The sequence below is a fragment of the Cynocephalus volans genome, chromosome 12, assembly GCF_027409185.1.
Source record: "Cynocephalus volans isolate mCynVol1 chromosome 12, mCynVol1.pri, whole genome shotgun sequence".
NCBI lineage: Eukaryota > Metazoa > Chordata > Mammalia > Dermoptera > Cynocephalidae > Cynocephalus > Cynocephalus volans.
This window is the reverse complement of record NC_084471.1, coordinates 50,386,227-50,863,558: the sequence shown is the minus strand read 5'-3', so window position 1 is coordinate 50,863,558 and position 477,332 is coordinate 50,386,227. Positions and strand designations below refer to the sequence as shown.

The 477,332-nt window shown below is 37.8% G+C and overlaps 3 protein-coding genes across 5 annotated transcripts; 1 reads left to right on the top strand and 2 right to left on the bottom strand.

Annotated features, from left to right (window-relative positions):
• The first annotated feature begins 1,727 nt into the window (after positions 1-1,727).
• KCNMB4 (potassium calcium-activated channel subfamily M regulatory beta subunit 4) lies at positions 1,728-61,043 on the top strand. Its single transcript, XM_063076202.1, has 3 exons — positions 1,728-2,141; positions 31,164-31,291; positions 60,629-61,043. The coding sequence occupies exons 1-3, from the start codon at positions 1,806-1,808 to the stop codon at positions 60,795-60,797; spliced, it is 633 nt and encodes a 210-aa protein (XP_062932272.1). The 5' UTR covers positions 1,728-1,805; the 3' UTR covers positions 60,798-61,043.
• A 36,695-nt stretch (positions 61,044-97,738) lies between these two features.
• On the bottom strand, positions 97,739-209,361 carry PTPRB (protein tyrosine phosphatase receptor type B). 2 transcript variants are annotated; one of them, XM_063074620.1, is made up of 34 exons: positions 209,307-209,361; positions 207,617-208,012; positions 197,680-197,936; positions 180,831-181,104; positions 168,751-169,029; positions 167,594-167,851; positions 163,498-163,761; positions 161,384-161,653; positions 159,418-159,678; positions 154,185-154,451; positions 149,624-149,887; positions 145,357-145,620; positions 144,554-144,817; positions 143,500-143,763; positions 141,043-141,312; positions 137,800-138,063; positions 135,940-136,203; positions 134,905-135,186; positions 130,626-130,904; positions 129,933-130,082; positions 127,568-127,811; positions 121,524-121,630; positions 115,065-115,164; positions 114,141-114,224; positions 113,841-113,858; positions 113,639-113,720; positions 112,924-113,014; positions 112,148-112,224; positions 110,319-110,453; positions 108,837-108,959; positions 108,487-108,650; positions 106,456-106,591; positions 99,768-99,888; positions 97,739-97,880 (listed from the first exon to the last, which is right to left on the bottom strand). In XM_063074620.1, the coding sequence occupies exons 1-34, from the start codon at positions 209,359-209,361 to the stop codon at positions 97,858-97,860; spliced, it is 6,651 nt and encodes a 2,216-aa protein (XP_062930690.1). In that variant the 3' UTR covers positions 97,739-97,857. The 2 variants fall into 2 exon arrangements, with proteins under 2 accessions (XP_062930690.1, XP_062930691.1); XM_063074621.1 differs by lacking the exons at positions 197,680-197,936; positions 207,617-208,012; positions 209,307-209,361 and adding an exon at positions 181,518-181,571.
• Positions 209,362-211,155: 1,794 nt separating this feature from the next.
• Positions 211,156-459,823, bottom strand: PTPRR (protein tyrosine phosphatase receptor type R). Of its 2 annotated transcripts, XM_063075404.1 has the most exons (13): positions 459,536-459,823; positions 324,209-324,322; positions 321,201-321,356; positions 314,709-314,819; positions 304,358-304,626; positions 260,193-260,379; positions 257,560-257,644; positions 246,886-246,965; positions 245,900-246,037; positions 232,730-232,840; positions 231,239-231,396; positions 227,530-227,643; positions 211,156-211,249 (listed from the first exon to the last, which is right to left on the bottom strand). In XM_063075404.1, exons 1-13 carry the CDS (start codon positions 459,596-459,598, stop codon positions 211,156-211,158), a joined length of 1,680 nt encoding a protein of 559 aa, XP_062931474.1. In that variant the 5' UTR covers positions 459,599-459,823. The 2 variants fall into 2 exon arrangements, with proteins under 2 accessions (XP_062931474.1, XP_062931473.1); XM_063075403.1 differs by lacking the exons at positions 321,201-321,356; positions 324,209-324,322; positions 459,536-459,823 and adding an exon at positions 315,105-315,113.
• Between the last annotated feature and the right edge of the window lie 17,509 nt (positions 459,824-477,332).

Sequence of the window (477,332 nt, the reverse complement as noted above, 5' to 3'; positions counted from 1 at the left end):
TGCAGTCGAAAGGTACTCAATACCAGTTAAGTAACATTAGAAGTCTAGGAAAGGGAAGTCAAGAATTCCATGATTCAGTGTTTCCATATTCATCAGGAACAGAACTCTAATTGTGTCTTCATTTGGGAGTTGCAAACCAAGAGAAAGATATGTTTATATATATTTTGTAAAGACGTGAATATTCTGACTTTATTCTTCAAAATATGTAGGTCAAAAAAGTTCTCAAGTTTGATTTTATGATATAAGTGGGGTTTGGAAAAAGGTAATCTTTTAAAAAAAATGGTCACGAAAAGAACAGAGGCTGAAGGTATGCATGGGCAAGGTGGAGGGAGCAACGGGAAGTATTAAGAGAGCAGAAAGCAGCTCTAGAAGCATTACCTGTCCCAGGTGGGTCTGCACGCCGCTGTCGTCTTGCACAGCACTCCTGGAAAGCTCAACTGCAAATCCCGGGGCGGGCCAGGGATAGCAGGACGCCTAAGGAAGGAAACAAAATAGAAAGGATTCTGTTCCCCGGAGCCCCGAAGCGAGGGGGCCGTCCAGATGGGGAAATTGGCGTCTTTTTCCAGGCTGCCAGCCTTGCCACCTGTTTCCTTCGATCCCTACTCAGTCAGCCCCAGCTGTGGGGGCAAATCAAGTTGGGGTGGACCCGGCTGCCTGAGCCTAAGTCGTCGTGATGCCCACCGAGGGCCCAGGCAGCAAATTCCCTCGATCTCGCCAGACGCAGGCTCCTGCCCCCACGCGCGTTGCCTCCACAGTAAACTCCGCCTGACTCAGTCTGTTTCGCTCCAGTGCCAGACCCGTCTGGGCCGGGCTGGGGCCGGGGACGCGGGCCCGCGCCCAGCGGGTGGGAAGGCCGGGGCCAGCGGCCGGACGGTGACCGCGCTCGCTGAGGAGGTGGCAGCAGCGGCTACGGCGCGGCTGGGTCACAGCTCCGGCCCCGCCCGCGGCGTGGGAACCTGCTCGCCCGGGGGCTTCCACCTCTGTCCGCCGGGCCCTGCCGCACCCGGCGTCCCCCGCTCCCGCTCTCCGGGGAGCGCCCGCTGCTCGGCCGCCGCGCCCTCTCGGGCCGGCTGACCAATCCCCGTGTGGAGTTCAAGATTCCCGCCGCTGCTCTTGCTCTACCCCCGCCCCTCCTTCCTGTTGTTTTTTTTAACTTTCGCGTTAAGCCGTTTTGATCCCAAGCTTTCTTCTCAGACGTTCCCCGAGGGGATTTAGCGAGGATCGCTCGCGCCAGTCGCCGAAGCCCGTGGTGCTCGCCCGCCCGTCGCCTACAGGAGACGCCCCCGGGCCGGGCGGGGCGGGGCAGGAGCGCCCGTGTGGGCGGTGGGTGGAGCCGCCTCCGGCAGGGGGAGCCCCGGGGCCAGCGCCAGCCCCAGCCCCACCGCTCCCAGGCTCGGGCTGCTGCCCGGCGGGTCCGCGGAGCAGCGGCCGGCGGGAGATGGAGACGGGGAGACACCCGACGAGAGGAGGCGGGGTGGGGGAGGCGGGGAGGGCGCGGGGGCGGAGGCTGGCAGGGGGCGCTGGAGGCTGGAGCGGTCTGTGCGCTCCCCGAGCCCGAGGGTGCAGGAGGCTCTGAAGCGGCGGCTGCACCGCGGGGCCCGGGCGGCGGCGGGGCGGGTGGGGGGCGCTGCCGCCGCCGGGGGTGTCGCCGGCCTCGGCCCCTTTGTTCTCGCGCGCCCCCCCTAGCCGCCCACTCCCCTGCTGTCGCGCGGCGGCGGTGGCTCCTCCCGCCCGAGGCAGTCGGGCTGGGCGCCGGGGGCGGGAGGGGGCGGGGGGAGCGCGCCAGCCGCCGAGAGTCGGGGGCGATGGCGAAGCTCCGGGTGGCTTACGAGTACACGGAAGCCGAGGACAAGAGCATCCGGCTCGGTTTGTTTCTCATCATCTCCGGCGTCGTGTCGCTCTTCATCTTCGGCTTCTGCTGGCTCAGTCCCGCGCTGCAGGATCTGCAAGCCACGGAGGCCAACTGCACGGTGCTGTCGGTGCAGCAGATCGGGGAGGTGTTCGAGTGCACCTTCACCTGTGGCGCCGACTGTAGGGGCACCTCGCAGTACCCCTGCGTCCAGGTCTACGTGAACAACTCCGAGTCCAACTCCAGAGCGCTGCTGCACAGCGACGAGCACCAGCTCCTGACCAACCCCAAGGTAAGGACGCCCGTGCGCCCAGGGGCTCGCGGAGGACGCTTCGCTCCACGTGGGTTCGGAGTGTGTTCGCGTTACTGGGAGGAGACCAGGCATGGCAGGGTGTACTCAGACCAGGAATGAGTGCATTAGGGAGCTCCAGAGCTCTGGTCTTTCAGGTGGGATTGTGCGCGGCGACCGGCGCTGCCCCGAGGCTCTCTTTACACACCTGTCTCGCCTGGTCTCAGATTTCGAGGGCTCGACCCAGCCCAGGTCCTTCGCCTACAGGACGGGGTTTGGAGCAATGCAAGGAGCCGGGAAAGTTAACTTTTACTCCGATTAAAGTCAGTGGGCAACGGGGATCCACCTACCCCCGCGCACGGCCGACGTCCTAGCTTCGCCTGGCCGCGTCGAGAGCTCGGATGAAATGGCCTTCCTGGGGAGGTCGAAGGGGTCTTTTAGCTCCTCGGAAGTTGTCAGAGAGTTCCTTGCCTTTAAGCCCTAGACAGACGTTTTTAACTTGGGGTCCAAGGTAAGCTTTTAGGGGTTGACAAACAACCTGGAATCAAATGCGAAATTCTGTGTAGGTGCATTTTGAGGGGTACAGAGGGCTCCTAGTTTTCATGAAATAGATTGTCAAAGGGTGTTTAGGAACCATTGGGAGCGGTCTGGAGAACAGGAAAACTTACTGAAAATAGAAAACCGTCAGTGAAAAGTACCGTATGTTCCTTCCCTGACAACTTCTTTCGGTCTCAGAAGCAAAAAGAGAATAAAAAAAAAAAAAAAAAAAAGATAAAACCTGGTTAGGACTCCCAAGATGGAGAGCAGAGAGAGGGAGACTCAGAAAACTGTTCCCAGCGGAGAAATAACTTATAAAAAGCAGTGTCCTCAGTCTGTGAACTAATTGGGCTTTGTAGTGCACCTGGTTCGCAAGAAGGGTTTTCTTTTTTTCTTCCCTTTGTCTTTTCTACTGTCCTTGTTGCTTAACTATCAAAATAAAGGTGTGTATCTTTTTAAAAGTTACTTACATTTTCCCCCTTTGTGAGGGCTATGCTTGAAGATCAAGTAGGGAGACAGTCCAAAAGGGAATGAATCTTGTGTACACAGAAACACTTTCTATTAAATGTGGCAAGATATTTATATTAACCCAAAGGGAAAATATAATTCTATATTAGTAGTTTTTAAAATATTTAAAACAAGCTTACTGTGGCTCTGCAGTAAAAATCATGGTCTTGTCTTCTAAATAGTAAATTCTTGAATAGGGGGAATTAAAAAAAAAAAAGAATTCCTTTTTAAAAATATGACTCCTCTCAGAAAAATGTTCCTGTTGATAAATGAATATTCATTTACCTTAAAAAATGAAGATAATACATAAGCAATACATATAGGAATTGTTCAAGCCCTTGAAGAATGTCTCAAAGACAAGTGTTGTAAATTAATCTGCTAATGCTCAGGAATTTTAAAAAAATTGCAGTTTTTGAAAGTTTTTTTTTTTTTTTAGGATTAAACCAGTAATATCAAAGAAAGGCACCAAGCAATAGTAACAATCTAGAAGTTATATGGTAGTTTATCATTTAAGAGCTGTTATAGTTGGTGGAACAGTGCTAATTATTTTAAGATAGTGGTTCAGGCACTAATAAATTACATATACATATACCGATAAATGGCTAATATCTAATTAAGACATTGGCAAATTAGAATTTACTACAAAAAGACTGCTTCACAAATTCCAGGCAATTTTGAAGGATCTGGCAGAAAAGTAAATTGGAATCATTAGGACATTGATTTTTAAATCACTTGGAAGCAACCACAATGCTTTATGTAACAAAGATATTCTACCTCTTTCTCTGTTGCAAATAATCTGTTTTTTTCCAGTACCAGTTCAGATTTTGGCAACATTCATTTTGAAGAAGTACCTTAACAAAATAGCATTTTATAAAGTATTCAGAAAGTGACAGAACAAAGTGAGGAACAACAACCCAGTCAATTTAGGTTATGATTGTGTTGTGGCGTTTATAGAATATAAGTTTGTTCTTTAGCATGGCCTTTCTATTTTTGATCAGTTAAATGCTCAGTTTGGGAATTTTTCTAAGCAATTAGAGATGGAAAAGTTCAAGTAACCAAAATATTGTCCCAGAGTTAAGTACATGAGCAGAATGTTTTCACAGTGCCTTGCAATTAGACAATAACCATTGCCCATTCCTGTTGCATCTTGGCTGCCTAGATCTTTTCTTTGCCTTACCTTATTTCTTTATTGAAGATCTAGGATCCCCACCCATTCCTCTGAAGAACGTCTAGATTCCCTACAGTGTCATGGATCCCACCTTCAACCTTCCCTTGTCATGACCCATCACAACAACAAACCATTTAAGAAATCACTTTTTAGAAAAACAGAACAAGGACTTTTTCCTCTTCCTTGAGTTTGCTGCATTAATTACAGTAAAAGGCAGGGAAGGAGAAAGAATGTTACAAATATATAACTTCTCAAGCCATAGACTACTAAAGAAGATACTGTGAATAAATTTGATCTTGGACTAATAATTTATTTAAAATGTCTTTTAAGTACTATTAAATTTCTTTATTTATGTTTTGAATCATATTCTTATTATTCAGAGTAGTCACTGTATCCAGCCATGTAACATTCAAGTCAACAATTATCCGTAGTGAAATGATCTGCTCTGTGCATTAACCATAGCAAAATGTAAATTTGGGGTCATCTTCCTCTTGCTACTGTTCCTATTACTGCACTGTCTCTTTGTAACTCACAGTTATGTATGCTAAGAGCTTTGGTTCTCAACTACAGCTGCACATAAAATTCTTATACCTGGATCCAACCCTCAGAGATTCTGATTTGGTATTGGGTGGAACCTAGGCATTGGTGTTTTTTTTAAAGTTCTGTAGGTGATTCTAATTTGTAGACAATAGTCAAAAATCACTGTGTTAGAAAATGTACTCATCAACTGTGCAAGAAAAGCAACATCAGTCCCAAAAGGGATTCACTGTGATAATGTTTTCAGGATAAAAGACGTTGTTGTTGATGCTACTCAATATAGGGAGTAGGTATAAAAAGAAGGAAAGGAAGAAAATCATTTAAAATTAGTGTGAAAATTATCATTTAAAATTGGTTAGTTTAAATGAAAATGAACTTAATTCCAGACATTTGCTTTTGCATCAAAAAAACACTGGTTTGCAAAGATGAATTTTTGAATAAAGATGAATTTAAAAACTTCCCTCTTATATGTGGAACAAGAAAGAGTGGTAATTAGAGACTATATGTTTAATTTTTGTTTTGAGTTTTTTCCTTCCTCTAATAATAAAAACCTAGAAACAAAGGATAAAAGTCTGTTTCTGGGGAATTCCAGTCAAGATGATGGAATAGACAGTTCCCAGCATCACTCTCTCCCACAAATCAAACAATTTACAACTATAGAAATGTAACAACAGCCAAGCTGGGGCCGCTGACACTCAGGGGAAGAGAGGGAGAAATGTATGGAGTTCATGAGGGTGGGCGAAACCATGATGAGAGGAAAAAAAAAACTGCTTGGAGTGTTTCGGGCCATGGCGACTTTAAGGCTGGAGCTGCCGAGCGCATGGAACAGGAGCCAGCAGAAGCTGCAGCTGTGCCCATCAGATGGAGTTACTTGGAGGTGGCAGGGGAGATGAGGGCCTTGGTGGCCCCCAGGACAGCAAGACTGCTAATAGGGTTCCCATTGACCCACGCAGGAGCAAGGAGCCAGAACAGCTGAAAAAGGGGAGCCATTGAGAGGCTGGTGAGTCATCGCAAGGGACTGGCACTTGGGAAGTGTTTGGAGCACCAGCCATGGGGGAGATGGGCCCACCGGGAGAACACTGGGACACAGCAAGGACAGCTGATCCACCCCCCAATCAGTGCAGGACCGACCACTCAGAAGAGACTGGTCAGGAATGCAGAATTGCATGGGGTACAGTTTGATGAAAAAACTCAAGACCCGACTAGAGTTTCTAAACAACCCAGGTGCACCGAGTCTCTGGAGAGCCGGAAGTACCTATAAGGTCAAACATTAAACCCTGAGCTGCACAAAAGCCTTCCCTAGGGAAACAGCAGCAAAGCAGCAATTTAGCTCAACCACACAGCTCAAGTACTGGTTCCCACAGGAAGTTTCCCCATTTTAGAAGTAAGAAAGGACAAAAAAAGGCTCTCCAGGGGACCTGATGTATGGAGCTGGTGACCAGACCCCCCCCCCAACCAGGCACACCATCAGTGCCAAGGAGCATACCAAAAACATCACCTCCATCTGGGTGGCCCACCACAGCCACCACAGTAACCATGGCTGCCACGAAAGTGGCTAGACGTCACAACCACCATGACGATGGCCCACCAGCCACTGGAGCGCATTGACACAAGGAGAGCCACCAGCAGAGACCAAAGAAAAGAGGAGGATGTCTCTCTCCACAAAGCCCAGTCCAGAGTGACAGAAGCAGCAGCTGCTGTATAATAATATTGGGGGACTTGAACACACCTCTTAGCATTGGACAGATTATCTGGCAACAAATCAACAGAGTAACCATTATTCTTTCAGAAGGAGAGAAGAAATCTAGGATTATCAGTGGTGGGAAAGGGGAGGGAGAAGAGGATAGGGAGAGATTGGACAAGGGGCATAAAGAATAAGTACAATTTGTAACAATATACATACTAGTAATATTGATTTGAGCAACATATGTCAACATTGAACCCCAAGATATGTGTAAATCAATTATGATTCAATTAAAAAAAAAAAAGTCTGTTTCTAAGAAACCAGTGCTAGGAAAGTGAGAGAACTGCATTTAAGAGAAGAAAAACCTAGGTGGGACTGGAAGAGGTTGTAAGCTTTAAGTACATCCCTGAAGCTGGGCATACCTAACTACAGGACATCATGGCTTATGGCCATCTTCTTGGTATCCTTCCCGTCCACTGTAGTGCACCCCACCCCAACACACTGTGCAGACAGTGTGCCCTGCTGGGGTAATTTCTGAGCACATTCCTCGAAATAAATGTTCAACATGATATATGCTTTGTGCTCTAGGGAGGTCCATCACCTCAGACCTTTTTAATAAAAGGCTAAGCCAAATTGTGACAACTTCTCTGTAATCTTTATTTTTCCATGAAGAATTGGCTTTCTTTGGTTGTTTTTCCTCCGATGATTATATTAAATAATGTTTGGTATGTATACAAAATTCAATTCAGCAAATGCTTTTTCAGCATCTATTATAAACAAAGAACTAGGCAAGAAACAGGAGAGCATATGAAGATGAATTTGTTCATTTAACAAATACTTATTAAGTGCCCAGTCTGTGCTATGTATGCTTCCAGGTTGAGACTAGAATAGAGATTAAAATTAAAACTAAGTCCCTGCCTTCATGGAACTTACGTTTTGGTGGGCGGTAATAGACAAGAGATAAATTTAAACTGTGACGTCATTTAATGATAGGTGGGTAAAGAGAACTCAGGGTAAGAGTAGAGATAGTGACAGAAGAAAAGCAAAAGGCCAGGATGGTCTGGGAAGGCAGCTCTGATCAAGTGACATTTGCAGAGACCCAAAGAACATGAGGGGATAAGCAGAGGCCAAAAGGACACAAAGGAATGAATCATGTAGCTGTCTGGAGGAAGAGTGTTCCACAGGCTGAGGAAATAGCAAGTGCAAAGACCGTAAGACAGGTGGCTGCCAGGTCTCTGTGAGGAACAGTGAGGATGACAATGAGGTTGGACCACAGTGAACAAGGCAGAGAAGAGTGGAAGATGAGGTTGGGGTCCAGAGAGCATGATAAGGACTTAGGATTTTATTCTAAGCATGATAGTAAGCTATCTGACACTGAACAGGGCTGAGATATAGTGAGACTTAGACTTTTAAAAAATGTAAATAATCTCTTTGGCTACTGAGTTGAAGACAGAATGTGTGTGTGTGTGTGCATGTGTGCATACACACACATGCTCACTTGTGCAGAACGAGAGCAGCAGAGGCAAGATTGGAAACGGAGTTCAGTAGGACAGGCAAAAGATGATGGTGTCTTAGACAGTGGGTAGCATTGGTAAATTCACTGATGGACAGAATATAAGAGATTGAGGGAGAGGGTAAGAGGAGTTGAGGATGACTCCAAAGTTTGCGGCAAGCACAACTAGGTGAATGGAAGAGCTTTTACTAGATGGGGAAAATTAGAGGAGGAACAGGTTTACAAGAGTGTGGAAGAAAATCAAGTTTATATGTGCCAAAGAGACATACAAATGAGGATGAATCCATGAATCTCTGCCCTTAAAGCGGTTATCATCTAGTAGAGGAGATAAGAACACAAATAGCTATCTAATAAGGCAAAATGTTAAGTTCTACAGGGAGGTACAAACTATATGATATGAACATCCGGAGAAGAAAGGTAAGGGGAAAATCTTCACAGAGAAAGAAACATTTGCCATAAGTGTTTGAGAATGAATAGAATATTTATCTTGCTGGTGAGGAAAGGTGGGGAGGAATGAAGAAAACATCAAGGAAGTAGAAATGCCAGATGCAAGTTTATGAGATGTGTGAGTATGGGGATCAGCAAATAGACTGGTGTGCCTGGAACAAAGGGCACACAGCAAAGTCTTGATGGTAAGGCAGGAGAGTAAATTGGGGCTAATAGTGTAGACATCTTTGACAGCCAGGATGGGTTTGTTGGACACTGGGAAGCCATGGTAGGAGGAATAATATCCCTTCCAAAGATGTCCACATCTTAATCTTGAAAACTTTTGACTATCTTATGTTATGTAGCAAAGGGGAATTAAGGTTATAGATGGAGTTAAGGCTGCTAATTAGTTATGTTAAGATATGGAGATGGTCCTGAATTATCCAGGTAGGCCCAGTGTAACCTCAGGGATTCTTAAATGTGGAGAACAGAGGTAGAAGAGTAGGTGAGAGTAATGCAATTTGAGAAAGACTCAACCAGTCATTGCTAGCTTTGAATACAAAAGTGAGCCATGAGCCAAGGAATCAGGCAATCTCCTCGTCCAACAAAGTGGGAAAAGGCCAAAAAATTTATTCTCCCCTAGGCCTCTAGAAAGGAATGCAGCCCTGTTGGCATCTTGATTTTAGCCCAGTGAGACCCATTCCAGACTTCTGACCTCCAGAATATTAAGATAAATTAGTATTTTTAAAAGCCACTAAGTTTGTGTTATAGCCGCAATAGGAAAGGTTTTTGAGTAGATAACTAATATGTTTAAATATTTAAAGATTTGGTCAGAGTATATTAATAATTCATCTATATTAAGTCTCTAGAAACAATCTAATCTGGAGGATGCTAGGATCTATCTGTCTGAGATTATTTTTCATGTTCTATCTCTAACTTCTGTGTGTGGATGTCATTTATGAGAATCTCAATTATATTTGTAAGGTTTGCAAAAATTATGTATCAAAATAACTAACCAGAAACTAAAAATCAAAAGATATTTGTGACATTAAAATATATTTTAGTTACAATTTTGGAAAAATTGCATCTATTTTATCACAAACTTGCCTCAGAGTTATGAAGCTTTTTATAAGTAGTTGAGACATTTTGTTTGTTTAAAATGTTTTTGGCACTCATTTATGAATGAAGATGTCAAGTTTTGTTTCCTTTGGGTTTAAATTTTTTTTTCAGGCTTTAGCAGAATTTTATATTCAGTTGAGTTCCTAGATCAACTGTACATTTATATTACAATTACCATAATTACTCATAGTATAATACTGAATAGAATGGTTTTTAACGTTGCATATGTTTCTAACCATTCCTCATGTTGTGCCTTAGGTATTCTCTAGGTTACATAAATCAATGTGTAAAAATTTTTTACTTTTGAATTGTAGTAATAACCTTTTCTATTTTAAAATAACCAGTTTTATAATCACAAATCATTGTGTTTATTAAATTTAATTTTGTGATCATTTTTGTAAATAAGTCAAATAAATCATTTTATGTATTTACTTTCTTGAGTAGCAGACTTCAGCAGATTGGATTACTAGGTCTCTGTAAACTGAAGCATATGTGAAAAATATCTAGACTTGCTTCTTCTGTATCATTCATTTAATCAATGCAGTAAGCCAAACGGTCTTTGGAACCTTATCCAATGTCCAGTTCACTAGTTCTAATCTAACTATATTGCAGCAGCATATATTGATGTTGTATTTCGTTAGTGAAAATTAAATCCTGGAAAGTAGAAATTTAATCAGTTTTTTTCTTTGTAATAAATACATTTATATAATTGTCTTTATCAGAACTACTTTATTTTAAAATAGATCTAAAAAACTGAAAACCAGGCAATAATACTGTTTATTGAGAGCTAAATTCTCAATTCTGATTATGATCATCCTTGTTTTCTCTATATCAAAGATAAAAGTGGCAACAAAATTCATCATTATTTCCCCAAAACCTACTTCTATCCTGGAGTTTTTTGTTTCTTTTGATAGTACCATCATTCTCTGATATTAGTACTTTCACTGTCACCATTTTAGTCAAGGCCATTATCTTTTGCTTCAATTATTGGAATATTTCTTCACTGACCTCCTTATTCTACCAGTTTATTTCTTTCTCCAAACCAGTATTTCTCAAAGTGTGGTCAGTGAAGTAGCAACATTAGCATCATCTGTGAACTTGTTAGAAATGCACATTCTCAGGTCCCATCCTAGATCCACTGAATCAGAAACTCTACTTGAGTTCTGATTTAGTAGTTCTATATTGGAGTTGAAGAATTTATACAGTAAAAAGTATATAAGTACCATGCAACTATGTGGGGAAAATGAAATAGATAAAACAAACAGTCCAAAAGAAGGCAACAAAAGAGAGAAAAGGAATGTAGGCAAATGGAACAAATAAAAAAAATTAGATTTAAACCTGATTATATAAGTATTTATATTAAATGTAAATGTACTAACTTCTTCAATTAAAAGACAGAAGTTGTCAGACTGGAAAAATCAAACCATGTATATGCTGTTTTCAAGAGTACCACATAAAATATAAGGGCACAGAAAGGTTGAAAGTTAAAACATTAAAAAATATACACAATACAAACATCAACCTCCCCCCACAAAAAAGAATACCTCTATTATATGAAACACAGTAGACTTTGAGGCAAAAAACCTATTAGTAGAGATAAAGAGGACATTTCATAACTATAAAAAGGTCAATTCAACAGAGTACAAAATTTATATTGGAAGGTACCTGAAAATATAACCTCAAAATATATAACACAAAAAATTTGCGGTAACTCAAAAGAGAAATACGTGAGTCTCTCATGATAATGAGAGATTTTAACACACCTTTATTTATGACTAATAAAACATAAAACAATCAGACAAATAATATATTTTTATCTAATATCTAGAATATTTGAATAACATTTTTAACAATCGACCCAATAGACATATATGAATATTAAGTCCAGTAGCAGCAGGGTATATTATTTTTAATGCCCATGTTACATTTACAAAAACTGATGATATTCTGTGCCATAAAGTAAGCCTCAACAAATATCAAGGAATGAAATAATAAAGATTATATCCTCAGTGAAATTAAACTAGAAATCAACAACAGAAGAGATATATAGAAAATATGCTTAGATATTAAGTAATGCATAATAAAATTCTAAATAACCTATGGCCAAGAATAAGAAATCACAATGGAAATTTGAACTAAGTTATAAGATACTACATATCAAAATGTTTGGAATGCAGATAAAGGTGTGACTAGAGGGAATACATTCTGAATTATCCTATTTTATTTAAAGTTCAAAATCAGGCAAAATTAATCTGTAATGTTAAAATCAATATGTTAACATTTTGATAAAAAGAAGGTGGACTTTGGAGTACTGCTAACATTCTTCTGAGTAGTGGTTACACAGCTGTCTTTACTCTGTGATAATTCAGTGAACAAATTTATAATTTGTGCATTCCTCTGTATATTGTGTTGTGTATACTTTAATTTTTTTTTTTTTTTTTTTTTTTAAAGATGACCGGTCAGGGGATCTTAACCCTTGACTTGGTGGTGTCAGCACCACGCTCAGCCAGTGAGCAAACCGGCCATCCCTATATGGGATCCAAACCCATGGCCTTGGTGTTATCACCACCACACTCTCCCGAGTGAGCCACGGGCCAGCCCATGTATACTTTAATTTTTAAAAGGTTTTAAAAATAGCATTTATCTCAGCAAACAAAATTATAAACTACACATTGCTGGTTCAATAGCTCAGCTGGTTAGAGTGCAATGTTATAACACCAGGATCAAGGGCTCAGATCCCCAGGCTGGCAAGCTGCCAAAAGGATAAGCTATGCAGAAATAATATAACAAACTGAGTGCAGTTCTTTGGAAAAATACTATTAAACTTTACTGGAAGGCATAAAAGATATGGGAAATTGATAAGGGAAAGAATGAGCTTATAAATAAGTGGTGGTTAAACAATTAGTTCTGCATATGAAAGAAAGAAAATTTGGTGTACATTTTACAGCAATAAAAACAAATTCCAAATTGATTAAAATCTAAATGTGAAAACTGTAAAACTTTTAGGAGATGACATAGGAAAATATCTTTATGATATAGGCCTATGAAATATTTTCTTAAATGGAGCTCAACAAATTATAAAAGAAATGATTAATATGTTTGACCACATTAAAATAATTTTTGTATGACTAAAATTGTTGTAAATGAAGTGAAAATATAAGCCAATGACTGGTAGAAGATATTGACAAAACAAGTAATCAACAAAGGATTATCCAGCATATATGAAAATGTCTACAAATTATTAAGAAAATTACATATGTATGACATAGAGGGAAAATGGGCAAAGGATATGTACAGGCAATTCATGAAAGAAACTCAAATGGTTAATAAATGTAAAAAGATCCTCAATTCCAGTAATCTTAAGGAAATTCAAATGACAACGATGGTGGAATACCATTTCACACTGTTCAGATTGGCAGAATTTAATGTGTCATAAGACCAAGTATTGGTGAGAATTGAAGAAAACGGTAAGTCTTACTCATTGCTGGAACTGCTTAGGAAAATAGACATACCAAATATAACCGAAGCTGTGCATACCTGACAACCTAGCAACTTTATTTCAAAGTGTTTACCCTAAAAAAACTCTAACGTGTGCCCAGGGAATTATATACAAGGATTTTGATTGCAGAACTGTCTGCATTAGTGAAAAACTAGAAACAATCTAATTGAATTAATTAGGATATTGGATGGGGTACTTTAACAGGAACCTAGTGACAGTGACTTAAACAAAGCAGGTACTAGTTTTTTTGGTTTTTTTCCCTTGTGTAAGTGTCTGAGCTTTGAGGGAGACTACCAGGCTGCACCATACTGATCTGGAAGGTCATCCAAGACCCAGGTTCCCACTATCTTTTTGCTCTACCATCCCCTAACGTGTTTTCCTAACTTCACCATGTCTGACTTCTAGGCAGCAGGAAGGGGAAAAAAGAAAATAAAGGGCAAGCAGCTTCCTTTTTTAAAACTTGAGATATAATTCACACAAAATATTTGCCCTTTTAATATGTACAGTTTTTAGTAATTCACAAAGTTGTTTAACTATCACCACTATCTAATTTCAGAATAATTTCATTACCTCAAAAAAAAATCCCATACACATTAACATTCACTCCCCATTTCCCCAATTTTGTTGCAATATAAAATCTTTTTTATACGTTCCTGGATTTGGTTTGCTAATATTTTGTTGAGATTTTTTGCATCTATATTCATAAGGGATATTGGTCAGTAGTTTTCTTGTGATGTCTTTGTCTAATTTTGGTATCATCATAATAGAATGAGTTGGGAAGTATTCCCCCTTCTATTTTTTGGTAGAGTTTGTGATTATACATAATGATCAAGTAGGTTTTATTCCAGGAATGCAAGGTTAGTTCAACATGCTAAAATGAATGAATGTAATAGATTAATGTAACAAAGGGAAAAAAAAAACCAAACCAACAAAAACCCCAAAGACCATGATTATTTCAGTATATGTAGTAAAAACATTTGACAAAATCCAACAATTCATTCATGATAAGAAAAAATATTCAACAAACTAGGAGTAGAAGGAAACTGCTTCAACCTGATGAAGGGCACCTATGAAAGATCCACAGCCGATATTTTATTTAATGGTGAAACACTGAAAGCTTTCTCCCTAAGATCAGGAATAAGACAAGGGTGTCTGCTCTTGCCATTCCTGATCAACATTGTAGTGGAGATTTGAGCCATGATAATTAGGCAAGAAAAGGAAATAAAAGGCAACCAGATTGGAAAGGAAGAAATAAAGCTATCCTTATTCACACATCACATTATTTTGTACATAGTAACAATTAAAAAAATACACACATACACAGAAAACAGCTATTAGAGCTAACAAACAAATTCAGCAAGTTTGTAAGATGCAAGATCAGTATATAAAAATCAATTATATTTTTATATACTAGCTATGAACAATTCAAAAATGAACTTAGGAACATAATTCCATTTTACAATAGCATCAAAATAATAAGATATATTTAAATAAATGTCATAAATTTAACAAAAGAGTGTAAGACTTATACCCTGAAAAGTATAAGGCACCATTGAAAGAAATTAAAGAAGAATTAAATAAATAGAAAGACATTCATTTTTCATGGATTGGAAAACTTAACATTGTTAAGATGGCAGTAGTCCTCAAACTGATCTATAGATTCATTATAACCTCTATCAAAAACCCATCTAGATTTTTTTTGCATAAATTGACAAATGGATTCTAAAATTCATATGGAAATATAAAGGACCCAGAATAGCCAAAAGAGCCTTGAAAAATGAGAACAAAGTTGGAAGACTCATATTTCCTGAGTTTAAAACTTACAACAAAGCTACAGTAATCAAGACTGTGTGGTACTGGCATAAGGCTAGGCATACTAATCTAGACCCAATTCTAGCGTCTAGAAATAAACCTGTATATTTGTGGGCAATTGATTTTTTTTTTTTTTGAATTTTTTTTTTGAATTTTTTTTTGTGGGCAATTGGTTTTTGACAAGAATGTCAAGAGCATTTAACAGGAAAAGAATATTCTTTTCAGTCAATGGTGCTGGAACAACTGGAATATCCACATGCAAAAGAATGAAGTTAGACTCCAATCTCACATTATATACAAAAATTAACTCAAAATGGGAACCTAAATGTTAGTGCTAAAACTATAAAGCTCTTAGAAGAAAACGTAAGTGTAAATCTCTATGACCTTAGATTAAGCACAGCTTCTTAAATATGACACCAAAAGCACAAGCAATCAAAGGACAAATAGATCAATTAGACTTAACCAAAATGAAAAACATCTGTGCTTCAAGGGATACCATCAAGAAAGTGAAAAGACTCCTTGTTAGTATAGTGGTTCGAAGAAAAAAGAAAAAGAAGAAAGTGAAAATCATATATCTGAGAAGGGTCTAGTATCCAGAATATCTAAAGAACTCTTAAAACTCAGCAGGCAAGTAACCCAATTAAGAAATGGGCAAAGGATGTGAATAGGTATTTATTTCTCCCAAGGAGGTATACAAATGGCAAATAAGTATATGGAAATATGTTCAACATCATCATTAGTCATTAAGGAAATGCAAATCGAAATCACAACGAGATATCACTTCAAACCCACTAGAATGGCTACTAAAAAAAAGACAATAACAAGTGCTGAGAGTGTGGATAAATTGGAACCCTCATACACTGCTGGCAAGAATATAAAAGCCACTTTGGAAAACAGTTTGACAGTTTCTCAAGAAATTAAACATAGAGTTAGCATATCACCCAGCAACCCCATTTTTAGGAATATATCCAAGAAAAATGAAAACATATGTCCACACGTAACTTACACATGACTCTTCATAGCAGCATTATTCATAATAGCCAAAAAGTGGAAACAACCCAAATGTTTATGAACTGATGAATGGATAAATAAAATGTGCTATATCTATACAATGGAAAATTATTTGGCTGTAAAAAGGAATGAAGTGTTAATACATGTACATGCTGCAACATGGATGAACCTCGAAAGCATGCCAAGTGTAAGAAGCCAGCCACAAAAGACCACATTTAAATGAAATGTCCAGAATAGGGAAATCTATAGAGACTGAAAGTAGATTAGTGGTTGCTTAGAACTGGAGGGTGCAGGAGGATTGGGAATGAGAGCTTATGGGTTCAGGATGTCTTTTTGGCTTGATGAAAATGTTCTAAAACTTGTTGTGGTAGTAGTTGCACACCTCTGTGAATCTACTAAAAACCATTGAATTGTACACTCTAAATGAGTGAATTGATGGTATGTGAATTATATTTCAATAAAGCTGTTACCCAAAAAATAATAATGGGAGATTTGCTTTGAAATTTTGGCATTTCAAATAATTTGTAAAGAGATGTCTTATTTGATAAATGATGTTAAAGCTGCCCTATTATTTGGAAAATATATGTTTAAAAATATTAGTGTTCTAAATAAAAATTATTTGGAAAATATTAGAAATATTTTTTAAATTATTTGGGAAAATAGTTAAAATAGAATATAAATTTAATTAAAATAAAAATTACAGTTTTGATTAAATAAAATTTTAAAGGTACAAAAATAAATTATGAAAATATTAAGTAGAGTATAGGTAAATATTTATATAGTTTTTGGGAATAAGCAAAGCTTTTCTAAATATGACACCAAGGACAGAAATCATAAAGAAATACACTGATTTATTTAATGACAAAATAAAAGGAAAAACACACTTAAAAAAATTAAAATTAAAAAAATGACAAATTTGGGAGAATATTTTCTCCTTGGTAGGGAACTAATTCAAAAGTTGACATATGAAGAACTCTGAGCAATAAAAGACCATCTCTTCAGGAGAAAACTAGGCAAGAGCATGTGCAGGCAGTTCAATGAAGAATTACAAACAATCAGTCACATGAAAATTGTGTAATTTCACTAACATTTAAAGAAATATTGTAACTATGTGAGGTGATGGATATGCTAATTAGCTTGATTGTGGTAATCATTTTACAATGCATGTGTATATCAAAACATGTTGTATACTTTAAATATATGCAATTTTTATTTGTCAAGTATATCTCAATAAAGCTGGAGGGAAAAAGAAATGTTAATCAGTGCGATGTTGAGATACCTTTCCTACCTATAGGCAGGACGTGGGCAGTCCCACACACTACTGATCGCAGCATGTCTCCAGGGAGCAATTGGAAATGCATATCAAAATCCTGAAAAATATATGTATTCCTTTCCTAGGGCTGCCATAACAAAATACCAAACACTGGGTCACTTAAAACAACAGAAATTTATTCTTTCACAGTTCCAGAGGCTAGAAGTCTGAAATCAAGATGCTAGCAGGTCCATGCTCCCCCTAAAGCTTCTAGAACAACATCCTGTCTTGCTTCTTTCTAGCTAATGGTTGTTTACCACAATCCTTGGCATTCCTTGGCTCGCAGTTGCATCACTTTAATTTCTGCCTCTCTCTTCACATGATCCTCTTCCCTCTGTGTGTGTCTCTGTTTCTCCCTCTTCTTTCTCTTATAAAGTCACCAGTCATTAGAGTTAGGGCCCACCCTAATTCATTGTGACTTCGTCTTAACTAACTACATCTGCGAAGACCCTATTTCCAAATGAGGTCACATTCTGATGTTCCAGGTGGACATGAATTTGAGAGGGATACTATTCATCCCAATACAGTGTGCATACTCTTTGACCCAGTGATACTACTTCTGGCAATACATCCTAAGGAAGCAAATTATGGAGTTGTTGAAAGCTGTAGCTGTAAGTGTATTACTTGCAGCATCACATAAAATTGCAAAATATCTGAAACAACTTAAATGTCCAGTAATAGAGTACTATTATTATTAATAGTGTGTCTACTAAAATGTTTATTATAAATGTATGTCTACTATTAAATAGATACACGCTTATATTATGAAATATTATGCATTAAATTTGTTGTAGAAATATATTTTTCCCATAAAAAGATGTTTATGATATATTATTGACAAAAAAGTAGGTTACAAAACAGTATGATTCCATATTTGAAAAAAGTAAAATATGTGTCTGTGTTTGTGTATTTGTATATATATACACACACACCACTAATTTTCTATGGTTTGTTTTTTTTTTTTTTGGTAACTCCTTCCATTATACGTGGTTTTAATTTTGTCTTCTTTAGCTAAAGACGTACATTTTTCCTTGGCAAATAATAGCAGTACATCTTCAGTTGAAAATGCAAGAGGATATAAGATTTGACTTTTTTGAGTGTCCATATAAATAAAAAAATTTTTTTTTGAAAAAGACTATATGCAAAAATAAAAGATAAGGGACGAGATGGAAAAACACCACTAATTTTATTTTTGACCACCTGTAGTTTTTAGATTTTATCCAATAAATACGGATTACTTTGTAATGAGAAGAAATCCAGAAATGTTACTTTGAAATAAATGCACTGTGAAACACACAGGAAAGTACAACTGAGAGGATCAATGTACCGCAGGTGAAGCTTCCTATTTATAAACCACAGTGTGTTGTACTTGGATGCCCATCTCAGCTATTCCAACTTAAGTCACCACAGTCATGAAGGACCAGAAAGGCCTCTTCCACAGTCTTTCTTTTGGGGACCACCTACAGTTTCTCTAATAGAGTCCAGGACAGAGCTGGTCGCATAGCATTTGACAACAAATGCCTGGTACAATGGAAAAGTTCAGGGTATCTGAATCCAGGGGCCTTTTAGTAAGTATGTACCTGTAGGCCAATCTCTTAACCTTTTGATTCTCAGTTTCTTCACAGGCTGAGGATTATAGTTGATATATAAAATATTCCAAGCAAGTATTATTGATAAATACTTTTGGAATAATAAAATCTTGGTATTTGTATTCGTAGTTACTGAGGTGCCAAGCAGGGAGAATTTCACAGACGAAGAAAGAATTTAGGGAATTTGTCACAAACTTTATTTGTAATACTGAGGCAACAGCATACTTTCTGGTCTTTCAGTTGTCTCTGACTTTCTTCATTCCTTAATCTTTATAGCTGGTGCAAAATAACTACCTGTACAAGCAATTACAGGTTACATTATTTAAAAATATCTGTAGAAACATTAATTTAACAGATGTTTATTGGGTACCCGCCATGTGACAGGCTCTATTCTAAGTGCTGGGAATGCAGTCAGTGGCAAACAAAATCCCTGCTGGGTTGGAGCTTGCTTTCTGGTGCAGTCTTGGGAGGATGTCACATGGTGGTGTGCGTTTACTGCTTAGATTTGAGGTAGCATCTACCACCTCGATCTGTGGAGCTTCCTTTTATCCAGCTTGATCTCACATGCCCATGTGATGTTCTGAATGTTTGCTTCTGGTTAATGTTGAACACCTTGCTCTTCAGTGTTTTCAACTGACATTTATTTGATTTTTCAGAGCAGCTGAATGAGAAGTTAACAACACAAATTTATGACATTAAACTTTTGCAGGGCTTCAAAATTCTCATTGAAGATACGCTGAGCATCTTCAAGGAGTGCAGAATTTTCTTTGTTTTCAGAAAGATAAATTCAGATATTAATCCTCAGCGAGTCTAGTGACCAAAGAAATGCTCTTCAAAAACACAAAATGAGAAATAAACATGAGAAAACAGCCACACATGCAGGAAAGGTTAAAATAATTTCAAGTGAGTACTTTGATCAATTCTGTGCCACTAATTTGAAACCATAATAAGAGATATTGATTATCTAGGATAATATAAGCTTCCAAAGTAAAATAATGTAATAGAGATTTCTAAACAATAGACAAATTACCATAGAGGAAATAGAGAAAGTTCTCAAAGAACTATAACTGTAAATGTTTCCAGGTCAATTCTATGAAAACAGATAACTTTAATCCTAGTCTAAATGATGCCAGAGAACACAGAAATGTATTTTCTTAAAGACTTTTTTCAGTAGAGTCACATATGTTAGCTTGTAAGACTAAAACAATATGGTAGTTATGGTCTTGTTTCAGTAATTACAATATGTCTTTATAGATAATCAGTCTGTCATCGAAGTGGGTCTAATTGTATAAATTTTCACAGATTGATTTCATGAAAACTATGTATGGCTGTGAAGTGAATGTACCACAATTAAGTCAGGACAAGCAAAATGAGGGGGGGAATTGACATTGTGTGACAAAGATTTAATTTCCTTACTATGTAAATATTCTTAATCAGTGAGGGAAAGACCAAGATGGGCAAAAGATCATGGATGGTCAGTTTGCAGAAAAGAAACCGTGACTTAAAAATGTACGTTAAAACAATAAAGCTCATATTTTACCAATTAAAAAGTTTAATTGTAGACAGTTTTTTAAGGAGAGGGATAAAGGTACTCTCACAGACTGTTGGTGGAAGTGCAGCTAGTTCAATTTCTTTGGAACATCATAATTTTAATTTTTGAATGTATACACCCTTTTTTATTCTTCCTGTTCTCACACGTGAAAGCACAGATGCTTGTATTTTTTTTTTTTTTTTTTTTTTTTTGGTGGCTGGCTGGTACAGGGATCTGAACCCCTGACATTGGTGTTATAAGGCTGTGCTGTAACCAACTGAGCTAACCAGCCAGCCCCCTCTATAGACACGTGTAAAAGGAAGTTTGTTGCTCCTTTCTATTTGCAAAAGATGTGAGACCATTTTAATGTTTTTCATTAGAGGACCAATTAATAAATTTTGGTATAGCTTTGCAGTGGAATTAAAAAAAGAATATATGAGAGCATCAAGATATACTGGCAGGGCTGAGCCCGTGGCGCACTAGGTAGCGTGCTGCGCTAGCAGCGCGGTGACACTCCCGCCGCGGGTTCGGATCCTATATAGGAATGACCGGTGCACTCCCTGGCTGAGCACCGGTCACGAAAAAAAAAAAAAAAAAGGATATACTGGCAAATGAAAGAAGAAAGAGCAAAACACAGACAAGTGTGCTCACATTTATGTTAAAATAAAGTGTAGAAATGTCTGGAAGAATGCACAATTAACTGTTAAGCATGACTGCCTGGGGATGAAAATCAATCAGAGAGAGAGAGATGTCATCTTGTAATCCTTCCCACTGTTTGAATTTTTACCTTGTGTATCTATTATGCTTTATTTTATTAACTTTTAATCAAAATATCTTCAGATGTTACTTAATCACTCTGTGCCTGTTTTCTCCTCTGTAAAATGAGGATCATAATAGTACCTATCTCCTTGGGTTATGAGGACGAAATGAGTTAATACGTGGAAATCACCTAGCAAAGTATCTCACACATGGTAAGCCTTTGATGAATGTTCACTATTGTTATTATGAACATAGTTTAAATAATCAAATAGTCTATAGTTTTATTTGTGGGAAAGGGGTAGGACTACTCTACCAAATCCCTTTTGCCACCCAGAAACAACTGTTTTTAACTATTTTTAGTTGTTTCTAGTATATATCTCCATATTTCTAAACAATAGGTTCTCTGATATGTGCATTTTAGATACTATTGACTGCATATGGTGGAATATAAGGATTTCATTTTCTTATGCCATTCCATTCTACTCCATTTTTCCTCCCTTCATCCTTTAAATATGGTCCTATTTTATTTTAACTATGTAAAGTGCTGTTCATTTCTATAACTTTTTATTTTCTTTGAGCTAATAATCATTCCCCTCTTTAATTTTCTTACTGTCTTATGTACCTTTGTCTTATTTTTCCAAAATTCTCCCACAGAATTATAAAACCCTTTTGTGTACTATTTTTCATATGGTTGTTCACAATAGGTCATCATTTAGTACCCCATTTCTCTCTCTCTTAATCTCCCGGGATCCCCTTTCTCCTTTACCCTACTGCCCAAATTGAACTGGATGCACCTTAGGCCTGCTGCATCTCTCCGATGCTGGGTGCCCTGTTTCCTTCACCAATAACCTTTAAAAAGATTATTGCTTTATTTTGGTGGAGTACATCCTCAAGTAGCTTCTTGAAAAAAAGTGCATGGGAATGCAATTTTTAGATCTTGTGAATTGATCAGAGTTCTGTTTCTGAGGATTTAATACACTCTAATAAGTTTAATCAAAACACAAGTTATGATTTGTTAGCCAGTGCCTGTGAATAAATGTAGGTCTGTACCTCCAACACCATTCCTTTTAATAGAAATAAACAATCAGATGTTCTACCCAAAGTTATGATCACTAAACTCAAATTTCTTCATCCATCGAGACTGGTCATAAGCTTCAAATAGGGCACATCCCAGCACACTGCGGAGTACTGCTGGGGGTATATATATCCCAGTATGAGAAAAACAGGCCTGGATTAACAACTTCATATTAATTAGGACAAGTTGGAGAAGGTAGTAGTACAGAAAGAAAAGTTGCATTGGAAGTGTGAGCCATTTGTTTATAAAATTTATTTGCCAGCAAGACCTACTTCAGCCCTGTAAATCCCAACTTTATGTTTTAATGAGACAAATAGTCCAGTATACAATGGATAAGATGCCTGTTTTATGTTCCATTTTCAAGCATTCAGACCCTACTGGGACCCAATAACAAACCAGTGGTTTCTCAAAAGGAGAATAGTGATTTTCCAAAGAAAGCATGGGTTTGCTTTACACTATCAGGACTCTCTGTGGGCTCTGTATATCCCCTGATCTGTCACAGACCCCCTTGTGTACTATTGGAGGCACTAGACATAGAGGTGAGTCAAAGACAGCTTCTTGCTCTGTAGCCTGGAGCAGATTTTCCTGCTCTGGCTGCAGCTGAAAGGTGGCAGTGTTATGGGTTACTCAGTAAATGGGTCAGAGTAGCAATCCCAAAAGTTGGCATATGTTTCCTCCAAAACATAAAGAAGCCCACCAAATATTGTGCCACTTTTTTAGTTTTAAGGAGTGAAAGGTACAGCAATTTGTTATTCACTGTGGAGGAATGTCCCGAAATTCCCTATACCACTAGACCCCCAGAAGCATCACTGAGGTGGCAAGTCCCTGAAATTACCATCCTCTGTCAAACCTGTGCTTTACCAAGGTATCTAGGGCACTTTGTACTCCCTACTTTCCAAGTTCAATCAGTGCAATATCATCAGTGTACAGACAATGTGTATAGGAGGTGAGGTCAAGGTCCCTATAGACTAGAGCATAACAGAGAGGGTTGATGTAGTTCTGAATAAGACAGGAAAGTCCACACCATCTGATTTTCAGTAGGCATTACTATCACAGGGTCTTTATTTAAGGATAACCAGCCCTTCATTCAAGGAGCTTTAGGCCTGGGATTGGATGAGGAACCCTGCCTACATCACAGTGACTCATAAGACTTCTTTTTATCAAACTTCAAATTTTTTCAGGTATGTAGATCAAGGAGAAACTTAGAAGGCTGTCCACCTATTTTAATCCTATGATCCGTTAGCCACTGTCAAAGATCTCTGTGGATCAAATCATTTTTACTACATTCACAAATTCTATGGGTCAGAAATTCAGACAGGGCACAAGGAAAATAGTTGATCTCTGGTCCACAATATCTAAGGTCCCAGTTGGAAGGCTCAAAGGCTGGAGGCTGGAATTATCTGTTGGCTTATTTACTCACAGACCAGGCAGTTGATGCTGGATGTTGGCTGAGGACCTCAGTTCTCTTCCACATAGGCCTCTCCATGTGATCTCTCTCTATGGGCTAGTTTGGGCTTCCTCCTAGAACAGTGTCTGGGTTCTAAGGACAAGCATTCCCAAGAGAGAGATGTAAGCAGAAGCTTTATCACCTTTTCTGATCTACTCTTGGAAATTGCACCGCATCATTTCTGCTGTAATTATAGGCTCATCCATGTTCTAGGGAAGAGAAGATAGACCCCCCCACCTCTCAATAGAGGAGTACAAACACCACATTGTAAGTGTGTGTGAAATGGAATGTATATTGGTGCAGCCATTTTTTATTTTATTTTATTTTTTAATTAATTAATTAATTGATTTTATTATTTATTTATTTGTTTTATTTTATTTTATTTTATTTTAACTTCTGAATATACATTGTACTTGATTTTCGTGACTCTTTACCCATTCCTCTTTCCTCTCCCTCCCCTCCTCCCAACTACATCATATCTGTTCACTTGTCTTAACAAGTTCAAGGAGTTGTTGTGATTGTTGTGTCTTCTCCCCCACTTTATTTGTTTGTATGTTTATTTATTTTTAGCTCCCACAATAAGTGAGAACATGTGGTATTTCTCTTTCTGTGCCTGACTTGTTTCACTTAATATAATTTTCTCTAAGTCCATCCAGGTTGTTGCAAATGGTAGTATTTTATTCCTTTTAAAGGCAGAGTAGAATTCCATTGTGTAGATATACCACAGTTTCCTTATCCATTCATCTGATGATGGACATTTGGGCTGGTTCCAACTCTTGGCTATTGTAAATAGTGCTGCAATAAACATGGGGGTGCAGCCATTTTTAGAAAATACATTCTGCCACAGATAGAAAACATCAATTTTTCATCACTGTCATCTACCCTGGTTCTAGGGGACTTAGCATGGACAGGGCTTGTTGGGCCCTTCATGCAGAAATGATGGTTGTAATTTTTTTGAATATATATCCACACACACATTGAATTTGTGTACCTTGCAGTACACAATATAGTACACAAACAATGCCATCAGTGAAGCACATCTGAATGTGCACATGAGCATTTAAGAAAGTTTTATTTTATTTCAGTGTTCTATGTGATCATGAGAGTATTGACCATTTCCTCAAGGATTTTAAATTATCATAAGCCATTGAACAAAATTTTACATGTCCAGTCCTGCTTGTATAAATAATTATTGAACTTCTTCTGGATTAAAATTTCTTGTTTTGGTCTGACTACCTCTGTTTAGATTCGACCTCTATTTTTGGCAAAGACAGTGTGTTTTCATTTTCTAACTCTAAAGCTAAATGAACTGTTTTCTCTTGAAGGTGGAATGTCATTCCGAACTTTTGTCAGTTTTAATATTATCACCAACCTTAGCAGTCTGCCTGAATCTAGAAGTTAAATGAATATTCTTAAATTACAAAAATGTGGATATATTGTCAACATATAATAGTAAATCCTAACTGAAAGAGCTATGCATTGGTGGGTGGGTGAGTGGGAATACTCTCCAGGAGATAGTGAGCAATTTTTCACAGAAGGATTTAAGGAGAGAAGAGTAATCCTTCAGTGAGTAGTAGGTCAGATAATGTGGGCATTTTCCAACACCATCTTCTATGTCCCTTATTCTCCAAATGCATTGGATAACTCAATCTTTCTGGAACATCCATTCACAAAGTCTTTGCATATTCTATTTCTTCTTGGAATGTCACCTTCCCAACTCACTCTCTGACAAGCAAGCAAATTCCTTTTCAACTCTAAAGACATAAATCAAAAATAATCTCTTCTGTGAAGCCTTCTCTCATGCCCCCGAGGCCAAAATATTCACTTCCTTTTTTTGTAATTACAAAAGACTTTGTGAATATGCTACTATTACTACACTGTATGCTTCTGGGGAGGTGGAAAGCCAGGAGTAATATCTAATCTTTGTATCCTATCCAGTACTCAGCAATCAAGAATGGATTGTTGTGTAAATTATCACTTCTAAAAATCTGTCATTCCAAGGCAGAATGAAAACTGTTAAAAATGCAGATTCCTAGTCTTAATGATTCCTACTTTTAGGAGGGTCGATCTTTTGACAAGCAATCCAAGTGGTCTATGGAACATACTTTGACAAACACTATTCTAGGCTGGGCACCACTCTGTTTCTGCCCAGCCTGCTCTTGCCTTAAGAGCTCATTTTAACTTTTCCTGTTCTTAGTTAGCCTTGGAATATGGATGTACATCCTGGAACCACCTGCCCCAGAATTTAATTTTTTCATATGTGTTTGTTCAATTAACCTACATTAATAAGGACTCTGTGTGTGTGTGTGTGTGTGTCTGCGCACAGTATCTGAAACATTGTTGAGTTATTAATGGCTCGGTTATACTTTTCATTCCACAGTGCTTTTCTAAACATATATTTATATTGTCAAAAGTACCATTAAAGTTTCAAATTGTAGCTGACACAGCAATTTTTTATAGTATTTCAGAAAATGAGGATTTATGATATAAAATATAATTAAACCTGTTTCCAGTAGATAATGTTTTAAGAATTCATTTTCTAACCATATTTACTTGGAAATTATTTAATCAGCATAAACTCATCTAGTACTTCTTTCAACATTATCCTCTCTAACCAAGTGAAGTTAATAAAGAAACTGGAGGAAAAACTTTCTCCGTTTCTGTTCCTTAGCCAATGCCTAACATAGAACCCAGTCCCCAATATTTAGTTAAATAGACCACGTGTTTTATTCAATAATCTTTTAAATGACTCAGTAAAGGAAGAAAGTTAATTCTGTCTACTCTGCCCACATGATTGAAATGCAGTCCTCAAGACACTTATCACAAAGAACCTACTCAAGAAGAGTTCTATTAAAATATAAAAACATTGAGGTTGGCTGAAAAAGAATGGTATTATAAACCTCGATAAACACTAAACTAAGATAGTGGAAAAATAAGTAATAATAAGTATGTAATTACATATTCCATGTCAAGTGATGATAGTGTCTGTTCTTAATGAATTCATTGGAAGCCTTTGTGTTATTAGACTCAGAATAGCCCGCTCGATTCCATCAACTTTGTTCATGGATGCAAAAGTCGAAAAGTTTTTTCTAAAAGGTGGGCATTAAACAAATATTTTTTATCATATGATATGCCTTTTTCTCCTGACCTTTTTTTTTTTTTTCATTTGAGCTTTACTGCTTAAACCCCTGACTTTTTAAAAGAAAGTGATTTCATTCAAGTTCAGGCAGCAAACAACACAGATTCTAATGAATGTTATTTCATTACGTGATAATGATATAAGAAATTGGGAAGTGCTGCCTTAACAAATGAAAAATAAAATAGGTCAGAACTGTACAAAGAAGTTTCTCCAAGGGAATGCTTTTTGTCCTCCATGACTGACGACGTTGTATCTATAAATTCACCTAAGTGAAATTATATCCATGGCACCAGAAACCAATCCTGAAGCCAAATTGAGAGGGGAGGGAACAAACAAAGACTACCAGTGCATTTCTCTGAGTATGTACTGGAAGAACAAAGGACTGCAACAGACTGCCTCAGCCCACCAATTCCATTCCAATAGAAACACCACACTAGTTCTCCAAGAGAGGCATGCAGAGGGCAGGGCATCCCCTTAGCCCCAAGTCAGGGAGCTTCCAAGAGAGAAAATTAGGAAGTCCAAAAGATAGAGACGTGGAAGGCAGTGTGAAGCAGTGGTAAGGAACATTCTGCAGTCTGTATCCCAGCTTTTCCATTGGTCTTTGTGACTTTGGGAAAGTTTTCTTAAACCCTTTTGTCTCTATTTCCTCATGTATAAAATGGGGCTGATTATAATATTTTTGATCATTGGATTCATGAGATGCTTGACATTTAGTCAATAAATGTTTGTTGGGATGATGATGATGATATTGATGATAATGATATGGTGTCGATTATTATTTGTGATCCCCCAAAGAGAGATATTCATGGTAGAGCTATTATGGAGCTTGGAAAATCATCAGACTCGAACAACCTAGAAAAAAAAGAAGTTTGTATGACTGCATTTCTGTGTTCTATTTTTAGAACACTGCTTTGAATTTTCATTTGTAACTTATTTTAAAATTCTGACAATCTATAATGATCCACTAAGTAGAATTGAGAAGGAATCTAGGGAGGATCAGAGTTAGGCTTCACAGAAATTTTAAAGACAAAATGGAGAATCAACATTTAAGAAAATAAACAATAGTGATTTTAAGAACACAAAGTTTAGCCTCTTACAAATGTTTGAGGTGATAGATATGCTAATTACCCAAATGTGATCATTGCACACTGAATAAATATACCCAAATATCACATTGTGCTCCATAAATATATACAGTTAACATGAGTCAATTAAGAAAAAATAAAAGGAAAAAAATGTTTTCAAAAAAATTTGTCTTTCAAGGTGATACTAGCTTTTAAAAGTTAATAGAGTATTATAAGCTTAGATTATATTAATCATAAATTATTTAATCTATGATGCTCTTTGGAAAGAATGCAGTTCATAAAAAGTATACTTAAATTTTGATCTCAGGTGGTTTTTCACAATGTAAAAAAGTGCTTTGCTTCCAAAATCCATCCACACTAGCTTAAAATTTCCTAAAGGCAAGAAACATTTTTTTAAAATCCCACATGAAACCTCAACATACCTAATACAAACATCACATACTCAGTGAAAATGTTTTAGTATACCTCTTGTGTCAAGTATACCCATTGCAAAAAAGGCTCTGATGAGTTTTTAGCTGTTCACATCCCACAGCTTCTACCTCCAAAACTGGAAGTTTCTCCTTCCTAGAAAGAGCACCGTAAATTGGCACCTACTCTCCCTTTATAAACTAATTGACCATGATGTAGAAAAAAAATAGTTTACTAAAAGGAAACAAAATGTTCAACACAGTATAGGAAATAAGCAATAGGAAAATTGTCCCCCATGGACATTTTCCTAAAGTACAGGCCCCTAAGAAAGAACCTACCACACTGGTCCCCTTTGCTGGTGAGAATGGCGGCTTAGTTAGGGTTCCCAGGTATTCCCCAGTGGCAGGATATCTTCTGAGAAAAATACTGTGACAGTGTTTGTAGTAATGGTTCTGCTGGGCTCTTTCTTGGTGTCTCCAAGAATAAAAAAGTACAAATATAGAGCTAGAAATTATTTTGGAGATTTTGCAGATTAGGAAAAATGAAGTCCAGAAAAGGGAAGTAATTTACCCCAGGCCCAACAGCTGACAAATAACAGTACTGGAGCCCTATCTAATGGTTTCCATTGCTTCTAAACCCAATTGCTGCTTTTGTAGAACTCAGAATCCATAATCTCACAGAAATTTTTAGTTTTATATTACTGTTATAGTAGAAATGGAGCTATGTGTGCACAGGATAAATATTCAGTGTTTCAATCATTAAAATAATATTTGCATAACATGTTGTTGAATTATTATATATAAAAGAAAATAACCAAATCTACTAAAATTTAAAATGTGTTTATATATTTTATATACTTTAAAAATGTTTAGCCATTTTGAAAATAGCTTCATTATCTTGAATAAAAGTGTATCTGTGTTTTAATAGTTTAACCAACATTTTTGAAACTTCACCATTATCAGACATAGTCCTAAGTGTGAAGATACAGAATAGAAAAAAATAAGTCCTTTTTCTCAACTTGCCAGCAAATAGGGGAGGCTGACATAAAACAGACAAGTATGATACTGTGCAATTCAAGCTGTGACATCATGGGGTGCGACGCCTACATCAGCAAGAGGGGCGCTTAACTGTGTAGTGAGAAAGAGAAGGTTCTCAAACAGGTAACACCAGACCTGAATCTTGAAAGAAGAAGACTAAGGAAAAAAGGGCATTAAAAAGAGAGAGAACAGCCTGTGCCCGACAAATAGGTGTGATAGCAGTGGCAAATGGCAAATTTTAGGAACAGGTGCTTCTGGATGTTTGCATCCCAGGATTAAGTGAGGATGAGAGCAGGCTGGGATCAGATCATGAAGAGCTTTGTACATCATGCTGAAAAGTTGGAATTTTATCAGAAAATAATGTGATGGTGTTAAAAACTTATATACCATAAATAAAACAGTGTGACTCAAATTATACTATAAAGCTAACGAGTTCCCCCCTCCCCGCTTCTTAATATCCAACACCTTGGTAAAACATCTGAGAGTAGAATGTGATAAAATCACCAGAATCTAGTTCTAGTTGTACAGCTGACAAAAATTTCAATTTCCTCATCTGTAAAATGGAGATCATTGTAGGGTGGATGTAAGAAGTATCTGAGTTAAGTCCTGTTGGCATTGGCATTTATGACAGTGTCTGGCATGTTGTAAACAATCAATATAAGCTGGCATCATCTTCATCATTATAAAAGACTGGATTGAAAATGGATTAGACTGCTAAGGGTTATTATTATTATTATTATTATCATTATTTTGGTGACTGGTCAGTACAGGGATCGAACCCTGGACCTTGGCATTATCAGCACCACACTCTAACCAACTGAATTAACTGGCCAGCCCAGTTACACTTAACTCTGAGGGTTAATTTTAACATCTGGAGTTAAGAGCAATTTTCTGATTCTGCTGAATCTATTTTACTTAGAGTAGTGGGTTTCTTTAAGAGAACCACTTTGTCAGAGGCAAGGCTAGAAAAAGGCATCAGTTAGCAAAATACTCTGATTATGTACTTGAGAGGAAATTTTCTGCTGATTTCATTGTCCAAAAGAATGTAAGAAAAGAAAACTTGAGTTTCAGTGGTTGAGAGCAGTATCTGGAGAAGAGCCATGTGCATGATTTGTTAGTTAAAAGTGGAAGAAGAAAATATCAAGATCCATAAATAGTAACTGGGTATAAAAAATTAACTTTTTTTTTTTTTTTTTTTACTTATTATTATTATTATCATTTTTTACTATCTAAGATGTTGCTGCAGAGCTGGGGGGAGATGGAGGGAGAAGGAAGAGGGGGAAGGGGAGGGGTGGGGCTGGCCCACAGGTGGCTCCTTCGCTGGCTTGGTTGCAGAAGGCAGGGGTAGTGGGGTAAGGGGGGGAATGGCTGAGGACTTTGGCTTCCCCCACCCCAGCTTGGGAGCCTGAGGGTCTTCCAGCAGTGGCTGGGTTGTCATTGGGCTGGATGCAAATGTGGGGGGGAGGGGGGTTAAAAATTAACTTTTTTTTTTTTTTTGCCTCCCTCTGTTGACTGGCAGTCCCCCCCAAAAGAGAGAATATATTATGCTTTTAATTTCTATTAGACTGTAAAGAATTACTTATAAAATATCCTTATACTCTAATGTCTGAAATTTTTTTTTGCTGTATTTTTGTTATTGGAATATTTTGTCATTGTGCCAAATTGGAAATTTGAAATATAGTTTAACAATTTCAATTCGGTTGTATTTAAAAATTAGGTAGGTCTAAATTAGATTTACTGTGTGCATAATGTCATCTCTCTATAAAAAATGGACTATATTTCAATATTCTATAGAATAATAGGTTTACTTTCTGTGTTCTATTTTGTTAGTGCTCCTATATCCCTCCTTGTAAGAGAGAAAATCAGAAGAACTTGGAAAATGTCATGAATTGGCAACAGTACTGGAAAGATGAAATTGGTTCCCAGCCATTTATTTGCTATTTTAATCAATATCAAAGGTAAGTCAATATTTACATGTGCATGTTGAAATTGTTTGTAGCCTCTGTAATTCATTACACTGATAAATCATAGATTGTATTCTCGTGGCAAAATGTACAACATAGAGATAGTTTCCACTTTTTCTAGCATGTAGTTAGGGAAACTCCTTGCTTTGCAGGTTGGAGCATAGAAAGAATCTGCAGGACAAATAAAAGAGAATTTGTATCATGGAGCTTACCCTCTGGATACAGTAACAAATGACACTGCCTTTAAGTAGGAACATACTAGTAGTGTTCCCCAAGAATTACACATTAATGCACACAAACTAAACAATGTGGGGATCTGTCAGCATTTTGGACTGCATCAAATCTTTCCTTTTTTAAAAAAAATTCTGATGAAATGTCAGTAAAATAAATTTACATCATTAAGACTTTACTTGATTTAGAGGGCACTCAAGTTATACCATATGAGTTGTATTAAGATGTTACCTTGGACTGGAACTCTTCAGTACCCACCCAGATTAATCATAGTAATTTATTCATCAAATATTTATTGAGTATTCAAAACTCCTTGCTGTAACATCTTTATTTGGATGTTTATTTGGATGTACGGTTACCTCAAACTTTCTCTTTCTCCCATAATCTCTCTCTGAGTGAATGGCACTATCATGCTCATTCATCTAATCCAGAAACCTTCGAGTAATTCTTAATTCAATTTTCTCCCTTACACTCTTTAACCTACATTTACCACCATGTTGATTTTACCTTTATGTTGACTCTTCAGTGCCTTCCCACTGCCATTTATTTCCGATCCAGCTTTCTCAGCTCTTTTAATGCAGCAGTCTTCTAACTAACAAGTCCTTCCACCTCGACTCTGCTCCGACCCCAGCCATTCTCCATGGTGCTGCCAAGGCCGTCTTTCTAACACATAGGTCTAATCAGGTTACTCCTTATAGTTTTCAGAATAAAGTCCTAACATCTCGGCATGGTCTGTGTGTCAGGTGCCTATTGCTGCATAACAAACTACCCTAAATCTTGTGGCTTACTACAATAACTCTGTATTATCTTTATGACTCTGTGGATTGGCTGGGCTCACATGCAGTCACAGGATGGCTGAAATAGCTGCACAGTCCAAGATGGCCCCCTCCCTCACATGCCCAGCTGCTGTGCAAGATGCCGCCTGGGTGCCTCTGCTCTCCCCTGCCCTCCTGGGCCCTCCTTTGCCCTCCTCCACTTGGCCTCTTACCCTTCAGTAGGCTAGATAGCCTTCCTTTCAACATGGCAGCCTCAGAGCAACATTTTAAGAGAGGCAGACCTTGGCTCTGGAATTAGAATAACATCACTTCTTGGCTGGCTGGTTAGCTCAGTTGGTTAGAGCGTGGTGTTATAACACCAAGATCAAGGGTTTGGATCCTCATACTGTCCAGCTGCCAAGAACAAAAACAAAAAAAAAAATATATATATATATATGTATATATATAGATATATGTATGTGTATATATATTTGATATATTATATGTATCACTTCTGACACATTCTGTTGGTCAAAGCAAGTCATGAAGCCAACCATATTCATGGGGTATTGCAGTAGACCTCACCTCTTGATAGGCATTGCAAAGGATTTGTGGCCTTATTTAATCTACTACAGCATACAAGGCTCCTCAAAATCTCACCCCAGACTACCACATCTTCAGCCTCATCTCCCTGCTCATACTCTTTGAAGTAGCTATTCTGAACTATGTGCAGTTCCCAGAAAATCTCATACTTTTATATCTATCCCTTTTTATTTGCTTCTCCTGCTTCTTGACTGCCTTGCTGAATACTCCTCAGATATGACCTTCTCTGGGCTGCTTTCCTTGATCCCCAAGTTTGGTTTAGTTGTGTCTCAACTGGCATGCCATCTGCTGCAGGTAATCAGAGAATTCTGACTCCAAGTAGTATAAACAATTAGAAAATTTATTATTTCATACATCAATAAGTACACAGGTGAACTGACATCAGGGATGTTTGATGCAATGACTTAGTAGGGTTGACAAGAACCTAGCTTCTTTCTGGATATCAGTTCTGTCTGAAAAGTGGCTCCCTTAATGGTTACAATATGGCTGCTGCTGTTCCAGGTGTCACAGCCATACACAACAGTATCCAAAGGCAGAAATAGCCTATCTTTTCTGGTATATTTTTCTTGGAATGAGGAAACCTTTTCCCAACTTCCCACAGTCAGCCTCTTCTCGTGTATCCTTGTTTAGAATGAGTTCCTTTGCCTACACCCAAACCAATCATGAGAAGAACTATCGGCATGTTGGGCAATGTCTCCTAAGTCACCCCTAAGGAGTGGTGCACACCTGGCGACATTTGGGAATGAAGAAGAAAGGGGATAGTATGTTGTGGAATGGTCAGAAGTGCCAGCTACAAGATGTGCCTCCAATGTTTTGTAGTCTCCTGTGTACACCTCTACCCCAAATGTTTGTAACCGTCGCTTCACATAACTAGGTCAGAGGACCTCATAAAAAATGTACCACAGAGCAATTAGATTAGAATCTCTGCTGGCTGAGCTCAGGCATTAGCATTTTAAAAAATTCATTCTAGGGATTCTAATATATAGCCAGGATCTGGAACCACTGCTCTATCCTCTCACTATACCCTTCACTGGAACTGTTTATGTGCCCATCTTCCTCACCAGACTGTACACTTCTTAAGGGTGTGGGCCAATCTTCTTTGTCTTTGTATCCCTAGCACCTAGTAAAATGCCTCGTTCTCAGCTGATAGATATTTGGAAAATGAATTCAGTGTGTCAAATTAATAAGGAGGGTTCTTTGTTTCCAAAGAATTAAGGTTTATTGGTGGAAACAGATGCATATGCAAATATAAATACGATTTTTAGGTAGAAATGAAAGGGGGAAGACCTTGAAAATGATGTGGCTGCAATAAAGAAACCAAGGCTTGACAATGTAAAGTAGCTTATGATAGTGGTGAGTTTGTAAGCTGGAAAGGTAGCTTAGGGTGAGCTTTCTAAAGGGAACTAATGCCATACTAAGGAGATGGTCTTTGTCACACAGGCATTGAAAATTCATGAAAAAGCTCTTTAGGACTGACATAACTAGATCTTTTGATTCAGAAGTTAACTGGTGTGAGTGTTGAATGTATTGCGTGGGAAAGGTCAGTTAAAGGAAGGAAGAAGAGTGTTGAGTGAAAAAAATAAGTTTTGGGTGGCTACAATGTGCCAGCCATTGTGAATGACATTTTATTTAGGTCACCAAATTTCTTATAAGAATTAATATTATAATATATATGATAGTATAATAGTTCTATGTACTAACCCCATTTCACTGATGAAGAAACTGAGCCTTAAAGAAGTTAAATAGCTTGCCCAACGCACACAGCTGTTCAGTGAAAACACTGGAATCCAGTTAGTTTGATTTCCAAAGCTCCTTCTATTAACCACCTGCTGGTCCTGATAAGGGACTTTGAAGGCCCAAACAAGAATAGTGTTAGTGTAAGTAGGTAATAGGGATCATATCAGAAAGACATTTTAGATTTAGACTCAACAGAACTTAATGGCAATGTAAGTGATGAGGAAAAGGCAGTTGACAAATTTGACTGAGTATGAGAAAGGGATAGTCCAGCTCCGAGTATGTGAATTTGAGGGACTCATAAGATATTCAGAAGATGCTTTGAAAGAGTTTTAGTCCAGGGGCAAAGGTCAGGAGCAGTGTTACAGAGATCTGGGAATCATTGGCACATAAGCTGTAGTTGAAGCAAAGAGAAAGAATGCATAGTGGGAGCACATAGAGCGAGAAGAGAAATGTTGGCAGACTCTTGGGATCAGCCACATTTAAGTTATAGGCAGAAGGAGACAGAGGAAGAGTGGCCAGAGGGTGAGAGGAAAGTCACTGGTTTTCACAATTAGTACTCTATAATGATCATTGTGAAACAGTTTAGGTACAGTATTAGGATATGGGGTTAGAAATCATTTTATATTAGGCTGAGGTGAGAATGTAAAGGCATTAATAAATACAGACTACTCATCCAAGAAGTTTTCCATGGATTATATCAGACTAAAAAGCTCTGTACAGCAAAGAAAACACTCAGTAGAGTGAAAAGGCAACCTAGAGAATGGGAGAAAATATTTGCAAGTCATACATCTGATAAGGGGTTAATCTACAAAATATATAAGGAACTCCTAAAATACTAAAAGATCCAATAATCTGATTGAAAAGTGAACTAAGGATTTGAATAGACATTTCTCCAAAGTAGACATATAAATAGCTGACATGTATATGAAACTTTTTTCAATATCACTAATAATCAGAGAAATGCAAATCAAATCCTCAGTGAGATATCATCTCACACCTGTCAGGATGGCTATAATAATAATAATTAAAAGGGCAAAAAGATTTGTTGAGGATATGAAGAAACTGGAACCTTTGCACACTTTTGTGGGAATGCAAAATGGTGCAACCAGTACACGATCCAGCAATCCCACTTCTGGGTATTTATCCATAAGACTTGTAGTTAGGGTCCTGAAGATGTATTAGCACTCTTATGTTCGTTGCAGCAATAGTCACATTAACCAAGATGTAGAAACAACCTAAATGTTCATTGACAGATGAATGGATAAAGAAAATGTGGTATATATATACGATGGAACGCTAGGCAGCCTTAAAAAAAGAAGGAAATTCTGCAATATGCAACAACATAGATGGACCTTGAGGGTATTATGCTAAGTGAAATAAGCCAGTCATAGAAAGGCAAGTACAGTATGATTCTAATTACAATGAGGTATCTAAAATAGCCAAATTCATAGACTCAAAGAATGGAATAATGGTTGCCAGGGACTGGGGGAAGGGGGAAATGGGGAGTTAGTAATCAATGAGTCTAAAGTTTCAGTTAAGTAAGATGAATAAGCTCTAGAGATCTGCTGCACAACATTGTACCTATAGCAATGTATTTATTGCACAGCAGCAATGTATTTATTGTACATTCAAAATTTTGTTAAGGGTATAGATCTCATATTAAGTGTTCTTAACACAATAAAATAAAATTAAAATTTGCTGTGACTGGAAAAAAGTTTGGGGAGGAGATGAGTAACTGAGAGAATCAGGAATAGGTACAGAGAAATGAGTCTGGAATGTATATAATAAATAAGGTAAAAATGGCACATGCCCTGAAGAAGATGAGATAGGACAAAATCAAAAGGTTAAGAAGTAGGGAGATTTCTTCTGTGAGGTGGGAGCCCAGTAACAGGGAGTAGCACCCAGAAGTCAGCACAGTTTGATACTGAACCTGCCACTGCCTGAATCAGGTGCTTCCTTGAAGCTTTCTGCCCTGGACCAGGAACAGGTTTCAGAATGTGGGTGAGCTTGAGCTTACAAGTGGAGGCTAACAGGATGCCCCATCCCACCTGCTGTCCTGACTAGCTGGTGATCATCTTAATAAACTTCCCCCTCGGCCCCCACTTGGCACTACGTTCTGTAAAGACTGCCTCCTCCAGACTGGGTTGCCTCCTGTTAGAGTATGAATTCTGAATACGCTGAGTAGTCGATCTAAAGGGCTCTCTCTCCAGAACAGTGAGGACTACTTAAAAAGAGCTAATCCTATTTTATATATTAAAATGAAAACTCATTTTCTATATTCTCACAGTAAATGTGTGAGGTTTTTCCACACCCAGCAGTTCCTCAATTCTCTGTGGACACCAGCTGGTGTCCTACAATTCAGTTCAATTCTGACACTACCTACCTGGAGTTAGCATCAGATCCCAGAAGTTAAAGAACTCAGTCCCGCAAGACTACCCTCACTTCAGATGCCAACTGCACATCTCGAGTGTTCACCTGTACTTCTGACCAGTGTTAAGTCAGGGGTTCCCACAACCCGCCTCTTCGGGTTTGATAATTTGCTAGAATGGCTCACAGAACTCAGGGAAACACTTTATTCTTACCAGTTTGTTCTGAAGGATGCAACTTATGAGCAGCCAAATGAAAGATAAGCATTGGGCAAGGTGCCCTCTCCAGGTGCACCACCCCCCCAGCACCAACCCAGTAGTTCTCCAAGCCCCATTGTGTAGTGTTTTAATGGAGATTCCATTACATGGGCAAGATTGATTAAATCAGTGATCATTGTTGATTAGGTCAATCTCCAGGCCCTCTCCCCTTCCTGGAGGTCATGAGATGGTGCTGAAAGTTCTTACCTTCTAATCACATGATTGGTTCTTCTGGCAACCAGCCCTGTTCATCCAAGAGTCACTTCATTAGCATAAACTCAAGTATGATTGAAAGAGTCTTACTAAGAATAACAAAAGATGCTTCTCTCACCCCTACTACTCAGGAGATTACAAGGGTTTTGGAAGCTCTGTGACAGGAACAAGGGGCAAAAACCAAATATGTATTTCTTATTGTGTCAAATATACCAATTATGTTAACCTTAGTACACTAAATTTAAGCCCATCATGTCTCCTTCAAAATGGATACACATTCCCTGTCCATCACCTCACTGTCCAACTCTCAAACTATCTAAGTGGGGGTGATCTATCAGAGCCCAGCAGTACTCAAGGCATGATTTTTAAGTGACTCTAGGAAAGCAGGAGTTTGGAGTTTGGCTCTTTTACCATGACATATGCGAGAAGAAATAAGAGTGCTGTTTGGAGGTGTGAAAAATGGCAGCTCCCTGGTGCCATCTACTCTTAGTACACTTTTTACTTCTGCTAAATATGACATAAAAGTAGTCTTAACTATATCGACTCCCAGATGCTCTTGATAAGATGAACTTTATATTTGAAGTAACCTTTAGATTTCATTTAAACACAGGAAATTAGGAAGAATAGTTACCAAGAAGTTTCCATTTTCAGGAAAAGGTGTTATTTTCAAAATCTAAGACAAAGATTACTGAAGTTTTAGCTTTTCACTTTTTAAGCTTATCGAGGCAAGCTTTGTTCAGGAGTAGAATCTGCAGTGGCCAGACCAGCCATCAGCAGCCATGCCTGCCACGGGAGGTCTGTCCCTATGTTGCCATTCCTCTCCTACACCCAGGAAGGATGCTACAGAGGTGCTGCTGGGGCGAGTTTATACCAAGGGCTGCATCCAATCACCGTCTTCCTATATAACGTTTCAGCTGTTTGCCTCTTTCCAACCTTGGGGCTCGCCATCTCCTTCCAGAGTGTGTAATTTTCTGTTTTATACTCTTTGTATGGGTAAGGCCACGCTTAGGCTCCCTATACCATTTTTTCTTTTTCTTAGACTTTCTCTGGCTTATCCTTTCTCAGCAAAACCCAATTTATGCCCCTTAACACATATGCTTTGAAATCCCCATTCCATTGAGAGAAAACTTCTCTTTAGTCTGAGTCTTTTCATACAATTTTTCTTTGTCTTTGCCTTAACTGACTTCTCCTTGCAGAAGGCACATTCTTGAAAAATGGTTTTTCATGCTCCAATTCCCTTTGTATCTAAGGGTCAGGAGGAGGGACCAGTCCTTACTTTTTGATCTGTTCCTTTTATGGAGAGCATAGTGCTTATCAATACAGTTTTGCTTTTTAATACTTTGTTTTTGTTATTTTTATTTTATTTTATTTTTTTGGTGGCAGGCTGGTACAGGGATCCGAACCTATGACCTTGGTGTTACCAGCACCACGCTGTCCTGAGTGAGCTAAATGGCTTGCCCCCAGTTCTTTGTTTTATACATCTGAGCATTCACAGAGCACACAGAGCAGGCTTACACACACATGTCAAATGAACAAACCTGGCCACAGCCCCTGTGTAGTCTCTTGACTTCACCCTTCTTTGCCACTGCCTTGGTTCAGGCCCTCATCTAGATTGTTGCAGTGGTTCTCAATTGGCCTTTCAGCCTTGCTGTTTCTCTTGTTTATCATCCACACTATACTAGGTTTTGTTTCGCTTTATTTAGGCCTCTATTTGATTTTGTCACAATCCTTGATTAAATTGTTCTGCCTTCTTATTGTCAATAGGATAAAGGCCATGTTCTTCCAATTCCAAATTCAACTTCTGCTGTCGAAATATGTGCCTATCATGGGAAACAAACAACAGAACAGCAGAAAAGAACACCAAGAGCAAAGAGTAGACATGGTCTCTGCCCTCATGGAGCTCATTGTCTATAGTCACACACCATTAGATGTATAATTACAAAGTAGGGTAATGCTGAGAGGGAAAGCTGAGGGTGCTGCTAGGAGATATTATAACATGGTGGGGAATTTCAAAGACCTGTCTGAGCAAATCATAATTAGATCAAGACCGGAGGATATTCAAGACTTAACTAGTAGGAAGTGAGAAGAAGCATATTTTAGAATGAGGTGCCACCATGTACAAAGGTTCTGAGGCAAAAGAGAACTTGGGGAGTTTTATGAACTGAAGTCGAACGTGGCAGGAGAGCTGTGAGCAGGTGGGAGAGGTGCTGACACAGAGGGGGGACTGGGCGGGGTTTAGATTTCTCATGACTGCAGTGAGCAGCCAATGACTGGTTTTAAGTAGGGGAGGGGTGACATGATCTGATTTAAATGTTTTGACTTACTACAGCTGCTCTGGTCACCTTAGGTTACTCAGTGGTAACCTAAGTTACACAGTAGTTCTAGGATGAACCCTGGAACCAGACACTTTCTAGTGGTGTGGTCTTTGGTAGGTTACTTTAACCTATCATGCCTCAGTTCCCTTTGTAGAAAGGGGACATAATATCAATGAGATAGTATGTGCCTAATCCATAGGAATTCCTATAAAAGTGTTTGTTATTATTGTTTTTATTACTATTATTAAGATTCACTTCAAATGTAACCATCTCACCCCTTTTCTGGTATAATTTAATTACTTCCTCTTCCGTGCTCCCACACTACCATAGTTGCTTTTATCACACTGTTGTAGAGTGAGTTCAATTCATACTTTTGTCCTCTTACAGATTATGAATTCCTTAAGTGAAGCAATCATGTGACATCAGGCATCTGGGTTTATGTTTCTCCTTTACCACTGATTAATTGTACAACTTTGGGTAAATTGTGCAACTTCTCTGTCTTGGTTTCCTCACCCACAAAACGAGGGTAGCATTACCCATCTTAAGGGTTTTTGTTTTTGTTTTGTTTGTAAGGATTACATCTTCAAAACAGTGAGTACTTAGGAAATGTGTTTCTCTTTCCTTGCACTGTAAATTTCTAACAACTAAGTTAGAAACAACTAATCACTTTGTTATTCACAGATGGAGGCTTAGGTGTTAAATAAATAATAGGGATTCTATTAAGAAGTACAGCAATAGAACACTCACACAAAAACTAAGAGAGATTCGTTGTTAAATATAATAAGTATGTTGCATTTCTGATACGGAACAGATATATCCTAATTTTTAAGTTCATTCAGTGTGTTTATCCTGTAGTATATGTTTTTGTCAGTTTTACTCTTAGCATTTTAAAGAAAACCAAACATAATATCCTGAGCTCAAATTAGGTAGAGTGCTCTGCAGAACAGAGTTTGAAAGCTATTAAAAGAGAAGATTAAAAGCAACTGATTAAAAAGGACTGCTCATTTACTTAGGGCTTAGTTTTCTTATCTAGAAAATTTGATAGACTGATAGATTAAATGATCTCTAAGATTCCTTTAAGCTCTCAAGTTCTGTGGCTTTATGATTCTCTGATTCTGAAAGGCTTGTACGATGATAGCTTAAGATATTAGATAAAATCCCAGTGGTGGAAGAGAGAGAAAATTATCATAGAGCTAAATGGTTAACAGTCTGGAGCCATTTAATGGAGGAGCAGACAGTCCTCCTACCTCAACAATAATTGAGTTTCATAACGATCACACTGAGTCATCAGAAAAGGTTAAATTTGGTTCAACATACTCTCCTTAAAAGGCAAGGAAATATGTAATGCATTTTTAGAATGATTTTACCAATAATATCTTTAATATTTCTATTAATTTTTATTCAACTTAAAAAGTTAAGCTTCAATTATGTGGCAAATTCGCTTATGTGAATACCTGATTCCTTTCCATGAAACAAGCAGTACCATTTTAGGGTACTACGAACATCTTCGTGCCACCAAAAAGCTTATCACTCTGGTATCATGTTTTTACCCTTTTCAGTGTCCTAGATTCCACTAATAAAAATGCCACCATTTCAGTCATTTACTCTTTCATTTATTCATTTTTTTTTTTTTTAAGTTTTATTTTGTCGATATACATTGTGGCTGATTATTGCTCCCCATCACCAAAACCTCCCTCCCTTCTCCCTCCTCCCTCCCCCCAACAATGTCCTTTCTGTTTGCTTGTCGTATCAACTTCAAGTAGTTGTGGTTGTTATATCTTCTTCCCCCCCCCCCCCCGGTTTTTGTGTGTGTGTGTGTGTGTGAATTTATATATTAATTTTTAGCTCCCACCAATAAGTGAGAACATGTGGTATTTCTCTTTCTGTGTCTCTTTCATTTATTCAATAAGGATTTATTAATCAGCTGATAACCTGCTATGTACCAGGCATCAGTGGTCAATGATTGTTACAACTTTGCCTCTGTCCTTGAGGAACGCACTGGCTAGTATGGGAGAAAAACATGTAAATAAGTAATTGGAATGCAGTTTAGTAAGTGCCATAATGTTTTATGTATATATATATATGAGGGTACTTCAAAAAGTTCATGGAAAGATTTGCATTATCTTTTAATTCTGTTTTTCCATGAACTTTTTGAAGTACCCTGTGTGTACATGCATCTCATACACACACAGACATACAGACACACACACACACAGCATAGTGCCTTGAATGGAGATAAGAAGTGGAGAGAGAAGCCTTCACAGAGGAAAAGTTGAACTTTAAAGAACGAATAGTAATTTTCCAGATAAAGATAGGGAAAGGGATTTCAGGGAAAATAGAAGCATGTCCAAAGGCAGTAAGATTTGAAATATCATGTGCAACTGGAACACCTGTAAGGAACTTCATATGCTTGGAGAAAAAGTGATAGATGTACCAGAAGAGGTTGAATGAGATAATACTCTGCCTTTATGGCATGCTAAGGGGTTTAGACTTTACTATATGTGCCATGGAGGAGTGACAGTCACATTTATGTTTTAGAAAGACCAGTCTAGTGATGGCTTGGAAGGTAAACTGTATATAAGCCAAAGTTGCAGGAATGACAAAACAATTTGGAGATAACTGCACCAGCATGGACAAGGGAAGAAAAGAGCTTGGGCAAAGATTCATGTGATGCATCTCTAAATCTGGAGTTCAGGTTGGGAAGATGAAATTGGAAGATTTCTGGCTTTCTGTCCTGGGTGACTGCATTGGAGGGAGCATCAGCTGGGGGGTTCTTTACTTTCCACTGCCTCCTGCTTCTACTACCTTTGTCCAGGAAGAACAGTGGATTGATGCCAGGAGAGCAAAAGCCATCCTGCAACTTTGAGGTGATAAGCAGGAGGATGGATGTCCACACATTAATAAGAGTAGAGCAGAAAGAAGGAACCAGCTGCCTGCTCTGTCATGGAGCAGCTGCCCCTGCCCTGGCCTGCCCACCTCTGGATTTCTTATTATGTGAGATAGCACTTACATGTTTAGATATATGCATCTGAATACATTTATAATCAGTATGGTGAAAAGCAATTGGTCAATTGTAGTTTATTTTCCCAATGTCTTTGCATTCTAAAAACAGATTTAGCTCTGGAAACAGATGAAGCTCTAAAAACAGACATCTTTTAATATATTTACATGTTGAATTTAATTGTACCACTGGCATCTAAGTTTTCCATTTTTTTTTTTTTTAATAGGACAAATTACTAAAGGAAAAACTTTGTTTTACTAGCAGGCTTCTTAGGATACAAATGGCAGGGGCGAGGAATGGGCATATAAAGATGGAACCATAGGGGCTTTCCAGTTAGTTCAGTTGGTTAGAGTGCAGTGTTATAACACCAAGGTCAAGGGTTCAGATCCCTGTACCGGCCAGCCACCAGGGAAGATGGGAGTAATAACAATAATAAATTCCATAGGAAAATGTTGTTGACCTTTGAATGAATTACTAAAACTATGTTTGATATTTAGTAAAAATTTTAATTTTTTCTATTTACTCTGAAAAATATTTCTTACGATCTATTCTTAGAGACTGGTTTCATAGTTATTTTTTAAAGGAACATGTTGGCTTTCTCTTTAGACATTAAGTTCAATGATATATCCTGAATCTTCAAAACAAGACAGTGCATCTGGAATCTCATCCAAATTGAGTCTTTTTCATATACATTTGTGTCTGGTTCCATATTAAGAGAGATTACATCAGAACTAAAGTCTGTCTTTGGTCTCCAAATCTGTACTTTTTAAAAAGCAGTGATTGCTGCAGCTTCTCAACTATACTGAGGAATATGTATAGAGTTCATTCCAGTGTTTTTTCACAATCTGACATCCAAATGGCCATACATGACTTAAAATGTAAATTCGAGGGTCTGTTTTCGATGGTTAATCAAAGTGTTTTTGTGCTTGCAAATTCATCTTCTAACAGCTTTTATCATTGTGGCAATAAGAATTTGATGTTATTTAATCACTTTTTATTTAAGATATTTTATGCAGCCTTCGAATAAAGCCCTGAGGGAATATGGGAGGAAAAATACAAGAGCCATAGGACAAGTAGGTCATAGAGTGCAGCGTCATCAGATGGTGGAATGCAGGGCAGGGCTGTGCGTCAGGAGACTTCAGTTCTATCCATAGCTCTCTTCGTGACTCAGGGAATGACCTTGGGCTACTTACTGAAGAGATCTTGCCTCAGTTTTCGTCTTAGGTAAAATGGGGCCAGAAGTAACACATGTAGAGTATATTGTGGAGTTCATAGACTCATAGGCTGTCAAATCTGGGAGACACTTTTCAGTCATTTACTCCCACCCGAAATGAATCCCCACCACATTATTTCTTGAAAAGTGTTTTCCATTCTCTGCTTGAACTGCTCTGGTGACAATAGACACCATCTTCTCCTCAAGATGCCCATTTCATTTTCAAACATTTTTAGTTATCAAAAAATTCACTTTGGGAAATATCTTGAACAGGCAAATTCACAGAGACAGAAAATAGAGCAGAGGTTATCAGGGATTGGGGGGAGAGGGAAATGGGTAGCTACTGCTCCGTGGTTACAGAGTTTCTGTTTGGTGTGATGAAAACATTCTGGAAATAGTGGTGATGGTAGCACAACATTGTGAATCTAATTAATGCCACTTAATTGTATACTTAAAATGGCAAATTTTATGCTATGTATACTTTACTACAATTTAAAAAATATCCTCTTGGTTAGCACCATAGTCTCAATGTGAAGGTAGACCACGTTGTCTGAGTTTTACAGAAGAGGCAACAGTGGCTTTAAGTTCACATGACCAGGGAGGAGTAGGGTAAGGATCTGAACTCCGATCTTTGACCTTAAGACCTTGGATGTCACCAGGTTTACACTGCCATCACTGTGGGAATAGACTCATTTTCATTGTTGTGATGCTCTTCTTATTATGTTCTGAGCTGGCTTGTGCAGGAGAAGGCAGAACATTTCTACTACCATTGTTCAGTCTAGAGACGAAAAGTCAGTTAATGAGGCCTGACATGGCATTAGCTTTTTTGGCAGCTTCAACACACTATTGATTCATTACTGAACTTATAATTGATTCAACTTACTCCCCCGTCTGTTTTATACATGCCACTCTTAACGCAGGTTCCCCCATCCCTAAATTTGTGAGATTTGTGTTCTGGATTTAAATGCAAGAATTTTAAATGTATCCTTATATAAATACATATTGTTGCTTTTGATTGATTGTTCCAGTCACTTATGATTATTTTGAATCTTGATTCTGGTACCCATCATATTTGCTATTTCTTCCATCATAGTGCTATCTTAATTGTAAGTCAAAATGGCTGTAATTCCCTTATCCAACTTATTGATAAAAATGCTGACAAGGACTAGCTCATAGACAGAAACCTGACTGTTTCACTGGTAATCTTCCTCTGGCCTTCCCCAATAATAGCCAACAACTGTATATTGTGCTGCCTCTGTACCAGAAACTATTTATGTGCTTTATAAGTGTTAACTCATTGAATCTGTACAACACCCCAACAAGACATTATTATTGTAATCCTCATTTTATACATGAGGGAATTGAAGCACAGAGAGATTAAGCAACTTGCCCAAATCACATAGCTGGCAAGTGACAGAGCCAAGATTTAAACCTCTTTATTCACCTTCCAGAGTCCATGCTCTTAACCACTTTACTGTAGTGCTGCTTAAAATCAGCCGATATTCTAGTCCATGTTGGAATAGGATAACATAAAGGATTATATTAAATCTAATCAATGAGATTGCTACTGTAACATTTTTTAAGTGTACTGTTGGTGGCAAAACAGTCTAGTCGTGCATTTAGAAATGCAAGACAAAGCATTTGTGGCTTTGTATGTGCAGTAACTTCTACCAAGAAATTCTTTGCCTATTTCTTTCACCAAAATCTAAACTCCTTTTTTCTGTCATGTCTGCTCAAAAGATATTTCCGTTTTGTTTTTGCAGGAAAGCTTAACTACTCCTCCTCTTTTATTCCTGCTGCACTTTGTACACAGTTCATTACATTTTGAAATGGATTTCAACAAAAGCCAACAATAAACATTTACAGAGCACTTGAGTACATGCCAGGCATTAAACTGGGTAATGGGAATATGGCAAACTTGAGAAAATGGTGTTTTCGCTCTCCAGTTCACAACTGACTTGTGAGAGCCAACACACGAGTGCGCCTGGTGCTTGCCACATCACAGGTGTCCTGCGGATGTTGCCGAGTGGCTGAATGGAAGAGAACTGAATACCAAGAAAATCTTTTAAAATGCCCAAGTATGCATCTATAAACTGCTTTTGTGCTTTAGATTAAGAGAAGACCAACTTTGACCATCACAGCTGTTTACTTAGTGAAACTGTAGGATCCCCAGCCATTACCTGTGCGTTTTAGTCAACTTAGGCCAAATCGTGCTGTGGTAACAACTGAAATCTCAGAAGCTTGTAACAACCGAAAGTTTATTTTCTGTACACGTCTGTCTTGGGTCTTATGCAGCTTTGCTCTATGTCATATCTGGAACATTAATGCTAGTCTCATGGCACAAAACCCCCACAAATTTCCCTAGCAGTACCCATGCCTATAATTTTTAGTGATTTTCAGACTCTTAACCGTGTTTATTCTACCAATCTCATGATCGTTTACATGTATTTTCTTGAATTTTGAATATCACATGCTAGCAGGATTAAGTTAAGCATCTGGCACATCCAAGAGAAACGTTAAGATTGACTAATGGGGTCCTTTTAATTACTCAAGTTTTTAAATTCAATTTCTGAACCATGAGTCACCACTTTAATTGTTATGGAGATTTCTCTATAGTACTTTTGTTCTCCAGACATGTATTTATAAGCAATTTATCATTTAGAAAAAGAACTCAAAATTAACTTGGCTAATTTTACTGTGCAGTAGTATTTCAATATCTGTTTAGTGCATTTTAACCGAGATATATAACTGCTTAACAGACTAAAACAAAACTGAATGTAAAGCTATTATTCATGTACTCTTTACTATATAATTTAGGAGTTAGGATGAATGACTCATTGCTAGCTTTGATAGAAACACTAGCCTATTTCTATCTTCCTACATGCAGTAGCAAAGCACATATTCTCTGCTAATTATTTAATTAAAAAAAATAACTGGTGCATAGTACATTTTAATGAAAGGGGCTCTTAACAATTGGGAACCTTCTAGAATGACAATGTCGTAAAAGAAGATGGCCTTTCCTTCAAGCTTACATAATAAACAAAAAGACATGAGATTGACCTTTTTTCCACCCTGGATATGTTTTTCAGATCCTTTCTCCAGGGCTGCCAAAATAACGGTGCAATACTGATGTGAGAGGTATATGAAAGAAAATAAATTGTGATGACTGGCTGATTTTTCTTCTTTGAGGATCTAATTACAGGGAATTAGACTTAACCTAATGAAACAGTAACAGTGATTTTCTGAGAGTAAATTATAGAATGAATTACTGTGGAATGAGTTGTAGAGTCTTTTTCAGAGGTTTTAAAAAAATAGAATGTCTATTCACCTGCTTGGGCTCATTTGGTTTTGACTTACTTAGGTGCTGGCAGCTTTTCCTTAGCATGCTAGCTCTCAATTGGGACGTGCATAGGAGTAGCAACATTGAAAGGCTCCTTAAAGAGGGCAAAGCACCTAAGGGATGGGGTAGGGAGTTAAAGGAACAGGAGCTACTAGTGACAGTTCTTATACTCACAATGCAGTTGGCTGAGCTAGAGATAGATTTAAAAAACTAAGCAGAAAGAAAAGCAGTAATGACTAAAAGAAGAGTAAATATTATCACTTGCTCTTGGAAATTATCTGAAAATAGTTGGCACAAATCTGTAAAAACACAAGCAAATACACATGACTCTTGTATTATGCAAATACATCTATGGTATTTGCAATTTCAAACAAATATTGTGGCCTTTGGGAAAAAAATTCCCATGAAGTCTAAAATCCTGCTCCCCTCCCACCCCCCAGATTTGCTTAACTGAAACTCTGTGGCACTCCCTTCTTTGCAGGCTTCTCTTATTCCACTAACATTTACTGAGTTCTCACTTCGAACTTGGCAGGGTGTGATGATCTTCTAGGTGTGGAAACCGCTGGAAAAAAATCCAGGTTCTGCACAATTGAGCAGACCTGCTGAGACTACTGTTCTTCGTTGGGCATCAGCATTTGAGCTGTGGGTGAGCCTGCATTGCTCTGTCCCCATTTCAATTTTACTAGTAAGGAGCTCTTGCCATCTTGATTTTATATCAAAAGTCATGGGGAAATGTACTTGACCTCTGTTCAAATGCCATGTTTCAACTGCGCACAATATACCAAGTATTGTTCAGACGGCAAGAAGATACATTGACATTTGGGGGGATTCCTTACCCCACCTCATTTCCTTGAGAACCGAATTCTGAAGCTCTTGCCAGCCTTACAAACTCCCAGTGGAATCCTTGCTCACATGCATATTTTGGGTGCATCATTATGTTTGTCATTTTCTCCCTGGAAACGGTTTCTCACACCCACATTGCAAGTGTGTAATCTGTGATTATATCTCTGCTCGTTTTCTGTGTCCTCTTTGCCTGGGCGAGGGCTGACAACATGATTCAGCTTAGGGAAATGATACAAAGTGTGGTTGTTAAAATCTTTCAAAAGCATCATCTTATATGTGTGCAGCTGCTGTGCTTGGTGTAACCTATGACTTCTTTCACCTGAAATAATGAAGTGAACACTAGCATCTTGGAATCATGGTGTTGGACAGACCTAGAAGACACCTGCCTTTAGGCCCTTGGATAGATATCTTATTTAATTCCACAGAGGAGCCTCTACCGTGTTTTTAAAGATTTTGAGAGAAAAGCACATACTAACTTTGCTCAGAAATGGAGACTTTCATTGTTTGCAGCTTTTTCTATAAGGAGAGCCTCTTTTTACACTTTAGTGCTTGGCTTCACAAAGTAAATGAGGGGCCTCATTGTTTTGTCTTAATCAGTGAGGGAAATATGGGATGTCCTAGTATAATTAGTACTGTTGTTTTTAGTCCTTTCCTGTCCCTGGCTTGTTTTGGGAGTCCCTTTTGTAGCCCAGAATTCTTAGACATGCTAGATCATAACAAGGACCTTTCAATATTTAAGAATTAATTCCTCTAAATAAGGATTGAAAAATAGAAGGGTATTTCAAGCATTTACATCATAAATCAATATTTTCTTTTTCTGAGAATATTTCTCTGGAAATAAGCATTGCTGAGGTGAAAAATGGGTTCTAAGAGACTTTCTTTGGGAACGTAATGGCTCATCCTTAAGCTTCCCTGTTTCTGGCTATTTGATTTAATAATATAATATTGCTCTTCAAATATGAAAAAAATCATTGTATGGAAGAATTTGGTTGTTAAAGAATAGAATGGTTTGGATGGAGAAATTATAAAACTGTGTTTTTATAAAATAGAAGTGAAAGGATTAGAAATCAACAGTATTAAAACAACATGAAGAACTAATCAAATTGTATATACCTGTTACCTCTGAAAATCCCTATGTGGAAACTCTACCTTAATTTTAAAATTGAGAATTTTAAAAAAGATTTGAAGGATAGTTAATGGATAAAACGTTCAGGAAGGTCAAATGTATGATGTGGCATAGGATTGTGGTTAAAATTAATATGGCATTTAGAATTGCTAGTGTAGTGTTGTATCATGAAAAATCAGAATAATGAATCCAGAGTCTGTGGACACATTTGATAGAGATTAAAGTTGAAAAGAAAATAGCAAAGATGCATTACAAAGACAGACAGGAAATCCTATAGAAAATCCTCAGGGAGAATTAGAACGGAGAATTGCATTAAAATTTCAAAGTTGCATTAATGATGTGGTTAGGAACAGTGGGCACTGGTGGAAGTAGTGGAGCTCTAGCTAGGCACAATGTAGGAAAGTGGTGTGGATGAAGGAAAGAGAAGTGTTTCATAATGTGTGTTAATCTTCAGGCAAGTGGGTGTTGTATGTAAATGCTGTGTCATATTTGCAAACCTCTAAAAAGAATGAAAAAAGTAGATAATTTTTATAATTCAGATTGGAATAATAGAAGAGAGTTTATTCCCTAGTTTTTTTAGATTCTTCTGTTGATGATTTAATTCTGAATAATTACTTGGGGAGAGGGATAGAAAACTTGTTAGTGAGAAACTGATTGTGACATAGGAAAGCAGTTTATGGTAGTGTGGGTGTCTGATTAATAGCCCCAAAACATGTTCACATCCTAATACCCATGAATTTATTATCTTATATTGTTACCTTACATTACCTTATACGGTAGAGGGACTTGGTGGAAGTGATTAAATAAAGGATTTTGAAATGGAAAGAATTTACTCGATTATCTGGGTGGGCCCTAAATATAATCACAGGGTCCTTATAAGAGGAAGACAAGATCAGAGAGAGTAGCAGGGGACACGATGATGGAAGCAAGAGGTTGCAGTGGTGCCAGGAAGGGGCAATGAGCTGAGGAATGCAGGCAGCCTCTGAAAACTGGAAAAGGCAAGGCAACAGATTCTGTCCTAGAACCTCCAGAAGGAACACAGCATTGCTAACACTCATTTTAGCCCTGTGAAACAGATTTCAGACTTCTGACCTCCAGAACTGTAGAAGAATAAATTTGTGTTGTTTTAAGTCACTAAATCTGTTACAGTGGCAATAGAGAACAGATACAGCTAGTAATTTGCACATAATTCTAACTGTAATTGACTTTTACAATTAAAGTCTCTGAATTTTTCTTCAACTCTGATCTTCAAAAATATCAGAGAAATTTTGAAAGATTCTGGTTCTGCATTATGTTCTGCATGTTGTCAAATTCATTTTTCCAGGATGGGAAACTTGGATATGGACTAGATCTGAGGTCATCTGTGCCGTGTAGAGTTTTGTAGAAAAACACTTTTCACATAATTAACCTCATTTGATCTTCTGAAATAAGGGTTTTATTTCCCATTTTACAAATGAGGAAACTCCAAGGTTATTTTTTTAAATGCAGGGTTCTCCTAGAGTATTCGTGATTTGTTGTATGCAGTTAAGGTTCTGATCCATCTGATTTTGTGTGTGTGTGTGTGTGTGTGTGTGTGTGTGTGTGTGTGTGTGTGTGTAAGTAAAGAATAAGACAAGGAGCCAATGTTTTTTTCTCCAAATGACCAGTATTGTCCCAATATACTTTATTGAATAATCCATCTTTCCCACACTGATTTAAAATGGTATTGGATTTTTACTTTAAATTGGAACTACAAAGTAGGTACACGAGGTGAGAACTATTATGAGAATAATCTACGTCTCAAATGGAAGAATGTGATGTCTTCTCTTCAGTTTATTTCTGCTTAAACCTTAAGCTTAAATATTTGGCCAGAAAACACAGCCGTCTGTGAAATAACTTACTTGGTAACTCAGAAAAACCACAGACCAAATTACCCTGAAGAACAGTAATACTTTTCTTTAAAAAAGCTCACAGGAATTTCTGAAACAAAGCAGTCATCGAGTTTAAAGAATCCTGCACCTGACGAAATCAGCCAATTGAAAGTCCTGCTCTCCAGCACGGTGATGACTTGTAACTGATACAGGTTACTGTTCCTGAGCAGCTCACAAAGAGCGGTGGAAGAGGAGAGGGACTTAATGTAAATTTAATGCAGTTTCTTAGATCTGATCTTATAGAATATCTAACTAATGTGAAAATTCTCTTTCCCTTGTTTTTTTCAATGGAAGAACAACAAAACATTTATCATTAATAAAGCCTTTTTATGCTGAGCTGACTTTAGGATAAAATAGATTCATTGATTTGCTTTTTTTAAGACAGAATGTCATAAGCATCCTTCTGGTTTGCAGGTCTTGACAATTACCCCTCTTTTTTTCTGAGAAATCAGGAGATATCTTCGGCAACGATTATCCCTAACAGATCCCTCATCTTAGGGTTTTAAAATCAGGTTGGGAAAACAGACAGATCTATAAAATATAATTACCCCGTGGTGTGAATAAAACCTTAAAAGAAGTGTTACTCGGGGAGCACAGTGTTTTCCCCAGGCCTCTACTTTAGAAGACCTGACTGAAGCAATTACTTGCCTGGGCTGCATCTCTGTAGAGACAATCATCTTAATCTCAGGAAAATGTTTGCCAGGCCTAACTACTATAACAATTTAACGCTGTTAAATGACAGTTTGAGGGATAAGTTTAGGGTATAACTTCTATTTGTGTTTCTAATCAAGGGTCTGATGTTATTGAATTATTTTTTTTCTTTCTTATCTGTACCTGAGATGAATATATTAGAACGGAAAGGACTCATTTGCTTGTTAAACCTCTTTGCTACCTGTAAGCTTACCTATACAGAATTGGAATGCTGACTATTAGGGGCAAAGGAGGCTGAGGGGGAATGAAGGCATCTATACCAAAAGGAATTTTAATTTGATCAAAGTGATGCCGGAGGAGAGGGTCTAGGGAAGCCCGATAACAGGCCTCAACCCACCCCATCCTCTTACCAGGTTCTTGACTCCACCATGGGGAAGAATTCAAGAGCAGAGTCACAGTAGAAGGTGAGAGCAGGTTTAATGTAACGAATAAGAGATACAGATTTCACAGAGAGAGTGTATCATAGCTCCAGAGACTGAGCAGGGCCCGCACCAAGTGTAATACAAATACACACTTAAAGTTTCGTACAGAGTGCAGGCTAGCTCAAGAGAGTGACCAGCCACTTGCCAAAAGTAAGTTTGATACAAAAAGAAAGCATCCACACCTCAGCTAGCAAAGTGTGAGTTGGCCCCAGGAAAGTGAGCAACAATCACAGCAAGTTTAAAAATAAGAAATACACATTTACAGACAAACAGCGGTCTGGCCCCAGGGCAAACAGCAGCCTGCTAAAAGCAAGTTTGATATGAAAAAAAAAAAGAAATACACAGCTGAGGCCAAGTGCAAGCTGGCTTCAGGAGAGTGAGCAGCAGCCCTGCCTTCTTCCAGCATTCCACTTTTATACTTTTGCTAATACGTATTCATGCTATCTAGTGAGTATTTAACTAAGGGGGTGGTTCCCTGTTATGTAGAATGCTCGGTTGGTCTCCTATTAGGGCATGTTCATTGGTTAAATCCTATCACATGCACCAGACATATTCAAGAATATTCTGTGCTCTTTAGTGCCTCTAGTGGAAGGCAATTTAAAGGATAAACTCCACTTTACTGAGCATGCTCAGCGATTAGGGTTATATAACCCTTTCTACTGAGCACGCCACCTACTGGATTTGCTTTAATCAGTCCCCTGAGGTCTCAATTTCCCTGTGTTGGTGCTGAAAATAAGTCCAACAAGCAACAGTAACTCCCCTCTAGGGAAGGGTCTAAGGAAGGGGCCTGAGACCTTGGGGAGTGGCTTGAAACCCAGAGGTGTATCCTGAAATCTGAACCCAGGGAAACCAAGCACCTCCTATCTCAAAAGGAATTGCCTGTGACTCCATCCTGACAGTGTTTGGTTGACGAAGATATTTGGAGAAGATATGTTACTGTCAACATTTTAAAATCAGTTTCTGAGTTGTGAGCCCCAAATTTCTAATGATAATCATTATCATTACCACCCCTTATTGAGTACTTACTATTAGATAGCCTTCTGACTAAATACCTAGCATACATTATCTCATTTACTCCTCAGGAGAAAGGTAGATATTATTATCCCCATTGTACAGATGAAAAAATGAAGACTCAGAGGACTAAGTATTTTTCTCAAGATCATGTAGCTAGAAGTTGTAAAGCCCATATTCTAACCTGGGTTTGTCTAACTCATGGTCATGTTCTGAAATACTGTCCTGTATTTGCAAGGCTACAAAGGTCTTTCCATCAGGGAGGACTTAAGTGTATCTCCCCTTTATAGTTAATTCAACCCTTTATTGCTCCAAAATAACACACCTGCCAGTTTACTAAATATCCTGACAAAGCTGAATAAAAATTTTTCTCTGCAGAAATTGCACTTTGGAGCTTGATTTAATTTCCTCCAAGAAGAATAGGCCAGCTTGAGGAACAACTCTTGTACAAGTAAACATGACTACTCCATTAACCTACTTGGAGAAAAAAGTTAAGGAAAATGTAAGGATATCTATAACATTTACGGATCTATTACCAGTCTTTCATCCATCAGTAAGAACCATCTGTGGAGCAAAGCCTTGATCTTGATATAATACCTCCGAAGCTTTTAAAAGTCCTTATCACAATATCACTACAAGACCTGAGTGGGCAAAAATGGGCTCATGATAGTGTAGCAGAGGGAGAATAAAACCTTTTCCTCTACCCTTTCAGGTTTCATGGCTGGGGGCTGTGGATTAAGCTGACAGAAAATCAGTTAACAGGAGAAAAGGCATACAAATTTTATTGATGCTAATATTTCTATGTGCATGGGGCTTCACAGAAAAGAAATGGTTAGACTTAGGCCTTGTATACCTAACAGTAGGAGAAAGAGAGGGGGAAGAAAATGGGAAGGACAAATGGGTTTTTAGGAGTACAAATTTGTGGTAATATTTGTCTTTACAGGTATGCATGATCTTTCTGTCTTCTTCAGGACCATAAAACCCCCTTGGAGAGAGGATTTATGGTAGCTCCTATCCCAGAATTTGCTGGTTCTAGTCAGAAAAGGGGAGCTCCTAAAAGGCTTCTTTCAGCATCTGTTGAATCTCAAATATCTTCAGCTTAAAATAATCTTTATATCAACTCTGGGGCTCCAAGTGGGTCACCACAATAGAGCAGTTCAGCATAAGGAATACTGCAGAGGATCTCCATGTTCTGGTCACTGTATTCCCACTGTAATTTATAGCGTATAGCTTCTAGATAAGCTGTTCAAGTGCCTTCCTGTGGTCACACAGGAAGATAAGCATGCTCTTCTCTTCTCTAGGCAAGGTCTTATGATTGCTTTAAATAGCAACTAGACACATTGGCTAATTACTGTCAGTAAGGACAGCTCAGTTATGCCAAAACCAAATTCAAACGTCTTTACCAGCCAATCTTCAACATCTTTTAGTAGTAAACATCTTTTGAAGTCTTTTAAAAATCATTGATTGGGGCTGGTTGTTAGCTCAATTGGTTAGAGTGTGGTGCTGATAACACTAAGGCCCAGGGTTCAATCCCTGTACTGGCCAGCTACCAAAAACAAAACCAAAAAATAAATAAAGAAAATAAAAATTAATCAAAAAATCAAGTCAGGTATTTTCATGGAGTGTGTTTTAATTCAATCTTCTAGAAAACTCATAGCATGGGGTATTGCAGAAAACCAAAACATTTAAAGATGCCCACATAAAGGTTTTCTAGATTCAATATCAATGATCAGTAGTTTCTGCCTAAAAATCTGACACACTCACCTCTTTCACCTGTGGCATTTCATGTAAATATTTGTTTATACATTTGACACTTCTATAGAAAAACTTTCTGAGGCTGTCTGAAACCCAGCTCCAAGCAGTTATCTGGGGAAGAACACATGTTAAATTCTTTGGTTTTCATTATAAAATATCATTTTGTCACCTCCGTGTCGGGAGTGTAACCTGAGAGAAGACTTCTTTCACCCAGGAACACTGAATGCCTGCACTTCAGGTGCCTCTGTAATTTGTCTGCAATAATTTGCTCTTTAGCTGTTGTCAAAAACTAGGCTGATATATTTGATATTTAAAAGGCACTAAGTCATTCATTCCTAGATGTGAGTAATTATCAGCCTCACCTGAAAAACTGCTTAAAACCTGGGTCTGATTCAGCAGATCTGAGGCCTTGGAATCAGAATTGTAAAAAGTCCTCAAATGATTACATCCTTAGCCAGCCTTGTAAAACTGCTCTTCAGTGCCTTTTAAATATGTTGTACAGATTACTTATGTAAAAATGCACACAAAATAATTTCTCTTCGAGTTTAGCCCTAGCAAAAAGTTTGTTCTGATGAATTGTCGTGTTTCATTTTCTTATGTAATGGCGGTTGGGTAACTCATGGTTCTTTTTTCCTTGTATACTGGGAAGCTCCCAGATGAGTTTCATATAGACTTCAGGCAGTTGCTTTTCTTAGCTTGGGTTTTTTGTTTGTTTGTTTTTGGTTTTTTTACCATTCTAATTACATTGCACTTGCTCTTTACTGTCAGATTAAGTGTTTTATTGTACCCAACTCTTTTGTTTTTGTTGTTATCTATTTCAATTCTTTTTAAAAGGAGATCCTGTTGTAAATAACAAACCAGATTTAGAGCAGGACTAGATAGCAGCTATTCAAAAGGATAAAATCATTACATTTTTGTGTCGTTCTGCTATGATACTATACCAGAGGCCTGGCATATTGGACTAAATTATGCCTGCAGAATTACTTTGGGATTGTGATAATGATGAAGTGTTTTAGACTTTAAAGTAAGATTTCATCAAAATACTTAAGTACAAATTCTCATAATGATGTAATTAATACATTATTTCTTGCAGAAATATGAGTAAAGCTTAACAGCTCTCCCATGGTTTATTGTTTACCTAGTATGTAAATGTAGATATTTGATATATGCCTATTTTAAGAAGGGCTTAATGAGTTCTCTAAAGATTAAGAGGATTTAGCAAGACAAAATTAATAAGAAAAGTCTGAGAAAAAAAAAGGCAAAGCATTAGGAGTGTGGTTGGCACAAGATCATCATATTGTCTTGCTGAAATGGGCCAAAATTTTAACTTTCTAGCAGCCTACAGTAAAGGAAAATTCTCTGCTCGATAAGTGAGAAGTATTGTGTTTGTGACAACTAATCTAGGAAGATTTCTATTTCCTATAGGATCTTATGGAGAAAGCACTCAAGTGGCTCATCTTTTCTCTTAGTTGGTACAGTTATGCAATACTAGTAAATTATAATGCACATCAGATGTTTAAATGAAGTGGTTAAGTTTACGAAATTTCTCATACCATCAAAAAAAAAGCGGGGGGAAGTGAAAGAGTATATTTTCTTTATTTAGGATGATACACAGCAAATCTTTGTCTTTTTATATGGTTTGACTACTAGTGCTGCTAGCCTGTGGTTTACCCTTCTGCCAATTAGAACAAAGGGCCCCTCTAGGCAAATCCAGTATCACTGTATTTCCTTCCCTCTCCCCAGCTCTCCTGTCTTATCCCGGGGTATCTTTATGCAGTGCACATTCTGCCCAAAAGTATCTGGAGGCCATGACATAAGTATCTATTAGGCGGTTTTGGAAATAGCCAGCCAAGTGGCTTCATGTTTCATACTATATTTTTCTTTAGTGATTAGAACTTTATACAGTGCTTCTTGAACTTAAGTATACGTTTATTAGAATCATCTCAGAGCTTCTCAAAATTGCAGATTTCTGGATTCCACAACCTTAGATTTTAATATAGTAAATCAATGGTTGAAACCCAGGAAACTGCATTTTAACAAGCATGATAGGTGATTCTCATCTGAGAAAAGCTGGCTTCAGGGTAAATAGTACAGGTTTAAAAATCATACAGACATGGTTTTGAATCATTTTTTCATTATTTTAAATTGTGTAATCTTGGACAAACAAGTTAATCTTTCTTTGCCTCAGTTTCTTCAGTTGTAAAGTGAAAGTTAAAAATTTCTTGAGCACAGGGTTATTTTAAGGATCAAATGAGATTCAATGGCCTACAACAGCACCTGGCAGATAGTAAGCCTTTAATAAGTGTTGACTATTATTGTTATCACAATATACTCTCGAAGCTTGACTCAGTATAGCACCAACCATAGGAAAGTTTCTGTAAGTTTCTGCAGCACTTACTTTTCTTTTATATAGGATTTAAAAGTGCTTTCCATCACTGGTCCTTCATACTCCAAAAGGAAATCTCTTGCTTACTTTTTTGAAGTCCTTAGATACAGAGTAACTATCCTTTTTTGCTTATTGTCTACATTCTTGTTACCATCCTGATTTTACTCTATTATATTCAGATCTCACTGTGTCATTTATCCAGTTTTCCAAATGTGGACAACAGTGATTTTTTTTTTTTTAAAGAAAGTTTCTCTTTGGTCCCAACCATATAATTATGGAAAACTGTTGCAAACAATTTTTGGTTAAACAAACTGAAAGGCACCTGTCTGATAAAATTGGAGGAAATTGAGGCAGGGGAATTCCTTCAGTTAAGGCACTACTAATGCAATTTGAATGGGCTAAACTTTAATTGGGACACAAGGAGCAACTTAGAATCTCAGTAAATCATATAACTTCAGCATTACTGTGCAGAAAATAAGTTTTTCCTGTTGAAGGAGACTGTGGGGCACCTTAGAGTTGTATGAAATGGAAACAGACACAAATTATTTTTAAAGAGATGTGTACATTTATATGTAATGTTTCTACCTCAAAGAAGGATAAGCAGTTACAAATTCCACATGGCTAACTCAAAGTGAATAATAACATTTTGTCATTTGAAAAAGTAAAATAAAGTTTTGTTCGTTCCTGGGTTTAGGCACCAAAAAAACCCAAAATCAAACCAAACAAAAAACCTAAAAAACCTAAACCAACCAACCAATGAACAACCCCCCCCCTCCAAAAAAAAAACCCCAAAACAAAACAAACATACAAAAATAAAGTTTTGCCCCAAGGGCTCTTGTAGATGCTGGAATGCCAAGAAGTTTCTGAATAAAACAAATATGGTTCAGCATTTTCCATTTACTATATTTTGTCTCCTCCTCTCCTTTTTACTCACATCCTTTTCCAGTACACGTTCTTCAAACTGTCTTTTGGAAAATAAGTGTGATTGTTCCAACCACTTCATCTGGGCTATTTTTCTGGCTCAATTGTAGTAAAGAATTCAACATCAGTGATAGTGACTGGAAAAGAAATACAAAAGAGGACCCACACTGAAGCATTTTACTAGAAAATTAGTTGCAAAATCACATTACTTATGGAAATTAACTGTACATTTATTAAAATAGTGTTAAAAATCCAAGTCCCCTACCTATTCCCTTCCCTTTTTTCTTTTCTTTTTCTTTCTTTTTACATTTTAACCGTTCTTAGGTGTATAGTTCAGTGGTATTAAGTATGTTCATGTTGTTGTACTTACCCCTTACCCCTTTTGATGAAGAATCTAGGACTCATCTTCTCACCAGTAGATTCTTGAGGAGTACAACAGACCTTCGCAGAAAGAACAATCATCATGAGGGATGGTTTTTACCTTCCCTTGCACACTTAGGTAGAGGCATTTGACAGCTGTGGACACCTGTAGCTGGGAAAAGAATCATGGCAGTGCTGGGGATGGGGATTTCTAAGACTCTAAAATGTGGCTCTCACTGTCCGGTGCCCTGTTTTTGGACTTCAGACTCTATTCTTTTAGACTCTAGGCATGAAGTTTCTTGAACATTTACACAGATAATTAGGCTGCAACAGGGGCAGGCTCCTCTTTATCAGCAGCAAGCTATTATTTAGTCGCAGCTCTATGTAGAATAACAAGCAGTGGCAAAGTCATGGCCCTAAAAGGCCCAACAGCAAAAAGGATATATACATTAATATATACATATAAATTGGAGGTAACACAAATCTTGAAGACAATGTATTGCTACAGAAATTCAGAAAACTGTGTATTTTCTGCAAGCTGGGAAGATTTGGGCCTAATTGTTACAATGGGTCTGCATCCACTTAATATAAATTTTAATTGAAATACTATGAAATAAAATCTGTGAAATAAAAAATCTCACTTTATGTGCAAAATTTGAAATTATATTATGTACTAAAGGAAAAAAAACTGAAGGGATTATATCATTTCAAAACTAGTCTACAAAACTGTTTCTGTTAATACCACATAATAGCTCCACTATAGGTAAAAGATAAATACCCAACATCCTTTGTCAGTCTTCTGGAGAAATAGGTTCTGAATTATGAGAGTTACAACTAATGAATGCTCCTCAGAAATGCTTTTCTCCGTTAAATGCACTGCTGTCGTACTCTGATATTCTTAAAGGCAATTGGACTAATTTTTCTGCATTATTTTCTTCTTTTTCTAGAGGAAGCACAGCTACTCTAGTATAACAGAACAAACCTTCCTGTACATACAGTGGAAATATCTTGCAAAATGTAAACCTCTTGTATGAAAGCTTAAATTCTCAGGATCTCTCTCTAATGGCCAAAGATGAAAGACCATGGCTGTGGAGTGTCTCTCATCCTCACTTCCTGTGAGTGAGACCAATTCAGGAATTGAGAAATAGAACCCCACGTTGATAAGATAGAACTCTGTTGCTAAGACTGCAAGATTTATCAAGAAAGTGGTCAATGATTTATAGTGGTCAATGTGTTAAAATGATGGCTAATCTTACCCAGAAGCATGGAAAAATGTATGCAACTCAACCATTGCTTATTGATTAAAAACCTAGTTCACAGCATGAGTCTGAGTTGACTTGAGGGCTACACACTCTGCCTTTCTGACTAAATTCAAACAGTGGCTTTAATTGACAAATTTTTTTTTCTGAATTAAGATCACTTGGGCCCTACCTAAGTGCTGAGGTCTACTTTGGGTTTGCTGGAGAATGCCCACCCAACAGTAATTGTTAGAGTGATTCAATCCCCTTGACCAGCGGACATTAGAGGATGAATGAGAAAGGGGAATATGTTAAGCAACTTAGAATAGAGGAAAATCATAGCATGAGACATTGCTACACTGTGACATTTTGCAACATGTAAATTATAAATAATGTACAAATTTGCACCAATTACTTGATTTGAGAGCTCAAAACTTTTTGTAATGGGTTTGAAGCATGAAGCACGGTAATTGTATTCAGGGTGAGATTTTCACTTTCAATGATGATTATTCCCTTTGGGCTGAAAAGCAAGTTTGACTCCAGGCAATAAAGAGTTTTTAATGCCATACCAAGGCATTTGACCACTCTTTCTTTTCTGTTCTCCACTGTCTTGCAGACCAGATGACGTGCTCCTGCATCGCACTCATGATGAGATTGTCCTCCTCCATTGCTTCCTCTGGCCCCTGGTGACATTTGTGGTGGGTGTTCTCATTGTGCTCCTGACCATCTGTGCCAAGAGTCTGGCAGTCAAGGCAGAAGCCATGAAGAAACGCAAGTTCTCTTAAAGGGGAGTAGGCTTGTGGAAAGCAAAGCACAGAAGCTGTATGTGTGGGCACACATCAACCTGCAGAGCTCGCGTCTCCTGGCACAGGAGACGGAAGGGGCCACGACAGGTCTCTGAGAGGGTCCTCCCTCAGTGGCAGCAGCAACAGGCACAATCGGAAGACTTGGAACCTCATAGCTTGTATTCCATGTGTTGTAGCACTGGCTAAAAGGTCAAGCTCTTAGCTGTATGGAGTAACCATTTCCAAAAACCCTATAAGAAGTTAATTTTCTTTGGAAAGTAACAGTATATTATTTGTACAATGTAGTATACAAACCATTATGATTTATGCTACTTAAAAATATTAAAATAGAGTGGTCTGTGTTCTTTTTTATTTCCTTTTTTATGCTTAGAATACCAGAGTAAATAAAGGTCTTCTGGGTTTCATTTGATTCTGCTAGATTAAACTTCTACTTGACAGTGAGGATCCCTGCAGAAGTCTTGACCTTACTATATAACTGTCAGTTTTCACTATTAAAGAGTCCCTTTTGACTCTCGCTTGAAAAGAAACACTGTACTAGTAACCTGGTCTCCACTCACTTCTTTATCTCTTCAGCAGGGGACCCTCAAAGATTAGGAAAACATATCCTCCAGCATCTGCCTTTGCCTATTCATTATTTTTCACCAGATTGCTTCTTAAGAGAGGGAAATAATTCGGAAGAAGGCTTGTCCTAGCTCTAAGAGCACTGGACTTCTTTATTCATTTGTTCATGTTATTTTTGATGGATTTTTATCTCTATGCAATAGAATATACATGATGTGAAGGACATTCTTCAGCTTAGTTAAGTGCTGTTTTCATTTTTTTAGGTCAGAAAAAAAATTCAAAATCAGTTCAAACATTTTGTTTTCTTTGTCCTCACCTTAATGTTATGGGTGTTAAAACAGGAAGATTGCTGCGGTTCAGTTTGCTGGGACAGACCTGGAGATGCAACCGAGCTCACACCAATGCTGCGGCTGAACTGTCTATGCCTTATCAAAAGCTCATTGTGGAGACCGTGCTTCTTTGCATCTGTTCATAAACTCAAATTCCAAATATCAATCACAGGTCTCGGTGAATATCAAACCTATCCTAGTTATTTACCATGTAGAATCAAACCTTTGTTTAGATAACATGTACATTTTGAACAGAGGAACCATTGACAACATAATTTCTTTTTGCTTCTGATATTCTTCAGAATATCAGGCTTCTATTAAAATAAGGCAAATTGAGAATTTAAGGACCAGTTCCCCTCAATTATTTTTACAGGTTTAATTATATAAATTATATATACTAATATATATATATATATATTTAGAACTTATATATATATATTAAGGAATGATGATTTCCTGACTTCCAGTCCACATATCAATGTTTTCTTAATTTTAGAATGTAAGTAATTGAGTCATACTTTTCTATGGAAGGGTGTTGGATGAGTCCAATCATTTTTTTCTAATTCAAGTGTTACAGGTTTCACTGTGGAACAAGGCCTTGAACACACTATTTATGACATCCTTTGAAGCAGCTACAGTGTCTTGACTTCAATCCCAGTTTTCTGTTGCAGCATCCTCGTTGTCTTAGCAACACAGTGAACCATTCTGAAGCATAGAGTAACATGAAACTGAGAATCGGAGAAAATCCTTATCTTTGCATCACATTGTGGGAGATGAAGTCTACTTTATTTTATCTTTGTCCAGTTACCAATGATTAATTGATTACAGAGAGTAGATAAAACTTAATAGTGCATGTACATATGTATATGTTGGAAAAAAAGACAATTGATGTATAGCAATCTGAGTTTTCATTTATGTTTGATACTCATACATTTATATTAACTAAATGCTTCCATTTAGGCCCAAAGGTTATATACAACTGTATTTTGTAGGTTGGTTTTTGGAAAAGAGGAAAAGCACACTGAATTCATGCAGTTTTAGAATCTTACTTGCAGTTAGAGCTGGTTAAATTTGAGGCTCCTTAATTATAATGGTAAAACCCAAAAGAACAAAAAGAAGACATTTTAAGATTAAAAAAGGTAAAGAAGCTCGACTTCTCAATATTTTATTCTCTTTTTGTATAAGTCAGAAAATGGTCTAATCAGCTGCAACAAAGAGACCTCAAAATATGATGGCTCATGTAAGACAGAAGTTTATTTCTTCCTGACACAGAAATCCGGAAATAGTTGAGACGTCCAGGGCAGGTAGGGCAATTCTGTTTCACAAGGTAATCAAGGGATCTAGGATTTGTCTGCTTGTTGTTCTTTCATTATCAAGGGTGGTGTTCATTCCATGGTCAAAGCTGGCTCACAGAAGCACCTCCACTTTCCAGGCTGTGTAAAAAGAGGAAGCTATTTCTTTTTAAGAAAGTTTCACCCATCACTTTTGCCCATGGCCCATTCATTCATGAGTACTTAGTACATAGCTATACCTAGTTTCACAGAAGGCTGGGACATGTTATCACCGGCTAGATGGACATGTGCCCTACTAAAACTCCAGGGAAAGGGTTCTATTACTCAAAGGGAAAAAGTAAGAATGAATACTAGAGTAAAAGACAAGAATGAGGGGCTGGCTCGTGGTTCACTTGGGAGAGTGTGGTGCTGATAACACCAAGGCCATGGGTTCGGATCCTATATAGAGATGGCCAGTTAGCTCACTTGGGAGAGCGTGGTGCTGACAACACCAAGTCAAGGGTTAAGATCCCCTTACCGGTCATCTTTTTAAAAAAAAAAAAAAAGACAAGAATGATGGACAGCAGTCAGTGGCTCACACCATGATGAAAATCTGCTGAGCAGGCATGGCAAAGATCCCTTGCTCTGGCAGGAAGTAAGTTCCTTGGTTAAACTATGACTGCTCCCTGGGAGAAACTCTCTTGTTCATTGTCTTTTGTGGCCCCTTGTTTGACCTTTAGGAAATTCCTGCTCATCAGCCTCCATGGCCACATCTGAAAGCTTTTGCAGCCTCCCTGCCTACTGGTGCAGATTTATGGACCTAAATTTCCTTAAAGATTAAACAAACAGGCTTTTATAGCCCGTGGTTATAGCTCATTTGACTGTAATAAAGACTCTGAGTCCATTTTTGATATTTGTTGACAGCTTTCAAGCCTCACCATTCCCCTTTCTCCTTATGCTCCACATCTGGGCAAACTGATATAAGCTTGGATGCCTCCTCCTTTGTCCCCAGCAAGAAATTCCAACCCTACAAACCCTGCCCTGCATGCAGGAATCTTCACCCCAGCCTCACATTCCAAGCCTAACCAGATAGATAAGCCATTTCCGGATCTGCTTGGGACCCAGTTGTGTCTCCCCGGAAAGTTGCAGTATGTGAGTAATAAACCTTTTCATTCCTTCTTGGTGTGTGTGTGGCCTTATCAGCCTCAACATCGTGACCAAATTTACAGTATCTTACTATGAATTTTGGGTCGGAGGGTTGTTCATCTGGCATATTAAGATTGATCACAGCATTGGTGACATATTTTCATTAAAAATATAGTAGGTTTCTGGTCCATTTGCTTTCAGTCAGTTCATGTGAAAGTAACCACAGCCAAAGTGCTACTCTGGCTATAGCTCTTAAACCAGCAGCATCTTATTTATTAGTCACTGTGCTTAGCCCATACCTCCATCCCTCAATTTAATGTCAGGCACTTTGAAACCTTCTGGAAGTATGAGTTTAAGTGGGAATGCAACATCCTTCCTCTGGTCTTTTCTGCTGAGCCTACTCCCATTATCTGGCCATTAATAATTAATGGAGACTCTTGAGAAAGTATTTGAATAATAATCACATCTCCTGCTGTTTGGAGTATAGAAGCCATTGGACTTCAGAGCATAGGCATAGCTTCTGCAAAAAGCTGTGTTACCTGCTAGCAAGTTAGTTACAGTTTTTGTTTTTTTTGTTTCACATCAACTATTTTTCATATTACCTTACTAAACAATAACAATCAATACACATCAATCTTCTGATTTTTTCTGATCACTTTCCCCATGGCTAGTCTGCCTTCCAAGTTGTTGCTGATGACAGATTTACTGAATGGTTAGTCCAAATATAACAAGGGTCTCTAGTTTTCCATCCTGCATTATTGTTTTCCTCGCTGCCTGCTGCCTGGCAACAATATCAAAGCCACATATTTTAGATTTTTGTTATGAAAGCAGTTTTCCATTTCTATGTATTAGTTGGCTAGAGCAACATGATAAAATAGCAAAACCTGGGAGGCTTAAACAACAGAAATTAATTTTCTCACCATTCTGTAAGGTAGAAGTCCAAGATCAAGCTAGTCTCCCTGTTCCTAATCTCCTCTTCTGTTGACACCAGTCCTATGGGATTAGGGACTAACCCTTATGACTTTATTTAATCTAACTACCTCCGTAAAGGCCCTGTCTCCAAATATAGTTACATTGGGGGTTAGGGCTTCAACCTATGAATTTGACTGGGGGATACAATTCAGTTCATAACATTCTGGTACCAAATTGAAAACTATTAGGACGTAGGCTAAGCCACTGTGACAGAGAGACTCCAAACTACAGTAGTTCAAATAAGATAATTGGTTTTCTTTCATGTAGCCATCCAGAACAGTCCATAAAGTTATTCATGGACTTATATTCCTTCCACAGAGTTTTTGCCATTCCCTAGAGTGTCATCTTCATGATGGTCAGCCCATGGGAGTGGATAAAGAAAGTAAAGGGCAAGCACATACTTTTTTTTCAATTTTATCTATATTTATTTTTGTGGGGTACAGTGTGTTGTTTCAATACATGCATATGCTGCACAGTGATTCACTTAGTATAGATAGCATAGTTTTGTACCAGTTAGTGCACTACTTCTTCTACCCCCATCCCCAACCCCTTCCCTCCCAGCCTCTGGTGTCACATATTTGTCTTTTTGTGCCTGCCTTACTTCACTTAACATGATGGTTTCCAGTTACATCCACGTTGCTGCAAATTATCAGATATCATTTCTTTTTATAGCTCAGTAGTATTCCATTGTGTACATATACCACAGTTTTTTAAATCCACTCATGTGTTGATGGACACTTAAGCTATTTCATCTCTTGGCTATTGTGAATAGCATTACAATGAACATGAGAGGGCAGGTGTCTCTTCAATACATTGATTTTATTTCCTTTGGGTATATATCCAGTAGCTAGCACATAAGGTAGACCTGTTTTTAGTTCTCTGAGGAACCTCTATACTGCTTTCCATGTAGCTGTACCAATTTACATTCCCACCAGCAATGTAGGAGATTTTTTCTCTGCATTCCCGTCAACATTTGTTATTTTCTATCTTGTTGATAATAGACATTCTAACTGGGGTGAGATGATATGTCATTGTGGTTTTAATTTGCATATCCCTGATGATTAGTGATTTCGAGCATTTTTTTCATGTGATTTTTGACCACTTGCATGTCTTCTTTTGAGAAATGTCTGTTCAGTTCTTTTGTCCATTTTTTAATTGGGTTATTTGTTTTTTTGCTGTTGAGTTGAATTACTTACATAATCTGGATATTAGCACCTTGTCTAATGTGTAGTTTGCAAACACTTTCTCCCATTTTGTAGGTTGTCTTTTCACTTTGTTGATAGTGTTCCTTGCTATGCAGAAGCTTTTCAGTCTGATGTAGTCCCATTTGAGGATTTTTGCTTTAGTTCCCTGTGCCTTTGTAGTCTTGCTCAAAAAAGCACTACCCACTCCCATTTTATGTGGCATTTCCCCTATGATTTCTTCTAGTAGTTTCATAGTTTTGTGTCTGAAATATAGATCTTTAATCCATTTTGACTTGATTTTTGTGTATGGTGAGAGATAGGGGTCTAGTTTCAATCTTCTGCATGTGGATATCCAGTTTTTCAAGCACTATTTATTAAAGAGTCTGTCCTTTTCTCACTGCATATTCTTGGCAACTTTGTTGAAAATCTGTAGGCTGTAAGTGCATGGGTTTAGTTCTGGACTCTCATTCTATTCCATTGGTCTATTTGTCTATTTCTATGCCAATGCCATGCTGTTTTAGTTACTATAGCTTTACAGTATATTTTGAAGTCAGGAAGTGTGACTGCCCCAACTTTGTTCTTTTTGTTGAAGATGACTTTAGCTTTACGGGGTCTTTTGTGGGTCTATACAAATTTTAAGATAATTTTTTCCATCTCTGTGGACAATGTCATTGGTATTTTGATGGGAATTGTGTGAATGTATAGATTGCTTTGAGTAATATGGCCATTTTGATGATGTTAATTCTTCCAACCCATGAACATGGGAAGTGAGGCAGAAGTTGTTCAATTCTACATATATTATTTTGGTGAGAAATTAGCTGCAAAGGAGCCTCTTGCTGAGCAGTCATGCCTTCTAAAACCTGGGACATATTTTTAAAATGAGGAAAGGGAAGTGAACAAGGAGAAAACTAATCCATTCCTTACACAGTTCTCTTGTCTACATTGTACATATTGACATAAATAAACTGTGTTGAGTGTGATAAGAAAATTGGGCCTAAAAAGAATGATTACTTTCTGAAATTTAGATAATTCTTTCCATCATTTAATTTTTCTAAAATTAAAGTTTAATTAAAGTAGTTTAATTAATTTTCTGATTAAAGTTAGATTAATCAGAATTTTCTTAAAAACTAGTAAGAGGGGGGAAAAACAGTAAGAGAAACTTTGTTGTTTTGCTAAAGAGGAAGATATCCCAGGAAGATAAGGGGAGAGGGCTACCTTATGCAGGATGGGGTATAGAAGTAGGGCTTAAGAACAGCCAGTAGAGTTTGGATTACTTAAAGGATATATACAATAGAATATGCAAACTGTTTTAAAAAAAATAAGAATTTCTGTCTTTCTAAAAGCATTTCAGTTGTAAGGAAAGTATTATATTTCCTAGAATGTGGAAGATTTAAAAATTGTTGGTAATATTCAGAAGGATACACAGGGTGTCAGAAAGAGAACAAAGATATAATGGCTTATTAGGGTGAAACTGGCCTCTTATGAGGAATTACCTAAGGAAAGGAGGCAGGGAATACGGGATTTGGAGTCAAACAGCCTGAATATGAATTCTGGCTCTCTCTCTCACTAGCTGTGTGATATTGGGCAATTAGCTCAGTTATCTCAACTATAAAATGAGGCTGATATTGATACTATGTCAGTGGGGAGGATAAAATGGGACAATGTTGGGGACATATTTAGCATAGTTCCTTGTTTATAAATACTAACAATCATGATTATAATAATTATGATGGTAGTGATGATGGTGATGATGATTGGGGGTATAGCATTTTATAGTTCAGTAAAAAGGAAAAATGGCTTCAGAACTAACTTTTTCTAAAAATATGTGTTTTTATTTCTCAGGTACTTCTTACTTAGTCCCTATCAGTCTGAGACCAAACCAATACTGGGATTTTCCTTTTGTGAAGTTCTATCATTGGATATTTTTTATTTTCTTTTCTCCAATTCAAAAGATATCACCTCTGTAGTCATTGTCTATTTAAGAAGGTACAGATTCTTCTGAATTCTCTATTTTATTCAATATTAATACACTGCAGTTTTGAAAGTTTCTACTTTATACTTAGCAATTTCCAGCATTATTAAAAGATGTGTCTTCTCTTTGATGCAAAGCAATTACTGGAATTCTTTCCTTTCTCAGAGACGAAATCTAAAGAACATGATCTTCTTTGCCTGGTCTCTCTGGACAACACTGAAAATGGTTGGGGTGGTTTTTGCATGATTAATGCATCCTCTAAGAAGATGTGACATTTCTATATCCAAAAAGTTTAAAATATATAAAATATATTCGGTGTCTCATTAGCAAGTCTCTGACCCAGAGTAACATTTACAAAGGATTTTTCCTCTGCAATTCTAAAAGCACAATTAATGAGGTCGATGAATATTATACAAGCTCTATATATGTGGCTGGTGGAAAAAGATCCAATTAGGGCTTAGGCTTCCAAATGACATCTAGAGGCAATGAGAAATTCAAACAAGACCACCCTGAGTCTATGGGGGAACTGATGGTGTTTTAAGTTTGGGAGAAATGCTTTTGTTTTTGAAACTCATTGATGTTAAAGGTCAGAAGAGTTCTAGCATTGAGGGTAGTGGAGGTGTAGTGAGAATTAGTGAGATCAAATCAAGAAACATATATGTTGATGTCAGGGGATGTGACTGGTTAAATGTCAGTTCTTATTCACAGCAAGTAGAGATGTCCAGTCTTTTGGAAACACAGCCAAAGGCACTACACACATTGCTCCACTTCAAGAACCTGAGAATTCTTTTCTCTTTACCCAGTTATTCAAGTGTCTGTAATTCACAAAACAGTGTAGGGGTCGCTTTTAGACATTAGTCCTATTTGCGGGACAGAAGTTATTGAACTTGCATCTCTGCTAAGGATGGCTGGGTAGAAGAATGAAGGTAGAGTATACCCCATTAGAAAAGTAACATGAGGAAGATTCTTGGTAGAAGTATGGCAGTAGTTTCTGAGCCTGGGGGTGGGGTGGGAGAAGTACGTAGTTAAGAGCTCATTCTCTGACCCACCCAACTGACTCTGCCCCCAGACAACAACATATACACATTTATGTTCTTTGTAAGAACAGTGCCTGAAATCCAGCTTGATCAGCCATGGCAGTAGGATGGGAGGGGACCTAGAACAGACCATGGGGAAGTGAGGAAGAAGTCTCTGATTGCGATGATGTTGATGAGTTCTTGAGGATGTCCTTCTGCAGATACATAGCTGCCTGCTCTTATGACAGTGGGCTATGGAATACAGCCAAAGAAACATTTACTAACCCAGGATGGGGTGCATAGTACTATCCTAAGTAGAATATTACTCATCTAGTATTAGATGTATTTCTTCTCTATAGACTTTTTTTGAATGGTCTCAGCTGTGATTCCCAAAGTCTGGCTGGTTAGCTCAGCTGGTTAGAGTGCAGCCTTATAACACAAGGGTTCACAGGTTTGGATCCCTGTCCCAGCCAGCAGTCTAAAAAAAAAAAAGAGGAAAGAGAATCAGCTGTGATTCCCAGATCTATTATCTCTTGCCTTCACCTGTTCTAAGCCCTGGATATATATTGCAGGAGTTCTGATGCATTTGTAGAGCTCTGTCTTAAGCTTATTGATAGACAGACAATGCAATGACAGAAAAAATAATGGGACAAAATATTATCAGACAACATGGGTAAGAAATAATCATTTACCTGGATCAGATAATTTGTCCTTCTGAAAAATTACAAAAATATATTAAGCCAAATAACAACCTTTTCCTAACATCTCACCATTTTCATCACCTGCCCTGCAGTCCAGCTGCACTGTATTCTTCTCAGGGTCTGTTGTCCTGTCCCATGGCTTGGACCTCTCTTCTCATCATATTTGTACATCTGGTTCTTCTCATCCATTGGGTCTGAGCTTAAATATGGACTCTTCCTGCAAGCCTTCTCTAACCATCCTGTATAAGTAGATTTCTCCTGTCATCCTCTTCCTCTTCCTGCTCTCTTCCTTTCTAGGACCTATTGCTGCTTGTATTTATTTTTTTGTTTACCTGTCTATTATCTATCTCTCCAGCTAGATTGTAAGATCCATGAAGGTAGAACAATGTTGGTGGAGTTTTTTTCACCACTGGCACAGTGCCATATTTATTGAGTGAATGAATGAATGAATGAATGAATACTCCCCAAACCCATTATGTTCTTTGTACATGTTGTTTCCTATATCCTTCTCTGCCTTGGGAGATTTTATCCCACCTTCAAGGCCCAACCTCCTCCCTTCATCTTGCCCCCAAGAATTAATCCCTTCCTCCTCTGTGATCCTATAAAAATTTGTACATACCTCTATTATTTATACAATTTAGCATGTATTGTAAAAATTTTTCATGTGTTATATGGATGCTGATCCACTGATTCTTCCTTATCTCCCCATCTTGTGAGACAAGAAACATATCTATTGATCTTTTTTATCCAAACTGACAGTAATAATAATAAAGACCCCTAATTAATTCTTCATTTTTTTTGGCAGCTGACCAGTTCAAGGATCTGAACCCTTGACCTTGATGTTATCAACAAACTCCTCTAATTAAGTGCTTTCTGTGTGCATCTAAACTCTTTATCAAAGATCGTTCTAAAGTTCTTCATTAAATCCGGGCAGAGTGAGGCACTTAGCATAGTACCTGGTGCATAGTTAACACTGGAGAATGTAAATTATAAAATAATACATTTTGCAATCTCAGCCTTAAAATGAAAAGTTATAATGAAGATAAGCTAATGTTTTTGTATTTAAATATTATATGCTAAGCTGACCTGTTAGCTTGGTCAGTTAGAGCGTAGCACTGATAACACCAAGGTCTAGGGCTCAAGCCCTGTACCGGCCAGCAAAAAAAAAAAAAAAGAAAAGAAAAGAAAAGAAAAAGTTAAAAAAAAGATTATATGCTACTCTTTCAACAGCTGAATAGCAGAAAGGTCACTATGTTCACAAATTACCCCCAAACTTAGCAATTTAAAACAACAAACATGTATTATCTTACACAGTTTCTGAGTCAGGAATCAGGAAGTAGTTTAGCTGTAATTCTAAATTATTCTTGGTGAAATTATGCCATTTAGAAAGATAAACCCATGGATTAAGGTTATAGTGGAATAAACATAAGCAGCAGGAGTACAGCAAAATTATAGTGGGGAACTCTGATAAGAATACAATTGTTATGTGACAGGCATCTTGCTCAAGTCCAAATGTCTGCCTTTTTTGATTGGCATAAAGAAGTTTCCAGAAGTCACTGGAGATTTCAGGGACAGACTTTCGATAACTTTCGATAGCTTTCCAGAGTAGATACTGAAGCATATGTGACCTTTGCTCTTTCTTCACTTTTTGTAAACAGCCTCAAGCCAGAAATAGAGGATTTAACATGCAAGCAAACACTGAAATGGGACATAGTCCCATTGCCAGAGCTTTAACATCTATGTGAAATTTTTGAAAGAGGCCTACCTCCCTCAGACTTAGAATAAATGCCTTCATAGGAAAAACTACTAGATGCATGCAGGGAGAGAAGACTCGATAAAGAAGCCTGTAAATGTTGTAAGCAGAAAAGACATTGGAAAAACAGTTGTGCTAGTTAACAAACTGAAGAAAAAGACAGTAAGTGATGAATGGTAAAGGTGCTCTCAGGGAGACTCATGTATCCAATTAGCCATATACACTGAAGTTTAGAAGGAAGATTTTCTTTAAATATCAAAGGACAGCCTTGTACATTTTTTTTGTTTTTTTTTTGCTAACGAGCGTTACAATACCCACCTTTAACCCTGGTACTCTTACATTGATTCTACCTCAGGACCAACAAACTACTCAGGTGGTGGGTAGCCATAATAATCCTGAGGCACTCTTCATGTCCCAGTCCATAAATTTCACCCTTGGCCTTTAACCAAGGAATGTCCCTTCATTCTTTGTGACACCACCTGTTAACTGAATTGTCCAGGATGAGCTTTGCAGATTGATCTGCCAGGTTAAACACATCTCTGACGACCCCTTTTTAGATCTTTGAGGACTCCCCTGTTCAGACTCTAGCCAACGCTAATTTGGAAACTAGCTGGTATCCTTGTGTCTAAATTAAACCAAATTCAAGATCTCCATAAAATACTGGACTCTGAACGAAATAAAAATTCATTCTAGTCATTTAGGTAGTGTAGGGGAGGAAAACTTTCCTTTCTCCTCCTTGGTTCAATGACTGGAGCCCTACAAATAAAACTGACAAAAGTCAGCTTAAGAGGAGAAATGGGTAGTATATATGCACACAGAGCCCTCCACAGAAAAAACGTAAGCACCGAAAGGTGTTAGACGAGGGGCTTACATAATATTTTGACAAAGAGCATTGTGGAGAAGTGACAAGACAAAGGAAAGGGAGTTTAGGCTTTTTAGGGGTTGTAAATTGTGGACTTTCCTGGTATGAAAGAGGGGAGAGAGGACACTTTCACAAAGGAATATGTGTCCTGCTTTTAGGCAAGTAGGGGGAGGGTAGAGAGCTTTTCTGGGTCTTGTTTTTCAATTGCTTTCAGCTCAAAATAATTCTTATGTCAAAGTGGCATTTTTGAGATGGCATACTCTGAGCCCCTTCGGCAGAACTTTTAGGGTTGAATCCTTCAAAGTTAGTGTTGACACTTTCAGAACTTATTCAAACTTGCATAATAACTTCTAAAAACAGTAGATAAAGCACTAAAATCAGTAGTTGAAAGCCTAATAAAAAAGACTCATCATATCTTGTACCAGCCCTTATTATACTCCTGTCCTCTTAGTCAAGAAATGCAGAGGGCAAGGATACAGATTTGTTCGGGATCATAAATAGCCATTCCCTAACTCCCTGTGATAACCTAATACTATTTCATTATGGGGTTACATAACGAACTATAGTAACTGACATAAATCTGTTCCGTGCCTTCTTTAGCGGTTCCTTAGGGTAAATTGAGATAGTTAATCCTACTCACTTTTTCCTGAGAAAGTCAAAAATATGCCTTGACAGTTATGGTTCAGTGATTTAATTAGGCACCTTCCTCCTTTTTTTCACAGGTCCCTGACTAGGACCTTCTGGACCTTAAGTTTTCCTGCAATTCTCCTTGTATCCAATAGGTAGATGACCTCTTGTTACACTCTAAAAATGAGTTGAACTCTCTCGATTGTCATCCATCTTTTTACAGTTTTAACTCAGAAAGGATTTAAAGTTAGAAGGAAGGTTTTAATTCTGTCAAAACAAATTGTATCACTTAGATCAAGATTTATCCCAAAGAGGTAAATTCCTCCTTGGGACAGAGGAAAAGCCATTCAAAATGTTGCAGGCCAGTCATTCAGAGTGAATTAAGAGGATTCCAACTGTTCTAAAATCACCATGCCTCTACGTGATTTAAATACATCTTCAATAATCAAAACTCTTCCTTGGGAACCTAAATATAAGAACGCACATTGTGATATAAAAAGGGCTTTTTAACCCAATGATCTTGCATTGTAAAAAAAAGAAAAGGAAAAAAATGAGCTTTTTAAATTTTCATACCCTGAGTCAACTTAAGTATTTCAAATCTTTCTACCTATTCATGCATAAACCACCTGGACAAGCTCTTTGTTCTGACTCAGCTTCATGGTATTCATCAGAGATTTGCTACAGCTTTTCTCTTGAGCCAGTGACAAAAGTCCATCATCCACGTCTCAGGGCTATAGCAACTGCAGCTAAATCAGTGAAGGCCACTGTTAACTTGCTTGTAGGGTCTTCCTTAGACTTGATAGATCTTCGTGATGTATAATCTCTGTTGCTTACTGAAAATACACTACATTTCTTAGCAGGCAGGCTTACCTCTTGTGAAGTTCTATTATTTTCTCCTTCTCACATTTCCTTCTGTGGTAGCAATGTGTTAACATTCTGCTACTTTCCTTCTTTTATCAGAAGAAGGGATAAATCATGACTGCCTAATCGCTGTCTAGGAACAGTCCATACCTTGAACAAATACATTAGAAACTCCTCTAGAAAACCCAGAGTTAGCCTTGTTTGTTGACAGGTCATACCTTAAGACAAAACAGGAAATTTTCAGGCTGGGTATATCATCACAGAACTCAACTCCCCACCCTAGAATAATGATCCTTTTCTGAAGCCAAAGTCAACCCAGAAGGCAGAACGTGTATTCCCGAGAGCTTGCCAAATATCTAAAGATAAGAGGATTAATTCCAATGGCAAGAGATGGAGAATGTTTTGGAAATAACTAAGGACCTTGATCTCTGCAGGGGGAAAAACAAAGAAAAATGGTCAAAAGATTAAGTGTTCTGTTTCTTAAGGACATAGAATACCAACTAAAAAGGATAGCACGAAGGTTAAAGGAAATGCCTACCTGGTCATTATGACAGATAGGCAACTCTCACTAAGAATCCTGCTTTCGCAATACCCCAGAAGGCCAAATCTTTGGAGAGGTTGAAAGAAGCTATCACAAAATACCAGAGATTAACTCCAAAATCAGAAAAAAAAAAAAAATCTTATTTATTAGGACAACGATTAATCAAGATTTGCCTTATGACTCTCATCCAATAGCTTCAACAATCCTAAACTATTATCTCATGGACTTGGCTCAGTCCCAGTAAGCACTCCTCCTTAAAACACCTGTCTTAAATCCCTTGAGCACAGAACCCCAAATCCTGGAACCATCCTTCCCTCACTTTCTCTTTTCAAGTCACTACCAAGACTTTGTCAAGGTAGTCTTTGCTGCAGTAAATTTAATAAACTAAGCTATGTTTAATCAACAGATTTTTCTGGGATCTTCAACAAAATTCCTCTTGTTGAAAGCCATGAAGGAGCTTTCTTTAAAGCTTATTTACTATTATTATCTAGATTGTCTAAATCTCTTTCTTGGAAGTGTGTAAGACACTTTGAAAAGATTTACTTTTCTTAGCCATTTAGTTAAGTCAATTGGTGAGATAATGTATGGGAAGATAATATATACAAAATGCTTAATATAGTTTCTGGCACAACATAAGTGTTAAATAAATGTTAGCTATATTAAAATTCCCTAATTCCCCAGCCCTTCCTTACCTGGACCTGCAAGCAGCCTGCAAATTCCAGGTCAATTGACAATTAGAGTTCCGATTCATAGGTTGTCACTGGTTTGTCATCTACGTGATTGGCAGGGACCATCTGCTCTTCCATCCTCCCCTTTGGTTCCTGTTTCCCTCCATCCCACCAGCAGGCTGAGGGAGGAATTCAACTCTTTACATTTGCCCCTCTTTAGTCACCTTGGGCAACTTTTTCTTGGGGAGAATCAATTCTGAGCAGAGGACCTTGTTCAGTGATATTTGATTTTAACAATGAAAAGTTAGAAATACTTTGATCCTGATAATTGAACAGATATCCCTTTCTACCACTTTCCCCCAAATAAAGAAACAAGTCTACAACTTCTGAAAAGTATTTTGGATGGGATTGCTGGTAAACAGGAGAATCTTGATTAAATTATAAGGTAATGAAATTGGGAGTTGAGGGGAAACCTCAGTATATCTTTAATTAACAGGCTCCAGTGCCATGAACATAAAAGGTAATTTAGGAAGGGGAATGCCCCAGGAGGTTTCCCATATTTTCTCATATATCAAAGACCAAGAGACACCATACGCACTGCAGTATCCCATTAGTTCCTAAAATTCTGCTTTCTCAGACAGCATATCCAAAATGCCAATTCTGTGTTATTATAAAATTCATATTTACTCAGAAATTTGAAGAGAAATCAGATGAAGTATATACGTGTGAGTAAAATCTTCCAAGCTCCCCCATCCCCTCATGTTTAAAAGAAGAAAAACATCCTACAGAAAGTTTACTTTGCCCTTTATAATTCCTGAATGAAATAATGAGACTGATGACTTCAGTCCTTGGTGGGAGTGAGTGGAGTGCATGTTTGTGTGTGTTTGGGGTTGGGGGGAGTGGGAAGGTTTACTGCTGGGAAGTGGTGTGCTGGTAAATGTTTGACAGCCAGCCAGGGGTGAGACAATGCCCTCATTTACAGCATTTGCTGATTTCTGTGGTGTAAATACTCCCATTGTGGCTGATTGCAAGCTATTGACGTGGCATCACTGAATTTGGAGTTGGGAAGAGACGCTCAGCAGCACACCATTATGTCTTTCAGCCACACAGAGTCAACAAAAAATAATCTCAAGAGCAGACATGGTAGTAAAATGTGGTGAAATTATTAGGCAGTGACGAGTCTGGAGTATTTTTTGCCTTTGTTTTAAGTATAATTTATTATTGGAAGTTGATATGATTTAATTTTTCATAATGACTGTTTGATGACTGGTTCAGAAAATTTAACATTTGGTCCTCATGATCTAATACCAAATACCACTGTGGTAGCTGAGTGGGTTCCTCTGTCTCTGCTTGCCTGTCATGATGTCCTAGCAGTTCTTATTGGCCTTGTGGGTACTTCAAACCTGAAACCTACAACTCTCACCCACTTTTTTCTTTTTTTTTTTACAAAGACCCTGCCTCTAATACAGAGCATGTGGTTACATGGACTCTCAGTCTCAAACAACAATTTATCTCTCTGGGTGGGACAAGGGTGGCCAGGTGGACTCTCCAACTGCACACTCTTCCAAAGGAGCATTATTCTCTACAGGGTCTCAGAGCTGGGGCGGGAAGGCAAGAAGGAAGTGTGAGCTATTAGTAGTATAGCCATGCATTGGGACTTTTTTGAGATCATCTGTGCAGGGACAGATCAAAGACACTGTTCTTGGAGTGATGTGGACCCAGCTGCTCAAATAAATTAATGTTCCAATTCAAATGACTCACTTTGTAGGAACATTAAGTTCATAGCCAACTTGTCAGTGTAAGAAAACTACTACTTCATTTTTTTTAACTCAAAAAGTATTGCTTAAATTTTATGAGTTATAATTCCCATTTTGGCCAAAGATGGATGGAAATGCACAAAGGTGATGTTGGAGCCATACTGGAACTGTGTTCAGCTTGGGTGCCATATTTCCCAGGATGGTCAGGGGACTGGAAACTACCATCTAAGGGCTGTTTGAAGAAATTATGCTTTTCCTAGTGAAAACCGAAGGAAGACATGCTGTCTACCTATAAATATTTGAAAGGCTGTCATTTGGAAGAGGTAGAACTTGTTTTACAAATTATTACAATAGTTAGAAATAAGGGCTCTGTATTATAAAGATCTGGGCTCCAATTTTGGCTTCATCACTTACTAGTTGTGTGACCTTGGACAAGTTATATAAACTCTCTAAACTTCAGATCGTTCGTCTGTAAAATTGGGTGTGTTCATTTTCTATTGTTACTGTAACAAATTACCAGAAATTTAGTGGCTCAAAACAACATTATTATCTTACAGTCTGGAAGTCAGACTCCAAAATGGGTCTCTCTGAGCTAACATCAAGATGTCAGCAGGGCTGCATTCCTTCTGGAAGTTCTAGGAAATAATCTGTTTCTTTGCCTTTTCCAGCTTCTAGAGGCTACCTGCATTCCTTGGCTCATCTCCCCGTTCATCTGTCTTCAAAGCTGGACCATGTCTTTCTCACAGTAATATTTCTCCGGTTCTCTCTCTTCTGCCTCCCTCTTCTACATATAAGGACTCTGTAATTATATTAGGCACACCCAGATAATCCAGATTAATCTCTCTATCTCAGGGTCAGCTGAGTAGCAGCCTTAATTCCATCTACAACATTGATTCTTCTTTTCCATGTAACCTAACATTCACTGGTTCTAAGGATTATATGTTGACATTTTTGGGGAGCCCATTCTGTCTACAGATGAGAATAATAATATAATGAGGATAAAAATAGTACCTACTCATAGCATTGTACAGAGGAAGAATGCATTGTAGAGTTTTGGGCACAGAATAAGAACTTAATACATATGAACTTCTATCATTATTATCTTTAATAACAATCTGTATTAGTTTGCTAGGGCTGACTTAACAAAGTACCACAAAGTGGGTAGCTTAAGCAACAGGAATTTGTTGTTTTACGGGCCTGGAGGCTAGAAGTCTGAGATCAAGGTGTCGTGGGGGTTGGTTCCTGCTGAGGGGTGTGAGAGAAGGATCTTTCCCATGCCTCTTCCTTAGCTTCTGGTTGTTTGTTGACAATCTTTGGCATTCCTTGGCTTACAGATGCATCACCCAATCTCTGCCTTCATGTTCACATGACATTCTCCCTGTGTGCATGTCTATGTCCAAATTTCCTCTTTTGGTAAGGATACCAGTCATTTTGGATTAGGGGCCCACCCTACTCTGGTATGACCTTATTTTAACTAATTACATCCACAACAATCTTATTCCCAAATAAGGTCACATTTGGAGGTGCAAGGGGCCATGACTTCAACATGTAAATTTTGGGGAGACATAACTCAACTCATAACACAATCCCAAGGGTAGGACCAGGAAGTGTTTTCTATTAGAGATGTGTGAATGTGAAACGGGGTGCTGAGTTTCCCAATATTCATTAACCATTTAATGAGGAGGAGAATGTTTCTGAGCAGATTCAAGCACCCCAAAACTGCTTGCAAAAGATAAGTGTTTGAGTGCCCTCTTAACTTGGAGTGAATAGGTTTATTTTTGTATAATCAACTCCAGAAAGCTGAATCACTTTTCAGAGATTTACAAGAGCTCACTTCATCTTGGGTCTAATGTGCACCCCCAGAGAGCATCTCTGTAGGGTTCTAAAGCATTCTTGGGAAAACTTTACCCTGGATTTTGATTTCAGATCGTGATGCTGACACATTCCAGTAAGTCAAAAGTTGTAGAAGTAAGCACTTCAGAGCTCCTGTTAATTGTAATTCAGGGGATCAATAGTTGTTGAAGATGTTTGTTTTGTTGGATTTTGCCAAAGTGTGTATCTAGGACCCCACATGGGTGAGAAATCACATGCAGTTCTAGGCAAACCCAAACTAGTGTCAAATACAAAGCAAATCTGGACTTAGGTAGGAAGAGACATTATTTGACAGGATTATTGCAAAGGGGGGGGGATGATTGTAATAGGGGAAGAAGGACTATTGCAATAGGGAGAACACTCCATCCATGAGATTTACAAATATCTCAAATTCAGGCAGGAAAGGGCTTTTCTTTTATAGAGATGAATAAACAGGGCTGGAAAAAACTGGGTGTGGGGAAATGGGATGAGTTAGTGATGATGTGATCAGAGAGGTGAATAGGGAATATTTTAACCCTGAGGTCAGCTTATACTCAGGAGGTACCATTAAGAAGAGTTTGCATGCTGGCTCAGGCAGAGAGTGGATCAAAATTTAGGGGCCTGGAGAAAGGAGAGAAGCTTAACTAAAGTTTGGTCAAGTCAAGGTAGTTGGTATTTTGTCCATGTTGGTTAGTGGTTCAGCTAATTATTTTTAAGGCAAAGGATGGGAATTTGGAGGGTCTCTGTTTGACCTTGACATAAGTAAACAAGAGGGCATCCTCGATTCTTATCTAAGTCATGTAGAGAAAAACAAAAAAGTAAATCATGTCCAGAACATAGAGGAGAGGAGGGATTTTTTTTTACCTATCTCTGTTTTCCAGGATCACAGAGCTCAGGCAAAGTTTAACATCATCACTGGGGTGTTTAGAATGAGGTTGGGGATGGAGTGGAAATGTCCTGTTCCTTCCTCAATTTGGGAGCCATTCAGGAATATTCAACATGTATTTATTGGGACTTCACTTTGATTCCAGCATGGAGCCACCTTAAAGAGAAGAGAAGCATGATTATTCCTCCCAAGCAATTGATGCATTTGTAGGAAGTTCACACTATTTTACATGAGACATAAAAATAAACATAAGGTAACCTGCCATTAACTACCCCAGAGGGTAGGAGAGATGCAAATGCCTTAGGAGATGAGGGAAGGGGGGATCTAATGCAAGTGCAAGAGTCGGAGGCCCAGAGCATTTATTTATTTATTTATTTTTGGGTTAGTCTTCTTTGGCTTCTCATTCTCCTGTCCACTCTCTGCCCACCTAGCCCAGCTTTGTGTTGACCCCTGTCGACTGCATCACCCAGACCACCTTGTTGGCTGCAATTGCATTGGGTTTGGCCAGGGGGATACGACTTCGGGCAATAAGAGGCAAGGAGAGGCCAGGCTGTTTGTTCCATCTCCTTTCCTGCATTAAGCCTCTGCAAGGCAGCCCTTCCTCTGTGGCTCTTGCTCTCAGTGGTCTCTGTTGGCCTTTCTTCCTCCTTGACTTCAGGCCTAGGGGTGGTAAATGCTCCCCACTGCTACTAGTCTCCAGACGCCTCTCCGAGGCACTTAATTGAATCCCTTTATCCCTGCCAGGCTTCTGTAAATTGTCTTTTTAAAGTTTCTTCAGTTGAGCCATCTGGGTGGGAGTCTCTTTCCGACCAGGCCCTGCTGTGCAGTTACTCTTTCAACCCGAGGTCGTAATGCAATTTTCCTTAGAGCTGCAATGGAACTAACATGTATTGAGAACTTCTTGCTGGTCAATGTTGTAGGTGACTTCCATGGGTTATCTCAAGACCATCCAGGAACCCTACAAGACAGGCATATTTGCTCCTACTTTACAATGAGGAAATAGGTTCAGGGAAATAAATAATCTGTTCAAGTTGCAGAGCTTGTCAGAGGGGGGTTTTGAACCCAGATCTGTCATTCTTGAAAACTGCATTTTTCTAGAGAAAAGACTAATTACAAATGAAAACTATGTCTTTACAAAGTCCTCTTTAAAGTTGATTCCTTTTAAAAGGTACAAGCTTATTTTCTGAAACATGGCTATCTATTTAGCTAGATTAAGTCATTATCAAAGAATTTTATGAAATAACTCTAAAATTTTCAGTTCATTATTTTTAATGACACTAGAGCATAGTATAACTCTATTAATTTAGAAATATAATGAATGGGGCCCAGCCATTTTTGTTTTAGTAATAAGGCCTCCAAGTTGCTTTGATACACATGAAAATTTTAGAACCACTGGTATTGAATTTGAGCACACTTGCTCTGAAGCCAGGTTGCCTGGGTTTGAATCCTGGCTTTGCCATTTATTGGCTGTGACCTCTTTAGGTCTCAGTTTCCCATTTCAGAGGATTGTTGAGAGGATTGGGCCAATTAAAATGTGTTAAAAGGCAGTGAATGATGCTGGGTACTTTGTTGAAATGTATCTGTTACTAACACTTATTACTGTATTATTATTATTATGGTATCTGGAATCGGTCTTAAGTTTGTTTGCTTGGTGCCTTGAAGAAACTGTTCTCAAGCAGCTCACAGACTAGCTGGAAAAACAGAACAAATAATTTCAATATAATGTGCCATGGGTCTGAAAAATATCTCTATAGGTACAGACGTGATGCCAGGCAGGAGGGGAGTTTGTGGAGATAAGTTAGGGAATAGCGGCAGGTCTCAGAGGACAAGGGAGGTTCACTGCCATTTTGTAAGGCTTCTGGTATAAGAATAAACTTTGAAGTATTAAAAAAAAGTGTCTAAAGAGGGTTAAAAAAATTGTGTGGTTTACAAAATAATGAAAGGATTTATTTTTTAAAATTCTGTTGTCTGTACCTTTTGAGGTTGAAAAAAATTTCTCTGTAATACATTATAGGAAGGTTGATCCCATTATGAGCCTGAGTTTAAAGTTATATGGAGCATGTCTGCATCTCTCATTCCTGTCTGCATCTCTGTGGCTCTAATTTAGCTTTATTTATAGATAAAAATCAAAGGGCTACATTTGCGACCTTTTGTGAGAGTGAGGCCTGGGCTAATGACCTTTCTGTCCCCCACCCCTTACCACCCTCCCGTGATGGGTCTTGGGTGTCAGAGAAGTGGTGAGAACTATTTTAAGGGGAAAAAAATGGAATATACATGAGCCAAAATGTACAAAACAGCAACTTTTATTCTAGAAACCACAAATGGTTTGAGTCAGTGAAGCATAAATTGCGGGGAGGACTGGCTACAGCTAAACTGGGTGGAAGGCACAGGCCAAGTCATGAAAGGCCTCCTATGCCTGTCAAGGATCCTGGACTGCACTTCAGGAATAACTGGGCCGCACTCGTCAATTTCCAAAACATCACGGTCAGTTTTACATTTAGATAAATTACTCTGTTGGCAATGTGGAGGACAGACTGGGGTGCCAGATGGAGGCACAGAGACTACACAGAGGACTTCTGGGATTGGGAGAGATGATATCCTGAACTCAGGCAGGACAGTGAAATGGGAAGGATCAGCTGTCTAGAAGGTTAGTAGCAACAGTAGCACTTAAAGGGACTGATAATAACTTCCTGTTCAGGAAGTGTGAGTAGAAAAGACAACTAACTGGTCTTGAGATTTACTCCAAATCACACGGCTTTTGAGTGGATCTAGAGTCTACTGCTCTACCCCCAGTCCTGTGCTTTTCTCCTTGTGCCATCCTGCCCAGTGCAGCGCTCACATGGCCTCGAGTGCTGGAGCCCCAGGAAGCCACTCAGAGAGGGCTGGTCCAGGGAAACCCCAGAGAAGCCAGGAAGGCCGCCCTCTTCTTGGTCAATGGCTGGTTTGTTGTCCTCCCTCGTTACCCCATTTGGATGTGCCGTGTGTTTCCTGTTGGACCCCTGACTGGCATATTTATCAATGCTGTCTTCACCCAGATGGGAGTGATGAGTGAGCATTTCATCACATCTTCCTTGCTCATGGTTGGGGTTTGGGGGATGCAGTGGCAATGGCACCTTCAAGATCCTGGCCTCCCCATGCTTACTCTCACAGTTCATGTCTTGGGTGATGCTTGCTTTCTGCGTCTTGCTTCCTCTGAACTGTGTTGCAGAGACTTGTTCCTGTTTCCTCTCCTTTTCTTAAATGGCTCAGCAGTCATTTGGGTCTGACTTTCATAGCCTCTAGTTGTTACAATCTCTTGAGAATTGGGAGCTGCATTTTAGGGACCTTTTCTCCACCTTGTTTGTGAATTCCTCTTTGTGGATGCTTCTGTTTCTTTATGTCTTCCTTTCTGAGTAGACATGCCAGTTCTACATGGGACAATCACTGTCCCTTTGCCTTAAGAATTGTCCAGCAGCATATTCTGGGCCCCAGAGGGAATAGGTGGGATTGATGTTAGAATAGGTGACTGTGCTATCACATTTAGTCTCCTCTGGGAGGCACATTAACGTCAGCACTGATGGACAAAAGGGCTTTTTAGCAAGGGTCAGATAGGGTGGAAGGAAGTGATCTGCAGCACATACATGAGTCTGCAAAACTGAATCGGAAGCTGGAAGCCCAAAATTGAACTGAATTTAAGCTGTGGATCTTAATCTACCTTTTCTCCACCCCTTGAAACAGGAAGAAGTGGTTAAGAATACAAGCTCTAGAATGACACTGTTCGAGTTCAAAGTAAGGCTCTGACATTTGCAAGCTATGTGACCTAGGGCAAGACTACTTCTGTTTGCTTCAGTTTCTTCATCTGTAGAATGGGAATACTAATCCTCAACTTATATAATTTTGAGAGGATTAAATGAGATAATGCAGATAAAGCAGTTGAATAGCAATGTGTAATATTTTTGAGCCCTAGCATATAATAAATATTATTATTTATTAATTTATTTACATGGTACAGAGTTTCTTTTCAAAGAGTTAAATTTGACTAATGAGAAGTTACAAAGCAGGGAGGCTGCCCAAATTCAATGCAGATAGCATGTACTGAATCACCTGGAAGACTTGTTAATACATAAACCATGGATTGCTGGGACCCACCCCCAGAATTTCAGATTCAATAGGGCTAGAGGTACTGGTCTGAGAATCTGCATTTCTAACAAGGTCTCAGGTGATGCTAATGCTCTTGGTCTAGGGACCAAACTCTGAGATACTCTAGCATAGAGGTTAAGAGGCCACATTAAAAAAATATATATGTATATTTATTTATTTTTGATGATTCTCATTTTTTCTATTGTAACATAGTTGATTTTACATATTTGTAGAGTACAGAGATGAATATCAATACCTGTGTGCAATATGTGATTCTTAAATCAGGATAATTAGTATATTTAGCATTGTACAATGTAATCATTTTTGTGGCCTTTTACCAATTCCTCCTTTACTCGCCCCCCACCCCCACCCCTGGTAACCTCAGTTCTGTTCTCTCCTTTTAAATGTTCGATGTGTATTGTGATTGTTGTATCTTTCTTTCTTTTTTAAAAAATTTATGTGTTTTTTAGCTCCTACTTGTGAGTGAGGACATGCAGTATTTCTCTTTCCATGCCTGGCTTGTTTCACTTAACATGATTTTGTCTGAGTTCATCTGTGTTGCTGCAGATGGCAGTATTTCATTCTTTTTTATGGCACAGTAATATTCCATTGTGTAGATATACTGCATTTTCTTTGTTTTTTAAAAAAATGACTGGTAAGGGGATCTTAACTCTTGACTTGGTGTTGTCAGCACCACACTCTCCCAAGTGAGCTAACCAGCCATCCCTATAAAGGGATCTGAACCTGTGGCCTTGGTATTACCAGCACCACATTCTCCCATGTGAGCCATGAGCCGGCCCTAATACACCACATTTTCCTTATACAGTCATCCAACGATGGACATTTATATTGGTTCCCACTCTTGGCTATTGTAAACAGAGCTGTGATAAACATGGGGGTGCAGGTCTCCCTTCCACATGATGATTTCCATTCCTTTAGGTATATACCCAGAAGTGGGATTGCTTGGTTGTATGGAAGTTCTATCTGTAGTTGTTTTAAGAACCTCCATACCATTTGCCATAATGGCTACACTAATGTACAGTCCCACCAAGAGTGTACAAGGTTTCTCCTTTCTCTACATCCTACCCAGCATTTGCCATTTTGTCTTTTTGGTGATAGCCAATCTAACTGAGATGAGATGATATTTCAATGTGGTTTTGATTTGCATTTCCCTGATTCTCAGTGATGTTGAGCATTTTTTCATGTGTCTTTTGGCCATTTGTATATCCTCCTTTGAGAAAAGCCTATTTAGCTCCTTTGCCCATTTTTAAATTGGGTTTTTTGTTTGTTTGTTTGTTTTACTGTTTTTGAGTTCCTTGTATATTCTGGATATTAATCCTTTGTCCGATGCATAGTTTGTAAATATTTTCTCTCACTCTGTTGGTTGTCTTTTTGCTCTGTTAATTGCTATACAGAAGCTTTTTAGTTTGGTATAATCCCATTTATTTATTTTTCCTTTCGTTGCCTGTGCTTTGGGGTCATATTCATAAAATCTTTGCCCAGTCCTACTTCCTGAAGTGTTTCCTTTTTGTTTTCTTTTAGGAGTTTTATTGTTTCAGGTTGTATATTTCCATCTTTAATCCATTTTGAGTTGATTTTGGTATATGGTGACAGGTAGGGGTCTAGTTTCATTCTTTTACATATGGATGTCCAGTTTTCCCAGCATCATTTATTAAAGAGGCATTTTTTTTCCCAATGTATGATCTTGTTGCCTTTGTCAAAGATCAGTTGGCTATAAGTCTGTGGGTTGATTTCTGGGTCCTCCATTCTGTTCCATTAGTCCAAATGTCTGTTTTTACACCAGTACCATGCTCTCTTGATTATTAAAGCTTTGCAGTATATTGAAGTCATGTAGTGTTATGCCTCCAACATTATTTTTTTTTTTTTTGCTCAGGATTGCTTTGACTATTTGGGGTCTTTTGTTGTTCCATATGACTGTTATTATTGCTTTTTTCTGTTTCAGTGAAGAATGTCATTAGTATTTTGATGGGGATAACAAATCTGTAGATCACTTTGGGTAGTATGGACATTTTCACAATGTTAATTCTTCCAATCCAGAAACATGGAATTCCTTTCCATCTTTTTGTGTCCTCTTTAATTTCTTTCAATGGTGGTTTGTAGTTCTCATTGTAGAGACTCTTACCTCCTTGCTTAAATTTCTCCTAGGTGTTTTATTTTTTTTGGTAACTATTGTAAATGGGCTAGCTCTCTTGATTTCTTTATCTGCTAGTTCATTGTTGGAGTTTAAAAACACTACTGATTTTTGAGTGTTGATTTATATCGTGCAACTTTACTGAAATCGTTTATCAACTCTATCTACTGAAATCGTTTTGTACAGTCTTTAGGTTTTTCTATATATATAGGATCATGTCATCTGCAAACACGGACAATTTGACTTCATCTTTTCCAATCTGGATGCCCTTTATTTCTTTCTCTTGCCTGATTGTTCCAGCTAGTACTTCCAATACTACATTAAATACAAGTGGTGAGAGTGGGCATCTTTTTCTTGTTCCCATTCTTAATAATATAATATTCCCATTCTTATGGATGATATTGGCACTGGGTTTGTCATATAGAGCTTTTATTGTGTTGATATACTTTCCTTCTATACCTAATTTGCTGAGAGTCTTTATCATGAAGGGATGTTGAATTTTGTCAAATGCTTTTTCTGTGTCTATTGAGATAATCATATGGTTTTTGTCCTTGATTTTGTTGATGTGGTGTATCACATTTATTGGCTTCCATATGTTTAACCATCCTCATATCCCTGGGATGAATTCCACTTGATCATGGTGTATAGTTTTTTTGGTGTATTGCTCTATCCTATTTGAGGATTTTTGTGTCCATGTTCATCAATAGTTTGGCCTATAGTTTTCTCTCTCTTTTTTTTTGTATCTTTGCCTGGCTTTGGTAACAAGGTGATACTGGCCACATAGAATGACTTTGGGAGGATGGCCTCCATCTCAATTTTTTGGAACAGTTTGAAGAGAATTGGTATTAATTCCTCTTTAAAGGTTTGGTAGAATTCAGGAGTAAAGCCATCTGGTCCTGGGCTTTTCTTTGTTTGGAGACTGCTGATTACTGCTTCAATCTTTTGTTTGTCATTGGTCTGTTCAGGTTTTATATTTTTTCTAGGTTTAGTCTTAGTGGTTTGTATGTGTCCAGAAATTTGTCCATTTTCTCCAGGATTTCAAATTTGTTGGCTATAGTTGTTTATAATAGTCTGTAATGATGCTTTGTATTTCTGTGGTATCAGTTGTAATGTCTCCTTTTTCATTTCTAATTTTTGTTATTTGGTTCTTTTCTATTTTTTAGTTACCATATCTAATCATTTGAATATTTTGTTTATCTTCTCAAAAAACCAACATTTTTTTCATTGATCTTTCGTATCATTTTTTTGTTTTCTATTTCATTTAGTTCTGCTCTGATCTTATTTATTTCTATCTACTATTTTTGGGATAGGATTGTTCTTGTTTTTCTAGTTCTTTGAGGTATAGTTTTTATCTTAAATATTTCTTTGCTTTCAATGTAAGCATTTATGGTGATAAACTTCCCTCTTAGTATGGTTTTTCGGGCATCCTACAGATTTTGGTATGATGTCTTTTTTTTTCATTAGTTTTGAGAAATTTTTTGATATCCTGTTTAATTTCTTCTTGGACCCATATGCCATTCAGGAGTGTGTTGTTTAATTTTCACATGTTTGTATAGTTTCCAGAGTTTCACTTGCTATTGGTTTCTAGTTTTAATCCATTGTGATGTGAAAGGATACTTGAAATGATTTATATTTTTAAAAATTCGTTGAGATTTGTTTTGTGACCTAACATGTGGTCTGTCCTGGAGAATGTTCCATGTGCTGGTGAGAAGAATGTATATTCTGTGGTTGTTCGATAAAATGTTCTGTAGATATCTACAAGCCCAATTGGTCTAAAGTGTGGTTTAAATCCTGCATTTCTCTGTTGATTTGTTGCCTTAGATGATCTGTCCAATGTTGAGAGAGGGGTGCTCAGGTCCCCAACCAGCATCGTATTTGACTCTATCTCTTTTTTAGGTCTAATAGTATTTGCTTTGTATATTTGGGTGCTGCAGTGTTTGGTGCATATATATTTGTGATTGTTATGTCTTCTTGCTGAGTAGACTCCTTTATCCTTGTATAATGACCTTCTTTGTCTCTTTTTATGGTTTTTGATTTAAAGGCTATTTTATCTGTATAAGAATAGCTTTTGCTGCTCATTTTTGATTTTCATTTGTGTGCCCTTTACTATTAGTCTGTGTGTGTCTTTACAGGTGAGGTGAGTCTCTTGTAGACAGCATATAGTTGGGTGTAGTTTTTAATTTTTATTTTATTTTGATTTTTATATTTATTTATTTATTTATATTATTTTTTACATTCTAAGATGTTGTGGAGCAGTTGGGTGGGAGGGGAAGAGGGAAAGGGGAAGGGAAACAGGGAGGAGGAGGAGGAAGGAGGTGGGGCATGGTTGAGGTCCATGGCACCCCACTCATTCTGTCAGGGAAGACCAGGGGGCTTGGACATTGCTGGGCTGGATGCAGATATTGGGGGTGTGTGGTTGAATCCCTCAGCCCCCCACTACCCTGGCTTGGGAACCCAGGGTGTTTCTGGTGGCCGCTCAGTAGCTGTCACTGGGCTGGTTACAGATGTCAGGGGAGTGTGGTTAAGGCTCTTGGACCCCCACCACTGCAGCTCAGGATCCTGGGGCATTTCTAATGTGGGTGTAGTTTTTTAATCAAGTTGGTCAGTCTGTGTCTTTTGAGTAGGGAATTTAATCCCTTTACATTGAGGGTCATTACTGAAAGGTTTTGTCTTACTTCTGTCATTTAATTGCTTTTCTTATGGTTGATTTAAATATCTTTTGTTCCTTTCTTTCTCTTTTATTGTTTGTCCTTGGTGTTCATTGGTTTTTTGAGGTGGTATGAAATAGTTTCTTTTTCTTTCCCATTTGCATGTCTGCTCTACCAGTGGTGTTTGTTCTTTCTCATGTATTCATGGTGGTGATTATTGTTTTTTGGGTTCCAAGTGCAGGACTACCTTAAGATTTCTTGTAGGGCTGGTTGTGTGGTTGTAAACTCCTGCAGCTTTTATCTGTCTGGGAAATACACTATTTTCCCTTTATTTCTGAAGGATATCCTTGCCTGGTATAGTATTCTTGGCTGGCAGTTTTTTTCTTTTAGTCCTTTGAATATATTATCCCATTCTCTTCTGGCCTGTAGAGTTTCCGCTGAGAAGTTTGCTGTTAGTCTGTTGGGGACTCTCTTATAGGTGACTTGATGCTTTTCTCTTGCTGTTTTTAGGATTCTCTCTTTGTCTTTGACTTTTGACAGTTTGACTATAATGTGTCTCAGAGAGGACCTTTTTGGATTGAATCTATTTGAAGATCTTTGAGCTTCTTGGACTGGAAGTCTGTATCTCTACCAATACCTAGGAAGTTTTCCACTGTTATTTCATTGAATATGTTTTCAATGCCTTTACCTTTCTCTACTCCTTCCAGAACACCCATGGTTTGGATGTTGTATGCTTAGGGTGGTCTGCTAGCTCTCTTAGATTTTCTTCATTTTTTTGGATTTTTTTTTTTTGTGTGTGTGTGTGTGTGTGTCTCTTTGGGTCATTTTGAAAGACTGTCTTCAAGACCAGCAATTCTTTATTATGCTTGCTCTAGCCTGCTGCTTACACTCTCAATTGTAGTTTTTATTTCATTGGATGAGTCTTTCAGTTCCAGGAGTTCTGCTACATTCTTTTTTTTATGGTATTTATCTCTTTGTAAATTTCCTCCTTCATGTTCTGGTTGTTTTTCTCATTTTGTTGTGTTATCTAACTGAGTCTTCTTGTATTTCACTGAGTTTCTTTAATATTGTTACTTGGAATTCCCTTTCAGACATGTCAAGGGTATCCTGTTATATGGGGTCTGGTATTTGAGAATTATAGTGTTCTTTTGGTGGTGTCATATTTTCTTGTTTTTCATATTTCTAGTATCCCTGCACTGATGTCTAGTGCTTCTTCTATTACTCTGTGGTGGCTTTTGAGGAGAAAGGGTCCCTCCTATAGATTTGTTATATATTGTCCATTGGGTGGGGTGCTTTAGCTTTGGTTCTGGGTAGACACAGTAGTTTCAGTAGTTCTGGATAGACTCAGTAGTTCCAAGAAGACTGAGTATTCCAGGAGACAGTAGCAGCTATGTCTGTGGCTGGGGTTGCATGCGTGGCTGGGTGCATGCAGGTGGGTGAGGGCCTTGTGGGCAGCTGCATAGCTAGGATCCCAAGGGCAGATTGATGGCTGGGCCTACGCAGAGGGTGGGGCCAAACAGGCAGCTGGATGGCAGGGCCCATATCGACAGGTGGGGCCACATGGGTGGCTGGGTAGTTGGGGTAATGTGGGTGGCCAGGTTCTCTGCAGGCAGCCAGAAGGCTGGAGCCTCGCAGGTGCCTGGTGCCATGTGGGTAACATGGGCTGTGTGGTGGGGTATGCTGGCAGGATAAACTCCTGTGCAGGGAGAAGGGCCACAGTTCTGGGACTGTGCATAGACAATGGCACAGGCAACTGCAGTGCTGGTGAGGGCAAGCTGGGGCAAGAGCAGGAGGAGGATTACTGCTGGGAAGTGCTCACAGCTGGACAGATTCTTTCTACCACAAGGGAGAATTCCTCCTGGCTAATCCTGGTTTGGGAGACATGGAGGCAGCTGAAGCCATGTGCCTCTCTCTTTTCTACACCACCCTGCTTGGTTTTTGTACTCCACAGGGTCCTCACCAGGCTTCCCCTGCCCTCCCCATGCTCTCCCATTGATGCTCTCCCCTGTACTTAGTTGTTCTTTCCTTTTTCTGGTCCATTTTTGTGGGAGGATCATGTATTGGGCACCTCTAGTCCATCATCTTGCCCCGCTTCTGGTGAGATATTTTAGTGAGCATGGTTTTTGGGGTTTCTCACCTCCTTTGGTGAAGAGGTAAATGTCTGTTAACTCCTACTATGCAGAAACATCTCTGCATAGTTTTCTCTATTACTCAGGCTGAATTCTACCAGTTAAGTTTTACCCTTCTATTATTAACGTTCCTTTTGTATGCAACATCAAAAGCCTCACCAATTCTCTCAAAATCTAGCTGTAGAAACTCTTCTGGATTCTAGGTGGTCTGATTTAATTAGCTTTAATAAAGTTTCATAATAGTATTATGCTAGAAAGTCATGTTTTTTCCCCTTCTTACTCAATATTATTTCAGCTTAACATTGTGATGACTTTTACTAAGGTATGGTTCTAAAGTACAGCCTGAGATTTGCTTACGTGGATTTCTCCAGACAGATGAGATACCAAAAAGAGGATTAATCGTGCAAAATGTTGGAGGTTCCACTGACAGTTCTGCCTCAGTGTTGGAGATGGCCGTTGTGCCTATCGGCTTCTGAGCAGCTTTCTTATTTGTCTGTATTTACATGTAGACAAGTCCTCCCCTGTGGGTATTAGGAGAATCAGGTTCAAGTCTAGCACTATCTTATTTTGCTGTCACTTTTAAACTTGGGTCTTGGTTTCCTACATTGTCGATCTCAAGTTGTCCCTTCTAGCTGTGACATTTTATGACTATGGAAGATGTATCAGCAAAATTACTAAGCAATTGGTTCAAATTGTACTATTCTCTTTTTCTTTAAGAATAAATTCCATCAAATAAACAGCTACTTTGGGGAAAAAAAAGTCCAGCTTCATAGGTCAAATTATTTTTGTCAACCTAATTATTTGAATCCAGAAACTGTTTTAAAAAGGATTATTTTGATTGAATGGTTTTATATATACATATATATTTAAATAAATGTTTCTGTAAGTTATACAAAAATGAAATGGTGGAGCTGTGAAGAAGGACACTGATCTTTCAACTGAAACATGAAAATTGCAAAAAGGCAAAATCCTAATTGTGGAAATAGGCATAGCAGCTCTTTACCAAATATCACACTGCCCACTAATGTGTGAAGTGCCTCTGAAGGGCTCACAGTGATCCAGCCAGGGCAGTGCCTCTGAGAATACACCAACACTGTTCATAGTAGATGACATTTGGTTACTAATGAACTAAAGAACTGAAAAGCAGAATTTAATTGGAGACAGTTAACTGGAGAGTCTTATGTGTACATAATAACCTAGGTGACCAACTCAGCACTTGCAGAAATAAAGGTGAAGACAACCATGTTCTTCATGATAATGGCCTGTAAGATTTTTCTCATTTAAAAACTGTCACTTTTGACCTTTCTCCTGAGCAGAAGGATGACAAAAATTGATAAAGGAGGAGCAGGGGAATAGAAGACAGGAGACCTCCATCAACAAAGAGCAGTTTTATTCTATACTAGTGAGAATGTGTGCAAGATACTATATAGGTTTTTTTGACCACAGTTACAAATATGAAAATATATTAAGCAAACACATGATTTAAATAGATAGACTAATGAAGTTCTTTGCTTAAATAGAGTGGTTAGAAATACAACATTATGGGTAGATGCTATAATATGAAAAAATAGAGTCATCTACTGCCATTTTAACCACATTTGCACAGAAAGAAGTGATATAAAAAACCAAAAAGTGCTCTATTATAGAACATATTAAGTTCAGTTGCTGGATTTATTTACATTATTTATTTATGTGTCACACAAATCAAGGAACCGCCAGATGATTCTCCATGGACAATAGTATTATCGAACATTGACGCCTAACATCTAAAGTATCAGAGTAGGAGCAATTTCCACTCAAGAAGTGTATGTAGAATGTCTGAGCTGTGCATTAATTTCTACAAGGTAGGAGTAGAAAAGAGGTTAAAGACATTGTCCTTGTCCTTGAGGAATTTATAAGCCTCGTAGTCCCATATGGAAGACCAGAGATCAGGTATTCTTCAAATAAGAGCATTGGTGCACCCTCTTATCAGTGTGGCTGAGACGAAGAATTCATGAAGGCTGATGCAGACCCTCCCATTAACTTGCATATGGAACGCCGTCCAACACTGCTACAAAATCTTAAAGCCACAATTGCATGTGTTCCTTTCTTGATTGGATGCTTATCTACACACACAGCTACTAAAACACATCTCAGACAGAACTGAAAGTTTGCTCTAAGGGTGAGGATAGTATTTCTTGAAAGAAATTACTTAAGGCAGAGAACAGTCGTAACTAACTCTTCTTGTGACTTTTGTAGAATGGACACATTGTACTTGTCTGACATTATTCACAGTTTTGAATAACTTATCTTGGTGTCTTATATAAGATCATGTGCATTGGTATATAGGTTATAAAAATAATCTCTGGTAAATCTGTTAATAGATCTTTTATTTCCATTAAACCTCTATTTTAGGAATATTCACCAACAATTTCCTGATTTCATAAATGTATCTATATAGATGATCTTTAAAAAACAAAATGCCTTATTTGTGTTGCATGCATTTATTCTGAGGGAGCCTCCCTACAAGTCAAGAGTATTCTTTTAGCCAGAAATATTTCCATTGCTAGAATATTTTTAGAACAGAACAGATTTTTGCTGTTATCATGGCTGTAACATCAAATGTTACCCTGCATTTTAACTAAAACAGCCAAACATTTTCAAAGTCATCATGCACTGCAAGAATCTAAGGCAGTGCATCTGGAATGCCGCGCCAAATAAATTTAATCAAACACCTGGTCAATCCACAAAACTAAATGAACCAATTCAATCGCTCAGTCAGCTAAATCATCTGGCCAGTGTAATCAAAATGAATCCCCAAAAGGATAATATGTCTTAAGAGAAATATATGACAAGATTTTCAGAGAACAGTCTGGCTACACAGAATAGGTGCCATTTTATCTTCCTGATATGCCTATTTAGATTCCCTTTTTCAAATATTTTCCCTTCTTTGCATCATTTCACTTGCTTTCTGCAGTCATGGTTTACAGATTTTCCTTTGATAGAAAACATTCTTTGAATACCTGTTTAATTCTAAACCTCAGGTTAAAATTACTCAGAAATTTAAAATTAACGGGGCATTGGGCAGATATGGCATTTTCTACTTTGACTCTTCAGGAATGAGGTAGGGTTGAGGGCTTGCTTACTGTCTTTTGAGGAGGAGCAGTCATTCCTTTATGCCCCTTTGTCTTGGTTGGTCAATTATTTTCAGCCCTTGAACTGCTACCACACACATGCAGCTTATTTCCCATTGATCTTCTCCATGTCAGGTTTGGTCTGGCCCATGTTTGTGAACTAAAATTCTAGAGCAACCCAAAGTTGGGGTTCAGGTACTACCATCGCTGTCATACAGATCTGGTAGCTTTATGATTTCAGGATTCCAACCCCAAACAATTTCCAGAAAGCTAAGCAAATGAGAATTTAATATATGGCTGAGAATTTTATTGCAAAAGGTAAGGAGAGTGCTTAAATAAGAAACTGGATCCTCAGACACCAAGGCAAGAAATCAGAACGTGAAGTGTAACATGTGAGGTCTATTTTTGTGTTGTTGGACATCTGCTAAACAGCCTCATATTATTTTCACGTGTCATTTTGTGCTTTCTTCCAGGAGGTAATAACAAAACCAACTAAAGCCCCTCCCAAATAAAACTGCCCCCCAAACATCTGTGTGCTGTGGCCATTTTAGTATTTAAAAGTGAAATCATGATCATCTCTTCTATAATGTGGAACCTGAAAAGACTATGAAGTTATACCAATAGGTAGAAAGAGATAAGATGAATAGAGGATAAAATCACATTCAGCTGGGAAAGCAAACACATTCAATAGGGAGAAGAGGGGTAAGTAGTGAAACAGATACTCAGAGGTGTTAAGGGATGGGGAATTATTTAGGACAAAAGCTCAAGCCCAGACAGGGAGGTGAGTCTCTGAAAAATCTGATTCAAGAGCTAAAAAATTGGCGGCCTTCCAGAGAAGAACAGAATGATAATATAAAATGGATTTAAGAAGAAGAGATTAAAGGAGTTAATTATAAAGGACTTAGATAAATAATTATTAAGATGCAAGATGGGACTCTCCCAAGATTTGATGGCTCAAAAGCACTTTGAAGCCTTGATGATTAAAGTGTACTGCACAGGTGCACAGACAGGATGCCCACCAAAACAGGAAATGGAGTGTTTACCAAGATATGGCACATAATGCAATTAAATGAAAATACATTCAGTTGAGCTGAATGTCAAGGAAATCTCTTCCCCCCTCTAAATTTAATAAATAGATCAACTAGATTATTATTTAGTCTTCCTCGGAGTGGGAGGAAATAATGAAATATTTGTTGCTAAGGAGATTTAAAATTAGGTGTAGGGTAGGAATAAGTATTTCCTGCATTAGACTAAAAGAATGTACAGTTTTTCTTTGTCATGTACATTTCCATAATTCTGATTCCACCCCAGATGTTGCCAGAGTATGTGAGTGTTATTTACTCTTACAGATATGCAGGTTTTTATGATTTTAAATCCTGGTTTGTACAATTAATTGCACTCTTTCCTAGATCCAGTGGTTTGCTATTGAAGCAGCATCAGTACGTGCCAGTGTGTGGCCTGTGGAAGGTGACCACTGTCCTAAACTGGCCCAGTTACCTCATTACCTCACTGAGGCTCTCTTTTAAGCTCAATTGAAAATAGTAACAACAACCCTAATTTTATTACAGTGCATTCTCTTTATGTGAATATAAATGTTTAAATTCTGGAATAGTGCTTAGCAGTAGGCACTTACTAAAAGTTTTCTGAATGAAGGAAAAGTCAAAAAATAAGTTTATCTCCATGCATTAATGTGCTTTGCCCTGAGCAACATTAGTTTAAAATTCTGTTTTGCTAATCCCTGACCTCTATTCTCTCCCTGGTAGTGTGTCTGCCATACTTACACATAGGTTGTTCCTTTTCATTTCTAAAAGATCCATTTAGTTCCCTGATACAGAATCAGAGCCTGACACTGTCATTTCACAAGAGCATTGAGCACAAAGAAACTAAAAAATATGAATCCTCTTATCACTCTTCACATTCATTCTCATGAATTCCCCCCTTGTTTTTATAAACTTCAAATAACCTTGGAAAATTTTCCAGATTGGGTGTAGAGTTATATAATGATAAATAACTATTTTAAGTATAGTTAACAATTTTCAATTATTTTGCCAATTACACTCATTATACTACTTATGGGACTTTATGATTGCAGGTAGCAAAAATGCATACTTTAAAAAGAAGTGCATCTTTGCTACAAATGAAGCTGTGAGATCAACAAATTTGACCTCTAATTCATAAGTTTATCAGAGAAAAATTTGTAGTGAGAAAAATGCAAACATCTCTAGCTCATTTTCTCAGATAGCCATGAGGATTCCATACAGATGTCTTTCAAATTTTTAGTGTTCTATAGCACTGTAGGGTGACTATAACTAACAACAATTTATAAGGATACTTTCAATTAGCTAGAACAGAGAATTTTCAGTGTTCCCAACACAAAGAAATGATGTGTTTGTGGCGATAGATAAGTTAATTAACCTGATTTGATCATTACACATTGTATACATGTTTCGAAATATCACACAGTACCCCATAAATAGGTTCAGTTATTACGTGTCAACTAAAATTTTTAAAAAATAATAAAATAATTAATTTTTTTCCCCCCAGGAAGACTTTAGGAACTGGATCTCAATGAGGGCAGTGTTCACTTGCTGACTCACTGAAATTTGTTATAGTCAAAATAAGGCATAAATATTGAGGATAAACTTGGTAGAGTATGTAGTGCCTTTATATTAAGTGCAAATTTAGATGAATACTTGACATTTTGACCTCACTGATTTGCTAAAAATGTCTTTTGCAAAATTTTTACTAAGGACCACTGGATTTTGTTCTTGCTGTTGCTTTCTAATTAACTATATACGAGGGCACATCAAAAAATGCACAGAAAAACTGAATTAAAGGAGAATGCAAATCTTTCCATGAACTTTTTGAAGACCCTCTCCTAAGCTGTTGAAGGACATTTCTATAAAAACGCTGGTATTAGATGCTTTAATCAGGAGCACAATCTGCCACCATAATCTTCCTTCAATGGGAAAAGCAAGTATGACTGGCATAATTGGGACTTTTCCAGGTTGCAGACCACTGGAAATGAGACGAAGACTAATGTGTATACATAAACCAACACATACAAGGCAGTACGGTTATGCATGTTCCCGCTGCACACTGTGAATGCAGCAAAATCATCTCTAGTCACTACAGATGGTACTGTGCATGTTGTTTACAGTCAGGGGTACAGCTGGTATTCTTCGTAACACCAGAAATTCATCACGGCTGTTCGGACCATTCTCTACCAGAGCCCTCCACCTTGCAGCCTGGGCTTGCATTGCAAGTGACACGGCTGACCCTGAGCTGACCACTTTGGCTTGAATCCTCAGCAGGAGAAAGGGGGAGAGCAACTAGCTTATGCACAACCACCTAGCTCAGCTTTGGTGCTGCCTAATCTTTTTTTTTTTTCTCTCTCTCTAATCCTCTTTTCCACTGTTATATTTGTCCTAATCACGTCTGGATCGTCTTTGGATCTCTAGGTTCATGGGACAGCAGATCAGCAAAGCTAGCCAAACTATAAGCTCTCTTTAGCCCTGCTCTTTATCCTGGCCAGTGAATTTCAAAATGGGTAAAAAACATGGCCCCAGGGATTGTCTCTGCAACCTCCATACATATTTTACTAGTAGTCCTGTCATACAGGTTGAATTAGTTTATGTAGAACAAGCCATGAACACTTTAGTGTGAAAAAATAGTATTATATAAAGCTTAATATTAAACATTATGAAAAAATACATATTTACAGAAGAAACTACAAAATACAACTATGTACAATAATATCTGTTAACCTTTAAATTACATAAATTCTTTAAAATTCTCCAGATTAATAAATTATACATAATATCAACAGAAATAGCTGGCACCTTTGCAGGGCATGAAGCAAGTTTTTTAAAAAGTCACACAGTGAATAATTTTTATCCAGGAGATTGTCAGGTACATTCTTAATGCCGTGAATAGACTGCATCTGAAAGGAAGGACATTGTAATCAGAGACAGTAGCAGGGTATATCATATTTATTTGTTCTGATTATGAAAATTACAAATGGGAATGACTAGCAGAAATGACTAAAGTTCAATGTGGTTTAGGATGAGACCATCCTTATGAGGGCCAGGTCATTCCATTTAGAAACACAGATTATTAGTCTTGGAACGGACTAGTGATTCTAGTCCATCCACTCTGATTTTACAGATGAAGCCAAAGGTTCAGAGAAGCAGAGTAACTCAGTGTTACACAGCTTGTTAACACTAGTTAGCTCTAGAGCTAGGATCTGAATCCTAGCCTTCAGGCATCTGCTGGTTATTCTTTTCTATTACCACAGTTAGCTTCTTTCAGGAGTGCCCAAGATTACTCTAAAAATCAGACTCTCAAACAAGTCAAAACAAGACAAAGAAACTTGTAAGATTCCCCCAGAGCTTCCTCTGTCCTGGAGCTTCTTAAGGAATGTGACATGCAAAAACCTTAATTTACTCTACAGATAAATTAGGGGGGTAATTATTTACAATGAAAAAGGATTATGCGATTTACAAAGGACTCCTTTAAATAGTACCTTTCTATTTGTGCTTTATAAATCGTTAACTATTTAACATACTGGCTAAGCTGGTGGGTAGAGAGGGTACAGAGAACTAAATAGAATGTTAGGAGACACTGCCAATTATAGGTCATTTAGAAATGGAGATAAGACAAGTCTGAACTAACATTTGTCAAAGTAAAATTACCTGATTTATAGATGGATACCAGACTGTATGGCAAGGACTGAGGCCTCTGCCAACAGCAATAGGAGTGAACCACCTTGAAGTGAATCCTACAGCCCCAACCAGTGTCTTGACTGCAAGCACCCAGCTAAGTCCCTCCCTAATTCTTGACCTACAGAAACTGTGAGATAATAAATGCTGCTTTAAGCAGCCAAATTTTGGCTAGAAATTTTGGTAATTTGTTAGAAGAGAATAGATAACTAATACAGTATAACTTCACATTTGCAATTAGCCTATGTGATAACTTAGGTCTTAATGATGGCCCAGAGCAGGAAGAGGCATGAAGGCCCTTCTCTTGTCAGTTAATTGTTGTTTGGTCAAAGCAGTGCCTTATAAGGTTTATAAATTTTTCTACTGGATTTTTATTTGAAAAGCATTATATGCTTGTTCTAAAAAATTTAGAAAATACATAAAAAGGAAAAAAAATCATATATTTTTCCATTGTTCAGAGAAATTTGTTTTCCTAGTGTATTCTATTTCTCCCAATCTTTTTTCCTTGATTTGTTTTACATTCTACTTTTCGTTACTTATTTATAAGAATATCCATGTTAATATAATATCTTCAATAATATTCTTAATGTCTGCATTGTATTCTATTAAGTGAATGCACCATGGTGTACTTAGTCCTCTATCGTTAAACAGTTAGGGTTTTTCAAACTTTTTACTATGAAAAGCTCCATGTGTAAAGCTTTTCTGTCCTTAGGGTGGTAGGAGAAATACTGGATCACAAGATAGGCACATATCAAGGACCCTGATACCATCAATTGCCAAGTTCTTTTCCAAAAGGATTTTATAATTTGAACTTCCAGTTGTGATTTCAAAGCATCCTCCCCAGAAGCTTATTTCTTGGAAAAGAAATATTAAGTAGAGTCCTTAACAGAGGGCATCCTAGGCTTGGTAGGAGGAGGCGCGATGAGAAATCACTGCTCCACTGAGGGAGCTCCCTGCCTGCTCTGCCTTTCCACCCTGTTGCCACTCTTTATGGGGACCTACTGGGCAGGAAAAGTGCTTTAGGTTATTTATGCACGTTAGAAGAACTGTAGGTTATTAATGGTTTCCAGACTGACCATATCTTAAAAGTTAGCAAAGTAAGCTCCTACCTCTGTGATACTCTGGATTCACATTTTCATAGATTGGAAACAAAGGGTTTTCCTGTTCGCTCCGTAGCTTCCTTGCTCTGAGGACATCTCTTACGCACTGATGTAGGTATACATATTGACACTATGGAAAAGCAGAAGACGTGTCAGAGGAGGGCCTGTTCTCAAGCATAAGAAAGGTGAGGGACTCTCCCCAAACACTGACAATGATGGGATTCTATACAGTTAGCAAATTTCACTAATGGTTTGGAGTACATGAAAGAGTGGCTGCTTTTTATTACCACTGAAAAGAGAATAATGGTAATGGGCAGAGACACGGTGTTTTATTCATTCTTTTTACATGCATGCTTATGTACACAGTTTGTTTTGTGTGTGCCTGGAACTGTGTCTAGCATATAGCAGGTCCTTTGCAAATTAAATGAATGAATGCCAAACATTGTGATATGTACTTTACATAAATTATCTCATTTAATGATTTCAATAACCTTGTAAAGTAGACATAATTATCAGTATAAACTGAGACTCAAAAGTTAAGTAACTTCTTCAAGGTCACACAGTTAAGAAATGGGGCCCTAGGATTTGATCCTGGGGGTATAACCTCAAAGTTCATGTTCTTTTCACTGCACGAGTTTTCTTGGATGACTCCCAATTTCACTGCATTACTGAATGAGAAAATCATTTTTACTGCATACTCTGTGTTTTGTTCCCTTCCTTTTGAGATTATAGTAAGGAAAAGGAGGTGTACAATAAACCCCACTGGACTGTCAGTTCATTGAGTGCAATATCAGTGTATTATCGATCTCTGTTCTCTGAGCATCTGAGTCTGGCACATGGGAGAATCTCAGAGGTGCTGGCTGACTGCAAAGAACTACAGAAGATTACACAGTGAAGACAGACCCATGCATCAGCGATTTGGAAACGAACAACTTTCAAAATATAAACAAATATAGAAGAGTCAGTGATTTGGTAACTGAAAAGACACCACAAAGACCTCCACTGACAATAGCGTCTCACCTACAGGCAGCCAAACTTGTGCATTGGGCCCCATTCCTTACTACAAACTGAGCTCTTTAATAAGGGAATGATGTCTGTGTAGCCTTAGAGCTCGGCTTTGGGCTCCCCTTAATGATATGCATATAACAACTGCTCAGAGTCAGGGAGTTAGGAGGTTGGGAGGGGAGAATGACACTACATGAGGGAGGCTGGGCTCTTAGTTACCTCTAGCTGGCCCAGGCTGAATTACAAGGTCTCAGTATCTCAGTTTCCCTATCTATGGAACAAGAAAGCCAAGGTCTCTTTTATAGCTAACATCCTTTGTTCAATAAAGGGTATAAGACTTTCTGCTGATGTCAGTTAGATGGATATGGAAAAATATTTCTGGTCCCTGTGTTTAAGGTGATTAGTGTGGTCAGCCTTAGAGTGTTTTAAAGGTCTCAGAGACAAAGTGGAACTATCAGTTCTTCTCACTAACAGTCTTTCAAAGTGAACAAGTACGTATAATTTTTATGGGTTGGCACTAGGCATTGTCCCTGATTGGAAGCTAGCCTGGTCATCTACCCATAGGACTTCATAAGCAGGTCTGGTATAATCAATAGATTAGGACATTTTAAGAAGCCAAATCAATCATAAGTGTGATCAGACCTGCATTAATATTAATAACTATTCTCTATTTTTCTGCTCACAGACCCTGCTCATTCATTGAGTGTTTTATGGTACCCTGACCTTGAAAATTTGAGGTGGGTACTATCTTGAGAATGGTTGTTGGTATAGAACAGTCTCTTTGCCTTCTTAAAAATGATCCACCAAATTATAGACCAACACTTCCCTGCTTCCTCTCACTCAAAGCATAATTTATATTTTCAGTTCTATTAGGATATTAAATTACTTTGGGACCTTAAAGGTAAATGAACTCTAGTACATCTATGCTATGGCTTATTAATAAATTCTTCAACAATGATCCACCACGGGCTTTGAAGCTAGTTAATATCCATTAATTTGCCTTGTCTTAAATATAAATTCTTCTTTTCCCTATAGAATGTCCCTTTGAAAATGATTACTACTCAAGCCATCAGATTGTTAATGTGCTTCTCACTTTATTCTTAATGAAAAGTTGACAAAGTGTAATATATGAACCTCAAGTCATAATAGATAATTTTTTTGCTGCCTTGGTGTTGATATATTCAGTTCCATTCAATTTCACCCATATTTGTGGTATTAGATAGCATTTATAGTATTATGCTTATAGCCTTTCATGATCCCTGAGAGCATAGTTCAGCAGAAGGGCAGACATGTGAACAAATACCTGTCAGATGATAAAACATAAGATAGTATTGTGTATAAAGCTTCATATGGAAGAGGGAGCCATTAGGTTCACTTTTGGGGGAGGAAAGAATCAAGATGGAGAGAAAAGGTGATATTTGTAAGACTCTGAGCAAAGAAGTAAGACATTCCAAGTAACATAACTAACATGAAAGTGCACATATATTCTGGAAATTGTGAGAAGTCTAGTGAAGCTAAAATATAGGTAACATGAGTTATGGGAACCCCCCAAGAAAATCCCCCAAATGGGACCTGAGATCCTTAGTCCTACAACATCCTAGTGTTTCCTTCTCATGAGAAGCAGGTGAGATCGACAGATTGTGACATCGCCTATTGTTCTTTAACAAGTTATTGCTCCATCTGAGTGTCTCTCTGAGTCAGGCTACAAATTTTCCCCAAGGCAGGCTAGATGGAGGGAAACACTTGTAAATCTCCTGTCCAATGCCTCTTGGTTTAGAAAACCTTGCTCTTTGATATATATATATATATATATATATACACACATCAGAAATTGTGAAGACCTGAATCCCTTTGTACCCCAAATTAAGAGAAAAGAAAGTTGAGGATGGCTGTCACCATGTACCCAGAAAAATTATACAAGTGGTCAGAGTATCCTTCCTCTTTTGCTGGAACAGTCACCCACAGGGTCTCGGCCATGGGTTACACCCCTCTGCACCCACTCCCATTACCAAACAAGCCATGCCAGCTCCGAGGCCAGAGATTCTGAGACTGTAGAAAAAGCCCAACTTTGGCAGAGGCGTAAAGCAAGACACACAATATCTGGATATTGTTTGGGATCTTGTTTCACTGAGAAAAAAAGGAGAGAGAAACTTTTTATCTTACTACAATGTTTACTTCATTATGCCTAAAAGAATCAAAGTTGATTCCGGCCCAGGGAGGGATATTTTCCTTAATTTTGGAGGGCCCTATATCAGTGAGAGTGGGTAGTAGTACAACATGAAGCTGGAGAAGTATAAGGGGCCGGGTTATGAAGAGGTTTGTGCACAAGGATGAGAGTGTGAACGTCATTTACTAGCAACAGTGAGCTTTCCAAGATTTGCATGCAGGGAGTTGACATGGTCGGCAAGGGATTTTGATGGTGACAGAGATGACAAACAATTGTTAGGGCAGAAGCTGGAGGCAAGAGATCCACTAGGAGGCTGATACAATAAACCCAATGAGAATTGATAAAGGGCCAAGCAAAGGCAGTGGCAGTCGCAGTGCATGAAGAACTAGAACAAAGAAGGATGTTGGGTGGAAGTAACAGGACTTCATGATCACTTGGATATGGGAACTGGCGGAAAAGAAGTCAGCTCCCTGGCTTGGACAAACGCACAGATGCCAACACCATGGACTGAAACTGGAAGGTGCAGGAGCAGGAGGATGGTTTTGTTTTGTTTTGTTTTGTTGTTGTTGGCAGCTGGCCTGTATGAGGATCTGAACTCTTGACCCTGGTGTTTTAACACCAGGCTCTCACGAACTGAACAACCAGCCAGCCCCCATTTGTTTACTTAAAGAAAGATAATGAGCTCAGTTTTGAGCTTTGTTTGAGTTTGAGATGATTGTAAGGCTTCCAGGTAGAAATGTCTGGTAGGCAGGCACTCAGGTGAATGCTGGGGAAGAAGAATGGGATTTGGGAAATGTGAGCATGTATGTGGTTCTTGAAACCACAGGAGTGGAGGACATCATAAACAATGAAGACTGAGAGAAAGAAGAACAGTGCCTTGACGACAGAACCCTGGGGAATTCAAATACTGAGAAACAAGCTGAGGGGCAGCCACAGAATCCAAGGGAGGCAGGAGGAGGAGAGACTAGGGAAAACAGGAGTTACTGCTAGGGAGCAGGAGGAAGAGCTTTGGCATATCATGTTACCTCCACTCTGAAAGTCAGCCAGTGATGTCTACAACGGAGTTTCTGCTCTTTGCCAAAATGCACCTCCAGAGTTTTGGACAGGTGTACGGAAGTGATGCATGGCCCAAGAACCTCTGAAGTAACTAAGGAACCTGAATACACGCCCCCCACCCCCCCAAGGCTCAAGACTACTCACAATGTGATAACCTCTTCTTCCCCAAATTACAAATTAAGTATGACTTGAGTTTGTGGAAGTGACCATACACTAATAATGAAACATTGATGATGACTTTTTAGCAAGACAATTGTAGGATATTTGTTCATTCATTTAACGGATTAAAAAATATTGAGGATATAGAGAAGGAAAACAAGTTTCCACCTCTTAGGAACTCATAGTTTTGTGGAGAAAGCTGAAGGATAACAATTAGGATATGGGGTGATATAATTCTTGATGAAATAACAGAGCTAGACAGTGGTCATCAGTGGCTGCTAAAAGTATTAAGTGAAAAGTTGATGGGGAACGTGATGATGGACGGTTCAGGCTGATGCCCTGAACCCCTGTTGATTTTATGAGTACTGAAAGAGACACAGACATGAGGATCTGCCTCCCAAGGTGATATTCAGTACCACCCATGAAGCAGTGAGGTGGTCCAATGGACCCTGGGTTCAATCCACCGCTAGATCTATCTGTCATTCAGCTCACAAAAGCCACGGAGAAGAGAGGAATGCATTACCACTATGATAATGCAATCAGCCCCATCCAGAATGGGGGAAATGTGTGGAACAAATGAGCTGATTTCTTTAACAAATAAATGGCATGGGAAACAAGTGGGAGGAAGGATTATTATAGTTTAAAAGAGATTTAAAAGATACTTCAACCAAACACAATGTGTGAAATTTGTTTGGATTCCAATGAAACCCAACTAAAGTTTTTCACACAAAAAAAATATTTTTTGAGATAACTGGGATATTTAAACACTGACTAGATATTAGATGATATTAAGGAATTATGACTAGCATTGCTACATGCGATAACAGTATTTGTGATCATAATTTTAAAAAGAGTCCTTTATCTGTAAGATATGTAGATATAGATATAGATATACATCTATATATGAAGAAGTATTTAAGGATGAACTAATATGGTAGGTAGGATTTGACTTGAAATATTACAATCGGGTCATGGGGTAGGGAAATAGTGTATGTGGGATATAGATGGGAAAAGAACACAGAATACTAATAATTGTAGAAGCTGGGGTTTGGGTACATGGAAACACATTGTAGATTTTTTTTTTTTTAACAATTTCATTATAAAACATTCAAAATATAGTGGAGTAATTGTAATAGTGAAAGCATTACCAGCCCATGATAATGGTAGTGGCAGAGGATGTCAGATGTGGGCGTTGCCTGCTGTAGGCAATGATGTGCTACAGAATGTGACTTCTGCAGGGTATTAATATGTGCTGCACAAGAAGAGAATTCAGAGGTCAAGGTGGTTTTGGCAATAGTGGGTTCAACAAAGTGCAAAGGGAGACTTTGCTACAGGATGCCTCTGTTCTGTGGAGCACTGCTGCCTTTGCAGCTTCCATGTGTACTGTAGCTCTAAGAGGGGGTATAGAAGCATGTAGAACTTTTCAACTTTTTGACCATTGGAGTCTTTTTTTTAAAAAAAAATTTATGCATAGGATTTTGCAGAGATACTTGGGGAAAAATTTGGGAAACAGAAGGGTACAGTACTTGAGTCTTGGAAGGCATTGATGCAGGAGAGTGACATGCTTGGTCTGTGTGAACACACAGACCTGACCCTGAGGCTATGGGGCAGTGAGCTTGGTTCTCAAGGGTCTGGGATTCTCTAGAACAGGGTCAAAGCCAGTTCAGCCACTTCATGACTGTGGGCCTTGTGCAAAGCCCTTTAGCCCCTGGACCTCAGTTTTCTAGCCTAGAAATGGAAGTATTATATTCCATCTCTTACCTGTTTATTGTGAAAATTTAATGAGATAGCATGTTAAAAAATGCCCTGAAAATATCAAAGGTCTGTATAAATAGAAGCATTTAGCTTTCACAGTTGATAAATACTCCCTTGGTGTCTCTAGAGATGGGGGTGCAGGTGGGGGGGGGCGGGGCTAGGGGAGAGAAGAGATTGTAATCTTCTTCCTCTTTACTAATTGAAGTTCTTGTGCTCATCCACCTGCCTATGTTAAAATGATCTCCAAGATGACCTGGCCTGGTCAGTCCCCCATGTATAGTATATTGGTCAAAAAAAATCCATCTTTCTTCCTATGCACTTAAATTAATTCTTTACTGAGCTGGGAACCAGCTTAGTAAAGGTAAGGGCACACATTATCCTCAAGGTCACTGAGATTTGTTTTAAAATAACAAATCCTAGAAGATATCTATATTCAATTCTCTCTCTCTCTCCCTGATATGTCATACTTATTTCCCCTTGGAAGATTAAATCCCTAGTCATTTTTGAGGGGGTAAAAGGGAGGATGATCTATGCTCTTCAGCCTGTAACCCTTACCTCAGTTTGGACCATGTGAACTCTGTGAAGTCTTAGGTCGTGTACTGCTCCATAGATGTCCACAGAATCTTTGGAGTCTAATTGCTGGAGGATTCTGTCCAATGCAATAAATGTTCCAGTCCTACCCACACCAGCACTGCAAGAGATGGAGAAGGAAGATTCAGTCTTTTTATTAAATTTTCTTTTCAAGAAAGCATCCAGTGACTCTGGCACAATCTTTCTTCTTTCTTCCAAGTTAAGGGAGAATATAAGAATATGTCTTTCTTTCACATGCTCTCTTTCTTGAAGAAACATAACCTAGATTCCGCAGCCCTCCATCTCTTTCTCCTTCCTTCCTCCCCTTCTCCCACCCCACCAGGGATAAGTACTGCTCTGCACTTGGCGTGTGTCATTTCCATGCATCTTTTTATACTTTTCCTACATACATGCACATCCATAAACAATAATTGTATTTAATGTGTTCCAAAATTTACTGAAATGGTAACATGTTTTATGTATCTTTTTGCCAACTTTTCTCGGTATCGTGTTTTGAGATTTATCCATGTTGCTAGATGCAGACCTGATTTCTTTTAACTATTCTATAGAATTCATAAACCACTGCTAACTCATCCACTGCTAATCTATTGATACCTAGAAACAGAACTGCTGGGCTGGTCATAGGGTATGATCACCTTCAGCTTCGCTAGGGATTGCCAAACTGCTCTCCAAAGTGGTTGTATAATCTGGGAATTTTTGACGTGCACATTTATAAGATAAATAAGAACAGTTCTCCAGTGGTCCTGGATGAAAATGCCTACCATTCTTCAGAAAGTGGGAGCTTTTGAGGGCCTCACTTTCTTACTAAAAGCATCAGGGTTCCAATGACATATAAAAGCAGGGCTCCTAGAGTGCTGGGCTGATTGGGAAAAAATGAGTGCACTTGACATTTCTCTTACTGTAGCAATTCTCTGCTCTTTGTTTATTCATGCCATTCGGTTAGGGCTATCAAAGTTTTGCTGCAAACATTAATTAGCTAGACACCAGGCTCCCCAGAGAGAGAGACTGCTTGTTAGGTTGATTTTATGGATAGGCTGTCTGAAGCAAAGAGAATCAAGAGAGAACAGAAATTTAAGAGCAAAATTGGGTGCTACAAATGGCAAGTACTATGCTCTGGTTTTGAATGTAGGTGTCCCCCCAAAGTTCATGTTGAAACTTAATCACCAATGCAACCATATTAAGGGGTGGAGCCTTTAGTAGGTGATTAGGCCACAAGGCTCCACCCCAAAGGATGGAATTAATAACTTATAAAGTGGCTAGAGGGAACTACCTAGACACTTTCAGTCCTTTCCATCATGAGGACAAAGCCTTCATCCCTTCTGGAGGATGCAGCAACAAGGTACCATCTTGGACCCCTCACCAGACACTGAACCTGTTGCTGCCTTGATCTTGGACTTCCCAGACTCCAGAACTATGAGAAATCAATTCCTATTGTTTTATAAGTTACCTAGTCTGTGATATTTTGTTATAGCAGCACAAACGAATGAAGACATGTTGCTAGACCTGGATGGAAGTCTAGAACAGGGATCCTGAAGAATGGGTAGGGCTTCTGGAGGTGCAGGAGAGAGAGAAAGCCATCCCAAGGAGTAAGAACGGCATGAGGCAAAAATAAGCTTGTGCAGTCACCTTCTTGGCTAGACTGGGAGGAAAGTTGTTGGGAACTTGGATTGAGGGTGAGATGAGGCCCTATGAGAGAAGGCATGGAAGTCATGTAAGGACTTTGCATTTCATAGTGTAAGAAAAAGAGCAACAGGGACAGAGAAGGCTGGCAGAGGAGACTGGTGAGAGAGGTGGGAAGGGAAGGAAGTGGAAAAGGAGAAGTCAGTGAAGAGGAGCGAGGCTGGGAAGAAAAAGAGCATAATAAGATCCTCCGGGAGCAAGGCAGGCCGGTTGCCCAGACAAATCCTCCATTCCCCATGCATATGCCTTTCTTCAGACTCCCAGGCACGTCCCCCAAATGGCTGCCGTTTTATTCGCTCCCAGGTGGCCAGGTACCTGCAGTGCACCACGGTGGGCCCAGCACCGGGGGTTCTGTTGATATAGTCCCTGACAGTTCTCACAAACTGGATCAGGGACTGGGTGGTCTCCGGGACTCCATGGTCTGGCCACACCGTGTAGTGAAAGTGTCGGATGAGTCTGTGTGCATCGAGCTGTTCCTCCTGTAAGAACGGAGAGCATGATCATAAGAGGAACGATCCAGGGCATGCCTTCTGATTAGACAACGGTGCCATGCAGGAATGCCTAGGGCTGAAGCTACCGGAGAGGAACCAGCAAAAATGGGATTCACAGATCTCCTTCATCTTTCCCAGCTGGATTGTGAAATGAAGTCAAAGAAACTGACATACACTGCATATCTTAAACTCCCTGATGGTCCACTCAGGCAGCATGGACTCTGAGAGCATCTGCAGGATGAGGTCCCCATAGTAGAGGGAATCCTGGTCCGCTGGCCAGTAATGGTCACATTTAACCTAGAAGAGGACAGACAGAAAAAAAGTGAGTCTGGAAACATGACTCCTTTGTAAACCTGGGTTTTCCCTCCTTGAAATGCTTTCCTGAGTTAGGAATCCAGGATCAGCTGCTAAAGTGATTTGACCATCTACTTTTTATATAACCTGCTCATGGCCAGTGCCGAAGCTGAGCTGCTGCTGCAAGTGAAGGAGAGACACTATGCAGGGAGCAGCCCCACTCCCCGCTGGGATCATTCACCTTCAGGCACAGTGTTACATGCCTTAAGTTTTTTATTGATTTCCTCAGCGTTCCAGTTCCACTAGCAGATGAGTCATGACTTACAATTTATTGTTCTTTCTGAAGAAAGATCTAGTAGGGCAAAGGAAGGCATTGTCTTCCTGGCCTTGTTTGTTCATATTTTTATATTACTGTCCGAACCTGGGCCATGTGCCAAGAGATCTGTGAGAAGTCAGAACATTTAGCTAAGCTCGCCCTTACATGTACAAAGACAGAAGAAAGAGGATTATGAACGTATATATTCATTGAGCACAGATGCTCGGCACTTTACATGTAATCTCTCTTTTAATCCTCAAAATAACCATATAAAGTAGAGGATTATGAATGCATTACAAGAGATTTGCTTAATTTGTCCAGATATCTACAGTCATTGCTCAGTATTCATGGGGAATTGGCTCCAGGACCTCCCACAGATAACAAAATCCGCAGATGCTCAAGTCCCTGATATAAAATGGCATAGTATTTGCATATAACCTGTGCACATCCTCTTGTATACTTCAAATCATCTCTAGATTACTTGTAATACATAATACATTGTAAATGCTATGAAAATAGTTGTTATACTGCATTGTCTGGGAAATAATGACAAGAAAAAAAATTCTGCAATTTTCTTCTCCTGAATATTTTGGATTCTTGGTTGGTTGAATCCACAGATGCAGAACCCACAGATACAGAGGGCCAACTGTACCTTTGTATCTGCACAAAGAAGTGAGTTTTAGACACACTCACTTCTTTCCTGAGAGCAGGGACTGGCCCTCTGGCTCTGGCAGGGTCTCTCCCCTAGTCGTACCCTGAAGGATGGAGTAGAGAAGTGGCCAGATAATCTTTCTGTATAATCAGCACTTCTGATAATACCAGTCCTCAAGTAGAAACAGCTTTGACTGAAACCTTGGATCCAGCGTCTGAATTGGGCATCACCTGGATTTACTATTAGCTCCTTTTTAAGCTAGTGGCTTAATTCATTAACAATGTTTTCAAGGGATTTCTACTTCATTTTGTGGGGTTTAACTTTGGATGGAGGGGTAGAGTTCCATCCAGGTGGCAGAAAGCAAAGCTTGAAATCAGGAAGGCTGTTTACTCACTCGGCCCTTCTCAACACACTGGGTCACCATGACAATGTTGTGAACGTTCTGTTCCCACGCCATTTTCCAGAAGTCATCCTTGGTGCCAGGAAGCGGCCCCTGAGTAGCGACATATTCTCTTCTGAAGTTGTTGCCCTGCAATGAATTTACAATATGGAGAGTCAGAAACAATGGGCCTCTTCAGAACTATAAACAAAGAGTTAGCTCTGCAGATTAGCTGATATGAAGGTCTCTGCGAGGTCCCTGACTTGAGAAAAAGATACTAACACAAGTGTCAAGGCTTGGGAGCAGGAGGGACAAAGGCCAAAACATTGAACTATTGTTAAGAGCCACATTCCCTTCTATTAGGCTGGGTCTATACTAAAAAGCAAATGGAGGATCCAGGCAATGATCTAGAAAACACTTCACCCTCTATTATGTGGTTTTTGGGTGCTTGTGTATGTGTATAGTCTGTCTGAGGGACTGACTTTGATCAGGCTCCTTCCCTATTTAACGTAGAAGAGTTTTAGTTATTTTGGTAATTGACATTGGAATAATTTGGTAAGAATATCATGCAAGGGAAGCTAAATGGAAGAGAAACCACTGCTGATTGAACATCTACCACATAAAGTGCAGTGGGACAGGACTTTCACTGGTCTTATTAAACCTTAACCCTGATTCTGTGAGCTAGGATATTTCACCGACTAATTCTGCACTCCAGCAATACAGAATTACTGGTAAATCCTAGTCGAAGCTCTTTGTCTCCTGACCTCTTCTCAGGGTGTCTACGTTATGTCACCTCTGACACCTCACAACCCCTGCCCACCAAACACTGCCTCTCATCTGGCTAATGCTTATTTATTTTCAGCATGTTGCCTGCTTGACTGAACCTTTCTTCATCTTTCTCTCTGCTGGACGGTATTCCTCTTTGTAGAGGCTCTGTGGCAACTCTAGCCTCTTGCTACTCAGAGTGTGGGCCTCAGACCAGCAGCATTGGGGTCACCTGGAGCTTGTTAGAAATGCAGAACCCCAGGACCAACATCAGCCCTGCTGAATCAGAATCTGCATTTTAAGAAGATCCCCAGATGATGCAAATGTATGTTAACACTGGAGAAGCACTGCCTTGTAATTTCTGAGGCCCCAAACTTTCTGAGAGGTCCTTTAGGGTCAGGGTCCCATCTTATCCTACCACTGTACACAGCTCAGTGTTTGACTTAGAGTTAGCACTTGATTAATAAGTGTTCATTGAGTGATTAAATGATTGTTTGAAGTAAATATTACTATCCTCAGTTTTTGGGAAAGGAAATGGAGGTTCAGAGAGATGATATAACTTGCCCAGGGTCATAGAGTCTGCAAGGGACAGAGGTGGGATTCAAACTCAGATTTGTCTAATTTACAGCTATTTCCACCGTAGTATAATGTAGGAAGTTGGCAAGATGCTAGCCAGAATCAGAGCCCAAAAGTTTGACGCAACCTTTGAGTTGTGTCTGTGGTTTTCAAGAATCCAAATACCATGGGATCGACTTCCCGAGGTAGGCAGCCTCAGCAGTAGAGACCCATCGTCCTTAGGGAGCGCTAATCATGGCTGAGGGCTGCAGAGAGAAATTGACCTTTGAAAATGCATTCTGGGCTCATCATAATTTTATGTGACTGCAGCCATTGTGAAAAATGAGGCTCAGCAATAACTGAATCGGATACTCCACATTTTATGGGAATTGGACATGGTCTCGTACAATCTGCAAATGTTTCCAGACCTGAGAATGGTGGGAACCTGTAGGAGGAGTGGCATCTCCAGGGCAGCCACCCCTCAAAGCTTCATCCCAGGCACGAGGGCCCAGTGGTTCACTTACAGGGATGTAGCTGGCATTGATGTAGTCAGAGCAAGGGTCGTCATCCACATTGGACAGCTTCACCCGTGAGGCATCATCTGAAAGGAAGTTTATGGAGAGATTTGCTGCTGAGCTTTGGGGTGATTTTTCTATGGTTTATGTAATGTGTAGTATTTGACATACTTGAGCTCTGATCTCCACAACAGGCCCACAGGGGAGGTGTTCTTATCTCCATTTTACAGCTGAAGTTTAGACAGGATAACTAACTTGCCCCAGGTTGAAAGGTGGCCCACATACCACCCAGCAAGGGAAACAATATGAAGCCGCGTCTGTGCTTTCCTCTGTAACACTATGTCATTTGCCTGGTGGGGCGGCCAGCTCCCTTTCACTGCTGGAATGAATACAATCCAGGAAAACTACCTTCTATTGCTTTACCTAAGGGGGCAAGGATAATTTGTTAAAAAATTGTTAACTAGAGACTTTTTAAAGCAAACACAGGTCAGCTTGATGTCAGAGCTCTGGTTGTAAGAGCAATTACTGCTCTTAGCCTCTAAGGAGAAGCAGTAGGACCACATGGGGAAATGTCTACAGCATGAGGCCTCTCACAGAAGAATTTGAACCAGTCCTTATCCCTCTGGAGGGAAGGTAACATATAAGTCATTGCTTATTAAAGAGATTCAGAGCCTGAGATCTTCCATATCCAGCTATACCGTATTTCTTTAGCCTCATTTTATTCCTGGAAAAGAGCAGAAATGGCTAGAGGAAGACAGTATTACACATTTCAACACAAAACTTACATGGCAATATATTGTTGTATCGATTTTTCCCTCTATTCTCCGGCAAGAGTGCAATGTCACACGACTGGTTTCGACCCACATCTTTTAAGTCCTGTTAGGTCAAACATAAATTTGCAAATGGAGAATATGAAATGGAATAAGGCAAATCATACTGTCCTTGAGATACATGGTAATATAAACTATATACACTAGCTACTGTTTATGCAATGCCTTGTATTTGGCATGCATTAGCTCTGATCCCCAATAGCCCCACAAGGGAGGTGTTCTTATCAGCATTTTACAGATGAAGCTCAGACAGGATAACTAACTTGCCCCAGGTCACATGAGTGGCCAAGCTGGGAACTGAATCCAAAGTCTGCGCACTTTTGGCCAGACTTTGGATTCAGTTCCCAGCCTGGCCTTTGTCTTGCAGTCAAGCAAATGGCCAGGCTGAATAAGGGACAGCATTAGGTTTGCATTCGACATTTGTCCATTTTTCTTACCACCGCATCCAGGTAGCACTTTGTGTGCTGTGCTATTCTGGAGTTTGAACTGGCCTCTGAGTCTAGGTGGTATATTGTGCGGGGAGTGGTTTCAAGCATAAAACAGCATTCAGCTGAGACTGTAAGCTTCACCCTAACTCCTGATCCCAATTAGCCTATGATTCCACAGTAAAAGTTAGGAGGGAAATTCTGCTGAGGAACATGGCTGCTAAAGCATTGTGTCTGAGTTGTACCTCATACTCCTTAGATAGAAGGTAGTTGGAGTCAGCCTGCAGCTTCATGAAATGCCCTTCAAACTGATTTACTTTTATTGGGCTGTAATTAAAAATGAAACAGAAAGAAAAGAAAGTTACTGAAGAAAAGGGAAAATGTCATCATCAGTCTGAGTTGTATTTCAAAAGCAGATAATAGAGTAATTAATGACTTCTCTCTTACCAAGAAGTTTTGCGGTTACTGTGAAGGGAAGCCAAAAGAAGAAGAAAGACCTCGTTAGCAGATCTCACATAATATGGTCTTTTTAAATTTTTTTATTTTTTGACCAGAAGGTGGATCGCAACCCTTGGCACGGTGTGATCCGCACCGCGCTCAGCCAGTGAGCGCACCGGCCATCCCTATATAGGATCCAAACCCGCGGCCTCGGCGCTACCAGCACCGCACTCTCCCGAGTAAGTCACGGGGCCGGCCCCCATAATACCATCTTTTAATAAGTTATATGACAGAAAATGGGGTGCTTACCCTTTCTGGCCCAAGTTCAAGTGGACAGATAATTGTCGATCCCTACGAATGCTCAGGCGGGCAGAGGGCCTTTCTCGACCATGGCTGAAATATAAGGGAGAGGATTTTTATTCTGGTTGTGATACTTGGTTTGAACAATTTTTTTCCATTTATGGTAAGGCTGTGCATGTTTGTGCAAATATAGATTTTTTCAGTATTCATGTAGATTTGTGCTCAGCCAACATTTCTTTGAGGGAGAAGAAGGGAGGAAGAGCATAAAGACATAGATCTTTCCCACTCAGAGACGGATCTCTGCTATAACTGAAGATCTGTCTCCTGGTTTTTGGCTATGGGTCACAATCACTTCCCACACTCTCAATAAAACTTTCCTTAAAAAAACACACAAAAAACAGTAAACCTCAGATGCCAGACATGACTGCAAGAAAGAGGACAATATGCCAAATAAAAATAATTTCCTAAGAGAAGAGGGTACGGCTCTGGGGCCACATGCCGTTTGGTTCTTGTTGGTCCCTTCTTAAATTAGGATGGCAGATGTGAGCCACAAAATGATGATGTCAGCCACACTTTTCAGGATATTTCAGAAAAGCACTTGGGCATACAATTAACAAACATCTCCATCTTTGTGAGTATATGAACCACACAAAAACGTTTTCTTCCTGTGTGAAAGGAGTTATTTCATATTTAAATAAAGCTACAGATGGCCCTTCATCATTTGGTAAGGGCCAAATTCATCAATGGTATGTACAGGAGCTGAAGAAAAGTGAGTCATGATTTGAGTCTGACTTTTGCTTTCATTGAGAAAACAATGGTGATTTAACCTGGAGAAATTAAATTATTTTTCCTTCTTACTTTTCGGGCTAAAGGGCGTTTTCAGTCGCATCTTTAAAGTTGTGAGCCCATCACCAAAGGGATCTTGGTACTTACTTCGTTTTCTTTCTGCAGATGAATAAGGCAATGACAGCTACCAGCATGCCGATTAAAAACAGACCAGCACTCACACCTTCGATAACTCCAAACAAGGGCTCTACAATAATCCAGATGGAAACAAAATTTCCCAGGTTGGAAAATTAGTGCTACGGGACCACTGAGAGAGCTACTGAAGCAGTATGTCCCAAGTAATGTTATTACCAACAGAACTGCAGTATTACCCACATTGAGGCATTTACTATGCAAAGGTTAGAAGTATGCGGTTGATAAAAGGAAATGCTGGCTAATACCCTGTAACAGGCAGGATATTATAATTTTGGAGTTAATGGTGTACAGATTAGAAAGGAATTTTGGACTTCATTTGCGCTTGTATGTAAAGCTTGGGGGAACCTGAGATAAAGGCCCTAGGTTTGCCACCAGGATAAAAATGCTATTTCATTTAAATAAAACATGTTCACATCTGGGGTTTTGGCAAATCCAATTTTGCCAAAAATTTTAACGAAATCTCATTTTTATTATCTGATATGATATTGCCACTGGGAGTTTATGAACAGGTAAGAATAGCCCATTTTTTTTTTAGCAGTTTTATTGAACAGCTTTTTTCATATACCACACAATTCACCCATTTAAATTGTACAATTTAATGGTTTTTAGTATAGTCATGGAATTTTGCAAATATTACCAATGAATTTTATAACATTTTCATCACCCCATAGAGAAGCCTCATATGTATGAGTATTAGCAATTTATTTCCCATTCCTCCCTCTCCCCAACCCCTGGCAACCACTAACCCACTTCAACCCACCTGTGTCTATGGATTTGCCTATTCTGGACATTTCATGTAAATGGAATCATAAATATGTGGTCTTTTGTGACTGGCTCCTTTTACTCAGGCAGAATGTTCTCAAGGTTCATTCGTGTTAACAGCATCTGTCAATATTTCTCTTTTTATGGCTGATTAATACTCCATTGTATAGACATGTCCCATTTTGTTTATCCATTCCTTCACTGACAGACATTGGGTTGTTTCTACTTTTTGGCTATTATGAATAATGCTGCTATGAATATCCATGTACACGTTTTTGTGTGGACATATGTTTTCATTTCTCTTGGGCATATATACTTAAGAGTGAAATTGCTAGGTCACATGGTTACTTTAGGTTTAACATTTTGAGGAACTGCAAAGCTGTTTTCCAAAGCAGCTACACCATTTTACATTCCTACAAGCAATGTATGAGGGTTCCAATTGCTTCATATCCGTGCTGATACTTGTTATTGTCTTTTTAGTTATAGCCATTCCAGTGGATATGAAATGGTATCTTGCTGAGGTTTTGACCTGTGTTTCCCTAATGACTAATGATGTTGAGCATCTTATATGCCATTTGTACATCTTCTTTGAAGAAATGTCTGTTCAGATCCTTTGCCCATTTCTAAATCGTGTTGTCTTTTTCTTATTAAATAGTAAGGTAAGAATTCTTTATGTATTATGGATACTAAACCCTTATCAGATATATGATTTGCAAATATTTCCCCCCATTCTGTGGGCTGTCTTTTCACTTTCTTGAGGGTGTCCTTTGAAGCACAAAAGTTTTACATTTTTAAAAATCCAATTGACCTATTTTTAATTTTGTTGCTTATGCTTTTGGTGCTATATCTGAGAAACCATTTCCTAACCCAAAGTTACAAACATTTACTCCTGTGTTTCCTTTTAAAAGTGTTACTGTTTTGTACAAAAGGGTCCACTTACCACATCCTTGCCAACACTGTCACTTCTGTTATGTTGATAGTATTACTGGATATAAGGGAGTATCTCATTGTAGTTTTGATTTGCATTTCCCTCACAATTAGTGATGTTGAGTATCTTTTCATGTGCTTACTGGCTATTTGTATATCTTCTTTGGAGAAATGTCTATTCAAGTCCTTTGCCCATTTTTAAATTGGGTTGTTTTTGTAGTTGAGTTTTAGGAGTTATCTTTATATCCTGAATATTAATCTCTTATCAGATATATGATTTACACATATTTTATTCCATTCTGTGGGTTGCCATTTTACTCTGTTGATAGTGTCTTTTGATGCACAAAATTTTTAAATTTTCATGAAATCCAATTTGTCTATTTTTCTTTTGTTACCTGTACCTTTGGTGTCATATCCAAGAAATTATTGCCAGAAACACAGTTTTTAAAGAAGGGACTAAGTGGCTTCTGATTTAAGATTTTCAGAGGTGGCCCTAATTGCTGTCTGGCTATCATGTCCCTACTTCTCTACTTTTAACATCTGCTGGAGATAACATGGGTCCATCTCTTCACTTTGTTGGTGAGTAGGAGCAAAGCACCTGAGTGGTCCCTTGTCCCCCAGGTGGCCCAGGGACACACAGATATCAGAAGCAGCACTCCCATGATCATTGAGCCAGGCTGTGCCTGCTTCTGTGGAAATGGCCTAGGGGACTAGCTAGCCATTCCACCCGGGGACCAGTTGCCAGTTTTATTCCCATGGTAGTCTCTATAGCACCTGATTGTTTAATATCCACTGTCCCAATTGCTCCTTAGAAGTCCCTTGTGATGTAGGCATGGTGGGGGTTTTAAAGATGGAGTCTCTCAATATGGGAGTGGATCCCGGGCAAAGCTCAAGAAATTTCTTTTTTTTTTTTTTTCTCAGCACTATCATCTCTGACAAGGCACTTGTCAGTGTGAGAAATAACAGTTAATTTCCATCTTGACATAGGCTCCTTAAGGGCAGGAACCAGAACCTTGTCTTATTTTTATTTATTCAGCCTTGTAGCTGGCATTCACTAAATGTTTGCTAAGCTGCACTGGCAATAAACACAATTAATGGAAGCAGCTCAGGAAACAAGCTTAATTTGCAAAAGTCGATATTATAGATTATTCAAAATAGTGTCATTTTGTTTTTATTATTTTTAACCACTTCTAGTCCTCCTTAGAACCTCCTATTAAAAGAAAAAATGAGATCATTGTTCTGTCAATTATGAGCATACTTCAGAAAGTTCATGGAAAATGAAATTAAAAGAGAATGCAAATATTTCCATGAACTTTTCGAAGACCCCTCATATATGCTGGGTGTTATTGAACTCTTAGAAAGTTTTCTCCTTAATTGTTTAAATCTTGTCGACCTTATTCAATTTCTTTTTATACTCTACCTTCAGAGTATTTTAGAAGTCTTTAGCTCAACCTCAGGTAAAACCTGAATTAATGAAATTTTATAGAATCTGAATTAATGAGCTTTCATTGGCTACATGAAAACAAAAGCAAAATCCTTATTTTGCAAACTTTTCTCCTAAAAAAGGGAAGGCAGGGACAATTATCCCTGCTTAGTGAGTGGCAGGACAGAGCCTCAGACTAAGTCCCCTAGCTCCAGATTGATATTTTCACTGGCATACTAGAAATCCACAGCCCTTAACTGGGATATGTCCAGTCTGAAGAGGTTTTCTTTAATACATTATTTTCCCCAGCTGTATTAGTTTGAGTTGACATTGGCAAATCTCCATCGTTCATTCACATACATTTATTGAGCATCTACTTCTTGTCTGGCATGGTGCTGCTGGCCCTAGGAAGTATCTGTAGACTGGGCAATAGACAGTTCAGTGAGTAATTAATCCTCTGTGTGAGTGCTGCTATCCCTAATGGAGGTGGGTATGAATTTGGGAAAACTGGAACCTTTTTCTGGTTGTAGATATTTGATTTTTTTCTTTTAATCTGTTTAAGAGTTTTGAGCAATACTTTTTTTAAAAAAGTATTGACTCTAAAACAGTCACATCAACATTTCCAGTTCTGAAAAACGTAGTTACTGAAGAATGTTTTATTCCTTGTAGGATACTGATTTTCCGCAGCTTCAGTTGGCTAGATTGATTTGTATTGAGTTGTACAGTTCTACGTGCTCCTATGGGCATCAGATCTGTCAACCCATACACATTTATGAGGCACTCCTGAGGTGCCTGACCCTGTGCTAAGTAAGGCACCTGGAAGCTGGGTCTGGGCGTGGGGAGACACACAGAACAGATCACTGAGGTATCACCTATTAATTAGTACATTGGTTGGGGTTGGGAAGCTTTGCCTCTGACTGGCTCTGTGACCATGGGCAAATAACCTAACTATTCTGAGCCTTAATTTAATATCCCAGGGGATGCTAATGATGATACAGTAGTGTTTACCTCAAACCAGGCTGTAAAGATTAAATGAGTTAATTCATGTAATGGGCTGAGCAGAATGTTAGCTGGTATAATTCATAGTGATAAGAAATAGAACAAGTCCCCCCTGATTTTAACACTTTCGGGGAAAATCTGATTTTGTCTGGATCAAACTAAATGTGTCCCACTCTAGATTTTCTCTCAGCACATAAACATACACAGTTCTGAAGTCTCACCTACTATGCCTTCAAGGAACTATGCTCATTCAGAAAGGGAAATGTTACTCATTCACTGACCAAATTAACTAAGTGCCTGCTGATTGCTTAGCTCTGTGGGAAGCATATGGAAGCCATACACTTTAAGTGAGCTCAGAGAGAAACCTGACAAGGGAGGAGGATTGACATTAGAACACTTAACTATGTGCCAGGTCCTGTGCTGGCCCCTTACTGTTTTATCTCTTTAATTCTTACAGCTATCTTGTGAAGAAGGTAATAGTCCCATTTTTACAGATAAGTAAAACAAAAGCTCAGAGAGAAAATAACTTGTAAGAAGTCACAGAAGAAGTAGCGGAACTGAGATTTGAACTCAAAGCAATCAGATTCCTCTGTGCCATGCTAGTTTTTAAGGGCAGAAATCCTTAAAAAGTTAAGGAACATTTTAAGACAGTGATATAAGAGGTGGTAAAAGGTAGCCTCTTGGATGACCCCTAAAAGTTTATGCCAGTGGTAGTGCAAATCCCACTTCTTTTCTTTCTTTCTTTCTTTCTTCCTTCCTTCCTTCCTTCCTTCCTTTTTTTTTTTTTTCTTTAAATAAAACCTGGTAATCTTTAAGAAGAATCATTGAAGCTTAAAAGCGAACAAATGAGCAAAACACTCCTTGGATTGAGAAATAGTGGAGGAAAACATGAAAAGTAGGAACAGTTGACCCTAGAATCCCCACTCAAATATGTGTTACATTTGAAAATTGTATCTCTAGGGCCTAGCACTGTGTTTGAAAAAGAAAAAAAGTTGCTATTTTACCTCTTATATTTAGAGCTATGGAGTAGCCCATTTTTGAAGTTGCTTTTCAAGACTCATCACATCAGCACAATCATCTTTCTTTTAATGTGGTTAGTATTCTTTTTGAATATATGTTCACTATATTCCTTTACTGGACTACATACAATTTTTGTTGTATAACAATATTTCAAATAGGAAAGAATTGTATTTACAAAGTACCTCCTTACATTAAATTATAAGCAAACACTTCTAAATCCTCTTAACTGGGTTCTGATCCCTCTTTGGTTTGAAAAGTGGACGATGATCCCTGTATTTGGCATAAATAGATAGAAATGTTTGCTAGGCTGAGTCATCGTTTGTCAAGCAGCACAAGAGACTGTTTTAGCTACAAAGAAGAATTTCCCCAGACCAAGAGACCATGCATTGGAGAACACTGGCTACAGGGAAAGGCTGTGACAGGCAACAGAGTCAAGGAGCAAGGTGATGAAAGTGATCTGCTCTCAGTGTGATGAAAATATTCAGAGACCATGCAGTGCAGAGGCTGTACGCAGAAAATGTCAGGATCTCAGCTGTACTATCTTAGGCAAGTTACTTAATCTCTTGATGCCTCAGATCCTTACCTTTAAAATGAGCATGATAACAGCATCTACCTCAAAAGGGTGTAGTGAGGATTAGATACGTTATTCTATGTAAAATGCTTAAACTTGTACCTTTATAGGGAAGGTGACCAGTAAATATTTGCTACTACTGCTCAGTTTTTCCCTCTAATACACTCGAGAAGTTTCTTTTATTAAATTTATGTAAAGCCTTTTAAATTAACATTTTTTAATAGTGAAAACCAACACATAATAAATGAAAGGAAGAAAAATCCCCTATAATCTCACTACTTTGAGATACTTATCATTAATACTTTGGTGTTTTTCTTCTAGTCTTTTTTCCTGTGCATTTCTATGTATATGCATATATAAATTCCCACTTAAAACTGAAACCCTTTTGTCCCAACTTACATTTTTGCCTGTGCAAGCTCTTGATTTTAATGTTTTTTCACCCACTGTTTAAAAAATAATTCATTTTTAATAGAAGAAATCTTGTACTTATCTTTTTCCCCCTAGATTAACCCCCTTTTAGTCCATTCTCCTGTAGAAGGTGTACATCCCTCTAATCAACATCAATCCATCATCACACAAAGATTAAGTTCTAAGTGATAATAAATGTTCCTTCCACCATGGGCCAAGTCACCAGATCTCCCTACTCTCTCTCTCATGGGTGACATGGTGGGTGGTAGAACATGTGGGAAGGTGGAAAGGTTAGCCTTACCTGATTCAGTGGTGATAGGTAAAGAGAAAAATGTGTCTGAATAGAGTGGCTTTGTGAATTCCTTCCGGTCCTCATCAAACAGTTGTGTAAAAGCCCGGATGCTGATTCTGAAAAGAAAACCAATTTACTTAAGTGAAAATTAGTGACTGATCACAGTAAGACTGGCTGAAAAGGTGATCGGGGAGAAACAGGTGGGCACCTGGTCAATATGTATTCAGGATAAGATATGGATTATGAATCAGACAGACCTGGGTTAATGCGTTCATTATTGATTTATTCATCAGATATTTATTGAGCCCCTGCTATGTGTCAGCCCCTGTTCTAGAAGCTGAAGATACTGCAAGGAACAAAACAAAGTCCTTACCATCCCAGAGATTAGGTCTCATGGAGGAAGTCAAACAATAAATACGCAAACATAAGATGTTAGATGGTGATGTGTGCTATGAAAAAGAAAACAGCAGGGTGAGGGAGATGGAAAACAACGGGAATAGAACATGTGGGACTGATTTTTTCAGCATGGTCAGTGAAGGGCTCCTTGAGAAGAAGGCATTTGCACAGAAATCTGAGAGGGGCGAGAGAGGGAGCCAGCATTCCAGGTGGAGGAAACCTCAGGCTTAAGGCTCTGTGGCTGCAGCATTCCTGCAGTGTCTGAGGAACAGCAAGGAGACCAGCATGGCTGAAACACAGTGAGGGAGTAGTCGGAGATGAGGTCAGAGAGGTAGACAGGGCCAGACCACGTAAGACCTAGGAGGCCACAGTGAGGAATTAGGCTTTTGCTTGAGTGGCATGGGAAGCCACTGGAGATGCTCAGCAGGATCACGCTGGCTGTTGCAGCATGGGGAATAGACAAGAGGGGGTGAAGGCAGAAGAGGGGAAGCTAGTTGGAAGGGCACTGCAGTAATCCAGGTGGCAGATGGCGACTTGGACCAGGATGGTAGTGGTGAAGGTGGTGAGAAATATTGAATATTTCCAAAAAAGAGCTGAAAGCGTTGCTGATGGATGTGGAGTATGAAAGAAAGGGTGGAATCAAGGATTACTTCACATGTTCTGTCTGGGGACCAACTGGAGGAATGGAGGTGCCATTTATTAACATGAGGGAAGACTGGGGAGGAGTAGATTGAGGGGTATGGCAGGATCCAGACGGAGTTCTCTTGTGGGAGCAGTAACTCAGAGATGTCCATTAGAGTCATCAAGTGGCTCAAATATCAATATTATTATTGTTGTTAACTTACTTATCTCCCCATATTTTTGGCACTAGTTATTTTCTAAAGAGCCCTTTATCTAAAAATATTATAATATCATAGTTATTGTCATCAACAAGAAATATTTGGCTTGGGTGACTTCTTGTGTTCCTTCTGTCTTGGAGATTCTCTGACAGTAGGTTCACTGATAGAGTAATAGGCTTGGTTTATATAGGAAAAACTATGCTAGTGTTAAATTCTATGAAAGTGATTGGAAGACTCCTTTTTCCTTAAAAAAAAAAAAATCTATATTTGTTCAACCCAAAGGTATCTAGGTATGTCCTGTGACATGCTGAAGCAGTACCAGGCCAAGGCAAACAGTTCTGACTCCTCCTTCTAAACCATGCCCAGATCCAACTGTAATCTTGTAAAATGAACATTAAGATGTTATTGGTCAACCACATCTATAATTTCTACGTCTAAAAGATCCTTTCCAAGTCAAAAGCTATACTTCCAGAAGTAACGAGACTCTCGATGGAAGTATATTGTGAAATGTCCACAAAGGGTAACAAGAAGTTGCTACACAGTAAATGCAAAGGTGAGGAGTTGGTGTGTGTTGCTAATTCATCATACATTTGGAAATTGAAAGGAGTGTCTCTGATTTAAAGTTTCTTATATTTGTATAGTGATTTATAAGTGTCAGAGGACTTTTACAAACATGGTTCTATTTGATCATCTTCAACTTCTTCAACATAATAAGGAAGCTCATTATATTACTTTAGAGGTTCGGAACCTGAAGCCTGGAGAGATTCCATGTCTTCTTGTCCAAGATCACAGAGGAAGCTGGTGAAAGAAAACTAAGCTCCATATTTTCTGACTCCTAGTGGAGATCTATTTCTCTTCTTTCCTCTTGGCTTAATTTTTGGTTAAAAGTAATGACTTCTGTTGAGGGGATGGGAAAAAGAGCCTGGGCTGGGAACCAGAAGATCTGAGCTCTTGCTCTTGCTCTGCTGCTGATTAAATGAACGGTCCCTAAAGTTCCTTATGCCTCAATTTCCTCATCTGTAAAATAAAAGCATTTGGATATAACAACCTTGACATGTTCTTCTTTGAAATTCTAGAAATCACAGATGTAAACACAAAACACAGAATGGATGCAGAAGAATAAGGACCTTTATGAACGCAGGAAGGAGATAATGACCCATGTTAAGCTTGGCTTAAAATTAGTGGGTCATCACCAACTCTTCCCTTAAAACTCTCTCCAAAATGGGACACACAACCCCTAGCCCAGCACTCGGCACCCACTCACAGTCCAGTCCCATCCCATCTTCCCGGTCTTTGCTGCTACCCCTTTTTATGCACCCCATTTGAAACTGGCCTATTGGCTCTTCTCTAAACAATGTGTGTATTTTTGCTTCCACACTTTGATTCCCACAGTTCCCCCTTTGTTGCATCTCCTCCCGTTCCTATCTCCATATTTCCAATCCCTCCCTCCTTTTTAAATGACCATTTAAAATGATATGTTCTTCAAGAAGCCTTCTGAACCATCACAGCATTTATTTACCTACACCCCTCTCATGCCTGTCAACATTTCTGCCTCTATCTTTACAGACTGGCCTTCTTTCTCGCTCTACTTTGTAAGCTCCTTGACAGCGGCAGCTCATCTTATTTATCTTTTTACCACCCACAACACCCGGCCCAGTACCTTCCACAGAGGAGCCAATAAAACATATATTGAATATATGATAAGCACCACAATATAAGTAAGACATTGTTTTAATGAACAGATATGTGATAAAATTATTTCAATTTTAAATGTGTCTAGAATCAGAATGCTATAACAGAAAGTTAGAGTTGATGTGGTTCAACTTCCCTTTATTCAAGGAAAATGAGGTCAGGAGAAGCTGACTACCCGACTGTGGTCACATTCTGTGCTATACAGAATAAGAACAAAACCAGATCAGCACTTCCCTAACCTCCAAACTATCTCTCACTGTAATGATCTGCCCTTTCTCTTCCCATATGAAACAATGCTAATAATACATACAGATAATAGGAACCCAACAATGAACAGGAACACATTACATTTGTTGACATACTAAACTTGCATATCAGCTAAACCTACCATTTCCCATTTCTTTTCACTCCTAATTTTTCTTTTTCCATGTTTTTTCCTGTCTACCTATTCTCTTTGGGAAAAAAGACACCTGTTGGCGTCAAGGGTCACTGTGGTGATTATCATCTTGAGAAAGGTGGCATTCTGACTGCACGGAGGCAGCGCTCAGCGGCCACCACACAAGAGGCCACTCAGCACATGGTTCTCTCATGTGCTTTGAAAGGTTGTGTCGCCTCTTATCAGATTATCAGCCTGGCATGCTTTTAACAGGACTGGACCAAATGCCAGTTGCAGAAATATAGGAAAGCTGTGTTCTAGAAGACAAATATGTACACCATGGGTAGATTAAGCTATAACAAGAACGTGTATCTTTCATAGAGCATCTTGGCTCAGCCCTTTTTTGTTATAACATTTCATGAACACCTCCTTTGTGCCAGGTAATTGCCATATTGTTTCGTAACCAATGATACTTTTGTCTCCCTATTAGACTGTGAGCTCTCATGGTCTAGTGAAGAGGGCAGGTAATTTGCTAAAGGGTTAAAAGCCACTGGTAAATGAAAGATTAGAGGGATGTAGAGACAGGGTGATGTGGAAATTGAGCTGAGGAAGCACCCAGCTGCCCAGCCCTGGGTTGACAGGGGTGGTGTGGGGTTGATTGAGGGTTGAGCTGGTTTTTGAAGTGTATGAAGGAAGGAATTCACCAGCCATACAAGAGTGGAAAGCATTCCAAAGCGAATGAAAAGAATATGCAAAAACTCAGAGGTCTGGGCCGAGCCTGTGGCGCACTCGGGAGAGTGCAGCGCGGTGACGCTCCCGCCGCGGGTTCGGATCCTATATGGGAATGGCCAGTGCACTCACTGGCTGAGTGCAGGTCACAAAAAAGACAAAAAACCCCCCCCCCAAAAAACCCCAAAAAACTCAGAGGTCTAACTGAACCATGTCACATCCCGGGAACTCTGAGGAGTGAGGGATAGCAAGAGGACAGGGTGTTCTTGGGGCAGATGATTGGAGGCACTGAGGCTGGAGAGGCAGGCAGGAGAGAGAAGGCGAGGGCTTTGTATGCCCTGCTCTGGGATCTGCACTTGTTCTTGTAGACGAATGGAAACCACAAGAAGACCATAATCTAGAAGGGATATGACCAGGTTCGATCTAGCACATACATTACTCCTCAGGACAACCCTGTCATGCTCTACAGATGAGGAAAGCTAGGATTAGAGAGCAGAAATGCTGCTGGTAGCAGAGCCGGAACTCAAATGTGGGGGTTCTTCCAAAGACTTCAGCAGCTACTATGGACAGGAAGGAGGTATGTACAGAGACTGGCAAGCTCTGTTCCAGACACGAATTGTTTATAGCTTCTTATTCTGTCCCTCTGGAATGTAGTAATGAGTCATCTTCACTCCTTCTCTTTCCATAAGCAGACAAACAAAAACAGCCACAACTTTCCAACTCAAAAAGAAAAAAATAACCCTTGGAAGACTTTGCTCAAGTTTCCATTAGCCCTGGTAACCAAGGAGCTGAGGCATCTCTTAATTCTTACAGGAACTAAAGGATCCCAGTTTTCTGATCCCTCGTATGTTTCTCCCTTGCTCTGTCCCTGTCTCCTTCAGATAGGCTCATATGGTCTATTCTTGAAGTAAATATCACTCATAAGTTTGTATGTGTTTACTCTGGAGGTGCTGACATTGCCTGGGAGGCAATTGCAGCTTGTGGTGAATCCGGGGCACAGGTAGCTATGCAGAGTTCCTGCCAAAAGTGAGTCTTCTGTTGTAGGAAAAACATCTGCCTGGCTTTGTTAATGTGAGAAAGGGGCTAAGAGCAATCTCAGGTGTGATGCTATGTCATAGTTCCCTTCTGGAGCTGGCAGAAGAGTTTGTTTTGCTGACACTCAGGACTAATATGTAAGAGTCAGTAAGACTTGAGCACCACCCAGCCAGAAAGGATACTGACTCATGGAGAACATTACTGCTGCCATACTGGCTGCATATCAGCTCTGTTAACACCCAACAGAGAAGGCACATTGTCCGCAGAAGTAATCATTTGGATGCCTATAGGCACATCCAAGACAGCAGCCTGGGTTCCTTTCCTCTTGAGAACCCTGATTGGGATGCTATGCACTCCTGCTTGTATCTGTTTTCCGGAAACAACGCAGAAGAGCACCACCAATTCCTAGGGCTGGAAGGGCTGGTTGGCTGCAGTGGCGCTTCGTGGGGCCAAAGCTAAACAGCGGCTCCTTTTCATCTGCCATTTCAGTGGGAGGAGAGGGTGCCGCCATTCATTCAGGGGGCCTACTCCCTTCAAGAGTTCTGTCTGGACCAGAGCACTTTAATCTTTACATGCTTTAAAAGGTAAATAAGTGTTAATTCCAGTCCTCATTAAAAGTAGAAGATATAACTTCATATTGTTTGGGTCTCCCTAAACTGAGTCTTGCTATTTGGACATTTCATAATAGCTATCATCATAAATTATTTGATGCATATTAAAGAAGTTGTAGGGAGAAAGAACAATCTATTAAGAACCTTCAATTCTGCACATAAAGAATTGGAGCTTTTGCACAACGCTGAAGGCCCTCTTTACACATTACCTCCGAATGGAGGCAGAAAAAAACTTTCATAAATTACCCAGAAAAATGTAGAGTACTCTTGTAACGGTGATTAATCTCCAGAAGTTCACATGCATCAGATGCTCAGACAGCTGAGCGCCTAGTAATGCAGCACATTCCTCTACCGTGGCCATGAAATACATCTAACCTGTAGGCAGTGTGTGGCTTCAGTGGTCCATCACAGAATTTTTGCTGATTGGGATCACATTTCCCTCCTAGGCTCTCCATCTCTGCTCCAAGCTTAATGTTAAAACTCTTGGAGTTGCTGTCACGACTTTCGGCACATTTGCTGGCAAAATAATTGGTCTGATACATTTGAATGGAGGCGTTGTGCCTGTACTCCAGGTAGGAAGGGAGAGGGTGCTGTTGTTCCGGCTTCAGCTCATCACTGCCTGGAGGAGAAAAGCCACAGTTAAGGATTGCCTTTCTTGTGACTTGAGTGATTTCATTGATTTCTAACTATGTTTCTAAGGCTGCTTGCTCATGCACTACCTCTGGCCATCTCCAGAGTACAGATTCTGTGATCTCAAAGGATGCTGCGAAATTCCCCTAATGAAATTAATTTTAATTCACCTTTTCTAACATAAAAAATAAATAAGTAAAGAAGTAATTAAGTAAAGTGTTTTATTTTATAAAATACACATGCACACATGCACATCCCCCCCCACCATCATTTTTCTGGGAAATAAAACAAGAGCAGCTCATTGTATCAAATGATAATGTGTCCCACAATTCAGAAAGTTGGATAACTCCCCATTGTGAGAGTCAACCCACTCAATAAGCTCTCTACCTTGCCAATAACCATTGTAGTTAAGCTAATAAGGAAGCCCCTATGACCTGGGAAATAGGAAAAAGATAAGAGAAATCATGTCCCAGGCCAGAGCAGTCATCCCACAAGACACGTTCCACTTGCCACGCCTCGTCTGATAGCTGCTCTGTGTGGCTCTGTTATCTTGAGTACAGTTTAATCCTGGCTCGAATTTGGCCCCTCACTCAGAGCACTTCCCAGAACTCCTCCCCCGTCCACCCAGCCTACTGTGTGTTTTGGCACTGAAAATTACTTTTGATGTTGGCTGGAGAAAAGCATAATTAGGAAGATAAATACTATAAAGATCAGATATCATTTACAATGAACTTCAAGGAGTGGTACTGTGGGGGTTCATCATCACAGCATCCTGGACTCTTATTTAATAAAATATGCTCACAATGAGTGGGTTTCGAGGTATTATTTTGTTGGCAGTAGTTAAGAAATGTTGCCTTTAGCATGAGTGTATATGCATAAATTACATTTATGTGAGATGGATTGTTACCTTAGATCACCAGGGGACCACAGCCCATCTCTACAGACATCAATAATGGAAACCTACCTGGCTAGAGAACACAAGGCTACTTTCTGGGGGGTGACTTCTTTTTCGGTTACTGCCTTATATTCATGTAGTAATTAAATCTAAAGTCTTTCCAGAGTTCACCAATTTATATTCAATTATGAGGTGTGAGGAAATCTGGGATGCACCATTGACCCTTGAAATTATTTAATTAATTATGCATAACTAGCTTTAGTACAATTAAATAAAATGTAAAAGCACATAGACTGTTAGAAATCCAGTGAGACTAAAATACCATTTAGCCTAGAAATTGCTTCAGTGTTTTTCAGGTTTAAAGGTTCCCCCTTACCCACAAATGGGTCAAAATTTGTCAGGGATGCTCAAGAAACTCCTGTGCAGCACCTTAAACAATTTAGAAAAATTTAAGGAAGGTAAAATATATTAATGCCACTCCACGCACAGGCATCTCTTTTGGAGAAATAACACACAAGACCTCAATGGCAAATACACAGACATGAATCCCAGATACAACACTCCTACAGGTGGGTTGACAAATACTGATACAATAAATGCTAAAGAACATATTCAGTGGTTTTATGGAATGTCTTGATAACGATCACCTAGTATTTGCCCAGTTTGTAGGGATTAGGTAGATATGGAATAGGAAACTAGAGAATAAAACATACCGTTCAAAATTAAGTAGAGAAAAGAGGAATGCTTCTCATGAACATTTTCTCCCTTTTTCAAGCTTTGGATATTTTTGTGAATTGGTGGGTGGTTTGGGAGTATGTGGTTGGTGGAGGTATATGAGACAGGGAGGGGTGAGGAGAGTTGAAGCATATTGCTGTTTAATGGCAGAAGAAAAGAGAAGTGAACGAGATCGAATGAGTCAACAAATGCAATGTGCTTCCACCAGTGCCCGGCACATAGGAAGGACTCAGTCAGTGGTGGTTACTGTTGTTATTGCCATAGCTACTATAATCACTATTCTCCCATTAATTAAACCCAGAGGAAAGTAGGTTTTATTGCCGAGGAGCCTTTGAGCAGTTTTTGGTTACCCCTCTCTGAATCCCGCAGAGATAGAGCTGAGTGATAAAAAAATTAAGTTTTCTACTCTTAGAATCTTAAGTTGTCCCATGACCTTTGAGAAAGAAATTCTTACGGTAGAGTTAACTCCTGATAACTTACCATCAGCCTCTCTCACCACCACTGTGAAGTATTTCACTGCTCCATTGGTATCGCTGAACCAGCTGCAGTTGACAGTAAAGTTGATGGAAGATTTGCTAATGAGCACATCCTTTTCATTCACACGAATATGTGGGGGTGGCGGAGGAGGGCCTGGAAAAGAGGTGGGGAAGGAACCAAAAGGGGTCACAGCTCTGCTTTCACATCAGAAACAACAGTTAGTGAAATGAAAGACTCCACTCGCCTACATCAGACTGTGTGTGTGTGTGTGTTTAAAGCTTGTAATCAAAAAACTCTCCTCCTCTCCTGAAGGGAAGCAGGCAGAGGAAGGGATCTGCCAATGGCGCACTAGACATAATGACAGAGGCAGTTCCTCAGCAGGATTTCCTGAGGTTGTAGCATCAAATTGCTTAAAAGGTCCATTATAAGTCTATCAGGCAAAGTGATGTATGTAAATACTAACTCATTCAGGTACTTCAAGATTATTTAACTTGTTTGCTCTCAGGGTACTTTATCCAGAGAAATGTTTCTATTTCCTGGCACCTTTTAGGTCCTCTTCTTCAAGTGACAAGACAGGCTTATGTAAAAGTGAACTGTATGCAAGTGGACAGTGGTGATGGATATGATAGAGAAAGGTGCAAAGTCCTTTTACTCTGTGTGACAGGAGGCTCCGTGTTGACCTCCAGGGACACTTACGGTCTATCATTGTGATAGTGCTGTCTTCAACCACCTCGCTGGTCATGCCAGCCGACTGCACCTTGATGGACACTAGGTACCTCTTATGGGGCACTAGCATCATGATGTTGAGCAGAGATTTTTCTTTCTCCAGCTTTCTGGAAAACTCAACTTCTTGGGTGTCCATTTTCCGGCATTCAATGCTATACCCATCAAAGTCAGAATCAGGAGGGATCCAAGAACAGGCAATGGCCGTCGAGTTCTGAGGCCGGCAATGCAGGTTTTGTATCTTGTCTGGCTCTGAAGAGAGAGGAGACACATTTCAGAACTCCCTAGAAACATGTTTTCACCTCCTTTGGATCCAATTAGTTCTGAGATCTAAATAAATAGTTCTCAAAATTTATCTATGTTGAGAAAAATTCTCATGGATCTCTAAGGGAATTTCTGCTTGCCAGACCCCACTTTGAGAAATGTTAATAGTTAAAATGTCATCCCTTTAGAAAATCATTTGAGTGACAACATGATTGGAAACACAAATGCACATGTGGGCACTGAAATCGAGTAGCAGAAGTCAGACAGAAGGTGGGGCAGAGTAGCTCGGCCAGACTGAATACAAGTTCTATTCACCAGCTGTGTACTCTTGGGCAAATTACTTTACATCTCTGTGCCCCATCTGAACAATGGGGAAATGAGGAGTACCTGCCTCATATGGTTATTGTGATGATCCAGTGAGTTGAAACATGCACATCCACCTAGAAGAGTGGCTGGCATAGTACTTACCCAGGAAGTGCTAGCTCTTGTAATGAGGGCATTACGAAATGGTACTACTGACTTGTTTTCTCCTAGGCCCTGACTTCTGTCTCCCTCTCTTATTTGCTGCCTGCCACTCCCTGCTCACGTGCCATGTTCCAGGCACTGAAACTGCTGTGGTTCCCCATACACGGCATGCTGTTCCAGCCCCTCAGCTTATAGTCATTCAGTTTTTTCTGCCTAACAGAGTGGCTGACACATAGTAGAGACTCAATAAATGGTAGTTGATCTTATTTGTTGATGTGAATGACACAACGAGCAAAAGATTAAGTCCGAAAGAGCACTTATGAGGTAGTGCAGGTTAATGACCAAACTTCGCAGGCCTCCCCTACCAGCTGTATGCCCAGCATGTCTAATTATTTGCTGTGAAGCTAAAGTGTATGGTTTAGATAGATAGCTTCTGAATTTTAATTTTGGCAGCTGAGCCATTTAAAAAAGAAAAGTTCTCAGATCCCCAATATGTAAAATGGAAGGGGCTCTGGTCCTATGGCTTTAAGTGTGCATTGGGAATCAGAGGTGCTGAACTGGAGTGAAGACCTTCCTAAGACCTCCCCTTGTGTGTCCCCTCCCCCAAGAATTTCTGAGGAGCCCTCAGGCTCTGGAATAGAACTGAAAACCTAGGTCTAGACCATCTTATTTCATTTCAGGAGTTGAAAGCCCACCCATTTTCTGTTGACCATAGCACAAAATACAGTAACAACTCTCAGGTGACAATAGTCCATGATGTCAACCCATCAAAAAGGCTCGCAAAAACGTTTTATGTTGTGGGAAAGGATTTTTTTTTAAAAAAAGGCAAAAGACAGTTAGCTTGACTTTAAGGACACTGAACAGGAAAAACCCACTCTATTTTGTTGTTAGGTTTTTATGGTCCCTGTTACAAATTTTACCTTTCATCTTTTCTTCACCACTTCCACCTCCCCAAATTAAAATTATATGTCCATTTATAAACCTTGTAGCTAGGACTGGCTACATAATTTTCAAGGCTCAGTGCCAAATGAAAATATGATGCCCATCGTTCAAAAATTATTAAGAATTTCAAGGTGGTAACAGCAGAAAATTAAATCAAGTGTGGGACCTTTCTAAACATGGGACCCTGTGTCCCTGAACAGCCAATGGCCCTAACCCTGCTTGTAGGATAGGTCATTTTTTCAGCTCATGAAGGACCCATTACATAGATGATCTTCTAAAAACTATGTGTTGGTCTAGTAGTCCCTTATAGTGGCAGTACCGAATGCTCTATTTGGAATACAACCTACCTTTTCCTGACACATGCTTTGTTTTAGAAATTCTTGTCCTAAACATTCACGGCTTTGAAACACTCAGCATCTGGGTGCCACTCAATAAACTCTTGTTCTATATCAAGGTCTACAAATGTCAGCTAAGTCACAAGAGGTTAGATGAGAATGGTTTAGAAAAAGAAAAATTGACACAAAGATTTTTCAGAACAGGGGAAGAACTGGCTTTTGAGGTATGCAATAATTGTGTCTTTTCTGACATTAACTGCTTATTAATCTTTTGAACCCAGTTCAGACCAAGTCAGAGCTAAGACCCAAAACATTCTGCCTAATCCATAATTCTGATAATTAGTGGAAAAAAATAACATGGAAATTTGCTTCAACCTCCTCTATCATTTCCTTCTTTCTCCTACTCTTACCAAATCCCATCTGTCTTCCAAGACTCAGGTCATGTCCCCATTCACTAAGAAATAAGTACCACTTCCGATTTCCAGCTCTGCATGTAAGGAGGTTGGAAGTCGCCACTCCATCCTGACAACATGTAAAAAGCTGAACAGACAGAAAAAAAATGCACAACTCTTCTTGCATCCATAAGAGAGGTGGGACTGAGAAGAATGAGCAGCTCTTGTGAAGTTCATAGCTCACAAGCACAGGCTCACTGAAAGACTGAGACCCAATCCTGGGACTATAGAACGCTTCCTTACCGAGAGAGCAGGAGCCCACACCGCCCGGGTTTATCACCTCGAGTGGGAATATCTTTCCCTGTTGCAAGCTCAGTGTGTGCCCTTCAGTTCTGCTTCAGCATGTGCATCACATGGCACCCAGCCAGCAGCAATCCTACATCTGTCCTCTGAGGAAAGGGGACAAGGACCTTCTACTGCGTAATCAGATGGGTGTGCAAAGCCAATTACCCTGCATTGGCTGCCGGGAGACACACGCTGTCCATGCGGGACTGGTGCACACAATTGAAGCTGGTCTTCCTCTCTCTCTTCTCTATGTAGGTGAAGCTTTGTTCCATGCAGTGTTTGACTACATTGTGTTTCTCCAACACCAAGTTGCAGTGGGCAGAAGTGTTTAGAGTCCTGCCCTGGGTTTGTAACCAGTGCATGGTGTTCTGCTTAGCAGATTTGATTAATGCAGTCCACAATGAGCCACTAAACTCATCCTGAGCTTGCTATAAAGGAAAGTTCTTTCTTGCATATTGCTCTTGACACACAACTATCTGATCCCAAACTGCTCTTTGGTTGTAATATGGAGCACAATTTACACCTGTTATAGCGTTAATGCTTACTGAACAAATGAAAAAGTTACTTGCTTAAATTTCCAATTTCTAATGATGTATTTTATCAACAACCAATCTAATCTAATCTGATCTTGGAAGCTACCGATACTGGATATTACTGAAAAATGAATATTTGGATTGAGGTTCCTACACTGAAAACCTTTGCTTTTTTGATGCTCATTGTGTCTATCACAAAATGCCTTTGGGAAGAAACTGGTACGTTTCGTTGTTGAAGTATTGTATCTTTACGACATACAACGATATATCTCAACTGATTCCTCTGCTTCCAGTTTTGCCCTTTTCTATCTATCTCTACATTGGACCCAGAGTGACTTTCTAAAGTGTTGTTATAATTATGATATCTCTGTTGGAATTTAGTGGCTTCAATTGGTTCAGAATAAAGTTCAAAGTTGTTGGCATACAACGTTGTTCATGCCACACAAGACATTGGATGATTTGATTCTCTTACTCCTCATCTTTTGTGCTCTGCCCAACTAAATTTCTTTCTGTTCCTCTGTTAGCAGATCTCTCTCCTCCCTGGTCTAGGGAGATTTCACTTTCTCTACCTGGAATATTTTCCCCTTCTCTACCCATCTCTACCTGGGGACTCCTGCTCTTCCCTTAGGTTTCAATTTAGATGTTTCTTTTTCTAGGAACATTATTATTGGGTCAGTTGCCCTTACCATATATTTCTATATTGTCATTAACCTCCTTCATCGCACCCAAAATATAATTGCATGTTTAATGATAGTACCTGCCATATCCAATTGTAAGCTCCACGAGGGCAGAGATTATTTCATGTTCACTATTGTTAGTGTTGAATGAACAAATCTATACAGACTTCTGCCTGAATTCAAATCCAACCAATTCCAAGTAAAAATGTGGATTTAAACTAAGCCCCTTTGAATAAGATGCTGAACTTCTACTTCCTCTCACATCATCTGAGAATAAGGAGTAACGAAACATGTCATACTTGTCCTCACGGATCCAAAAACTGGTTTGCTGTAGGTTTTCCAGGAATCACCACTGATGGTCCTGACAATGAATTGATAGGATCTCCCTGGACGAAGGCCATACACGATGCGTCCTTCTGATTTTCTGTTATTGTAGGGGTTGAAGACAGTGAGTGCATCTCTGGGGAGCCACTGCAGCTCAAAGTCACTGTAGTCTGTCCAGTCTGGGGGCCCCTTCCAGGTGATGGCCAAGGATGTGTTTGCAACATCAGCAAATGACATAAGACTGGGAGGACTTGGGGCTGTATGTTGGAGAAAGTGAAAAATCACATAATCACATTGTGCCATAATATACACAATAAGATAGTTGAGCAACATCAGACATATTTTCAATGTACTTTGTAGGAGAAGATAATATGATGATAATATAGGAATAGGAGTTTTCATTTATAGTGTTTAAGGCACTGTCCTCAAATGTTTCATATACCTTTTCTTTAATATCATAACCAGAGCTTGCTTACCAGGGTGCCATGGAGCATGAGTGTGCCCTGAATGGTTTAAAAGTGTGCAAAAGATATTGATTCCATCAGATTTTGGGGTGACAGGGCTGGGGTTCACATACAATTATGTCCAGTTGCAGACAGCCTTGTTGATTGATGCCTGGGTGGCATACATATATTAATCTTATCAATGTGTGCCCAAGACATAAAAGCATTGTTCATAGCAACACAATTGTTGGAAAGCACTGTTTATAGCAACACAATGAGATGTATATGATTATCTCCATTTTGCAGATAAGGAAACTGAGGCTTGGAGGCGCTCAACAACCTTCCCAGCTTCCTACAGTTAAGTGGCAGAGCTAAGCTAAGGACCTAGATCTTTCTGGCCAAAGTCTGTGTCCTTTATCCACTGTACCATAGTGCCTTCCCAAGTTCAGGGGTTAGCACATGGCACATCATTATTGATTTTATTTCTTGTCATTAAAATCCTGATTAAAATGTGTCTTTGGAAGCTATTTCCCACCAATACTTGGCATTGTCGACTGGGTTTCTTACCTGTTCTGCTCTCCCCCAAGACCTTACTGCTGAGATCTCCACTGTGAGTTACCACACACAGTGTGTACTTCCTTCCAGGAATGAGGCCATGAAAACGCCACTCTGTCAAGTTCTTGTTTTTCCAGGTTTCCTTCTTTGTACCATTGGGATTGTAGAGAATCAGCTCGTAAAAGTCAAGGTCCCCAGAGGCTGGACTCCAGCTAAACCAAAGGCTGTCTGTCATGTTCTGATTAGATCCCTTGAGATGACTCACGGAGGCTGGGACTTAAACAGAAGAAAAACTCTTACTGAGAACAAAACTGAAACAGAGGCATTTTGGCCTATAGGTGAGCATATGGGCTGTGTTGGGCACATGGGTGAGTGGTACGTATTGTAGAGTCAGTTCTGGTCTACACTTCAGGTCACTTACATTTAGGGGCATGTGGACTAGAGACATGCAAATCAAAACAAAACAAGACAGGTTGTGCTTGCCACCTGCACCCTGATAAACATGTAAAATGAAATCTTTATAAATGGTTAATTAATGCTAAGCAAGTAGTCTGTAACTGAGCTTATAAAAGGCCCAGAAAATGTTGGTAAAGGGTCTGGCTTCTTCCAGTTGGGCCCATCTCACTGGCAGCCACCATCCCTCTCTGGGTCCCTTTTCTTCCTCTCTACCCTCCTTTAGGTTCTTAGTTCTCTCATGCTCTTTCTTACCAAAATCGGTATTGGCACAACCTCATTTAGGAAAAGAACTGTTAACAGTCACTCCCGCCATTGTTTAAGTTAGTCCCGCTGCCACCTGTCCTATGGGTATTTGAGTTTTGTTTCTCTTTGGAGAATGAAGCCCGCTGCCCTCTGTGGGGGGAACTGTAAACATTAATGAGCAGGTAAGGGAGGATGTGCAGAGGGCAGGTTGCCCTGGAAATGGTAACATCTACCATCTAGGCTACTCTATTTGTGATCTAGGCTTATCTCTGCTCTTTCTCATTCCCTTCAAAAGACGAACTGAGAACTTCTGTTGGGTATCCTTGGAAGGTGTTCTTCACATGGGTCCCCTCACCTTCAGGTCTCAGCTGAAATGCCTGCTCTATCTAAAGTAGTTCCTTGCCTTGTCAAGTCACTGTCATGACATTGCTCATTTCTTTCATAGAATTTAAGGTATCCCCAAATTATCTCCCTTTAAAAGCTGCTGTCCTTTCCCCCTCCCCTCTCTCCTAATATAGAGCTCTTCCAGGTAAGAGGCTTTGTCTATCTTGGTCCTTGTCATATTCTAGCCATGAGCTACATGACTGGCACAGAAGAGCACTCAAAAACTATTGTCAAATGAGAAAAAAAAATTGAATAGGAGGTAAAGGACTCAAATTATGGAAAAAGACTAGATTCTGTTTTGTACTTGCATCCCAGAGAGATGTCTCTCTCTCATTTTCCTAGAACTCTTTGTTTTCATTTCATCTAGTGTTATGTTTCCAATTCACAGCAGTCACTGCTTTTTTGCCCAATTTCTGGTTGCTGTTCGCTGGACCTGCCCTCCTCTCCATCTATGTCTTGCAGAAAGCTGCAGGGCATAGCTTGAACAGACCCACGATGGCTTACAACCCTCTTACACTGTGATGAATCTGGAGGAGCCACATTCATTCTTCGCCAAACCCTGTGAGGCAAATAGGTAGAGGCAAAAGAACAGAAGCCAGTGCAAAAACTGGCCACCAATTGCTCATATATAATCAGAGGTCTGACTTAGGGTCAAAAAGCTGAAGGTCACCGATTTCCTATTAAGCTTCATCCTGAATAGAATTGGAAACTAAGGACAAATCAAGAAAAAGCCAGTGAATACTGGGATAATTTCCTTGTTATCCATTACTGCTCAGATCTGGGTCTTACCTGTTCTACCAAACATGAAAGACTCATTAGTCAGCTCCCCACTGTGTGTTACAATCACCATTTTGTACATTCGGCCTGGCAGCAAGTTCTGGAAAGAGAAGCTCTGGACTTGCGGGTCAACTTGAGCTCTCTCCTGAAGAGTTCGATCTGGGTTGTACAGAAAGATGTTGTACCAGTTGAGCTCTCCCTCTGAGGCGGTCCAGCTGAAGGACAGGTATCTGGTGGAGTTCTCTGTGATCCTCAGATTGGTGACAGCTGCTGGGACTGGAAAAATCAACGAGCAAGGGGATGAGACTGAGTTTTGGCACATCCCTGACACAGCCCAGGATTCATGCCTGTGTGGATACACTCAAATAGCAACTCAAAACACATAGTCCCTGCTTTTAAAAAGGGTTGCTTCATGGAAGCAAAGAAACCTGAAGTTCATACATAACTGATGCTAAAACTATTAATTAAAAACAAAACAAACAAAACAAAAAACTAAACAAAGCCATAAGAGAACCAAAAAATCTGTAATGGGAAATTATTTTCTTGACATTTTTGGGGTATAGAATAAATGTTAATCTGATCTGTGCGACTAAACAGTTTTCTAATACTAAGAACTAGATCAGAGATCTAAGAAATATCCACTGGAGGGAAGGGCAGTGGGGAGAAGAGAGCGGGTGGGAAAGAAGGGGAAAAGCAAACAGAAAGAGGAAATTGGACTTAGGGATATGGGAAAGAGAAACAATAGGAGAAGCCAAAATCATTTTTAAAGAAAAGGTTTATATTAGGATTTTGCAGCCCCTTTGGCCTTCAGTGTTACCTGTTGGCAGGTGGTCATGTGCTGCTAGAAATGACCTGCTTCCAAACTGCTGGTGCACATGCTGCAGGATTCCTCGTAAGTCTTATGATGCCGGTGGAAACAGAACAGGACATCTGTCTTGATTTCGCCTGGGTCCTCTTCCCTCTACCCTGACTGCTCTTTCTCAGGCTCTTTTTGTTTTCTCCTCGCCTTACGTCTGCCTTAAAAGTTGTCAGTTCCCATGGTGCCATCCTTTGTCCCCTTCACTTCTTCAGTGCTAGCTGAGCAATCAATCTCGTTCACTTTATGCATTTAAGTAGGATTTTGGTCCGAACCTTTATGTTGAACTCACTTTTCTTTGGAGCACAGCCGCATATGTCCGAGTGGCTACGGTCCCCTCTCTGGGCAGGTCATTCAAGCATCTCAAACTCAATACAGAACTGAGCCTGGTAGATTTCTCCTTGATCCTCTCTCCTCCTGCTTCTCTTACTCAATTAACAGCACCACCTTACTCAATTAACAGCACTAGACACCCACGGTAGAAACTGTGGAATTTTCTTCTGTTCCGCCTTGTATAATCTACTGGTCACCAGTGCCACGTTATTTAATGCAATCATATTTCTTGACTATGTCCACTCTTCTTCATCAGGGCTCTTGCATTAGTTTAGCTTTAGTCCCTCATTATTTCCACGGCTGCAGTGCTCTCATGACACCCCTTCCCTCTCTGGCTGCATCCCCCATTCCATTCCCACTCACTCTGCTCCAGCCACGTGGCCTTTTTCTCTCCTCCAGCAGGCCAGACACATGTCCACCGAGGTCTCTGCCTTGCTGCTGGCTCTGCTTGGGTCCCCTCCCCCACATATTTGCATGACTGTCCTTCTCTTCTTTCAGATTTGTACTCAGATATCACCTTCTTAACGAAGCCTCTGAGGACTAAAATCGTAAGCCCCCAACACTTGCTCTCCCTCATTCCTGCTTTCATGTTCTCTTTGTCTTGTATTACTTTCTAACCTCCTATAACTTTTACTTATTTATTCCGTTTATTGTCTCTCTCCCTACTAGAATCTAAGCTTCAAGACTTTGAGAGTTTCATTCACTTCTGTGACTCCCACATTTAGAACCGTGCCTTGCACATAGCAGGTACTCAATCACAAGTGAATTAATGAACTGGACTCCCCACCTCTGGTCTCTTCTCCATTGAATCCATTCCCCATTGCTACCTGATTTTATTTTTTAGGGTACTAATTTTTATTACAAAATAATTACTCTTTGGCTAAAAAATTTTCGTTGCCTCCAGACTGCTTACAAGATAAACAAACAAACAAAACTCCTGAGGAAGGCAGGCCAGGCATTTTCTCATTTAGCCCTAATCTGGCTTTCCAGCCTCCCCCACCTTTCCATCGTGCAACACACACGTCAGCCCGCACGACTCCTCACAGTTTCTTCTCAGCCCTTGCAGAGGACAGCCTAGCAGCACAGGGTGCTCTCTTACCTTCTCTCCACACGGAGAATTGCTGCCTCCTTCATGACAGTCCTGAAATGTCCCTTTTCGGAGACTTCCCAATTCTACCTGACCCTCCATGCTGCCCTGGATGTTGGACGTTCCTCTCTTATATACTATTCTCATCATAATTTATTGTTGTTATTTGTCCATGTGTCTGTCTTCCCCACTAGTCAGGCAGCTCTTTGTGGACAAGAAGCAAGCCTAATTCATCTTTATGCCCCTATCGATATCACCCACCCCCTTCAGACCTAGGTGCTTAATAAATAAGTAATCAACTAGCTAGTGTGGCTGTCTGAATAATGCCCCCCCCCCAAATGTCCATGTCCTAATCCCTGGAACCTGTGAATATGCCCCCTTATGTGGTAAAAGGGACTTTGTAGATATGATTAAGTTAAGATCTTGAGATGGGGAGACTATCCTGGATTGACCCTGTCATGACTGATATAATCACAAGAGTCCTTAAAAGGTAGAGGATGGCAGCAGGAGAGCAGAGAAGATGTGATGATAGATGCAGGGGTGGGAGTGATGCCATTGCTGGAAGGGGCCAGGAGCCAAGGCATGTGGGCAGTCTCTAGAAGCAGAAAGGGACAAGGAATAGATTCTCCCCTAAAGTATCTAGAAGCAACACAGCCTACCGACACCTGTTATCTTGATTTTAGCCCTGTAGACCCATTTTCAGATTCTAACCACCAGAACTATAAGGTAATAAATTTGGTTTTTAAGCCACCAAGTTGGTGGTAATTTATTACAGCAGCAATAGGAAACAAATCACACCAGTTTTAAAAACTATATTGGAGTGGGGTCGGCTGAAGCCTGTGTGGACAGGCCGACTGACGTGCAGGTGGTGAATCAGGGAGAATGTCCTGCTGTGTCAAGAAAGACACACCATCTCCCAGTGTTATACAGCAGTAGACCAGGAGATATCTGGGATGAAACATTAGGCTGTGCTAGTTACCTGTTCGGCCTTCAGTTTGGGTTTCCTTGCTAAAGAGGCCTCCACTGACAGTGAGAATCTGTATCTTGTATTTCTTGCCTGGCGTCAGATCTTCAAATTTGTGCTGCTTAATGGTGGCTGGTTCTGATGTATTGCTCAGAAGGATCCCATTTTCATTTAGAAGCAGGATATCATATCTTTCTGCCACACCAACAGCTTTTTGCCAACTCACTATTAAGGAATGACTGCTGTATGCATTGTCTGCAATTATTCCCTGGACAGATGCTGGAACTGCAAAGAAAACAGGAGAAGCAAGAAAATTCATCACTTAGGATAAAGTAACCAATGAGAAAAACTAAATCAACTGCTGGTAGAAGACGATGCCTCTGCTTTATTTATACTGCATTGACATTTTTGTGTACTTAGTAAAGAGGAGAAAGTATTTCTTGGCTTGAATTATCTGTATGACTACTTTGATTCTCCATTTTTTTCCTCTGAATTTAGACAGAATCTTAAAGTCAAACAGGTAAAAAAGTTAGTAAGAGTGACACTGATAAATATGCAGAAAGATGCCTATCTATGTATTTAGAAAATGGAAGCATGCTGAACAAATTTACATTTGATGAATGCAGTATGAATGACTGAACTATGTCTCTCATTTAGACTTTTATTCCCAACATTAACTCAAGTCAAAACTTCAAGCCTTGACTTAAGTAGTAGTATACAATAGTGTTTATACTAGAGCTCCTGATATGAAAGGCAAAATATATCATTGGTTAGTAACATTTTCTGTCCTAGGTTCACTTCTTTTCTCATTCTACATAATCTCCTTAGACTTCATCCAATCCCATGGTTTGAATTGTCACTTGGAAGGTGATGACTCCCAAATTTAAACTTTCAGTTCAGATCTCTCTCCTGTTTTTGCAAATGACATCTCTCCCTGGATGTGCCAGACACCCAACACTCAAGATGCCCAGATTGGGCTCCTCATCTCCCTCCCCCAATTTCTTTATTGTCCTTTGTTCCTGTCACTTGGTCCAAGTCAGAAACTTAGGCTGTCATCTTCACCCTTCTACATATAATCAAACACAAGTCTTATAATTTCTGTGTTCTAAATCTCATATCTCCTGAATCTATCCACTCCCTCCTCTCTACTTAGGACAATATCATCTCTTGTGCATATTACTGCAATAGCCTCTTGATAAGTCCCCTTGCTTCCTTGCCTCCTAGTGTTCCAAGCTCCACACTATGTCAGGCATATTCTCATAGCACTTTCATAATGTGAAAACACCTTAATAGGCATACACAGCCTTTCACGATGTGGCCAATCTACTTCCTGACTGCATGGCTCACATTCTTTATTCTAGCATGATAAATAGCATATAGGTCCTCACGTATGCCACGCTTTCTCTCACCTCCAGCCCTTTGCTTTTTCTGCTGAAACCAAGTCCACATACACTTCACTGGGACTTCTTAGTCTCTGTTTAAATATTACTTCCTCCTGGAAGCCTTCCTTGACTCTTGTTTGCTCCGATAACACCCTATAATTACTTTTATTTCAGCACTTACCATGTTGTACAGTAATTACTTTTTTACTTCTCTGTCTCCTTCAGTAGATTATAAAGTTCTTGAAGTCAGGGGCTCTGTCTTGCTCTTGAATTCCTACTTTCTAGCATACTGCTTGACATAACATTGGAGATACATGGGCATAGATATAGATACGAAATAAGAGGCATAGTAGGGCATGGTATAAAAGCCCCAGGCCCCAACTAAATAAATAATTATGTGAATGAGAGACATCTAAGAAGTATTGTATTACAGTAGAGAGGGTATGAGGTTTAAAGCCAGATGGGCCTAGATTTGAATTACAGCTCTAGGTCTTATTACATGTATCCTTGGTAAAGTTTCATAAACTTTCTGAGCCTTACTTTCCTCATCCGTAAGATGGAGATAATGATCTCTACCTTGTAGTGTGACTAGAGATCATTTTAAATGCCTGGCATATCACAGGTGCTTGTAGCTTATTTTTGTTTTAAAAATAATATATTAATAGTGATATTAATATAAATAAACATACATTATCCATTCATTTGATACTTGTTCTTTAGCTATCACAGGTAAAGTAGATGGCACAGGTATATTTTTTTCTTCAAAAAAGAATTTTGAGAAAAGAGTGAAATTTTGAAAAATGTGTAGTTATGGAAGTCTGCTTGTTAAAATTAAAATTTTTATATTCTTTAGCAAGTATAAAAATTTATTGAAATCATTTGGTTTCTAATTACCTTTAATTTGTTCTGGAAATCTCTATTAAGAAAGAAAAACAGAAAAAAATCTCTTGAAACCACATTAAATTGTACAAACTTAGGTGGTTTTAAACTTGGATTTTCTGATTTGCAAATAGCTAAGCCCATCTGAGGTCCCATGATGGGGAACCATAAAGCATTCTACAATTTGGCCCTTCTCCAGGGGGATGCTCACCTGTCCGCCCAAGCGCATCTATCTGGTTCCTGAGGGACCCGCTGACTGAGGCTATCACGATCTGGTACTGCTCCCCGGCCTCCAGTCTGTGGAACGTGTGCTCAGAGACATGCTTGGGGATAGTCTGAGACTCAACCTTTTGATTCTGCCTGAATGCTGACACTGTGTAGGAATCGACGTCTCCCCCTCCAGGAGTCCAATTCACCGTCAGGCTATCTGTCGCCCCGTTAGGAGAAATGTGAATATTTTTGACAGCACTAGGAACTAAAAAAGAAAATAAATTTAAAAGCCATCACTTAGAGAATGAACTGTGGAAATTTTCAACCAAAATTTTTATGCTTCTTATGTTTCAGCATCTACTGAAAAAAGGCACATTCAAAAAAGTATCAATTTGCCATTTTTCTCTGACTTTTGTGCCTGAACTGAAGTTGATGGGGGAAAGTTGAGAGGGAGATCAAGGCCGGTGAGTGAAAATGAAGAATGCCAGTAACATAGTGATGGGCTGGTCAGATTGTCTTGATCCAAGTCTTGGTTTTCTCATTTACTAGCAGTAGGACTATAGGCAAATTTCTTAACCTCTGTAAGTTTCATTTTCCTCAACAGCAAAATGGGAATGAAAGTCATTGTAACCAGCTCACAGAGTTGTAAGGATTGAACAAAATGTAGATGTGAAATGCTTTGCTGTGGGTCTGGTTCATGGTAACTGGCAATAAATGTTAACTATTATAGCAACGTTACTAATAGAGTTTCAAAGAGGTAGTACCCAAGCAACAGAGTTATTTCTATTTAGCATGTATGTCGCACAAGCACCAGCCAGTCACATCAGTTCAATGCTATTTCTTTGAAAGCTTCCCCCCTCCTTTCCCCTGCATCATACTTTATTTTTGTTAACCCAGCTCGGACAGCATCATTGTCACTATCAAGATAATTTTTTCTCTTCTTGCCATCTCTCTTCTTTACCCCTCTAAATTCTCAATCGGTAGGCAAGGGTTACCCAACATGTTAAATACACCACTATGTCTACTTAGGGTTCAAGAACAATATTTCAAGTTACCCGTTAACGCCTCAATGAAGGCTGACTGCTGTACATCTCCACTGATCGTCAACACAAGAATTTTGTACTGGCGTCCTGGTGTCAGGGATGTGAATCGAAACTCGGTTGCAGTATTTACAAGGTGAAAAGGGGGAAATACTTTCATGTCATTGAAGAGCAGTTGGATCTCATACTGGTCGACATCCCCATTAGCTCGTGACCAAGTCACCTGCAGGTCCTCAGTGCTCCTATTCCGCAATGTTAGATCCTTAACAGGCTCTGGGACTAGAGAGAAAAATGAGAAGATTCCTCAGGAAAAGGACTGATCAGAGTTTACCTACACATGATTTATGAATCACATTCAAGGAACTGGCAGACATCTCCCTTCCCCAAATAAACCACTTGAACTATTTCACGCATAATTAAACAAGAAAAATTGGAAGCAACTATTAAAATTGTAATTTTTTTCTGACATAAATCTCATATGCTAAATGTTGGTAGGATGTAATTATAAAATGAGTTATGATCTCAATCATAAGATAAACCAAGATGTCTAGAATTTTAATGCCACAATGCAGGAGAACAGGGAAGAAAAATGGGACATTTGGCCTTTCTGCTCTCCCACTAAGCTTGCTTTTATCTACCAATAAATATTCTGTAATTATAGGCCATGGCTTGGCTGAATGGTGTTAGCTCCAAGTGAGACTTACTGAGAATGTAATTTACTCATCAGTAAGTAGAGAAAATTCAAGGTTCAGATAAATTATTTATGCAGTGACCTTCAAGCCCAACCCACTGTCAGATTTTTCAATCATTCCACTTACTTGTTCTCCCATTCCCTTGCTCACTGGCTTCATACTGTCCACTTTTTGTGCTAACAGTGACACTGTACAACCGTCCAGGGACGAGCTGAACAAATACACACTCGTTTTCTGACTTGAGAATGCTTTTGGTTTGAATGAAGTTGTTTTTGTTTTTAATGGTGACTTCATAGTGATCAAAGTCTCCAGTGGCATGTACCCAGGATACCTTTAAATAGTCACTTCTGGCTGAATTGCTAACACTGACTCCCTGGACCTTGTCAGGCACTGAAAAAGAGAACAGAGAACAGCTGAAGATTTAGTGATTCTGAGTGAGCAATTGATCACAAATGACAGCATGGGACAATAAAGGAAAGTGAGTAGATTTTTATTGTGTGCATTTAAAAGAAAAATCTTAGGCCTCTAGATCACAAATTCCCAGAGGGGGAAAATTGTTACACTACTTGGAGTGATTTAATGTATCTTTTAATTGAATCTGATGAATTTATTCTAATCCTGTTGTTTGCCTGCACAAAATGTCATGCATAAAATGGAACATTAAACATAACTGATGATTAATATGCATGATGGTGATGATAGTAATAATTCCAGCATACCTTGGTGACTCAAGATGTGATAAAAAGTTTCCAAGAAGAGTATAAACAATCCAAAAGAAAAATGGAAGAAGAGGAAACACATATAGTTAATTAATACACGAAGAGATGTTCCACATCATTGGTAATCAAGAAAATACAAGTCAAGACCACAGTGAAATACCATTTTGCATCCATTTGATTGGCAAAATTTCAAAACCTGATAAAACCCTTCCCCAGATAATGAATTGAATCATGAATCCAATTGGATAATGAATCTGTATATATGCACAGTGAAATATTATATAATAGTCATAATTAATTTTTTTCTTAAATCAAAACACAAAAATATAGATTTATTGCCCTTAACATCAAAACATAAAATATGGATAAATCCTACAAATATAATAAGTGAAAAATCTAGTCCCTAAAAGATTATATGCTGCATTAAAAATATCTATTTTATAATGTTCATGCAACTAAAATTTTAAAAACTCATAATTTTAGGACTGTTTGTAGATGCAATAAAGCTATGAAAGATGGAAAGCAAAAGAGAAAACAACATAGGAATCAAGATGTTGGCTACCCTGGGATGGATTAGTGAGGTGGGAACCACATGATTTAATGTAGATTATTGTCAAGGTACTAGCTTTTATTTTAGGTAGTGGTTTCTCATGTACATGTTAAATTATTAAAAATTACTAACTAGATGCCTAAAAAATAAGAGTAGTAATTGATGCATGGTTTTCTGAACCAAGAATTATGGTTAAGCCAATTTTGTGCATTTGAGTTTCCTCACCCCAAAATATATTAAAAAACAAGCAATTCTGTGAACCCTGTGGTTTTTCCCTCAACCAACCAACCAACCAACCAACCAACCAACCAACCAACCAACCAACCAACCAACCAATAAATAAATAAATAATAAGTAAATGTTATTAGGAACACTAAAATAAGGCAATTCTGTATTAAAGCATGGTATTAGCAATATTCTAATTTTTCATTTGGGGTTTAATTTTAATTGAACAGTAGGCCATAGATTCACTATTTGACTATTATTGGACTTTATAAATATTAATGAAAAGGAGCATTGAGAAGAGGCACGAACTCAGATCCAGGATACTAAACTTCTGTCCCAATATTAGCCTGTCCTCTAGGCTTGTACAACCTTGGTCTGTGTTTAGAATAAGTTAAGGGATTTGTGCTCTGACCACATGCCATGCCTGTGTTCAAGTCTTCTCTCCTATTTTCCCCCCAAATCATGAAATGACCCAGAAAATTCAGTATTTTGGCATCTAAGCCACATTTTTCACGATGCTTTTCACACCTACACATTGCATTAATATCCTTTGTTGGATTATGTTTACTGATTAGTTTTTGTGCTGGAATATAGCTAACCATGGAGCAAGGACAGATGCTTTCTTCAAGATATTTACCTGAAACTAATTACAGTGCTGTTAGAATTTAGTCATCACAGAGTTGAGGAGAAGCGATTTTGAAGTGACATTGTAGGTACGGGCTAAGAAGGGTCAATAATCCAGGCAATTTACTGAGAGCAAAGAAACCATTATAGGAAGAAAAACTAGGCTGAGTACCGTGCTAAGTCAATAAGGGGCTCTCCGGGTGGAACTGGAGGTAATTTGTGAGACCTGCCTTGCTGCATGGTGAGATGATGTTTAACAGAATTAGAAATACTGGTATTTTCACCCAAAATGGAGAGAACAAGAGCATTAGAAAAGGAAAAGGGCATTAAGATAATCAGCTAAAATCAACAAGACAACAACTCATACATGACTCTCCAGTTAAACTGATTTGCGGGAGCAACGATTGGCCTTGATTAGTCACGCACTAAGTCCAAGTTCACGCTGGTAAAAGAGTCAAGAGGGTGCTTGAATAAAGGATCATTTTTCTTGTCTTTAAGAATAATCTTAGGGCCGACCCCTTGGCACACTAGGGAGAGTGCGGCACTGGGAGCGCAGCGACGCTCACGCTGCGGGTTTGGATCCTATATAGGAATGGCCGGTGCACTCACTGGCTGAGTGCCGGTCACGAAAAAGACAAAAAAAAAAAAAAAAAAAAAAAGTTAAGAATAATCTTAGCAAAGGCTTTGCAATGTCAAAGTCATATGGGTAAGAAATGTTCACGAATTGACATTGATGGGAAGCAAGGGATTAGTAGTTGGTGACATATCCTTTCATTTCTGGTGATTTTTAAGCTCCAAGATGATCAAGATGAGACATTGATATAAGACTGTTTTGTAAGGGAAAATCTGCTTTCGGATCTAAGTCCTTATTATGGTTATCAGTATTATCAGACTTTAAATTATATGAGGATGGGGATAATCTGTTTATATCCCTGAGTATTGCTCTCAGGTAAAGCATGATGTAATGGAAGAGTGCTGGAGCTAGGCTGAGCTCTGATACTAGTCAGCCATGCGACCATGGAGAAGCCATACTTTCTCTCTGGGACTTTCTTTATCTCCAAATAAGGAGATGAGATTAGATCATTCTAAGGATCCTTTCAGTGCTAGCATTCTGTAACAATGTAAATCAGTGATTCCTAACTTTTTGGAGGTCACAGAAACTATGAGAATCTGATAAAACCCATGGGCCCTCTCTCCTCAAAGAAATGCACATGCCTTTGCTATTCCTAACAACTTCATGGACAATTTCAGGGGTTACTACATCCTAAAGTCCACCCATGGAGCACCAGGTGAAAACCCCTGATCTAAGTGATTTCTGATTATTCATTCAACAAATATTTATTGAGGGCCTACTAGGCCCCAGGCCATGTGCTAGGTAATAGGATGATGTCGATTGCCCCAGATCCTCATGGAAAAACTGATATTTTTAAATGCAAAAATAAACCCATAGCTCAGTAGGAAAGATCTGACAAAATATTGATGCCAACCTTAAGCAGAAATCTCAGATGTAAACCCCAGAAAACATAAATATATCAAGAAAATGGTAGCTGTCTAAGTTTAATTCCTTTCAGTGCATCAAGGACCTGATGCTCATTTCCTTTGCTATGATTTTTGCTCCCTAATCCTAGAATTATAGAGGTTAACATTTTCACCTTGTGTGGAAAAGGATGAATAGTGGTCTTGACCAACAGATGTTTCAGGAAGGATTTTAGGACAGAGAGGTTCGTAGGCTCTGGAGTCATTCAGAACTGGGTTTAAATCCAGAAACTGAAACTTACTTGACGGTTTAACAAGGTCAACAGTTGGGCAAATTACTTAACCCCCCTGAACTTTGGTTTCCTGGTCTGTAAAACGGGGAGAATAATGACTACCTCGATCAGGTTATAAGGATTAGTTAGTTAATATAAGAGAGTTCTTCAAAAAGTTTGTGGAAAAATAGAATTACAGGATAATACAATCTTCCCATGAGCTTTTGAAGACCCCTCGTATGTAAAGCCAGGCCCTAGCAACAGAACGTACTCCCGAAACAGAAATATGTGTTACACTCTTTGAACATAATATGTGTTCTAGGCCCCAAAGCTGCGCTGGTCTTACTCTAAAGGTAACATCTGCTCACATAAGGGGTTTCTTGGGTCAAAATATGAAGACTCCGTAACCATTCTGTGATGTCAACTGCCGTTTATCCTATCATTACAGGATTGTTGGGGCCGTGTGATGTCCTGAGCCACGTAGCCGGCTGGTTCTCACGGACTTCTGTCCCTTCATGCGTCCTTACCTGTCCGCTCTTGGCCGAAGGAATGATTTTCATACTTGCCACTCCTTGTGGTTATGATCACGTTGTAGAGCCGGCCTGGGGTGAGGGAGCTGAAGGAACATTCACTGAGGGACTTGGCAATGGTGAGGGACTGAACCACGCTGCTGTCGTGAGAGAGTGTCACTACATAGTTGTCTACGTCTCCAGGAGCCGGCAGCCAGGAAACGCTCAGGTAATCAGTACGACCAGAATTGTTCACCGTTACTCCACTCACGCTGGAAGGAACTATGATTTTAAAAGGGGAGACATTTAAAAAGAAAGTTGGAGTCATTTGTTGTGGTGAGCAAAGACTGTAGACTCAGGAGAGCTCATCTGGTTATGTAAGAGGTCACGGAAGTGCGAGGACTTCACTTTAGATAATGGAAGCCACGTGTTCTTAAATCAGAAGGCTAACCAAAATAAAAATGCCAGGAGGCCTTTTGGATGCTCATAAATACAAGGATGCCACTACTCCATTTTTATGGGGTTGTTGTTCATAAAGTATTTTAAGTGGAGGCATTTTTATGTGAATGTGTCAGGAGGTTCCCTGTAAGAAAGGGAAAAACAAACATCATAACAATCCAAAGGAATCAACTGGAACCAAACTCACCAATAAAGTGAAGATGTTTGAGGGGAAAGGTGAAGAATGCAATAGCTTTTATGAACACCTTAGACTTTGCAATGGCTTCGATCTTCAGGTAATGAAGTTATTTCTGGGGAGTCTTAATAGCTAACTCAAGGAGAGAGACTGTGTTTTCCCTTTGCAAAGCATTTCCTGCCCTCTAGTGGCAAGAAATAAGCCTAAAATCTTATCTTGAAATTGGAACAATTTGTGGGCAGAGCTATTATGGCTATAATGGCCTTTCTGACACTAACCATGTTCATTTGCTTATATCAGTTGGGGATTAGCGCCACAAATATTTATGACAATCTAGTATTTGCAAGGTATACAACAATGAAAAAGGCATAAATTCCTTCAAGGAGCTCCCTGAAGTGTCGATGGCTAGAAGTACAGTAGGCCAATCAGTAACTGTGCTATTGAGTAAAAGTTGTACATGTATCAGAAATAAGTGCTTAGTAAACAGTATTCCCACTAGAGAATATCGGGATAAAATCAGACCGTGTATCTGAACTGCACTACTGTCTTCCTCATTAGTTGATAAACTTTAGCTAAATATTTTCATATAATTGTTGATATCAGTCCATCACATATAATGGACAGGATTTTGCTAAATGACCTCTGAGAATCCTTCTAATCTAATATTCTTTAAGTTTGTGAGTTGAGCCCCAAAGGCTGTCCTACGCTTAAAAGTACTTAACAATCACCAAAAATTATAAACAGTACCCTACTGAACAATCTGCTAATGTTGTTCCTTGGACGTCCCCAACAGATAAAGTTAAACTTTAAGCCATAAGATTTATGTATTGGTTTATTCCTTCCTCTCTTTCTTTTCCTCCTTCCTTTCCTCCCTCCCTTCCTTCCTTCATTAATCCGTCCAACCATCCATACATCTCTTGGTTGCTCTCAAAAGAATTATGCTGTTTTTCACAACTGCTGTAAATATTTACAACTACTAACATTTCATTAGAAAAGATACGATTATTAGAAGTTTTGCCAAAAATATAATTCACATTTTTTTCCCTTTAGAATGAACATTTACCCAGATTAAAATTAGATTTGTTCAGCATATCTGATATCTATAATTTTAAATATTCAGCCATCTTATCTAGGCTGGGAGGGTTTATTTTTATGTTTCAACTCTGTGGAAACGTAAGTGAAATATAAAGAAACCTTTCAAAATTATTTCAGTATTGACCAATATTTCAGCCATTGGAGGTGATGGTAATGATTATCAAGGCTTTAGGCCACTGAATTCTTTGCAATTTACTGTGCACAAAGTTTACTAATCTAAGCACACTCCTTTCAAATTTGTGCTTCTGTAATAGTATCCCATTTTTCTCCTTTCTCACAATAATGTGAACTCAATATGTTTGAATAAAATGACCCATGCTTATTATTTACTCATATTTTGCGCTCTCCTTAAAACTTATTTTTTGGGGGGAGGGCCTGGCCAGTACAGGGATCCAGTCCTTGATCTTGGTGTACAAGGCTGTACTCTAACCAATTGGGCTCACTGGCCAGCATCTCTCTTGCAGTGGATTGAATTACGTTCCCCCAAACTCCCAGAAGCTTGAATTGTGTCCCCCAGGTTTTATGTATTAGAAACTTGGCCCCCACTGTGACTGTTAAGAGGGTGCAAAATCCTATTATGGTAATTGAAAGGTGGAGCCTTGAAGAGGTGACTAGATTGTAGGACCACACAGTTGTGAATGGATTAAAAATGGTGGCCAGGGATGTGGTTCTGAGGGCTTTAAAAGAAGAGGAGAGTCTGAATCTTTTTCTCTTGCTCTCTCTCCTTCCACCATCTTACAATGTGAGACCCCTGGGTCACTGTCACCACCTCCAGATGTGTTCCTTGGACTTTGGACTTCCAACCTCTGAAACTGTCATTTTTCTTTATAAATCACCCAGTTCCAGGTATTCTGTTATAAGCAACAAAAACAGCCTAATACACTCCTTAAAACTTTGTGATCATTTGTCAAAGAATTTCTTGTCCCTTTTTTGAATGCCTCTATTATATATTATGGGTTAAATACTGATACTTCCATCATAATTAAAATATGGGTATGAAAATAATTACAAGTCACACTTATCTTAAGTGCTCACTTATTTCGAGTGATAGTAGACACTATACTATTTTAGTGTATTGCAATAAGTTGGACAGGCCTTGTGATATTTAAAAACGGGAATTAACCTGTATGGCAGAGTATGACTAATTGTGCACCAGTCATTTCCTTTTCCTCTTGACACACAGCTAGACCATATTTCCCGGCCTCCCCTGTAGTTAGGTGTAGCCATGTAACTGAGTTCCGGCCATTGGAAAGTAGGTTGCAGTGGTGTGTCTACTTCAAAGTCTGGTAATATGACCCCCCTCTCACACACTCCATTCTCTGGAGAAATGGACAGAGCTCTGAGGACCTAGAGGAAGGAAGAGCCACAGATGGTAGGAGCCTGGATCCCCAAATTGATGCTTGGAGAAGAACCAACCAATGGAGACATCCAGTCAGGAACACTCACACCGTACAGTTCTGTAAGCAGGAAAAAAGTCAGTCTAACTTGATGGATACAACTGCAACTCACTGGGAAATGGATGCAAGGTCCTTCTTAACTCATCTCCTCAATTTTCTTGTTTTTTTCTTTCCCTACTCTGACACCCAGGGTAAAGATGAATTACTAGGCATGGATTAGAAAGGAGGTTTGGAGAAATAAGTTAATGGCAAAGTTAGGATCAGAGTCTAGGCCTTCTGAAAAGCTAAACTTTTCAGGCCTCCACTCCCAATTATGCTACCCTTGTGGATGATTCCAAGAACTATTAAAAGAGAAGAAAAAAACGTACCAGGAAGAAAGATGCAGGCAACAGTGTCAGCTGCCGTAGAATGAAGGAGTTGCACGTACATCAGTGAATTCTACTAAGACTATGAAACATCTGGTCAGTGACTTAGTTACTCTTCTGGGAGAGTTAATGAAGTTAATGTTCCCTGGGTTCATTAAGTAGGGAAGATTCATGATTTTAAAAACAAATATCTCTATGAAGCCTTCGGCTGATGCTCAGAATCTGAGTGATGGAGATGTAGAAGGAGGAGTCTAAAATCCAACTTTTAATAATTATATGAAATTAAGTAGACAAGGTCACTGACCTGATTCTGAGTTTGCTAATAATTATCAAACTTCTGTTCGGTTTATATAATTTTTTTCTTTCTAATAAACTGGAACATACATTTTATATATAACATATATTTTTATGTTTATGTTCTTTTGTTGCATTATATAGAAAATTATATTTCCTTCTCTCGTGCCATTCCTCTGATGCACATGACCATATGACATTTCTTACTTACCTCTCTGCCCTATTGGACAGGGAGGTCTCGAGGTCAGGAAACATTCCTTAGGTGGCATATAGTATTATGCACTTGCTTAATGTTGCTTATGAAAACACATGTGACTTGAGAATTATATCGACTCAACTTTTGATTATATAAATTGGAGATTATTTCCTTTCTATGTCTTGAGACCATGAATATGAAACAGAGTGGAAGATAGTTCCTTTGAGAGTGTTTTTTATTTTATTTTATCCTATTACTTGTTTACCTTACTCAGGACATAAGCATTTCAAAGGAAATCAACTGAATGAGAGGATAAGCTTAGGCATCAAGTAACTACCAAAACATCACAAAGGTTTTTCTAGCTCTGATATATTTACTGAAGATTTTAGAAAACACAAAATTGATTCTCTCCTTCCTTAACCCTTCACCAAATTTCCATTCCATGTACCTTCTGGGTGGTATTAAAACTTGGCTTTTAGGAAGGTCAGAAATGGGTCTGTTTTTAGAATGTTTTAAAAATTCTAGAATATTCTGCTTGGTGGTTCCGTGTCATCAGACCTTCGTAAGTCACAGACACACACACATCTCCACTTCTTACCTGTTCTTCCCTCCACCACAACTTGTCGGGAAGGGATTCCTCCACTCACTGTTGTTACCACCACGGAGTAGAGGCTGCCCGGTTTGAGGGAGTGGAAGCTGTATTTGCTGGTCTCACTGGAGACACTTTCATTTTTGATGACCACATTTTCATGGATCAGTAAGACTTGGTAGAATTCTACATCACCCAGTGCCTGGGTCCAGTTGGTAAACAGACTGTTGGTCATCCCTTGGTTGGCCACATGCAAGCCGGTCACTTGGGCAGGCACTAAAACACAGTAGACAGAAGACAAAACAAACGATACTTAGTCACCCTAAGGAAGTATAAAAAAAAAATGAGTCAAAAAATGGAAACAGACTTGAAAGTGCTAAAAATAATTTTTTCTGTTGCTATAGACTCTCAGCTCTATTTCCTGTTGGCATATGGAGAACTACTCCCCTACAGAGGCTCTACTACTTTGTGAAAGCTGCTTACATGGGAAATCAGAATTATTTAAGATCCAAGGATGAGATGATGCATGCTTCAGTAGTTTTGATTTTAAATTTTAAATAATAAAAGTTGCTGTTTTTGAAGACTGCTTACTTAATATGAGAACTCAAAGTCATGTGATCTACCTGAGCCAATGGTTGTTACGAGATGGTATTGGGAAACCCCTTTAACCTGGTGATTAGGTTATGGTCTAGCGAACTGATTCATTCTTTACCAGCACATCCTCAAATGGGCTGTTATTATTATACATGAAAATGACACAAAAATACAATAATATAAATTATATTATCATACACAAAAAGATAAAAAAGATAATTGTAACAACTACTGAATGCCTAGTATGTGCCAGTTATGGGCTGCATGTTTTATAAAGGTCATATTATTTAATCTACTTTTTATAGACCTACATAGAATCATAGACCTACACTTAAAACCTAAAACTACAAAACTTCTAGGAGAAAATCTTTGTGATCTTGTGTTAGACAGAGATTTTTTTTGATAGGATACCAGGAACATGATCTTTTAGAAAAAATTGATAACTTGTATACCAAAATTTAAAACTCCTATTTAGAAAAATATGTTAATAGAATAATGAAAAGGTGAGCCATGGACCAGGAGAAAACATTTTCAACATACACTTCTGACAAAGGACTTTTCTCCAGAGTAAAGGACTCTCAAAACTCAATGATTAGAAAACAAACAATCTTACTAAGAAATGGGTAAAATATTTGAACAGAAACTTCCCTAAGGAAGATAAATTGATGTTAAATAAGCATTTAAAAGGATTCTCAAAACCATTAGACATTAGGTAAAGGCAAAACATACCTACTGAGTAGCCAAATTTTATTTTTTTTAATAATTTTTTTGACAGTTTTTTTATTGAAACATAATTGATTATATATATTCGTGGGGTACAGAATTGAATATCAATGCATGTGTACAATATGTGGTGATCAAATCAGGATAATCACTATACTCATGTTTACAAAACATAATCAATCTTTGTGACCCTTAACCAATTTTTCACTAATCTCCCTCCCCCTCCACCTTTCCCATCTCTAATACCACAGTTCTGTTCTCTTTTTTGTTTTTTTGAAAGTTCAATGTATTATTGTGTTTCTTCTCTCTCTCTTTCTTTCTTTCTCCTTCCTTCCCTCCTTCTTTCCTTCCTTCCTTCCTTCCTTCCTTCCTTCCTTCCTTCCTTCCTTCCTTCCTTCCTTCCTTCCTTCCTTCCTTCCTTCTTTCATTTCCTTTCCCTTCCTTCTTTATTTTAGCTCTCACTTATGAATGAGAACATGCAGTATTTCTCTTTCCATGCCTGAATTATTTCACTTAACATAATTTTCTCTAAGTTCATGGATGTTGCTGCAAATGGCAGAATTTCATTCTTTTTATGGCAGAGTGGTATTCCATTGAGTATACAGACCACATTTTCCTTATTCAGTCATCTGTTGATGGACATTTAGGTTGATTCCAACTCTTGGCTACTGTAAATAGAGCTGCAATACACATAGGAGTGCAGGTATCCCTTCAATATGATGATTTCCATTCCTTTGGGTACATACCCAGCAGTGGGATTGCTGGGTCACATAGCAGTTCTATCTGTAGTTGTTTGAGGAATCTTTGTACTGTTTTTCATAATGGTTGCACTAATTTACAGTCCCAACAGAGCAGGAGAGATCTCCTTTCTCCACATCCTCACCAGCATTTGTTAATCTCTGTCCTCTTGGTAATAGCCAGTCTAACTGAGGTGAGATGATATCTCCATGTGGTTTTGAATTGCATTTCCCTGATGCTGAGTGATGTTGAGCATTTTTTCATGTGTCTGTTGGCCATTTGTATATCTTCATATGGGAAATATCTATTCAGTTCTTTTGCCCATTTTTTAATCGGGTTACTTATTTTTCTACTGCTGAGTTGTTTGAGTTCTTTGTATATTCTGGATATTAATCCCTTGTCAGATGCATTGTTTGCGAATATTTTCTCCTATTCTGTAGGCTGTCTTTGTGCTCTGTTAATTGTTTCTTTTGCTGTGCAGAAGCACTTTAGTTTGATATAATCCCATTTGTTTATTTTTTCTTTTGTTGCCTATGCTTTTGGGGTCTTATTCACAAAACCTTTGTAGAATGGCCACATTTTAAAACAAACAAACTGACAATATCAAGTGCTGCTGAGGATGTAGAGAAACTGGAAGTCTTATCCATTGCTGGTGGAAATGTAAAATTTTACAAAAATATTGGAAAACAGTTTGAGAGTTTCTTACAAAGTTAAACATACACTTATCATATGACCCAGCAGTATGAGTGGTGGGGAAAATGAAATGATCTAAAACAATGCCTTTGACTTCCATTTCTGGAAGTGTGATGGGCTAGATACCATGAAAATCTCTTCAACAAACACAACTACACATGTTGAACAAAATTTTAAAATGTAAATGAATCAATGAGTCATCAGGGGAATGAAGGAATTCTCAGAGGCTAAAAAGGAAGCAATAGAGAGGTGAGTGGATCACTGAAGCAAACTGTTGTCTTGATGGCATCTTTCAAACATAAATTTGGGGTTCGGTTTTATAGCATTGAAGGATCTTGGAGATAAGAGGTAAAGTGCAGGACTTTTCCAGGCTGAAGAAGCTCATAGGTGACCCTGCATATAACATTGGATCATGAAAGATTATCTTCTAAATATGAGTGAAATAAATATTGCTTCTCTATTCACCATACCATTCCAGCCTTCTTAGCACTGGGTGGAGAAAAGAGTTTCTTCTGAGAATTCATAATGTTAAGATAACTTAAATGTGTTTGCAACCGGAATTCATAAAACCTGTGTAATCAAAAACTTCAAATTGACAATTTAGATTAAATTACGTCTGGGTTGATAGTAGTCCTGTGTATTTGAAAGAATCAAATGAAAAGAAAATTCTTTCTTCAACCCACTTTCAAACAAGGCCTCAAAAAATTCCCGCAGATTAAAATTCCAAGGACTATGAGCTTACAGTAAAAAACAAAACAAAAAAAATCATAAACATTTAAGAAAATAAAGCACCATGAGCAAAAGACAGAAACATCAATAGACAACAGGACTTAACTACTAAAGATTTCAGATATTATAATTATCAGACACAGAATGTAAAATAAACATTTTTGATTTGGATATAGCAATAAAGGAGGAGGATCAAAATACAACTAAAGAGCAATAGCCCATAACATAGATTTGGAAGAGAACCAAAGAAAATGTTTAAAAGAGATGAACATAACAATTAAAATGTGAAACTCAATGGGTAGATTTAAAAATAGATTAGACAGGGCTGAAGAAAAAATTAATGAACTGAAACTAAGAGCTGAGGAAATTATCTAGACTATAGTCCACAGAGCAAACACATGGAAAACATGAAGTGTATGCATGTGTGTGTATGTGTGTATGTGTTCTAGAATTGTAGAAGGAGAACACCAGAGGGGGAGTGGAGAAGAGGCAAGAGGCAATACTGGAGAGTTCATAGCTGAGAATTTCCAGGATTGATGAAAGATACTAATCTGAAAATACAGAAATCCCAGTGAATCTCAAGTAGGATCAACAAAAGGACATCTATACCTAGATCATCACTGAGAAACAACAGAATACCATAGGCAAAGAGTAGATTTTAAAAGCAGTCATAATAAACAGACGATTATTCACAGAGAAATAAGAAATAGACTGATTGCTGACTTCTCAACAGCAACAATAAATGCCAGGAAGACTAGAGTAATATCTTCAGTGTGCTGAGAGAAAATAACAGAATTATAACCTAAGGAAAATACCTTTCAAGACTAAGCTATATAAAGACATGCCCAAGGGCTGGCCGGTGGCTCACTTGGGAGAGTGTGGTGCTGACTACACCAAGTCAAGGGTTAAGATCCCCTTACCAGTTATCTCTAAAAAAATAAATTAATTAAAAAAAAAAAAAAATAAAGACATGCCCAGAAAAAACAAAAGTGAAGAGTGTTGTCCCTAGAAATTCTCAATAAAGAAACTTGAAGAATATTCTCCAGGATGAAGGAATGTAATTCCAGGTAGAACTTCTGAGATACAGAAAGGAAAGATGAGAGGAAAAGGTGGTAAATTGTTAGGTCAATCTAAAGAGATATTGATTGTATAAAACAATAATTGTATTTTTTGTGCTATTAAAAAAGGAAAGCAATTAGAAGATAACTGCCCACCACATCTCTCCATCCACTGGTATTTACATCCATATATACTGGCTCTTTCCCAGCTGACAAGGTAAATTACCTGCGCTCCTTTCTAAAGCTAACTCCCTCACTTGTGCTGTAGATCCCAATACTTCTCACCTACTAGAATAACTGCAGCAATTCTTCCCTCTCTCTTTACATCATTGCCAATACTCTCTCCTCTAGATCATTCCCATCAGCATAAAAATATTGTTATTTCTTCATCCTTAAAAAGAAACCTCCTTTCAATCATACATCCTCTTCTAGATTTTGCCCTATTTCTCTGCTCTCCTTTGCAGCAAAACTCCTTGGAAGCATTCTCTGCTCTCTTAATTTTAGCAAAATAAACCCAAGCAAAGTAAAAAGAAGAAACTAATAAAGATAAGAGCTGAAATTAGTAAAATAGAAAGCAAATGCAACAGAAAGTTTCCATAAAATAATGCCAAGGATATAATTGGCATATAATGAAGACTTATAAACTGGATATTAAATGATTCAGCAGACAGAATGTTTTAAAATCTAAAATTTATAAAAATTATTACCTGTTCTTCCTTTTATTGAAGAGGAATTTTTTAAGTCTCCACTAATACTGGTGACGGTAGCCATGTATTTTCGTCCAGGCACCAGGTCGGTAAAAGTGAATTCTTTGGCATCTCTGGAGAGTGACTTGTGGATGAAGAAGAGGTCCCTGTCAGCTAGCGAGATGGTGTATTTCTCCCATTCTGCTGCAGGGGTCTGCCACATGATTCCCAGTGAGGTTTCATTGGCATGTTTGACACGAAGCTGGAGGACAGCCAAGGGGACTGAGGAAAAAGCAATGGAGACTTGGGTCATTGGTTGACTCAAATACACTTATGCAGTGTTCTTTAGAGAGCTGTACTTGTCCACACTCAGAAGTGTTCCCATTTGACATTTCTTTTCTGAATGCCTATGAACACTAAAAAAAAAAAGGCCTATCACAATAATCTATTTCATGTAACATAAACAAAAATAAGGATTTAAAAGAATACTATTGAAAAACTCACTGAATGGGTCATTTAGTTTTGACCACATAATACTTTATTAGAGTTTCTGTCTTCATATGAATTCTGACACAAAAATATTTAAGACAATTTTGTCATCCTCAAAACGACAAAGGTTAGTCTATGTCTGAGTAGTTAGGTGGAGTTAGGAGTTTTTGTTACCCTCGTAGCTTGGAAAGACCACGTCCTTCTCTATGTTTCTGAGGATGGGACACTGATATGTTCATGAAAGGGAGAGGTGGCTGGCAAGTAATAATAGCATATAGTTAAGGACTTATTATCCAAAGAATCAAAATTGCTTCAATTTCTTTTAAAGGTTTTATTACTATAATTTCTCGGAGACATTAAGAGCAAAGTATTTTTCCCACAAAGCAACAGGGAAACCAAATTATGAAAGAAACTAGTATGTAAAATTATACTGTAATTTTTGCATCAAACACATTTTCTATAATTCCACCTTCATCGAGTCCCTACCTCTTCATCTTCCTTCTTCAATATGTAGAAATTACTCTATTATTTACACTAAGGCCTTTTTCAAGTAACCTTATTCACCTGGAGGTGTAGTTTAAGAAAAGTTCCCCTGAGAATTATACCAGCATTCTGAGAGCCCTTACTGTCCCTTGATCTTACATTTCCATGTTAATTGGGGCGAGAGATAAAATATTGGAGAGGATACAGACACTTGTGAAATAGTAAAAGTGGCTTGGTTTAAGCTGATAGAGGTCTTTGATCACAATCCAATGGATATTAATATTTGGAAGATGAAGAGATTACTGGAACTCACAGGTGGCAAGCTAAGCGGGGTGTCTCAATCTTTTTCTGTCACATTCTTCTAGGAAGAAGATGAATCAATGTAGTTATTTCCTTATTAACAGGCAAGACTAAGAAAGAAGATACTTGAATTTTGCTCCAAGTCTGGAGTATTTCACATAACAGGTATTATCATAGACATGTTGAACTCTCTTATTTGAAAGTCGAGAAAACAGGCTCAGAGAGGTTGTGACTTGCCCAAGGAGTTGCAATGTAATGGTGATAGCAAGAATACCAGGACCCATGTTTCAGTATCCTTATTCTTCCTTTCCTTAAAATCCAGATATATCCCGCCACTTTAATAGCCCTTTCTTGGTTCCCCAAATCCCCACATTAGTCAAGATTAGGTTAAGGTAATTGTTCCTTAATACTGATCACCAGCAAAAGGTTCTTCTTCTGTGGGAAGGATTAGTCTTTATTCTCAAGTTGTATCTTTCTTATTCTTTTGGCATTTTAAACATCTCTCTTTCATGAAATAATGGAGTTACTAGTGGAAATGATTTTTAATGTTCTAATTTGACAAAATTAAGTGTTAGCAACCCTACGTTAGTCTGAAAGTCTGTAATATCTCAAATTTGGGGAACACCGGAGTATGGCATTGGCAGTTAGCTGGGTTACTTGGGAGAGGGAACAAATTAAAGTTCGATCGGCCATTAGCACCTTTATATTTGCTTACCTGTCCTGCCTTGGCAACGCTCAGAATTCTTCAGATTTCCACTCTCGACAGTCACTTCTACCTCATACTGTCTTCCTGGAATGAGCCCCACGTTACCCATGACGTACTGTGTTTCTTCCTTTCCTACAGTGACGTTGAGCAGCACCAAAGAATCATTGAAGAGCAGGATACGATACTGCTCCCAGTCTCCAGAAGGGGGTGACCAGCTCACCAGCAGGGACCTCGTGCAACCATTGCTGTTTGCCTCCAGGTTCCCAACTTTGTCTGGAACTAAAAGGTGACATGATGTCAAAAAGGAAACACTAAAAACTGAAAGTAGGGGACACAACATCTGCAATTCAAAACATTTCAATCCCCTACTGATGTGGATTACAAATGAGTATTATTCCTTCATTTTGGAAACATTTAACACGATACAGAAATGTATGCTAAAATTTTCTTCATAATGTATCAGTAATGCGATCTTCTGTAACACTGTCAATAATCTAGAGAGATGAATGTCATTTTTATACTGATTCCACACTAGCCCTAGAGACAATACTGACATTGCTTCTAATGATGGTGACATTGATAGATATGGCATCTTTTGGAAGACATACTGGATATTGTAGTCATGAAGCATTCCTTTCTTTTTCCAACTGAAAATATTCATCTTCTTGCAATACAGCTCTGATCTTACTATTCTTTTGTTTGAAAACATTCAAGGTCTCCCCATAAGATATAGAATAAAATGTCAAGCTCTGCACATTCAAACCTCATATCCTTCCAGTCTGAACTCTGACTGCCCCCTGCAGCCAACTCCCTCCTTCCTGCCCCTTCCAGTGCTGGCTTCCAGCTGTATCTTGTGCAGAACTGTAAGTCTCCTGGGCTCTCCTGCCTCTGTGCCTTTGCTTATACTATTCCTTCCACCTCAAATGCCCTTCCTTCTTTTCCCTCTTCATTTGCCAAGAACTTCACATTAGGTCCCACTTAAAGGCCATTTCCTCCAAATTTTTCTGATCTTCTGAAAAAGAATTTTATTCTCTTTCTTTTCTGACCATGTAGATCTTACTTGAGATCTCTAATAGTACAGGGAATAGACTTTGGAATCAAGCAGCCTCGTTTAAATTCTAGCTCCGTGACTTACTGGCTGAATGATTGTAGACAACTTATTTGACCTCTCTGAATTATTTGTAGAATGGTGATAATAACAGGATATCTATCATGGTTTTGTTGTAAGAACTAAATGAAATAATGGGCGTAAAGTGTTCAGGCAGTTCTTGATATATAGATACCTCAACAAAATTACCATTATTAAAAATGCATTATTTTTATTTGTGTATGTGTGTATATTGTACAACTATGTGATTAGAATGAAGCCTCTTTAAAGCAAGGGTCAGCAAACTTTCTCTGTAAGTGATAGATAGTAAATATTTCAGGCTTTGCAAGCCACGTATGGTCTCTTAGTATTTTTTGTTTGTTTGTTATAAAAACCACTCAGCTTGGGGGCTATACAAAAACAGGCCACAGACCAGATTAGGGTGTACTTTGCTGAACTTGGCCATAAGGGTAAGTAGCATGTCTCATCCATTTTAACAAAGCCCAAAGCTCATAGTACAGTAATTTACACATATAAAGTATTGTATAAATGTTTGGTGACATAAATTAATAAAATAATTTATGGAAAACATGGTGAAGTGCTAGCTGGTTCTCACTATAAGAATGGATCAGAAATGTTTTATTCATTGGTATCCATGCTACTACATTTATGCTACTTAAGTGGTATGACATGAAAAAGCACAGGGCAGATGGGCTGGCTGGTTAGCTCACTTTGTTAGAGCATGGTGTTATAACACCATCCAGCCGCCAAAAATAAATAAATAAATAAAAAGTACGGGGCAGAGATGATATGCAGATCATTCAGAAATCCAAACACCTTTGCTTAAATAACTCACATGAATGCCCTTCTCTCCTTTACTCTGTATATTAGGCCCTAGTCCATACACACCCTCAGTCATATAGACCCTACTTCCTAGGTTGGAAAAAATTTTCCTTCTCATTTATTTTGTTCTGTTCTAAGATGGGTCAGAGAATGATTTGGGCAATGAAGGAATTTTCTGGAGCCCAAGACTCACCTGTTCTTCCCAATGCCATCTTCTGAGCAGACAGTTCACCAGAGACACAGCTGATGGTAACTTGATAAAGTCGTCCAGGAGCTAAGTCTTTAAAGTGAGTTTCAGTAACCTGAGGTGCTAATATTCTGGATTCCTTGATGGTCTCTTGGTGAGACAGTGTAATGTTGTAGGAATCCACATTTCCAGGAGGTCTTTGCCACTTGACTTTTAGAGAGGTTAAACTGCCATCATTTGTCACCTTCAGATTTGAGACTTCCATGGGGGCTAATTAGCAAGAATGGGAAAGAGAATTTTACTCAGGATATCTTACCAGTCCTATGGCCAAATCGTGACCTGTACTCATGTTTTAATTCCTGCAAGCCACACCTCATGCTCAGAAGAGAACAATAGCTTCAATAGGCAAAAATAATACTGCGAAACCAAAGGAAGTCTGTCTGCCTAGTGGCGAGAATGTAATCCTGGCAGTCAGGAGCCTGGATTTTGTCTCAGACCTGGTCATTAGGGAGCTGGGAGACTGTGGGAAGCTCTCTGTACTTCACTCAGCCTAGTGTTCCTTATTGGCCAATGAAGTTTGGTCAAAAGACATAAAATGGTCTCTTTCAGTTCTGAAATCCTTTAAGTGGGATGCACAAAGAGGTCTGTAATCTGCCTAATTTCTTCCTATCTTCATATATTTAATAATATAGAGTACATAATAAATAGATCAATTCATTGGTGATTACATAATTTTATATGCCAAAACTACTTTATTTTTTATATTAAGTCATGGTAAAGTTAAACAGTGGTGTTACTATTTTACCAAAGGAAAATGATTACAAAAGAGACACACTTTAGTGAATATTTTTTCTGCTTCTTGCCTGCTGTGGGTTGAATGTGTCGCCCAAAGTTACTTGCAATATAGCTCTGATCAGCCATTTTGCCATGTGACACCCTACATTGCCGTGAAGAGTCACCACCAGGAAAAGGCCTTCACCAGATGTGTTCCCTGGACTTTGGAAATCCCAACCTCTGAAACTGTAAGAAATAAATTACATTTCTTTATACATTACTCAGTTTCAGGTATACTGTTATAAGCAACAGAAACTAGTACAGAAAATTGGTACCAGATGGGGGGTGTTGCTTATAACAAATACTTGAAAATGTGGAAGTAGCCTTGGAATTAGGTATTGGCCAGAGGCTAGAAGAATCTGGAGGAGCAGGCTAGAAAAAGCCTAGATTATGGTGAGAGTTTAAAAGACAAGGAGAGCAGGGTAAGTTTGGAATGTCTCAGAGACTGGTTAAACGGTGGTGACCAGAATGCTGATAGAAATATGGACTATAAAGAACTTTCTAAGGAGGTCTCATATAGAAACAAGGAAGAGTTTATTGGAAACTGGAGCGAGAATCACCCATGTGATAGAGATACAGGGAACCCTGGCTGCATTCTCATGCCCCAAAGTTTAATGGAATATAGAACTTAAAGTTGCTGACCCAGGGTATTTGGTGGAAGAAGTTTTTAAGCAGCAAAGCATTCAGGAAGCTGCATGGAGACTTGTAACGGCTTACACTGAGTTATGGAAGTGAAGGCATGACATAAAGCTGAAATTTATAATTAAAAAGGAAGCAGAGGGTAAAAAACTGGAAAACTCTCAGCCTGGCCACATAAAGAGTAAGAAAGTCGGTTTGAGAGAAGAAACCAAGGGTGTAGCCCGGTGACAGTTTGCTAAGGAGATTAGTGCACAAGGAAGGGATTATCAGGAGAATGGAAAAAAGACCTTGAAGGCATTTCAGAGATTTTTGAGGCTGCCCTTCCCATCACAGGCCCAGAGGCCTAGGAAGCAGAATGGTTTCAGGGAAAAGGCTCGACGCGCCCTCCTTGTGCTCCCTGCCCAGGAAGGCCTCAGAATGATGTTCCCTGCACTCTGGCTGCTCCAGCTGCTCAAGCTGTGGCTAGATTGGCTTCAGGCATGGCTGGACCCACAGCTTCAGAAGATATAAGCCACAAGCTTCCGTGGCATCCACATGATGTTAAGTCTGCAAGCTCCCAGAATAATGGAGCTGTGGCACCCAGATTTCAAAGGATGCATGGCAAAGCTTGGAGGCCCAGGAAGAGATATGTTGCTGGGGTGGAGTCAGCTCATAGAACCTTCACTAAAGCAATGCTGAGTGGAAACATGGGGTTGGAGTTTGAGCAGAGAACCCCCACCAATGCCATGCCTAGTGGAGCCATGGGAGTGGGTCTACTGCCATGAAGACCCCAGGACTGTAGAGCTATCAGCATGCAATGCCAGCCTGGGAGAACTAAAGCATGGCCAGAGACCAGAAAAGCCATAGGAGCAGGGCTGCCTGAGGACCTGGAGACCCAACCCCACACCAGTGTGCAGAGAATGCTGTACATGGAATCATGGTACATGATTCATCAGCTTTTAGATTTAATGCATGCCCTGATGGGTTTCAGACTTGTTCGAGACCTGTTACCCCATTTTGGGGGCATATTTCTCCCTTTTTGAATGGGAATAAGTACCTTGTGCTTGTCCCACCAATGTATCTTAGAAGTAGATAACTTGATTTCACAGATGGACCTTTGGACTTTTTGAGTTGGTGCTGGGACAAGTTAAGACTTTGGGGATATGGGGTTGGAATGAATGTATTTACCTGTGAGAAAGACATGAACTTTTAGGGGCCAGGGTTGGAATGCTATAGGTTGAATATGTCCCCCAAAGTTTCATGTACTAGAGACTTAATCCGCACTGTGAGAGTGTTAAGAGGGTGGGAGATCCTATTATGGTAAATGAAAGGTGGTGCCCTTAAGAGGTGATTAGACTGCACAGACTGTGCCCTTGTGAATGGACTGACCCATTCATGGAGTAATGGATGTGGTTCTTATGGATTTATAAGGAAAGCAAGTTAGAAACGTAGCTCTCTCTCTTCCTCAGCCATTTCACCATGTGACACCCTGCATTGCTGTGAAGACTCATGATCAGGAAAAGACTCTCACTAAATGTGTTCCCTGGACTTTGGACTTCCCAGCCTCCAAAACTGTAAGAAATAAATTTCATTTCTTAATACATTACCCAGTTTCAGGTATTGTGTTATAAGTAACAGACACTGACTAATACATTGCCCATGCTATAATTGTGGGCCTCACTAATGACGTAATATAAATTAACGAGGTTTCATTATAAGAATGGGCATAGCACATTGATTTTGCATAGGGCAGTTAGAAGTGTAATTTGCTCTTGATACACACAAATAACTCTTAAAATTTAGGGTACATTTTTTCAGGAATGTCTGTACACCTTTGAGGTGTGTCATAAAAGGTATGTAAATGTACAGATGTCCCTAAATATCTTTCCCACCAGCCTCCTATAGTTCCAGAAACTCTCCCCACTAAAGTAATTTCTAAGGCACTATACATTATAGAGTATCTCTTAAAATTAGATAACTTACCAACAGAAGGGATCTATTAATACATTAGATGTGCTAGAGCATTAGAATTTACTAGAATATATGTTCTATGAGGGCAAAGACTTTGTCTCCCTTGGATATTATATTGTCAATGCCTGGCATATAGCTTACACTAAATAAATAAATATTGGTTGAATGAATGAATGAATTATTAATATTTAACCCAGATTAGTTTAAGTTTAGGTTAGACTGTGAGAAGAGGTCCTGTGGTATTGCATCCCCAAACATGTTTTATTGGATGGAGGGTTTTGGAAATGACTGTCATATGGGTGTAGGTCTATGTATAGAACCGAAAAAAGTAATTCTGGTTCACTGTGAGTGATGTCACAAAGGCAGTGGATAGCTGCTTAAGAGAAAGAAGTAGGAATCCTTAGCAAGGAGATGGGACTACTAAAAAGAGAAGCTGCACAATATTAGCAATTAACTTTGCCTACTTCAAAACATTGCGTGGACTAACTTGAACTTTAGAATAAAAGTGAATCTCTCTTTTTCTGAGAAGAAAAGTAGATATATAAAGGGCCTTCTTTAACTTATATAAATTTCAATTTGTCCCACATTACCCTTGTTCAAATAACTTGATAAGCCTGATTTATTAAACATTTCCTTTATTTGAGCTTTATTCTTGTTCAGCTAGCTAGGGGGAACTTACCTGTCCTGACTAGTTTCCACTTGTAGTTTTGCAGCCCTGCGGCCTCGGTCACAATAGTAAGGTTGTAGAGGTGGCCAGGAGTCAGCCCATGAAAAGCATAGGAAGTAGCTTGTCTGTCCATGACACTGCTATGAACTAGGGTCCCTTTATCCATTAGTATCAGCCGGTGTCGTTCCACATTCCCAGAACCATGGGTCCAGGAAATCAGGAAAGAATTAGTTTTTGTGGAAACGCCAATATCACTCACTGGAGATGGCACTAGTGGGATAAAATGCATGTTCAAAATGTCATTCACAACTTCCTTATAGCAGATACAGACACATTTAATTAGATATCACGCATTCATTTATGCTTCTGTGGACATCTTAACTTGTGGATTAGCAATAATGAATAACAGCGCTCTTGAAATTTCACTGGAACCTTGATTAATGTTCTTTTCGAAGTCCACAGCCTAGAGCTACATCATCGTTTTCTTGTCTATCTTTCCCACTTACTAGCTATTAACGTAGTTTTTGCCAATGAAGCATGACATGGCATAGCACCAAATGGAAAAGAAAAAGAATAGAACTATAGAAGATGAAAAATGGAAAGAGAGGGAGATAAAACGAGAGAAAATGAGGGGACAGCAAATGATATAAAAGACACGTACTTCATGGAAGGAGTAGTAATGTGCCGTGGATATTATATACAGGTGCATTAGTTGACTTGTTTTTCACCACATCAAGGAAGCAAGGACTTGTTTCAAACATAGGAATATTTAGAAAACATTATGTCTTGATGTTAGGAGAAGAACACACAAAGGAGGAAAACACTTAAGAAAAGTAAGTTTTATGGCACAAACTTAGAAAATCCTGTTGCCTAAGATTTGAGTTAGATGGCCATTAGGAAGTATCTGCTTCAAACTGGAGAAAACTCCAGTTCAGAGAAGTCCCACGAGCTGTTCAGAATCAGTCAGCACGTGAGCAGTACCGTCGCAGATCCTATCTTCCGGCCAGTCTTTCCACAGTGGGACACAACCTCCTTTGTAAAAATTGGTTAATTAATGAATTAATTAATTTCGGTCTGGGGGTATTCTCACTCCCATTCCTTGAAAAACAATACAACTTCAAAACGATCATAGATTATTAAATACTCAACTATATAAGAACAGGTCTTACCTGTTGATCCATTGGTATAAACTGTAGAGGAATGTTTACCTCCAGAAACAGCTGTGATGGCAATATTGTATTTATTACCAGAAGTGAGGTTAAAAAAAGTATATTCATTCTTTGAAGTACTTTCTTGAATTTGGACCTCCTGTATCTTTTGGTTATTATCATCCAATAACTGCACATCATACCAGGTGACTTTTCCCAAAGAAGGAGTCCACCAAACATGCAAGCTGGTTGAAGTCGTCTTCTCTCTATTGACTTCAAATCTAGCAGGAGGTAAAGGATCTGCAAGGCAAATACCAAGAAAGAAAACATGGCTTAAGGACTTTTGCAAGTAACTGCTTATTTTGCTGCAATCCAGATACATTTTCCTTAAAAGCTTAAAGAATCTGCTGCCTTTGAAACAACTGGCATTTTGCTTCACTTCCAAATGTATCATTTCATTTTCAAAAAACCTCACTTAGTTACTAGTCATGTGAGTTCCTTTTTCTAATAAATCTTTCATGTTAATGTAGCTCTGATCTTGAAAATCCAGGCAAGGTTGTGTTTTCTTTGGTTTGCAAATTTAGCAAACCTTTCAAACACTGACAAACATCCAGGCTGTGCTTGAATAAATACTTAAGATCCCAACCGAAAATATAGATACTAAGAATAACTTGAAATTTTTACTGAAGTTTTTTCTAGGTTGTGTATTGTTGGTGTCAAGCATATATAACTTTGGGTGGTTTTTAGATATTAGACAACCACAAAAGATACAGATCTGATTATGAACCTAAGGTAAGGTTGCTCACCAAAATGGATTCTCCCAGTGGCTGGGATTCCCCACATCTTTAAATTTTTAAAAATCTCAGTTCTGGGGCATTTTGGAACTTCCAGAGCCCACAGAGTGGGTAGGAATGGGGAAGTCTTGCACCCAGCTGTCCACTTCACTTAAACTCTCAAAGTCATGGTTAAGTTTGAAGAATCCTGCTTGCCTGTGTTGAATTTCCATTGTTGAACTTGAAATAGGATGAAGAGCAGATCTCTGGGTTAGAGATTAGGTCAACTGCATTTAGTGAGCAACCATTCTTTTGGTACAGTAGGGAGTGGAACCTGAGGCTGTCCCTACTCTGAATGCTGAGAGTAGAATGATTGAGTCATGTCTACATATGAGGAATTTCCAGAAATCCTGCATGGTTCTTGGTCTAGAAAGTGGGATCAAGATACTGGAGATCAATTCTTAAGGGTCAGGTCAGTTGTTTTAGTGGCATGACTACTGAGACCTCAATTCTTATCCACCTCTTGGTAGACTATACCTTGTTCACAAGACAGCCCTAGGTATTCCAGACCTTATTAGAACAGTATATGTTTTAAGATGTTCTCTTGTGATTAACATAAATACAAAAAGAAATAAGATAGTGTTACTATATATTCAAAAGACAATTATGGACAGACAGCTTATAAGAATATTTATGGGTGACCAATAGACACCATAGGCTTCACACAGCCTATAAAATCTAATGTCTTTGTGTTTTATGCTAGGATTTATATGAGTACATCATACAGCAAGTATTAAATATGCCACATAGCATTTTATAGACTCGATAACTAATGAATAATATAAATGTTAGCTGACAAGTAAGCTGACGTAGCATAACTAATACAATTGACAGAAAGGCCAAAGCACAGGTGAATTTGGAGGACATAGTTGCATGGCTCATGCCAAAGCCCAGCCCTTTGTTTCTCCCGAGGAGCATAGGTTCTGAAGTGTGACAGCCTGGACTTGAATCTGGCTCTCCTCCTTGGTAGCTGTGCACTTTGGGAAATTCCTTAACCTCCCTGTGCTTCAGTTGTCACATGGCTGCAATGCTGATAATACTACTATCTTTTTAATAAAACTGTTATGAAGATTAATTTGAATATTACATGAAAAGAACTTAGAACAGTATCTGGCATGTAGTAGGTGTTCAATGTCAGCTATTATTATTACTATCATCATTATTATTATTATTCCTGCAATCAGGAGAAGATATTGCCACAGAAGCAGTGAGATGTAATGGTAGAGAGTGTGGGCTTTGGAGTCACACACAACTGAATTCAAATCTCGGCTCCATCACTTATCAGTCATGAGACCTTGGGCACATTACTTAACCTATCTAAGCCCCCATTTTCCCACCTGTCTGGGGAGTATAACAATACCTGTGCTCCAAGGGGGTTTTGAGAAGCAACAAGGTATAGAGGAGACTTCACCTGGCATGCAATGGGCACTCAATAACATAAATTTATTTCTGTCTACTTGATTATAAAAAAAAATTTCCCTCTGAATTACTGAGAAAATGGAGGCACAAGTGGAAAGAAAAAAAATTTGGAACTTAACGGATAATACCTTAATTGCCTTCTTCATAAGAGAGCCTTGATAAAATCTTATCAGTTTATTCTCTGAACTAACTTTCTAACTCTTAAGATCAAATAAAAAATTCTCAAGATGATTCTTATTTATAAGTTCTGAAGAAAAACAGTAGTTTTTTTTTGTGGGGGGCAATATTATTTAAATTTTCTATCCTACATAAGAGCCTATAATTAAGGATGCTGTAAGTAAAAGATAATTTCCTCTCACAGAAAGTTTTGTTGCCTGGCAACAATAAGGCACTTTAGTACCATGAGATTCTAATAGCCAGTGAAACTCAAGAACAATGCTGTCACACCCAACTGAGATGATGCTTTTTTGCTGAAGTGGCATTTTAAGGACAGGGATGAGAGGGACAGTTGTTTCCAGTAATAGTTCAAAAGGGATCAATACTGTCATATATATCTACTACCAAGCCAGATAAAGGTTTAAAAAAATGATGTTATGATCAGTATAATCTAAACATATATAATCTGTGAAATATGAGATATAGAAAATGAATTTTATGGTTGCGTGCCTAGAGGGCGAAGTTCAGAAATGCAGACTTTATCTAATCTCTCTGAGCCAGAAAACAAAACAGTCAATCCTTCATACATCCGCTAGAACAAAGGAACAATGAGACTGGGAAGTGCCTGGGCTTCGAGAACCTGCACTGGAAACAAACACTTAAAACCCCATTTATACTGTGATAAAGCCTTTTGCTGGCAGTTGTCCACTATTGCTATGCATGCTGCAGAAATTAAATAGTTTTCAGACTTCTTTTTAATCTAAGCACAATGAAAATTCTGCTGTATGAAAAATAGTTTTTAATATTTACTAGATACAAATTAAATACTTCTATTGGGGTGCTAATTACATACATATGTGTGTGTATGTGTGTATGCATATATATATAGAGAGAGAGAGAGAGAGAGAGAGATTTTTAATGCTACTCAAAAATGTAGATACCTGTCATCTGATCATGTGACAGATCACATGTAATTAAAAAACCCTACTTGACTTACGCAATTTATGCTCATGGTTAGAGGCATCAATGCACCTATGTGTGCATTTATAGACTCTTTGATTTTTCCACTCATCTTTCTCATGCACATAATAACCAGTGAAGTATTAAAAAATATGAGAACTGTCAAAAACCATAAATCAATACTTTAAACTTGATCACTATATCCAAATTTTTCATTAGCCATAAATTTAAAACATCCTTCTATTTCTTGGTTCCAGACAGACCTGAAACATGAAATGCTAGATGCAAAGTTCTGCAGTATTCATCTGATATACATGAACGAAACTAACCAGCATCAGGAAGCCCCAGGATTCCACAGGTAGCCTCAATGTCAACCCAATTTTTCTGTTCTCAAAGGAAAAGACAAAGTTTTGCAAAACTCCTCAACCAAAATGAATTATTTTTTCCATTTTAAAAAATATGATGTATAGAATGAGGGAGAAATTTATATTTATTTATTTACTTTTTTTTGGTGGCTGGCCAGTACGGGGTAGAAAGTTATATTTATAATGTAAATAACATTTGCTTCTTAATTTTTTTTGCTAGAACGTGGTCATTAAAACATTAGTACTTATTGATATAGGAATTTCTAGACTGTTTAAAATTTGAAGTGCTTGTATTAAATTTAACATCATAACAAGAGTGCAGCCAATCTACGGGTGGTGCTAAAAGCTTTTCTTGAAGGCATAATGGCACCACATTATATCTGTGGAGGATCCGATAGTTTACAGTGTGCGTTCTGATAGTTTTCAGTGTTGGAATAGGGGCTCAGAGACATTAAATGACTTGCTCTTGTTGTATAGGTAACAGGTAGTATAGCTGAGCTTCTATTACCTGGCGCCAAACTGAGTGTTCTTTCTAGCACACCTCAGCTGTCCCAGTATGGGGAATGATGTCATGAGTTGCATATTCAGTTTAATAACAGAAAATCAAAATAGATGTCTATGGAAAATGACAGGCAAATTTAGAGAATTTTTCAACTGGTGGTTTGGATATTGTGGCGTAGTCAAAATTAATAACAGCAGCAATGTCAGCTAAATCTTATTCTGTGGACATGAAAGTTCCCTTGATCTTTTTAAAATGATGTTTTTCTTGTCTGTTCCTTTTCCCCCTTACTTTTATTGCTTTTATTGGGTCTCATCACCTTGAGCTGGATTATTTCAAGAGTTTTCTAGGCATATTCCTTATTTTCTATCTTTCCTCCACTATTGCCAAATAACTTCTTTGTACATCTCTCCCATCTATCATCGTCATCCTCCTTGACACATCGAGAACTTTTCAAGAGTTCCCATTTCAGGATAAAGTCTAAGTTCCTTTATAGGCACTCAAGGTATTCTCAAGCTGGATTTTATACCCCTTCCCAACCTTATCCCAACCACTGTCTAACTCCAACCCAAGAGATCTTTCTAGTAATCACAGAGTCCATTTTTGTGTCTTTACAGAAATTGGGTAATCAATCCTTCTAGTTAGAAGAAGGGTGGTTAGGAAGCTTGATTGGAAGCTGTATTTATGTTATACTTTATATAAAATGAAGTAAACATCAACTATTTATTTAAAATAATTGGAGATTATCTACGGAAATCAGGGTGGGAGTGGAGCAAAATCCCAAACTATCCCTTGGTGAAAGTTTTTGAAAATGAGAAGAAAAACAAAATGGAAAAGGAATTGCTCGTAACCTCCAGTTAATTAATTGCATTTCTAGAGAGGTAATGTCCTTTACTTACTTTGTTATTGCTGTTATCTGACTATAGTCAGTTTTCTGGCTTACTTTAAAGAGGATGTACTGTATTATGCTAACACATCATGTTGCTGTGCAGTAGATTTAACATCTTTATACACTAGATATAAAATTCAGCCACTAAGGGACTTTCAATGTTTTAATAATCTCAAAAGGGAAATTGAAGCAGTTTTGACAATCATTTTTCTCATCATTAACAACAGTGAAGTCTAACATGGTATTTTGCTGGTGATCATATTAAGCACTAGGTATATAAGTAGGTAGAGGCTGGTACTCTGAGAGTCTACAATCTACTCAGGGAGTTAAGACATATGTGAAAAGGGCAAACAGAAAGATGAATTATCAGGGACGTCAAGTTTGATGTCAGACTTAGGCCTAGGTTCAATTCCCAACACAGTCACTTACAACAAGGGTAGCTTTAGGCAAGTTGCTTAGCTTCCTTTATCCTCAGTTTCCTTATTTGTAACATTGGACTAATAATACCTACTTTACCAAGTTGTAAGTGTTAAGAGGTAAATGGAGGTAAAGTGTGAAATACAGCCCTGGCACCTGGTGGATATTCAGTAAACGGAGTTGGCATGACTGTTGCTGCTACTTTTGCCGTTAATAGTAACATAAGCCAACATCAATGCTAAATATGCAAAATGGAGAATGTAATCCAAGGGCTGAGGTCTCAGAGGTGAACTTCATGAAAGATAATTTGAATAAGTTTGGAAGGTCAAGTGGGACTTAAAAATCACAAAGAAGGGCATTGAAGAGTGAGAAAGCAGTTTGAGCTAAAGCACTCCAAAGCTCACTTCCAGTGAATCTTAGAGAACCATGTCAGTACTGAGGATACAACTTACAGAGACTGCTGCACCCTCATCCCCATGATATCCTTCAGCGGTCCCATCCCAAATCTTTTGGTATCAACTGAAGCTTTTTCAATATTATCTAAAGTGCTACGTGAATGCAATATAAAGAGAAGTACCCGGCCCCCTCTTCTAATGAGATTGCTGCTCAAAAGCCCTCTCATGTAGAAATTAATGAACTATCACTTGAAGTGTACTTCCAAACCTGGACATCTAGATATTAAGGAATTGTTGTTAATATTAGATATGATAATTATGTTATGGTTATGTTAAAATATCCTTATCTTTCAGAGATGCAGACTGAAATATGTATCAATAAAGTTAGATAATGATGACTTGGATTGCAGTGGAAGAATAGGCGGGGGTATAGATGAAACAAAAATGGCCATAAATTGGTAATTACTGAAGGTAGGTGAGTACATGGTAGTTCATTATGCTATTCTTTTTACTTTTTTATGTGTTTGAGTTTTTCCATATATAAAAACAAAATCGAAAACAAAAATCCCTTGGAAGTCTATAAGTATACCTGCCATGTTAATTTTAGTTGCATATGATATGTTTAGGGGCATAAATACATCTTCATCTGTATACATTCATACACATAGAATGGGCTTGATTTCTACCTACAAGGTCAAAAATGTATCAGTATTATCCTTTATCCCCCAGGGGGATTCCAGCTGATTGGTATCTGAAAATGGAAGGAAAAACAATTTTTCTTCATTCTTCTCTCATTCTGTCTGGAGAAATTAGATTTTATTTCTTTCTAGCTAATGTGCAGTATGCCATGCCCACCAACAGAAGACAGACTAATAGAGGAAGATTCCTAAGCACACAAAGGAAGATCAATTTCAGAGAACTGGGTTGGTTCGTTCCATATACGCAGCTCAGCTCGACCTTAAAATTCCTGAAACCAATTCCTGAAACCAATAGACTACAAATGGCTGATTGCTAAATACCAAAGCCTATCACCAAAAGCTCAACGCAATTGAATATCAACAGTGGACCACAATTTCTTCACTCTAAAACGCATTTTTAATCATTACTCCACCCTTGTATAGGCTAAGTACATATAGATTTAAAATATTCTGTAATATATTTTGTCCTCTTTAAAAGTTGACTTGAAATGTGATAAAATATCATGTGGTAATTTGAGAGAACAAATATCAACTTAAAAATAATATCCTTTCTTCAGAGTAGTGGAAAGAATATTGACGTTGGAGCCAGTAAACCAGGGCTCAAGTTCTGGCTCTATCCATCTGGATTTCTGAAAATGATCAGTTAGTTCTTATGAAGATCAATCTCATCTCCAACATGAAAATAATAATAGTTAAAAAAAAAAAAAAACGATTCCAGACTTTATGTAAGAACCAATTAAAACCTCACAGCAACCTTATGAAGCAGGCATAATTACTACGATCATCCCCACTTTATAGATTAGGAAACAACCCTGGAGGGGTTAAGTAAGTTGCCCCAAAACAAGTGGCTAGTAAGCTGGGGAGGCAGCCTGCCTTCAGAACTCAGCTCTTAACCACTGCGCAACTTCCCTTCACGGTAACCCCTCCACAGGGCTGCCATGAGGGTAAAATTAAATAATATATGGTCAGTGTGATATATATTTTATATACTTACCTACTAAATACAATAGGTGAAAGTGTTTTATATGCTACAATAGCACAAAACAAATATTAGTGTATTTTTTTCTGGGAAAGATATTAAATATTCCTAGGCATTATAGATTTAACCAACAAACAATAGAAAAATTACGTCATTAGCTCTTGAACTTCTGTGTGCACTGATTCACTTTGATATTTGTTTAAAATGCAGATTCCCTAATTCACTAATTCATTCCATGTAAGGTAGAAACCAGGAATATGTTTCTATAATAAGCTCTGCAAGAGATTTTGATGCAATTAACTTAGACATATTATTGTGAAATAATGGCCTATGTTTAAAGCTATGTAAGTGTTATGGGCTAAACGTGTTCCTACCAAATTCATATGTTGAATCTCTAAAACCCAGTACCTCAGAATGTGAGAGTATTTGGAGATAGGACCTTCAAAGAGCTGATTAAGTTAAAATGGGGCTATTAGAGTGGGCCCTAAGCCAATATGACTGGAGTCCCTCTAAGAAGAGATTAGGACACAAACAACACAGTCAGAGGGATGAACACATAGAGACAAAGCAAGAAGGTGTCCGTCTGCAAGCCAATGAGAGAGGCCTCAAAAGAAACCAAACCTGCAGATGCTTTCACTTTGACCTGGGCCTTCTAGCTTCGAGGATTGTGAGAAAATAAATTTCTGTTGTTTAAGGCACCTAGTCTGTGTAGAATTTTGTTATGGCAGTCCTAGCAAACTAACAAAATAAGTAACATTTTGAAGTGAAAATAATAGCTGATATGGTGATTTGATAAAGTCCCTAATGTACTTTTTATTAAAAACAAAGAAATTAGCTATATCAAAATAATTAAAATAATTTGAGGTTTTCTTTCCTTCCTTCCTTTTTTTTTTTTTTTGCCCTTTTTTCTGACTACTAAGTAGCAGAAACTGACTAACAAGAGGGCAAATGCTATTAAGATATTCTTCCTACAGGTAAAGTTTTCTACATCTACACTACTTCTTTGGCTGGGCTCCATAACTTACCCATAACCCAAGGAGAATAGAGCATATTTTTAGTATATGCACATTAATGAATTAATTTTATTCATTCACATCTACATCCATCCATCCATCTGTCTGTCTGTCTATCCATCTGTCTATCTATCCATCCATCCATCCATCCATCTATCCCTCCATTTAATCAATAGTTATTGAATATCTACTATGTGCTAGATGTCATTTTAGGTACTAAAAGCCTACCTATTGCTGGACAAATAAATGCCCCACCCCCACAGAAGTTCTAAAGGCAAACACTAAAATAGAAGTCACAAATTCAAATGTCCTTAGAATGCATTCTGGTAAGGAAATAAATAGTGATATTCCAGTGAATTGGTATCTAAAAGAAGAAGGCATAGCTCCGCTCTAGAGACTTCTAGGCAGACAGTTTTGCTAAATCTTCCAAAATATTAAGAGAACTTATACATTTGGGTTTTTATTTGAATTTTTCATTTCTAATGCTGGTGAAATAATTTGAATTTTTTCAGAAACACTACATGAGCCAAACAGAACATAGCTATTATTTAGACAACTAGACATCCCCAGACGCTACCACAGTTTATGACCTCTGCTCTAGACTCTCAGAACAGTCTCTCAAAAGTGCCAAGTTATTCACTATCTGGTATGTTCATTGTCTTATTTCTGATGAATTCACAACTACATAATTTGGCTTTCAAAGGATATTCTTGTTGCATTGACCATTGAATGATTACACAGACCTGAGAATTGCCAAATATCTTTCCCTCTATGGTTACGAAAGCATGGCATACACAAGGCAGGGCAAAGTCCTCATCCAGGAAAGATGTGGTAAAGCTCCATTGTCACCTTCATCATAACCTTCCCCCACCTCTGCACAAGACTGCAAGGGTGGGGACTGCTTTCTGTTTGACATCTTTATAAGTTCACCAATCACTACCTGGCATAGTTCCCTGTGCATCATTCTTGATAAATGTCTGCTGAACTGAATTTGAATGCCCCTGTTTTTCTATTCTGATTTTCAATCTGGAGTGGACACTGACACTTGCTAAAATATTACCTATTTAATCAAATTTTTTTTCATCCTGAAGATCACATCTACATGACACTAAAATAACTAGCTATTTTAGACAATTTATCAGGAAAAAACAATCAGACAGACAAATCATAGTTGGAATGATACAAAGGTCGTCTAGGCAACTATTATGTATCTATCCAAATCATGCCTTGCTCTCATTCTATTTCATTCTAGACCGATAAGACAGGCAAAACAAAATAAGGAAAGCACACACATTTTAAATGAATTTTTTTGTTTGAAGTTTTGTCTCAGATTTAATATTATACTATTTGGTGTTGCTTTAATAACAGTAAAACATGATTTATGGAGCTCATCTTTGTAGTCTAGCAGTCAATATAAAGGGATAGTAATATTTTCTCTTAACTAAATGAACAATTCATATATGTCTTTAAAATATAGAAAGTACTACTGACAAATAAATAGGTACAACCAACTAAAAAAATGCTCCCTGAAATGATTTTTAAAATACCTTAATTAAAAAAATTATTCAAATAAAATTTTTATTTAAAAAATGTAGAATATCCTGAGAAGGGTTATACCATCCTACAAGTAAGCATAGAAAAATCATCTTTATACAAATACCACCTGCAATTTTCATTCTTCACATCTAACACGAAGCTCATAAAATCTGTGATAAGAAATATCTGTAATAAGTATCTCCTTAAGAAAATTGATGAGAACCCTGAATACTAACATATTGTAGATGCTGATAAAGTCTTGTTTTACTCAAAATAGTCAATAAAAAGCAAATATTTCTTACATTTCGTAAATGCCTCTGGACTTGAAACACCTATCTGCATAATTAAATTCAAAGCCTATTTTAATTAGTAACACCCACAGTGAAGTCCTTTTCCATGACAGCTTTTTCCAAAAAGTAAATCCTCTGTGTTAAACGACTGTATTTTGGCTTCTGAAGGGTCTTCAACTTTTCTCCAACAAGCTTCTGAAAGCTCACCTATTTCTACAAATTGCTCTGCTCCATTGGACATACACCCAAGTTGGCCAGACACCTTTTCAAATGTAATTAACACATCCGGTAGTTCTATGTTATAAATTTCACAGTATTAACAATGTAAGTGTTCACAGAACTGTCCACAAATCCCATGAAACCAACAACATTATGACTAAAAACACAGCCACTTAAACTGCAGTAAAATGTTCTAATTATGTGGTTGATTAAAGTCTCTGTTTGATTCCATATAAAAAACAACCAGATTCTTAACAAGTGGTTTCTCTTTTCAAGTTAAGTTCTTGCAAATCTCAGAAATTACCTAAAAGTTTCATGTAAGATCTGAGGTAAGTCAAGTGATGTAGTTGGGCATTCTGAATTTTTTTTGTGAAAAAATAGGAGAATTAATATTTAGTTGACTTATTACATGAGCCCAGTTAAATTCCCTGACCCTACTGTAACTGCCCTTTGAACTGAAAGTTCTAACACCTCTTCAAAGAACTGTAGCTGAAGAAATGATCTTTGCTTAGGTAGAAATGTGAAGGAATAGTAAGGACAATATATTTCTAAATTTAACTTTCAGAATTTTTCACTTAAATTTGAATTTCTGGATGAAAGTAAGGTTTCACTATTGCAACGAATAGAGATAATGTTAAGCACTAATAATAAAGTCATAAAACATCAGTCATTAGAGAATTTAGAATACATCTGAGGGCGTCTGTGAGGATTAAATGAGGCGACACACATTACAAAACGGTTGGCGCTTGCTAAGAACTTGGACCTGAATGACCTAGTCTAACACTCCCATTTTACAGATAAGAAAACTGAGGCGGGAAAGACAAACAGTTACCACATGCATATGGAAGGCTTTACTCAAAATGCAAAGAAAACAATTGATTTGGGGTACAGAGTAACCAAAGGACGTTTTCTGATATTATGCTTAGTTACTGAAAAAATACAAAATAATTTTTGCACCCTCACTTTAAGAGACTTTTCTAATTTCCCCCTATGAATGGCTCTATTCTATTTCTGAAGATTTTATGTCCTGGTTCTAAAAATAAAACTAATTTGAGGAAAGGCTTACCCCTAACCATGGCCCTTCCATTATTTATTCTAAAATCATGTACTTAAAATTATTCCAGGGTTTGACAATTAAGGTGATGGAGGCTGAAACCGCATCACTGTCTACAAATTCCCTCCACAGTAGCCCCCCACCCCCCCAGTGGCTAGTCTACTGTTTTCAGCACTAAGGGAGTCTCCGAAAGGCAATCAAGCTGCTTCTGGATAGATCTGAGGAGACCAGAATCTTTGTTAATATTTATCTTCACAGGTATTTTTACCTTTATTTTTATTTTTTTTGTATGCCTGGAACTCAAATGAAACGTCAGATTGAAAAGGCAGGGCTCAACTCGGAGCGGGCTGGCCATCCAAATGCACCTGTTACCCTTTACCTGTTTGCAAGACCACAACCGTCTCTTCTCCATCCAGAGACACAATCGTGAAGTTATAGACGGTTCCCGCTTGTAAATCCTTGGGGTCACACCCATAGGTGGTGTTGTCTATCCGAACGGGGTGGCACCACTCAGCTCTCGAGGAATCACTGCTGTAGACGAGGCTAAAGTTACAGGGTGATCCCAAAGTTTTCCACTGGATAGACACGGACCAGCTGGAGACCCTGGACTCCGTCTGGGTGACGTTACATCTCGCTGGCTCCGCCAGTGCAGTCTGCAAAAGGAATCAGAGACAACAGTTTAAGCCCGCAGTCTGCACCGCCCGGGGACGTGTCCACAGCAAGCTCCCAAGCCGCCTCTCCTCACCCTTTGCTGCCAGCCTCAGCCCATCCCTTTGCCCTCCAGCCCGAGAAAAGGCCCGTGGGGTAGGCGGATGGCACCTTTCTCCCTAGCTGCTCTCCCTCTGAAGCATCTGGAGAGAGAAGGTGGCCTTTTGCCTTGACAGCAGGACTAGCTGTCAGCCCTGGGTGGGGGCTCAGAAGAGGATCGTTCTTCCCCAGGGTGTGAAAGAGGTTTTGCCACCTCCCTCTCCAAAGCACAACTCGGGAGACAGGAAAGTGGAGTGAGAATGTGGTTGTCAGCAGGGAGGGGGCGCATCAGGCCCCGACCCCTCCTCGGGCCACTCACCCGCAGCAGGCTCAGTGCGACCCACCAGGACAACCGGGCTCCATGGCTCAGCATCGCGCTCAGGGCTTAAGACCCAGACGACACAGAGGGGCTGGGCGCTGGGCGGCCCGAGGCCCGGCGCGGGGGCCACTTGTTGCGCGCGCTGAGCGCGCCCCGCGGTCGCAGCGCGCTTCCCTCGGGGCGGGCGACGCGCAGGGGCCGCCGCGGCCACCGCCGCCACCGCCGCCACTGCTGCTGTCGCCCCGGGCGGGCTGCGGACGCGGGAGGCGGCGGGGGGCAGGCAGCGCGCCGCCCTTCCCACGCTGCCATTCTGACCCGCGCTGCCTCGCCCCGAGCCCCGTCCGCGGACTTCCGCAATCAAAAGGCAATTTCCTCGTCTCCCGGCAAAGGAACAATGTGCCGGCGAGGGAGGGAGCCCCGAGGAGCCAACGCCTGATGCTGCCAAGGGGGCCCGAGGCGGGCCAGGCTGCCTCCGCTGCCCCCGCTGCCCTGGGGGGTCCCGTCTGCGCCCGCGGGCTCTGCCTCCCCCGCCTCCTGGACTTTCACTTCCCCCCACTCCGTGTTCCTCGACCCTGTCGTCTTCGCTACAGCTATGCCTGCTCCCTCTCACTTTCCAGCCCCCCTCCCCGCCCCCTGCCTCCCCCCCACACCCAAAGTCGCCCCCTCCCTATCTTCCTTCCTATCTTCCACATCTGCTTTCTCCAGGGCCTCTTTTCCCAGGATTAAACTTGACCGCAGCACACTTCCCTAGATCGCCTACGGTCTTTCCTGAAGCCTTTTATTAGAGTGCTTTTGCCCTTCTCACCTCAAAGCACTCATCTGTCCCAACGCGCATCGCCTTGACACCAGCAAGAGAAAAAGACCCCAAAAGGAGCCCACTGTCAACATGGCCTTTTTTCCCCCTCCCATTCGCTTTCCCTTTTTATGCAAACACTGCTAACCAACAACCTACAAAATCACCACCAATTGTTCAACCCACAGCAAAGCAGTTTCATCACTGACCATCCAGTAATTAAAGCCATTTCATCCATAACTGTCCAAGCAATAGCAGAAAGCAATATAAACTTTTGTTTGTGGAAAATATTATTGATGGCTCAGCTCCCCACAAATTTACAAAGAAATGGCACTTCGTTTTCAGCACTAACTTTATTCTGTTTAGGAACTTCCTCAGTACCTGAATGATTATGTATCTGAAAATTGATTTTATAGAAGGTCCCAATAACTGAAGAGCAAAAATATTTAATTGTACACAGGTGCAAAAATAGCCAAATATTGTAACAACTTTTATAATTTCTGATTGCTTTGGGGGGGGGGGCAGGGCTACTGCCAAAAGAGATGAGATTCCATCTTTTCATTTTCAAGTCAGTGGGAAGGATGATCTATTCCCTTCTTTTTCAAATAGACAGCTTATACATTAAACTATATTATTGGCTACTATATCTACTGTATCTACTTTGAGGAAAAGTAGGAAAAAGTAAAAATTGTTTCAATTTTTTTTTTTTTAGAAAACATGTTTTTTAAAAAAATGTCTTAATGAAAAAATGAAGTTTCTTCCCCTTCAGAGATTCTATGGGTTTTTGATCTACAGCTAGACCAGAGATACGAAATCTCCCTTTAAGTTAGCAAACACTTAAGAAGGTCAAACCTAAAACATCTGTGTATTTCTGAGAAAATGGCATCTTCCCCATTTCTCTGCCCAGATCACCTGTCTTACTAACGATCTTTAACTTTCTGTACTTTGCCCACAAGTTCAATAGCTTTGAGCCTGGTGTACCTTTCAGCCTCATCAGAGACAGCCCCTTCCATTAGATACTGCAAGCCTTATTACAGGCTTGGGCTGCCTTCAGCCTTTACACAGCAGTCTTTTTTTTTTTTTTTTTTGGCCAGCTTTATTTCTTTTCAACGTTATCGGTTTTCTTGTCTTGCTAAATTCAGAAACAATGTGACTTCCTCAGCTGTAAAACTGGAATAATACCTACTCTAAAGACTTCATAGAGCTATTATGAATAAATAAGAGCATACATTAAAGCATCTTTGTACACTTTAATGTGTTGTACCAGTGTCAGTTTGCCTAGTAATATATTGCTTCCAAATCATTTTTTTTTGTCCCCTTTTAAATTTATTTTTTTACGTAGGTCCTACTTACTAACTTCTGCTGCTTGTCCTTCTCTTTGTCTTTTTTCATTGGGGTTTTAAGTTTTTTCCCACCAGTCAGCCCTCAGATTTAGAATCTTCTCACTTAAATACAAGGGCACTTCAGAAAGTTCTTGGAAAAATAGAACTGAAAGATGATATGATTCTTTACATGAACTTTTTGATGTACCCTCATGGAATAGGTACCTTTCTCTCCTCTGTGGAAAACTTTAATAAACCCCATCTCCTCCAAGCTTCCCAAACATTTTTTTAAACACTACAAGCCACCAACATACTGGACCCTATCGGTTAATTTTAGAGATATCGTTTATTTACAATATACTGCCTAAAAGTCCTTCTTTAAAATGGAGGCAAATGTACAAAAAAAAAAAAAAAAAAAAAAAAAAAAAAAAAAAAAAATGAAGAGGGCCAATCAAACAGGGCAATATCAAAATATCCTCAAAATAACACAGTTTAGATGCTTCCAAATTCTATGCCATTAACAATGATCTGCTAATATGCCCTTGGGAACAGAAATTAGGAAAAGAAGTGATTTCTTTAAATACAATTATTTTTCATCTCTCAAAGAAGAACATATACATTTATAATCATATGCCTTTTGTCTGTTTTAATATACTCAATGTATATGAAGAATCATAGCAATACATGAAGGAAAGGACCTATAGTCATAAGCATTTCTTTTCCAAAGGTATATAACTACTAGATCTTTTTATGGAGAATCTTAAGGCTAACAGCAGAGCTCCCAAATAATTAGTGGATCCTAAATAACCCATAAGAAGTAGCATACTATGAAACAAGAAGGAAACTTTAAACTCAGGCTTTTACTGATTGCATTTTTCCTTTTAAAAGTATGTATATAAATATGAGAAATCAGGGAGGATTCTAATAGATTCAAGAAAGTGTGGGACTGGGAAAAGCTGCCAGATACCATCTTTTCTAAGAAGAGTTATTTGAAACTCCTGTATAAAGTATAAATAAATTGATTTCATTTTGTTCTTTGTTCTCATCTTTGTTTAGAATTCCTCAACTTCTTTTAAGCCTATTTATCCTGCATACTGACAACTGCATTTGCTTTAGAAGTTACTGCATTCCAGGAATTTGGGATCCACCACTCTGTACGATTTCAGGGGACAACCTCTTCTCCTTGCCTCTAGGAAACCTTTCCCAGGCTACATAGGAAGGGTGGAGCTGCATTTGATTAGACATGACTGAATAAACAGCTGTCTTAAAAAATTTGTCATAGCAATTAATGAATAATTATGTTATAACTAACATAATTATTAGTTATGGATTCATGGCTGAAAGCATCCATATTGTCACATTGTGAACATAGCTGTTGAATAATACAATTGATCATCAGGGGTCCAGGAGCTGCTGTTTGAGAAAATGCTCTTTTAGACCAGGGTTTGAACTGGGTGTAGGGACAAGCTGGGAGGTGGTACTGGGTGGATGAAGGGAGGGCAGAGAGGATTGGCGAAGTTAATTCAAACTCCTCACCCTTGACCTAAATGTCATGGTCCTCATCCAGACCCTTTACTCATGCATTCAGCAAATATTGACTGGGCACCTACTACCTGCCAGATTCTGGCTTAAATTTTGGAGGCACACCTATGGAGCTGACTTTTTCCTGTCCCAGAGCCTTTGTGCCTGCCATTTCCTCTTCTTGGACCATTCCTCCCCAGGCCATCTGCTTGGCTATCTGCCTTTCATATTTCAGGTTTCAAATACAACCCCGTGGGGCTAGGTCCTTTCTGATCTCACAGGAAAAAAAAATCTCTTTATTCCTCTTCATCGTAGCAACACATTTGCTTAATTCAGAGCGTTAATGACATTTGGTAATAATTTAATTATTTAAATATTTGTCTTCCCTGGTCATATGGGGAAGGTCTTTAGGTCATATGGGGAATTCCTTTAGGGCAGAGTCTTGCTCTTCTAACACAGGGCTTGGCATATAGTAGAGTCTCAACAAATATTTGTTGAATGAATGAATGATCTTTGTAGCTGTTCAGTAAATATTGTTACTTAAACAAATACTCTAAACAAGTTCTTCTAACCACGGTCCTGCTGGATGCTTCAAATACCATTCTGGAAGAGAAGGAGGAAAAGAGAAGAGAAAAAAGAGGGAAGAGCAAAGGAATAAAAAAGAGGAAGAGAAGATTGATTTTGAAGGGAAAGAGAAAAAGATAGGAAAAGATAAGAGTGGAGGGACGGTGAAGGGAGGAGTAGGAGGAGGAGGGTGGGGGTATCCTTCAGGACAGTGCTTCTTGATGTGTGGCATTAGCATCATCAGAGAACTTGCTAGAAATGCAAATTATAGGGTCGCACCACAGACATAAGGAATCAGAAACGCTAAAGGTAGAGCCCAATATCTGTGTTTTAACAAGCCCTTCTGTTCTAGTTGGTGAGAAAGAGCTATTCAAATTCCAAACAAAGCCTCAGATTGTACCCTAAACCCTGTACTAGACATTGTTTTATATTCAGGAGAGTTAATATCTTGTTCTTTTTCTCTTAACTCTCACAGAGCTCTCTGGTTATAAGAAGCTATGCAGGTGATTTAGAAGGTCTTTAACAATTTTAGAATGTGTCATTTAACAATATTGGAGATCTTTATATCATATGCGTATTTTGATATTTATAACTTCTCATTAAAAATAAAGTGTGTTTGTTAAAGAAAAAAGGATCAATATGCAGCAAACTTAATAAATGCTAGACATAAGACTTCCCTCCTAGGAAGTACTTTTGTTATGCAAATCTTACTCTTTTTCCCAGATATTTTTTAAAAGAAGAGAGCACAGCAATCAGGAGAATTGTTAAAAACAATTACAAGATGGCAAATTCTTTTCTACTTCTGAATATAATTTTATCCTGTAGTAGGTGCCATGCATTTAAAAAGGAGTACATTAAAATGTAAGGAAATATAGATTTAATAAGAAGTTTTTTGGTTTTTTTTAAAGATCATGACCATCCTATTTTGTATTTAGAGATACAGTTTGGGATACTTATATTCCAAGGGCTCTTTCTAGCTAAACTTCCTAGATCACAAGTCTCCAGGAAAATGGAAGTAATAAAAGCATGTGGAGGGTGGTTGTAAGCATTAAATGAGAAGGTACATGTTATATGCATAGCACAGTTCCTGGCTAAAGGGCTTAATAAATGTTAGGTATTATGATTATTAGTAGTAATATGAATAATATTAAAATAAATCATGGATGCTGAATAAGAAGTAATACTAGGGAATGACAAAGTCCATGGATAAGAGTGGCTTTCTGAGAACATCAAGTGACAATACATTATCATTGCTTTCAATCTTGTACCCAAGAGAAACTCTTCAGTAGATCAACACCAAAGACATTTCAGGCTGCTCAGTCTGTTGCCTGTGCCAAGATTTTTTTAAATACTGGAAGGGAGGGGTGGGAGTGCCGGATATTTCTCTAATAGCAGGCTCCACTGTCTCTCAAACACATCTCTAAGGTTTCCTGGTATTTTTTTTTTCTACACCAATTTCTCACCCTCTTCCCCTCCCCCACTTCTTTATTTTTTTTTAATCTGGAGGAAATGGGCTTTGCATAGCTTTTGTCATAGCCAAATAAAAACCAGATGTGACTGTAAACAAATCACTTGTTCAACCTCAAGTGCTTCTGCTGCGCTTTCGTTCACTCCGCAGTCCCTACCACCCCATGCTCACAGACTGACCAAGCCAAGGCCTGAGTGCTTATGGTGGGGCAGTATGTATGGGTGTGGCTGCTGCATGTTAGGGTTTGGGGAGCTAGGTCACGATTTCCACAGCACAAAAAACTTGGCTTGAGATAACATTGGCTTTAAAGAAGAGGAAAACAAAAGCAAAAGATCATCCATTTCATCTCTATAGCGATGAGTGGAGGGTAAAGACTGATTTCTTTTTATTCTGTGTATCACGTTGCTAGAACTTTATTTTCCACGAATTCTCTGGAGGTTGAAAACAGGGGGCTTCCTATTTGGCTAACACAGGTACCATTTTTAGCTTTCATAGTGAGATCTTGACATTGTTTTAAAAATTGGGATAAGTATTTAATATTGAGAAAATTAGGATATTTTACATGTAAAACAAAAAATCTGGATTTTGACTTCTTTTTTAAAAAATTGAAAGCTCTAGCCATGCTGGGTCCACATTCTGTTTGCCTCTTGGTCAGGTCTAATTCTACACAGCTCCCTCACCCTGCCCTTCTCTGCTGGATGAGGCAGACACACAGCATCTCAGAGACCCTTGAATGTTGAGGCTGACAGTGATCAAAGTGGAAGATCAAAGGATCCTATCATGTTTTTCAAAATGTAATGCTAAAACCATCAGCTAGATTATAGACCCCTTGAAGGAAGGAGTCACAGCTTTTCATCATCTCCTCACATTCCCCAGGTCATGGAGACTCAATGTCTACTTATGTATTGACAGAGTAAACATTCACATTCCCACCACTAAGCAAAAGCATGGCTGAGTACGTGTAAATCTTAAAAGAAATTGTATTCTTCAGCTGCTCCCAGTGCAGACTTGGAACCCTTAGCATCACAGAATCTCATACCTAACACCTAAGCCTTAGGATAAACTATAGTCCAAGCGGCCCTTGTTTCAAATGGAAAGACCCTGACTCCATCTACGATCTAGTCCTTCTCAACAATCAGAAAGTCACTCCTGCTGTTGTCATTCCGGCCACAAAGGTCAAAGCTATTAGCAAGGCACACACTTGAAGTACCCTCTCTGCAGCTCTGTTCTGGGCTGGAAATAGAGTCCTGCAGTAAGAGGTGCAAATGCAAGTATTCATAGACACCCAGATAAACAGCAGGCATCTATTAAAGCTACACACATGGGGTGTGTTCAATGGTCCAGATCTAGTAGGGATCCAAAGCAAGAAGAGCTCTGATGGAAAAATAGGTACCTGCAGCTCCCACATAGAATGTTCCCCAGCAGGGGGATCTGGACTTAGCAATGTTGGTAATCCACTACCAGCTCCCCCAAAGTGTGGGAAAAATGGAAAAGGATTTTTTACTTCAAAGACAGCTCCTGGAATTCATAGCATTTCTCCTTTCAGTTATTTCTAATTATACTTCACAATAACTGGGTTTCAAAAACTATTATTCTGTGAGTGGGATACGAGGGTGCACCTCATTTGTAGCGGGGGCAAACTACAGATATTTAGAGCACTTAGCAGTTTCTTCCAGAATTCTTTATCTTCATACTTATCACCTGCCAGTTCTGACGCTTGGCTTTACTGCTCTTTCTTGCAGAGTTGTCATCATCTCTCTCCAGTATTTGCTCTCCCCCAGGTCCTTGAAGAAGACAGATCTTAGAATGTCTGAGCCACTGGTCTATCCCTAAGTTAGTGGCATTTCTTGAGCATTCTACCTTCTGGAAGCCCTTAAGAAAACTTCTCCTCTACTCTTTTCATTTTTGGAACTTAAATTTTGAAATAATTTTAAATGTACGGGTAAGTCATAAGAATTGTACCAAGTACTTCCACGCACCCTTACCCAGACCCACCAGTCTGTTTGTTTTTTAAACTTCTGCCGCATTTGCTTTATCATTCTCTCTTTCTTTCTCCATATTTAATATTTTTACTCAAACATTTCAGAATAGGTTGCATATATCCTGAATTAAGCATTTATATCTTAATTACACTAAATCTCAGTGAAGTTGTCAAAATCAGGAAATTCAAAATTGATGCAATACTTAAATCCATATTTAAGCCTGTATTTCAGTTTTGTCAATGGTCTCAAGAATGTCCTTTGTAGTATTTTTTTTTGTTTTCCTTCCAGTAGAGGATCCAGTCCAGGATCCTGTACTGCATTTAGTTGTCAAGTCACTTAATGTTCTTTAATCTGGGACTATACCTCAGTCTTTTAAAATGACCTTTATGACATCGACCTTTCTGAATGATACAGGTTGGTTATTTCTATAGCATCTTCCCATGTGAATTTGTCTGATGTTTCCTTGTGACTAGATTTAGTTTATACATCCTGAGCAGCATTTCCTCTCTTTTCTTGCTTTCTATGTTTTTCTTAACAGGGTGATTATTCAATTATTCTGTAATGGATAGCAAACCTAATTGCACATTAAAATTACTCTAGGGGATTTTCACAGTATAGTTGCTGAGGTCCTACCTCAGTAAATTCTGATTCAGTAGGTCTGAGGGGGAATCTTAGAATCTGCATTTCAAAAAGTCTCCCAGGTGATCCTGACATTTTGTGTGGCCAGGGCCGAAAGCCACAGGTTTCCTCTCTCAATAAGCACGTTCTTGCCTCTCCTTTGATCTCGTTTTCCTTTTCCTTTGCCACTCTCTCTCCACTGCATCAGACCTTGTCTGGGGTACACCTTATCTGCCCAGGGAGACCAATGTACTGGAGAAATACTGGCATATTGAAGAGCCCGTTCCAACATGTGTGTTCTGTTTTGTGGTTGCATTTTATGTGCATATGATTTACATTGTGACAAAATATCAACGAAGTCTTTTTGTGTACACAATGGAAAGCAAAGCAAATCAACCATAACTAAAAGAAAGTAAAAGAAAAACCCTAGAGATTTTAAGGCTGGAGGGGTTGAATGAATTGTAAACCGTGTTTATGCTATTCGCACACGGTAATTCACTTTAGCTGGCGAACCAAGAAAACTGCAGCCCGTGTCAGAAATAGGCTTGAGTAATGCTAATTATCAATTAGGGTCTTGAAAAACATATCCCTTCCACAATATGTTACTCCCCTGCATTTTTTTGTTTTTTTTTTTGTAGCATAATTTGTTTATATTTTATCCCAATTGTGCTAGACAGTCAGAGTCATAAAGAGTGATCAGGGGATGGTTTGCTTGTTTGGTTTTGTTTTGGGTTTTTCCCCTCAAATCTTTGCACTTCCCCCTCTAAGCATTTGCCTCAGTAAAGGGCAATATTGTCCCATCTTTAGTTCTTGCCACAGAACAGTGGTGACAGTGGGGTGTCTCCCCTGCATACTTTAAGTGATCCAGTAAAGGAAGTTATCCCAGACTTGCAGGGGGTGGGGGAAAGGGGGTGTTTTCTGCATTTTCCTTCTCATTTATTTGGAGATTCACACTGGGCCGTGATCTCTTTGAAGGCTAAATGGAAGGAAACACAGAACTGTGAAAGGCTGGACTAGCACCACAAAGGCTATTCATGAACTGAGGAAATGCAGTCCCTCTCCCAGGCCAGGGCAAGAAGGAGGTGCACCTCCAAATAAGATTAATAGACATGTACAGAATCAAAACCAGCCAGTAACATTTTAATGCATGCTTAGCATTTTATTCCTTTAAAAGGATTTTCACATAGTATGTTAGCTCATGTGGTTTTTACAATCCTATGAAGTAGAGAGGTAGGAATGATGAAGCAAAAACAAGGAGAAGCTAGTATTAATTGCTAACATTATTGAATACTTATCATGTATAGCTAACGTCCTAAGCACAGTGAGATTTGAATCCTTACAACTTGTCTTGTGAGCTTGAGGTAGAGTAACCATAATTATCCCTATTTTAAAGAAGAAGCTTGTATGACTTGAGTTGAGTAACCAGGTTTCTCTGACACAAGAGCCCTAGCTCTTTACCTCTGCATCAAACACCTGTACTCAGGTCACATGGCCAAGAGGGGATCTAGACAGGACCTCTACTGAATGCACTGCTCAAACAGCAGATGGGGGCTAGTCAGGATTTGAAGACAAAGTGAAGTCTAAGCCTCACCCTTTTACCCTCTCTTTGGAGGCCAACTCTTCTTCCTGCACCCCATCGCTCAGATCCCCCAACAGATTGGCTTGCAGCTGCCTGCAGCTATGCCCGTCTTACTTCACCCACAGGGAATGGCTGGTATATGCAGGGCACATACTTGACCCGTGCATCTAGCTTGATCTACAACTGGGCCTGTGCACAAGGACATGGTACGTCTTTGTGTAGATTGTGTGCAGAGATACCTGGTGTTTGTGGGGGCTGCAAGCCAACCCACATTCCACTGCCAAGTCTTGTGCACTCTTGGTGGCACTGTGTGCCTGGAGGCATCTTTTTCTAATTAACACAAAGACCCCAGGGACTAGCAGTAGTGCCCTATCATCCCAGGCTCCACTTGCCTACACTCGGCCCCATTCCTTACAGAATGTATCCTCTACAAAGTCATAGGAAGAGGTTATAATTAGACAAATTAATTTCTGCTACTTGGTTTTATAGCACCATCTTTCTCCTGTTCCTCCTTAAGACAGTGCATCAAAGTGCCAACAATGGTGGGAGATGCAGGCATCTGGAAATCCATAGGGGAGATATTGTGGGCCAGGGACCAAATTTATCTAGATTAGTAATTCTCAAACTTAAAAGGGCATCAATTTGACTTGGAGGATTTATTAAAACATGGATTGTTAGGGCCTCTACACCCAGAGTTTCTGATTCTGTAGGTCTAGGGTAGGGCGCAAGTGGTTGCATTTCTAATAAGTTCTGGATGTGGGATCCATACTTGCAGAACCACTAACTAGGTATTGCCTGACTCATACTATAGACAAGCTTCCTGTTCCACTGACAGTCCTTGTAAAGACACACACAGCCACATAATACTATTCATAATGGTGACAATAATAACAACAGTAGCTAACATTAATTAAACACTACTTTACTATCTTCCAGACACTCTTCTAAGCATATGAGATGTGTTAATTCATTTAATGTGTAAGAATGGTGGTGGAGTAGCGAGAGAGAGACTACAGAGTTTTGAGGCTGAGGACTGGTCCAAGTACACAGCCTTCCAGAGTCAGACGATTCACACTGGCAGGTAAGGCTGTGAGAAAGAAGAGGAAGCAGAAGAAAGGCAGGGAATATTCTACTCCCCAAAGAGTCAACTTAGAAAAATTTTGCAGTAGCATAAAAGAAGAGTGATTGCTGGATTTCACGTCATGTCCTCCTTGTCGTTTACCTTTATTAACAGCTGTTCTATGTAAAAGAATAAGGTGACTAGGTGTTTGTGTGTGTGTATGTGTGTTTGTGTGTGTGTGTACTCTTCTTGCTGTCACTCCCTAGTCATTTGACCTTAGTCAAGTCTTTAACCCCTTTAAGATTCAGGTAAGCATCTGCAAAAGAGACTGATGATGATGATGATGATGGTGATGATGATACTATGGTAAATTGTTTAATGGTCACCAATTCCTCCCACCCCATATGTGTGCCCCTTTGCAATGTGACTTTGCAGCTCCTCCCATCGAGAGGTGAAGTTTATTTCCCCACCCCCTGAATCTGGCCTGGCTTGTGATTTGCATTGACCAATAGCATGTGGCAGAAGTGATGTGTGATTCTAGAGCCTAGGCCTCAAGGGGTTTGCAGCTTCTACCTTTGCGAAACTGCCCTAAATCAGCATGAAAAGGAAGTTGGTGTAGCCTAGTGGAGGATGAGAGCCCATGTGGAGGAGAACCTAGATGCTCCAGTCAACAGCCAGCATTGACTGACAGTCATGCAGGTGAGGTATTGTGAATCTTTTAGCTCAGCTGACCCTCCTAGCTGAAAGCAGCTGTAAGAATGAGCCTACGAGAAACCAGCAGAGGAACCACCCACCCAGCCAACAAAGTCATAAGAAATTGTAAACCATCATTGTTTTAAACCACTAAGTTTTGGGGAGGTTTTCTACACAGTGATGGAAAATGGATACAAGTGCCCACCTCCCAGAGTATATGAAAGTGCTTAGCATAGTTCCTGGACAAACCTTATTTTTATTCCCTAGATTCTCTTTTTTGCAGGTACTGTATAACATCTCTTTATGTTTTCTTTCTCATTACTCAAAGTGACTCCTGATGGAAGGAAAGACAGAACTACGTGACAATTTCTCTTTGGAGGTGTTCTGTGACATCTCTGCTTTCCACTCCCAATCCCAAGTTTCAACCCCAACTCAGCCCTTGATTGTGGGTTTAGAACATTGTGGTCACTAAACAGATGTTAATTTATTTCCACTAGTGTTAATTAGTGGTAATGACGTAGCATTTCCAAACATAAAATCTTAGCATTTCGGTTGTTATTGTTTTTTTGTCTAGATTTCTATCTCTGGTTGTGTTCTAAATTGTACCTGGTGCTACATATTTATGGGAACAAAAGGAATGACAGATGATTTAATAGTGTCACTAATTAAAATAGTGAGTGGGAATTAATGAGTGTTTCTGGATGAAGAATGCATTTGAAAACATGTATTTGAAGTCTTCCTCAACGTACATTCAGCTCCTGTATGTGGGGGGATTGCTACAGGGGTCTTATACATCTGCTTTTTCTACATTCTTAGCAGAGCACTGATCTTACACTCAATGATTTTGACTACACTGTGCTCTATGTGTGATTCTATAATATGCTCCTTATTATTTATTTTCATATCCTCCACAATGTCTGCCAAATGGTAGGTGCTCAATAAATGAGTATGGAATGCATGATTGGTCTGGAATAATAAAATCCTCCAAGTTTCTTTAGAATGCTAATTTTAGGTAAAAATTGGAACCACCAACTTTTCGTCCTACCTTGTCCCAGCTCCTTCACCTCTCCCACTTCCCCCCATGCCTTCTCTCCCACCTTTTATTTGGTTAATTCCTATACTTCTTTAAGTTCAGTTCAGATATTCCCTTCTCCAGAAGACATCCCTGAAACCTCCACACCAGTCAGGCCCCTATGTTTTGTATTCCATAAAAGCCTGCGTAAATCTCTATTTCCCTTAACACCTTGGCAGGTGGTGAGTTCCTTCAGGGCAACAATTTTGTCCTTCATCTTTGTGTCCTAGTAAAGAATAGCAATATCAGCTATTATTTCTTAAATGCTTACTAGGAAACAGGTACCATAGTAAGCATTTCACATGCATTATCTCTCTCATTCCTTGCAACAGCTCTCAGAGATGAAGATTCCATGTTGCAGATGAGGAAACTGTGGCTTAGAGAGTTTAACTAACTTGCCCTGGTCCGAGGCAGAGTCAGGGCTTTGGCCTCAAAGCCTGAGTTCTCCCACACTGTGTGTTCTGACACTAGCTCAGTTCTCAGGAAGTATTTGTTGAGTGGCTGAACATTTTCCAGTCACTAAATTGAGCAGCCATCATTGCCTCCTCCTCTTTTTTTCTCTTACACTTTCATGTGTGTGTTTGTGTGTTGGGGAGAGGGTGGAGAGCAGAATGGTGAGTAAGAGATGAAATGAGGGAAAAAGAAGGGATGAAGGGAACTGGAGAATTAGCTGATGAATGAAACACTTAGGCAATAAAAAGCATGGCTACTCAGTATGAACATCACACCTGGGCACACCTGGGTATCGACAGTCAAAGGGTTATTTTCAGCCCAAATGGACAACAATTGATATCACTTCAGTCTGCTCAGTTCCCAGCATTTCTTTCCACTCTCCCAGTTCCACTTCTCTCCACGCTACTGTGGTCCCCTCTGCTGTGCTCCACTCCAGACTTTCCATGTCACTCCATTCTGTTCCATTCCCCTCTCCCTACCTGCACTCCATTTAGTTCCACTTCACTTCACACCTTTCCTTTTCTTCTTTCTTTTCATTTCCACAAAACTTTACAAAGTATAAAACACTATGTTCAGGCACTAGAGGTGCAAAGCTGAGTAAATATAGTCCCTACCTTCCCAAAACTCACACTCAGCTTTTTCCTGTCATCACCCTGAAACAGACCACTCCAACTCACAGCTCAATGAGACTAAGTCAACCCCAAATCCTCACAAGCCAGGTGCTGTCTGATAAAGAGAACAACTGACACACAGAGATGCTCTTTTTACACCATTCCGAGGAACCGAGTTGAGTGATTTTACTCCTCTCACATTCTTCTAGGTGTCCTCTGTCAAGGAAGAGTTCCATTTGAAATTACTTTCAAAGACAGCCATTTTATATCCCAAGTGACTCATTTTTACTCTTCAAAGTATATTACCAGAGCTGTTTATAATTGACTGTTATAAATTAAGTGTTCTTGCTAAATCGAGTAGGCATCTAGCAGGGATGCCTAGACTAAGGGCTTAGCTTCATGGGGAGCCATAATGGTAGAGATTGTTTTTGGAAACACCACAGATTTTACACATAAGCTTCCCAGGACATAGTCAAAATTTTGCCTAAGCTTTAAGAAAAAACTAAAACATGAGATAGTTGGCTTCATAGTCTTTCTGAGTTCTTTCTGGGAGCTCATGTAAACTCTGCAGTGGATATCACACTAGAAAAAGGCTAAAAAAAGAAAAAAAATCATCAGTGTGCTTGCCATGACCCAAGGCTGCAAACCCAGCTCTGGGGCAGGACCATGTGAGCTCTGTGACACAGGACTGGGTTGGCTCAGTGAGTGATATGTCTGCAACAGGGCTCTGGAGATGGGTGTTCTTGATTCATGCAGCAGAGCCTAGCCACCTCTTGGACCTCTCTCTGTTTCACAATGGTCAAAACTGGGCAAAAATGGGAGAATATTCTTTTTGCTAAAAGACAAATCTTTTAGCATTCAGGCACATATGTTGCTATTGTAGTTTTTATTCAATATGTTTCTTATTTGATACACTTAACTTTTTTCCTCTACTGTTATATATATTTAAGCTCAGATGTAAATGAAATACGCTTGTAAACTGATGTTAGAATGGAATTTTAGCTGAGGCCAAAGTGAGGAAGTGCTCCACCAAGAAGCATTTATTTTCTAGAGTAAGTTGAGAATCTCTTACTCACATCAGGGTTTGAAAGGGTTTGGGAGTTGGAAATTTAGGGAGAGCACAGTGCCAGCATGATGGTATCCTTAAGTCATAGTGCTCCTGCTCCCATTTCCTGTCTTCCTTCCCCACTTTCCAAGATCAGACAGATCTGAAACCAACATTATCAATCTAGGAGAGGTGGGTAAGAAGCAAGGTGGGGAGGGAGAGAATTGGTCATGCTTCCCTTTCCCTACTTTATGCCCAGACTGGGTGGTGCAAATGGGAGAGGAGGAAGCAAATATTTCAGTCAAATTTAGAGTTTGGGTTATTTCCTGGAGTGGATATTTTTGTTAATGGATTGAAAAGTGAGTATGAGTTTTAAAGTGATATAAAGAGTGTCCAGAAAAGTTAGGGGCCTTCCTAACTTCTATTCAGAGGCAAGGGAAGAACTAGGTCACAGGGAAGATTCACAGTGAAGGAAAAGGGGAGATAAAACAAAGTCCTACAAGTTGTTCAAAGTGCTGGCTATATTTGTTCTGTGATCAATAATGAAGTATGTGGCCACTAGCTGGGACCCATATGCAATATTAAATTCTGCACAATACAAAAGAAACCAGAGCACTAGATGGGTGTTAAGTCATATGAGCAGTGTTGGGCTTTTACTTTCTTTGAATTATTTGGGTTGCTTATTAGAAAACAGCTAAACACTGCCAAGTGAAACCTTAGCTTTTCTGATTTGCTATAACTACACTGTTATTGCCTAAATGGTGGCTAAAACTCTGAGAGGAAAGCAAAACCAAAGGGATGAACACCCGAAAAAGATACATCATTTGAATGAACTGTAATGACCTTGCTGGCATGGCTTCTCAGTCCTTTGACTTATCTGTCACCTTGTGGACCAAAGAAGGTCACAGGCAGGTTTGAGAATGTTGATGTGGAAACAGCATGTGAATTTTACTTAACTTTGACCATGCTCCCTCAGTGATTCCTGAATCTGCCATTGCTTTGTGGCTCCTTCCCCTCCCTTACAGCTTAAATGATTAAGACAGATATACAGACTCACAACTGATTCCAAATTCTGTTTCTTGATTCCAGGCCATGTGTAAGATCATGAACCCTGACTTCAGTTCAGAAAATGTGGCCAACCTGCGGGAGGGCAGTTGTGCCATGACAGCCTAATTGTCTTCATTTTATAAAAATGTATAAATTTTAGTTCTATTTCACAGATTTTCTCACTATGCAAAAGGATTTCATGTACAATCAGCAGGTAGGACACAAAGTGCCTGATCCCCCACTGCAGAAGTGGTGTTTTCAGCAAAGTATTTTGCAAGAGAAGGGCTTTCTGAGACTGTTCCCGAACCACACTCTGTACCCCCTTTCCTGTTACCTCTTCAGTGGTGCTGGAGAAGGGCTGAGTAGTTGACCGGACCCATGGTGTGTCTGTAATTCCAGTCATGTGCAGAGTGGGGTTCTGCCTCTCGCTGCTGTTTCGTCTGTAGTTTTCTGTAGTATTCTTGATGAAGGCCTCTGTGGCATTCCTGGTAAGGTGTTCCAGGCTATTTGCAACTGCATTAAAAGTAGTGGGGATATGGGGAGGAGACTTGTTTCTAGCGCTCCTCACCGAAACTTCTGCCCCCAGGCCAGCTGAGGTAAAGAAAGGACAGTTACGAAAATTATTCTCATGTTTCATGGCTTCTTCCCATAAAAGCAATTTTACTTAATTAAAAAAAAGACCTTGCCAATAACAGACATGTGGATAAGCTTCAGTTATATGAAAAAGAAAAGTTACTTTGAGTATAGAACAATGTTCATCTGCCCTGTCAAATTTACCCATCCTTTATCTATCTATCAATTTTATATGGTGGAGCAAGAGTTGTGGAAATTGTACTACCAGGAGAACACCCAGCTCTCCATAAAAGATAGACTTAAATTTACTCTATGAATATTTAGGTGGGTCACCAAATTGGTTTTAGGGGTGGTCCACGAGTCTCCAGAACTTTATGCAAAATTCTGTGGGTATGTGCATGAGTACTTTTCTTCTGTGGGGTACTTCCATAGTTTGCATCAACTTCCTAAAGGGGGTGTTGAACAAAATACTAGGTAGAGAATCACTGTTAATGACTTGCCTACCTTCATCACGAAGACTGACAGTTCCTTGGAAAGTAACGACATGTCTTTAAGCACAGGGTAAACTGTTTCTAATCTTAATCATGTGACTCTGAAATCATAAGACTGTTGTATTTTTCTAAGCTACCTATCTTCTGGAAGAACAGCAAGTTGATTTAAAACTTATGAGCTGGTGGGATTAATTTATATATGTGCTTTGCAAGGCTGAATTTCATATATTTTTAAAAAATTGGTTTATGAATTAGATTCACCTAGCCATAATTTTAAAATGTGCTATCCATCTCTTGGGGATCTTGACAGCACGCAAATTTTGATTCAGTGGTGATTTTCAGATTCAGCATTTCTTTTTTTTTTTTTAAAGATGACTGATAAGGGGATCTTAACCCCTGACTCGGTGTTGTCAGCACCGCGCTCTCCCAAGTGCGCTAACCAGCCATCCCTGTAATAGGGATCCGAACCCGTGACCTTGATGTTATCAGCACCACACTCTCCCAAGTGAGCCATGGGCCTGCCCTAGTTTCAGCACTTCTAACAAGCTCTCAGGTGATGCTGCTGGCGTTTGGGCCTTACTGTGTATAGCAAGACTCTAGAGCACAGTTGTATAATATAAAGCATTGGAAAGTTCTGTAAACTATGGGCCAACATGGTATGTTTAGATGTTTCCATCAACTCCATAGTGCACCAGAATTTTCAGATATAAAATATTTTCAGACTGGATAATAACTTTAGAGAGTTTCTGGTTTAAAGAATGGCAGAGCAAAGATCTTTTTTTCCAGTACTCCTTTACTGGTTCATTCATTCGAACAATGATTTATTAAGTAACTACTATGTGCCAGGGAAAGATCTCCTAAAGAAGCCATTAATTGTCACATTTTACCTGTTGTGATCTGCCTTTCTCACCCCTTTTTGAGCTTCATTCCTTTCCATTTCAATTTCAACTAACATGTTTCATCTGATAATATATATAAAGAAGAGGGGGATAAGGCAGAAAAAGAAGATCAAGATGGAAAAGGTATTTTTACAACTTAGCAAGATATAAATACCAGTGGTTCTCCTAAAAGATAATAAAATAATCATGTCTATTAAGCATCCTTTCCTTGAGATGTAGAGGGTTGTACAAAGTACTTTATACATAGAGATACAGATTTAACAAATAAAAACATGTGATACCTAGTCAAATTAGAATTTCAGATAAACAACCAATATATTTTTAGTACAATGCAGTATATTTGGTATATTCCAAATATACAATACAAAGAGTATACTATATATTATATTATACGTTAAAATATGCTTATACTAAAAAATGATTTGTTATTTTTCTGAAATTCAAATGTAACTGGTATCGTTATCTAGTAGCCCTACTTATACATGTACTAGGTCTAGGCTTTGATAGATTTTTAGACATTTCCCTAGTTTCTGTTTGTTTTTATCCTTTCAAATCTTGTGCCACTATCACTACCTTTGTGCCTGGGTTAACTGCTCTGGACATAGATCAGGAGATTTATTTATCCTTAGGGATTTTCCTACATGACAAACTCAACCTGCTGTTAGTGAGGTTCTTTGCAACAAACTCTGAGAAACAGTCTTATTTCTGCAGTCTTAAATGAGTTAGAGGCTTGAAATGTCCCTTATGTAGACATTTGTCTATTGGAGGGATGTAAAAATTTCTATATATGGAGATCATAATTTTGGTCATTTTGAGCTTTGGCCAATGATAATCCTCTGAGTTGACTACTACCTATGACAATTTTAGCTCTCAGACCCTCAAAAAAAATTTAATGATGGGGTTAGGACAAAAACAAGCTTCCAAATACCTAGCATGTAATTATGTGTCTTAGCATGTCAACCTATGCTTACTCTTCTTCACTAAGGAGTAGTTTTTATCCTTAGAACTGTTTTTAAATTACTCAACTTACATAATTCAATGGATTCTCTCAAAATTAGATAAATAATCAAAACACTTTTGAAATTTCTTCTGCCAGTAATATAGCTTATTACTATTGCCTGTTGCTTTGAGTTATCTTATGTAAAAAAATTTAGTCTTCTGTAATTATCTTTATTTAATTAACTTTCTAAATATATTTTTAAAACACCCCAAAACAAACAAGCCCATTTTCCATTTTAGGCCACCACCTTTTGTCCACGGAAAGAAACTACAGAATATTCATGTCCAGTACCTCTTCATTTTGTGTTTGTGTTTTTAACTTGTGCTATTTGAGAAGCAAGAAAGAAGCTTTAGCTTTAACATCCAACTTCCAAGTTTCATGAATTTTTTTATTTTTATTTTTAATTTTTGGCAGCTGGCCGGTATGGGAATCCAAACCTTTGACCTTGGTGTTACAAATTTTAAAGCAGTGGTTTGTTAACTTTGGTAGGCATCAGAATCACCTTTGAGGTTTATTGACACTTTGGCTCTCCTTCTAGAAATTGTGATTCAGTAGATTTGGTGTGGGACGCAGGACCTGCATTTCTAACAAGTTTCTCAGGTGATTCTAACATACATGTGAGTGTCAGGTTACAGCCATATACACAATAAGAGCCAAACAGAATTCTGCTGTGAGGATTGAAGGATTATAAAATAGATGGGATAAAAGAAAATTCATTTCATTACAGAAATACATAAGGAGATCAAAATAAGTTTATTTTTCTATCTCCTGAACTCTGTTGAAATAGATTCTATGAAATTATGCTAAAAATAGTAGATCTTTGAATGTTTTGGTGTCTATGAATTATTGTGATGTTCTTTAAATATGTACATACATTTCACAGTTCATGAAGCAGCAACGTGTTTTGACAAATGCAAGGAAAAGTTCTTGCACAATGGAACAATAAGTTAAAGCTATTTTTAAAAGCTTTATTGTACCATTGTTACTACATTGTTTCCACATTATAACACAATTCCTCCTAGAACACAATTCAAGGTAAGGTGGACCATCCTGAATCCAATCTAAAAAGTTTTAGCATTTAAGTTGCAAATAGCTCTTTTTACAGGGTATATTACCTATAAAATGATTTTCAATGACTGCATTAAATCAAGAACATCTTTCGAATACATTTTAAAAAGAGCAATATGCATTTCAGTTTATTAATAAATCTATAATTAGCTCATAAATGATAATAGAAATGGGATTTTATATAATGATAATAAAGACAACAATTTGTTAATTTCCCTTCTTTAAATAATACAATAACTTTTAAACATGATGGAAACAGAATAACTTTGATTAAACTCATTTTGGAGATATAAAATTTTAAGCATATTGGTACTTACTATTCTGTAGGAAGATGCTAAATATAATGTGCCTTTTAAAAGTGAGTAAATCATGTTATGCTATATTTTGCTGTAATAAAATGTAAACACCAAAAAAAATTAAATAAACAAATAATAAAGATGGGACTATTTGGGATTTTGCAAATATGGAAAACTTCACAAAAGATGTGTAAGTGAATTCTGAGATTTAAGACTGAGATGTTATTTAATTTCCTTTTTGTTGCCTTAAGTAGACTAGATAATAGAAGTAAAATACTTAAAATTTTCAGTGTGTAATTGTTGTCAACACACCTTGAACTACATACAGTTGGGTTGTATGTGGACTAGTCATCTAGAAACAGCATTGGTTAGTAGAATGTGACCAAGAAACATATCATTAAATAATAAAAGATACTTGTGACACTAGAGATAGATTCTAAAATGTCTTGGGGAAAAAATTATAAAGATATAATCTCATTTGTAAACATGACCTTTCTCCCAAACTCTTACACCTAATGTGGTATTTGTAAATGTTTAACCAGCTCTCTGGAAAAAAATAATAAACCCTGAAAAAAAAAATAAATGAAAGTGAGTAAATCAACTGGGAAAGAGATAACCAATGAATAGAAGGTACTTTAGAAAAGGATGATACACACACACTCAATAAGATTGGAATAGAATAAAGGTAAAGTGAAAGAGATGGGTATTAAAATAGTCTAAATAATTATTGAAAATGGTAAAAATAATAATTAACATTTCAGACAATGTAATCATTAAAATAAAAAGTACACTTTAAAAAATACATATCTAAATTACGTTAAAATACCCAAGATTAGAAATAAAGAATGTAAAATTAATAAATGGGAATTGATAACTATGACATAGCATAGTAAAACACCAAAGCATAGCATAATAAAAACTTTAGATTAAAAAATAAATGAAGGACTTACTAAATCAAAAAAATACTTTTCAATAGCCAATTATTACTCAACAACAGCATCATGGGTTGCATTATTAGGATGTTCCTGGTTTATCCCAATACCCCATTTTTTCTTTTCGGGAGAAGGATGAGGTAGGTCATGGAGTAGAAGGAAAGTGTGCTGAATGGAGGAGGAAGAATGGCTTATTAAGTTCAGGGTTATCAGGCCATGGGAGAGAGATGTTAAACAAGAAGCTTCTTAAACAAGGTCAGGAAAAGGGGAAGTAGAAAGGGGGTGAATAACTTGGCACGCCCAGAACTGACTTGTCCATTAGGCACAACAAGGTCTGACAGCACAAATTGTTGTAGGTAGTAATCAACTAAAAGGATCAGCATTGGACAAAAAGATCAAAATGGGCCTAAGGCCCATGATATTTTTAGGACCCACAAAATGATTTAATTTCTTTGAAAAAAAAAATCAACATTTAAGGTCAAAAAAAGTTTTCATTTTTTTCACACATTAGGAAAAATGAGAATTTTAGAACCCCTGTACATCTATTAAATTATTTATTTATTTATTTTTAAATAGAGAAAGGGACCCACAGATGCAGATGAGCCCAGGGCCCACAGAAGTCATACGTGGCTCTGGGTGTGCCCTGATGAATTCATTGGTATGTCATTGGCTGAAAATTGTTGGGAGACTCTGGATGCCATACCAGCTATCCCTGATCATATTGTTTTCAATGATTATATTTAAAAATGGCCCATTACAAGGCCCGTGCTGTTATAATAATGCAAGGAGAAGACATATCCTGAAAAGGCTATGACAGTCAATTTGGCCTAAGCAGGGTCTACATATATAAAAGACAATTTCTGTTTTGTTTTGTTTTTCCCCAGGAGCTCTCTGTATTCACAAGCACTTCCGCCAGCCTCTAAGGCAAATAACTTCTGCTAAAACCTTTTCTACAAGGATATATATAATTGATTATCTTCTGCAATACTTAGGCACTTTATTCCCTCACCTAAATTGCTATAATTAAACAATTACTTTAACCAGTAGTTATATGAAGCCTGCCAACAATATGGTTTTACTTCATCAGCAAAATGTCTTTTAGTGATCTCACCAACTCATCCATATCAGGGACACTTGAAAATTTGCCTGCAAAAATTTACCTGCTGTCGGATAAATATGAGATTTGAATGAATGAATCTGTAGTAGGTGTGGAATAAATGTTGATTGGTTGCTGACATCTTATATTCAGTGTTGCTCTCTATCCAGTATGAAACGTCTGAGCAAAAAGTGACAATTTTAGACAATCGTCCAGCTTTTTATGAATGTAAGGGGTCTTAGCATCTCTTGAAAGGGTATCCAAACCATGAATAGAATTTTGCGCCCTTCATTTATAAGTCCTAGAATCACATAGACACATTCCATCTGCCAACGGATTTGTGCTGGTATTGTTGATGCCAGTTTCGGATATAGAGTTTTTTAATTTCCCCCTGTCAAGGATTATTTGCTTGGATCTGCCTGCAAGCCAGTAATTTCCTTTGAGTACATTTCCCTGTTTCCCATGTAGATATGGAGGTCAAGGAATGAGTTATTTTCCCCATCAGGTAGATCCATTAAACTTCAGTATTTGGACCCACTGTAACCTTTGTTGTCTGCTCATGAGGCCAAGACTATTCTCTGCTGGAATAGATGCAGCTATAACTTTTAATGGCTTAGTGGGTTTAAAAATTATGCTTGGATTGTATAGAAGGCAAAGGCAATAGTCATGATTCCAGTAGTGGCACTCCTCAAAGTAGTCCTTACAGCTTTGTTATTCTTTTTTTCTTTTATTGTTCCCTACAAGTCTGGTATTCAATACTTTCTGAAAGTTTAAACATTTATTAAATTAAACAAGATTTGTTGAGCACAGATGGCAAGATTAGCTTACAATAAGATATAAAGACTCTTACGGTATGATCCCTATTCTCAAAAGTCTTATAGTGTAGCAACTTATTTTTTCTGTTTTCCCCCTGTGTCTCTTGTATTATACAAAAGACATGAAGAAATGATTTTTTTTTCAATCAAATTTTAAGTGAACTTTCCTGGAATGTATTAATGTATAAGTACATCCCAAAATGTAGGCCAATATAATTTTCCCTTTATTGTATAAGGTTAAGCTGTGCAGAAAGCCCTCCACTTTTGAGTGTTTTGTTTCAAGACTTTGTAAGTCAGAGTTTGGACCTCAGAGTGCATTTTTACTGTAAAAATAATAATAGTCTTTGGGAAAAAAAGGTCAAATGTTTGATTATAAAAAATTCGATTCAATGCTACTAAATAGACCCTATTGCATTATTGATGAATACCTGTGTGAATTTATAGAATGAATGTTTCTAAATATTTGGATATTTGGCATCTGATTGACAAAAGAATATATGGGAGGAATAATATTTTTCAATTTTTAGCCAGTTATCTTGGCATTTTGTAGACAGTGCTTTTATTATCACTGTTATGACTCAGAATGTTAGCTGTAGGGCCCTAATTTTTAAAATATTGATTTAAAAGGTTGATTTTTTTTTTTTTAAAGAGTCTGTTTGCCTGAGACAGTCTCCCTTTGTTGAAAATGAAGGTATGCAATGTTCTCTTTAAGAATAAACTTGAAATTCAGAGGAAATGGTAAAAATCTCAATCTCATCTTTAATTTGGTCATCTGTCACATACCTGGTTTCACACAGTCCACATATTCTATAAGTGTCTATTAATTAGGTCCCATTAAATTCTATTCTATTCTTCTATTGGCCCCATTAAATGGTTGTTTTAAGGGGTTTTAAAGAAATATTCTCGTCCTAAAGAAATTCACCACAGTAGCAATGATGATTTGAAAAACCCAACTATGGTACAGATGACCATCTCAGAAAAACTCCACACTGGTTTTTAAATTGAATTTTAATCTACTTTGGAAGTCTACCAAAGTCAACCTGTTATAAAGAAGCTCTGAGTGAAGAAGAGTAAGAAAAGAGGTAGGTTGGTGAGAATAGAGATAGCTAAATTATGATCAAACCTAGTGGGCGCTGTTTAAAAAATATGCAATTTAAAAATTTTCCTTGAAGAAAATTTTAAAGAATGGGTGCTTAGTATGACATACTGGCAAAGATGTATATCGAAGAGAGGGGTACCTTTTTCATTTACACTCTATCGTGATTACCTATTTGCTTATCTGACTTCCGCATTACTTTAAGGAGTAAGACATATTTAGTAATTTTCAAACTTGGCTGCACATTAGAGTCACCCAGGAAGCATGTTAAAATTACGATGCCTAATTTAATTGGTCTACAGGATGAAGCCCAGGCATTAGAATTGTTTAAAACCTACCCTGTGAGTCTAGTACACAGCTTGGGGTGAGAATCACTGGTATAGAGTACTTCCGTTACCACCACAAACTCTGGCACATAGTAAATGTTGGATGAATATTACTTGGATACTTGAGTGAAATCATGAATGTCTCCTGTATGAAACATATGGTTTGTATTTTTACCTTCACAGGTATGCTTCCTTTTACTGAGAAATGTACAAGAAAATTCACAACTTATAGATGAACAAAATGCATATTTGTGCTGCTTTAGATTATAGTATTTAGGCAGGAACTTTAAAAAAAGAGGATTTGGAATAATTCACTGCAAACATATGAATGCACTTTGATTAATTTTTTTTACAGTGGCTTCTCTAGCAAATCAGTGAGCTTTTATGCAGTGGCTCCACAAATATCATCCTTAATCTTTAATCAATGATAAGTTTAAGATGAAGCAGAAAAATGTGTCTGTTAGCTTATAGTTCTGGTTAAGCAAAAGTAATAAACATGTGTATTCAAATATAAGATGCTTTTTGTGCCACAATTTTACAAATTTTAACTCTTTGCTTTATGTAGAAATCCATCTTTTCCCCCAACACACGTTATCAGGCTTGCTGAAGATAGAGCATGTTCAGTGGTTAATTGCAAATGGCCTATTCTATGCACTCTACTTTTGAAGTGAACTCCATCACTGGACATATTTTGTATGAGGGTTCAAAGGAGATAGTTTTTCCATGAATTATCTTTTGTCTTGAATAACTCATCACTGAATCCATATGTACTTTTTAAAAAGTTCCAATTAAAGAATCTTCTATTAAATAAGATTTGATTGGAGCTTGGGGATGAATCTCACTTCCTTTGTATAACAGTACAACTGGAATATTTAGTGTTTCTGTTACTTAGGACAGGCCTTCATAGTTGAACCACAGGAAAGGAATTGTACTTCTCTAGTAGAAGAGTAAATATGCAATAAAATGATTAACTTAAAGGGAAGATTAAACTGCATGTGTATTCCAGAAACAGAAATTCTAGCTCAGGACTAAACTGTGTACTGCACCAGGAGTTTGTGCATGTGTATACATGTTTTTACACGTGCCCACCATCTGGATTATATCCATTAGTGGTCAACAAATTAGAAAAATCTGTGGGTTTTACAGTTTCACATTTGAAAACTGTGTTAACTCCAAAGATATCTGTCCCTATCCCTAAACATCAATACAAGAGATTTGCAAAAAACATCCAATCTTATCAAGCACCATTTTATGTTCTAATAATTCCTCATAATAGAGAATAGAAGTGTCTATGTCAGCAAAATCAAATAATTTCCTGATCATGGACTTTAGTCATTACATATATATGCGTGAGGATGCCTAGATCTATATTCCTACATCTAACAGTACTTAACCATAGTGTCTGACACAAAAGAGAAGCTCAAGAACTATTTGTTAAATTAATAAAAGAAGTAAGAAAGGAAGGGAAGGAAGAGTGAGCAATAGCAAGAGAAAAGCTGGGCTTATTTTAACGAGGGTAATGAAGTTTTCCATCACTGAGCACAACACAATCCATTTCCACTAACTTGTGAATCTTCCATAGGAAATATGTTGGGACATGTGGACTTCTTTTGAATATGAAAAAACAAGACATTTTAGCAGAAGGACTCTCAGAATTGATTCTGAAAGGAATAGCTCACCTTTTGTAAAGCAGAGGCTTCCATTGACTATTTTTCCCTCCTCGTTGACATCTATTTTCATCCAGCTATGGAGGTATTTCCTGCCCTTCTTGACCACTACTCTAGGGCCTTGTTTCTTGAGAAAGAAAGAGGCATTTTCCACCTCAAGGAACCCTTCCTGCTCATAGCAGGTCCATCGGGGTGCGTGGGAGCAGTGGGTGATGATGGCCACACGCAAAGGGCCACGAGAGGAATTGGAGATGCCCAGGCACAGCGCAGATTTAACATGAAGGAGCTTTCCATCCTCGGTCCACATCCACTGCTGGTTCTGGCTGGTCCCATTGCATAAACCCATGCCCACTTTCTGATTTATGAAAAGACACTGTTGTTTCTGGACATGGACAATCTGAAACCCTTCTGGAAGATGAAAAGCTCATAAAGTACAGTGTAGCAAATTATAAGGCCCATTAGAAAACAAAAAACAACTGTCCACAAATCAGCTACCTAAAAATACCAGATTTACTTATATTTTGCCATTGCTGTCATTTTAAGAGAAAATTCCCAGATTCAACCTGTGATTTAAAATCCCAAGGCTGACAATGTAAAATGTCACATTTAGCTCCTCCACCCTCTCTTTTTTTACTTTCACATGGTTTAGGGAAGAAAACACGCCCCCATTGGAAAAATGAAAGCAAGCTTGGAAGAGAAACAAAACCATATGGTTTTCTTCTGGACGAGGAAAGCCACATCCAAAGAATATGGTGTGATAGTTTAGCCCAATTAGTTAAATATGGTGAAGTTATGAAAAGCTCAGTTTTCTTTTTAACCATTTGGCTCTTTCCGTATTGCCTTCCTCCCCCACTCTAAAAAACACCCTCTTTTCCAATACTTAAGTTCACATTGCAATAACTATTTGTACACAAATGACGTAGTTTGAAATTTAAAAAAAAATTCTATGTATTTATCAAAAAATAAAACACATTTTCCCACCCTTTTAATTAAGCACTAGCTCCTAGCTAATAGCAACCAATGACAGTATTGATTATCACAAACTAAATTTCCTATTGTCCTGGAGAGAAGCAATTCTTTATTTTGTGGCAATATGTACAATTTTCCCTCAAATACTAATAGGTTAAAACATTAGCATTTCTTGATGTAAAAAATTAAATATCCAGTTGTTAAACAACAATATTAAAAGTGAGATATTCAGGATCAGAAACCAGCTTCTAGTTAAATTGCCCAGCCCTCCCATAAAAATATCCAGTCCCTGCAAGTGACAACTTCCAAATAAAACATACCACATTTCCTCACTCCCTTTAATCGTATTTCTTATGTTTTCTTTCTTTAACATAAAAGAAAACAAAAGTATAACCTGATTGGAAAAAGGCATGGGGAATGCCACAGACTGTTACATAATAATACAAAGTTTCTCCTGAGCATTCTTCACTCTCTGCTGCTGTACAGATGCCATTTCAGGAGCTGCCCGAGGCATTTGGAGGACATGAGCAGAGCATTTATTTTCTTCTGGAGAGAAATTTCAACAGTGTGGGCACAGCTACCTCCTTTTATTCCCCCTTCTCATCGTCTTTGGCTAAACTGCCATGGAGACCTGGCTCCATTTCTGCCTTAATCCAGCTACTTTTCAAAGGCCAGAGACTCCTTGGCTGGATATAGGAGAAACGCCTCAGGAAACTGAGGCAGACCCACTTACCTGAGTTCCCGAAGATCACGCAGGTAAGAATCACCATGTAAAATCCAGCCTCCATTTTCCACTTAACAACTGTTCATGCTTCGCTTGGGGGGAAAAAAAATTCTCCCAGATAAGAGAAGCAGAGACTAGGAAGGAAATGTGCCTTCATGGTGGGGGGAAAAGTCAGTGACGAGCACTTCCTCCTATTGAATTGTTTGGGCAAGTTTTACACCAGTGTCCTTTTGTCTGTTTCCTTAGAAAGAAGGGATTATGATTACCTCTCTTTTCTTTTTAATGTAGGAAAAATTCCAGCCTCCAGGAGCAGAATAAAACTGTTAAGCCTTCACCTACCGTCCCTTTGGCATGTGACTACTTCTTAACCTCAAGAGGGAAGAAAGGAATTGTAATCTTAGGTAATTGAATGTTCCTACAGCATTACATCTCTTCAGGTGATGTGATTCTGCTGAATAAACAAAAACCATGTAATTTATGAGGGTCTATGACAAGTAATACAAAGACATAAACATGTACTGTTTGTCTAATGATATGCTGAGAGTCTATTGAGGAAAACCACATAATGATGGCATTTCTAGATCATTATCTCTCAAGTGATGACAATATTACATTTTGAGATAGTCATCTTCACTGGGGAGACGTAGAGACTAAAAGTAAACCCATCACATTATCTATGTCAGGCTTCCCCACACAGATAATGGCTTCTCTCCAAATAGGAAAAAAAAAAAGAATATGCTTTACTCAATGTTTACTATTAAGAGTAGTTTATTGGCAGTATGAAACAAAGTCAACATTGCTGCATTAAAAATTCATATTTGAGCAGAAATCCATATTTGAGAATGTTTGTTGAGTGCAGTTATTTTAACTTTATTTGTCTCTTGAGGATTAAAACCTGTCAGAAGTTTAAGGAAATACACGGCAGTATCCTTATCAAGAACCTCTGGAAATGGGACAGGTTACATCATTCCCAAAGGCATTTCTGCATTTTATTTGGAGAGAGATTCTAGGTAGACAGCATATTCAAAAATCCTTTCTTAGTAAAAGAGAGACAAATATTTAAAATTCTTGATACCTCATAGTTGTTATAAATTTGTTTTTCCCTTTTAAAGTAAAATGACTTACAATGTATAAATACATGGATAGAGTTCTGGAGCAGAAGCTACCTCTATGCCCAATAATAGAGAGTAGATACATATATACTCAATGACAATCATTGTGCTCTGTAATTGATTGATAGAAGGTACTATAAATACACATTTAATAGATAATATTATCAAGACACATTTCCATATAAAATAGTTACTGCTTTTGATTTTTTTTTTCAAAAACAAAGACTTATTTGTTAAAAATCCATTATCAATCACTTGCAACTTTAGCAGCAAGATTCTGGTAACTGAGAAAGGTAATAGCACTTAAACAGGAACAGTTTAACAGCTGACAGTCCATTCACAAGACCGATTTTGCAAACATTAAAGCATCTAAACACACAATAATTTCTTTAGCAGCTCTTCCAGTCATCACCTGATGCATTTATCACTGAATATTACATACATACATTCTGTGTGGCAGATAGTCAATACAACAAAACAAAATCCACCTCAAGCAATGTGCAAAATCTATCATACCTCCATTAGCATAGGACCTTCAGAATAATTTGGAGGATGCTTACAAATGCATTCACATACACAAGGGACTGACAACATTGAATCTATTGCCAGGTCTTCCACAATCCATGCCACAGTTGGCTTCAGAGCTTCCTTTTCCTTCCATTGCAAGAAGCTCCTTCTAGAAGCCTTGAGTGGGTAATTTGATTAATCACCCAAAGAGATTGATGGTCTGGTATGTCTTCAGTGGATCACTGGACAGTTTCTGCTGAAAGTCTGCTCTCGTACAGGCACAGAGCATGATGCACAAATTCATACTGCTCACTGGTTTGGACCATTCCACCCCTGTAAGGGAGAGAGAATAAAATAACTTCTTTTTTTGCTAAAATCCTGCAATCTCAAGTAACAGACAGCGTTCAAGCTCGGGTGTTATGCCAAAGACACACAAGAACAGTCGACCTAGTGATTCTTTTGTTATCCTTCTGAACTGTGCCCAAACGTCCCGACTGGCAAAGTTAATATGTTGACTTATATAGGATTTAACACTGTGTTAAAGGACTTAACACAGTGCCTGGTACACACTAGGCACTTGATCAATTTCACCTATGTACCATGAACTGGGGAGATGGTATAGCTTAATGGTTAAACACTTGGACTTTGGAACCAGCCAGGCTGAGTTCAAATCCCTTCTCTGCCGATTCTTAGCTGTGTGATCTTGGGCAGATTCTTTAAACCCCTTTTTTTTCTCAGTTTCCTTCTCTGGTAAAGCAGGATAATAATAGTAAGCTACTTAAGGTTGTTATGAGCATTACATAAATTCAGTGTAGCTGGCATGTTAGTATTTCTTCTCAGGTACCTTACCATTCATCTTATGTTAAAATGGTTTGTACATTTGGATTAAAATTGGTTGAAGTAGGTTAATCAAACAAAACTTTATTGTGAAGTGTTGCTCTTTCTACAAGTAAAAAGAAAGTCTATCCTGTAATGGTTTGAATGTGTTGTACAGAAGCAACCTTAGTCTTTGGGAGTGTTGGGTATCTAAACACAATAGTGGGTGAGTCCTTAAATGAGTTGGAAAAAGGGAATTGGCTGTCACTTTTTTCCCTTTGTTATCACCATTATCATCACTAGCCACTCAGCATCCCCTTTGTCACTGGATTAGCAAAAGGCAGCTTACCTTCATGAGAAATAACAATGTTTCTCATTACACTTTTATGTATACAGTACCTATATCACATTTTGCTCCTTTATAATCATGGTTCTTTAGCTTGACAAAGTTAGCAGACATTAATATAAATGTTACTTATGTTTTCTGCTCACTGAATAACAGCATCACTGTTAGTAGCTATTTGAAGTCTGTAAACTCTTCAATTGTACAACTAATTTTACATTTTAGTTTGGTTCTCTGTTTTAGCTGGTTTTTCCTAGTGGCTGTTAGTACCATTCAAAATAATTTTCAGATCATTTAAGCACTTCAACTCAAAAACAAGATATGTTGCTTCACCGTCATGTGACTTCTGGTTAATGGTAATAACTAAAACTGGGCTTGCATCTCTGTTTACTTGTCAACCTTGGTAAATATTAAAACAGCAAGACTTCACCCTCCTGAACAGTGATTCCTCAGGCAGGTCAACATCATGCCAAAACGATGTATTTGGAAAGAAATAAAGAGGTAGATTCACAGTTTTTGGTGACAGCAATTAATCGGCAGAATACTTTGTTGGTCTTTTTCCCTAGAACTGAACATTCTGTGGTATTGAAGGCAGCATTCTGGCCAAAGTGTTTCTTAGACAGAAGCTGACAACAGAGATGGCCAGCCAGGGACGTGGCAACTCTTTCTCTTCTTAGCTGTCTGGTGACATCTGGGCACACCTAAAAACACAGCAGGTGTCCAGAAGATGCTGGCCTGGACAGTGAAGCTTGGGGGACATAGACACAGTAAATATTAGGGCAGCTCCAGGGAGTTGAGAGGTGCCTCCCTGCCTCTGTATCCACCCAGCCTGGGGAGCCCTTGCACTTCCCTTGAGCTGTAGACGGTATGTGGAACCTTGTAAGCACTGCCTCTCCTGGGCTTTGGTCACTGAACTTCCTCTCACCATTTATCTCACTTTGTGGCAAGGTTTTCCCCTTCTTGTATGTTCTTGTCAGCACCGGTATTGTCCAACTGGCAAATAAATGGAGACACAGTCTAGGTTTGAATAACCATTTTACTGTAAGTGGGTCAGTGGTGTATTTTAATGGTTGGAGCATATTTACTATGACATTCTGTTAACTAAGTCAAGGTTGTTTCAGCCAGTGAAGGTGGGGAAGATGGGGAAACAAACTCATTAGTTGTAGGCTAGCAAAATCCTCGTGGGTCTGAAGGCTTCAGGAAGGTATATGAAAACTCCTGTTACTTTCCACTTAATTTGGAAAATACAAATGAAAGAATTGGCATCAGAGGATCTTCAGAGATTGTTCATTGCAATTGCTAACAAAATACAGGTTTTCCAGAAGGAAGCAGTCTATGTGACAGGTGGTCGGCTAGCTTCTGCTGAAATGCTCATGAGGTGAGGTACCTTTAGTAGCAGACTTTCCTGAGGTTGGCAGGCAAACTTCTGAAGATATCAAAATGAATCTGCCCTTCTCTAACTTCCACCCCATTGGTCCAACTGAAATAACCCAAAAAAGTCTTTAGGCTTCCCTTGTAGTCACACAATAGCTCTTTAAATGCTGGAAAACAACCATCAAAGTCCCATAATCTTTTCTTCTCTAGACTAAACATCCTGTGGTCACTCAATATTTCTGTACAGCCTGGTTTCCCTGCTACTCACCAATCTAGTCTCCCTCTTGTGTAGGCTATTTTATCAAATATGACCTTCTTGGAGTGTTGTGTTTGCTCCCAATGAGATCTAGTCGGTGGGCATATTTTCTCCTTTGAGTTGCACATTATAAACCAATGAGTTTGCATTTGCAAGTGTATCAGATGGTAAGCACAATGCCTACATGGTGCCTGGCACTCAGAAAGCATTTTATAATATCAAGTGAAGGTGTACGTTAATTAAAAAGTCAGCAGGATTTTTTTGAATGTGAAAATTACATTTTTCTCCCAAATTGTACTTATGTTATTAAAATTTTGAAACTAAATGCAGAGCTTTCTATTTATTCCTGTTAATTTCAACTTGTTAGTTGTTCACTGAATCATTATTTCCATCATTCAATATAGTAGTCTTCCCTTTCTCACTCCCAGCATAGTATATTCCAGATAACTAACAAGGATACCTTACATATTTTTATATGTCATTTATAAAAAAATAGAAAAAGACAGGGCCAAGGTAGGGTCTTTAAAGCAATTTGACATCATGTTATATTCTGTCTAATCCCGTTCTAAAATTGTTTCTGAGTAGGTTGCAGGTCCTTTAAGGACAAGCATAATGTCATAGTCTTCTCATATTTGCCACAAAAAAAAGCATTTACTAGGCCTAGGTAAATAACTGTCAAGTAGGTTACCCAGGCCATGCTACTTTTATGTCATGTGAAAACAGATAAACTCCATGCTAAAAGAAAGCAAAGATTATCCCAGGATGCACTCACTGGAAAATGATTCAAAATTAGGAACTCAGCACAACCATCTCTGAACATATTTAATAAATGTCCTATTGCATATATTGATATTTGGAATACTCTGTTGAACTTTGTAAGAGTTTAAACTATAGGATCGCCCTTCAGATTTTACTCCATTATAGGGTGAATAGAGTTTTTTAATCAGCTGGCCTTAATAAAAAATACCCAAGAAGCTAGTACAGTGCCTGTATACAAAATATATTTATAAAATAAATGAATAAAGATAGATTAATTATGGAACTCTCAAGAGAGCCCTGTAGTAATTCATCCTCCTGGAGAGCTCTGACTTAGTTTCCAGGTACCTCTTAGGCAAGACAGGGCTCAATAGATTTGCTGAAATTTAGATCTATATGATTGATATAAAGTTCCTAATGCAATCTGATTCTGGAAAATAAGAAGCAAAGACGCTCTTTTCTTACTATAATAAGCATCACCCAACTCTCATTTAAAGAACCAGCACTAAAATAATCCTGACATCCAACAGATTATAGTTTAAACTCAACCAAGGTCAAGATTTTAAAAGATTTCCATGGCAATCAAGATGATGTTTCAGTGGAGAAGGCCTATGGGGCCAAAAATGGCTGAACCATCATCAATTAGACAGAATGTCTGAAATTACCACCATTATTCAACACATTGTATTAAAGTACCAAAATTAAAATGGAGAAATGTCTGAAAAATTCCTGTGTAGACAAAAGCAAAAACCTTAACATATAAGAGAAATTTAACTTGGATTCATAGCCGATAAATGCTTATGTTAGATAGAACTAAAACTTAATCCCCGCCAATCATAAGCAGCCAAACTAACATACGATTATGTGACTAGGGACTTTCCAACAAAGTACCTAAAACCAGTCAAATAATTTCCCTATTCTACATCTGCATTTACTTGCCTCTAACATTTTGTTATTGGAACACTATACTTCTTTTGGTCTGCTGTTCCCCAACTCATGAATTGCTTCTTACTTAAAAAAAAACTCTTTAAAATTTCATTGTATCTCAGATTTTTCTTTTATACTACAAATCTGTTTTCTCAGGAGGTAACATTAAGCTACAATTCCTCCCACTGAGCAGGAGTTAATTTTAAAAAAATGAGTAAGATCACATAAAAATGGCAAAGGAACCCCATTTAGCTGTGAGAGTGGTCGTGGGTTTGAAAAAGCTCAAAATGCCAAAGTGTCAGGTTCATCACCAGTAGGGACAAAAGTGAGTAAAGAGAGAAAAAGACACCAAATGCTGTTGTCAAGACAAATGCTATCTCAATCACTTACTAGCTGCTTTACCTTATTACATAATCTTTGCAGTGCTCAGTTTTCTAATCTGCAAAATGATGAAGTAATAAAATAATATTACCTACCTCATAGCATTGTTGTGACAACTAAATGGAACAATCCATTTGAAATATTTAAATATAATAAATGTTAGCTACTATTACTGTTACTGTTACTCATTAATACTGTCTGTTGGAACAGGACTGGTTAGGAGGGTGTGGGGTGAGACCTCTGAAGGCCTTGGAGAACTAAGAGCAAACCTGGCGAGGATACAAGATTGCATAGATGGAAAGATCCAGATATGTTTCTAAATACTGACCAGGCTGGAAGACAGCTACGGTGGCAGCAGATGATGTAGTGGAAAGTACTGAGTGTGGAGACTCAGTCTCAGGTATGAATCCTTCCTTTCGAACCTACTAGCTCTATGATTTTAAATAAGTTATTTAATCCATCCCAGCCTGGCTTTCCTCACTTATACAATGACATTAATGACAAGTCATCAGGTTGTGAGGATTAAATAAGTCAGAGCATATCAATGTCTAGCTGAAGGCTAGTCACAGAATTCCCAGGAGCTGAGATTCTACAGAGGTACCTGAGTGCCCTTGGCAGGGCTGAGGAGGAGGTTGGGCCTTTAGGACTAGCTCCTAACTCCGGAGTTTATCAGGGCAGCTGTGCTTTTATTGGTTTTCCATACTGGTGCTCTCTGGAAGATTTTATCTGCAAGAAATTCTCCATTGTTCACAAAAAAGTTTGAAAACCACTGGCCAGGCAAACAGTGGTTTATTATTTACCTAACAAGATTTCAAGTTTTGCAAAGTTTAAATGAGATAATGTATAAAATGCTTAGCACAGAGGCTGTTCTTTAGTGGGGAGTAAACAAGTGCTGCACGTTCTTTTTCTTATTCTTTTGTTAACTGCTTAGTTAACACTACACCTAGGGTGATCATGCATTCTGGTTTGCTTGGGACAGTCCTGTTTCCCTCCTGTTGTCCTAGTATCATTATTAATAGGGCCACCTTTCACTCTCAGAAGAGCCTTGGTTTGGATGATAAATTATTTGTTCACCCTAATGAACAAATTATACCTCATTCCATGCTGTGGAAGAAAGTCGTTTCCTTTATTGCAAATGTGGTATTGGATGCATGGCTCTGATTTCTTTGTGGCCACAGAGTATGAATACTGTATTTGTCCAGGATGGAGAGGATTCAGATATACTACTCATCTAGAAAGGTCAGATATCTCAAATCACATTAGCTCCACCAAACACAAAGGTTCACATCGTCTCAGTCTCCATGCGAGGAAGCACGTAGCCGTGTCAGCTGGCAGTAAACTCAGGTTTAAAAGGGGAAAAAAATGTAATTTTTTCCCCTTAGCTATGGGGAGGGTGTGTTGAAAAAAACCCCTCCAGATGCCCAGGAGAGAGATTTGGTTTTTAACATGTTAAAATTGTGACCTTTGGTGACTATTAACTCACACATACAGAGAGCAACAGCCTTTCCTGCTGCACCGCCCAGCCCATATCCGGTCTAATCAGTAGACAGAAGAAATTCTGCAGCAGTGACTCACTTCTGGGCTAACAATGGAATTTATGCTCCTTTGCTTTTTATTATTGTCGAATCTGGAATTCTTTCGGTAAAGTTCGGTACAGTAAATTTAGAACAAAAAGTGTGGATGTTAATGTGCCTCATGGGTAAAGCTCTGACAGCTTGGGCACGAGTCAAGTGCCTTGAGTCCAGCTGTGAGGTGTGTCTGGGCCCCCCTGACAGAAGTTTTCCCACGTCTTTCTACAGATGTCACAGCAAGGAGAGAGAACATAAACATAAATATTTTGACTGATTCTGACCAGGTATTTTGAACATAGACACTTTCAGAAAATTGGTGTGTTCTAAAGTATCTGTAGGGTACAAAAGTCAGCATCAAATGATAATTCAATGACACCTCAAACGTATCTTGAGTTTCATTTTTTTCCCCCTGAAATTAGCCATTTTCTTTGGAACACTAGGTTAAGAGTTAACTCAATTATATCTAAGCTGGGAAGAAGGAATAGGTCATCCTGGCAACCACTTGGAAAATTCAGTTGGCATAATCTGTTTTTTGTACAAAGAAGACCTCTTGTTATGATCTCATGAACTATAACATTGAGTAAATGTGTACCAATTTCCAGGGCTTTATTGCTAAGTGTCCTTAAGATAAGTGAACCTGAATGCTAAATTTTTGATCTTCAGAAGAGATCTTTGAAATTCACTAATTAGGGGGATCTTTGTGATTAGTTGGGAATGCAGAGAGATATAGATAAATGCAAAGTTGGTAAAAAAAAAAAAAAAAGTACACGAACTGGGGGAAAGTTTAGCTTTGGGATTATTTTAACCAGATTTGGAAGCAGAATATTTTGGGGACACATATTAACCTAGAATATTGGTGGCATATAGATGAGTATTTCTTCTCTAAAATCACTATGGTTAAAAAAGAAAAGAAATCATCAAACCAGTGACTAATCAAAACATTTAAACAATAATATGATGCTGACTGGAAGCATTTTTCTATCCTGTCTGGGAAGCCACAAGTGAGGCCTTTGGATGTCATTCCAATTTAAGGCCTCAAGGCAAGGATGCACAAACTACAGATCCACCACTGGCTCCCAAAAAGGTAGATTAAACAAATTGTTTCCTGCTACTGGAGGAGAAAAAAAAAAAAAAAAAAAAAAGGAAAAGGAAAAGGAAAAGGCTCTCGAACCAGATATTCTTTTATGTGTTTCACTTCCCAAATTCTGTTTTTAAATTCTTCTAGTGTCCAGAGGTGCCAATGGGATTAAACAAAATACAATGAGGAAAAAGTGTCCAAGGTCAGCCTGCAATGGAACATGCTCCTTTCCTCCCTGCCTACATGTCTTCTGATGATCACATACTGCTCCTTAGTTATTAGATGGTACATAGATGCACATAGTGCCATCTATGTGAATGTGAGGCATTTTCTGAATTTCCTGGGACAGTTTACTACTATAGATTATTTTTATTTTTTTAAAGGAACAGGTGTATCTCTCATACGCAATGTGGAAATGACCTTCTGTCACTATCTCAAACTGTAGCCTTGTAATACAACAAGCCTAAATGAATCTCTTGTAGCAAGAACTATGTACGGTGGAAACTGGTTGGTTTAGATTTATAATAATTGGAATTCTCTTTAAAAAATTTTTAATTTATTATTTATTTATTTTAGCAATTGGAATTCTTAATTAGTTGATATAGTCACAATACTTTGGTGATATTTGAGATTAGAAGAATTAGCAAGATGTAGAAGGGCTTTCTAAGTAATAAAAAAATGATTATATTGTGTTCAGTTTAGTACTAATGTTATGGCTCCCTTTTTTTTCATTATAATTTTTGAAAATTGTTGACTTATACATGTATGATAACCTTCCATTAATAGGAAAATGTGATTGAGCAAAATATCCCTTTTATGACAGTGCTGGCCAATGGAAAGTTCACTGTACTTGCCATATTCATATATTAATAATGGGTAATCTAAACTAAAATGATCAGAGATAAACATTTTTTCCTGGTTTATATATATATCAACTAGTTCAGGATCATTGTCAAAGGCAGGATTAGAATGTGAAGTTTCTTTTTCTTAATCTGTGCTTAACTCACTTAAGCCTCCCACCCCAGAAAACAATAGCCCTTGGGGAAGCAAAAAAATCCAAAATTTAGCCCATCTAATTTGAGCAAAATTGGAAGTTCATTTCAGAGTGTTAAAAAAAAGTCAAAATTTGTTTTGTGACCTCCGATACGTCATTTACCTCTTTTTGGTCTTGCATTTTTCCTAAAGAAGGAAGGTTTGTGTAATATTCTTGAAGCCAATTTTTTTTAAACCATCCCTTTCCTGGTAAGTGTTCAGCAAATGTTATGACTAATTATTGCCATTCCATTGTTCTCCACAGAAACAAAGGTTCAAAGACTCAAAGAAAGCAATAGCTGAAAAAAATGTTCGTAGAAAGCTAGCAGATCGCTTTCTAATCAATGAATCCTAGGATGGAAAAGGCATCTTATTGAAAGAGTACTCAAATCCTCTTGAGCTTCCAATAGAAATCAAATAAACATATATCAAATAAGCATATATATGTATCCAAATAAGCCAAATAAACATATATATATATATATATATATATATATATATATAGGTATCACTAATTATTAAATGTATATAGGTGCTGCTGTGAGTCACAGAATGAAAATTACTTTACAAGCATTATGGGATTCAAAATACAACTATCAGGTAGCGGTCCATGAAATATTTTACTCTTAAAAAGGGTCCTCTTACCAGAAGAGGTTGGGGACTACTGATACACCCCATCTCTCTTTTTACACATGTAGATAGAAAGGTTCAGAGTGGACAAGTAGTCACACAGAAAATTAGGGGCAGAGCCAGGGTTAGCACCAAACTCCTTGATAGCTGGTCCAGAGACGTCTGGCACCTCACTCTCTAATGGCTGCCTGCTTACCAGTCCCACCAATGCTCAGTTACGAATGCTGCACTACTCACTTCATCTTTTAATTAAAATCAAACACAATGGGAATGAGGGAATAAAACACCTGTGGGTGCCTTGCCCTGAATTTGAACTCCTACATGGAAAGAAAGAAATTCTATTTTAGTTTAAAATATGCTCACAAATATTATTAAAAGGAGCATCCTAGACTTACGAACCTGCAATGAGACTGAGCATCTATTAATAGAAGGTGCCCTAGCCAACAAAAATAACGTCTTGCCAGAGAATGAGGAATCCACCAAATGGCTTTGTCATTGTTGTTATGATGGAAACATCCATTCTGCATAACACACTCATGTCTGAACCAGACCATTTGAATTTATTGCTAAAATGCAGATCTGTGATTTGAGTACAAATTGCCTGTTTTTGTCTTGAATAACAATGATCATGTGTTATAAATTTTGGGGAGAGGGGGCGGGAAAGGGGTCAGGATTTTGATTCTCTCCCCTTCCCCCCGTTTTGTTTCTCAGTCATGAAACAAGCCCCCTTTCAAGTATCCAGATCATACCACCTTGTCCTTGTCTTTGTTGTCAGCCTGCCTGGACTTCTCAGAGGAGGCAGCTGTAAGTGCTGAGGGGTAAACTATAAAAAGAAGATGCTCAGTACGCAGCCCTGGATTGCTGGTGGGTGGAAGCCATTGTTACAAAGGGGGTAAGAATAGGAAAAGGGCTGTGAGTTTGTACTCTGCTCTCTGATATATCAGCTCTGTCTTCTGTATTTCTTATTACACTCAGCTGAAAGCTTGAAATGCTCCAGCCCCACCCTTCCCTTTCCCCTTTTTAATGGTCCCCGTTCGGGCTCAAATTACTATCCCAATCCCCAGGCTTTTCTTCCACCAAACTTCTTGAAAGAACAGTTTATACTTATTATTATGACTTCTTTTCCTCACACTTAGATGGTCTTTGAGGAAAGTTTTGTGTGGGCAAATCAATGTGAAAGAATGCTTAAATGAAGCTAAGTGAGTTTCTATCCTGGGGGACTTTTTAAGATGTATTAATGTTTATTGTGAATTTCCAACTGAATAGGCGTTCTAAGAAATCTAATACATAGCTTTTTCTCACACTTAATTGAGAACCTATTTTTTGCCTGAACACCATCCAAGAGGGTCTCGCACTTAGCAGGCTCTCCATAAGTAATTGTTAGTTAAGTTGTGCCCTGTGGAACACAGTCAGGAAAAGACAGTTAAGGAATCCATCTTCCTACACCCAGGTACCTAATCCACGTTCAGTAGCAGGTGTTTGCTGAATGAATGACTGTATGCATGATTCAGCAGCAACACTATGAACAGAGATCTTGGGTGCCTGTCTCACAGGACACAGGACACAGGATTCAAGCCCATCCACAAACACCAATCCTAATAGCACCCCAAGGCAGGGCCGGCTTCATGGGCTTGTGATCTGCGCAGTCATACAAACCCCCTTACCTTATGCTGGGAAGGACTCTGCACTTGGGTTAATGCTCTGCTGTCACTGTCTTAAAATATTTAATAATTTTTAAATAAGGGACCCCACATGTTCCTTTTACACTGGGCCTTGCAAAGTATGTAGCTGATTCTGCCCGAGGCATCTGTTGCCAGAGCTCTTCTGCTCTCTTTCACTGCCCCTTGCCTTCCCTGGGCTCAGAGCTTGTCTGCTAGCCTCCTCGACTGAGGGCCTCATCAGGATGTGCCCCGCTTCTGGAGCCCTCTCTTCAATTGCTTTTCATCAAAACCTAAGTTCTGAATGTACGCCTACTGCGGGAATTATACCCTCTCTAGCTATACCGAAAAGAATAGATCACCTGGTTAAGATTAGAGTGAAAGCCGAGAAGACACAAAGTGTTACCTTCAGCTCCCATCCACAGGTTCAATGACCTTTAAAAAAGGATGATTCTTTTAGCCAAAGATTGGCCCTCTAACAGCAGTACTTTAGATATTCACTATACGCAGACATTTTAGGCATCCTCCGTAAATAGATATTTCCTGTGTCCCTCAAATTGTATTCTGAAGGCAACTGCTGACAGTGTCACTCCATCTACTCATAAAACAGGTCTTATTCATACTAAAAATTCTTTTAAAAATTATGGTGTCATGTTGTCATGACTTTTTTTTTTAATTGGCAGAACATTATCAAAAAGATGTTTCTGTCAAGGAGTTTTATAATACACATATTTCAAGGTCCTGTTTACTTTAATCTGTAAGATTCATACTACTGAGTTATAAATCAGATAAATGTTCTGAATTCCAAGTGCAGTGGTCCCCCTTATCCTCAGTTTTGCTTTCTGCGGTTTCAGTTACCCACGGTACTGCAAGTTATTGAGAGAGAGACCATATTCACGTAACTCTTATTATAGTATATTGTTATAATTGTTCTATTTTATTGCTAGTTATTGTTGTTAATCTCTTACTATGCCTAATTTATAAGTTAAACTTTACCATAGGTGTGCATGTATAGGAAAAACATAGTGTACATAGGGTTACCGTCTGCAGTTTCAGTCATCCACCAGGGGTCTATTATGGGTTCATTTTGCCACTTCCTACGTGACCTTAGGCAAGTTACTTGATATCTTGAACTCTTTGTTTTCTCATTAAAAATGAAAAAAAGATGCCAAGGAATACCTCATTTTGTACTCTTGGGTTTATTTGGGGAATTAAATGAGTCATGTGCTTTGAAGAGCATGGTGGACAGCTCATGATTAAATAGATTTCTGTGTGTTAAATAGTGCGTTCTGAAATGTCTGAAGCCAGACCCAGAGCTGAAGGAAAGGATGGCCAGGGAGACCACCTTTTGGGGACAAGGTTTAAAAACAAATGAAGAAAGATACGCTGCAAGAGGAGAAAGGTGGACACTCGGATTGACTGAAACCACTCGTCCCTTTACTGGCATGAGTCAAGGACATGGTCAATGACAGCGGTCAGCTACAAATTGAAATTTTAAAAATGAGGTATGACAGGAAAAAGCTGAAGAACTGGAGCAAGAGGCAAGAAGGATGAGGGGAGCAAAAAGAAATCAGAGGAGGTAAGGGAAAGGAGGAAGGTTTTGTTTTGCTTTTCATGATCCTAGGGGTGTGTACATCAGAGAAAGAGACAAGAAAAGAAAAACCTGTGTTGATCCCGCGAAGGAAGGAAGGAAAAGGAAAGACCTTTAAAAAGGAAAGTTTTAAGGAGAGGATCCGTTTCATAAACAACAGAAACAGCTGCTCAGGAAGAATTTATGTAGGTGGGGTCCTGATTAATAAATCAGTTAGAATGATTTTCAGCCACATATTGGCAGTAATTCAAGTCCAGGGGGTGGGAAGACTGTAGGCTTCAGGTCAGCAGAGAAGTTGGATGTATTTTGATGACCCTACCAGGAGTAAAAAGACAAGCCCTGTGGGAAGGCCTTGGTGGTCATGGAAGGCCAAGGCTAAATTTTCTGACCATTTACTTTAGGAAGGAAGGAGCAGATAGAGAGGCATTGCGATATGGTTTTAAAAAAAAAGTACTTGCATTCCATTCAAAACTAGAGGACAATTTCGTAGACTTGACAGGCTCACATGACTGGGGAGTGTAAACCAAGGTGGAGGTCAGCCTGCAAAAGTGGACGGGGGAGTAAGATAGGAGACGGGAGAATGTGTTGTTTACAGATGCATGTTTAGGTTACTTGTTACATATATTGATAATAACTGTGGTTAAACTGATTGAATGCTTGTTAAGTGCCAGACATTTTATATAGGTGTATTTTTTAATACTTAAGACAACAGTATGAAGTAAATACTATTATTATTCCCATTTTCTAGATGAGTAAACTGAGGCACGGAGAAGTTCAGTAACTTGCCTGAGGCCACACAACCAGAAAGTGATGGGAGCTAGGAGCCATATCCAGGCAATCTGTTTCTAGAGCCCAGAATCTTAACCACCATCATGAACAGCCTCTAATAAGCCAGTGAAAATTAAGGGAAAAAAGAGAGGGAAGATACATTGACAAAGACTTAAAGGCTACTATTTAAATGGAGACAAGAATGGTGGGGATGGGGAGGGAAAACCTAATCTGGATGGGGAATTTGAATGTTTAATTTTTAGAGATAGAAGAAACTTTATCAATAATTTTAATAATGGTGAAGATGATAATAACATAGTAAACATCTATTGAAGGCTTAGACCCTACTCTAAGTGCTTCATACATATCTCGTTTTCAGAATAATCCTTTTGTCTCTTTAATTGAAATCCCAAGATATAGCACATAGTAGGTGCTCAATGCACAATTATTGAATGAAGCTTGAAAGGTAACAATATAAATTTACTTTTAGGAAACTCTAGGTCATAAGGCTCACACCCAAGGGGCTCAGCTCTTATGGTCCTCTTTATTTTAATAGTTCACAGCACTTATTTCTGTCTTAAATTATCTTGTTTATTTCTTTACTTGTTATTATTTGTCCTTTTCTGTTAGCATGTGTACTCTAGGAGAGCAGGAGCCTCACTCTTCTTGTTTAATGCTGCAATTGCAGCATCTAGAACAATGCCTATGGCATGAGAGGTGATTAGTATATAGTCACGGTTTGAATGAAGGAAGAGAGCCCAGTCTTCCAACCTTTCAGGATAACTCCTCTTCCATTGTAGCACGTTGAAGTGCTGAGCAGAGAGGCCGCTGCTCGTCTTGCTGTGGCTGCTCTCAAGGAGCAGCTGTTTGCTTTCTCCATGACTGACTCGACCGTCCATTTGCCCAGGTAGGCTTAGTTGTGGAGCAAGGAAGGAGAGAAGTTTCTTGTTCGCTTTGTTTTAAAAACAGAGACCATCACAAAGGTGATTAAGCCATCTTTATAGAAAAACAACTCTTCTACCTCACACTCTTTAGGATGGCTATTACCAAAAAACTAAAATAAGAAGTGTTGGTGAGGATGTGGAGAAACTGGAACCCTTGCGCACTATTGTTGGGAATGTACAATGGAGCAGCTGCTGTGGAAAACAGTGTGGTGGTTCCGCAAGAAACTAGAAACAGAATTCCACGTGATCCAGCAATCCTACTTCTGGACAGAAAGCAGAGTCTTAAACAGATATTTGTACACTCATGTTTATAGCAGCATTATTCGAAATAGCTAAAATGTGGAAGCAAACTGAGTGTTCATTGACAGGTGAATGAATATACAAAATATGGAATATACATAAAATGGAATATTATTCAAACTTAAAAATGAAGGAAATTCTGACACACGCTACAACATGGATGCATCTTGAGTATATTATGCTGAGTGAAGTAAGACAAATACTATATGATTCCACTTATGTAAGGTACTTAGAGTGGTTAAACTCACAGAGACAGAAAGAATAGTGGTGGTCAGGGCTGGTCTGAGGGAGGAGCAGGGAGCTCTTGTTTAATGAGCACAGAGGTTTGCAAGATGAAAAGAGTTCTGGAGACTGGTTGCACAATAATGTGAATGTACGTACGCCTGAACTGTACACTTGAAAATGGTTAAGATGGTAAACTCTGTCATGTGCATTTTACTATAATTTAAAAAAATACACTAGACAATTATTAAAAAGCAATGACACCCAAGCTGGGGCTGCTGGGGCTCAGGGGAAGAGGAGGAGAGACCTACAGAGTGCATGAAGGTGGGAGAGGTCATGACGAGAGAAAGAAAGGATTGCTCCCACTACTTCAAGCCCCCACTACTTCAAGGCTGGCCCTGGTGAGCACACTGAGCAAGAGCCAGCAACAGTGGCTGCTGTGCCCTTCGTATGGAGTTACTTGGAGGCTACAGGGGAAAAGAGGGCCTTCGTGGCCCCCAGGCCAGCAAGACCCCTAAGAGGGATGCCGTGGACCCACACAGGAGTGAGAAGCCACAGACAACTGAAAAAAGGAACCACTCAGAAGCCAGTGAGTCATTGCAAGGGACTGGAGCAAGGCCTGTCTCATGGGAAGTGTTTGGAGTGCAGGTGATGGGGGAGACGAGCCCACCGGGGAAACACTGGGGCACAGCATGGACAGCTGATCTACCCTCCAAGCAGCACAGGAACACTCAGCGGAGACTGGTCAGGAATATAGAACTGCAGGGGGTGCAGTCTGCTGAAAAGACTCAGGCCCAGACCAGAGTTTCCACACAACCTTGTTGTATTGGTCCTCACAAGAACCAGAAGTGCTTACAAGGTCAACAATTAAAACCTGAGCTGCACTGCACAAAGAGCCTTCTCCAGGGAATCAGCAGCAAAGCAGCAATTTAGCTCAACCACAGGGCTCAAGTGCTGGTTCCCATGGGAAATTCCTCTATTTCAGATTTAAGCAAAGGACAACAAATTAGTTTCAGTGCAGAGTTTAAGTGGTGGGGAGAGCTAATAATTCAGCACAGACCTGAAAGAAAAAACAAAAAATCCCACAGATCAGAGACAAAATTTTGATATTAACTAGGAAAGGTCTAGTGCCACCAAAGAACACCTATAAAGCCTAGAAGGACTGGAAGCCCCCCAGGCTCCCAAGCCAGGGTGGGAAGGGGGCCAAGGGCCTCAGCCATGCATCCCTGACATCAGGGCCTCGGTAACGCCCTCCCTGCCGCGACATCCACACCCAGCCCAGCAATGACCACTGAGCAGCTGGAAACCCCCTGGGCTCCCCTGTGGAATGAGGGGGGTACCACAGGCCTCGACCACATCCCCATCCTTCCTCCTCTTCTCACTCTATTCCTCCTCCCCTTCCCTCTCCCCCTTTCTCCAATTACTCCACAACATCTTAGAATGTAAAAAAAATAAATAAATAAAGTAAATAAAATAAATAAGTTGATTAATTTAAAAAAAGGCTTGGTCGTACAACATATGGCTCATTTTAAAGGATCAAGATCTTAAAGTGAGTGATTCAATTAAGACAAAAGAAAATGCAGAGTATATATAAAGGCATGGGCATGTAAGACAGAGAAGCAACAGCTTCCTCCATCAACAGCCTATATTAGAAGAGAGGAAGGAATAAGCATAAACTTCAGTTTTTGGACATCTGATGGTTGGTGTTACAAATGACACTTTCTTCAATGTCTTTTTAATGTAATATGAGGGTACTTCAAAGAGTTCATGGAAAAATTTGTATTATCTTTTAATTCTATTTTTCCACAAATTTTTTGAAGTACGCTCATATATACTGTCAAGCATTTTACAGAAATCTCTACAGGGATTTAGGACCTCAGCGCCTATGATGTTTACGAAGTCAGGCTGATCGGTTCAGGTTGTGACTGACAGCGCTGCTCTGAAGTGAGGTCCCTATGACACTCACCTGTCTACACGAAGCTGGCAGACAATGCTCAGCGCATCAACAACACCTTCTTCTTTCAACTGTTGACAGCCGATGGATGTAGCAATAAAACATCCCGTTCTACCTATCCCTGCACTGAAAAGAAAAGAAGAGGAGTAAAAAGGTAGGGAAGAATGACAAAGATAAAATACGTTTTTAAAAAAGGGTACTTTTAAATCTGAAACAACAGTTAATAATGATGATGATGATGATAATAATAATAACAACAACAACAACAACAATAATAATAATAGTGACTCTTATGTATTGAGTAATACAAACTGGGACCTGTGCTAAGTGCTCAAGCTACATTCTTTCAATTAGTTGTAAGGAGCAGAATGAGCAGAGTAGAGGAAGGTGATGGGTGGAGAGAATAGTAAAGAAAACATTTTAACTGTTCAAGAGAGAATAATTAGGACGTGAACTTAGGTATGGCATAGGCAATAGAAAAGAGGGGAAATTTAGACACATCACAAATGTGAGTCTGGAGGACTGAAGTTGAAGTGGGAGAAAAGCAAAAACTCAAAAAACAACTAGGCCCGGAGGGCGAGAAGGACAGTGATGTCACAGGGGCTAAGGAGAATTCTGGAATAAGGGGAGATCTGAGTGAAGGAGGGAAGGAGGGAGGGAAGGGAGTGCTGGTCTTGGATACAGAGAACTAATGTTGAGAAGTCTAGCAAATACCAAAGATGCAATTCAATTTAGGAGAGAAGACATGGCTAAAGGCACATATTTGCAAGTCGTTAATATAGAGGTGATAATTGGCAGTGTTTCTACTCTGTCTGTTCTGGAACGTTTACACATTCATCTGCCTTAGACAGTAGTCCACAAAATCAACCCAATAAGCCCTTTCTCTCTTTCTTTCTCATCAGTTTTAACCACTAACAGTCTTTATGTAAATTTCTCTCGAATCTACATCTAAACTCCCTAAATTTCTCCTAAACTCTAGATTGGCATTCCATCTCCTTGCTGGAACTCTTGATGTTACTATTTTGCGCTCGCTTCAGTTCAGTGTATCTAAATTCAATTATCTAAAACAGAATTAATCATCTTTTCCCTCAATGGCATTACCAGCCAGCCACAAGTTTTCCAGCCTAGAAATCTTGGAGCCACCGTCAACATCTCCCCCTCTCTCACTTCCCACATCCAATCTGTTCCCAATTCTTCTATTTTCCATATCTGCTGAGCCTTTGAGATCCGTGCTTTTCTTTCTATAGACAGTCCTCACATTCTCAACATCTTATTTCATGATTAGCAGTGATCTCATTATGGTTTCCAAGTCTCAAGTCTTTTCCTGGACTAATTCATGATACACACAGCTGCTAGGTTCACCTTCCTAAGATATGGATTTAATTACATCACTCCTTCCTCAAAAACTGTAGATGGCTCCCATTACTTATAGCATAATCTCCAACCTCCCTGCCATGGTATTCATGACCTTGCAAAATCTGAATGTGACTTACTTTCAAGCTTTATGTCTTTTTGCTGTCTTCCTTGTGTCCCATATGCTATTGTTCTCATTCAAATGAATCATTGCCAAAAAAAAAAAAGCCTTTTCTTTTACCATCTTCCTTTCTGTGTTAATGATACTTCTTCAGTCAGAAATGCCCTCTCCACCACCATTTGAGACCACAAACACCAATCATTTTGTAAGACCCTGTTCAACGTTATTCCAATTTTTAGAGGCTGTCTTCAATCCCCATGATTGGAACTAATTGCTCCCCTCTTGGCATTCAAACAGCGTTTATTTCTTGTATTTGGCACTTGTTTCCTGTTCGATGTGACTGCAGAGGAATTCAGAGGAGGAACTGCTTCTTTTTAGTAGAAGTGTCTATAAAGAGTTTGTTTCATTGAAGAGAGAGGATTTGAATGGCAAGCATTTTGGTTATCATCGTGAATGAGAGAGAATATCACAGGTATGAGAATGGGATAAGGAAAGAATTGATAGGAAACAGAATATATGATTCGCGAAGGTAAGTAGACTATCTTGGCTTGAAGAGAAAATTGTTAGTGGAACAGTCAGAAATAAGGCTGGGAAGGTTCTTATATGAAAGGCTGAGAGGTTTGAACTTCATCCTCTATACTCAATTCTCTCTCTCTTTTTTTTTTAGAATTTGATGAAAACTATGAACTTTCAAGCCCTAGATTCTTTCACATAAGCTTTTACACTCAAATTTGCTCAAATAACTTTAAAGAGTTCACTGACCCCTCTAACTTATTCACAGACTCAAGGTTAAGGACTTTTGCTCTAGACAATGTGAAGCTGTCAACAAGTTTTGAGCAGGGACTCCATGTGATGAAAGATGATTTTAGGGACATCATTCAAAAGAAGTGCACAGGATAGGCCATAGTGGCAGTGAAGACATGGAAGGGTATGTGTGTGTAATTAGCCAACTACTTCTAAAATACATGAATGAGGTCAGAAGGACCTGAACTATGATGCTTGGACAGGAAGTGGTGATTATGGGAGAAGCTTTGAAGAGAAAACCTATCTGGTGACTGATTAGATACTGAGACTGGAGTCGAAAGAAGGGCCAAAGATAACTGTCAACATTGGATGCTGAGTAACTGGAAAAAAGATGGTCTTATTCTTAGAAATAGTCATCAGAAGGGGAGCTGATTTTACAGGGGAAGTGGCTAGTTCACTTTAGATATCCTGAGTGTTTAATGATTTTGGGTGGGGCACAGTTCCAGCCCTAAATTAGCCAATTAGCTTGTTTTTCCTTGGCTCTGAGCTAAGTTTAGAATGAGACCAATGCTATCTACTTTTGGATAAATAGACATATAGTTGATTTTACTCTGAATTAAACCACAAAGTTTCAAAAAAGGAGGAGGCAAAAATTATAATCTAAAATAGTATATTTTATTTATTAAAGATATTATCAAAAGCTATCTTAAGAGACTTATGAGTTACATAAAGCAACGCAAATTATTTGGAGAATAAATGGTTGGTCCTATAAATGACTTTGAAAATACTTGCTTTAGTTTAGTCACACTAAAATGAAAATAAGGAGGAAGAGGTATCAGCTGTAGGAGGAGAGCTATAAGCTAGACATTAGGGAAGGAACAACCACAGACACCTGTGGCTGCTGTCGCCTGGCCTCTAGTATCCCATGTTCTGGTAACAGCATTTTAGTTTCCTTTTGGCGAACTGCCACTTGCCCACTTCCCATTTCATACACTTGTTTCCATCTGTTTTTCATGTGATAACTCTTAAAATAGTGGTTTTAAGTGATTGGTTTTCGCCAAATTTGATATAATAATAAATGTTATCAAAATGTAATCCAAATAGAGTTCAGGTGTCATCTTGAAACAACAAAAAAGCCATCAATAATTTTTAAAAATGCACCTCTTATACCCAATGTACATGAGACTGTGAGACAAAATAGATCAATATAAGTTTCAAGGTAGATGACTGAAAAAGGTCTCCTGTGCAATGAACTGTTTATTTAGAACTCATATTTTGTCCACTGTGTAATTGCCATTTGCTGAAAATACCCTAAAATTGTGACTTCATTTCTATAAGCATCATCTTGATTACAACTCAATTATTAGGAAGTTAACCAAGTTCGATAAATATTTAATTTACCAACAAAGTCACATGCAGTAAGCCAAGCCGTACTTATACTTGCTCTGTGACTTTTCAAAGAACGGGCAGTTGCTTAGGCAGAAAGGACAGTTCATGCCTTACCTGCAGTGGACAACCACAGGCCCTCGGCCTTCAGAAGCAAGTCTGTCTTCTTCTACATCCAGCATGAGTTGTAGAAGGGGCTGGGCACTGTCTGGAGTCTTGTGATCGGGCCAGGAGGTGTACCAGTAATGCTTCACATGTTGGGTGTGACTTCCTTGCTGAAAATAGCAACACCAAATGCCTCATTCACTTGTGGAACTAAAAGTCATCCAAACCACAATACTAAATGCCTTCAATCACTCCCATCTTGCTGGTGACTTATTACTAGGTGGAAAAAGTCTAGATGATTTTTGAAGAGGACCCTTTACCTTAAGAAAACTTTACTGTAAATATCCCGATCTCAAAGTCTCGCCTCTATTAAGTGAGATCTGTATCTATATTTATAATATAGATAATATATGTAACATATGCAAAATATGTGTTTACAATGTGTTATAATAAACTAAATGGTAGGTGAAAATGTAGCCAAGAAAGAAAGGGATACGTTGTATTTCCTGCTCTATGAACATTCCTGACAGGTTAGTAAAAAACATATAAACCAATAGAATAGCACATAATTTCATATTCAGTCATGCTAATACTTCTACACTCATCCCAAATTCCAGTATTTAACAGCAGGGAGGAATCACAGTAGTAAAGAAGTTACAGTTACATGGGATCCCTAGATTGGAAATGCTCTGAGTGAGCACCACACACGTCATCTCAAAACCCAGTGCCTGGGTGGGGGCCTGGCATGGACTAGGCACTGGAGAACATGTGTTGAAAACAGGTTTTGGTAAGTGCCTTTCTATCCCAAACTTCCAAATTAGAACCATCAGTGCAGCTCTGCCTCCACTCTCTTCCTCTTTGGGATGGCTGTGTCCCAGCAGTGAAGCTGCAGATAGGGTTGAAATCTATGGGTGGTTATTCTTCAGAAGCAAAAATAATACCATGGCAACATTCCTCAGCATCTGCTCCCCATGAGTTAAATAAGATAATTTTTCTATCACATAATCTGGTCTGGGGAAAGTCCCTATAAATTACTGTAACTCCAAGTTTCTTAAGATCTCATCAACACTTCAGGGTGTCTTGCCTCCCACAGCCACCCACAAGTGCAGATTTTCTCTTTCACAGCTTCCAGGCCTTCCTTAAAGCTGCTCAGGCCAAAATGACATTTAAAAAAATCATGGTCAAGTCTCCAGCATAGCCTTTCATTAAAGGCTTTCAAAAGCTTAAATCAGAGGTGTTTTATTAGTGCAAATAAGATCACAACACCTACATAATGAATTTCCTTAATGTCAACTTACATTAATTTAATTATTCCACATACTAATAGTAGCTGACAACAAAGAAACACACAAGGGAATGATTATAGTTTATTTTTGATGTTAACATTGTTTAATTTGTTTAAATTGAATCTTGTAGTACTAATTAGGATTAATAATTTCAAAATAGAAATGTAATCCTCTAATGTCTTCTACTTTGTAGAAAGCTATAACTACATAATCTTACCTTTAAGACAAGGTTTCGAACGGTGTAGTTATCACATTCATTTACACTGATAACCAGAACTTCAACTTTCCCATATATCCCTCTCTTTTCTGGCCAGTATAGCACACATTTCTGAGGGAAAGGAAAGAAGAATACAACAAATATTAGTGGCTTTTATTAACCTTGAAGTATTTTTTATTCAAGCATCTTAAAAGAATTTTTATTTCATTAATTTGTAAAAATCAAATATCAATTTTAATAATTCTATAAATGTACTAATATCATTGAATCGTACATTTTAAACATGTAAATTTTATGGTATGTAACTCATATCTCAAAAAAGTTGTTTTTAAAAAAAGTATCAATCTTTACATGTGCCTGGCAAACACTGTTGGTACTAACTCCACACCAAAAAAGTAAATAAATAAGGCAAAATTTCCCAAAACTCCTTAGAGAAATTAGAAACGGATTAAGAACTAAATTAGGAAACTAAAAATTAAGAAATTAAGATCCAAATATTAGAGTTCATCATATGATGACTAGAAATAAAAGGAATGTTCTCTCATGATTGAGGCAAATCACATTTTCCTGCTTCATCAACTGATGTGTCTAAGAAAAGTAGGTATAATGTGTTAGATGCCATAGAACAAAGTTGTCTTTGTATGTAAGGCAGATGTAATGACCATTAACATGTCTACGGTATTATATTTTCCAGAACAAAAGGTTTTTTTCACTTACAGGATCCATTGAAATAAGTGTACAACAGAATTATTTAAAAGATATTTTTGTAATAGATCCTATTTAAAGGGTTTAATAAGAGTGATAATAATTATATTTCAAGCAAGGCAATATAGCATGTGGTGGTTAAGAGAGCTCACTTATTAGCTGTGAATTAATGAGCAATATACTTAACTTCTCCGGCCTCAGTTTCCTCATGATTTAATACATAAAAAGTACTTACTATAAAGCCAGGCATACAGTAAGCGATTAAAACATGTTATTATTTTATTATTATTATATTTTAAAATAGATGATAGATTTTTTGATCCAAATTGATTAGATTATCATGTATTAAATATTATTATTATTGTAATATCCCAGCACCATAATTAAGAGAAAACTGCAAAATGAGACTCAAGCATACATATTAGTTTATATTATTTTGCCTTTTAAACAACTGCAAAAGAACTGTTAATTTTTTTAACCACACATTTTAATGAGAAAGAATGTAAAGGATGAAAGTTGATGCTTTATTTTGAGTGCCCAGGGAAGCAATATTAATTTTAGAAATGTTCTTTAAGTAGCAGTTATCATTTTCTCCCAAACACACACACATTAATATAGAAATTCTTTCACTTGTTGCCTTCAATCAGGACCTTTCCTACCCAGGATACTTGTTTCTTCACATCAGTGTCAAAGGCATATGAACACATGAAAAAATTTAACTACTCGTAGATTCAAAAGAGCAGCAAAAGAATCACAGAATTACAGAACTAAAGGAAAATGCATTTCAAGTGTCAGAAACACATCTCCAGGGCCGACCCCGTGGCGCACTCGGGAGAGTGCGGCGCTGGGAGCGCTCCCGCCACGGGTTCGGATCCTATATAGGGATGGCCGGTGCGCTCATTGGCTGAGCGCGGTGCAGCCGGTCACAAAAAAAAAAAAAAAAAGAAAAAAAAAAGAAACACATCTCCAGGGTCTATCATGTTAGAACAGAGAAGGAAGTCACTTCACCTAGCAGAATCACAGTTTCTTTCATCCATCACAATAAAAACACATTTACACCTCCCATATTTTGGTCCTTTTCCAAATGAAGTAAATCATTTTAGCTTTAGTTACATGCTACCCGAGACTGCTAGGCAACCAGACTAAAGTCTTACTCTAGCTAACTTAATGTCAACATTAAGAAAAGAAACCTTTTAAAAATAGAGCAACTTATTTTCTTCTGCATATGCAAGTTGCCACATGTCTAACATTTTCCCAGTTTGTTAAAGCTAATCATACTAACCAATTTGCCTGGTTTCTTTCAGTGGAGCAGCAATTATTTCACTGCAAGACCCAAGCTATTGGGTATCTTAAAACCTATGCCTCCTGGATAAGTCCAAGAAAAGTGACAAAGAATCTTGAAGAAGGTACCGAATAAAGAAAGAGGCATTCAGCGTTCCAGTAGTCTGGCATCTGTGCCCGAATGTCCCCGATCAGACCTGAGCAGCAGGTCCCCCTTTAGGAAGGTGGCTCTCAAATCCAGTAGGAAAAGCTGTGAGGCAGGAGCTTCCCAGCTGCACCCCAACTCTTAACAATACTTGACGAGGTTTCTGCACCTCTTTGATAAATGGAAGCGCTGCTTGCTTTTCTCCCAAGCTTGCTGGGGCCCTCTTGAATGTTTTTCTTGACTCTTTACCAAAATAGCAATTGGCAGCCAGCTCTCAGTAGACAATGCAACGTGACTTGTTCATTCAAATAACCCTCACTTAGCATCGCATCGCCTTTCTGAGATACAATAGCTTATTTTTACACACAGAATATATTTTTTCTCATTTTAGAAGAAAGAAAAAGAGACCAGATGAGCGCAGATGCTTCTGAATATGAGCTGGAGGAGAGGTGCAGATGTAGTTGTTTCTAAGGGCACAAGTTCATCTTCAAATTATTTTCCTGAACAGCTTTTTATGGTTTCTTTATTGTGCTGCTAACAATGACATGAAAGCAGCAGAAAATGCAAGGAAGGAAAATGCTGTCTTACAGATAATATTGTGAAACTGTACTAATTGTAGGTAATTCAAAATAGCATGCTATCTATATAGTAGAATATAACCCCAAATCATCACTGTTCTGCTAACTGGGCTGATCCTTTCAGTAAAATTATCTATTAATTCTAAGAATCCATAATTTGGAGGAAAAAGAGATTTTCAGAGGACCATGTGTCTCTTATGCGAACAAATAATTATTGAACCCTGACTGAAAAGATTCTGAACATCAACCAATTCTTTGTAATCAGTGGTTTATAGCAAAAGCTATAAAAAAAGGCTATGTAACACTAAGCAATGCAAACCCATATTTTTATAATCTTTTTTTCTTTGTCTCTCCCCTCTAGCCCCCACCAAGTTAGGGCTATTTGTGTTTAAAGAAGAAGGAGGTCTAGCTAGCAGTTTAGTTGCCTAGAAAACAAAATCTATGTTTAGGTTATTTTCCTTCTAGATTTCATACATTTAAAATCAAACAGATATTGCTCTATGAGCTAAAGACCTATATGATCACATAGAATGCAGCTCTAAATAAATAAATAAATAAATAAATAATACTCAGTGTCATTGGGGTGTGCAATGGATTGAATGGTGTCTCCCCAAAGTCCATGTATTCAAAACTTAACCCCCACTCTGACAGAGTTAAGAGGGGCAGGAAGTCCTGTTATGTTAATTGAAAGGTGGGGCCTTGATGAGGTGATCAGATTATGAGGAGCATGCCCTACTGAAAGGATTAATCCACTGATGGTTTAATGGTGGTCACGAGTATGGTTCTGATAGCTTTAATAGAAGAGTGAGTAAAGAGGTTAATCTGTCTTTCTCTGCTTCTGCCATTTCACCATGTGATATCCTGTGTTGCTGTGAAGAGTCATCACCACCACGTCCCTTATCAGATGTATTCCCCAGATTTGGACTTCCCAGCCTCCGAAACTGCAAGCAGTGAATATTGCTTATTTACAAATTACCCAGTTTTAGGTATCCTACTATAAGCAACAGAAATGGATTAATGCAGGGTTACACTAAAATACAAGAGAAGGATAGAATTAGTCAGATTGTATAAAATTATTATTATTGTAGTTACTCTTATTCTTAGTGCTTCAACTAAATATCATAGGTACAGTGATTTATAAAGTACCTTTACCAACATTATATTATTTAATCCCTTCCACAATCCTTTGAGGTAGGTAAAGTGAGTCGTAGTTATTATTATTATATTTAAAATCATTTTATAGCTGAGGAAACTGAGGCTCAGGTGCTTTGGTAGAAGTATCTGGAAAATTGCCTTGGGGGATCCTCTAAGAAAATACCATTTTATAAATTCAACTTTCCATCTCTGATTTGCATACTGATTCTTAATCAATGCTACTTAACCATAGCATTAACCAATGCCCTCCCTTCGCTCTGTAAAATACGGTGATGCTCATGGAATGCTGCGTGCTCTTGGTTCACTTTCTTAAGCCCAGTACTTCTGTTAGCACCTGTTGAGCTGTAAGTTCACCAAGTTGTATTTATACCAAAACCCCTTTATGGGAATTGTATTCATTATCAAAGCCCAGTAACTTAATTAAATATTACATAAATCAATGGAACATGAGGATAAAAAGAATAAAAAGAGTTGTTTTATGAAATGATTGCATAAGCCAAATACATTTTTCATTGGGAAAAAAAGTAAATCAGTAAAGAAAATTGCAGTCAAATCAGATACAGGTAAGACGACTATGAAAGTCTGTGCAAAATTAAAAAATGTAAATAGGAATCTGCATTCACATTGTTTTACAAAATTTTCTATATTCTCTCTCACTTTAAAGAAACTGAAATGGGAAATGATGATATATAAAGGGTATGATTTACATAAGCTGTATGATCTAGAACTCTATTTTCAGACCTATACTAAAAAAAAAATGAGCCTCATAATAAAAAGTAAATAAATTTTAATATAAACAAGTGTACATGTTTTAAGATAAAATAAAACAATTTTTTTGATGATTCCCCCAATGGCTGTTTTTGATTAACCATGTTAAGTAAGAGGGCTTCTAACTACAGTTGGAAGTAAAGCAGACTAAAGCAATTTGAATATAATAGCAGATTAAAAATTGAGGTGAAAAGTTATGTTTGGAATTTAAGGATGTTTGAAAGGACAGGTGAGTAATTTTTCCTGGGCACTATCAGCCTCTGAATTTCTGGCCACCTTAATTGCTTGGACAGCATAAATGTCCAATTTCTGATCACACATGAAGAGGATTAGGCTGCGGGGCATTGCTGGGCAGTGGTAGGCCAAGCTGTCTTTCCACCCACATGAGGGGCCCTAATCAGAGGGTAGGCAGCCTTGCTGATGCCTTTGTGGTGGCTTTGGTCTCTTTGCTCACTGTTGAATGAATTCCTGTTTTGTGCTTTTGTAAGCAAAGTACTTCACGGGCTCCCAGTTTCTCTGGTGACTCCATCTGATGCCTCTGAACACAGTTGCCCAGTGACGGCATCCACAATATCTAATTCTGGTCTTCCAGGAAACCTGAACACAAGTCAGTGGGTCTCTACACTCTGCTGGGCTGCCTCCAATGTTACTTTTCCTGACCTTGTTTGGACAGACACTACTTATAGGACTTGGTTTGCTTGTTTCTTTCATTCTTGGTACAAAGCATGAATCCTCTTGTCCACCCCGTACTGACCTCCAACTTGAGTGTGACTTCCCCACATAGTCCTAATCGGCACTTCCAAATTGTCCACTACTTTGAATGAACAGATTCAACAAATTTTTTTTCTTTAAACCACATCAAAATGCTTTGTCTCTATCTTCTCTTTCCTTCCTGAAGAGAATGGTGAGAGATTTAACCTCGACTGTAAGCAGTCATACACACCACTCTCTGGCTACAATCACTTCTTGCACTGAAGCCTATTCTTCCCCTCTGTCAGTAGAAGACTGGAGGAGGCAGCCTGTGCAATGGTGAGGAGGAGCAGGAGGAGCTCGGGAGCCAGCTGTTTGGCCTTGGGCAAGTTGCTTTGGCTTCCCTGTGCCTCAGCGTTCTCATTTATAGTGGAGTTTACAAATATATTTATTGTAAGAATTAATTTCCAAGCACTGTGTTAGTGCTCAGTGATTGTTAGTTATTTGGAAGATCATATAGTCCAGTTTCTAGACTTTCTATGTTTTTTGATGAACATTCTAGATTATGTAACTTTAACTCAAATTTTTTAGCTAATTGTAAATAATAGAAAAGATATATTTTCGTTCTATGCATTTAGAGTATAACATAGCGTCATTAACCTTGTTGCTAGTATTTTATCAGAAAAATTTATTCTCTTCAAATGTACAGTTTAATAAGGTCTTCTTTATTTTAAAGTATAATTTAGCTATATATCGAGTAGCCAATTTTTCCCATCTGACTGCACATCAGATTTTATAATGAAACAAGGCAAACATGGGATACATTTACTCAATATTTATACTGCAAAAATACATTCTTGGAATGTATTTAATTAAGCGAAGACATCTGTAGTACCTGTAATTTCACTTAATGAGGTCATTACTTTTATTCATGTTCATAAGATTCTTTTAGGATGTTGTCTATACATTTTACGATACTTACATTAGGCTAATAGCAATAGTAACTAATGCTAGCATCGCATTTTCTAATATACCAAGAGTTCCCTACTTGTAAAATATTGCTTAATTCCCTCCAACATCTTTACAAGGTAAGGAGACATATTTTTCCCATTTTACAGAAGGTGAAATTGAGATAGAGCCAGTACTCTAACCAAGTTCTTCTGATATGAAATCTGCTGGTGTGTGTACTTGGCTAACTGCCTCAGTAGATTATTTCTGAACAGTAGCTACATCTTTGACCTTGTCTCCTACCACTACCTTCCTTGCACATTTGGCTTCAGCCACGCTGGCCTCCTTGCTTTTCCTGAAACACACCAGGAGACTCAGGGTGTTTTTAACTGGCTGTTTCTTCTGCCTTATGCCATATTTGTGCTTGACTAATTCCCTCACCTGCTTTGATCACAGATGCCCACAGTCAACACCTGATTTAATATTGCAAACTGCCTCCCATCTTTCTTATCTTGCCCTGTGTTTTCCTTTTTCTACAGAACATACCAGTGATACTGACATACAGTATAAAACAGGTATAGTGATATACAGTCTATTAGATACAGTATATATACAGTATACTGATATCATGTATAAAACTACATATAATATTTATTTTGTTGTTTACTGTGTTTCCCCCTTTTAGAGTATAAACTTCATGAAGGGAGGGATAGTTGTCAGTTTTATCTATAAAGATATAATTCAAGTGTGTACACTACTGCTTGATAGTAGATAGCTGATATTTATTTATTTTTTATATTCTCCACTAAAAGGAGCAATAGTTTATAAATACTTATTAAGTGAATGAATACATGCCCACAAACACATACAGCATTACATGTTTTATAATGAGGAACCATGTTCTGAATGTCATCGGGGTTAGCTGTAAAATTCCAGATATTAAAGATGATAATACAATTAAATACATATTGGAAAAACACATTGGGAATATATTTTCTTTGAAAAGTTCACATCATTTGTCCACATAATTTCACATCTAGAAATCTATCTTAATGAAAGAACCAGAGATGTGGATAAAACATCGGAAATAATCTAACCATCTATTAATAAGGAAATGATTGCATGCATTTTAGCACATCACACAATAAAATTTTAGTAGTTATTCAAAATAGTGTTTTAATGAGCTGTTAATGACATGGAGATGCTCATTTTAATATAATGTTAAAAGCAGAATATACAAAGGAATACAAAAATCCTCTTCTGTCCTCTTCATAGCAATTCCATACCTTCCCAATACTTCAACCACAAACTGTCTGATCTCCATCTCTCACCTGTACATTGCTCCAGAGGTCCATGCGCTCATTCCTAACTGTCTAATAGACTTTACCGTCCAAAATTCTCCAGGATACCTGAACTTAACAGGTTAAAAATGGAACTCATTTTCTTCTCTCACAAATCACTCAGTGCTGCCCATGTAGGTTCACAACATGACCGTCTGCTTAGCCTCCCCAACCAGAAATCCTGAAGTCAGACCCTTCTTTACCCCTCCCACATTCAATCAGAAAGTAAGAACTGTGGCTTCTACCTCTGGAATGCCTTTTAAATCTGTCCCCTTCTCTCAGTATGCTCTGATGCTGCCTTAGTTCAGCACCTCACTGTTATTTACCTGGATTGTTGCTACAACCTCCTAACCTATTTCCCTGCTTCCCCTTGCTTTTCTCAAATCCAAATCCTATATCCTTTCACCAATTACATTCCTGATGCACAAATTGAATTATGTCACTCTACTTCAAAAACATCTTCAGTGGCTCCCTGCTGCCTATATAATGAAGCCCACAGTTTTTTTAGTGTAGTCCTATATTCTTTGCCAGAACGTAACTTTCCAGTCTCATTTCCTTTCACTCTCTTCTATGTGTGTACGACACACGTGCTCACGTTATACCAAACTGCTCAACTCAGGCATGCTGTGTGGTTTCCTGGATGCCTTTGTATGCAGTGGTTTTGCCTGGACTGTGTTTCCTCCTTGTGAACCTACTCACTCTTTAGGCCCATAGGCAACATAATGAGGGCTTTGGCCAAATAAACGTAATTAAAATGAACATTTTCTGTAATTTTATCAAATGAAAAGAGAACAAAAGAAGGGAAAAGTTAAAATACAATTCCTGTATATAGCTCTTTGAGGTTAAACTGTTTTCAATGGTTGATAAATCAAGAGGAAAACTGGGATTTATAGTATTTAAGTCACATAGCTTAACTCAGATGAAAGATGCATGTGAACATAGAGAAAGAATATGGCTGTGTTAAATACTTGAGAGAAGTGTTACATCAGGCCATATCGCTAAGAAATTTCCTCGCTTCATGAAAGATAAACTTGGTATCTTATTGCTGTCTGAGACCAACAGTGGGTTGCTTGCCTTCTCATGTCTTGCTTCCCTATTCGGCCTGTTATTCTGTTGGGGCAATGGTCAAGTGCATGGGCTTTGGAATGAAACAAACTTGGATTAAAAATTTGGATTCCATTACTCACTAATTTTGAGGCTTTAAGTGAATGACTTAACCTTCTGGGCTTCAGTTTTCTCATCTATAATATGGGGATAGTAATGCCTACTTTGTAGCATTAAAGTAAAAATTAACTAAGCTTGTGTATGAATTGTGCTTGGCACGTATATTCAACAAATGGTAGTGGCTAGAAAATATCTTCCACAATATAGGGAATATGGTCGACATTTATAGCTACTTCCCTTCTTTCCTAGAAAGGGAGAGAGGTATAATGCGTAGCGTCCAGAGGTAGTCTGAGGACTTTGACTCTCTGAGGTGTGCAAACACAACTTGCCATTTTGGAATTGAAATAGGTCCAGTTTTGTAGGTTTTGGCCACTATGTCTCCTCTAGTAATGGAACAATTGATGTTAAAAGAAGTCAGACACTGTGTTTTCAATGTTTCTTTCTTTCAAGAGAAATTCCCTCCTTAAGATTTATCTAGAAGAAGGAACTCAAATTTATCAGCAATAAAATCTCTTTTATTGCAACATAAGATAACTGAATTTTCAGCTTTATTTTCTCATTTTTTGTTTGTTTTTACTTTACAAAAATTGAGTAATGAGAATGTTGGGATTATTAAATAAGAGATGGCAATTGTTCCTTTACATATTTATTAGAAAGTAGAAAGGTTCATGAAAATATAAATAAAGCCTGGGAATTTCTAAAGATAATTCCACCTCTGTATTTCTTTTTTTTTTTTTTTTTTTTGAGGAAATGATTTTTGTCTATTCCAAACAATGACGCTTAACACAATTGAAAGTTGGCACATTTTTGGTAAACAGCATTTTCCTGATAGTATGAAGTCTAATGTGTATTTCTTTTGAGCCAGATTTCTCAGTATCATTTTGATCTGTAAAACATCAAAGTTTCCTCTATAGTATTATATTTACATCTTTGAGGAGTCTGGACAGAAAGGGATTTTTATTTTAAAGATTAATGAACAATAAAAAATGTCAAAATCTTTATTGCAATATTTGGAATTATGACTGGCTACAAGAAAAAACACATGGCAGATTACACATAGGAGACATGTAACTTGACTTTGAAATCCCCAGAAGATGTAATCTCAGACATTTAAAAGAAAAGATCCTAAAAATGGTAAAACAAAAAAAACCCCAAATAAGCCATTTATTCAATTTCTGAATTATGTAGCCAAAGAGAACATTTAAAACATCAACCAACCATTAGTGTGGGAATTATTAACAAAATTCTAGCTTTTAACAGATCCACTTGGCTCTTCTATGGAGACTGTCAAATCTGAGAATGGTACCAATGAGTCAGCTGCCAGGATGATTGTTGCACTTGAAAAAGAAAGAACAAGATGGGTTCTATTCCTCTGCAAACTTGGAATGGAGAGCTCTGAGCATTCTCAGTGAACCAGCTCTGTGCCACTTTGAAATACATATTTGACTCATGCAGCAGTTCTGGTAGGATAACACCCGTGGTCTTGTAAATGGAGAAGGGCAACCGTCTGCTGGGACTTTGCATGTTTCCAGTTGCTCATACTGTCCCTATTGGATTTCTGCCCTCTTCATGACTAAGACAAAAATATTTTAACATTCTTCATGTTCTCAAATTTAAAGTATTACCGTTTCCAATATTTTAGTTTCACCTTCATATTTTACTTTTTTAGTTTACTATTACTTCTTACATTTGAATCCTTCTGTTCTGAATTCAATCTTTTTCATTCTGTTATACCCCCTCAAGTTCCTTTGGTAAGATTCTGTTGGTGGTAAATTCTTTTAATTTTTGTTTGTTTGAAAATGTCTTTCTTTCACCCTTGTTTCTGTGTGATAGAGTTGCTGGTATAAAGTTCTGAGTTGTCAGTTGTTTTCTTTCGGTCCTCTGTAGGTATTATTTTACTGATTTTTGGCTTCAGTTGTTGCTATTGAGGAGTCTTTTGTTAATTACTCTGGTTAAAATAGTCTCTTTGGCTTTTTCAGCTTCATAGATGTGTCTAGCTGTAAATTCATTTTTACTCGTACAGACGGAATTTATTTTGTTTTTCAAATCTCAGAGCTCATGTCTTCCATCAGTTTCGGAAGATCTCTAGCCATTATTTCTTCAGACACTACTTCTTTTCTCATATTCTCTCTCTTCTTCTTCTGAAACACCTACTAGACATGTATTGAACATCTAAATACAATTCTTTTATAACTCTCAAACTTTTTTTACAGTTTTGGTCATTTTGATCTTCTAGGTAATTTCCTTAGCTCTACATTCCAATCCACTAATTATTTATTCAGCTGTGTCCTGCTGGCTGTTAAACCTGTCTAATGAGATCTTTTTTTAATGGTCTATGTAATATTTATTTCTGCTACTCTTTGGTTTGTTTTTAAATATTTCTAGTCTTTTTTTGATAGCAACTTGTTTCTTTGTCAGTTTTTTAAATTTAATGCTTTGTGTGCCTAATTATTAAAAAATGTAGCCTATATTTATAATGTCGATTACTTTAATTGCTGTAGATCTGTTTTAACTATTTGTTGCTTCTTACATTTTTTTCTAATTGTGTTTTATTTACTTCTGTGTCTCATAAATTGGATTTGTAAGTTCATGTTTGGGTGGGATTTTTCTATAGAAATTCTGTGGGGTATATGCTGAGAGTTACGTGTCTAGATAGTTTTTTCCTGTTTCTGTGAAGTGCCACAGGGTGTTACTAACCCAGTATTACTAAGTAATACTGGGTTAGTATTTTAAATTTTTGTTAATTACTCCACTTGGCATTCCCTCATTTTTTAATTCTGAGGTTTCTCATCTTTGAATACTTGAGAGTCTTCTTCTTTATTCTATAAGAAGGCCAGACTTAGATGAATTTTCTTTTATAGTCCTATTTTAGAAGTTGGATTTATTTTTGTGGCTCACTTTTTCACTGAAGGTATAGCCCTTGCAAGTGTTCACTTTATGGAAGGTCTCCAGCTGCAACTCTTGGTTCCTGCAAGCCCAGGCTTTCTCTCTAATTGTTGTATGTCCATTAAAACAAAAGTAGCCCTTAATTCTCTGGTTTTATGTCTAATCATTTTTTGACCATTGGAATTTCTTTTACTCTCAGGTTTTTCAATCAATGCTATGCATGCTATTTCATATTTTACCCAGTATACTGGTTTTGTAGTGGGAGGTTTTTCAGGTTATCCGGTTGGCCATATTACGTAAGTTCTGTGCATAAATGAGTGCATGTATACATGCAGAAAATATACCCCTTAAACTTGAAGAATCTTTTCTACCATGTTTATGTCATGTTTATTAAACAACTGTGCACGAATTGTCAGTAGCTTAATAGGTTGACAAATTGATAGTGAGTGTGAAACTGCTGAGAATACTAGGGTTTATTTTTATTGTGCCACCTCAGGCTTGCGTGTCAGATGCATAGAAATGTGTATCAGGTTCATAGAAACTTCATCCGCTTGGCCAAAAATATACTATTTTTCCAGAATAAATGCCTCATCTATGCAGCAAAAATGGAAGAAAACAGCAAACCATTTAAAACTTTAAGTTGCTATTTTGTCAGCCTGGATTCTCTCAATTAGCAGCAGGATAATACTACACTCAAGAATTGAAATTCACCAAAGGAGCCTAGAGGAAGCTCAATTTTCTCAAATTCTTATTGTCATAGTCAAGCCTTGATGTAATGATTTTCACATGAAAACAAACTAACAAAAATGCTGACTAAAATTAGGCTGTAAATTACCTCAACAAGATGCCCTAAAATGTAAGCAGTACCTAGGATAGCAGCCTTCAGGAATTACACAATTTTATTTTATAATGCAAAATACTGTGCTTCCCATTGTACCCCCTTCGTATTGCCCAGCATACCAATTCCCTTATTCTGCTCTACTTTTTTTTCTATAGCATTTATCCCTTCTAATATTATATTATAATAATATAAAGAACATTATTTATGAATTTATTATGCTCATTGTTTTTGGTTTGTTTTTCCACTATGAAGTTAAAATCTACCAAAGTCAGGGATTTTGATATGTTTTGTTTACTAATATATTCCCAATGCTAGAATAATATCTGTCACTTTGTAGGTGTCAAAAATTACTTGAGACATGAATAAATAATTTTTATTTCCCTGCCTAAAAATTAGGATGATATTCATAGCTTCTCATTTACTTATAGAGATACGTGGATACAAATGAGATATGCATATGTCAAATATATTGACTTGTCTGAAAGTTGCCATTCATAGAATAATACCAATTACCATTTTTTTGAAACTTAAAGCGACCTAGTATCGTAATGTCTCAAAGTTTCCATCTTAAATGAATCTGTTAAAAGTACATGGTGATTTTACTTATACAATATCTCTTCTGTAGCAATAGAACATGTATAAAATTCAGAATTTGGCTAAAGATCATACCTCATTTTTTTCTTTGAGTTTTGTAATCATTACAATCACAGGACTGTCTTCCTGCCAAACCATCTGCCAGAAATCATTCACGGTGTTGATCATGGGGCCCTGGGTGGCAATGAAGGCTTTTTCCTTGCCACTGTAGCCCTAGTTAAGAGACAAAAAGATTGGCTTTTAAGTTCATGCCTTGCAGTAAAAGTTTAGGTGAAAGATCTTCAGAACAAAATAGCTGTGCTAGTTTTAAGGTGACATAGACTGTGGTAGCATCATTGATTCTAGCACCACAGTGGACACGGCTGTTTTTCCAGCAAGTCAAGCATAGCATACAGTATTGTGGGTCGTAATGCCCAGTCCTCAGCAGACTGCCCACATAGAGCATTGTAGCCAGGGACTCACAGATCATGACTAAGACAACAGAAACAAAAACCTTTCTAGTTACCAAGTTAAATCAAATTTAATAACATCTAGGCCAGCAACAGAACTAGTCAATGACCAGGATCCTGAGGCAAGGGCTGGGCCACCCCCACCCCCAGCTGCAACCAGATCCTAAAATGTACTTATTAACCACGTGTGTTTCTTTGGGGTGTGTCTTATCTGCTTACGTCCTTCACAAAATTTCTGCTTAGATTTTTCTAATTCATTTTTAAGAGTTCTTTTGGCAATAAGGATGTTAAACTTTGTGTGTTTTAAAAAAAAAGTAGAGAGTAGAATAATGGTTACCAGAGCCTGGGATGAGTAGGGGAGAGGGAGAAGATAAGGGGTGAACTACTGGGGACAGAACTATGCTATCTACCCCAAGTGAATTGGTGTGCAAGATATGCATGTATTGAAACAACACACTGTACGCCACAGAAATAAATATAAATAAAATTCAATTAAAAAAATAAAATAAGCAAACAAAAACCTTAACCTACTCTAAGGAAAGAAAAAAACCAACAATTCTGAGTAGTAAGTTGACATGCTCACCAGAAAGAAATTTGTATTTATTTACTTACCCTAATATAATTAGCATTAATATAGGTGCTCAATGAATCAGTTACATTTTTTGGTCTTAACCACACTCTGCTGAGGGGATCTAATGAAGAGAACAAGAAAAAATACATCAAATAGATTTACGCTTTTTAAACTTCCTTGAAATACCAATAACCAGTAAATAGCACCCCTGTAAACTTCTACATTGATTGTCTGGCATGCGTCACTGTTTGTCTTTGGTGCATATGTGTATCCATCTGTGTTTACTGAGGGACATTTGGGCCAATCTTGACTCCTGTTCCTGACATAAATCTAGCTCATGAGACTGAAGGATGAGTTTAGACTTCATGCCATTTTTCATGGGGTTCTGATTCTTGACCCCATTTCTCATTTATGCGCCTTCTCTTGCTCTTTGGATTTGGAATTTGCACCAGGACTCCACATTCCTGTCTCTCTCCTTTTCCTTCAGAGAGAATCAGGCTTCACTCTTCAATCAGGTTTCATCATAATCCCCCACCTCATCTCATCCAGACTCTGAGGTCCCAACATGGCCTTGCCTCACCAGCTTGTGTCCTGGCCAGACCCCTCAATTTCCTGAGAGGGGTTAGATTGATCCATTATGTGCAGACACTGTGTTATCATCATGGTGATGGGCAAGCCAGGGAAAGAGGGAGGTTGCAAAGATAAGCATGATTCATTTCAGTGAGTTTTTAGCCTGTTTATAAAATTACAAACAATATGTATTGATCGTCTACTAGATGTCAGACTCTGTTCATGTCATCCGATATTCATAAAGCTTTAATAAAAGTGATAATACCTAGGACACTGGGGATCATCCTTTTCCCATTTCTCAAGTAGGAAACTGAGATGGGAAGGTTAAATAAGTTTCCCAAAGGTACACAGTCAGAAAGTAAGTAACGCAATCAAGCTTTGAACCCGCACCGTCTAACTCTAGAGCATCTTTAGCCATTATGCGGTGCTGCTTCCCTAATGCTAAGATAGCCAGGTAAGTGGACAGTTACAGCACAAAATGTCACATCCTGGTGGTTGCTTCATTTCTTTGTTGAATAACAGCAAATTTAATGGTTTTTTAGCTTCCTTTCTCAGTGGAAGTTGGTGTAACAACACAGGTGCAGCAAAGAAACACCCCTTCTTTTCCTATCCCCATGTCTTGCAGTAACACACAGTCATTGAGCACCTTCTGGGTACATGCAGTCTCTTACATTCCCAGGCCAAAGTGAGAAAATCAAAAAGGAGGAGGAGGTAGGTACTCAAGGAAGAGAGTTTCACAGGATACATGTGAGTGGGTAGTAGAGATCATTAAAAATCTAACAGTATTTGGCAAAACCAACGTTTATTTTAAAATCAGCTTTACATATAATTGGTATTAAAGATAATAAAGCCATAATAAGTTTTAGGAAAAGACTAACAAGACCAGATGATTTAAAAATACAGCCACAAATTCTTTGGCACTTCTTCTAAAGGAAAGTGGACTAATTCCCTCCTCTTGAATGTGGGCAGGAATTAATGACTCAGTTCCAATTAATAGAATATGGCAGAAGGCGTGGTGTATGACTAGGTCAAAAGAGGTATCCCAGTTTTCCCCTTGCTCTCTTTCTTGGTTGCTTGCTCTGGAGGAAGCTAACTGCTGTGTCTTAAGGGCACTCAAGCATTCCTGCAAAGAGAACCACACAGAGAGGATCGGAGGCCTATGGCCAACAGCCACGTGAGTGAGCCTTCTTAGAAGCAGATCCTTTTGTGCCAATCAAGCCTTCAGCTGACTGCAGCCCTAGCCAATATCTCAACTGAAATCTCATGGAGAACCCTGAGCCAGAACCATCCTACTAAGCCACTCCCCAATTCTTGACACACAGATACTGTGAGATAGATGATTATTGTTTTAAACCAATAAATTTTGGGGATAATTTGTTAAACAGCAACAAATAGGTAATATGGAGAACCAATAAGGAGGCAGTCACAAAACACTGGAGTGACATCATCATCATTGTTGTCATTGCATTCATTGTGGGCTTGATAGGCACCAGAGACAGAGCAGGTCACAGCATTTTATGCATTGTCACTTAATCATCACAATTCTAGAAAGTGGGTACTATTAGTATTCTCTTTATTTAAATTAGGAAATAGAGGCACAGAGAGGTTAGGTAACTCACCCAAGTTCATCCGGTTAGTAAGAGGTGAAGCAGAGATTTAAACCCAGGTTATCAAACTTAGAGCTATAAACAAGGCTATTATCAAAGGTGATGTTAAAATAAATAGGAAGGTTTTTCTCATCAGTCACTAGGATATTTGAAATGAATATTTTATATATATCTTCCTTTTTTCCTCCCTTCTTTTTCTTTTTTTCTCCCTTATTCTTCTTTTCTTTTTTCCTCTCAACAGATATTAAACACACATATATAGAGAGATTTGATGTATGGTATGGAACACATGAAATTTCCCCCTGTGGTCTCCCTAAAATATCTTCTGGCAGATACATATTTTATATATATCTTAGTAGCAATAGTAGCTTCTATCCAGGGATAGATAAAACTGATCTGATCTATAAGAAATCCAGTTTTGACAAGAGAAAGCCCCATTCTGCTTGAAGCTTTCGATTGACATGTGCTTATCTGATTTGAGAAGCCACAGGTAAAATAGCTCCTGGTCATGCCAGATGGAAGCAATAGTAATCAGGAGATGTCAATAAATTCTAAAAATCAGCGGGAAGACCCTTAGTTGGCATCCAAGGATCCTGTTCATAGAGGCATGCCCTCACTCAGTTTAATTCAAAACACCTTTCACTTATGTCCTGGTGTGTCCTTTCAGATGACCTAAAAGAAGCAGGATGCCTATAGAGATACTTGGAGTAGAACAGGTAAGAATCATTTGAGTCAGGATATAACCTGACCTTGAACAAGGAATTGTGGTAATAGGCTCAGTAGCATGGGACTGTCTTGGGACTTGGGCCTTGCTCTGATGGGAATTTCTCCTGAAGATATGTATTAGGGCAAGTGGTCCTGAAGCAACTACCCTCTTTAGAGCAGAGGATGCGGCCCTGGGACTGTGTCCAAGGTCAGCCTTATCATCGGAAGCCCTCATAATGTAGATCCTTTAGAGATGGAAGTTGGCTCTAAATATTCAAGAGGACTTCATTCCCCCCCCCCCCCAAGTCTCCTAAAGTCATGACAGGTCTCCCTCTTCCCTACAATTGATTAGGGGTGGATCGACCCTCACTTGCACAGGCCATTTCCAATAAAGACCTTGTACCTAATCAGTATTCATGTTGTATTCATTTTTAAAAAGAATTCCCTCCAAATAATATAAGCTTTGACACCCCCCAAAAACCCCCAAACCCAAACAACTAAATCTACCCCTGTTGGCAAAATGTCTCAGTCTTCATAAAATTGACCAGGCCATTCATAATATTGAAGTGCTTCTGGTAGGCTGTTTTTTTCCCCCCTCATCCTTTTCCCCCAAAGGGCCTTGAACCCCTGAGGAGCTGCATTTTAACATTCAGGGTGAAATTATTCCATTGTTTCTTTGCACATCTTTTGTCAACCATATGGATCAAAACTCTTTGCAGAACACAAAATAATGAACAAGCAGAAAGAGAAGCCACAGTGGAGTGAACGGCACTCATTGAACACACTCCATCAAGGATAGCACGGAGGAGGGCTCCCAGCTGGAAGCATTTGCGCATTGCCCTTAAACTTCTTGCTGAGTGAGCATCAGTGACCTCTGATGTTGTTGCTGTCATCAACCGTAGCACTCAACAGCATCCACGGCTCACACACACACACACACACACACACACACAAATATATGTGTTAAGAGCTAGTTGTCTCCTAGTATTCACTGTCTCCTCTTCCTTTAGTAACAAGATCCCAGGTTCTGGGATCTGGTAGGATGCACAGCTTAAGACTCCCCTTCTTACCATCCCTTGTGATTAGTTGTGGCCATATGACTAAGCTCTCGTTTGTAATATGTGAGAAGAAGTGATGTGCGTGACTTTCAGATCATGGGATTAAAGCAAGGGGCAATGCGCTCTCCTTCTGCCACTTCCTACTCCATCCTGCTGCTTGGGACATGATTGTGGTGACCAGCATCTCAGACCACGCAAAGAAAGGCAACGCCCTGGGGATGGGGAAGCAAGCAGAGAGGAGAGTCTAGATGCATAGCGTGGCAAGGCCGCCATATCAACCCTGGCAGCTCATACTTGAGAGGGAAATACACTTCCAACTTATTTAAACCACTGTCATTTTGTTAGTATTTAATACTATATATATTAAATTTTTTGGAAAAATTATTTCAGAAAGGAATAGTATTACCACAAATCACTTCTGCCAAGGGAGGCATTAAATAGAGTAGGTATATTCTGCACATCTAGTTTTCGTGCATATTCAGAAGTCAAATTCAGGGTTTCTTAGAGTCAGAGTTCACATGTTCATGAAGTATCAAGATCCACAAGTGATAACTTTTTAGCAACATAGCAAAAACTATCTGTTCTCATCTAAAATTAGGCCCCTAGGCCTCATGACATTGTCAATAGAACACTTGCGATTAGATCAGCTTGGATAGCCCTAAATGGCCCATTGCACTGATTTCTCCTGCCCTGCAGCAAACACATGGTCTGGTCTGAATCCCCTTTCACTACTTGGAAGAAGCTGTTTTTAGTTAGCATGTGTAGCAGTTTGTGCACTAACAGCATGAATATCTCTTATTGGATGGATGTGTTTAGTGCTAGCAACATTGTCTTAAACTCTAAAAGCACTTTCCATCAAGAGTTTAAAGGCTTTTTGTGGACCACAGTGTGATGAAAAATATGGCAGTTATTTTTACCAATATTTACATAAGTGAAGTAAGATCAGATCTTCCCTTCCTGATTTATTTACCCGGTACACTCTGAGCTAGATATTCCGTGTTCTCGTAGATTCTATGCTTCTGCACATACTGTTTCCTCTGCCTTCTCTGTATGGTGTAGTCTTCCCTGTTCTTCAAGGCTCACTTCAAGAAATACCTTCTTTCTGAAGCCCTCCCTGTCCCTCCCAGGCAGAACTAGGCATTCACTTCTTTGCTTGGGCTCCCTGAGTTTTACTTTAGAATTTATCATCTTGTACTTTAAGTGTCTAAATTTCTGCCTGCCCGCAATGGATTGTGGTGAGCTCCTTGAAGGCAAGGGTTGTATTTGATTAACTTTTGTGAATTCTATTTGGTATGTGGTTCATAGAGAGTTTAATGTCAGAATTAAATTCTGCTAGAAAGGGTTAAAATACTGCTTTTGACTCTCACAATATTTTTTTTCTTTTCCTAGCAAAGGGGACAAGAAAACATTCATTCCTTTTAGCATGCATTGATTAGTAGAAGTTTCCACAAACTTCCTAATCCACTGAGGCTTGAAAAGAGGCCCACTTCCTTTAGTTTTTATAATGCCCAGATGCATATGATTTACTGATAACTCCATAAACCTCTTAGAAGAAGGTTCCCCGTCAAGCTAAGTTAAGGTTATGCTGGCAATTAGTAATTTGTAGTATTTTCCTAATATTTTGAGATTTCCAAATACTTTTTTTAAAGCAAGACTATAACATATGACCGAATATGGGAAAGTAGGTTTCCAACCAAATCTTATTAATGTTAGCTTGGACTAATGAAAAAGCCAAGGATTTAAAAGAACTTTATCACCATCACCATCATCACCATCATTTTACATCACTACTGTCATAATTTTATTCATGTTATGCATTTTAAGTCTACATATTAGTCAAATTCACTATAATAATTTTTTCTAAACATTTCTGAGCTATATGTTAAATATTTAGCAAACCATTTATGATAGATTTGGGCAGTATCAATAACAGTTACAAATATTAATTGAACACTGATCATTTTTCCTTCCTTTCTTCTGCTCCTTCCTTTTTATTTCTCTACTTCCCTTCTCTTTCTCTTTCTTCCTTTTTTCCTCCCTTCTCTTTTTCTCTCCCGTATTCCTTTCTTTTTCCCTCTCAACATATATTTTATATATATATATATATAGAGAGAGAGAGAGAGAGAGAGAGACAGAGAGATTTGGTGTATAGAACATATGAAATTTCCCCACCCTGGTCTCCCTAAAATATCTTCTGGCAATTTTAAGTTTTCCACTTAGACAAAATGGTACCAGGATCCTGATGGTTTGATTGGCATCCCATCAGATTCTGTCAAAGGCTATTCTGTGCTTAAGATTTCTCCTCCAGGAAGAAATGCATCTGAGGTTTGAAGTCAAGAGAAGAAGCAATTAGGTGGGGGGAAAGTGTATCACTGCTAGTGGTGGGCAAACGCATGGATGAGAGGAATAGGATGGTTTTCATAGGTGAATTCAATTTAAGTGGGAAATGGTAGGAAAAGCAGAGACTGACCACACTTTCATGGTGATCAGGAGTCATCTTCAAATTTGTTTCAGGGAGAGAGAAGACTCTAGGCATGGACTGTCCAATATAATAGCCACTTGCCACATTTATCTAATTAAAGTTAATTAAAATAAAATAAAATTTAAAAATCATATCCTCAGTTGTACTAGCTGTATGTCAAGTGCTTAATTGACACATGTGGCTAGTGGCTACCTGATTGGAGACACAGAACGTTCCCTTCATTGTAGAGAGTTGGTCGTGTCAATGCAGGATGGGATTATATGGATACTTACTTGTTAAGAACCATGTGAAAATTATAAGAGCAAATGGGGCTCTTGAGTACTCTGCTTTTGGAATTGTAAACTTTACATAGATGATGTCCCTATTTTCTGGAATTGGTTTTGGGGTTAATGATGGATTCACCTTCCATTAGATAGAGAGGGAAAAGAGAAACTAACATTAGCTGAGGACTTATTATTAGTTGGAACTTTGGTAGGGATTTGCAAAGCTACACAACTACGCCAGTTGTCGAGTAAGGCAAATCATAACTGAAGCCAAAATGTTTCATTATTTTAGTTATACTAAGTTTCCTTCTATATTGTCAGAGCTAGGGCTCAGACCCTTCAAACCTATTGTACAGACTGGGTCACAAACACCTCACAGGCCAGGCCTCTAGCAGCAGTAGCAGCCTCCCCAGGGGGCATCCCGGGGGTGGAGGGTAGGCACCATGAATCAGAGCCACTCATTCTTTATTCTTAAATTCATAACCCAGGACACCTGGGTGCACATACGCAATTACATTAGACAATAACCAAGGAACACCTGGGTGCACGTGTATATTTACATCAAATGCTCGGCAACATTCTGAACATCTGAGGGGCCTTGACCATTTTCCTGTATTTTCCCTACAACAACTTGTTGCTTTAATGAGTGATTCACTTATTTGCGTATCTACTCTGTGCTAGGCACTTAATATAAGAGGAAACATTTTAGTGGGAAACATTACTAGATATTAAATTTTAAGGTATAAAATAATGGCTTGAGTAAATAGGGTTCTTTAATTTTTTCTATATAGTCTTATATTTGCATAAATAAGTTGACTGCATCGAAGAAATATATATCAAATTTATTATTATACTTCATTGTGTGCTAATAATTTTATATTGACATATAATCATTTTTTCCTATTGCTTTTGTGATTTAGGATGTAGACATTTTTACAGCTAATATTTGTTCATATTATAAAATAACTTGATATAAACTTGATGTTAGCATTTAATCTACCATTTAGAGTGTTCTGAGCCAGGCCAACACTGTGTTCAGAGAAATAGCTATAATTTAATTGGTTTTTGGCCATCCATACATCTGCTGCAAAGCATCGTCAAAATTACATAACCTCTCTATTATGTATAGCTGGCAAGATTTTAAACCTAAGAGGAGTTTAGTGTAAATTAAAACAATGAAAACAATAATAATACTTAAAATCTTGATTATTTGCTAATCATCATTTTATATAGTGTTTCAAATTTGTTTTATATTACAATGTAAAAACAAGCCATAAGAAACAGTTTTGCCTATTCATTCCAGTCTTTTCTGATCTTTTTTAACCGATAGTGTGCTTGCCCAAGCTATATTTCCTAAATTATATTTTGTACAACAGGGGGTGGGTGTGGTATTCAGGCTGCAGACAGTTTCAACAGAAAATCCATCATTTGCAACATCAGCTGTCAGCACAGGTGCCCTGGTTCAAGCAGTCCACCCAGTTCTGGGAATGGAAAAGCTGACACAGGACCACGAAGCAGTCGTCTGATATAATGGAAGCCGGAAATAGAGAAGGGTGAACCTTGAAATAATCCTAATAATTTCCAGCTCTTTCTGAAATTAGATATTGGCTTGGGTAAATATAATAATTGTGATGGATGTATACGCCCTGATTATTTGTTTGGTATATTTCAGATGAAAATTTTAACAGAGAGAGGAACCAGTTCTAACACAGAGCACTTTAATCCCCTTCAGCCAGTTGTAGTCATTAAGTATCTTTCAACAGTGAATATATCGTAGACAAGTGGATTTAACTATACAGACCAGTTAAAAATGTTGCAGTGGAGTGATTTTAACAATGCATTTCCAATTCTACTAGAAGGGGAAGTCCAAAGACATTATTAACAGTAATTTTTTAATTACTTGATTTTTAACCTGACATTATTACCATAAATATGGAGAATTTGGTGGCTTATGAGTGAATTAATGGACTAAATTATGAAGACTGCTATTTCAGTGTCAATACTTCTAAAAAGTCTTAGTGGTTCCGTCTTCTAGAGCTATTGCTGTTAGATGTTCATGTATTCTGCTATGCCCCCAACTATATGCTTGTTTAGTGATGAAAATGTCATTTCCTCTCTGAAGTGCGTTTGCCTGCTCCAGGCAGAATTAATTACTCAGTCTTCTCTAAACTCCTATACTACTTGGGTCATATCTCTATTTTGGCTCTTATGACACTGAACGTATTCTCTTGTTTATCTCTCTCCTCTCTAGTCTGTGACCTCCTTGATTTTACAGACTTTCTTATTCCTTACTGGTCTCTGGTATCCAGCTCATTGCTTGATGTTGATAAATTGCACCAGGATCACCTGGGTGTTTGCTAGGAGTAGTTTCCTGGGCTCAACCACAGATCTACTTAAACAAAATCCCTAGGGTTGGCACAGGACTCTTTTTTAGTAAGGACTATAGGTGATTGTTATGCACATTGAAGGTTTTTGGTAAGAGCCTTATTGAGATGTAATTCAGATACCATACAATTCACCCACTTAGTGTGTCATCGCAGAGTTTATTTTTTTATTAACAGAATTGTGCAATGATCACCATAATCAATTTTATAACATTTTCATTATCCCCCAAATAAATTCCATACCATTTAACAGTTATTCTCCATTCCCCCTAACACTAGGCAACCATTAATGTGCTTTCTGTCTTTATAGATTTGCCTATCTGGACATTTCATATAAATGGATTATGAAATACGAGGTCTTTTGTGATGGCTTCTTTCACTTAGTATAATGTTTTAAGGTTCATCCATGTTGCAGTATACATCAGTACCTCATTCCTTTTTATTGATTCCATTGTGTGGCTATACCACATTTTATTTATCCATCTATCAGTTGATGGATATTTGTGTTGTTTCTAATTTTTGGCTGCTGTGAATAATGCTGTTATAAACATTTGGTTTACAATTTTTGTGTGAACACATGTCTCATTTCTCTTGGGTATGTACTAGGAGTAAAATGTCTGGGTTGCATATTAACTCTAGGTTTTACCTTTTGAGGAACTGCCGGACTGTTTTCCTAAGTAGCTGCACCATTTTCCATCTCTCTACCAGCAATGCATGAAGTTTCCAATTTTTCTACATCCTTTTCAACATTTTTTTAATTGTCTATACTTTTTATTATAATCATCCTAGTTAATATGAAGTGGTATCTTGTTGTGATTTTGATTTCCCTGATGGCTTATGATGTCGAGCATCTTTTCATATGCTTATTGACTATTTGTATATCTTCTACGGAGAAATTTCTATTGAAATCCTTTGCCCATTTTAAAATCGGGATGCTTGTGTTTTTATTACTGAGTTGTGCGAGTTCTTTATACATTCTAGACACAAGTACTTAATTAGATATATGATTTGTAACTATTTTCTCCCTTTCTGTGACTTGTCTTTTCACTTTCTGAAGGTATCCTTTGATGCACAAAACTTATTAATTTTAATAAAGCTTAATTAATTAATCAATTATTTTGTTGCCTATGCTTTTGGTGCCATACCTAAGAAACCACCGACTAATTCAAGGTCATGAAGATTTAGATCTGTTTTCTTCAAAGAGTTTAATAGTTTTAGCTCTTACATGTAGGGCTCAGATCCAATTTGAGATAATTTTTGTACATGGTAAGAGGCAGGGTCCCCAACCTTATATTTTTGCATGTGGATATCCAGTTATCTCAGCATCATTTGTTGAAAAGACCCTCCTTTTCCCAATGAATTATTTGACACCCTTGAAAAAATCAGTTGACCATAATGTGTGATGCAATAAAGTTTTAAAACCGTGTTACTATTGGAATTGTGAGCTGGCTATTATAACAAAAGAAATGCAAGATAAAAATTATTAACCTCAGACCATTTCAATGATTATTAGTTTTGAGATGTGTTTGTAACTCCAAATTTGTATGTATGTGGGAGTTATAATGATTGTAAATAACGAGGTAGAGATAAATGGGAAAGGCTTGTCTTGTGCTTTACAATGCAAATTATTAAATGAAGAAACTTACTTGGCAAAATGGTCTTATAGCGATTTTTAGTTCCATGACGTGGAATGTCAATTTCTTTGGGATCCACAAAGTTCATTGGTATTTCCTGCAAAAATAAATGGTATCAAATTAGTGTATTTAATGCTGCCACAAAGAAAATCTTCACAGGGGGCCATTTGATTAAGAGCCCTATTGGACTTCAAAGTCATTTATAAAACAACAGACTACCACCTCGGGTTGACCAACACCCTTCCTTTCATAAACGTATCGGCTGTATTCTGACAAGCTGAATTCTGAGAAACAGCTCTCTGTGTTAGAAAGATTTATTTTTTATGTGGACATTAAAGAGACATATTACACTTTGGTTAGATTTTAAGAATCTTGTTATGACATAATTGCTGAAATTATTACACAGGTGGCTGAAAAATGGATTTTTAAAATAATATATTGAAATTCATTTAAATGTTTATGTAAGTTCAGTACGAAAAATTTACTATGATGAATTCTCTTTTAACATTAATTGTGACTCTTTTAGGATTATCGAAACCTCCTGTCCCACAAATGGTAGATATAAATGACTTTTTTGTTAATTCAAGTGATGATGATTTTGTTTTGTTTTGTTTTGTCTTAGGGAAGGGCTTATAATTGGACTCTTCCATTTGTGCTTGTCAATGCAGTATTTTTGTTAAGGGTATCCAGGCATTTTTTCTCCCACTTAAAAGAATGTAAATATTCTTAGTCAGAATATATATTAAGTGCTTCAGACGGTAGGAGAGAGGACAATTAGAACAGAAGTGGCTCTATGCAAATGCGTTAGACCTAAAAAGGGGAGCATCTGTAGCTGACCGGGACAAAGAAAGCAATGAGCCAAAGTTTTCAAAATTGTCCAAACAAATATTTAAGGATTTGATTATACAAAATGCTATGTTCTCTAACAAAATCCTGCAAAGGATTGCTTAGATAAGATTAATGTGAAATAAAATAACTTTCATGATAAGCATGAAATCCTTAGATCACATGAAATCATATTTCACTCCCTAAACATTCTCCAGTGAAAAATATAACTGAACAACCTAATATTCATTGAAATGAAATAAATCATAAATAATTTAAATTGTCCTAGTTTTCAGGAAATCTGAAAATTTGAGGAAAGCCAGACTATATTATGTATCTGAGGCTTGGTCCACCGACAGGAGCAGCTTTTTTTTACACTGTTTCCTAAACCTGCATTATGTTAGAATTTATGATATTCATCCCTAGTCCCTGCTCCCACTAAATGTTTTAACTTCTCAGTTCCGAGTTACCAACATAAGCAAAATTGTTGAACGTTCAATAGAAAACACATGTTCGTGTCTGCTAATTATAAACAGGTCGGCCTGCTTTGGCAGAGCCACCAAGTAAAGTAGGTAATATCTTTACTCCTGTCCTTTTTCTTACCTCCCGCTTTCTGACACACATTGACAATCTGTCATCTCCCAGCACTCTCTCTCTCCTGGGTAGTCCTTGTTGACCTCATCTTTCCTTTCAGGGAAACAGGCTTATGTTAAGGGCTTATCTTATAAACAGAGAGCTGTCTGCAGTTATAGGAAAGAACACTAGGTGTGCCTTTGGCTGGCTGTGTGATCGTTGACGGGTTCTTTCATCCGTCTAGGTCTCATTTTTTTCATGTGTGAAAAGATAACAATATAAAGTCTAATATAAAAAAACTCCACGTTTTTATTTTACTTTAGACACTTAATATGCACAGCTTAAGACGTACAACTAATTAAAGATTCAAGGTGACCTGTAAAATGAATATTCTCCTTGGGAAATGATTAGACCTAAGAAGGTCTAATCTGACTCCATGCTCTGTGGGTGGATACAGTGCTCACGCATTGAGCTATCACCAGCAGGACTGACAGGTCTGAAACTGAACTCACCATCATTTTGAGCCCACACTTGGTCTTCCTCCTATGTTCCTTGTTTCATTAAAGGGCACCACATGTACCCTGTGGCTCAAGCCAAAACACCGTGTATCATCCCTGAATTCTCCACTACTTTTGACTGCCTCATTCAATTAAGCCCACTTCTGGTAGAGTCATATAGATTCTCTCCATTTTTTATGCTACTGTCTTAGTTTAGACCACCATCACAGTTTCCCAGCATTATCTCTAGAGCCTCCAAACTGCTGCCTTCTAGTGCCTACTCCACTGCAGATAGAGTGGTCTTTCTAAAACACAGGATAAAGTCCAAACTCCTAAATATATGTTAAGACTTGGGCTTTTTTTATACTTCTGAGGCTCAACCTTTGCCACTTCCCACCTTGATTTCAATGCTCCAGTTGAACAGAACAATTTAATTCTCTAAACAGTGACAGCAAGGATGTTCCTTCGTCCTGAAATGCTCCTTTTCTGCCTAACTCTTTCATGCCACTTCTTTGCCTGGCCAACTCTACAAACTCTACCTCAATTTAGCTATCACATTCTAGTTTGAACACATTAATAGTTGGTGAGACAGAGGGTGGATCTAAAATCATCGCACTTTACCTCTCGAACTGTAACCATTTGTTTACTGTAAGATGCTTGAGAACAGGGCAGTGTCATTTCCATATGTGTCTCTAGCTGTGAGTATGTCAAAATACCTACCAAAGAGTAAATTATAAATAGCAGGCTCACCATGAATTCACTTTGGAGTAAATGTGAACTTGCCACGACGTCCTTCAGCTGTGACCTTGTGAGAATTCGGCTGGCTGACTGCAGGTACTCCATTGCTACCTTCTCCCGTGGGGTTGGTATAGCCACAAAGGGTTCGACATTCCCCAAGCTACTCATGTCCAATGTAAGAGATACATTGGACCCTCGTCTACATTGGAGAAGAGTATTATTACGTTTAAACACCACATGAATTATTTTGATCACACAAGCTCATCTTTCTGTACATGCACAAAATTCAGTGAGAACTTTTACAGAGATCAGGATAAAATATATTTTCTCTTTTGGTACCACTGTTGGCCATAGCAACTATCCACAGTTCCTTTACAGAAAAATGACAGTGTTGTTGGAAAGAACTCTGAATTGAGAAAATACAGTGCAATTTATTAATGGATATACTTGTGATAGAAATAATAGAATGACTAATAATATTAAGTAAAAAATTTAAGAAAAGTAAACAGTTGAATTGAAAAATCCGATGTAACACAAATCAACCTTAATTGATATGTATGTCTGATACCCAGTATATAAATCATATAACTACCTAATGCTTTTTTTCTGCCTAATATTTTCAACATCAATATGCTGTACTCATGATTTTACTGGACATAAGAAGCTCAGAGAAAAAAAAGAAAAACGATTTTAGTTCAAATTATTGCCATTGAAATTGAATTTAAAAGTTAAAAAATATGTATATTGTTTATAACTTCTGAGTAAATCCCTAAAAGATAGCTTCTGTATCCTCCATTTACGTATGTATGTATATATGTGGGTGTGTATGCATATATATGCTTATATGTAGTTATTTAACTCTATGGTAAACTTACAAGGGGTCCTAGAAATCACAGACCCTTAAAATGAGTTACAATTTCTCTTCCCTTTGTAATCTCCCTTCTCTTGTTAGGAGACAAGATAAGGTCTTTCAACCCCTTATGTCCTGGATAGAAGGTATAAATGCTTTTTACAAATAATATTCGCTGTGTGGAACCAGGGAGTAACTATAACATAGCATGTGAGAGACTGAGGGTCAACGTCAGTGACTAAGTTCACAGAGTTGTTAGATTTAAAGAGGTCTTAGGTGTGTGTCAGGAGATCAAATACAGTGCCAAGTGGTGGGCATCCCATGGAAGCGGAGAGCAGAAGACAACAGGTCAAAACAAATGAGAGTAAAGGCAGCAGAAGCAGATACTAGACCCAGCAAGTTATTTCCTCTGAATGGTACTTTACATACGTTTTAATGAAATACTACATACATCAGCAAATACTCAAACTGCTTGAGCTTAATTTTAAACAACAGAAAATTATTAGAATGCACAACAGAAAAGCCCATTAAACAAAAAGCTGTCAGTTCTTTTCTCTTGTGAATCTGCTTCTGGTTGCAGCTTTGGTGCCATTCTATAGTTTGATACGTAATGCTATCATTTTTTAAAATTTCTAACTGGTTTGTAATTGTAATTTTAATTCTTACTTTAACTTGGTGGTTATTTAATAGTTTGAACATTTATTTTCCTTATTCATATCTAGTTATAGCTCATGGAAATTAGAAAATGGCTGGACTTCTAATGGCTGGAATTTCCTGATTCTTCCTTTGAGATAAACACTGTAATGATTTTTTCTGTATGTTTCACAGATGTTTTTGCTGGCAACTAGTTTGATTATGCATGTATGTAAGTATCTATCAAAAAACATATATATAGTACATATATATTGCCCTATTTATTACACTATTGTATGTTATTAAGATATTATTTAAAACTATTCCTTCTTTACTTTTTTCCTACTGGATTAGTCAAAGCCTGAGATATGTATGTGAGTCTTCCACAATAGTCACATTTGTTATTTTTCCTTAATTTCTAGCAGTTTTTACCTTAAACGTTTCAGCCATTGTGTTATTTGAAGGATTCATAATTATATCTTCACTGTAAATTTTATCAATATTGCTTTTAAAAAATTTTTATATTTTGCTTCACATCTGACTTTTTAAAAGATTAGTACTGACATACCTATTTTTTTTTTGACATGTTTCTGAAAAATCTTTTCTCATCTTATTATTCTGAACTCTTTTTGTATCACTGTTAGGGATTAGGGGATAGCATTTTGGATGATCCATAAAATATTATCACCTACCTGACAGAGGGATGTTGGCCCCCCTCCACCTTAATTTTTTTGGGGGGGGTTGTTGTTGGTGGTTAATAGGTTTCCTGTGTTTCCGAGCAGGTGGCCAACAGTTGAGGAAGAGCAAAGAATGGTTCTACTTCCAGGCCAAGAATTTTAATCTATTTTTAGTGAGAAAGTAGTTTTTAAAGGTTCTCATCCAGTTCTTCCAGTCTTTAAATTGATAGAAAGTCCTTCCTGATTGTGATAATGGTTTGTCTATTGGTTTTAGTTTTTAGTGTATTTATGAGAATTTGGGTTTTGCTGGTTTTATAGATGTTTTAGTAAGGAGTTGGGGGAGGCTGCTTAAAGCATTGCTAATCAGATGCCATTTAAAATCTTGATTTCACTCAGTTAACTTTCAGCCTCAAGAGACAAAAATGTTTGCAATTTGTCGATGGAGTGACACCCAGTGCTACAGCGGTTGAGTATGTGGTGAGGTCTCTTCCACCCAGTGTCAAAGAAGATATATGAAGTAGGGGTCATCTGAGTTAGGCCTTGAAGGTGTAAGATCAACGGGTTCATTTTTGGTGGAGGGTTATTTCAGAGAGAGAGACTGGCAGAAGAAAAAGAGAGGGAGCAGAAAATGATAAGACAACTTTGAGACATGCCATAGAAGCAGTTTGAGCTAAGTTCAGTTGTATAAACGTGTATTTTAGAATTGGAGGGCAGGGTTACGTAGGAAAGATGAGAGAGAATAAAGACTCATAGAAACTATAAGAATATAAAAAGTCTGTCTGAATCCTGAAAAGGACGATCCAGAACATCAGGGTAGATCAACTTCTTCTGGCTTCTCACAGCATACTCTGCCCAAACCTGGAGGTTAAAAGCCTCTGACATCCCATGTCTAAGGTTCATTTGATTTAGTGAGTAAATTTTCTAAGGATTCTGTGGTAAGCTGACAGCCATGGAAGCAATTTCATGTGAACTGACTTAGTAAGGAAGAATTAAGAACTAAGAATTCTTCCTTAGTAAGGAGGAATGACTTCTATCCTGCGAGGAAAGGACGAAAGGAAACCAATACTTATTAAATATCAATTATTTGCCAAGCACTGTTCTAAGCTCTTTCATGTATGTTACCTCAATGTTCATAGCAGCATTCTGAGGTATGTCTTTCCCCAGTTTCACAAGTGAAGAAATAACTAACACAGCAGTGAAGCAAAGATTCAATCCAAGTTAGAATATAAAACTAAGCTCTTTCTGCTTTGCCACCCAAAGGGAAAGGTGTGGTGGGCAGGTTATAATGGACTATATGTGCCCTACCTGGAGTTGGGAGCCGATTGCTAGGAGGAAGGTCAAGATTATTGAAGTATAGTGTGGAGGCAGTATAGTATTCAGGGTACAAATCACACTTCACACTTGTCTGGGCTCAAATTTTGCTTCTCCATGCCTTGTGGTGGACCTTTGGTCAGGCTATTTAGCTTCATGGTATCTCAATTTTCTCCTCTTTTGTAAAATGAATAAATGTTTCTATCTGAGAGGGTTATTACAAGGGTTAACCAGATGATGTAAGTAAACTGCTTATAAAAGTGATGCTTGGCAAACTTCCTGTAACTGGGAGGCAGATACCATCTCTGCGGCCACCAGTTCGGAAAAAAGCCTAACCAATTTCTGGTTGGAAATAGTGTGGTAGGAGAGTTCCCAGGTCCGCTTGAACTTGCCGGAGAGCTGGCTGCAGGTGGGCGCTAGATTCGGTCTATGCCGGGGGATACAAAGGTGAACAAGTCCCGAGAAAGATCTACACAGTGCTACAAAGGCGCCCAGAGAGACCGGTCATCTGTGCCTACCAGAAACCTGGCAGACTTCCTGGGCGAGGCGGTGCCGAGCAGGGTCTTGAAGGCCCAGCTGATAGACGAGGGTTGCAGAAGACACACCCCAGCCCAGCACAGTGTGCACAGAGTGGGGAGACATGCGGCCAGGGAGGCGGAGACTTGACAGAAACCACACACCCTGTGGGGTCGCCACTGCAGGATCCAACAGCCTGGGCCAGAGCACACGGAACAGGGAGAAGTCCTGCACAGGAAGTGAAAGCTCAACAGAGATCACACACCCTGTGGTACGTGATCCACCAGCCCACCAGAGTCCAAGCTGACCAGAAAGGTGGCTCCCCGGAGAACCCCAAGACCCGAGGCAACCACACACACAAGGCACTAGAGGCCAACTGAGCAGTCACGGAGGGAGCCATACGAAATTAGCAACCCCAGCAACATCCTAGTTAGTCATTAGTCTCAAACCGGTGGACTGTGAAACCCCCTGCCCCAATGAATAAACACCAAAAAAAAGATACCAGAAATACAAAAAATCAAGAAAGTACACCACCAAAAGTTAATAAACCTCAAACTCTAGATCCTATAGAACAAGAAGCCCTTGAAATGACTGACAAGGATTTTTGAGTGATAATTCTAAGGAAACTGAATGAGATACAAGAAAACTCAGCTAGACATCATGATGAAATGAGGAAAAGTATACAGGATCTGAAAGAGGAAATGTACAAGGAAATCAATGTCCTGAAAAAAAATGTAGCAGAATCCCAGGGATGCAAGGTTGGTTCAACATACGCAAATCAATAAATGTGATACACCATATTAATAAACTCAAACACAAGGACCATATGATCATCTCTATAGATGCTGAAAAAGCATTTGATAAAGTTCAGCACTCATTCATGACAAAGACCCTCTATAAGTTAGGTATAGAGGGAAAGTATCTCAACATAATTAAAGCCATATATGCCAAACCCACTGCCAATATCATCCTGAATGGGGAAAAGCTGAAAGCTTTTCCTTTAAGAACAGGAACTAGACAAGGATGCCCACTCTCACCACTCCTATTCAACATAGTGTTGGAAGTACTAGCCAGAGCAATCAGAGAAGAGAAGGCAATAAAGGGCATCCAGACTGGAAAAGATGAAGTCAAACTGTCCCTGTTTGCAGATGACATGATCCTATATATCGAACAGCCTAAAACCTCTACAAAAAAACTCTTGGAATTGATAAATGATTTCAGCACAGTAGCAGGATACAAAATCAACACACAAAAATCAGTAGCATTTCTTTTCTCCAATAGTGAACATGCAGAACGAGAAATCAAGAAAGCCTGCCCATTTCCAATAGCCACCAAAAAAATAAAATACTTAGGAATTGAGTTAACCAAGGAGGTGAAAAATCTCTATAATGAGAACTACAAACCACTGCTGAGAGAAATTAGAGAGGATACAAGAAGATGGAAAGATATCCCATGCTCTTGGATTGGAAGAATCAACATAGTGAAAATGTCCATACTACCCAAAGTGATATACAAATTCAATGCAATCCCCATCAAAATTCCAAAGACATTTTTCTCAGAAATGGAAAGAACTATCCAGACATTTATATGGAACAATAAAAGACCACGAATAGCCAAAGCAATGCTCAGCAAAAAAAATAAAGCTGGAGGCATAACACTACCTGACTTTAAGCTATACTACAAAGCTATAATAACCAAAACAGTATGGTACTGGCATAAAAACAGACACACTGACCAATGGAATAGAATAGAGAATCCAGAAATCAACCCACACACTTACTGCCATCTGATCTTTGACAAAGGCACCAAGCCTATTCACTGGGGAAGGGACTGCCTCTTCAGCGAATGGTGCTGGGATAACTGGATATCCATATGCAGGAGAATGAAACTAGATCCATACCTCTCACCGTATACTAAAATCAACTCAAAATGGATTAAGGATTTAAATATACACCCTGAAACAATAAATCTTCTTAAAGAAAACATAGGAGAAACACTTCAGGAAATAGGACTGGGCACAGACTTCATGAATACGACCCCAAAAGCACGGGCAACCAAAGGAAAAATAAACAAATGGGATTATATCAAACTAAAAAGCTTCTGCACAGCAAAAGAAACAATTAACAGAGTTAAAAGACAACCAACAGAGTGGGAGAAAATATTTGCAAAATATACATCTGACAAAGGATTAATATCCAGAATATATAAGGAACTCAAACAACTTTACAAGAAGAAAACAAGCAACCCAATTAAAAAATGGGCAAAAGAGCTAAGTAGGCATCTCTCTAAGGAAGATATACAAATGGCCAACAGACATATGAAAAAATGCTCAACATCACTCAGCATCCGGGAAATGCAAATCAAAACCACATTGAGATACCATCTAACCCCAGTTAGGATGGCTAAAATCCAAAAGACTCTGAACAATAAATGCTGGCGAGGTTGCGGAGAAAAAGGAACTCTCATACATTGTTGGTGGGACTGCAAAATGGTGCAGCCTCTATGGAAAATGGTATGGAGGTTCCTCAAACAATTGCAGATAGATCTACCATACGACCCAGCTATCCCACTGTTGGGAATATACCCAGAGGAATGGAAATCATCAAGTCGAAGGTATACCTGTTCCCCAATGTTCATCGCAGCACTCTTTACAATAGCCAAGAGTTGGAACCAGCCCAAATGTCCATCATCAGATGAGTGGATACTGAAAATATGGTACATCTACACAATGGAATACTACTCAGCTATAAAAACGAATGAAATACTGCCATTTGCAACAACATGGATGGACCTTGAGAGAATTATATTAAGTGAAACAAGTCAGGCACAGAAAGAGAAATACCACATGTTCTCACTTATTGGTGGGAGCTAAAAATTAATAAATAAATTCACACACACACACACACACACACACACACACACACACACAAAACCCGGGGGGGGGGGAGAAGATATAACAACCACAATTACTCGAAGTTGATACGACAAGCAAACAGAAAGGACATTGTTGGGGGGGGGGGGGTGGAGAGGGAGGTTTTGGTGATGGGGAGCAATAATCAGCCACAATGTATATCGACAAAATAAAATTAAAAAAATAAAAAATAAATAATAAAATAAAATAAAATAAAATAAAAAAATAAATAAAAGTGTAACCTCAAAAAAAAAAAAAAAGAAAGTAAAGAGGTAAGCACCAACTATTAACTCTTTTGATGTATAAATGAAGTGATGCTAATTTCTCAAAAAAAAAAAAAGTGAAGCTTGGCTATTATTAGATTTGGGTAATAACTAACAAAGTCCTGCTTAGCTCTTCCTTTTTGATTTTCTAAGGGATCTATTTGAGATCTTCACAAAAACTTGAAAATTGTTTATACTGACATTAACTTTAACGTTTTGAAACCCATGAATAGAATCTATATGTTTGTCACATAAAGAAAAATGCACCCTTCTTGATAACCTATTCATCTTAAAGTTTCCCTCTATTATAGCATATCTATTTCCTTTGAACCCTAAACAATTCCAGAACACTTCACCTCAACGCCTCAGACAATGTCTCAGAGTTCAGTTATGGAGTCAAACTTGCACAGCCTGTTGACCTTAAAGAGAGCACTTTCCACAAAACGGCTCTTTTTGTGGCAAGTGCTCTCCTGTCCTGGCTGTGAAATATTATGGTAGGATGTCATTAACTTGAAAAAAGCTCTGTTTTTGTTAATTCTTATTTTAAGGAACAAACGATATTTAGTTTAATTGAAATATGGTAGAATTAGGAAATCTAATCAATAGAATCAACTTAAAAATATTAAAATATTTGTCCACTTTAGTTATATCTTATGCTTGGAGAGAAGAAGTTAAATACACACCCATATATATTGTACAGTGTTAATTTTTGTCATTGTAAAAGTTTAAATACATATTTATAATAAATACATATTTATTGTAGAAAATTTATAAAATTTAGAAATTTTAAAAAAGAAATCAAAATCACTCATACATATTCTCCACTAGCATTTAAATTGACTTTTAAACTTTGCAAATTTATAGGCAGTAATGGCAGTGGCTTATTGTTTTAATTTCTATTTCTTTGGTTAGACATGAGGATAAATACATGTCATATGATTATTATTAACTTGTGGGTCCTTTCCTTTGAGAATTGTCTGTTCATGCTGTTTCCTAACTTTTATATTGTGGCATTAATACATTTATTATTGACTACTATGATATATATTTAAATAATATTAATTATTTCTCAGACATATCTGTTGCAAATATACAGTTTGTTGTTGCTTTATAACACTAAGGATTTTTATAAAGTTACATATATATATACATATATACTCAGTTAAACCCACTAATCTTCTTTGTAGTTTTTTGCATTGCTTTAACACATACGACTTCTTCTCCCGGAAGTTTAGACTTTTTAAAGTCAATCTTTTAATCTACTTGTAATTCATTTTGAGGTATGGTAAAGGGAGAATCACCTAGGTTTTTTTTCCCCTTAAATAGGTTATCAATGTTCCTAGTATAATTTACTGGACAATCTAGAGACGGAATATGTTTTATAAATGTGGGAATGTTAGGTTTTTAACTAGCTATCACTGATTAATGATCTGGAGGAGAAAATACCATGTTATTGAACTAAGAGAGTATGAATTTGTTCCACAGCATCCATAAACCAAAATGATAAGAAGTGAGGACAGAATCAGTAAAATATTTCAAAAGCAAACAAACATGAGAAGTTAAGGAAAAACTCAAATTAAGATACAGGAAAAAAATCTAAAGGATTTAGGGAAAAAAAACCCCAACAGGAACAATAGGAGACCTAGACCTTTAATAAAAGTAGAATGTGGATAAGTAAGAACATAAACTCTATTGAAAGCTTGGCTTCTATTTTGTCCTGTAACTATGGACAAACTGTTTAGTTTTTTTATGCCTCATGATTGCTGTTGGACAAAAGAGAACATAATAAAAAGCTTTATCAAACTCCTGCTGCAGCACCAATTATTATTTATGCCAAAAAATAAATAAGAGGGAGGAAATTCAAAAGATACCAATGCAAACAATTGAAGGAAAAAGCAAATTCTTAGGGAAAGGTAAAAGGAATGCAATAAACAGCATGCTAATTACAATTAAGCAAAAAGGAAGACAATGTATAAACATTATGGGCCAGGGCCCCACAGCCATTTCAGCAAGAGAATATAAACAACTCTCTGTGGTAATTGCTCAATTCTGCATCCCTGTTCCTAATGACCAAGAGGTGGGAAGAAAATACAGCTAAAAATACAAGAACACTACAGTGAGTGTAGGAATAACTCAGAAACCAAACATTTGTTTTCCTGGTAGTTGAGGGTTATAATGCAGGAATTCAGAAGCTGGATCTAGGAAGAAAGGGCTACAACTTCCAGCACTGTGTCTATGGACTCAGACAAGCTGCTCTTCTCATTGCACTTTGGCCACTGAGAACAGTGAGACTTCAAGCATGACACCTCATTTAGTACCCAATAAAGAGTGGAAATGGGAGTAAGAGAACAATTGAAACTAATGATTATTTTGCCTGTAGTCCAGGAAGACGTACTTTTGAGACTATTGGATTATGAAATTAAGTTTCAATGGGAAATGATGGCAGCTGCTTATCTTGAAGTGCTTGAAATGAGAACGGAAAAATATGCATTTAAAGATTATAAGAAGAATTTAGTACAGAATGAAAGCCAATAGAGTTGACCTTTGGGAGCTTTTTTTTTTTTTTTTTTTCTGTAAATAAGATAGATAATTTGCCCAGAGCTGCCTTCATTAGCATACACATCTAATCCTACATGGTGAGAAGTAAGAACTTTAATATTGATGGTCTCTTCAGATCTGAAAATGGTTTGAGACCTTTAGGCCAATCTTTCCTCCTTATGTGCTACAATGATCATAAATCTGACAATCTTGGCTTGACATAAAAGGTGAGTTTAAACCCTTCCACTCCCAACGTGATTTTTCTTATTTGATTTTGCCTCTTCAATTTAGCCACATATTTAATTTTTGGGGAGAACACGAATTAAAAAGATAGAAAAAAAACTTCTTGCTCATTTAAATAACAAAGGAGAAAAAAGTGGTGGAATGAGAGATGAAATTCCTTTACTATGTGTGGATTGACTGGCCTCCACAGTTCTTCGCAACTCCAAATTCTATGACTTTTAAGTTCCAAGGTTAATGGTATTTAACTAATAGGATGCTGTTTTTATCTCTTTACCTTCGAATAAATTATATATGATACTAAACCTCTTTGTGGATCACTTGATAGATGAGAGGGTAAAATTTTTTTAAAAAATGGAGCAATAGGAAAGTTGAATTGTGACATAAAGGCAGTGTTACCAATTTTTAGAAGCTGAAATAAATGAATAGGTATTGTGACCATCCATAATAAAATTTCCCAAAGGAAATCCTCTAGAGAAGAAATGGTAATAAGTATAAAAGATATCAGGCATGGGCCCAGGAAGATAATAAATGGATTTCACTCTAAAGTAAAAAGAAAATCTTATAAAATTCAGAACATTTTTGGTGTGGGAAATGATTCATTTCCCTACCTGAAAACATCTCCTTCACTAGGGAGAATGTTGTTCTCCCTTTTGAGTGATTATGTAAAAGTTTTTGAATTCATACAATGATATCTGACATTTTGTATGTGCATAGGACAAGGCAAAATTTACTACACCCTTGTTTTATTATTTAAAAAACTAAAAATCAAAACAATCATTAAAAAAATAAGCACAAATTGGACTTGCTACATTGTTCTTTAAGCACTGACCTTGGAATCTGAGCTTAAGTCAATGCTCTGAACTTCACTTAAGCTCCTTGGGCCTCAGAATTCTTAATATGAAGATGGGGATGATACTAAAATTCACAGGGTTGATTCACATTGTAAAAGGTAAAGAAGCAAAAATATGTGAGTATTTCCAGCCTGGTATCTGGCATATAATAGCCATATGTGAATAATAATAATAATATTAATAATCATGTGGTAATTCTTATTTCACTGTATGCATACATGGCTGTGTGGAAGCTAGGCGGGCATACACAGATAAATATTTGAGGAAGGCAAGATTGGGAAAATTGGTGATTAGGAGTTAGCAGCAATGTTACATATGCAAAGTCTGCGATCATATAAGTTGGGAGCATTTTTCACAATTCGAGCCCTTAAAATTTGTATCATATGCCATTAAAATTAACCACTTTTTACTGATTCAGAAATAATGCATGTTCACGGGAGAAAAACTAAAAATGTAGATACAAAGAAAGACAAGTATGCCCAAATACCAATACTTAGAGTAACTGCTAATAACATTTTTTGTGTATGTCTTTCAAGTCTTTTCAAGTCTTTTGTATAATAAAATCTACGGTTTGTTTTTTTTAAACCAAATATGTTATGAATGTTTTTTGATGTCCTCAAGTTTATTTAAACATTATCTTCAAACACTCTGTAGTATGTCATTATTTGGATGTATCATAGTTTATTTCTGCACACTAAGTTATTTTCAATTTTTTACCATTATAAACAAAAGTGCAACGAATATCTTAAAAGTCTATGCATTTCTATGATTATTTTTCAGCCCAGGAGTTTTAAAAACTAACTCAAATATCTGACTTTGGAGAAGTCACCGGACACATGGAGTGTGGAAGGGAAGAAGTGTGAAGACTGACTCTTGAGGCTCCCTGACGTTGACTTAATTCAGACCCTCTTCACCTTTGGTTCAGACCCTTGCAGTAGCTCTCTTGCAAGCCTTCCTAGTTCATTATGTTAACTTTCAGATTTTACTGGAATAATATATATGCACTGATGATAAAATCCACAAATAGCTGCTCTTTGACATAAGATGCTTTCTAATCTGTTCCCCTGTGTACTTCTCCAGCCTTATCTCCTGTCAAATCCTTATCCATATCTGTGCCCCAGGCAGGTGATCAACATGTAGTTCTGTTCCATATGCCTCAAATAAGTTTTCCTCAACTCTTTTAGATCCAGTCCTCCAAATGCTAGGAGCTCTTTCCTCTGAGACCTTTTAGCAATTTTCCCAATATGTCTTGGGCACATATCATATCCACTAGAAATGATTTGCTCTAAAGTGTGAACTCCTTGAGTGCAAAGGTTTTGTCTTTAATCCTCCTTCTGTACCCAGTCCTAAACACATGGGAAGCAACACTTTTGCTACCTGCCTGGATAAATGGTCGCAAATAAATTGGTTGGGGGTAGTGCTATGTATAATTACTGTGCTTTGATGGAGTTTACAATCCTTCTGAAAATAGGGAAACTGGAGGATTATGGTAGACAGGAGTTTGAAAATTCAGAGTGGAGAAGCCAAGCTTATGCAGGTACAGCAATGTTACAGCTGAGATTTAGTTCGAGTCATTTGAATACCAATGAAGTCCGAGCATTAATGTCCTAAAGACCTCTGTTCATTTTGTTCTCAAAAATTAGAAAAACAAAATAGTGCTTTGTTTGTAACAAGTATGATTAATGTTTACTCATTTTTTTTGGCATTTCGTATTGTTTTGACTGTCACTCATGTTGAGGAGGCTGTTTCTCTTTTGACAAAAGAACAAAATGATGGTAGCTCTAATTTAAGTTCCCAAGTTTAGTTTTTTCTTGTTCATATAATTAATTAAAGATGATGCTGAAGAAACATTAATAAGTCTCAATGAATAAACCATTCTTTCTGAAATGGGAAAACTTTCTTTGAATTTCAGCTGGTTTATATATAAATGCACACATGCACACACACACAATATTTTCTAAGCAGCACTATACAATGAATAATTCCCTGTTTATTTACACGATTAACTACCAAAGAACCCTTTTAGTACTGATGGTTACAACTAAGTTAAATATATTCATTTACTTTCAAGACCAGAAATGACACATGTGATTATAATGATTTATAGAGTTCAGCTACAATGTGAATCATCAATAAATACACAACATTCTTTTATGATAAAAGCACTCAACAAACTGGGAGTAAAAGGGAACTTCCTCACCTAATGAAGGGAATGTACAAAAACTAACATCACACTTAATGGTGAAAGACTCAAAGCTGTCTACCTAAGATCAGATACAAGACAAAGATGTTTGCTCTTACCATGCCTATTCCATACTGTACTGGCAGTTCTAGCCAGGGCAATTAGATAAGAAAATGAAACAAAAGATATCCACAGTGGAAAGGAAGAAGTAAAAGAGCCTGCATTTGTAGATGACATGATCACATCTATAGAAAACTCCAAGGAATCCACAAAAAATATATTAGAAGTAATAATCAAGTTCTGCAAGGTTGCAAGATACAATATCGATATAAGAAATCAATTGTATTCTATACACTAGCAATGAATAATCTGAAAATAAAGTTAAAAAATTACATTTACAATATCATCAAAAAGAATAAAATACTTAGGAATAAATTTTGCACGAAGTGCAAGAGTAGTACACAAAGAACTATAAAACATCACTGAAAAAAATTAAAGACCTAAATGAAGGAAGAACATACCATTTTTATGTGTTGGAAGGCTTAATATTGTTAATATGGCAATACTTTCTGAAATTGATCTACAGATTCAACTTAGTCCCTATCAAAATCCCAGCTGGCTTTTTTACAGAAATTGACAAGTTGATTCCAAAATGTATATGGAAATGAAAAGAACTCAGAATAGCCAAAATAATCCTGAAAAAGAACAAAGGTAGAGGACCCACATTTCCTGCGTTCAAAACTCACTGCAAAGTTACACTAACCAAAACAATGTGGTGCTAGCATAAGAATAGATATATAGATAATGGAATAAAATTGAGAATCCACAAATAAATAAGAAGAAATATTCAACATCTTTAGCCATCAAGGAAATCAAAACCACAAGGATACACACTTCACACTCGCTAGGATGGTTATAATAAAAAAGATGAACAATTCGAGGGTTATTTCAAAAAGTTCATGGAAAAATAGAATCAAAAGAATATGAATTTTTCCATGAGCTTTTTGAAGTACCCTCATGGAGAGTTGTTAAGAAGGTGGAGAAACCGGAACTCTCATACATTGCTGGTGGGAATATAAAATGCAGCCACTTTGGAAAAACATTTTGTAGTTCCTCAAAAAGGTAAGCCTAGAGTTATCATATGACCCAGCAATTCCATTTCTAGGTGTATATATACTCCAGATAAATGAAAACATATGTCCACACAAGAACTTGTAACAAACATTATAGCAGAATTATTCACAATAGTCAAAAGTAGAAACAATCCAAATGTCCATCACCTGACGAATGGATAAACAAAATGTGGTATATCTTACCTATAAAATGGAATATAATGTGCCATAAAAAGGAACAGAGTACTGATAATGCTACAAAATACATGAACCTTGAAAACATTATATTAAGTAAAATAAGCCAGGCAAAATAGGCCACATATCGTATGATTCCATTTCTATGAAATGTGCAGAATAGGCAGATCTATGAAGGTGGAAAGTAGATGGGAGTTGCCAGGGGCTGAGGAATAGAGAATTGAGGAGTGAATGCTAATGGGTATAGGGTTTCTTTCTGGGGTGATGAAAATGCTCTGGAATTAGAGGATGGAAAAAAATTGTCACAACCTTATAATTAGTTTTTGTTACAAACTTATCATAGCATTATTTTAATGATAAAATGCTTATTTATTAAAAGGTTAATAAAATTTTTGTTAATTGTAAAAAAATAAAAGAAAGAAAAGAATGGGCCAGAAACACTGAAAATCCTTCCCAGAGAGACTATTTTTAAATGACAGGAGCTACAAAGTGTCAATGAAATATATACATAGATACATGGACTGTGGCAGCTCTGATTATTTTTAGCTGGTGGTACATCTATGGGAAATTTTGTGGTCAACATATATATGTGTTTAAATAGCACAACTGGAATTTTAGAGAATAATATCATATAAGAACAGTACAAGAACAATACATGTTAGTAACAGTAAATTCTTACCATGGGATTCATGCATGAAATTAGATGACCATTCTATCATACCACACAAGATTCCATTTACAGTCACGTGTTGCTTAACTATGGGGAAACTTTCTGAAAAATGTGTTCTTAGGCAATTTCGTCATTGTGCAAGCATCACAGAGTGTACTTACATAAACCTAGATGGTATAGCCTACTACACACCTAGTCCATATGGTATAGCCTTTATAATCTTATAGGACCATCTTTGTATATGCGGTCCATTGTTGACCGAAAGGTCATTATGTGGCACGTGGTTGTGTCTGTATCGCTCTGCCAGTTTACTGATAGGCAGCAAATTTCCTAGCAAATGTAACTGTGGCAACAATTTTCTTAATACATCTCTGCATTGTGATGCCCTTCATTGCTTTTACCTTTGATGTATGTTTTTCAGTCTCTATCTCTTTACACACACCCCTCCCTCAAGAAATCTAACAAGGGTACACTTTCTTCCCTCTGGGTAAAGAGTAGGGAAGGTTGCAGGAAAAGAGAAAGAAGAAAAGAGAAAGTATTTTTTTTATTGATTATGCATATTTATGGGGTACAAAGCTGACTGTCACCACTTGTACCCAAGATGTGATGGCCAGATCAATACTATCAGTGTGCCCATTACCACGAATTGCGATTATTCCCCGTTTCCCCACCCAGTTAATCGCTGACCTCCCTCCCTCATCCCTCTCCCCCTGAATTGACTTCATCTTCCCTCTAACTGGGCTCAAGCAGGAGGCCTGTCTTAGTTTCTGCATTGAACTCCAGGAGCAATAACCATCTCACACCAGGATGAGAAATGCCCATGCTTCCAAAAAGCTCTCATCTGTTGTAGAAGTGCTGATAATGATGATGATGTAAGTTAACATTAATTAAGCTAAATTTATAATAAGTGGTTTACTTGTATTATCTTATTTAATTTTTACGACAATTTTTGTGTGACGTGCTATGATTATTCCCACTTTATTTATGGGGAAATTAAAGATGTTAAGTTACTTATCAAAAGTCATTCAGTAAAGAATGTGAATACAGGTAGTGTGATTCCTGAGACTTCATTCTTAACCACAAAGATGTGCTGAACTCAGTCCAACAGCAAACATATATTAGTACCTACAATTTTCTAGAAACTGTGCTAGGCCTTGGGGAGTGCCAAGGTTAAAGAAACATGGCCTCTGAACTTGAGGACTTTATGAGGAAAGAACCCTAAATAGATTATTTCAATATTTTGTAGCTTTTTATGGAGTACAGATATACCTAGAAAGTTATAGAGGTTATTTATTCATTTATACCAAATGTCTTTATATCAAATCCTTGAATTTGTTTTCAGTCATTGGAGAGAAACATTTATAAAGATAAATTTTCCCAAAGAACATTCTACATTTACGGAAAGAATTAGATATTTTAAAAAGCAATTACATTTAATATCTTTCTGATAGCTTCTAGAAGTCATTCTCAGTCATTTGATGTAAGAAGCAGATATCTCAAGTCATTAACCAGGGAACATCAAGGTCCATCTTGATGAACTCTCAGTCAAGATTATGAAAATGTGCTACCTCCAGAGTTTCCCCAAATGTTTAGCCAAGAAAAATAATTATCTAAATATACATTCCTGTGTTTTTCCGGTGTTCATTTAAAAGTGTACCACCCAGCAGTGCAGTCTTGGACTTCGGTCAGTTAGATGCTTTGCAAATAAACCAGGATGACACTTTCCCTCTTCAAGTCATTGGCTTTTCCCCTGGGAATTTCACAGGAGGGAGTTGCTTCCCTCTGGCCAGTGAAGAGTCAATGACTTTGCTGGGTTACTCTGTGGCTACAGATTGTATTTAGAGTATTATCACACTCCTTAGGTGGAAGGAAGGAAGGCACCAATTACCTGGAAGAATTGTGTGGGTGATAAATGAAGAGGGGGCACTTGATTTTATGACTATGGTCACATTCTTGCCAATGTAAATACATAATCATGCTATCAGTGACACCTAGTACAAGCATAGATGTTTAAATTATTGAACACAGTTGCCAATAGTTAAAATAAGCCTTTCCCCTCAGGTAACCAGGATTTGTTGACTTCATAACATTCGTAGTAATGCATTTTTATTTCCGGGTCTTTTCTCATCCACTGACAGATGGAATATTGCAAGATAAACCTGAAATCAAATAGCCTTTCACAGGTGCAGATACTGTGCTTACCAGACAAAGTAAAGAATCCCTACTTTTGCTACTGTGTTTTATTATCAATGTTATGTCCAAGGAGCAGATGGATTGGTAAAAAATAAATATTTCTGGAATGCAAAATATCATACACATTTGAAAGAGCGAACTGAAATTTGTCACATAAAGACACTTTTATGCTTGTTGTAGGAAATATATCTCTTTGCTTTTCCAGAAATAAAAGTGTTCTAAATTAGCAAGTTTCAATTATATCAAACAAGATGAAAAAATGCCCAGAAGCTATGCCCAAATAATTTTCTAGAAACAGCTAACATTTTGATATGAAATTAAAATTATATATACTTTTTTCTTTTTCATTGAGAAATATAATTTACATACCATAAAATTTACCTTTTTAAGGTGTACAATGGTTTCAGTATAGTCACAGAGTTGTATAAACATTACCATAATCAATTTTAAAACATTTTCCTCACCCCATAAAGAAACTCCCTACCCATTTGAGGTTACTCTCCATTCCTTCCTCTTTCCAGTCTCTAGAAACCACTAATCTATTTTCTGTGACTATGGATTTACTTATTTTGGACATTTCATATAAATGAAATCATGTAACATACAGCTGTTTGAGTCTGGCTTCTTTTACTTAGCATAACGTTTTCAAGGTTCATCCGTGCTGCAGAATTTCTCAGTACTCCGTTCCTTTTTATGACACATTATATCCCATTGTATGGATATACCACATTTTGTTTATCCATTCATCAGCTGAAGGACATTTGGGTTGTTTCCACTTTTAGCTATTATGAATAACTCTGCTGTGAACATTTTTGCATGAGCTTTTGTGTGGACATATGTTTTCATTTCTCTTGGGTGTACACCTAGCAATAAAATTGCTGGGTCATATATAGTAACTCTAGGTTTGACTTTTTGAGAAACTCTCAAATGTTTTTCCAAAGTGTCTGCACCACCTGTCATTCCTGCCAGCAGTGTACAAGAGTTCCAAATCCCCACACCCCTGCCAGTACTTGTTATTGTTCATATTACTGATTATAGCCGCCCTGGTGGGTGTGAAGTGGTATCTCATTGTGGCTGTGATTGCATTTCCCCAGTGACTAATGATGAGCATCTCTTTATGGGCTTGCTGGCCATTTGTAGCTCTTTTATGGAGAAATGCCTATTCAGATCCTCTGCCCATTTTAAATTTGGGCTATTTGTCTTTTTATTTTTGAGTTGTGCATTTCTTTATTCTGGACATTAGACCCTTATCACACATATGATTTCAAATATTCCCTCTCATTCTATGGATTGTCTTTTCATTTTTTTTTTAATGGTATCTGTGATAGTTAATTTTGTATGTCAACTTGGCTGGGCCTTGGGATGCCCAGGTATTTGGTCAAGCATTATTCTGGGTGTTTCTGTAAGGATGTTTTGGATGAGATTAACATTTAAATCTTCGTTTGTTAATGCAAAGGTATCTGTATGAACATAATTAATATGTTTCTTCTTTATGTCAAGTATGGCAAAAATAAATTTTCTTTGTTACGTAAGACAGTACAAAAATCAGCCTCTTTACCTTTTTTATGTCCTCTTCTATCAGGTTCTAAATGTTTATAACAAGACAGGGTTATTAAAATATTGGAATTATGGACATGCCAGAAAAGACATGGATTGAGTCCACTGTATCTGCACTCTAAATTTATCTCCCATTTTCTGGTAGCATTACTAGTAATTTTCTAATTTTTTCTACTGTCCACCCTTATAAGCAAAAAAAAAAAAAAAAAAAAAAAAAAATTAAGTGCACCACCACTGATATTTATTTATTTGTAAGTTATATACATGAACTGCTGTACTCATATTTTATGCAAATTATAAAAATGTACAAAATTTGAAAGAGGAAAGATCAAGACAAAAATAAATATAGTTTTTCTAATATTTTCTTTGTATACCCCAATAGAACATTCCACACATTCCCTGTGATCCATATACCCCACTTTGTGATCACTGCCTCAGTTATCTAGACTTACATATGTAAGTGGTGACTTCTTTCAACTGCTTTGGGTATCCTAGGTAGTAAGTACCTGGACACTGCAACAGGACATCTATCATGTCAGCTATAATCACTATTCATAAAGGATTGTTTAAAATAACATTTTGTCTATCACAGAAGACACTTCAATCTGGCCTGGTAGTCATTAAGTCTTCACTGCAAGAATTTGCCATCCAAATGACTTCTATAACTGTAAAGACAAAATTAAAATGTTCTAAACTTAATACATTCAACGGCTTTTCTCTTAGGCAGATGGCAGTGAAGAATATGTAAAGACAGGCTTTAAAATGACAGCTACAAGAATATTCTTTGTTTCTCTAACAAACTATTCTCTTTAAGGTATTGTTTTATAAGTTAATTCTTTATTTCTTTTCACCAGAGATCTCTTAACATAAAAGTTCTAATGTTTATCTGGACAACTCTTAATCTCTGAGATATTCAATAATGACATTTTTATTACATCTCCAGGATATGTTTCTATGAATGATGTAATAATTTACAAAGAAAATCTTTTTTTTTAAATTTACCAACTTTTATATAAAGGGAGAATGTAAGACAAGAATGACTTCTAACACCAACTAACTTTGCCATTTGAGCAGGTTGAGTGGTCCTAAGCTATGCTAGCGATGCTTTATTCTGAAAACAGTCATCTTTGTTAAGAGTGGACTCAAGAAATACACAGATGAGTCTAACTGCTGAAAGACTGTGACAAGGGATGACAAAGGGTGGGAGTCACTAGATTTTGCAAATAAAAACACAACATGCCCAATTAGATTTTGAAAAATAGCTACAACTGCCAAGTTTTTGTAATTTAATGAGAAAAAGTGGAATACAGTACATTGAGGGCATCCTGACAAAGTCAATACAGGACACAGGACAAATCATTAAATACAGGACATGGCCTGTATATACAGAATGCCTGGCAACTCTAACAAGGTGGAACATAATTGACCTAATTTAATTCCTTCTATGCATCCATGCATTTCTTGTATGCATGGCAGTGATTTGTAGGGGTGAGAAGGGAAATAACAATGAAGTACGCAGAGATTTCCAAGACTGACTAGACATAAATTGTTTCTTCTGTTTATCACAATGTTTTGCACTGATTCCAAATGCAAAAAAAAAAAAAAATTGTATTTGTTTTTGCTATGTATTAAACAATTGCAACGAAAAACCTGATAACTGAATGCTTATTGATTTCTGGTATAAACAGAAGTCCATGCTAAGAAGTAAAAAAAAAAAATCTTTTTTTTGTGACCGGTAAGGGGATCGCAACCCTTGACTTGGTGTCGTCCGCACCGCGCTCAGCCAGTGAGTGCACTGGCCATCCCTATATAGGATCCGAATCTGAGAGTGTGGCACTGCGCTCCCAGAGCCACACTCTCCTGAGTGAGCCATGGGGTCGGCCCCCAAAATAAAATCCTATATAGCCATAGTATTTGAAAGTTCTCTCAAATATTAACTGTCCGAATGAGTTTTAGAAAATTTGTTACTTTGATTTGAATGTTATATTATTTGTAGAATTTGGAATTGCTTCTTGTCTGCTGGACATTTGAAACAACAAAGTATTGTAAATTTTTAACACTGGAGGTTATACTGCTAAGTAAGATTTTTAAAAAATACCTCTTGGCCCACTGCTTTATATAAAAACATATACCCTTTTTGTGTATTACCCTTCTGGGCTGAATATTTGGTAGGATACTTTGAAAAGTAGGATGTTACTTTTAAGTGATTAACCCTTTGTATTTTATGTGGAGAAAATGTATTCACTCCAAAAATAGACTTAAACAATTTAAATATGCTGACTTTGTCTATACTGTTGATGAGGTGAAATAAAAAACATAAAGGTGCAATTATAATGGGGAAATATAAGAATATGAGTACATACATTTGTAGATTGAAACTTATAACTGTTTGCATATGTTTGAAACATTGTGTAGAAAAATTTGAAGATAAGTCCTTTGAAATCTTTTTGCTTTCATTTGTCTGAATTATCAATGCACTCATTTTCCACCAATAATTCTCTGTGTCAGATGAGGACATTAAAAGAAGTGTGAATGAGAGAAAAATGAGGTGCTTAAGACAATCTGTTCAAACGGATAGAGTTCATTAACCGAATACTACTGACCAGTTCCTGGCGTTCAGGTCCACACCTAACAAATTCCAAAAGTTCTTCAGACCTCAGCAAGTCCAAATACACTACGGAAATCGTTTTTGACAAGAACTCTTGGGCTAAGCTTTAAGTAATCAGTATCTGGTTAGAACAGGAATCACCCAGTATCCTGTAGAGGAAGACAGCTGACATGAGAGCCGTTTCAGCTTTCCCTCTCTAATCATGCTTTCTAATGTCCTGCCAATTTGCTTCTGGGCTGCTCTCGATAAGGCGGGGAGCATTACGGGAACCCAGGTTCATGGATGCAAACTTTACAAGACTGCACATCCCCATCCTTTCCTAAAGATCATTTCTACAGTGAAATTGTGCTTTATCATAGAAATCCCTTTTCAATGCAAATTCTAATGAAACTTATAAACCTCCCTGACTAAATTACATTATTGTTTTGTGAGGAGGGGGAGCAAGAGGGCAAAAAGTCCTTTTTGGGGGGAGAATAAAAATTGCAAATTCTTAAGCACCCAAACTGCACTGCTTCCGTCTAACACAAATCTTTATCATTGCTAACAAAGAAGAGATAAAAACCCTTCGTTAGATATCAACCGAGAATCTTCTAAAGGGTCATGGACACTGTAGCTGAAAAACCCTGCAGAGTGCATTTGCTGACTGGATCATTAACAGTGTCCCTAGGGGACTGATTTCTCTGGATGGCAATAATGGCCCTCTGGGAAGGGACACTTCAGCTACTCCCTTCAGCTTTAGGATTGTTACATCGCCCTTTCCTCCTTCATTTGACTTGGCTTTTACTCTTAAAATGGCAACAAATGTCTCAAGTAGGATCTTTGAGGACAGAGAAACAAACTGCTTAAATGTCCTTTGAACAAAAGCAAAAGCCCAAATAGCTGAAGACACTGAATCTTCTATCTGTGAGTGGCGCGCAGGTGCCATCTGGAGGGGGGAAGGCGGCACCATCCGCTCCTCTCCAAGTGGAATTGGTCTGTGAGTGCTAGACTGAACAAATCATTTTACTTTAGAATGCTTCTATGTCTCCACTGGAACGGCTGGATACAGTGCAACTGTGAATATAGAGAAGGTAGAAACAGAAGAATGATAGGGCGCCCTGGGTATGGGGAGACAGAAAATAGGAAAGAGCATGAGCTTTAGTGGCACAGACCTCAGCTCAAATCCTGTCTCTGCAGCTGATGGGCTCCATGACCACGGACATTTACTTAGAAGTCTATGTCTCAGTTTCTTCATAATTAAAGTTGAGGTGATAAAATCCACCTACTTGAGGTGAATACAAGGAGGAAATGATGTTACATATTTGTAATGCATGTTGTAACAGCTGCTGCTGCACAAATGTCAGGCATAGACAGACATATCAAGCCTTTACTACTTTCTTTCTTTCCATACAGAGGTGTAGTTATTCTGTTCTGTTATCCTGATACATTTTTCTTATTGGTAATAACACTAGGCCTTAGGATATCATCCTATGTTTGAATATCCTCAGTAAGTGATCTTACTTCCCCCACTCCCAACAATTTTTTCTCTTTGGTCAGATAAAAGCTTAGATTTGGTTCTTTACTGGATATGGGTTTGCTTGCTCAGAGATGCTCCATAATAGCAATGCTTTCTATTCTCAGCCTGCCAGAGAGGTGTAGCTACTTCCAATGTATGTGTTATATAAACTAGATCATCCAGAAAAACACACTTGTCGTATGTCTCTAAAAGAAATGCATTGCAGACATTTACTAATTGTTATTGCTATTGCTTAGATGTTCTACAAAAATTCTTCCTTATGTATAGTACTGCCAAACATCCTAAAGCTCTCAGCCCCATAAGTTAGAAATGAAGCTAAGGAGACCAAAGGAACAGTTTTGATTAAAGTCAAAGTCAGTCAGCCTTGCACACAGTGAAACTGCTGTCCAAGAATAGATAACTTGTCTCTCCTGGCCTAGCAGCTCATGAGGGGCACTGCTACCATGAATCACAATTGGCAACCACCTGCTTTGAGCACACTCCTTTCCATGGCTGATGGAACAACAGGTGGAAAGAAAAGCAGGTACACAGTGGATTGCTCCTGTTCAAATAGATTGTCATGCAAATCAAAATGGGGACTAATATGAGGAAGGGGGTGGGGATTTATGAAATACCTTTCTAATGCAGGATTCTATTTGGGCTCACTACCAGCTTTCTAAGAGGGCCTTGGCAAATGCCAAGTCTCCCTGACTGTTTAAAAATACTTATTTAGAGTCTAGGGCTTTTTTTCTTCTACTTGGCTATTGGTAAAACTGGGATTCTGGCTCTGCAAAATGGTTAGGATTCAAAACATTGCAAACTTTTTCTAGCCCCCTTAATCCTTATTTCACAGGCCTAGAGTCCCTATGGAAGAGACTTTAGTGCACAAGTAAATAGAGTGGATCAAAATTCCCTCTGCTAATATAGCTAGGAAAAAGCTCTTTGGGAGGGTAGTCGGCTGATGATAGGAGCTGGCAGGGTCAGTAAGAGCAGCAAACTCTCTAAGAGCGTGAGCAGGCTCACCAATTCTTTGGTGACTCTTTGGCTTACATTGATCCCAATTTTAAAATTATCTAAAGTTTGAAATGGAAATTATTAAGAAATAAGAACAAACTAGCAGAGTTTGTTCTCAAAATTAGGGAGGCATACATGAATAAATGACTAAACACCCTTCTACCTTTTGGGAAGTTTGTCCTGGTTTCAGACACACCATGGATGCTTCCTCTCCCATCCGCTTCTTTCCTGCCCTCTCGCTACCATAACCCACGGTACTTTTCGGTCATGTACCTAGGCCTTGCAAATGCCTCGGGTGAATAAGAATGCTTTTCCTGTGTAAGAGCACAAGACATTTTAGGAACAGGAAAAGCCTATCCGGTCCAACATCCCTGCCCTTTTAAGGCTTATCTTAATTCACCTTCCTGCACTGTTACCCTCCTTCATCTTCCTACACAGAGAGAACATTTCATGTGCATTTCTCATGATCTCCACTGTCACTAGACCTGATACAATCAGACGTACATTTTAGTACCATTACTTTTAAAACGAATGATTTCTGAAAATAGTTCGCAAGGCTAGTAGAGGGTTTGTCATTTTTCTTTTTATAGAGCCAAAAAACCATGAGTTTGAAAGATGAGTCTCCAAAGAAGCTGGACCCTGAGGGATAGAGAGGTCATCTGGCTTGAGCTTACACTTAGCTTTTATTTATGAGTTATCTTATTTGTCATGCTCTGGGTACCAACAATTTTTCTCAGAGTGTCCAGTAATAAAGGATGTGTTTATGTGGAATAGGACTCATTATGAAGAAAATATGCAGGTGGCCAAAGATTAACCACAAACGGCAGAGACCTGTTAAAAAGCTTAACATTCTCTGAGCCCTTCCTCGCCCCTGTTTCACAGTTCATGTCTGGAATTTACAATAGGGTGAGGTCAGCAACTTACCATCATAAAGAAGTTGAAATATTTATTCAACAGATGTTTCATTACTCAAAAATATTTACCATTTTAATCAAAAAGCCAGAAGATGGGACTTCCACACAAGTCCTCAGCAGAGATTCTGGTCAGCATTTATATTTAGTGTCGACAAGTTCTAGGCACTGAATTTTTACTCTTTAACTGTGCAGGTCAACAAATCACTGAGAAGACACCAAAACTGTCTGCCAGATGTCAACCACTGATTAATTCGTCTTATGTTCAGCCAAAAGGGAAGAAAATATGATGGGTGGAGCATGAGGAGTGAGCACAATCAACATGTGACCAACCAGGGTTTCCTGTCACCTTGGGAACAAAATTGATTGGCACTGGTTTCCTGTGTACAAGTTAAAAACCAGTAGCAACTGCAGTAACAAGAATAAACTACAGATAAGACTTGGAAATTAAATCGAGTCATATCAACAAAACTGCAGCTTGAAACCCTAAGCAGAAAAGTCCCAAGATAACTTTTGAAGGCATTTTTTTAAAAAGTTATTTTGTATTTAAAATAGATTTATTTCTTCTAATTTTGCCATTTCTGGCAGTGTGAAATTATTAAAAAGAATACAAAAGTTTGAATTTATATTAGGGGTCCTTTGTTTTACCCAAGACTCAATACTTTCTTATCTTTCAAAAGATGAAATGTCACTTATGCACTAAAGTGATTTTTTGGTTTTAGTTTTTCCTCTATTTTGAATTATATATATGGAGGCAGAAAGGATCTTTTCTGTAAGAACAGTCCCAATGTGCACATATTAAATATTACAAATACACATTGTTAACAAAACCTTCAAAATATGGGATTATAGGAGGCAAAAGAGAGCCAAAATCGAGCCAAAGCACCAACAACATCTACCTTTTAGTTTGTTTTACGTTTTTTTTTTTTTTTTTTTGTCTCTTTGGCTGCTGTTGCCATGAGCATTAAACAGCATTCTTATTGAAATGGTATATGTTTGGCCCAACACAATTCTATTTTTCAGTATGAATTCTGAATTGTATTTCTCATTGCTTTCCTTGCTTATTTACACTTGTGGAGGAGTACCTAAATATCTGGAGACATCTCTATAAATGGAGAATTAAGACAAATTAAGTAGCATGGTTAATTTGCCCTTTATTTTTAAAAATTCACAATGAGAGACCCCCAAAATTTAGACAAACACACAAAGAGATAGTTGTAAATTGCTGAGGAATGATAAAATAGAAAAGCAAAGATGTTTGCAAAATATACTTCCTTTGGTAGTTTCAGTTGGGAGTCATAAAAAATGACCATTTTAGCTGTGAGAGTTTTTTTTTTTTTGAAAGTCACTTCATATCCTCTTGTTCTATTCTTCAAATTTTAGGATCACTCTCAAAATTTATTTATTATATAAGTACATGTAAATTGCAAAATACTCATTTTGCCGAAGTTTAGAATTCATGCTACTTTTGCTATTTCTACCAATGTAGTGGTGGGATTATAGAGCCAAACTGCCTGGAGTTCAAATTCAGGCTCTGCCCCTGAAGGCTGGGACCTTGGGCAAGTTACTTAACATGTACATCACTTTTCTCACCTGTAAAATGGGAATACAACTTGTATACTTACTTCATTAGATTATTGTGAGGACTAACTGAAATAATATTTGTAAAATGCTTAGAACGGTACTTTGTATATAATAAATGCTCTGTGACTCTTAACTGGGATATTATTAATATTATTACTGCTTCTGCTACCAAAAACCCTTCAGCACTGCTGCTACACTTGCTGCAGCCTTCTCTGCAGTTCTGGCTATTGTGGTTATCAATTCTCTTCTTATTGCTACTGCTGACTTACGAGTGGCAGTTACCACTGCTGCTGCTGTTAGAAGTACTGCTGGTGCTTGTTCTTGCTATTGTTGCTACCACCGCTGTCACTGTTATCAGCAATTACTAGAGGAGTGGTGTGTGTATGTGTATTTGTGCGTGTATAAGTCTGGAGGGATAGATGCAAAATGCTAGTGATAGTTATCTTGGTGGGACTGCCTATGAAATAATTTCTGTATTTTTGCTTTTGCTTAAATAGACTTTCAAAATTTATGAAATAAGAATGTATTTCTTGTACAGTTCATTAAATCTTTAAAAAAAATAAAGAAAGAAAGAAATATACAACAATCACAATAATTTGCTGAACTTTCAAAAGTAGAGAATAGAACTGAGGCCACCAGAGGTGGGAAAGGGGTGTGGGGGTTAGTGAGAAATTAGTTAAAGGCCACAAAAAATGATTACATTGTGTAATGTTGAATATACTAATTATCCTGATTTGAACCTCACGTTGCATGCAGGTATCGATATTCAATGCTGTACCCCACAGATATTTACAATCACAATAAAAAAATGTAAAACATTAATAAGGGCATAGAAACATTGAGATCTCATATTTACCAATGTTTTGTATGGCCTCACTTGAGGCCAATACTACCTTCCTGAGAAAGGAGGGATATAGGATATAAAGCACACCCCTCCCCAGTTAAGGAGGGCACCTCATATGATATATCACCCTATTATAAAATAAGCATGCAGGGACAGCACCAGGAAACAGGCTTTATTTGCCATCTACACCCAGTAAGAGCACATAAGACATTTAGTCACTGACTTATTTTGTTATTTTTATTTCGTGTCCAACTTTTTTCAACTTTTCCTCATTTATCTTTATGTTTGTGAAGAAATATTTTTGATAAAAGGAGAGATCTTTTGGATATTTTAACTAAACTATTCCCAGGAGAATGACCTTGGGTTGGCCCATAGCTCAATTTTGAACAATTACCCTGACATTATCCTGAAAACAATCCCCGCAAGTCCTACTAAGAATAAATAAAGCACAATGGAGTAAAATTATCCACAAAATCTAGGAAAAGCAGCTATATTTTAGTCAGGAAACCCAAGTGGTTTTTTTGTTTGTTTTTTTAAAGCATTAAGTTCGTATGCTTCTGTCACCAAAGAATGCAGAATGTGGAAAAAAATTCAGATTCCCCAGTTATTGATTTGAGGGCTGAATAGCAGAAAAAAAAAAAAAAAAAAAAGGAACCAACAGCCGACTTAGGTGAGTTTATACACACTGACAATTGTTCTTACAGTGAAAATGGTTTTAATAGAGCAGAGAAAATGGGGGGAAAGAGTCGAAAAGCGTTTGGAATAAGGTGATTTTTTTAAAAGAATAATGGTAAAACAACCTTTAATCTATTTATTGATCCATTCACCAATGGGTTATAAGGATTTTAAAAAGCTGAATTAACTTCTAAGCATAAATGTACATAACATATCACAGTGAATTTATAAAGAATAATAAAACAAAAACTTATAAAAGAAATTATAAGAAAAACTATCAGATACTTTTGTGATCAGGTTTTCCAAGTGGTCTGTGAAAAATGTGTCTGAGAGTATGCAACAGCTTTTGTAGGAATTATTTCTGAATTTATGTTAGTTATAAATGGCCCTAGGAAACTCTAAAGATGTCTCAGGTACACTGGGGGGAGTGACAGGTGAGGTGGAATACTGTTTAGGTACATCGCTTCAGGAATGCAGAGGAAGTGGACGAAAAGAGTCTCTCGGAAAATGCTTCCAAACTGGGCAATAGACATAATCTGCACAAAACTGCCAAGGGTGAGAAAGACACATGCACCAGAACATCATGTGACCTGTATTCATCCTCATGTCTCTGATTCCATCTGAACAGGTTTATCCTGAGCAGCCGATTTGAGGAAACAATTTCATTGTGATCTTCAAACTCTTTTCAAAGCTGGGGGCTCTTGGTTAAGAAGGAAAAGAAAATGTTACCTGTAAGGCTGATCAGCACAAAAAGAGTAGCAAAGCTGAGCTCATGGAGGCATCAGAAAGAGGCCCTCCAGCCCACCTTTCCCCTGAGGCCCCAGGGAGCATAGCTGAAGAGCACTGATTTAAATGACAATGTGGAAAACCCACAGTTAGCCATGAATCCAGCCACAGCCCTATCACTGAATAACCCAGTACTGACAGTTTTCACAGGAGTCTCTCAGTTCTTTGTAAAAAAGTTGTTTAACTTTGTTCCTTGTCTGTGAAACACTACGGAGGGTGCCTTCTAGCACCAACATCCTGTGATCCTAATAATTTTGGTAATAAATGAAGCTATAGGAACCCAGTGTAACTGGGCAGCTAAGAGCTGTTGGAGTACTCTGGGCCTGGTTTTAGAAAATCATTAGAAAATTTCCACGTTTGTAATCCATGGGTTGTCTCAGTCCCGGAGCTCTGCTTCCAATAAGGGGTATGACTGCTGCTTTCACATCAGGGACTCTGCCAGCAGCTGTATTGTTCTAGAACATACTGAGACTTGGACCAGGACCACTAAGATCATAGTTCCTGAACAAGAATAATTTAAATATGAGAACAGAAATATATAGGAATTTAAATATATTTAAAAATACATAGGAATTAAAATATGTGTAGTTAGTTACACATGCATTCACTTAAATAGATGCATTTAATGTATATATTTAATATATCAAATATATGTGTGTGTATGTATATAGATTATAGATAATTTATCTCTATATTCCTCTATCTGTACATCCATATTTCTCTCTCTCTCCCCTGCCTCCAATCCAATCCTGGCCCAGAGCTGCTGAGGTTGAATTTCTCGGTTGGACTTTAGACTTTAGAATATTTTTTGTTTAGAAATCCTATTTAGATAGAAAAAAATTTCTATTTAAATTTTTCTATCTAAAATAGCAAGAAATTTTACAGTTTCTCTAGGAAATGATATTAAATTAGGTTTGGGAACCACTGCTCTAAGGTTCCTATCAATTTAAAATGCTGTATTTTTGGCGTTTCTCAAAGTCCCCAATTCTAAATACAAGGGTACTTCAAAAAAATTCATGAAAAGATTTGTATTACCTTTTAATTCTATTTTTCCATTAACTTTTTTGTATTACCACATACTTCCGGACTGTCACTATGCCCACCATAACCTCGTTACCAACAGCGAATGAGAATGAAGAAAGGGACTAAGCATTTCTTGAGATCTAATGTGCACCAGGCACCTTGATAGGCATAAAAATACATGCATTTTGCAATTTAAAAAAAGGACATTGTCCTGAACCCTAAGGAACTTAAAATTTAGTTTGCTGAATTTCAGTTTAGTTTCCTATGAGGAATAATGATTTAGAGGAAAAAAAAAGTGTGGGGTCAAATAATCATGTATAAGCCATATTTAAATTATTTTACTTATTTTAATATTTTGGAGATTTAACATTTTAATGTTATTTGATTTTTTTATTGCCCCCCCACCCCCAACCTTAGGGGGATAAAACTAGTGGGTGACAATACAATTAAAACATAATTATTTCAGGGAGACTATTATTGACACTATATTGAAGATTCTGTGACACCTTCCCCACCCTAGATTTTACTGGTATCACTCTAGATGACGTAAGTAAGGAACGCCACGTTTGGGAATTTCTGTTACACACAGGCCTAGATTTTCACTTTTCTGGCATATTGTTGTTTCAGTGCGCCGCCTACAGGTTATATATGGAAGAATAGATTTAAGTTACAAATTAGAAATCTCTGGGTTACCCTTTCTTAAACAGTATTTACCAAGCATGTTCCTGACTGCTCTCAAGAATTTTCCATTAAACAGGGAAGGTAATTACCCCAATAATATCTCTGTGCATATGCTTTAAAAATATCTATCAACCAAGCTCTTAGATCCAATCTGCCCAAATAACGAAATATATAAGATCTTCCCTCCATACCTAGTATATGCATAAGGCTTTACCACTTACATTCTTTGATCCTCGCCCATTCAATGGCAGGTAAATTCACTCTGAACTGTCCCAGCTCCTAAGCACTCACTTCCTTCTCTTCCCTTATACAGTTTTTGGTTAGAATAGGAGTTGTTTCTATTAATTTGCTTTTTCAATTAATGTCTGTCTCTAATACATTTAACACTGCATGAATTATGAAGATAGAATGGACAATAATACACTTTTAAAGCTGATATAATACACTTTAAATGCTAACTTAAAAAGTAAAACTCTCTTCTACAAATTGGTTATGGCAAATCAAGCCATTATTCCCATGGCTGAGATGATGAAGATCACCTGTATCAAAAAGTTGGATGGAAAAAATTTCCCTCTGCAAAAATTTCATGATTATTTGAAAAAAATGTTGGAGTTTAAAAATGTACAGATGGAACAGTAAAGACAAGGATAGTCACCCCATAGAAAGCTCTAGAGAATGCTCAAAGATGAAGAAGTCTCGCCTCACCTAGAGAAATTTGCAGCGTCATCATCTGAGACCTCCGTCTAGATTTCTAGACCATTCGTCTACAAATACAAAACCATTCAACTGTATGATTTTTCTTGCCTGTGTCTTGATGTATATTTGTGCTGTTATAACAGGTTCAGTATAGAGTCTTTTTAATTTTACAAGATTGATACATTAAACAGGAGCAAAGAGGTCGTAGACCTTAAGAACTTGCTGGTCACATAAAATGGCTGGAGAATTTAAGCACCCATGAATGAGGTGGGAAGTGAGAATTTTTCCCTGTCCCTGAGCTTTCTAGAACTAACTGGACATTTTAGAGCTGAAATAGATGAGTAAGGCTAACGCGTATTATTCAGTCAATATTCAAAGAGCCTTTACTATGTGTATGAAACCAGGAAGTCAGGAAACAAAAATGAATGAGCTCTCAGGAGATTCTACGTGTGTGAGTGTGTGTGTGCGTGCGTGCATGTGTATGCGCGCGCGTGTGTGCGTGCATGTGTGCGCGCGCATGTGTGTGTGTGCGTGTGTGTGTGAGAGAGAGAGAGAGAGAGAAAGTATTTATGGGGTCAGGGAAGGGGAGGAGAGGTAGTGTAGAGGTAGTTTATTTTGAGAGGTCTGTGCTTTTTCTACGTGTGGGACAGGAGAAGTGAATTTAAGGAGAGCAGTACTGATTTGGAAAAGCTGCCTTAGGCAATGAAAAAAAGAGCTGACTGGAACAAGTGACAGGCTTTTGAGTAGTGTTGGGCCTCCACTGGAGACTAACATGATCGAGGTTCGGCCTCTGAGGTATGTTCCTTCAGGTGAAGTAGATCTTTGCTGTACTTTCAATGTATTCACTCTCACATGTCCTTTAGCACTTAATCATTTCTACTCTCATTATTGATTAAAGTGGGTTTAAAATTCCAACTTGTTTCTTAGAATCCTTAGGTAGACTAAGTGTTCTTTTCCTCTGAACAGTAGTTTACTGACACAATACTAACTTAGGAACCAAAATTCAACAGCAAATAGAACAGTAACAAGAGTAGAACTAATCGTTCAGGAGAACATATTTAGAACAGGGGAAATGAGGGTTTTTACAAGCTCCCCTTAGCACCCCGAGGTGCAGTGTGACATCACCGAGGACGTGCAGGAGCACAGCTCTGAGACTCAGTTCACAGTGGCTAATGAGCTGAAGCAACCTGTCAACACAGAGACTGCCGTCTGTGGGGCCAGGGGGAGGTGACAAAGATCACCTGTTTTTATTTTTAACAAAGTATTTCTTCCCATAAAGTCAACCTAATGTTTAAGGACTTGTTCCTTTTTTTCATACTGAGATTTATCAAATGTTCATGGAACATGTAGTATGTGTCAGTTATTGTGCCATAGACACGACCATGTGGGGAAATCAGAATCAACAGGGAAAAGGAGGGAAATGAGCAGTAAAGCAGGTGGGATGCGGGGGGCTTGGAAAAGGGAAGAATCATTGCGGAGCCTATTTAAACCCCTGATGTACAAAAATAATGGCTCCTATCTAAAAGAATTTATACGTTTCAAGACATTACTGGGCAATAATAATTTTATTTGACACATTGTCCTTAAACTTACTTGTGGATTAAACGAGAAGTGAAAATGATTGGATGCCAAGCCTTGTTAGGAGGTGTGTCTTATCTGAAAGTGTTCACAGCAATCTGTCATTTATCAAGTTACAGCTCTTTCATCACTCCACTGAGACCTTGTTCTAAGGTATCTGCCAAGTTATACCTCACCTGCTGGAGAGGATATCAAAGTCACGATGGATTTTTTTTTTTCCCTCAAAAGCTGGATTCAGGGGGCTTTCTTTTCCTTGAGTCTAGCTAACAACTGCGTCATCACGCGGTTGTCCACTAGAGGGCACTATTTCCACACACTACAATCAGATGGGCTTCATCAAGGCCAGCAGCCGAACACATGAGAACTAGCCCTGCCTCTATGTTTAAATTTCACCCAGATATCACGATGCATTGCTAAATGGGAATGACACTGAAGTCACTTTTATAACATTTACAGAAAAATATAATTCCATATTTATTTGGTTAAATACATACATATATATATATATTTATTATTATTATTATTATTTTTGGCGGCTGGCTGGTAAGAGGATCTGAACCCTTGACCTTGGTGTTATCAGTACCTCGCTCTCCAATTGAGCTCACTGGCCAGCTCCAAATATAGTTTCTTTATATTACAGGGGGAAAAAAAACCCCAGAACCATCAGTTGAAAAATAACTTAATTTTGTTCAAGTCACCTAATCCTTGATTTTTCACTATTCTCCTATAGAAGTCATGCACTAATATCTGGGAAATCTGATGAGAGCAGAGTAGTGTTTCACTTCATAGGAAAACAATGTCCAGGCAATCCATAAAATGCACCCAGCACACAGTGGCACCGTGAGCTGTAGCTTTATGACACATTTCAAATAACTCCCAAGAGAAGAGTCTGCCTGCAAGGTAAAAAATCCTGACATGGTAGCTAAGATTCAGAGCTAGTATCACTCAAAATAGGAAGCAAAGCTTACGCTGGGAATTGCTTGTGCCTGTCCTGATTAAAATGCTTCTGCAAAACAGGTCATTTCACCTAATTCTGTCAACCTGTACGTGAAGATCTGGAACATGGTCTCCAAGCAAAGACTGGAAATCTCATTTTAAAAAGCACTGCCTTTAGTATTCTTCAAAGTGAAACTCTAATTTGATCATGTGTAGAGGAATCAGTGAACACGAATCTCAAAAAATTATACCACAGCCACCTCTTCTTTAGGGTCAGGACAGCAAGAATACTCTAGAAATGCTAGCATTATTATAACCAGAAGCAAACATAATTCTCTTTAAAAATAGGTCCTACCCTACAGAATGGCCATAAGAATTCTCAAGGTAATTGGGCTTTGCCCCCCATAGTGTGAGTAGAAATGGAGAGCACCTTGTAAAGCAGGAAGCAGGGCCCTGGGTCAGGCTGCAAGTTAATGGATGTGGGATGGGGGATGGGTGGGAACAGAAGTGCTGAGAAGCCCTTTCTGCTCATCTCAGGATGAGGCGGCTTGTGGGTGGGGGTCTAGTGGCAGACACAGCAGTTAGAGTACTCAGTGGGATAACTCCTGTTGTTCTGCCAGGGGGCCACAAGTGGGAAAAGGGAAGCTGGGAGAGGAAAGAAGCAGGGATAGTGATTGGCCCTAGAGCCACTTCTGGGTCTACAGTCTTGGGACTGTCAGCCATAAAGGCACAAGCACTTCAGGGTCCTCTTGGGGAGAAGCTGGGCGCATGCTTGCCAATAAGTGGTGGCCAATTTTTGCCTTTCTAGGCAGAACTCCTCTATTTTTAATACTTTAAAAATATATGTTAGCTTCTGTTCTACTCTACCTGGGTGGTATCTGCTGTCATTTCATTCATTTAACACTGTTACATCGGTCTCATAACTTACCATTACGTTTTAGGCAGATTTCAAAACTTGTGCTTCCAATTTCTTCAACCCTGTGGGTTTTTAGTTTTAGTTTTTTAAAGAATAAAAAATGCTTTAAAGATTTTTTCTAACCCTTTGAACTCCAACTTACCTATATAAAAATGCAATTGTGTCTATTCCACAAATAAAGAGGAAAACAGCTTGATGTTCACCATAAATGAAGGGCTATGCATGTTTCCAATGACTCCCTCATTTCTGGACGTCCCCCAGAAGTGTTTTATAAGAATATAATTATAAAAAAAATAGGTTAAAATGTTATCATCTGTTTCATTGAGGAGGAGATAGAATATAATGGTTATGTGCAGGTTTTGTAGCCACACTGTCTAGACTTAAATCTCCAACTTTTTATTTTTTTGTGAAGTTAAGTATTATTCAGTCTCCCTAAGTCTCTGTTAGCTTATCTGCAAGAAGGACGTAAAGATGGTGCCTGCCTAAGGGATGCTGTGAAGACTATATGAGATAACACATTAGCACAATGGTTGGCATGTGGTGGGTTAGTTTCCAATATATTAGCTGTTATTATTTGTCCTTCTATTCTGACAGTGTGGGCAGCAGCTTGGTGAAGGGGCATAAACATGTGCCTTTTCTGTTGTTTCTCCCACCTCCACCGTCCACCACACACAGTGAAATGGGGTGAGTTATTATCCAGACAGCTTGAACAATATAGAGATTTCCCCCGCCTCCCATCACCACATCCTTTGAGAACAGTTTTCGATGAGTTTGCTGGGTTATTGACTCATATCTCCCTCTCAGTTTAACCTCTTTACTATATGCATGTTTGCCATCATCTTGGTTCTTTATGTCAGATTACCACCGGGCCTCCAGAATGGGAACGATCAGATAAAAGAAAAAACTGAGACAGACAGTGACTGTGCCTCTAGAGTGGCAGTGTAGTGGTTATCCCCCTTTACTGTTCTAAATCTACTTCACAAAATTGCATTTTGCTTGATTTAAAATCTGAAAAATATTCTGAAAACCAAACCTGAAATTTGTTAAGAGGAGTAACAGTGTGACACTCCATAATATACCTATTTGCTAAATATATTGATTTGTAATTAAAAAAAAATTATTTCCCATAGAATATAGGAATGTACCCCCCCCCACCCCCAAAGGTGACAATATAGTATTTGTCAGGAGTACAGCCTCTGGAGCCAGACTGCTTGGGTTCAAATTCTGTTTGTGACCCTCATACTCCCAGTAACTTACTAAGTTATTGGAGCAGTAACTTTAAGCCTCTGCACATTAGTTTCCTCCTAGTTCCCTTGTGAGCATGAGATAGATAATGCATGTAAAGGGTCAGTAAGTCTTACTGAGTTATTTTTGTTGATATTATCTGGAGTTAAATTATGATTGACTTGTGCGTGTTTGTTTGTTATGTGTTACGTGATGATCCCCCATAGCGTCAAGCTAAGCAAATGAATTATGGTTGATAGGTTGTGGTCAATGGTGCTGGGTCATAAGCTCCACTAGAACGAAAGTATTTATTTGAAGGAAGCCGTGTGTATGTGTACAACAGCCTGGAAAGATCAAGGAAAGCTGGAGTATAAACTTAGCTCTGCTATAACTGGTGTTGTAACCTTTGGCAAGCTTAGTAATGCTGTGGGTGCCCCACCCATATTACCTTTACCAGGTGGGTGCCCCAGTCCTTTCCTCCCCACTGCTAGGAGTGTTGTCTGTTTGCAATGCAGTCCAGCTGCCGCTTCTCTGGAGAATCACCCTCAGCTGATGGGCACTGCCTAAATAGGAAGTGATGCCTCTGTCACCCCTTGGGTGGCCTGAAGTTGGGGGTAGAGATGCTCAGCCCACTTGCCTCAAGTCCACCAGGTGCCATTCATGCTCCAGAGATCCCTGTGTTACCAGGCTAAGGGCAGATGTCAGCCGAAACTTCCTCTCTGCTTTTCCTCTTCTCTTTTCTGCTTCCCCTATATTCCTAACAGGCTTTTCCCAAGAACATCATCTCAATAAATCATTTGGACAAGAATCCTTTCTCAGGCTATTCTTTTACAGAACCTCACCTAAGACCTAAGAGAGAAGATTCTGGGCCTCAGTTTCACTTGACAGAAAATGAAGGAGTTGGATCCGTTTTCATTGATGGGTCTATTTAATGAACATGCATTTTAATTCGTAGAGTATTTTTGTAAACTTTGTATTCTGAGATTCAGGCTATCCATCCTATACTCTTTCCTTTACTCCTATTTCCCTAAGGGAGATTAGTGGAGGAACAGGGATTTTCTGTTAAAATTTTTGAGCATCGAAATGCTTCTCCACTAGGGGGAGCTTGAGGCAGAAGTCAGAGGAACTGTAGCAAACAAAGGCTGAGTTTGGGTGTAGAACATTCAACATTGTCTTGGCAAGGCCCGTCTTTTCTTTGCTTCCACTATTGCAGACATCTTTCCAACTCTGATGGAAGTCTCCCAGGCTTAGCCAGGTTTCAACACATGAGAAAACCTTTAGACTCACATACGTGAGCATTATTTCATTTGCACAGTATTTATGGATGCCAAAATAAAACATATTCCGGTACAGCTTAAGACAAGATAGTGAATGTTTATTCATTGGGTATCAGCAACCCTTGGGGGCTTGCAGAGGCCTCGGTTATGATAGAAGAAAACCGCCATTCATGCCGTATTCCTGCTGGCTCCCTAACTGTCACTGAGATATTAAGTTAGGATGAAAAGTGCAATGTTACGATGAGTCTGTCCTTTTCTGCTGGACAGTTCTCTAACTGTCCTCATTCAGCTTTAACTTCTAATAGAAAATCAAGTGAGAAAGATGAGGAAATAATGTGAACATTCCCATTTGCTTGTGGATTTCCTTTCTGTAAATTGGACATTAATCATAAGAGGGCTTAAAGGGGAAATGTGCAGAAACGTTCAGATTTGTAAGTTCTCTATCTTCCCATTGAAGAAGATGTACCTTCTAGGATCTGAATGTGATTCCTTGTTTACTGGGCATTTGGAACCCAGTGTGTATACAGTTTCCTTGAGGGTGACAAATTGAGTATTCAGGGAGGACAAGGCTGGAACAAAAGATGACAGGGAGCAGGAGCTAACCATGGTCTCATGCTGTGCTAGCTTAACATGTGACATTTGTTGGCTAGCTTAACTGTCACAAGAGCTGTGTAAGATATGTGCTATTCTCCTCATTACAGGTAAACAAACAAGTCCCAAGTTGTACATGCAGTGGTTATGGAGCAGGCATTTAAACTTATCCAATCCCTGGACTCACCATGGGAAGTGAATTCATTTGTTAGACTAGAATAAATTAATTTGATACTATTATTTGTTAGATAACATTTACTGGCCAATTTTTGAATACGTATTTATAAGTTATATAAATATATACTCAAAAATGACATAAAATATATTTATAAATTATATATAAATCTGTATTTATAAATAAGATATGTATATTTATAAATAAATTGAGAAAAATTATATGTCAATTGACTTATACTGTAAGTCAATTGAGTTAAAAAAATTTATAATGTCATATTGCAGGTTCAACTGTATCAATTCAGTTAAAAAAAAAGTTCCAACTTTCCTGAGTTCAATAATATAACTGATCTATTGTAGGCTTGTGAAATGGAATCAGAGAACAAAAACAAAAAGAATACTAGATTTCTTTTTTCTGCTCAAAGGCCATGCCATTTTCTACTGATTAATTTTATAGTATCCTTTGAAGTAAGGTGGAACAGATATTATTTTGTAGATTTGGAAAACTACACCACTGCGGACTTAATAGAGTCACTTATTTAATAAATGTCAGAAATAATTCTGGCATAGAAACTCAGCTCTGTAGTTCATCATTAGGCTATTTGTTCTTAAAGAAGATTCTTTGGAATATATGAGATCTTCAGATGTAAAGGAAAGTTAATTAAGTCTATTATACTCGTATTTTTCCAGTGTTTACTCTGTATCAGGATTACAGCAACTGTGGGAGACACAAGGGTATCTTGAGCATTGGTCCCTGTCCTTAAGATTCTTACAATCTGGTTAAGGGATAGGATAAACCACTTAAAAACCAGTTTTATTCTCCTTCTGAATGATTCTTTAATTAAAATCACTGCTGGAGGAGTGGTATTTATGAGAATTCATGGGTGTTACAAATTGCTGTGGGCATGGACAGGCTACATGGCCATGGTTGCACTGGGCTCCGGAGACTAGAGATAGAGGGAAGAAGAGGGACCAGGGAACCAAAGATGCAAATGTAGGCAGGAACACAGCATGCTGAGGAGGAGGGAGATGAGAACAGACTGGATGGAATAGAAGGTATCTTTTGGGGTGTAGTGGCAAACAGATTTGGAGAGAATAATCAGGGCCAGCTAGTGTAGGACCTCCAAGGCCCAGCAAGGTGGTCTGTGCCTTGTCCTGTAGGCAAAGGGGAGCTATTGAGGATTTTTCACAGCAAAGTAAGATAATGCAAGTATTGTTATAGCAAGATAAATCTGAAGAGTATCCAGAGTGAATTGAAAGAGGGAAAAGATGCAGGCAGATAAGGTGAAATAAAATAACATATGTGAAATATATAACATACATTAGTCCTGATATCCCTTTCATAATCATAAGACACAACAGTTTACCCACGAAGTAATGAGAGCTGGGTCCAGAGTGATGATTGCAGAAAGAGAGAATCAATAATGAGAAAGTCGGAGGAGCAAGAATCAATATGATTTCATGACTAGCTGGAAATAGAGAGAAAAGAAGAAAGAATTGCTGTGTCTCTCACCTTGTAAGATTCTTTAATCTTCATAGTTTTCATTGTGTATCCTTTGTACTCAGATAAGCATATGCATTTAGTCTCTACATTTTCTTTTATTCATATTTTAATTTTTAAATTATACTTTATTATTAAAATAATAGATTCTCCTCATCAGAGATGACAGATTTATATGACATGACCCCAAATATTTTGTGGACACCTGACTCATAATGCAGCCTTTATGGTCTCATTGGTGATTTTAATGGAGCCAGACTTTTATGCAACAAGCAGGGGATTATTACTTCACTCCCGGATCAAGGGCTTGAGGTTATAAAACACGAGGCTGTTTTAAAGGCACCATTAGAACACATAAGCATAAATTAAATTTGAAGGCTTAAAACTGTCAGTAAAGTTTTCTGACTGCATGGAACATTGTACATCCTTCATATTTTATCATTCTTAAAACTTGTCACTACACCATCTTGGCAGTAAAGTGTGGCAGAAAAATGAGAGAATGGGACTGAGCATGGAAGAGGGAGGGATGGTATAATAAGCAAAGTGTTTCCCCATATCTACTGGGAGTTGACCTGAGAATTACTCATGATAACATTCATTAATTTGTTCATTTATTTATTCAATCATTTATTCAAGCATTTATTTCCAGGAGCTCCTACTCTCCAGCAATTGTGTTCTATATGTAAGAGATAAAGAGACAATAAATCATATATGTGCCCTCATGAAGCTTAGAGTTTATTGGCTAAGACAGACTAGTAAACCAAAATTTCAAATGCATGCTGGAAGTTGCTGTGAATACTGTGTGTACACAGGATGAAGAGAAAGGTGGTAGAGAGAGCCTGGAATGGCTTCCAAGAGGAAGTGAAATATGAACTTCCTTCCCCATAGTCCCATTCCCGCCCTCACCTTTGAACCTTCCCTGTATCCTGGCTGGCAGGCTGTTCGGTGTTTTATTGCTTTGGGGAAGAAATGTGAAAGCAGAAAGCAGAGAAATTTGAGTCCTTTCCTGAGCTTTGGTTTCTAAAGGCCAGGCTCAGGGTGTGGATGTCAGAGAAGGGAGGATGTGAAACAGGTGAGAGAAAGATTTTCTGTTCTTAAAGCCTGAGAAAGTGTCCGTGAGCTCAGGGGAGGGAGAAGTATTAGAGGGGCTGCTTTGAGAGTGAAGGTACCACTGAGACCCTGCACCCTTCATGGCTGAGCCCTGGGGAACTGGGGGACCTTCACCAGGGGGATCCTGATTCCTGATAGAGCCATGAGAAGTGGCTGGAAGGCATTTCAAGGGGGATGGTGCCTTAGATATGCCCAGAGTTTCCTGTGCCTCCATTTGGGGTAGAGCATGGAGATGATTTGGGGGCATCCAAAGAATGGCTTGGACACAGCTGAGAGAAGGGAAGAGAGAGGGAAAGGGAGGAAGTAACTGTTGGAAATGAAGGGGCTGCATGAACAGCAATACGGGATGCCTTGGTAGCAACTGTCCCCGGAGGACATCAGAAGATTGAGGACATAATGGACATTTTAGCAGATGACTATTTGGATGGATGCCATCAAGGCAGATGGGACTACTACTCTTTATGTTGAGAAAGTTCCCTCAAAACTTAGGTGCAATCCCAGGGAAACAGAGGCAGGGGGTGGGTGAATCAAAAAAGGGCTGAGATTAAGTTTCTACCATTCAGGTGGAATGGGACCTAGAAAAAAAACGTAGGTTGAGTTACAGAAAAATAAAATTACATTTTTTGTCTCTTTGATTTGTAGACCCAGATTCATGCTCACTTCAATTCATTCATGTCGGTTTTATTTTTCTAGGGCAAAGAGGAGTGGGGAAAAGAAGGGCAGGTTCTAGGCAGATCCTACTTCCTAGGCTTAAAAGAGCATGGCGTGGTTCCTGGGAAAATGTCCAAGGAGCAGGATGGGTGTATGTGGATGATAAGTAGGAAACAGGAAAGACAGAGGCTGGCAAAGGCCAGATCAGAAAGAGGCTGATATTCCATGCCTGGGAATTATCAATTTCTTCCACAAGGCAATGTGGAAACACCAAGGGCTTAAAAAGGGAATACCACTCAAATCTAATTTAGAAAACCACTGCCTGAGATGTCTTGAGAGTGGACTAGAGGAGGCCAGAATTCGAGGCAGGGGGACCAGTAGGAGACTGATTAGGAGAAATGGCATTGGGATTGGACAGGAGGGAGCACTTGCAGAAAGGTGCCAGGTCTTCATACTGTTTGGTTATATTGGGAGGGGGAAAAAATGAAAGAGGAAGAGTTGAGATAATACCAGGTTTCTGGGATTCATAATTTTTTTTTAAAAAAGCAGAGAAATGATTAGACGTAGAAGGTTGTTTCGAGTTCCATTTCAGAATGTTTTAAATTAGTAGTGTTTAAGCAAGACCAAGGTAAAGAGTCCAGTTCAGAGCTGGAATATGGGTCTGGATCTCAACAGAGAGGGAGGTTTGAGTTGGAGGCACTTCCTTAGGAAACACCAGTGTGAACAGTAGTAAAAGAAGAAGTGGTTGTGGTTTTATTACTCAGGGAGGAGAGAAGAGAACACAGAATGAAACCCTGAGGTGAAGGTTAAGCCACTCAAGAAGCAGAGAAATAATGTCTTGGAGACCACAGAAAGAAAGATATTTAAAAAGGAAGTAGCCATTAGTGTTAGATAGGAAAGGAAATGAAACATGTGCTTTGGGTTTGGTAGTTAGACCATTATAACGAACTCCGAAAGTGTGTATGAAGGAAATTGCAAGGATAGAAGGTTGGGGAAGACCACTAAGGCAACAAATATACTCTGTTCTTTTCAGAGGCTTGTTTGAGACAGGAACGACAGATAAGAACCAGAGGAGGAACTGGGTTCAGAGAGTTTCTTTAATACGAAAGAGAACCTGTTTCTATGCTGAGGGACTAGCATTAGCAACGAGGGTACAGTTAAATGGAGGAGGAACACTGATGGAGGGAGTTACTAAGGTTGGGAGGGAGTGAGCTGGAGCCTGTGGAGAGCATAGCTTTCTCCTGCTCTGAGGTGGGAAGTAGTGGGAGGTGAAGGGTGGGGATGCAGGGACATCAGGGAAATTTGTAGATCAGGAGAATCCATTTAACACCGATCATGCACTTGCTCTGCTAGAGTCCCCCACGTGGACCACAAAGATGAGTAAGACACCATCCTTGTATTCTTCCTTCTCATTCACATCAATTAAATGAATATATGGAGATTTAACAGTAGATTCCTTGAAATTCAAACGTGCCCTGCAGTGGTCCACAAAGGGCAGATGTTTTTGGAATAGCTAATCCTGTGCACAATTTTACACTGACCTTACTTAGAATTGGTGGTGCATGATGATAATAAAAATCAGTCTGACCTTTAGTCAAATTTTATTATGACCTTTAAATTTTCTACAGACAACACATCCCTTTTTTGCCTGCATCTGGGAAGGGCTTTCCTGCCACTCTGCCCTTGGTTTACCACTGGCACTGAGATCTCTGTTTCAAGGTTTCTCTTTGAAGCAAACATAAATGCATAAAAATAATTTGGGTAGCAAGAGTTAAAGAACCTGAAGGAAGCTAAGAAGTCAAGTTGAATCCCTTCATATTTTAGAAGAAGCAAGTGAGGTCCAGACGGGTGAATGACTCATGTGAGGCCACCCAGTCCAGGAAGGGCAGAGCTGGGTCTGGAATCCCATTCTCCTGACTCCTACTTAGCCTCAGGGAGAAAGTTCCATCTTGCCCACTCTCCCAGACTAAATCCCAAAGAGCAATTTAGAGGTATCCAAGTAAGATACTGTCACACGGAGGCCCATGTGGATCCATCAGAAAACCAGCAGGTATTCTGAGAGAGGAGGCAGGAAGAATGACTTGATTTTTCTCTTTTCCTTCTGTGGCAGAGTCAAAGTGTTGGCCCTTTAAGAGTCTTTAGGGATCACTGCAACAAATCCCTTTCTTTTCATGTCATGGATTGTTCTTTGACAATGCTTTCAAAGAATTTTGAATAACCAGTTTTGTCTTTTGCAGTTCTTAAAGCCTCAAACTATATTTTTTGAAGGGTGTGTGTGTGTGTGTGTGTGTGTGTGTGTAAACTGTGACTATTTGCATAGGGCATTGTGATGCATCATGGGAAATTTATACACGTGATCTAAAAACCTAAGGCAAAGTAAAAGATAGTGATAGAAAAATAGAGACATAGGAAAATAAGAGGAAAACAAAACTGAGATGTATCTTGAGAACTTCATAGTTCCCCCTACCTTGGTGTGCAATGCTGGAAACATTATAAACCAAATTTTAAATGTAAAACTTAAGGTTCTTATTTTAAGAAATACCATGGGCAAACTTTACTTAATATTTTTGGGAAGCAAAGAATTAGCCCCTCATCTATGTATTTTTCATATTCTAGTTTTCTTATATTGGATTTGCTTTAAACGCAAGTGTATCCATATAAGGTACATCACATGTATAAGTACATTGCTAAGGCAGGTAAGGCAACAAAAATAATGTCATGGATTTTGACATTAGTGTTTGTTGTGGTCAAAGGAAGCAGAGAGAACTTTTTGAAAAATTAATTTGTGGCATAGACTCCTTCTACCTGACTCCAAACAATGTGGTCTTCGACAGGAAACACTCTGAGTTCATTCCTAGTCCCTCTACCCACCAGAGTTTGATAACAATTACACAAGATGTCTTTATGTTAGGTCAGTGGCCCTCAATTAAGCACTCAACAAATGGTGATAGAGACTGCCCTGTAGTTGAAAATGGACTTTGCTTGGGTCTCCACATACTTAATAGAATCAGATGTACCTAACAGATTTTATCTGACACTGCTAGACTCTTCAGGGAGACAAGAAACGCTACTTCCTCCTGATGTCCATTTGGTGATGAACGACTGCCCAATGATGTTAACTGTTTCTAGTTCTATCCTTTTTAGTTGATGAATGCTCTTAACAAAAGCAACAGGTAGGGGAATACAGGAAAAGCTCTCACCTCTCCTGAAGTCCTATGGGCTTCATTTTGAAAGGAGAAGGGCTGACAGAGGTAGAGGCGGTAGCTTTGATCTCAGGAGCACATCGGCCTTGAGGGTCCACTACAACATTCAGCACCTTCGGGATCTGCTCAGGCTGGACCATGCTGTGGGCTGTCTTCCCCTCAGACTGTGCTGGCTGTAGCGCAATGGGTGACAGGTGTATCTCCTGGTTTTTCTCTTTATCTTGTCTCAAGGAAAGCTGAAACTTTTCTTTTAATCTGTAAAGAACCTATAGAAAGAGATATAAAGGGCTCCTGTCACATTTTTCTCACAGTGAACAACAGAGTATGACCTCCTTCACCCCAACCTGGAAGACAAACCAAAATAAAGGTTTAGTGATAAATTAAGCAAAACCTTCTAGGATGATTTCTTGGTTTTGTGGTGTTAAGATTTTTCTCAAAATAATGCGCTTGGTACTAGTAGTTATGCTGTATATATGTATCCAATATTTGTGTACATGAATCTGTTCCTCAGAGATACATTCAAAAGCAAATTTGGCTAATTTTATGAAAATGCCAGATATCAGTTTGATGACATGGCAGTTTTTACTCAAGATGACTGATATGGTAGGCTTAGAGAAGGACTAGCCATGAAACACAAGCCTACGGCATTTATAGAAACATATCTGTATTCAATGTGGTATGGAAGAAAAAAGTTTTGCAAAGCATTAATAAAAAAATAGTTATGCTATAAACCATAATTTCTTATGTTGGTAAATATCTGCATTAGTCATACATCAACTTCAGTATCTGGTAAATACTTAATAAAATTAAATTTAAGGCAGCTACAAAGACTAACTTGGGCAGACAGAATTTTCTTTCTTACTCCTTTCCCCTCTTAATTTTTAATGCATGTAGAAAAAAAGGAAAAGATCTCTTTCCTCTATTCTCAGGGCTCTTTCTGAAATAACCAGTTCAATTCAGAAATGGTAGAATCATCATTTTTAAAGTTCTAAAAGAATTGACCTCACGTTGCTGAGACACTCCACTGACCAAACGGTGAGGTTGAGCAAAGGTTATCATTTCTGCCCTCAGGCCTTCCTTTCTATAGGTCTTTTTTTTTTTTTTCCCTCTTTTGATGCTGACTACTCCAATTTTGGCAGAAACTAGATGTCCTCGTGTATATTCAAGTCTGTTCTCAGGAAGTGACTTGATAAGTTAATTCACTTGCAGAGGTGACAAACTGTTATCTGCAATTATCTGAAGGTATTCTGTGCTGATAACATCTGCGTCTTAAAAAGTCTTATGACAATTGAACCCCTCTGTTTAATTTCTGGAATCCATTAGCTGAATGAGTGGTGTTTTAGGAGGAGAGGGCTTTCGTGGCACTTTGCAATCAGATTTATGCTAGTCACCAGGTGCATTTGGTCTTTCCCTCTCTTTCAAAGTTCCTTTAAATCCTAGTAATCTCCATATTTTAAATCTACTGGAAAGATACAGAGTCGAAGTATATATTTTTTCTTGTTAAAGGATGATAAATAGAAACTAAGTTAGGAAAGAAATAGTCTGAAATTATAGAGGAAATAAATGTCTTTGAGAATTTATTCCAGGACAATTTTAGAAAATATTTGCCCAGTATTCTCAAAATGATGTTGGAAAAAAATGTCTGTTTAACAAAATAAGGTTATAAAAAAAATCGGGATGAAATAAAAACACAACAATCTGAGATGAAAAGATATCAGACTAAGCTTTTAAAAAAACAGAATCCAAAGAACTGAAAACTCAGTAACAGGATATGAATCTTCTTTTCAAGTAATAAAGAACAGAACTGACAATGCAGAAAATATACTCAGAGGTATACAAGGCAAATTCAAGAGACTGCCTGGAAGCAGAGCAAAAGGATAAAGAGATAAAGGTGAAAACAGAAGAAAAGATAGGACATTGAAGTTACTGTAAATGATAAACCAGTATAAGGAAAAGAGAAACAAGTCATTCAAAACTATTTTTTAGTGCCGATTTTGTGTTATGTATTGTGAAAGATACAAGGTATTCTGCTATGAACAAAATAGATTGCTCCCTGTTATTATGGAACTTAAAGATTTGAAATAAAAAAAGTTCATAGGTTAAAAACAAAGCAAAACAAAACTACCTATGTCAATCAAATAAAGAGTAAATGTGAGAAGAAAATGGAGCAATTTTCCTAGCTTTTAGAAAAAAATGTGTATTTCAAAGGATGCGTGAATTTTACTCCTAGACAAACCGAATGTTCATGTGTATGAAGGCAAAGAAAGAATTTCTTAAATATGCAAGGTCTCAGAAAATATACTGCCTGTGTCTCTTCTTGAAAAAAATTTACTCAAAGATGTACTTCCAGTCATGTTTCTCATGACTCAAAACGAATAACTAAAAAAACGAGAAATTGTGATATAAAAGAGAGCTGCTATGGTTGGAATGTGTCCCTCAAATTTCATGTGTTGGAAACTTAATCCCCAAATTCATATGTTGATTGGAGGTGGGGCCTTTAGGAGGTCATGAGGATTAGATAAGGTCATCAGGTTGTGGCTCCCATGGTGGGACTGGTGGCTTCTTAAGAAGAGGAAGAGAGACCGGAGCTGACATGCATGCACTTCTTGTCCTCTTGCCATGTGATGTTCTCCGCCATGTTGTGACAAAGCAGGAAATCCTCACAAGATGCCAGCACCCTGCCCGTGGACTTCCCAGCCTCCATAACCAAGAGCCAAATAAACTTTTTATAAATTACTCAGTCTGTAGTATTCTGTTGTAACAACGGGGAATGTACTAAGACAGAACTTTTGGAGTTATTTAAACACAGAGTGAAAACTAAACTTAATTATGTTTCAAGTCCAACATCCTAAACTGTAGTAACAAGATAGATGGTTGGGGGAGGGCAGAGAGGATAAAAAAATAGGGATGAATGTATGCTAAGTGACTTTTTAATTAGGGAAACAGGAAATTGAAGTTAGAATGGTTATTAGAGGTCTTTCTGACCTCATCACACATTAAAGAAATTGAGGTCTAGCCAAGCAATGGGCTTGTGCAGTCAATTAGCTATGGCAGAGCCCAGCCATAACATGGTTCTGACTTGCAGGTCTATGAAATTTCCACTCCCCGTCCCTTATATTACCCCCAGTGCTGTTCTTCCCCACACCATCATTTAAAGATCGACTCTGAAATAACATCTACAGCATACCCGATTCTCACCACTGGCTTTCAAAACCACTAAATCTAAGGGTATGCTTTCTGTGGATTGAAAAAGTTCTCCTTAAGGAAAAAAACAATGCACATATGAAGAATATCTAGAAATGCATATTACATCTTGAACTGCTGGAAATTAAAGAGAATCCTCATTTATCATTTATGTCAGTTCACTTCCTCATAAACAGGAAACATTTTTATTGTTGGTATTCCTTGACTCTGGTAGGGTACTGCTAAATCTTAGATTATGGGAAAAAAAACAGATTCAGAATAGTCTCATGACAAGTATTACTACATAAGAAAAAAACGGTGCCTAATACTAAGTGACAAGTCTTCTTACCTTTAGTATAATTACTTTCTAACAAGTATATTGTGTCTTCTTTATGTTGTAGGATAGAAAATACTGAAGATGAATGCCTTCATCACGTGCACAGTGCCTAAGGCTTTTAACTTACTGCATCTGTGCAGTCCCATGACTCTCACAGTGTACTTTGCCAGCACTCTCTACAAACAAAACCCACACTAGAACAATACCAATCAGATGACACACATATGTTAAACTTATTGTATTAAGGTAGACACATAGCTACTAAAAGACGAAGCAATAGTATTTAATGTGAGAATAGCTCTTTTAAAAATTGCAAGCAAATTATTTTCTTGAATTAAGAAAGAAAAAATATATCTTTATAAAAATACTTTAGTAGAAGATAATGCATATATTATATATTCTAAGCTCTTCAAGTCTAAGTATAATACGTATATCAGAGCATTTGCTTCCCTCTTTACCCTTGGAATTTGGAAAAACGTATTTCAATAATGAAAATGAGAAAGCCAAGGAAATGCTACCTTCTCAATTGTTCCTGACAGGTCACTTTTATGATTATACTTCTGTAAAACAAGATCTAGTCCAAAGTACTTCCTTAGCATTTACGAGCTTATGTTTTTGATGAGGAACCTTTGTCACATATTTTACAATCAGTCATCTGTTTACTTCATCTCTGGTTAGAGGTCAACTTTTCAACTCGTCTCTGTGTAGAAAGTGTACAAACTGATTTCTACATTTTCAATTAGGAAAAGCAGAACCTGGAGAATGTATAATGTGTATAAGACACTGTTTAAAAATATTCAAGAGATTAGGCTATCTGCAAAAATGTGGAAGAAATTAAAGAGGTTGCTACTTGGCAATAGGGCAGCTGTCATGGAATTAAGCTACAAGGCAGTGGTTCTCAAGTGGCAAGGATTTTGCCCTTTGGGAGACATTTGGCAATGTCTGGAGACATTTTGCATTTATGGTTGTCATATTTGGTGGTGGGGAGGAGAGGAGGGATGCTACTGGCATCTAGTGGGCAGAGGCTGGGGATGCTGCTAAATACCCTACAGTGCACAGGAAAGACCCCCGCCCCCAACCCCTAACAGAAATCGTCAGCCTAAAATGTCAATAGTGCTGCTGTTGAGAAACCCTGGTGTAAGGGAACTTAAAAATCATCTGGTATAATCTCCTCATTTCACATTTAATCCCAGAGTGATTGAATGATTTATGCAAGGTTGGAAATAAAGTCTAGAATTCAGGTTTTCTGACTTCCAGGCACATGATCATTCAACTCTACTATTTCTTTCAAATCCCCAAATTCTTCTTCCAAATTTCTTTTACAAAGCCTCTTGAAAAGTGTGTCAGAGATTTTCCCCTGCACAGATTGAGGTCTGAAATGTAGCATATGCATATTTCTCTGTGTGAATCCATTTAGTTTTGAAACTCAACCTAAAAGCTTATCATAGTAATGGCAAGTCAACATTTTTCTTTCATCTTTAAGAGCTTGTTGTTTGAATGTTGGGATGCAATAGTCATTTGGTCATTTAAAAAAGGAAAAGAGAAAGAATTGTTGCATGAGAGAAACTGTGAAAGACACTATAGCGAGAGAAAAAAATAGTAGCAGGAACAAGAAAACCAAAGAGACACAGAAATGGGAGGAAGCTAAACAAATCCTATGAAGCTTTTTTGCAGCTTATAATTTTTATTTTAAAAGTCTCATGAGTAAGTGACATAAAACATTTTGCTTGCATTAAAATATGTTCAAATTTTAAAATGATGCCACCAACAAACAGTCTCTGTAGCATTTGTTCTTTACAGCATTTTAGTTAGTTCTGAAAGAGTTTCATTCATTCTTTTCTTTTAACTTAATAAACATGAATCAATCACTACTATATTCCAGAAACAAGACATTGTGCATGCAAAGGTAGCACACAATCCTGTCCCTTAGGAACTCACTGGCTTCCAGGAAAGAAAGATGTGTAAAAATTATGTCCAGTACAAGGTACTAAGTGCGAAAATAGAGGTGTGCCCATAGCTCACAGGTATAGTATTGCACACGTGTCAAATCTGCCTGGATGTGGCTCTGATAAATTTGTCATTCTCATTTGTTACTGGGCCCATTTGTGGCCAGAAATACAAGTTCACAAGACAGAGTGATAGGAATTAAAAAAAAAACAACAACCACAGTTTGATTCCTTTTAGAATCAGTAGAAATCATGGTAAAAAGCCAAGACTTGCAATCCAGATAGGGTTGGGTATGAATTCCAATCCCCTCTCATCACAATCCCAGTGTGCCCCCCCCCCACTCCAATACACACACAAACCCACCCATTGTGTGTTGTTGGTCAAGTCACTTATCTTTTCTGGATCTTGGTAAAGTAAAGTAAAGTTAGGAAACTAAAATACATTGTGTTCAGTATCAGGCGGTAAATTTTGTACAGTTTAGTACCAGTAACTGTGCAATAAATGCAAGAAACTAATTATTATTATTATTATTGCTATTGCTATTATTTTGCTATTATTATTAAGAGGGTTGTATTCTTATTACAGAAAAAAATTGAAAATTAGTTTGAGACATATATCTACTTTGGAAATGGTTCTGTAACCAATCATTCCAGCTAGGAATCTAGTCCCATTTCCCTTAGTCCATAGGGATAATATATAACAAATTAGAAAAGCTTGGTTTTTATTTCCACCTTTGACATGTATTTATTATACAATGCTCTGGCTATAGCAGGTGATCCAATATAAGATTTCCTGCCTTAGCTGCCAGATCATGACTAGAGAAACTCTATGAATCACATATGGTTGACTCTTCTATGGGTCTAACATGCCAGTGCCTTTACCGACCCAAGCAGCTGTTTTTATATGATTTCTAAAACTGTTTTTCAGAAGCAATTTGGCCGGTAGACATCTCTACCTACATTTCAGAAATACCTTTGCAAGTGTTAGTAAACCTCTAATACATTCAAAGGATTTAATTTAGATGACAAATGGTGTTCTTTTTATTTGTTCCAGTTTAATAACTAATTATTCTTAGTAATAAATTTCCTCCATCCAAAACAGACTGAATGGATTAAAAGTTGCCTACACATTTTTTTCTTGGAAAATTGTATTTGTCTATTTGTTGCTCCACCCACTCTACATTCACATTTGAGAGGTGCTAAATAAGTCACACATTTGAAAATGTCATGCCTGTTTAATTTTATGCCTGGCAACATATTTTTTTTGTGTGTTTTAAGGAAAGTAAACAATATGCCACATTTCAAAAATGTTGCCAAGTCTTATGTTATTGTTATAGCAATCTACCTATATAATTTCATAATAAAACCACATGTTTTTCATTTCTATGGCATGTAGGAAGGCTGAACACAAATAGCAGCACTTAATCTTTCATAAGTGTAATTGATGCCAGAAGGAAAATTCTGAATTATATCTTTCCTTTGCTATGAAATCAACAAAACTATGGGAAACAGAACTGGAATATATGTGTTTGAGGATCGCAAAAGTGATAGGATAACTACTACTGACAGACCCAAATAAAAACACTTCCTTTAAATTAAAATAATTATCAAAAACATTCGAACACTTTTAAGAGGAGATTATTTTAGAGAATCACATTTGACATGTTCCTAAATGTGAACTGTTGACTTGTCCATGGGAATTTGCATCAGATAAATTTAGCTTCATCATAATCCTGTTGATTAGGTAGTACTTACTTTCTTATGAATATGAATTCCTTTTTATGTTCTGTTGGTTCTCCTGTTACTTTTTTAAGTGACCATTTTATATTAAAATTTTAAATAGTGTTTGAACTCTATCATTCTATTCTTTTTATTTCATTCATTCAAGATCTATCTAAATACAAATCAAAAGTGTCGATTCTCTCTCACTATTCCCCACTCCCAGCACATTCTTCTCCCAGGAAATGGGAGCAGTGCCACCTAGGAAGTCAAGCAAGATAACCTAGGAGGTATCCTCGTTTTCCCCACTCCCTGAGAATCAGGACCCAGCAAGTCCTGTCCGTTCCACCTTGAGATAAATCCCAATCTTTCACTTCTCTCCACCCACCCCAAGCCCCAGCTCTGGGCTACCATCACCTTCCTCACCAGGCTGTTGCAGCAGGCTTGGAAGGGTCCTCCTGCCCCCACACTTTACCCCATCCTTTGACCCACGCTCTATCAGCAGAGAGCATGATATTTTAAACACACACATCTGTTCAAGGCTTTGCTTTAAACACTCAGCTTGCATCCTTCCCAAACAGGCTAAGCTTATCTCCAGCTCAGCACCATCCCACCTACTGTACCCTCTGCCGGGGAGGTCCTTTTCCCACATTTTCATAGGTCTCTGCTCCACTCACTCACTATTATGCTATCTTCATGGCACTTATCATTATTTGATTTCTTAAAAATAATTAATAAACTTAATTTTTTTAGAGTAATTTTAGGTTTACAGAAAAGTTGAGCAGAAAGTACAGTGTCCATATAACCTCCTCTCCCCTATTATTAACAATTTCCCCTATTATTAACAGTTTGCATTAGTCTGATACATTTGTGACAACTGATGAACCGATATTGATATATTAGTATTAACTAAAGTCCACAATGTAGATTAGGGCTCATTCTTGGTGTTGCACATTCTGTGGGTTTTGACAAATCTGCAATGTTATGTATTCACCATTAGAGAATACAGAACAGTTTCACCACCCTGAAATCTGCTTTCCTCCACCTAACCATCTCCTTTCTCCCCAACCTTTGGTAACCACTGATCTATTCACTGTCTCTACAGTTTTGTCACTTCCAGAATATCATATAGTTAATCCTAAGTATGTTCACTATTTGATTTTTGTCTTGTCCTCTCCATGGCCCACAGCACCAACAACAGGCCCACGGTGGACACTGAACAGGAACCTGTTGATTGAATGAACGGATGAGTCTACTGACTAACTCAATAGAGAGCAACCGTCTGTACTTTTGAAACATTCCTTTCCTGATTTGTTCTAATAACTTTGGAGTAGACTTATTTAGGTTTGTTACTTTTACATTGGTGTTCTGCAGATATTGGGAAAGGATTGGTCCCAATTGGTTGAGGGTGTGGCTACTATAAGTCCTTCTGCCACATGAGACCAGTGCAGAGTTGTATCTAGTTATGTTTCATACACAGGCCCTCCCTGAGTTAGAAGTGCAGAATCTGAAATGAATCTTGTATGTTAAGAGCATGCTCTGTCTGCCTCTCTCTGCCCTTCAGTACTCAAAGCCTGCGCATGAATTTGCTTTTCATCTTTCTATCTTCATCTTTGCTCTTCTAAATCATATCCATTATCCCCTGAACAGTCCCCATTTTTATCACTTTCTACTCCTTTCTATTCTCCCCCTCCTATCCTTTTTCATATGTGATGCAGAAAACATCCTAATTGTGACTGACAAGAAAGGGAACAGCACTTCAGTTTTTTTGTATTGAGGAAAGAAGAACCACATGTATTAAAGTGCAATTAAACATAACAAAGAACCACACCCTTTAAAACAGTAAGAAATACCCAGAGGTCTCTGCCACAATATCCATAAAACCTCCAGCCTTCTCTTCATTAGAATTCTTTTTCCTTAATCTCCACAATTTAAGATATAAAAATACATTTCCTTACTCAATTCTTAAATTATTCTTTTGTATATTGGGTCACAATTTTCAGGAATCTTCTTTCTTAATGCTTGACCTTTAGGAGATACCTCAGAATTCACTATGATGGAAGCTTTAGGGTCTTCCTGCTACTTCTTATATTTTGGACTCCTGGAAACATGCTCATCTCTGCCCTACCCAAGCCTTACTTGTTTCATATCCTTCAAGTTTAGACTCACTCAGCCTCTGTTTTTCCAGATTGAACCCCAACCTTTCTAACATAAACCCCTTCCCAGCAGGAGGAGCACAGATGAACAAAATCCAATAAAATGCTTAGCAACACTGTTGATTATGGATAGAATAAGTAGCATGATGTCTTTTTTGGGACATTTAAAAACTAAGGAAGAAGTGTTTTTTAAAATGTGAAAAATTAAAACTAAAAAGAAAATAGCACACAGGAAAAAAGATATTAAAACCCATTTGTAAACTTCAAATATCATGAAATTTTCAAAAGAATAGAAAAATCTTATCATTCTTCTTGGAAGATAACTGTTAACTCATTCAATACTAAATAACACTGTCTAATTTAGTAGGTTAGGTTTATTTTGGATCATATTTTTAAAATTAGAAATATGCTTTTAAAGGCTACATTGTTACAAAGCCACGACAGTGTATACTTTTAAATTGTTCATTCACATAAACAGTTAGTTGGTAGTGGATGGGTTAGACTTTGAGGCTACAATCACCTTCTTTTCATGCCTGGCATTTCATAGAATGCTTTCAAGGCCCTTTGAAAATAAGGAAACCACCCAATCTTTAGCGAGTAATCTTGCCCCAAAGACATATATCTTTAAAAAAATTTTTTCCTCAGTTCCATAAAGATTTTATAAAAGAAGAAATAAGGTAAGCCCAAAGTGTGCCCTGGAGACTTTAATGACTTTGAGGGCTTCAGTGACCTCAGTAAATCACTCTCTAAAGCTTCATTCTCAGGATTGATCAAGTTACTAAAAACTTCAGTGCAATTACATCCTTTTGATGCAGGTCAGTATCAATAATTCTATAGGCTTTCCTTTAGCAATTACTCGCTGTCAGATATGAAATATTCCCAATCTAACAGGATTATAGTCTTGTTCGGCTCCCAGTCTTTTTAGCATTCATTTGAATGGCAATGTATCTAATAATATTAAGCAGTGGGCTCAGCAAAGGATAAAATATACGAAGAAGCAAACTTACCATCAAACATGTTACTATAATGACAAAGATGCTGAGAAAAATGACAACAGCGTAAAATCCTTCTTTGCTCCAGATTTTGTCCGCTTCATGCTGCCCTTGTAAAACGTTTTTCTTTAAAAGCAAAACAGAAAGTCCGACGTTAAATGAGAGCTTCAGGAAACTGGCGTTCTTATCAGACACTAAACATATTTTTAGCTTGATTCCATTCAGTGTAGTGGAACACACCTACACCCCCTGCTGCCAGAGCTGCTTCTCAAACTGATTTAAGACAACAGACTGCCATCCTTATACATCAAGGGTTTGTTTAGTCTCCTGTATCAGAGCAAGCACGCCCGACATGGCACACTTGGGTCCCAGGCTTCGTAAACGTTCCTCACTGTCTCTCTGGGAAATTACCTGGTTCATAGGTGAGAGAGTTCAGTTCTTTTCTGTGCTGAGGAAATTGTTTCTGAAGCTCTCCTTACTGTTTTAAGTCCCCTCCCACAACATCAACACCCTAGTTTACATGCTGTAATACTTCTCTTTGCTTTTAAACAAAAGCGAAACAGGTGCAAGCAAAAGCTCATGATGCATTACTAAATAGACCAATAACGTTAGGATCACTTCCTTCCTTTATTTTCCTTTTATCACATTTTTTTCTTACATGGAGTCTACTTTGTCAAAATCAGACTAAAGTGCCATCTCAAGCATAGGAATTGTTAGAATATTATATTTTATTTAAAGCAACAGGGAGCATTGAAAAGTTCAGAAATTAGTTGGTAATAAAAGGTAAAATAAATAGGCTTATTTTTATTTTTACTGTCTTTGTTCACTACTTTGGGAGTGGAAGAGTGGAGAAGAAGCATGAATAAAATGTGAATGAATCTTTTAGTTTTATTTCACCCACTCTTTAAAAAAAAAAAGCACATTGACTAAAATCAAGTCTTAGAATAAAATTGTTTTATAATTTACTGACATTATAGATTTATAGCTAAGGAAACTTTAACTTGAAACCAAATGGTCCACAGTTAGGAAAAACATATAAAGGCTCTCACCTATCTGAAATTCCATTTTGTTGAATGCTGCCTTTTTATTCCCTTTAGTGAGGGTGTATACGTGTCTTTGGATATTGCCTCCAATGATTAAGAAAGCCCTGAGCAAAACATGTCTTGTAGGTGTGGAAACTTTGAAATCATTGCTAATTATTTTATAATTAAAAAAAAATATGTCCAACATTTGTAAATTAGACAAAAAGGAATATTTGTCTTGAAAAATACTTTACGAAAACTTTTATCCTGGAATGCAAGCAAGCCTTCATCAGGAAGAAATGAGGCAAAACAGAACAGATCTTTGAGTTCAGTTGTGATTATAGAAATTATTTGGAGGGAGACATTTACTGCTTGAAGTAGTCAAGTTTCTGTTTCCTTTGCTTGTAAAACATTGAAGTGCTCACTATAATACCTTGCCTACTTTCTGAGACTTAGAAGATGCAGAGATATAAGAAATTATTTAGACATATATTTTAAAAATACACAAATGGTACATTGATGGACAATCTGAAAATACCTGATTGATGAAATGATTAGAAACCAAGCTTCTTGCTGGAAAGAAAATCTTGGGTTCAAGTGACAACTTTTCTTTTACCTCTTTGATCTCATCCAGATCATTTTTTATTCCAATATCTCTATAAACATAGCTGGAAACTAATAGAAAAGAAAACTTTTTTGGAAATCAGGTATAAATATGGAATTCAATTTTTTGCAGGCAACTAAGTAACATCCATTGTTTGCTATAAAAGCAAACTAGTTAAGCCTTCAAGTAGACAGCATAAATTTGTCAAATTTAAGTATAGGATCTGAGTTTAAGCTCATGTAAAATTTGGATAAAAAGGGGTGGTTAGGTGGGTGGAAAGAGATTTTGTGTTCCTAACCTGGTTTGGTTCATATCTTTCTTTCTTTCTTTTTTTTTCCCCCTGCTGTAATTCTGCAACTAGAATATCAACATGTTCCTTTCTGCTTAAGACAAACTTGTTTTGTTTTCTTTCTTAACTGAAGCAGTGGTGATGAAAGAATTAACCTCCCACCTCCCATCCCCCACCCCCACTTAGAAAGACACGTTTTGAACTCCTAGAACTTAGTCACTGCACTTTCTTGGTAAATAGATTTCTTTCTGAGTCATGCTACTCCTGCTGAACACTACTATGTTTGCACAGAGATCTAAAAAACTTGATAAGGGCAGGGTAATAAATGGAAAAGTTTATAGTTAAGATGCAACAAATCAAAAGATTATAATTCATAGGAATTGCCAATCTAACCTTTGCATAGGGTTAACTCTGTGCCTTTTGTATTTTCTCAGGGGGCTGAGAGTTCAATAATTCAGAGACGCTGGGGCCAGATTAAGCTAATGCCACGGTGTCATCTTTATGTATTATTTCATAGCTATATTGCTTTGCCTTTTAACTTAGTTACAGTGAAAGAAGCTGATGGGTTTTATTATCTCAAATTTGGACACTTTCCGGTATTAATAATAATGAGTATTCTATATCCTGTTTAATAATTTGACGCCCTATAGTTCGTTCTTTCTCCTTTTCTGTCCTGCCTTCCTTCTCTCCCTCCCTCCCCCCTCTCCATTATTCCTTCCTTCCTTCCTTTCTTTCTCTCTCTCTCTCTTTCTTTTTCTTTCTAAATGCTGATAGAGATCCCAAATGCTGGGAGAGATGATACAGAGACACAGAGGCTTTAGAACATACATCTCCATAGGAGTGATGAAGCACACAGAATAAGAATCATGTGGAAATGTTATAAATTATCTGTTTAATTTAATTGACTTGGGCAGATACGTGAGATGTCCCCTACAACCATACGGCTTTGTTGGAGAAATGCCAAACTTCCACTGTATTATGCACAGGGTGAAAAATTGGTCTGAATGATCTAGTATATGTTAACTAATGTATTGATCTAGTGCACTGATTGTATATCTCCTCAGCACTATGGCTGTCTGTAATTCTTTAGACTGGACTGCTGGCTAGTGTTCCTAGTTTGAAGGAACAATCACTGAACTCATGAATTATGGTTTACATTTATATGTTATGGTTTTTTTTCTTTGTAAATATTCCTTGAATGTGTCAGTCAGCACATTGCCTGATATTTAAAGAAGGTAACTTCCTTCTTGCAATTGAACAACAATAAAAAATTCCTAAATCATTTTTTACATTATTAATGCAGAACTAGTGTTTCAATAGACATTTAATTCATTGTGCAAAAAACATTTTTAAGTAGAAACTAAAGTAATGAATTTAATTTTATTTCCCTAGGATTTAACGTATTAGACAAGAGGAGGTCTAGTTTTATCTTTAGGAACATCTTATAAGAAAATGATACTTGTGTGCCACACAAAAATACATGATAATGTCTTTTCTCTCAAGAAATTTAGATTAGAAATAAAAACAGAGGAATAAACAAAAGTAATTCTCTGTTTGGTTTTGTTCTTTGTTTCTCAAGCATCATTTCCAATATAAAGAAGCAGCTCCAACAAAAAAACCCCACATCCTCCATGAAAGTAATTAATGTAAGTTTAGGAATAGATGCATTGAGACATCATTTGTGATGTTCTGTAATCCATGTAAAGGATGAAAAGCCAAAATACTAATGTTCCTTTCTTTCTGTTAATGAACATGTTACCATAGCAAGCTATCATTTTAGGATTAATATGTGAAAGAATGGATTGAGGCATAAGCTGTTATAAAACATTAACTATGAAAAGATGAATAAAGAAGTGGGGAAACTCACAGAATACTATTAACCAGCTTTAAACAACTACCAACAAATGTTTTTGCAGTGTTCCTTTAGGCTGTCTCTGTACCAAGTAGCTCCTCACTGGGCCACTGGCTCACTGCAGGCAGCTTTCCCTTGTTTCTGCATTTAGACCTTCCGGTGAGAGGGTAGTGCCTGATCCCTTCCAGGAGTGCCTGAACAAAAGGTTTAAACAAGCCATCTGTCTTTGATAAAATGCTCCTTATACCCAATTCAAATACTTCCTAGTCTCCCTTAATATATACTTCCGAGATTCTAGATTTCCTAGATTATTAGATCTATCAGTTTTATGAGAAAATATCCCATTTTGACCATCAAACAGATTATTCAAGAGCAGTACAGACTTGTGGTCCATTGTGGGCTAATAGCTCTGTGATAGGTGATCACGTTAAGCTCCTCACTTTTACTGGGCTGGGGTGTGTCGGAGGACCCCCCAAATACTTGATTTCAACTAGTTCTTTTTGTATGGCAAGCTTCTCTTGGTTCACACATCTGGTTGATTTAATAACTTGCATGCCTTCAGAATGGCTTCTAAACAGAATAAAGCAACAGGGAGGAATGCATATATTATTCTCTATAAGTTTATGGTAAGCAGAATGAATTAATCCAATAATCTTTTTAAAATTTAAAGAGAATTTGTCCTAGGCAAGATGTGCACTAGCCAGTCTTTAAGGGCTTACTCTGTAGGAATGGGGTTTGGTTTGGTGCACAGAGGGAGCCACATCAGATTCAGGTGGAGGTAGGGCTGGAGAGGGGTCTGCGTGTTTAAGCTTGTGCTGACCTTCTCCCCTGGCCTGTCAGCATCATAGCCCTGTATTCTCATCATCTGTTTGTACCTTATTTGTCCTATTAGAACATAAATTCTTTGAGAGTAAGAATCAGTTATTTATTTGTTTGCTTGCTTATTTGTTTTTTCAGACGTTGGATACTACCTAGCACGGTGCCTGGCTATTTGTTGATTCAATTTTTCATTGTGTGCCCACTGTATGCCAAGCATTGTGTGTAAACGAAGGCACTAAAGAGAGATGAAATGACATGTTGCATGCTCTCAAGGAGCCCACAGTGTAGAGATGGACTTGAAGACCAACATGAGATAAGGGGTTTTTGTAGTAAGTTCAATGGGAGCATGGAGCAATGAACACCCACATCTGTGGAGGTGCAAGAGAAGGCTTCGCTGCACAGTGGAAGGATCTCGAAAAATGAGAGGTGTGTAGAAGGATCAACATACACAAAACCATGAAGGGAGGAGAGAGTATGGAGGGGTCATAATATCTAAAAGGTTTAGAATTGCTGAAACCTAACCTAGAAAAGTGTCATTCAACAGTTGTAAAGTCCAGCACATGAGGGACCATATACCATACTAAGAAATTCAGACTTCATTCTGTAAGTATTTTGGAAGCCAAAGAAAAATCATGAAATTAGGAGAGCATGGCCAGATGTGTGTTGAAAAAGTTTATGCTGGTGGCAAGAAGAGAACACACTGGGTGTATATTTGTGGGGGTTGGGGGGTCAGGGAGGAGAGTAAAAACTGAATGCAGGAAGACCAGCAAGGAGTTGTTCAATAATGAAATACATTCTCATTCTGTCAATCCATCTTGCATTCAAATTTTATTTGTTTGGTGCTTCACCTAGGTGAGGATTTTCACATATATTTTAAAAATTCAATCCATATTTCAAGTCTATAAGATAAGGACTATACCGATTTTGGATATAAAGGAACTGAGGCACAGAGAGGTTGGCACGAGGCAAAGGCAGGCGATCTCACAGAGACTAACTGACCTGCCCAGGGTCACATGCATCTTAAGTGCTGGCCATGGGATTCAAGCTCAGTTTTGTACCAAATCTCTTTATACCACACCTGTGATATTTGCTGAAATGAGACGCAGTGTGATTTACTGGAAAGGGGAATAGACTAGGAATCAAGATATCTAGATCTTAAATGTGATTTTATACCTCACTGTTTTGTCATCTTGAGAGAGTCACTTAATTTCTATGGGCCTTACTTTTTGTATCTGTAAGATGTTCCAATATGTTCTCTCAAGGTCCCAGTCCACGATTCTGTGAATTGAATTATAGATATTTAAGATGATGACCATTCCAGCAAGTGTGCTAGAGTGGAATGGAGTAGGAGAAGTGAAGAGGGGACTAAATTCATTCAGGAGGAAATTTTTTAAAAGTGCCAAATCTGGAAAATATTATAAAGAATATATCCATAGTTCATAATATGTGTTTCTTCAGCAAAAGAAAAATGACATTTCAAATTAATTTCAAAGTTGGGATAAAGGTGAATATCTGGTGACCATTTTGTAATGAAGGCAATGATGGCGGGGGGGGGGAAGCATTTGTTGAGGATGAAGATTTGTGGGTGTTTTTTTGACATGTCAGTTTCAAGTAACCAACTGACAAACACTTCTAAATGGCCTTTCTTCCAGACAATTTACTAGATAAGTCAAAGTAAGTTACAAGGCCATAAAGATTTGGAGAAGAAAGTATCAGAAAGTAAAACTTTGATGTAAAAATGAATTTCCTTAAGGAATAAATGTATACAATGTGAATATCAAAGAATTCTGACCCTTAGGGAGATTTTTAGTATCAAATAACATACAATAAACAGCTTTTTCTCCAAGTCTCTTGGGGTTGGATTATCATATCATGCTAACTACACAAATTTTTAAATGAAAAAAAAAATGCAACAACGTACCTCAGGAGAGACTTCTGTAATTCCAAATTGGGATAAACTTTGATGTAAAACATTGATATTAAGTGAACGTAGTACTTCCTCAGATGGCAGGGCATCAGAAATTCCTGTTTTTCGGTTTATGGGAGACACATATAGTTCAACACTGTTCTTCTTTTCCTAGCAAAAGTGGATTATTTGTATGTGTTATAGACATTTAAACATTTTTGGATAATATCTTTACCATTCTTTTAGAAACACTAAAGAAAATCAGAATTCTGGAATCCCAAAAGACATCTTGGAGATCACATTTATTAGTTATTCTCTGGTAGGCTTAATAATACCAGTCTAAAGTCTAAAATCTTCAGATGGCCTTTTTGTAATTAGTTGCCATGTCAAGGTTTGTATTTGTATTTTATATTTCACTGGATGCTCGTTTATTTTCTATTCCATATTGCAACTTTTAAAAGATATTGTTCAGATATTCTCTGAGTAATTATGTTTAAAGAAGCATTTCAAAATCAAATGAGTTAAATAAAACCTGATGTAATAGTACAATTGTTAGACATCACCACTCTATATATTTTTCTTATAACTTGCATTAATGGGAACACTAGATTAGCTAAGGAATGTGGTGTTAGATGAGCTTTGAAGTTCCTTCCCTGATTCTGTCCTTCACGTCAAATATGTCACACTTTAAAAATCTATCCTTTTGGAGGCCGGCCCCGTGGCTCACTCGGGAGAGTGCTGCGCTGGTAGCGCTGAGGCCGCGGGTTCGGATCCTATATAGGGATGGCTGGTGCGCTCACTGGATGAGCGTGGTGCAGACCACACTGTGCCGAGGGTTGCGATCCCCTTACCGGTCAAATGAAAAAAAAAAAAATCTATCCTTTGGTAGAAATGCATATGTTGTGTAGCAATATCATGATGCTTTTTCTATTAGCTGAAATGGAGACAGATTTCTTATCATAAATAAGTTCTTATTTAAATTTCTTATGATAAATAGCCACATACATACACAAAAAACAAACACCAGACAGAGATGAAATTGACATTGATAATATTCTCTTTTACAACTTATACACTGCACTTACAAAAGAAAATTGTCAGTCTTTTCTCTCTGACACATGAATTTCCCTCACGGTACAAAATTTTCTTTTAATACAATTTGTTAGAAGTTCATCCAGGTATAAAACGGAGTATCAAGGTACTACTAGCAACTCAGAAAAACGTTTGTGTGTTTGCAGGGAAAAACAGACAGTGAATAAATGCTGATAAGAAACATGTTTATAATAATTTAAATAGTTTATGACTTAATAACAACAATAGTAGGAATAGAGCACTTGTTTTATGCCTGACATGCTGCTATGTACCTTAAATATGTTATCTCATAATGCTCAAAACACCTGCAAGAGATAGGTATATGGTTATCTCCATTTTACAGATGAGGAAACCTTCCTGGCTTGCCCTCAGTCACACAGCTGGGAAGTGGCCATGCTGGAAATGGAATATGTTTTGTCTGTCTGTCTGTCTCCAAAGCACATCATGCTCTTAATCACCATGCTGTGCTGCCTCAGGTATTGTAACTGCACCTGTTGTAATAACTACTTTTAACAATGCTACTAACATTCTCTGAGGATGTGCATATCCCTCCCTGGGTGTGGCAAATCCCTCTTTCATTCTTGGAAACAGCTGTTATACCCATTAAATCTACATGCATAAAAGTGTGTCTAAGATATATGTATATATGAGCACATATAAAAAATCTAGTTCTAAATCCGAGACATCCATAATACCCAAATCTTCTCACTTGAGCAAAGAATTCCCTGAACATAAATAACCTACTTCATTCTTTCAGGATATTAGGGAATGCAATATTTCCTCTTCTATGGTACTGTGTTACCATAAAAAAGTTATGCACTTTTTAAAAAAGCTTATTGAATCCTAGAAAATTATTGACTCAGAATAAAAATTTTTATGGGGAATGAAACAACTCCTCCTCTACACACAAAAATGAAAAGACACATTAACCCCAAACCAAAACGAAAAGCAAATTCTCTCCATAGCTGGGAATGCAGAGGTTGATGCATTAGAAAGCTGAGCTCAAGCAGGAGTGCAGAAGTTTAAGGCCGGGAGAATGTGTAGTCTTCGCTTGGGCTCCCATTGCAGTGGAAATTAAGAACAATTTTAAAACTGTGGGATGATTTCAAAGTCCCTTTTCATATGATCCTTAGGTAACTAGCTTTTTACAAAAAGAAAGTCATTTGATTTGCATTTGCCTTTTTTTGCCTTTGCTCACACCTACCTTCAAGTGCAGATGGGAACGTGTGGTTAAATGACATCCTGGTTCCCGAACACCAAGGAAAGGGGGAGAGAATGGACACGAGTAACTGACAGATAGAATGGGCCCTATACAACAGATCCTTTGGGTTTTCGTAATCCCCACCTCAGATATCCATCCAGGTTTTCTCTTGGCTTTTCTGGACTATCAATTCTTGTATTCCATTTGGGCTGCTGTCATCAAGGGTCAGTTATTCTTTATTCAAAATTCTTTGCCTTATGCATTCAGTGATCATCAGTCTACTGAGACACTAGAAGGAGTTTTAACAGATACTGCCTGGAAACAGTGCTATACCTGATACAGAAGGTGTCACTCTTACGGAGAATATTTTGGAAGTAGCATCAGGTTGGTAAGGCAAGTATTTTGGACCCCTTTATTTGTACCTACCAGGGTAGCTACTCTTGAACTGTAACAAGGTTGACAAACTTTTTCTGTAAAGCACCAGATAGTAAACAGTTTATGCTTCATGGGCCAAACGGTCAGTTTCAACTGCTCAACTCTGCCATTGTGGCATGAAGGCAGCCACAGGCAGTACGTAAATGAGTGGATGTGGCTTGCTCTGATAAAACCTTATTTACAAAAACAGTTGGTAGACTAGATTTGGCTCACAAGCCATACAACTATAGAATAAGCCCTTCAGTGATAAAAAACACAGCTTGAATTCTGGTAATGTGAAATGTAGGTGTCTTACAGTGAGGCGATTGATGTGCACTTGCTGAGGTAAGAGTCCTAAGGCTGCAGCCACACCTTGGCGGAATATCCGAAGCAAAGTTACGTTCAGCTTGTTTACATCCATTTGCAGTGTCTGGAAAATAAAGGCAAAAAGAAATTTAAATTATAGTAAGTCTTTGGTTTAGGACATTCAGTCCCTGACTTGTGACTGCCCACAACAATTTCTGTGACTCTGATAAGCTCACATTCATAGTGCTTTATTGCATTTTTGATGGAAATAAAATTATAGGGAGATTTTATGTGAAGTTGTAAATGGTGTGTGAGTTAAAAAGATGGTATATTATATAATAACTCAGTTTGTCTAGTTATAATACAAAATACAAATGAATGGCCAATTCATATGGAATTTTCTTGAAAGGTGCCTTGATTTTTCACGTTTCAGTTCGTAGCCAGCTGACAGAATGGAATCTGCGGCAAAGTGTATTTCAGTTCTCCAAGCTGAAGGACATCTTTAATTTGTGACACACAGTCACGGAGAGGAAGTCGCCGTGTAATTCCCATAAGCCCGACTTGGCGTTTTGTTTAGAGAGTGAGCTGCTGCCAGTGCAAGGCAAAAGAATGAGGCACAGTAATGAATTTTCAAACTCTGGTAAAGAAGCCAGCGGTACTAATGATTTGGCCTAAGGGAAACAATCCCTATTCAATTGTTTGGGCAAACACTTTTAATTTACAGGTTTGCTTTGAAAACAATCTAAATATTAAAAAATTCCTAAAATACAAATAAAATGATCATATTGGTAATATAGCCTTAATTTAAACCAGGAGTGCTATTACTACACTAAGCCATGTTTGCTACAATTTTCAGAAATGCGTCATAATCATTTGATATAGATACTTGCAAAGTAGGGAAACCAAATCTTTAAGCATTTCTTATATTCTTATAATGCATAATTCACTAATTTGACCATGGTAGGTTATCAATAACTGTTGGATGACTAAAATATTACCTATTTTATAAAGCAAGGCACACTTCTCTGATAAAGAGATTGGCTTACAAGTATAATTTGATATATAGAGTAGGAAGTCAGGAAGTGTAATGCCTCCAGCTTTACTTATTTTGCTCAGGATTGCTTTAGGTATTTGGGGTCTTTTGCTGATCCATATGAATGTTAGGATTACTTTTTCTATTTCTGTGAAGAATGTCATTGGTATTTTGATGGTGATCACATTGAATCTGTATATGGCTTTGGGTAGTATGGACAGTTTTACTACATTGAGTCTTCCAAAACGTGAACGAGGAATGTCTTTCCATCTTTTGGCGTCTTCTTTAATTTCTTTCAGTAGTGATTTGTAGTTCTTGTTGCACAGATCTTTCACCTCCTTGGTTAGATTTATTCCTAAGTATTGTTTTTTGTTGTTGACTATTGTAAATGGGCTTGCTTTCTTGACCTCTTTTTCTTCTAGTTTGTTGGAGTATAAAAGCACTACTGATTTTTGTATATTGATTTTGTATCCTGCAACCTTACTGAATTTGTTTATCAGCTCTAAGAGTTTTTTGGTAGAGTCTCTTGGATTTTCTATATATAGAATCATGTCATCTGTGAAGAGGGACAATTTGATTTCATCTTTACCTATTTGGATGCCCTTTATTTCTTTCTCTTGTCTAATTGCTCTGGCATTACACTCCCCGACTTCAAGCTACATTACAAATCTACGGTAACAAAACCAGCATGGTACTGGCATAAAAACAGACATGTGGACCCACAGAATACAATAGAGAACCAAGAAATCAACCCACATATTTACAGTCAACTGACCTTTGACAAGGGCACCAAGAACATACATGGGGGAAAAGACTGCCTCTTCAATAAATGGTGCTGGGAAAACTAGAAATCTATATATTTAGAAGAATGAAACTTGATCTGTACCTCTCAACATATACCAAAATCAACTCGAAATGGATTAAAGAATTAAACATAAGACCTGAAAATTTAAATCCACTAGAAGAAAACATAGGGGAAACACTCCAGGATTTAGGACTGGGCAAAGACTTTATGAATAACACCCCAAAAGCACATGCAACAAAAGCAAAAATAAATAAATAGGATTATATCAAACTAAAAAGCTTCTGCACTGCAAAGGAAACAATCAGCAGTGTGAAAAGACAACCTACAGAATGGGAGAAAATATTTGCAAACTATGCATCCGACAAGGGATTAATATCCAGAATATACAAAGAACTCAAACAACTTTACAGCGAAAAACCCCCAGATAATCTGGTGAGGATGTAGAGAAAGAGTAACCCTTCTGCACTGTTGGTGGGACTGTAAATTAGTACAGCCATAATGGAAAACAGTATGGAGTTTCCTCAAACATCTACAGATAGAACTACCAGCAATCCCTCTACTGGGGATATATCCAGAGGATTGGAAATCATCATGTTGAAGGGATACCTGCACTCCCATGTTTATTGCAGATCTATTTACAATAGCTAGGCAATGGAACCAAAGTATATGTCCATCAATGGATGACTGGATAAGGAAATTGTGGTATATATACAAAATGGAATATTACTCAGCCATAAAAAAGAATGAAATTCTACCATTTGCAACAAAATGAATGAGTCTGGAGAAAATTATCCTAAGTAAAATAATCCAGCTACAGAAAGAGAAAAACTGCATGTTCTCACTCATAACCAGGAGCTGAATCCATAAATAAATAAGTAAACAATAAAGAGAGACAGAGAGAGAAAAAGAAAGAAACAACAATCACAGTAATATATTGAACTTTTAGAAAAAGAGAAAAGAACTGTGACTACTAGAGGTGGAAAAGGGGAGGGGAAGTGGAGAGGGAAAGAGGAATTGGTTAACAGACACAAAGAATGGTTTTACATTGTTATGATGAATAAGCTAACTATCCTGATCTAACCATCACACATCATACAAAATTATTGAAAATAAATGTTGCACACTCCTCCCTGCCAAAATAATATAGAGTAGGAACTCTTAGAGGGCCTTCTTTGAGCTTTAAAAGGAGAATGACACTGCTTTGAAAATTTACAGCCTTGTTAGGAAATAATACATCCTCTACACATGCAGTTGACAAAAAATAAGTGGCAGGAAACTGGAGTAAATGCTCAATGCTACAAGAATCCGAGGGAGTTTGGTAGGTCAAAAGAGGTGTAATAGTTCCCAGTCAAGATGGTGGGCCTAGCTAAAGCTCCAGACTGCATTTCTACCTTAGGGTCTTTTAATGCTTGCAGGATTCCTAGAGCTTGGTCATGGTAAGCAGCTGGAACTGGACTCCTTGCAAAAAATTAAGATCCAGAAAATGGCAGAACCATTGAAAAAGTCTACCTAACAGCCCAATAATAGGTAACAACTTGCTTCTGGGGAGAGGAAAAGTAGAATTATGCTAGGGGCTTGATAGAAAAACTACGACACCATCAGTAACACTTTAAAAATTTTTTATATATTTATTTTTATTTTACTTCAATTAATTAACTAATAACTTAAAACAACAGAAATCTATTGTCTCACAGTTCTAGGGCCTAGAAGTTTGGATCAAGGTGTCAGCAGGACCATGCTTCCTTTTTAATCTGTAGGGGAGTGTCCTTTGTTGCACCCTCTAGTTTCTGGTGTTTACCAGCAGTCCTTGATATTCCTTGGCTTGTCAATGTATCACTCCAATCTTTGCCTCTGTCATCACAAGGCTTGCTTCTCTGTGTGTGTCTTTACATTGTCTTCCCTCTGTGAGTGTCTATGTCCAAATTTTCTCTTTTTATAAGTGCATCAGTCATATGAGATTAGGAGCACACCCTACTCCAGTATGACCTCATCTTACTTAACTAATTATACTTGCAACAACCCTAGTAAGTTCACATTCTTAGGTACTGGGAAGTTAGAACTTTTAACATATGAATGGGAGCCCGAGTCACAATTCAACCCATAACAAGAAGCAGGTCAGAATTCTTTTTATGTATGTATTTATTTATTTTTAATTTATTGTTTTGTTTTGTTTGTTGTTTATTTTATTTATTTTTTTATCTTAACTTCTCAATATACATTGTAGTTGATTTTCATGACCCCTTACCCATTGAAGCAAGTCAGAACTCTGAGGAAAGAAATTGCCAACTCATATCCAGAGAATTGTCCAAGAACCTTGATAATTTCGCATGTTCTCTGTTTTCTTTCAGGCTCTGAGTCAATACAAATTGGAGGTTCACCTGCATCTCTGGGTATTCATCTCTGGTTGGAGAGCTATTTGGGAGGCTGGGATTATCGTGAGCATAGTTCTATTCCAGAAGTGGCTTGGAGTACGGAGCATATCATGGGTAAAGGTAGTGATGATGTTTGGTTGAGCCGAAAAGAGAGGTAGATGAATCCAGGCACAAGCTGAAAAGGACCCTTCCCAGCATGTCACTGAAAACAGTTCCTACAGGACCTGAGGAAAGTGACTTCTTTCTCAGTATGTGACCCTCTCTTTCCAGAGAGTAATATTTATTTTATTAAGTAAAAATCATCTAATAGTACCCAATTGTTTACTCTATTATTCTCTGTGCTTTTCTATAGACTAAAAAATGTTTCCAGTGTATAACACATAATTTAATGCAGAATGTAAGACTTGAGCTCAATGTTGAAGGACGAGTAGAATTTGGAAATGCACTGATGAGGAAAAATAGGATTATACTTTTATGCATGATTTATTTATCTATCTGGCAAACCAATGGCCTTCTTTCAGTTCTGCCAGGCTGCAGAAGTTGCCATTAGATACCGGACACTGTACTGGAGACTCTGTCTGCTCCCCTTCCTTTGCAAGACCAAAGATGGGTTCCTCGGTTCATCCAAACACTGATGAGGAACTACTGACTTCTGGCTTACCAGCAGTGTTTGTCAGGCAGGGCAAGCAGGCAGGCACTGCCCCCTGTCCCCAGGGGTAGGATTTGGAGCCAATGGTCTCTGGGAATCGAGAGTCAAGGGGGTTGTGTACACGCTTGAGAACTCAATTCCCAGGGCCATGATTAACTTGAGGCTTGTAACTGTGGAAACAGTATTAAAGTCTCAGATGGAAACAGTAAATGGGAAGTAAAATGGGAACTCATGCTGAAAAATCACTCAAAAAGGCAACTTTCCAAGAATATGAAAAGCTGTGCATTTGGAAACAGAAATTTAGACTATCCAACTAAAGTGAAGAAATGAATTGAAGTAATTAGTTGAAATTGAAATCATCTGGTTCATTGCATCAAAACATTGAATAATTTGCCTCAGTTCTCTGCTTGCCTGTGAAAAGCTGGATTGATTCCACAGAGCATGCACAGATTTCTGACTATTCCCCATAAAACACGGCGCTAACAGATATACTCGTATGTGTTATTTGAGGGTCTAATACGTGCCAGACTTTATATATGAGTGCAGTTTGAGAAAAAGAAAGGTTTCTAGACAAGATGAGAATGTTACTTTATACAAAATAAAAGGATATGACTTTCTGCAGTTAGAAGATACATGCTGCCTCCTTCTTTCTGGATAAATGATAGAAATGCACAGCTCCTCCTCATCCTATTATATGAAATTGTAACAACGACAGAATATAAATTTCTTGGCAATAACAAAGTCACAGCTCTAAAGGTACCATACAACTGTGCAAGATATATTTTAGTCTGAATTCTAAACCCAGTTTGGTCATTTCTATTATTTAATGTACAAACGACTTAAGATTTTAATTTCAAAGAAACCAAAAATTTTTTTCCAAATGCAAACGTTAAGCCACTTTACAGTATAAATAATGCAAATGGAATTACTATTACAAGAAAAACTGAGTATTTTTATTGATATTACAAATATATAAACATACAGAAAAAAGTGAACATAATAAAAAATTCACAGATTTCAAACTCTATGTTTAAATTTATTGGGCCTCTGCCTTGTTAAGAGGTTCCTGAGTCAATTCCCCACCATTGCTCCCACTCACAAAGGAAATCCACTTTGTAGCAAGACTTTTTTTCTTTGGTCACCAGACTGCCCACTAACGTAGTTGAAGCCTACGGGCCTTAGATATAAATCAGACTGATGAGATCGATTAAAACGTAGCACTTGGCTTTAGGCATCAGCATTATGTTTGAATTGTAAGCATGTGATTGACTTTTAGCTATTTATTTTTATAGGACGGTTGAATTATTTTTGCCTGGGAGCGGGGCAGTTGGTCCCCTCCTGATGTTATTGTGCAGCCTGGTCTATCAAACCCAGTAAGAGTAAGGACCACACCCAATATCCAATTAGAGGGAAGAAAGCCAAATAGACAGCTTTCTTCCTAGGAGATGTCCTCAAAGTCCCTGAGAGATGTGCTGTCTCAATTCCCAATCACCACTAAAGGACCCGGCTTCCTTAAGAACCAAAGCCTGTCAGGATGAATCTACCCACCTCTTTCTAACTCTGTGTCCTCATTGCTACCTGGAAGCTCTAACTCCATTAGTGGCCTAGGGGTTGAACTGGCAAGTTATTTCCAAGAATAAAAGCAGAATTTCTCTATTTATGCCTCTGAACTGAGTAGAAAACCCTGACTTGTCAGAGGCATTTTATTCTGTCACCCAGTCCCTCTTATAACTCTCTGCCTTTGTCCTCTGCTATTACTTACATACTAATGATTTTTATTTCCATATTTCACATTCCCACCTTTCTCAGAGTCTTACACCTGCTTCCCTCTACCTGGATGTTCCATTTCTAATTCACACTACATATTACCCAGACTGGATTTACCTTTCTCCCTCTCCCCATCCACACTGAATTTGCTTCTGTTTCTGTATTTCTTATAATGAGATGAAGTACCATGTTTGGGAATCATCTGGACCCCTTTTTCTTTACCTTTCACTCCACCATCATGACATCCAATTGATAGTCAAGTTCTATCTATCCTACCTTCTAAATATCTCTTGAATGTTGAGTTCATCTTCTCTTCATCTGTAGTTCAGACCACCATCATGGCTATTGGGACTATGGGAATAGAATCCTAATGGGTTGCCTGTCTTCCATGATTGCTAATTCATTCTCCATATGGACACCATAATGCAAAACACTTCCGCAATCAAGTCGCTATTTGGCTCAGAATACTTTGAGGAAATATCATCTTCTAATGAATGGTCTGAACTCCTTGATTCACTGGAATTGCCCCGTCCTTCCAGGCTTACCTCCCACGTCTCTCTCCCATGCACATTAGACTCCAGCCACACCGAAGGATTATTAAACATGCCATACCTTTTTCACATTGTCAGTGCAAATGTGCATCACTGACTAGGCACGCTTCCTTCTCCTGGAAGACTAAGCTCAAAGAGCATTCTGCCAGCCTTCCCTGACCTCTCCTACCCTTTCCTTTGCTTGTACTTCTCAGTTGTCCACCAGTACTGTGTTGAACTTTGTCACATTTTTGTTTAAATTTTTATAATAAAAACATCATGCTTCTTACAAAAAAAAAAGGCACAGAAAGATATATAGTCAAAGGTGAAAATATGCTTGTCCCTCTTAACTCTTCATTCCAATCCCCAGAAATAACACTGCTGACCATTTCTTGTGAATCCTTCCAAATATTTTCTATGCATATATTGTACAAAAATAATGTGTATATATTAATCATCATATGTTCCTATTAAATACAAATAGTATTAAACTACACACATTCCACATTTGTTTTTAGCAATTTAGTAATATATCTGGTATATATTTTGATATTTATAATATATACCATTGTCAACTATCAGGCTTTGATCCTTATCTAATAATTTCTTATTTTTAACAGTTTAGCTTATTTCATTCACTCTTGTTATTTTGACAGATCTAGATGTGTTTTATTACTTTAAGTTATTTTTGTTTTTATTTATACTTCCTCAATTTTCTGTCTTTTGCTATATGGTCTGTTTTTGTCTTTGTTATTTTACCTTTTTTTCTTCCAGTGTCTATATTTATAACATTAAATAATACATGGAAATATATTTAAACCTTTATTTCTTGATTTATAAAATTTAGCAAGTATTTATTAACTTCTGCAATGATCATCTCCCAGCTTTCGTATTTATATTATTATTTCTATATTATTATGTTGTTATGATATTTACATTATATTTTGTGTAATAGAGACTTCTCACAATTCTCAACATTTAATGTAAATGAAAGTAAAGTGACATTTTCAGTCTCAGGCAGGTCAGAATGAGAGTGACTTCACTCTCTCTTTCTTTCTTCCCTCTGTCTATAAGTTGGATGGGTCCAGGGTAACCCTAGAACTGCATTGAAAATGGTGGAGCCACCTGAAGGAAGACACCTCCAAATCACTGAACGAAGAGGCCTTGGTCCAACAACCCTCATTAAACAATGACAGGAGTGAAAGATAAACTTTTATTATATTAAGCCACTAAAATATGGGGTTGTGTTAGCATTATTTACATTGATGAACATATTACGTAACTATAATTTCTACAGTTCCATAGTATCAGTTATATATTCAAATGAATTTAATGCTCATAATTGGTCTTTTTTTTTAGAAGGATATCACCATTTCTGAATTCTTTTTTGATGTATGTCTTACTTAGATAGCTTCTTTCAAGTAAAGCTCATGAGTGCTATATTTCCTGAGGCATAATATGTTTGAGAATGTATTTATGGTGCCTTTAACAATAAGTAACAGCTTGGCTAGATATTATATTTTTGATTCAATCTTTATTTTTATTTTTTGCCTTTGAACTCTGATGCTATTATTCCAATGTCTTCTGGCATTGAAATTTGCTGTGAAAAATACCCTGGCCTGAGGGTAGCCTGTCTTGTAGATAACTTGCTTTTACTTCCTGCAATCTCATAGGAGTCTTTATCTTCAAAGTTAAAAAACTTCACCAGACTATTTCCTTGAGTTGACAGTTCCTGCAATGTGGTATGCCCTTGAAGTTTACAGATTTCAAATTCTATTTTAAAATTTTTTTCTCCTATTATGCATTTTAATAATTTTTTATTCGAAATATTTTTGTCTTATCTTCAAGGATACCAATTATGCAATTAAAAATCTTCGTCTTTCTCTCTAACCACATTATTTTATGTACTTATTTTCTGTAACCACTTGCATGTCTTTATTGAATTGAAATTTTCTTGGGCCTGATCTCTATGTTCTTATATGTGTTCAGCAGAAGCTATTCTATTTTTGTTTCTAATACAGTTTTGATTTCTTTCATGTGTTTTTATTATTGTCTTCGTTTATCTTATGAGTTCTGCCAATTTACTCTTTGTGATAGCACTAGACGAGGTAAGAACTCTCTTGTTTCAGACAGGAAGTGACACAAAACTTCTATTTACAGTTTCTTAGTCTTTTGCATCTGTTGTTATATCTATTTTTTACCCCAACGAATTCAGCTTCTCTTTCTCTCTTAAAATCCTCCAATGACTTCTATCATATTTAAAGTTAAATTCAATTATGGGGCCTACAAAGCCCTACTTTACCTGGCTCCTGGTAGCTCTGAACCTCATCTCATATCCCCCCATCAAGCCACTCTGTTCTTTTTCCAGTTCCTCCAACTAGCAATGTTCATTTCTACCGTATGGCTTTGACATTCGCCTACCTGCTGTCCGGAGAGCACTCAACGTAACTGTATGGTGGCTCCTTCTGGTCTTTCAGTTCTCAGTTTAAATGTCACCATCTCAGAGAGGCCTTCCTAACCCGGCCACCCCCTGTCATATCACCCTGTTTTATTTTCCCTAAAGCATTTATCACTATTCAACATTTTCTTGCTTACTTATGTGCTTGATGCATATCTCTCTTTCCTAAAATATGGGTTCCATTGGTGTGGGACTTTGTCAGTCTGTTTCTCTGCTATCTCCACAGGACCTGAAATAGTGCCTGGCACATACTAGGTATTTAATAAATCTTTGTGAAACAAAGGAATGCATGAATCATCATAATCAAAATTGTGTAGTTACTAAATGGAAAAAAGTAAGTTACATGGTGGGCTTAGGTAAGAAAAACCAGGGCTCTGCTCTTGAGGAGGCTGTGTTCAGTTAAGTAGTTCACATGTGATACCTAATTTAAAAAATACATAGAATTAATTTCACACAATTTATATTTTATTTTTAATTAGTATGTCTCTAATACTTTGACATTGGATAACATTTAAGAGGGGAAAAAAATCAGAAGTTAACCTCATCTTATCAACTTTTTGAAGCCCACTTCTAATAGAGGAAGTCAATGTAAGTTTTCTGAGTTGTGCACTGTATTGGTTGTTAATTAAACTCAGACTTAACCAGTGTTAATGTCCATTTCTTGTAACTAATTTGAGAGTTTTAAAATTTATCTTTCTAATTTTAAAAATTAAATATACTTATGCTAGAAGATTTAGAAAATATAATGAATTAGAAAAAAATGAATAAATATTATTCATAATTGTTTTTCCCATCACTCTGAGATAAAGTTGTGGTGTCTTTAGTGTTAACTTTTTCTGTTACATAAGTTATGTTGTATATTATAATATACATATGTATATATGAATATATCACATTTACCCATATATATCATACAAACATTTATCTATTTTAATGTGATGCTATAACCATTTCCATGGCTTTCTTCTTTTTATGATTTTAGGAGGAAATGCTTATTCCCAAATCCTGGTATTTTATTCTGCATGGTGGCAGCTCCAATACAGTAATATTCCTGGATTCTTCCCATCCTCCATCTCCCCAGGGGAGGGGAAGTAACTTGTGCAGTTGGTGCATTTAGAATGAGGTATCGGGGCATGTGTAGTTCTGTGCTTTCCTTTTGGGGTCTGCCTGCCTGTAGAGGTCATATAATCTGGTCTGCCTTTTGCAAGTGGTAAAGTAAGCTGTACAGACTCTGTCCCAGCAGGGGAGGGCTGTGGTTGACCAGTGCTGCCCAAGATTGGTGAGTAAATCTGCCTAAGATGGAGATGGAGCCATAGAAGAACATCATTGTCATGATCCTAAGTCACATCTCCAGCAGCTCCATCAGCAATAGAACTGACATTTTGATCTCCACACACCTGTTTCCTCTGTCTTTCTCAGGCAGGGAGGAGAGAGATGTTATTTCTTGGTTCACTCAAACACCAACATGTGGCATTACAAAGGCACCCCCCCCCAAAAAAAAAGTGTCTATAACTTTTCTCATGGGCCTTGATTTCAGCACAGATGTCCGCAGAGGTAGAAGGGTCATAGGAAAATCAAGGTAAATGTTGTTAAGGAAGTCAGGAGTACAGAGTAGTGATTCTCAAAATGTGGCTCATGATCCATTGGGAGGCCAAGTGAGTTCTCACTGAAACTCATATGAAAGTGCAAGCTCATTGTGTAGCAATACAGGTGTATTATGTACAATTGCAGACTTTCTTTTATGCCAAAGGGTCATTTAGTAATTTTTTTTAAGGGTTACTACAATTTGATATTAATAAACTAAAGTTAGCATGTTATTAGCATACTGATACTTTTAAGGGGTGAAGGAATGAGGTATAATGAGGAAATAGGCAGAACACCAAGATGAATTTTTGCTCAGAATGAAAAGATAAGGACAGGATAGTAAACAGAAAGAAAATCTTTTCCCCCAGATTATAGGAACTTTGATCTTTATACTACAGCAATAGTGTGACTTAATCTTTCTTCTTAAGATCCCTACACTGTTGCTGAGCTAACCTTTTTTTTTTTTTTTTCTTTTTGTCTTTTTTTTTTTTCGTGACCGGCACTCAGCCAGTGAGTACACCGGCAATTCCCATATAGGATCTGAACCCGCGGCGGGAGTGTGGCCGCGCTCCCAGTGCTGCACTCTCCCGAGTGCGCCACGGGCTCGGCCCCTGAGCTAACCTTTTTTAACACATGGCAAAACAGTACTAGAGTTTTGAGAAGAAAATGGTGCAGGCTTTATGGAAAACAGTATGGAGGTTCTCAAACAACTACAGATAGATCTACCATATGACCCAGTTATTCCACTGCTGGGAATATACCTAGAGGAACAGAAATCATCATGTTGAAAGGTTACCTGTACTCCCACGTTTATTGCAGTGCTATTTACAATAGCCAGGAGTTGGAAACAGCCTAAAGACTCATCATCAGATAAGTGGATAGGGAAAATGTGGTATATCTACACAATGGAATACTACTCTGCTATAAAAAAAAAAAAAAAGAAAAAGAAATACTACCATTTGCAGCAACATGGGTGAACTTAGAGAGATTTACATTAAGTGAAATAAGCCAGGCACAGAAAGAGAAATACCACATGTTCTCACTTATTTGTGGGAGCTAATAAAAATAAGTAAATAAACGGGGGGGTTGGGGTGGGGAAAGAAGACACAACAATCAACAATTCCTTGATTGTGTTAAGACATGAACTGATATTTTGAGACATTTTGAAAACAGTTGCAATATCAACTTAATAAGTACTCATATTCTTGCTCTGTTGTAGTTATGAGCTAATTAATTAAAACAATTCATGAAGGAGCTAAATGAATACTGATAGCAAGTGAGAAAAAATATGTAAATTTCTTACTTAGGATAAGACACTGTGGACAAGGATGATTTTCAGGAACTTCTTGAATTTTGTGCTCACACATTTAAAAGCTTTTGCCTATTATTCCATTTTCTAAATTGCTAGGAAGACTGGGCACAACTTAAAATAATTGTTTTTGTGTATTTGGAAGTTGCAGGGAGGTGAGCAAATGCCAAATAAGAAACTTTGCCACATTATCAAATAATAGTTAAGAGCATGGGTTAGTAAAAACAGACTCGGGTTCAAACCTGGCATGAGTGACCTTTGTGAAATTATTAACACTCTCTGAGGCTCAGTTTCTTCATCTGTTGAATGGCATGATAACACTTTCATAACCCTTCTGTGAGAACTACATGAGTTATTAGATATAAAACAGCTAGAACCAGGAGATAAAACATGCTCTGTAAACTTTGCTTAAAGATATGTATTTACTATACATTGATGTTGAGAATAATTAATTTAATGACCTGGTTCTCTGAATATTCTGTACAAGGGGAAATGAAGTAGCAATTTTGTTGATTAAGTAAAAGTCTTCAACTTATTTACTAGAACAGTAATAATATCCAGACACTAAGAAATGGTCTGATTGGATTTGCAGTGTTTACATTTACTGATTGTTACACCTATTAAGAAGCTTTAGCCAAAAATCAATCAGGAAATCTAGATCAGAGGAAAAAGCAGGGCTCAAAACAATTTGGTTTTGCCAAAGTGATGTAATCTATTTTTGGAGAGAATATATATTTGAGGTTGAAGGTCAAAATGGCATATTTTAAGAAGATTTCCTTGATTTCAGAATCTTGGCTTCTGTTCCTGCCCCTTCAAACCGTGGCTGCTGTGAACACTCAACCCAAATCCCAAATCATGCAGAGGACTTTTTATCGATGTTGAATTAAGTTCATATTCATCTTCCTTTTCTTCCTTTCTACCACTATAAATTAAATACTAACATTGAAACAGAGCCAAATTTAGTGATTTAGATTAGAATTTCTTGTCCTACTAATTTGAAAGCTTTTTATAACCTAGTTTTTTTCTCCATTTCATTACTTTATCCTCTATTTCAATATTACCTCTTAATTATTGTCCCCTTTCACATCCTCCAATAACATTCTTATGAAAAAACCTCTTTTGCCTTAAAAGACTCCAAAATTTAGCAATTAAATGAAGAACTTTTGTGCATTGTTCTGAAAACTTTAAATTCTATATAATGTGGAGTAAGCTCCCATCCTTATAATAAGCTATTTTTAAAAATCATATAACGTTGAAGGTCTTGACTTCTTGAAGTACAAATTCATCGGAGAAGGTAAAGCTTTCCTAAATTATAAAATAATACTTTATATACTTTTATGATACTGTTATTCCTATGCCTTGTGATTTTGCATCTATTTATTACTTATAAAATGTTTTTATAAAAGTTACAAACATTATCTATTAATGTAACAGAATAAAACAGTGGTTTAATAAAAAGTTTTTTAGAGAAAGGAGAAAAATCACGATTTAACCAGAAATAGATATTATTCTGGGTACAGTAAACAAATATAATAGCAAGTTACTTGCTTTTAACAGAGTTTTCAAGTCTCATCATCATATGTTCAAGTCAACGGAAATTTCACCTTTATCTCCCTGATTATGTTTTCTGCTTCGTACCGAGTGCTATTTTTTTCTCCCTTATTCTTTTCCCTGGTGTTCTCTTTCAGTCTTCCCTAAGTTGTGACTTCCCCTCCCTTTCCTTCAGTATTTCTCATGCTGGAGGCAGAACACAGCAGCCAAAACTTGAGTTGAAAATGGCTGGTATCAGGGCCAGGCAGAGACCCCATGTGGACAAAAGCCTGATGCTCAGGCAAATGCTGCCTGGAAAATGAGGTCAGACAAATTCAGGTTTGTACATCCAGCCTCATTAAGGTGACAACTCTAATCATCACAGTCGTGACTGCTTCATTCATGGAGCTTTTCTAAAAGGACAGAGGAGGCTTCTCACTACTGTATTCAATAAGAATAGAGACCAAACTGACTTCTAAGTGGCTTTAGGGATGCTGGGGAACAGATGTCCAAGGGTGAAACTGTCATCCTTCACCCCCCAACTCCAAACACTTTGCTTTCTAGCCATAAATTGATATTGTCCCAAATCATCAAATATATAAATCTAACTTAAAGAAAATAAAGAAATTAACTATCCATACAGGCCATTGGTGGTTTATTCTAGAGGTGGGTAAAAAAGGCAGATGGCTACCTTTTATTTTTATATGCTTAGATTCAATCAACAATAATGTATTCTTTTGGGACTTTCAACTGATCACAGGCAAAAGCTTGAGCCACAAGGGACAGGGAGACCACACAAGCTCTGAAACATCAATCTGATCACAGGGATGATTTGGAGTCTAATACTCCATGGAAAGATGTTATACATTTACTTTTATTTTGATTCCCTCCATGAAGTAGTTCACGTTTCACTTCAACGACTGTAATAGGACTCTGTTTTCTACTCTTCTGGTGAACTACACGGTGCTCCCAAGAAACAGGATGAAATGAAACAAGGCTTATTGGCATGTGTTTTTGAGATGCAAATAAAAACTCTATGACTGAATGTTCTTTCAACTTTTGTTCTTGTTAATCTTGATTTTTCTGTCACAGTGGGAATTAACAATTTTCTGCATAACTAAAAATGAATAAAGATGGAGTGTGAAATAAGTTCTAGTCTGTGTTCTTGTGGTCCTTTCATCTGCAGAAGGATATGGCAAAATAATAATAAGCATATAATTTTTCAGAATGTGTTATTTTAGTGATTAGTACTTCAAGAACCCTCTCATTTTAGAAAAGAAAGATTTTGAGTGATGTTATCAGCAGCATAAGTTTAATGCACAGCATGACTGTGTCAATTTCATCCTGTTACTACTTCTCAATCCTTATAGTAAGACTTTTTTTTTTTTCTTTTAGCATGATTGGGGCCATGGTATTTATTAGGATTGCTCTAGTTATTAAATTGTTAGATAAAAGTGCATGTATTGATCAGAAAAATAAAGACTATATATAGCTTATTTCTCCTTGCTGCAGCTAAATATAGAAATGTCTTTTTTCATACAACATAATTCAGCATCAATTATCAACCGAGTAATTCACAATAGGAATTTAAAAAATAAATTTAAGACTGTGGAAGCTGTAGGGGAAGATATTTTGGTGTACAAAATTAAGAAGCCACATCTTCTTAAAGATTAAATTTCTATTAGATGAAAGACTTAAATAGGTTAGTCCTCCTCATATTAAAAGTATATAAGTATTAGACATTAAAAGAAAATCACTAAAACTGTTCCTTTCCCTTTAGTCTAAAATCTTGCTGCTAAGCCTAAATCCTGCTTTGAAATTATTGCCAAACCATCATTTGGCATTATTATCTGCTTATATCTCATACTAGAGATATACTAAAAAATATCTGGCAGCCCTATATTTTGTGGGAAATAGAGCTTGACTTCTTAAGTCAAATGATTTATTTGGGCCATCTTGATGGCTGTTTTCTGCAATATTGAATCAGACAGGAAATTAATCCAATTTTATTATTAAGATGGCTGGAAACACCAGATGCATTACATTTTGACATTGTTATTCATCATCAAGGACCACAGATAAAATCAGAATTATCTATAACTTGGTACTAATATCAGAACCATTATGTTATTTTTAAACATTCAAACGAAATTCTTATTTTTAATCTTTCTATGTCCAGAATTTTCTACAAAACCTAGAACACGGTGGGAATTCTGTACATACTTTTTGAAATAAACTAAAGTGAACTAAACATTTTATGAGGTTTTTTCACCTGAAGATAGCACTTTCTATATAGATTAACTAATGAATTCATACAAATTTTTTAAGGGTAGCCATAATTCTTCTGAGAACAACCAAGGTTAAATAATAAGGTTCGTGGTTTACTGAAGGAAAACAACAAAGCTGAGGTCCCCAGCAGGGAATTAGTCCAGGGATGTCTCATGTCACAGACTTTCTTTCACTGGTCCCCCACATCCGATTATAATGGAAGATACTGATTAGTCTTTTAGGGAAGTCTGTGGGCATAGGCAGGGTCCCCAAGATGCTGTTATTATAAAAACATCTAGATTTAGTGACTTAGTGCACTGTATCTCTCTTTCCCTTTCTTTTTCCAGTTATCATAAATGCAAGCAGTCATCTTTTTCCCAATGTCAGTGTAAGAACTATACTGAACAAAACAAATACCTGTTCCTCTCAGTATCCTTTATGAAACTTTTGAGTTCAATCCAAGTGGATGTATTTGTAATTCCACTAACTTTAGGATGGTTATGAATTTTAGAAGAAACTCAATATGAACACAGTAAAGTCTTTATTGTTAAGATATGTTGAATAATTCTAAAGCATTTTCTTTTAATTTCAGACTTTAGGTTAAATATATTTCCCTAGACATCACAAAGATTCTCTTAGTCAGCACATGAACAAATACAGACATAAATCATAGTATTTACCCTCCTAACCTCACAACACTATGCAAAGCACCCTGCGCTTTACCTATCATGAAAGATTCTCTTACCTGCTTGGAAATTGACTGGGTGTTGTGATGAATTTGAGTTCCATTTGTACTCTTCTTTGTGTTATTTCCTCACCATAGCAAGCCGGACTAATCAGAAAGCTTCTAAGCTTGTGTGCTGAGATGAAGCCTCATTTAGTCACCTGGAGGCAACTGTCTGGTACTATTTCTAGAGACACTGCTGATCCCAGGTCTACTGCAGCAGCCTGTGCTCTCCCAAGAGATGCCTCAGGTGCTTGCTGTTCTGACAGTTTACTAAAATTGAAATTTCAGGGTTTTTAAAAATTTTTCTATGGTAATTGGCAAAACTGTAAGATGAGAACTCTATATGCTCTGGACAAGGTGTGCTGCATTAGGGATTTTGTTTTTCCTCCTAACTTAAAAAAATTAAATATTCACAAGCTATTTTCATAATAAATATAAAGTTCTTATAAAAGTTCCACTATTTATTTCCACCAAAATTTTCCCACTTGGTGCTGGAGACTTTTCAGATATCTCATCTTAACCTTCACCACAATTTAGGAAGCAGAAATTATTATTAATATTTTTATTGATAGGGAAATTAAAGTGATTTAAGCAAAACCCAAGTAATGACTCTCTACTGAATAGAGGTTGGTCTGATTCCAAAGCTGACAATTTTTTTTCCCACCACACCATATGCACACCATTTTGATTTAACACAGAGGGATTTCAGATAGATGATTATTGTAATTATTACTATTAGAGAAATATTTGGTTTGAAAAAGTAGAAGGGAACAAAGGTAATGAAGACATCATCTCGGTCTTTAATGAGCTAACAGTCTGTTTGAATAAGGGTAGTTGAAACACTTTAGGGATTCCCTGAAATGGCCTCAAGAAGTATAGCATAACTCTAGCAAAGTTGCAATAAAACTTCATCATTTATTCGTTACAGGTGGCATGATAAACTGACTTTTTTAGAATAGGGAACTGTTAAGAATCTTAAAAATGTTTATGATCCAGCAATTGTCTACCTGCAAATTTATCTTAAGGAAATGATTTCAATGAATAAAAAACAAATGGCACAAAGATTTTGTTTCCAACATTATATTAAAAAATCAGAAGCAACTTAAATGCACATCAATAGTAAGAAGGTAAATCATGGTACATCAATGGAGGAAATTCTCATCTATTCCCCCCCCTCTTTCTCGCTTCATCATCCTCTTTACTGGATCTTTCTAATCTGCTTCCACATGTACTGTGATATTTTTTATATTAAAACAAAAGCCAAGCAACCCAAAAGATCTCCTCATCCAGTTGCCATTTCTTCTTGTTTTTCTCCTTTCACACAAAAGGTCTGGAAGGAGCTGTCCTTCTTCGTTGTTTGTGATTCCTCTTTCCTCCTCCCATTCTGCCTGTATTGGCCCCTGTTGAGCTACAGAAGGATTACTACATCGAATGGCCAGTCAATCTTCATCTTGTTGCCCTACTGGCAGCCTTTGACACAAGTGATTCTTTCCTCCTCCTCAATACCCTCTCTTCACTAGGCTTCCAGGATCTCACGCTTTCCCGTTGGCTACTCCTTTTCAAGTCTCCTTTGCTCATTCTTCCTCATCTTTCTGACCTGCATATGCTGCACAGCCCAGTGCTTAATGCTTAGTCTCTTCTTTTTTCTCTGAACTCCAGGCTCAAATTAAGGACATCTCCCTCAGAATTCAAGAGTTGTATATATCCGAACGCACACTTGACATACGCACTTCCACGACTCACTTTATCTAGTCCACGCTGACCTCCTGATTCCTATCCTACCCACCTGTGCTCCAAACCTGTCCCTCCTTCAATTCTCTTCCTCTCCTTACCTGGCAACTTCAATCTTCCATGTGTTTAGATTTAAAAAAAACAGCCATCAGAGGAAGGCGGGAAGAGGAATGGGTAAAGGGTCGTGAAAATCAACTACAATGTATATAGAGAATTTAAAATAAAAAACAAAAACAACAACAACAAAATAGCCATCATTCTTGCCTTCTTTAGTTCTTTCATGCCCCACAATTGTTAAATTCAATCAGCTTGACCAAAGAACAATATTCAGAACAGGACCACTTCTCACTACCTCCACTGCTATCACTTTAATTCCCATTATCATGGGCCATAATGACAGACTCCTAATTGGTCTCCCTGCTTCTACTCTGCCACCTATAGTTTATTTTTTACACAAAGCTACAGTGATTTTTTTCAACCATAAATCAAATCATGTCTGTACTTACCTAAAAACCTTCCCGGTGCTTCCTAACTCATTCAGAATCAAATTATAATCTGACATAACCCTTCTTGATCTCGCTAAAACCCTCTCACCCCCATCTTCTACCACTCTTCCCCTTATTCCACTCCATTCCTTTGGGTCTCCTTGCTGCTCTGGCCTCAAGGCCTTTGCATTTACTGTCTCACTGTTAGAAACCCTCTCCCTGAGATATCTGTAGGGCTTGCTCCCTGACTTCATTCAGGTCTCTATTTAAACACTATCTGTTCAGAGATGCCTTTGCTATTTTAAAATATCACCTTGCTTGCTCAATTATTTTTTTTCTTAGCACTTTACATCATTGATGTATTGTGCTCTGTCCCTACTGTAAAGTATGCTTCAGAATAACAAGGATTTTGGCTGTTTTGCTTACTTACTGATGATCCTCAGAGTCTAGACAATGCTTGGCTTATGGCAGAAGCTCAGTAAATATCTTTTGAATGAATGAATGAATAATATAATATAATATTAGGTGAAATAAGCATAATGCAAAGTTCTATGTATATTTTTAGTCATAACTATACAAATATGTTAAGGTCTATAAGATGATACAAAAACATTAAAATAGCTGTGGGTGAAGGGATTTGGATAAAATGTTATATCGTTGGGTTAATTTCAAAGATTTTTAAAATATAGAATTACCATGTATATTTGGGAGATGGTAGCAGTTGACAGTTACCAAAAAATATCATTGCTCTTTATGAAAAATGACTAGCTTCAACCATGTATCTTAGAGGAAAATAACCACAGTGATTTCAGAGTTAATGCCACTCCCTTACATTTGAACATTATCACCCATTCGCTACAGCACACCCGTTAAATGCAATGATTCAGTCAGACCATCTGGGTCTGAAGCATAGCTCTTCCATTTAATAGCTGGATGAACCTGGGTTAGTTAGTTAACCTCTCTCAAGGTCAGTTTCTTCATCTGAAAGAGGGAATGCTAATGTACACACCTCAGAGGGTTGTTAAGGGCATTAACTGAGATAGAGTTTCCAAGATGTATAGTGTGTTACCTGGAAACTAATGTGCACTCAGTAAATGTTATCATTCAATATTTTTGTTATTATTAAGCTGGGAAGATGTTTTTGCTCCCATTTCATAGATAAAGAAACTGAAATTTAGAAAGGTAAGAGGACAGCTGATAAGTGACAGAACCAGGCCTTCTTACTCCAAATTCAAGTGTTCTATTACATCGTGACCATTTTGCAGCAGACAAGCAAAGGTTAGACCCATTTTGCTTAGTATGGAAAAGGATGCTTTGTCTCTTGGTGAAATTTTCTGTATCTTTTATATAGATAATTTATTGCCAATAGTAGCATCTCATAAGTGATGTAAATTTCAAACTTGTATCTTGCAATTAGCTTATTTTAAAAATATAGATAATAAAGTGTAGCTATTTTTAAAATAATCTAAAAAACATTAAAACAATTTCTTATTAGGTGACTGGCTGGTATGGGGATCCAGACCCTTGACTTTAGTGTTACAAGGTGGCACTCTAACCAACTAAACTAACAGGCCAGCTCCAATTTTTAAAATTAAAAAAAATTTTAATAATTCTTATATAGGGCACAGATATTAAGAGAAACATTGAATTTTATACACACTCTGACTTCTCTTATATATCACAAATTAACCATATTTCTTTACTAATGAACTATTTAAAAATGTTTGAAAAAATGAGGAGAGGAGGGTAGCTAGTTCAGCCGATACACTATCTCTAGAGTACCTCATAGGCTCCAGATGGAGATTCTGGAATCATATAAGGAATTTTAAAAATCCACATGTAATCACATTATTGAAAAACCTTTTATAAAAGATGTTTGTTGAGAAGCTTGGTTCCCCAAAATACAGAACTGATATGAGAATGAACACTGCTTGAAATAATGGTGTGTTCACCTGGGAATTCAGGAAAATCTGGCATAACCAGAAGATTTATGAGCTAGAAATAATCACGTGTCTATTTACATGAGTGACTAAGGAGTTTCTTGGGAAGGAACCTGTCCTAAGAGAAGCGAGGGCTGTGTCTCAAAAGAGGGCCTTAAGGACAATCGACTGTTGTAAAGTAGAAGAGGAGGAAAGAACAGTGTACTTCAAGTTGTGTGCCAGAACTCTGGGGAAACCACGCCCAAAATAAAGACAAACAACAACCGACCAACAAACTCACATCATTTTGGACACATATATAACCAAGGAACACATGCAAATGGCTGAAGGGAGGCAGGAGATGAAGAGGATCTCTCCTCTGGTGCAGAGATGAAGGCTAGGGGGAGCTCAGACACAGGAGTTCTCCATGATGCAACATAGAGCCTTGAGCCTTAGCAGCAATCAGAGAACCATGTCCTTGGTGAAAATATCAGTATCATCTCCTGGAAGCTTGACACTGTCACAGGCAGATATCACCACTGCCAACAGTGATGGCAATTTCCTGAGCACAGGAGACCCCAGAGCAGGTGACCCCAGAGAGTAAGGGCAGGAAACTTCTCTTTTGCATATGTCATGTAAAACTAAAAGAACTGTGCGTATGAGAGAAAATTGATGTCTTCTAGGGATTCCCAACAAATATCAGGGTGGGAGGATTGCAGAGAGCTAGAGATCTGGTACAGTTGGTGCACAGGGCATGGTGAGGCAGGCAGCAGAGAGATTGCCTGCAATCTCGGTGATAATGCAAGTCCTATTACCATGCTAGTGTGGCTAGGGCAATTTGAGTTTCTTTTGGCTTTTGGGATGCCACATATTCAAACACACAATTCTCTTTGTCATTTTTCAACCGGTTCACTATTTCTTATTATTCAGGTCTCAGTTTAAATGACCTTTCCTCAGGGACTCTTGTTTCATCCTCAATTTAATTTAAATTAAATTAAATCTCTTATTCCCTAAACTGAAATTTTCTCTAAATATAACTACTATAAAGTCTTCCTTGAAGTCTCAAGAAAGTTCAATGGTTAGGATGTTGAAATAGGTTCAGAACAGAATAATAAGGGATGAGATCGATTTTGATGATTTTTTTCCAGGCCACAAATGGAAATTTTACAGGAACTCTAGGATAAAATAAAATAAATTCTCATCCATTATATGTGTGAGGATAAATTCACGTTTGTTATGAACTCATCAGAATCCTTCTGAGTATATTATTTTTCAACTCTGTGTTACTGTATGATAAAAATATAGCTGCATCATTTATTATTCATGCACTCCATTAGAGTGTGTATAAATACCATTTCTGTTTGCATTGCATTTAAACTAAAGAAATATGAGTACCTAAAAATTTATTATTCCCTTTACTCCAAAGGCAGTGATAAAATTTCATGACTTATTACCATCAGTAGAATCATCCTTGATACAAAAATAAAACAAAAATCTTAAATATGTCTGGTTAGCAAATGCATCTTATTTGATATGCATTCTTTACAATGTTTGATTTTTTGAATGCTGCTGGCTATCATGTATTTTGAGGAAGGCAATTGCTAAATAACACATTTTCAAAAGCACTTTATAGAGTCCTATATGTTCAAAATGTATTTAGTACGTTTTAATAACAGATAATCCATCTTCCATTTCATCTGACTGCCCTGAATAGACCCAATAAAAGTGAATTTATGTGACCATCACCAGAGTACACGATTGCTTTTTTCTTTTTTTCTGTTATAGTTTTCCTAGTCTTGGAAACAAACATTGACTCTATGATTGTGAATTAAATCTTACCAAGTGCCAATAAGTACCTTTAAAGCAAAATAAATATGTAATTTGTAAATATGAGTTTTGGTTTAACATAATGAGTAATTTTATCAGTGCTGAAGATAATTATGGAAACTAAGGAAAACTACATGCATATAAACAAATTTTTAGACCCCTGCCACTTGTCTGAAAATCAGTCTCTTTCATCTGGCAATTTACATTTTTAGGGGATCACAATAGATACAAAGTAAACCAAAAACTAAATTAACTAAACATCACATAGGCTGTGTCTTCACATAAAAAATCTAGTTTGAGTTTTAAAAATTTTTTAACAAAGTTGTCTGATCAGGATCATAAAGAACACATTGTAAAATGAGGAATAACCAATCAAGGGCATGAGTAAGTCACCTCCCTTTTTGGGCTCTTGCCTACTCTTCATTCTTTTATGCTCTCTCTTTGGATCTACTGCTTGTTTTGTTTTCCTGGCTTGGAATAAATGTTTACTTGATCCACTCAACAAGTATTTATTGAGTTTCTATTATGTGCCCACTACTGTATACACAGGGCATGCAGTGGTTATTATGGTCCTGTCTCTGCCCTCACAATCCTGTGGAAGACATCTCTCCTGCTCTTAAAGGCAAATTTCCCCACTTATGCTCCCACCCCCTGTTGTGTTCTCAAGAGTTTTCTTCCCCTTCTGTTTTCTGCATCATCAGTTTCTCTCTCACTCCTGAACTATTCCTAATAGCACACAAATGTAGAAACACACCTTGAAAGTTAAACCTTCATAGGGTCCCCATCTCTCTCTACCTATTGTCCCGTTTCTTTGCTCCCCATTACATGAAATATTTTCAAGCACACCATCTCTGGTCTCTGCCTCATTCTCATCTCTATTTCACTCTTCAGCCACTCTCATCTGACACTGTCCCAACAATTGAAAGAGACCAGTCTTGTCAAGATCACCAATGGCCTTCATATTGTCAGGTCGAATAGACACTTGTAAATCCTTGTGTAATTCTCAGCAGCTTTTGGAGCAATTTACTATTCTTTCCATCTCGAAACTTTCTTCTTTCAGTTTCTGTTTATCACATATGTATTAATAAGGGTTCTCCAGAGAGACAGAACCAATGGGATATGTCTATAAATACATGAGAGGGGATTTATTAGGGGTTTGGGCTCATGTGATTGTGAAGGCTGAGGAGTCCCACGATAGGCCATCTGTAAACTGGATGCTGTTAGCATGGCTCCGTCCAAATCTGAAGGCCTCAGAACCAGGAAAACCAATGATGCCGTTGGTGTAAGTTCTGGAATCCAAAGTTTTAATATCTTGAGTTTTAATATCTGTGAACAGGTGAGCAGAATGTATCCCAGCTCTAGTGGATAGAGGGAGCAATTTGCCTTTTTCTCCATTTTTCTTTTCTTTTCTTTTTTTCTTTTCTTCTCTCTGGGCCCCCAGCAGGCTGGATGGCTCCTGCCCAGATTGAGGATGGATCTTTCCCACCTAGTCTAATCAGGCTACAAGCTAGTCTTTTCTGGAAACACTCTCTTGGACACACCCAAACAGATAGCTTTTCCAGGTTTCTAGGTATTACTTAGTCTAATCAGGTCAACACCTAGAACTAACAAAACATATTTCTGTCTGTTCTCCAACTTCAGTGGTGTTTCTTATCTCCTTTGCTGGTCCCCCTTCTTCCACCCAACTCCTAAATGCTGTTGAGACTTAGGGTTCCTTCCTGGACACATTCTATTTTCTACTTACATTCTTTCTCTAGGAAATCTTATCCAGTTTCAGGTTTTGCACACTCTTTATATGCTGATGTTTTTCAAAGGTTTATTTCCAGCCCAGATCTTTCCTTTGAGTTCCACAGACTCATATATCTAACTGCTACCCGATATCTCAATTTGGGTGCCTAAAAGGAATCTAAAATTTTATAGGTCCAAATTGAGAGTCTGATTATTCTTAAGTCTGTTATTTTCCTAACTTTCTCATTTTAGTAAGTGGAACTACTAATCATTCAGTTGTACAAGATAAAAAGCTTGGAAGCACCTGTGAATCCTTTTCTTTCCTCACCTTCCCCATTCACTCTATCCTCAGTCAGTTCTGACTCCAAATATACAATAAATCTTCACTTTTTGGTCCATCTCCACTGATATCACCAAGTTCAAGCCACTGTCATCTATGTCTTGGGATATTATTATATCCTCCCTGCTTCCATTTTTGTCCCTTTCCAATCCATTCTTCACGTAATATCAAGAGAGATCTTTTAAAAATATAAATAAGATCATACATGTTCCATGCAGAAACTCTTTAAGGCTTCCTTTGCACTGCTTTTAGAATAAAGTCCCAACTCCTCGCCATGGCTTACAAAGTCTTGCATAATTGAGTCTCCAGCTCACTTCACTCATCTCATCTTCCTCTCTTTCCAGTGCTCCAGCCACACTGGCCTCCTTTATGCTTTGCAAACCTTTATACTGGCTCTTCTTTCCGTATGTAATGTTGTTCTGCCAAATCTTCAAATGTTGCTTTCCTCTCATTCTTTAGGTGTTGGCTCAAATGTCCATCTTCATGAAGCCTACTCTAATCATTTTACCTAAAGAAGCACCCCACTCCACCCTTATCACATCTCCATCTCAGTATCTCGTGTTTTTATTTCATAGACCTGATTGTATACTCTAATAACCTCCTTTGTGTGTGTGTATGTGTGTGTGTGTGTGTGTGTGTGCTTTGTTGTCTGAATGTTAGCTCTTCATGGAGAGAGCAAATTTGCCTTATTTACCCCAGAGCCTACCATATTTCCTGGTGTATAAATAGGTGCTCAATAAATTTTTGTTGAACAAATGAAAGGAGGCAAACCGAAAAAAAAACCCCAAAAGTGGAAGGGAACATAAAATAACAAAAAGTGGCCTAAGGACCCTGGTAGAGGAAGTACAAGGGACTCCATGAGCAATGTTTCAAGGGCCCCTAGTCCCTTGACCAGGGGAAAAGAAGTCTAAGGTCCACTTGTCTCCCTGATTATACCTGCACACATTGATCTTCATTTTCAAAGAATAGTCCAATGTACCTATTCATCAAAGTACATCATTTAGCCACGTAGGATAAATCTATGACTATATGTGTTAAGTGTGCATTTACACACATCACATGTGTGTTATACATACCTGTATTAAATAAAACACACTTAAATCTAGATGCACCACCATGTATTATTTTATTTTTTTTGTTGTTCTTTTTCCTTTCGGTGGCTGGCCGGTACATGGATACAAACCCTTGACCTTGGTGTTATCAGCATCATGCTCTAACCAAGTGAGCTAACTGGTCAGCCCTCCCATGTATTATTTTATACTTACTTGGGTATATCGTTCTTGATTTCCCAAATTCCAATTGAGATCTAAGCATTACAGTATTATTTCCTCTAAAATAAAGTTTTCTCTTTATATATTGAGTTTCAACAAGATGATGTCTCAAAGAAGTTGAGAGCCATGAGAGAAGCTGATATGTACTTCTAACAATCAACCAGGTATAATACTTATATTTCTTTGTCATGAAAGATCTTATAGCACTGATTTTTTCACCCTATGGACGTATGTGTTCACATGAATATATATGCTTCATTATTGAAGTTTCATTAGGAAACTAAAAGTCAACTTTTTCTGGGAAGTAAACATAAGAAAATATCCTTAGTGATGAGGAATGGAAGAGCACTCTAAGTGTTCGACATGTAAACCATTTCAAAGAAGAGGTGGGTTTTCATAAAATAAGCCCAGTGCAAGCCCTGTTATGTAAATTTGCAGAAACCAGAATAATCCATGTCACAGGCACTTTGTCACACAGCAGGGCAGGTCATGGGGCAGAATTTCAGAGAGCAGTAGCACATCAGGTTGCCCAGCCATCTCTTAATTAGCAGCTCATCGTGAATAACATCATAACAGGTGATTTGGAAGAAGCCAACAGTCATGAAAATATGGTTAAAATACAAGACAGCTTAGAGAGTCTGGTCTCTCTGATGTCCAGGCTACCTATCTAAAGCAAGCATCTTGAAAAGTGACACCCACATTTGAATGTGCTGCTGGACCACACAGACTGTAGTGAATGTGGGCACACTCATTAGTTTGGCTGTTGTGCTAAAAGAAAACACCCAAAACTAATAGTAATAGTAACAATAAAACACCTGGGGTGAATAATCCAGTCATTACCCATCTCTCCAAACTTGTCTGAACCCTTTCCCCCTTTCCCACTACATTTAGACACACTGTTCTCTTTTCTGTGCTGTGATTGTTGAGTTTGATGTAGAAATCCCTGAGCACATATAGAGTGAGAGAGAGTATTAAAGAGAGGCAGGAACCAGCTGGCACACTAGGCCAGCAACTAAGGCAGAAGAGGATGGGGGTAAGGGGAGGAATAAGGAGAAACTTGAACATCTAACGCTTTATTTCCAGAGTAATAAAAGCTAACACTTAGGTAGCACTTGCTATGTACCAGTCACTGTAAGTGCTAACATATTGATCTACTAATCTTTACAACAAACTCACAGAGCAGATACAATTATTATCCTCATTTGCTAATGAGGAGACTGAGGCTCAAGAGTATTAATGACTTTCCCCAAACCACATGTCTATTAAGTCATGCACATTCACCCTCCCACCCTCCACTGCACACACAAATGGGATTCGTTAACATGGAGAAGATCATATTTAAATTAGTTTTAATAACTTTTAGAAAGAATTATTGTGGCATAGTTGAAAGAGAGTTGAATGAAAATATATGAAAATATAATAAAAAATATATAATAAAATGTAAAATTTAGGTTATAATCCTGGATCTTCCATTAATTGAACAAGGGCAGTTACTTTATGTCTTTGAAGTTTAGCTTTCTTAGCTCTAAACAGATGGAGTTGGACTCTACATTATTAAAGGTCATTGTGATGGTTAACTTGATATGTCAACTTGGCTGGGCCACAAGTTACCCAGATATCTGGTTAAACATTATTCTGGGTGGTTTATAAGGGTGTTTCTAGATGAGATTAACATTTGAATTGGAAGACTGAGTAAAGCAGATTTCCTTCCCATTGTAAGTGGGCCTCTTCCAATCTGTTGAAAGTCTGAATAGAACAAAAAGGTTGACCCTCCCTCGAGTAAGAGAGAATTTATTCTCTCTGCATGATTATCTCTGAGATGGAACATTGGTTTTCTCCTGCTTTTGGACTTGGATAGAGACTGGAACTTACACCACTGTGTCTTTTTGTTCTAAGGCATTCACACTTGGACTGAAACTTATGTCATCAGTTCTCAGGTTTTTGGTTTTCAGGCCTTTGGACTTGGACTGGAACTATACCATTGGCTCTCCTGGGCTTCCAGTTTGCTGACTGCAGATCTTGGGACTTCTCAGCCTCCATAACCATGTGAAAGAATTCCATAAAATAAATGTCTTTATACATCTGTCTGTCTATCTATCTATCTATCTATCTATCTATCTATCTATCTATCTATCTATCATCTATCTATCTGTCTGTCTGTCTGTCTGTCTTTCTATCTATCCGTCTGTCTGTCTACCTATCTATCGATGAGGGTACTTCAAAAAGTTCATGGAAAGATTCATATTATCTTTCAATTTTATTTTTCTATGAACTTTCTGAAGTATCCTTGTCTCTATCTCTGTCTTTATATCTCCTATTGGTTCTCTTCCTCTGGTGAACCTAGTCTAGTACATCCATCTAATAATACTGATGATCTATGATAGATAGTTTTTCCAAACGTATTGTGATGAACACTTCCTTCTCCCACATCCTCCTTGTACTTGTAGAAAGTTTTGGCTTTCATCCTGTAGATATGAGGGTAAAAACAAATGGTGTGGGGGTGTAGCAAAGTAGATTGTGGCTACTAATTTGAGAAAATAGTTATTGGAAACCTGTAAGAGTCGGCTTGTCTTTAGCCCACATTGTTGAACAGAATGCTGTACGACCTAAAGAACTGTCACCCTCTACTTTAGCTCTCTTGTCTGACAGCAAAGAAAAAATGTTAGTTTAAGTGGAGTTCTCACTGAAACAAAACAAATGAATTAAAGAATTAACTAAAATAATTATTAAATTACTCACAAATTATAAGCAGCACCAGCTTAAAACAGCTGTCTTTGCAAGCATAATTTGTTAAATTAATACAACTTTATAAAGAGTAATATTTGCACAGATGTCCTTTTATGATTCATAAAACACCACTTCATTCACTCCATTAGGCAATGATAAGAAAATTATATTGAGAAGAGTTATATAGAAGAAGTCATATTTTGTCTGGTTTTAATCAGCATATAGTTATGGGAATTAGTTATAAGATACAATAGTTAAAATGGCTTTGAATATTAATGGGAATGACAGGACAGTGAATTTGTTACTTAGTTCCAAATGAACTGTTGGTACTTTTTGTAAACACCTGTCACATAATAATTAAAAAACAGGGCATGTTAAAGTGATAGGATCTTATGTATCTTATCTGCCTCAATTTACAAATGCATTTTATCAAACTTAGAGGAAGTTAGTTTCCCATCTGGGGCCACACAGCTATTGGGAAACCTGGGCTTAGAACCTAGGTTTTCAGGTTTCCGTGCCAGGGATTCTTTCTCTTTGCTTGCAACATTTATAATTAGTGTCTGTATTTTGAGACATAGCCCTTCAATATATGATTCTCTGAGACTATAAATAAGTAATTACTTTCAGAATTGAATAAAATTTCTTCCAACATGGTGCCTTGGAAATTGCTTATTTAATAAAAATTATGCCTGAAAAGTTAATGTGAATGTAACTTCTGGTCTTTATATGTCAGAATTACCAACCTAATTCATGAGAATAAATGAGTGCTTGAACAAATTGTTACTATGTAGTTTGGTTATATTACATGCCTTCATAGAATAAAACCTAATTTTATAAGTCTAACCTGTTAGTTTTATCTTCAAAACCAAAACTTAGAAAGAATTTCTACCATATCTTTAAAAAGTAAATTTTTGACTTGGGGTCATGTTAAAGTTTTGTCACTGAAGCACCTGCTGTCAGCCTATACACAAAGGGAATTGTCATGTTGAATTGCTGTATTGGGCCCATAATCCTTGCAGCATTTCTGCTAATTTCATTACTTCAACACCTTCTCTGGCCAGTGGAGTCAAGGGGCCTGCTCTAGGCATGGGGAATTAGCAACTGCAGATCACAGAGATAAGAATTATGGGGCAATAACTGAAAGAAGCATTTTCTGGGGTCATCAGTACCAAGTTCAGATGTCCAGAGTTGGATACGAAATCTAAATGGGAACACCAAGAAGCAGCAGTATGTAAATTCAAGTACATAGAAGCCAACAGGTCCTCCACAACCAAGGGGAGGCTTGAAAGCTTATGGTAAGATGAGTGACAGATTTCATTAGATCACAGGATAGGTGCTCATGGTGGCTTTTTATACAGTTCCTATGGACTCTGTTATGGGAATTCTGGGATCATGCCAAAGAGAAGGCAGTAATATCTGCGGAGAAACAGAATGGGATCATATGGAAGTAAAATAAGGAGAAGACAGGGCCTGAGGAAAGAGATTCTCTATCATTCCCTGTCCCCTATCAGAAGGCAGAGTAGTTTCTTCTTTCTTAGTGCAATTAGGTCATTGCTACATATTTGTTAAGGAAACAGAATTGATACTCAGTCTGGAGAACTATTTGTCATCCATCTTTCTGACTGTTGCTAAGGTGTGTGTGTTTTTGCATGTGTGCATGTGTGTGCATGTATTCATATGTGTGGCAGGCACTAGGGTGAGGGGTACATAAGGTGCAAAATTTAAGGAGGAAATCACTCTCAAGGCAATCCAAGCATTAGGCATTTTTGGAGGGGAGGTGGTTAGAAATGGGATTAGTATAAGACAGGCTGCTTGCATGACCCTGAGAGTGAGTATCTTGTTACATTTTGTGCCTTCAGTAACTCTCTTGTTTCATCTGGTCCAGGCTCTCTCTGTGTGTGTGTGGGGGGGGGGGGGGGGGATGTGTGTGTGTTTTAACACCATATTTCGGTCTTTCATTCTTGTATGCTTTTTGTAGTTTGGATGGTTAGCTGGCTATTTTGTTTTAGCATATGAAGACCCCTGATGCTAGCTAATTTAAATAAGAAGTAAATTTACTCATATCTTCATAGCAACAAGATACCAATCTCCATATGACTCATTGCAATTTAAGAAAGTTTGCCCAAGGCCAGACAAGAAGTTAAAGACAAAAATGGGAGTAGAATCAGCCTGCTTCCCAGTGCCTGGTTTCTACCACACCACCCCCTGCCTTCACATCCAAAAACAGACGCTGACAGCCTTGAATGTGTGAGCATGCTGCGAACCTGACTCACTGCACTGGTGTTTGTAAATACTCAAATTTCAAAATGATCATTATTACAAAATGAAAGATTTATATATTTTTCAGATTGTTCATTGCTAAAATTTGAAGTAATAGTATAAAGAAAAAATAAAGATCATATCTATATATTCACTAAATGATAGCAACTATTGTTTTATATATCTCTCCTCTGGCTTATTTTTTTACACACAAACAGGATATTATATATTCATTTTATCATTAAATTTTTTTTTTACAGAAATAGGCTTATACTCCTTATGATGTTATCCTTTTGTTTTCGTTTAATATTTTATGCCATTTTCTAAGTCAAAAGTATGGGTTTACCTTATCATTGTATAAATATTTTAAGATGTATTTAATTAATCCTTATTGATGGACATTTATGCTATTTCCATTTTATCCTGTCTTTGGGCACTTCTTGTATTACTTCTTAGAATTTATTGAATTAGAATTACTGGGTCAAAATCTATGATTTTTGAGGGACTTCTGATAATTTTGCCAAGTTGCCCTCTAGGGAGGTTATAAAATATGCATTTCTACCCTCAGTTTATTAGTATGGAGCTGGCTGCCTTTTAACGGTGCTAATGATTTTCTAAATTTGAGGTAAGCCTATTCACTTTAAATTTCTACTGCAACTCTGTGTCAGTAGCTGCTCCTCTTTCTAGAGACATGAAATACTGAAATCAATTAATTTAGTCCTTCATTCATTTGTACTTCGAATAGCAAGTGTTAACTATGATAGAGAAAGACGCACATATGAATAAGAATGTTCTCCCTAAAAACATTTACCTCAATTTGATAAACAACATGAACTAATCTGAAGCACTCGTTTAAAGACTTTACATGTGTTGTTTTACTTAATTTTTGCAACAACCAAATGGGTGGATATCATTAGTGTTCCCATCATATGGACGAGGAAACTATGTTGCACTGCTTGAGATCACACAGCTTGCAAATGGTTTAATTGGGTAGTTGAGATTTAAACTGTGACAGTTTGACTCCAGAACCTATGCTCTTAACCACTAGGCTATAATTATGTGCGTGTGTGTATATATAGATATGTATATATGCATATGTAGATGGCTCTATTATTAGAAAAAATAGTGGTAAGATAGTGTGTGTGGGTCCTGGCCAGAAACAATGTGGAATATAATTGAATACACCTGGGAGGGCTGATGTGGTCCTTCTCCTGGCCAAGTGGTGTAAATGGCATTGAACCTATAGTTCTGGCTTTCTCAGATCTGGTATCTTTCTTACCCCCACAGGCATGACTTGATCAATCAATTACAGTTATATCTTTAGGAGGGAATAAGGAGAAACTAGGGAATTATATCTGTTTACTTGCCTCCTATTCTAGCTGCCTGCTTGGGAGTCATCTAAAATGAAAGCAGCCTTGAACTGGGTGTGAGTCATCGTTCTTGCCAGTGTTTGAATCTGGACTAGGAGTCTGGATCTGTTCTAGCTCATCCTTTCTAACAAAGGACCATAACGGTCAAAATTATATTATAGTTCAAAAGAGAGTGACTAGATTCAGTTAAGTGATCAGAGGTGATTCCATACAAAGGTAGCATTTGTAGGAGCCTTAGAAAGGGACAGGGAGAACATTTCAGTAGAATTTATAGCAGGAGACATCATGTGGTTAGAAAGAGGACGTTGTTTGTGGGTGGCGGTAGTGGTAAAAATCCAGTTTGATCAAAGTTATTGGCATATATATGAGATATAGTGGTAGGAAAAGATGGAGAAGCAATGCAGATTAGGTCCAAATCATCAAGAGTAATTGCCAGGCTACAGAGTTTGATTTTGATTTTGTAAGTTCTGGGAAACCATTGAAGTTAAACTATTTGTGACAGCAATAAACCCTCTATAAATGAACCCCCAAATCCCTTCGCAAATTCTTAGTTCATAACTTCCTTACCAGCACATTCATACATTCCCTTACATCCAGACATACCATAATACCATCTGCTCATTCCCCAAACATGCTATGCCGTTTTATACCCCATTCCTTTCCTTCACTTATTCTGTTTTGAATTGTAGCTCCCAGCTCCTTTATCACATCTTATTTATCCTAAAAACCCCAACCTAAGTGCTGCTTCCATTATATCCTTACCTCAAATCAGAAATTGCTCTTTTTTCTCTCCTACAGCTGTTATCTTTTGCTTTATTTAATTGATGTATGTGGAGATATTATTGGGAGATTGACCCCACAGAAATTCCAAAGTTCCTTCTTTCCTTTGTCACTTCCCACCAGAGGGGTTGGAAGAACTGTATACTCATTTACGCAGCCTTCCTTACGGCTGCATCTGGTCACTTGGCACAGTTCGGACATGTCTGTAAGGCCCTAAATAGGGAAACTTATGCTTCCTTATAAAAGAGACAAGCAGTAGAGGGGAGCTCTCTGCCTCTTTCTTCTTCCTTCCTTGATCACCAACATCATGCTCAGAGATGTGGCAGGTATTTTGCAACCATGATGTGAAAAGCACAAGGTCAGAAGGCATATACCAAAGACGATGAAGTGAAGGGATGGGACACTGTTGAACTACTGCATCTAATCAACATTGCATATTTATATAGACTTCTTGTATGTGAGAAGTTAAAATTTTTCATTGTATAAGCTTCTGTTAGCTGAATTTTCTGTTTCTTGCAGCTGAGTGTATTCCTAAAGGATGCAATCCATTTGCCAATCTTTTTAAAAATACATTGTTATTAACTATAGTTACCATGTTGTAAAACAGATTTTTAAAAATTTATTCTTCCTACCTAACTAAAATTTTGTATCCTTTGACCATCTTTTCAAAATCCCCCCCAGACTATTTTCATCTTTGTATTTATTTTTTATTAGCCAACCCTTAGTACAGTTCCTCAAGAAATGCTGAATTGATTAAATATGGTTTCAACTGTCAATATGATTAATTCAACTAAGAGTGAAAAGGAGAAACTAAATGTAACAGCTAAATAAACACTACTTAATGTATTTTCTTTAAAGATATTCTGAGACTTTTAAAAAGATTTTAACATTTCCCTTGTTAATATATTATCTAATTTCTCAGACAAAGTTGAACTCAGAATGTCACTGAGCCCATTTCCATATTTTTAGATGAACTTTGGAATGGAACTTATATTAGTAACTTGTTTCTGTGAGATATCACACAAGGAAAGGATAAACAACCACCAGCAGTCACATAAATACAGCTGGACTTTTCCAGTGATGTCATCATGTTTCACTGTTTATGGCTCCTCATTTGGACTATTCCCCTATAAATACATTCAGGTAAGCATCTGCCAGGTTCATTAAACCCTAAAGATCCACCCTGAAGTTATTTTCAGTAGTTGTGTCCCAATAAAAATTTCATCTAAAATTAATAAGCAATTGCTGTGGTTGAATGGGATGACTCAAAACACATACAGTCCCCTTTGCAGAAGTCAGTTATCAAATGTCAAGTGGTGGAACTGCCCAGTATATTTTCTAACACTGAGTAGTAATATTAAAAACATTTAGTCTTTAATAATGCAGACAAAATATTGTTACTTTCACAGAAGTCTTTTCCCTTATTTTCTAGGTATGTGTAAAAATTAGTAGTAAAAGGTCAGTATGCATTAACCTCTTTTAGAATGAGTATTTAACTTTTTAACAGTTACTTGAGTATCAATTTTAAAAGACCCTTTTCTTGAATATTGAATTAATGCAACAATGCTGCTCTTATTATAATAAGTATGAAATTCATATGGCAAACTTAAGTTGCCTGGAATGCTTACTGAGAAAACCTTTCTCTAAGAAATGTTTTTGGAATTTGAGTAGTTTCTCAACTAGAATGATAATGCCATGGTGAGAAATGTACCTAGCATTTTAAATGACAATGGAAATCTCAGTGTCATGCATATTTCTTTTCCCTTAACAAAATAACATAATTATGTGCCTAACTTTCACAAAAAGACAAAAGCTGTCTGAGCCAATTAGCTTTAAGACCTTATAGGTAAGAAAATCAAACCTAATTGAAATGCACAATGTTATCCCATGCCTGCCCACCTTGTCAGCATTAACTGAGATTTGATTTAAGTATTCTTCTAAAGGGTAACACCTATTAGCCAATGTGCAGTGAGGCATCTAACAAAAAGCCAGTGTGCCCTGTGTTTTTCTCAGCGATAGTGATGACAGTGGGATTTAGATTCACTGTAATAAAACCTCACATTAATAAAAACACAAGATGGAAAGAGTATCTTCAGTGTAAATGTTAGATGCTTGCATTTGATGGACACTAGAGCTTCTCAACCAATGCAAAATTAACAAGGAGAGGCAATGTTCTGAAATAATAATTTTATGGGACATTATTATGAACCGGCAGGTGCCCACAAAATATGACACTCTCATCCCCATTTTATGTGGATTTTTTTGTCAGAAATTCAGTAAACATCTCAAATGTATAATTCTTCAGGTAGTTTTAAAAGCAAAATGAAGACAGAGATGCCATTCATATTCATAGTCATATTCTCTGATTAAATAAGTTAAAGTATGCATTTTCTAAAATGCATTTATGTTTTCTGGAGAAAAAAACTGCTTGCAAAATGCTCAGAAAACAAACACTATTATTAAATTAGTTAATTATTTAATTAGGTATTAAATAAGTGCTTTTAACTGAACAAAACCATTAGGTAGAGTTTGGCCTCCATGCAAAAGACAGCATAAATCTTAGACTGTCAACCCAGGCAATTCCAGTCTCCAAACCACTTTCATATTTAAAGATCCTGAAGTAAATGTGGGTTGTGCTGATATTTATGATCATTAATAAGAATATCAGCATTCATTGAACCCTTTGCTTGTACTGGTTTACTGAATTCTTCCAACACCTCTATGCAGTAGGTTCCATTACCATGTCCACTCTGCCAATGCAGAAGCTGCAGATTAAGAGTCAAGAGGCCAGTGACTTGCCCAAGGTCAAATAGCTCTAAGCAGTGGACACAAGGCCAAACCTTACTGCTGAGCATTATCCGTTATGTTCTCCTGATTCCAAAGAAGCAAATAAAGCAAAATTTCAATGATTCCTTTTAGCATTGATTGATATTTACAGTAAGATTTTCCTGTGTTTATGACATTACTTCATTTTAGCTTTTCAGCTCACTTTACTTCAGTCAAAAACCCCTTAAATGATACATTGCTCAATTGGTAGGGATTGTCAAAGTGGTTTCTTTTTCTTTCTGCTATGTTTTAAGGACAGCTGAAAATTTCTCTCTACCAGTTGACTTTAATTGCTCACTTTTTATCTATTCATATCCCTGATTAGGGAAGCCACAAAAATCCCAAAGATGTTATATTAGAAGAGTTAGTCTACAGTTCTTTAAGATGCTGTTCTAAATACCAGTATAACTGCATGAGAGACGTGGGTGAAGGAAGCACTTCAGTAACACATGAAGCATTATCATATGCACCCACGTGACACCCAAAAGGCAATCTTCAGAGATGCAGCAAATGCGAATTGTTCCAGAACATGAGAGCTTTCATGAAACATTAATGCTGATTTACTATCCCAGCTGGACTACTTGTGAAAGTGCTTTAGAGAGGGGAGAAAGAAAAATCCACATGCCCACTCCACTTAATCCCACAAGGAATAGGCTTATTTTCTGCCACACAATCACTTCTAATAATATTGCAGCACTTTTAGAAAGGATGGATATGATTTCCCTAACCCACATTTCCCATCTGAGAAACTGCAATAACAATTAACTATTAATGACAAGAAGAAAATAAGCTTTCTTTTCCCTTAGCAGTCCATCACACTGAACTCAGTTGGTAGCTTCAGACACAGTTGTATGTGTTTATCTGTCAAAAGGATATCATCTTAGGAGTAAGAAAAGCACATTTTTCAGGAATAATAAAGCCAGATCTAAATTATTTTTACATTATTGTTTCAGATGTAGTATTTCCATTTTCATAAATCATGGACAGATTGAACATTTCACTGGATAGAGTCAGCAATAGGAAAATTGTACTCCCTGCTTTCCAGAGCTATAAAAATCAACTCTCAGTTTAATTGCTTGATTATTTAGATAGCCTTCTTTCTGAAAATCAATGTTTGGGTATCAGACTAATTTTAAGTTTTAGAATTAGGGGAAAAATCAGTACATTGGCATAATTTGCTGTACTTTGGATTTTCTCAAAATCAGGGTTGGAAACTATTGTTTTCATCAGGATCTCTTTTGCTATATGTGATACGTTAACTTTTTAAAAAGTTTTATTTTATATTTAATTAACAAGTAATAATTGCATGTATTTATGGAGTACAATGTGATGCTTTGATATTAGTAATCATTGCTGGATGATCATTCAGACTTATTAGCATATCAATTATCTCAAATACCTATTGTTTCTTTCATATATGCAGCAGGACATAAGCTTTTCTTCTTTTTTCCCATGCACATAAATTCATCATTCTGTTTGAGGACAATGTCTAATGAGATGCTTTATCTTTGATCTAATTTCCTTCAAAATTTTGATATTCAATATATAAAGAATATCTTAGAATTAAATGAAGACTATACCTTCTTGGCAAAGCCTTCTAGAAGACAAAGGATCATTTCTGTATTGACCCACCACAGGTCCCTTGGGAAAGCTTCTGAAAACTCTGCTTGTCTTAAGGTGGACATTCTACATTTACTTAAATTAGTAAGAAATTTTTCTGTCAAAACCCATTTCTCATCTCCTTTGAACTTAACTCATCATTTTTTAGAATCCTGTAAATATTGTGTTGGTTCAAATGTGAGAGGCTAGGAATTCTACTTTTAGGCCTAATGGAGTAACAGGGACTGATGTACTCTCTTGCCTTAAACAAATATGAAACCAGACCAAATATACGAAACAATGATTTGAAGACATGGGACAAGAGGCAGTACAGGACAGTAATCCTTGAGAGGAGGAGCCAGTTGAAGTGAGCCCCCCAACAGCTGAACTCACTGCCTGGAGAGAGGGAGAAACTGCATGGAGCACAGACATCTCCCTGAGTCCAGAAATCCAGGGGCCAAGGAGGCTAGAATTCTCAGGGCAGAGTCCCAGAGAGCTGAGGGCTGTATGGAAAGGAGAGAGCTGTACCCACAGAGTGCTCCAGAGGGTTCCCCTTGAGTCTTCAGCTGAGTCCTGATCAGTGTAAGGATGGGAGATAACTTCATGAAGAGGAAAAAATAAAACATCCAGAAAGAAGCATGTGGAAGAGTTCTCAGAGCTCATACAGGATTGGGAATCATTCCTGTTTCCACCAGCCAGAATATCCAAACATTATACTCAGCGTATCTGGTGAAGTATTCAGAATGGTATTACCTCGGTAGTTGAGCAAAATTAGCCCTAGATCAGTGTCCACAAATTTTTCCTATAAAGGCTTGTATAACAAATATTTTAGGCTTTATGGGCCATAAGGCAAAATCAAATACATTTTGTAGTGACTTACTAACAAGAGAGAAAACTCCTTCTTCCTCCACTCCCCATTTGACTGTGATGGGCCATCCCTTGTGGTGGGCATGTCTTGTGGATGAAAGAAACTGGCCTGAGGGGGAAGGGCCTGGCTAGTGCATGGGAGGGGAGATAGCCTTCTAGGTCAATTTTGCTCTCTACCCAGTGACACCCAGATCTGGAGAGCGTGGCTGCTTTAACATGGGCAGCTCGCTGGAGGGGAGTTTATTTGCTAAGTTGCTGACCCCCAGACTGAGATCTCTACCACTTGATATTTGAAAGTTGCCAATAGTGAGGTCCCAGCTTATAGGTGGGGACCCATGCTGAGCCTGAACAGCAGTGAAGTATGGCTGCTGGTAGTGTGGCAAGCTCTTGGAGTGGAGGGGATGGCCTGGCATTGTCTCCGTGGCTCAAAGGGCTTGAATGGTGCCCTTGAGATACATGAAAACAAACAGTGGCATTTTTAGTCTGCAGGCCACCATTTGAAAACCTCTGCTTTAAACACTGCTCTAGTCCCACCTAACAAAGTTTAATGCAAGTCTTGAAATAATCAAACTGGATTTAAGTAACTTACCTATTTGGAAACTTAACAAAGAAATTTAGCCAGGCTCAAAGTGTTTAAAAGAATAAAAAAGTATCCAGCACCCAACAAGGTAAAATCCCCAATATCTGGAATCCAATAAAAATTGCTAGGCGCACAAAGAACCAGGAAAATACAACCCCGATACAGAGAAAAATAAAAAAAATAGAAAACAGAAGCAGAAATGATATAGATGATTGAATTGCTAGACAAAGGCATTGAAACAATTATTTTAACTATATTCCATGTGCCCAATAAAGTAGAGGAAAGCATGAGCACCCTAAATAGAGATATGAAAGACATAAAAAGACTAAAGTGTCATTTGTAGAAATAAAAATTATAGTGTCTAGTATAAAAAATACAGTGGATGGAATTAAGAACAGATTAGACACTGTAGAAGAATGGATTAGTGAACTCGAAGGCCAGACAATGGAAACAATCCAAAAGGAAAATATACAGAGAAAAAAGACTGAAAAAAAAAATGAACAGACTCTCAGCTGTCAGACAACTTCAAATGGCCTAATAAATTGGGGTCCCTGAAAAGGGGAGAGGGGTTATAAAACTATTTAAAGAAATAATGGGTGAAAAATTTCCAAATTTAATGAAAATCTTATAACCACACATGCAAGTTCAATGAATCTAATGTAGAAAATCTTTGGAGGAAACTATAATACAGCACCACAAGTACAAAATGATTTTAAAATGTCAGAAGTCAGAGTCATAATTGAGTCTGCTATTAACATAAGGAGTTTAAAGGAAATACAAAAGTATGAAACTTCTTGGGGGGAGGACATATGCTAAAGCATCATGAAAATAGAGATTTCAAAGAATATAGCATGTTTAGTAGTCTATATGTGTTAAGCAGTTCAGGTTGCTACTTCTGACTGAAATTACTTGCATTGAAGCTGGAAAAATGGTGTGAAGTCTCATTCATTCATTAATCCACTAACATTCATTCAACAAACATTTGAGCTCCTGTTTCTGCAAAAGCACGTAAGGACACATAAAAATAAAGAACACTGGTCCAGACCTCAGACACCTAATAATCTAGTTACCTTCCAAGTGCTATGGCTGAAACAATTTTACAACGGTTTGACAGGCACATACAGTGATTTTAGCTGTTTCTTCCCCATTTTCTTATGATATATTGCACTGAACATGAGATTACTTTCCTGAGATATCTGTGTCTTCTTAATGTGTGAAATCATCCTCTAGGAGGACTGGGTGGGTGGAATTGTATTGCTTATGGTAAAAATAGTTGTCCATTTAGTCACTTCTTTAATTTATCATTACCTCTAGCATAAATACTTCCTGAAGCATATTATCTAACATTTTATGAGAAGTAAAAAGTGTAACAGTCATGTAGTGGTGCACAAATATTTACAAACAAATATGAAATTAGTGAGCACACCCCAAGAAAAATGACCTTTACATAGGTGTATACACAAATATGAAAATGAATGAGCATACCTGAAGAGAAATGACCTTTAAACACATTTGTATAGTGTAGTAGTCATCAAACAATAGCCTGAAATAGTTCAGCCTTGAAGGTAGGTACTGGCCCAAAGTAAGTATGTTAAAAGAACCCCAAGAAATGTACTCAAGATGGTCTACCAGAGTGAAGAAAGAAAGCATTAGAAATTTTATTTTTATTTGGTCTTTTAGAATTTTATTTTTGGAAAGTTTTATAATGAACATAAAATAGTAGTACACTAGAACACACTTATACAAATAAACTGGCACACACACATTAGAGATGTAATAATCTTTTAAAACTAATGGAGTAAATGACCAAAAACATTTGGAAGCCATAAGTCTAAACAATTTTAATGTTTAATTTTTTTTTTTCTGACCAGTATGGGGATCGCAACCATCAGCACGGTGTGGTCTGCACCATGCTCAGCCAGTGAGCGCACCGGCCATCCCTATATAGGATCCGAACCTGCAGCCTCGGAGCTACCAGCACCGTACTCTCCCGAGTGAGCCACAGGGCCGGCCCAGATGTTTAATTTTTAAACATTATTAGAAACAGAACTTCTTTTTCATACAAAATCTTATGTAAAACCTGAAAATAAAAAGAAAAGAGCAATACTCATTTTAAAAGTGTTTAAAAATGAAAACCATTTATTTTCTAGCTTCCAAGTTTTAATGTTTGATTTTTACAAAATCAAGAAATTGATGAAGATGATTTTATTTTAAATGAAGGATTATGGATAGTTGCAGTATTTTATCAGCCTCAGCTGTGGATTTATTTCTATGAATTTTACAACATTCATAGGTAAGTAGCTATAAGTAATTACAGTTTATTAACAGCTTGTCTCATCCTGAACGGTGCTATAGGTATAGATCCTCACTACTGCTAGCACTGCTAAATGTATGGGTGAACAAACGAATGAATGCTGTGAGGCTTTTTAATTTGATAAAGGTAGCAAGAGAAACTTCAAGGTCTACACAAAGATGCATCCAGCAGGTGGCACACGTAAATGTGTTTGTCGGTTATAATGTGTTGAAATGAAATTTAGCATATGTACTTGTTTTAAAAAATAGTTTAAATTTATGTAAGGAGCTTAAAATATATGAAAAGTGAAGTAAAAATCAAATACTTGTAGAACCTCTGTCCTAGTTTTCCAAGGAAAACAATAAAAACCCACTAGTCTGAAGATTTTCTTTTTCTTTTCTTTTTCTTAATTTTGCTATAAAGGATAGCATAGGGACAATGGCAATAGATAAGGTCTGTATATTAGGTAATAGTATTGTATTAATGTTATTTTCCTGATTTTAATAATTGTTCTATGGTTATGAAAGAGAATGCTCTTGTTCTTTGAAACCATACACTGACCTATATAGGAGTAAAGAGTCATAATGTCTGTAATGTATTCTCAGATGGTTCAACAATTTTGAAATCTTTAAGCTGACATCTACAACTTTAACCATGATGAATTACATGCTCAAGAACTAACCACTAGACGCCACTCTGTTCTATTATTCTGGTACATAGTGATACTCAACAGGCTGAAAAAGACTAAGAGTAACTCCAAAAAAATGGCAGTTCAAAATAATTGTTTCAAAAAACACCAGGTTCTTGTTCATACAGTGCTATATTCCCTAAGAAAAAATACGTGTATATTTCAAGAGATATATTTGTCAACCAGGGATATATTAGATACAGACACCCCCCCCCTTAATTTGTCACTCAATTTATTTAATCTAAATATTTATAGCTCTTTGAAATTCTTTTTTTATTAGTTTATGTCTTTATTACCTTTCTTCTCCCACTAGAATGTGAATTTGTGAGACAGGACAGACACATGCATACACACACACACACACACACACACACACACACACACACATAGATATACATCACTATCTCTGGCTATCTGTCTGTCTATCTATCTATCTATCTATCTATCTATCTATCTATCTATCTATCTATCTATCTATCTATCTATCTATCTATCTACCATCTATGACCTATTGATTGAGAGAGAGAGGGAAAGGCAGCTGATAATGTCAATGTAAAATATTAACAATAGGGTTGAATCTGTAGATGGCTTTGGGTAGAATAGATATTTTCATGATGTTAATTCTTCCAATCCAAGAGTATGGAATGTCTTTCAATATCTTTGTGTCCTCTTTAATTTCTTCAAAAGGGATTTGTAGTTCGTATTGTAGAGATCTTTCACAACTTTGGTTAAATTTATTCTCATGTATTTTATTTTTTTTGTGACTATTGTAAATGGGCTAGCTTTCTTGATTTCTTTTTCTGCTAGTTCATTGTTGAAATATAAACACACTACTGATTTTTGCATGTTGATTTTGTATCCTGCAACTTTACTGAAATCGTTTATCAGCTTTAGGAGTTATTTTGTAGAGTCTTTAGGTTTTTCTATATATAGGATCATGTCATCTGCAAACAAGGACAATTTGACTTCATCTTTTCCAATCTGGATGCCCTTTATTTCTTTCTCTTGCCTGATTGCTGTAGCTAGTACTTCCAGTGCTATGTTAAATAGGAGTGGTGAGAGTAGGCATCCTTGTCTTGTTTTCGTTCCTGAGAGAAAAAGCTTCCAGCTTTTCCCCATTCAGAATGATATTGGTGGTGGGTTTGTCTTATATGGCTTTTATTGTGTTGAGATACTTTCCTTCTATACCTGATTTGCTGAGAGTCTTTATCATGAAGGGATGTTGAATTTTGTTAAATTCTTTTTTTGCATTTATTGAGATAATCATGTAGTTTTTCCTTGATTTTGTTGATGTTGTATATCACATTTATTGACTTGCATATGTTGAGCCATCTTTGCATCCCTGGGATGTACCCAACTTGATGGTGGTGTATAATTTTTTCATGTGTTGCTGTATCTATTTGCTAATATTTTATTGAGGATTGATATCCAGAACATATAAGGAATTCAAACAACTTAGCAAAAAAAATTAATAATAATAATAACCAAACAAATAATCCAAATAAAAAATGGGCAAAGGAGCTGAATAGGCATTTCTCATATGAAGACATACAAATGGCCAACAGTCACATGAAAAACTCTTCAACATCACTAAGCATCAGGGAAATGCCAATCAATACCACATTGAGATATCATCTCACCCCAGTTAGACTGGCTACTGTCAAAAAGACAGAGAATAACAAATGCTGGCAAGGATGCAGAGAAAGGGGATCCCTCCTACACTGTTTGTTGGACTGTAAATTGGTGCAGCCATTATGGAAGATGTTATGGAGGTTCCTCAAACAACTACAGATAGACCTGCCATAGGATCCAGCAATTCCACTGCTGGGTATGTATGCAAAGGAATGGAAATCATCATGTTGAATGGATACCCGCACTCTCATGTTTATTGTAGCTCTATTTGCAACAGGTAAGAGTTGGAACCAACCTAAATGTCCATTGCTGGACAACTAGATAAGGAAAATGTGGTATATTTACACAGTGGAATACTACTCTGCCATAAAAAAGAATGAAATTCTGCCATTTGCAACAATATGGATGAACTTAGAGAAAGTTATGCTAAGTGAAATAAGCCAGGCACAGAAAGAGAAATACCACGTGTCCTAAGTGGGACACTAAAAATATAAACAAATGAAAGAAAGAAGGGAAGGAAGAAAGGAAGAAAGAAAGGACAATTACCATAATACATTGAACTTGCAAAAGGGGAGAACAGAACTGAAGTTACCAGAGGTTTGGCAGGGGGAAGGGTAAGGGAGGAATTTGTAAAGGGCCATGAAAAAAGATTACATTGTATAATGTTGAATATACTAATTGTCCTGTTTTGAGCATCATGTATTGTACACAGGTACTGATATTCAACTCTGTACCTCATAGATATTACAATCAATTATGTTTCAATAAAAAAAATAAAATGCAAAAAAAAATTCCATACCTTTTCCTTTATTCATATAATTGTAATCAAATACAAATATACATATATGTAAGTTTATTTGGTTGCTGCTTTTCTATTAATGGGATCATCTTACATATATATGTTCCTCAGTGCATTGCACTTAACTACACTCTGAGGAAACCCCTCCACCGCCACTGGTTTGGATCTGACTTATTCCTGATAATGGCAGTATAATGTCCCAGAGTGTGGATAGACCATAGTATATTCAACCATTTTTTTGATGGGCATTCACTTTGCTCCTACTTTTGTGCTACTACACAAACATGATTGCAATAATTATTCTCATACATGAAAAAAACTATTAACAATAGGGGAAACTCAGTGAAAGGTATAGGATAGTACTATCTTCACACTTTTCAGAAGGTCTGAAATCATTTGGAAGTAAATAGTTACAGAAGAAGATTAAAACTGATAATCTGGAAGGGGTTGAATAGAATGAGGCTGATACAACCCAACATTTTGGACTTTCTCTATATCTTACAGCAACTTAAGTTATAGTTGGTTCATAGTTTTCATGTTGCCTTGGAGGCCTGTTTTATTCTACAGTATGGAATACTTTATCAAGCATCTATATCAAATCACCTTAAAAGTAGCAGGTACTAAATAAATTTTAAGATATTAATGTTAAAGATATTTTCAGAAAAAATTGAGAAAGAAATAGTAATGAGAAAACCCACCTCACTGGCCTGTATTCCAAAATAAATCATGGTAAACCAAAGAACAATTTCAGATTATTTGTCTTTTCTCTACATTTGAATGAGAGAGATGATAAATGCCTTATTAAAGCTTGTCATTTAAACTTGTAATTTGATTTAATTCTAATTTGATTTAAATTGCCTCTGTCGTGGATACACAAATGAAGAAGCACGAACTCTGACTTCAAGGAAATCATAGACTTCCACAAAAAAAAAAAAAATCATAAAGACTAAATAGGAAAAAAAAGACATTAGCCTATAGAAGTATGATCAAATTATACATTTATGGATCTCATGACTTTTGAAAAGTATTTATGGGTCAGGGTGTCAAGTAGAGTCAAAATCAGAGTAGGTATTGCCAATGAGCTGTGACTTGAGAGTTTTCTGAAAAACTCCAATTGCTCAAAATGTTTACTTCAATTTATTTCACATTCCCTGATATTACTACTACAGAGTGCAAATGCCTCAAAAGATGTAGACCATTAAGTCATTATTCTTTAGTGTGAACCTCTTTGCTCAGGTCTTTTAGTCTTTACGATACTGAGAAGAGGCTTTTAAGGAAAAGGCAGTTTGGGAAGATGAAGGACAGTTAGGGCATGGAATGGAAGAATTGTGTGGAGCCCTGGAAGGAACAGAATACAGAGACTCAGAAAAGGGAGGAGGACCCAGGCTACACATTTCTTCTTCATGTTTTGCTTTTGGTCAGACCTGTTTGTATTCTGGCAGTAGAATCAAATAGTCTAATAATATAAACGCGCACACTTTCTACATCAAGAAACAATCTGAAGATGTTCTCTGTGTCCAGTCTAAACTGCATCTATGAAGAGAAGTCCCTCAACTATGACAATCTAATTTTATGGAATGGGAACAATGATCAACTACTTTTTGAAACCTCAAGCTAAAAAATTTAACAAAGGAGTAAAAAGGTATATTCACATTTCATATTAAAAATAGCTTGAAATAACTTGAGAGAAAAGCTATAGCTTCTATGGAAGTGAACTGGTTGCATCTGGGACTTTATGGAGGGGTGAATACGTTTATGTGTACGTCAACAACAATGCTTGACATCTAAAACTTAAACCATAGTGACAACCTGCTTAAAAATAACCATTAGACACCAGTCTGTTTTATTGTTTTGGGACACAGTGATGCTCAGTAGGAAGATTCTTCTTGACTAAACTTTAGACAGGCTCCTCTAAGCTCTCTTTCAACCACACCCCATTCTTGGACACTGTCTTTGGCCTTTCAAGTTGAGTTTTAGCAAAAGAGCTGTTAAGTCAGTTTAGAGAGAATCCCTATCCTTGGTACCTGATCACCCTCAATATCTGCTTACGTTTTTCATTTCTCATGTATAATTCCTTGGCTTGCCTTCAGCAAGAATCTCCCACCCTCACCTGCACACATACTCTTGATGTCTCCTCTTGGTGATTTGCCATCCACTGACCTCCTGACTCTTCTCAATGACAATAAGTCCCCAGCTGTCTTTGTAGTATTTAGAGTGGAGCCCAGCCTCTCTCCCCTATTGAGATAGTTTTGACACCTATTTAATAGTCCCGAATGATGTCTTCTTTACTCTTTTAACAAGTGTCAAGATAATTTTTTCTTTCACACTTCAAAGTAAATGCCAGTTCAAGAAGAATGATTAAGAAAAATACCATGGTGTTGTCTGTATAGGACTGTATCTTCCAAAACTGGAGATGTGCATCTTTCAAGAGGTGTATTTGTCAATATCGGCCATACAAATGCAAAATATGTTGAAAGCGATCACTCCTTTTACTGCCCTGACTTCATGCAGAAATAAATTGGGCATGCTTGAGAACTGACAGAAAAGTTAGTGCAGCTGGAACTTACTGTGTGAGGCAGGTGGGTAGTAAGGAAGAAATCTATTTATTTATTGAAAGGAAAATATTTGTTGACATGTCTGATTTCTGTGGTTAAATGTGCAGAATTTCAAATACTGATAGAGAAATCAATCTTAACATTCCAGGAAGCTCTCATTTATTTAACAAGCACATATCGAGCATCACTGTATACAAGACATGGTGCTGGACACTGCAGAAAATACAAAGGAAAGGCCGTATTGAACAGGGGACACTTTAACCTAACTTGGATAACAGAGAACACAGATAATAGCATAAAGCTTGAAAAAACTGAAATTTTCAATTGGAATGCATACAAGTGAGTGGTAAAGCCAGCAAGGGTTTCCCTAGGAAACAAATTAGGTTTACAAAACATACAAAAAGAATTACATTTTTCTGCATCATAGAAATAAACAATTTGAGCTGCCAGAAAGAAGACAAGGGGAAATTAATGCCAGAACCCGGGTTTAATTTTCTCTCAAATTAAAAAAAAAAAAAAAAGAATTTTAATGTTCATGAAAATCATGTGTCATGCACTGTAATGGCTGAGCCAGTTATTCGTTTATTCATAATTTTGCATCTCTGGTATGAGACACATGGTGGGGAAGCAGCCAAGGGCAAAGCAAGAGGTGCCAGGATTCTGCATGCAATTAGATGGCAAACTGTGGAGCCTCCTCTCTTCCAGCTCACATTTATATAAAAACCTCCTCCCACCTTCCAGACACACGATCTGAATGGTCACAGAGGAAGGAAATTGAATGACTCCATCCATCAATAGCAAGGCACGGTTGTCAATAAATAGTCTCCAGAAGAAAGCATTTCAAAACACTCTTTTGGCATTTAGAAAATTGCCATTATGGAAAAAGGCACTGACTTCATGTGACCATAATTGATTTAAATGTCTCTCATCTCTTAATTCATTGGTTGATTAGAGTATAATGCTAATAAAATTAAGGTCACAGGGTTTGATTCTTCTTTAGACCAATTTTGTGGAGAATGTGTAGTTTTAATCCTTGGGCAGAACTCCTTTCCCCTAAAGCCCAATGGAAAAAAATCCCTTTGGGCTCATCTCCTTTTTCCTCAGTTTTCCCTCCCTTTGGCCTTTCCCTCTGGCAACACAAGGTACACACACACACACACACACACACACACACACACACACACACACACACACACAGAGTTTTTTTTTTCTTTTTGAAATAATATGGTTTGTTCTATAGGATTACTCAGGGGTTTAAGACTATCTTTTAGTTAAGCTAGAAAGAGAATGAATCAAAGAAATGATGGTGGGTTGTTGCTAAAGCACATCCTAAAATCGACCCATAGGCAGCACAGAGCAGTGATGAAACATCAATGATCCTGAACACCAGAAATCTGGACAGTGCTGTCAGTCTCACTCCAGTTAAGTTGAAGCATCCAGTCTTGATGACCTTTGTATCTTATAGAAAGTAGAGAAAGCGATTAGCCTAAAAACTGCCCTCAACTTAGTTTTGAATCAGAGGCAGAATTATCAGCTGTGTCCTCCATATTCTCAAAGAGCCCTATATTTATTTTATATCATTATTATTATATATTGTTTTGGCAACCTGCACTTATTACAGCCTCCTCCTCACACTCTTTGCTTTGCCAGGAGCTTTATCTCCCTTCTAACAGTTCTCACAGAGTGCAGCAGCGTGAGTGAAGGCTGGCCATGCGAGAAAGAACACAGGACTGACCTTAGCTTAGGGAGCTGGGGGCTGCCTGCCAGGGCCCTGTCCTTGCCCAGGAGAAGTGGGACCACACAGAGGTCTCAGAGGCTGGAAGAGGAGGCCAGGAGCATGGGTAAAAGGGCCATTGACAGCAGGATGAGTCAGAAAGGGACTGCACCTGCTGTCTTGTCATGAGCTGGACGTGGTATACAACCTGTGGGCCCCAGTTTATTGTCTAAGTGGCCATATTGGTGAGGGATGGGGCTCTGTGGATTAGTAGCAGCGGCAACATAGCAGTGAGAGAGAGACCAAGGGAAGGTATTGGGTGGGGATATCCTCAGCCTGTGAGGAGAAGCTCCTCCTTTCTCCACCAGCATTCACAAAATAATGGCACTGATACGTTGCTCTGGACCAGAGGTTCCAGCCACAGACAGAGCCTCCTCTGGGAAGCGGCCCCTGGGTTAGAGTTCCTCCTCTGTGTCCTCACAGCATCCCTTGCTTAGTCCCAACCCAGCACTCAACATCCTGAGTTGCAATTGTCTGATTACAAGCCCTTTGAGGCAGGGGCTGTATTATATTCACTCTTGTGTCCCCAAGGCCCAGCATAATGCCTGGTACATAGTAGTCACCCAACAAATATTTTTTCAACTAAAGAAATACATAATTTTGAGCACGATACCCCTTTAAATACTTTTAAAATGTAAGAGATGATCATACAGTAAACTTTAGTGTCTCCACTGAGAAACCATGGTGGCTAAAAGCTGCTGTGAAGGGTATTAAATAAAATTGTATTTGATTGTCTCAAAAGAGCATTAACATACATATAAAAATGCTATAATATAAAAGTGTCTGTGATAGACAATGCTTGGTTCCCAAAGGGATCAGTGTTCCCTTGAGTGACTCTGATCTTAGAGGTTGCCTGGCCTGTGAGAAGCCAGCGTGGCTGGTGATGCCAGCTGCTGGGTCCTAATGTTTCCCTCACCCTCTTAGTGCTTGAGAGTAGGGACTTGGTTGCAAATATTTGGCTAACCCTCCACGAGGGACATGTGTGTAAGAGCAAAGATGAAAAAGCACCGTTCCATCAGGGCCCCAAAAAGATGACTCTCACGTACTGCTCTGACAGTGGACTACTAGAGTTAACAATTGCTAACATCATTTGGTGTTTATCCAGTTTTCACGGACTATTCTAAGTCCTGTACAGATGTTTACTCCTCACAATAACCCCAGTAGGTAGGCAGTATTATTACTCCACTTTACAGTCAAGGAAACTGAGTAGAAAGCTGAAGTTACTTGCCCCAATTGAAGCAGGATTCCAATCTGGACAGCCGGCTTGAGAGCACCCACTCACACTCACTACACTAGCTTGTTGCACGTGCAAATTGCACCTGATTCCAAACATACACCTCATGAGCCTACAGAGCTAGAATCAACCACCTACCACCCAAAATGTGGGTCTAGTACTAAGAAGAAAAGAGGCCTGGGGCTGTCTTGAGGCTGTTAGAGGTAGTGTCATTTCGTCTCTTCTTAAATTCCTTTCTGAATCCCTACTAGGCTTTCCCAAGGCCCGGGTTGGAATTACTTTCTTGTTCATTTCTCAGTGCTACCACAGAAATGTATGCCCTTGCGACACTCTCTCATGTCGTGCTCCCTTGTGGGGTCCTCATCACCCTATTTGATGTTTGCTACTAGAGGGCAGGGACTATGTCTTTACCTGCTTATATTTCCCTCGGCATCTAGCACTGTGCCTGGCACCCAGAAAGTCCTCAATAAATGAGGGAAGAGACAATGGCTATAAAAGAACAATGGCTGCTCCACTATAGTTGGCATTTTAACAGTCTTGCTATTTTCAGGACAGAAAACATATCACAACTGTCCTTTTATTAAATATTTTTAAATTCTTGTAAGTATATATCCCTCAATTTAAATACATTGATTATCAATCTTCTTTTTCAGAAACTATGTTTCTCTGCCACAGTAGATTTTAAACATTTTTAGTCTGGGACTTTCTGAAGTCTTGAGGGAAACTATTCTAGAAAAGGAGTTGGGATAGAGAAGGAAGAAGGGAGAAAAAGAAAAAAGGGAAGGAGAGAAATGTTAGTGTTCTCAAAATCCTAGACTTTTACTGAGAAGAAAGCTGAAATTTTGATAATGTCTTTCCTCCAATTAGTCCAGAAGTGTAATGTAGTGCTAATAGGGTGCAGAGAGAGGGAGAGAGAGAGGTGCAAAAGGACTGGTGATAATGGGGAAGGTGAGGAGAGGGTGGGAAGGTTTGGGCATTCACACCCATCTCACCACACCCAGTGACAGGGAAGGTGGTAACACCAAGGACAAATTGTGCTAATGAGCCCTGCTGTGACATCTGCTCCCCAACTCTTTGTCTTGGAACTCCTAGAAATTCCTGCTTAATAACACTTAGGAAACACTTTCTATACATCCTATACAGCTAAGAATCTAGTCTTTTTATTCTCCATGACAAGATATATAAGGCTAGCCAAAGTTTGAGACAGGGTGCACATTCATCCCAGTTCCCCCCCCCACAAACAGTTCTGGTTTGAAATATTCTGTCCTATTTATGCTATAAGCACACCTAAACTTATTAATCCATGTGCCCCAATTTTGGTTTGAAAATATAGTCAACATAAGCTGATGCCATGAATGCTCAGGGATATGAGCAATGGTGAGACATTTACTGAGTTCTTTAGTGCTTTGCTCCGGATCAGTTCATTCCTCTGCCTAAACCTCACCAGTGACTTTCATTAGGTCCAGAAGAAAAATCCAAAATTCTCGACATCATCGTCAAGTCTCTGCAGATCCAATCCCTACTTCCTCTGCCCTTTAATGACCACCCACCTTCCAGTCATCCTGTCCCACTTTCTGTTCTGTGAACATGCCAAGCTCGTTTCCGCCTCAGGGTCGTTGCCCTTGCTCTTTACCCTTCCTGGAATGTTCTTCTGCTTGAAGCTTTTTATGGAGGGCTTCTCATGGTTCAGGCCATGATTCAGATGCAGATGTCAGTTCCTCAGGATGCCTTCCCTTACAGCCCTGCCTAAACTAGCACTATCCTTTCTCCAGGTACTGTTTAGGGCATGGCCCTTTAATATCACCATCATGGCATTTATCAAGACATGTAATCATCTTATGTATATGTTTAGTTGTTGGATGTTTGTTTTCCCCCCAAGAATGTAAGTTAAAGGAGCACAGGATCCATGTCTGTTCAGCTCCTAGGTCAGAGTCTGGCACAAAGTAAGTAATAGGTATCTGTCTTGGTCTGTTTGGGCAGCTATAACAAACCACCATAGACTTGGTTACTTATAAACAACAAAAATTTATTTCAATTTATTTAGTTCTGCAGGCTCCAAGTCCTAGATCAAAGTGCTGGCAGATTCAATGTGTGGTGGGGCCCATTTCCTGGTTCACAGACTACCATCTTCTCACCGTGTCCTCACATGGCAGAATGGGCAAGGGAGCTCTCCAGGGTCTCTTTTATAAGGGCACTAGTTCCATTCATGAGGGTTCTGCCCTCATGACCTAATCATCAACCCATGTCCCCATATTGGGGATTAGGTTTTAACATGAAATTTGTAGGGATATAAACATTCAGTCTATTTGCATGATAAAAACTCATTTCCTTTGGTAAGTAAACACTGGAAGGTACACAATATGCCTTAGAAATTAGGAGAAGCCAGCTCTAACAAGTTCTTCACTGTCTCCACCTCCCTTTTCTTGCCCATTTCTTTCTCCTTAGGGCACCTCTCTTCTAACTTGTCTTTTCAGGTCCTCAGCCACTGAACTAATACTGTCTCGTTGGGAAAACACATTTCTCAGTCCACATATAGTTTGTTATACAAACTCTTGCAATATTTGAAGATTATATCTAAGTGGCCATCTCTTGAAAATAGGATAAGTAGAAGAAAATGTATTCAAATGGAGGGAGAGAATTATATGCATTTTGGCTTCATTCTCTTCTGTGCATTTCCACAGGAATCATAAACCACAGGCTGTACAAAGGCAGACAGATTGCTCATGGCACCACATTCCCAGGCTCATGCTTGGCCATGTTAGGATTATTTCTCAATACATCATACTTTCTTACACATACTGAGTGCAAAGTACTTCATGCCAATTTTTAGTAGCTACAAGAATGTGGTTAGTTTTCTACATTTGTTCAAACTCTGATCTCTTAAGTCTGTCAACAAATTCAGAGTAGTACCAAAAAGCAACTTGTATAAATCATAAAATGAACCAATTAATGGTGGTTGATGGTTTAGTGTGATTAAATCTTTATTTCTCACATTTTGGGGGGTAATTAAACATAATAACCAGCTCTTTTAATTTTCTGATATTTACACATTTGCAATAAACATTTATTGAACACCTTTTGTATTCCAGGCACCAGGCAAGGTGCTGGATACTGGGGATACAGAGTCTAAGGAAATATGTTTCCTTCATATCTTCCAGGATCTTGTAGTGTAAACCTAGGAATACAGCGCACCAACCCTGTGATGAAGACAGGTGTAGGTGCTATGGAAGCAAAAAACATCAGCTCCCCTCAGACACGCAAGCTTCATGTGGGCAGTAACTTATCTATTCTAGATCTCAGTGTCTAGAACAGTGACTAGCACTTACTAGGCACTCAATAAATACTTGATAAATCAGTGGATGAATCTAAATCAGGTTATGCTGTCCAGTAAGATTTGCTAGTAGGAAGATTGAGAAGAGTCTACTTGTGAAAGAATGACAGGGAAGGACATTCTAACTGACACTGTCCTACTTTTCCCTGAGTTTTCCAGGGCTCGGGAAAATCTTCATGCTGCTACAAACCACTGTGTGTGATGAAGCATCTGTTATTTACATATTCTTTAAATCAGAATTCTCTATTTATTGATGGTTGGGTCTAAGCTTTTCTCCTTGAGACATTGCCTTTTAAAGACTTGTATTATCATTTGGCGTAAGAAAATGTGTCCCTCAAAATACCAAGGAAAGTTGTCATCAAGTCTCTTGTCTCTGAATGGCTCTTTGGGGCTGAGGATGTTTTTTGAGTAAGTATATTTCAGTTGTGGAATTTGGTCTCCCAATCCCAAACCAACCCTCTAAGGAGTCCTGACTTTTGCAGTCATGTCTGTGAGTCAATTGGTGGTGCTGGTTGAGGGTTTCACAGGTTCAGGGTAGCCAAGACTGCCCATGAGGTCTTAAGAACTAAAATGGCTTTCTACATGAGAAATCAAGCTTTATAAAACACTTCCTAAGAACAAATTGGGATACAGTTAGCAGATATTATGGTATCATGCCACCTATTGTAGCAAATAAAATTGAGAACCAGATTGATTAATTGATTTGCTGAAAATCACAAAGCTAAATAGTGGGGGAGCTGGACCTTGATCTTAGAGTTTGGGTCTGGATCTGATGTTCATTCTCCTACTGTGCATCTCCTCCAAGGGAACAGCAAGACTGGATCCACCGAAGGAGCCACTAAGGACATAAAACAAACAAAAAAGTGCACTCTTGGGGCAGCATCAGGGCCTGAAGTGGAAAGACTGATGTAGTTGTGTTTTCTGGCCATCACAGCAACCAGATGTACCTGTGTGGGATGTGTGATTTAAAATAGATAAGGTTATGCTGCAGTAGCACATGACCCCAAACTTTCAGTAGCTTTAACAATAAGGAATTATTTCTCACTCATGCACTCCACATCTGAAGGGAGTTCTGCTCAGAGCAGTATCTCAGAGACCCAGTCTGTAGGAGGTTTCAATTTATATGCTTCCATAATCTCAGAGACAGAGAAAAGAGTATAGTTAGCTGTATGCTGACTCTTAAAGCTTCTGCCTACAAGTGACAAATATTGTTCTGCTACCATTTTAGAGACCAAAGCAAGTCACGTGGCAAAGTCGGTCATCAGTATTCTCCCAGGGAAGGGCAATAAATATCTATGAACAATAGTACAGTCTACCACAGTTGCTCAAGCAGCTTTCATTATCTTTTAAGCTACAAAAGTTGTGGACAGCAGCATTGCCAAACCATCACCTCTGACTTTAAAAGACACTCACTAATGTCTCACCTGAACAGGCTGTCAACACTTTGTGCCTCTGCCGGACAATATCTTGGTGCAGGGATATGTTCCCTTTGCCAGAGAAAAAAGGAGAGGCTGCCAATAGAGGGTTTGAGTTCTCTTTGTGCATTCAAATGACCGCCTAGAATAGGTGAATCAAAGTAGCTATGAAATATTTTACACTTTTCATAGCCAGCCACTAGTCTAAGCACCATGAAGTCAGGAACTCTATTGTTTTCACCAACGAATATTCAGAAACTAGCACAGTGTCTGACATATATCGTATTGATAATAGCTAATACACGTGCTGGCCACTTGTTAAAGACTTTACTTGTATGAGTGCTTTAAAACCCCACAACGATCCAACACAAGAAGCAGGTACTGTTATTATCCCCATTTTACAGATGAGGAACCTGTGACACAGAGAGATTAACTAACTTGCTTGAGTTCCTTTAGAGCCTTAGTGAGAGTGGGGAAAAAAAACTAACACTGTCCTTCCTTTGCTCTCACAGCACAATTTCCAGCACAGGCCAGCCTCTATGACTAAATGTGTAGAGATGTCGCTCCACCAGCAAGCAATCACTTCCACAACAGACACCAACTGGTTGTCCTCCAATTCAATTCTAACACTACCTACCTGGAGATAACATTGGATCCCACAGGTTGAGGGCTTAGCCCCCAAGACTGCCCCACCCCCTTCCTATGTCAATTACAAGCTATGGGGTTGTTTTACCTGGACTTATGAACAACTGGCTATAATTTGAGGTTCCCCAAACCCCTCCCTTGGTTTCATTTAATTTGCTGAGCAGCTCACAGAACTCAGAGAAGCCCTTACTTAAGTTTACCAGTTTACTATAAAGGCTATTACAAAGGTTACAGATGAAGAGATGCATAGGGAGAGGGGTGGGGAAAGGGGCACGGAGCTTCCATGCCCTCCTTGGGCGAGCTACCCTCCTGGAGCCTCCACGTGTTCAGCTATCCAGAAGCTCTCCAAACCCAGGCCTCTATGGAGCCTTCATTATATAGGCATGATGATTACATCACTGGCGATCGGTTCCTCTTTCCTCCCAGAGATTGGGGGGTGGGACTGAAAGTCCTGCCTTGGTCTTCCCTGTGACTAGCTCCTATCTTGAAGCTGCCTAGGGGCTGCCAGCCATTGGTCAACTCATTAGCATATAAACAGACAGCACTTTGGAGATTCTAAGGATTTTAGGAGTTGTGTGCCAGGAGACTGGAACAAAGACCAAATATATATTTCACAATATCACATTTAGTTTAGTAAGTAGGGTTTTGAGCCCAAAGAGTCCACACTTTTAACCTTATTATGCTATGTTGTAAACAATGAATGTTGAATATATTAAATATTCATCCTCATTTGTCAATTTAGTGGCAGGAGTGAGTTTAAAAGCAATGCACTGGCAATTCATCAGGAGATACTACCTAACTATTTTGAATCCAACAGTCTCAATACTAGTAATCATCAATCAATAGCCTAGGTAAAGGCTCAATTAAGCTCTTCAAATACCATTTTGGTGTTCTCGTAAACAAGGAGCTAGGCTGCTGAGAAAAGTGTAAGGTGATTCTTTCAGCCGCAGGTGGAGAAAACATAATCAGAGGAAATCGGGGCTCCTGCCCCTCTAATCAGCTGTGGAATGTGCTGGCTTCAGCCAGTGTGAAGTGTTCTGTTGTTACAAACGCTACAAAATAGAGCAGCCCACAGAAGTGTTACCATTTTTGTTTTGGCTGGTGTTCTGAAGAGCTAGCTCATGAGGACAGATGGCAAGCTGTCATTTCAGGCCTGCCTTTTGGCTCACCTGCATGTAGCACGTGAAGATTTCTCATTTCCTAAGAAAGCCTTTCCAATCTCAAGTCGTATTTATAATCTCTGACTCACCCTCATTGCTCTTCCTAAATAGCTTAAAATCTTTCTTAAGGTCAGGAAGTCTGCCAACATAGAGTTTACCTCTTAAACTGAAGGGTTTTTCTTGTAGTACCCTAATTATGTGAAAGCCTGGGCTGGCTATTCTTGCTTACCAACCTGTTTAGTTTTAATGTTCACATTCTGAAACAAAATCTCTTTCCCAGACTTAGGGTTCTCCTCCAAAGCCTAAATAGATATAACTTCAACCCACCAAATTTTTTACTCTCAATATCTGGAATAGGTCAGAATAACAGGGCAGAATTTCTTCACTAAAGTGAAGTGACTTCATTTAAGTCATAGAGTTCCAACTGTCCCATATACCGGAAGCTCTGTCATTCATTGATAAATGATTTTGTGAGCTTTTGCATTCCTGTAGGTCAGGAGTTATAAAATCAAATGCTAATAGTGTCCAGAGAAGCCATGTAGTGCTGGAGGGTGGTGTGGTGTGAAATGGAATCTAGCTTCTGTCCACAGGGGTCACTGCCCCAAAGCTCTGTGGCTGCCTGGGAAAGTAGACTTTGCAGCCAGATCTGGTTTTTCAAGAGAAGTCCAAAATTCAGATTTTAAAAAATGTGCAATCTTCTGATTTTTAAATGTTATCTCAAATTTAAAAGTATTATGAAGAAAGGGCAATCCAGGAAGAGGGAACTTGAGATAACGTGATACATTTAGAGAAATTTCAAGTCATTTAATGTGACAGGGTGAAGTGTGCATAGTGGGGAATAGCAGGATATGGGACTGGATAGTCACTTGGATTTTACTTGTAGGTGTGGAGATTTCATTTACGGATTTAAGCAGTTCTATGACATAGAGTCACATTTATATTAGAATGGTAAAGAGGATGGGTCAAGGTGGAGAAAACTGGGGTGGGGCAGGAGTCAGAAGGGTGCCAGGATAGTCCCAGGGGGCATGCTGAGGACCTAATAAGGACAGGAAGGTTAGAGGAGAGATGGACTTCAGAGCTAAGTTGAAGGAGAATAGCAGGATGTGGTGATGGATCCCATGGGGTTGCAAGGGAGAAGGAAGTGTAGCAGCTGTCACCCAGATTTCTAGGTTGGAAAAGTGAGTGGTGGGTGACTCCTGTCATTCACTAAGGCTAGAAATAGAGGTGCAGGAGCAGGTAGGGTGGGCTAGTGGGGAGGTGATGAATTCAGTTTTTGATTAGTTTTGTGCCTGTGAGACATCTAGGTGGGCTGAGACAACTTCTTGGGAGACATCAATGTAAAGACAATGCTTGAAGTCATGGGAGGGGATGGTAAGTCAAGAAACAGCCTGGGAACAGGAGATGGACAGCAACCATTTAAGGTGGAGAACAGAAGGCGAAGACCTGTGGGATTAATGAAGACAGTACACTCACTTCCATCGCTCTGCACCCTCAGAGACTTAAATCCCACTGCAATCCTCAGTGGATAGGCGAAAACAATTCTTCCTACTGCCTATGCATTGCAATGGTTTAGATATCTAAGCTGTTAAGGGGCAGGCTCACCTTGCATGTGGCAACAGGATGAAAGACCCCTGGCAAAACTAAGTGTGACATCTATATTAGCCCCTGAAAAGGCCCCAGGTAGCATGCATTGAATACAATAAAGAACTTCTAGTTTTCCTGGGGCTGCTCATTCCCTCCCATGCAATTCTTCAAAAAGCAACTGTGGTAAGGCATTTTATCACATTTGGTAAAGGCGTACAAAGATTTTAGCTTTGACTCCATCAGCAGGCTTTCTAGACATTTAGGCAGTTATGACTTCTGAATCTGCACTGGCACATTGTGGGGAACAGAAACCTTGCCTCCTGCCACAGATAACAGCCTCCCGAGTCTTGGGCTATAGTGAACTGCAAAATATCACTTAGCCCTGGGGGGGTTACTATAGGTCTCTGGTATTTCATAGCACCTCTAGGGACTATAAATATGGTAATCATACAGACTTTCTGAAACATTTCTAGAGATAAATCTAATTACACATTGTTTATATAATCTATTAAAAATATTTATTTATTTAGCCCAGGACTATGGGCTTTTGCTCCATATATATAGTGACAAGTTTGTATATCTGCATAGCAAAGCCTCATTGAATGACAATTTTCTGAGCCATCTGCCACTGCATATTCCCAAATTTTTTGGACCACCTAAGTGAAAGTTTCCATCCAAGTTGAGATCTTCCATGTTCAATCTTTTCAGGTTCATCAAATCACGTGGTTACTGCAAAATGCAAAGTGGTTCATTTTCTCAAATTAGTTTGGTGTCGGCACCTAGAAGAGAAACTGCTTGTATTATTCAAACCAAGTTCAAGTGATGAGAATGTAACGTCAGTCAGGACAAGGTTTCCTTCCTTACTTTTATTAGCTGTTGTTTCTTCATGGCTAGAACCATGCCTAGGACATAGCAGGCACTCAATATGTGATTGTTGACTAATAGAATGAAGTTATATGCAGACAATCCTTAAGGGTAGTTCTCTCAAAAAGAATATTTTTAAAGCGGAAAATCACATTGTTATTCTAGGAGGCAGTATTTGCCATTCCACATACAAGACATCCTTATTATTTGCCTTTCTGGCTAGGAAGATTTTTCTAACACTTCTTCTTAGAAGCAGTTTATGTTTATTAGGGTCAAATGATATGTCTACCATTAGTTACAGGAATGACTTAGTGAAAAGAGCATTGACTTGTGGTCAAAGACTTGGGTTTGATGCCTACCCTTTCTTACATTACTGTGTACGCCTAAGACATACATTTAACCTTTCCAAAGTGGATTTGCTTACCTAAGGGATGATAATAGCACCCTTAAATTTTTGTGAGATAAATGAATGTGCACACTTACAAATTTATCAGGTTCAGAGGCCATGTAAGAGGAAAAAGAGTTAAGAATTAAGAAGGTATCCTTTGTTCCTCTTGCCTTTCAAGACTGTTTTCATGATTAAAAGAGATAATATACATCAATGCCCTTTGTATACCATAAATTGACATTTGAGAGGTCAGGAAATTGTTACTTATAATTAGTGTTTAATAATTTGTAATTAGTGCTCAGTGATTACTATACAATGATCTACAGCATAATATTGTTATTATTTGTAATAGGTCTTGATTAGGATTCTAACTGGATTTTGGTTGTTTTCCTGTGTACTGTATCTTCCATCTAATAACTGATGCTGGCCAAGCAGAGAGAGACTGACTGAATACCTACTAAGTACAGAGAAAAGTGGCAGGTGAGTATTCAACATCATCATGAGCTGTTGTCACTGCATCAAGCTACCTATTTATTCAATAAACACTGATTAAAAACCGTAATTTATTGAAGGCAATGGGTAGTACACACATATTTTTCTCCTTTAATAGAGTCTCTCTAGGTATTGAATACAAAGATCAACTTCTAGTTCCTAACTTTCATGCTAGACAAGTAAGATCTTAACTTTTGTTTTCTTTCAAATTTCCTTCCAGAAGTATCATGATAAATGTATATTTTAATAAAATTGACATTCCATCACAAATATAAGTGCAACAATTGATGGAAACCAAAGTAGTGGGTCCAAATATTTTCATTTTTATTTTATTTTCTCCAGTTTACTTATTTCATTAAAACAACAACCCAATAAACTCCTCCTTAGCTAGCATTTTTGCAGAGGAGACCATCCTGGTTAGTAGTCATACTTCTGTTTTCCTTTTTCTGCCATTCTCCCACAGTTCCAGCCAGTGTCTTCTCTCTCCTATTGGAATACCCTTTGCACTGGTCTCCCTGCCTTCAGCCTATCTTCCACATTGCTGCAGAAAGACTCTGCTACTACTTGAACCTGGTCATGTCACTCACTCGCTCTGATGACCTCAGTGGCTTCTCATCACCTACAGGATGCAATCCAGACACCCTTGAATGACATATGTGAGTTGGTCTCTGCTTAACAGAGCAGTCTCGTGTCTTGCTCCTCTCTGCTCATGAATTGGGAACAATTCTCATACAGTATCTCAGGACACATGTTTTTCCTCCAACTCTTGTGCCCTCCCTTCATCTGACCACTTGGAAATGCCTACTTGTCCTCCACATCTCAATTCACGTGCTATATCTTCTATAAAGGTTTTCCTTACCCTCTCTGGGAGGCTTAGATAATTTTGTGCACTTTTGTAGAAATAGGATGTATGACCACAAATCACTGTAAAATTGTCTCATATAAAGTCCAAAACCTTAACATGATCAACAGCACCACACAATATGTATCCCTTTCCTTTCCCATGACCCCCCGTCTTCTTTCCTGCCTTTCTTCCATTATGATCACTGTGCTCGTCCCTCACTGGTCTTGAATGTGCATGCTCCTTGCTGCCTCAGGACCTTGGCACATGCCATTTCCTAAGCCTGAACTCCCTCAGCACCCGCACTCTTATTCCCACTTGTTACCTGCTAACTCTTATTCACCCTTCAGGCTTTAGATTAGCTGTTAGTTAATCAAGGAAGTTAACTTCTCAGACTGGTGTACATTCCCTGGTTAGATGCTCACATTGCACACACTTTCAGTGAATATGTTTATCTTATTTACCATTCTGATCTCAACCACACTCTGTGTTCATTAAATATTTAACAGAATGAATAATGAACATCTATTTTAACATTTATCTTGTTGATTTTATGCATTTATCACTTTGCTGTATATTTTATTAATAGTCTCTGTGTGTGTATATATGTACACACACATACACACACATTCATGAAAGATCTTCAAAAAATTCATGGAAATATTTTTATTACCTTTTAATTCTATTTGTTTATGAACTTTTTGAAGTACCCTCATGTGTATGTGTGTTGTATTCATATATAATATAGTCACTAGACTGTAAATTCTCTAGAGAAAAAAGGTCTTATTTAAAATATTTCACTTTGAAATATTTAAGGCACAAGAAGATATAAAGAATAATACTCTTAATACCAAGACTGATGGGGGCATTGGAGCCAGAATACTATGGGGAGTAAGAGACCTTTTTTTTTTTTTTATAAAAAGGCAGAAAGAGACAAAAGGACATGTGGGTATAGATGTAGGTCCATTAGGAATCCTCCATACCGTACACTGATTAAGTTTCACAGCTGCTTCTGGTTTTGGCTTTCCTAACTAAAATTTTCTCACTTCCCTGCATGTGGCTTCTAATCAGTAAAATGAGGAATGCTGAGCTGTATAATCTCTAAGTATTCTATTTTTTACATTTTATTCTGCTGAGGCCATTTGGCTGTCTTCATAAGCACTAATCAGCTAGTTTGACAGAAAATGAATATCCCCCAATTTAGTGGAATACTGTGATTTCCCCACCACAAGTTCACTTTATATATTTCTTTTGCTGATCATTATAGAGAAAGCCACTGCCTTGGAAATGTCTCTTCTTTACTTTGATCCTGGAGGCTAGACCTCATTTTCTCAGCATTCCTTTACAAAAAATAAAACTTTCAAAATGCCAACAAAACATCTTAAAAATACTAAGGACAAGTAATCTATTGAGGCGATATCTTCAGAGATTTTCCCACATCACTACATTAGGACTGATGTATTTTCATAAATGAGGTTGCATATTGACTGCCTAAAATGGACTTGGTCTCAAGGCAATCCAATTTATTTAAGTAGGACCACTAATTAGTTAGCATAGCTTTATGTGCTCTAAAAGTCAATAACACTAAAACATAAAACGTGCTGATGTCATTCTTTCTTAATTCATTTTGGCACAGGATAAAGCTCTTGAATGCTGTCAGTATAAACATGATTTGTGTCACAGGTCATTGGTTGAAACTATTTGAGATCACGAGAAGCTGGGGTATTTGGAATTTCAGATTATTTGGTTGGCTAAGAAGGTGACCACTTAAATATGGAATATTACAAGGGCAGACAAACAGAAACCAAAATGCATAAAAGTAATATTATAGGAACATAGTGAAGACAAAGACTATAATCTGGTACCAAAAGCAAGTGAAGGTACCATGGGCAAACATAGACACAGAAAGGAGTACAAGGATAGCAAACAGGCAGCCAGAAGTGAATTAAAATTAGGGAAATTATAGCAGGAGCCAGGTAAGGAAACATATACAAAGCCCTGGAGTAAATCTGGTTTGACTGGTAGGGATTGTTCTAGCTATCTGGACAGAGATTGCTAATTATCCCCCAATATCCAGTCTCTCCATTTCCCCTTAACTAATAGAATCATCCAAGTGGTAGCTGAACACGTAGCCACCTACCTACTGATTGCATTTCCCTGCCTCCCTTGCAGATTGGTATGTAACTAAGTTCTGGCTAATGGGATATCAGTAGAAGCAATGCATAAACCTTCCTCCATACCTTCAAACAGAAGCTGTTTGCCCTTTGCCTGCTACTTCTTTTCCCCATCTATGAACTAGAAGATAGGTGTCATGATTCTGAGCCATATGGACAAAGGTAACCTCCTAAATTATGGTGGATGGACAGAAAAGACAACATGGGGCTCTGGAATAACTCACGGATCAGAACTATTCTGCCTACCTGGCCTGTCTACCAGGTCAGATTTTTGTAGGATGAAATATAGCCTCTGAACTAATATCCCAACTCAATCAATTTTTCTTCTTCTCTATTCTGTGTTTGTATGTGTGTGTGCATATATGTGTACTAAAGGTGTCCAATACTTCACTGGTCATCTGAACAGCATTACTACAAGTCAGATGACTTAAATTGCTTAAAACTAAAGAAAAAATTCTTGGAAATACGCAACTGCAATATGTTTTCCGTAACTGCAACATATGCTTTCATATAGTTTGGATATGTTTGTCCCCTTAAAGCTCATTTTGAAATCTGATACCTAGTGTGGCAGGGTTGGGAGGTGTCTGGGTTATGGAGGTAGATCCCTCATGAATAGATTATTGCCCTCCCTGGGGTGGAGGGTAGTGAGTGAGTTCTCGCTCTGTTAGTTCCTGCCAGAACTGGGGGTTAAAAGGAGCCTGGCACCTCCCCTCCGTCTCCCTCTCTCTTCCTCTGGCCATGAGGTCTCTTTCCACCCACCAGCTGCCCTCCATGAGTAGAAACAGCCTGAGACCTATGCCTGATGTAGCTGTCCCAGAATCATGAGCCAAGCAGACCTCTTTTCTTTATAAATTACCTAGTTTCAGGAGACCTGTTATGGCAACACAAAAACGGACTAATACATGCTTCATCTGTGAAGTTATTCAAGCTATTTAAAAACTGTTATTACAATCCAGTGTAATTGTGTCAGTATTGGTTTGGGAAATCTGAATTAGGAGGACATATCATCCCATGAAACACCATCTATATGGTCTGCAAACTTCCCTTTCTTTTAATGGTATAAGAATATCCATAGACACAGTTAGCAAGTGCTGTTGGTTAAACAGGTCCCCCAAAGTTCATGTGTTAGAAACTTGACTGCCATTGCAACAGTGTTGAGAGGGTGGGAAATCCAATTATAGTATTTGAAAGCAGGGGCCTTTGATAGGTGATTGGATCCCAAGCACTGTGCCCTTGTGAATGGATTGATCCATTCATGGAGTAATGGGTTGATGGTATAATGGGTTGTCATGGGTGTGGTTCTGATGTCTTTATAAGGGGAGTGAGTGAGCAGGTTAGCTCTTGAACTCATGCCATTTTCTTGCCATGTGATAAGCTGGTCACCTTGGGACTCTGTGTAGAGTCACCATGAAGAAGAAGGCCAGATGTATTTCCTGGACTGTGAACTTTCCAGCCTCCAAAACTGTAAGAAATAAACTTCGTTTTTAAAAAAATTACTCAGTTTCAGGTATTCTGTTATAAGCAACAGAAAATGGACAAATATAGCAAGCAAATGAAATTATTAGTGGACTAGCAACCTTGTGACAAATACAGTAGAACCTGGTTGTGATATTCTCTGGTCTCCCGCTCTTGGTGACTGTCTGACAGTGCTCACGTGTGACCCAGGTACAGAGTTCAGCTTCTTTCCATCTGTGGAGCTGGGACACTGGTCATTACTCTTATTTGTGTTTAAACTTCCTTTCTTAGAAGCGAGTACAAACCACTGCTAGTTCAAAACCGAAGTGTCTGTGCTGTGCTGCAATATTATTGCCCTCTTCTTGGCCTGAATGCTTCCCCATAAATGTGACCATGCCTTTGGATTTTGAAACATAAATTAAGTAACTACTAGTCACTGTATTCTGATTCTATGTTTGTTCCTGAATGCTGCTGTATTAATTTCCATAACAAATTACCTCAAATTTATTGGCTTAATGAATACAAATTTATCTGATAGCTTCGTAGGTCAGAAGTCTGACATGGGTCTCACTGGCTAAAACTGAAGTGTCACACAGTCCACGTTCCTTTTTGGAGGCTCTGGGAGAGAATGTTTCTTTGTCTAGACAAGCTTCTAGGGGCTGTAGCATTCCTTTTCTTGTGACACCTTCATCCATCTTCCAAGTCAGCAATTGCATCAATGTGACTTCCTCTCCTTCCTCCCTCTTCCACTTTTAAGGTCCCTTGTGATTACAATGAACCCAGAAATCCAGGATAAACTCCTCATTGCAAGGCCAGCTGATTAGAAACCTTAATTCTATCTGCATTCTTATTTGCCCTTTGCCATGTGGAGCAATATATTCACAGGTTCCAGGAACTAGGATGTGGACATATTTGGGTATGTGTGTATGTGTGCATGGGGGGCATTATTCTGCCTACCACAGTCACTGTTGAACTAAGTGGATTCATTTTGGGGTCTTTGATTCTAACTAAACTGTTTCTTTAACTCAACCCTTGTCAGCACAGGGTAGAGGTTTAGGTGACTGAATAACTGGGATAAAAGCACGTAGAAGAGTTAAACATTAACCATCTTTAAAATTCATAGAAAGCACTCACTGCAAATTCCTCACCCCTCTCAGAAGGTCTGGGGCCCTGTGGGGAGGGGCAGGAGCTGTCCTTGTTTCTCCATTTGAGCACGTTAATAACTCTCACTGTATAGCAGGAGGTGAAGATTACAGGAATTCTAGAATACTCTCCTCCACCAAACTCATCAGAACAGGGATCAGGTTCACTAGAGGTACCGTAAAGTCACTGTGCCATCCATGACCAATGCGATCAATGTGGTCAGACTATCTTCTCTGTCTTGGGTTTTTACAGCTTTGTTTTCTTAAACTGGGCTTACCTCAGAGATAATACAGCCTTGCTGCCACATTCTTTTGCACTGTTAATAACTAACCCTTCTTTGGTTGGTCCTTAAGAAATTTCTGTACTTAGCCTTTTACCTTCCCCAGAAGAGCTGTTTGATGGAAATTCCGTTCCAGCTCATACTGTCATTGGAATGAGATGCCACAGGTATCAAAATAAATACCAGAGTATGTAAAGAGCTGCAGCCAGCCTTATCCTGAACCACCTGTGCATCGGTGGGAGAGTAAAGCACAGCTTCTCAATTTGCTAAATAAGAAGATCTGATTTAAAATTTATTAACATAGTGTGGGTAATTGAATGTCCTATAGAGGTATTGCATAGCTTCCACGTGTTTCACCTTTTCCCATGGGCATCACACACTGGATGTCCTGCATTCCTCAGCTTGTTCTCTCCACTCTGACTTAGTGATTTTACAGAAATGATTAGTGTTTCTAGAACTTAAGTCTCACAACTGGATGCCCTGACTCTAAGTAGCAGAGTCCATAGGAAAGAGCCAAAAATTGGCACAGTAAGGTCTTTAACATTGTAAAGTAAAAAAACCCAAAAATCAAAAACCAAACAAAAAAAACTTTTGTCATAGGAATTGAAAATAACTTAAGGATTTATATTAACACTGATTTTATACAACAGAATACTATTTTAAAATATTTAACATGTTCCAAATGTTTTCTTTAAGCTGAATGAAGATGAAGACAACTTTTCCCTAAATTTAATAGAGATTCCTAATAGAGGATATAGTAGCCTTTATTTGCTCATTTAATTGCTTATGGCATTAGGTTTCACTATAAATTCAAAATGCAGTTAACATTTTATTAATGAGAGTATATGCATGGCCACATGATACTTATAAAACAATTTACTAATCCTTTGTGGATAAACCTTTCTGTTAACATCCGCACGGTGCTCTGTTAGCACTGTCAATATCCTTTAGATAATATTGGCACTCAGGCCTCATATCTACATATTTAATTTTATAAGAAGTTTTTTCCCACTAGCAATGTTAACATTTTCCCTGAACAAATTTATAGCCATATTTTTCTGTTAAAAAGCCCAATAAAACAATTCCTATGGAAACAAAAATGTATTGAATTTGTAACCAACTGCTATCACTTTTCACCACTTTTTAACTTGTGAATTTTGCTTTTTTATAGGAATATATCCTACTTTCTCCCCATAATTTTCTCTAAGCAACACAAAAGATTAGGGCGAGTACAATCAGATGTATAATATTATTGAATTGCTCAAATACTGCTCTTTTGGAACTCTTTGTCTAGTGAGTACCTGCTCTAGATTTAATCTTGGGCTCTTCCCATTATAGGGATTAGCTGGCAGATGCTTACTATATTTGTGGCATGTATATTAGTTTCCTGTGGCTGCTGTAACAAGTTACCACAAAATTGGTGGCCTAAAACAAAAGAAATTTGTTCTTACAAATGTTTGGAAGCCAGAGTTTGAAATCAAGGTTTTGGCAGACCTGCACTCTCTCCAAAAGCTCTATGGGAGGATCTGTCCTGTGCCTGTTTCAGCTTCTGTTGGCTGGTGGCATTCCTTGACTTGTGGCTCTATCACTCTAGTCTTTGCCTCTGTGGTCACATTGCATCCTTCTATTCTCTGTGTCTTCTCTTCTGTCTATCTCCAGTCTACCTCTGCTTTCTCTTAAAAGGACACTTATCATTGGATTGAGGGCCCATCAGAAGAGTCCAGGATTCTCTCTTCATGTAAAGATTCTTAACTTTATCACATCTGCAAAGACCCTTTCCTCAAATAAGATAACATTCACATATTCAGATTTGGCATGAATATCTTTTGGGGGGCCAATTTTTTGCTCAAAAATCTTGTAGTTCTTCTGCCTTATAATTCCATTGTTTCCTCAGAATATTTAATTTGAAGAGCTAGATATAATCCTAGAAAACTTTGCCCATATATGCTCTACTTAAATATCTTACAAAACTTGTTCTAATCAAGTTTGGAAAAGTATTTTACTCTACAAGTTGAAAGAAATCACCCACAAAGAAATTACCCATCCAAAAAAATAGAAAAACAAAGAAATACTTGTACAAAAAAGTGACAATTGTCTTTGTGTAATTGACATTGTTACGCCACAGAGCCTGGCAAAGAATAGTCAATAGAAAAAATTCATGTTGATTAATTACATTAGTGAATAGAAGGACTGAACTAGACCTTTACTTCTTCCGCAGTGTCACCACTGTTAGTCTTTAAGCTCTTTAGTTATGGTTCCTCTTATCTCAGAAGTGTACATTACAAGCTAAACAGGCTCCAAAAAGCTTTATAAATTTAGAACATTTAAAAATATTTAACTTTCTCATGAAACATGAGTGGCTAATACATTTTGAGCGTTTATTGTGTGCTAGGACTCTCTGGAGCTGAAGATGAACATCTAAAACAGCAAAATGAATATTACACAAACATAGAAGTTCTCACCTATATCCATAGTTATGTGCCCTTCAATGAACTCCCCATGTGCTCTGTAAAATATGTGGAATGTGGAAAGAAGCTCAGAGCCTGCCGAGGCCTGGCGACAGGTGGACTGACTTCTAGGAAGTCTGTCTGATTCTGCATCAACTTGTTGTCTGTTTACTAAACGTCAGTTGATGGTTCTAAACTTGTTTATGCTATCTTTATTATTGTAATTGATATAATTTAAGAACTCTTCTGTAGGATGACTAATATGAGTACCAAAAACCAGATGGTTCTTATTTCTATGAAAGCTAAATTGAAAGATTTGAGATTACATATGTTGCTAAAAAAAATTCTTGTTGAATTAGGCTTAGGCAAGACAATTGTGATACACTAGGAAAAATTACAAAATTCAAGAAGGATTCCGTACTCATATTGTATCTTTATATTATTACTTAATTTGAAAAAAAAACAAAAGTTGAAATTCGTGTTGATAAATTTTGAGCGTGGTTTATACAAGAAAGATAACACGGCACTATAACTAGAGCATCCATGTGCAAAAGATGGTTCAAGGTTATGTTTGAAGCTAAATAAAATAAAATAAGACTAAAAGGTGTATCATTTTAATTATTCCCTACTGTAACTGAATTGAATTAAAGTAGCCAACCAATGATCAGTTTTGACTACACCACATAAGAAGGTTTATACTATATTTGGACTTGACTTATTGTATAATTTCAGGTTGATTTTAAGCCTCATCATTTAAAAATTATGATAGATTTCAGCTGGGTATGATGAAAAGAGTAACCAGTAGGCAAATATTTACGGAAAGTAAAAAGTCAATACAATTTATGCATATACTGTATGCCTAGCAGTGTTCTAGGTATGGTAGGGAAATACCCAGAGAAGTATATATCATGTTTCATGCTCTCAGGGAATTAGAATTTGGTTGAATGTAAGACCACAACAAAATCAAAAAGAACAGTAATCAATACATAGAGAACAAAAGTCTGAGGTACACTACGTAAGTATAACAAAAAGAACATAAAAGGGAGGATTTGTGTGGGCCATTGAAATCAGACAAAGTTTCAGAAAGGAGACAGGATTTGAGGTGGACATGGAAGAAGGGAAGAGAGTTGGAGGTGAGGATCAGGAGTGTGGAGGGAGACAGGATAAGTAAAGGCAAAAAGGCAAAAGTAAGGGCAGTATTCAAAAGGGAAGCAAGGGGGCTGCTGAAGGGAATGCAGTTGGTTTAGGCTCTTGCTAAGGCTAACTCTGAAGACCACGAATGCAGATTATGGGGGTTCCAGATGTTCACTTCCTTCTAGGAAGACTTCAGTGGTGGGTGAGAGTTGACGAAATACAAGAGTGAAGGGGCAAAGGTCTGCACAGGAAATTCCCGCTAAAGCACAAAATTTGTAAGTATAAACAAGAAAAAATAATTGCAAGCACTTATCTTGGTTAGAAAAACAAACAAAAAAATAAATAAATAAGGAAAGAAATAATAATGAAGCACACTAGGGATTGCATTGTACGGAGCCTTAATGTATTCACATCATCTAAGAGAGAAGACTAAAATGTCAGAATCACAGTAGGACACATTTAGAAAGGATTCCTCTGTGGGCTCACAGCAGTGACATTTAGAGTGCTTTTAAAAATATCCCTTTAGGATGGCTCCTGCATTCACATCTCTCTCTCTCTCTCTCGCTCTCTCTCTTGCTCTCTCTCTCTCGCTCTCTCTTGCACTCTCTCTCTCTCTCTCACACACACACACACACACACATCTTTTCATTAACCTAAACAGTCTATTATTTTCCTTAAGAATTACCTCCATCATATCATGAATCTTAGGTCTTCACTGCATAAAATGTCCAAGAAAGGCTGGAAATCCAGTGCTGTGCTTTGTACTCAGTAGTTTATACAAGTGGCCAGATGAATAGCTTAGGAAGTTAAGAGAAAAGTGGAGAGTCTAGAAAGAAGGAACAATTCACTTAATTCCTCCATCTTGCTCTGAGTCACATCAGTGTTGTTTAGTGGTCTAGTTTTTCCATGATCTTCTGGAATAAGCTCATGAATCTGCTTTCCCTTCACCCAAGACTGATGGTGACTTGGACTTATGACCAGTTGTTTTAGAGCTCTAACATGGATCATAGTGCTTCAGTGGGATGAGAGAAGAAAAGCACTTTTAATATTTAAAATAACAATATGAAATACAATATAGGCTAAGAATAGAAAATAAACAGATAGTGAAATACATCCAGCTAAGCAACAACTGAAGGATACAGGATTACAATACCCAAATATTCGAAGAATCTCAATAACTAAGTAGGAAACAAATTAGTTAGCTTGAAATATTGCCATGGTTAAATTAAATGAAAAGAAATGAGTAAAGAAAACATTTCTTCTTAATAGCTAGAGACTAGAAAAAGGCTATAAGCTATAAGGCCATCCAAAGTCTAGATTATGATTTTACGTAGAAGGAGAAATAATAGAAAGCCTTTTAGAAAGACCTATTTAAATGTAGTTTATGAGTGCTTTGGTAATAGATTGATATCTCACCAGGCATGGCTCAGAGGAAGTATGGAGTCCTGAGCATAGGTACATGGCATTGGTAGGCAGTTAAGACTCACTTGTTTATATGAAGAAATGGTTATTTTAGCTGCAAAGAAGAAAGCATATGTGGGCACTGCTATGGTCTGAATGCTTGTGTCCCCTCAAAATTCATATGTTGAAGTCCTAACCCCCAAGGTGATATGTTGGGAGGTGGGTCCTTTTTATTAGGTCATGAGGCTTGGAGCTCTTACAAAAGAGACCAGAGGGAGCTTGTCTGCCCCTTCAATCATGTGAGGAAGCAGAGAGAAGGCACCTTTTATGAAGGAGACAGCAAATTCCCACCTGACATCGAATCTTCTGGAGCCTTGACCATGGACTTCCCAGCCTCTAAAAATGTAAGAAATAAAAAGTGCTTAAAAGCTAACCAGTTTAGTGAATTCTGTTATAGCAGCCCAAATGAACTAAAATGGGCATCTGTCTCTCCTTAATCTCCCCATGACTGCCTCTGCTTGTTCCAGCACAACATTTTCCTGAGCCGAAATTACTTATGTGTCCCCTCCCCTACCTCACCCTACTTTGTAAGCTCTTGGCACCAGCAACTTTACTGATATGTCCGGGCACCTCCCACTCAGTGCCTGGCTTATTGTAACACTCAATGACTGAAGATTAAATTTTCCTACTTTGGAAATTTTTCTAGGAAAAAAGACACCTGACATGAGAACTTGGATGTTTGGATGTTAAGTGCAGAAGTTTTGGCAAGAGACCTTGCTCTGCCACTTTATGCAGCTGTAAAATTGGTATGACAATGGTTCCTATATCATAGGAGTGTTGTGAGGATTAAATGCAACACATGTGATGTGCTTAGCACTCTGCCTGGCTTGGAGTAGCTGCTCATTAATCGTTACCTCATTATTATTTATTATCATTGCATTAACATTATGTTCAAATCACAAACATAACCAAAACATGTGGCCCAACATGTCCTCTCTAAAAGCCAAGATAGATTATAATATGGTCAGTCTGATAAGCACTGATATTTCACATGGTTTATAAATTTACATCCTAAAATATGAGGTCTCTGGGCTCTGGTGGTAAAATCACCACCTCCTTCAATTTTGCTTGGTGAGGTGAAATTCTGGAATGACTGGGTGAGCTATACTCTTCCCCTCTGTTAGCCATTTTAACCAAGTTTCAGTATCCTTCCTTGTCTCTGTCCCACCAAAAGATGTCAATTAATGGGATTCATCAACAGTGTGCTTTGGGTTTAATCCTCCCACAATCCTAATGCTTAGAAACAGCAAATTCTTGAATTTCAGGCTCTCGTGGCCCTAAGTACCAGATGGACAACACCTAGAGGTTCCAAAAAGACTCAGCAGAACTGAGAAACTTGGCTGAATTTTCATTTTAAGAAGTATTTGTTCTATTTTTTGTAAAGAACAGTTTAGAAATAGTCATAACATATAATTTGTTACTTGATTTGCATAAACATAATGATTTTCAGTGAAAATAATTTGTACTCAGTTGATTTTGGAGTATCTCCTTCATCTTTTCCCTGAGATTCTGAAGAGAAAACTATGTCATATGGGTGTAATCATTTATTACTAGCTAAAATCATATCATAAGGGTCAGTCATTACAATGGGTTGTAAGAAATGCCCATCTACTCATAGTACATATAATGGGAGGAATGCCTTTAAAATGAACTTGGAATTCAGATGTTGACTCAGTATAGGCCTCAACCAACCATCAAACAATTCTAAAAATAAAATATAATGACTTGGTGTATAGACAGCTGTACTAGAGCTGAGTAATCGGCATTTGCAATAATTACCCAGTTCTGTGACCAAATCTCATTCTCTTAGTATTATTCCCTCTGGATATAAATATATGCTCATATGTGTTCATGCAGATTAATGGATATTAAATTATAATGATCAGATTAGAGAATTTTTTGATAATTTAAGAATGGAAATGTACTTTGAATGCTATTTGGTTCCTCCTAAAAGATTGTGAATAATGTAAAATAATCATTTACAATTTAGATTACTTATAGCTACACAAAAACACTGGGGCAGAATATGTGATAGATGCTTAGAATTATGATTTGAATCTTGGAAAATAACTTTCTGATGAATTTCTGCATAGTACCCACTCAACCAAAAACAATTAAAAAATTAACCTCTATTTGAAATTATTAATTAGGTACTATACAAATATTTATTTAATATAGGCAATTTCTTACTGCTTCACCTTCATATAAGTTAAATAAAATTTTTTGATTTAGCCCACAACCCTAATCACCATTTATAATTTTGTATTTATATGAAAATATGATTCTTATTTCAAACAATTGACTAATCGGCTCTCTTAGGGGACCCAACATATTTAGCCTGGAGAAGAGAATACACAGGGGAATTTATTATGTGTTAAATTATTTGGATGACTATTACTTGGAACAAATGTATTAGGTATGACTCACATAATTTCCAAAGGTAGAAACATGAACAGTTGGTGACAGACATAAGAGAAATTTCTGACCAAAGTAAGAATTTCCTAACCGGCAGTGCTGACCAGAAATGCACTGGCTGCTTCAGACAAGAGGAGCTTTCTCATGGAAGGAGGTTGTTAATAACAGACCAGATAGACACTCAGCAAGTATGGTGTGGAGGGAACCCAAGTCTGAAAAGAAAGTTTAGACTTAGCTGGGAAGGTCTGTTATTTTGCAGTTGCCAAAAATAAGAGTTGAATTGTCTGTGGATTTTTTCCAACTCAACTACTACTTTCTCTCATTAACATAGCAGGACACTTATTTGTGTAGTAACACATCACGAAGTTTGAGAAGAGGGACATCTGGTGGATGAAATAAGCAAAAGGAAAAGAATTTTGTTTTTATATTATAATTTCAAATACATTTTGACATTTCCATCGATTTTTCGATAAAAAAAAAATCAACCTATCAGTCTAAAAAATATGTAATTGGTAATAAGCAAAAATTATTCATAGTCAAGTGATCTGGGCAAAATTATTGTTTCATTTGGCCCTTTAATATATATCTAATAAATACCTTTTAAAATAAATGTCATTTTAAAAAAATTCAAGTTAGGCTCTCTGAGGATGAATTTGCTTGTCCTTGTGGAACATATGTATGTGACTTTCTTGGCTACCAGTTAAGATCTGCTCTTTTTAGCTAAATCATTCAGCAAGGGAATGGCAAACAAACAAACAGAAAGCACCAAATTGCCTAAATTACAAATGTAATTATTTTATATGAGTCTTTACCAAAATACTCATTTGAGTTTTTCTGTTCTCATAAATTTGAAATTAATTCAAATTTAAATATCTAAATATAGTGATGTATTTATCTATGGGGAAAAAAGTAATTTTGTATCCATTTCTAGGAAGAGCAATACAGCAGCATTTTAGAGCCAGTTTGCCCCAAATAGTAAGGTGGATCCAAATCTACTGACCGAAATGAATACCAAATTCTTTAATGATGTTTTTTCATCACAGATATCTATATCTAAATCACAAATAAGTATTAGAAGTATCATTCTTGAGAGCAGGACTGGTATTTTACTCTTTGTTTCCTGAATACAGTGTATCATATGCACTTAAATATTTGCTGAGTGAGTTTCTTCAAATCCATCTTAGCTGGGAGTAATTTCACCATTTTTTGAGAACCTAGAGCTCTATCTGTGCCTCTTTACTCTTTTCGAGAATAAGAACTGATGTGACCCTCCCTGTCATTCATTGATTCAGTGTCAGGCCATATGCAGAAGACAAAGGCATTTTGCAAGTTCTCTTCCTTTTCCTAGACTCTTAGCTACATGGAGGAAGATGCTGTCCCTACATGGCTTTTCACGTAATACAATCTTAATATGTATTTTGTCGAATGCATGAATAAGTTGATAAATTGCTAATTTTTCTGAGTGTTCTCTTATAACACTTTTTTTTTTATGGTATTCCTTTCCCTTTTACTACAGTCCTATATACTGTGATTTCATAAATGATAGCCAACATTTGTTGGGCATTCATCATATTTAGGTATTGTTCTAAACACTTCATACTTAAGTCATTTAATTTAATTCTCATGATAATCCTATAAAGTGGATTTTTTAAAATTAAATATTTATTTTTTAAAAGAGGAAACTGAGGTTAGGCAATTTGCCCAAGGTGACAGGGCTAGTAAGTAGCAAAGCCAGTATTTAAACCCAGTTAGTTTCTTGTTCCAGAGATGATTTGGTTTTTTTTTTTTTTTTTTGGTGGCTGGCTGGTATGAGGATTTAAACCCTTGACCTTGGTGTTATAACACTGTGCTCTAACCAATTGAGCTAACCAGCCAGCCTCAGAGATGGTTCTTTTAACTACTTCATTTATCCTGGCTGTAATAATAACCCTTTGATAAAATACCCAGACATATAAACACAAATAATAGTGACAATGAAAATGAATATTCAACTGATTTCATTAAAAGATGAGAAAATAGTCTAAAAGATAAACCTGGAGAAGGGAACAAGAACAGCATTGAAAGTCCTGTATGGAAAATCCAGAAAAATATATTAGGTAGAGGTTAAGAGTGTAGCCTTGGGAAAGAGTCTGGGTTCATATGCCGGCTTTATTTACTGAGTGAGATATCAGGTAACCTGTGTAGCTGCTAATCTGCCCTTTTTTCTCCAATCTGAAAAGAAGGGGAATAAGAGAACTCATCTTTTAGGTGTTCTGTAAAGATTAAAAAAGTTAATACCTATAAAGTATGTAGAAAAACAGCTGGAATCGCTGTATTCATGTTGAAGACATAATTCATTATAAAATGATGTACTGTTTTCCATATTGCTCTGATAGGAAAAGTGCCTATTATAAATGAAAGATGCCATTAATTTTTAGATACATCCTGATGTAAGAGATGTTAAAATGTAAAAAAAGAAAGTACGCCATGGAATTGATAAGATACCATTTTATTATTATGTGCAGAATAGAGAAGAAAGAAGCAGCAAGTGGAGGAATGAAAGGTTTGAGTAAAATAACACTTTCATTTTTTCATTCTATTTTTCACCTTCTCTCCATCATTTTTTCAAATATTTTGTAACTGATAGTCAGCTTTCAGTATCACCATTCTGGGAATACTAGTAATGTTTAGGCTTAAAAGTTAACTGTAGGAGCAGATAGGTGTCACTGCCACCAGAACCCACTGCTAGCCCCAGCAAGTGGGCACTGACCAGAGAGGCATCCCCCCCAGAGAGGCCTGAGACCTGTGGTGACCACATGCCCTGAGGCACCAGTGCAACTGAGCATATAGGTGTCACCACCAGCAGACCCCTCCACCAGCCCAGGTGAGTGGGCACTGACCAGAGAGGCCTGAACATTCCACCCACAGGCACTGAGGCAGCCATGCCAAATTGGCAGTCCTGGCAGGATCCTATCCAGACAATAGTGTCGAACCAGTGGATCGTGAAATCCCTTGCCACAATGACTAAACGCCAAAGGAAAGATACCAGAAATATGAAAAATCAAGAAAGTACACCACCAAAGGGTAATAACTCTCAAGCTCTAGATCCTATAGGACAAGAAGCCCTTGAAATGTCTTACAAGGAATTTCGAACAATAATTCTAAGGAAACTAAATGAGATACAAGAAAACTCAGCTAGACAACACGATGAAATGAGGAAAAGCATACAGGACATTAAAGAAGAAATGTACAAGGAAATCAATGCCCTGAAAAAGAATGTAGCAGAGCTTGCTGAGCTGAAGAATTCATTCAATGAAATAAACCCAACAGAGAGTTTAACCAGCAGGCTTGCAAAGCAGAAGAGAGAACTTCTGACCTTGAAGATGGGCTGTTTGAAATAACACAGGCAGACAAAAAAAGAAAAATGAATAAAAAACATTGAAGAAAATCTAAGAGAGATATCAGACAACTTTAAGTGCTCAAATATCTGAGTCATGGGTATTCCAAAGGAGAGGAAAAAGGAGATGGCATTGAAAACATATTCAACAAAATAGTGGCAGAAAACTTCCCAGGTATAGGAAAAGACACAGATCTTCGGATTCAGGAAGCTCTAAGATCCCCAAATGTATTCAACCCAAAAAGGTCTTCTCCAAGACATGTTATAGTCAAACTGGCAAAACTCAAAGTCAAAGAGAGAATCTTAAAAGCTGCAAGAAAGAAGCATCAAATCACCTATAAGGGAGCCCCAATTAGACTAACATCATACTTTTCATCACAAACCCTAAAAGCCAGAAAGGAATGGGATGATATATTCAAAATACTAAAAGACAGAGATTGTCAGCCAAGAATACTCTACCCCACAAGACTATCCTTCTGAAATGAAGGGAAAATAGTATATTTCTCAGATAAACAATAACTGCAGGAGTTCACTACCACACGACCACTCTTATAAGAACTTCTTTTTTTTTATATATATATATATTTTTATTATTATTATTATTTTGTCGATATACATTGTGGCTGATTATTGCTCCCCATCACCAAAACCTCCCTCCCTTCTCCCTCCCCCCCTCCCCCCCAACAATGTCCTTTCTGTTTGCTTGTCGTATCAACTTCAAATAATTGTAGTTGTTATATCTTCTTCCCCCTCCCCGGTTTGTGTGTGTGTGTGTGTGTGTGTGTGTGTGTGTGTGTGTGTGTGTGAATTTATATATTAATTTTTAGCTCCCACCAATAAGTGAGAACATGTGGTATTTCTCTTTCTGTGCCTGACTTGCTTCACTTAATATAATTCTCTCAAGGTCCATCCATGTTGTTGCAAATGGCAGTATTTCATTCGTTTTTATAGCTGAGTAGTATTCCATTGTGTAGATGTACCACATTTTCCGTATCCACTCATCCGATGATGGGCATTTGGGCTGGTTCCAACTCTTGGCTATTGTAAAGAGTGCTGCGATAAACATTGGGAAACAGGTATACCTTCAACTTGATGATTTCCATTCCTCTGGGTATATTCCCAACAGTGGGATAGCTGGGTCGTATGGTAGATCTATCTGCAATTGTTTGAGGAACCTCCATACCATTTTCCATAGAGGCTGCACCATTTTGCAGTCCCACCAACAATCTATGAGAGTTCCTTTTTCTCCGCAGCCTCGCCAGCATTTATCGTTCATAGTCTTTTGGATTTTAGCCATCCTAACTGGGGTTAGATGGTATCTCAATGTGGTTTTGATTTGCATTTCCCGGATGCTGAGTGATGTTGAGCACTTTTTCATATGTTTGTTAGCCATTTGTATATCTTCCTTAAAGAAATGCCTACTTAGCTCTTTTGCCCATTTTTTAATTGGGTTGCTTGTTTTCTTCTTGTAAAGTTGTTTGAGTTCCTTATATATTCTGGATATTAATCCTTTGTCAGATATATATTTTGCAAATATTTTCTCCCACTCTGTTGGTTGTCTTTTAACTCTTTTAATTGTTTCTTTTGCTGTGCAGAAGCTTTTGTTTGATATAATCCCATTTGTTTATTTTTCCTTTGGTTGCCCGTGCTTTTGGGGTCATATTCATGAAGTCTGTGCCCAGTCCTATTTCCTGAAGTGTTTCTCCTATGCTTTCTTTAAGAAGTTTTATTGTCTCAGGGTGTATATTTAAATCCTTAATCCATTTTGAGTTGATTTTAGTATACGGCGAGAGGTATGGATCTAGTTTCATTCTCCTGCATATGGATATCCAGTTATCCCAGCACCATTTGCTGAAGAGGCAGTCCCTTCGCCACTGAATAGGCTTGGTGCCTTTGTCAAAGATCAACTGACAGTAAGTGTGTGGGTTGATTTCTGGATTCTCTATTCTATTCCATTGGTCAGTGTGTCTGTTTTTATGCCAGTACCATACTGTTTTGGTTATTATAGCTTTGTAGTATAGCTTAAAGTCAGGTAGTGTTATGCCTCCAGCTTTATTTTTTTTGCTCACCATTGCTTTGGCTATGCGTGGTCTTTTATTGTTCCATATAAATGTCTGGATTGTTTTTTCCATTTCTGAGAAAAATGTCTTTGGAATTTTGATGGGGATTGCATTGAATTTGTATATCACTTTGGGTAGTATGGACATTTTCACTATGTTGATTCTTCCAATCCAAGAGCATGGGATATCTTTCCATCTTCTTGTATCCTCTCTAATTTCTCTCAGCAGTGGTTTGTAGTTCTCATTATAGAGATTTTTCACCTCCTTGGTTAACTCAATTCCTAAGTATTTTATTTTTTTGGTGGCTATTGTAAATGGGCAGGCTTTCTTGATTTCTCGTTCTGCATGTTCACTATTGGAGAAAAGAAATGCTACTGATTTTTGTGTGTTGATTTTGTATCCTGCTACTGTGCTGAAATCATTTATCAATTCCAGCAGTTTTTTTGTAGAGGTTTTAGGCTGTTCGATATATAGGATCATGTCATCTGCAAAGAGGGACAGTTTGACTTCATCTTTTCCAATCTGAATGCCCTTTATTTCCTTCTCTTCTCTGATTGCTCTGGCTAGTACTTCCAACACTATGTTGAATAGGATTGGTGAGAGTGGGCATCCTTGTCTAGTTCCTGTTCTTAAAGGAAAAGCTTTCAGCTTTTCCTCATTCAGGATGATATTGGCTGTGGGTTTTGCATATATGGCTTTAATTATGTTGAGATACTTTCCCTCTATACCTAACTTATAGAGGGTCTTTGTCATGAATGAGTGCTGAACTTTATCAAATGCTTTTTCAGCATCTATAGAGATGATCATATGGTCCCTGTGTTTGAGTTTATTAATATGGTGTATCACATTTATTGATTTGCGTATGTTGAACCAACCTTGCATCCCTGGGATGAATCCCACTTGATCGTGATGAATAATTTTACGTATGTGTTGCTGTATTCTGTTTGCTAGTAATTTAGTGAGGATTTTTGCATCTATATTCATCAAGGATATCGGCCTGTAGTTTTCTTTTTTGGTTATATCTTTACCTGGTTTTGGTATCAGGATGATATTTGCTTCATAGAATGAGTTTGGGAGATTTGCGTCCGTTTCAATCTTTTGGAATAGTTTGTAAAGAATCGGTGTCAATTCCTGTTTGAATGTTTGGTAAAATTCTGCTGTGAATCCATCTGGTCCTGGGCTTTTCTTTGTTGGGAGCCTTCTGATAACAGCTTCAATCTCCTTTATTGTTATTGGTCTGTTCAAATTTTCTACGTCTTCACGGTTCAGTTTTGGGAGCTTGTGTGTGTCCAGAAATTTATCCTTTTCCTCCAGATTTTCAAATTTGTTGGCGTATAGCTGTTTATAGTAGTCTCGAATGATTCCTTGTATTTCAGATGAATCAGTTGTAATATCGCCTTTTTCATTTCTAATTTTTGTTATTTGAGTCTTCTCTCTTCTTTTTTTTGTTAGCCATGCTAATGGTTTGTCAATGAACTTCTTGAGGGAGTACTGGGTTTGGTACCTGAAAAATAACTACCACTGCCATAAAAACTCAAGAAAAATCAAAACCCAGTAGTAAAATAAAAATGCCAACAATGGAGAGAAAAAAAAAAGTTTATCTACAACCCAAGGAACCAACAAATACAGAAGACAAACAGTAAATCAGAAAGAAAGGAACAAAAGACACTTAAGACATCCAAACAAAAATCAATAAAATGCTAGGAGTAAATCAACACTTTTCAATAACATCTCTTAATGTAAAAGGATTAAATTCCCCAATCAAAAGACACAGACTGGCTGACTGGATTAAAAAGGAGGACCCAACTATATGCTGCCTTTAAGAGACCCACCTCACCTATAAAGACTCACATAGACTAAGAGTGAAAGGATGGGAAAAGATATACCATGCAAACAGAAATGAAAAACAAGCTGAAGTAGCTATTCTTATATCTGATAAAATAGACTTTGAACTAAAAACCATAAAAAGAGATGATGAGGGCTACTATATAATGGTAAAAGTATTGATCCATCAAGAGACATAACGATCATAAATATATATGCACCCAATGTTGGAGCAGCCAGCTTTATAAAGCAAACTCTATTGGACCTAAAGAAGAAAATAGACACTAATACCATAATATCAGGGGACCTGAACACCCCACTATCAGTACTGGACTGATCATCTAGGCAAAGAATCAGCAGAGAAACACAAGATGTAAACAACATACTAGACCAATTGGACTTGGCATATATCTACAGAACATTCCATCCAACAACCTCAGAATATTCATTCTTCTCATCAGCACATGGATCATTCTCCAGGATAGATCACATGTTAGGTCAATCAAGTCTAAAGAAATTCAAAAAAATTGGAATTATCCCATATATTTTCTCAGATCACAATGGATTAAAATTAGAAATCAATAACAAATGAAATTCTGGAAACTATACAAACACATGGAAATTAAACAGCATTCTATTTAACGACATATGGGTCCAAGAAGAAATCAAACAGGAAATCAAAAAATTTATTGAAACTAATGAAAACAAGGATACATCATACCAAAACCTGTAGGATACTGCAAAAGCAGTGCTAAGGGGGAAATTTATCACATTAAATGCTTACTTCAGAGGAATGGAAAGATGACAAGTAAACAACCTAATAATTCACATTAAAGAACTAGAAAAACAAGAACAATCCAACCCAAACTTAGCATACAGAAAGAAATCATTAAGTTCAGAGCAGAACTTAATGAAATTGAAACCCAAAAAATGATACAAAAGATCAATGAATCAAAAAGTTGGTTTTTGGAAAAGATAAATAAAGTTGACAAACCATTAGCATGGCTAACTAGCAAAAGAAGAGAGAAGACCCAAATAACAAAAATTAGAAATGAAAAAGGTGATATTACAACTGATACCTTAGAAATACAAGAAATCATTAATGGCTACTATAAACAACCATATGCCAACAAATTTGAAAATCTAGAGGAAATGGATAAATTTCTGGATACACACAAACTACCAAAACTGAGCTAAGATGATGTAGAAAATCTGAACAGATCAATAACAATAAAAGAGATTGAAGCTGTTATCAGAAGGCTCCCAACAAAGAAAAGCCCAGGACCAGATGGGTTCACAGCATAATTCTACCAAACATTCAAAGAGGAATTGACAGCAGTTCTCTACAAACTATTCCAAAAGATTGAAACAGAGGCAATTCTTCCAAATTCATTCTATGAAGCAAACATCACCCTGATACCAAAACCAGATAAAGATACAACAAAAAAAGAATACTCAATATCACTCAGCATTTGGGAAATGCAAATCAAAACCACACTGAGATACCATCTCACCCTAGTTAAGATGGCTAATATCCAAAAGACTGTGAATGATAAATGCAGGCGAGGTTGCAGAGAAAAAGGAATTCTCATACATTGTTGATGGGACTTCAAAATGGTGCAGTCTCTATGGAAAATGGTATGGAGATTCCTCAAACAATTGCAGATAGATCTACCATATGACCCAGCTATCCCACTGCTTGGAATATACCCAGAGGAATGGAAATCATCAAGTCGAAGGTATACCTGTTCTCCAATGTTCATTGCAGCACTATTCACAATAGCCAAGAGTTGGAACCAGCCTAAATGTCCATCATCAGATGAGTGGACATGGAAACTTTGGTATATCTACACATTGGAATACTACTCTGCTATAAAAACGAATGAAATACTGCCATTTGCAGCAACATGGATGGACCTAGAGAGAATTATATTAAGTGAAACAAGTCAGGCACAGAAAGAGAAATATCACATGTTCTCACTTATTTGTGGGAGCTAAAAACAAATAAATAAATACACAAATAACTGCGGAGGGGGAGGAAGAAGACACAACAATCACAATTCCTTGAAGTTGTTACAGCAAGTGAACAGATATGAGGTTGTTGGGAGGGAGGGGAGAAAGGGAGGAAGGAAGGAGGTTTTGGTAATGGGCCACAATAATCTACCACATTGTATATTGATAAAATAAAATAAAATTTTTATTTTTATTTATTTATTTTTCTTTTAAAAATTTTATTTTGTCGATATACATTGTAGCTGATTATTGCTCCCCATCACCAAAACCTCCCTCCCTTTTCCCTCCCCCCCAACAATGTCCTTTCTGTTTGCTTGTCGTATCAACTTCAAATAATTGTGGTTGTTATATCTTCTTCCCCCCCCCCGGTTTGTGTGTGTGTGTGTGTGTGTGAATTTATATATTAATTTTTAGCTCCCTCCAATAAGTGAGAACATGTGGTATTTCTCTTTCTGTGCCTGACTTGTTTCACTTAATATAATTCTCTCAAGGTCCATCCATGTTGTTGCAAATGGCAGTATTTCATTCGTTTTTATAGCTGAGTAGTATTCCATCGTGTAGATGTACCACATTTTCCGTATCCACTCATCTGATGATGGGCATTTGGGCTGGTTCCAACTCTTGGCTATTGTAAAGAGTGCTGCGATGAACCAAGCCTATTCACTGGGGAAGGGACTGCCTCTTCAGCAAGTGGTGCTGGGATAACTGGATATCGATATGCAGGAGAATGAAACTAGATCCATACCTCTCACCGTATACTAAAATCAACTCAAAATGGATTAAGGATTTAAATATACACCCTGAGACAATAAAACTTCTTAAAGAAAACATAGGAGAAACACTTCAGGAAATAGGGCTGGGCACAGACTTCATGAATACGACCCCAAAAGCACGGGCAACCAAAGGAAAAATAAACAAATGGGATTATATCAAACTAAAAAGCTTCTGCACAGCAAAAGAAACAATTCACAGAGTTAAAAGACAACCAACAGAGTGGGAGAAAATATTTGCAAAATATACATCTGACAAAGGATTAATATCCAGAATATATAAGGAACTCAAACAACTTTACAAGAAGAAAACAAGCAACCCAATTAAAAAATGGGCAAAAGAGCTAAGTAGGCATTTCTCTAAGGAAGATATACAAATGGCCAACAGACATATGAAAAAATGCTCAACATCACTCAGCATCCGGGAAATGCAAATCAAAACCACATTGAGATACCATCTAACCCCAGTTAGGATGGCTAAAATCCAAAAGACTATGAACGATAAATGCTGGCGAGGCTGCGGAGAAAAAGGAACTCTCATACATTGTTGGTGGGACTGCAAAATGGTGCAGCCTCTATGGAAAATGGTATGGAGGTTCCTCAAACAATTGCAGATAGATCTACCATACGACCCAGCTATCCCACTGTTGGGAATATACCCAGAGGAATGGAAATCATCAAGTCGAAGGTATACCTGTTCCCCAATGTTCATAAAATAAAATTTTTAAAAAAAGTTAACCGTAGTACTAAATCCTTTGATGAGAGATAGAATGCCCTGGAAGGAAGGCAGACAGTGCATGAATGTGTGAGTGTGTGAGGGGAAGAGCTGAAGCGGGGTGGGGAGATTACATTTATCTGCTCCAGGGGATCTTTAAAATACTTGCAAATGTCAAGTCAAAACTCAAAGCCACTTTGCAAATATGAGGACTAGGAAGATGTAAAGGGTTAGCAAAATGAATCAGTTGTCAAAATGAGTTGCCAGACTTATGACAAATCAATGATTCTAATTATTCATTCAACAACATATTAAATTAAGGGCCAATGTGAACTCAATGTGCTATATGTGATACGTGAAGGATATGAAAAATGAATGAGGAAAAAAGAATTACAAAAGAAAAGATTACAAAAGAAAAAATACATCAGAAAATTGGCATTAAAAGTGTTTTAAATAGCTGTAGCGTTAACTACAAATATGACCTAGTTTCTGCAGTGGTAGCATAACGTTTCTCTGATTAATACTATATTATTTCTTTTTATACTCTGATTACTATCAGAGTACTTACCACTCAGCAAACAGCAATTGGGTAGCTTCTCAGGAGAGGTTGATTCTGCACTAAAGTTAAGCTAAGCCCCTTCAAGGAACTTAACTCAGCCCCAGGGGAAGCACCAGACGGATTGTGAAAATTTAGAAGAGAGCCTGAGCATGGTACAGTGGAGTAGTTATAGTTACTAGACTAGGAGTCCAAGTTATTGAGTTCAAGGATCAGCTTTGTAACAAACTCACTGTGTGGCATTGTGCAAATTACCTTCTCTCTCCAGGCTTCTGTGTTCTTGTTTGTGTGAAGCAGAAATTGAATTTAGAATTTTACATTTCCTTCCCCTCATATTCTTTAATTTTCTGATACTGTGTTCAACAGGATGATAGAGGAAGGAAGGGAGCTGTTGTCAAATGTTGGGCTTGGTATATTTGCTTTGTGATTTACAGGCAGGATCCTGGGTCTTTCAAAAGGAGTTCTGTCCTTATGGGAGATTTATGTTAGTCAATTTCTACCTCATGTGCCCGATAATAATCATGACTGCTATTCAGGGGCCAGAGGCCTTCACACTTCTTTCCCTCCCTCCCTACGACAAACCTGTGAGATAGATATTATGACTTTGATTTTATAGAGTAGGAACAGGAACACAAAAGAGATTATTAATGATGAGAGTGATGATTATTTGAGTTTACTACTTGAAATTACCATGTTAATGGATTTTTGTATATTAATTCACTCAATCCTCACATTTATGAGGAAGATTCTGCCATAATTACCAGCCTCACAGCTGAGATATCTAATGATTAAATAGCCTGCTCATGTCATCACATGGCTGGTAGTAGGAAGACAAGATTAAACCTAAGCAGCCTGATTGCAGAATCTACTACTCAGTCATTGCACATTCTGGTTAACAATGAACATAAGGTCATACAGCTAATAAGAAAGAAAATAGGAATCCCGATTTCACTCCAAGACACAGACTTTTAACCATGAACCCGCACTGCCTTGGCTCCTCGCCTGATCATCATCCTTCCCTCCTCCTGAATTTGTCCGTGGTTTCTGGCCTTCCCAACCACCATTACTCAGTCTTGGTCTCCGACCTGACATATAACATTGGCCTGACTCGAAATATGCTTTTGCTTCTTGTACTGGGCTCTGGGGTCCTATTGCTCTCACCCTAGGACATGATGGCTGTCCATCCTGTCTCTGACTTTATTACTTTTAACTCGACACTGGCAGCTCTACGGTACCAGGCTTGCTATAGGACCCAAGTCAGCCAGCAATATGCTAACAAAAAATGAAAATTATTGGTCACATATTTTTGTGAAAGGATTTACGGTAGATAAGGTAGGAAGGATAAGGAGCACAAAATTCCAGATTGTGTAATATTTCTACCCTTTACTTTCTATATGTCATAAAGTGGAAGATTTTATATATATTATATATGTAAATACACATGTATATATATATCTCAGACTGAGTCAACAACAAACCTCCGAGAATGCAATAGCCAAAATGTTGTCATTATTATTATTATTTTTATTTTTATTATGATCCGACTTAGAATAGTGCTCTATCAGACCTTAACACTTAGAAACATCTGAATCGTACAAGCGTAATTCAAAAAGTTCGTAGAAAAATTGAATTAAAAAACTTCCATGAGCTTTGTAAAGACCCCTCATATCTCTTCTTTCTCATTCTAAAACTGCATACAGGTGAAAAATAGCATAATTATTTCAAAGCCATATATTGGGGGAAGGATTACTGTCGTTTCCCTTCCTTTCCCGGGACCACATACAATTCCCCAGCTTGACCGTTAAGGGTTTCTTGGGAATCACATTCAACTCTTGTGTGACTGAGCATTAATAGGAAGGGCTGGCAATGAGGAGTAGAATTGTTAAGTAGGAAAATGCAGAGCAAAGCCACCCACTCCTGCCATTATAACCTACTAATCTACATTTTTATAAAATCAAAGTACAAAAATGAGACACACTGCATTCAATAGATTTTTCAAAGCCACTATATTCTATGTGCCCTTCTCATTTTCTTGACTGAAGCAAGAGATACATCTTTATTAGGCCCTCAGAATCTTCAATGGCCAAAGAGGTGCATTCTTAATGTTGCATATGAAAACACGGCATTCTCAGTTCATTTATTCAAAGGCTACCTAGCTCTCTTTTCATTTAGAAGAACTGTTTAGAACTTTGACCTCCTCTGATGCCTACTGACCAAATGATTTAATTTTGTTTCTTTTTATGGATCACACAAAAGTTGACATTGTATCCAGGCACCTGAGCATAGAGCTTGGGCTGGGGCTGAATTCCAGCTCTGCTACTTACCAACTTATGACTGGACAAGTTTCTTAACTCTTAGTCCCTCTATTTCATCATTTGTAAAATGGGGATGATGAAATAGTACCTACCAGTAGGAGTTATCTACCTGTTAAAACTTTGTTGTGAAGATTAGATGAACTTATATTTGCAGTATTTTGAAAATGGTGCTTTGTACATAAAAGGTGCTTGATAAATATTAGCTGTTATTTTTACCTAATGAGGTATATTAATATAGACAGGGGTTGCACACTCAAATATCTTCTGGGGCCATAGATGTACAATACATGACTTATGATGAAGAGTGCATACTCTGCCTAAAATCTTCCAAATTCTTAGTGCTTTCTAAAGCACTGTGAAATCCAGACAAAACACATCTGCTGCTGAATTTAGCCGGGTATAGAAAAATTTGCGCTAAGAGAATTCTTCCATGAATGGACAATAAATATTCTAGTTCTCTCTGTAGAATTTAAGAATTTCAGTTTATCCTTATTTTTTTAAAAAAAATATTGTTGTGATAGTTGTTTCACATCCAGGAAGATGGAACTCTAGAACCACCAAATGCTGGTCTAAAGCCTAGATGCAAACCTGAGAGCAATAATCATCATGTGAGGTCAATGAAAGGATTTGCTAGTGTCAATAGCTAGAGCTGGCAGCTACGGCCTCAGCTACGGCAGCTGGGACGGCTGTTGGGGGAAAAACACTTGGGAAATGAAGGAACTCCTACAACATCCACAGTCTGGACATTGACCTATAAACTTAAAATCATGATTAGCACTGCAGGAAATCAACTGAGCTGGGGACTGACTAATAGCCCACAGCTGTATGTGCCCAGCCGACAGAAATGCCAAGGAGGTGGCGAAGAGAAAGACTACGAGTTTAGTAGACAGAAGTCCTACATTCCAGCTCCGTTTCCACACATAGCAACTACCAGCCTTGAGCAAGCCTCAAAGCCTCTCGAGCCTATGTTGTATATAGAAAGATGATAGTCTTTGTCATAACTACCTCATTGAAGTACTTTGAATACTGAATAAATAGCAGGGTGTGAAAACTGTTTGGAAACTGTAAAGTACTGTGTGAATGTAAGGTATTATTTTTTAAGGCTTTCTGGCCAAATTCCATTTAAACCATAACAAAGCACTGCGTGAAAACCTCCATACAACAACAATGTTTTTCTACTCCTCCTCGTCCTACTTGTATTAGGAATTTTCTGATACAATTGAAGCTATTACAGGTAGTTGGAGACAATCTTCTGAAGTTGCTTGTAATAGAATGAAATCTGTGCACTTTAGTAAACAGAGGAAAAAATTTCACCTACAGCTTGCAGAACTTTTTACTCTGCAATATTTTATTCTCCTGGATCTCTTCAGGCACTGTTTTTGGAAACTTAGGAGAGGACATGATAACTTTTAAAAATAAAATCTTCAAGACTGAATTCTTTGAACTCATTCTCATTCATGTGCTCATTCAAATACTGACATTATCAGGCATTTAAATGCCAGCCACTGTACCAGACTCTGGGAATATATCAATTAAAAGACATAACTCCTGCATCTAATTAGTGTCATGTTTGATGGGGAGAAGACATGCCAAAAATTACAGGACAATGGTAAAGACTACAGTGAAGCTGTGTGAAAGAAATAGCAGGAAAATCGAGGGGGATTGCAATTAATCTATGTGGGATGTGAAGAGGCATTGTCCAGGTTGGCAGATGCAGCAGCACGTACACAAGGGCAGGTAAGAATGAGCACGGTGAGTTCTCCCACGTTAGCAGTTCAGGTCAAATGGAGTACAAAGAGCTAAAGTGAGACTAGAGGGGGGGTAAAGTTGGACATGTTTTCAAGTGCAGGTGATGAAGGGCTATGTGTGGCATGGTAAGCAGTATTTGATAGTGAGACATTGAAGACTTCTGAGTAGTAACAGATTTGCCTGTGAGAATAACCCCTTCTGAGATAACAAAGGTCACACCTGGAGTTAGGGATGCCAGTTTGGAGGCTATTGCTCTATAAAAAGCAGGAAGTTACTGGTTCCTCATCATTGTAATTGCAGTTGGGATGGCGAAGAGGATATCAATTAGAATTATCTAGGGCTGGTGTTTGATTGGACTCAGTGAGTGGGGAGGGGGATGGGAGAGAATCTAGCGTCATTCTATTGTTATGTTTTGGGCAACAGGTGGATATATTTACCAATATAGTGAATAACAGGAGGAAAGATGAGGGCAAATATGTGGGGTTTGACTTTAAAATGATTAAATTTGAGTTACCTTTGTAACATCTAAAGAAAGATACTTATGGAATGGTCAGCTGGCCAAATAATTGTTAATGGTGCTTGGTTCTGGAGCTCTAGAGAGGAGTCTGTTTTGGAAACATAGATTTGGGGAGTCATCAGTAAGTAGGTATTTGACATCCTGAGTGAGAATGAGCTTGGCTAGAGAGAATTCATAGAGCAAAAAGAAAGGACTTGGATTAGATCCCTGAGGAATACCAGCATGTACAGCGTGATTGGAAAGCTGAGAAAGAACAGAGAGAGGTAGAAGACAGTGCCTTGACGAAGGGAAGAGGCAGCAGTATCAAAATCTCCAGTCATAGGGCCGACCCCGTGGCTCACTCGGGAGAGTGCAGCGCTGGGAGCACAGCAGTGCTCCCACCTTGGGTTCGGATCCTATATAGGGATGGCCGGTGCGCTCACTGGCTGAGCACGGTGCGGGCGACACCAAGGGTTGTGATCCCCTTACCAGTCACAAAAAAAGGAAAAAAAAAAAAATCTCCAGTCATACAAGGAGTGAATGCTTACTGGATTGTCAGGTCATTGGGACCATTACATGACTGTTCCACTGGAGCGATAAAGGTGGAACCATTCTGTGGTGGACTGAGAAAGTAGAGAGAATAAGGATAGACTACTTTTTCAAGATGCTTGACTTGGAGGACATACAACAGAACATACAGTATTTAGTGATTATTGTAGCTTGCATAAAATAAACCAGAAAGCATAAAATATATAATATATAAGCATATTTTGGGAGTAGAATTTGGCAGTGGTGAAAAAACAATAAAATGCTCCATAGAAATGGTAAATTAATTGGCTAAAGATTTGAAATTTATACACAATGAATATGATTGGCTGCTTGTGAGTCTGTCTACGAATGTGTAATGAGGAGTTTGGGAACACATAAAGGCTTCATTAGGGTGAAAAGGTTTATCCCAGAAAGACAGAATATGTGCATAACTTAGAAGACAAGAACATAACCCAATTGTATTGTTTCTTGGCAATAAACAGAAAAACAAAAGTCAGCCTGAGGGCAAGAAGAGGAACATACAAAGCCAGGAGGTGGGGGCATTTCTCTAGGGGTATGGCAGCCATGAGATTGTGCATCTCAGATCTCCCTTCCTGAAAGAACATGCTGATGGTCTCCAGCTGCTGCATCTTTGGGATCCACCAGTTTCATGCTAACATCGTACTCTCTTCTCACTACTCCAGCCAATGACTGAGCACAGCAGGGGCACTCAAGCCAGGCCATTCCTGCCCAGTGCAGGACTCCATTCATAGGCAATCTTTGCTTTTTGGTTCCCCAGCTTAGCTGCGCTGCAGTCTGAGGCTCTTTTTAATCAATCCTTCTTTCTTTCACTCTCTCCTTTCACAAGTGTCAGATCTGCATCGTGGTCCAATGACTCTTCCCACTGACTCCTGCTCCTTCTCCCCTTTTTTCTTCACAGGAGTTTCCCCCAATAAATCTCTCACACATTTATTTTCATCTTGGAGTCTTCTTGTAAGATGCAAATTGACACAATGATAGACATATTAAAATTTTAGGGCATACATTTTTCAGTCATAGAAGTGTTCTCTGGATGGGTCAGGGATTATTTAGCACATCTCATTATAGCTTCAGTAGAATATTTCTCTCCAAAGTTCTCCCTCTCTCCCTTTACCCTGATCTACCCAAGATAATGCTTCTTGTGGACAGAAAACCATCTAATCTCCTGTTAGAGTCTGGGCAGGGCACTTTATCCTCTATTTGATAGTTTTGTTTTCTACTTTTGTGCATTTCAAATAACTCACAACCACTCCCCACCAACCTATAGTCTATAGTCTATTATTACAATCACTTCTTTTTCAAATGTTTAGTACCTTCCATTTCATTCATCTTAATGAAACCAAGTGTCCACTATCCATCTTTTCTATACCATTTTAATGGCTACTCCACGTTGCTGGAGAGAATAAATTGGTGCCATTCTAAGTTCATGGTGAGCTGTAGCCGTATATATCCAACCAAGTACAGGTAACTGCCTAAAATTCGAGATATATTTTTATAGTCATTTGAACTCAACACATCTAAACTTCCCTCTTGATTTTTTCCCCCTACCAACTTGATTTTCTTTTAGTATTTCTTATTTTTTTTTCATGTTTTCCCAGAATACTTAATAGCACAAGAAAGTCCTCATTATGTTTGGTAAAGAAAAAAGGATACAAAACTATCTTGTACAATTTTGTAAAAACTCATCAAATTATACATTATAAAATGGTGAGTTTTATTGTGTATAAACTACACCTCAAGGAAGTAGGGGGAACTATATTTTATGCCATATGAGGCTCAAAATATAAACCAGTGTTTCTCAAACGTGTCCTTACAAATTCCTTAGGGATCTTATTAAATTACAGATTCTGATTTGGTAGGTCTGGAGTGGGGCCTGAGATTCTGCATTACTAACAAGTTCACAAGTGATGTCAGCACTGCTGATTGAAGATCCTACTTGGAATAGCCAATGTGTAAACCACATACCAGTGCTTCTCAATATGTGGTCCCTGGACTAGCAGCAGCAGCATCCCCTAGGAGGTTGTTAGAAATTCGAATTATTGGACTCACCACAAAACTACTGGCTCAGAAGCACTTGTTTTAACAAGCCCTCCAGTTAATTCTGATGCATGCTGAAGTTTGAGAACCACTGCCGTCTGTGTCAAAAGGTGTCTCGAAAGTTGCACTGAATGTCAGCTGCTTTTCTGTGGATGGATTTGAGTGATTTTTATTTTCTTCATTGTACTTTCCTATAGTTTACAAAAATAGTAAATTTGATATGTTTTCTTTCAAAATGAAAATAAATTTATCCTTTCTTTTTCAGGTTATAATAGTAACATGGATTCCAGTTCTAATATGATGCTGAGCTGGTACAATGCTAGGAACTCATCTCAGGTGTTTTTCTTTTTCGATCATATGCCATACCATTGTGAACCTGAACAGGATGTCTGCAGGTTGTTTAGAAAAACTCCAAAGAACATTTTGGTAACTAAAGAACACAGCATGACTTAGCATAGTGGAGATGTCAGCCTCAGTTCCGAATGCTGCATATAAGGTCAAATAGAATTGCTCTTTTCTTAACCTAGAAATCGTTCACTTGATGCTTTTTTGTTAGACAGACTGACTTTTCCAATCTGGCCCTAAAGCTATTAACAGAATACAGCCATGTCTGTTATAAGAAGCAGATTAATCCTGAATATGCTGTGTCTTTGTTGGAATGGTTAAAACCATTTAACAAAAAGCAATTCCTTGCTAATATGGTATTTACTGTTGAAGGCATTGAACTTCTTTGTCATAAGGTGGTTCTTGCAATGTATATGTACTTCTTATTTCAGGCCATGTTCATGAGTGAATTAGTGATACTAGACACATCCATAGCTAGGAGATGTCAGCGTCACTGCCCTATGGATAAGAATAACTTATGTGCACATGGTAACTTAAAAATAAATGACAGCACTATAGGACAGTTTTATGAAACAACTTGCTTCCTACAGGTAGAAGATGTGTTGAAACAATGTTGAAAATATCTAATTTAAAAAAGTGCAGATTATTGTTGAGTTTTCCAATCTCTTCAGCTGTGGGGAATTAAAATGATAAAAGATTGGTGGGCACAAGTTCACTTCTGGGTAGCAGCAGGAAGCATTCACGAAGCATTCACTTGACCTACTCATATGTGTCCTCAGTAGGGACGATTTACCTGTGGGAAGTGAGGGGACAGTTTGTGAAATTTGTGTGCTATGGCTAGAGCTCGACACAGAGTCACCTTTACAGTATTTGGCTCCAGTTCTCAAACACAGCATAGTTGATGCTCTTAGGGTGACTGAAGAGGAGATGATGGTTTTCAGTGAAAGCATCTTCCGAAGAGACTTGTAGTCTTTTCTGTTTGCACAACCTCCAGAAGCAAAATGTTCACAAGCTTTGCAGACGTCTAGCTTATTTGCATAATGTTGGACAGTTGTGACTCCTGATAATGACATCTCCAGAGCAGGCGATCAAGTAGCTCTTTTCCCTACAGGGAGAAGTTCCCCCTGGTTCCCAGCTGAGCCTGGCTGGGGGACACGGTGGTGGAGGCTGGGTGTTTCCTTCTCTCTGTGTGGCTATTTTGAGTTTCTATGCTCACTGGGTTTTCTGTTACTCCTTTGATGTATTCCTGTAGATGTTTACTCATTCTTCTCTAGTTATTTTCATCCAAATGTAGTTTGTTTGTTTGTTTTTGTCTTTGTGGGAGAGACTCGCGGTAGGTTCTTCTAGAAGGCCATCTTGCTGATGTCACTCTAATATTTCTCATTTTAATAAATGGCACTAACAACTTAAGCACCTGTTGTTTATACCAGGACATCTAATGTTTTACCCACCTCTTCCAGTTCCATCAATAAATATACCTTAACCCTCCACTAGCTGTTTGTAAATTCTTTAAAAATTTAATAGAAATAAAGAGTTATAGTAGACTGACCATTAAGGAGAGAGGAGAATGTGATATAGGATCATGTAGGCCAACTTTTGTTAACCCTAGCTGTGGGTTAGAATCAGTAGAGTAGCTTTAAAAAATATGAATAGTTGGGCTGCACCCCTCAAAGATTTTGATCCCCTTGACCTGAGTTGGGCCCCAGGTATCAGAATTTTTTCAGAGATTCCCTGGGGATTCTAATACATATCCAAGGTTGACAACAACAGAAATGGGGTCAAGGGCGAAGGTTTTTGTTATTAATGTTGTCATTATTTTAGGATGTGAGCACATGTTTACATACTGAGAAAAAAATATCAGTGAAGAAGGAGGTTGAAAATTTTGGGGGGAGGGTGGCAACTGATGGAGCAGTGAGGGCACAGGACGTATAATGGATACAATAGTCATTTCTCTGTGACTTGGGGGAAGGAGGAAAAAAGACATGCAGATTCAGAGACATTTATAGATACAAGAAGCAGGACAGGAAATAGAGTGAGTTCCTTTGTGATGGTTTCTCTTTTTCTGAGAAGTAGGAAACAAGTAAGAAGTAGCTGAGAGCGAGGCTGAAAACTCATTATACCAAGACAGAGGCGACAGGCAAGCATGGTGCAAGTCTTCTCTCCCAAATGATTTATCATCTTCATGGCAAAGGAATGAACTCTTAAGTTTCTGCTCTTCCCCAACCATTTGTTACAGGGGTAACTGCAAAGCAAAAGCTCAAGAAACATTTTGGTTGATATCAACTCATAACTTATTTTCTTTTTTCTTTCCAGCTACTGTAATAATCACTCTCTCTTATTTTTCTTTCCTTACCTTAAAATCCTTTTATTATGTGCCCATTTCAAGTCATTGGTATTTTTTTTTCCCCCTCATGGTTTAAGTTCAAACTCTTCCTTTTCACAAGGTTTTCAAAGATCTTCCTTTGTAAAATCCATACTGGGACACTTTCCGGCAAAAGGATATGGTGAAAGTTTTCAATGCTGTGAATGCATCTCTCGGATTCAATGAGGTGGCATACCACTTTATTAATAGAGTCAAACTTAGGAAATGGATACATAATATATATTCCTATGCAATTTTTTTTTCAGTTTTTCAATATAATGACAAGTATATATGAACAGACTTCTTTAAGAAAATGTTCCTAAATCAAATTCTGTATAACTTAGTTATTTGATACAGGCCAAGTCAGTGCAATCAAAACCTAAAAAGTTCAGAGTTCTTGTCAATGAGGATAAATTAAAAGGTCAATAGGCATTTTGGAAATTACATAGGTAAATAGAAAATCCACTTTAATGTATTGATATTTAGTTACATGTTGTGGGAACTTCTGTGTTAATGTGAAATACACTTTTATTAGGTATTTCATGACCTACACTTATTGTACATATGTAGCCACTTTATTTATGTGTGTTCACACTTACCTATGAAAATTCCACAATCAAATTTGGATTTATCAACCAGCAACACTCTAAGACTAGGTCTACATAGTGTTTTACAGAAATTTAAAAGTAAATGCAAGATCCAGTCTTTTTTCATAAAGAATATATAATGCAGACTAGTCTGCAAAGTTAAGGCACATGAGACACAAAGCATCTGATCAAAAAGCACTTACTGAATATTTCATATGATGAATATTTATCAAGTTTCTACTACGTGCTATGTGTATGCTATGCAGTATAGACAACTGAAGCCTCTTTCCTGAACAGTTTATGTAAACAACCAAGTCTACCCATAACTCTCTATTCTCTTGCCTTGTTTTACTTTTAGTTTTGTCATTTTAAATTATTTTCTAGAGCTTATCAGTGCTTGAAATAGTATGCATGTATTTGTTTATGGTCTGTTTTCCTCCAGTAGAATAAAAGAAAGTGGGGACTTTTTGTTTTGGATCCCTAGAATTGAAAGCAGTCATTGGCATATAAAAATGCTCAGTAAACATTTTTTTAAAAAAAAAATAAATGAAGGATTCCTGTGCACTAGAATTAGGATAGGGCAAGACTAATGTAAAACAGCGATGACTAAGAGGCTCCATAGAAGAAGCTCCCCTTGGCCAAGCAGGGACTGAGAGGAGAAATACCAACATGGGGAGGAAATGCCAGCTAAGGAGCAAGACAAAGAGAGATCTCACAATACACTCTCTGAGGGCATTTGTTAATGTTATGGTTAAACCATTTCCTTGCCATGTATTTCTGTAAAATTAGTTTTATGTGCAGTCTTTCCAATTATTAAAATTAATAAATATTTAATTTTTAAATTTCCTAATGTTTTTGATATGGTGGCTATAAAGATGAGCTTGAGAAACTGCCTGGCATATGGAAAATAGGATAAACTCTTACAGAGGTCACTGGTCAGATTGTGAAATCTATACAACTATAAGAAGATTGGGCTTTTCTGTTCCAAATATCCTTATGGAAGTTTAATTCCAATGACATCCATGAAAATTTCCCAAAGCCTTGTGGAATGGCTGAGACTGATCACAGTCAGGGCTGTGTTCTAGGCTGCATTGAACATAGTTAGACCACATGCAGACCTTTGTTTAGTCCTGGGGTTGGGTAAAAAGATGTATTCATTCTCCCCATACCAAATTACAGTCATTTGCCCATGACAGTTATGATCTTGTCAAAGGGCCATCAATCTCCTTCTTTATAGGAGGATTCTTCCAAACACAGCATGGTGGACACAAACAGGTGGCCCTAATTGCCTTCCTAGTCTAGTCTTTAGGGAATAAAATTTGGATTTCAAAACCAGACTGTAAACTCGAGTTCAGAATGGAGTGAACCTCAATCTGTCATGCTCTTTTAAGGAGTAATTTTAAACAGAATGACATCTGGTCAGAGGGTGGGGCCACAAGGCAAATACATAGGAATTGCTCATGAGCAGACCTTTTTTTCCCACACCAAACCACAGCCTGCTTGACAAAGTTTATGATAGTGGTGGAGGGAGGAAGGCAAATGTTAACAGTCCCCACGGAAAAGTGAAGCAGTGTGCAGAAAGTTACAAGAGTTTGGGCAAATTCTCTAGGGCCTACTTAAAGCTATGTCTCTACAAGTTTGGATCCTATCTTCAGTCAGCACTGACTAGCTCTGCAGTCCTAAATAAGTTACCTACTGGTAACAAACTCAAGCCTCAGTTTCTTCATCTGTACAATGAAGATAATGATACCTCTTTTGCAGAGCTGTATTATAACTAGTGTAGTTGTGTTCAATAATTAGTAGACTTAATTATTTTTATTAAAGGAGGGAACTAAGGTAGCTAGAAAATTCAAAGGGTAAAAATGCAATTAAATAATTTCCAGACCAAAAATAAAATAATTAAAAAAGAAGAAAGAAAGAAAGAAGGAAAAGAAAAGATCAATTAATTTATGTTTTATAATAGCCTGTAATTTGGGATCTAAAAACATGTCCAAGTTTACCATAGCAATTGATGGGTAAATAAGCATAAAAAGAAGATGAAAACAAGATGGAAGAAGAGTTGGGCTGGTGTTAACATTGCTGTAGAATGTCTTCTTATCAACCAATTGCCCTAGAGGGTTAACCCTTCTTTTTGCTCTTATACGCAGTAATAGTTTACAATAACTTATACTGTATCTAACTAGCACTGATCAAAATGAAAACAAAATGTAAACAATGGGCACTGACCAGAAGAAGATCATAATTAAAGTCCCATGACTAAACATGACTGTGTATGTTTAATACACCAGGTTCTCAGCCTACTGTTAATTAACTCCCTCATGAAAGTGATTTACTATCAGAATAACCAATTTACTTTTTTCAACGATCTAGCCACAACAGTTTTCAATTAAGATTCAAAAAGCCAACTTCTGATGAGCAAGGAAATCATAAATGATTTATGACTGTCCTACTTTTCTGTAATGTTACATCTATTATTCTGCTTTAATCTTCTAGCATGATTTTTAATTCTTGAAAAATTAACGCTGAGGCTATTTTATAACGATTATATCCACTTTGAAGGTAACTATTCCGGGAAGCATATTCTAAAACTAAGTATGCCATATTTCCCAATTTAGCAAGCTGGTTCATAAAATGCCCAGTTAAATTTCAATAGTTTCTTTTTGTTTAATTGACATCCTTTTCAGTCCATGAACCAGTAGCTATCATTTCCCCTTGTTTCAAAACAGGGTGGAACATTTCTTAGATATTTTCATTACTGTTTTCCTATTCAGAATTTAAGGATTCAGGGATATTCACATTTTGGAAAATGTTCAGTGCTAAAAAATGTTGAGTCCTAATTTTGTTCAGAACAACTCGCTGCCTGCAGCTGAATCTTGCGTTTCCTTTGATCTTCACTTTGGCAATGCTGCTCCTCCACAATCCCTCATTGTAGGGAAAATATAAGAAAATGGTCAGGGCTCCTCAGATGTTCAGAATCTTGCTGAGCATTTGATGGAAATATGCACGTGCACTCAGGTGATCCCTGGCTATTGACTAATGTAATTGTGTATGTAGGCCCAGGTGCGCTGGGTTATGGTCTTAAGGATAAGGGACGGAAAGCTCTGATCCACATGGCCCCTTGCCCCTGGGATGCCCTTGGGGGCAGAGGGAAATGGGGAGGCCACTACTTCTGCTGGAAGCTGTTGTTGCCAGTGCCCCTGAGAGGCCACCGCCACTGCTGCTTCTGCTGCTGTAAGCTGCTGCTGCTACTGCTGAGGATTGAACTCACGTCATCTGCCAATGGCTCCCAGGATCTTTCCCAATTACCTAGCGTAGACCTGCATGTGAGGGGGAGGGGTCTATGACCCAACCTGGAATGTTAGGGGTCTGGTGACCCACAACGTACAATGGGTTTGAAGGGTCTGAGCCCTAGCCCTGACAATACAAATGGAAACTTAGTACAACTAAAATAATGAAATGTTTTGGCTTTAGTCATGAATAGCCTTAACCATACAATTAGCGTAGCAATGGCTGTAACCCGACAATTGACATAGTCCTGTAGCTTTACACTCGTTCATTAAATTGCACTGTCACGTTAGGATCTTGGGTTAAGGCAATGTTCCAGGCAAATGTTTTAATTCTAAAGAACAGATAGCCTCTCTGAATTGAAGATAGAAGGAAAAAGTTGTTATAAGGATACAAAGAGGTAATTTTATAGACATCCAAAGTTAGTCAAGCCTCATACAATTTGTAAATAAGAAATGAAACATCAGAAACTGACATTCTCCTCCATTTCATTGACTGCATTATTTCAGCATACTCCTCTTGCATGTGGCCAGAATGGTAGCCAGTCCCTAATCCCTAGCATGACCTGTTTGTTCAAGCATCAACTATAAACTTCAGACACATCATATCTCTTGGTTTGGGTTCTTAAAATTAAAAAACAAAACAAAACAAACAAAAATCCCTAAAGGGCTAAGCTGCTTCTTGAGGGTGCTGTTTGCAAAAGGCCATGTCATTGGCTCCTGGTCAGCCAAGGACAGGATGTTGTTGGCTTAGGAATCCTTCTGTGGTCCCATCAGCTGTGGCCAGGAGCAGAAGGTCTTATGATCAATAGGGTTGCTTTGCCAGGGCCTGTGGGAAGGCAGGCACTCCTGGTGAACTTGTGTCTATCAGGACTGCTATTGCTACCTCAGTCAAAGATGCAACATTCATTCATAACTAAGTCTCATAAATGTTAGTTATCATTATAAACACCATTGTCATTTCAGAGTCCATCATTTATTCATTCATTCAACAAATATGTATTAATCTCCTGCTATGTGCCAGCCACTCTCTGAGACTGTGGACATAAAGATGAAGAAAGTCTATATTTGAAATAAATCAGATCCTAAATTTAGAGGAACTGATATATTTATGAGACAGCACTCAGAAGAGGGAAAGGATGGTCAATTTCCTGGTGACAGATGGAAAATTTTGCCTCCAGTGAAACAGGACACTAAAATGGTGATTATGAATTCCTGGCTCAGGTGCTGGTGGATCAGAGGCTGGGAGTCAGGCTGAATAAAGAAACATCCAAAGGGAGGATCCAGCCAATCTACAAAGGTTAGGCCTATATTGAACGACAAGGCTCATTCTCTGATTGTCTGGATATCTAGGGATTAACACAAAGTTTTCTGACATATACAAAGTTATTGTCCCTGACAAAATTATCTGAACAAATGTTCTCTAATATGTATATTAATGCTGTGGTTTTAGAATCATTCCTATAAACTCAGATACTTAAATACAGGGCCCAAGCAGTTAAAATGAATGAGTGAATCATGCCAGATGTAACACATTATCAGAGAGTGGCAGGGACTAAGTGAATGGGAGAGCACACATTCAGTCTGAAGAGGGAAACCATTATGCGGCCATTTGAAAACAAGGCACAGTGATGCCAGATCTCACAATTTTTACACCTTTTTTTTTCTTTTTTTGACTGGTAAGGGGATCGCAACCCTTGGCTTGGTGTCGTCTGTACCACACTCAGGCAGTGAGTGCACCGGCCATCCTTATATAGGATCCGAACCTGCAGCCTCGGTGCTACCAGCACTGAACTCTCCCGAGTGAGCCATGGGGCTGGCCCCAGATCTCACAATTTTTAAAGAAATACTTGAAATAAAAATTTTTTAAATAAAATTCCCAACTTAGGAAAAAAAATAAATAACCAACTCAACAAGGACCACTCGAAATATACCTGGGGCTTCATCCAGCTTGAGGTCCACCAAATTGAAAGCCCTGTTTGACAGTGAGGAGTAAAGATTGGCCTTGAACTCCCATTCTTGCTTTCAGGAGACTCACTTGAGGACAATTCTGGATGCTGTGTCCTTAGAGTTGAGGCAGTCCTGAGCTGCCCAAAGTGGGGTATCATTACCAATGGAGAAATCATCAGGGTTAGCAGCTACGGTAGGCTGAATAATGAGCCCCCAAAGATGTCCACGTCTTAATTCTTGGAACCTGCGAATGTTACCTTACATGGCAAAAAGTACTTTGTAGACATGGATAAGTTAAATACTTGAGATGGGAGATCATCCTGGGTTATTTAAATGGGCCTGATATAGTCACAAGAATTCTTACAAGAGGGAAGGTCACAGTCAGACAGAGGAAGTATGACAGAAAAAGAAATCAAGAAAGCAAGCTCATTTATAATAGTCACCAAAAAAGTAAAATACCTAGGAATCAGTTTAACCAAAGAGGTGAAAGATCTCCACAACAAGAACTATAAAACACTGCTAAAAGAGATTTAAAAAGGCATGAGAAGGTGGAAAGACATTCCATGCTATTGGATTGAAAGAATTAACATTGTGAAAATGTCCATACTACCCAAGACTATCTACAGATTCAATGCAATCCCCATCAAAATACCAATAACAATCTTCACAGAAATAGAAAAAACAATCCTAACATTCATACAGAACAATAAAAGATCCTGAATAACCAAAGCAATCTTGAACAACAATAACAAAAAGGAAGCCGGAGGCATTACACAACCTGACTTCAAGTTATGCTACAAAGCCAAAATAACAAAAACAACATGGTACTGACATAAAAACAGACACTGGGACCAATGGAACAGAATAGAGAACCCGGAAATCAACCCACATACTTACAGCCAACTGATCTTAGACAAAGGCAACAAGAACATGCAATGGGGAAAAGACTTCCTCTTAATAAATGGTGCTGGGAAAATTGGAAATCCATATGCAGAAGAATGAAACTAGACCCATACCTCTCACATACATCAAAATCAACTCGAAATGGATTAAAGGCTTAATTACGAGACCCAAAACCATAAAATTACTAAAAGAAAGCATTGGAGAAACACTTCAGGAAGTAGGACTGGGCAAAGACTATATGAGTAAGACCACAAAAGCCTTCAACTATCTTGAGAGCTATTACATCCAATACACACGCTGTGTTGCTAGTACTTGTTAAAGAAGGGCTTGACTGTAGCAGCTTCAGACTGTGTGCTTGTGGCATTCAGCAGCCTTCAGGCTTTGCAAAGATGCACAGTAACATTTTTTCACCAAAGTTTTCACAGTATTTATTGCATTAATTGAACACAGACTACATACAGCAGCATGATTTTCACTTGATCCTGATGAACACATTTTGAAATAGACTAAGATTATAACCAACACTTGGGATATAGAGGTTCAGTGGACTCTGAAATCCAAAACCCATGTCACAAACTCAGATGACTTCAAGAGCCAGGCAGGAAACCCAATGCATCAAGCACAGGAATCTGCCAGTGGTAGGGCCTGTGGAAAACTGAGTTGTAGGCTCTGCTTGAAGGCACTCCCCTTCAATTCTGTTCACACAGCACAGGCCAACAAGCTCATCAGTGGGCGGACTTCGGCTCACAGACTGCAAGTGTCTGACCCCCATGGCTCATGGGCACTTTGCCAAAAAATTCAGCAGCAGAAAACTCAGCCCGAGGGAAAAGCAGGATATAGGAGATGATTGTCTTCAGAGCTGTCCATTCAACAAATGGCTCTCACTTCCACTACCGTCTTTTGGGTCTCCATGCCCTGTTCTTTGCATTCTGACTGCTCATATTTCCCCTAGCTCCTGGCCTCATGTGGCTCTGCTTAGAGAATATTCCAGGCTAGACCACTCTTTCTCTTTGTGAGCAAAATTATGTATCTGAAGGATCATTTGTTCTCCTATGACAAGGCTGGAAATCTATATCCCCTCTAGTATAGCAATATACATTATAATGCCAGTATCAATAAAGCATGCTGTATAATAAATCCTTTGTGGGCAATATGTGAAAAAATTAAATGGGGAAACTCTCAGTACCTGAGTATGTTGTATATCAAGTTCCAAAATGTATACATACGTATAACATCTCATTATACTCTATAAATATATAAAATTATTATTGGACAATTAAAAAATAAAACAAAAAAGACTTTATCCCAGATATCCTGGAAATTCAGTGTCATTATTATTTTTTTATTTTATTGGTTATACATATTGATGGGGTACAAAGCTGACTGTACCACTTGTGCCCAAGATAGGATAGCAGATCAATACTATTAGCATGCCTATTACCACAAATTATAATTATTCCCTGTGTCCCCACCAATTAATCCCTGATCTCCCTCCCTCACCATGCACTCCACAACTCTAGGTCTGCTCTCTCCCTATGCAAGTCCAACACACCACTGGGGTCCTTCTTTTCTTCCTTTTTTCTCTCTTAGCTCCCACTTATGAGTGAGCACATGCAGTATTTTTCCCTCTGTGCCTGACTTATCTCATTCAACATAATTTTCTCCAAGCTCACCCATGTTGCTGTGAATGGCAGAATTACATTCTTTTTTTATGGCACAGTAGTATTCCAAGGTGCATATATACCACATTTTCCTTTCCAGTCATCTGTCAATGGACATTTAGGTTGATTCTATATCTTGGCTATTGTAAATAGAGCTGCGATGAACATGGGAGTGCAGGTATCCCTTTGACACGATGATTTTCATTCCTTTGGGTGTATCCGTAGTTGTTTGAGAAACCTCTACACTGTTTCCATAGTGGTTGTACTAATTTACAGTCCCACCAACAGTGTAGGAGTGTTCCCTTCTCTCCATATCCTCCCCTGTATTTGCTATTCTCTGTCTTATTGATTATAGCCAGTCCAATCGGTGTGAAGTGGAATCTCACTGTGCTTTTAATTTGCATTTCCCTGATGATTAGTGATGTTGAGCATTATTTTAAGTGCCTGTTGGCCATTTGTGTGTACCCCTTAGAAAAATGTCTATTCAGTTCCTTTGCCCATTTTTTAATTGGGTTATTTGTTTTGTTACTGTGTAATTGCTTGAGTTCCTTGTATATTCTGGATATTAATCCCTTGTCAGATGTATAGTTTGCAAATATTTTCTCCCACTCTGCATGTTGTTGTTTCACTCTGTTGATTTTTTCCTTTGTTTTGCAGAAGCTTTTTAGTTTGATATAGTCCCATTTTTGTTGTTGTTGTTGTTGTTGCTTGTGCTTTTGGGCTCCTGTTCATTAAGTCTGTACCAAGTCCTGCTTCCTGAAGTGTTTTGCCTGTATTTTCCCTTGGTAGTTTTACAGTTTCAGGTTTTATACTTAGGTCTTTAATCCATTTTGAGTTGGTTTTGGTATATAGTAAGAGGTGCAGATCTAGTTTCATTCTTCTGCATTTGGATGTCCAATTTCCCCAGCACCACTTATTGAAGAGGAAGTCTTTTCCCCAGTGTATGTTTTCATTGCCTTTGTCAAATATCAATTGGCTGTAAGTCAGTGGGTTGATTTATGGGTTCTCTTTTCTGTTCTACTGGACCGAAGTGTCTATTTTTATGCCAATACTATGCAGTTTTGGTTACGATAGCTTTGTAGTATATTTTGAAGTGAGGTAGTGTTATGCCTCCAGGTTTATTTATTTTTTTGCTCAGGATTGCTTTGGCTATTCAGGGATTTTTGTTGTTCTATATGAATGTTAGGATTGTTTTTTCTATTTCTATGAAGAATGTCATTGGTATTTGGATGGGGATTGCATTGAATCTGTAGATAGTCTTGGGTAGTATGGACATTTTCATGATGTTAATTCTTTCATTTCAAGAGCATGGAATATCTTTCCATATTTTTGTGTCTTCTTTAATTTCGTTTAGTAGCAGTTTGTAGTTCTCATTGCAGAGATGTTTCACCTCCTTGGTAAAATTGAATCCTACATATTTTATTTTTTTGGTGACTATTGTAAATGGGCTTACTTTATTTCTCTTTCTGTTAGCTCATTATTGGAGAATATAAATGCAACTGATTTGGGGGTGTTGATTTTATATCCCATAACATTACTGAAATTATTAACCAGCTCTAAGAATTTTTTAATAGAAGCTTTAGGATTTTCTATATATAGGATCATCTCATCTGCAAATAGGGACAGTTTGACTTTGTCTTTTCCAATCTGGATGTGCTTTATTTCTTTGTCTTGCTGATTTCTCTGGCTATTACCTCCAGTACTGTATTAAATAGGAGTGGTCAGACTGTGCATCCTTTTCTTGTTCCTGTTCTTAAGGAAAACTCCTTCAGTTTTTCCCCATTCAGGATGATATTGGCAGTGGGCTTGTTGTAGATGGCTTTTACTGTGTTGAGATACTTTCCTTCTATACCTAATTTGTTGACACTCTTTATCAGGAAGCGATGTTGAATTTTGTCACATGCTTTTTCTGCATCTATTGAGATAATCATATGGTTTTTGTCCTTGATTTTGTTGATGTGATATACCACATTTATTGATTTATGTATGTTGAACCATCCTTGCATTTCTGGGATGAATACCACTTGATCATGGTGTGCAATTTTTTTGATGTGTTGGTGTACTCTGATTGCTAGTATTTTATTAAGGATTTTTGCATCTATGTTCATCAGAGATATTGGTCCATAGTTTTCTTTTGTTGTCATATATTTGGTTTTGGTATCAAGGTGATGCTGGCCTCATAAAGTGAATTTGGGAGAGTGGCCTCTGTTTCAGTTTTATAGAATAATTTGAAGATAATTGGTATTAATTCCTCTTTAAAGGCTTGGTAGAATTCAGCAGTAAAACCATCTGGTCCCAGACTTTTCTTTGTTGGGAGACTGCTGATTACTGCTTCAATCTTGTTGCTTGTTATTGATCTGTTCAGGTTTTTTATGTCTTCTTGGTTCAGTCTTGGTAGTTTATATGTGTCCAGAAATTTATCCATTTTCTCCAGGTTTTCAAATTTGTTGATGTATAGTGTTTATAATAGTCTCTAATGATTTTTGTATTTCTGTGGAAGAGTTGTAATATCTCTTTTTTCATTTCTAATTTTTGTTATTTGGGTCTTGTCTCTTCTTTTTTTTGTTAACCTGGTTAATCGTTTGTCTACTTTGTTTATCTTCTCAAGAAACCAACTTTTTGTTTCATTGATATTTTGTATTGTTTTTGGGTCTCTATATTCTTTAGTTCTGCTCTAATCTTAATTATTTCTTTCCATCTGTTGACTTTGGGTTGGATTGTTCTTGTTCTTCTAGTTCTTTTAGGTGTAGAGTTAGGTTGTTTACTTGTAATCTTTCTATTTTTAAAATGTTAAGTTTTTATTGCTATAAACTTCACTCATAGTACTGCTTTTGCAGTACCCCACAGGTTTTGATATGATATGTCTTTATTTTCATTGTTTTCTAGAATTTTTTTGATTTCTTGTTTAATTTCTTCTTGGACTCAAAGATCATTCAGGAGACTTGTTTAATTTCTATGTATGTGTATAGAGTCCTGAATTTTGCTTGTTATTAATTTCTAGTTTTAATCCATTGTGGTCTGAAAAGGTAGTTGGGATGATTTCAATTTTTTTAAAGTTATCAAGACTTGATTTATGACATATCATGTGGTCTATCTTGGAAAAAGTTTCATGTGCTGATGAGAAGAATGTATATTCTGTAGTTGTTGGATGATATGTTCTGTAGATATCTGCTGGGTCCAATTGGTTTAAAGCGTAGTTTAAATTCTGTGTTTCTCTGTCAATTTGTTGCCTGGATGATGTGTCTAATGATGAGTTGGGGTTGTTTGTGTCCCCGACTACTATTGTATTGAGGTCTGTCTCTTTCTTTAGGGCTAATAATGTTTGCTTATATATCTGGGTACTCCAGTGTTGGGTGCATATATATTTAGGATTATTATGTCTTCTTGCTGGATTGATCCCTTTATCATTATATAGTGGCCTACTTTGTCTCTTTTTATTTTTTTGTTTAAAGTCTATTTTATTCAATATAGGAATAGCTACTCCTGTTAATTTTTGGTTTCCATTTGTGTGGTGTATCTTTTTCCATCCTTCACTATTAGTCTGTGTACATCTCTATTGGTGTGATGAGTCCCTTGAAGACAGCACATAGTTGGGTCTTTCTTTTTCATCCAATCCATCAGTCTGTATCTATTGAGTAGGGAGTTTAATCCATGTACATTTAGAAATGTTATTGAGAAGAATTGTCTTATTCCTGGCAATTTATGGCTTTTTGTTTAATTGTTTTGAGTATTGTTTTCTCCTTTCTTCTCCCTTCATAATTGGTCTTTAATGTTTGCGGGTTTTTTTTTCAGGTGTTAAGATTTAGTTTTTTTTGTCTTTCTCATTTGCATTTGCATTTTACTGGTGCTTTTTGTTTTTACTTGTGTATTTGTGGTAGTGATTATTGTTTTTCAGATTCCAGAGGCAGGACTTCCTTAAGAATTCCTTGTAGGATTAGTCACATTGTGATGAACTCCTACAGTTTTTGTTAATCTGGGAAATGCACTATTTCTCCCTAATTTCTGAAGGATAGCCTTGCTGGGTATAGTATTCTTGGCTGGCAGTTTTTTTCTTTTGAAATTTTGAATATATCATCCCATTTTCTTCTTGCCTGTAGAGTTTCAGTTGAGAAGTGTGCTGTTAGTCTGATGGTGGCTCCCTTGTAAGTGACTTGCTGCTTTTAGGATTCTTTGTCTTTGAGCTTTGCCAGTTTGTTTATAATGTGTCTGAGAGAGGATCTTTTTGGATTGAAGCTGTCAGGGGATCTTTGAGCTTCCGGGATCTGAAGGTCTGTGTCTCTCCCTATACCTGAGTTTTCCATTATTATTTCATTGAATAGATTTTCAATGCCTTTACTTTTCTCCTCCCCTTCAGGAACAACCATAAATCAGATGTTTGTGCACTTAAGGCTGTCTGCTAGCTCTCTTAGAGATTCTTCAATTTTTAAAATTCTTTTTTCCTTTTTCTCATCTGCCTGAGTTATTTCATAAAGACCATCTTTGAGTTCTGATATTCTTTCTTCAGCTTGTTCTAATATGCTGCTTAAGCTCTCGGTTGTGTTTTTTTTTTAATTTTTTTATTTCAGTGAATGCATCTTTCTGTTCCCAGAGTTCTGCTACAATCTTTTTTAGGGTATTAATTTCTTTGTAAATTTCATGCTTCATATCCTGGATATTTTTTCTCATTTCATTGTGTTGTCTTACAGAGTCCTCTTTTATCTCATTGAGTTTCCTTAAGATAGTTACTTGAAATTTCTTTTCAGTCATTTCAAGGTTTTCCAGTTCTATAAATTCTGGTACTTGAGAGTTGCTGAATTCCTTTGGTGGTGTCATATTTTCTGATTTTTTTCATATTTCAAGTATTTCTACATTGATTTTTGGTCATCTGGTAGATCAGTTGCTTCTTCCATTACATTGGAGTGAACTTGGAGGAGAAAAACTTCTTCCTTTTTTTCCAGGCTCATCCAGTGACTCTCCCTGTGTCAGTGAATTCACATATGTGGTGGGCCACCTGCACAGTGGTCATGGATGTTATTAAGACAGCAAGCCATCCTCACAACAATATTAGCTGTGGTGGTGGCTGTTATGGACCACCTCTACAGAAACTGTGTGAAGGCTTGTGGCAGTGGCATGGTGCATGGAGTCCTGCCTTCTGTGTGTGTGGGGTGGGCCTGAATGCATAACTGGCTTGTTCTGTTAGTGCCATTGTTAGAGCAAATCATTCTCTAATGGTGGAATTTTAGGCTATGACAAAATGCTTGAGTACATGTTTTTGAGCAGGGGATTTCTTATCACCTTAGATCACACCTTGGCCTCATTTCCATAAGGAATATAATAATGATCAGTGAAGAATACTGAAGAGTTTGGAGAGGTAGCAATATTAGTTTTCAGAGTGGCTCTTTTGAATCTAGTTTTGAAAAGATAGACTTCATCTTTCTGAACAAAAAACAATGAAAATACATTTAGTAATCTTACATTTAACTCTGTGTTAATTATTTTCTTGTAAAATAGGCATATAGATTTTCCGTGGAGATCATGAACAGAATTGATTGGAGTGATATTTAGGTTTTTTGAAAAGTTCACTTCATTTTTTAAAGGTCACCTAAAATGCAAATATAAGTAGAACCTGTGTTCAGATAGAGCTTTTATTTCATGCTTGTAAAAATTCATTACTTTTATTTCTATAGAAGGTCATATAATGGCACATAAAATAGGCTTCATGAAAACAGGGCTCTTCAGTGCATGGACACCAGAAACCGTCTGCCTGAGTTTGAAGCCTAGCCTACAACATATTGCCCATCTTAAATATCGTTCAAAGAAAGTTTGATTAAAACACCCTCATGCTTATTTATAGAGTCCACTTAGTTAATCATTTCACTCTTTTTAAGGCAAGGGTAGGGATATGACAAGGAGCATCTCTACATGAGATGAATTTGGTACAGGATCTAGTCACAGACAACTCAGTAAATGGTGGTTATTATAATCCATCCAGTGATGCCTGATGTTCGTACTGGAAGAAATATAGCAATGAACTTTATTTTAAAACAATCTTATGATACCCAATGAGTGTGCATAACATAAATATTTCAAAATGATTTCATATACATTATTTCACAATTCACTAAAATACTTGTGTGGGAAACAGAGCAAACGTTAATATCCTAATTTCATGTGAAAAAATGAGATTCTGAGTATATGATAGAGGTTCTTTGGTCTCTGATAGGCTTTCAGTTTCAAGCAAGTTACTTCATTTCTGGGCCTATCTGCAAAATGAATGAGCTGGACAGGTTGTGTGCAAGAGACTTCCTCTATGAGTACTCGTATAAATTTGGAGATCAAGTGTTTGGAATGAGTCAGACTTCACCATGTGGTAAACTGATCAGGCTGCCAACTTTCCATGATTTGGAACTGAGCTTTGTAGCTCACTCCCTCTTGTCACTGCCTGAGGATGATGGAACCCTGAGAAACCAGCTCATGATAATCAATATGCCTGGGAAATCGAGGTGCCTAATGATTTCATTCATAATGAGAAACAATTTCATAAGAACCAGATTCTTAAAACCCTTCTTACTGGAGTATTTTCACCCTGTAGTCAAGCTAGCTGGAAGGCCCAGCTTTGAACAGAGGTCAACTTTGTTGAATCTAAAATAAAACTAAAAGAAATTGAAATGATTAATGAAAAATCTTTATAAGAGCTGAGGGGTTTTCTCACTATAGATCAATCTATGAAACCAAAGCATTTTGAATCCTTCGACCAAGACTAGCTTTCCTGGGAGAGTGCTGTATGTACAGGACATGTTTGGAGTACTCTAAAGACTAGAGTGTTTGTACATTTTAGTGATGTGGTGGCAGGATGTACAGAGAATGAGTGTAAACATATAACATTACAGAATTTGTCAGTATGTCATAAAGGAGGTAACTACCCTTTTCTAAGCCAGTGATTTTAGGTTCAAAAGTCTTCCTGCTATGTGATAAGTGGGCTTTAAGGCTATTAATAACCTAAATGGATAGACTGACAACGGTATTCAACAGCTTTAAATAACAGAATCCGAGACTTTTAACTGCCCTTTATTAGCTAGAGACACATTTTTGGAAAGTAAATTTCCCTTAAAAACTGAATGATTACTAAAACATCAAGCTAAAATCACAAATAATACTCTTTGGGCCTTCATTAAAAGTCATTGACTGATGTTTAAATGTTTTAAACAAATATCCTCTAGTTTCAAAGTTCAAACTTTTCAAACATATCAGAGAACATCAAGTAGTAGGTAGGGTGGAGGTGTGGGTAAAGAGACCAGTGGAGCCAGGCACACAGGCAGTGAAGAGAGATCAGAGAGAGATCAGGAAACTGAAAAAGCTAACAGACTGCACAATGTAGTAAAGGATGACAAATGATCTGGAGTCATCCAGAAAGAGCAAGTTATTCTTGGAACTTCTTTAATAAACTAGAAGTAATAATGAGATATAAATTTACACCTGTCAGTCACAAAAATAAAAGAGTCATAATACTATTTCTGGTAGGGATAAACAGTGGGTTTCCTAGTACTTATTGGTAGAAATGCAAATTACTATTACCTTCTGGGAAACAAATCCAGCTATATATTGCTTCAGCCCAGCCATCTCACTTCTGGCAATCTGTCCCACAGTAATAAAAACACTAACATGTAGCAGCATATGTACAAAGACGTTTTTAAACCGTTATTCATAGGGCCAAAAATAAAGGTGGAAACAATGTGAATTACCATTAATAAAGGAATGACTGGATAAATTATAGTAGAACCATATCATGAAATACACGATTAAAGAGAATCAGAATCATGACCATTGGTGAGGAAAATTTTCCATGAGGTATCATTGAGACATAATGGAAAAAAAAAAAAAAAACAGATATGTGTCCTTAATATTATATCATTTTTATGGAAAACAAAATGACAAAAATCTCTATATGGATATGTGTATGTATAAATGTACATATTTGTGTATGATTGTGCATGTATGTGTATGTATAATTATTTGAAGAAAATAATGGAAGAATACATATAGGTTCTTAGTATGACTGACCAGGAGATATGGAAGATCAACAGGAGAAGATGAAGTGGATAAACAAAAATGATTGCAATAAAAAATTAAGTGAATGATTTCTTACCTATGCAGAACTATACATGCATGAGTTTATCCATCTATTAAGAAACTAAGGAAAGATACATGAGAGTTAAATTCACCTCGTAAGAATGACCATCATATATTAAGTAGAAAAAAGACACAATCACAAAAGGTAGTTTTTTAAAGGAGAAAAATAAAAACTTTGAGCAAAAAACATCTGAAAATTTGTATGGCAAGAGACACAATAAAAAAGGAAATGATAGCTGAGGAGGAAATATCTGTGACCCATATGGCAGACAAAGATTATACCAGTAAACAAAGAGCTGCTACAAATTGTTGAGAAAATGATAACCCAATATACAAGATAAGAATAAGCAATGTGCATGAGAGGAATTCCAAATAACCAATACACATGAAAGATGCTCAGTCTTTTTTATAGTCAGGGAAACACAGATGTAAGCAGTAATGAGGTACAGTTTTCACTTCCCTGATCAGCAAAAATTAAAAAGAACAAGCAGCTACTCCTGGAGAGACTGAGTAAATCAGGCACCTTTATACATTACGTATATATAATGCATAAAGTGTCAGGGTTTCAGGGTATATTGGTACAAAGTATAAGGTGTCAGGGTGAATTGCTACAACTTTTCAGAAAATAGTGTTCTGGTAATATATTAATTAAAATACTCAGGCTAAATATTCTCTTTTGAAAATATCATTTATATAAAGAGTATATAAATGTACAAATAATACATATTATGTATAATATACGCACAATATGTATAAACACACAAATACCTACATATGTTCCTCTTTCTCCAAAGGTATATATAAAAGATGATTTTTATAGCAATTTTGAGTGATAAACACAAAACACATATACAAAGAAGGAAAGCTGTAAACACCCTGAATATACATTGATTCTGAAGAATAGTTTCAGAAAGCGTGGTATATACAAACTTGAAAATTATGCAGCTATTTAGAAAAAAGTAAGTCAAATTCATATCTAAAGGCCCTGAGTTACATCTATGACTTATTATTAAGAAAAGGAACTTGCAGAGTAAGTATGACTCAATTTTCAAAGCAATATACATCTGTGTACGTATTTAAAATAGAGAAATGTGTAATATAAATTTAAAAGGTTTACATCCTTACATAATTACAAGGGGTAAGCTTTAATTACCTAGACTGTGTTTTTACGTGTGTGGAATCTTTATTACCTGATCTTCCCTAACAAATTGGGAGTTTTTCTGTATTTGGTTTAACATCTTTTTTAAAAAGTCTTCTTTGTAACAGAATCCACTGACAGTACAGTTAATGTTAACATCCTAAAGGTAATCACATTATTTTATTTCAGAAAAAATTTAGGTGATCAGAGACAGCTAGATCTGGAACATACTGCAGGTGTTAGGTGGCACATTCTAGCCGATAGAAAAGATGTTTAAACTCATCAGGTAAGAGTAGCAGGTAGGTGTATCATAAGAAAGTGGCCCATAGCAACATGAAAAGCTACCAGCAGGTAGAGGTGTGGGCTAGCTTAGCTGTGAGATCTGAGTTCAGATAAAATTTGCAAGGCAGGTGTCTAGTCTCAGAGGAACTGAAGTGCCAGTTGGCTCAGCAAGGCAGAAACCAAGGTAGCGAAGATGAGATAATCAGAAACAAAATGTAAGCAGGGTTTTGGTCAGGCTACCACACGTGGTTATACAGGTCGTGTGATGTACAGTTCCAGGAGATGCTATTTACTTAAACTGCAGTGTGAAGGGTACCTCCTACATTTGTACAAGGCAAGAAGGCCATTACAGTAGTGGGATTTACTCCAAGGTCAGAGCGGATCAGCAACAGAATTGACAGCCCTGCTGATCATCTCGTCATCGTCATCATCACCACCACCATGATTGTGACAGCTGACATTATCACAATGCATTATGCTTTACAGAATACAATCACTGATCCCAGAAAGAATCAAATGAGATAAACAGGGCAAGTATTTCAGATACCACTAAAATGAAGAAACAAAAACTCAGAAATATTCATTGACTTGTCCACGATCTCAAAGGCAGTCAGTGGCAGAACAGGCACATGAACCCAGAATGTCCCTTAAAGCCATTCTGTTCCACTGCCTCAAGCCGTTCTCCCTGGGAGTGAAGATCGGTTTCCGACTTCGGGATTGGGCTGAGGTTGGGGCCTGCTGAGCAGTGAGCCAAACAGATAATATGTGTAATTCTTTCTTATGAATTATACTTTCTTGTTTTTTCACACTCAATGTGTAAACAAATTGTCCCTGTGAGGAGATTTCCTGCTGTGTAATATTCAGATTCAACTCGTCCACACTGATTGCTATTTTGTTGTGGTGACTGTTTAGACAGAACATGTTACAGAAAGGATTTATGGCAGCCTACAAAAACACATATAACACAAAATAAAATTGAATAAAAAGCGAGGAAATGAGGAAATTGAATTAGAAGAAAAAAGAATGAAGGGAAGAAAACATGCAGCCAAAAATGAGGTTAGTTCACAAAATAAATAAGACACTTAGTAAAGTTCTCTGTATTTGTTTGAGGTAGACCACAAATTTGGCTCTCAGCTTGTTAGCAATTTAGAGAAAAACAGAAACACGATTCTCAGCACTCAAAAAATATAATTATAAGCCAACCAGTGGCTCAGGAGAAATATTAAGTATTCTTGGTACTGAGACCAGAAAGAGATATTTTCCATTTTTTCATGAAATGCTGATATTAGTAACCAGTTTTTATGAAGATCTCATTATGTGTCAGGCATGATGGTAAGTGCCTTAAATGCATTATTTCATTCAATTCCCACAATTCCACAGGATGGGTATTGTTAATATCACTTTTTTACAAATAAGGAAACTGAAATACAAGATGTTAAGTAAGTCACTGAAGGAAATGCAATTAATAAATGCCTGATTTCGGATTCTAACATGGTTCTGTTGACTCCAAAGTTATTCTTCTACTGCACAGCTTCAAATTAGGAGTTATACCTTTATTCAGTCCCTAAGTATTTCTAAATATCTGATAGAATTCCTCAGTATCCAGTACATATAATGTAGTCCCTACCACTTTCTCCCTGCCATGTAACTTTGTTTTGTTTTCTGCATTGTACTTACCACTATCTGAAATTATCATTTTCATTTGTTTGTTTATTTTACTTTTTGTCTTTCTCCCATCAGAATATAAACTATATGGTTGTAATGATCTTATTTATCTTGTTCACTATTGTATCCCTAGTGTCCATTTTACTACCTAGGACATAGGAGACACTCAATAATTTTTTTGAATTAATGAATGTTTCAAAGAGCAGGGATTAGATGTCCTTTTAAAACCTTTACACATTTGAGAATCCTGTTGCCTCTACATATTTGTAGTTCCTGACAGATATTACTTACTAATTCTTCTCCAGTCTCCATGACCTACTTGTACTAGTTACTTGTAAGAAATTTATCGATTCCTATAACTTGGCTATTTTTCATAACTCAGGTAGGCATAAACTTGATTATATTAATTTGATTTTGTAACTTAAAAAATTATGAATAAGATAGATGACACCATTGCTTGTCACACAGGAAGAATTTTTAAAATTCATTTGCCCATAAACAATAAGTGTTGATGTTTTAAAGCCAACATCCAAAAAATTTGCCTAGCGGCCTGTTCAATATACATTTTGCTAATTGCAGCCTAATATTTCCTATTTAAAAAGAGACCTATTTTGAAAAAGAGAGAAAACAACTTGATGGCTCAAAGCACAAAGAAGCAACATGTACTTGTTCTGGTTAAATACCTTAATTCTAGAAGCCATGTTCTCAGGCAGGAAGAATAATTACATTCTTAAATAATGGAGCTTCATCAGGTCAGCAATGGGAGCACAAAATAATTAGGGAGTTTCTTGAACTACAGATATACAAGCACATACAGAACCCCAAGATACTCAGGATAATTGATTGGATGACGTTAATAAATGCAATTCCGGAAACCCAGGAGTAAGATTTCTAGCCCTGATTTCCTGACTCATATTCTCAGTGTTCACTAAGTCCTTCAGGCTGTCTTGGAAATCACATCACATGGCTGTCATTTCCAGAGAGGAGGAAAACACATCTCACAAACACATCTCTTCCCACAATCTTAGAAATTGTCTGTGAACATTTGGCCTATCCCTCAAAAGTGGGTCTTTTTTTTTCTTTTTTTCTTTGAAGTTACCTGTTACTAACTTATTGTTTCAGTTAAATGACTAACTCATGTAAAAATGAAGGCTAAATTGAAAGATATCTAAAGTTGATAATATCCTCTTGATTTATTTTTTAGACTCACATGGTCAGATCAGTGAGGAAAGAAGCAACCAGGGGTATGAAGACTGGTTGGTTATACTTTGATCCTTCAAAAATATAATTTGAAAAATGTCTTAAGTACAAAATTGTGACCAATCTTCTTTATGAAAGGATGGTGATAAATGGCTAAGGTGACAACATGCATTTTTATATTTCTAAAGTTATTCTGACACAATGAATAGATTCAACAGTGAGAAGAAGCAAATATATTTGAAATAGTCATTCATATAAAGAGTATAAGGAAAGAATATTTTCTTTTTAATTAGCCAGAGAACAGAAAATGGAACATTTCCTACATTTATTTTCTCTTCTTAAGTATTGGGTGATTGTTGTGACACTATTGTGACACAGTCTTTGCGTTATGCTGCTTGTTGTTTGGTTTTATGCTGATAACTCCATTATCAATCTTCTTTAACCTGGATCTATGGCTTTTATTCTGTACCTCTGTGGCTGGGCCACTTAACCCCTGACATCAACATCTTTCTCTCCAAACTCCAAGAATCAAATTTAAATCTAATTCTGCCCAAGAGAAAATAAAGAGACCCCCTAATCTAGAAGCTTTTTCATTCAATATCTACATTGGTCTCACCCTGGAGGTATTTCCTTTAGGACCTGTGCCTCTACCTAGCATTGCTGATTCCCAGATTCTCTGCACTCCGTCACTAGTTATGGTAGATAGAAGTACTGATGATCAGAATTCAAACCCTAAATCCCTGCCATGACTGCTTCCCATCTCCCAGTTTTCCAGAGGATGCAGGGAACCCAGAGCACTCTGGGCTAAAACACCACCAGGAGACCCACCTTTACCATAATGAATACTTTAGAGGGAAGGGAGGAACAAGAAGCAAGCATTGAAAAGGCTATTCCAGCAAGACCCAAGAAAGAGTTTGCCTCTGTGTTTGTATGTATTTATAATATTGTTATTCTCCATAGTGACTAAGAATAAGATAATTGAATAATACCCATTTTTCTAATTTGCCAAAAATTTCATTTGAAACTTATTGATGATCTTCCTTGATGGGCACTTTATAATGTTTAGACTTCCTTCTTATATTATTTCTGCTTAAATTGGCCCAAAGAGGCTGCATGTCCTCAGGTATTCATGGGCTTCTGATCCTAGCCTAACCTACTGCTAGTTTGAGTCCCAGATATGTTATCAAATTACTTTGACCTGTACTTTGTACAAAATAGCAGGAATATTTCTGTCTATATAGTTATTATTTATTAAAGGCTCACTATGCACTAGGCACCATGTAAGTGTATTGGATGTCTTTTTTAATTTCCATGCCTCCATGAGGTAGGTAATTTTACTCCTCCTGTTTTAAAGATAAAGAAATACAGACAGACTAAATAAGTCACAAAAGTCATAGAAAATAGAGGAGAGACAGCAAGGATTTGAGCCCACACACTTTACTATGCTATAGCCATTTTAAGTCACTTCCAATGTTTTCCCCTCTCATATCATTTTTTCTAGTAAGCTGATTGATTACCTTAGTATAGACAGTATCTTAACAATAATAAGGTATTTACACAGCTAAATCTAAGACCTTGGCTCATCTTGCCAATTCCTCTGTATTCCCCTCCAATTCTCTCCTTCAATCTGCAAATTTTCTCCTCCTTATTTGCTTAATGGAAAGCCCAGACCTTTTCCTCAAAAGGTCACAGCCAGATCAGGGATCTTACACCTTCTCAAGAAGGAAATAAAAAGGTTAGTGGGTGAGGAAGCAGACTTGGATTTGGCATAATAATGTAATATTTAGCTGACATTTTTTGATGGCTCAAGACTGCCAGAAGAATTTATGCAGTGAAGCTCCTGTATTTCCATCTGTTCCTTCTCTGTGCCGGCCCTCTTTCCTCTTCCTTCCTTCACAGTGACAGTCTATATTCTATCTTCTTTTTCTATGTCTACCTTCTCTCATCTCGTCTTAATACAGTATTATCTGCCACAACTAGGTCTTCGGATATTTCTGAGATCTAGAGCTTTGGCCTCAACCCATCTGAGCTCGGGACTCACATTCCAAATGCTGATTGGCACCATGAGTAAGCTTCATAACTTTGCCCAGGGAGAGAGTCTTCTGGGGCCTTTTAGCTCCTAAATTTCTTAAAACAAGAGAAAGAAACAAATCATTTCTACCATCTGAATTCTAGGAATCATGTTGAAAGAACTAAGGTATTTGCTAAATGGTGCCAATCCTATCATATATGGCAAGGCCAGATGTCCGGAAAGCCCACTGTAATTATCCATTAGCAGTTAGATTTTAAAGTGAAAAATTGTATAGTAACAAAATAGTAAGAATGCTTTATACGTATTTTTGATTAGAAATAAAGAAAGAAAGAAGGGGAGAAGAAAAAGAAAAAAGTCACTCACGGGGAGTATAAGAGAACAGTTCTTAACAACTGGAAAACCAAAAGACAATTTTAGAGAGAGACTAATAGCTCCAAGTAAATATTTGCTCCAAAGGAAAGATGCTCTCTTTATTTATCTGCAGATCCCATTTTTTGACGTTATTGTGGAAATTTTACTTTTTTTTTTGGCATCTGGCCAGTACAGGGATCTGAACCCTTGGCCTTGGTGTTATCAATACCATTCTCTAACCGAGTGAGTTAACCAGCCAGCCCCATAAATTTCAAATTAAAAAAAAAATTTTTTTCAGGATTCAACATAAAGAGGAACAGAACTTTCTGTCTTCTTCAAAGTCCTGAAATAGAACATTTTATATTTTCTGAACAAACCATCTTCCTTTTTTTTGGTTCTGTTTTTTTTAAGTCTCTCTCTAAAATTGTCTTTTGGTTTTCCAGTTGTTAAGGACTGTTCTCTTGTACTCTCTGTGAGTGACTTTTTTCTTTTTATTTCCTCCTTTTTTACTTCTTTGGCTGCTTTTAATATTCCCCTTGCTTAAGATTTAAAATCTATTGAACATACATAATCTGCCCAAATGAGAGAAATTCAATCCCATATTATAATTACATAGAGAGTTCATTTAAAAAGTAGCTTTTCCAAAATTTTTCATCAAATTCTCACAATAATATTAATTGGGTAGTCAGTATGAAAAGAATACTATGAGGGTACTTCAGAAAGTTCATTGAAAGATTTATATTTATATTTTTCCATGAACTTTTTGAAGTACCCTCATATATTTGATACATTCAACTTTTACTTCTTCTCAGGATTAGCTGCCTTAAATCAATGAATGTGTTTGGAATACAAGTCAATACAAAAAACTGCGACATCTACTGCACAATGGGATTTTTAGCAGCTGTTAAAAATGATGCTATATAAAGATATTTAATGACTTAGAAAGATATTCATAATATAAACTGAGTAAAAAATTTTAAAACCTTACATATGCAGATTCCATACTTTTGTAAAAAAGATGTGTACATCCATATATATAAAAGATGAAACTGGTTATCTAACAGTTAAAGATTATTTTTATTTCCTTTTTGTCCTCTATATAGCCTAAGTATTCTACAACTCTATGAAAATACATACCTTTTGGAATCAGAACAAAAATATTACTAAATTATTATCTGTCCATGAGGAGATTCAATGTAACTAGAGAGCAAGGCTTATCTTCAGTATGAAAATAAACTAAACCAGCTCTCTTATGACTTTAGTCATCCTAATATTGAGTCTATATGTTCCAAAACAAGCAGATGTACTGAGTGGCCCAGTGTTGTAACGTCACATAGACATTGCTGAAGCTTATCCTTTTGCATTTCCAGAACATGTGCCAGCATCCTCCTTGCTGCTTTAATAGCTAGAAACGGAGAAAAGCAACATATGGTGACAGTTATGACTGTCAGGATACCAAGCTCAAGAATGGAATTTCTACTTCAAGACTGTCTTGCAAGGAGACAGAAGTATCTGGGGAAATCTAAGCACAAAGCTTTCTAAAATGCAAAAGTTTAGGATAAAAACAAAGGTAATTATATAAGATTTTATAATTTAATAGAAAGCACTTACATTAGGTTAAGAAAAAAGCAAAAGTCTAACCAAACTTCTGAAGCATATTATAGAATTTCCTTTTGTCTAGACTTTCTTAAAAATAAAATCTAATTTGACACGGTAGTACATTTGTTATCATTGTAGTACATTTTTTTATCATTGTAGATCTTTTAAGTCAAGTCTAATGATTTTGAATGCTGGTAATGAATTAAGCAATCATCAGATATTCGTTGAGTAGCTGCTTTGCATTCACTACTGAAAGGTTATAGATACAGAAAAAAAAGTTTATTTTCTCATGGAATTCTACTGTATGTGGGGCGAGAAAAAATGTAAAACAAGGCCACATGGTGATAGGTAATTAAGTACTAAAATTATGCATTTAATCACATTTTCTTGATAATAAGATGTACCATTTATTTAATTATGAGCTATTGAATTGTTTCTTTTGGTATCAATTTATTCTTTCATTCAATAAATAATTGTTATGGGCCAGGTGCTGTTTTAAGCATTGAAGTTACAGCAAGAACAAAATAGAAAAATCCCATAATGTAAGCACTTTGTGGAGCTTACATTATGATTCAGAAGAAAGGTATGTAGAAAATAGTAGCTCGAAGGCCAAAAGTGCTACGAAGAAAAATAAGGCAGGAAGGTGGACGTAAATGTCTTTGGAAGCTGTAGTTTTAAACAGTAACTCTAGCTAAGATGTAAGACAGCTTCCTCCTTTCAGTGATGCAATATGTTCCCAATATTTATTTACCTTTTGTTTTCACATTTCTACTTTTGAAATTTGTTCCTGAAAGTCATCCAAGCTGTGCTGAAAATTTAAGTAATAAAGTAAAGAAAGAACATAAAAATCATTGTAGGTTGAGGTCCAAAGAATGCAATAAAAAAACACTCATAATATCAGTGTCCAGAAGCAACTGCATTTTGTTAATTGACATTTATTTATTAATTTAAAAATATTTATAGAACCTTTGTTATGTTCTAGACACAAGATTTGCAGAAAGTACATTCTAGGCCGGAGAATATCAAGGGAAAAATTCCTGATCAAGGAACAGGTTTACTGTCCAGAGGAAGAGAGAAGCCACAGCCGTTTGTGTGGAATCAGGGGGACAGAGTGGAGGGAGATGAGCTCAGAGACCCAGAGATGGGCAGACGGTATGCAGTACTTCTCAAGCTCCTCAAAACTCAGGAATCCTCTAGAACACTTGCTGAATGCACAGATTCAGGGGGCCCATCCCAGTGCTATGGAATCAGAATCTCCAGGCAAGTGTTCTGGGAACCTTGGACGCCAGGGGATGTAGGATGTAGCCATAGCAAAATGTTTGAATTTGATTTCCATGGCAATGGAAAGGCAGTGGAGAGTGAGTATGTGTGTGTGTGTTGTGATATGATCTAATTTAAACTTTCTGTGGATCACTCTGACAAAAATGTGAAAGAGTGGGTGCAGAGTGATTAGTTAGCAGGGTGATGCAGTAGCTTATAAGGGAAAGAAAGACAAAAGGATAAAATGGGGAAAAGGAGGTAACAGTTTTGTTATGGTCACAGGATTGCTGTAACAATTAAAAGAGATAATACTTGCATAGTTCTTAGTGTAGTGCTTAGCACACCACAAACATTTTGTGTTTAGCAAAAAATAACTGTTACTTATTACTGTCATGATTATTTTTCGCCAAATAGCTATCCGATTGTGTGAACACCATGTGATGAGTTATCCTTTCACACTCATCTGGGATGCCTCTCCTGCCATTCTTTAGCTGCTTATAGGGACTCGGTTTTCTCCATGATTTCTCCTTTCCCATTTGTAAATTCGCATGTGTGTGTTTTCAGTTGTTGTTGTTTGACAAACCTCCTTGCATTGTAATTTTTTTTATTAGATTTGTTCTCTCAGGCTTTTATAAACATTCTTCTAGCAACTTGGAACAAGTGTCCCAGGACTGTATTGAAGGATATGTGAGTCACACTCCATGTTAAAGTAGACTTGTGTCTTTCATCAATTTAGCATTTTGGATTCGGTATTTACTATTTTGACCCTAGATGACCTTAACACATAGTCATTCAAAACTTTTCCAAAGCCTACACTTGAATCATACTTTCTGTGAGTTTGCCCATGATGACGAGTTGCTTAGCTCAGAAAATGAGCCTCGCCACTGCTTCTCCCACAGCTCAATGCAGCCTTTTTGTTTCCTACCATATAAGTACTCACCATCAAGAAGTATACAGAGTATAGTAATTTTCACAAATTTGACTTGTTGGGGGACATAATGTAATAGATCCAATAGATTGTACTGCAGCATAGTCCTTCTCATTGGCAAATAATCTGGGTTTTAGGACATATCCTGGGCACCTTAACTTTCTCCCATGTCAGAGTGAATTTGCTGCTCATTTGAGGCACTGCTAGAGAGTTTGGAGTATGATCTTTGCATCCATTTTGTACAGGAATTATTTCCTGAGGCTAAGTTGTAAGTCCTTATGTCCTCATTGTTTCTTGAAGGGGCTACTGTGTTTTAATAAAAACTGAAGTTGACATATTCTGCTTTAGCACACATCTTTTTTTTATTGTAGTAAAATACAACATAAAGTTTGCCATTTTAGCCATTTTTAAACATACAATTCTGTGGAATTAATTACACTCACAGTGCTGTGTGACCATCACCTCTACTTATTTCCAGAACATTTTCATCAACCTAAACAAAAACTCTTTAATCATTAAGCAATAACTTCCTATTATTCCTTCCCCCCAGTTTCTGGTAACTTCTAATCTAATTCTGACTCTGAATATTTTTCTTTTTAATTTATTTTTCTAAATCGACCCATGTTAATTGTATATATTTATAGAGTACAATATGATATTTGGGTACATTTGTATAGTGTGCAATGATCATATCAGGGTAATTAGCATACATATCACCTCGAACATTTGTCACTAGTGTTGGGAACATTCAAAATCCTCTCTACTAGCTACTTGAGGTTATAAAATAATTTATTGTTGACTGTAGTCTCCCTACAGTGCTATAGAACACTAGATCTTATTCTTCCTATCAAGCTACAATTTTGTATCCATTGACTATCCTCTCCCCATGCCCCCATCTCCTCTCCCCTTACTGGTCTCTAGTAACCACTATTCTACTTTCTACTCCTATGAGATCAACTTTTTTAGCTTCCACATACGAGTGAGAACATGCAGGTTTTCTCTTTTTGTATCTGGCTTATTTCACTTAATATAATTTTCTCCAAGTTCATCTATGTTGCTGCAAATGGCAGAATTTCAGTCTTTTTTTATGGCTTTGTTCCATTGTGTATATTTATCACATTTTCTTTATCCAGCCATCATTGATGGACATTTAGATTGTTTCCATATCTTGGCTATTGTGAATGGAGCCTTGATAAATATGGGAATGCATGTATCCCTTTGACATGTTGATTTTCTTTCCTTTGGATATGTACCCAGTAGTGGGATTGCTGAATCTTACGGCAGTTCTGTCTATAGTTCTTTGAGAAACCTCCATACTGTTTTCCATAATGGCTGTACTAATTTACATTCCCACCAACAATGCACAGGACTTCCCCTTTCTCTGCATCCTCACTAGTATTTGCTATTTTCTGTCTTTTTGATAATAGCCATTCTGACTGTGATGCGATGATATCTCATTGTGGTTTTGATTTACATTGCTCTGATGATTAGTGATACTGAGCGTTTTTCATATACCTTTTGGCCATTTTGATGTCTTCTTTTGAGAACTGTCTATACAGCTCCTTTGCCCATTTTTTAATCAGTTTTTTTCTTTCTTTTTTTTTTTTTTTTTTAACTATTGAGTTGTTTGAGTTCCTTATATATCCAGTTCTGGATATTAATCCCTTATTGGATGTGTTGTTTGAAAATATTTTCTCCCATTCTGCAAGTTGTCTCTTTGCTGTGATGATTGTTTCTTTTGTTGTGCAGAAGCTCTTTAGTGTGATATAATAGCATTTGTCTATTTTTGCTTTTGTTGCCTGTGCCTTTGAAGTCTTATTCATAATATCTCTGCCCAGCCCAATGTCCTGAAGCATTTCCCCTATGTTTTCTTCTAGTAGTTTTATAATTTTAGTCTTTAATCCATTTTGAGTTTGTTTTTACATATGGTGAGATTTTGGGGGTTAGTTTTATTCTGTTGCATATAGATCTCCAGTTTTCCCAACACTATTTAGTGAAGAGACTATTCTTTTCTCAATGTATGTTCTTGACTCCTTTGTCAAAAATCAGTTGGCTGTAGGTACTTGTGCTTGTGCCATACTGTTTTGGTTACTATAGCTTTGTAGTATATTTTGAAATCAAGGAGTGTGATGCCCCCTGCTTTATTATTTTTGCTCAGGATGGCTTTGGTTATTTGGGATCTTTTGTTGTTCCATACAAATTTTGGGATTGTTTTGTCTATTCCTGTGAAGTATGTCATTGGTAGTTTGATGGGGATTGGGGTGAATCTGTAGATTGCTTTGGGTAGTATGGTCATTTTGACAATATTAATTCTTCCAATCCATGAACATGGGATGTTGCATTATTCCATTTCTGTTGCTTATAACAAAATACCTGAAACTGGGTAGTGTATAAAGAAATAGAATTTATTTCTTACAACTTCAGTGGCTAGGAAGTCCAAAGCCCAATGGCCTTGTTGGTGACTAGTGACTCTTCACATCAAAGCAGAGTGTTGCATAGTGGATGGCAGAAGCAGAGAGAGAGCTAACTCCTCACTTCTTCTCCTTTTAAAGGCCTCAGAACCATGTTCATGACTACCATTAAACCGTCAATGGATTAATCCATTTACTTGGACATGGTTCTCACAATCTAATCACCTTTCCAAGGCCCACCTTTCAATTATCATTATAGGATTTCCCACTCTCTTAACACTGCCACAGTGCAGACCAAGCCTCAATGAGTTTGGGGTGATTTTCAACAGCAGGTATCTTTCCATTTTTGTGTGTCTTCTTTAATTTCTTTCATCAGTGTTTTATAGTTTTCATTGTAGAGATATTTTACCTCCTTGGTTAAATTTATTCCTAGGTATATTATTTTTTTTGTTGCTAATGTAAGTGGGATAGCTTTCTTGATTTTTGTTTCTGCTAGTTCATTGTTGGTGTATAGAAGAGCTGCTATAAAGCATTTATTCTATCTTTCCTTGTTGATAGTGTCCCAATTTTTATTCAGGTAATCTCCCATCCCATATACAGCATATAGGTTTTTAGAAAAGTACTAGCAGTGGGGCAAGTAGTTTAGATTTGAAATAATTAACCTAATTTTATTACCTGGCCACAAAATTTTCAGGGATGAAGTGAGTACTTAACTTAAATTGTTCTATTCATAAGGAAGTCTAGCATATGATTGGCAGCTGTGAAATAGACACTCTTTCCAACTGAACATAAACATGCAAGGATGAAACTCCACAACTTTCAAAAAACCATGTTGTGGCAAAGAGAAGAGAGCCAGTTTGAGAATGAAGTCACCCCAGAGATGGGAAATTGATCTGATCCCATCATTTGAGCCTTAATTGGACCACATCTAAGTCTCGATGTAGTACAGAAGTGTTGGTACTTGAGCCACTAATTTCCTCGAGTTTGGGTTGAATTTCTTGTCACTTGCAAAAAAATATTCCTCATCAAACACCTTCCTCGTCCTGGCTGAATTCCAGTGGTATGTACACAGATTAAGCCCACCCTTTGGGACATTCACCACACAAATATAAAATTATAATTAAACCAATTTGTCTATTGAAAAAGTGTCCAGCAATTATTTGTGCCCATCACAGAACACAGTTAATGCTATAAAATTTCTTTACTGTGGCAAGGCAAGAAGAAACCCGGACTTTTAAAGCCCTTCAAATCGCATCTAGGTATTACCTTTTTACCGTAGATAAGTTTCAAATATTGGTCAACTGCAGAACCAAGGTGAGATAAGGCAGGGTTCAGGATGTAACTGAAACCCAGAATTATCCAAATATTTTGGCTTTAGTAGTTTTCTAAGTCAAATACCTGATGAAAATATTTGCAGGGAATATTTGTGTCAAAAAAATAATGTCTGTCTGTGTGCTGGTCTGGGTGAGTGGTGAGCAGGACAAGAAGCTTTAGGATGCTAGCAATCTCACAGAGACTATCTCAGCTCCTGAAAACTCACCATCATCTTCTTGTGTACTCATAGAAGTCGTCCCACTGCCCTAAGAACTTCTGCTATGTCCTCTCTTCCCTCCCCTTCCTTCCTTTCCTACTCCTCCCCCTGTCTCTGTTTTCTTTTTCTTTCCTTTACTTTCCATCCCTCAAGCCCATCTTGTAGAGTAACCAATAATCTACCTGACTCCATGCCTTTTTACTGATTTTTTTATTCCAAATACCTACTAGTCCCCAGTTTTCTCAAATTTTGGCCAGGCTAGAACATTCTTCACTCAACATCCTGTGCTGAACTATAGAGGCCTGTAGCTACTTCCATTCCACCACTTTTACCCGCACCCCTGGGTTCCCTTCTTCCTGGTGTGGTGGCTTTGTGGCCTGACGAATATCCTGGGAATTCAGTGATAAGAGCTATGGAATTTCTAGTGGACATTTGGCTAAAGCCATTTTTCCCCCTCTTAACAGCAGCACTGACCTTGAGGCCATTCTCTTCTAGTACTTGCACAGACATCTAATAATAGCTTCTTAATTGAGTTTCTGGAACATAATTAACATTCTTTGGAATAAACATTCCTATTGTACTGTCCTTTCCTTGGAACTGATAAGCTACAGATTTTCCTAATTACAAAAGAAAGAAGAAAAAGGAAAAAATTCATTTTTGGACAAATGCTCTTATGAAATGCTTTGTGGTGTCAATTGGGAATCAGGAAGGGAGGACGAACACATATATCTTTCATGTCCCTATTAAATTTCTCATTCTAAAACTCACTGTCCATGATATCAGAGTCAAGAGAGACAGAAAGAAATACTGGAGAACAAAAAACATGATCTCTCCCTCCTTACTAGGAGATCTTAGAAGTTACATAGAAATTTTGGAGGTTGTAGGTAACTCTTTACCCTGGCTGGAAAAAAGATCCCAATAATTTCCTCAGTTCAAAAAACTGATACTTATGAATGCTGCCCATTTTGGTATAAAGTAAACCACAAAAAAAATTCTTTAGTACAACTGCAATATTCCTCAATAAATAAAGTCTGCATTAATATATGTATACGTTTTTAATACATGCACACCCTACATGCACAAACATACATCAGTTTTTACATCAGAGTCATTAAGCTGCCCCAGAATATATCCCTTGTATCTTCTTCTATGTTCCATTCCTAAATTCCTTTTCTGGATAGAATGGGCCTTCAGACCAGCTGGTGTTTAATTGCATGTCACCCCTTTGCTCTTTGAGGAAGCTGAACATTATTTATATATTGAAAAAATAGCCCCACCTCCCTGGTTTTCCTACTAAATCATCATTTGCATAAGTAATGTGAGTGGATTACAGGAAACATTAGCACCAGCAATTGTTGTCACCAGCTACCAAAGTCACAGAACGGTTAGAAGCTAGATCAAAAGAGGTTAGGGAAGGCTAATGTAGCAAAATCACCTATTGCCTGCATGGAACCATTTTCCAAAAGAAAAAGCACAGCTTCTTCATGAATCTCCAAACTGTGAATAAGCTAAAAGTGAAATGACTTGCCAGAATTCCTCACTGATGCCTTTTATTGTTCATAATATTAAATTAACTAGACAGTATATGACATTACAAGATAGAATAAGCCTCTGGAACTGTAATTCACAGTGACTTTAAGAGATGATGACTGTGGAGGGTTTCAAGATGGCGGTGGCTGCGGCGGTTGGCGCGGAGTAGCTGAGGTGGAAAATGCGGCCACTGGGCCTCAGGCAGCCGGGAAACTTGTGGTCCTTCATCTTGCCATCTCTTAAGGGAGGACCGCAGCTGCTGGCCGGTCGTGGGGGGTGACCGCCACTTTGTCCCCGGCATGAGAGGCTGCCGCATTTACAGGCAACAGCTTTGAAGTGTGGAGCAGGAAAAGAACTGTTTCTTAGCTGCAAAAGCGAGTCTCTAAACAGGGAACACAGCGCCAGGGCTGCTGTGGATGCAGACAGGATCCCGGAGGCCGGGGCCACGCTGAAGGTGGCCAGCTGCCCTATTCAGAATTCGAGGTTTCAGGCCGGCATTAAAGAAGATTCCTGGGAGCGCCCGAGCCATGCCGCGACTGAACAGCCCAAGGCAGCAGCGGCCAAGAACAGGGAAGGCGACAAACCAGAGACAGAGAGTGAGCACCCAACCTGGCACAGCACTGTGAGTGACCCCTGGACCAGCCCTGATTGGGGGGCCACTCACCGCCCCGGTGCTGCCTCCATTTTCCCAGGTGCGGGCAGCTCCGCCCTGTTCGGCCATCACTGAGCCCTCCCACTTGCTTGGCCCGGCGCGGGGCTTTCCGGAGCCTGCAGGCCGGCCTCCCCTCCCACTCCCTCCGCGGTTCTCTGACGGGTTGGTGGCGTGGGGCATCCCCGGCCAGTGTCGGGAGGGCAAGGAAGTACGGGTGGGCCGACTGTCACTCCACCACACCCTGGACTCCGGCCCCCCGGTAAACTTCCTGTTACTGGGAGGCAGTTACCATCTCTGTGGCCACCAGTTTGGAAAAAAGCCTAACCAATTTCTGGTTGGGAATAGTGTGGTAGGAGAGTGGCCAGGTGCGCTTGAACCTGCCGGAGAGCTGGATGCAGGCGGGCACTAGACTTGGTTTATACCAGGGGGATACAAAGGTGAACAAGACCCGAGAAAGATCTACATAGTGCTACAAAGGCACCCAGAGTGACGGGTCGTCTGTGCCTAGCAAAAACCTGGTAGACTTCCTGGTCGAGGCGGTGCCGAGCAGGGTCTTGAAGGCCCAGCTGATAGATGAGGGGTGCAGAAGACACGCCCCAGCCCAGCACAGTGCGCACAGAGTGGGGAGACGTGTGGCCAGGGAAGTGGAGACTTGACAGAAACCACACACCCTGTGGGGTCACCACTGCACGATCCAACAGCCTGGGCCAGAGCACACAGAACAGGGAGAAATCCTGCACAGGAAGTGAAAGCTCAACAGCGATCACACACCCTGTGGTACGTGATCCACCAGCCCAGCAGAGTCCAAGCTGACCAGAAAGGTGGTTCCCTGGAGAAGCCCAAGACCCGAGGCATCCACACACACAAGGCACTAGAGGCCAAGTGAGCAGCCACAGAGGTAGCCATACGAAATTGGCAACCACAGCAACATCCTAGTTAGTCATTAGTCTCAAACCGGTGGATTGTGAAACCCCCTGCCACAATGAATAAACATCAAAAAAAAGATACCAGAAATACAAAAAATCAAGAAAGTACACCACCAAAAGTTAATAAATCTCAAACTCTAGATCCTAAAGAACAAGAAGCCCTTGAAATGACTGACAAGGAATTTCAAGTGATAATTCTAAGGAAACTGAATGAGATACAAGAAAACTCAGCTAGACATCATGATGAAATGAGGAAAAGTATACAGGATCTGAAAGAGGAAATGTGCAAAGAAATCAATGTCCTGAAAAAAAATGTAGCAGAACTTGCTGAACTGAAGAAGTTATTCAGCGAAATAAAAAACACATTGGAGAGTTTAACCAGCAGGCTTGTCGAAGTTGAAGAGAGAACCTCTGAACTTGAAGATGGGCTGTTTGAAATAACACAAGCAGACAAAAAGAAAGAAAAAAGAATCAAGGTCATTGAAGAAAATCTGAGAGAGATATCAGACAACATTAAGCGCTCAAATATCCGAGTCATGGGTATTCCAGAAGGGGAGGAAAATGGAGATTCCATTGAAAACATATTCAACAAAATAGTGGCAGAAAACTTCCCAGGTATAGGAAAAGTCACAGATCTTCAGATCCAGGAAGCTCAACGATCTCCAAACGTATTCAACCCAAAAAGGCCTTCTCCAAGACATGTCATAGTCAAATTGGCAAAACTCAGAGACAAAGAGAGAATCTTAAAAGCTGCAAGAGAGAAGCGTCAAATCACCTATAAGGGAGCCCCAATCAGGCTAACATCAGACTTCTCATCACAAACCCTAAAAGCTAGAAAGGAATGGGATGATATATTAAAAATACTAAAAGACAAAGATTTCCAGCCAAGAATACTCTACACTGCAAGGATATCCTTCCGAAATGAAGGGCAAATAGTATATTTCTCAGACAAACAAAAACTGCGGGAGTTCACTACCACACGACCACCCTTAGAAGAAATCCTCAAGGGAGTACTGGGTTTGGTTCCTGAAAAATAACTACCACTGCCATAAAAAACCCAAGAAAAATCAATACCCACTAGTATAATAAAAATGGCATTCATGAAGAGAAAACAAGCAAACAAAAACGCTATCTACAACCTAAGGAACCTACAAACACAGAAAACAAACAGTAAATCAGAAAGCAAGGAACAAAAGACACCTAAGACAACCAAACAACCAATAAAATGCTAGGAATAAATCAACACCTTTCAATAACAACTCTTAATGTAAAAGGTTTAAATTCCCCAATCAAAAGACACAGACTGGCTGACTGGATCAAAAAGCAGGACCCAACTATATGCTGCCTACAAGAGACCCACCTCACCCATAAAGATTCACACAGACTAAGAGTGAAAGGATGGAAAAAGATTTACCATGCAAACAGAAAAGAAAAACGAGCTGGAGTAGCTATTCTTATATCTGACAAAATAAACTTTAAACTAAAAACCATAAAAAGAGACAATGAGGGACACTACTTAATGATAAAAGGACTGATCCATCAAGAAGACATAACAATCATAAATATGTATGCATCCAATGTTGGAGCAGCCAGATTTATAAAACAAACTCTAAAGAAGGAAATAGACACTAATACCATAATAGCAGGGGACCTGAACACCCCACTGTCAATATTAGACAGATCATCTAGGCAAAGAATCAGTAGAGAAACACAAGATCTAAACAAGACTCTAGAGCAGTTGGAATTGGCAGATATCTACAGAACATTCCATCCAACAACCTCAGAATATTCATTCTTCTCATCAGCACATGGAACATTCTCCAGGATAGATCACATATTAGGTCACAAATCAAGTCTCAATAAATTCAAAAAAATTGGAATTATCCCATGTATCTTCTCAGACCACAATGGATTAAAACTAGAAATTAATAACAAACGAAACTCTGGAAACTACACAAACACATGGAAATTAAACAGCATTCTACTTAATGACATATGGGTCCAAGAAGAAATCAAGCAGGAAATCAAAAAATTTATTGAAACTAATGAAAATAGTGATACATCATACCAAAACCTGTAGGATACTGCAAAAGCAGTATTGAGGGGGAAATTTATTGCATTAAACGCTCACTTCAGAAGAATGGAAAGATGGCAAGTGAACAACCTAACACTTCACCTTAAAGAACTAGAAAAACAAGAACAATCCAAACCTAAAGTTAGCAGACGGAAAGAAATCATTAAGATCAGAGCAGAACTGAATGAAATTGAAAACCAAAAAACAATTCAAAAGATCAACGAATCAAAAAGTTGGTTTTTTGAAAAGATAAATAAAATTGACAAACCATTAGCATGGCTAACAAAAAAGAGAGTAGACTCAAATAACAAAAATTAGAAATGAAAAAGGCGATATTACAACTGATTCATCTGAAATACAAGGAATCATCCGAGACTACTATAAACAACTATACGCCACCAAATTTGAAAATCTGGAGGAAATGGATAAATTTCTGGACACACACAAGCTCCCAAAACTGAACCGTGAAGATGTAGAAAATTTGAACAGACCAATAACGATAAAGGAGATTGAAGCTTTTATCAGAAGGCTCCCAACAAAGAAAAGCCCAGGACCAGATGGATTCACAGCAGAATTTTACCAAACATTCAAAGAGGAATTGACACCAATTCTTTACAAACTATTCCAAAAGATTGAAACGGACGCAAATCTCCCAAACTCATTCTATGAAGCAAACATCATCCTGATACCAAAACCAGGTAAAGATATAACCAAAAAAGAAAACTACAGGCCGATATCCCTGATGAATATAGATGCAAAAATCCTCACTAAAATACTAGCAAACAGAATACAGCAACACATACGTAAAATTATTCATCACGATCAAGTGGGATTCATCCCAGGGATGCAAGGTTGGTTCAACATACACAAATCAATAAATGTGATACACCATATTAATAAACTCAAACACAAGGAACATATGATCATCTCTATAGATGCTAAAAATGCATTTGATAAAGTTCAGCACTCATTCATGACAAAGACCCTCTATAAGTTAGGTATAGAGGGAAAGTATCTCAACATAATTAAAGCCATATATGCCAAACCCACTGCCAATATCATCCTGAATGGGGAAAAGCTGAAAGCTTTTCCTTTAAGAACAGGAACTAGACAAGGATGCCCACTCTCACCACTCCTATTCAACATAGTGTTGGAAGTACTAGCCAGAGCAATCAGAGAAGAGAAGGCAATAAAGGGCATCCAGATTGGAAAAGATGAAGTCAAACTGTCCCTGTTTGCAGATGACATGATCCTATATATCGAACAGCCTAAAACCTCTACAAAAAAACTGCTGGAATTGATAAATGATTTCAGCACAGTAGCAGGATACAAAATCAACACACAAAAATCAGTAGCATTTCTTTTCTCCAATAGTGAACATGCAGAACGAGAAATCAAGAAAGCCTGCTCATTTACAATAGCCACCAAAAAAATAAAATACTTAGGAATTGAGTTAACCAAGGAGGTGAAAAATCTCTATAATGAGAACTACAAACCACTGCTGAGAGAAATTAGAGAGGATACAAGAAGATGGAAAGATATCCCATGCTCTTGGATTGGAAGAATCAACATAGTGAAAATGTCCATGCTACCCAAAGTGATATACAAATTCAATGCAATCCCCATCAAAATTCCAAAGACATTTTTCTTAGAAATGGAAAAAAACTATCCAGTCCTTTATATGGAACAATAAAAGACCATGCATAGCCAAAGCAATGCTGAGCAAAAAAAATAAAGCTGGAGGCATAACACTACCTGACTTAAAGCTATACTACAAAGCGATAATAACCAAAACAATATGGTACTGGCATAAAAACAGACACACTGACCAATGGAATAGAATAGAGAATCCAGAAATCAACCCACACACTTACTGCCATCTGTTCTTTGACAAAGGCACCAAGCCTATTCACTGGGGAAGGGACTGCCTCTTCAGCAAATGGTGCTGGGATAACTGGATATCCATATGCAGAAGAATGAAACTAGATCCATACCTCTCACCGTATACTAAAATCAACTCAAAATGGATTAAGGATTTAAATATAGACCCTGAAACAATAAAACTTCTTAAAGAAAACATAGGAGAAACACTTCAGGAAATAGGACTGGGCACAGACTTCATGAATATGACCCCAAAAGCACAGGCAACCAAAGGAAAAATAAACAAATGGGATTATATCAAACTAAAAAGCTTCTGCACAGCAAAAGAAACAATTAACAGAGTTAAAAGACAACCAACAGAGTGGGAGAAAATATTTGCAAAATATATATCTGACAAAGGATTAATATCCAGAATATATAAGGAACTCAAACAACTTTACAAGAAGAAAACAAGCAACCCAATTAAAAAATGGGCAAAAGAGCTAAGCAGGCATTTCTCTAAGGAAGATATACAAATGGCCAACAGACATATGAAAAAATGCTCAACATCACTCAGCATCCGGGAAATGCAAATGAAAACCACATTGAGATACCATCTAACCCCAGTTAGGATGGCTAAAATCCAAAAGACTCTGAAGATAAATGCTGGTGAGGTTGCGGAGAAAAAGGAACTCTCATACATTGTTGGTGGGACTGCAAAATGGTGCAGCCTCTATGGAAAATGGTATGGAGGTTCCTCAAACAATTGCAGATAGATCTACCATACGACCCAGCTATCCCACTGTTGGGAATATACCCAGAGGAATGGAAATCATCAAGTCGAAGGTATACCTGTTCCCCAATGTTCATCGCAGCACTTTTTACAATAGCCAAGAGTTGGAACCAGCCCAAATGTCCATCATCAGATGAGTGGATACGGAAAATGTGGTACCTCTACACAATGGAATACTACTCAGCTATAAAAACGAATGAAATACTGCCATTTGCAACAACATGGATGGACCTCGAGAGAATTATATTAAGTGAAACAAGTCAGGCACAGAAAGACAAATACCACATGTTCTCACTTACTGGAGGGAGCTAAAAATTAATATATAAATTCACACACACACACACACACACACACACACACACACAAACCGGGGGGGGGGAGAAGATATAACAACCACAACTACTTGAAGTTGATACGACAAGCAAACAGAAAGGACATTATGGGGGGGGGGAGGGAGGAGGAAGGGAGGTTTTGGTGATGGGGAGCAATAATCAGCCACAATGTATATCGATAAAATAAAAATTAAAAAGAAAAAAAAAAAAAAAGAGATGATGACTGTGGGTATATGATGGTCACTAGAGGAAATATCTCCCATGAGCCCCAGCATTAACACGAACATATCCAGAAACAGAGACATCATTAACATCGTTTATCTTCACTGACTAGACAGAGTACATGACATTAACCTTCAGAACATCTGTTACTCATGTTAATGCAGAAAACTTGTTCAAGTATTTCAGGATGCCAAATGACCCACATATTTTCTCTTAACAAGAGTTCATCTTGTTTTCTTAATTCATGATTTTTCTTAAATTATTGACATTCCTAAGCAAAACCAGAGACTCTATTTTATTTGTCTCTGTTCTCAGACACCCCAAGTGAAAAGTGAGGCATAATAAATATTCAATGTATGCTAGTTGTAAACATCAATGAATGGATCTTTGATTCTCAATGCTAAGTGCACTATATGTAATAGATAAAAAAAAAGAAAGAAAGAAAAGAAAAAGAAGCCTGTTAAATTGAATACATTTGATACATAGAGAGATTACCAAAGTGCAAACAAGGTTTCACTGAATTATCTTGGCCTCAAAAATCAACTCTTTTGATTACATTTTGAGGCAGAAATGCAATAACAGCTGTTTAGCTACAGATTTCTAGTTTTAATGTGGATCTTCCTACTATGATTTCTAACTATTGTCCAAGTAGGGTGTCAACCTCAGCATGTATTTAAATCTCCACAAACTGAGAACCCATGGCCTGGGTTACATACTCTAAGAATATAATGAATGGGACCATTGTATCACCTTGATTAATAGAGAGTGATGCTTATTCAGGGATATTAGGAATATTATCCGTCATTTACTCCCAGCCCATATTACCTACTCCAGTGACAGAAAACTATCCTCCCCCAAACACTCCCTCCCTTTCAGCTGTCTCTTAATTTATTACAATTTGAGTCAAGTGACCAGAGGATCTTCAATAACTCATATTTATTTACACAGACTGATACTAAGTCCTATCTGCTTAAAACAAATCATCATAGAAGGAAAGAAGCTTGGTACAGGATATGATCTGCTATAACCGTAAGGCCTTCCTAAAGCAATTTTTTATTCAAATATTTATTAGGCATTTACTATGCACCATGCATTGAGCTATGGACAGACAATACAGAAAGGTATTCTGATTTCATGGGAAAAAGCAAACAGAAAACAATAAAGTATCAAAAAAGAAATATCAGAGAATGAGAAGTGCTGTGGTAAATAACCATTGAGATCCAATGGTAACTATTCACAATTGGATTTTTTTTTTTCTTTTTTCAAGCATCAACCACAGAGGAAAGCAACAGCATTAACATCGGCATCAGTTAAACACAGTACTTACCACCACAATGACATTTGCTGCTGGGATCGGAAGATTTTCCACTTCTAGATCTTGACCAGCCATGGCCAGCAAATTGAGAGATGGGTCATACGCAGGTCTGGGAAAGGCTGAATTAACTATTTGGTGGTGTTTGCTTACTTGAGCTTCGGAAGAGGAATGGTAGCTCTGTTTACGTATCTTTTGTGGAGCTATATCCAGGCTCTTCTCAATGTCTTGTGAACGGTGATAAATGAATACAGGCTTCCCACTCTTCTGATGAACTGCCAAAAAGTGATCATTATTTCCTGAAAAGCACCCTGAAACAGAGAAGCAGAAAGAAAATCAAAGACCCTATTTAGTGAGATAGTTGGAAACATCTGATAAAGTGAATCACCCTTTTTATAAGGTTTTAAGACTTGTGAAGGATTTAGATCAGTCATTCTCCATCTTTTTTCCTTGCTTCATCATCCCCAACAAAGAGAACACACTCAGTGGTATGGAGGCATCTCAGAGACTTTAGGTGGACAAAAGTGCATATAGTTTGAAAATGTCCTATTTATCAGATATTCTGATACCTTTTTTAACAAGGAATTTCCTCCTTTATCTAAACCCACAATTCCAATATCCCAATGGGCTTTTATTCCTGAATGTCCTATCTGCTTTCCAAATGATAAACATTTATATCATATTTACGCTTTCCCTCCTTTCACTGATAACATTTCATATGATTCTTATTTCATACTTATTTTATCTTGCTTGTATTATAGTTAACTACATATAGTTTTTTTAATGCTTGCAGAATATTTTAAGGTCACTGAGGGGAGAAACCTTGTTATACTCACCATGGTAGCAACTTCCAATTGTCCAACAATATTTATTCTTTTCTTCTTACTTAGTAATATGGTCATCCAGATATGGACCACATTTTCCAGCCTTCTGTGCAGCTAAGCATTGCCATTTGATCAAGATATAGTCATTGGGATGTGAATAAACATGAGGTGGGCTGAGATGTGATGTGGCCTTCCTTTCTACCTTTCCTCCTCTGTGCTGGCTGAAATGCAGATGGTCTGGTGGGAGCATGAATTGGAAACTATGTGTTAAGGATGGGAGAGAAATAAGACAAAAGGTCCTGGTCTCTGATGAAAGTGGAACTAACATATCACCCCCAGAGTTCTCACTCAGACTTTATATGGAAGAGAAAGAATTTTCTATCTTGTTTTAGCTGCTATTTTAAATATCTTAGTCATAGCAATTGAACTAACTAATACATTCATCTTTATTTCTTCTGTTAGATAAATATCTATTGAACTGAATAACTGTTTTTCCTATTTGTTACTGGCCACAGGGGGAAATAGACAACACATGAATAAAAAAATCAGTTAGAAAAGCAAATGTAAGATCTTCTATGTAAGCACAGTGAACAGATCTCAGCATAGCAGTGCCACCGACATAGTGCCTAGCAAACTGAAGTACCACAGACTTTCCCTTGGCGTGCCTATGGCAACAATAACCTGTACAAATACTGTCCTTAGAAAATTACTTGCCTCTTTTTATAAGAATTTTCCCCCAATCTCCTATTATCTCATCTTTTACTTCCCAAATCTTGTGAGGATCTGCAAGTCTTTTTTGAAATCTAAGCTAATTAACAAGACCACTTTTAATAGCACCGTTATGGCAGAACAGTTATCATGTTACTGAACATTACACATTTCTATATTTGGTAGGAGAGCCTGTCTCTAAGGTGAGAAACCCAAGTTCATTTAAGCACACAATATGCTTTTCCCAAACCTTTAAATGAAGAGTATTAGAAAAGTAAACTAGAATAAAAATAGTATGTCCATTCTATTGCTTGACCCAATAGCAATGACTACATTATAGCTCTTCACAATATCAGACTCAATTTCTCAGAGGAGAGTGAGGAAATTGCTCACCTTCAAGAAGTGTAGAAACTCTTCTAAGACACTGCAATGTCGTTTAGTAAATTATGTTTAGTAAAATACGAAATGAACACCTTGTGTTCATAAAGTTAAAATATATCTTAAACATTTTAGCACCATTCTTCATTAATAAAATGGTACCAAGAATAATAACAAGGAAATACTGCATTCCGAATTCTGTAATATTACATATATCCTAATGGTGGTCACATGTCCAAATCCGAGGAACTCTTACTTCATTCAGAGAAACCAAATTTGTAGTTATTTCAGGGTTATCACTGTCCCAATAATCTTTGGCAAATTATGGTAGCTTGATTGCTTTAAAAAAAAGTTACAGTCAATTTAACATGCTCAGAATGGAAGACATGTTGCCTAGTTTGTATTCCTGTTTCAGAATCCACTTGAAGTATAATCATGATTGGAATGAACTAAAAGACTAGAGTTACTGGTACCAAAACTGTCTCTTACATCAGAGAAGAAATCACTTGCACTAAGAAAATAGCCTGTCTTTATATTCCTAAGTGAAAGTTGAAGGCATATTGGTGAGACAAAATTGCTGGAGATGCTAGAAATGTATGTTGATCACACAAGGCTTAAAGGATGGCAAAAGCTATAAAAATTAGGAATTCCTACATTCTGGATTTTCTATGAATACTAAATAAAAAATTAAAAAGCAGCTTAGAAAATCAGAGAAAGCAGATTTCTGAGAAGGAGGCAAATAAATGAAGAACTAAGAAAAATCATACAATTATCTTCAATATTTCTTTTTATATGGTCTCAATCACAGCAAGCCTTTTTCAGAGCCACTTTATTTAAATAGAATGAGAGAGTTCAGCTAACAAATGACTTGTGTTAAAATTAGATAACAGGGAAAGGGAGAAAAATCTAATTTGAAGTGCTATTAAAACACAATTAAAATTTCCCAGCCTTATTCATTTGTCCATTTAAAAGAACTTATCCCTGCCTTGTCTTTGAGTAATAAGTATCAAGTTGGCTGCATAATATTAGGTAAGAAAAAGTTGTGCAAAGTGTCCTTAGACCCCCTGCATCAGAATCACCTGGGGTATAAAGATTCAGTTTCCCAGACACCAGCCTAGAATTAGCATAGCAGAATCTCTGTAACTGTAGCCTAGAAATCTGGGTTTATAATAGAATTCTCCTCATATTCAAATTCTGAAGTTTGAGGACCACTGAGCTAGTGTCTGGAATTAGTTTTTTCTTCTCTATCCTTGAATGCTACCTCTCTATCACCTTCACTTGAATATTATGAATATACTCAGGTAAACATTTTCAAAATGTTAAGATTGAGATGCCAAGTTCTATATTGGTGGAGCTGGAATTCCAATGCATCCAACCATCAGCTTTTCTCTCTTTCCTCCTTGATCCTGGACCCATATGAAGTTGTAGAAGTGCAAGAAATTCACTTCAAATATGATAACACAGACAGGTTTTAAGTGAAAGAATGAAAAAATATATACCACACAAACACTAATCAAAAGAAAGCTGGAGTGACTGTATTAATATCAGAAAACATAGACTTCAGAGCAATGAAAATTACCAGGATAATGTACATATGATGCAATGTACGTAAGAGTAAATAATCCTAAGTATGTATGCACCCCCAAAATGAGCTTATAATTACATGAAGAAAAACTTATCAAAATGAGAGGTGAAATAGGTAAATTCACAATTATATTTGGAGATTTTAACACTCTTTTCTTAATAATATATAGGAATAGTAGACAGAAGTCAGCAAGGGCAGGATTAGGAAAGAACCATACCATCAACCAACTGGATCTAATAAATATTTATAGAACATTACATCCAAGGGCACCAGAATACACATTCCTTTCAAGTGCACAAGGGGCATTCATCAAAATAGAACAAATCTTGGCTCATAAAACAAAGCATAACACATTTAACAGAACTGAAATTATACAAAGTATACTCTCTGACCTTAAATGAATTAAACTATGAATCAATAACAGAGAGAAAACAAGAATATTTCCAAATATTTGGAAATTAAACACCAAACTTCTAAAACTTCATGGCCAAAGACAAAGTCACAGAACAAATTAGAATATTTTTTGAACTGAACTGAAATGAGAATGCATCACATTATAATTTTTGGGAAGCAGTTGAAGTAGTGCTTAGAGGAAAGTTGATAGCATTAAATGCTTACGCTAAAAAAAAAGGTGGAGAGTAATGTCACGAAGGTAGCAGAATAGATGATCCTGGTGCCACTCCCAACACTAAAGACCAAGTTACAATGATTAAAACACAAAAATTGCCATCCTGTAATCACTGGAACCTTGGGGAAGAGAGAGAGAGAACTGCTGAGTTTGTAAAGATATGGAAAGCCTGGCAAGCGGGTGGAGGTACCACCCCGACTAGACCCATCCCCAGCAATTCCTGAGCCAGTGTTGGACAGTGCCCAGGGCAGCTATCTGGAGACAGCAAACCTGCAGCAGTGCCTTTTCTGTGAAGCTACTTGGAATCTGCAGGTAAGAAGGGTGCTATGATCACTGGCAAAAAGAAAAAAAGTCACCCCAGAGTGCACGATCTCATTTCTCAAAACAACAAAGCTGCTTGCAAGCTTCCCCAGCACTTATATAGGAGGGATGGGCTGCAGGCGATGGGAGGAAGGATTCATCCAGAGGTTGACAAGTCTTCTTGGGGGTCTTATATGGGACCCACACCATGGAAAATGTTTGCAGTGCTGGAAAGGGGCGATCCACAGGGGTGCATCGGGGAGCAGCATAAGCAGCTGATCTGCCTTCCAATCTGCACAGGCACCACAGAGTAGAGACTTATTAGTGTGATAGAGCTGCAGAGAGCACAGTTTACAGGAAAGACTTAGTCTAGGGACACAATTTCCACACAGCCCAGTTGCATCTGTGGTGAATGCACAAGGCCCAGAAGTGACTAAAAGGCTGACAATTAAAACTCAGTCCACACAGAAAGTTTCTCCCAATCTGAGAGGCAGCAGTAAGGCAGCAATTTAGCTCAAGCACAGAGTTTAAATTCTGGTCCCTGCAGGAAGTTTCCCCCAATTCAAGAATTAATCACAGGACAGCAAATTAGTTTCAGGGCAGTGCTTAAGTGGTGGTGGTTGCTTTTACTCCACCACAGAATGGAAAAAAACCACAGACCAGAGACAAAGTTCTGATATGGAGCAGTAAAGGGTTAACACCATAAAAGAGTACCTACAGTACCTGGAAGAGGTAGCCATCTCTTCAAATGCATAGGCATCACCATAAAGACACAAAGATTGAGAAAGAACAGAGAAATACACTACCACCAAAAGTAACCAATAAAGCACCAGTAATGGACCCAGAAGAACAGTAGATTTATGAAATGCCCGATGGAGGATTCAGAATAATCTTCTTCAAAATGTTCAGGGTGTCACAAGAAAATGCAGTTAGAAAATTAAATTATATTAGGAAAACAATCCAGGATCAGAAAAAGAAACTTAAGAGAGGCCTGAGAGCCATTGGGCCCACAGGGCCCCAAGCCACCTGCACTGGAACAGGTAGGCACCACTATGGTACTCCCAGCCCACGCCAGTCCTCATGGCCCAGAGAGGCCCAAGCCTCTGGCCTATAGGCACAGAGGCAGCTGTACCAAATTGTCAGTCCCTGCAGGATCCTAGCCAGACAATAGGGTCAAACGAGTGGACCATGATATCCCCTGCAACAATGACTAAACACCAAAGGAATGATACCAGAAATATGAAAAATCAAGAAAGTACACCACTATCAAAGTAAAACAGTAACTCTCAAGCTCTAGATCCTTTTGAACAGTACTTGAAATGGCTGACAAGGAATTTAGAGCAACAATTCTAAGGAAACAAAATGAGATACAAGCAAACTCAGTTAGATAACACAATGAAACAAGAAAAAGTATACAGGACCTGAAAGAAGAAATGTGCAAAGATATCAATGCCCTGAAAAAGAATGTAGCAGAGCTTGTGGAGCTGATGAATTCATTCAACAAAATAAAAAACACAACAGAGAGTTTAACCAGCAGGCTAGAACAAGCAGAAGAGGAAATTTCTGACCTTGAAGGTGCTCTTTGAAATAACACAGACAGACAAAAAAAAAAAAAAAAAAGAAAAAAGAATTAAAAATATTGAAGAAAATCTAAGAGAGACAACAGACAACCTTAAGCACTCAAATATCTGAATCATGGGTATTCCAGAAGGGGAGGAAAAAGGAAATGGCATTGAAAACATGTTCAACAAAATAATGGCAGAAAATATTCCAGGTATAGGGAAAGACACAGATCTTCAGATTCAAGAGGCTCAAAGATCCCCAAACATATTCAACCCAAAAAGGTCCTCTCTAAGACATGTTCTAGTCAAGTTGGCAAAACTCAACGACAAACAAAATATTAAAAGCTGCAAGAGAGAAGCATCAAGTCACCTCTAAAGGAACCCAAATCAGATTAACATCAGACTTTCCATCAGAAACCCTAAAAGCCAGAAAGTGATGGGATGATATATTCAAAACACTAAAAGATAAAAATTGCCAGCCAAGAATACTTTACGCAGCAAGGCTATCTTTCCTAAATGAAGAACAAATAGTATATTTCTCAGACAAAAACAGTGGGAGTTCACTACCACATGACCAGCCTTACAAGAAATTCTCAAGGGACGACTGGGTTTGGTACCTGAAAAACAACCACCACTGCCATAAATGCTCAAGAAAGAAAAAAACCTACTAGTAAAATAAAAATGCTAACAATAAAAAGAAAAAAAAGTTATCTACCACCCCAAGAAACCAACAAATACAGAAGACAAACAGTAAATTAGAAAGAAAGGAACAAAAGATACTTAAGACATCCAAACAAAAATCAACAAAATGCTGGGAGTAAATCAACACCTTTCAATGACAACTCAATATAAAAGGATTAAATTCCCCACTCAAAAGACACAGACTGACTGACTGGATTAAAAAGGTGGACCCAACTATATGCTGCCTTCAAGAGACTCATCTCACCTGTAAAGACACACATAGACTAAGAGTGAAAGGATAGAAAAAGATATACCATGCGAATATAAACAAAAAATGAGCTGGAGTAACTATTCTTATATCAGATAAAATAGACTTTAAACCAACAACCATAAAAAGAGATAAAGAAGGCCACTATATAATGAGAAAAGTATTTGTCCATCAAGAAGACATAACGATCATAAATATATATGCAACCAACATAAAAACAGCCAGATTTATGAAGCAAATACTAGTAGACCTAATGAATGAGATAGACACTAATACCATAATAGCAGGTGACCGGAACACCCTACTCCCAATATTGGACAGATCATCTGGGCAAAGAATCAACAGAGAAACACAGATCTAAACAACACTTTGGACCATTTGGACTTGGCAGATATCTACAGAATATTCCATCAAACAACTTCAGAATATTCATTCTTCTCATCAGCACATGGAACATTCTGCAGGATAGATCACATGTTAGGTCACAAAACAAGTATAAACAAATTCAGATAAATTGGAATTATTCATTGTATTTTTTCAGATCACAATGGACTAAAATTTGAAATCAACAACAGATGAAACTCTGGAAACTATACAAACACATGGACATTAAACAACATTCTACTTAATGACATATGGATACAAGAAGAAATTAAACAGGAAATCAAAAAAATTATTGAAACTAATCAAAATAATGATATCATACCAAAACCTGCGGTATACTGCAAAAGCAATACTAAAGGGGAAATTTATTGCATTAAATGCTTACTTTAGAAGAATGGAAAGAGGGCAAGTAAACAACCTAACACTGCACCTTAAAGAACTAAAAACACAAGAACAATCCAAATGAAAAGTGAGTAGACAGAAAGAAATAATTAAGATCAGAGCAGAACTCAAAGAAATAGAAACCCAAAATATGATATGAAAGATCAATGAATCAAAAAGTTGGCTTTTTGAAAAGATAAATAAAGTTGCAAACCATTAGCATGGCTAACTAACAAAAGAGAGAAGAACCAAAGAACAAAAATTCGAAATGAAAACAGTGATATTACAACTGATACCTCAGAAATACAAGAAATTATAAGAGGCTACTATAAACAACCATATGTCAAAAAATTTCAAAATCTGGAGGAAATGGATACATTTCTGGACACACAAACTACCAATACTGAATCAAGAAGATACAGAAAATCTGAACAGACCAAGAACAATAAAAGAGATTGAAGCTGTTATCAGAAGGCTCCCAACAAGGAAAAGCCCAGGACCAGATGGGCCCACTGCAGAATTCTACGAAAACTTCAAAGAGGAATTGATACCAATTCTCTACAAACTATTCCAAAAGATTGAAACATAGGCCATTCTCACAAACTCATTCTATGAGGCAAATATCACTCTGGTACCAAAACCAGACAAAGATACAACAAAAAAAGGAAACTACAGGCCAATATCCTTGATGAATATAGATGCAAAAATCCTCAATAAAATACTATCTAACAGAATTCAGCAACACAACACATATGCAGAATTATACACCATGATCAAGTGTGATTCATCCCAGGAATGCAAGGTTGGTTCAACATATGCAAATCAAAAAGTGTGATACACCATATCAATAAAATCAAACACAAGGACCATACGATCTTCTCTATAGATGCTGAAAAAGCATTTGATAAAATTCAACACTCATTCATGATAAAGACTCTCTACAAGTTAGGTATAGATGAAAAGTATCTCAACATAATTAAAGCAATATATGATAAACCCATTGCCAATATCATCTTGAATGGGGAAAAGCTTTCAGCTTTTCCTTTAAGAAAAGGAACTAGACAAGGATGCCCACTCGCATCACTTATATTCAACAGAGTGTTGGAGGTACTGGCCAGAGCAATCAGAGAAGAGAAGGAAATAAAGGACATCCAGATTGGAAATGATAAGTCAAACTGTTGCTGTTTGCAGAAGACATGATCCTATATATAGAACAGCCTACAGCCTCTAAGAAAAACCTCTTGGAGTTGATACGTGATTTCAGCAAAGTTGCAGGATACAAAATCAACACACAAAAATCAGTAGCATTTCTTTACTCCGACAGTGAACATGCAGAAAATTAAAATCAAGAAAGCTATCCTGTTTACAATAGCCACCAAAAAAATCAAATACTTAGAAATAAAGTTAACCAAGGATGTGAAAAATCTCTACGAATAGAATTACAAACCACTATTGAGACAAATTAAAGAAGACACAAGAAGATGGAAGGATATCACATGTTCTTGGATTGGAAAAATTAACATTGTGAAAATGTCCATACTACCCTAAGTGATCTACAGATTCAATGCAATCCCCATCAAAATTCCAATGACATTTTTCTCTGAAATGGAAAAAACTCTCCTAACATTTATATGGAATAACAAAAGACCATGAATAGCCAAAGCAATTCTGATCAAAAAACATAAAGCTGGAGGCATAACACTACCTGACTTTGAACTATACTACAAAGCTGTAATAACCAAACAGCATGGTACTGGCATAAAAACAGACACACAGATCAATGGAATAGAATAGAGAACCCAGAAATCAACCCCTACATCTACAGCGGTCTGATCTTTGACAAAGTCACCAAGTCTACACACTGGGGAAGAGATTGCCACTTCAGCAAATGATGCTGGGAAAACTGGATATCCTTATGCAGGAGAATGAAACTATACCCATACCTCTCACCATATACCAAAATCAACTCAAAATGGATGAAAGAATTAAATATACACACTGAAACATTAAAATTCCTTAAAGAAAACATAGGGGAAACACTCCAGGAAGTAGACTTGGATACAGACTTCATGAATATGACCCCCAAAGCACAGGCAACCAAAGGAAAAATAAACAAATGGGATTATATCAACTAAAAGTCTTCTGCACAGCAAAAGAAACAATCAACAGAGCAAAACGACATCCAACAGAGTAGGAGAAAATATTTGCAAAATATACATCTGACAAAGGATTAATATCCCAAATATACAAGAAACTCAAACCACTTCACAGCAAAAATACAAGTAACCCAATTAAAAAATGGTCAAAGGGACTCAATAGGCATTTCTCAAAGGAAGATATACAAATGGCCGACAGACACATGAAAAAATGCTCAACATCACTCAGCATTTGTGAAATCCAAATCAAAACTACACTGAGATACCTTCTCACTCCAGTCAGGATGGCTAATATCCAAAAGACTGAGAATGATAAATACTGGTGAGGTTGTAGAGAAAAAGGGACCCTCATACACTATTGATGGGACTGCAAAATGGTGCTGCTTTTATGGAAAATGGTATATAGGTTCCTCAAACAATTACAGATAGTTCTACCATATGACCCAGCTAGTCCACTGCTGGGAAAATACCCAGAGGAATAGAAGTTATCTTGTTGAAGGGATGCCTGTCCTCCAATGTTTATTGCAGCACTATTTACAATAGTCAAGAGTTGGAACCAGCCCAAATGCCTATCACCAGATGAGTGGATAAGGAAAAATGTAGTATATCTACACAGTGTAACACTACTCTGCTATAAAAAAGAATGAAATACTACCATTCACAGCAACATGGATGGACTTAGAAAAAATCATATCAAATGAAACAAGTTAGGCACAGACAGAGCTACACCACCTATTCTCACTTATTTATGGGAGCTAAAAATAAATAAATAAATAAATATACAAACAACGTTGGGGGGGGAGAAGACACAGCAATCACAACTATTCCTTGAACTTGTTAACACAAATAAATAGATACGATGTTGATGTGGGCAGGAGGGGGTAGTGGGAGAGGAGAAAGAGGAATCACTAAAGGGACTTGAAAATCAACTACATTGTATACTGATAAATTAAAATTTAAAAACTGATTAATTAAAAAAGAGGAATCTCAAATTTTCCAGTGAAAACAACTGTTTGGAACAAGTAAAAGTCACATTGGAACCAAAAAATAAAAAATAAAAAGAACTAAAAAAAAGATACTTATGAAAAGAAAGAGAATCAATATTAGAAATAAAGAGTATGTTATCTGAACTGACAATCTCAACAGAAAGCTCTAACAGCTCTAATAAATGAGTGAACTCAAAGACAGAACATACAAGATTATCCAATCAGAGGAGCAAAAAGAAGAAAGAATAAGAAAAAATGAAACACAATCGCAGCAATTAAAGGACACCTTCAAGCAAAATAACCTTTGCACAATTGGTTTACCTGAAGGAGGCGAAAAAGAAAAAGCCCTAGAAAGTATATTTAAGGAAATAATGACTGAAAATTTCCCAAGTATTCAGAAAGATGACAGCATCCAGGTACAGGAAGCTCAGAAGTCACCAATCAAATTCAGTTGAAAGAGGAACACCCCAAGGCACATCATAACCAAATTATGAAAAACCAAAGAAAGAACACTGAAAGCAGCAAGAGAAAAGAAAAACATAGCATTCGTTGGAGTCCTAATAAGGCCGTCAGTGGATTTCTCAGTAGAAACCCAACAAACTAAGAGAGAGTGAGATGATGTATTCACAGTGCTGAAGGAAAAACACTGTCAACCAAGAATTTTGTATCCAGCAAAACTTATCTCCAAATATGAAGGGGAAATAAAGGCTTTCTGAGGTAAACAAAGACTAAGGAAATTCATCAACATTAGGACTGCCCTACAAGAAATATTAAAGGGAGCTCTTCAAACTGAAAGAAGATGACACTAAAGTATAACAAGAAAACAGTTGAAGGTAAAAACCCACTACTTAAGTAAATATACATTCTCAGAATTGTCTATGTTGCAGGGGTAATAAATAAATCACTTATATCCTTACTAGGAAGACAAAAGGGAAAACCCAACTAGATAATAATAAATTCAACAACTGTATAAGAGATAGGCAATATTAAAAGCTGTAAACTGAAAAAAAAAGTCAAAAATTGGGAGGAAGATGATGTCAAAGTGGAGAGTTGGCTTTGTTTTTTTTTCCTTTTTCTTAGCTATCGAAGCTAAACTTTTAGTTGAAAATAATCTGTCATTACTATAACATATGTTTTGTAAGCCTTGTGGTAGCCATAACACAAAAACCTATAATAGATACTAAAAATAAATAGTGATAAATGAAAATATACTATCAAAATATACTATCAATCACTAAGGAAGACAGTAAGACCAGAAAAAAAGAAAAAAGGATCTACAAAACAGCCAGAAAAAAGAAAATAAATGGCAGTAATGATTGCCTATATATCAATAATAACTAATTTTAATAGATTAAATTATCCAATTAAAATACATAGAGCGATTGAATGAATTATAAAACAAGAACCAACAATCTGTTGCCTTACCTCACTTGTAAGGACACACATTGACTAAAAGTGAAGGAATGAAAAAAAGATATTTCACACAAATGGAAATAAAAAAAGAGCAAGAGTAGCTACACTTAGATAAAATAGACTTCAAGCCAAGGAAAATAATAAAAGATAAAGAAGGTCATTTTATAATGATAAAGGAATCAATTCAACAAGAGGACATAAAAATTATAAATACATTCACACCCAACTCTGGAGTACCCAGATATATAAAGCAAATACTACTAGACCTGATGAGATAAATAGACTCCAACACAATAATAGTTCGGAACTTTAATAGTCCTCTTTCAGCCAAAGACAGATATACAGAGAGAAAATTAACCAAGAGACATCACAGTTAATCTTCACTGTAGACCAATTAGACTTAACACAAATTTATAGAACATTTCATCCAACAGCTGCAGAATACTTTTTTTCTCAGCAACACATGGAACATTCTTTACAATAGACCTTTTTTAGGTCACAAAACAAGTCTCAACAAATTTGACAAAACTGACATCATACCAACTATCTTTTCTGACTACAATGAAATAAAACTAGAAAGCAATTACAGAAAGACATTGGAAACTGTACAAATGCATGCAAATTAAAGAACATGCTCCTAAACAATGAATGGGTAAAAGAAGAAATTAAAAATAAAATTAAAAAATTTCTGGAGACAAATAAAAATGAAAACACAGCATATCAAAACCTATGGGATCAGAAAAGCAGTCCTAAGAGGAAATGTATATAAATAAATGCCTACATCAAAAAAGAAGAAAGGCTTCAAATAAGCAACCTAATGTTATGCATCAAGGAGCTAGAGAAACAAGAATAAACCAAACCCAAAATTAGAAGGAGAAAAATAATAAAGATCAGAGCAGAAATAAATGAATTAGAGATTTTAAAAAATACAAAAACTTGATAAAACAAAAGGGTGGTTTTTTTGAAAAGATAAACCTACATTGTTGGTGGGAATGGAAATTGGTATAGTCATTGTGGAAAACAGCATGGAAACTCCTTAGAGAACTAAAAACTGAACTACCTGTATGACCCAACAATCTCTCTACTGGGTATATACCCATAGAAAATGAAATCATTAAGTCAGAGACACACTAGCACTCCCATGTTTGTTGCAACACTATTCACAATAGCCAAGAAGATGGGATCAATCTATATGCCTATCAACAAATGAATGGACTAAAAAACTGTTGTATATATACACAATGGGATACTATTCAGCTATAAAAAAAATGAAATCCTATCATTTCTAGCAACATGGATAAAACTGGAGCCCATCATGTTAAGTGAAGTAAGCCAGGCACAGAAAGACAAATACTGTATGATCTTATTCACATGTGGAATCTAGAAAAAAACTTTGGTTCTCACAGAAATAGAGAGTAGAATAATGGTTACCAGAGGCTCAGACGAGAAGGTAACAGGTACAAAATTATACTATTTATTCTAAGCGAATCAATGTACAGTATATTCATGTGCTGAAACAACACTGTACCTCACAAATATGTACAAATAAATGTTAAAATAAACAAATAAATAAATAAAAAGAAAGGCCTCAAATCAATAATCTAAACTTCCACTATAAGAAAGTAGAAAGAAAAGAGCAAAATAAATGTAAAGCATGCAGAAGGAGAGAAATAAAGAAGTTAAAAGCAGGAATTATTACACTGATCATAGAAAAACTATAGAGAAAAAGATCAATGAAACAAAACTTATTTTTTTGAAAAGATCAGTAAAATTGATAAAACTCTAGCCAGACTGACAAAGAGAGAGGACACAAATTTCTGATATCAGAAACGAAAGAAGGGATATTGTTACAGATCCAGCAGACGTGGAAAGGATAATAAGGCAAATACTATGAACAATCCTCTGCATATAAATTCAACAACTTGGGTAAAATGACTAATTCCTCAAAAACTACAAACTAATAAAACTTACTCAAGATAAAATAAATAATCTAAATTGTCCTAAAATTAAAAAGGAAATTAAATCCCAACTTAAAGTTTTTTTTTTTTTCCTGAATAAGAAATCTTCAGGATCAAATGGCTTCCCCAACAAATTCTATCAAACATTTAAAGAAAAAAGTAACACCAATTCCATGCAATGTCTCCCAGAAAATAAAAAAGAAGGGAACACTCACCAAAATCATTTGATAAAGCCAAAAATACCCTGATAAACAAAACCAGAGAAAGAGAGCATTAAAAAAAAAAAAATGAAAGAAAAGAAATTATAGACAAATATTACACATGGACACAGATGCAAAAATCCTCAACAAAATATTAGCAAATTGAATGCAGAAATATATAAAAAGAAGTGGGGCTTAACCTGGAAGTGTATATCTGCTTCAATATTTTAAAAACAATTAATATAATTCACCATATTGACAGTCTAAAAAAGAATAATAACATTATCATATTAACTGATGAAGAAAAAATATTTGACAAATTCACATTTACTCATAGTAAAAATAAATAAATAAATAAAAGAAATTAAGCAACAGAAGGGAACTTCCTCAAGCCAATAAAAGGCACCTACACAAACCCCACAGCTAACATTATGTTTAATGGTGAAAGACTGAATGTTTTCTTTACCCCTAAGATAGAAAACAAGGCATGTATGATGCTCTTACTATTTTTATATAACATTGTACTGGAAGTACTACTCAGTGCAATAAAACAAAGAGAAAATCAAATGACATATATATTAGAAAAGAATGTTCCATTTGCAGATGATCTGATTATCCACATAGAAAACCCCACTGAGCCTACCAAAATTTTCCTAGAACTAACGGATGAGTTTAGCAAGGTCAGCTTACAAAAACCAACAGCATTTGTATAAAATAACAATGCACAGCTAAAAACTAAAATAAAAGAAATAACAGCTCCAAAAAATAAAATACTTATGTATAAATATAACAAAACATGTATAGGATATATATACCGAAAACTACAAAATGCTGAGCACAGAAATCAAAGAAGACTAAGTAAATGGACAGATACACTGTGTTCATGAATTGGAAGACTCTACATAATGAAGATGTCAATTATCCTCATTTGCAACCATGTAGTTGAACCTGGATGACATATACCAAGTGAAATAAGCCAAGCACAGAAAGGCCAATACTGCATATATTAGTCCGTTTCTGTTGCTTATAACAAAATACATGGAACTGGGTGATATATAAATAATGAAATTTATTGTTTACAGTTTTGGAGGCTTGGAAGTCCTAAGTCCAAGGAACACATCTGGTGGTGGCAACAGTGACCCAAGGGTCTCACATTGCAAGATGGTAGAAGCAGAGAGAGACTAAGCTCCTCATTCACTCTCGTTTAAAGCCCTCCAAAGCAGGCCCATGACCACCATTTTTAATCCATCTACTGTGGTGTGGTCCTACGGTCTAATCACCTCTTCAAGGCCTCACCTTGAAATTATCACAGTAGGATTTCCCACCTTCTTAACAGTCATAGTGGGGATTAAACTTTGGGGGTACATACAATCCAAGGCACTGCATAATTTCACTTATATGTAGAATCTAAAAAAGTGGAATTCATACAAGTAGAAAGTAGAATGATGGTTACCAGAGGCTGGGGGGTGTAGGGACATGGTGTGAAGGAAATGGGGAGTTGTTGTTCCAAAGGTACCAAGTTTCGGATAGACAGGAGGAATAAGTTCTCAGATCTATTGCACAGCAGGGTGACTATAGACAATAAGAACATATTTTGTATTTTGAAATGATTAAGAGTAATTTCAAATGTCTCACCACAACAAATGATGAGTTGATGGATATGTTAATCAGTCTAACTGAATCATTCTACATTGTGTACATATATCAAGACATCACACTGTACTCCATTAATGTATATAGTTATGACTTGTCAATTAAAAATAACATTAATAAAAATATAGTAACTGCCATTTAAAAATTTTTAAAAACCTAAATTCAGAGAAAGTATTACCATCTGATTTTTGATAAAGATGCAGAAACAATAGAGAAAGGATAATATTTTCAAATTATATTAGAACAATTGGACGTCTATACGAAGCAAAATCAGCCTTTACCTAAACTTCACACATTATACAAAAATTAACCCAAAAGGATCATAAATCTAAATGTGTAATGTACCACTGTAAAAGTTTTAGAAGACAATATAGGAATAATCTTTATTACCAGAGTTAGGCCAACAGTTCTTACATCTGACACCAAAATCACAATTAACATAAGAAAATAAAATTGATAAACTGGATTGCATGAAAATGTAAAAGAAATTTTTCTGTGAAATACACTGTTAAGAAAATGAAAAGGCTAGGTACAGAGTGAGAGAAAATAATGACAAATCACATATCCAACAAAGAACTTGTAATGACAATATGTAAAGAAGTCTCAAAACTAAACAGTTAGAAAACAAACCAATTTAAAAATGGGCTAAAAACTTGAACAGACAGTTCATCAAAGAGGACACATTTGCAAATAAGCAAATGAAAATATATACAACCCTATTAGCCAGTAGAAAAATGCATATTGAAATTGTGATATTAAACCTATTAGACTTGGTAAAATAAAAAGTACTAACAAAATCCAGTATTGGAGAAAATATGGAGCAACTGGAAGTCTCATACTTTACTGGTGGGAATGCAAAATAACAAGAGTACTCTGGAAGATAGTTTTCAAAGCTAAAGATATAGTTACCATATGACCCAGCAATCCCATTTCTGTGTAATGGCCCTAGAGAAATAAAAACTTACATGCACATAAAAATCTATAAACAAATTTTTGCAGCAACTCTACTCACGATTGCCCCAAAATGGAAACAACTCAGATGTCCTTCAATAGGTTAAAGGATAAACAAAGTGTAACATATCTGTACAAAAGAACACTACTCATCAATAAAAATGAATGAACAAGTAATCCATACCACTTGGATGAATCTGGAAGGCATTAGGCTGAGTGAAAGAAGCCAGTCTCAAAAAGTCATTTACTGTATGTTTCCATTTATATGACATTCTCAAGACAACAAACTAGAGTGGTGGAAGACAGATCAATGGTTATTAAGGTCTAGGGGTTGGGGAAGAAGGGAGATAGCATGAAGTAGTGTTTCGGTATGATTGAACTGTTCTGTATCCAGATTGTGGTGGTGGTTACATGAATCTATACCTGTGTTAAAATTCATAGAACTATACGCCAAAAAAAGCCAATAGGTAATATGATGTTTTGTGAGCTACTTTTTTCACGCAAAACTATGTCAAAAGCATCTTTTTTCATCATGACATATAAATCTTTATCATTAAAACAATCAATGATGAATTTATGGAAAGTAGTTTCTGAGTGTCTTGAGGGGGAGAAAGCTAATTTTAATTGGATTGAGGAGTGAGTGAGAGATAAAGTAGAAACAATGTAAGTGGACAAATCTTTCAACAAGTTTGGTTATAAGAGAGTGACAGTGTGTTATCAGGAAGGGAAAGTAGGGTTTAGGGATTTGTTGTTTTTTAAGACAGAAGAGATTTTAGCACATTTAATCCTTAAAGAG

Coding starts and splice junctions, on each gene's coding strand:
- KCNMB4 (XM_063076202.1), top strand. CDS start 1,806: ATGGCGAAGCTCCGGGTGGCTTACGAGTACACGGAAGCCGAGGACAAG. Junction 2,142..31,163: donor AGCTCCTGACCAACCCCAAG/GTAAGGACGCCC, acceptor CTATTTTGTTAG/TGCTCCTATATCCCTCCTTG. Junction 31,292..60,628: donor TATTTTAATCAATATCAAAG/GTAAGTCAATAT, acceptor ACTGTCTTGCAG/ACCAGATGACGTGCTCCTGC.
- PTPRB (XM_063074620.1), bottom strand. CDS start 209,361: ATGGAGGCTGGATTTTACATGGTGATTCTTACCTGCGTGATCTTCGGG. Junction 130,083..130,625: donor CACTATCACAATGATAGACC/GTAAGTGTCCCT, acceptor CCTCTTTTCCAG/GCCCTCCTCCGCCACCCCCA. Junction 97,881..99,767: donor GAATCCAGAGTATCACAGAG/GTAGGAGCTTAC, acceptor CCTTCCTTTCAG/ATGCAGTCTATTCACGGCAT.
- PTPRR (XM_063075404.1), bottom strand. CDS start 459,598: ATGGCTGGTCAAGATCTAGAAGTGGAAAATCTTCCGATCCCAGCAGCA. Junction 304,627..314,708: donor TTATAGTAACATGTTTGATG/GTAAGTTTGCTT, acceptor CTCTTTCTATAG/GTTCTTTACAGATTAAAAGA. Junction 227,644..231,238: donor CCTGTGGTTGTCCACTGCAG/GTAAGGCATGAA, acceptor TTTTCTTTTCAG/TGCAGGGATAGGTAGAACGG.